This window comes from Fusarium proliferatum (genome assembly GCF_900067095.1).
Source record: "Fusarium proliferatum ET1 genome assembly, contig: FPRO_scaffold001, whole genome shotgun sequence".
NCBI classification, from domain to species: Eukaryota; Fungi; Ascomycota; class Sordariomycetes; order Hypocreales; family Nectriaceae; genus Fusarium; species Fusarium proliferatum.
In genome coordinates, this window is record NW_022194790.1 from 1,859,460 (window position 1) to 2,331,330 (window position 471,871).

A 471,871-nucleotide genomic window follows, 5' to 3' on the forward strand; every position below is an offset into this window, starting at 1 on the left:
CTTCTCAACAATCTCATTTTTCTCTCCTTGTTGTTGCTGGGTGATGCCCTGGTCTGTGCTGCATTAAACAAGTGGAACTAATATTGCAGATGCCCCATCGACCTGCCGGCTACCAGTGGATTGACTCTAGCGAATGACGCTAGTCGCGGACAAAATTGCAGTAGCATATTTCAGGGCCCACGTACTCGACACGTACCTTCTCAGTCTCTGATGGTACACTCCTTCCTCACCTTACCTCAGGACTTTGGTTCCGTCTGAACTGGGCGCACGCTCATCACAGGCTGGCAGGTTAAATAAAATGTAAATAGCACTTTCCTTGCCAACCTTGAGCACATGGAGCAAAGGAAGCAAGGGAAGGCGCTCACCGTATCCTCCGTTTCGGCCGTATCCAATAATTCTACTTCCGTTGCTCATCATCCCTTTGATACCTATTCTCTAGTTGACTGGCAATTCCGGGCGTCCTCCGAGTAAATCCCAGTACTCTGTTCCGCATTGTATCAATATCAACAACTATCCTCGAGATGAATACGATACACTACACTCATCATCACGCCTAGATTCGTTGCCGCTATATGCAGATTGCCTACGCAAATTTCAGCGCTATTCTTTACCAGGTGTATCCAACGGCTCCATCTTGGGCATGGAAATCATCCATCGATTCAAACTACCCTTCGATACGGTGTTGATTGCCCTGGAACTCTACCTGTCTGTCAACCACTATATAGAAAACCATGCCAAGGCTTGCTCACCCCATCTCCAGCCCTGACTCAATCATGCGGGTCTTGGTCCTAGAGAAATGGAAGACAAATTTCGCTGTTCATTGTCCACTGATTTTCTCTTCTAGCTCGGTTTCTGAGCAATAGCACGGACAGGGTCTCAAGACGGTGCTCAATATCGATCTTCAAACCGCCTTTTTCTCCAATCACCTGTATCATCCATCTCCACTCTGCCGAGCAATTTGGCCTAGCACTTGGCCTCCTTGTGCATCCCAAGGGTCACAAATGGGCCAAAAGCCGTGTGCACATCAATTTACAATTATGGCTTTCTCTTGACTCAGTGGCTCGTTGTGTTGTTTAAGTGGCTGTGTACGGATACTGTTCCCCATTAATAAAAACATTCTACCCAGCTCCTAGGATCTTCCACCAAAATCCAATCAACCATCCAAAGTCCTGCCGCCTCCTGTCACCGGCCTTGTTAAAAGCCCCTTGACAACAGGACAGGCTTCATTCCGAACTATCCACCAAGTCCTTGTCCTGGATTTCTCGCTCGAGCCCAGTGCCGACGAGTGCGCCGTGCCCAGGCGGCCAAGATCAACGCAGTTGACATGGTCTTGGGTGGATCGATATAACAGAACCCGAGATGATGTTGTTATGCCAGAACCAGAGCATTTCGACAAGTGGCAGTTTCGACATTTTACAGCCAGTCGTCAATGCTCTTCCCCAGCCCAGAGGTCGTCTGCTAGACTGCATGACCCTGTCATTGGCTTTTTGGCTCTGCTGTGTCTTCTGGCACCACTTTGACGCTCAGATAAACCACGGCGCCGCCCATAGCTGCCATGAGGCTCTACTGTCTCATGTTTACTGCAATGGATATTGTGACGTTAGTTTGGATTTGAATATCGTCTCGGGTCAAGAAATCCGTTTTGTTCGAGTTTACGACCCCAACACTGTTGCTGCTTTTCTCCCAGTCCACAGCGTATCCCTGTTCCGCCGTGGGATGCACCAAGCACCCAAGTGTCAGGTCATGTCATATCAGGTCACACTTCAGCTACCCGCACCAGCGTCATCCTCTGACAAACGCTTCTATCCAGTAACCTTATATATCAACCCTCCAACATGTCGTGGCTACGAGAGCCGGCCATCATGGAAACTCTACCGAGCACACCATTACACTACACAGCAGGTTTGTCTGGGATCTGGTGATTCCTTGCTCATCGATTTCTTTAACGTTAGCTACCTTACCTAAGACCCAAAGTTCAAGGAGAGACTGGTCTGACCTGGTTTCAAGCCTAAACATGGCCCTACGGCGGCTGGGCGCTAGCGAGAACGTCGTATTAAACAGTATCCGCATTGTGCCCTAACTCAAGATACTCTGACGAATCAATCAATACGGTCTACTGAGGCAAGGGACTGGACCCCATAAAAGATACATTGCCATGCACGAAAGGTACCTCGCTGGACTTGTGAACCAAGCGCATACGTTCTGATTCCCAAGATAGTATCGGTACCTTACTTTGACCGCTAGACCCGCAAATCCTCGCTTCCACGACCCTTATTCGCCTGTTGTTAAGCTCTCTCACTTTCAAGAATCACGATGAATGAGGAGAATGCTACCCTGGAGATTGACCAACATTTGAGCAAACGCGATCAAGAACAGAGGCTGAATCCAAGGGGTATACACCCACCAAACGTTCAACGTGTATCAAGTCGAGTTATAGCTATGATTACCAAGTATCAGTACATATATGCGCCTGCAGGCTGTATCATTCCACACACAGCTATTTCCATTGTCCAACACGAACATTGGAGGTTGGCTACCCATTCACAGTGGAGGCACAACAATGTCACGGTTCCGCGATGCCACACTCAGGCCTCCATCAGCCACTCAGGTTTCGATTCCATAATCGAGGGCAGACCAGACTACTGATTAACCCCAGCCGTGGCTCACACGATCGCGCTCCCTCACCGTGCGTTCAGGTGACTCCCAGTTCAGCTACCGCCTTGACCAACTCGAGCACAGATATGTGACAAGTTGGGGATAGTAGATCAGCCAGAGCCGCGATCACCAAGCCAGTTTTGGCCGTTTACCGCCCTGAAGCCTCCGATACCAGTGGACCAGCTATTTGGACTACAATACGGATGTTCATTCCTTCATTCCCTTGACTCAAGCATTCCGAGACTACTGCTACTATTGAAAGTTGGGGACTTGGTTGGCAAGACACATACTATCTATACAGGCGGATCAAAGCCGAGACAATAACAACTTTGCACAGGATATATGGCCAGCGGCACGAGCGGTACAACCAATTCTCTGGATGTGCCAAAAGATTTCCAATCACATCCAACGTCTGCTAACCTAAACCGGCTGACGGTAGCTTTGTTAGACAGGAGCCATGAGAATGCCATCAAAATGAAGTTCATGTGCTTTGAGAGCCTCGAACTCTGGTTCCGTTCGGAGCCCCTTCTTCTCGTCTGAGCTGGCTCCTGAGGCGTTATAATTTTGACTGATACTCCGTATGATCTTCCCTGATCCTGCTCACCGTGTCGACTTGGCTCTGATCTACAACCACCTCCCTTCAGAGATTCGTACACCAATAACCTCACAAGAAGAGGAGTAGGATGCTTCTGGTGCACACCCGGGATCACCATACCTACATACATGGTCCGTGGCCGGTTGACAATGCCCTCTAGGTCCACATGCCCATCAGCGCAACCATTCAACCACAGCTCTCCACATGCAGGATTTCGGGTTGTGGGACCAACCCTGCAGCCTCTTTGGCGTCAGGTAAGTACATATTGCGACGTGAATGTTGCCGAGGAATTTTGTTGAACTCGATCGCCAACGTCCAAGACGGTTTATTCCTTCAACAGCAAGCAGTGTTGCATTGCCCCTTGGAACCCCGGAATAGAGCCCGGACCAGCAGAGCGTTCGTTTCGATCCAGTGCCCACTGTGATGGAATTTTATCCAGGGCACACCGACATTCGATGTTGAGATTTCTCGGGTTGTATCCCTGATGAGCGAAGCTGATCCCTTCTTCACTAGACCTGAGCCTGTTGAAGGGTCCCTGTTCTATTCATATCGCGGCTTAAAAATTTGTCGCCTCTTTCAATACTGCGACTGGGCTTATTCGTTTCACGCTTGATCAGCGGCCATTCACATTGGCTTTGTTATTTACAGCGTGGCTAGTCTCTCTCCTATTTGGCGAACATGACTCATTCGCTATGAAGAGTGGTTGTCATTTTCCATCGCTGTACCGTTATCAACAAAAGAACACTTGACCTCGGTCCTACGTGATTTAGAATGCTGCTCGCATATTTTCGCATTTTGTCAAATAACAAGCTAGCAAGGCAGTTCCACAAGATGATCTTATTGGAGATTTTATGTGACCGTGCAATTTAACTTATCCTAGCGGCCCTTTGTTGTATGGCGATCCACCTTTTTCTCTGCGGTTGTCGTGATTCGACTCGTGATTCTTCATGTGAGTGGGCTCTTTCTTGTAGAACCCGTTTTGACGTTTTGGAGGTCGATCTGATCAACCTCAAAACGGTCGTTTCCCGCTACCTATGAACGATCATGTGCTGTTCACAAGCTTTTGTGTCATGCATTGGCCACAACGGTGCCCGTCCTGTGTATGTATGTCTTGAACGGCGCCACCGTTTCGAGTCAGATGATTTGGCGTCTTTTGGGTTCATTCCTCCTCATCTTGACATGATCATCCCACTCGCATATTGGCGGTACCCGAAACACCGATATGCTTGGTATATCTCTGATAATAGTATCAATCTCAGAGACGGTGCATATATCTAATGAATGCTTCGGGTCTGAACCCCAGTTTTCCATATCCGGCTACATCTTGTAGAAGCCCTGAGACTTTGGAAGCAGAGTGCCTTCGAATCAGAAGACATTGCATTCTCGACCATGGTAACTGTCACCAGTTTCTGTACGTCGATGTAAGGACGTCCAAGACAGATGGAACCGAAGTTCCCGTTTGCATGATCTCGTGCGCATGCGTGTCATGATCTCATACACAGCCAACCTTGTTTAACCGCCCGTTCCGTTGTGCCCTAGAATTGGTCAAATCAACCGTACATACATTAAGTACATGATAGCATAAGTGAATGCGTGGTATTCCATGCCGGCCGTCACACACCTTTGCTCTCCTGGGACAATGACGACTCACCTCGAAGACTCGAGCTTATCCTCGTCGAGAAACGAAACGAACCGTTGATGCAAGCCCCGCACCCTTGCAGATTGAGCTACGGCCATGTGCCATGCTTTCATGCCCACCACTACTTCTTTGATGGCACCCAAAACTCCCGGAACGGCTTGTTTCTCATGTCTTTGTTTGGCTGGTGGTGTGTTGAACCCTTGTCCTGATCTTGGGCGTAAGCTAAAATACTTGGTCCAGGTTAGCCTGTTGTCCTTGGTAGCTTTGGCCCTATCAAGGCTATCATGCAACGCACAGTCTGTGCCCGGCATGTGAGTGCGTACGTGATAAGGCAGAGATATTGTGAACCCAGGCCTACCATGCCCGATTCGATGAGAGATTACATGCCTAGCGGGGACTCCTGCATCTCGAATTTTCTTTCTTGCCGGCTGTGTTTTCTGATCTTGGATCACACGAGAGATCTTCGTATTATTTCCCTGTTTCAACATGGCACGCTCTGTGATCTGCCAGCCCATTTATCCATATCTTGTTAATATGACTCTCGTGGGGTATACTGAGACGGCGGTGAGATGAAGCAAGAGTGTAATACGGCGCAAAGAACAAAACGCCGTTGGCCACCACAGGTTGTTGTACACGGTACCTTGTAGTTAACATTGGGCGTAGAAAGTGACCTATGCAAAGGTAGTCGGTGTCATTGCGTCAGGATCGGACCTGGGCCATGATGCAAACTCTATACAAGTCTGTCCCAACTTACGAAATACCCAAGCGTCTTTAGGGTCAGTTCTTTGGCTTGTTAAGGCTGTTGAACCGCCACTGAGGATCTTGGACTTGATTGGAGCCCTTGTAGAGGACCCGTATTGGTTCGGCCGTATGTCAATGGATCGAACATTTCGATCTGCTTCGAGGAAAGACTCCCCCAATGAGTGCTGCTCCATATATACCTCAATAATGTCTGTTCCAGCGTGTGTCTGTACCTGATTCGACATGTCCCCAGTGCAATAGGTGCGTATTCAGTCTTCGTGTCGATTTTGACCAAACTGTATTATTACGCTGGTGCCTGAACTTTGGCTGTCTACCAAAGAGTGTTTCGTCTTCATTATTTCGTTTCATGGGTGCCCATTATCGTGTCTTCCGAGTAGTCTGGGCCGAAACCTTTTTCTCGGGATATCGAAAGCTGGGTGCCCGAGTCGGGCTTTTGAACGACAGGCGATGGGTGATTGATTCGAAGAAGCCTTATAAACATTGCATGGGTATTATTTTGATGTATCAAGGTTGTGTTCAAGCTTGTCGGCATTGCAAGTATTAGCTTTCGTGAATGTCTGGGCAGTACAATGACTGTGACTCAACTTCGACCATCCCTCTTCAAGGGAACTTAATGTGAAATCGACTATGTTTCTTTATGCCACGCGCGACTTCGTCAGTAGCTACGTCTGGGAGATTAAGCTTCTGTATTGAAGGCTTCTTATACCCCAGGCAGCTGCAAATAAGGTTACTGATTGAGTTGTTATTAGAGTATGTTATTCTGTTTTACATTAGGAACTTGTTAATACTAAAGCTATATGTAGATTGACTTCGGGAAGCTAAAGTTGACTGTGGTTTTTCAGTGTGTTGGCTTGATATGTCTCGTTGAGATGTCATAAGCTTTAACTTAACTATCACTCAATCAATCAACTTCGACCATCTCGAAACTTCTCAGCTGCATGTAACAAAACATTGCAACATGTACTGTTGTTGTAGATTTGCTTGGTAGACGGCACGAAACGTGCCTTGGGCAGACTCGTCCTTGGGAGTTTCTCAACGGTTCAGGGGTATTTTGGACACGTCTCCTTCTATTGACCCTGGAGACCTGTTACAACTAGAAAAGTTGGAGATAAATGAGGCAATAGAGTTAAAGATATAGACGGACGGGGTAACTAGAAGATGAATCGTAGTATCGTGTGTGTGTGTGGGTGATCGAATCTTGAGGGGATCGAAGTTTCATAACGGCGGCGGACGACACGATTATTGGTCGAGGGACTGAGAGACTCTGTAAAAAGGTAGAAATGGATTTGTTAGTCTTATGATAGGAGTTAATCAGGGAAAGGAAGTCTCTTAGCAACCGGGTGATGTGTGAAGACCCCCACGTGCCTGTTCTTAGCTTTCTGACCCCAGATTCAAGTCTTGAGTGTATTTCTGAAGTCAAGTACTATTCACGAAGGTAACAAAACAGTCGAATATGCTCTGAGGATTATGTACTCGCGTGGATTCGATGTTTGGTTTCTGTAACGGGTTGTGCGGTTGGATGCCAACCGAAAGCTCGAGGCTGAGGGTTCGCCCCTTTTCCACATTTGATGGAAAAGACACAAGTTGACAAGATGAATAACATTGCGGTGCCTTGCGAGATGATTATTTCTGCCGTTTGTTGCAAAACAGATGAACCAGGGGGTGTACAGTGAACAATCAGTCGATGCAGGTGGCCATGTTCACAAGATGGAGTGAACAGCACATGAACCATCACCCAGTGCATTAAGGTTCATTACTTCTTCGTGCATTTCTAGAGAACATATGGAAACCTAACATAGGTGTTTAGAGATTATCCAGAGGGTGTACGAAGCTAGAGACGGTGCTGGGAGAATGCTTGCTGCCTGCCGAGTCCCCTAAACCACGCCCTGAGATTTAGGGGATGTATCACAGACGATAGTTCTACAGCGCTCCATAGCACTACAAAACAGCATCACACCTCACGCACTTTATGACGCCAGAGAAGCCGGATAGTAGACTTGTAGAGATGCACATATGATAGAATGCCTTCAGTGGCCGAGTTACATCACACACCCCTTGTTTCGTCTGATCTCTCATTTAGACTCTGATATCCACTGCAACAATTACTTTCATTGTTTACAACTCTCTATTGTACTCTAATGAGCTAAATACTTCACAAAAGCCTGACCATTGGCCATCAGTGCGAGTGCGCTTGGCCGTTTGTACTCTTATGCTCCCGTGCCAGGAGTTCGTTTCGCGGTGACGCGCCTGAGCCACACTCCACAGCCTTTCTCTTTCTACACCTCCACTCGCGCTGCAAACGAATTTAACAAGTAACTTAGCTACCTACTAAGCTGATTAGTTGGCAGTGAGTCAGAGCCTTCTTATGCTTTCGGAGTGGGGTATAATCTTCTCTTCTGTTATATATCCCTCTCTTCTCCCTCTCCCTCTTCCTTTCCTGCTCCTACTTCTCACTTCCTCTTTTCATCCTCACCTTTCCCTTATTGCTTCCCTCTAATCCAAACATATACACTGCATCTTGGGATTCTCTTGGAATTCTTGGACCTCCTTTCACTCTAATCTCTTGACAACCTCGCCGTTCTTGTACGGCAAAGCCATCAACCATGGCTAAAAGTAAATCCAAAGCGAGATCTCGGAACAAGAACAAACAAAATGTTCCTGGTAACATTCTTGTCAACTCGACGATTGAGACAAACTCAGCATGGAACACAAATGCTGGATGGACTCGGGCCATCCCTTCCAACAACCATCACCGTGCCCGTCAACCTCTCATGAAGGTAACTCCTATCTGCAAGCCTGAAGATGGAGGACGCTATGGCCCCAAGGAGTCTCGAGAGCGTCTCGAGTCCCAAGGCTACCATCCCTTGGTCACTAGCATGACTAAGGAAGAGGTCGAGGCCTCTTACGAAGAGAAACGCAAGAAGAGCCTCTACAAGCCAGATTTTAGTGACTATGCCCACAAGGGAAAAGAACAAGGCTTCCAAGGTCGATATACATGCGACATGAATCTGCTTATCAAGGCAACCGGCTCCTCCATTGAGAATAAGCATGATACCTCCGAACTCACCAAGGAAGTCTTCAACGGAACACACCCGCAAGGCCTCCTAATCGCACAGCAACTTGCTTCGCTCGGCATCAAGCATCTTGAAAAGCTTGCTCTTGCTCGCCCACATGAATGGGACGCCCTTTCCAAGGGTATGGCTATTTGGGATTTCACCACCAACAAGTTCCATGGCGAACCATCTGGTCACGTCTTTTTGTGTCTTTTCCCAAAGATTTCTCAGAGAGCTTTCAGCGAGTCACCTGCCCACGAGGAAAATCGAGAACAGGAAAAAGGTACTCGGAAGGATATCATCAATCTGGTCAAATCGATTCACTCTGAATGTGGTCCTACAGAGCGACCTGCTTGGCATGCCAAAGAAAGACTGAAGATGCAAATTGAGGGGATGAGCCCAGAAGTCTTGCGCTGTCGCAACAGCGGCACAAAGCCACCGCAGGTTGTGATCAACATGACCAGGTCCATCCCAGACATCAGCAACCTCGAAGACATGATGCAAGACTATGTCGACCAACCTGAAAATCTCGACTATTACATGTCGAAGCCAGTCGCACTGAAGAATATGTTCGGCCTCCGTAAGTTCCATTGCCTTCCACATCTGTGCTTTCACTGACAAATCATAGTCACAAACATCTTCAACAGAAGGACAAATACTCGTGTTCTTCACTTCCAGAAAACGCCACTTCTTGACCGACGACTGTTGGCATGCATCCTGCGTGCTTGCCCCCACGTCACCACCATTGGCATCTATCAATGCCCCCTGATTCACTTTGGTGATATCGTCTGCCTTTTGGACCTTATCCATGAGGTCAATTTGAAGCGCAGCAGCCAGGGCTTGCCCTTAGTAGAAGCCTTGGACTTTTACCCTCTGTACCAAGCCGGCATGCCCTTCAAGGTGCCCACTGCCGACAATCTCACCAAGGTAGAGAAGCAACGTGGTATGGAGCCTGCCGGAAGAGAGACACATGGATACGGCATCACTTGGACCCATATGGACCTCGAGATGGTCCAGCGAGGCGTTTTCGCCATTCTTCTGAAAACTGTTCTGAAGGCTCGCAAGATGGGCATCCGTCTTCTGATGGATAAAGACGCAGCCTTCATGAAGTACCTCTCGGATATTCCCATGCTACCCGGTATCATTTTTCAATTCCTAGACGGGTTGTACCGCTATCTTGATCTCAAAGAGGCTGGATCCAAAGACCACGCCGCCATGAGAAGAGCGAAGTATGACATGGTCCTGGCCGTACGCACCGACCTACAGCCGCCAAATTATAACAGTCTTGACCCGTCCTACGACGATACCCGAAAGGTCACTTCAATCTTTTGCCGCTCGTGTGGGTACAAGATGTTGGACATTTTCTTTTGCCCCCGGCAGGTCCGAAACCGACCTGACCCTCAAGACTGCGCTGGGTGTACGTTCCAGGGCTTGCTTGACCATCAGAGCGATCACCAAAAACAACATGACATCTCTCTGATGGGACTTTTCTTAGAGGAGGACTGGGACCCCAAAGGTTTCAACGTTGATGCTCCGGTCCATGACGATGGCCAAGAACTCCTTTCTTTGCAGCCCCGGAAGACCACACATGACCTCCCTCAGATGGTGCTCCTCCCAAATGGTGATTTCGACCGGCCATCGTTACAGGAGCAACTTATTTGCGAGCACAAGAAAAATAACGACTGCCTCCAGGGCCTGGCAACTCTTCAAGACTTGCTCCTACAGAAGGACGCCAATAAGACACAAGCTAAGAACTATGCTCTTCATATTGATGCATGCCGGGCCCTCTCGATCATCATGACTTACACTGACTCTAAACTTGCTGAGCTGGATGAAAATGATGGTGTCGGGGGTCATTTCTGCGAAGGCCAGGGATGGCGCCCTCTCCTTAAAGGATTCAGAGATGCAAAGGAAAGCCACACATTCGAGTCAGCCACGAAGGCGGCCCAAAACCTCAAAGTGAGGGCCGACATTGCAGAAGGTCGACGACCGGAACAGGATGCTGCGGGATTTTGGTGATGCTTGGGAAAAACCCACCTAGGTCCGCCCTAGAACTTGGGAACTCACGGAACGTTTGGTTGCTTTTGATTTGTTGGTAGATGGCACATTGCAGAACCCAGGATGCGGTTTTGTTTACAATACCCAAGGACTTGATGATAGCTACACGGAGGATAGAATGATAACTTTTGAAAGAAAACGGAAGCTGGCTATAATGGGAGAATGAGCACAGCTTGGGATCGTTGATGCTGAGATAGCTATTTTCTGACCCGTAGCGTTAATCAAGTTCACTAGAATAAGACGAAGCTCTGGTGAAATTTCGGGAAGACTGTGATCATAATGGCTAGAATGCATCATAACAATTTTGTAAAGACCTATAGATCTTGTGTCATCAGGATATGAAGTTCATGGAGGTTGAGGATCCTGGTGAGATGGGAAAAGTGGATTCCGGGGTGGTTTTATCCACACGTGATTCGACGATTCGGCACTCGAAGGCAAACCTCAACTGTTCAAGGATAGAACTTCTCTCTGACCAGGGTCGTCCGCCTCAGAATCAACCACGATGGCTTCATTTCTTCGCGCCTTCTCGCTGTCAGCGAGATCATTGACCCCAATCAATGCCATGGGCGCTTTTGCGACTCGCGCCAACTGGTCGCTCTTTGCCAGCCCCTCAACGACGCCCATCTCTCGAGCACTCGGAAACGGGTCGATGCAACAGACTCGCGGCATGAAGGTTCACAGTTCGGTAAAGAAGCGATGCGAGCACTGCAAGGTAAGAGAGGGCAGCCAGGAACTCGGCTTCACGTCGGGGACTAGACCCGGGCAGAACTGATACTCGATAGGTTGTTCGACGGAAAGCCGGCAAGCGACATAACGGATACTTGTATATCATCTGCAAGGCGAATCCTCGACATAAGCAACGACAAGGTTAATTCTGAATGATGGGATACGGGAGGATATGTACGATATGTGTGAAGCAATTGCGAATCGGACATTGCTAGGCGGGCAACGGGAAACATTATGCGTGATAGAACGAACGACATGCTGGGCGATTCTTTCAGTGAGAAGCCTTGAATAAAAATTCTATGGAATTTGAGAAAAAGACGACAGTGCTGGGACCGGAGCTGTTCGTCATGTACAACTACACCTACATTCACAACTGCTGCGCTACATACCATCGATATACCTCTCCATGCCTTCCCATTCCGTCTTTCCAATTGAGAGGAGATACCGAACATGTGACTTGGAGAGAACAGTCAGTAAATGGGTCGAGAAGCGAGTGAGGGAAACATACAGCGTCTGTTACGTTGCGACGCCGTTCAAATTCGTCGCGGGCATATTTTCGAGACTCAGCTCTTGTTGTAGGATCAGCGATCTTTTTTGTCCCGCGCAGGATAGTGCGGTAGAAAGCCAAGACTCGACCTCTTTGGATGAACTAGATACGATTCTATCAGTATTTGACGTCATGAAACTTGTATCAGACCCGAGCGTGTAAATCATACCTGGTCGAGACTTAATGTTGGCTTGAGACGGGAACCGCCTGGTTTGGTGGCATAGCCACGGCTGAATGTCAGCAAGCGAATGCTAAGGCCCATTCCGCCAACTTCTACCTCGTTAATTGAGAAATAGTGAATTTTGACATTCCTTGAGGTTTAGATATTGATGATGAAAAGCTTCAAACGGGCTTTCTCATCATGTCGGACGAACCTCGGCTATCTAGAGGGCCTGGTCTTTCCGGTTCATTCAACCCTTCATGTTGTTAGTGGAAGGTTTGACCATGTTTGACAGAGACAGGTATATTACCACCTTGCCATTCTCATTTTCAATATCTTCATCCTTGTTTCTTCTTCCTTTGTCTGCAGCATCAGGACCTCACATTAAGATTATGACAGATACGAATGGCACGAGAGAACCAAGGAGATTGGTTGGAAGAAGACGACAACGACCCGAAAACCCCATTGAGACGGCCAACAAGGTCGAAGATGATGAGTTTCTGACACAATATGTGAAGCCAAGGTTAGTTTACGTATAACCCAGACAAATTCAGTCATAACAAGCGTGGTAGCCAAGGTTGGTCAGAATGGAAACACCCACAAGATGGAGCAACCTATTCCATGAGCCTCATACGTCCTACCTGCATGAGCAATGGAGATCTGGAGGCATGTTATAGTTTGGTAGAAGAAACAAGCGGCCAAGATTATCGCACTTCGTCTCTCGGTTGGCATCCGGCCACTAAGAAGAAGGAGATGCGGTCCCCGGACCTTCGTTACATCCTTGTGAAAGACAGCAAGGACAACATAAAAGGGTTTACATCTTTTATGCCGACATTCGAGAACCATGAGCCGGTCGTTTACTGCTATGAGATACATCTGAAGCCAGAGTTACAAGGGTGAGTAAGCCAACATGGCCGTTCCTGAGACCATCCGCATTTCAACGGGGATTCGTCCATCATGCAGGAGTGTACCACAAATAGAACACGGATGGCCGTTGAGCTAGCTGACATCCAATAAAGAACAGGTCTCGGCAAGAAGCTCATGGGCTACTTCACGGACGTCGCGGAGAACATACCTTCAGTTGAAAAGGCCATGCTCACGTGTTTTGTCAGCAACAAATCTGCCCTCAAGTTCTACGAGAAGCTAGGATTCTCAAAAGACGATTACTCACCGAGGGCGCGAAAACTACGAGGAGAAAAGGTGGTGATACCCGATTATGTGATACTCAGTCGACAAACAACCTCTAAGAGAGTCGAGGCTTCGCGGGCGCACGAGCCTGGACTTCGATGAGAAAGGCGATACCTACCTATGTAGATGCAAGCAAACACGGACTTTATCTTGTTGAAGTTGCAAGGCAGCTCGTATTACTACGTGAGCTCGCGGCCGCTTATTAGTGTAGAAACGGATTGCAGTCACGTTTCCTTTATTATTATACCACTCTACAATCACATTTGGGATTGCCAATTGCACCTCAACGATAATTCGACATAAAAAATCCGACAGGGCTTTTTTCATGCCGATTTACCTATTCAGGCCCGCTTCAGCCGCAAATACCAAGAATTGCATTGCCCCATCGTCAATGAGACGCTACCAAGTTGGATGTTCCAGCATTTAAGGGATGTACACGTCTTTTCTAAGAATATCATCGTGGAATGACATTCGCAGTGGTGGCCGAACTTTGCCTAGTGTGGCCTATTGAAGCCCAAGCTGAGAGCTGTCCTCCACCCTTTTGACTCTGACCGCGCAAGACCAGACACGACTGTGAGAGTTACCCAATTCAATTCTGATGGCCTCATGATAAGCGGTTCAACTAACCAGCTTGGGCGGCATTAATCTTCTGCAGCTCCAAAGATCCCTACACCAAGGCTGACACGCTGGGGGCACACTCCACCACCACTCGCCAACCATGTCAGCCCTAGGACGCTAGTCAGAAGCCGTGGCTGAACTACCTTTTCAAGGAAACAGCTCTACCGTGAAGCACCGCACTTGGAAAGTATGTGAGTAGGTATTCTGCTTGCCGGGTTTGTGCAGAGTTGTACAAGTTGCACAGCCAGCTTGTGAGACATAGCGTCGGTGTCAATGCGGTAGCTACATGCAACCAAGGGATGATTTCCCCATCATGTTGCTGAGCTCGAGGCGTCAGACGGCTTCTAGCTAGGCTGCTAGGCTCCCCTGTTGCCTGTCCTGTCATGGAAATGAAGGGCGATCTAGCTACCGTGAAGGCTTAGAGCTGAAGCTCTGGGAGGAAAGGGCTTGCTTGTGATACGCCAGTCTGAAACGAAAGGCGAGCACCGTGCCGAGACTGTTGATTGTCCGTAGGAGTTTCTCTCATAAGACGCCGTTGCGCCCTCTTGACCGTTATTCTTCCTCCTCCCCCCTCCTTCAATCCACACTCTCTTTCTTCTTGGCTCAAATTCTGTTCAACTATAAATCAATTGCTTGGTCAATCAACTCACGCATTATTCACAATGGCCCAGCAGTACTCTCAGGGACCTAATGTCCAGAATCAAGAATGGCAGAACAACCTCTGCAATTGCTCGCCCTGCGACTCTTGCCTGCTCGGCACTTTCTGTCCCTGTATCCGTATGTGATCTCTGGGACAAATTGATTACAATTGGAAGTCTAATGAACTCGTCATAGTCTTGGGTAAAACCGCCGATCGTATGAGAGACCCTACTATGCAGACTGCCGATACCTGCAACAGCGATGCTCTTATATTCTGCGCGATCAACTGTGTGACTGGCTGTGGCTGGATGTAAGACTATTCCCGTAGTCTTGTTCAAACCGTCAACTAACGCGCGACTCCTAGTTACTCCATGATGAAGCGCGGTGAGATCCGTGAGCGATTCGGCATCAAAGGCAGTGGCATGAACGATTGCTGCGTCAGTTACTGGTGCCTCTGCTGTGCTCTGATCCAGCAGGACAATGAGGTCAAGTCTCGCCTCTCTCAGGGGCCCATCACCCAGGGCTACCAAGCTCAGAAGGAGGGAATGCACATGCCAACATCTCCTCCTGCTCAGCAGCAGCAGCAATATCATGATCAGAAGCCCAACCCTCAGCAGCAAGCCCCTCAGCCCGATTATCAGCTTCCTCAACACGGTTACCAGTCTCCCCAGCCTCAGGGATCCTACCCTCCACCCCAGCAGACTTACAACCCTCAACAGCCCCAGTATTAGGCCAGTCGGCCAGGGAATGTACAGCGAGATGGAGCCTCACACCGATATGACACCACAAAAAGAGAGAAATGCATGTGAAGAAGGCAATCGGAGAAATGTCCGGCATGTGAATTGACTTTCAGCGCGGACGGGTACGCGCCAACGGATTATACCTATATACCCAGTGACGAAGACAGTCATTTCTTATTTATATTATATTTATTTCGATGTATTATTTGCTTCAATGAAATAATCTATTACGGTTCACTTCTCAGTTGCATATGAAAGCGTCATATTCATTCTCCCATTCTCTTTTGAATTGCCTAGTTCGGCGATGGAATACGAAATGGAGAGTCAGCAGACAATATTACTGAAACTCTAAAAAGAAAAAACTTCGGGCTTCAGCTCGAGAGACCCTTGCAAGCTACCATTTGGGATTCCACTTGACCTTCCCCTTCGAGGCATGGTTTTGTTTCGCTTTGCAATGATGCTTTCCGGGATTACAGTCTGTGCACTTTGATACTTCGGCGATTTCCATGTTACGGTGGTATTCCGATGCTCGGAATCACAGCTTGTGAGGCCAGAGTGCCGATTATCAAGTACAAGTCATACTAAGCGATTCTTGAGAATTTACTGGTACAATGGCTTAATGATATATACAATTACGGACTGGTGCTGACGTTAATCTCCCCTTCTGATCCTCGCAAGATGTATCACAACTCGGGCAGACCGGCAGCACTTCAGTATCCCTCGAGGGTATCAATAAAAATTTCATTCATGACCTCTGTCCCTGTCCGTTTTTCAGGCTGACAGCAAAACGCCCACGCCGCACCTCTATAGTGGTTGGACAAACGCCTATTCAGATCTACGGTTATAGAGGCTCTTCACCCTCAACCCAAATCAAACCCTTCTGAATCTTGTGCCCAATCCCCAATGCAATTGAATGCATACAAACAAACCAGTCCGTTTTTCCGTATCCCTTTCCATCATCCCATCATTTTTTCAAACATATATCATTACGCATAAAGCTTCTTCTCATAAGACTCCATGTTGACGTTGCCCTCCAACTGAGCGCTGGCTGTTCGAAGCTCGAAGCGCAGCTCACCAGCCTCAGCACTCTCGTGCATTGTCTTAAGGCTGGTCATGCCACTGTCCTGGAGAGAGTGCTTGAGTCCAGCAGCAAGATAGGGAACAAACTTGTTGATCGAACTATTGCATGTTAGCATTCGCGGTTCCTTTCAGCTTCGGGTTATGACTTACCCTCGGTGAGCAACAGCGCCAGAGACACCCTGAGCAACCAGGACGCTATCACCCTCAGAAAAGTAACGGGCAGTACCAGCATTGCTCTTCTGGCTGTCCTTACCACCGTTGCCGGCCTTCTTGTCCTGCATAGCATCGATACTTCCCATACCTCGGTAAGCCTTGACGAGCTTACCCTCGCGGGAGACGAAAGAAGTGCCAGGAGACTCAGTGGTACCAGCCAAGAGACCACCCATCATGATGGTAGAAGCACCCAGAGCAAGGCCCTTGACGATGTGGCCAACGTTCTGGATACCACCATCGGCGATACAAGGAACACCAAAGCGGGCAGCGAAGCGGCTGACGCTGTAGACAGCGGCGGCCTGAGGACGGCCGACAGCCATAACCTCCTGGGTGATACAGGCAGAGCCACTGCCCATACCGATTCGGAGACCGTCGACACCAGCAGCGATCAGAGAAGCAGCCTGCTCTCGAGTCACGACGTTTCCGCCAATGACATCGACACCAGGGAACTCACTCTTCACCCACTTGATCATCTCAATCTGATACATGCTGTTACCCTGAGAACTGTCAAGGATAACGATGTCAAGGCCGGCGTCAACCAGCTTCTTCAGACGAAGCTTGTCCTCGGGGCGAGTGCCAATGGCAGCAGCGCAGAGGAGCTGCTTGCTGTCGGGAAGCTTGGAGGCATTGGGGAAGTGCTGATTCTTGGTCAAATCGGAGCGAGAGATCATAGAAACCAGGTTGAAGTCCTTGTCGACAATGGGCAGCTTGCCCTTCTTGGACTTGGAAAGACTCTTGTTGGCTTCGAGGAGAGTGACGTGCTCGGGAGCAGTGACAAGGTCAGTAACCATGACATTGGAGACGGGCTGGTCAAGGTCCTCCTCGAACTGGAGGTCTCGGTTGGTAACAATACCAAGGAGCTTGGAACCAAGCTTGCCGTCGGCTAAAAAATTTCTTGTCAGCCCAATATTCTTGTGCGGGGCAATGCGAGCATAGATGAGAAAACAACCAGTTGTGGTGATTGATCATAGTAAATAAAGTCCCCATGACAATAGTCTATACGGTGGAACGAAAGTTATATAAAAGGGTGTATAATCATGCAATCTTGTGAGAGGTGAGGATGCTGTATAACACTTACCAGTGACTGGGAAACCACCAAAACCCCACTTCTCCTTCAGAGCTTTGGCCTCACCAACAGTGGTGTTGCGATCAATGACGATGGGGTCGAGGATGAAACCGTTCTCGTATCGCTTGACCTTGCGGACCATATCGGCCTGAGCTTCAGGAGAGCAGTTGTGGTGAATAACACCAAGACCGCCCTGGAGAGCCATGTGGATGGCCATCTCGTGCTCTGTGACAGTGTCCATGGGAGACGAGACGAAGGGAGTCTTGAGAGTGATGCGCTTGGTGATGGGCGCATCGAGGGTGACCTCAGAGGCAGCGAAGCCAATGTAGCCGGGTAGAAGCAGGAAGTCATTGTAGGTAAGACCACCGTGCTTGGTTGTGTCCATAAGCTCGTGGATGTCGAGGCCATCCTTCTGCTTGTACTCCTTCAGCACCTCGAGGGCTGTGGTGTAGTCAAGGACTGAGGCAGACATGGCTGGCAGATAAAAGAGTATATGACGAGGAGAATGGAAATGTGAGGTCGAAGGCGAGTTGAGTCGATAAGCAAGCTCTGGCCTTTAGTATCGACTGCTAAGATTGATAGAACGCTTCTTCCCGAAAGAAAGAAAAGAGAAAAGAATTGGTGGTGCTGCCTCAAAAACTTTTTTATGGGACGCGGGACCCTGCAAGGTGAGGGGCGACTTGGAGGGGCAGTTGCTTCTCTGAATGGATGAACTTGGTCCAGGCGTCGGGTCTCGAGGCAGGTGGGTTCGAACCTCTGCTAGTTTTTCTTGCCGAGATCGCTAAAATTAATAAGCTCTTTATCACATCTTTGAAATTGACTTACCCTGCAGCTGTGGTTGAAGTCTTGATATGTACCTACCTATGAATAAACTGCACTTGTTTGCGAACTTGTAAGGCTTATGACAACGAATAAGCTAAGTGTATATTGAGATTGGCAAGTTGTTCTTAGCCTTGAGTAGGTATGTGTGAGTTGTCAATCGTGATAGACCCTCATAAGCTGAAGTAGACCTTGACCTCAACATCATTTCCCCATCGAGTTTCAAGACCCAATTCCTTCCAGGCTTTCCCAATGTCGATCTCAAGTACGCGAGTATCAACCTTAGAAATGGCCACAGTATGCACGGGTATCACTTTTTCTTGAACCGTGATCAGGAAATCACCTTCAATCGTTAAAGAAGGGAGTGTAGAGACATAGAGCCCTAAAGATTGTCAGATTTTAGGCATCGTAAAAAAACAGTAACTCCTTACCTAGGATGCCAAATGCTTTAACTCGCGTATCAATCAAAACACGGCCATTCTCTCGCTCTTGAACATCGCTCATGAGGATTGCTGCTGCGCCAGCCATCTTGCCCAGCAGGCCCAAATTCGAGATCCCGACATTACCACGCTTCTTGCTGGATAGGCGAGTTAGAGGAAAGGCGGAGAGAATCTCATACCCTCTGATAGGTAATGAGATAGTAAATAGTGACTCTGGGCTCTCGATCTTGGTAGGATGAGAAACCTTACCCGTGGTATGAGCACGAACCACGTATTCAAGACCGTGAACCACACCAGGGAAAGCCGAAAGGGATACCAATTCAGTCAATGGCCGAGATGAGATATTGAAAATGGCCATAATAGGGCTTCCGGTATGTGAGGCTCCTGAATTGTGATTAGTATACACTACTAGCTTTCCTCTAAATAATTCTCACCATGATAGCTTCCAATCTTGAGGAGTAAATCATCGTCATATCCAATATAAGGGTCAACGGCCTTTCCTAAAGAGCTTGGCCGGAATACCACAGTCTTACCCCGTGGAGTGCGACCACTCATTTGCTCAATGAGATCCATGTCATGTTCACCGGGAACATCAGTGATATAAATTGGACCTCCGCTCACACATCTGGCAGCAGCATGAAATCCAGAATACTCATGGACAGTCTGGAACATGTCCCAGTCCGGAAGAACATTTAGATGCTGCATGAAAATGGCATTGTGCGCATTTGTCCACACGTGCCAGGGATGTGAAGCAGGAATCTCAGGGAAGAAGTCGTCAGAGTTTCGCACAAGAATGGTAGGTCGATTGGTTGGCATTTGCGAGTGGAAGAGTGCCTCCGGGAACTGCGACATACATGATATCGCCTTCCCACTGAAGTGACGAAGTATCGAGAGGATCCACGCATCGAGGTACGTATTGATCAGATCTCGGCGAGGGGAGGCTTCAATCCACATATCGATCATGAACTGCGCGTCCGTCTTAACAGCATCTATACCGGCATCTGAAAGGAATCGATAAAAGTCATCATAGAATCGATTCACATCTTCTTGTGCGATCACCATCATCTTCCCACCCAACGGAAGGTTTCGGCGGTCAGCATCTTCCCGTGTCACTTCGATAGTCTTGTATGTCTTAGCAAGCTTGCCGTCAGGAGCAATGCCACCCCAGTAGCCTAGGAGGGCATGCCAAACAGCAATGTGTTGGATGTGTGGATGATTCTGTCGAATATGAGATATGGTAGATTTTAAGCCTTTGGGAAATGCCTTGGGCTCCGCTTCAAAATCGTTCCAGCCATATTGAAACTGGCTGGGGCCACGGTAATCGATCGACTGCCAGTTGTCATCAATGATGAGACTAGATACTTGGATGTTATGCTCAGAAAGCTTATTGAGAGCGTCGAATATTTTCTGGTCTGTTAGTCGTTGGCCCAGAGCGTTCCACGTACCTGTAAATCGTTAGTTCGTCGTCCCTCGAAGTTGATTATACTCAAGAACACACAGAAACCCAGTCCATCAAACCAGTATTCTAGCCACTCCGGTTTGAAGTCATTCTTCAATGTGGATAACTCCTGTGACCACTCATCACTGGCCTTCTTCGTACCCGCAACCATATCTCGAGCATGATACATCACAGATGCAATGGTGCAGTCGAAATAGTCTCCAACCGAAACAAGAATAACGGCCTTTTCTTCGGAGAGACCGTCATTTCGGATCTTAAATGTCAGATATCGCAGGAAACTGTACCAGACGCACTTACATGAACCTGGAGCTTTCCATTAGGCTCACTGCGAAATACTGGCAAGACATGATTGACACCGCCGACGGCAAGGAACACTAGGTTTTGACCTTGCGGACTTAAGAAGCAACATAGAATGGCATCTTTATCGAGGTTAAACTGAGAGTGCCCATGGCGAGGTGCAAGCCACGGTGCCCATAGTCTTACAAGAGAAAACCATCTATGTCCAGTCAGATAACATGATCGCTGATGGATTTCCGGTACGTCGTGGTGTCACTCAGCTGAACTTACCGAACAAAAGCGCCCCAGGGAGTACCGATAGTGATGTCTCTGTACGAAGATTCATCACCATTTGCAGCTGGAATGACTGCTTCGAGTGACCAGAGTGAAGTTCTAGGTGATTGACTCAAACGTGGCTTGACACTCCAGTCTTGAGAGTTAAGATCGGGGATTGAATCAGAGAGGTCACTAGAAGAAACCCTGTTAGAAGCATTGACGATCAAACCATCATTGACACCCTGTTCATCGCGAATCCATCTCCAGTCTGCATCAGGACTATGCCGAAACTTGAGAGTGAACTGCACAGATGCTGTAAATGAGAAGGAAGACGTGAAATAGAATCGTGACATGGAATCATCCAGTACTTGGAGAGTCTGAGGAACCCCAGTCTCTGTGAGTGAGGCTACCTCCAGGTCCTTCCAATCTGAGCCGTCTACTGAGTGCCATACTGAGACTTCCCATGGCTCGTTGGTACGGTCCTTGGGTATCTCAAGGACGGCCGTTAAAGTGGCCGATGTACCCTGGATAGGTGTCACTTTCCCGAGAGGCGGGAAGCTTTGCAAAACAACCTTCATGTATTCAGAAACAGGCCGTGGCGAAGGTTTCTGCTTGGCGATGTAAATTGCCTGGAAGACATCGCCAAAGTTGTAATTGTCAGAAGGCATCGCTGTGAAATGAGAACAAGAGGAGCAGACTTGATTGAAACAGGTTTATTTAGCGAATTGACTGAGAAATTCAGACTTCTCATGTATGAAGTTTAGTGAGTATTTTAAGCGTGAAAATCAAGGTAACCGCATGAAATCGCATCAACAAGTTTGATGCTGTGTGACGATGTTCGTGTTTATTACAAGGCATTGTCATACATAACTAGAAGCCCACGAAAACGGACAGGCGTTGGATTATAGTGGAGTTTCGGTGGAGGTTGGAAGTGGTTAGTAATGAGCGCTTTTCATTGGCTTCGGTCTTGCTTTCGAGTCGTTCTGATTCGGGGACGGCCGGAATGACTAAGCCTTCCGCCTCATTGCTCAGGCTGCAAATTATCTCAGTAAAGCTTCTAGCCGAGCCAGATCGAAAGATTTCATCAAACCACTCAATTCAGCGTCGACCCTCCAAACCTGCGTCATGGCGTCCCGGAGACTGGCTTTGAACCTCTCGCGAGGTCTGCGAAACCGTGCTGGTCTTTCGGCCGCCGCCCCTTTCACACGAGGCTTTGCCACTCCATCTCCCGTCGGCAAGACTCAGACTTCGACTCTTAAGAATGGATTGACTGTGAGCATCATCATCCGAGGTCAATTGGCCTCGACAACCACTTAGGAATGCCCTCCTGACACGCCCTCCTGATAGGTCGCCACCGAGCACTCGCCCTTTGCGCAAACGTCGACCGTCGGTGTCTGGATCGATGCCGGCTCCCGGGCTGAGACTGACGAGACCAACGGTACCGCCCACTTCCTTGAGCATCTTGCTTTCAAGGTTCGACAACCCATCAATTGGCCGAGACCAATCGTTAACAATGCAATCAGGGTACCGCCAAGCGAACTCAGCAGCAATTGGAGTTGGAGATTGAGAACATGGGTGGTCACCTGAACGCCTACACTTCGGTCAGTCGGATGAAGGGATACGGAATTGACTGATGCTAACGATCATTCAGCGCGAGAACACCGTTTACTTCGCCAAGGCTTTCAACTCTGATGTTCCCCAGTGTGTCGACATCCTCTCCGATATTCTCCAGAACTCCAAGCTCGAGGAGTCCGCTATCGAGCGTGAGCGCGACGTTATTCTCCGAGAGTCCGAGGAGGTCGAGAAGCAGGTCGAGGAGGTTGTTTTCGATCACCTCCATGCTACCGCTTTCCAGCACCAGCCCCTTGGCCGCACCATCCTTGGCCCTCGACAGAACATCCGCGACATCACCCGAAAAGAGCTCACCGACTACATCAAGAACAACTACACTGCTGACCGTATGGTTCTCGTTGGTGCCGGTGGCATCCCTCACGAGCAGCTCGTCGAGCTCGCTGAGAAGCACTTCTCCGGTCTTCCCTCAAGTGCTCCCCAAACCAGCGCCTACCTTGCTTCCAAGCAGAAGGCTGACTTCATGGGTTCTGACGTCCGTGTCCGAGATGATGGCATGCCTACTGCTAACATCGCTCTCGCTGTTGAGGGTGTCAGCTGGAACTCCGAGGACTACTTCACTGCTCTTGTTGCTCAGGCTATTGTTGGCAACTACGACAAGGCTGTTGGCCAGGCTCCCCACCAAGGCAGCAAGCTCAGCGGCTGGGTCCACAAGCACGATCTTGCTAACAGCTTCATGAGCTTCTCCACTAGCTACAACGATACTGGGTAGGTCTTGATGTCACACCATGAATTTTGAAGTAACTAACTTGCCACAGTCTTTGGGGTATCTACCTTGTTTCTGACAAGCCTGACCGAGTTGACGACCTCGTCCACTTCGCTATCCGTGAGTGGATGCGCCTCTGCACCAACGTCAGCGCCGCCGAGACCGAGCGTGCCAAGGCTCAGCTCAAGGCCTCCATCCTCCTGTCCCTCGACGGCACCACAGCCGTTGCTGAGGACATTGGCCGACAGCTTGTCACCACTGGCCGCCGCATGGCCCCTAACGAGATTGAGCGAAAGATTGATGCTATCACCGAGAAGGATATCATGGACTTTGCCAACCGAAAACTTTGGGACCGGGATATTGCTGTTAGCGCTGTGGGAACTATTGAGGGTCTCTTCGACTACCAGAGACTTCGCAACACCATGAAGCCTAAGTTTTAAGGAAGAGAAGGCTGATGGGATTGTGAAAATCGAAATAAGGGTATAGAGTGTATGAGATACCGTTTACAGGCCTAGTGTACCATAAGATTTCCTCTGTTCATGCTAGGTAACACGGAGTTGTGATAATTGTGTCTTGAATGTACTGCCATCTGTAGCTACTTGCAATTTTGTCATATAGTGTCTGTAGTGCTTCTGAGGTAGCGTCTATGGTCCCCTTTGAATTAGAATGTATTTTGTCATGATCATTGATTAGATGAAAAGATGGACACCTAGCCCTCCTCTGCCATTTCCTCGTCGACATCTTCACCAAACATATCCTCCACTGTCCCACCCTCAACCCCATCTCCGCCAATATCTTCAGGCTCGGGACCCTCAATACCTTCCATAGCATCACCCCCTTGATCCTCTTCCTCGTCGTCTTCTTCATCCCATACATCCTTCAGTCCCCAGCTTGTGCCACTCAGTACGAACCGTTCGCTTGGTAGTCGCACACCCCATTCGCTGGGCACAATTTTAGGCAGTGCCACCTTGTTGCGTTCGCGCGCAAGTTCTTGCATGTAGTCCTTGCTAATTCCCCCGCCTGCGTTTCCTCCGCGGAACTGGTAGCTGAGTCGCGCAGCAATGGCGAGCTTAACGGCATTGGCCGTGACTGCAGCGTCGCCTGCAGGTGCTGAGATTGCTCCAGCGTTTGCTGATGGCTTAGAGCCGGCCTGTGTGACATATGGGTCGCCGGAAAGGTGTAGCGCATCGCTGAGAACAGATGAGGTGTGACGGTAGGCGAAGTCGAGAAGGAGGAGGGGAACGCGTGGCTCGTAAGCTGTGACGCCTTGCGATGTGAGCAGTAGTTCGATAAGCCTTGAGTCGCGCGGTCGAGGGGCGGTTGTTGATTGCGCTGGAGGAGGTGCGTTCTGTGAGGCCGCAGCAGCGGGTTGGCTAGAAGAGGCCGCCGTGGTCTGTGTGCTTGGTAATGGTTGCGAAGTGCCTGCCGATGAGGCGGGAACCCCGTTCGTTTGTGGTTGACTTGATGACATCTTAATCGATGCTGCAATGCTTCGTAATAGGTATCCTGTATGCGACTGTTCGTGAAAGCCTTCAAGTGATATCACGCGAAGCGCTCGAGTTCGTGTTTGGCAAGTCTGAAAGACGTCCGGACTATGAATGAGTGAAGTTGACGAGATGCAGTTGACGTATGTAAATGAGAGTGCTTTTATAGTTGCGGAAAATGCAGCACAAGTTGACGTGCCAAGTCGAAAGCTTATTGATCCTCGAATTATTTCCTTTGCGACGGTGAAGTCGCATGCCGCGTGCTTTGACCGGAGCTTGCGATAATCCGAGACGTGATCTGGTTGCGATAAGTGCACAGACCACACCTTAAATTTGATGGGCTCATGGCGACGAAAGAACTTTGCTACCTAAAGAACAAAATCATGAGAGTGACAGAATCAGAATGAGTTAGTCTTAGAGGCCATTATGTAATAAGAAGTGAAAACTGCAGGAATTCTTCTTTTTTTCATCATTATCATATGTCTAATACCTACCTAAGGTAGGTACTACCTTAGTAGCCACTGGCGGAAGTCGGATTTCAAGCAAGGAAAGAACGATGGAGGGGCAATGAGTAAAGAAAGCCCCACCATTTGTCGCCGATGCAGGAGGACTCATAGTCATCACTTCAACTTTTTCCACGGGTGATCGATCTTCACTCATTCACGACTCGGTTTAACAACATATATGCTAAGCTTTCGACTATAATCGATACCAATTGAATTCATCTGGTTCGTTGCCAAGATGGAGACAACTCTACCACTGCCATTCTTGGTGAGCATTGGCAGCCCGGATGGCCAGGCTACCAATGATGGCCTCACTCGTCAAGAGATTGCCCTTCTGGGAGCTCCTTTCTATGAGACAGCTTCTGAGGATTGGGGTCGCCCCAGTACCGGAACCAATGTTCACATGGATGCCACGAGTTTAAGTGACCCAGACGATGTGGTTGCGTTGCTCGATGGCGGGGTTCGAACGGTTTTTGTTGCTTCAGAGTCCTACTCAGAGTATACAGAATATGGCGCAAGAGTCATTCCCACTACTTCTTCCCTTGACATTTCCACAGCTTCCGAAAATGGTCTGTTGGTAAAGGATTTCGACATTGCATCTAGCGGCGTCGACAAATTTGTTGAGGAAGCATGTGCCAAGAAGATCAAGAGCCTTTACATTAAGCCAACTCCCAAGACCGATATCGAAAAGTTCATCGAAATTTCCAAGAAGGCCAATGCCATCCCTATCATTCCGTCCACAGGGTTGACGACCGACAAGAACGATTCGAGTCGAATATTGTTATCTAAGATTATTGCATCATTCTGGAAATCCGATCGACCTGACGGCCTGATTCCTACTGTGGTTACCGATGATGCCGGGATCGCGTTGGGTCTCGCCTATACCAGTGAGGAGAGTATTCTGGAGGCTCTTAAAACACAGACCGGAGTTTACCAGAGTCGCAAACGTGGTCTCTGGGTGAAGGGACTTACTTCTGGGGACACTCAGGAACTGTTGCGAATTGGTCTCGACTGTGACAACGACACTCTCAAATTCGTGGTCAATCAGAAGGGCCGTTTCTGCCACCTTCAGCAGTTTGGTTGCTTTGGAGACCTCAACGGCATTTCAGCACTTGAACAGACACTCAAGTCTCGCAAGGAGTTTGCGCCCGAAGGTTCTTACACGGCCCGCTTATTCTCCGATGAGAAGCTTCTGCGAGCAAAGATCATGGAGGAGGCAGAGGAGCTCTGCGATGGCAAGACTAAAGAGAACATCGCTTTCGAAGCTGCTGATTTGATCTACTTTGCTTTAACTAAGGCTGTTGGCGCAGGTGTTAGCCTCGCAGACATTGAGGCCAACCTGGACGCCAAGAGCTTGAAGGTCAAGCGAAGAACAGGCAATGCCAAGGGCAAGTGGGCGGAGAAGGAGGGTATCAAGACCGATGCAGCCCCTGTGAAGCCCTCACAGCCAGAAGTTGAGAAGTCAGCTGATGGACGTATTGCTATGGAGCGAGTTGATGCCTCAAAGATCTCCGAAGCCGATCTCGTAGAGAAGCTCAAGAGACCTTCTCAGAAATCCCCTGACGCAATCTTGAAGATCATACAGCCTATCATCGAGGACGTACGAACTGGTGGCGACAAGGCTGTTCTGTCTTACACCCACAAGTTTGAGAGGGCCACTTCATTGACATCGCCTGTGCTGAAGGCTCCCTTCCCCAAGGAGCTTATGGATATCTCGCCTGAGACTATTGAAGCTATTGACGTCTCTTTTGAGAATATCCGAAAGTTCCACTCTGCACAGCAGGAGGAGAAGTCCCTCCAGGTTGAGACTATGCCTGGCATTGTCTGTAGCCGCTTCTCGAGACCCATTGAGAGAGTCGGTCTTTACATCCCTGGTGGAACTGCTGTTCTTCCCAGCACTGCTCTGATGCTTGGAGTTCCAGCTATGGTGGCTGGTTGCCAGAAAATTGTATTTGCCTCACCTCCCAGATCTGATGGTCGCATTACCCCTGAAATTGTCTACGTTGCTCACAAGGTCGGTGCTGAGAGCATTGTACTGGCTGGTGGTGCTCAAGCTGTTGCCGCTTTGGCTTATGGTACAGAGAGTGTCACCAAGGTTGACAAGATTCTTGGACCTGGTAACCAATTTGTGACTGCGGCTAAGATGCACGTCAGCAACGATACCAATGCTGGCTGCGGTATTGACATGCCAGCTGGACCCTCTGAGGTTCTTGTTGTTGCTGACAAGGATGCCAACCCTGCTTTTGTTGCCTCCGATCTTCTTTCTCAAGCCGAGCACGGTGTCGATAGTCAGGTCATTCTGCTTGCTGTTGGCCTTAGTGAGCAGGAGCTCCAGGCTATTGAGGACGAAGTTCACAAACAAGCCCTTGCTCTTCCTCGTGTCGATATCGTCCGAGGATCTATCGCTCACTCCGTCACTGTCCAGGTCAAGGACATCAAAGAGGCCATGCGCATCAGCAACGAGTATGCCCCTGAACACCTCATCCTTCAAATCAAGGATGCCGAGAAAGCTGTTGATCAAGTCATGAACGCTGGCAGTGTGTTTATTGGTCACTGGACCCCTGAGAGTGTTGGCGACTACTCTGCTGGCGTCAACCACTCTTTGCGTAAGTTTTCTCATTAGTTTTTGGTATTCGATTGATGCTAACGACTTTCACAGCTACTTATGGTTTCGCCAAGCAGTACTCTGGTGTCAACTTGGGCTCGTTCCAGAAGCATATTACCAGCTCCAACCTTACTGCTGAAGGTCTCAAGAATGTTGGCACCGCCGTCATGCAACTGGCTAAGGTCGAGGAGCTTGAGGCTCATAGAAGGGCTGTGGAGATCCGACTTAACTACTTGAAGCAACAGCAGTAGAAAGGGACATACCACAAGAATGGGGAAAAAGGCGTATGTAGACAACAGATGGATTTTCTTTAGGATAGGGGCGCGGGCTTGGGGATAGATGTTGTTTCAATATGCACACAGACCACGGTGCTCAAGAATAAAATGTAGCTTGCTCAAGTAGTATCTTTTAGCCTGTCAAACATCAAAAGCTTTTGTCTGTCAGAATGCCATGATGCAATCACTACAAGTACAATGAAATGCTCAACGCCGCGCTATGCCTCAGTATGTATACCCCTTTTCTCCCTCTAGTCGCCTCCATCCATCTCCTCTTATCCATTCAGATGAAACTCTCGCCATCAATGTCTATGAAAAACAACCCATAAGCACTCTAAAAAGAAACGCCTTTGAATTCGTTACACCTTACTGCCTGTTGGGAGCAGCAGCAACAGCCTCGGTGGCCTGTTCGTGATACTTAGCTTTCCTTCACTTCACTTCATTTCTCAATGGTGAGATGACCAACCCCTGTTATGTGTTGGGCGAGAACGTCCTCCTTGAGCTGACCTTGACGCCTTTGTCCAACGGGAGTAGCGTCAGGGGCTCCTTCACCCTTGTGTTCGTCTTGATGGCCCTCCTCGCCATCTTCGTAAATCTCTTCTTCATCTTCCTCGTCGTAAGCCTCTTTCAAGTCGCGTGTCATAGACGCCTTGAGACGCTCTTCGTCGACGCTATCGCCCAAAACACTTGCGGCTTCGGCAAACTCATCCATAGATGCTCGAGAGATGTAGCTATCGGCAAGTCCCTCGCCGATCTCGTCCACATCTTCATCTATTTCGCCATCCTCGTCGTCATATTCCTCTTCATCATCACCATACTCGCTTGTAGGTCCTCCTGGGCCGTCCTCCTCCTCGTCATCATCACTCTCGCTTGCTGAAAAGTCAGCCATGGCAAGAGGATCGTCTCTCCAATACGTGAAATCCGTGTACTCCTCGCCGCCACCTTTTACCAGTGTGCTCACGGGGGGGAAGTAATGGTCAACGACTTCGTTGATATTCACGTAGCTCATTTTGAGCTTGTTGAGTGTCAGCAGATCAAGGGACACTTCAGAGTTGGAATTGATGGTGAAAATGCGGTTTCGAGGGACATCGACGGTCCGGTAAGAGATTTGATCAGTCAAACGATTTCCGTAGCCGGCATAAAAGGGATGACGATCTGGGCCGTATAAGTTTCGAATGTCTCGAAGAGTGGCCATCTTGAAGATGTGGGGTTTGCGAAGGTAAACCTCTCGCCTCAGTGCAGCCATGGTTCTATCAGGCGACAGGATTGTAGGACCGGGCGGCATCCTGTAGCCATCCTGGACGATACCCGCCAGGTAGGCTCTTGTCGTGTCCGATTGTCCAACGGATCGACTGGTAAGGTACATGATATTATAACCATTGGCGGAAATATCGCTGTACAATTTGGCTACACCTGAGTGAGTCCAGTCGCGGCCAATCATGTTCAACACGTGGCCGAGGGCATCCGACTTGGTAATAGTACCGTCAATGTCTGAGATGACAACAGGCGTCTCATGCCTCCAGAGGTACATGTTTGCTTTGCAGGTAGCTCGGTTGACAGTGAAAGCCATCGAGTTCGCGCCTGGCTGAAGCTTCAGATCCTTGAGCTGCTGACTAGTCAATCGCAAGGTCTTGGCGTAATTCCTGTTGGGATCTCCTGCGTGGCCCGTTGAGCTCGGCGGGGTGCGGGGAGGAGTTTGCAAATCCATAGGGCCAGCGTCGGACTCGGCTCTTCGATGCAATGGAATGGGAGAAGCAGTTGCATCGCTGCTGTCACTCTGATAACCGGGATCAGAAATAGCATCGGCTGCAGTAGCCCTGCGGTGAGACTGCAAAGACGCCTCGATAGTCTTGTTCATAGCAGCCTGCTTGGCCTCTTCGCTGCTGTAAATCCATAAGTTTCCCTGCTCGTCGAAGCCAATGAGTGCACCGATGTCGTAGTTTCCATCCAACTCTTCGGAAAGAATCTGGCGAGCCAAAATCTCAGCCCGAAGAATGTCCTCCTCGTTTCCCTTAAACCCATTCATGTCCAGCATCAGATCACCGCTATCTGTGACCTTTGTGGGTATGCTTGCGGCAGAGAGTCCCTTAGACAAGGCCCTGGCACGTTCGAGAGCCTCGCCCGGTGCCAGAGGCGGAGGACTAGAGGACCGTTCAGAAGCAACATGCTCATCGTCATCGGCGGAACTGTTTCCGTCTAGACCTCGGCTTCTAGCACTGGCACGGAGAATATCTTCACTATGCGGTCGGGGTACCCTTGACGACCAGTCGCCGGATGCTGGGCGGACGCTGGATAGCTCTGGAGAAGTCGAAAGTGGTGTGATCAAGCCTGCTCTCGTGTTAGCACTTGTTTATTGGAAGAGGGTAGCTGATGCCTACCATTGCCGTCGTCTTTCTTATAGAGCACGGACGGGAGCGGTCGTCGCAGCTTGGACTCTGAAGCGTCAAGCTCGAACGCTTCTGGCTCCTGTAAACCAGATTCTGACTGTTCTGGGTTGAGTGGTGGACTGCTCGCAGGACTGGAAGCGGGAGAAACGAGCGGCGATGTCTGCAGCGACTGTGGGATCCTGTCTGTAGTCTCGAAGACGAAGAAGGCCTCGCCGCCTTCGCCAAGTTTCATGGAATAGCTTTGTTTGACGCCATTGACCTTGAATTCGACCTTTTTGTCCGACGGCCTTAGGAGAGAGAACTTTCCGAACCGAACATGGAACGGCGAGCAGACCAGAGTGCCATCTTCGTGTTCGACGACAATGACATCAATAGCACCACTGAGAGTCGCAGGGTTGATTGAATTCCAGGCTGTCGAGACGGACTCGCTGAGGCCGCGCACGTATTGCATCTTGCCTCTTACGGCAGAGGACGTCGTTTGGGAAAGAGCTTTCTGTTTTTGGTGTTGATCGCGAGTTGGAGAAGCTGGAGCGGCTTGTCGCGGGGAATATAAAACGACGATCCGATGGAAGGGCTCAACGACACTGAGAAGCTCCAGAAGGGAAACGGAACAGCAGCAGGTGACAAGAGCCTGGGGCCCTAAAAGAAGTTTATCTGATTACGGAGAGGAGACTTAAACGTAAGGCGATCCAAAGGTATGCAGTCGAAATTCTAAGGCGAGTTAGACAGAGCAGAAAAGATGGATTGGAATGTGAAATGTTGGGGGAGTAGGTGTAGGTACAGATTGGTTTGAGGCGGGTTGAGCGCAAGGCAATGGACAACGGAGGTACCGAGTACAAAGAGATGCTTGCTGTGGTTGAGCGGGCTTGGCCTGTCACTTTTTTTTCCCTTACCCCAGTCGCCGAGTCGATTAGATCAGGTGAAGACGTCACCAGGATTGGAGAAGTGGTTTTACTTGGAATTTTGAAGTCCTAAACAACAACCAAAATGAAGTTATTTGGATTGAAACATCGCAGAAACGAGTGTGTAGTAATTTCATCATAATTTGGAGGCGTCTTACCCCCGTGCCACGGCACACCTCATAGAAGCATAGGAACAGCCTGCAGTCAGCTAAGAATGACGAAGTCACTGTAACAGAATTGCCATGAGGGGCGTCCCAACATGACACTGCCGTAGTACCAGGTACAAAGAACGCTATCCCCAGCTCGCATGGGTCTAGACGTCCGCCAGAATCATGATGGATGATGGATGCCCCAGCAGAATCTATCACATGAACGGCTCATGCGGACTGAGTTGCCTAGTTAAGACTCCAATCATTCGGTTTTCGGATACTTTTTTGTTAAGGGGATTCTATAAACCTGATTAGTTTTTTAGTTTTCACAGCCGAATGCGTCATATTATATTCTGGTACATACTGGTCTCCCAAGTTCTGTCGTTGAACTGATCCTGTTGCTAGCTGATATTAATTGGTTGGCGCCGATAGGCTGTAAAATCTGCAGGGATTTAACATGGCTTTGTTCAACGGTTGAAACATAGAAGCATGCTCGAGTCAACCCATGTTCGAGAACACAAGTCATTCAATTCTGGCAGCTTTGCTCCGTCTAGAGGTACTTGATTATCGCCATCACTGCGATACCTCTCTATCGACAGCACTCGTTGGTATTACTCTGGCGACATTCTATATATTCCATATTCATATTTAATAGTACTCTAACCAAAACTCAGATAAGCTCTTTGTTTCTCTAAAATGTTCTGTTGTTCTTTCAACTCTATGTGTAATAACGGATTTTGACTTACACGCTGACCACTTTGTATCAACCGAGGCAGGTATCCAGGATTCGTCAGGTGTTAGATCACTATCCCAGCATATGAATTCACTCTGGCATAAAGAGTTAGAGTAAAAGTTCTCCTAGGTATATCCTCAAATGTTGAAAACACATGTTCCTTTGTCTGACCAGCCTTACATAGTACATATCAAACAAACCGCCTTGACCCACCTTACTTACCCTGTATGTTTAGACAATCACCAAACGCCCTAGCTTTGTGTGCGATATGGATGTAAGTCTTGATACAATCTTGCATTCTGATAAAGATTTATGCTGTCTTATCGCATATAACCTCAAGTCAACCTGACAACTTTGCTGGGTGGTAGTATTCAACAAGTACCTGCTACTTCAGATGAATTTCTTAAGCAGCAGTGGGGGGGGTTGGACAACAAGCCGCGGTCCAAGCACATGCTGATCTACCACTGAAAAATTTCACATCGCTCTGTTATAGGTTGAGAAATCTCAGATCTTTAAGACGTTCATGATTCGTTCCCTTGATTTCTCTCAAGCTCGATCCATTGCCAAGAAGGAAAATGCTACGGTAAAAGACGCTGTGCCGAGGTGATATTGATGTCATTGATCGATCGAGACTCGTGTTTGCAACTCGCTAGTTACGTTTTATGGAGTGAAACAGACTGTTAGGGGACAAGGCACAGACAGCCAAATCAAATCATTCATCCAAGGTAGACCAACTTATCGAACAATATCAGTCCCAGAGGTGGAAATTGTTCAACCCAGCGCCAACAAATTCACATGCTTGAAGAAAGCGAGCATGCCGAGTTCAGAGTCGATAGTGTCCATCAGTCTGTTGGCATGAGGCAGGGATTACAACTCCAGGTTGAGTAAAGCCTCGGAGAAAGGCTCATGCCTTCTCGGACAAGGCACGGGCACTAGAAAAAGCCTTACAAGCTGAAGATGAGGCGGCAACCGGCAATTGCAGGCTCCCAAAGCTGATAATAATGACAATGTCGACGAAGACTTATCGTTTGACCATAACAAGGATGATAAAGCATTTAATATCCGAGTGAACCCAGCGAGAGCATCCATAATCAGAGGCAGATTGTTGACCAATTGATCAACGTACTTTCTAAGCCTACCTATACCATCGAATCCAATGCCGCGTATATGATACCTGGGTAAATATGCAGACATTGTGTACTGTTGAGGGCTAACAATGGTAAGGAACTCGCCTATCGTGCACACTTGGCGCCTCCATCCGCTCTCTGCAGGGTGTAAAACGGCAGAAACCCTAAATTGGCCTTGTTCACAATGGTAATGAATGATGCCGTGCAGACGGGACCCCATTATTAAGACCCGAGCCGTTGGGAAAAACTCAGCTATGTCGTGTCTCCCGTGAGTGTGAAACTTCCAATCTGACGCAAACATCACCAGTGACGTTTACAAGGGACTGCGAATCCGCTTACGGACGCTAGCTAGTAGCGCGCCATATTCGTGAGTGCATTCCTGCAGTTTTACGTGAATACCAACACTATAGACTATGAGTATAGGTTGGTAAGAATTGGTTGCAATCGATAATAGATAACTTTGTTGGAAAAACGTTTATGTATAAACAGTGGATTCTGGTAACCACAGCATTGCTTGAAAAACTGCGACAAGCTTGTTGTGGCAAACGTTATTTAAATACAGTGTAATGAAAACAGTGATAACCGTCGTATCTTGCATGAAAGATCGCCAAGCAGGGTAACATGGCGCACATTTATCAACGCTTTGAGGACCAGGCGACACGCAAAGCACTGTACCACTAGATGACGAAAGATACTGTATCTCCGCAAGAAACAGCAGAACAGCGCTGTGGCTGAGAAGTTAGTTGCACGCTGCAACCATAACTAACGAGACAGCACTAACACCAACAGGGCCGCTGAAATCTCCACCCTTGCCCATGACCACGCTGTCTCTCTAACTACTAACCTAGGTAGTCAACTCAAGGTCTACTAGGACCAAGACCAAGACCATCCTTACCCATGCCCGCCTTTTTTTCACCCACTGTTGGCATCGGCATCTGCCTCAAGGATCCTCCCCTCCCACACGACACCCTGAGCTTGGATTTGGTATCGGTATCGGAACTGGACTTGGACTCTTCTCGGTGGTCTGGAAGAGAAGGACAGCAAATATTCCACCAAGATCGAGACCGCTGAGAACATGTCATGGGAGTTGCCCGTCTTGACCACTCTAATCCTCAGCGTACTTGGCTTCTGGTGGATCTATAGCCCTCGCGCCAGCTACCAGAAGGCCCTGCTCTACCTCTTGCTGTGCAGCAGTTTCACCGTCTTCTTCGATCCTCGTCGTCTGATCGAGTACCTATCCCCCGCCACGGTCGAAGCATTGCTGGATTTCCGCATCCATGTTCTTTTGATCCATCACTCCAAGATGGTCTTGACACTTGGTGCTGTCGTTTGGTGAGTCAACCTCCTCTGTCTCGCTCCTAGCCAACAATTAGAAAACAACCAATCCCCTTTACTCGGACCGCGCTGACCATTGATCCTCTCTCATTGTAGGCTGCTGCATCGCTCGTGGCAGACGTTATGGAAACCCGTTCCAGACCTCATCAATATCCTCGGGGTCGACGTGCCTGAACCTCCAGATGTTTCCCTCGCTGGCATTCGATCCGATGCTGCTACTCTGAGCTGGACTCGCCCAACCAGTAATCGGCCGGTACAAAAATATACTATCCAAGTCAATGGCGTTCATGGTCGGTCTTACTGTCGAGATCTATCTCGGAACCTTCGGTAGAGGAAAATATCAAACCTTGACTAACACGGTCCATATAGTCGGCGAATCACCGGGAAACGAAGTCGCGATCACTGTCACAGGATTGAAGCCAGATCATTTTTACAATATCAGGGTCGTTGCTGTCGGCCCGAATAACTTTCAGGCTGGAAGTCAAGTTTTACGACTTCGAACATTCGGAAAAGATGGCAGACCTCAGTTAGGTAACTCACGTGTGCCTACCAGCTTTCCTAACAACGACCACTCTCATCCAAAAAATGGTGATGAAGATGACGATTCCGACACGCAAAAGAAGCCTCCAGTACCGTCTGTCGAGGCGGCCCCTGTGCTTGATGGCAACAATGCGTCCACCTCTGACGTTAGCGCTACCGGTCCAAGTCAGCGACGGAATACAGTCAACCGACGACACTCACCGTCCGTTGCCAGCATGGACCAGCCTCAGATCAAGCTTCCACCTGTAGATGGCCCGGAGCTATCGCTGGACGAACTGAATCGCCGTTTCGAAAACACTCGGAAAGAAGTCGACGAGACTTTGGCCCAGTATGCCAAGGAAGAGGCTGAACTACAGCAACAAGAAGAAGAGCTTAAGCAAGAGAAAGATGCCAAGAGGCAGGCGCTTAAAGAGAAGGAGGAGCAGACCGCCCAACTCAAGGCTAGCGTCCGTACTACCATGGAGCAAATGCGTACAGCGGAGAAGGACCGCGCGAGAAAAGAGCAGCAGCTGAAGGACAAGGAAAATAAGAAGTCCAAGATCCGAGATACTGCTTCAAAGCTCGAGAATGAGATGGAGAGGATGAAGAAAGAGAGGGAAGGGTTCGAAGCGCAGAAGAAAGAGCTGGAAGCTAAGCGGGATAAAGACGGCCAGGAACTTGACGACTCCAATGCAGAGCTGCAGGAGAAATGTGCCGAGCTGGAGGCCGAATTGAAGGAGAAGGGAAAACAACTCCAAGACCTCAAGGCTGCTCGAGAGCAACTTCCGGGTGGCGACGATGAACAGTGGAAGGAGAATGACTTGAATGTGCGAAGAGAATGGGATGCCAGGAGAAAGGAACTGCACAATCAGCTCGTCGCCGAAACCAAGAAGCTTCATAATCTTGACCAGCAGATACGCTTTCTCAAAGAAGAGCAGCATCAGTTGGCGCTCTACTACAACAGCCAACCAGACCCCACTGCCATGGAGTTTGAGCCCGCTGCCTCCCAAGATGCTCTCGACAGCGGAAATATCAACTCCCTTTCCCACATCAACTTGTCACCTCCGCCCAACCAATTCGGCCCTCCCGAAGACACATTCTCAACTGGCTTTAGTCGGGCTGGATTCAGCCAAATATTATTCATGGACCACAATGCAGCCGACAATGCCGATGATCACCAGTCAGAAGCCGACTTCAGGGCGAACGCGGGACCACTCAGCCCTACAGCCCACGCACTTCTCCCTTCAGGAATCTTTGACGAGACGTTTGAGGATGCTGAAGAACATCTGCCTAGCCAATTCTTACCAGACTCTGTTACTGCCGCCGAGGAAGATAACCCGCAGTCGCCACTGTCTTCCGATGGACGCTCTCTCAACATGTTTTCCAGTCCTCACGGCTCATCACATAACTTGCCCTTCCCCCAATACAACGACGTGGACTCTCATTCCCTGAACATCAACTCTTCCCCTCAACAAGCACCTCTCGCTTCAAGCCACAGACTGTCCAACCTCTTATCTAACTTTCAACGTAACAGGGGTCCGAAGCCGGCAGATGTGGAAGGACCCGCGATTGGCAGTCTCAAAGCAGGACAGAGCCAATCGTTTCCCCGAAGCACTGATGATCACGACATGCCGGGTAACAAGCGCAGGATGAGCTTCACTTGGATGAGGCACTCCGGAGGTGAAACCAACAGATCAAGCCTGGGGCCTACGTCTAGGCCGTTCTCTGCCAAGAGACTCAACCCTTTTGCCAGTAGTGCTGGAGCTCTTACAGGTGACAATGACTCACCACACTCACGACCCGCATCGATCACATCCATTGATCTCCCCCGACCCTCAACAGACAGCGGCTCTATCTGGAACATTCCTGGGGATTTCTCCATGCTGGGGAAGAAGGGAGTCTGGTCCCCGAACGAAGGACGCTGGTCCTCTAGGAACCCGTCTCGCCGACCCTCGCTCGGCGCAGTACCGACTGTGCTCGAAACAACCCTTGCCACAGCCAATGATGAGATTCTTGACGATGACGATCTCCTCGACCCACAAACATCGCCTAGCCAAGTCGGCGTTATCGGATCTCGTCCCCCAAGTCACCGTGCGTCCATGAGTCGACATCTCAACCCAGCGGCACCGACCTTCAGGACACCCTTCTTTACCCGTAGAGAAAGGGATACAAGTCCTGATAAGGATAAGTCAAAGGGCAAGGATAAAGAGAAACGCGGAAAGTCTAGGGAAGGCCGTACGAAGGGCAAGGAAGTTCTGACCCCGACCATTGAAGTGCCTCCAAGCCTCGATGATTCACCTTCAGATTCGCGGATGTCTCGCGACACGTATTCTGTTCATACACAGAACTCGATATCGGAATCTCATGAGTCTTTGGATCTAGGAATGACAGCCTCAAATTCTACCACCGACAACAACGCCGCGAGCCACAAGGATGCTGACAGTAGTGTTGTCAAGAAATTGTTCAGGAAAGGAAGTTCTAGCAAGTTCAGTACCTTGTCTTCCAGGCTGAGCAAGGATTCCGTCCTTTTCAAGAAAGGACCTGGCAGCAGCACGTTCTCGGAGAAGAATATGTCAGCAGAGCATCGTTCCAGCATCGGCGATGCAGACGAAATTGGGGAAGATCTGTCGCAGCTTGGCCGCAGTTACGAAAGCGTGACCAGCAGCCCATCGCTGGGCCAGGGCAGTTTCAAATCAAAGGAGGCCCCTAAAGAGGGTCGCATGGGCATGGGAACATGGCGGTTCTCGATGAAAAAGAAGAGCAAGGAGCCTGCGTCAAAAGAGAAGGAAAGTATGGAAAGTGACAGGCATGCAGATGAGTAGAGAGTGTATATTATTGAGATATACCTCATTCATGTGTAGCAGCGTTGAGGTTATGTGTAAAGCGGAGTAGCGCATTTGGCATTTGGCATTAGGCATTAGCATTTGGCAACAGTGGATAGTAAATCATATACAGCCTAAGGGTTGTTCACAGCATTAGTAATCGCATCTCAACCATTATAAGCCTTGGAAATCCGATCATCATTATGTGATTGCTATGCTATAGAACAATACCTACCTAGCTTTCAAGTTGGAGGCTCAGGGGAAGTTCAGCCACAATACATCGTGGCAGCTTACCTACTGCATCCAGGGGTGGCCCGCTTTTAGCCATCATGGCTCTCAACACGTGCAAGGAGCTTCCTCATGCTCACATCGAACAGCGAATTCTGCTTGATGTTGGAATATGCTAGATTCTGAATGACCCTACATCTTCCATAATGAATGGGACTTACCCAGAGGCTTCAGCTCTTGACGCTGGTGAGTTGATGTTGAAGCTGAAGCCCGCTATCCCTTTGCGACTAATCCCAACGCTTCTGAACAGTCGACTACGATGCTATAGACCACCTCAATCTTCTCTTCTCGCACCCATCCGCCATATCGTCTATAAGTGAAGTGTCCAAATCACTGCAGAGCCACCAAAGTGCGCTTTCGAACGACATAGCCACCCTCGAGACGAACCAGGCTTATGGATCCGACTCGAGCCTCGAGCGTATGCAGTCGGCGCAAGCTGAGCTAGCACAGCTATTTCGAAAGATCGAGACGGTGCGCTCGAGAGCGATTGAGACCGAGCAGAACATCACGTCGATGACGGCCGACATAAAGAGACTCGATGGAACGAAGAAGAACCTCACGCTGAGCATGACGGCCCTCAAGAGGCTGCAGATGCTGACAACGGCTTATGAGCAGCTCAGGGGCTTGGCCAAGACACGCCAGTATAGGGAGTGTGCAGGGCTCTTGCAGGCTGTTCTGCAGCTCATGAAACACTTCAACAGCTATCGCAGTATCGAGCAGATCGCGACTCTGAGCAGAGGTGTGGCCGAGCTGCAAAGAGAACTACTAGAACAGGTCTGCGAAGACTTTGAAATGGCATTTGCTAAAGGAGAAGTCGGCGCGCGAAGAGGCACACTTGTTGAAGCATGCCTAGTCATGGATGCACTTGGAGAGTCTGCCAAGGCTCGGCTCATGAATTGGTACGTCAATACAGAGCTTCGAGAATACAGACAGGTGTTCCGCGGTAACGACGAGGCTGGAAGTCTGGACAACATTGGGCGGCGATATGCCTGGTTCAAACGAATGATGAAGACTCACGATGACGAACACGCTGTGATATTTCCTCCACACTGGAGGGCTAATGAGACATTGGCAGCAGCTTTCTGCGACGGTACTCGAGATGATTTCAAGGGCATCCTGGAACGAAGCATGCGACGGACAGACGGTAACAAGATCGATGTCAATCTGTTGTTGAGTTGCCTTCAAGAGACTCTCGACTTTGAGCAGAGCCTCGAGAAGCGATTCGCGACTTCATCGAGGGCCAGCATCGATACGCTCAGCTCTGTTGAGGAAAAGGCCCATAGTTTCCACGGATTGATCTCAGTCGCATTCGAACCATACTTGAGTTTGTGGGTTGAGTCGCAAGATAGACAATTGGCAGTCATGATACCCAAGTACCGCAGCCAACCGCTCATACCGCCTGACGACGAGTTCTCACCACAAGCCGTTATTGCCTCGGCCATTGAGTTATTTCATTTTTACAAACTCACGTTGTCACAATGCGCGAAACTATCTACGAGTGAGCGTCTTCTTGATTTGGCAAAGATACTGGCCAAGTATCTCGATGAATATGCCCAGCAGGTCTTGCTACACATATTACAGTCTGGTGGACCTCAAGGGCCTCCATTACAGGATGTTGTGCTTGTGTTGAATACAGCAGACTTTTGGCACATCAACACTAATCAGCTGGAGGAAAGCATCAAGAAACGCATTGACAGTGAGCTTGTTTCTAAGGTCGACTTGTCTTCACAATCGGATGCCTTTCTTGGTGTAGCGAGTGCTTCTGTTCTAGCTCTCGTTCGCGCGGTCGAGCTTGACTGTGAAGGCGTCTGGCGCGAGATGAAGAATACCAATTGGAGCACAATGGAGAGCGTTGGTGACCAGAGCTCATATGTGGGAGAGCTGGTAAAACATGCTGATGGCAAGGCAGCCGAGATATTGGCTATTATCTCGAAGCAACAGTACGCCAGGGCCTTCTGCGATAACTTAGTGGAGCACTTGGCCACAGGGTACATTACTAGCATTATTCAATGCCGACCGATATCCGAAGTTGGTGCCGAGCAGGTATGCCATCTGAGCAGTTCGAGTTATGGTGTATGCTAACAAGTGGGTTTGCAGATGTTACTTGACAAATATGTTCTCACCAAAGCCTTCGAGAAGTTACCTATGCATCATGCATCATTCTCTGGGCATGAAACTCCCCCTTCCAGTTTTGTGCGCAGAGTTCAGCATTGCATGAACAGACTTGATCCATTGCTCAAGACACTTCAAGTTCGGCCATCACCGCCGGAAGGTTTGGTGCAGGCGTATTTGATTCATATTGCGGATCGGTCTGATACAAACTTCAAGAAGATCCTCGATCTCAAGGGCGTTCGGAAAGCGGACCATGCTCATCTGATAGAGCTCTTTGGCATTCACCGCGACAGCACTCCCAACGATAAATTGGTAGCCAGCTCGCCATTGCTCACACCTCTCATGACTACCCCAAGCCTGGGTAACACAGTCCCGCTTGGAGTGATGAGCCCATCAGTCGCAGCGGCTGTTAGCCCGCGGTTCGAAGCAGGATCACTAGGTGAGAAGCTTCTAAGTGCGGCAAGAGACATCAGTCAGAGTAGCACGAGCACTGCAGCACAGACGGGACTCGAGAAGGCCACGATAAATGAGAACTTGCGGAACTTTGGCAAGTTCTTCAAGAGAGATATTGGATCGTTAGGAGCGAGGTTTGGAAAGCGAGACGGCAGTGTTGGTGCTGAGGAGGCACGATAGAGCGTAGATTACACATGATGTCTAAGTTAGATTAAACCAATCGTGTCGTGTCATATGAGCCGGATGCCGAGTTACGAGCTATCTACGGTCTACTAGTGTTGATTGTTCGGAGCCTTATCCCTGGTTATCATGAGGAATCAATTAAACCTCCGTCGGCACCTCATCTCGCAGACATCCGAAATCCTTGCCACATTCGGTAATAGACGGATTAGTCATGGCCCTGAAGATTGATAAAGGCAACCATTGGAAAAGAAAGTCAAATCAAGTCATCCATCCCCTTCTAAGCCTTCTAAGCCCGTCCTGAGCGCCTCATCGAGTGACATCTCCACAACCCGGCTTAGAAATCCTTCTATCCAATCACATCTTCCCTCTCCATCTCCATCGTCAAAATTGATTCCATCTCCTGTCTGCATTTGCATTGCATCAATCCCCACATTCACCACGTTTCTCTGCCTCTTCCAAGCTATTCTCTCAGGGTTCATACGCCGAAACCGCTCTATTTTTCTTTTTACCGCCCCTCAACCGTACCTCAGTAGCGACTCAGTCCATAGGTACATGCTTTGCTAGTGGCGTTTTCTGTCATTGATCCATCCATATTAAAAGTATCGCGACAGCCCACCTTTTCTTTCTCACCTATAATTCCCCCTCCAACACCGCCAAACTGTTCTCCTCAACGTTTAAACGCGTTACTCTTCGTTCCAGCGCTGGTCTATCAATTGCAGCAGCGGCGACTACTTTTCATAAAACCACGAGAAAACCGGCTGTAGATTTTGGTGTTAGAAAGATGCATAGCAAGGTTGTCAGTATGTGCTTGTCCATATCCATATCCATGCCCATGCCCTCGTGCTTGTTGCCCCTCCATCATGAAACCCCTCCTCCAAAAATCTACAGGTCTGACGAGAATCACTAGTTATCGGCTCAGGGCCTGCTGCCCACACAGCTGCTGTCTACCTGGCGCGAGCTGAATTGAAGCGTAAGATTCACTTATTCTACCAGTTCTGAAGATGAACTGACACCGCATAGCCGTTCTCTATGAGGGCTTCATGGCCAATGGCATTGCTGCTGGTGGTCAATTGACCACCACCACCGAGGTTGAGAACTTCCCCGGTTTCCCCAAGGGGATCATGGGCGGCGAGTTGATGGTAAGCTTTTGCTTCTTCCTCGGTAACTCGTGAGTAACTAACACAACATCTAGGACAACATGAGAGCCCAGTCCGAGCGCTTCGGCACAGAAATTGTCACCGACACCGTCACCACCCTCGATCTCTCCTCCCGCCCCTTCAAGTACAGCACCGAGTTCTCCCCCGAGGAGACACACACCGCCGACTCCGTCATCATCGCCACCGGCGCCTCGGCCCGCCGTCTTAACCTCCCTGGCGAGGACAAGTACTGGCAGAACGGTGTCTCCGCCTGCGCTGTCTGCGACGGAGCCGTCCCCATCTTCCGCAACAAGCCTCTCTTCGTTATCGGCGGTGGTGATTCTGCCGCCGAGGAGGCTACTTTCCTCACCAAGTATGCCAGCCACGTCACTGTCCTCGTTCGTCGCGACGTCCTCCGTGCCAGCCGAACCATGGCCAACCGTCTCCTTAACCACCCCAAGGTCACCGTCAAGTTCAACAGTGGCGCCACCGAGATCCGAGGTGGTGAGGATGGTCTTATGAGCCACCTCGTTGTCAAGAACAACAAGACCGGAGAGGAGGAGGTCCACGAGGCCAACGGTCTCTTCTACGCCATCGGCCACGACCCCGCCACTACCCTTGTCAAGGGCCAGGTTGACATGGACGAGGATGGCTACATCAAGACGGTTCCTGGAACCACATACACCAACGTCGAGGGTGTCTTTGCCGCTGGTGATGTCCAGGACAAGCGATACCGACAGGCCATTACCAGCGCCGGTACCGGATGCATGGCTGCCCTCGAGGCCGAGAAGTTCCTCGCCGACCATGAGGATGACCAGCGAGCTGACGACCGACCCAACCCCAACTAAAAAACAAATAGACATAGACACCTAAAAATCTCAAATCATAGACTTGCGCCATTTTAGACAGGATATAGATATCTACATAAAGAGCAGGAGCAGTCGAAACTTTCAATTTAATCCACTTCACGTTTGCATGATATACAGAAAGTTCCAAACCAGAGTCTTTTAATATCTTTATCATTACTTGTGATCAATGTATTTCATAAACTACACAAAGGTCTTTCAAACAACTTTTAGCGGCCAAACCTAGGACCACAGCATCGTTACGTCGTCCTGGTTGGTATGGTATCATTTATTTTCTTCTTACTCTCGCCATAGGAGAGTAGGGGGTGTAATCTCGGTGCCCTTGAGTTTCTCCAGACCCTCACCACCCTGGAAAGTGTTAGCATCATGTGCATCATGAATATCATGGGATTTTACTTACGTAGCTGATGAGAGGGGACACCTCAACACCGACATCGGCCTTGTCACCAACGACAATGGCACCAGCAGCCTCGACCCAGCGCTTGCCCTGGGTCATGATATCGGCCTTGCTGGTATCAGGGTCATCCTCGCCAGTGCCGGGAGCGTTCTTGAGGGGAGAAAACTCGTCCTCACGCTTGACCTCGAGTGAGGCAAACTTGTCCAGGGTCAGGAAGGGGAAGACATCGAAAACGAACTGCTCTAGCTTGATGCCATTGGGCTTCTCAGGCTTGACGGTCTCGCCACTCTCAAGATCAGCAGAAGGGATCTTCTTGCGGGCAATATGGTGGGGGAGCTTGTGAGCCCACTGAGGAATAGAGTCGAGGAAGCTGAAAGAGTAGTAGTGGTTGACAATGTTGGCAGCACGGAATCGAAGGAGATCAGATTGCTTAGGGTCAAGCTCCTCAGCAGTGGCCTTGTCGATCTCGGAGTACTCAACAACATCGGGCTTGCCATTCTTGGAGAGAATCAGACCGACAGACTCAGTAGCGTTGCGCTTACGGACCACCTTGGTGGCAATGTCGACATTGAGGGCAGCAGAAAAACCAATGAAGACGGGATCAGCGACCCTCACAAGGCAGTTGTCAACGCAGTAGGCGTGGATGTGCTGAATACCGCGCTTTCGCATATCATCAACGACACCGGAGACGACAAGAGCGTTGTAGAGGCCACCGTTTCCATCAGGGGCAACAGCAACCTTGCCCTTGGTCTCGAGGAGGATCTTGCCATCGTTGGAGATGCAGGGTAGTACACCCTGCTCGAAGATCTTGACGTTGTCTTGGCTCAGGCCAAAATAGTTGTTTTCCTGGAAGAACTTCTCGGTAGGGCCACGGGTAGGACCACTGGTCATGACGTACCAGGGAACCACAGCGTTGGAGCCAGCAGACTTCTTGGCGGCGAGCTCCTGGATCTTGACAATTCGCTCACCCTGAAGTTGGAAGAGAGATTTGTGGGAGGGCAGGCCAATGTCGTAGCAGCCCTTGGGGGCAGAGCTACCAAGACGGGTGCCCTGACCGCCAGCCATGAGGACAACGGCGACCTGACCCTTGGAGATGAGGTCAAGACCGGAGTCGTACCACTTAGAGATATCATCGGCACTGGAGTCGAGAATGCTAGCGGTGGCAGATTCGGGGAGAGGCTCGAGGCGATCGGGCTCATCGCTGGTCTTGGGAGGGTTCAAGGCGCGGTGTGTGATGTCGTTGATATGGGCGGGGTCGAAGCCAGAAAGCTGCTGGTACAGAGTTCCTCGCTCGGCCGATGAGAGAGAGTCGTAGAAGGTGAAGACTTGCTCTTGACCGGCCTTTGTGTACTTCTCCTTGAGCTCGTTGAGAGCCTCGGGGCTGGGCTCAGCAGGGGCATCATTGGACTTGCCAAGGTGAAGGGCTTGCTTGATGGCCTCCATTGTGATGTAAGTGTATGTGAGGTTTGTGAGAGTTGCGGTGAGAGCGATCAGAAGCTTGAAGACGAACGTCCAGAAACTTCACAAAGACGGAGTATTCAAAGGCTGGTATTGAAGAAAAGAAAAGAAAAGAGTAATGAGCTAGGAACTATGGGGTGGGAAGAATTGAGATCTAAATACGAATTGGAGGAAGTCGATCTCGGAAAGACCCTTACACAGCAACCCGCAACTTTCCTTTACTTCTCCCGTTGTCCCTGACGTCTTCGGTCTTACCTCAACTTCCCTAGCAACTAAGACGCCTCTTAGCTTACCTGGTTGCTACGCTCTTACCTGACTTGTAACACCGTTTACCTCACCGTAAGTAAGGTAAGGTACAATGCTTGAAGCTCCTCCCACGCTGCCATGCAACGCCAACCAACGTCGAGCAACACTGATGCCCCTCAGCTGCCCCGCCTACTCCGTTAGTGCGCAAGGTCCAATTTGAGCTTAGTCCGCCAATTAGAGTGGGGGAATCGGCGGCTGAGGGACCCCATCGATCCTGCTTCATGCTCACAAGTTGGTGCTGATGCAGCGGCTTGCTGAGAGCGCTATAGCGCCCATGCTGTTGCGCTGCCACCTCCTATTGGATTTACTGGTATGACAACTGATGCGTACGTAAGCTCAGCGACTTGTACAGTCAGAGTTTGTGTTCAAGATCCAGAAACTCAAAGAATGTACTGATAAAGAGTGTAACGGCTGATGTCGTATTTGTCGAGACTACTACGGGGATCCGCGATGTTCACGAAAAGGAAAAATGATCTAGATTTTCGTCAGGGACCTGCAGGGTTCGTAATCGTCAACTTGTCTGTCTCCCATGTCTCATAACCCCACTATGACATTGTCGCCCATAGCTCAGACACGAACGGACAGGGCTGTTTTATGAGGCTGTGGCGGCTTACATTGGGTTACAGGTGCTGAAAATAGCACTCTGCTAGGAGGCCAGGTCCTGGGTCACCTTGGTTACGATAAAAATCCGTGCACTATATTTTGCCTACCAGCAATACTTGGGCTTCATTACATCTCCTTCATTCAACATCCAATGATAGTGACGATCCATTCGGTGAGAACGAGGAAAGTATGCAATGCTATCAAGGTGTTTTCATTTCAAGAACATGTTCGTGTAGACTCTTAGCTGAAAGGTCATTAATTGTCGGACCCAAAGCTCCTGTTTCTCGCTCCGGAGACCTTCAGATCTGGCTGCCTGTGGCGAATGAGCCAGACCAGTCTTCATACTTTTACCACATTATTTTGTAGAACAGTTGCCTAAAGCTAAGATATCAAGTAATAGATTCACAAATATGATGTATTGATCTCCGGGAAGTATTTAAACGCATATGTGCTATTCCATCAGAAGTCTTTGAACCGCCTCATTATTCCTTGTCTGGCAAAAACCGCTAGACTGTTCTATAGTTACTCCCACTTACACCAACAGACTACCTAGTCACAATGACGAGAAGCAAAGCTGCTCAAGAGGCCACTATTCAAGATCCTGTAGGTGACGATGGTGCCGAACAGGAGCGGGATATCTCAAGCTCGCCTCCTCAGCCAGCAACCTTCAAGGGACGTCTTCAAATGAGTGACTTCATGTTCAAATCAAACGAATCTTCAAGTGGCCAGACTTCCCCTATACGAAGATCCCCGAGATTCACAACTCCCACCATTTCGACCTCAGTCTCATCCGCTTCAGCCGCTAAAACGAAACGGACCAAAGAGCGAGATGTTGAAGACAAAGAGAAAGATATTAAACCAAAGAAAAAGAGAGCACGCCAGGCTTCTGGATATGCGCCTCCTTCAACATACGCACATCTCAATGGCCTGCCAGATGCCATCGCCTCAAATCTTCTCGTTCTCTTCATCGGTCTGAACCCTGGTATACAGACAGCACGAACAGGCCATGCATATGCGCATCCGTCCAACCTGTTTTGGAAACTCCTCTACTCAAGCGGCCTTACACCGCGTCTCTGCAGCCCAACCGAAGATCGTCAACTCCCTGAACTGTACTCCATGGGGTTCACCAACATTGTCGCCCGACCCAGTCGCAATGGCTCTGAGCTTAGCAAGCAGGAGATGGACGAGGGGGTTGAAATTCTTCATGAAAAGTGTCGCAAGTACCGTCCCGAGTCTGTATGTGTGGTGGGTAAGAGTATATGGGAGAGTATTTGGCGCGTGAGACATGGCAAACCTGTTGGAAAGGCCTTCAAGTATGGCTGGCAGGACGAGTCGGAGAACATGGGGGTGATCGAGGGCGAATGGGAAGGATCCAAAGTGTTTGTGTCGAGCAGCACAAGTGGTCTTGCTGCTACATTATCGCCAGCTGAAAAAGAACGTATATGGGCAGAAATTGGAACATGGGCTCAGAAACGGAGAGCGGAAAGGGAGCTTGAGGCAAAAGAAGAGAGCAAATAATAATGTATAGCACATAAGAGATTGACATTTACTCTTTTGGACAAACACTTCACTACAGCAATTGATTGAACGGCGGCTTATTCCTATCCTAACCATCTAGAATGAACTTTTGCCTTACCAGGCCCTTCTGATTTCAGATTGTAAGTACATCTTCTCCCCAACTCCGTTACGCCAGAAGCCAAAGCACCTAGAGCCTGGCCTTTTACTTGCATCGCTTCTCAACCACATTAGGTCCATTCTCCTCATACTCCTTTCGCGAAATCCACATCTGGTGGAAAGTGCCCAAACTAGCGAGAATGCTACCGCCAATCCAGGCACCGAAGCGTCGCTCACTTGTAAGACCTGCCGCGTGAATCTTGATCTTGAGTCCGGGGTACATCGCCATCAACTCGTTGTTCAGGCGGTCGTTGAATCCGTTGATCAGACTAGTGCTGCCAGTTACGACAACGTTAGCCAGGAGGTTGCCTCGAAGATCGACGTCAACTGCGTTCAAAGCAGAGCGGATGAGCTCGGGGATGGTTTGCGCTTTGGTGAGTTGCTCAGCGCCGGAGCCATTATATCCGACGGTCTCGTCAAACATGCCCTCTGTCACCCGGAATCGCTGCTCGCGCCACATCTGGTTATAACCGTCAGGCATTTCGAATACGCGGCCGGGTTGCGTCTTAACATAATCCTCATTGCCGGAAACACTGTAACGACCGGGGCCTCGCCAGACTTCTACCACTGACTCCTTGAATTCCGTCAACACACGCTCTTCCTCATATGCGCGGAATGAATCGTTGATCTGAAAGGGGAAGTGTCGTAGTCGGACTGAGGGAGGTGCCAGGGCGTCGACAGGCGTCTTGTTCTCGATCATGAAGGTGGGTGTCAGCTCGACCTTGGGCTCTGATGCTTCAAAGAGATTTCGAATCTGAGAGGAGAGCCAGATGCCACCAACAGGAGACTTCTGTATAGATCGCTTCAGCACCATACCGTCATGAATAGCTGTGACTGAAGTGTTGGCACCGCCCACGTCGATAACTAGAGAGGTAGCCTTGCCAGCGGCAAATGCTGCCAGCACCGGAGTACGACTCAACCAGAAAGCAGGGCAGCCCCAGTTCTCCATGATGATCTCAATAGCCTTCTCACGAGCCTTGGGTGTGTTCCAGGGAGCCTCTGTAATCAAGAGGGGATTCTCGCCCAACGGCTTCTCGGCAGATTCGGCAGCATCGGCGTCGTCCATGGCCACATCGCCCTCTCCGTCCTGGCCTTCTGCCTTGGGGTCGTCGTTTAGACCGTTCTTCGAGGGAGGTGTTTGTCGTTCGGGTTGCAAGCGCTTGACAAGCATGTTCTCCCAAATTCGAGCAGCAACGTCCCAATCCTCCACCACACTATCCTTATTCATGTAGTTGCGGACTTCGAAGTCGGGGCGAGGGATGAGGCACTCATCACCAAACAGGTCTTTAGGGTTGTCGCCGGTTGTGTGACCGTAAAATGATGGGAGGATAGATTTGGGAACATCTTCACCAGCGAAGCCAGCTCGAGTGTAGCAGTATCCAGGATCGAGAACGAGGGCAGAAACCTCATCTATATCAACATGTGTTAGTGGAGATCTTTGGCGGGCTGACGCGACATGGGGAGCTAGAGCTGCGCGTACCTCCTCCATAGATGTCAGTGGGCTGCATAGACGTGGGAAGGGGCTGTTGAGCCATGATTGATGATTTATGGATGGTATTCGCTATTTGCAGATGGCGAAGGTGAATTGAACGATCCGGCGCAAAAGTATCGCGGAATTGGTGGAGCTGCGCCAGACCAAGCGATCGATGGATATTTGCCTTGGAACAAATTTCAGCCTCGAGTGGTTGGTAAGGAAAACATAGACTAACTACGCCACATATTGTCGAGGCTGCGATGTGGCGGTCATGGCTCCACCAAAGCTTGCCGGATTATTTTCGGCGAACCGGCTCTCTTTAAATTTTCGCAGATCGGCTCCAAATCGCTTCTTTTTTTTCTTCATACATGGAGCGAGAGTTCCATGTCACCATCATGATTGTAAGTACGCATATGGCTCTCAATTATCCCTCTTCCCTTTGCCTAAATGATGAATTCGCATACTCGCTTCAGAACCGCTGCGATTGACACGGCTTGCTGTGGTTGATTTAAACTGCCAATTTTCTGATTCTAGTGCAACACATTTCTTTGATGTCTTAGCAATGAGTTATTGAAGCACTGCTAACCTCATTGACAGAAGCCATGATGTCTGTACGATACTTGCGACAGGCCAGTCGGCCTTTGATACATTCGATCTCCCAGACCACAAGTGCTCGTTGCTCACATGTGCTCAGCTGTGGCAATTCCTCAAGGACATTATGGGGTTCACAAAGCGTGATACATGGGAGGTCCCTAGCTACTTCGGCCGCTAGGAGCCAAGATGGCCTGGAAGGATATTCGTCTTTCAAGCAACAGCGTCGCACTGAGCTCTGGGCTGAGAAAGAGAGCGAGGATCCTCTATTCGAAGAGACACACCCTCGCCTCGTCCATCATGCAGAGCGCAAGACGGTGCCTGAATTTCATAAAGCTTTTCGAGATGTTCTTGATGATTCCAAGCACGTCAGCGTTTGTGGCCGAGTTCGATCCAAGCGCGTCGTCGGAAAGAATCTTATCTTTCTCGACATCGTGAATGAATTTGAGCGTCTACAGGTCATGCTCAACCGGTCAAAGTGCATGGTAGAAGAGGAGGCAAGGAGTTTGAAGTTCGCAATGTTCAGAAATTTAATAGAAGTGGGCGACCACATATGTAGGATCCCTAATGTTTATCCTGTTATTTCCCAGATGCTTACAGCCTGGCAGCTGTCGTTGGTGTACCGGTTCTTACTAAAGCCGGTGAACTCACCTTGGAGGCCAAGACTTTGCCTGAACTTTTGTCTCCTACCATGGAGCAGATCCCAGAGAAACTCACGGATCCCAAGACCAGAATGCAAGAACGTCATGTTGATATGTTGGTGAACCGACAAGCAATTGATGTCCTCCGGCTGCGCGCCGAGATCACTAAGCACATGCGTGATTATTTTCACTCAAGAAAATTCCTCGAGTTCCAGACACCGATTCTCGCTGAAAACGCTGGCGGTGCGGTGGCCCGCCCTTTTGTTACGAGAGCCACTGAGTTCAAGGATAAAGATCTCGCCTTACGCATTGCCCCAGAGTTATGGCTCAAGCGTCTCGTTATTGGAGGCGTCGACAAAGTCTTTGAGATTGGACCCTCGTTCCGTAACGAGGGTGTTGACGCGACACACAACCCCGAGTTTACTATGTGTGAGTTCTACAGCGCCTACAGTAATCTGGAGGACTTGATCAACCAGACCGAAGAGATTCTCTGCAGTCTAGCCCAACACTCCCAAGATCTCATCTCTACCCAACTCACATCTTTGCCTTCCATCGACATGAAACAGTTTGTGCGACCTTTCAAACGGGTCGAGTTCGTTCCCGCACTTCAAGAAGCCCTTGGGCTTCGTCTGCCCAAGCTCTCATCTCCAGATGCTTTACCAGAACTCCTGGCTATCCTAAAGCTTGCTGGCATCAAGGTGCCAGGTGATGTGCCTGCCTCGTTGGCCAAGCTGCTAGATCGTCTGGCTGCCGTTTACCTGGAACCCATGTCATTCACGGAGCCTATCCTTATCATGAACCATCCAGCCTGCATGTCACCTCTTGCGAAGAGCTTCCTTTGCCCGCAAACTTATCAGTTAGTATCTGCTCGTGCAGAACTCTTCATTGGTGGCCGTGAATTGGCAAACATGTACGAAGAGGAAAACGACCCCGAAGAGCAGAAGCGTAAGCTGCTCGACCATCGAAACCTCGTCAACAAGGATGACGGTAGCATTGCAATTGAACATAATGAGACGCCTGAAGGCGAAGCAGCCGTTGAGGAAGCTCTAGATGAGCCTTTTGAAGACGAGGACGGCGACGCTGCTCCTCTCGATCAAAGTTATGTCAAGGCTCTCGACTATGGCCTGCCCCCTACGGGCGGCTGGGGATGTGGTGTTGAGCGTATGGTCATGCTATTTTCTGGTGCCAACCGCATCAGCGACTGTCTAAGCTTTGGTTCGATAAGAAATGTTGTTGGACTCTCAGCAGCAGAGGAGAACAAGGCAAGTCCCGAAGAAGATAAGAAGCTTGAAGAAGACAAGCAGTCGAGTTCCAAGAGCTCATGAATCAACTCTGGAGGGTTTGTACTATCAGTAGACTTTTAATCATTGCGATGATGTATGAATGATGGAACTGTATAATATTGTAACAATGGCTATAACCTAGAAAGCTGTATAGAACAATAGATGATATATCGCGTTCATGCAGAGTACCTAGGCTTTGCAAAGAATGATAAGATGATAGACAACACAAGTGGGTTTACGGTGGACCAGTTATGGAACAATTATCAACTGGTATCTTGATATATATGTACAAAAGAATAGGTATCAAAGAATCAAATTACATCACACCAACAGCAAACAGACCCAACTCAGGTCTTACCCTTACACGGAAACAGACAGCTGGAACAGACTGCTTCCCTTCTTAGGGGTAGACATGGTCTTAATCCAGTCCCTCACAGTCTCGTCGCTCAAAGATGACCCAAAGTCAAAGGCGTCATCCAACTGCTTGATAGCGACGCTCGACGTACGCTCACAGAAGACAACAGCAACCTTGATGTACTGGTCGGCAGGACGCTTGAAGTAGTCAGAGCTTCCAGCGCCGTTTGTCAAGTGGAATGTGCTCTTGCACTTATCATCACCAGTAGCGAGGACCTCGTAGATGTCGACCTCACCACAGCCTGTCTTCCAGCAGCTGCATCCGCTATATTGGCCGGTTCGGGGAATGCGGCCGTTGAGAGCCCAGAGGGCGGGCATGTCGCCGTTGAAGCCGGTGTTGCCATCGAAGGGCATCTTGAAGTTGAAGAGGAAGATCTTGTTTGAGCCGGAGAAGCCCTCTGTAAGGGGGATCAGTGAGTGATATATCTAGGCTGAGGGGAGGTAGCATACTATAGGCAACATCAGGGACACGAGAGTAACCGCAGCTCTCGTCACACTTCTCAGAGCTGAAGATGGAGAACTCTTTGTTGGAAGGGATGAAGACGTCCTTCAGGATCTTGGGAGAAGAGGAGCCACCGTTTCCGTTGGCGTTGAGGTAAGAGAGAGAGTTACCCCAGGTGCTATACTCAGTCAGTATAAAGGCATATCGAGGAGTGACAGAAACTTACTTGTCAAAGACTCCGGATCCCTCGCCGCCATAGTTACCCATGAAGACAACGTTATCAGCAACACGCCGCTGAGCGTTGTAGTAAGAAGTGCGCTTCCAATGTCCGCCAGGAGTAGCAGTGTACTCTTTTGCCTTTGAGGTAGCCTTGCTCTTGACCTGGTCCACCTTGCTTTTGACATTCTCAACCTTGCTCTTGATCTTGTCCACTCCAGGCAGGGGGTCAGCCTTTAGCTTCAGGGGCTTCTTCGCAGCGTCGGTAGGAGCAGCAGGGATACCAACAGGAGCAGCCTGGGTAGCAGGGCTTCCGTTATAAGTGTTCTCCCAGGATACGACTTGTCCGTCGATGGTGGCAGTGACCCAGTCCCCACGCTTCTTCCTGCGCTGCTCGTGGAAATGACGATGGCCGTGGAGGTGAGGAGAGGGAACAGAGTCACGCTTCTTCTCGCTGGACCCGAGATTGTAGACTGCAAACTCCTTGAGATTGAAGGGGCCTCGAATGTGGACAGACAGCTATAGTATGTTAGTTTATACTGTGAAATGGCCGAGTGACGACGGTCAACTTACATCCTCACTCAGAGGTCCAAGAGCACCGTCGTAAGAGAAGGGCTCCTGATCACAAGATCCATCATCTCCCATCTTTGTAACAGCCTTGAAGCTTCCACTGCTGGAGAATCCCTCATAGAGAATCTGATCAATAACACCGCAGAACCAGTTTCCGCCTTCGTTGACGGCGCTGCCAGAGCATTGCTGTGTGAGGGCCGTGGCGAGGCCCGTGTAAGCCAGAATGGAAAGATTGGTGACCTTCATGGTTTCAAGTCTTTAATCTATTCAGTCTGGGTGACTATAGATATTTTGAGACCTATTATCGAGTCTCTGAGATCGTCGATATCAACAGTTGATAGGAGTGTTTCTGTGAATGTCTTCAAAGAGTGGACTCAAAGACAACAGAGATTCCAAGATATTTTTAAGGAGTGACTGGAAGTAAAGACAAAAAGAGTGTATAGTTCAATAAAGTAAGAAATGCCGAAAAATGCACGACTGATATGTTTCAGTACCAACCTCTAGGAGGAACTCGAAGGATGGGGAGGATTTCCATCCTTCGGTGGGGAGATGGGCGATATTAAAGAGGATCCAAATAACACAACAACTACTACTAGCTACACTACAACTGCTGCAGGACTCAAAGGGGTAAAGGAGCCCAGCGTCACCTCCAAGTCTGGGCAGCAGATCTCAATTCTGTTCCTGGCACAACCCAAGCCTACCTAGAGGTAATAGTGTACGGAGTGAAAATGGCCAAGATAGGTTGGTGGTGTATGTATTTGTTTCAGGCTACGAGGGGACTCTAGAGCCTGGGCCAATTACAAGCGTCAGATGACTTATTGAGAGTGGTTAATAAAGGGAACGGCCTGGCCATGCTGCTTTGGGAAGTTGAGGGCATCACAAAGAGCCACGCTTTGGCGTGTGGATGATGGCGCAGCGGTCTTGGCTTTGGGCCCGTCTCTTGTTTTAGGCTGGGGGCCAAGATGCTTGATTAGACGCCGAGACGCCATATAAGATTGCATTTCCCAGATAATATAATAATATTTGTTGTCTTTTACTCTGTGTGATTCTTTCTCCCGCATAGTGAGTGACAACAGGCAGATCTGTGTGATACAAGTGACGGGCCTCATGAATATCAACGAATATCACACAACCAAGTCATAGCAACAACTACCGCTACTAACAAAGGATCAACATTAGTCGAAACAAAAAAGGCTGGTAGTAGAAAGTGGGTGTGGTCAGTTCCCCTGCAACACCAAGAAAGGCCAACGCTTGTCTAATCTTGGCTTTCCTTGGCGTGTCCCCTAATTTATTTTTGACTCGTAATCGTCACCAGGAACAATCAAGAGCATAAGAATGCCTTTGTCAAGAGGAAAAGTCGGTCTCTGGAATGTCCACGTGCTGCTTGACTCGAGGTGCCCTTTTGAAAGTTAACCAACCTATTGCTAGTGCATTTCCAGCCCCCAAATATTAATGTCACATTCAAATAGTGGAGATGAGCATATCACTATTTCACCAGAACGATGTTTAAAGACGTCAGTCGTCAGTCAGTCATTCATTTTTATACAACTGTCAAGATATCCGTAGTCACAAACTGTTCAGATGAATTTCTCTATTGGACGAGAAGACATTAGTTTGAGCCCTGGCTGATACGGTTTCGCTGTTGAGTCGCGTCTTATTGGATCTGTATGGCCTCAGTTCAGCCACGACTAGGTTATGCTAAACAACTCATCAATACTCAGCAAGTCAATCATCAACGTGCCATGCTAAATATTTCGGTCCTCTTTAATCATCAGATTTCCCGTTTCCGTCAACACATTCATGAAAAAGGCGGGAGTCCCATGAGAAGTCTTCTCTATATCACATTATTCTGAGACATTTTATGCCTGATGCGGAACTAGCTATAAGTACAACTAGCCGTCAAACTCGGCTCGCAAGTCCAAGCTTTTCTGCTTTTTGTGATCTCCAGATTCCATCGCCCTATATCCCCAAATAATCATGCTTTTCCCATAACTGCATAGTGATCTCCCTAGTCATCGAAACCACCCCATTCACCATCATCACCACTGTCCTCATTCGCCTGTAATTTCCTCTTCTTGCTACCCTCAATAGCACCGCGGCGGTTGTTCTCCTTTCGTCTCTCATACCCGCTCTTGGACGTGATCTTGGCCTTATTTCCACTCCGGCGCGCTTCCACACCTCGCTCCTTGAGCTTCTTGCGGTCTGCCTTGCCGACATTAGGGAGAGCATCTAGGAGCCACTTCTGCACCCCGGCCTCATCTCCTGTTTTGCCAGCCTGCTTCTCGCTTGCAGCGATAACATTGGCGACCATCTTGACGAAGGGAATGTCCTCCTTGGTGTAGAATGTGACCGCCACACCACCTTCGCGACCTGCTCGGCCTGTTCGTCCTGCGCGATGGACGTAGCCCGCGCTGGAGCCGGGGACATCGTAGTTGACAACACCGTTGACTCCGGCAAAGTCTACACCTCGTGCCAACACATCTGTTGTGATCAGAACCCAGATGTCTCCAGCACGGAACTTGCGCATGATGGAAGATCGAGCAGAGTCTGTGAGACCACTGTGAAGGGCAGCTATTCTTGCTGCACCTCCAGCCTCTAGAGGAATGTCGTATTGTAGCTCCTCGTGCAGAGCAGTTGCTCGGTCAATTGTTTGCGTAAAGACCAAGAACGGAGGCCGGAGAGGAGGGCCCGAATCATCAGCAGCCGTAGGATGTAGCAGCTGTCGCAATGCCAGTAGTTTACCTTGCTCAGTCGCAGTGTAGATAAGCTTGTGAGCAATGTTTGGAACAGCAGTATCCTTGAGACCGACGACTAGTCGCACAAAGGGCTTCGGTGTGATACCCAGCGACTGTGCTCTTGAAGTCAGCTTCTCCGTAACCATAGACTCAATGTTTGAGCCCATGGTAGCAGACCAAAATGACACCCTCAGGTCGGGGTTTGTACATGCTGTCCAGTCAGACATCATGGCATCTCGGAAAAGAGGATCTAGCAAGACATCCGCCTCATCCAATATCAAGTCTCTCACAGTAGGCAGAACCTTTTGTGTGCTTGGAGGTCCCGAAGTAAGAAACTTTAGTAGGAGGAAGGGTGTGGTGACCAGAATGTCAGCCTTTGTGATTTGCTTGGGCTTGTCGTCTCCCTTGCTCTCATCTTCATCCTCAGAATCTGACTCCTTGTCCTCTTCATCCTCAGAGCCATCTTCCGCCATATCCACTTGCTCGGCTGAAAGTTGTGTGCGCTTCTTCATCGAGACGACCTTCAGCCGAGTTCCATGAGCAAGCTTCTGTCCTTCGCTAACGATCTGATGCACCAGCTCTCGAGTTGGTGCAACAATAATCGCCTCGAGTTCGTGAATATCGTCGAGGCTTTGCTGCGAGCGCCGGCGCAAGATATTGTTGATAGCGGGAACCAAGAAACTGATAGTCTTTCCGCTTCCTGTCGGGGCGATTGCGAGGAAATCGACTCCTGCTTCTAGTCCATCTTCATCTTTCAGGGCAGCCTGGGGGTGTACGAGAAGAGGAAGACTGCCCATCTGAACTTCAGTAGGAACTCGGTATCCCTGGAATACAAGATTATCGGCGACCTTGTTTGAGAGACCGTAGGCATTGCGCAGCTCGCCAAAGGAGTCCAAAGGCTGTGGAAAGAGCTGCTTCTTTCCATCTTTCTTCACTTCGACAGCCGCCTTCTTCTTTTTCTTGCTCTTCTTGACCTTGGACTGATCCTCTGTCTTTGAGAGTAGAGTGATCTTTAATCGATGCGATCGTAGCAGCTGGCGACACTCGTCCTCACTCAACAATCGAGACGGCCGTGTAGGTTTCGGTACTTGAACGGGCTCCTCCGTCTCAACAGCTGCCTTGACTACAGGCTCTGGCTTGGGGGCAAAGAAGTCGACTTCGGGGAGCTCATGGTGAGCTTCGGGTTCGGGCTCATTCTTTGTTCGCTTTCGCTTCTGGCCGCGCACCTGATCATGGTAGAGCTGGGGGTTTGTAGATGTGCCAGCCGAGGGCAGCTTCTGCTGAGAATTGCTAGAGTTTTGGCTGTTCTTTTGTGTCTTTTTAGTTCCACGGGATAAAACCTTGAGGATATCCATTGTAAAGGAAGGGTATGCGCTATAACGCGTGCTTGAGCAACGAGCTTGGGCTGAAGATCCAATGTGAAGAAAAGTGCTAGCAACTGAGAATTGCATTCAGAAATTTTGGTGGATCCATGTTGGCTTGACGGAAATCATTGCGGATAGTGGGGAGTGGGTGGAGAGTATGTGGCTGGTGTCAAAGGAAGCCATGCCTGGAGCACCGCCACAACCGTTGAGATCTGCTACCTAAGGTTACAGGCACCGTTCGTTAGTGTTAGTGGGCGCTATGGATGGTTCAGTAAATCCCCGACCCGAGATCGATGGGAAATTGTTAGCAACTGCACACTTTTTGAGCATCAGGAACGCTCCATGGATGATCCATTATGGGGGATCATCTTACCCAATGAAACTCTTGGTCTGCGCAGTAAAACATGTTCGATTAGTGTCGATCTCCGTCATAATCTTATCCAACTTTTTGCTACAGGCATGAGCATGATGCATCCCAAGGTTGACGTCACTCTGGCTGCCAGGATAGCCAGCAATCAGGATTTGGAACTCCCAAGCATGGAAAATACGTGAAACTTGGTATTTCTGCTTCTGCTTTTGTGTATTTTATGTCTTGCATTCCCCGTTTCCATTCTGCCCTGCATTGTCACTCTTGCATCTAAAAGCAGATCAGATCTTCAAACTAGTACATATACACATCACATCTTTTTAACACAGACAACCGCCATCATGCCGACTATGCTTGGTCTTACCAACGACCGCTCACCTCACGGACTTAATGCGGAAGAAAGCAAATTCGGTGGTCCCTCCAGCCAAAGAGGCATGGAACTTACCCCGCGCCAACAAAACGGTAGCATTGTATCCGGCATCGAAGGCTCCGACTTCTTCAACGGCGGTGGCAAGCAAAAGGAGCACGACGCAGATGAGGAATCAGATGAGGAGAATCTCAAGACCATCAAGGGCCGTAACCTCTCCGCCGTCAAGGAGATGGAGACTCTTCTCTGGCGTGCCCTCTGCGACAAGCCCAAGACTGCCCTCAAGTACATCGCCAAGGACGCCGTCATGTCGAACCGCTTCCTCTTCGGCGACCCTGTCCCCCGAACCGCTGACTCCGATCCCTCTCTAGAGGAAGAGATCAAGCACTGCGAGGAGTGGCTCGCCTACAAGATGCACGACCCCCAGCCCGTCGAGATTGGTCTCATGGCTGCTGCAATTGGCTACAAGCTCATCCTCTTCCGCCAACTTGACCAAGGAGATGGCAACTTTGGCATGCAGACCGTTCAAGCTACATGTTCGAGCTCCTGGAGGCAACTTGCTAGTGGCGACTGGGAGCTCACTAGTATGTTTGCTGGTTAAATGGTTTGATGATATGGATGGTTTCATGAAATGGACAGGCGTTAAATGATGAATGGAGTATGGGTTAATGATTCATGCCTAAACGAGCTACATCATAAATATTAACTACAGGTTGCTTGCACATCAAATATCTATGTAAAATCTTTGGTCATTCATTCAGCTAAATCTGTACGCAATATGAGGTGAATAATAAGGCTTTTATCATGTGACAAACAACGCTTTATTGTCCACTATGTAAACTTCTTGATACCTTCATGTCAAAACAATTAATACCCACGCTTCAACTAAGATACTGGTAGCTGCCTCCAACTCAAGCTCTCCAGAGTCCAGTATTTCCCGAACATCACACATCAATCTAAGAAGTCCAACGTCTTGGACCAAGCCTTTCGATGATAATCTCGAAGGTTGGATCTCCCTTCTTGTTTGGTGGAGTTTTCTCTTTCAATGTGTCAATAAGATGTTTGATCCTCTGCTGTACCACATGAAACCTCTCTTCAGTACGAGCTTTTCGTCGATATACCATATCTTCTTTCCCAATAGTACACTCGAGGGAGATAGTTACGCCGCTACCTTCCTCGAATCGTATCTCGTTTATGATATCTGCAAGTGACAATCTAAAGAAGCTTCGTGCTGGACACCATTGATAACTCGAGTACTATTCGGTGTGGTAGACAGTGAAGTCGATAGCGACCAGGCGGTCAGTTGCAAGTACTGTGGCAGTAGAGTCAGGGGATGAGTGGTCACTTGCAGTTGGATCATGGCTAGGTTTTTGTTTTTTGCCATGCTTTTGTTCTTTGCCGTGATCTTGTTGTTGATCGTGATCTTGCTCTTGGTCGTAGTATTGCTCTTGGTCATAATCTTCTTCTCTGCCATAATCCTCTTCGTTTAGGTAATAAGAAAAAGGTTCTTCTTGTTGTAAGTCCTCTGGTATCGGTGTATCAGGCCTTCTTCCGACGCCTGATTGGCTATCTTGAATTCCCATATCCTCTGTGATCGGAGGATTTTTCGATTTGGACTGATCAACTGGAGAAGTCGATATTGATTGCACCGAAAACTTTGGTGGTTCAGCATTGCTGTTCCAAGCCTCGACCGAAGAGGAGATAGGATTATCTTGACTTTGGGCATGGCCACTCTTTGCAGATACATCGTCATCTGGCGCTGGATCGCCCTTGTTGATTGTTTTATCCAACGCCATGTTGGGCGCCTCTTCCGTGCTACCGCGAGGCAATGACGATGACTGATCGTGGCTGCCAGATCCGTTGAGGTTCTTTGGACTATTTTCTGACTGCTAGAAGATATGTTAGCACTCAATGAAGCAGAATGACAATTGCTCAATGCTCTGGGCATACAGTTGGGTCAATGTGACGGCTTCTGACTATATTAGACATTCTCAAAATATCTTCCGGTTGGAGAGGGATGCTCTTGGGGGATCTCTTCGAGAATGGGGAAGGACATGGACAGAATTTGCTTCTCTTAGTGGAGGTTCGGTTTGAGTCAGAAGAACTTGCCATGGTTTTTGCGGTGGTGCTCGGATTGAACCTGTCCTAGCGATGTTGTTTCAAGAATGTGCGCTTAATCTCTGTATCTTCTGACGAGTGTTTGATGATGATTAAAGAAAGTAGCCTTGCTGTAAGTGACTGATTGTGTTGAAAATATTGTCTTCTGATGAATGTAAGGACGAAGACTGGGTAGGGACTCAGAAAGGATGAATACCTTAGCGAAGCTTCGGTATAGGCCAGGTGTACTTACCTTACGAGGCATCGCAAAATCACAAAGGCAAGTTGGTCCCCTGGAAGTGGAAGGTGCCACTATCACCTTGAGGAGAGCTTCGAAGTTTGTTAAGGAAAGAAGGCCATGCAAGCTGGTCATGACAAAGCCATTGCTATTGTCGAGCAGCCGTTGAGGGCAAGAGCAGACATCTAAGACCTCGAATCAGGGCGCCATATAATAACGAATACATGCATATAACCAAAAGGTCCCCTTAGACTTATTGAAAGCTTCGAGTATCCAAGTCGTTTTATTTCTTATGTTTAAGTTCATATGTTCCCTTACCACGGCGGAGCACCTTGTCATAATGCCCCGAAGAGATAGACTGAAACAGCTGGAGACTGATGAAATGACTACATCAAATGTATCAATTCTCTAGCATAATAGCTATAACATTATTTGAACTCATGACTGTGTTAAGGCCCATGATCGTTCCAGCACCGAATGCCATAATTTCCGTGCTCTTGTTGACAGCGAATGCGCTGAAGCACGTCTATCCTGTTGAAAGATTTGCAGTAATAGTGGCTTCGGTCAAAATCTCCAGCTGGTAGCTCACTTCAGTGTAAGATCCAATCACGTCTTGACCGACCCAAGAGCCTGTATCACGATCTTATCCAGGCTGTGTGGCGGGCAACGGAATTCCAAAAACGAATTCAAATGTTCCCAAAGACGCGATTGATGATGGCCAACGCATCATCTCCATTTCTCTGTTACTGCAAGAGCACCGCTAAGCCTCGTCTGCCGTTCCATATCTCCAACGTTTCAAGCTCTGATATCTTCAATGCGGCGTCATGATGTCATGGAGCATGTTGCTAATATCTCAGGGACTCGTGTCGTTATATATGAGTTTTGAAAGTTGACGCCGGAGATTTGTGACTTGTAAGTTTGTTCCCTTCATTCATCGACCCATCTCTTACGGGAAATCTCTAAGTGGCTCAATACTGATCTCGTAGTCCAGCCTCTTTCCGTGATTTTTCACATCCCGTGTATCGCTCTCAATAAAACGGAGAAACTGCTGACGAATGTTCCCAAAGACATCCTCGTTGTACAGATACACTTGCCGGAGACAAAACTTGGGCCCGTATTGGCGTATGCATAGCCCTATTATCAGTTCCTTATCGTTCATAGGCAGGACGTCCATAAACTGTCTGAGGGTCATTGTGAAGAATTCGACCGCCGAAATGCTGAACGGGTCGCCGTGACTGCCATCGTGAAAGGAAAAGGAGAATTGTAGAGGGGTGGGAGTATTTGTAGTGTGACCGCGGAGATGCGAGCTCAGTAACCGCCTAGCCGCTGCTATATCATAGGAGTTACTGCTGAGCTCTTCAATATCTGGTTCAGACGTGGCAGTAGTATCCTTCTGAGAGAGCGGCGTAGATCCAAGCTTTACAGGCTGGTCTGTAACTGTCGTTTCTGTTTCATTTTCAGAAACGCGAGTACTGCTATCCTCTCCAGTAGGCGGGACTGATCGTATCGCGGTTTTGAACCCGCAGACGATCTCATCCGTGGTATTCCTCACTGCCTCTGATGATAGCTCCTGTGTGTCATTTGTCCTTGAACCTTCACCCATGGAGGCAACAGGCGCGGGAACAGATTTTCGACTCGACCTCCTAAGGTCTTGTCTGGGGGAAACTGCTCGGGCGACTGATTCAAGCCGAACATTGGCATCTTGAGAGACCGGGTTGGCTGTGGGTGCACGGGAACCGTTGAGACGCGGGCTTTTTGTGCGCAACGGCGACGCCTCAGATTGCGATACAGGCCTTTTTGTTGCCCGCACAGGCTTTTCAGTGTCAGTTGAGTGGTGTCCGCATTGATCAAGAGAATTCTTACACTTGTTCTTGAGGGTTGGCTGGCTTCATGAGATGTCTCAGGATTCACATTCTCATTCGCATTCTCATCCTGAACGACACTAGGTAGTGACGTCACAGGAGCTGAGGGCATAGTCTGACTCTGTACTGTACGTCTTATCTCCTCGATTGAAGGTAAGTCGGGAGAATCAGCAGGCTCTCTAGAGTCACCATGTCAGCAAATATAGCTACCACATTTGTTGATACCAATAGCTCACCTCTTGGGGTACGATTCACCAGACATGGGCGATGCTGGGACATCAAATACTTGGTATTCGTAATCAGACTCATCGCTGGACAGATCAAGGGCGATAGGCTCGTCAGGCGCATCACCTCGCTCGAAGAGATTGGTACGCCTCTTTTCTTTGCGAACCTTTATATAGTGTGATCTTCTGTTGTATAGCTGTCGAAAAAACAGCATGGTCAATGTTTTGATGAGCCTATACAGGACAGGTACAAGCCGACTGTCAGTTACTCGTCCATCCAAGACGCGTCGGAAACAACAAGAGGAGATTAGACTGACTGTTGGGTATCCTGTGGATAACGGTATTTCTTGGTGTTTGCAGGAGAAACCTCCTCGGGCCAGAAGCGAGGACCATGATTCTGTCTGACAAGGAAATCTTTCGCCAGCCTGCGAATCTTTTGCTTACAAGGCTCGGAGGACCACTCCAATATATCTTTGTCGTCGATGATCTTTTCGTCTAAGAAGCGGTTCATGTGAAATTTACGAGCAGTGTTGAACTCATTGAGTAGCTTCTTATCAGCATCATCGCCAAACCCAAGCTCGCTGAGCAGTTTCCTGATCGGAGGCACGTCCTTGGTAGTCCTCGTGCGAGAGGAAAAATAAAATGGCCCGGTCCGACGCGCGGTACCTTTCTTCCTTGAGGTCATGATCAGGACGTGATGTACGTACGTACGTACGTACGTAGAGGACAATTCAACTCAGGGATATGCAGAACGGATTAATGAAAGAATGGGACGGCGGTAGAACGGGGGGGCTATTTAGTTAGATTGGATGGTTCTGCAACGCGCCCCAGATTCCGACACCCCTGTCAGAGCCTCAGAGAAAAGGAGCATGGGGGGGCTCGGGTCTTCAGGGAACATTACAGTGGAGGCATGGTAACTTTCCACACATTACGGCCACCGACCAGTTAGATCAGCGGACCATTGCTGTAATGCCGGGGCCAAGTCTTGCATGTTTACATATAAACCTACAACTGCAGCAAAAGAGTACACTAGCCATGCACGCTGTGATGCTGGTTGTTGGGCTGATGTCTCGCTTATTTACGTCTGATGGTGTCGCGCGCGGATCAGGCGACGGGCGGATGTAATAAATGAGAGTTTCCCGATTTCTTGTTAGGGAATTGATGTCGTATTGAATCAGACTTTTAATCTGACTGTAAGAAATCAATCCATTGTTGCATACCTAGGTATCGTGCATAGACATTGCATTGTGTAATATTATGTAATCCATTGTTTACTGTAACGATAGATACTACAGCAGCCTTGCCCACTGTCTGTCCTTCTCTTGCTCTGCAGCCACAAATTTTCCTTCCATAGGTAGTTTTCTCTTCTCTCCCACAACAAAAAGCAAATCCGAAGCTATTTCCCTGTTTTCTGTTTCTCAAGGGGCCATCTACCCCTGTGAAACCACGGCTACTTGCATTGCGTAACCACCCGTTGCACTGTTCGTTACCATTTCCACAGTATCAAACACTTTACCGACACTCGAGCGGATAACTGACACGCCAAAAGCAAGACTGCCTCGTGTTGATCTTGGTGGCTGTTCCCCATAGTCCGAGAAACGCGTGCTCAACCTTGCACACACATGGATACGATCACATTCCTTCCCAGGTCTCTAGGTCCAAACTCTAGAGTTCTCTACCTATCGACTGCTCTAAACTAAAGGTGCTATATACTCTGTACAAATCTGTTATTACAAAAGTCTGGTACATGATAAGACAAAACCCACAGAACAAAACCCTGTTGACACATTCATACCCGTATAACCATTAAAAGTCGTTGATCCGCCAATTTCCCAAGAATAAAACCACAATACAATACAATACAATACAATAATACAAACACAAAGAAAGAAGAAACCGAATTTGTACCCATCCATACTAACGAAACTGTACAGTCCCCTTCAGATAGAAATGGGCTTATCAGAAAAGTAAATCCTGAACTGTTGTCTCTGCAACACTGGAGTAGATCCAGCACCAGAATGTCGCTGCATAATAACTCCCAGGCACTCATCTTTGAAAGACTCAAATCCGTCTTCGTCGCCGGCCTCGAATTTTTCACACAAGTTGGACGTTCGGCCTCTGAGAGACATGTGAAGGGTTCGGCCGTGCCTCAAGCCCAACTCACTAGCCACAGCCGCAAGAGACATGTGGAATAAGAAAGATGACGGCTTCCAAGACATGAAGTCAACGCCATTAGCAATGTCGGATCTGATGACTATGGCTATTTCGCGTCCATTCGGTCCTTGTCGCTGTGTGTCTTGAGGCTCCAGGTTGCCAGGGCGGCTGCTTTGTTGGCTCATAGCACTGCCCTCTGGTCTCACTGTAGACTCCGCCTCCCGCTCCCGACTTGGTCCAGCTTGAACCGTTGGGGTCTGCCTGACCGGCACCTCAGGTAGCTTTCCCTGAGCTTTGGCGGAGAGGCCAGTGATAGACGTACCGCGGGCATCTAGTTCTTGGTCTGCACCCGCTGCTATGGCTGCCTCTGTAGTCTGCCTTTCAGCCTGGCGAGCTACCTCTGCTCTGATAGCTTCGGTTGGAGACTGGCCTTGTGTATCCACGGCTGAAGTTCTTGGGGTGGAATCATTAGTGGTGGCTGAGGGCTGTTTGCTTTGGCTCGCATTTCTTCTGCCCTGAGGTCCAACTACAGCTGGGGGAGGTGACGGAGTTGGGGTTGGGTCCTCCAAAGCTTGAATCTGTTCTTCTGTAGCAGCCCCCTGGCGATAGACTGGCTTGCTCTTCCGCTGAGAGCTTCGGACTCTGGGAGGGAGGCTCTGTGTCTTTCTGCCACCTCGAGTGCTCTTTGGAGGCTGACGTGTCGGTTTCGCAGACGTGCTCGGGTCTTGTCTAGGTACTTTGGCCTGGCGGCTGATATCATTGGAGTCTGGCTCGACCGGGCGCTTGCCATTAATATGTGCCTATGAAAAGATTTAGTCTCAATAAGATGAACTTGATAGAAGACACTAACAGTTTCAGTGGCCCCTGGAGGGCTTGGAGGCACTTCGTACAGGTCTGTCCTGGACGCGCTCTCTGCTTCTTCGGGAATAGGCATCATGTTTCCCTCTGTGTCAGGGACTAATTGAGAAGACGAAAAGGGTTCAGAACTCGAGCTTTCCTCTGGCGTATCTCGTCGTTGTTGTGCAAGAATAAAATTGAAAATCACTCCCTGGCCTGCAAAGGGATCGTCTCTTGGGACCATGTCAGAAAGCCATACTTCTGAGGCGGTGGAGATGTTCTTACGTGGACAGCCCTGATGTGTTGGTCCTGGACTGCATGCTCTCAACATCTATAGGGTTGTCGATACTCTGGCCTTTGATAATATGCGAGTTATTGAGGACTTGGTGTTTGTCGTCACTCGGCGTGTCCGGGGGCTTTAATGGTGAAGTGTCTCTATCGCTAGGCTGTGATGGTAGCTTGGTGGTGGTAGAGTTTGAGGGTTTGTTTCGCTTGTACTCTCGGGCTGCACGCCAAAAGACTTTGATCATGAGACGACGTATCCTGTTTGAGTCAGCAATAGCTCATGTCTACCTAGGGAATACTGTATGTTTAGTCCGTCTGGGTCTGAACACTCACCGAGAAGAGTCTTTAGAATATTCAAGACACCTTGTGTTGACAGAGTTATGCCTCGCAGGCCAGAACTCAGGCCCCCTTCCCTTGGTATCGAGAAAGTCTTTGGTGACCTCTTGGAGTCCTCTCTGGTGAAGAGGCAACCTCCACTTGGTGAGTTTATATGCAGGTAGTTTGGTGCTAGGAGATACGAAGGACTCGATCTGGGCTCTGATGGCCCTTTTAAAGGCGATGTCCTGTTCTTGGCCTGGGTTGCCGTAGCCAAGGGCCTTGCGAAGTTCTGTGAGATGGGGGATAGTGGAAGTTTTTGTAGTTTTGAAGAGTCTGTCAAGGACTTTGGGGGGGCTTCCCTGGCCTTCGACTGGTTCCATAGTGTTGGCAACAGAGATATATATCTTTGAGGCAAACGTGTGCATCCTTTTTATGTGTAGGTAGGTCGCTTTTCAGGTTGGGGACGAATCTTGCCTGATCGACCGCCGATTGAGAGATTGCCTTATTAGGGACAGGATCACACTTGAGCACTCAGTAAACTACCAATTCATCTGAGGTGAGTGCTAAGCTTTTGGTCCGAGTTGAAACCAGGTGAGATTTCTTATGAACATGCACTTGAACTCTGGCGCAAGCATCCGTAGACCGCGGAAGGATAGGGGGGATCCGCGAACCATCTCGGGGGCCGTAACGAGGCAGATTCGCGATAAATTTGCCTTCAGTTTCAACAAGACCTCAATTGCTTTCCCCTGGCTCACAGGTATTAGGTTGGTACCCGTTGTGTGGCTCAATTTCTCAGAGTGTCAGTCGCTCGATTAACCCGTTCTCAATGCCATTGTATTGAAAGGTCAGCTTCTCAATCACCACCTCAAACTACTCGCAGTGTTCAAACTGTTTTACCCATTCAATTACAATCCATTTTATCTCTTGCACAGTGAGCAGAAAAATCGAGTGTACATTCCGTTACTTGTTCTGTCCAACCAGACTGTCGCCTTGTTCACAGAACCAACAGCCAACATGCATATTCACAAACCGCAGCAACAGGGGTATTCAATAAAAATGTAGAAACTCCACTCCACCATAACAGGCTGAGCGTACTCTTCCAAAGCATCTTTGCTCTTTTCTCCTCCTAACTAGAGCCATACTATTGGTCCCATTACCACACCTGTGGCCTCTATATAGGCCTGACAGGGGGGCTGCTAGGAGTTTTAGTATGCTAAATTGCTTAGGATACTAATTTCAATGAGAAGACTCTAGAAGCTTGCTGGGTTTAATTGCTATCTCTGGAAATGTTTCAGCTCGTCCCAAACGAGGTGAGAATGGTACTAATCTTGGCTCCTTGACTCCTTGACGCCTTGACAGCTGTCACTCTTGCGGGCACCATGATCAACTCACCGTCTTTTGTCTCACAAAATCTGCTTGACGGGTTTGTTTTGCTTTTTCCCCGTTGACGTGTCAGGGCGAGGACAAGAGTTGACATCGACACGCAAGATGGTTCGGCACGCTTTATCCTGGCAGTCACAGATCGCGACTGTCCACTCACACTTTATCGTATCCTTAATCTTAGCTTGAGAAAACTCTTCAAGTCGGATCATTGTGAAAGATAACATCAGCCTGTCTCCCTTGTCGTCATCTGTTCCAACAAGGCAGCGTGAATCTCCACAGCGTGAATCTCCAGATTCTCCAGCTCATAGGGCTATATATCTAATTTTAGATAATTGCAAAAAGGTTCAAGAGATAAGGAGAATAGGTTGCTTCCTAGCGAACTCCGCAATGGTAGTTTAAACATGGGGTAGACTCTGGCATGTTGCATCGCTATTGTGAGCATTGAGTACCGACAGCAAGGCAACGGGATCTCCAAAGGGAAATCGCCGGACTCTAGGTTCAAGACTCTGCCGTGCATGATCTGGCTCCTTGTTCCTGAAGACAAGATACCTAGCATTGTAACGCTTCGTCCAATCTCTTGGATCAAAGGTTTCCCAGCAACCCTCCATAGCAACAAGATGCTATCCGGACTTGTATCTCCTGCCTCCTTAACATTGCACATGCAGATGTAGATCTTATCTGGCCCGTGCCAAATGATTCATCTCCTTCGTCCTGGTCATGAAACAAGAGATGCTCCCAAGTTCTTGGACCAGAGGCTGCAGCTCCGGGGCGCGAACCACTACCAGACGGTACCTCGAGTGAAACGGTGCCTCAGAGTAAACGCAACATCAAGTTAATCCCTGTACAAAAGCAGCTGTACTGCTGTATCCTCAGCCATCCAGAAATAACATGCCACAGTAAGAATAGCACGGATGGTCGCTCTGGCCGCCCATTCATTCTTGCGTGTTAGTGAGTGACTTGCATCGTGTGCATAATAGTTATGAAAGGAGATCGACATATGCAAAACCTTCATTGCACAAATCCCTTCTTTGGCTGGGACAGAAATGTTGCAAAAATGTTCCCAATGTTAACTACTACCTATTGTGCGCACACTCCTTTCCTCGAAACAAGTCAAATGATTAGTACTAAACTCCCTCAAGACGATATCAATCATCACACCAATTGGTAAGATGGACTCACTTACATCAGTCAAGATCTCAAGACTTTGACATGCCATTTTCAGGTAGTATCTCCAGGGTAGACAGCCGGCCAATTGAGGAGCACCAGAGCACATAGGAAGACATCCACTACATATGCTCCAATTCTTAACTACCATAAGCCAATGCAAGCAAGTCCTAGTCATTTCAAGACTCGGTCATCATTTGTAGTAGCCAGTCAGAGCTCTCTTCACCTTCAGCTTACAGTCCTTAGTCATACTGCACATCCATTCAGCTGCAGGTAAATATACCGACTCATTATTCCAGCCTGGAGAAGTGCTCATTTATTACACAGACGGACACAGTGTGTACAAGATGTCTATAAAATTTCCCATAGTCGAAGCACCCGAAGCTCGTTCCACGCCCCGAACAAAAGATGACAATGGCAGCTGGTTATCTGCCGATGGACCATATCTCACTTACATCAAGCAGAGCTGTTCTCGACAGCCCAACCTTGAGTTACCCGATGGACGCAATCGTGCTGTTATGCTGTGCGACAGACAGCATGTTCGAGCGACAGTTCTTGGGTTGGATAGTCAAGGCAAAATGCTGTCGCCTGCGGAATTCCCTCATGTTGCACAACTGAGGAATCATTTCTCTCAACTGCGAAAGTTGCGTCAAGATGGCCAAAGTCATCAGATGATCTATCTTGTCGAAGGCTTAAACACAGAAGTTATAGCACTTTTAGGTGACGAACTTCAGATCGACCCTATGTTCTTTGTCACCCATGAGAGAACGTCGACATATCTGCGATGGCCGTATGAGCCCAATCTAGCACCGTGCTTACCCTCACTCATTGACGGAAATCGATCATTTACTGCAAGCTACTACGACATTCGAGCTCTTCGCGAAGAGTTCGGGTCCTTCAGTGTAGGATGTGCAGAATCTGGAAGAGACGCCTTGAGGACGAAGCTCGGCAAGGATTGGGAGCCTACAGTTATCCTTCACAGAAAATGTTCATTCTGGAAAATGACATTTTCTAATGAAAACGATTGGAGTAGTGAGTTACTGTCTATTATTATAGCCCGAGAATAGTCAAATTGATATTCTGTAGTTTTAATCCTCTGCGATCCACCCTTTCGAAAAGCTCATATATGGCAAAAACCACAGCCAAAATCCGAGACGTGGTCACTCAAGACTATAGAATTTTCTGCACCTCCGTTCCAAGGAGGATATGCAGATTTTATCCCCAGTCCCTGGACTGTACGGAGCAGAACATCAGGGCCTTCGCGGGAATGTCTATATGACGACCTGCTTCACTACTACACTGAATGCTACAATGACATATCTGCCAGGCAAGCAGCTCAGCTAGACATGACTGTTTTCATGAGGAAGATCATAGCGTCTCATTACATGCTTTTGATCGAATACCACGACGCGCTTCTATCGACAATGGCATTTCCTCTGCAGCGAAAAGACAATTTTGCATCTGTTCAGACAACATCTCTCGAGGCATCGTGGAGCAATATCCAACTTTTATGCAGCCGACTCAGCAGATATATCAAAGATGTTTCACAAATAATGCTACAGTTGCACATAAAATTTGACGATCCCGTAGTCCCAACCGATTACACACAGTGGACAGAATCCGAGTCAGATTTTCAATACATTTATATGAGATTGCAGTCTCTCAGACAAAGAGCAGAGTTTCTAAGCGAGTCGCTCACTGGAGTTACGGGTATCAATGGAGCTGCCAGGTCGATTCGCGAAGCCAAGACTATCAAGACGTTTACTATTGTCGCGCTCATTTTTATTCCCTTGTCATTCTCTACGAGTCTGTTTAGTATGTCTGAGCGGTATTTGCCTGGCGAGAAGAACTTTGGGGTCTTTTTTAGTGTGTCGTTACCACTCTTGGTATTCATTTTTGCTGTTATACTATTGTTTGATCTGGGATATGATGAGAATAGTAGTTGGACGTTCAAGACATTTACAACCAGAACATGGAGGTCATTATTCTAAGAATATTTCGAATAGACAGAAACTGCTGTCACATCTCATCATCTACATACACATCTTCACCATCCTCTCTTCCCTCTCCATACAAGACCTCGCAAACGCCCGCCAGCGGAATATCCATCACCGCATCCGTTCCCTCACTCCAAATCTCCCTCCATCTCAATCGCCCATCTCCATGCACCCTTCTCTCCCTATTGCGACTCCCCCTCAATCTTCCCTTCGCATCAATCTCCGCCAACTTACCCGCCCCATCAACGACAGTCTCAACACTCGATAGTGGCACTGTCAACATCTCTGTATTAAACGCAGCGAGAGCTACGTAGATGTACACTACTGTCATGACGATGAAAGCCGGTATGGCGAGCGCCCACCACCGGTTGGGATAGTAGTTTATCCCCAGGGCGTGCAGAAATGGTGAAGGGAGATAGCCCCAGAGGAGGTAGATGAGGAATGTCAGACTGCTGAAGAGATACAGCACAAAGCCGTAGTATTCGTACGTCGGCACCTTTGGCGCGGCTCTAGGCACAGGCGCGATTGCATCGTCATCAGATGCGTCTGGTGTTGTTGGCCGTGAAGGGCGTAGAAGAGATGTGAGTGACGGTGAAGGGGGCAAAGGCGTTGGAGGTCGCCCATAAAACGGAGGCGCAAACAGATTCTGCGACAATTGCCGTGGGGGAGAATCTTCGTCTTCTCCGGAAGAACTGGCTGATTGGGCGTCTGAGAGGATATCATCCTCGTCATCTGAACTGAGTGACATGGTGATTGTGATTTGTCTGTTTCTGTATCAAGAGTGTAGTTTTGAAGTGTCAAGTCGAGGTTCAGGGCACTTGGTTGAGTTTAGGCCAGGTACCCGCTACAACGGGGCTGTTCTAGTGCCTCGTCTAGCACGTTCAAGCTTCCGGAAAGCTTTAGGTAGTCTATCCGCACGACCTTAAAAATCATGAAGCGATTGAACTGTAGAACTGAAAAGTACAATAACAGGAAATAGTTTATGACCTGGATTACTTCTTGATTATCTTTAATTACATCCACTATGTCATAAGGCTAACCCCAAACATCCATGTGCCCATAGCTGCCACTAGGTCGACCTTGACCACTCTCCTCTCCTCTCCTCTCCGCTACCCTCACTCTGATTAAGCTACCTATATCCCAAGAGTCATCATCATTAATCAACATCTTTAATATCTAACTATGTCATACACTTTGTACAAAAGAGCCCTCTCTTGAAGAATACTTCAACTCTCACCCATCAATAGGGCATCTATACTCTCTCTCAACAACACCTACCACTCCATTCTGCTGCCTTTCCTGCAACTCATCCAGGCAGCTCTGGTGATATATGTGCCGGCATGCCAATACTACCAAAGGCCCCATAGGCTTGTCCTTATTACTGCCCACGCTGCTGTTGGCGTTGGTCTCGATGAGCATGCTCGACGGCCTCGTGTCGACTCCCTTACCCTTAGCCTTGAGTTCCGTTTCGCCATCATCACCCTTGGCGCGCTCCGCTGCGTTGGCCTGCCTTTCTTTCCTTCTCTTTTCCTCAATAGCCTGTTTATCCTCCCACGCCTCAAACACTGCTGTTCCAGCGACTCCAGGTCCCCAGACTCTTCGGCTGCATGCCTCACACGTTGATCCTCTTGGTCGCCATCCTCTTTGACGAAGCTCAACTGATTGATTGACGTTGACAAATAGGCTGCGCTCCAACAGGCGATTCGATAGCTTGAGGATTGACTCTTCATACGCATACGCTGAGAAGATGGACGCCAGTACTCCTCGAAGATCTGCCAAGTTTGGAGATGACGCAGCCGCTTGTGTCAAGAACGCCCTGAGAATGCGCAGAAAAGACAGGTTGGAGCTGGCATTTGACACCAGCTTCGACCCCGACAGAGATGTCGTCTGGCTGGATGTCGTTGTAAGCAGCGCCGTAAACGTGTGCTGAACCAGCGAGCGAAGAAGAGCCACGAGTTTCTCCTCATCAAACTCGTCGTCACTCGTGTTCTGCTCAGCAGCAGCGCTGAGAGCAGGTGACAATTTCTTGGTGATTTGCACACACGCATCGATCAGACTCAACCATAAAGCCTCGTCCGATGACAGCGCCTCAGTTGCCGATTTTGGAGTCTTTTGTACCAATTTCGACTTCTTAGTCGATGATTTGGTCTGGCCTTGGCATAACCATATGCCAACATGAACATATTTCTGAAGAGCTTCGAGAAGATCCTCAGCGGCGTACCCAAGACTTGGTCCTGAATGCTGTTCTTCAGCACCTGTCAACAGTCCATGCATTGCGGACTCCAAGGTCTTGAGATGCTTGACAAGTCGTTCCATAGCGTCCTTGACTTGGCCTTCCCGAGCCATCAACACAACGGCCGCATCAATCACACCAGTCTCCTCCATCGTCGGCAGCAGCTTTTCGAGCCTCAAGTCAGTTGACTGCACAAGACCAACGTAATCAGATACATGAGACGGCTCAAATTTACACATGAGCTGCACATAACGTTCGACCAAGTCACGAGCGGCCACCAACTTGTGATCTGCTGTTGGCTCCCCCGGCTCCAGCAATGTCTTGAGATATGTGTGCTGTAGGTCTGCTGCATCCTCGGTAGAGTCGATCATGTGCTGATGTAGCTCCAAGCCCTGCTCTGCTAGAGTCTTCGCAGTTAATGCGGCATCAAGTTCAAGTAATCTTCGTGCATGTTCTTTAACAACACTGAGAACTTCCTGAATCTGACGTTCAGTCAGTCCTGAGTGAGGTCGCAGGCATTCGCGGAGGCAGTCGAAAACCAACTCTTGGTCTTCCGGGTCCTCAAAATACGTCTGGACCAGATTGCCATACTGTTTATCTGTCTTGTATATGCGTTTCAGGATACGATAGAATCCTGCCTTCTTGAACAATGGCATCAAGTCAGGCATGTCTGACGGATGATAAACAGAGAGTAAATATTCAGCGCTGAGCTGTGCATCCTCAGCTAGGTCGAGGCCTGGATAATTGCACAGACCAGTCAAGACGCGCGAGAGTGTTGTGCCTGAAAAGAGAAGGTATTGTGGGAACTTTGGAAGGTTCCGCGCAATAAACATGTCGAGGTAGATGGTATCCTCAGGGGCAAAGTCGTTTGGATTCATGACATCCAGCAAGATAGAGAGAACATATTGCCGGTTTATGGTTTGTCCAAAGATCTGTTCTTCTGGCATGTCTCCCCTAGAGCCGTTCATGTGCTGATCGGTGGAGTCATTCAGGAAAGGGTCCTCGAATGCCTCGTTCAACGCGCTCAGAAAGCTAGGGGCATCCAGTTTGAGAATCATACGAAGGTAGGGAAACGATGGCTGCGACTCAGAGTTGGGGATGGTACGGAACTCGTTCCCACTGCCTTTTGGCCAGGTAATAGTTCTCCCGGAAAAGAAAAACCAGTAAATCTCAGATTTAGCTTTGGTTGCCATCTCTTCACTCATCGCTTCATCGTTTGGATACACCCTGCCAGTCAGTGTATAAGACAAATATGGGAAAATCTTGAAGGCGTTGATGCTGAAGAAATCATCTGCTGGATTGTTTGCCGTGAAGTCCCCGTCAACCATGAGGGGTATCAATAGAGACAGAAGATCAATCATCGGAGTGATATAGTCACCAAGTGCCTGATTCCAGACGTAGATCAGAGCATCGTATAAGCTGTGTTGCTTACACAGTAATGTTATCTGGTCAAGGTCCAGTGTCACTGTCTCCATGTGGCAGATCATTTCCTCAAGTCTACTCTCCCACCCTCGACTGACGTAGTGCTGGACCAAATCTTTCACAACAGTTGGAGGCACCATCGTGATGGTCTTCTCGAGGATGTATGGTTCGAGACACTCGAGAAATATGCCTCCAATATCAGCATCTTCGTACCAGTCATACATGTCCTCGAAGAGGAAGTCCTGGTTGTCGACGGCTTGACAAGCTGTGAAACAGGTCTCTGCTAATTGCTTCATGTGCTCATCGTCGTAACTCTCAGGATCCTTCTGACGCTGACCAAAAGCATACTTCAAAGAGGCACTGATGATCTCCATAATCTTGTCACGAACCATGGTGTGACGCAATGAAGGATCTTCTGGCAATCCAACGGTGAGCTTGTCTGCGTCGCCAGTATAGTAAGAAGTGGCAAGCTGAATAGCGCCTAGGTAGTCGCCATTTTCCATCATAGCAATAAGTCTGTCGGCCCAATTTGACAATGCGCCAATTGAAACTTCATTGAAGCCAAGGATAAATATCCTCCCCTTGTACGCTTTGAAGCTCATGTAGAAAGCATCAGCTACGACGCCATGCATCGAGGAATCGTTTTCATCAAGCTGTTCCACAAGAGTGTGCAGCTGCTCTGAGAACAGGTCTGCGTGGTATATGTACTTTTGCACAAGATCGAAGCCCTCTGTCATGCGCATGCTCCTGTCTTCAAGTACGATCATTCTTTGAGAGATCGTAAGCACCGCTAGTACTGAACGGCTGAGCCATTGCACAGCAACAATCGCTTCTTCGCACTTCCACCTGCTTCGTGCCTTGAATCTGTACGACGCAGGCTGGTCCTTATCTTCACGGGGATACTCGTCTACATCCAGCACTGTCAAGATATTGGACCAGCAGTACGCAAGCTTCACCTTCGAAATATCGCTGCCAGTTTGAGGGTCAGGAACCTTCAGTTTCACTGCTGGGAACCATGCCAAACAGCCTGTCATCGCGCTATGAGGGGGAACATCCTTAGGCCGCGCCGACTTGTGTTGAGTCTGTGCTACTGGTGTAGTTGACACAATAACAAGAAGATATGGTGTCAGCATGGCTGTCAAGCCTAGGGTGTCTGTTGAACACTCAACATTGCCAAGGGGTAGAGGTGCGAAGGCAAGGACGGTGCTAGGCTTGACCGTCTTCCCTGGAGGCATTGGCGCATCCGGATATCGACCAAGAATCCGATGAGTTTTCACGGTTCGCCCAAGTGCACCGGTTCCTCTAGTCGCCAGATGCGAGAAAGCCATGCCCTTATTATCAGCTGAAACAAGGGCTGTATGGCGTGTTCCCAAGAACCCGAGGTGAGTGATAGCAACGTCAGGAACATGTCCATCTACCGTGCGATTTTGAAGCTGCGATGGTTCCAAATGTGGTATTGTTAGGAAAGGCCTCGAGGCACGGCCTGTATCCCAGGTAAAGATGTTTCCACTCGCATGTCCTCCTGCGATTGTAGTATGATCTGCGGATATCGCTATAGCAGTGATTGGCCCAGATTCGACAGCTGAACCATGTCAGTTTCATGTAGCGCAACGAGCGGATTGTAACCTACCTTTTGTCCCTGGACCAATAATCATTTTGAGATTTTGGTTATAATCGAACACTAATATGATACCCTTCGACGTTCCAAGTACTATCGTTGCTGATACAGCAAGACAAGTTGGGGAACCAAAGTTGCGTTTCCCTGCCTCAGAGAATGCATGGCCATTGAGCTTCCGTAGCTTTGTCCAACGAACCACCTCCCACGGCGGCGTTGGTGTCTCTAGATCGGCCTGGTCGAGGAGGAATTGCGAGCTTAAGGAGACGTTACGGCTATGGCTGGAAAGAAAAGGAAATGCCGGAGACGACGAGCGAGGTGTATTAATTGCCGAGGAGGAAATTCGCGACTGAAATCGGCGATCGAAAGGTCGGAAAGATGGTGAGGGACTGCTCAGGCCGGGACGGGAGGCTACAGACGGGAGAACGCTGCTTCCAGGAGAGGAGACAAATGATCCCTGTGGGAGGTTAGAATAGGGCTCGAGATCCTAGAATTGGTGCTCCTACTTGAATAGATGGTGTATCGTCAGGTCCCGACAAGACCGAATCTATCGGGCTACCAACACGCTTTGGTAGACCATGCAAAGAGCTTCCACCCAAGGAGCTCACGTCTGAACTATCCTGATGTTGCTGCTGCATGATCTCGCGATATCTATTCGTAACGGATCCGTTTCCTATAGGAACTGGTGTAAGATGACGGTCGGGCCCGTCACTATCCTCGAGTAAACCATCATTAACACCATCAGCACCAGCATCCACATCAGTACCAGCTATCGTGGGCGCATTATTTATAGTGTCGCCATTGTCCAAGCCCACGTCTCCCGCGAGCGACAAATCTTCTGAATCGGCCATTGCACTCTGGATTCCATCACTGCATGCGCAAGCACTACCGCGTTGAGATCATGGCACTGCGGGAGTAAAAGCTGCAGATTGGCGATAAGGCAACACTGTTTATGGAGCTCGGTCAAGGTATAAGATGAACCAGGTCGGAGGGGCAACGGAAAAACGTGGAAGAGTTGCCTTTTCTGGTATGATTAGACTTTCGAGCGCCTTCGATTGCTTGGCTCTTTACGGATCGATCCGCGTTGCAAAAGACGCGAATTAAAAAGGTATGGATTGCGCAAACGAAGCTATGGTGAGCTACGTAGGTTGGTAGGTAGGTCAGTAGTTCGTTAGTTACGCAGCCCCATCTTTTGGAGGTTGGCAGCGGCGCAGCGAATGCACATGCCAAGCCCCAGCCCACTCCAGGTCCAGGTGCGGGCCGTTGGATTCTCCGGACTGCGCTGTGACGTCTGTTGCCGATGGGACGTCGCATTCGCGACAAGAAGTTCCACCTTGAATCGAAGCTTTAACCAAATGCTACACCCCTCGCAATAAACATAGTGAAACACTGGAACCGAACGTCATTCGCAAATCATACTCGAAATGTCTTCGATTGGGCCTCAATTGCCGCCGCACCTGTCGAAACGGAAGCGTACACCTGATGATGAAGACTCAAACTCCAGCAAACATCGTCGCAGCGAATCTCCAGCAAAGAATACAGATGAGATTGAACTAGAAGACTCGGACGATGATTACGGTCCCAGTGCACCTTTACCGCTCAAAGCACCCGTCGGCCCAGCTTTGCCGACATCGAACAAGGATGAGATAGAACTCGAGTCCGATTCCGAATCTGATATTGGCCCAGCACCACCAAAGCCCACGGTTAGGCCTGCGCCGCCTCCCGCCGACATTTCGCAACGCCCAGCAACATCTCCCGACTCAGATTCAGACTCCGAAGATGACTACGGCCCTGCACTGCCGGGCTCAGCCAAAGCGAACAAACCCACGATAGGACCTCAGCTTCCATCCGCTGAACCAGCACCCCAGCGCGACTCGTGGATGCTTGCGCCTCCCACGGTATCAGGCTACTCAGAGCGCGACCCAACCAAGATGCGCAATCGTAAATTCGCTTCCAAGCCAGCGTCGTCTTCTGGTCCCTCGACTGTATCGACAATGTGGACTGAAACCCCTGAAGAGAAGCTGAAGAGACTACAAGACTCGGTACTAGGACGCGCCGACAAGAACACAGACACAACACCGAAGCCAGGGAAGTCTCGGGAAGAGGAAGAACGGAATCGCAAAATTGCAGCAAATATTGAATCGCAACGAGGTAAAAGTCTATACGCAGAGCATCAGGGGCGAAGAGAAAAGGAAGGTAAAAAGGAGGAGGAGGAGGAGGATGATCCTAGTAAGCGGGGATTTGACCGAGAAAAGGATATGGCTCTGGGTGGAAAGATTGGCACCGCGCAAAGGAGAGAGCTGATGAACAAAGCTGCTGATTTTGGTGGCAGGTTTTCAAAGGGATCTTTCCTCTAGCATATGGACGATAGATCTCTGGGATTCGAAGACAAGAAACTGGATCAGTACTTTTTTCTATCCAAATGAAACTCATAAAGCGTAGTTCTTTGACCAACTTTCTACCAATAGTACTATAGATAATTGAACAATTCAAATCTACAAATAGCTTCAAAGCTTTTGTAAGATGAGAAACAGCCAGCCGTTTTCACCCATCAGTGACGATATTTCGATAGTACAAATCACCTATGGCTGAGCCTTTATCTCTATCATTCACTATCACTAGGTAGCTCGTCAGGAGCAGAGTGTATATGCAGATGGAACAAATATTCTATTGCGCCATCTAACTATCAAAGACCCAGAACCCATGAACTCCGCCGCTCCGTTCCCGTCCAGCTAAAAGCGTTGTTTTCTAGCCCAATGCAAATACAATAGCTGTCTTACAGATAGACAATCCCCAAAGAGTATTGGTAATTCCTCCCTTCGCGCTACCTACGCCATCATTGCCTTCATGGCCTGCGAAGCATGATACTACCATGCACGCCGCCTCAGGGGTATATATAGCTCGCCGAGCCTATACGTCCGTCCTCACCATCACCCGAATACACACCTGACCGACCTGCTGTCGCCCCACGTATATGTCATGCGGTATAAAATAAATGCTGTGTCGTCCAAGTCAATTCCTTTATGATTTCGAGATTCGTGACGGTTGTGCCCAGCACTTCATGCTGGGAAAAATGAGAGAAAACCATCGCTAAAAAAAAACAGTCGCATACTTTATATAAGAATAAAGGTCAGGTTCACATCATTACGTGGAAGCTGGTGTGCGATTTGCCGCTTCGAGTTGTGATGGTGTTACAGTCTCAGAACCATTTTGGTTATCTTGTGCTTGTCGCCTCCGGCCGAAACGTAGAGCACCTCGAACAGATGACAAGACACTACCGTTTGATGTTTGGGTAACTTCTGGTGCTTGGTGAGCCTGTTCTGGCTGTTGAACAGGCTCCAGCTCAGCTACAGCGTCTCCCGTCCGACGTCGACTGGCGGGGGCTGGAGTTCCGTTGCGGCCACTGCGGGGACCCCTGATCCATGCAGAGCGGATCGCGGCAGGGAGACCAAAGCGTGGGTTATTCCGCGGATCAAAGCTTGAACCATTGTTGGCACCCGCTTCGTTGGCAGCATCGGGAGCCGGCCTTGGCTTGGGAACATAGTAGTCGGCCTTGCAAAGCGGGCAGCAAGCTCGTCGGCTTGTCAGCCAAGGGTCAACACAGACGGCATGGAAAGCATGGCCACAAGTCAATCCGCGAACGTCGTCATCGTCTTCTAGTGTGTCAATGCAAATAGCACATGTATCACCAGGGTTTTCGAGGCACTCGGGTGGCAGAGCGCCATCAATGTGGTCATCGTCATCGTCGGTCTCCTCACTAGAGATTCGCTGAAGTCGGTTGTTGTTTGCTGTTTGTTCGGTTGAGGTTTGGCCTTCAGTTGTCTTGGGTGTATCCTTTGGCTTCTCAGTCTCGGGCACAACAGCTGTGGCAGTAATTTCGGGTGCCGATATTTCGGGGGCGTTGCTTGCTCCCGTTGTCTCTCCCAGTCCATTCGTCTTTGGCGCGGTGGTCGCCGGTTGCTCGTCGGTCGAATCGCGTACCTTTGCTGAAAAGTCTGGCACAATTCCATCCGCCTCTCGAATGCTGTTAGGTCGAGTAGGAGGTGCAGAAACGCCACCAGTTGTGGGAAGACCCTCCTTTGCGCGATCGGAAACCCATGTTTTGTACTTCATCATCGGGAACTTGTCGTTGACTTCGTCCATAGTCATCAACTTCTTCTCGCGGCGTCTTCGATGAGGTCGAGGCATGTTTTCAAGGGTGATAGGTTCGCCATCTTCATTCATTTGCATTTGTCGATTTCGAGCGTTATAACGGAAGCAGTATTTAACACCAACGATGATCCTGGGATAGTCTGTTAGAGCCTTTTCAAGATATGGTCCAGCCATCGCCATTGGACGAGGCCAGATGTGGGTGCGTAAGCCAAGTCTCACCATAAGTTTGTGAAGACAACACCGAAGCCTAGAGCAACAAAGAAGAGAAGAGGTGAGTTCGACCCGCCTCCGTTGTCTTTCTTCTCATTTCCGCTGTCTGTCGTCTCGGCAGCTGCGTGAGAGGTCGTCGACGAGGGATCCTCCGCGGCGGCAGCGCGAATGACGACATGAGTGACCTCGGTCAGAATTTGATGAACAGCAACCATGTTTGCTTCCGGGCAAATGCCAGAATAAATGCTGAGCAATGTGAGGCTGGCTCGAATTAACTCGCGGGCTTCCGTGCGGGTACCATGGACCGTCCAAGGACAAACGCTGGCAGATGCGGCGGCAAATAATGCACGGGCAGGGGCAATTAAAGTTAATAACTGCCAAGCCTCAGCAATCGCCTTCTGAATGCAGAAAATGCGATGTCTGTGGTATGAAGCTCCCTTTCTTCACGGAAGAAGGAGAAGATACTCGACTTGAAGCGAGTAGTTGGTGAGGTGAGAATAGCCGGGAGGGCGAAGGTGGAGTGGCAGAACAGGCAAGGCAAAGCAAGAGAAGAGACAGATCCAGCGGCAAGTGCGAAAGTGGCCGCGTAAAGGATAAAAAGAGAAGGAAGGAGCCCAAAGGAATGGGGGACGGGGCGAGCGAAACCGGGCCGGGGGGCAGCGACAGATGATGATTGGCTGTGTCTATCAAGCGAGTGGGGCTCAAGCCGTGAGGGGCACTGTGAGCCGGTACCTCTTTAGTTGCAAAACTTAGACCACTTTGAGGGCTAGAGGCTAAAAAGACACGGCGCGGGCTGGAGAAATCCTGGAGAGGCCCTGGCTACTGCTCTGCGCTGGAGCTAGCGGAGGTGGAGAGAACTGGACCTGCTGAAAGAGGGAGGTCGCTGCCGGTTCCAATTGGAGTAGAGGGCCTTGACAGGGGGATTCAACGGGTGGAACTGACGGGGTGATTTGTCTGTGGCTGGAACGACGATTGAGTGAGTTGGTGTGCTGAGTTTTGAGTGTGAGGTTGGCGGTTTGGGGGTGATGGGGGGAGGTGGTTGGTCGGAAAGATTGCCCGTTTCGAGGATTACGAGACGTTGGATAGATATCGCGTGTGATTGTCTGAGTTGCAAGATCCTCAACGGATGTAAGTTAAATGAGTATTGACTTGGCCTGAATCAAGACGTGCGACAAATTGAAGAGATGAATGAGGTAGGTAGGTAGGTAGGTGTTGGATAACCATGAGATAATGAGTAAATAGCGTGCTCAAAAGTCATTGAACACCGGCATTTTAGAGGAACTGCATGTCCGAGAATGTCATGATTGATAGATCTATAAGGGTCCAGAGGTCAACGGAGGCATCCGTTGATAAACCTTGCCTTGTTGCATTTACAATACAACAAGCAGTCTTGTTCCGTATTCGCGGGCGTATTTAACGCAGTAGTACGCTTGCTTCACTCTGTCGCTCAAATCCGTAGGTGATCCGTGGCGCAGTCCGCGGGGGACGACGAAGTCTGAAGGCGTCATTCAAGCGCACAGGGACTCTGACCAGGGGTTCCTCTGAGCTCCTGGGCTTTGTTCATTTTGAGGAATTTTGATTATCGGATTTTCCTTGTCCTATGAGACAGGGCAAGTTTCTGAGACGGGATGAACAAGATTAACCATTTCCAAGAGTCTGGAAGCCTGGTTACATTTGGCAGATCCGACTCACGTTACGGTTTCACTTTAAGCAACCTGTCAGCTCTACTCAAGTCTAAATCAACTCCAGATGCAGTCATCTCACTACCTATAGTTCACTGTAAATACTAATCTCAGCAGGTAGTTTACCAACTATTGAGCTTCCGCCACAGTAACATGCCGTTCGCAAATTTCCGAGTCACCGGTTTACGCCGTTGAAGTTCTAACTGGCAATCAAGGTGTATTGGGGGACTGGCTTTGGCCGCCTACTCAGAAGGCTTTGTTTATTTATTTATTTATCCTTTCTTTTGCTTGCTTTGGAGGCCCAAAACTGTGGCCGGATAATGACAAGCATCACAGCGCTTCCCACCGAAACGGCTCCACTTGTTGCCGACTTAATTCGTCTCAAGCCCGGCCCGCATCACGGAGCTCCTTGTTTCTGAACCGCTCCACTAGGATCGTCATCGGCAAAAAGAAGGATAGTAATTAATGCGAAAATGTTTTAACAAAATCGCACACTGAAAGGTTTCGAGGTAAAATAAGACCAAAAAGGGGGGGCAAGGTTGTTGACAGGTGATGATGCTGAGACTGTCAGCTGTGGCCTCGGCCTAGGTGGTCTAGACAAGCGGCACAGCTCAGCCGTTCACATACGATCAGTAGGCGTAGGGGACGCATTCAATATCTTTGGTTGGCCTTAGTGTGGCTGAAAGTGCACATAGAGTTCGTGTGCCTGCGTATTGATGGTGAAATACGCGGTGCCTCTATGCATAAGCCCAGGTTTCACGGCGAATCCGGTAATGTCAATTCGCAGGTAGCTTATTATCATGAAAAACAACAGCTCAATTCGAATGACGATGTTCCTGCAGTAGGGAAGTGCCATTGTACGACATAACCTTCGATCGGATGGCTCTCATGCAATCGTCAACCCATCACAGGCCTCCAATGCACCTCAGGCCTCGGGTGACAACTGTCTCAAAGAGTGGGGATACGACAATCTTTAAACAAACAAGAGAATATCAAAACAAGGCGGTTTGATAATACGACAAGACTTATTGAAGCAACCTCCAGCGATGCTGAAACACTTCCAAGATGCACAGCACCAAGAGAGAGAGTCGACATGTACACTACAGTGCATCACGTTAAGCTCTCACACGGCTCCCTAGCGTCGATTTAACTTGTGTGGGTTGTGCTTTTGGGATGGTCTTACAGGGATAATGTGCTGCACCCCGTCCTCTCTGGCGGGTCTTGGCTTACTGGCTATCGTCTTGGCTTGTGGCGATTGGATCCTAAATGCCTCGCTGTGATGCATTAACGCTCTGACAGGAAGAAGGTCAGCGGGGTTTGAGCCTCAAACAACCGGAATCTGCGGGAGGTTCGGCTGCAACGGGTTCGTTGGTTCTTTTTTTTTTTTTTACCTCAATTTTCAATCGTTGAAGAAGAAGTTTCTTGTGTCCTCGTGCCTCATGCCTCGTCATGGTTTATCAGGTCATTGCTTCGTGTGTGTTCCGCGCATCCCGGTAGTTGGTGCTTGATTCTTTATGGGGCTATGACGCAGTCACTGAAACGTTAAAGAATAGGCCTCGAGACAGTTGCGAATGTCTTGTCAGACACCAAAGCAAAAGCCAAAGATTCAATCCACGTAAGATCTTCGCTGGTTAACGTTACTTGCCAAAACCCGGAGCTCTCCAGCATCAGAGAAGAATCAACTACCGAGATGGGGGGATGTCGTCGTCAACGCCAGGCTGTGCAGACATATCCCATGTAAGTGCGTTGGATTCTGTTAAGGTGAATTACAAATACCAGAGTCTATGATGTCTACACCATGAGGCTATGTTGTCTTGGCTCTCCATCTTAACATCGACAGCATAGCAATCGCCATCAGTGACATGCTTGTCAAATCATACTGATATGCTCAAAACCTCCCTGTCAGTGTCTCTCCAGTCCTTTCCACTTGTGTCAAATCACAGATGGATGGACCCTGACTCTTGCTGCATGAGCATCGATGTCCTTAGTCAGACGTTTTGACGATCAGAACGTTCCCATCGATTTGGCTTGTTCGGAGGCTTTTGACGAGATGCACACTAAATTGCATGTGCTTTGACGAATCAGTGGTGAGCCCAGGTAGACTTCAGCCATAGATCTTAGGGTAACGGCAAGGCCGTTACTGGCTTTCTTAGATCGTGGGTGATGCTTAGCTTGAGATGTTATATAGAAGTCTGGGCTGTGATACTGGAACCTGGGGTCTATGAACCAGATGAACACATCAAATATCAGACAAAATCATTCAATTTGAAGTATCTACATTGATGAATCCATTTCACTACCCCTCAGCTGTCGTAACTCTTTCACTTGGCTTTGGCTTGGCTCTGGCGTGCCCAGAAGGCGTCGAATGGCTTCATAGACCTAAACCCCGGATGCCACCCCCCGCTTTGCTTAGTTGATGGCCTGGTCGAGATGCCTCATGGGGTACTTCAGCGGAGATGTGGCGTTAGATCTGGATCCGAAGCCAAAGACGTACGATACTCTTGAAAATGCTTATCCTGTCTCAATATTGACTGTTGCAATCGTGAAACGAATTTACCTAAATAAAAAAAATGACCTGGAAGCATTAAGCAATGATAGAAATTGAAAGAGCCTGGTTGAGTACCTTATCGTTCCTTCTCAAGTTAATCAACCAATCATAGACCCCCAATCTTCCTCCACACTGCCTTCCTAATCGAGGCCTTAGACAGCTCCACACTAAAACACAGCAAGAAACAGGCCGCCCGATTAACGCTGCATTTCACACCGTCTAAAACATCTTGACAAAAACGTACAAACAACTTGAACTAATCACACAATCCCTCAAAATGCCTCCTACAAAGCTCCCCGAGTCTGGAAATCCTCTGTAAGTCCTTCCAAACCTCTCAGAATAGAATGGCGGTGCATTATACTTCTACCCTGGTGATTCGAGGTGGAGAGACGATGCACCTCGCAGCGCAGTTTTGAGTCAGCTCCTCAATAGAAGAGGGTGTGTGTGGGCTGACCTTTGCGCGGTTCTTTATAGTGTCTTTCTTGACATTACTCTCGGAGGTTAGTCTTCCCGTGTGTTCTCCGAAGACGGAGCTCATCGCTGCCGAAAGTGAGGCTATTCCCAGTGATCTGCGGAATAGGCCGTGATGACCCTGTCGATATCATTGTTGTCTTCGAGCACTCAATCAATGTTCTCAATTCAAACTAACAATATCAGGTGAACCTCTTGGTCGCATCCAGATCGAGCTGTTTAAGGATGTTGTACCAAAGACAGCTGAGAACTTTCGTCAGTTCTGCACCGGCGAGAGCAAGAACAGTGCCGGCCGTCCTCAGGGCTACAAGGGCTCCAAGTTCCACCGCATAGTGAGTTTCGTATCCCCGATGACAGGTACAATCCTAACTTGAGGAACAGATCCCAAACTTCATGTGCCAAGGTGGTGACTTTCTCAATAACGATGGTTCAGGATCGACCTGCATCTGGGGCTACAAGAGCTTTGAAGACGAGAACTTCACTCTCAAGCATGATCAGCCAGGCCTCTTATCCATGGCTGTGCGTGGTATACCCCCTGCTTCCATGAGATTGTCACTGACAGATTAATAGAACGCTGGACCCAATACCAATGGTTCTCAATTCTTCATCACAACTGTTCCCACACCTTTCCTCGATAACAAGCATGTCGTCTTTGGCAAGGTCGTCGACGGCATGGACGTGGTAAAGAAGATGGAGGCTACCAAAACTGGCTATGCTGCCCCGGATAGACCGAACCTTGACGTAGTCATCTCCCAGTGTGGTGAAATGTAATCGTTCATGGTTTTGCTGGTTTTGTAGACTGTCTCTTGTTGGAAATCACAAGGAAATACGGGGCGGTAAAACACAATCTGGTGCTGCGGAGGCCGAGATCTGTATCAGTAGAGATACCATCCCAAATACACATCTCGATGCGCCCCTGGCTCGGCGCTTTTCATGTCTTACTTTGTTACACTCGTGTCTCTCGAGGTAAATTACATGCAGCTTGTATCGCAAATATGGCTCGGCATCTGATATCACCTTCCTGATAATGACCAGAAGTTGGGCATAGAGAGTCCTTGGGCATAGAGAGTCCTTGGGCATAGAGAGTCCTTGGGCATAGAGAGTGTAAGAATTCATGGTAATCATGCCGAACTATTTGCTATGAACCGATTAGTTACACGACCAAGTTGAACGATAAGCTGGTGAACCAGCCTCAAAGGCTCCCAGAATCACTCTCACCGCACCGTGTTAGAGTGACTGCCGAGATGATCATATTACAGTCCATTTTAACACATTCACCAGAACAACAAACACGTTTCACTTCACTAAACACAGAAATCGATGCGAACTATTTTGAAATTTTTATCTTAAACTCTGGTTCCTTAGATTCCCGCGTATCCCATCGCCCACCGGCAAAGCACCCAACCAAAAGCAAAATCATAACGCTGCATTAAATCATGTGTACATGCCGAAAGAAATTGGCCTACCTCTTCTCTCTCCCCTTTCTCCAACGCCCATAGACACTGAGAGAAAAGGGGGGAGGTGAGAGGCGCATAAAATCAGATTGGTATCTATATATCCAACGCCGTGAAATGCGACCGGCGCCCCTTTTTTGCTGTGTTGTAAACCATATACCTGCATCTCTCGGAGATGAGGAACACGAAGCCGTCTATATATACTTGAGAGACGAAGGAAGGACGGTGAACCTTGACAGTATAATAATATATGTCAAGGAGTGGGGTTATTGAGTAACCTAGAAGTTACCAAACACCCAGTTTTGGCGGCGGCGGAGGAATGGCGTGGGAATGGGAGGACCATCGCTCTGTGTCTGAGAGGGCGCGCCGCTGCTGGTGGAGGAAGTTTCCTCGCGGAACTCGCCGCCGGGCATTGTATGTTGGGGAGCGTTAGCTTCTCCCGAGGAGGTTGGTGTATTAATGTGTGTGACGATGGTCTTGATGACTGTGGAGGGCTGAGGTTGTTGCTGCTGGTCACCACCAGTAGGTTGTCCCTTGGGTCGGGTGGTGTAGAGAGTCTCGTAAACAGTCGAGGCAGTTGGTGGTGTAGGCACAGCATCAGAGGGATGAGAAGTCTTGCTTCGGGTGACAAAGGCTGTTGTTGTGATTGTCTTGGTGCTGGGTCCTGCCTCTGTAGGCTCAGGTTCGGGCGTAGCAAGAGACTCAGCGGGCATGGTAACATAGACAGTGCTGATAATGGGAGAAGGCTTCACAGTCGCTGTGACAGTAACAGTAGCCACGCCACCACCATTGCCAGCGCCTCCGTCGACGGGTGCAGTAGAGGTAGGCCTGACAGCAGTTGATGAAGGAGCAGTGTCGTCGCCTTTGCTGCCATCAACGTCGACCTGGAAGTTGGACTTCATCTGATCCTCGATGCCAGCAGAGTAAATGTTCTGATTGTCGACCCATTCAAGAGTTTGTAGGTTCTTGGCAGCGAATGGTTCGGCGTCAGGTCCAGTAATCTTGATGTCGATAACACTCGAGTAACTCTCGTTGCGGGCGATGGCATCCATGGTGAAGCCATTGGGATCCTTGTCACCGCGCATAAATGTACCAGCCCAGGGGAACTTGCCATTCTTGGTGGCCTCCATGTCAATCTTGTCCTTGTTCAGGTCGGGCCAGTCCCAGTACCAGTAGATGGTGTAGATGTCACCAGTCTTGAGGTTGTCGGGCAGCTTGATGTCGGACTGGCAGGCCAGCTCCTTGGTGGAGAGAGCGCCTTGGGGAGCGAGTTCGCTAGAGCGCTCAGTGCTGAGTTCACCAGGGTTTGGCTGATAACACTGGCCATCGTCGTAGTTGCGCGTAGCGAGAAGCTTGCCACGCTTGTCACCGCCTGTGCCTTGCTTGTTCCAGAGAAGATGAACGTCAAAGAGCTTCTCCTGCTCCTTGGGTTGAGTGGTGCCATAGAAATAGATAGTGCCGCGGTTTCTGGGCTTGTTGGGCTGGTTTTGAGGAAGGGTTGTGTGGCCATTCTCAAGATGCATAATAGCAATGTAATCGCCAGGGGCAGCCTCGAGCATGGGATATTGAGGCTTCTTCTCAAGCGGGAACTTGTTGAGAATTTCTTCGCCAGAGTAAGCGGACTGGCCTGACTGAGGAAGAATGTTCTGGGGAATTGTGTCGGTGAATGGAGGATTCGTAGAGTCGCGAGGCACATATCCACGAGGGTATCCTATGTTCCCAAACATTGTGCCATTTCGAGCGAGCTTGTAGGCATACTCAACCCAGGAGTGCGCCAGGGCTGGAGAAATGAGCGTTGTACTCGCAAGAGCGAGACCAGAGGCCTGGAAGAATTTCATGCTGAATACTGATGTTTCGTAAGGTTTTTTTAGTGGTAATTTGCTGTCGCAAAAATGCGAGTTGGTCGTTTTTCTTTTTCTTGTGTTGAAATAAAATTGCAATGATATTTCGAAAGGAAAGTTGACGAAGAGTGAACTCCGGGGAGGAGAATGAATGCGTCGCGTTTTATGCACCAAGGAGCGGAAGAGAGGCAAAGCCCGTCACTATGGAAATCCGCAGATGATGTTGTTATTGTTGATGAAAAGGGAACAATTGTTGTGTGCGAGCGAACAGTGAATAGGGCTTTGTGGTGTTAAATGGTTGACAGCTGGCGAACACTGGCAGAGTGTGAGTGGCCTTGGTTGACAGGCAACGAGCGGTGACTGAACACTGACCAATAACGAACACTTCAAGCTATCAATGAAAGAGCCTTGAACCTCTGCAATCAATGGTGATTGTGGTGTGTTTGACTTGGGTTGCAGTGTAAGGTATGTTGTTGAAAGACTGAGCGAGCGCCGGCGCAGGTAAAGTGTTGATGATTTGGTCAGTCCTGCTGAACCTCAAGTGAAAGAGGGGAACACAAGGAAAGAAATTTGTTCAATGAAAAAAGAGAAGAGAGAAGAAGAAGAAGGAGAGAGAGAGAGGTGACAAAGGAAAAAAGAGAGAGGTTGTATACCGCTTGCTCTAGTTCAGCATCTTTGGTGTTCGTGAATCACGAACGACAAAACGGGTGATGCGTGTCAATTTGTGATCCGAGAGCGCAGGAGCTTAACGTCAGAGGCTCTTACAGCCAAGAGATCACGACAGCGAACGGATGGTATAGCTTGGATCGGATGGGAGGACGAGTGGTGATGTAGAGATTGCACGAGATAGGGACAATCAAGAACACAAGCAAGTGGGGGGTGTTTCGTAGAACTCAAGTGAGGTAGACAGACACAAGTAATGCACGGCAATCAAGCAGAGATGACAAGCAGGCACCCGAAGGACGAAACACTCTGTTCTTTTAGTCTGGAGAGAAACATGAGATCTGGGACGGGGGATGTGAGGCATTGTATAGGAGGCCCCACGACCTATCGTTAGGCATCATATTGCGGTCCAGGAAACTGGCCTCGTACAGACGGAGTCGAAACGCGGACGGGAAGAAGAGAGAGATGCAGGCATGCAAGGCACGATCATGGCAGGACAGGGCAGGGGAGAAAGACGAGGCGCGGCTAAGAGCATGTCATTGTTGAGATGGTGCAGAGCTTGGCGTAGCATCAGCTAGTTCATCTCATCGTATCGCGCATATCTGATCGCGGCAGCTCATACATGGGCATAATACAGCCACTATGGCGCGTTTAGACTGGGAATGCGGGCATAGAAACAAGAGCACCAAGATCATGTTCGTCGCAGCGTCGTCTGGGGAAGCGCTCAAGGGGGCACAGACTCTGTCCCAAGAACCACTTAACAGAATATGAGCTCTGTAGCCCAGCGCAAGGGTAAGGATCCCAGGCTGAGAATAGATGTTTCCCACGAAAGAGGAACGTTTCGAAACTGGGATCCTGATAGCCGCCTGAATGGTCAAAGAGCATCGTGTCAATAGCTCAGGCAACGCGTCTGGGTCGAGACTCACAGCCCAGCGGTGGTTGGCTATCCACAGAGACGGGATAGTTCAATTCAAAGCGAAAACAAGGATATAGCTGGTCTAGAGTCTTCAAAATAATGCCTGTAGTAGACTAATCTGTTGCCGGGATTATCAAGATAGAACAAGAGAGAGAGAAAATAGTATGAAACGTCTGGATGCGAAACCAATCGGTTGGATGTCGTTGCTCGGTTGGCGCCCACACAACGCGGGCGTCTAAGGAAATTAACTGGCGGCGGTTGCAAGCGCGGCTGTACCTTTTTTAGCGGCCAGGGACCAATTGGCTGTGGCTTGTGCTCTAGAAATGATCGATACAGGGATTTGCGACAGGGGCTGGTTCGCTGTAAATTTAACAGAGAGCAGTAAAGAACTGGTATTGCTGTCTCAGAATTGCGTGGACTGGCCAGTCGCCTGAGGCCTACCGTCGTAGCCAGTGCCACTTCTTCGCTTAAGCTCAGTGCCTAATCAGTTGTGGTCTTGGGCCAAGGCTACGGTGAGAGAGTGAGAGTGGCTTACCATCCATCAGTTGAAGATCTATTTTAGACGCCTTTGTTGGTCATGACTATTATCTCTCACATTTATCTATATGAAACCGCAATATCCTCTTTTTTCTTCTTTTCCTGTTACTTTCTCAATCTCTCTCATTTATTTACTGATTAGTGGTCGTCATCGTCCCACAAGGTCATTTTCACGGTCGCTATAAAATTATCGCTGCATTGACGACCTTGTTTGATCAAGCGCCCGCCCGACTCAACTCCACCAGAATATGATGATGACGAGGCCAGCAAATATCTTGGAAATCTCGTGTTGAACCTTGACGAGGTCGCTCAGCTTGTGGCCGTACATTTTTTTTTTTCTATCTGGTGGTCTCCTTGTTATGAGCTGTTTTCTCGTATATTTCCTTCTTAATGACATGCTGTTCCTTGACTCATCTCCACTGCTGAACCCTCAAATGCAATGCATGCGGTGTCTCGTCGTACACAACCATCCATACCAGCAAACATCAAAAGAATTCTATATTGCTCATTTTATTTAACTAGGGACTGCTTCAGTAACCGACATTCTCCTCCTTTAACATATCTGAGCTGTTCAAGGCATATTCACTCCTTCAGTGCGTCCCTTCAATATCCAACCCTCAACCCAATTCAATCTCAACACCAAATCACACATCGTCAACTCCTTCAAATGAATATCGAATTCGTCTGCACTAACAATAACAAACCTCCTTCACTCCTCAGAAACTCCATAAATCTATCGTCTGAATATTCAATACCTCCGCACCCCCTCAAACTCACTCATCCCTCATCCACGCCCCTCCCTTGACACATTCTCCTCACACGCCCTCTCTGTTCATTCGGTCTTTGGACGTCTTTTTGAGAGAACAACACACGTCAAACACCCAACTATAAACTTGCAAGTACTAAAAACTTCATCATCTTCAGAACATACACCGTAATTACAATATCAAACTCATTTCAACAGCTCACGTGCCTGTGACTGTAGCTAAGTAAGGTATCTCGTTCCATCTCCATTCTTCAATGGCTTCTCTCAATGTCTCACTTCCCCATCCTTTCTCACCCTCCATCTTTCCCTCTCTTACTCCTTTCAGCTTCTCCAAGTTTAGCTTCCGCAATTATTGCTTTTTCGACGTAGATGGCGTGCACAGACTATTTGGGTCCTTTTTTTACTCCTTCAGATTACTTACCTGTAGTCCACCTACGTAAAGGGAACGGAAAAACCGTTGGTTCACACCCTCGGAAGCTTTATTCAATAACCCAATCTCGAGTGGATCGAGATGAAGAAACGCTAAATTCCATCGTCGCCATCTAAACCTTCACGGCGCAGATCCTCCTGGTGCCTGCATGCGCTGTTTACCTTAGTCTCTGTTGCTCCATGTAGTGATCGACCAACAAACCTGTCACTCTAAACTCTCTTTTAGCCACTGATGAGCTGAATTCTGAGACGTCATGAGGAATTTCACTGAAACTGATAATCATTTCCCTACGCGGACATTGAATAACCACATCCATCAAAAAGAGGCATCACAGTGAAGGCGAGAGGTGACGAGTTGGGTGAACTGATGAATTTGATTCTGTAATCTTCCTTGAACTACCAAACGATATACTTGTCGTATCTATAACGAACTTGGTATTACTGTACTCTCATAACCCAACAACTCCGAAAAATCATCCTGAACGCCACCGAGATTACCATAGCGTACCAACCCAAACCGAACCGAACCAAATCCGTAACATTACATGACTATTGTGACATTAAACGCGTAAATGCATGATCCATCTCATCAGTGATCTCGTTTACCATCCTCCTGCTGCTGCCATTGTGACTGGCACATGGCTATCAATAGCATCTCCTCGTCTTCGCTTCATAGGCCTGGGGCTACCATCACGATCAGCTCCAGCCATAGCCCACTGTGATTGTGTCCATAGAGCTGTCTGGTCACTGCTGGTCTCGGGCTTATGGTGTGATCCCCATTCTGGTCCACCAGTGCTGGCAGACCATCCGTCCAGCGCCGGCATATCCCAGCCTTGTAGGCTATCTGGGTTATCGTAGCCAAGTGAACTAGACAGATCCAACCCTGATGTGGTCGTTGGGCTCTGGAAAGGGTTCACAGTGGAGATGACAGGCTTGAGATCTGCCAGTGTTGTTTGCGCATCGTAGTATCCCGCCGTCTGGCTGTGACCGTGTCCGTGTCCGTGTCCAGCAACCGGGTGGCTATCATTTGCTGTGCTGCATGTTGAGGGCATGAAACCAACGCCTGTGCTTGGAGGCATACCGTGATCAAAGCTGGTCGGGTACGACGGCTGTAAACCTGCTGTTGGTGGAGGTGTAGCGAGACCTCCAGCAAAGGACTCGAACAGTTGAAGTCCACCATTGTTTGTCGCGGGAACATTTGGCACCTGAGCCAGGCTCACGCTGGGATCCCATGCAGAGCTAAAAGTCTCGTTCATCGCTGCTGTCATGTGCTGGTTGATTGAAGGCGTGGGCGACATGATGGCATCTCGCGACATGGAGGTAGAAGGATAAACGAGGGCCTTTTGTTGGTGGTAGCGGGACATGGGATCGTTGACTGTCAACCAGCGCCACGAAGTGCCAGCCGGCTTGAATACCGGGTTGTACTTGTACCATTGGTTGGTTGTGTTGAATCGCCAAAAGACAATGCCCTGGCGGACCCATCGGTTGGAGTCGGGAGCACACGACCAAAGTTCTTGGTACATGGCAACCTTGCAGATGAGATCGCTTCCAGTCAGGTCACGACGAGCCCAAGAAGCGGCATCGCCATCGTCCTCGGATCGCTTGCGCTTGCTGCCAGAGCGGTCCAGATCGTGCTTCTTGCGGTCATCTCCCTTGCTGCGCTTGTCCTTCTTTCGCTGATGCTCGACATCAGGATACTGAACAGCCATGCTGAGAATGCTAGCCCACTCCACGGCGGGAAAGGGGACATGAATATCCTGACGGGGGCGCGAGTGGCAGTCACAGTCAGCCTTGGAGTCGCTGCAGCCCCGGCGGTGAATGCCAGTCTCATTGGTGTAAACACCTTGCTTCTTGTCATCACCGTGAAGCTCAGATGGGCGAGTGAGACGTGTAACACACTTCCATCGGTGGTTCTGGAGGTTGGGGTTTGTGATGGCAACCTCGACAAAACCAGTGAGCTCAGAGCCTGAAGGGAAGCGAGCATGCTCATGCAACTCAAGAGTAGCACACATCTCAAGAAGTAAGCACTCCTCATCTCGAGTGGGTAGATCTAGAGTCTCGTAGATCTCAGGCGCATCCTTCTGCCATCGGCGAGTTACCGTCTTAACACAGGCAGAAGTGGTTCTATCCAAAGAGCGGGTATACTCATGGAGTAACACATCCTTTCCAAGTACACTGGGGCTGTCATCACAGTTGTTGTACTTGTTCAGGTGGGGGAAGGACTCTGTGTCCAGAGCGTTGTCCTGAGCGTCATACGCGATCTCATCCTTGAACTTGACCTCAGACGAGGAGACATAAATCTCTGCCGTCTTAGGGCGGACTGAGATAAGAGACTGGAGAGCAAGGAGTTGTGAGAAGTACTCGTAGTTGGGCTTCACATCAGGCACTCGGCCTTCAGCAAGAGCAGTCAGGACAGGGTTAGACTTGAAGGATTCTTGCTCCTCTTCGTCATAGTAGTCCTCAGAGTTTGTGGAGCCAGGCTCCTTCTTCTCTTCAGCAGGGAAGAGGAAGTGGACTAGTGAGGTCAGTAGGAGATTTATATGAGGCACGCGGCAGTGACTTACAGCATCGCAAGTCCTCGAAGAACTTCTTGACCACTTGCATATGACTTGAGACCTGCTTGCGTCCCATTTGCTCAATGCTATCGTTGCTGTTGTCGATTCGAAAAATCTCTTTGCTGCCAAGGATAGCAACGCAAATTGTGAAGATGTACTCGCTGATGAGCATGTTTCGACCATGGAGCTTGCCACCCATAGAGAACTTGCGGCGGCCCATGTGAGGCATGAGAAGAACAGCTGAGTTCCATTAGTACATGTCAAGTATGGAGCAACGCGAGGGTATTCTTACAGTCAACAAAGGCATCCTCAAGCTCTGGTCTTCTCCAAACACCACCCTTATCCTTCTGGGTGTCTTTGTGTGCTTGTCGATTGCGGTACTGGCGGAAGGCAGGCCAGAAATATAGAGGGTTGACACCATTTCTGGGCCTTCTTTGGTATCGAGGTTGGTTTCTGGGTGTAGGCACGCGGTACAGGCACTCGAATGACTGTGAGGGGATCATGGGAGCTGGGAGGCTGACTGGTACCGAAGGCGAGATGCCTACTGTGTTGGGATAGCATGATACCATGCTGTTGAAGTTGTGTGACTGCGCATTGGCGGCCTGTTCACGTAGAGGCAGACGGCTGTTGTTGTGATATGTTCGTCGAGCATCTTGAAGATAGTCTGGTGAAGGTGTATAGCGTTGTGAGGACAGCACTGGCCTCGGGTGATAGAGTGATGAAGACATGGCAACAAGCAAGTGTTTGGCAAAGGAATGCCGACTGGAGAGCTCAATAAGATAGAAAGACTTGAACCAGCTGAAACGAAATGCCTTTGAGGACTCTACGAATGCAGACAATGAGTAGAACAGAGATGATGAGAATGTTGAGAGGAATTCAAGACGTGGAATGGTGGGATAGATGTATGCATCTGAAGAAAGGAGTGTTCAGGCACTGGAACGAAGAATCACCAGGAGAAATCTAATAAAATCTATAAATCCTAGACTGGGGAGTATATCAGTGATAGTCTGCGGACCAGGGCTGGAGCACCCCTCTCAACTCAAACAATCAAGATCAAATCCATCATAAACCATCCTATACTGTCCTAACCACCAAGGGTAATGGGGTCGTGGTGGATGGGGATGGGGTGGGGGTAGGGATGTGTGGGAGTGGGAAGGGCGCCGCTCCAGCTCCAGCTTCAAACTCCAACAACAGCGGGGAACAGACATGGCTTTGCCCGGAGGGATGTCTGCTGTCGGTAGTCGTGGCGGCCAATTGTGAGTGCCTGCAGAAGCCACCAGCACATGGCAGCTTGGAGCATTGATCGAGGGCGTTAGCATGCAAGGGAGCGTCAGGGCGGGGCCGCGATATCTATGTGCTAACCCGACCTGAACATCAACCAAGGGACTGTGGAGGGGGGCGTGTGTCGAGGGATCTAAGAGACATCTTCAGAACGAACGGTGCAAGGTACAGAAGGTTTGGTATGTGCACAAGATTAGAATCAGACATTAAGAGGATCCGCAAGCTCCCCTGGCCCGTCGCCCGTAAACTCAGGGCATCGAATTCTTCTGTCCAGATCGGAGCCACCCCGAATAAGCGTTGTGAGTAATCCATGCTATCCGCTCTGCAGCGATCAAACGACCCTTGCCAAGGGAGAACGGCGCAGAGCTCATGGAGAGCGAGATCAGCCGTGCAGGCACAGGAACAGGAACCCTCAGCCTTGTCGCAACTCTGTCTCTCCCGTGTAAAGGCAATAGTATATCTGTAGTTTACTATTCCATGCTTCACATATCCATCTCATCAGTTTCATTGCCAATATTCACCCTACTCCTCCCCTTTCCAGTCAATTGCTGAAGGGCCACCTTGTTCACCTGTCCTCCAACCTTCTTCTGCATCTTTGCGATCTCCTCCTCAGCATCGACTGCCTCTGCCTCCGCAAAGTCCAAGACAAGCTTACGACCGAGCAAGTGGGTGTCCCTCAACGCATTTAGTGCGTTCTCGGCTTCGCGGGGAGTGACAAAGTCGGCAAAAGCAAAACCCCGAGGGGTATAATCAGCCTTCTTGGGTAGGCGTACCGATCTAAGCTGGCCATAGGTTCCAAACAGTGACCTGATGTCCTTCTTGGTCGCCTGGAAAGGCAAGTTCTTGACGATGATCTTGGTGCGCTGCCCTGCAGCCTTCTTAGCCTTGTCTTCCCGGCGTCTCTCCTCGGCTGCGTCATGGCCCTTGTGCGATGCCTTAACAGCCAGGACATGATCGTCAAGTACATGACCATCCATGACTTTGAGTGCAGCCTGGGCTTGGCTCCTTGTGCGGAACTCCACAAACCCAAATCCCATGCTAAGTGTCTGCCCTGGTTTCTTCGGGTCCATTTTAGTCTTAACTCTAGCAGAGACGAATCCGTCGAGGGACTGAAAAGCTTCAGCAAGCCTAGATGTGGAAGTCGAAAAGTTTAAATTTCGCACAAACAGAGAGGTGGTTTCCAAATCCTCCTCCGGCTTATCACCGCGTGACAGCAAGTCATCCACACTAAGATTTTGAACCGTCGGAGCCGGACGATCTTTTAGTGACACGGCTTGATCCAGTTGGTCGCCACCTCTGAAGATGTCACTTGGCGCTTTTTCCAAAAAGAGCACACTATCTCCAATCCGGCGATATGCCAGCTTCCCAAAAGCGGATTTGGCGTAATTGGGCTGCGAGAACTGGACAATGGCGATTGTCCCGCTCGGGGGCATCAAAACTCTCAGCACGGGCCCAGATTCCTCGAAGAGCTTACGGAGCTCGTCGATCGTCGTCCCGTAGGGAAAGTTTTTCACCAAGATGGCCATATCACCCCGCTTCTTTGACTTGAAAGCTTCGAGGTCCACTCCATTAGCGGTAAAATATGCTTTGGTCTCTTGAATGACGCTCGTCTCCGCGATGGCCTGCTTGATGGCAGCATCGGCCGAGGTAGGGTCAAGAAGTTCTGATTTTGAAACACCAAGACGGTCGGCGACCGACGCGTTGACGGCGTCCTGGCTCATATACAGCGCATTCCAGTTGAACGTAGTAGCAGCTGCCTCTTGTTTCTTCCGAATCATGTTTTGTTTCTTGAGGGGCAGTTTGGAAATTGCAAACTCATCCAGACCCGTGTCTCTCTTTGCACTCGCAGGAATGATGTGAAGAATACGCCCCTGAAACGTCGTCCCGTCCATGGCTTGGAATGCTTCAACAGCTCCCGACGGGTCAGTAAACAACACCAGGGCGAACCCCTTGCTGGTACCTGAATTGCTGACCGGTAAATGAACCTAGTATTTCAACAGTTATTAGTTGATATCCAGACTAGTATAATCCTCAAGAAATGTAGTAAGATTGGCAACAATTCAGTCAATCGAAGCATCTACTAAAATATTCGCTCAAGTTCTCATCAAATACCGAAGTATAAGCTGTCCCTATCTGAGCTTCATCACGTCGCCTTTGTTTTGTAAATAAATAAAAGAAAATCGTCTGACACATACCTCTTCAATGGTTCCGAACCGCTCAAATGCCTCCCGGAGATCCTCCTGGGTGGCGCTGTAGGGCAGGTTTCGGACAAAAAGTCTTGATGTTCGGCGGATCGCCTCAAGTGAATCATCCTTTGCCGGTTCACCCCCCGATGCCTCCATCGTGGTCTCATTCATCGCCACGCCAGTTGTAGCTGGCGGGTCAACAGAAGTGAGTTCCATTGCTTCGCCTCCCTCTGCATGATCGGTCTCAGTTATTGATGGCCCTTGCGCAGGAGTTCGTTCCAAGTCATCGGGATCAACAAGGTCCAGTAGTCTGTTTGTTCGTGAACGAAGCCAATCGTCATCCTCTGCGACTACTTCCCCCTGTTCCAGACTTGATTTCGCAGCTGTTTCTCGAGGCTCCACGGGTTCGTCGCCTACAGGAGTTTCCGCCTGCGCATCAGAGACCACCCTTGCTTGTTTCAGCTGCGATGGCAAAGATTGAGAGACCAGCGGCTTTTCTGGTGCTTCGATCCTGCGCTGCTTCTCCCTTCGAGTCGGGATCTGCTCGTACTCATCGTCGCTCTCCTCTTCGGGAACAGCGGTGGCAGCAACAGCAGCAACGCCGTCACCGATACCACCCCGGACACCATCATCGAGCGCACCCTCTCTGCCTTCCTTCATTACGTGAAGGAACTCGCGTAGCTTCGGGTCCGCCGGCTGGGGCTCATCTCGCTTACGCTTTCTCAAGCTCGAGTCTGACTCCTTTTCAGCGGGCTGCTCATTGCCCTTGATTGTTGTGGATGGTGTTGATGCAGGTTTGGAATGCCAGGCGCTCTGGCCTTTGCCTTTGGTGAGGGCGGGGTCTGAGATCTAGCATTCCATCAGTATGAGAAGTCAAGACATTAAGAGGAGTCAACTCACAGGTCGCGCAGTCTCTACAGCAATCTTGGACATACGAATGTAAGACCTGTTGAAGTACTTGACTGCCTTTGAGGCATCTTCGGGTGTCTTGTAGCCCACATAGCCAATGCGTCGCTGGGGAATCAGCTTGACATCGGTAATCTCGCGACCTTGGGCGGAGAAGTGCTTCCGAAAGTCAGCCTCTGAGATACTGGGTGGCAAACCCTTGATGAATATCCTCGATGAAGCCATTATGATGATGTTGTTGTTTGTTGTTTATATCTCCCGATCAATGGCGAAAGGTTTCACCGTGGGAGTTGAACGCGTGAAGTCATTTTCAGAACTTGGGCTCTTTAAGAAGGGAGAGAGGAAAAAAAAGTTTCTCTACCACATTCTTATTGCCCGAGGTTGGGACCCGATGTTGGCCCGTGCACCAGATTTTCTAACAGTCCAACCCCACCATCAGCTTCCAAGATGCTTCTATATTCAGTTGTTTTTCTTCACCGCCCTGAGCTCAGTGATGGGAGAAATTCCAGCGAATAAGTCAAACGCCACTATAAACAGTATGACAGAACTGAAAACGGTTGAGTATAGCTACCTATTCAAGAATTTAGATATCTCCTTTCTCTAGAAATTTTGCTCAGCTGAACATGACGAGGCTTTTTGACCAGTATCAGCCGTGAAGCTGAGAAATTCTGCCATGTCAGTATTCACTCTACAGGCAATATACATCAACTCAAAAGCGTACATCTGTCTACAAGAGCCTCATCACGGAAGAAACCACTTCGTATTCTCGGCTCCCACTTCACGCCTTCAAGAATGTTGGTGTGGAGGATATGGTTTTGCCTGCAAGACTCATCTTCCACACAAGACCTGCATCTTGAATGCCAAGGGGGCAATTTTGGAATCCAGTGGCTTTCTGGGCTCTTGTGGTGCTTCTTTGATTCTGGTGCTGTTGCATGTTTTCTGCCTTTCATCTTCAGTCATTGATTGTATTGTTCATGTCGAATGAAGGTGCTGTCGACCAACAAAGCCGTCGAGACTGCTCGACATCAGTGCTACACCTACCGCCTCTACAGCACTCGTTGACTATTGCTTCCTCGAAAATGATTATATCATCAGTCGATGAACTACTGAGTACCAGTAGCGGATTTTAGATCAGATTCCTCATCTCCGACATGCAAGTCAGATGGCGGGGCGTTACACGTTTGTTAGACGCCGATCATGCGCAAATCTCCTCGAACACTGCGAGGCAATAAGAGCCTCAAAGTTCTCTTCGTATGAGCTCATTATTCTTTGACTTGAGGCTGCCTTCTTCAGTCCTCACTTCATTCATGCTCAAAGGAGATTCATCATACCAGGCTCATCGTTTGCAGCAATGTGTTAACTGAATGCAAGAAAATAGATCAACAAAACATCAACTTCTCCGGCTGGTTCCCTAGCAACTTGGAATTAACTTTCAAATGAAGTAGCGGTGAGTTGACATCTAGAAATATTCTTAAAGTTTATATGGCCCTACAACTCTGAATTTGGTTATCCGACATTCCTAGCCTCCCACCTTTCAGCTATCATTGTGCAGTCCGGCAAATATTGGTTCTTGGAGAATCGCGAACTTGAGATGAACATAATAGCTTCAGCTTCGTAAATAGTAAACAGTAAATACTTAATTAGAAGTGCTTTTCATATTCTAGATCTGCCAGAGGGGTGCTGAGATGTGCATTCTTGATGTGCATTCTGGCATACGTGAGATGCACACTCCACACCAGGAGCTCTGGAATGACTTGTGAGGGAATGCGGATGCAAGCCATATTCTCTGGAGAATTCTTGTCAAAGTTTATGGAGGGCCATCTGACTTTCAGCGTGCAGGAACACTCGGAATTCACAAGTATAAGAAGACCTCACTGCTCACTCACCAGTTCTTACACGAGTGTTGTTCAAGGAATACTAAAAATGTACGCCAGATGCATTTCACAGTACCTTCAGCACCATACCTTGGAAGATACATTAGTCTGTCCTTACAATGGATTCAACATCGACTCCATGGCTGATCGATTGGACTCCAACACGGCAATAACACTCCGGAATTACGATCTTGGAACTCGTCGATATGTCACCGAGAACCCGATATTTCACCAAAATAATTACATTATTCCCGAGAGATGACAAAGGCATTCGAGATACTGGACTGCGGTTTTGATCACAAGAGCTTGGGAGTCAGTCACGGTTTGGTGGACAGGTCGTCTTGAGTCACGTTGCGATACTTCGCCCATGACCCACGAGCAAGAGTTATCACACTATCCTCCGGATGCGGCAACAACTCGACTACAACAACAACTATTCTTCTTCCGGTTGAACTTTGAAGTTTATTCACGGTTTGGACCCCGTTTCTTTACTATGACTCCGGTGTCAATCCATCATTGAAAAACTCTTCATCACTTCTGCCACGGTCACTGTCACATTTGGCGACCGAAAGATATCGCGAGTTCCAACAAGGTTCTACGGCACCGGTTTCCCCTCAGAAAGAATTTGACGTTGTACTATCACTGGTTACCATGGGTAGAAGAGGTAAGAACTGCAATCGGCGTACTGATAGTTCTTGAAGCGAACTTCGTGGGCCATTTACTTCATGAGTTTCCGTATATGTATGACGCCACCAAAGTCTGTCACGGTCTTGGCATACTTTGATGCCTTTTTGGGCTTTGATGAGAGATGGGCGCAGGAGGCTACCTCGGAGGTTGGACCTTTTGTCGTTAAGCGTTTCCACTACAGTGTGGACCTTTGAACTTCTTGGAACCTTCGTGATAAACGTGACGGTGCTGTGAGAGGCCTTGTTGACATGTCCGCGGTTTTCCTTCTGTGGTTCTAAACATGCGCCTCTATGTGCCTGGTGCCTGTTTGACATGTAGTCCTGGCTTGAGTGTACTGTAATGGTCTGCAGTCAGTGTCAGGAACTCATCCGCTCATATGGAGTACGCCCTGGCGAATTTGCATCACCCGGGGGTGTGAAATCGGGATGTTCATGGTACCTCCCCATCAGTCGTGCCTCGTCTTCGTTACCTACCAATAACTACCATCTCCTATGTGTTCCTGGTTTATTAAATTGGAGCTGTGCAATATCACCAACAGCACAGCTCAGCCGATATGACGAGAGGTGTGATTCGGCTGGCCAGAACTCTCAATGAACTCCGTACATGATCGAGCATGGCAATACTCTGCGAATTGTACCCAAGCTCATGATCTGATGAACTGGGAGTCACAGTTCACAAGATTTGCGTGGAGAGTTGATGGTTTGGATTGTTTACTAACTCAATCACTAATGCCAAGGACCATGTGAGTAGGACCCTTGTTATCCCGCGTCTTTACGCCTTCGAATGGCAGAGCCACGGCATCTTTGAGTTTTCCTGCTTGCTGGTCAGTGTCCGTAGCACTTGTTGATCTGTAAATGTGAAGTAGAGCTTCAGCTTTGGAATTGGTAGTACAGGGGTTGATCCAAGCACAACATGGTACATAGCGACCGACTAAATCCAATAACATTTTAATCCTAAACATACGTACAGAGTAACAATACTGAAAGTATCAGCAGTTCAATTTCATCATGCCGGCATGGATAGAACAAAATTGGACGTAAAACTGGTTGTACAGGGTAGGCTATGTTGCAAAGATGGAGCATGTCAAAGGGTCCGGTACGTACACAGATAGCTACGGACGCGAGCCGCGCCGCTGGCGTCGTCACAGCGAAAGAAGCATGCAGTCCGGGCCCCATCCACCATGAAGTGCCCGTGCGCTTTATTTCCAGGGCAGCTCCCACTGAAACCGACGCTGATGCTGACGAGGCTACAGCTTGGCCGGCGACAGCCCAATCACGAGCATCAACACGCGACTGTACACTTAATCCGCTCCACAGTCACCACAAGGCTTTAGCATTTGCGCGTCTCATCAAGTCAATCAACGGCAAAACTCCAGACACAATCAATTGTAATACTAGTCGCTATTATTTTTACTTTATCGGCCGAAAACATTAACGCCTCGTACCCTCCATATATCCCGTATGTACTTCCTGAATGCTCTACGACTAGCATCCCGGCCCGTGTCCCTCAAGAAAGGGGCGCACACCAAGGCGTCGTCGAGCGCCAGCCTCACGACAACAACTCAGACTAACAAGACTTCGCAGGTCGCCTTTGTTTCCTAAACCGAACACTTTCCCCAACCTTAACTTAACACAAGATGGCCGACGCTCACGTTCCCAAGGCAGAGTCTCCCGTCGCTCGGGAGAAGCTCGAGGGTAAGCAGCACCCCCTTTGGAGGTTGAGAAGCATCATACTGATATAATGCTAGCTCAGATCAAGTCCGCCGACATGGTGAGATAATCCAACATACGTACCGATATTCCGGACGCGATCGCTGACGAGAGAGTGCCAAAGACGGAGGATATGCAACAGGAGTCTATCGAAGTTGGTATGGAGAATCTATGACAGTTTTGCGCCGGCGACAGGAAGACGAGGCTGACGTGACGATAGCCCAGGAAGCCATGGCCAAGTTCACCATCGAGAAGGTTTCCTCAACAAGTACTGCGTCCCCGTAGACACCCAGGCTGACACGCTATGACAGGACATCGCACAGCACATCAAGCGCACAGTTCGTACACGCCAAGCCTGTCACGATCGATCCCATACTTACAGAGTGTAGTTCGACGAGCGAAAGGGACCAACCTGGCACTGCATTGTTGGCCGAAATTTCGGTAGCTTCGTTACTCACGGTTCGTCAAACCCAACACGCCGATCTCCGACTCCATAGCCCCGGGGCACGGCTGGCTGGCTAACACGCTACGCAGAGACCAAGCACTTTATCTACTTTTACCTTGGCCACTGCGCAATTCTGCTATTCAAAACGCAATAGGCATGGGAGAAATGGCTCACCGGTGGGGGCCTTTGGAAGAGCTTGCTGTAGCGAGAGGGACGGGTGTGGTGGGACAAGAAGAAGGCAAAGACAAAAGCAAGAGGCAGCGAGGCAACACGATGGCTGCTGACTGCTGTATCGTCCACCCTACCCTGCTGGATCTGCCTCTATGTACGAGACGGGCGGCCGTGGAGCTTGCGGCTGTACTAGGTTCATGATCAATAATGAGGGGCGCTCGCCCAGTTTTTCCAAATCGTTCCGTTCCTGGCCCAGCCTGATCCTGATGTTGGGAAGTTTGTTGCTGGGGGTGGCTGATCAGCCGTGACGGGCTGCCAAGGTGTGCCTGATGCAAGGCTGTTTGTTGGCTTTTAGCTTGAGATCGGAGATTCTGACAGCCTGGTGTGTCGTGTTCCTGAGACATGACTGTCACTGTCAGACATGGCTGTCATCGTCCGATTTCTTCAAGGCTATCACTGATGATGCTGTTGTTGGAATAGGCTCGAGTCAGAGATGTCACTGGCGACAGCAATCGCCGATCATGCACGATCCCCAACATCGCGAAAAATCACAACCATCCAAGGGTCTAGTTAACCGTCCGATCAACAGCCTCGACGATCCACCTCTAGCCAGTTCACGTGGTCTCGAAGAGGCTACCAGACTCTCACCTTACTGTAGATGACAAGGCGCGGCCCCAGAAGGATTTACTTACCCGATTACCCACGGCGGGCAGTCTAAGCAGTGTAAGCGACGGCACACCCGTCAGAGGATGGCAGATGGGGACCTCTGGGATCGGGACAAAGTCAAATGCCTCGTCCGTCTTACCGAGTCGGTCCTGGAGTTCCGCTAGCTATCACAACTCACATCAACTCTCTAAGTGACTGAAGCTAGAGACACTTTCGGAACGGAGGCGGGGCTCCATATAATCGACGCCCTCTCGTTGGTGTTGGCGTTGGCGTGGGGGTGGGCGTTTATAAAGACGACGGATGAGGAGGGTACGCTTCCAATTACAGTTGCAGGTACAGGAACAGAACAGGAACAGAACGAGTTGATCCCCTCTTTGGGGGTAAAAGTCTAAAGAGAGGATTTGAGGAGTTTGGCTAGTGTGACGGGTAACTAAGAAGTTGATGTGTCATAACCTCATATGGCCGTTCTTTGTCTGTGAGAACGCCATCGAGTAAATGGAAGATCTTGGCTCATGATTAAAAGTGAAGCATCAAAAACTCTAATAGCAGGGGTGCAGTATGATGTTATCACAGCCTTAGTGTCAGTGTAAGATCATCAGGCACTATAACAATGACCTCAGACCTGGAGAAATTGAGTAACTGGCTTAGAAGACTGGAATTGATCAACGTCTGGTGATTTCTTATCTCAACCTCACTTTGACCGATAATCAATTCACTCATGACAGGCTCTTGAGGCACACACAGTATGAAGAGGCTTTTTTCATTGGAATATAATGGTCCGGGCCGCTGCCGTTAGAATCATCCAATAGCACAGACGCTCAACCGAAGAGAAGAAAATACTCTGATCAACACCATCAAGTCAATGAATGGCCAAGCCAAAGCCTAAAGTGACCGAGAACACTACGGCCCACTCGCTCACACTTGTTCACCCACTGAATTGGGTTGGGTGGTACCCCTCTGTGAAGATCCTGGTCGAGAAGGGTCCATATGGAAAATCTCAAAGTTGAGAAAGAAGAAGCAATTGAGGGACCAATTGATAGCGTATAGTTGACTTTGGTCTAGTGTTTCCTAGTGAAGAAAAGACTGCAGCGAGATTTGAGCTCTCGTTATGAAGGAATTCCAATGATGATAGCGTCTGGCAGAGCTGGACGCCTGTACGTGCGGTTGAACCGGAAGATGCACCACATGCAGTGCTGCACCACATGTGCATCGCATGGCATCGCATGAGGATGCATTAGGATCAAGAGGTGCAGACGGGGGCGGTCCACCGGGCCCGATTAGACCGAATGAGCCGAGCCTATGCCGCTCGGTTGAGATGTCTGATATCGTACTGTGTTGCACCTGAATGGAGTAGATGACTGCTGATGATCATTGTTGGTAATTCTTGACAGAACATGAGTTGCTATGGAGAATCGATGACCAACAAGCTGCACGATCCTGCTGATTTGGTATGATCTGACGAATATCAAAGTGCCGTGATAGGTATAGCAACGTTGGATGTGTTGTTGTATCTCCCGAAGTGGGCTACCCTAGAGTGAAGGCGAGGATCCAGTTGGGCAACAGCTTGCTTCACTATCGTTCGACTTCGATATTGCTGTGATTGGGATGAACACCTAGATAGCTCTGTGTATGACTCGTTCTGCGACGGTAGTTTCTTTTTTATTATGCAGTTTCATGACAAAACTGTTGTCTCAAAACTTCACTCTATGGCCTTCAAGCGTCATGATTTCAAGCATATACCGGCCAACAACCATGCTCCTGTTTCGTCTCAAGGCAATCAAATTGCTTTTAATTGCTACCAAGGCCTCCTTTATGAAGCGAGTAACTTTATCTTAGATTTACGGCAGAAAACCTAGTATTTACGTTGGTCAAAAGAGGGCTCCCAGGCACTGAAGACATAGCGGCTCGAGCTCACTCATCCGAAACGTCAGAAACTGATGTCCTATGCGATAAAGGTATTGCTCATGACAAATATTAATCACTGTTGATTTTCAAGCATAGTAAAGTTGTAAGTCACACAAATGTTTTACAGATTCGGGGTCCCAAGCGAGGGTTACGCATGGCAAATATTGAACACCATCAGACAGCCACTTCGGGTATTCCTACAGGTTCAAATGCCGACTTGGCTGGAAGCAGATTGAAACGGAAATCCAATATCTGTTGATCTGCTGATACAAACTATTGCCCTATCGACATCGGTAGACTGATGTCGCAGTTACATTGGCGTGGACAAGGGAGTTGGATCAACACATGGTATAACCTCTCATTCTTCACTCCTCAAGACCTCAGCAGCTATTTGTGTATTAACAAAGATTGGCTGCTAGAGGATACACAGGAGAAAAAGGGTAGTCGAATTACTAGCCAGTAATTTCCTTGGAAGCATGTTGAGGGCGCTGTGCCGCCGCCCTTGCAATAGCCAATATCTTCAGCACCTCCCGTTATATCGAAATACAAGCAGGTCGCTCAAATATGCGTTTCAATGTCTCTGTGCCCTGAACAAGGACCAAATCAATGAACCAAGTTGATCCTAATAGTCATAGAGACTCAATGCTATACTCGCACATGGTCAGTACTGTATGTGACAGAAGGGTTATGATGAGGCAAATAAGCGCCGACGTTTGCCCAGTAAACTACACCAGCAGAAGCCATACGAGGTGACAGCAAAGGAGCCCGTGTCAGGGATATCACCCTTGTCCATCATGGATGGGAATCGAAAAGTCAGCGGGTCCAGGTAATACCCGATTTCCACCTGAATCACTCGCCGAGAAAACTCCCCTTCTGTTTTGTTTGTTTTGTCTGCTGCAATTTTACTGAATGGCCGGACATCAAGGGTGAGGCATCGACACAGTCCCTGTTACAGATGCCATTCCCTCTAATATCGGTAGTTGTTAGTATCGATGAAATTTCTAAAACGTAAACCAAACACCAAACAAACATCAGACTCAGGATGGTCACGAGTCAAAAGGCCAGGCGTCAAAATCTGAGACATTCAAGGTTCTTTTTGTAGGATCACCGGCTTAGCAGATGCAGATACGGATACAAAGTGGGAGATGTCAGCGCAGCCTCAAAAAGACACGAACAGCTGCGGCGCATGCATGGCCCACTCTGTAATTCGTTATTGCAGAATATTTCCTGCATCTTTCAATATGTTGCATTCGTTCAATTGAATCGACAGACTTGCAGACCTCCCTCGTAGCACAATAACATCATCTTACGACCATCCACTATGTAGCGGTCTGCAGAGAAACCTCGGATCACCAGGCTCATCATCCGGGTCATTAAGAGATTCTCAGGACATCCGGACACCATGGACTGGTTCGACGTGGGATGTCCCGACAGACCAGGCGAGGCGAGGCGAGACGGAGAGAGGAGTCTCGATGGAGTCTGGAGCCATCTGCCAGCGTGACCATTTCCATAGCGCTAGACGGGCCTCCAGCACATTCACAGTAAGGTCTTTTGACGGTGAGGACGGGAAAAGGAGTCAGTGGTCTTGTACAGCGAATGCTTGCTGTGGCGGTTGGTCTGTTGAAAAGGCTGGCGGATAAAGTGACAAGACAGAAGACTTTCACCAATTGAGAACCCTTTCAATCACCAAATTTACATCGCCAAGCGCGATAACAAGCCACCGACAGCTGTAAGTGTTGTAATTGTTCAGCAGAGGTGCAAGATATGCAGTAACTACAGCGGGATGCCACAGGCTGTGATGTCAGCGATCATGCTTTCGCCGAGCCACTCCCACTCTTGTGCAACTGTACCTCGAATGAGGCGCGTCACCGAAAGGTACATGACCTTTTTCAACTCTTCTCTTGGACCGAGAGGAAGGCACATCCTTGTTGCACAGCACAGCAGCGGTGCCCCCCATGTCGAACAAGGGTCTTCCGCTTAGTTCCCCCGGCGGACTGATCCCGGTCAGAAACAGCTAGGCACACGTTCTCAGGCTGTTACTGGACTGTACTGTAATACCAGTAATATTCGTGGACTCGAAATAACTGCCAACGTCGAGATGTTGCTGCTTAGGTTGGCGGGCATCTGGATTCAGAACTGCATTCTGTGTGACGAACAAGTGTCTTATTAGCTCAGATCGGTACACAGGGCATTACCAGAAAAGAGAAAACAAGTCGAGTTCATGTATGTATGATTAGAGGGGCTCGCTAATAAGTAACCGTTGAAAGCCAAAAAGAAAATCCTACCATTATGATTAAGGGAAAGCTTAAATAAATCTACCGAGCGTGGGAGACAGGTTTGAGTGGTAGAGCTTTACGACAAGCTCAACCCACTGCAGACAGCACTTGAAATATGATGACTGCTCAACGAACATTCTGCATGTCGCTCGGAAAAGAAAAGCCAGAGATTGGCCTATTCTATCTCGAGAATCAATAGTCTTCAACACAAGAGGAGAATTATCGGCGTGGTGGAGTTGATAAAAACCACCGGTGTTGCGGGGGCGGGGCATTTGGTGTTGTTGAGGCTTTCTTTTTGATGGAGATGTGCATATGTACTGTGTTCGATCATGCAGTGTCATCAGCAACCGGATCATGTCGGAGACTTGTAGAGTGTGAGTGCGTTCTTTTTCTTCTGTGCGTTTGTTCGTTCGTTTGTCTGTCTATCGATGGTGCCCGGTGGTTCGGCTATAGAGTCCGGCTTCTTCGGTGGCCGTGGCTAATAAATCCTGCTTTCCGCTCTTCAAAATGCTTCTTCCCCGCATTGCGGAGCGGAGGAGCGGGTGTTCCCTTCTTATGATGCCCATCTCGGGTTAGCAGCGGTCCCGAATACTGGGACGATCAGTATGAAGTTTCGAGAAAGTGTCAAAGGCTTCATCATGTAGAGGTATATTGGTTGATGGCAGTTTGGTGATTGGGCATATACCTTGTGCGTCTAGCTCCCGGGTAGCTGAGCTTGTCGAACGGCCACAGAGAGGTGACATGACCGTGCAGTAATTTGTTGTGATTTATTTTTGCAGCTGTCAATATATTTGGGTTCAATTAAGACCACGGAAATCTACTGCAATATTCGGAAACCAACTTCCAAAAGTCTATGCTACATGTCGCTCTCTGTCATGCAAATCATATTCGTATTCTTGTAGGTCTCAGGCCATTTCTTCACGAGCCATCTTCACGAGCCCTGCATGATCTATGCATTTGCTCTCTTCATTCATGTCTTGGACAACTCTGGACCCAGATCCACCAGGATGAGATGATCGGCAATCATGTCCAGCTGCCACCAGACCATTTCATCTGCAAGGTCCCGACCACGCCAGCCAAAGGAGGGTCGCAGTAGATGATTTGCGTGGATGTTTTTTTTTTTCTTTTGGTCAAATTTGCACAGCCTCGGATGAGCCTCGAATAAATCGTCCTCAAGCTCTTGAGGGCATTACGAATATTTCCAAGAACAATCGTATTAATTGCAAGGGTTTCAGAGTCAAAACGTCAGCCTGCCACACTGATGAGCAGAAAATAGAATGGCTTAGCCTTTTCTACGATGGAAACGGACAGTCCGACATGCATTCTGTAAGCCACATACGACCATAGACTCCCCGGGGTTCAGTCTTCCATGCATGCAGATGCATCCCTGACTGACTCTTCATCAGCCATCAGATTCAGAGCCCAAATCAAATAAGTGGTTCAGACAAGAACGGTACCTGGAACATACCCTTCCGCATATCCCCCAATCAGCCTCTCTACACACTCGACACAAACAGAAATGATGGTGGCCGGATGCTGAGCTGTTTTTAAGCTGACCACAGATCACGGGGATGCCGCCGAGACGGGCAGACTCTCCAAGACATGGCGCACTGGCATCTCTGCGTCTGTCTGGTTAGCAGTAGTACGAACAATAGCATCCTTTCGTATGGAGGCATAATAGGTGCCGTATATCAATGTCTGTACAGATTATCGTAATGAAGAAACAAAACCAGAAGCATGGGGGTGCTAGAGTCATTCAAGCCTCAGAACAGACTGTGAAAATCCCATCGCGGAAGCTATTCGGCACATGTCCAATCATCAGATCCCCCAAGTCCTCGGTCGCCATGTGGCAGCGTCACTGTGCTGCACCTCACATCACTCCTAGTCTGCCACTGGCTGGCTGAAGATATCGGGTTTAGCCTCACATCGCTCGATTGGAAAAAGCAGGGTTCCAGACATCCGCCTCTTGATCCTCAAGTCCCCTTCTTTCGCTTCCATAATCAATCAGGCAGGCATTCAGATAACGAAGCCTGAAAGAAACGTCGAGATTGCTTCTCTGCTTAACAATCCACTTGCTCAATCTTTCGAGTCACTGGAAATAGAGTCACAGATCCACAGTGAACAGTCAGTAGGGCCAAAACGGTCATGGATCCGTTGCCGGCTTGCTGGAAGCGCGGCGACAGGGGTTATGTGTATGGGGGGTTTGAGCTCGCGCTATTGTTATTGCAGGCACAGCAAGGCAGATGAGATTGGGGCCAAGTTCATTTATTAAAGATCCATTTCAAGGGAGAGATGATAGATAACAAAGGGGTAAGGAAGAAATTCAAACCTCAGCAAGGCTTGAATGGCTGAAACTCATGGCGATGGCCTTTGCAAGCTGCACAATTGTTTCAGCAAGTTTTGCTCCAGCCCTCTGAAATCTCACTGCCCGGCCAGCCGTTTCTGGAATGAGGCCTAAACAGCTCAGATGGGATGGGATGCCCACCCATCCCATCCCATCCACGGCTCGGCCACGGCCACGACTGCGACTACGACTACAACCACAACCAGAATACCCCCGGCCGGATGACAGATCCGCCATGAACTCCCATACCGAGCCCTTGATGTCTCGCCATGGGTCGTCCAGACTTCAGAATGGGTCGTTCGTTCGCTAGGCTCGTAGCTCAACCTGCCCGCTGGATCCAGCCCGTCAAGTCCCGTTTCTCTGGGCTGACGACCTGACAACCAATTGGGTCAGGAAAACAAACAATATGCGACAATCTGAAAAGCTCCATTGTCTCGCCTCTCGTCCTTTCACTTGTCTCCCCAGCTTCAGGTTGAAAGAATCCTTTCTCTCATGTTCAAATACCTCAAAGAGAGACAAAGATCTTGCACCTCAGAGGCCGGCGAACGGGACGGGAGGAACCCTTTGGCTTTTCGCTTTTCTGGGACGAGTTTACTCGACTAGCACAACGCCTTGCATGCATCCACCACCTCACTCGGTCGTTGTGGGCCTCTTCGTGGTACTTGATCCGCTCTTCGCCGTAAATGTCGTCGTGAAGTACTGAATCGCAATCCGAAGCTATTCCAGGGCGTCTTATAGGGCTCTACAGTGGTTCAGAGCTCGCGTACAGTACTTGACCTCTACCCCTGATGAGACCTTGACCGGTTGACTCTTCCACATGCACCATCAGGCGCACCATCAGGCACGCCACCGCAGCCACGGCCCCAGTGGACGCTAGCGAAGCTGAAGATATTTGTGTACAGAAAAGGAACATTTGGCCCAGCAAATGATTTTGAGTTTGTTGCTGTTGGAGATAAAGTTGCAGTGAGTTGCAGTGCTTCTGAGCTCTGAGAGGCCACTGAGACACAGCCCTCCCGACGGCTTCCCATCACTGAGACCACTATAGAGCCTTGAGTAGTGGTCAAGTACTCTCACCCCGGACGAATTTCCGTAGCGTACCGTGCGGGTATCTTGGCACATCGGCCTAAGACAGCATCTTCCTGCTGGAGTGATGGTGCTGTCAATCGGTGTTTTGCGCTGTCGGACCCCAAATTTGGTACTGTGCTGCGCTGTGTTGTTCGCTGTGCTGTGCTGTACTGTCCACCCCGGTCAACTTCCCTGTTTGACCGCACCCACTCCCGCCCGTCAGGTAAGGTCAGACGTGCTTGCTTGCTTGCTTGCTTGCTGGTGAGGTTGCAGAGAGACAGGCAGGCACGGGTACCTCCCCCCAGTTCCTTCCGCACGCAGTACCTTGGTACACCCTCGTCTCCCGTCCTTGACCTGGGCTCGCCGCTGCCGCTCTCATTCCCTCATCATCTCCGCCCTCCAACAACTTTCTCCCTCAACTTGTTTTTTGCTTCTCGACGAGAGTTGCAAATCACAAAGGGCGTTGGAGACTCTTTGTGTGCTTTGAGGTGTTGGGATATTTGCACTGCCTGTCAGTGACAAAACCATCTGGCACTCCCCTTTGTCCTCCTGAATCGGAGAGCGGCCCCCATATGCCTAACCTCTCACGCCCATCTCATCAAAACAGCGGCCTCTCTCTTAAATCACCTTGTTGGATGACAATGTGACAACGTTCCTCACGATTTCTTTTTTAACTATTCCACATTGACGAATTCTTACTTCCTCAGCTACGGTTCTTCGACTTCCTCTCTTCATCTTCAACCTGCGAAACCGAACGATCCAACGCCACGCTTCCGCCCTGCTTCTGCATTGATCGACACAACATTCAACTCCGCGACATTTCCCACCCCACGGCCTACAGAGGCTCGTGATGTCCTCCAGTATGAACTCGCTCAAGGTTCCCGAAAGCGGGCTGCAGCTGGAGGGCTCGACTGGCAAGGATGCCAGTCTCCCTTCCCAGGCTTTTGCCGTCACCCTGAGTGACAATGTTATTGAGGACATGATCAAATGTGTCCAGAATGGAGATGGCATTCAACTTGCTCTTGGAGCCAATCCCGTAAGTTCACAGAACCTCTTGTCGCAGCGGTTTCAAGCTTGGAGGTTTGGCTCATGTTTTCGAATGCTAATGTGCCCGTGCCAGACCTTGCTCTTCGGTTCCAAATCCCACGCCATTGAGCCGCCCTCCGACTCGAACCCATATGATCTTTACCTCACACGACCTTTCGAATCGACACGAACTGCAGAAAAGATACCATATACTGGCTCTCTCTTTGAAAAACCATCAGGCGCTACTTCGAAGAAATTGAAGACTGGCAAGGCCGACAGCACCACTGACGGCAAGACCGCGAAGTCCAGCAGGAGTGCCCAATCAGGACGAGATTCTGACATCGAGGCTCTTCAAAATGGACTTGCGGCTCATGCTGCTTCTCAGGAGAAGTCGGTCTCACTTGCATCTAGTTTTGGGATGATCATACTGACATGTTTTGAAGGACTCGCGTGGTTGACAGGTTACCAGCGAAGAAGGCAGCTATCAAGGGCAAAAGCAAATTGCTCGACTCAACTCCACGATCGATCCCCCAGTCACCCGGTCAAGTTTCACTCGGGTCGCTTACACCCAACCCTACGACATCACAGCCCCTTGATCGAGCCAAGGGAGACCGAGCTATGCTGGTGCATGAGCTTGCTGTGCAGGACCGCTCATTTGATTACCTGGCCAAGAAGTGGGAAGGCAAGGTGGAAGACATGGAGCCGACGCTTCGAAAAGTTGCTGATGATCTCGACGATAACAACAAATGGTCACTGAAGAAGAAGTCCTGGAGAGACCTTGATGTTTGGAATTATGATTATGATACCCAAGAAGTACGACAGAAGGCGATTGACAACGCCGTTCGACAATATGACAAGCAGAGAGTCACTATCTCGGAGCCAGAGTGGGACAGATTACTACCCAAGGAGGAGCGAGGAACTGGCAAGAGTCTTAGCCGAGTGCAGGCTAAGATTACAAAGACTGTCAGCACGCCGTCAATCAATGTTGAAATGGCGGATGGAGGCACAACGCCTCGAGATAGTGGGGATTCTCAGGACGCCAACCGGCCAAGGGTTGGAGGAGAGGCCATGTCGAGGTCCACCTCAAACCCTCTTTCTACTAAGCCCAAGAAGCCCACTGCACAGGAGGCCCAGGTCAAGCGCCTTTTGGGCAAATCCAAGGCTAAGACGACGGCATCAGCTGCACCCTCCAAAACGACATCTAAGGTGTCTTCCGCTAAAGCATCTCCCACCAAGGCACGGTCCACCGCAGCGCCCAAGGCCAATGGGGGAAGGGTTCTATCGCAGGCCATCATTTCTAACTCGGACACCTCAGAGGATGATGCTGCTCCTATGATCAAGCCTAAGCCGAAGGCTGTGCCTAAACAGGTACCCAAGATGAGAGACACGGTCGTTGCCAAACCTCGACCTGTGGTAAGGGAGCCATTGAAGCAGCAGATTACGGCCAAGCGACCTCGCGAGGATGATGACTCGAGCTCGAGCTCTGGAACACCATTGTCGAAGCGCATCAAGCCCAAGCAGCCTCTTCCTGCCCCTAGACTTAAGCATCGACCATCGGACGCAAGCCAGAACTCTCGCGGAACGATAACCTCAACCTCGATGAAGAGCAAGAACACGTCCCCAACGAAGTCTTCTCCTCTGGCGTCATCGCCACCCACCAATGCCTCGGATCTGGAGAATGAGGCACCCGCTGCTTCAATTGTTGCGAAGAAGCGCAAGGTTGAAGGCTTCAGCAAGGGTGGTGTCACAAAGCGACCTGCAGCGTCAAGATTTTCCGACGATCTTGTGCAGAAGGCACAGGCGTTCAAACTATTTTACCAAAAGTATGAGACTCTGCACCATGAGATTTCAGCGCTGGACAACCCTTCAAGCAGGAAGCTGGGCCATCTGATGGAAATGAGAGACCGACTGAAAACGATGAAGATGGAGATTTACAGCGAATGTCCCCCAGAGAGGAGCTAAAAGGCGGCAATAATACAACAGAATAAGGACAAGATAGGGTGTGGGTGTTTGATTTCAACGGCGTACAGCATCACGACCGGATAACTTTTACAGTTGCATTTTGCATTGGGAAAACAGGATCTGCATGAACGAGCCACCTGTCGGACAGGAACGGAGCTCTCTCTGATATTTGCATCGTATTTCTTCTTCTTTTTTTTGATTTTTTTTTTGATACCACATGAGAAGACAAGATAGGCCAAACGCGGCCAGAGACAAAGCCAAGCCAAGGCAGGCATTTAGATTAGGCAAAGCAAAAGCCAAACAATACAATACAGAAAATGTTGAAATTGAAATCATGATATTCATGTAGACTACATTGAGTGACAAGAGAAACCTGGTGATTGATTGAGAGCCTGGCCCAGTTGCGAGTAAAATCAGTCAATAGTGACAGTGATTACTGGTAGTAGTTGGGTGCATGGGAAGAGGAAGTGGTACTATGACGTGAGGCGCATGTGATGGGGGTGCGTGATTTACCTTTGGATTTACCAGATTGGGCCCTCAAGGTTTGATATGGATGCTGCTGAGAGGGTTGGTTGCATTGGTTGGTCTTTGGTCCGTCCTTTGAGTTTTGAGTTTGGTGGGGCCGTATCAATCTGTGTGTGTGAGCTGATTCAGGACAGGACCCTCCGAATAAAGAGGAGGGATTAGCAAATAGGTACCTACTTAGTTAGCGGCTGATCATGGATGTCTAGGTAGTTTAGAATGGGGCTGTAGAGGACATATTGGTTGCAGTTTGGAGGACATAGGTAGTAGTAATTGTAGTATGGTTTTATTTAGTCTTTGTACCGTTTATGCGACTGGCCGTTGTCAAAAGGCGTTTGCTTGAATCTGTGGCGATAGACAATGAACTCTTGTATGGCGACAACGCAGCTTGAGGGCATTGAATCAAGAAGGGCAGAATTCACCAACATATCTATGTCCTGCAGGCAAACTGGTATTGAAGATGTATAAATATCCGCCCAGACGTGAGCATCTTGATTCTAGCTTCCTCATCAACTTCAGTCTCAATCCCAGTCTCGGTCTCAGTCTCAGTTTCAGTCAAAGTAACTGCCATCACCCCCAATGACATCTAGACGCTCCCAGTTCGTCAAAGAGGCGCCCCCTGGAGCTTACTTCCAAGACCTACCATACGTTTACACTGTCCATCCTACTCAGACTCAAGATCCGTTCCGAAACGTGCCTGCTCGCATGGCTGAAGACTACAGCCCCATGTATCCTCCCTCTTCAGCTGCAACAAACATCTTCGTTCCTGGCTGCTGCCGTCATCGCCGCCGTGCATCCCGGTACTCAAAGACCTACGAGAGCGAAGGCTCAACCAAAAACTATGCTTCTTACGAAGACGTCCAGCCTGCTCAGCCTGCGGATCGTCTCCCACCACGCATCGCTCTGAAACAACTCTCTGATTTTCTCCACGAAGCTGCTATCTTCTACAACACGCAGCTCATGGACTTTGCTCGTGAGCACCAACGTCAAGGCCACGACACCTCCAATGAAGCCCTTCGACAGTGGCTCTGGAACGACTGGACCCGATCTCGCGATAACCCTACCCGCGAGAACTTTACATCTATCAAGGCGAGCATTACACTCTTGCTTCGTCAGGTTGAAACCGCGATTGCGACGCCTTGGCTAGAGAACGCAGACCTAAACGTCAGATTCGACTTCAGCTACAAAGCTCTCAAGAGTTCTTGTGATGAGATTGTCAGATTGTCAGGCAAGGTCATGAGCGATTGGCAAACTTGTCGATTTCTGGCTGTCGAGCTCAAGAATGCCCGTGTTTATGCCGACCCGGAGGGACCTGTTCTGAGACATTTGTTTGTGGGGTGGGAGAAGGGCGAGCCTTGGTGATCCTAATGATGGGAAGACAGGTCGTTCATGTTGCTGGAGTTGTTTTCTTTAGTCTCCTTTGTTGGAAGTTCCTATGTGTTTTGTTGGTTGGAGTTTAGTGACCAGGTCGGTTGCCAGGATGAGATATACAGTACAGACATTGCTAGGGCGACCAATCGGGAAGACGGTAGAGTTTGAGGTTCATAGCTCCCTTTCCCCTGGTCAGTCAGCCACGTGGGCCATGCCGATCACTCATTCGAGAGTGCTTGTGGCGGTGCAATGCTGCATGATGTGGCTTTAACGCCAACGTTGATACATACTCACGAGCTACCTATGATAGGAAGATAGACTTGACCCAATTAGATGTTAGCCAAAAATTCGCAACTTTTTTTTAATTGTTAACAATTTTTTTTATTTGCCGTCAGTAGACAAGACAATGTGTGGATTACAATAGCGTTCTTTTCCCCCCAGACTTCTCCTTTGTAAAAAATCCCTAGTGAACAGAGACTATGTTCTAGACTCAAGGTGTCTCCGAATATGCGCTGCAGCATACAAAGCCTTGTGTTCTTGCTGAGGGCATGTTGAACAGTTAGTTTCCTGATCAAAACTTCTGTTCTGAATTTGTTACTGTTGAATTCTCTTTTTGCCACACCGACAATCTCCTTCTCTCACTCTGATTATTCCTCTGAGTTAACCTCACCATAATTGGCAAATAAGTGTAGAAAGCAGAGACTTACTTAGGCTCATCATCATGGGTATCGAAGCACTCGATTTCCCCCAAATGTGGGAACGTCCCAGTTACACTCAACTAGCAGACATTCTCCAGAGTCTCGAACTTAGCCCTCCAATCTGGAACCACAAGCGCCGTCGCTCTGAGATCATCGAGGAGCAAGAATCTCTCGCCAGCCAGCGCAAGGCAGAAGTCACTCGGTATCTCTCCTCTATCATCAAGAGCCCCTTGTCATGGATCGACGACGATGATGAAAAGGAGGTTCTCTGGACGCAGGCAAGCAAGCGCATGTCGGAGCGGTGTGGACGCACAGCTATGGGAGAGGTTATTCGCAGGTGGCCTTTTGGAGAGGGGAACGATGAGTTCGAGTTGATCATTCGAGAACCGGCGCTCACAGGAGATTCTTTGGGTTTCAAGACTTGGGGGTCTTCATATGTGCTATCGCAGCATCTTCCTCGCATGGCGGAGACATCTCTATTTCGATTATTCGATGAGACGTTGGGCCAACCACGACCTGATGTCCTTGAACTCGGTTCTGGGACTGGACTCTTGGGCCTTGCTGCAGCAGCTCTATGGAAAGTCCCCGTAGCACTCAGTGATCTTCCAAACATCGTTCCAAATCTCAGAGAGAACGTGGCCAAGAACACTGAGCTTGTCAAGTCTCGTGGGGGATCGCTCACAGTTGGCGATCTCACCTGGGGAGGGAGCGAAGACGAGGTCGATCAGACCCTGTTTGGGCAACCGAATCAGTTCAAGGTATGTTTTTGCTCGTAGAGAATCCGTGATTGCAGGGCGACGCTTATATGACTCTTGCTTACAAACGATGTCTGACCCCCCTGGTGACTAGATTGTCCTCGCGGCTGATCCCATGTACGACGATGAACACCCAGCGCTTCTCGCCTCAGCCATCAGCGACCACCTTGCTCTTGGCTCCGATTCACGCGCTGTCGTCATGGTCCCGCGTCGGGATGCCACCACAGAACGCCTCCTCGAGTCGTTCCGCCAGGCTATGCTTGACCTCGACACCCCCTTGTTCTGTGAGGAAGAGGACGAACTTGCGGGGCAGGACGACTGGGTTGAGGACGATGACGCGGGCAATGTGCGGTGCTGGCTGGGTGTCTTCAGCCGTGGTGGCTCACCGCCGTCTCAAGTCGGTGATGCAGCACCCATAGAGCACTCTCTGACTGGCCACGGCAGCCAGTGAGTAATAGACAAAGGGGGAGTCAGGTGCTTGAAGAAGAGACGAAGTTGATAGATGCGATGGAAAATATCAGACGAACTACCTTAGACAGAGACACTGAGCGAGTGAGGAAGCATAGCCACAATAGAGACCAATGATTTTATGCAAGCAATTGCACTGTTTGAGTCATGGATCTCCCGTGAACAATCAGCAGACGCTGCTTTAGGGAGTAGTTCATAAGGAGCCCTTCTCTCCCTCTTTTATGCTTCTGCTTCTTCTCTTCTTCTCCACTTCTACGAAAACACACCGCACACAACACCAACACCACCTTCAAAAGCTGCTTTTCTCTACAACATACAACAGTTTCTTCTTTCTCTAGGGAAGAATTGATGACCAGCCTTGGTATACTTTCTTTTATCCACTTGCATAATTTCATCCACGCTCATGCTACGTCAGGATTCAGTGCCAGTTCTTAGTTAACTGACAACTAACTAATTCAAGTCTACAACTCGAGCTCCTACTCACGGCCTTTAGCAAGGGTCTCAACGGCGCTGATTAACCCTCAATCAATCGATCAAAGGCCGTACTTAAACATCAAGCTCAGACATTCATTGTCTTTCTGTTCCTCCTGAATAACAACCTTTACTCAACCGTCTATCACCCACAACCTCACAACACTCACCATCGCTGACCGCTTAGACATTTCTTGGACAGTTACACTTCAGACTGCTTGGCACCTTCAACACTTGTTCCACAACTTTGCTTATTTTCTTACTTCTTCCAAGATGACCGGAAAACCAGTTTACAAACCTGACGAGATCCGCTTTGCTTTGAGCCTCATGGAGAAGGATTTCTACAACGATGCGATATCTAACGCTTTTCGGGAACGATTCAACCGAGCACTGACAGACAACCAGATTAGATATTTGAGGAACAAATACGGCAAGGATCCTGACTATGGGTGAGTTGTCCTGTACCAAAAGGTCTTGCCACTTGCTTTTGAAATCGACTAACCGGTCTTTGCTCGTAGAGCTCCCCTTTGCAATAAGCAATCCAAGAAACGAAAAGAACGTCGATCTGACTCTGGAGCTGGTTCTTCCGCTTCACCGGGCTCAGAGTACGTTGCGAACACCGCCCCGATATCCCTTTCCGCGTATCTCTCTAACCCAAGAAACAGAGGATCACCGGCTGAAGCCAAGAGAGCTCGCCAAGGGTCTTTCAAAGCTTCAGCAGGACCTTCTCAACAACCTCCATACCAGTTTGAGTCCCTTCCAACGCAATCACCAGTCAAATTCGAAGACATCAAGTCCCCAAGCCCGTCCTCTGTCCCCTTGTTCCACGCAGCACCAATGGCTCAGATGGGAAATCTTCGTTCACCACCTCCAAATTCCTACAGCCTCTTCTCGGGAGCACCAGCCCCGACAGGCTTGCGTTCTATGCCTCTAGCTAACTCTTGGCAGACGCAAGCTAGGGCAAACTTCAACACCAACTTTTCCCCGATCAACACTCATTTTGGTCAACACCAAATCAAGTCACCAGAACAGGGAAGCCCTGAGGGCTGTAACGCCGCATTATACCAGACACCTCATCAGTCACCCAACGCCCAGCTTTCATACGCCTCTTATTTGAGACAGCAACCAAGAGCTAGCTCTCACGCACCAGTCTCATCTCCGCAGCAGACCGTGGTCGTAGGGGGCGGAGTCTAGGAGCCCTCCGCTACTCAACACTCACCGTCGTTTAAGATGGAGATGCCCCTATCCAATTTTTCTCAGCTCTCCGATTTCGTGTATCCTCAGCAGGTATCACACGCTGAAGAGTATACGCAGGAGCAGGAGCCTGAGATGCCCAGACAAGGTGATATCGCCCCGATGTATTGTGAGGAGTACTTCGAACCAACTCAGCGAGCGGCTGAGCAAAGCGAAACGCAACCAACCCAAGATCAGGATGAGGAAAACCCAGAGAAGAAAATTTCACAAGATCGTAAGCAATCTGCTGCTTCGGGCGCCTCTCGCGACAGCAATGAGCACCAATCTGCCAAAGCAGGTTCCTCACACGACTCCAAGAACTAGAGTGGTGACGACGGGGATCAATGTGACGATCAACTTCAAGATGCTCAGTACTACCTGGGATCTGGAGTTGCTCATCACCAAGCCGTGCCCCTGAGGTGGTGGCTAAATTTTCCCACATTGTATACTATACCTGACATAACCTAATCCCTGGGGACTGGCGATATCTCAAATACCCTATTCCTTCTCCGTGATAGATCTGGGCCTCTTTGTCGCTCCTCAAGGCAGTGATTCGTCTTTTGTTTGACCTGTCCACAGGCAGGGCCACACGTATGGCGAAAAACACCAGCTGAGCGTTCTGAGAATTGTTTCCCAAGGCTGTGGGCTCAGTGCATATCACGAGGCGTATAGGCCTGTCGCATGTGTTAGAGTTGATACCCAAGCTGAAATCCACAGAATTAGATAGGCAGAGAGACTCGGTTTGGATACCTAGTTCTTAGGCTACTTAGCATAACGAATTAAATAGCTTGCACTTATCTCGATCCACTCGTGCCATACAATAAATCATAACATCTTGATATAAGTTTGGAAAATTGATTTATCCAAATATTTCTGGGCTTACCCTCCAGCTCTCTAATATCATCAACTCGTCCGCTAGAGCTTTCCAACAGGGTATCTCGTGCAAGTAGAAACGAACAGACCATCGCATAAACCTCTTCAGGATGCCTCTCCAATCTCCGGTACAAAAATTGTGATGTGTGTGTAAGCATGCTGGCATAGAATAGTCCCTTAAATCCTTGTGACCCGACTCCCAAAAACTCTCCAGTATGAAATAATAACATTAGACGTAACGTGGCATAAGTATAGGCAATTCGACGCAACCATTGCGTTGAAATAGAAGGTTATGAATATGGTTGAGCATGTTTACACCACAATGCTGACGTTGCGACGGGTGTCGACCTCCTCAACCGGGAATTGGAAAACGACCTTGAAGAGATCTCGTAGATATGCATATCGCTGTGAACTCTTCATCATCATCTGAATACTCTTGGCCATCTCCTGGGCAGTAACACGCTTGCCTCGAGCTGGTAAGGCATGGTGTCTGGGGATTATGGCATCGGTAAGGACGGAGTTTTTGTATTGTGATAGCAATGTCGAGTGCGAGATGAGAGACCCAAACGATCCAGGAGGAAGATCCTGCACAAATTTTTGTAATGCAGCAGCAGCGGCTTTGGGCTCATGGATGGTATCACGATTGAAGCCAAGATTCATAGCAGCTCGGAGAACGAGTACCTTTGCACGCGTCACATTTGCATCTTCTGATGCAGCTGTAGTGGTGGCTGTGCTTGAAGTCCTGGTGCTGCTCTTTGAGTAGCTGGAAAGATTGGACGCGCTACTCGACCACCGACCGCGGCTATTGTCACTAGGGGTGCCTAGGACAAGAATGTTGGGCATTGTTGGCGAACGACTCTGTGGAGAGATGGGCGTGTCTTCAAACTCGGTTACAGGGGTTTCCGGAACAGCTGGGTTTCTTGGTTTCTCTTCCTGCCGCCCGCTCTTGACACTATCGTGCCTCGAATGGACTGAAGATGGGTTTGATCCTCGGCTCTGTCGGCCGCTCTGATCATTAAGATGCTGAGGGAATGCGTGTCCGGCTCGAGGTGTTCCCCTATCAGGTCGAACTTGTGTCCAGCTGTCTCGGAATACATCGCAGAGCTCCCAGCAGGCTTGGACAGTAGAGCTCAGCAGCTCTTCATCTGGCGGTCTTCCATCTCTTCTGTTCTGCCTGAGATTGAAGAGCATCTCTGCAAGTGCCCAACAGGCCCTGAGCAACTGATCAGTTTCCTCGGCCAGATCACTCCGTTGCTTCATTAGTCGATGACAAAGCGCGATATAGAAGTCTAGTGTGCGTTCTCGGAACTGCTCTGGTAGGGTACCATCCTGAGCACTATAGAGGCTGCCAACTTGTTAGAGTAAGATTCAGCACTTATTAAATGCACTTACTGGTTGTTGAGCTCAAAGCTAACACGCAAAACCGAGTCCGCTGCTTCATCATTACGCTGCCGGACGTCAAATAGCGCTTGACAAAAATCGCGACACAAATCAAGGTTGACCTTGACATTGAAATTGCTCACGTCCTCATCTCGACTGTGGTAGAGCCGCTGACAAAGTTTCCAGCATGTTCTCCATGCTTTTTCGTGGGCATCAGGAATGCCATTTTTGCCAAGAGCGCGGTTACGATTGATTGAACTGAGCTTAGACAAACTGTTGCACAACGTCCAGCACTCAGCAAGAGTTGTTCGTAGAGTCTCGATCTCGTCTTGTTGCTGTGGTATCGGCATGGCTTCTGATTCATAGTCTTCGTCGTCACCCTCAGCCTCGGTTTGTTCGTCGATTTCTAAACAGATTAGCCATATCCGGTGACGAAACCAGTGTTTACTTACTCTCGAGACTACTCGTACTACTCGAACGTAGCCGGGCACCATCGTCCAGCATAGATTGCAGGTCCTGAGCTCGGGGTGTGGCGCTGTCGATGCTGTACCGCACAGGGTTCACATCGGTTAAAATCGGAGGTCGGACAGGATGAGTCGATGTCTGATGACCGTTTAGTATATGACATAAGTTTAGGTCGAGGGTAGCAGACCTTCTCCTGTCCGCCATTAAGAGAGGCTAGGCTTTCAACCTCCGATTTTGGAGATGTCCTTGGACTTGGCCCTTTGTGCTCCATGGCTGGAGGTGCGGCGGCAGCTGGAGCAGCCTGAATGGTGTTAAATGTGTCGTATCTATAATGACTATGAAACTTACCCAGCTGGAAAAACTTTCTGGTGCATGGATGACAGAAATAGCCTCCTCGTTGCTGGACTGGCGCACACTCTCCGGTAAGTTAGTTGTGAGCATCAAGAGCTGTGGTCAAGTTAGTTCATAGCCCAGGATGTCGGTGGTGCCCATTGTGACTGACCTCTGACCGACGGGTAGCCTTTCTATCACTAACTTCCTTCTCAATATCCTCTGAGACATCGTCCTCGATCTCGGTCGTTTCAGTACCATTAGATGTGACTGGAGAAGGACCCACAATGTCACTAGGACTCATGACATTGTAGGAGCTACTTGACATGCGATTGACGGAATTGGGTCGAAGCGAGGACGAATCGGTAGCAGGAGGAGGGGAAGAGCTGAGACATGGGTCAACAGAGTTTCCAAGAGGGTTCACGTTAAGCGCAGAGCTTCCAAGGCAACATACAATGGTCTGAATGGAGAGCGACGGCTCTCATTCTCCGTCGGCGCAGACATGTCTGTCTGAGGGTAAACGAAAGGGAATTGTAGGCTTCCAGTCGATGACCTCAAAGGGGCTTCAAGGGCCATGACGGGAACGTGGAGTTTCTAAATATTTAGCTACCCTGACGGTGGTAGTTGAGAGCTCAGGTGGCAGAAGGGATCTTAAGACAATTCACAACTCCAGCCAAGTGTCGACGCAAGAAAGCCTTACGATACAGCTGTCCCAAGGTTGACAGATGATCGAAACCTGATGTAGGAGACAGATTCGAGATTACCAACAGCTGTCGTGACGGCAAAAGAATAAAAGATGAGCTTGTCGGTCGGCGGTCGATGTGCGGTCGCGCGGCCAGTTAAGAGACCTATGGGCTAAGATCGGGAGGCTGCGTGACTAGTCTGACCCAGTCGAACAGCAATAAGGAAAGATTGATAAAACAGAAACAAACAGAAGGTCCAAATGCTGAATGAAGGGCTCAATGACACTCCGACGATGAAGCAAGCAAGCAAGTTCGTCCAAGAAAACCAGCTCACCAAAAGCCGAACCCAAGAGAGAGAATGGTTAGAATGGAGGGGGAAAGGTTTAAAGAAACAGGCAGAGCCAAAAGCTGGAGCACCAGCGGTTGCAACAACGGACTAAGGCAGACAGACAGACGCCAGTTTGACAGGGGTTCGTGAGACCGGGTCCCTTGTTCTCGCAGCCCTGCTACATTGGGGTGTTATGGGTCAGGTACTCAATTGTAGCTCTTGTTACTGTGAGAGTCAAGTAACGAATAAGCGGACAGCAGCGTTCAAGATATTTTTTGATGCCACCTCTCGTACGGAGTAGCTGTGAGCTGGCTTCAGAAGCTTGCTACCTTGTTACCTGTCTGCTACCTATCCCGGTGAACTGCCTTGAGTTGTTATGGGACCGTACATGCGGCCGGCGCTTGTCGGGAGCGCGACGGTTGGCGCGGTGGGAAACAAAGAGACGCGATAGTTGTTGAATAGGTAGTGTGTATAAGCCCTTGCAGAATTGCTTCGTCAATGGAGTGGAAGCAATACAATTCTTTGAGTGATCCAAAGACTGCGATTACGCATTGACCGTATTTATGTTTGTTAACGGCTCACCAGGTTGAACAGGAAAAGATAGAATGTCGCGGAACGTGAACCAAAAGACGGTTGGATCATGAATGGGGTGTGGCCCAGCTGACGGAATATGGGAGGTGTGGATATTGAACAAGCTGGTAGCAGGAGGGGCTCTGCGGCTAGGACGCAACCTGTGACACTTGATACTCCTGGAGAGTACCCAGCTAAGAGAAAGTACAGCCAAGACAACTCTGAAAGTCTGAATTGTCTTGCCGAGACAAGGCAGCGAGCGGGTGGGCCAGTTGTGTGGACCAAGGCGCAGATGGGACTTTAGAGTGGAGGGTGAAGTTGGGGGCCAGAGATGTTGAGTTGTTAGGTAGCTGCTGGGTTTCTTATGAACAATCTGACCAAGAAATTCTGCCGAAGTGATGGGTTGATGCTGATGAGTGCCAATGCGGCCCCGAGATGGGTTTCCCAAGTGGTTTGAAAGGCTTGGATCTGAGTTCAATATATCGAGGTGTGGCAGAAGCCGTCGACTTGCAGCATCGGGGTGTTGAAATTGGATGCTTAGGGTGAATGGATGGAGCGGCTAATCGTTCTAGCAAGGTCTTCTTGTCTCTCTGGCTATAGGTTGTGTTGAGTAGAATAGGGTGTGGTCAATGCAACCTGTTGATGACTCCCCTGTGTGTATTGCAGGTATTGCAGTGACTCGTATCATGCAGAGAAGTCGATTCAATCATTGTACTCGCTCATGCGAATTGAATCAATTGCAGATGAATGGCATACATGTACATCGAGACTTGCGATGGGCTGAGAAAATATGTATTACCCAGTATGTCCCAAAACGACTAACCTAACAACACCATCGTGTAAGTCTAAAGCATTACCGTTGGCGGAAGGAGAGGCTGGCTGGCTGGTTGACGAATGGACCATGGATCAGGGGACGGGAGGCCCACTCTGGTTAGCACCTGCCCTACGTACAGATCGCAATCATCAGTTTTCCCGCGGTATGGAAGGTAGGTACATTCGACGCCAGCTACCTTAATCAAGCCAGGTGGCTGAGAGTAAGTAGGTATAGTTAGGGACCTCCCACTTTCAGACTGTCTTTTTCATCATTGAATCATTATTTCATCTTTCTGTATAGCACCATAAGTTAGTTGCTAGTCCTTCGCCCTGACTTACCGATCTTGCTAAATAACTGACAGCAACTACTTCTGCAAGTATATTTGCCCGTCACTTTGCGCTCAACTCAACAGCTCTGCACCGCTACAAGACAACCATAAGAGAGAACTTCCAGCCGCCCGTCTATGACAAGGAGCCAGTCAAACCCCAGACAGTTGACCAGGGTAGATGGATCGTGGCTCCAAAACTCGTGGGGCACATTGAAAAAAGGACAGGCGTCGGCGCTTAACTCATGGTGGGACTGGCCAATCCTCCGAAGTCCCCCACTTGCCTTGCTTCCACCAACGACCTCGAACTGTCCAATGCTATGCTTTGCGGTGCTTTGTGTTCGACAAGCTACAATACACTTCCAAGCTTTCCTCCCAAGTTCAGCCGTACAGTACTATGGGTACAAAGTCGATGCCATGTGCCATGGCCCGCTGCACGGCATCAACGGTACGGAATGTGACACCCAATGCTGTATACGTATTTAGCATGATCGACAACCTAAAATCGGAATCCCAACCAGCTTCATGTTTAGAAAGGACATAGACTCTTGAGTTTTGGGAACAACGCCCAGCATGATCTTGAGTTACTTTATTTCAAAGTGTGTGCCACGACTGGCCATTCAGCCGGCTGACAACGTTCCGACTTAATGCTTTATCGGTGGCCCTCAGAAGACCTGTTGGTTCGATACAGTCTCCATTGCTTTTCAGGTAATACTCCATCCGAATTACCTGAGGATGGAGTAACCCACCTGTGGTCAGTGAGGAAGAATTATTCGTTCACTTCTACAGTTAGCTTGAGGAGTGGTCCTCTCTCCTCATCACTCCAGAAGTCAATGGCAATACTACCCATAATGCTGGGCCTTCACGATGGTGCTTCTAAACGCCCTGGGCTCGCAGGGGTACGACCAGGATGTAGAATAAGCCAATCAACAACCCAAACCTCAGAACCCGGCGAACCCAGCAGTCTGGTCACGGCGGCTTTGGCAACGCTAAAACGAGCCAGTAGCCCCACCACCCGGGATTGCAGTATGTCCTTTCCTTCGTGATGCACAGTTCGCTTGCTCTGGAACATGACTCTCGTGGCAGGCTATTCAGCAATGTCCAGATACCAGCATTTTGGCAAAGCAACAACACAAGATTCGAACAAATACTAGAATATCATGGAGCTAGGCCCTCTAGTCAATCTCTACCCCCCCCCGGCTTTTCAACCCTAATCGCCATAACCTTGATAGCCTATCGCTCACTCACTGTCTGGTCACCTCAAGGTATGGAGAACTGACAAGGACACATAAACAATCATCTTCAGTTCTTTCTTGTTTATGGCCGCCAGAGAACTAACACGAGAAGTGGATTCTGTCCCAATTTAGAGAAAATGGCAAATTCATCAGCTTATAATCAGACCAACACAATTAGCCCACGAGGCTCATGCAAACTAAGAGGAGGATTCTCCAAAACTCTTTTTTAGGACTGAACCCTCAGCTAGGTTTACAGCAAGAGAAATGCCTACGAGACCAAGACTGTATTGTTTGCTACTACCCATGCCTCGAGGAGCAAGAAAACATCGGACCTTAATATAGGGTGTCAAAATAAACTCACCAAAAGGTATCCTAAAGGCATCCTAAACTCATACCAAATTACCTAAGTCTTTTTAGCATTTAGGATCAAGGGCCCGAGATTTCTTCCCCCCTTGCCATGCTATGACTGACGGCATCGTCTGGGGTCTGAATCCTAGTAGCAAATTTAGCGTGGTGATAACCCAACGCCTGTTGCGTTGTTTTAGTTATCACAGCGCTAGACAGATTCTCGGAATTGTATTAACGATCGCCAATTCATCCAGCCGGTGCGGGGACTCCCAGCCCTTGTTAAACGGTTGAATAGGTGTTGATGCACCCTTGACAGCTCCACGAGTACACCTCAAGATTCTGAATGGTACAAGCTTTGTGCTCCTACTGAGCCGGGGAGGCTTTCTCGATTCTTTTCTCGAACCCAAGAGCAGGGTTGCGGTGTGGATTTGCCCCTTCCGGAACACATCCCGCGGTCCACCGCCGCAGAGGTCAGAATGTGCAGACGTGACTCAACAAGGAGGGCAACGTACATCGCCAATACACAACATATGAAGATGTGCCTTTAATACATGGAATGCATTTACTAAACGCCATGACAAGAGCTTTGAGCCCGAAGTGGACTTCCGAGTATGCACGAAAAAGCCATGGAGGGGAGCACAGAATGCAGTGCAAGCGCCAGCCTGATCAGACCTTTGACACTTTGACACTCTTCTCTTTGGTCGAGGTTGTTTGTTTATCGTGCTGTGCAGCTCGATGACTCAAGCTTTCCACTTGCGGTAACCAGTCCGTTTGTGCTGCCTGTCAAGGATCAAGATCGTGTCGGTCGATCAGCATAAGAAAAAGAAAAGCGCGGTTGTTGGTCAAGCTTGTTACTTCACAACCAGATCGCTTGGGTGTGGTACACAAGTGTTTTCCGACTGCTTGAAGTATCCTTAATTGTCGTTACTATATTATATCACAGCACGTCTGTCCATAAAATACATCGTTACCCATGAATTTGCGGCCCGAACGGCCACACACACCAGACGGGCTCTTCCGAACCAACGCCTCTTTATCTTATTTTCATTGTCTGCTCCATGGCTCTGAGATGTCTACGCCGCTGATAGTAGGGCGGCTGGAGGTACTGAATAGGTCGAGCGACTTAATGACAGCCAAGATTGGAAATTCATGACGGGCCTCAAATAGAGATCACCCGCTAGTGCATTGGCCTTCAGAAACTCCCGATCTTTTGGAAACCAGGACCAAGTCACACGTTGTGAGACTCAGGCATGGTGACTGGCTTGCATATAATTGTGGCTACCGCCAAAGTAGTAGAAGAGTCACAACTCAAACAATGGGCTTGAGCAGAGGTAGTTCCCATGCTAATATACTAGAAAGTCATTACCATCCCTGCCATTCACATAGCAAAAGGCTAGCCAAATTCTTGAGTTTCTCCATGACAAGCTTTTCATTGCTTCGGACCCTTAGATTATGATATCATTGTCGAATTGGTCTCAGTCTCGCTCTAGAAAAAGAACTGGGTTCACTTTAGCCCTGGTAGAAAGGTATCGCGATGTAAAGCAAAAGCGTCGCATCTTCTCACACCGTTGTCAAGCACTAGGGCAATAAGTTACAGACAGGATCGACGGCAAAAGCGTAACCCTGCTATAATAGAACAGGTATAGACCCCAGAGACATGAGAGCTTCAACCAACATCCGGATGTGTTGTCATACTCGTTGGCCTTGCAAGAGACTGTTGGCTCGATGCAATCGCCCACCCCTTCTGCAAGCAAACAGTTTTGAGGACAACCAACACATTCGAGTGAGTTTTCGAGGTCTTCAAGTAGGCCAGATCGTAGAGGCAGACAAGAAAACCCAATTCCAGCGCCTTGTTAATCAGGTGAGACTGGGAATATGCGTGCCAGTTTAACTAGCCTCTTCTGGCTTCCCATAGATGTTGGCATGCTGTCTAACAATGGGCGATCTCCTGATTCCTGCTCGTTCCTCGCCACAACTTGACATCCACCGCTCTTTGCGCACAGGCCTCAGCAAGGGTGGGAGGGAGTGTTGCAGTTGTAGTCTGAGGATTAAATCCTAGTCGTCAATGGTATAGTGCCCTGAAGAAGCAAGAATACTTAGGACCTCTGTCTTAAATAACACAAAGAATTGGGTAAGTTTAGTATTTCTAAGCAAGCCCTTGTTAGACCGGTTGATTTTAGCACCCCGGTTTCATGCCAGATGTTTTCTTGCTTCTTGAGGAGTGCATAAGGCCGTCCTGCCAGAAGGGAATACATGCAGGACAAAGGTCCTACCAAGAGCCAAGCGTTCGTTTCTTTTGGAAGGAAGCATGAGTAAGGAAGGTGGACAAGGTTCGAGTGAAAACACAGATCAATATCTTGACAGTCTCGAAAGTGTCTGTATAGGGCACCTTAGATTATGAGGACTCGTGCTCTCGTATTTGAAACTGATCAATTCATTGCCTTCCTTGCGCCGTCAAAGTGACATATTTCGGCAAGATTCCCGTAACGCCAAACCATGCACAACCATTCTTTCGCTGCTTCTTTGCCACTGTCTTACGCATTCTATGAGTACTGAACGCCAAGGTTCTGCTTCTTCTCGCTTCGGCCGTCGGGAGTGTACCTAAAGAGAGTTAGAAATCGCGTATGTAATGGTATCTGAGTGATCGTGTCGTACTTGAGAAGCTTCTCGATAAGGTCAACGTGGGTCATGATCATGCGGCGGCAGCAGTATCGCTTCAGACCGAGCTCGTCCATAGCATCGCTACACTCGTTAGATTTACAGCAATGTAGAGCAAAAGGACCCAGCTTACCCATCGGTCTTACGGGGATCTGCGATCAGTTGAAGGTAGCGCTCCCAGAGGTCACCAGTGACCTGCAATCCAAGTTAGTAAACAGCGTCTGGCGCATCGCGGCTGAAGACCCTACCTTTCCACAGGAGAAACAGCGGATGGGAATAATCATTTTGCTGTACTATCGTGAGTGCGCGAGTTCGTCGGATGCGTCCAAAAGAAATGCGACAAGAGCAGGAGGCACGTTACAAAGAAAGCTTGCGATAGTTTGGCGTTGTAGTAGGACTACGAAAATAAAATCTAGCTCCGTAATTTTTCCGACGGAGCGCTTATCTTATCAGCAACTTTTTTCGCAAGCGGGACCAAAATTTCTGCGAACCTTTACCCAGTAGAAGCGTATCCAGCAGGACAACTTTGTAACTTTTCTCTCCGTTGACGAATTGTTAAAAAAAAGTCGCAAGCACAAGAAATTGATCTCGTGCAGAGAGAAGAAGGTGGCGAAAATGGCCGGACATAAGAGTCCCCGAACAAAAAACGATCCGACCAAGAAGCGCAAACGCGATGTGACGGAAACCGATTCGAGAACCAAGAGGCTAAGAGCTGAGCGAAAGGCGAACAAAATCAATGGAATTAAGCTTGAGAACGAAAGTGGCAATGGCGTGGTTGCTGAGGTGAACGGTATCTCTGGAGCTTTGGCAGAGGCTGGAACTCGGGAGATTGAGATTGTTCGCCAGTTCGACGATACAGAGGCAGGATGGCGCGTTTCGAAGCCCATGGGTGGCAGGATCCTTGATATCGATCCCATATTGACAGAAAATGAGCAGTAAGTCTCAGTCTATGCTAGCGCTAGCCTAGCTAACCTTCTTAGATTTCTCATCATTGCGTACAACACATCTATCCAGGTGTACTCGGCAGCCGATTCACTCCTTGTTCGACGAATCCCCGTTACTGTAGCCGAACCCGCCGGCAACAAGGCTGCAGCACCCGCGCATATCGTCGCCATGAGACAAGCAAAGCAAAACTCCAACATCGTCTGGGTGGCTACCTCTGATGGCCGCATCTGTGAAGTCGATTGGACAACCTCCAAGACCCCCGAATTCTTCCAGACTCAATCCAAGACTGCAGCTGCCATGGCCCTGGTTACGAAAAAGGTCTCTGGCAGAGTCCAGGAAATCATCTTTGTAGCAGAGTCAGATAAGCCAGGCCGAATTGAGGTTGTCGCATACCCAGCCTCAACAACGGAGTCTGGGCACAAGGTTCTCTTCGTTATGAAGAAGCCTGGCAATGGCCTGCAGTTGCTTGAGACTAGTGAGGATGGCCACCTGGTTGGCGCCATTAACGACCGACTTTTCTTTGGCCTTCCTTCACAGCGACAATTCGATAACTTGGCTGCTTTGGATTACGAGATTTATACCTTCGATATTCCCGACTTGGTCAGCGCCCTCGACCTGAGAGTATATCCTAGACCAGTGACGAGCTGTAAGAAATCGCGACAGGAAGCTGCCCCTGTTCTGGACATCATTGTTGGTGGTGCCCGTGGTTCAATCTACCTCTACCATGATGCGCTTGCTCGAAGTCAGGCGCTTGCAAAGTCAGGATCTGATAAGGAGCTTATTCAAGCGCAAAACTTTCATTGGCATCGTAGAGCGGTGCACGCCCTGAAGTGGTCGCGCGATGGTACGAAGCTCTACACTCCACATGGAATCTCGAGGACTGTACTGACATATTGCAGGTAATTATGTAATTTCAGGAGGTTCTGAAAACTCTCTGGTTCTATGGCAAATGGACACAGGAAAGAAGGATTTTCTTCCTCATCTTTCTGGCAGCGTGGAGAACATCACAGTTTCTGCCAATGGGTCCTCATATGTCGTTCACCTCGACGATAACTCAGTCATGGTCATTTCGACCGCTGAGATGAAGCCTACAGCATACATCGCTGGTATCCAGTCGGCCGCCATCAACGTCACTACACCCAAGGATCTTCTCGTTCAGCGAACATGGACAACACCTGCGAGCGTACAGCGACCGATTCCAGCTGCCATCAGCCCTACTGATCAATCGAGACTACATGTCTGTGTGGGTAATGGCCGGCAGGCTACTATGTCGGGAGGGTTCTCTGCACCTTTGCTTCAGACCTTCGATCTTGAGACTTTCCGAAGCGTCTCCAAGCAAGCTTTGGCTCGCACACAGCCCACAGATGTCAACATCACGAACAAGGGCCACCCTATCGAAGAGCCCGTAATTAGTCACCTAGCCTTCTCAGCTGACGGAGCGTGGCTTGCTAGTGTTGACACCTGGGAGCCATCACAACGAGATGTGGACAACGTTATCAGCGATGCCAAGGACCAGTTTATTCAAGAGCGACGAGAGGTGTATCTCAAGTTCTGGGAAGCACAAGAAGGCGAGGAGCAGATTGCCCTTGTCTCTAGGATCAATGCCCCTCATGCTACAAATCGCAACGAGGCAGTTCTCGACTTAGCGTCGAACCCTGTCTCGACATGCTTCGCAACTATTGGTACCGACGGTAATGTTCGATTGTGGCGCCCCAAGACAAGATCTCAGAATGGAGTTGTAGTGAAGGGGCCTAACGGCCGCGAGGTCTTTACTTGGAGCTGCTCTCAGATTATTGCCGTGGGTGACGGCATTCCTCAAGACGGCGTGATCGACCTCCCCGAGTCCGGTGTTGCTCAAGAGCCCCAAGGAAGTATCGCCTTCTCGGAGGATGGTTCAACTCTTTTCGTGGCTTTCGGAACAGGTGCCTCCGGCGTAGTCTACTTGATTGATGCTGCGTCAGGCGATGTGGTTAAGACCCTCGAAGGTCAATGGAAAGGTCAACTGCGATCTATCCGTGCCCTTTCGCCTTTCGTCATTATCCTATCAGATGAACTGCGCGTTTACGACGTTGTCAGTGATGAGCTACGCTATGGTGTTGTGATACCACAGTCCAAGGCCAATGCCCTGCTTCAGCTGGCTGTTGATCACACTTCTGGTCACTTTGCCCTAGCTCTGCCAGCTAATGAGGGTTCTCTCATTGCAGTTTTCCAGCCTGAGGATATCGAGCCCCTGTTGGTGCGTAGCACGCCTCAAAGGATCGTCAGCTTGGTTTCTGCTCCTGAGACAAGTGGTTTCATCGCTCTGGATGATGCTGCTCAAGTCTGGGTGGTTGCCGAGGGATCAGATCCTTCATCTCTTGCAACTGTCCAGCCTCTTGAGGACCTCCGCCTTGAGGGCATTGATGCCAATGGCAATGAGGCTGGTCTGCTCGATGAGGATGAGGATATGGCGAGTGATGTTGATGATGCCGAGGTCGAGCCTGTGACTGAGCCTGAAGATATTGAGATGGGAGATGATGACTCTCACCCAAGCGTGATTCAACAACAACATCTAGCAGACATTTTTGACGCTGCACCGGCGTTTGCTGCGCCTCCGATCGAGGATTTGTTTTACAAGGTTACGGGCTTGCTCGCGACAAAGCCTCTTTCAGCATCATGAAAGGAAGAAATTGGTATATAATAATGCATGTTAAAAAAAAAAGGCTAGAATGTTTTTTCTTACGGAGGAGTATGTATAAATCATACTAGACAGTCATAGTCTAGTCGCATGGGGTCTTGGGAAGTTAGAAGATGGCAGCGCCGGCGTTGAGCAAGTCTGGAATACTAGCTAGCTATTCACTCAGTTTGTATATGCACTGCACCTGGGGCATGGCCGACATCGGCGTGATTGAAAGAAGAGGCAATCGCCAAAATCCAAAATAGGCCGGCATCTCTCGGGAATCGGTTGCAGATGCGGGGACGGGGCTTGACTTGGAGACGAAGGAGAAGAGGAGAAAAAGGTGTATTCGGGTGGACCAATCGCGCCATGGCACAAGAGGTAGTGATGGGTAATCAGTCAGTCGATCTATTGACTTGACTTATGACACTCTTGGAGTGAAAGATACCAAGTTATTTATCAACAAACTACAGCACTAAGTCTTTTACTTCCTCCTACTTTGCTTGTCCAAGTACAAGTTTACTTGTCCAACTTGGCAAATAGAAATGTCGTTTACATCTATTCCAGTTCTGGACCTAGCTGCGGCTCAGGATCCGGTTACCAAGCCTCAGTTTCTAAAGGAACTTCGCCACGCATTGATGGAAGTTGGCTTCTTGTATCTCAAGAATGTTGGCATCTCGGATGAGTTGTTCCAGAAGATCATTGAACTGGGAAAGGGTTTCTTTGACATTCCCGAGGAAGAGAAGTGAGTGGTGATGAGTGACATTATCATGCATGATATGATGGTTCACTAACTCTTCCAGACTCAAGATTGAGATGAAGAATGCGCCGTCTTTCCTAGGCTACTCTCGTCTCTCGGCGGAGATCACAGCTGGAGAGATTGATCATCGTGAACAAATTGATCTCTCAACAGAGCATCCTGTCCCTGGGCCAGATGCTCCTCTGTATCGTAACCTGCTAGCACCCAACCAATGGCCGTCTGAGGACTCGTTGCCCGAGTTCCGCAAAGTGTATACAGACTACATGGAGCGCATGGGCAAGATCTCAATTCAGTTTACGTCTCTCATCGCCGAAGCCATTGAGCTTCCCAGCGACGCCTTTAATAAATACTTTGACCAAGATCAGCAACACAAGCTCAAGATTGTCAAGTATCCCGATGCAAAGGAACTCGGTATCGAGGGAGACGTGCAGGGCCAGGGTGTAGGTCCTCACAAAGACAGCATGCTCACAAGCTATCTCCTCCAGGCGACATCGCACAAGGGTCTTCAAGTACAGAACGTTCGCGGTGAATGGATTGATTGTGAGCCAATAGCTGGAACCCTTGTCGTTGCTATCGGTCAAGGTTTAGAGGCACTCACACAAGGCGTCTGCGTCTCTACAACACATCGTGTCCTCTCTCCCGCTGCCGGCTCTGGTGCCCGCTTCTCCATTCCCTTCTTCCAAGGCGTGCGCATGAGCGCTGAGTTTGAAGACCTGGAGAAAGTTGGCGTTGGTCTTGTACCAGAGGAAGTACGGGAACAACGTCGCAAGATCGTGGAGCGCAATGGCGGACGTATTGATGATGTTGAGTTTACTTTCCGAGCTGGCGGTGCTTCAAAGACGCTTGGTGAGGCAACATTGCGAAATCGGGTCAAGAGTCACCCTGATGTTGGAGAGCGCTGGTATCCTGATATTCTGGCTAGCATCCGTGAGGAACAGGCAAAGGCGAAGCAGCAGAAGGAGGCTGCGGCACCAGTCGTGGAAGCGCCCCCAAAGGCTGTAGAGGCTCACTAGATACTGGTAGTGGGATGGCAAGAATGTGCAAAAAGAGCAGTGTAAAATCTATATCCATCATGAGTCCCTTGTTCTCGTCTCGTCTTGTCTTGTCTCGTCTCTCCGTTCTCGTCTAGGCTATCACGCCACAGTACGCCTCGCTTCGCTAAACATTTCCCAATTGTTTTCTTGACTTTTTCTCTTCTCGTACGATACCAGCATGTCAACACCTCGTGTTATGGTCTATGCGACTTGGACGTTGGGGAAGCAGTCGGCAATGGTCTTGCTGTGCTTGTTCTCGGCATGCTCCTTGAGACTGGAGAGGAAATATCAGTTAGTTAAGATGATGGAGAAACAGAGGAGATCGGTGGGTATTTTGGTGGACATACGCAGGGGCCTTTGTGGTCTTGAGAAAGGTAGATTTGCAGATCTGGCACTGAATGTCACAGGCCTTTTCGTTCTATTCGACCATGTTAGCAAAAGATGTCAGAAATTATAGAGTACAGTTATAAACTCACCACCTTGAGCTGCGACTTGGCAGTGTTCTTGTCCTTAGCATTGCGCTCGCGCTTCTGTTGAGCCTTGGCACCCTGGAACCTCCATGTCAGCACAAGGTATCGTTTATGATGGCATCTGAATCCTCTTAGCTTACGTTACCCATGTTTGCGATTTGGACTGGTTGTTTAAGAAGGGGAAGAGGGAGAGGGAGAGGGAGAGGGTGTGTTGCGTTATGTAGACTAGGAGAATTCGGTATAGATTTGGCGGTGTTGGGAGGTCAGAAGGTGTAAGTGAGTAAGAATTAAGAGGATGGATTGGATTGGATGCGATTATGCAGAAGAAAACCCGTAAAAAAACGGAAAACGGAGGGTCACCTTTTTTTTCTTCTTCCTCTTCTTAGCTGTCGCCCTTTTCGGACAGGCCGTTATCTAACCGGTCTCAGGGTCTCGACCGTTCCATCCAGGGCATAAACGGGCATTAACAGAGGCTAAGAGTCTATGAGTCTACAGTAACAGAACACAGCCGAGGCAGAAACTGTATCTATTTATGTTACAGAGTTGGTGTCACCGCCGTCTCAGAGTCATCAAATATACTTTTACCAAGTTACAGCTGAATACATTGGTTAGTAGCCTCCAAGTGCATGACCACTTTTGGTAGCACCAGCCATCATCAACATCACTGTCAGCGCCCCAGCCAAGCCATAACTAGCAAATGCTTCGAAACTGACCCATGCGAGCCTCAACTCTCACTAAGCTAGCTTATTCACGTTCCCGAATCTTGCTGAGTGTGGAGAATCCTGGGTTAATAAGCTACTAACTGTGCTGTGTCTTGAGCTAGTCTAAGCTCTCGTCGATCGTATTGAGCTGACCTCTAGGCTCTGGCTGGCCTGAGCCCTATCAATTGCGAGAATCCCGCTTAGATAGAAGCCAATATCATCATACTCTACTTGCTTCAGTCCGAGGGTATCACCTAGCTTGGGCAGCTAAGCGGGCAACCGCTGCTTTGCCGCAGACCTTCATAGCAACGAGGATTCGAAGGATCGCCAACAATACATCATATTATGTGCAATATTTCAAATCAGGATAAATCAGGTTCATCAAACCCTCCATTTCTATCAAATCAAGATGCTCGACAATGCAGGCTCTCGTCTAGAGGTCCAATGGCCGCCATAAACGACGCCACGTACCGCCAATGGCGCTATACAGCACGGCCTAAACGCCCGTTCTTTCAGCTTCACACCAACAACTCCGCATCCAATTTCATAGCTCGTCTGCCCATCCAAACCGAGTAAGGTATAGAATCCATATTGGTATGCAACGCTATACATGTGGTTGGTGCTGAGGTGAGACGGCGACTCTTCAAGTCAGACAGCCGACCCTTATGATAGTATATAAGGCTGCTGCGAAGCAACATAGAATATGCACAAACACCATCATTGAGAACATTCACTTTTCCAGTATCCAAATATGACCCAAACCAAGTTCTCGTCGTTGCGCAACAAGCTAGTTCAGGGACGGCTTCTACTCCCCGGAGACGAAGGATTCGACGAGAGCCTCCAACGATGGAGTCTCACCTGTGTAAAGCCTGCTGTACGTCAAACCGTCGTGGCTCCCCAGCTATCAGCTAATCGATTCACAGGCCGCTGTAGCCCAACCCAGAACTGCTGCAGAAACCAGTGAGGTTGTCAAGTTTGCAACATCTAATGGCATCAAATTCAATGTCAAAGGAGGTGGCCATAGTACCTCGCAAACGTCTTGCGCTCCCTCACCCGAGGGCATGGTCCTGGATCTCTCTCTTATGCGCGATGTCTCGGTAGACACCGAGGCAAACACTGTCTCCTTCGGAGGAGGCTGCTTATGGAAAGACGTTGACGAGGCACTCTGGACTAAGGGCCTAGCTACCGTTGGCGGAACTGTCAGCCATACTGGCGTTGGAGGACTCATCCTGCATGGCGGCTATGGCATCTTGTCTGGTATTCACGGTCTGGCCATCGACGTCTTGCTTTCATGTCAAGTCGTCCTAGCCGATGGAAGCATCGTGACCGCATCCTCCACCGAGAACGCAGACCTCTTTTGGGCTCTTCGAGGCGCCGGCAGCAGCTTTGGTGTGGTTACCCAATTCACCAGCAAGATATTCCCACAAGGTGATATCTGGGGTGGCATGGCTTTCCTCCCTCCCACGGCTCTGCCTGCAGTGATCAAGTTTCTCAACCACTGGGGAGAGACAAACGACGGCACCCAAATCTTCCTCACAGGCTACACTTATGCTCCCCCTGGCCCAGACCCCAATGCGCCCAGGCCCCTCGTTGTCCTGGTTCAGATGGCCCAGGTTGGGCCTAATCCAGAGGAAGATGGCCTGAAATATTTCGCTCCCATACTAGAGCTCGAGGCATTGATGAAGCAAGTTGGGCCTATGCCATATCCTATGATCAACCAGGGCGCAGATGAGGTCTTTGCAAAGGGCAGTAGATACCTTTTTGGTGGTGCCAACTTCACCCTTCCCATGGAGCTCTCCACCGCCGAATCAATCCGTGATAAATTCACGGGGTTTGTCGAGGATACGCCGGGTACCGAGGGCTCGGTTGTCATGATAGAGTGCATTCCCCAGAAAACCATCCGGACGATTCCTGTCGAGTCAACATCCTTCAACTCACGAGGTAACTACTACAATGTTGGTATCAATTACAAGTGGATGGATGAGGGTCTTGATGCCAAAATTCGCCAGTTCAATCGTGGGTTCCAGAAGTCGATTCGCGAGCTTGGATACGACGACAAGGCCTTGTCAGATGGCATCGGTCACTATCTGAACTATGTGAGCACTGACACCATCTCGGCTGAAGAGGCATTTGGCTCAAACTCGAAGCGCTTGAGGGGGCTGAAGAAGCAGTATGATCCAAACAATGTCTTTGACAAGCTGTGGAAACTGGTTGGTGAGGTTGAGGATAACAACTGGATTGCCTGATGGGCGAAGGGTGTGTTTTCTATTACCTATTGAATAAACCAGTCAAGGCATCTTACCACAGGAATTTCCTACGTCTTGGGCAGTGATATGGTTTTGTAGCGGTCACAGGGAGGTGATGTGTCCGACCAAATGACTTACAAATTCGCATTGCATTCTGCCTTGCTCGATTAACGAGCGCTTCAGTACGTCCCGTCATACTTTTCTGGAAATAATACCCCATTTGCCATTTCCAATACTGCATACTCAAGGTCATCTTGAGCTTCATCCTCATCCCAGGGTAATAGCCCCATTGCACGCATGCCGTCTAAACCGCCTGCCTCACCAACCTCTCTAACGGCCTGCTCTCCTCCTACATTAGCATCACCCGTAGGGGCGCCGGTAAAGTCAGGGCCGGCTTCCCCATGCAGAAACCCCTTGCGCTGATGAGCAAGATATAGGGCGTTTGTCTGAGTTAATGGACAGGCTGGAAGATATATGATTGTTGTAGGAGGGATGTCTGGGCGACGGAGACGGTCAAGGGCGTAGACGGTATCGCAGTGCCAGACAAGGTAATCACCAGGGTCAAGTTTTGGTATGGAAATCATGCTCCGATGAAGCTGTAGATGAGGATGTAATGCATCGTTGAGCTCCTGTGGGTAAGACGGCAAAGCGCCTTGAATCACAGACGAAGTTGGCTCATCAAGAATCCAGTTCCCTGGCGTAAGAAAGTCTGGACTCGCCGGTGAGGATTCTTTGGGCACAAAAAAGGGGCGCAGAAGAAGATATGCAGTTGTGAGTCGAATCATGGGACACAAGAGAAGGGTACCATGGCCAAAAGGAACTTCACTCAGAGCGACCCAGCCCTGAAACATGCGGAAGACGCTGCATGAGCCGTCACCATTGTATAAATCGCTTGTCACTTTTAGTCGAGTGCTGCTCTCCCACGGATCCCAGTCCTCCCAACGGCCATCCCAGATGCGTTGATAAGTCGCTGCTGAACCATAGCCATCCGGCTCCCAGCGCTCCACGCTTCCTCCGTCAACATATACACTGAGGGAACATGTCTCATCCTCAGGTCTCCTGACCCTCATGCGGTCGGCGTAGCTGATGGGGAAATTGGGGCTCACAAGTGCTTCCGGGTCAGACGAGTGCCATAAATTCATTAGGAAACGTTGGGTATAGAGAATGTTCGGATGGGCTCGAGACTTGATCTGCCCAGGAGACCAGTAAACCCCGTACAGATGCGGATCATGGGTGGGCAATCGTTGCGCCTGAAGGTCCCCCAGGTGAGCGTCCGTATCTGCCTTCCATTTCGTAGCCAGATCATGAGGAACCACATTCCGAACAACAGCGACACCTCGTTCCTTTAGTCTTGAAGAAAAGTTGTCTGCAACTGAAGAGTCTTTGAGATCGTTAAAATCAATAGATGGGTAGATATCCGAACCGGCTTTGGCGATGATATCGATTTCAGTGTTTAACTTGACAAGTAGTCTTATCCAGGAACTCTTGATCTGAGAATCTTTACCCTCAATCAAATCTCTCTTGATTCGGGCAAAGCGAGTAGGGAGAGGTATGGGCTCAGTAATCTGAGCAAACATACTACTTGATGGACCATGCCGGTGGCCTTTTGGAGCCATGGTGAGAGCTTTTGAGAAGTTGATTGTGGGTATTGGAAATAAAAGATAACGTTGAGCTATCCTAGACCACCCGCACCAGTTGAATCACAGATATATACCGGAGTAAATGTGGCAGTCGAGGGACGCTACTGGAACTGGAACAGCAAAGGTGAGAGCTCAAGCATCTTCTCCGAGGAAGGGAAACCTGGCATTCTGGGCGCCAGTGCGACGTATGGTTGTTTTATAGCCACGTTTACATGGTCCGCAAACGTGCCTGAACGCTGCGCGTGACTGTCCACGGCCTCTTTGAGCGTTAAGTCGTTGATTTCATCGTGAGGAATTGTCGTCATGCGGAATTTCTTCGGATGGGAGCTTGGTATTCTTCGGATACACACGCTGTACGGGCCGGATACCCGGTCCTCTGAGGCTGTCGTTTTGACTGCTTATTAGGGTGAGTTGCGGTGTGTTATCAAAAATGATCAGCTGTAATGTATAACCGTTTGGTCTTACAGCTTGGTATCATGGACCTGGTGTGCATACGATTGGAAGGGTGGCAATGAATTGTAAGCATCATTCTTTGCAGTTTTGCAAAAATGTATGCAGAATAAGTTTGTGGTTTTGTTGCCGTGAGTCGAGTCGTTCTATTTTCCCTTGCGACTGAAGCACTAGTTCTTGACCCGTTTGGATCGACGAAGTGACGGCTGTTCATGGATTGCATCCTGTACTATTTCGGCATTTGAATTAACCTTCCTCTTCTTTTCCTTCTTCGCTGCCATGGGCGCTGTGATCGGCCTGGCCTCCTTCGGTGGTGCCACATCATGGGATTGATCCGGTTGAGCCGGTTGCTTCATCAAGACATAGGCCACTTTCTCCACGTCACTTGCTTGCACATCGAGTCTGTTCCGCAGATCGTCAACTTTGGAGCATAGCATACGGTACTCCTTGGCGTTATACTTGATAGGGCTCTGCTTCCCGTTGCAGCATAGCCACCAGAAAGCCTCATCGGCAAAGAAGATGACCCGTGTCGGATCATGAACTGCCAAAAGCAAGGATGCAGTTGCAGGGCCAATGCCTCGAAGCTTTGTCAATACACCCACGGCGGCTTCTATGTCAGCATCCTTTTTGTAAGCTTCAAGAGCTTGCTTTACAATTTCCTGAGCATCGTTTGCATCATTAGATGAGACCAGATTCATAAGAGTTGGTCTGAACTTCCCATGGCGTCTGATCTTTATTAGCAAATGACTTTAGCTTTGACCTCATGCAGCTGTACGATTCTGGCACAGGTGGGTGGACTTGAACTCACAACTTCCACTCCACGAGGTTCTTGATGTCGTCTAGCTTCATTGGGCGACTTTTCGCGCTAGAATTAAAGGCATCCAATGCATCTTTGTATCGATAATTGTCCAGTTCTTGCAGCGTTCTCTGGCCACCTTTGGCTATTGGTTGATATTGATTAGCCGATACTCGTGTAAAGTGGCATCCTTGATATCTCTTTATTCACTTACCACCCTTTTCATCTGATATTCTTTTAATAAGAGCCGGGTATTGATTGAGAACTCGCTTGAACTCCTCGAGGTTGATGTTGATGGCAGAGGTAATGCTCAAAGAGGATGCCATAGTGCTGATATAATTTGGCACAGTGATAAGATGTCCTTTTATAAGAAAGGATGGAGGGAGAGACTTGAAAATGCCTTGTTTCCCGATTACGACTTTCAGTGATAGGCTGAGGCAGGAGAGTCGAGTGAGAGGAGAGACGAGCATAGAGATTGAAGAGAAGATGGAAAGTCGACGTGCCTTGCAGAGACGCGACGCGATGGAAGGAGACTGTTCAGTTCGCACAGTGCATGATCGCGCCCCCTCGGGAAGCAAGAAAATAGTAGACCTTGATATAAGGTGCTAAAATAAACTAGTAAGCAAAAAGTATCCTAAACATATCCTAAGCTTATGCTAGATTACCTAAGTCTATTGTTATTTAGGTCAATATCCTGCTTTCCTTCCTGGACAAAGAGAATACCTACCTCAGGTACAAACAGGTACGAAGGATGAATTTAAGGTCCGTAATAAACACTCAGTTTGCCTTAAAATATCACGTCCTTATAATAGAGAGAGAAGTCTTGTATTGTTACTCCCCAAGGCCATACGTACTTCTATATTTGTTTCACATGGAATCGAGAACGGCATAGTGTTTAAATAGTGATATAGCAATTTGCATGCGAGACCCTGGTGATTGTCAATGCCAAGGCATCATCCAATATCACGATTCTATAAATAAAGAAATTCCTAATACAATCTCAGATAGTCGATCGTCCTGTCTACGTCCGATCGCCAACTTTGCGCCGGTGCTTAACTCAGTAACTGTTATAACGCTATTTTACATCTTGCACTTCATCCGGCTCCAGGTCTGTTGCTGTTTGTATATGCCCTGACAGGCTCAGACCCAGTCTCTTTTCTTGCGCCCAGACAGGTCAGCAATAGATCAGATGCCGATATCCTTGGGTGGGCGGGCGTCTTTTTTCTTTGGGGCCATAGAACATGGGCGCCTTAGATGCCCTTTCTGGACTCGCCAGTTTGTTGGGTAGCAGCGTACTTGTCGCTGAGCTCATCGTAGCTCTTGTGGAGCTGCTCGCTCTGCTTCTTCAGGGTCTTGAGGTCCTGGTCCTTCTGCTCAAGCTCCTTTCGGAGACGAGCAAGCTCACCAGGCTTGCCGGCAACGGCAAGCTTCTCAGCCTCCTTGGTATTGCTCTTAGTACCCTCGTAATCGCGGACCTTATCCTCCAGACGCATCACCTCGAGGATCATAACGTAGGTGCGGTTAAGGATGAGCGAAAGGAAGAGGGTGAAGCCGCAAAGGTACATGTTGCGCTGGGAGTAGAACTTGCGGGCTTGGACTTCGAGGCGCTCGTGGCCCATAACAGCGGCACTGCAATCAGGTTAGTGATGTGCCCACCTGCTATGTCGTGGTTTTTTGGGGTAACATACCCTCCTCCCTGCTTGGACTGTTCGGAGGCGGCGGCGAGCTCGAGCTGGACGCGGTAGACACGGTTGACACTGTCGATAAAGAGAATTAGGATAAAGACAAAGGTGATCTTCATCCAGTATTGAATCTTCGCGACCACAGGGTTCTCGGAGATGAAGCTGTATATCTTGTTAGCTGCATGGGAAAGACGCCTAAACTTGGTGTTTGACGCACGTGAAGATCTTGCGCTTAACGTTGAAGGGCATGGGGACGATTAGGAGCATGAAAAGCGCCATCTCGAAGACGAGAAGCATAAAGACCTAAATGACACAGTTAGAAACTCCATTGGCTAGGTGATTGGAGCTCTCGATAGAGGCACAAGGAACGCACGAGGGTATAGTAGAGCGTCATAGTGACGGCGGTGACGAGGGGTAAACAAAAATTGAGATAGAGGAAGATTGGGAAGCTCAAAGGAAAGAGTGAGAGAGAGGTTCAGTCGTAGAGTGCTGGTGTGTTATGAGAAATGGAAAAAAGCTTCCGATTGCGATAGTCTTCGTATTTGTATGCAAGGTGGAAAGAGGAAGAATGACAAAGGTGGTCAGTTTGGACCTGAACCTGGCAGAGCTGGGAAAGCTGTCGTGCACCTGTCTTGTTCCTTCCCGCTTTCGAATCGACAACGTCATCGCTTGTGGCTGGAGCCTACTGGACGCTAATGGTGGGATGTGGGGCACCGTCACTGAGGTGAAGCTGAAGAATTTAGTGGTCTAAGTGGCTTACATCTGCCTATACAAAAAGGACACTAGTGCAAATCCATTCAATGAATTATGAAGACATAACTTTTGTTAGCGGTGGATATTCTTTCATAAAGATGATATCAAAGCATTAGAGCTCTGTATTCAAGAGTCGAAACAGTGTGCCTGGTAGTCAATTGAAGAACATCCATTCGGTATGTCTTTTACGTCCCCAACACAAAACACCAAAGCCAACTGCGTCCCCAAGACTCATATATTCTGTAATAACACTACTACTACAACTGTCTCCCAACTAATACCAAGCCTCTCACCCAAACCCAGAAATTTCCATCCTAGTTTGTGCAAGACTGTATGTTTGTGATGTCCCCATTATCTTACAATGAAGCCAAACCACCTTGGAAGCCGCTCTATATTATTGACTCCCGCCTAACCAGTCTCCGTCATCTCTTAACTTTGCTGTTGGGCGCCGGTTTCTCACACCTCGATCAACGCGCGACCGCACAACCACGTCTTGGTCTTCGTCGTCATCGTCATCATCATTGTCCTCCTCTAGTTGGTTCTGGAGCAACCTGGATTCTTCAGTGCGTTCCTCTGAAAGATTGATATATTCCATGCTGTCGTTGATTTCCACTGGCTGTGGCCGTTGCAGTGCAGCTGGCACGATGGTGTCTGCAGCCACGATCTGGCGTTCTTCTGGATCCTCTCGATCTTGCGATTCAGAGGCCGAAGGATGCTCCAACATCGGAGCTGAAGTCAGCTTTCGTGGATACTTTCTCGGCCGACCACTTCCTGGTCTGGCGCCCCCTCTTTTGCCGCGTGTCTTTAGATCTCCTCGTGGTTTGCCATTATGGCTCGACGCTGCTCCCTTGCCATCTTGTCGCGCTCGTTTTCGCAGTCTTGCTGCTGAATTTCCAAAATCCGAATCTCCATCGGAAGGTGTTTCCATGATAGAGGCATCAGTGCCAGTCGGGTGATACTCTTCTTCTTCTGAGTCCTCCTCAAATGGGCCCTTCTTGCGCTTACGGAGAGGCTTCGGAGCGAAACCAAGCGTATCCGCTAGCATATCGTCTTCATCGAGAACTGCTTGGGCACGCTTCTTTCCCTTTCCGGGCTTCTTCTTATCCGTCTTTGGATTCTTCCGTGCGACCCCTTCTCCGTTGGGCCGTCGCGATCGTTTTTTACCCTGGTCAGACTTCCCTCCCACCTTATGGTCGAGCAGCTTCTTTGTCAGGTTGGGGAAGTTTTCACCATAATTGAAGAACAATTCCTCTCCAGCTTTGATATCCCGCATGGCTGTAAACTTGATGCGGTATTCGCCATTGACGTAAAGGATTCGTGGGGTAATGTTGCATCCGCGCTTGTCACTCTCTGATGCGTGGTTGATGTAGCGACTCAAATTACCATATGTCGCAGCGTCCACCCAAATACCTTCGTTGTCTAACAGAGTAAAGACGTACGAAATGTTTGATTCTTCGTCAAACACGTCGCCACGTCTGGCTTCTCGTCGCACTCCTTCGTCGTGGGTGATCAGTTCACCGACATATTCGATGATGAAATCGTCCTGTGAAATATCCTCGATAGTGAATAACCCATACCCGACTCCCTCAAGTTGACTCTCTCCTAGAGCGAGGCTCTTCGCCTGGCCCCGCTGCAGCGAACAGTTTTGACAGCCGGTAGAATGAAGAACTTCATCATCAGCATTCTCAGGATCGGCTCTCTCAACCACCCCACATCGGCCACAAACATCTGGATCGCATTCGCGGTTCAGCTGCACACAGATGCATGGCCTTTCCTTTCCTTTTGAGAGGCAAGTTTTGCCTTGCGAGTGGCAGGCACAGCCTGTGAATTTGTAGGCGCAGTTTTCCACCGTACAGCCGCAGAACTTCTCGCATAGAACACCATGCTGAACGCAAATACAACTTTCCGAAGTACAAGGCCCTTCGTGATTACAAGGTTCGCAGAGTTCGCGTTTTTGATGTTCGTGGGTTTTGGTGTGAGATTCCCAGTCGCCGATGAGCGTCTTTTTGAAACGATCATACCAGCTGACGGTCCGAATTTGCAATCTGTTAGCTGGCTCTACTGGAGACATGGACACATTCAGCTTTTGATATTCATTAAATACGTCGCTGCAATCCCGGTCAAGGAGCTGGGCAACCAAGCAGAAGGGATCTTTCGTAACCTTGCTGCGGTCGGCGGTCGCAACCGTAGATCGTAGGATAAAATGGTCTTCTTCATCCCATGGCCTCTGGATTGAGGCAGCAACAGGCCGGGGCGAGCTTCGATAGCAGTTACGTTTGCAGAGTGGGGATAAAGGGCCATTGCCATTAACCGTATCAGCTGCACTGTAGGGGAGGCGACGTCGCCGCTTCAGAGTATCCGAAAGACGGGGAAGAATCGAAAGGGTGCGCTTGCAATTCTGGGCATCGTATTCGCCGTGCTCACAGGAATGACTGAAGCAGATAAGGCAACCAAGAATTGAATAAGTTCCCAGCCAATACTCGACAGCATCATGCTCGTTTTCATGCTGTGTGCTGGAGCCATCCTTGGCTGTGGGCTTGGTTTCCATGATGCTGTCGACTGACTCATCCAAAAGCAAGACATCGCGGAGCTCAATCTGCTTGCTTGGGTGTTGGTCCTGGTGAAACACACGGCGGAATGCTTCCGTGAACATGTGGGCGGCTTTGTTTGCCTCGGGTGGTGTGGTGGACTCGGTAGGGCGATGTGAGTTGAGAATGTCTGATTTTTGTCGGGGCGTGATCGCATCGTCAGGCTCTCGACTTGCCATGAAGCGAATAAGAGCTGATCTGGTACAGCCAGGTATTGAGAGCTTGTCGAGCCAAGTGCCAAGATATAACAAGACAGTCGATGCAAATTCGGAGCGCACTGCTATGCGCACTTTCTCCTCGCGACTCATAGGCTTGAAACCAGATTTGCGGTCAATGTCCTCCAATTCTTGCAACCAAACATTGTATTTGTACTCCTCCGAGGTCTCAAGATCCCTCAAGTGGGGTACAAAGGTTAGCATTGTGTTGGGAGTAAGAATATTCTTTTTGATTTCTACGTGATGAAAGCGGTATCTTGGGACACGCTCTTCATCTGTCTGGATGCGTACGATGCTGTAGTGATCCTCACGTTTGTTGTTCTTAAGCTTCGTGTGTTCCTGTTGAGAATATTAGCAGAATTCACTTGGATTCGTTTGGGGCGCAAAGTACTTTGGATTTGATTCTCATCGTTTCTCCCTTCTTGGACGGGACAGGTTTGTTTACAAGTCCGGCGAAGAGGTTTTTGCCTGTCATAACACGACGTTCATTAGGCTTGGTGGACTCAATGATATAAGAGGTCATGCGACAGTGTCCATCCTTGATATCTTGGCGAAACTGCGTCAGCTTCTCGACAACAGCAGCGACATCCCATTCCTGCTTTTTAGGCGTTTGATATTTAGGAGATGCCGGTTTGCTCTGTTGCGTTGATTCTGAATCGTCTTTTTCAGGCGTGGGCGTCACCTGACGAGATGCCAAGTTGGAGGCTGCAACACTAGACAGCTTTGCCATACTTTGGGCGTCATCAGAATTAGCCGTTATCGTGGTCACCTTCTGGCTCAGTTTGAGTACTGAAGATGCTGGGCGTGGCGGCTCAGCAGAAGCGGAGGGTTGTCTATCCTGGCTGGCGGCGATAGAGCTCGTAGATCTATTCAACTTGGGCGGGCTGACGGGAGCATTGGTTGATGATGGGCGCTCACTTGAGATAGAAAAATTGGGGGTGAAGCGCGCTGTAGTAGTGTTGTTGCGATTCAGAGGCGCCAGAGAATGTGCTTCGTAGTCTGAATCACTGTCTCCTGTCAAGTCGATGGTGTCAGGTTTTCCTGCGACGATGGCGACGAGGTGATGAGAGGCCATGGTTGCGGCTGATGACTTTGCCCCAAACTCTAAGGCAAGGTACAACCGCCCGTATTGGTAAGGAAGGCGAACTGCCAAAGGTTTTTTACCAGAACTGCCCCTCTCTACAAGTAAGGTAGCCAGCAACTGCTACCATCCTGCACAAGAGGAGTCGCTGATGGACACCAAAAAAAGGGGGGGGGAGAAAGGAAGATAGGTTATGGCTGCAATTCGTGCTGATGTTGCTGTGGAGAGCACCTTTGTAGATAGGTAATAAATGAGACGGGAGAAGGAAACACGAGTTTGTCGACCCAGCCAGAGACGCGTGTGGACAGATTAAAGGTGCAAATTCGGCAGAAAATAGGAGCAAAATGCGCAGAAGAGGTCGAGGAAGCCAAAGAAACTGAATACCAGAGAGTAAGATAATGGTATTACATACGACGGGCTTGTACAAAAGACATGAGTGCCCTCGATTGTCGGTTTGTTGTCTCTCGAAACTCAAACCCAAGACAGAGATGAATAATTAGTTGAATGGGTGAATGAGTGTCAATTGCACGCGTTGAGGAGTCTACAGGGGACATTGACAGGGGGTCGCGTTCGTTAATCCGGCTTAGCGTGGCTGGATTGGTCATGACCTTAAGTGGAGGGCGATTTTACATACTACATAGATAGTGTGTATTTGTTCCCTCTTTGAAGCGAACCGTCATGGCACTGTTTTCTTATGATTGTGGATTCCATCCCGCTCACATGTGAGTTTGATATCACACTCTATTATAGTCGTTGATAATGCATCGACGCTACTCAAGCATGGTCGCTCATAGAAGCTGGATATGCTGTGCCCTAACCAGAGCAATCGTGGAACGTCCAAACTGAAAAGGACCATAGACAACATGATTCAAAATCAAACTGTATAGGTAAGTAATTTGATTTAGGAGGCATGTCCCTGTATTTGTCTCTTTTCTAGAGTTTTGATATATCTTGGAGGTAATAGGCCGTCTCACGTGAGGATCAATCTAATACCGTAGTCAGGTTTGTGATTATCGGAATGGCCGGATGCTACTAAGCTGCGATCCAACTGGTCGCTAAAAAACGACCAAAAGTCGACGTAATGAGTAAGGCAAAGGAAATATTGTCTTGGCTCCGGTAGTTTAACAACATATGCTTGGCACTTTATTGAAGCCTTTGATAGCCAATTATATCCATCCTTCTATCCTATTGCCTATGCAATCCAATACATGCATACCAGGCTTGATATCATTTACACTGCGCAGCCTCGTCAGATCAGTCCATACTGCTTCGAGAAAGTGCTCTCAACTTTGGAAAAGACCCTGTTTCGCGAAACGACTGACATCAAGATCGGAACTAACCCAACCACAACATGTGAAAAGGGCCCTTGCGGTAATTGGTTTCTGGGCTGCCTCAATTACCCCTTGTCTCCTTTATCTTTCGGGCTGGAGACTGCCGGAGGATCGCTCAGTTTTAGAGCCCGTTCACCCACCCACTGACCTCCAAAGGACCCCAAACTTGTGCCTCGATATCGTCATATTTCATCTTAGACACTCACTAGCGTTGCGCTGGATTCGACCGAAGCTTGGTGGTCGTGAACCGCATCCGGGATGGGCAGTCCAGCTCTTTGGGGGCCTGGGGGGGGGGTCTCTCCGGATGCACAGGTGAGGATCCTTGGCCCAGGCCCGCAGAATGCACGACGTAGACCTGAGACACGCTTGACGTAAGTAGCAGTACCTCGAGTAATGCTGCGATCACCAGGGGTTGCGTTGTAGACATACACTAGATGCTAGCGCCCGTCTGTATCGAAGACCTCACTCACTCGTTCTTGTCCAAGTGGAGTCTTGATGACGTCGCTCTCAGCTCCCGCATCGAAAAAGGTGACGATCTTGGTTCTCCGCAGCAACAATCACCACCAGAGCCCAAGCCCAAGCCTTGCCCTGTTTCTGGCCTCCATCATATAACGTTCCCAGCAGCCCGGCCACGATCTTCTCCTTCGTGTTTTCTCCGACATCTTATCCTTGCTTGATTCTCAGCTCTGCAGCTGTGATCTCCGTCTCCCACCCACGTTAATCCCCACCTGATATTATTTATTCCCTGCCTGTCCTTGCTGGACCCTTTTTCTTATCATCCATACTCAACTCCACCGCTCGTCGCACTCATAAACAACAGCATTCATCATGCATCGCACCTATTCCATGCGCCAGACCCGGGCGCCTACTGCCTCTCAACTCCAGGTGCGTGCAATTCGAGCTTATGACGCCACAGCTCAATGCGACAGCAAAACTGACTGACCTTGAGCAGAACCCCCCGCCACCTCCGTCGTCGACAAAATCCGGCCGCCTCTTCAAGAGCAGCTTCGGTAAGCTAGCATCACGCCACTTCGACTGTCAATTCCAACAGAACTAACAAGACCTCCCGCGCAGGACATGCCCTTCGCCGCAATGCTGGTGGTGCCTTTGGCCCGGACCTGGCCAAGAAGCTCTCCCAGCTGGTCAAGATGGAGAAAAATGTGATGCGAAGCTTAGAGACCGTCGCCCGTGAGCGAATGGAAGTTGCTGTATGTTCCCAATACCCCAATCCTACGAACCATTGAAACTAACTCGACAGCAACAACTATCTATTTGGGGCGAGGCTGGTGACGAAGATGTTTCCGACGTTACCGACAAGCTCGGTGTCCTTCTGTACGAGATTGGCGAGCTCGAGGACCAATACGTCGACCGTTACGACCAGTATAGGGTTACCATGAAGAGTATCCGCAACATTGAAGCTTCAGTTCAGCCAAGTCGTGACCGTAAGTACCGCTCACCACCTGGACGGCGTATTGCCTACTAACCCCGGCTCAGGCAAGCAGAAGATCACCGATCAGATCGCCCAACTCAAGTACAAGGAGCCCAACTCTCCCAAGATTGTCGTCCTTGAACAGGAACTTGTCCGAGCTGAGGCTGAGTCTCTTGTTGCTGAGGCTCAGCTTTCCAACATCACTCGAGAGAAGGTGAAGGCAGCCTATACTTACCAATTCGATGCTCTCCGTGAGCATTGTGAGAAGGTTGCCATTATTGCTGGCTATGGAAAACACCTCCTCGAGCTCATCGATGACACCCCGGTCACTCCCGGCGAAACCCGCCAGGCGTACGATGGATATGAAGCTAGTAAGGCTATTATTCAAGATTGCGAAGATGCCCTGACGAACTGGGTTACTTCCAACGCTGTCGTTTCTTCCAAGCTCTCTACCCGCGCCCGCACTCTGTCTCAGCGACGTCGTAACAACATCCGCCGAGGTGAGGGCCACGATCTCTCCGGTCAAGATGTACCCTTGAACGATGGTAGCTCCTGGACTGCTCGAGACCGTGATCTTGACAGCGACGAGGAGGAGGAGGATGAGGATGCCCGAGGCTCCATTCTGGACAGCGATGGCGGTCTGAACGGCGAGTCTCGTGGACGTACACAGGAAGCCGTCGCCGCGTAGAACGTGCTCACGATTGATGTGACAAAGTACTGCATTCAGGCTATGTGAAAGAGGACGAGCGTATGTCCTGCTTTCCTCACGTTCGGTAGTAATGATGGGAACGCAATCTTGGTTGTACAAGGCGTTGTGGGTAGCTTTAGGCTGGGCGGGTTGCAAAAGGCTGAATGGGTATGATAACTTTCTTTTGCGGTAGCCTTGTTGTAGTTTTAATTCATTAGTTTTATCTCTTTTATCCATATATCAGGTCTTGATGTAAGGTGTCAAAATAACTCAATAAGAGCATCCTAAGCTTAGCAAAGGTATCCTAAACTTGGTGAAGATATTCTAAACATATAATAAGTTACATAATTTTTTCTATTATTTAGGATCGAGATCCCGGGTTTTCTTGACCTCCCCTGGCCGCTACATTATATGATATTCTGGTTCCTCATTTGACTCGCAAACTCCTCGACTTCCATCTTGGCAATGTGCTCCCCGGGTATAACAACCAGACCTAAGTAGCGAGATGTCATGTCGACCTTGACAGTTTCCCCATCAGCTTTCTCTGCTGCCTTTTCACGCTCTCTTGAAGATGGCTGCCGATATTCATAAGTGTGAGCCAGCACAATATTCTTGTCCTTTTAAGGTCAGGTCAGGTCAGCTCGTCGCTTACAACCGAGGCTCAACAGCTGTAGGGTATTGAAACATACAGGGTCGGTGCATTTCAGAGCGCCCCAGAACAACCGACCATCGGAGGTGTACACGCGAAGGTTCTTGTTGAGAATACTGCTGAGATATTCTCGAGCCTTTTCAGTGTCCATTTCCACTCAAGAAGGCTTGGGAGCAGAGGGTTGAGTGTTGTAAATTGTAGTATTAGCGAAGACGTGGAGAACGTGATGTTCGTTGATTTTGCGAACAGAAGGGTTAGCGGCAATAGCGGCGATATATCGGCCCCACGCTGACGTTATAGAAGCTCGATGCTGAAGGCAACCGTGAACTTCTATTTGTTTTCTTAGATCTTGGACTTCCCATTCTCATCATTTTCATGCCAATCCAATTGTAGAATCATCGACCCTCCCTTTTCTACGCATCCAGACAATGAGCATTACTCTCATCAGACGAGGGCGTATCCCTTAAACATAAGGCCTTGTGCCTCTCCCTATTATACGGACTTGCATTTGAATTCACGGTCATAGCCTATCATGGGTGTGACCGGTCTATGGACAGTTGTTCAGCCATGCGCCCGACCGACGAACCTCGCGACTCTAAATCGCAAACGACTCGCAGTCGATGCCTCAATTTGGATATATCAATTTCTCAAAGCTGTACGCGACAAAGAAGGCAATGCGCTGCGCAACTCGCACGTCGTCGGTTTCTTCCGTCGCATATGCAAGCTTCTGTGGTTTGGTATTCAACCAGTATTCGTCTTCGACGGTGGCGCACCGATTCTAAAGAGACAGACGATTCAGCATCGAAAGCGAAGACGCGAAGGTCGCCGTGAAGATGCCGTTCGAACGGCGGGTAAACTGCTAGCAGTGCAAATGCAGCGCATTGCGGAAGAAGACCATGACCGTAGGCGGAGAGATCGAGAACGTGATATATCTGCCCGGGAAGAGCAGCAACAAGAAGTGATTCCTGATGCCAGTCAACTTGTTTACGATGACGAGGCTCTCCTATCTCAAAATGAGAGGCGGAAGGGTAGAACATTTCGAAAGCAGGACGCCTACCATCTCCCGGATCTAGATGGTGGCGGTATCGCGGCAATGGGAAAGCCAGATGATCCACGAATCATGAGTGTAGAAGAGCTGGAAGAATACGCGCGCCAGTTCCATGAAGGTGAAGATATTAATCTTTACGACTTCAGCAAGATCGATTTTGATGGCGAATTCTTCAAGAGTCTTCCAGCTCCTGATCGATACAATATTCTGAACGCAGCAAGACTGAGGAGCCGACTGAGAATGGGTCTTAGCAAGGAGCAGCTGGAAGAAATGTTCCCAGATCGCATGGCCTTCTCCAAGTTCCAGATCGAAAGGGTCAAGGAACGCAATCACCTCACTCAACGTCTCATGTATGAAGTCGGAATGACTGGCACCGACCTGACACTTGGGGTAAATGCACGAGTTGCTGGCGAAAAGAACAGAGAGTACATCCTGGTAAAGAATGAGGGTGCCGAGGGAGGATGGGCTTTGGGTGTGGTCAGCAGAGACAAGGACGTTGGAGAGGCACATAAACCTATCGACGTGGATGCCATTCAAGTTCAGTACCAATCAAAGGAAGATGAGGAGGAAGACGACGAAGATTTTGAAGACGTTCCCATAGAGGGACTCAATCGACTTCCGAAACCTTCCGCAGCACAGGTTGCTAGCTACCAAGCAGCCCAGGATATAGCGGCACGACGGCGGCAAATATATGGTAACCATCGCCAAGAGTCCTCACCGCAGGGCGAGGAGTCACTCTTCGTAGGCGGAAATATCGAGAATACAGATGTGCTGTTTGCACAACCACCCGAAGAAGCGCTGCACCACGACGAAGAGGATGACCTCAACCGCGCAATAGCTATGTCACTGCAAAATCAACATGGAGTTGGACAAGAGTCAGATCATGAGGAGGAGTTCGAGGACGTTCCCATGGAAGCGCCTAAATGGACACAAAAGTCGGTTGGCGCACAAAAGCCCATCACGGCCAAAGGAGGCTCTATGATTGCTCATATTGTTAATAATAGAGCAAGCGCTGCGGTGCCCAGGCGTCAAGAGCATGATACTCCTGCCGATAGCGACAGCGACGAAGATATGCAGACAGTGCTTGCAAAAGCCAGGATGAAAAAGAAGCCTCAGCCACAACCAAAGTTTATACCCGTCGTTGAGAACAAGAGGAACCCATTTGATGGCCCGCTGCCATTCCCGAAACTTGACTGGGGCTCGTCACTATTTGGAAAGAAGAAAGTCCCAGAAGCTGGACCGAACAAGAAATCCGAAGTCGCGGATGAAAACCCAGCTGTTCTCAATGACCAAGAGGACGACATGGCTGGCGGGTTTGAGAGAGAACTGCAGGATGACAATGCGCCCAGACCCTTGCCGCCATGGTTAACTGATGACACCGATATCCGGGAGTCGCTTAAGAAGCAGCAAGAAACAGAGCGTGAAATCAATAACGCAGACAGGCAGGCAGCCGAGGAAGAGGAGCGGATTTATCGCCGCAAGATGCAAGATCAGCTGATCCACATCGACTCTTCCTCAGATGATGATAGTGATATCGAGGTTTTGGAAAAGCCGCCATCACCAAAGAAGCCTGCCCAGAAAGAGCCTATTACCATCGACCCGGAAGATGATGTCGAGAACATCAAGGAAGCTTCTCTTCAAACTGAAAAGCCAGAATCGACAGAGGAAGCTTCAACTCTAGCATATGAGCAAGAAGATGCCCTTGAACAAGTTGTAGAGAAGGCCAAGGAGCCATCACCTGAAGCAGAATTCCAAGGTCTTGCGGATCGTACAATGGAAGAACCAACTGCACATCCAGCGCAAGAAGATGAGGACAAGTCTCGACAATCAGAATCACCTGAGCCAGAATTTGAAGATGTGGTACCTACCAATGCTGGGACCGCGGCAGAAAAGAGCCCTGAGTCTATCTTTGAGGAAATTCCTTCCACCAACGCCCCAGCAGTGGAAGGAAACCAAGAACTTGATATCGACGACGATGGGCTTTTTGACGACGTGGAGTACGACGAATTCAGCGACCCTGGCGACGAAGAGCTCATGGCACAAATGGCCGAGGAAGCCGAAGAACATGCCCGTTTCGCCAGTGAGCTCAATAACAAAACAGCCGAGCAAAACAAGGAAGACTATGAAAGAGAACTGCGAGCCCTACGAAACCAACAGAAGAAAGACCGCCGAGACGCTGATGAGGTCACTCAAGTCATGATTACTGAGTGCCAGGCTCTCCTTCGTCTCTTTGGTATTCCTTATATCACCGCCCCTATGGAAGCTGAAGCTCAATGTGCTGAGCTCGTCCGTCTAGGACTTGTCGATGGCATTGTGACTGATGACTCGGACACCTTCTTGTTCGGTGGCACACGTGTGTACAAGAACATGTTTAATAGCAATAAATTTGTTGAGTGCTACTTGGTGGGCGACATCGAAAAGGAGCTCTCCCTGTCTCGAGAGCAACTTATATCTCTTGCGCATCTGCTGGGCTCTGATTACACTGAGGGATTACCAGGTATCGGCCCTGTAACAGCTGTTGAGATTCTCTCTGAGTTTCCTGGCAAGTCTGGACTAGAGAACTTTCGCGAATGGTGGAGATCGGTGCAATCGCAGACACGCCCTAAGGACGCTGATGTCTTGACGCCTTTTCGCAAGAAGTTTCGCAAATCTCAAGGTACCAAACTCTTCTTACCACCAGGCTTTCCTAACCCGGCGGTTTATGATGCGTACCTACATCCAGAGGTTGATGACAGCAATGAGAATTTCCAGTGGGGTGTGCCAGATGTAGAGGGACTGCGACAGTTCTTGATGGCTACCATTGGCTGGAGCAAAGAACGTACGGACGAGGTCCTCGTACCAGTCATCAAAGATATGAACAAGCGAGACCGTGAAGGTACACAGAGCAACATCACCAGATTTTTTGGTGGCAGTGTTGGAGTTGGAGCAAAGGAGGCATTTGCGCCAAGACAGAAAGCCCGGGGAAGCAAACGTATGGCTGCAGCGGTAGATCGTTTGCGAGCAAATGTTACAGGCGAAGAGCCAAGGGGTGCTGAGAATGGAGGTAAGCGAAAAAGAGCATCAAGGAGGAATGCAGCTGCTCCAGTAGATGAAGAGGAATATGCTGAAGAAGTTGGCGATGAAGGTGATGATGAGCCCACAAGCAGAGGCCGTGGTAAAGGGAAGAGAGCCAGACCATCATAGACGAAGTTGAATCTGTACCAAAATATTTATATTATTTGATCATAAGTAAGGCTAGTGAATACTGTAACTATTAAAATACTAGGAGTTTACTCACAGGTACATCAACATATAGAGTTTCATTTTGGAATATTCAACTCTTTCGTGGATTCTTCACTTTCGGACAGGCTATCACATTAATGCCAACATTGGCGAGTCTAAGGATGGTCCCCGAAGCAAGAAATATATAAGAAACGCTGGAGAAGGGGATTTGCTAGAATTTGGGCTGAAAAAACATATGAGTAAGTACAGGATTTCATGGCACTAGGAAAAGCCCAGTCCATGGTTTCTTGACCCCCTCGTTCTTCTCATGTAACTGTCAAGATTCGCTGCTTTTCTCTTCTTACATCTTCTAGTGGTATCATATATCAAACGAGAAAGAAGAAGCTCAAAAAATAAGAAACGAGGTCAGAGAAAAATGAAGAAAGCAAATCAGCGTCAGCTGGTATTAAACGTGTGCAAGGATTGCGAAATGTGTCTCGTAGATGTGTCACGTCGTCGCGATTGTTCGTATAAAGGACAGACTTCGTCCATGCCGGCAATGAAGGAAGGGCGTATTACAATTCCACCTCGGGCTGAGATCGCCCGCCTCGCTGAGGGATACCTAATGGCGGGTGGCATTAGCCTGGGGACCATTTGTACCCTCCATGTTGTTCGTCAACTCGGCTACACGAGCCTTGATGCGGGCAACACGAGATTCAATAGCTGGAACATCGCGTTAGTTTAATATTCGGTATCAAGATTTCCATGTAGACTCACTCTCTTCTCCACTTGTATCGTCGTCGCCATCTCCGGTTCTGTTGCTGTTACTGTACGACGGCCGAAGCTGATCGTCAGGGCGAGTAGCGGCCCTCTCTGCAGCGTTCTTTCGAATTTGTGCCCAGCGGTCTTGGACTCCTGGACCGGCACTGTGACTCAGCTTCTCCTCAGGCTGTGCCGGTCCTCCAATCTGGGGGGAATGGCGGGGTGATCGAGGAATAGGAGGAGGCGTTGCATCGTCTTCATCATCCGAATCAGGAGCAAAGGCTGGCTGGTCCTGAAGAGGGCCTTGGTTGAACTGAGGGACAGCCTTCTGGGCAGGAGCCGAGTCCTTAGCACTGAGGGCTATCTGTGACTGATCGATAGTGGGCTCCGCGATATCCTGGTTCTTCTGAGGCGTATCAACTCGCTGCACAGGCTCCTCCATTGGTGTCACAAATTCAGCAGCAGGTGTGGGGGTAGGCATGTCAGCCTCGTCTGCTTGTGCAGGTTGAGGCACTGGAACACGTTGAATAGCGGCTGCAGGCTCAGGTGTGTCAGCTGGAGTGAGGGGCTTCTGTGCCTGGGGCTCTGGTGTTGCTTGGGTCTGACGGAGGAACTCATGAACATTGGCGGCAGCGTCATCAGGCAGTTTGGAGCTTCTGTTCTTGCGGAACAACTTCCGGAAACCGCGGTTCTCCTTTTCTGCCTTCTGGAGTTTCTTCTTCTTGTTCTCAGGGCTTGATGGAGTAGGAGAAACCATATTCTCACGAGCCAAGTCCTGGGGCGCCTCGTCCTTAGGAGGCGGCACAGGGCTAAGAGGGCTGACGGGAAGCACTGGTTCAGGCGTGGGCTCTTGGGCGGGCTCTGTAACTGGCTCAGGGGCTGGTGCCTGAACAGGTTTAGGTTGTGGCTGGACCTCGACGGGATGTTCTGGCTGTGGCAGGGGTTTCCTTGTTGTCTCGTTCGCAGTGGGCGAGAAAGTAGGCGATGTGATCGGGGATGCCACGTCCTTAACGGGCACCTGCGGAGGTTGATCCGGGGCTTGTGTGCCATTGTTGGAAGCAGCGTCACCGTTCATGCTCTCAGATGGAATGGGTGATACCATAGTTCCACGACCCGCATTGTTGTTGGCCATGTACAAATCCTTAATCGTTCCCTTATCATACTTGGAAACCCACTTCAGTGCTGATGAAGCCTCGCCAATGATTGTAGGCTGAAGGGTGAGAACACTATTAGTCTTCTCGGCCATGAGCTCAGCATCAGTTCGACCTCGTCGCTGATACAAGGGCTGTTGAGCTAGCTTTTTTCCTTGCTGTTCCTGCGCACGAAGTTGCGCAGCCTTGGCTTGGATTCTGGCATGAGTATCGGGACCGATGCTGGCCTTGCTGGTGCCCTGGCCAATGTTCTCGACTGACTTATTGGCTGTCGACTTCCGTCGGCCTAGGCCCTTCCCACGTTTTGTCCAGCTAAAAAGACCCTTCTTCTCTGCAATATATGCACCCTCCTGAGGTTCAGGAGCTGCGCCGGCAACCATTTCTTCCATCACGAGCCAACGGCCACTAGTAATCTTGGTTTCGATGACGGCACATCTTCCAAAGGCCGACTTGCGCTCTGCAGTCTCCTCAGGGGCAAGACTGGACATCCAAACCCACCAGAACGAATCGTCCAGTAAAAATGTTGCAATACTTGCGAGCTCCCCGGGCTCAAGCGAGTGATCATGTTCAAGCCTTGGTCGATGCGACTGAGAACTTTGTTGTCTCTGGGTTTCGAGAGGAGGCAGAACCTTGTCAGGGGGTAGAAGCAAGTTTGACCGAGCAGGCTGGTTTTCATCCACGAATCCCGAAGAAAGAAAGTCGGCCCAAGACGGGGTTGTCGGTCTACCCAGTCCGTTACCAGACGCAGGGGTTCTTCGCAGAGCGGGTGGCTGGCGTTTGTAGGTCAAAGCACTGTCGTCGTCGTCGTCATCCTCATCCAGAGTAGAAGAGAAGCCAATATCCTCGAATCGTGACCAGGAGGCGTCGCGCAAGCTTGTAGAGTGCTTTGAGCTTGAAGCTTGTGACTGATTGGCACCAGAAATAGCCTTGAGAACTCGGCGGCATTCGTCGGTCAAAGCCTGCACAGGGTCGTCGTACTCGGAAAACTCTTGTAATGCGCGGTCTGAATCACGATATTGGAAGTGGTTCGCTCTCCGAAGGAGCGCAAAAGGAGTTGGCGAAACGGTATCCACAATCATGACAACTTTGTTTGTGGTTGACATCATAAGAGAAGGTCGTTGAGGAGGATACTCGGTTTCCTGAAGTAGTTTCTGGAGGGATCTGGGAAGCATTGTAATGCCAGTGACGTTTTGCTCCGGTGAGAGGGATCTGAGGAAAGCGAAGAACATATGGCTTGTGGCATCGGCGGCACTAGTTTCTGGATAAGCAATCGCGAGCATCACAAGTCTCAGGGGCACTTACCGAAGCCAAGCATCATAACCTCCTTCAAAACCCTTGTTAGTATCTTTATGTTCGAATGCCCACCATGCTGCCATTCGTGAAAGCTTTCGCCCACCTAGGCCGTTGGACTTTCCATGCGCTGCAACAGCGGCCAGCAGGTCGAAGAAGTCGAAGATAATGCGCTGACGGGCACCATTCTCAACACTGATAGGAATGAACGTTTTGAAAGAGTCTCGGGCCATGTTCGAGTCTATAGCGCAAGTTAGTACAACAAGGAAACCTAAAACGAGAAGCGCATACCAATTTCTCCCACTTTGAACAGTTCATATGCATCCCAACCAACGATGCCCCCCTGAATGCGACTCCAGCACCACTTGGCAACTCCGGAAACCACCTATCTCGATATTAGTTACGATCATGCCCCTCTTTCCGCATATACTAACCATAGGTTCTGTCATGCGAAGTTCCTGTGTCAATTGTTCTCCCCGTAAGTTGGCATGAGATTCAAAGAAATGGCGAATAAAGGAACGAACAGCGCTGGGATCGGAGGTGGGACGGTATGGTAACAAGAGGAAAGGGTGATCGAGACCTGGTATGACATGGCGATCAGCATGCTGTACACACAAAGATACATATCTTGTATTTCATGTAATCAACGACATACCTCGAGCTTTGAGCTCTTCTGTGCAACATCGGATCAGCTCGTGAACTTCTTCAGGCTCAACATATGTGCGTGCCCAGGCGTCTGTCCATTGTGGTTTTTGTGGTAGCTGTTGTGTAGAATCGTTTGCGCCTTTCTTTTTGGACTTGCCATCCTTGCCCTTGAGGCGAGAAAAAAGGCCTGCCATTATCGGCTGTGACTATAGAATGATAGTTCGAAATCGGGAATTAAACGAACGCAGCAGAATCCCATGCGCTGAATATAGGAAAAGTGACGTCGGGTCGAGTCGAAGCAGATCTCAAATAAAGGGGCGGTGATCTTTCAGGAGGTGCCTTAAATAGGGTAGCAGCGAGGTATTCGTGATAATCTCCCCAGCTGAAGTTGTAAAAACCAAGGTTTTTGAAGGGTTGTCGATAAGAGAATCAAAAGTAACGAATCGAGGACCGTGAACCTTTTGGTGAGAAGAGAAGAGAAGAGAATTAGCAGGAATAAAAATGATGACGATGTCGCTTGTTGAAGATTGGATGCTGCTGCACACAGGACAAGGCGAGACGTGTAAGTCAGGGAAGGTGGGCATCGGGCAGTTTTGATGCGCACCTGCGGCAGATGAGCCAAGTTGGTTGGGTGGGCGTACAGATAAAATTAGTAGGGGACCCTTTTTCCCCTCTGCACCTCAGTTATTCAGAGGTTAACACAGAGATTGGCTACTGGGTATCGAAACGAAACAGAGAGAAGAAAGAATAGGAAAAGGAGGGGCTCAAAGAAGCCAGGGTTCAGAGAAAACAGATGAATATGGAAAAATAGAAAGAAAAGTTGAATCATACAAGAGGAGAAGGTAAAGAGGAGAAAAAGCGACTCTCAAGTCTAGATGAGACGACAAAATGAGAATTGTGAGGGTGACAGTGGGATGGGGGGATGTGCTCAGGGGGCGACTGGGATGCGCGACCAGGTTCATGATGGACTGGACTGGACTGGACTAGATGGGATTGGATTGGATGGTACGTACAATGGAAAAAGGAACAAGAGCACTAGGATTGGGAATTGGGTTCCTCGCTGGGATGAGAGGATAGAGAGCATGAACAAGAGCACATGGGGCGGGTAGGGGTTTGGGGGAGGGGGGGGCAATATGGATGGATGTGATGGGCGTGCATAGATTGAGCGAGTTATCATGGAGATGAATTAGTAGTTCACAGATCCAACAATATCTAACAATGTGGCTAAATAGTGTGAGTTGCTTGGTTGATAGTTGAATCAAATCTACAGCCTCTTATTGTGACAACGGTCATGCTGTGTAACACGATATCTTCAGAGACAATACACAACACACAATTGTACGCTGTAACAATGAGGCTGAGAGCCATGACACACAAGTTGCAAAGCAATTCACTGCCCTCAGCCTTGAGTCTCTTGGCCCATTCCAGTCTATGTCAAGGGTCCTTTGGGCAAGAAAAAGAATTCGCCAAGTTTCTTATTCTGAGGATAATCACTTTGCCTACTTCATAAGTTAGCCTGACGATGTCTCTAGACTAACGAGAAAGTCTTCAACCATCTTCTCATTTCCTAACAGCAGCCTTGATTTCTCTCCCGTCCCTCGAACAGAAATTATGAGAGTCACAGAGAGGTACACACCAAACACAACCATTGGATCAGCTAGCACTAGAAGACGGGACTCAGCCGTTGCACAAGGCCAAGGCTTTACTAGACGAGTGGATCTCCACGTTCCTTAAAGTTCTGCTTTTTAATTACCTTGAGCAAGCGGGCTGCCCGTGTAATTAGTTAATTGGATGGCCTCATGACCTTTTATCGCACCAGTTCGCTACGGGCACAGTTTCACCGGTCGATAAATGGCTTGCAGAAACCCTTCAACACAGCTCATAATCGTCAATAGTCTCTGAATATGCAGGTGACTTGAGTTCCTGGCAGCATACATATTCAGTACAAGTTAAGCTTCATCAAACGAGATCCAACTTGGGATGATGGACAGGGGTAATTACCGCCAGTGGCCCCTACAAGCGTGTCATCTTGGCGCTATGGTTGGACGCCAAAGCCTTTAGCTCATCATGTTTCCTGGGCCCAAAGATATGAGCAACCAAACGATACGCATTTTCTCTTATTGCGCTTTAATGCCATCAAGCACTATGGCGGGTGGTTCGCCGCCAACGTTTCGTAATCCCCGTGCCTCTTTTAGAGCTCCATTGCCATCAGAACGAAAGCGCCGCAACCATAACCTCTTCTGTTGCTCGCTTCCCTGCCAATAACAGCGCTGCTATCACAGTCCTCAGCCTAACTCCACGTCATGAGAGGCAATATCTGTCTTTTTCTATTACTCATTCCATATCGAGTCGCCCTCGGCCGATTGAATTGCTTCTTTGCGCTCTAGCTCATGGTTGAGCTGATCTCTCACCTGGGGTATCCCATGTTTGCTAGGAACTTCTCGCTTACAACAGGTTCTGGATTACGAACATGGAAGCTTCTTGGCTCTGAAGAGTCCAAATATAGCTGCCATTCTGACTTCTTTCCTAGCTTCTGGAGCTGCGGCCCAATGGCTGCAGCTGTACCAGTAGCTTGGCCATCCGCGGGGCTCATGGGTGTGAGTTGGCATCGCCAGCGCATCCTCATCCCACCCTCCCCAGGCGAAGCCGCTGCTTGGAAGCATTTTTGAGTGGTTGTCTGGCAAGAGTTTCCGAGATCGACGCAATGAGTTGGCATCTCCTTACGCAAGATGGCGAAAAATAACTTCCATGTTTGACATGCAGATGAATTGTGATGTAATGCACAGTATGGCTCTAGGGCTCTAAGGTGAGGCTCTACTGTCAGTCTGATGTCTCCCAAACTGGAATGTAGATTTTGCAATTTGTCTCAGCTTTATCGAAACCCTCGCTGGCTGTAAACCCCTGGGTTAAATGACCCAATGGTATAAGCCAGTGCAGAGGTTGTTCCCGTTATCTGCCATGGGTCCATGATTCGCCTCATGGCAGCTCTGGAACCCTAGTCGCAAAAGCTCATCTCAGCTTAACATATCCATGAATGCTTTTTCTTCCTTAAATACGCTCATAGGCCACCAATATTTACAAGAATCGGTATATGCCTTGATTGACGCAGGTCCTCGCACAAGAGGGTAGCCTGGAGTGACCTACAATATTTCACGCCAACATATGTAGTCAGTCTCATGCACCTCGGCATCCTTTACCAAACATAGAGACGACAAGGTCGCCTCATTCTTCTCGAAACGAAAACGTATCACCCGCTTCGCCTTCGCCTTCGAAGAAGATACCCAGATGAGATCAGTTCGGCGGGCTGAACAGTGGGGATGCATTAACAATCTCTTAAACACGGACCTTTCTCTTAACCGCGAACATGATACGATAAAAGTGTTGCGCATCTGAGATCAAGGATCTGCCTCAAACCGGAACTTTCTGTCCCTTCCGGCTGCGCCCTGATTCCCGAAACAATCTATCACTTTATGCGTCAGGTTGTGGGGAGTTGCACCAAGTGAGGATCACGTATTGAGCGTCATAATATTCCGAACTCACCCATTCATCCTATAAACCTTTTCCAATATCCAGGTACATAGATTCCCGAGGCTGATCCTACATTGATCCCTGACCCGGAACCGAAAACTTAATAGTTGAAAAGCTGTCCCTACGCTTGCATGCCAAGTACCTTTCCCTTAGTGTTGAACGCCGTCATTACACATACACTCCCGAGTTCGAACAATTTTCAAACACTACTTTTCTTTCTCTTTCTCCTCTTCTTCAGCCAACCGAAGGGCCTCTTCGAGAGCTTCCTCATCTTCGTCGAAAGCATCATTCTCCTTGTCCTCCTCAACCTTCTTCACCACTTCAGGCTTAGTCTTCTCAATGACCTCGGCCTTTTTGTCAGCAGATTTAGCCTCTTTGGCATCGGCTTCCGTCGCTGGAGCTTTCGTGGATGTGCCAGGTCCGAGTGCCCAGTCAATCTCTCCTTCAGGCCCATATCGTGTGACCAGCCAGTCATTGGCTTTTCTGAAGTGACCGCAGTCAAAGAACCCCCTGGAAGCACTGAGAGGGCTAGGGTGGACACTCTGTAGTACAAGATGCTTGACGCGATCGATCTTCTGCACTCGCTTGCCGGCTGGTGTTCCCCAGGCCATGAAAACAACACCCCTTGTTCTCTTTTGCGCCACTAGATCAATGACTCGCTGTGTGAGCTTCTCCCATCCTCGATTAGAGTGCGAGTTGGCTTCGTGGGCTCGAACTGTAAGGCAGGTGTTCAACATGAGAACACCACGATCTGCCCAGGGGGTGAGAAGACCTCCTCGGTTTGGTGGTGGCTCGAAATTAGGATAGTCTTTCTTCAGAGCAATATACATGTTCTTGAGTGAAGGAGGTGCAGGAGTTGGGGGTCGAACGGAGAATGCCAATCCATGAGCCTGGTTGTCGTTATGATAGGGGTCTTGACCAACAATGACAACCTTGACATTGCTGAAAGGGGTATGACGGGACCTATAAGCTATAGGTTAGGAGCTGCCACAGCAGGTAGAAGGATATTTCGTCCTTACCAAGAGTAGATATCGTTCCTAGGTGGGAACACCTTGCGGCCAGAGCTGATTTCTCGATCCAAGAATCGCTTCAAGTCCAGGAACTCCTTTGTGACAAGATCGTCCTTGAGGTGCGCTAGCCAGCTTTCATCAAGAGTATCAATTTCGAGCTGCAAGAGCTCTTTTTGCTCTGGCTTCAAGGAAGCCACCCACTTGGCCTTATCAAACTTGACGGCTGGTGCGGGAGCACCAGCACCAGCACCAGCAGGCTTAGGAGCTGCTCCGAAGAATGAGGCAATGTTGCCATTGGCCTTAGGCTTCTTCGAATCGTTCCCGGTAGAGGCGCCTGCTTTGCGCTTGAGGGTCGACATGGCGATAGCTTGTATGTGGAGACCGATGGTGGGAGGAGGTGGATGCACGATGAGCCCTCGACACGAGGGAGGGACTCTTGCGAGGAGAGCTCGAACGAAACGAATTCTGGGCAATTAACACAAAACAATCCAATTACACAAATACGGTACTCATGAAAGCAACGAGGGAAACCGTGAGTATCGCGAGTATATGCTGATATCTGTGGTAGTACAATGCGTAGAAATGAGAAGAGTATCGCCGTGAGAATTCGGGCTAAAGTGGTGATGCAAGGCCCAGGAGTCATTTAAATGCAAGCGCGTTAAGTAAGACGCGCTAGCTCCCAGCCATTAACGCGGTCCCCGTGACTTTCGCGTTGAGGAGGCTTGGAGAGACACTAACTGCAGGGACCTGAAACTCTGAGTGGTTGGGGCCTAGGATAGCTTCAGCACTAGCAAGCCACGCCGTCAGTGTACCAGGCATCAGGTCCAATAACTCCAAAATGGGCAGTCGCCGAAGCGATATTTGAGTATAATTGCTTCTTTTTGTTGAAAGTGGCTATCAAATAGAGTTTCGGCAGATTACAGCCATTTGAACTGAATTAACGGGGGGTTGCTGAAGTTTGGATCGTCCTTGCGTGCTTATATACAGACAGTATGTTACGCAAACTTATCACCTGTTGTACGATTTCGAATAGATTTAACGGCATCATTAGAAACCGTTCCAACGTGAGTCTGTGAGCCTGCATAAGCCAAACTGTTTGCCGTGCTTCTACTGATTGAACATGATCTTTAAACGCGATTGTGGAATCTCAATAGGTTGGTGCATACGGAGTATATACCTACCTATGTGTACTTAACTAGAGAGCCAATCTGATTTCGTACAGTGCTTACTGGGTGTATAACTTGCACTGAAATCAAGGCAGGTCTAATTGGAGCTCAGCTCTTTTAATTCAAACACAAAAGCCGTTCTCGTTCATCTGTCTGTCACCTGATGCTGAATGAATGTAATAGGGTCGTAGAGCTTGTCGGTCCCTGGCCTAAGATTGCTTAATCATCAGCCATACAGTTCTACGCTTTTCCCTTCTGGGCCGCTGCATTACCTCATGCAAGCTCCGACCCCATCTGGACAGCTTGTAACTCCAACACCGTTGGCCTCACCAAATTATTACTCTGCATTATAGCCATGCTTTATAGCAGAATTGACCTTTCCGGCACATAGCAGCTGCCAACGATGCGTCAATCGATAGTCTGGGTCCTCCGTTAGTCTCCCATTTCGTACCTTGCTGTAACACGCGACAGCTGTCAATTTGGCTTGCTGACTTCTTTATTAGTGCTTTGGCAGGTAACCACAGGACTCGGCACAAATGTCAAACATTATGACGAAACATATAAGGATAAGAACCTTGAAGGAGCTGAACAGAATCAATATATCGCTTCTCCAAAGACCGACGTCGTTGTCGATCAAAGTCAGCCTGCTGGCCCGCAACCTGGTACGACTACTCCCACCACCAACAAGGCGCAAAGACACTGACAGCTTCCAGGCGCGGAACTGGTCGATGCGGCAAGAATAGAACTCACCAAAGCCCCTCAGCCTTTGCATCGCCGAAAGCGAAGACCTTCGGGGCTCGTTGGAACCGCTCTGCGTTACATACTTAAAGCCATTCCATCTGGTCCGGCAACAGCCCCATCGCAGTCCCAAGAGACCACAGTCAACGGCGCTGTCGCAAAAGCGGTTGAATTTCTGGAACAGGCCGCACAGCAAAACAACTCCGATGCTCTCTACTTGCTTGCAGAGATAAACTTCTTCGGCAATTATAGTTACCCAAGGAACTTGGAGGTGGCCTTTAACAACTACCATCAACTTGCAACTGTCTACGGAAATTCAACAGCCCAGTATATGCTGGGAGTCTACTATTCGACCGGGATCGGTAACGTTGTAGAGCGTGACCAAGCCAAGGCGCTCCTCTACTATACCTTTGCCGCTATTCGTGGAAATGCTCGTGCGGAGATGGCAACGGCCTTTAGACATCACGCTGGTGTTGGCACGACGAAGAATTGCGAGGCAGCTGTGAAATATTACAAGCGTGTCGCAGACAAAGCTATAGCTTGGTACCGAGCGGGCCCTCCTGGTGGTCGATCCTGGATCCATCAGTCATGGCGAATTTCTGATGACGACGGAGGTATCTACGGAGAAGGCGCGAGTGCTTCAAGCTCAGGCATGAACGCATTCAAGGCCAGCCCTGGCTCTGATGCGAATGCCGCCATAGACGATGTGATTGAGTACTTGGATCTTATGTCTCAGAAGGGCGATTCGAAGGCCTCGTATAACCTCGGTCGCATATACTATGACGGCCAACGAGGCCTGGAACGAGATGTTGACCTAGCACGTAAGTACTTTGTTCTGGTCGCATTACGTTACTGGAAGAAGGACGGTCGCCTAAGCGAGAACCCGAAGCCTGGAATCGAAAAGATTGCCAGTAAGGCTGCTGGGTATTTGGGTCGGATGTATTTGAGAGGCGACGGCGTTCCTCAGAATTTTGAGCGGGCCAAGGTGTGGTTCGAGCGTGGCATTACACAACACGATGCCCAGTCACAACATGGCCTTGGTTTAATGATGCTTCATGGCTACGGTCAAAAAGAGAACGTGAAGAGGGCTATGGAGCTCTTCAAATCCTCAGCCGATCAGGATTATGCCCCGGCCTTGGTGCAGATGGGTCAACTTTACCTGGACCAGGGTGGCCAGGAAGATGTCAGGATTGCCAACAACTATTTTGAACTGGCCGGTAGGCACGGCAATATTGAAGCCCACTACTACATCGCAGAGATGATCCATCATGGTGTCGGACGAGAGAAGCATTGTCCTGCATCCTTGACGTATTACAAAAGCGTTGCCGAGAAGGCAGAGCCCCTGGTGTCATCATGGGGCGATGCTAACGACGCTTACGAGGCTAGCGATTACGAACTCGCATTCCTTGAGTATCTTCTGGCCGCTGAGCAGGGCTATGAGAAGGCCCAGACCAATGTTGCCTACATGATAGATTCTGCTCAAAATGGGGTTTCCATTTCGTCATTACTTGGACAGCCTCGAGAGAAGAGTGGTCTTCTCAAGAACCCATCTCTTGCTCTTGTTTACTGGACGCGATCTTCCAGACAGTCTAATGTTGACGCATTAGTAAAGATGGGTGATTATTATTACCATGGTATTGGTACTGAAGAAGATATCACAAAAGCTGTCCAGTGCTACACCGGAGCCTCCGACTACTCCCAGAGCGCACAGGCACTGTTCAACCTCGGTTGGATGCACGAAAACGGCATTGGTCTGGTACAAGACTTTCATCTCGCAAAGAGATACTACGATCATGCCCTAGAGGTAAACGATGAGGCATATCTACCAGTCACTTTGAGTCTCCTAAAGCTTCGCCTTCGAAGCGCTTGGAACACGCTGACACATGGACCGATACACTCGATCCAGGATGAGCCCAGTGAGTTTCTCTTGTCAGATACGAATCCTAGGTACATACTTACAAAGCCTCCAGAGCCTAAGAAGGATCGCTCATTCTCCGAGTGGATCGCTAACTTCCTGCGAGAAGACAACCAATACTATGAGGAGGAGCATTACACCGGAGGTGATTTATACGATGGTGCTCTCGGCGATGGACAGGGAACAAATGACGACGATGGTGTTCTAGAAAGCATCCTGATCATTGGGGTCACCTTTTCACTTGTCTTCTTATTATGGTGGAGGCAGCGGCTTCAACAGGCGCATCAACAAGCAGAAGACGCTCGAAGACGAGAGCAAGGCCTCCCCCCGAACCCTCGTCTCGATGGTCCAGGCCCCGACTTTGCTGGCTGGGGGGCCGCTGGAGGTGTAGTTTTGTAGAACCTCAGAAGCAGCGTGGTTATTTATGTCGTTAATAGCATTAGAGCGATGGCGTCTTTGGATTGGTTGTCAGAATATGATAAACTTATAGTTGCAGCCTTGCACACATAAGTGTAACGGTTACTGACATGAAAGTGAAGTTTTTGAGTTTTGCACGACCAGAGGAGTTGAGCGTGCACGATAGTTATCTAATGAGGCCAGAATGTCCGTGTTTACCTCGGTGGCTTCTGGCAATGCAAGAAAAGACGAGATGTTTCAAGTAGCTATGAGGCTGAGCTGATGGCTGCTTGTCATACGCTAATACGGTACGGATGTCGATCGATCCGTCTCACAGTCTACTGAGCATGATTTGTACAGTAATGCTCACTGCTGAGTCTCATTTATGTGCAGGGCTTGTGATTCTTATCATGGCAGAGTCTTATTCTCCTCGTGAAGGATTCTTCACAGCAACCCTCACCTTGAGTAAGCTGAGGGGCTGACTACCAAGACTAGCTAGTAGCTGGTTAGTCGATACCTTATTCAAAGACAATCATCTTATTAACGGAGCAGCGATATACTTGTACATAGGAGACAAAGAGGGTGAGGTGGGTGCATTTCTTGGGCTTTGTGGCTTGTCTTAGGCTCGTAGCCGCTGGGACGTGACAACAACCCTGCCACTGTCAGCCTGTGAAACTTGAGGAGTCGAGCGTAACGTAACTCTGCCGCATAGATCGTCGCGTCTACGCACGATAAAGGCACTGGCAGTGGCTATCGCCCCCTCCTGTCCCCTTTCTTGTCTTGCCTTTGTACACTGGAGCGCCCGCTTAAAACGGGGAAGGGTAAGTCGTATTTGTACGACGGGCCTTTACGTGAAAACCAACCTTCTTCTCCCTTTGGAATTCTTAGCATATCCTCCTAATAAACTCCTTCTAGTCTCTTTCTCGACCCTTCATCATCTTCTTACTCACTGGGGGCAGTTCTTTTTCCATTCAACAAGTGCTGACTTTGACATCCATTCATTTATCCCTGCGATTGGGGGTTGCTTGCGCATTGGATCCTTCAGGCACCTAGCACCTGGCACCTTGGCAACCTACTGTGAACTTTAGTGGAGGAGAGCACTTCCAATCACCTGTACGGACCTCGGAGTACCGTTCAGCGTACCTCGTACTCGGTTGATTTCCATCCATCTCAAAAATCAACAAACACACGCAACAGCCTATTCTAAAGAACGATTTCTTATCGCCAATATGGCGAGTTTCGTGAGGTATGCGCTTGAGCGCAGGGACGATGACACTTCCGAGTACTTCACCGACGACGACGATGTCTATTGGTGGTATAGCAGAGTAAGCATCCATCATTAACTTTCGTACGTTCACGTTGCGCATGCTAACTCGACAACAGGAGGGATATATCGTCAAGTGGACTATCCTCGCCGTGATCGTACTTCTTTTTACACTCTGGATCGTCGGAGGATATTGGCATGCAAAGAAGAGAATCCAAAAGGGCTTACGGCCACTAGCATATCATAGAGTAAGTCGCACCTGTGATATGATACACATCCAAAACACCAATTCTAACCCCTCTGCAGTGTTTTGTTAGTAGGCGCATGATGGCTCAGGTCGATCCCCGTTACGCATATCCTCCTAATGGATACTACTACGCTCCTCCTGGCAACTACGCCCAGCCTGGCGGTTATCCAATGCATAACATGCCTCCTCCGCCAGTCTACGACCCATCACGACCTCCCATGTACGAAGAGCCCCCGAATGCCTCAAAGATCGACCCAGCGCAAGGACAGCAGAGACAGACCGATGGACCGGTAGACTATTATGCTCCTCCAACAGGACCTCCGCCTCCGCGATAAACGATGTTAGGCGCTGGAAAGGTTCGATTGAGAGGCATGCATGTATGGACGGTTGTTTCTTGAGCCATGTGACGGTTCATAAGTCGCTGGGCGGCCACGTCAGAAAGTATGAAATTGAAAGTCAATCAATGAATGTAGTTAGCATAGAAATACAAGCAAATACCGGCGTTCAAGCGCCAGGTTCTCTTTTCCAATTCACAGTGAACAAACTCCAGTCGCCTTGGGTATATATATAAGTGTGTGTATCGGGCGTCACAAGTGCGGTTCCCTTCCTCTAGTCCAAGTCCATCGCGTCTGGGTCGTCGTCTGTACTCGTGGCAATACCAGTACTCAATGTGGCGTCTTGTATCGTTGGGGGCTCCGTCTTACCCTCCCTTTCTAGCCGCTGTAGCTCTCTTGTGCGATTTCTCGACTCGATGATGGCCTTGCGCACACTATCTTTGTCCTCTGGCACCGTCAACGACTTGGGATCACTATACAGCACTACCTGCATGCCGGCTAGTTCTCCCTCGCTGTTGGCTAGTACCGATGGGGGGATGCGATTCGCGCGCAGGTGCTTCTCGATATCTGGTAAGAAGACGAGCTTGCCCGGGTCATCGCTTTCGCTATCGGAGGAGAGCTCGTCATCAATGTTGTAGATGTATACTTTATGTTTCGAATCGTCTAATTGCATGGTCTCATCGGGCACTGGATTCGAAACAGCATTTGAAGAGGTAGGAACTGGAGCAGCAGAAGAAATTGGGGTTGTTGCTGGTTGCTCGACAGGGACGTATAACTTGTTTCCGCTCCGTTCTGTCGGCACGATGGGTGTTAGTTCATGGGCATTGCAAGGATGAGGACGATGTAACGACTAGGAAAACAAGAATAAAACATACCCAGATTAAGGAGACTCAAGCGTTTAGAAAGACGTTCATTATCTTGTGTCTCTGCCTTTCTCTTTCGGCGCAATCTTCTTGTCTTATCGACCCCTTCGGCTACAGCTACTGTAGCTGGGGCGGAAGATGACGGGGATTGTAACATGACCGCAATGGGACGGGTCTCAAGCAGTGGTCAATTCGTAGTCCACCGAGACCTAGTTAAAACGGCGAACTTTTAAACCCTTCAACACCTGGACTATCCGACTGAAGGTCGAATCAGCGGCTCGGAGAAGGACACTGGCAACCACACGTGGCGAGGATGAAAATTTGAAGTCTTGACTTGTCTTTTGCGTGACGGCGACGGGCTTCCTTTTCTTTGGCTAAGGTAGGGATTGGTTTGGTTTGGTTTGTCTGTCCTCTGTCCCTCGAGGCTCGATGTGGGCGTGGATCAATCGGGTGAGTGTCACTAGGGGCCGAAACGGAAACACTGCAGTGAGCTTCAGCGGTTGCGGGCGTTGGAGTCGGCGCTATAGGCCCCGGAGCTTGAGGACGATTGTCGGCGCGGGAGAGCGTGGGCCTTATGTATCCGTCTCGGTCTTGACTCATTCTTGTAGAACTTTCTACCCTCCTCCGCCTGCGCCTGCGCCGCCACAGCAACTCCATCTCCAACTCAGACCCCAGCAACGTCAACTTCTCCTCCACAATCTTCAATCAGAAACCCCCACTACCACCACGACGATTCCTCCACGGCCGACAATCACTGCAGCGCCTGCGCGGAATATCTTCAGGACTGCGACTAACAAGAGATTGCCTTTTTTTATTCTACGTCGGTCTTATTCCAGCGCGACCATGGCCGAGTCAGAGCTCAAGTGGCCCGCTGCGCGCGTGCGCAAGACCTTTCTCGAGTACTTCGAGCAGAGGGGTCACACAATTGGTATGCGATTGCGATAGCGCGGGCACTTCGTCTCACTGCACTAAAATATATTGAAATTATATCCAATTTCTCGACAAGAACAGCCTCAACACCACTATTTACTTGGTTTTTCTCTCCTCTGACTCACAAATCACTAACAAGACTTCTTCTGCTTCAGTCCCCTCTTCATCCGTCGTCCCTCACAATGACCCCACCCTACTCTTCACCAATGCCGGCATGAACCAGTTCAAGCCCATCTTCCTCGGCACCATTGGCAAGACGGATCCTATGGCCGGCCTCAAGGCCGCTGTCGACAGTCAAAAGTGTATCCGTGCTGGTGGCAAGCACAACGATCTCGACGATGTCGGCAAGGATAGCTATCACCACACATTCTTCGAGATGTTGGGTAACTGGTCTTTCGGCGACTACTTCAAGAAGGAGGCTATTTCATATTCCTGGGAACTTTTGACAAAGGTCTATGGTCTGGACCCCGATCGTCTTTACGTCACATACTTCGAGGGTGACGAGAAGTTGAAGCTGGAGCCTGATTTGGAGGCCAAGGAGCTCTGGCTCTCGGTTGGTGTTCCTGAGGATCATATCCTTCCTGGAAACATGAAGGATAACTTCTGGGAGATGGGTGACCAAGGTCCCTGTGGTCCTTGCAGTGAGATCCACTACGACAAGGTCGGTGGAGGCCGCAATGCTGCCAGCCTCGTCAACATGGATGATCCTATGGTTGTTGAGGTTTGGAACAACGTTTTCATGCAGTATGATCGACAAAAGGACGGAAGCCTCAAGTCTCTCCCTGCCAAGCATATCGACACCGGTATGGGCTACGAGCGACTGGTTTCTGCCCTCCAGGATACAGTTTCCAACTATGCCACCGATTGCTTCACCCCTCTCTTCCAGAAGATCCAGGAGGTCACTGGCGCCCGACCCTACGCTGACAAGTATGGCAAGGATGATGCCGATGGCATTGATACCGCCTACCGTGTAGTTGCTGATCACATCCGAACCCTTTCTTTTTCCATCGCTGACGGCGCTGTTCCCAACAATGACGGTCGAGGTTACGTTGTCCGACGTGTACTAAGACGAGGTGTGCGATATGCTCGAAAGTATTTCAACGCCGATATCGGCGCCTTCTTCTCCAAGATTTTGCCTGCACTTGTTGACCAGATGGGCGAGCAATTCCCCGAGCTTGTCAAGAAGCAGCAAGACATTAAGGAGATTCTCGATGAGGAGGAGGTCGCCTTTGCCCGCACTCTAGATCGTGGTGAGGCTCAGTTCGAGAAGTATGCTGCCGAGGCCACTAAGGGCGGCTCCAAGAAGCTCGAGGGTGATGTTGTCTGGCGACTTTATGACACTTTCGGTTTCCCCGTGGACCTTACCCGATTGATGGCTGAAGAGCGAAGCCTCGAGATTGACGATGCTGAGGTCGAGGCTGCTCGAATCAAGGCTCGTGAGGCCAGCAAGGCTGTCAAGGAGTCTGTCCAGACTTTCTCCAAGCTCAATGTGCACCAAATCTCCGAGCTCGAGAAGGATCTTAAGGCTGAGCGAACTAACGATGACGCCAAGTTTGCTCAGGGTGACACCAAGGGTAAGGTCCAGCTCATTTACGACGGCCAATCCTTCCTTAAGTCGACCAAGGATGTACCCGAGAAGACTGCTCTGGGTCTTTTGATCGACAAGACCAACTTCTACGCCGAATCAGGTGGTCAGGTCGCTGATACTGGACGCATCGTCATTGACGATGTTGCCGAGTTCAAGGTTCTTGATGTTCAGAACTATGGCGGCTATATCTTACACAACGGTTATGTCGAGTATGGTACACTATCCTCTGGTGACGAGGTTATCTGCGAGTATGATGAATTGCGCCGATCTCCTATCCGCAACAACCACAGCGGTACTCACATTCTGAACCATTCCTTGCGGGAGGTTCTTGGTGATGATGTCAACCAGAAGGGTTCTTTGGTGGACAACGAGAAGCTCCGTTTCGATTTCTCTCACAAGACTGGCGTCAAGATTGAAGAGCTCAAGAAGATCGAAGACATGTCGAACTCATACATTCGCCGTAAAGACAAGATCTTTTCTAAGGAGGTGGATCTGGAGCTTGCTCGCCAGATTGAGGGCTGCCGTGCTGTCTTTGGCGAGACCTATCCCGATCCTGTGCGTGTTGTCTCCATCGGCAGAGATATCGATGAGATGCTCGCCGATCCCAAGAAGAAGGAATGGCGTCAGTACAGTGTTGAGTTCTGCGGCGGCACCCACGTTGAGCAGACTGGGTTGATTAAGGACCTCATCCTTATTGAGGAGAGTGGTATCGCAAAGGGTATTCGCCGTATCATTGCCTACACTGGTGAGGCTGCTCACCAGGTTCAGCGTGAGGCTGATGAATTCTCAAAGAAGATTGATGCTCTCGACAAGTTGCCATTCGGTCCTGAGAAGGAGGCTCAAGTCAAGGCCGTGTCTGTGGAGCTCAGCCAGCTAACCATCTCGACCTTGACGAAGGACGAGTTCAACAAGCGTTTCCAAAAGATTTCTGCTGCTGTGACTGCTGAGCAGAAGAAGCGCCAGAAGGCCGAGTCCAAGACTGCGCTTGATATCGTCCAGAAGTACTTCGAGGCTAACAAGGATGCCAAGTGGTTCGTTGGTCGCCTGCCTGTCGGTGCCACCGGCAGCAAAGCCCTGCCTGATGTGGTCAAGCACTATCAGGGTAAAGATAAGGAGAAGACTGTTTACCTGTTTGCTGGTAGCAAGGAGGAGGGTGCCGTTGCACATGGTGTTTACGTTGGAACTGTAAGTCTACCCCTAGAATTAGAATTGCATACACTAACTAACTATTTTAGCATCTTGCTTCTCAGGGCGTCACTGCTGAGCAATGGGCTGCCTCCGTGTCGGAGATTATTGGTGGCCGATCGGGCGGCAAGGAGCCTGTACGACAAGGCCAGGGCACTAAGCCTGAGAACATTGACGAAGGTGTTGAGACTGCGACAAAGTGGCTCAACGAGAAGCTGAAGCTGTAAAGTTCGAAGAACAAGGAAGTGTATTTCTACTCTGCTCAATGGGAATTCATGATTGTTCATTCACCTGGGAGTAATGTCGGGGATCTGGTCAGACAAAAGGAAGGATATAGAGCGTTTAAATAGGCATGGTCATTTACCATTGCCAGAAGAGAAATACGAGAATAAAGAACACCATTGATGACATATTGGTTTGATGAGAGGGTATATGCTGTATCTTTTCCCAACCCGGATGTATATCTACATGGCCTTTTTCTTTGGCTTTTGTTACACGGCTAATTTCATACAGTTACAAGAACGCTGGCGTTGCGATAATTTGATATCAAGGGGTTCTCGCCGCTTCGAGTTTCGGTGTCCTCAACATATGCCCACTTGCGCATGAAATCACCATGCGACATAACACGAGTCAACTTGCCCGTGATGGCGCGGTAGATGGCCTCTGTGACGCGGAAATCTGTTGGGAAAAGAATATCGAAGTATCCTTGATGAACCTATGTGATCTTAGTTTACCAATATTCAATGACAGTGGGCTTCATAGCTTACCAAGGGGGTTGTGACGGGCACCATCTTTCTGTGGTACCGTGTCTGAACAACAGGTGCATTCATACCCTTGACAGCTTGAGGGAGCCAGTCAAAGTCAGATGTTACAAGACGGTGGCCTGGGAAGTACTTCTCAAGAACGTCAAAGAACTGCATCAGCCGTGTGGGGATAAATTCTGGATCTGAGAGGTTGGCAGCAAACGGAATCTTGGTGGATAGATATCGTAGAACGGCATTGCTGGGGTACGGTTTAGGATAGTTTCCCCCTGTGGCGGCGTGTCTGACACGGAAGTATCGCGCAGCAAGAGGGTCCAACTCCTGAGAGTAGAATTCGTAAAAGTCGCCGTCACCATCGATTAGCACGTGGCCTTGCAGGGGCTGCTCAGTAGCAACGTCGTAGCGAATACCATCGTGGGAGAAGTTATCGAAGACCTCCATGGCGAGAAAGAAACAAGGCGACGGCACGTATTGGTCCCAGTCGAAGATGGAGCGGTTGATAATCTCGACCTTATCCGCATGGCCTCGAGACGCAGCTGTGGAGAGAAGATGTCTGTTTTGCAGCGCAGCGAGTGTGGAGGAAATCTCGATGATGTTGAACTTTGTGCGAGCGTACACTTGAGGGTCGACTTCTCGGATGTAGTCCAGGATGTTGAGCATGAGCGTTCCACGACCCGCGCCCATTTCGTAGATCAGAAGATCGTGGTAGGGGTATGTGGTGAGACGATAGTTTGTGACGAGATAGCGGGCGATTGCTTCGCCGTAGTATGGGCGAAAGAGCTCGGTAGGCGTATGCCATAGCTGGCGTGTTGGGTTCTCTCCTTCTCGCTCATCAAGAATATCCTCGAATTCGGTGTATCGACGGCCTAGCTCGGCCTGGAACTCAATCTCATCTCGCATTGAGTTGAAGTCGAATGGCTCGCCCGGGCTGAAGATGACGGCTTGTTTGGAGAAGTATCCATATGAGGGATTGTAAAGACTGTCTATAGCTTCGTTATTCTACTATTCCGAGAGGGATACTCGAGTGTCATGCCGTCAATAAAGTCTCTCAGCAGCATCTTGACCTTTCGTGGTCGTTCGGTTCGTTGCTTGAGCTCGTCAATCGATATGTAAGGGTACTCTGCAAACTCGGTAGATCGGTCCTGGGGCAGGATGTTCGTGCGCTGCTGCCATCTACTCTCGTTTTTCTTCATTCCGCGGTCACTAGAGGGTCGTCCCGCCACGTAGAAGCGGCTCTGATGGCTGACGATAGTGGTGGTTCGAAGGCCATTGCGAAGACCGGCGAGGTTTCTGACGCCTTTGCAGCCTGGAGGTCGATGGTGGAAGAGCTGGCGGAAGATTTGCGCCACAATTGGGGAGTCCATGCTGTAGAAACTCCTGTTATATCGTCGACATGTTCGTTCTTGGGAATTTGGTGTTTTGAGGATTGAGATGGTTTACATTGGATGATGTGGGTCTCAGCTGGTCGGGTGTACCTCGGGTTGAGAGTGAGAGCAGAGGAGTTGCCAATTTATACTCGCGTGATCATGTGCGAGTTTTCCTATTATAGATTATGAATGGCTTCATCATTTGGGCTTGATATAATTGCCGTGTGAGGTTAAATTTTGTCCTTGCTATCGAACGCCTCTTCTCGACAAGCTGTCGTAAGTTTGGAGGGGCTTAAAGTGAGGTTATAGCCAAGATGGGTCAGCAAATGTTCTCTTGTAGAATCATTGGTAGAATAGTAATCAAAGGCTTCTCAATAATTCGACCCTAGAGATCATTGATTTATTTTAGAGATTAAAGCATAATTGTATATATAATGGATATCCTGCTATAGAAGTCAAGAGGCAAGAAAACTTAGGACCTCTAGTGTAGGTAGGTAACAAAAAGACTTGGGATAATTTAGCGCAATTTAGCAAAGACCTAAGGACAGTACCTTATACTGACTCTAGATTAGGTGTCTCTGGCACCTGAAGTTTATAGCGCTGGTGTAGTAGACTAAGCTCCACATGACATCACGGACACGAGGGTTCATTAATTCTACATAGCATGTACTCATACCTCAACACCAAGCTTTAGCCAAGATCATTCAAGTTTCAACCGCAACCTCAACTCATCAGAAGCGCATTCAACAATGCAGGCATTCTAGCTCCCCAGTGAATGTCCAACTGATGAGTTCATTGGGTACGCTAGCTAAAGACTTCCAAAAATGGCGCTCAGTGACCATCCAAAAGCCTACGGCACCGCTGCCGTTGTCTTCGCCTTCACAACTGGCATCCTCGTCACTTTAGGATTCAAGGACTTTTACCCAGATCTTGAGCGTCGGTTCCAGCGCAAGAGACGTGCAAACACGGGCGGTGGCCGGAGATCGAGTCTTTTCTGGGGAGACCCTGTTGAACTTCAGGATCATGAGTCTCAACCTTCGTCGCCAATGTCTTATGATGTTGTGAGGAATAGCTTGGTAGATGGTATAGAAGCTACCATCGGTAACACGCCTCTTATAAAGATTCAATCATTATCAAAAGCCACAGGCCGGGTCATCATGGCCAAAGCAGAATTCCTGAATGGCGCTGGAAATTCACCCAAGGATCGTGTTGCACTTAACATGATTCGAGAAGCCGAATCAAAGGGTCTACTAACACCACATAAGGGTGATACGATATATGAAGGCACAGTAGGAAGCACGGGTATCTCACTCGCAACTCTTGCCCGAGCAATGGGCTACCACGCCCATATCTGTATGCCTAGCGATATGGCTCTCGAAAAGTCCGATCTACTCCTCCATCTTGGCGCAACTGTTGAGCGAGTCACTCCCGCACCTATCACAAGCCCCGATCACTTTGTCAACCTGGCTCGGAGGCGTGCGGAAGAACACGCCAGCAAGGCCAAGGATGGCAGCAAAGGTTTCTTCGCAAACCAGTTTGAGTCCGATGCCAACTGGAAAGCACATTTCAATGCAACGGGTCCCGAAATTTGGCGGCAGACGAATGGCCAGCTGGACGCCTTCGTCGCAGGAGCTGGTACAGGAGGAACAGTCTCTGGTGTGGCAAAGTATCTGAAGGAGGAGCAGAAGGCAACGGATATCAAAGTCGTTCTCGCCGACCCCCAGGGCAGTGGTCTCTACAACAAAGTCCGCCACGGCGTTATGTACTCTTCGACAGAACGTGAAGGCACAAGACGTAGGCAGCAGGTTGATACTATGGTCGAAGGCATCGGAATCACACGTCTGACTGAGAACTTCGAAGCGGGCCGCGAACTCATCGACGATGCTGTGCGAGTAACGGACGCGCAAGCCTGTCGCATGGCGCGCTGGCTAGTTGAGCACGACGGTATATTCATCGGCAGCAGTAGCTCTGTCAACTGCGTCGCCGCGGTTGAGGCAGCTATGAGACTTCCAAAGGGGAGTCGTGTTGTTACTATCCTCTGCGACTCTGGAACGAGACATCTGAGCAAGTTCTGGAAGCACATCAAAGAGATGGGTCTGGAAAGCGAAGAGGAGGCGACGAATTTGTTTACTGAGCTAGGGATACCCGGCCATGATGAATGAGGTGCGAACGAACTGAAAAGGATGAGTGGGTTATGAAAATGAAGCTCATGTATATAATAGATAATATCTTCAATCGACTCTCAACTTTCCTATTCAAAGACTTAGAAGCAAGAAGACTTAATATTAGAATCTTGAACCTAAGTAATGAAAATATCTAGGTAATTTAGCCTAAGTTTAGGGGACTCTTTACTAAGTTTATTATAATATCCTCCTTTTGAGTTCTTGCTCCCCGAGGGTCCAAGTTTGATGATACTCCATTTGATCTAGTGTTTCTATCAAATAGATTCTGTCCTCATTTTGTACTGTGATCGCTGTCATAATTCGCCATAGCAATGTGACCATATTCCTCGTCATCTGTAAGATTGGACTCGGGCGTCCAGGGTCTTTGTTGTTGCTGATGAGTATCGTGTGAAGATTCAAAACGTCGAGGAAGAGGACGGTTGGCTTCCTTATCAGCTCCAACTGGCTTGCGGGGGATAGCAGGCATATCTTCATGTTGAGCTTCAGTAGGGCGTCGGGGCAATGGCGGTCCCGCTTCATCATTCGGTCCTGATGATGGCTGTACTTGACTCGCTACAGGCCTTCGGGGCAGCTTTGATGCTTCTTCTTTTCTGTCCTGAGGAGTCGGTCGTTGAGGAAGCGGCGGATTCTCATTGCTGGGCTGTTGTGGTGAATTTCCCTGGGCTGGGGGCTGTGATGGCGACACAAGAGCCGGAGGAGAGATATTTAGTCCATGAAGATCCTTTTCGATTTGCTCTTGGTTCGGCGACTGAGGGCTCTCCTTTCCCTCAACTGTAGTCCCTTCGAAATCGATCAGCTCACCCTCGGCATGACGGTCCTTCATCAAAATCACATCATCCTTTTCGATCTCGGATGTTGTCTTGATTCCAACAAATCCACACTTGTTGAGAATCTCACCAATGAGGTCGGGATATCGGAGGTGTCCACTGACGGAATCACTCAGATCGAGGTTCTGGATACCTTGGACCTCTTGGATATTCTGTAAGCCAGAGACTCCCATGGAGAGACTGTGAGCCCGGTAGACGAATCCGAGAATCATATCGTTCTCTGAATAGACATTGAAGATCTTTCCAGAGACAACAGTACGAAGAGTACGCCAGTGAGGAGGAGCTGAAGGGGCCGGAGCGCCGATGATGACAACTGAATCAATGAGACCAAAAGCGTGCCGCTCAGCAAGGGACTGCAAGCAGGCATGGATCGCTGTAGCACCAAGGGAATAACCAATTAGAGTGACAGGCCTCTCGCCTTGGACTTTGTTGATCAGAGCATCAGCAAGTAGCTGGCCTGCTTTTCGAGATCGGTTGTGCGCATGGCCAAAGGGATTATCAATGTTGGAAGCAGCAGCAAGTACCTGGATAGGCCAAAGAGCCGCAAGCAGGGTGGCAAAGGCAGTGCGCTTTATGATCTCGACCTTGAGCTTCTTCCAGGCAAAAGATTCGACCATACTTCGTAGAGCATGTCCCAAGGCAATGAGAGACTTCATCTCATAGCGCAGAGCGAAGACCTCAGAATCGTCACTAAGAATCCGCCATGGTTTCGTCACGTCATCCTCATCACGAAGCCATCCGTTGATTCCGATTGTAACACGCAGCCGTCGTTCCTGTGCTTGTGCTTGGTCCTGCTCTGCATTAAAGACCTCTCCCCATTCACCCCTGAGAGGGATGAAGCGGAAGTCCTCAACTTCCTTTGCGTACTTGTCCATCATTTCACCCTGCAATGTTAGTCGGGAATGAACAGGATTTCAAAAAGTAACTTACAGTCATCTTTCCTCCATATGCACCGAACAAAGCTCCTACAAGGGCACCATTCATCCAGAAAATACCAAGAAAGCTAGCAACACCTCCCAAGCCCACGCCACCGAGGATACCACCGACAGCTCCAGCGACAAGAGGTGCTGCCAGACCACCAGTGACGCCGATCACAGCTGCACCGGCGACAGAAGCAATCCCGACTTTCCAGAAACGACTGAACTTGTTCTCTTCTCGGCGCTTGGAAGCTTCAGCCTCGGCAGACATGACCTCCTGCTGCTTATCTTGGTCCTTGGAGGATTCGAGAAGAGTCTTGGCGATTTCCATTTCCTCCTTGATGAGGAAAGTCTGGGAAATCTCAAGAGAGGAAGCAAGATAGAGCGCAAGTGCTCGGGTATGAGCGGAATACTTGCCCGTGGAAAGCAGAAGGAGCAGGATACATGATATGGCCTCTCTTCTGTCGGCAGCAGGGATAGTCGTCAGTCTTGTGGGGATAGGATGATATAGAGCCTGAAGAGAGGCAATATCCTCAGACTTGTCTATCTTATTCTCCCCAAAACTGATGAGATTCTCGCCTTCTTCGGGTGTATCGAGCTTCTTCTTTTCAGCCTCCTGTTGATGTTTGCGCCTTTCCTCCTGGATCTTGTGATCATCCTTGACACGAACAATCTCCTCCAACTTGGGGATGAATTCTTTTTTCCACTCCTTCAAATGCTTTATAGCAGCTTTCTGAATACGTAGTGCCTGCGCCGATGGCTTGTTCGGCTGCTGCTGCTGCTGCTGCTGCTGCTGAACATTTGGATCAGAGTCATCATTCCTGGGTGTCGACGACCTATCCTCGTCTCTTGGTGTAGAAGGTCCACTCCCACTTCGAGGGGTTGATAGGACAGGGCCAAGCTCATCGTCGGAAGCTTGAAGTTGATCACTCATATAAGTAGTGATCTCATCAACGAGCTTGAGGAGGGCTTGGCGACGCGCGGGGTTGAGTGTGATGACGATCTGACGAGGATCCGAGCATGTTGGCGCCATTTTGATGATATCGACCCGGACGAAACTTCAGACAGGTTTATTGCTAAACAGGCTGGTTATGGGCAGTTGGTTTGGTTATATAGTACGCGTTGGCTGTGGTGTCAATAAGTCATGGCCTGAGCACGGCCCGTGTATATGCAGGATCAAAGATTAAACGCTCAGTTTGAGGCTGAAAATCCTACTTGCTAGGCAGTGTTGTTTGTTGGTTGTGTAATACTGAAACATGCAGTCGTAGGCTCTAGGCTCAGAACTGAACCCCCGAAACCTGGTGTGAGGTGCAGATGTGTTGTAATTGGTGTGATGTAATCACTGAAGGAGTCGTAATATGCTTAGGCCTTCGTCACGTGCGAATGACCAAGAAGATACAGATTATCCTCAGTTTGATAGAAAGAAATGGAGGATATTCGTTTGATATATTGCACTGGACCGAAAACGAATGTAATTTACCTAGTGAGTATTGTCTTGGGAGTCCTAGCGCTGGTAATGGGACCTGTGAGACCAACGTCATACATCGTACTATTTGGTAGCACATCTTGGTTATGAGATCAGTTGCATATCTCAGGGGTAGAACTTAGAGGTCAGACAGAACGCATTATGTAGACCGTAGTACTATATTGATAATTGTCAAAAGCCAAATATTCCACTTGCGTCAACGAGTACATCTTTGCCCTTTTCGACATCGAAGGCCAAAGATACTGAGCTTTCTGACCACTGACTCGGAAGTTGGTTGAAAACCGAGACTGCATCTACAATAAGTTTTAAAACAAGCGACAAATGAGTGTGATCATGATGTGAAACATTATCCAACACTATGAACCTTACCGTTATGTTCGGTATGTTATTCTGTATATGCGCATATACAAGTCCTCCTTTCAAAGGATATAGGGTAGGCAAAATGGAAATTTGAACAGCATAAAGATCACTCAAGAGGCCTAGGGCTTTTGAAGAGCACGCCAAATTAAACCAGTAAAGAGTCGCCTAAGCCTAGGCTGAATTACATGAATACTTTTGTGACTTAGCTTTAAGGGCATATGGGTTTCCTTGTCACGATATCGATCCATGATGCCACAATGAAAATCATCCTAATAACACGTCCTCGACTGGGACATAACTCACTTGTCCAGAACCAACGGGTTGTAAACTTACATAGGGCTTATAATTAGATTACGACCAATTACAATGAATTCTATTAATGGGGTATATAAAGGTGAAGTTAATTAGGCCAGCAACTTGTAGAACTTGAAAGATCTTTATGAATCTGATAGGCAGAAGTTACCTAAGTGTTAGTCTAGTTTAGCATTGTCCCATCCCTGATCCTCCAGACTCCTTGTATATTATTAAGAAAACTGAGGTATCCCGCGTTAGTTACGTCGCCAAACTTCAGTTGAAAGTGACAAGACTTACCTTCCATCGATGCCCGCACGCCATGCATTCGCAGAAAGTCGTCATAGGTTCATCAGCAGCTCGGGTCTGCGCCTGCGTGTAGCTGACCTGCTTCTTCTTACAACGACCACACTCCAGACTCTCGCTGATACTCTTCTCAGCCATCGGGACCTGGGCCTTCTTCATGTTCTCCTTTTCTAGTTCGAGCTCCTTCTTGCGCTGCTCCTCGCTCTTGAGCTCGTCATCGGTCATGACAACAAATTTCTCGGCAGTGATCTCACCGGACAAGACACTGCGCCCGAGTTCCCGATTGGACTTGTTCTTCAGGTTGGTGAAAAGCGATCGGATCTTCTTCTTGTAATCGGGCGTTTCCCCTTTGAATTTGGTATAAGCGGCATGCTCAACAGCGACGGCTCTAGTAATGACGTCGGTCTCGGTTGCCGTTGATCGATAGGCGAGGCCATTGTAGATAAGCCCAATGCATGAGTTTCGAACGCTAGAATCGGTGCGCTTGACGTTCACGTTGTCGGTCTCATATTTTCGCTTCTCGATGTCGCCCTTGTACTTGGCCCCAGAGGCACCGGCTGATGACGATGGAGGAGGAGGAGCAGGTGATGACGCGGGCGCTGATGATGGAGCTGGGGCTGGAGATCCTGAGCCGACCTTTGCACGTTGTAGTTTCGAGTGCTTTTCCTGTTCGACCAACTTCTTCCACTTGTTGACGAGTTCGGCGGCGGCACGGGCGATGTCCTTGTTGGAATTTGAGCGAAGTTTTCCGACAAAAACACCTGCTCTTGTAGCCTATGACCAAGATCTCGGCATTAGCACAGTCCCTGTGAGATCAAGATTGCAATATCCGATAGATCCGCCAAGGTCACAATTTTGACGAAAGATGGCGAGAAATGCGACCATGCATTTGCGCAGACCAACCAAGACATGTATATATCCAAAACGCGCGCAGAAAAGAGCTCTCTCTACCGCTTCCTGAACCGCGTACGTACCCGTAGCATCTCTTCGGTGGGAGAAGCATCCTTCTTCAATGTCTCGAGTAACTTTATGGCGTTCTCGGGGGGCTCATTCGCAGCAACACACTTTGTCAGCGCCTTGATGCGCTGCCCAAGCTCGCGTTCGTCCATGGGCATTTTTGCGGGTTTGGAGACAAAGGGTTGAAAGAGTTGATAAATTGAGGCGTGGTCTGTCGCAAACTTACCTCAACCAGCCTATGCCTGATGGGTGGCACGTGAGCCCCTGGCTCATTGCTGTACCGGAGTTTACCCAGATCGTGGAGGTGGCTGAAACGGTCAGGCTCTACGGAGTACCAGGAACATGTATCATAAAATAGATAAATGAAATACGAAATCATCTCTAGGCTTACCTTCTGATAGTGTTCTTTTTATTAGAACTTCATGAGCAATGTGTAGGAACTGGTAAAACCTTCACTCCTTTAAACCTTGTTCATGTTTGATTGTCGCAGGATCAAAGTGCAGCGAATTCGTTAAGTTGGGGGCTCTTGCCTTTGTACCTAAGGTAGTATAGACCAAGCGTTGATAAGACCAATATGGGGTTCGATAAGCCTGCCCCGCTAAAAAATTTCCCAATCGCGACCCTCGACCGTTCAACTTTCAAACCTCCAATCCTTCATGCCGTTCCTTCTTTGACAGACATCAGATCAACACCCATACTATTGGTCGCAAGAGGAGCTCAATTACAAATCATACGATGGATGCACATGCGCTGCTCTCCTCTCAAGGATGGCGAGGAACCGGACACTCTCTACATAAAACCGACGACTCAATTGGACTTGCGAAGCCTCTGTTGCTGAATCGCAAAGACAATACTCGAGGACTAGGTCAGAAGCAACATTTCACTAGCGACCAATGGTGGATGAACGCCTTTGATGAGCAACTCAAGGGTATCGATACCTCCAAGGAGGGGAAAGTGGTTCAGACTGTCACAACTGGCAAGCTGAACGCCCTCGAAAAGAATCTCGGTAAATACTCCGTATACACGACCTTCGTACGAGGCGGATTTCTCGAAGGAACGATAGATAAGCTCACGATCAACGACTCGAGCACGGAATCATCCGAAACCGAATCCAGCGACCAACAAGAAGGTGACAAGTCTGACAAGGACAAGCCTCGGAAAGAGACCAAGGAGGAGAAGAAAGTCCGGAAAGAAGCAAAGAGGAAGCGGAAGGAAGCGCGGGCCGCGAGAAGGGCCGAGAAAGCAGCGCGCCGAGAGCTCAAGTCTAAGTCGAAAAAGTCATCCAAGTCCTCAGCAGAATCAAGCGACGCAGATGAGGAGAAAAAACGGCGGCGCGCAAAGAAAGAAGAGAAAAGGAGGCAAAGAGCTAAAGAGTCCGGGAAATAGAACATAGAACATAGAAGGACATGGGAAAATCGGAGTTTGAAGGCATATACAGCGAAAGCATATTCACGGAGTTGAGGTTAATGGAAATTTTGGATGATACCCCATAGATGTATATTTACGTCTGTTTCGGAATCTTGCCAGGCTTGTTGGAAAGCAGCCACGGTCTTTGGTTCCAGAAATCGTCCTTGATGATGTCCAGGTGTTCCACCACCACACGAGCTTTGGCTCGGCTCTTCTTGTCCTTCTCCTTCTGTGACTTTGATTGCTCAACGGGCTCTGCTTGAGAGTCGATTGTTTGCATGGTATTGTGAGAGTCAGGGTCAACCAATTCGTACTGTTGAGTGTCAGTGCTGGTTGGCGGGGAAGTGTAGACCTTACATACGTCGCGGAAGATAACACTACCCTTTCTGTATATCTCGGGCTCGTTGTTGTAGTTGATAGAAAAGCGAGAGAAGAGTATCTCGTTTTTGTCTGCTGCCAATGTGCGCTGATACAGTCAGCTTGTTCAAGTTCCGCAGTATGGCCACCTACCGCCAGAGTACTCTCAGCTTCCTTGTTGTCAAGACCTCCGAGTTGAATCAAAGACCAGAAACATGTGTTATAGAGGTTATTGATGTGGCCTTGAGTTATGTCAGCCAGGGCCATTTGTATAATTGTAAAACCTACAATCTGCTTGTCTCCAGCTCATGTAATCCCGGAGATTTTGAACACTAGGGTAGCACACTGCCCGTCCATCAAAGGATGGTAGTGGAGGAGACAACGGGCTGTCTGGGAAGTGAGTCGACCAAAAGTATACGTAATTCGCAGTGAATGTCGAGACTACAGTGCTAACAAGTTTACTAGAAAATGGTAAGTTTTTGACGCAGCATAGGATGGGAGAGTGAGTGTAAACGAACCTGGCTCTTCGATCAAACAAAGTGCATGCCTTGTGAAAGACGAAGCTGTTGGAAGTGTTAGTCACACGAAGCCTTGAACTGGTTCGTCTTACGAACCTGTACTCATCACTGACACCATATGCAATTGTGATCTCTGGTAGCTCAGTTACGACGGCCTTGGCAGCTGTGTTCATAAGATCAAGGGCACGGCGGTCATTTGGCTTCTCGAAGCCATACTTAGCACACATCCTATCAACAGTTAGGAGACTCATTTAAAGACCAAAAACCAACAGTACTTTGTGAAGCCTCTTCCGTCGACTCGCACCACGATCCATGTGTTGGGTAATAGCGGATCTGACGTCTCAAAGTTACGGACATATTCAAACCTTTGATCATAAGATTAGCGATGATATAGGTACAGGCAATGCGACGACTCACTTGGAATTCGCCATTTTGCGAGCTCCAATCAGAATTTGAACGTTGAAGAAAGAATGATGGCTGAAATATTATGCGCTGGCTGTATCTGGACTCTGGTGTTTGTGACTCAGTATGATTTGCTTGTGAGTGTAACTCGACATGGTGGAGAAGTGAATATTTTATGTACTTCTTGGGGTTAGAGAAATGTTAGAGAGAGAGAAAAGCCATAGACAGAGTTACGCCCAATTTCGGGCCTTATGATTTCAACGATAGTACAAAATTCTGAAATATTAGCTAGGTCTATAAAAATCTTCATGATTCGTTTATGCAGGTAACTATGAGACGATGGATTAGTAGTTTGGAGGCATTGTATCTATCTTCGCCCTCTTCTTGCGCCCCTCAGTAACTTGTAACTAGTACTGAACCCAAAGCTTAAGCCTTTGAACAGCAGACAACTACCTACATCCAAGAACACAAAGCACATTCCCCTAACCTACACATGAGGAATGGAATTATACGGATCAACCTTCACTCATCTCGGTCCAAACATAAGTGACGTTGAGGAACAAAGCATCAGCCACATTTCTATTTGCACACCTACCTAGGTCGTGTGGGCCTGTGCCTGTAGCCTTGCAGACCAAGCCCACCTCCAACAGCACGGCTGAAGCCAGTTTCTAGAACTTGCACAAACACTTTTGTCAATGGAACACGAGCTCCTTACTCCAACTACTATTCTATGACGCCGACTTTCAGACGATCGCTATCATGAATCTCCTACTCTCAGATGACTATCTTCTCCAAGATTACCCCGAGCACATCACAAATACGATCCGTTCAGGACATGCGACAACTCTACGTTTTAATCGGCAGGGCGATTACCTTGCTTCGGGCCGAGTCGATGGAACCGTTGTAATTTGGGATCTGGATACGATGGGAGTCGCGAGGAAACTGAGGGGTCACAACAAGAGCATCACAGTCACGAGCTGGTCAAGTTGTGGACGGTATCTTCTCACGGCCTGCCACGGATGGAAAGCTATCCTTTGGGACCTTAAGGATGGAAAGCGTCTACGCGAGGTTCGTCTTCGCGCGCCTGCGTATATGGCTGAGCCTCACCCATGGAACCAGTAAGGAAGCGCGATCATCTCTTGAGCTTGACTAACTCGAGTCAGCCTTAAATTTGTCGCCGCGCTGTACGAAGAGCAGCCACTACTAGTCGACATAACCGATCCTGTCGACGTGAAACGTATACTCCCATCAGCGGCGAAGCGACCGAGTACCGACGATGCAGCACTGCGCGAGAAGCAAGCCAAAGAAGATGCGAAACAAATGACAACTTCTGCGATCTGGAGTACAACTGGAGATCATGTGCTCGCCGGAACCAACAAAGGCAAGCTCAATATCATCGATGCAAAGACATGCGAAATTATTTACTCGGAGAAGATATGTTCGAGTGCCATTACCAACATGCGATTGACCGTATCAGGACGTGAGTTATTAGTCAATTGCCAAGACCGAATTATTCGTACTTTCCGAGTGCCAAATTTACTGGCCGAGAATCTCGACCTCGATACACTACAACTACCACTGGAGCACAAGTTCCAGGACGTTGTCAACAGGCTATCATGGAATCATGTCACGTTCAGTGCAACTGGTGAATATGTAGCAGCCTCGACGTACAACAACCACGAGCTGTACGTATGGGAGCGCAATCACGGCAGTCTGGTTTGTATGCTCAAGGACCCAAAAGAAGAACAAGGCGTGATAGAGTGGCATCCAACTCGCGCGCTCTTGGCTGCCTGCGGCCTGGAAACCGGTCGCATATACATATGGTCTGTTATCAGCCCGCAAAAATGGTCGGCGCTGGCGCCTGACTTTGCTGAAGTGGAAGAGAACGTTGAGTACATTGAGCGGGAAGATGACTTTGATATCTATGCGCAAGAAGAGATACACCGACGGCGACTAGATGCTGAAGATGAAGAGGTTGATGTCTTGACCCTGGATCCATCAAAAACCTTGGATGAGGGAGAAAGCTTTCGGATGCCAATTCTGTTTAATCTCGGGGAAAGCGACAGCGAGGACGAATTCATCGCAGTATCAACCGGCACCATGAGACGTAGGAGTCCTGGAGAGGGTCAAAGCGATTTGGAGGAAAAGATACCCGTTCAGAAAAGCACGGCCGGGAAAAGAGGCCGAAAGCGTTAGACAACAAAGGAGATGATGGGTGGAACATGGACAGCAAAGAACAAAGGGGCCTTTGTCGCATTCGGAGGGGGCTAGCTAAAGCTGCATGCAATAGGGATGATTGATTGCAAACATACCATTTTCGTCTCAATAGGAGGATGAATGAAATAATTTAGCCCCAGAAAAACAAAGAATATATTATGAGATCTGCTTCTCAAGGCTCACAAGACCTGTCTCGATACAATATGTCTAGGGGACGAAAGAAAACGGGACCTAAACGATAAAAAGACTTAGGTAAATTGGTATAAGCTTAGGATACCTTTTGCTGAGTTTATTTTTGATACCTTATATCAATCAAGGTCTGATGTTTTATTCCCTGAGGCATGTCTGATAGTGCTTCTGAGTACTAATGTATTCAGGGCGTGTCTTCCTTCTTTCTTGTAGCCTGCTGAGAGTCCACAGCTTCCATAGAATTTCATGCAACCTAATTCAAGGATCAAATGCTCATAATCAATGATCAGGAGCTGTTTCGCCATAGCCTGAGTCACTGCCCGGATCTCAAACGTCAGAGGGCGTGATTGGATCCAATTTCTTAGGGGTACAAGTATCTATACTTTGAGTACCCATCTAAAAAGCGCGACTGGCTTCCGCTTTACATCAAAAACTCGTGTTTAGTCAGCCCCCGAGAACGTGCAGCAAAGTAGCTCTACTCGCGCGTACAACAAGCCTCAGGCAACACCCTGAGCTCAGGGAGGCCAAAACAGGCTTAGCGCATAACTGCTGCCAGCCGTTCTCAAGTCCAGAATCTTTCAGGCTTCCCCCGACCTTCTCGCCTTAACCACGACAAAACTTTGCCTACAACACAAAGTCATCACAGCGCGCGTCGGGCATCGCGCGCATCCCATCGAAACAGCTTACCTACCGATTACGAACGATCGACGATATCGCCGACCGCGATTTTTCGAGTTTCTGCAACCTACAAGGTGGCGGCGACGGGGGAGACCAGCCTGAGGTTCACCTGAGCCAGTGGCCAGGACAGGCGTTGCTGTTCATCGTCCATCAAGCAATCGCATTTGAGAGAATTTATTATCGACTTTACAGCCTTGCGCGACCAACAACCTTTTTAATAGCATCTTTTCGCACTTTTCTTCTACTTTTCGCGTTTCTTTGCGTTCCGGCGCGCGTTTGGATCTCTACTCTCGCTTCTCGCTCATTTCTACTCCACGCCAGAACAATCACATATCGCCACCATGGCCAACCTTTACTTCACCCACTCGAGCGCTCCGCTCAAGACAGTGGAAGAGATTCAGTTCGGTCTGATGTCCCCCGAGGAGATCAAGAATATGAGTGTCTGCCACATTACTTATCCCGAAACAATGGAGGAGAACAAAACAAAGCCTCGTGACGGTGGCCTCAATGACCCGCTCCTCGGATCGATCGATCGACAATTCCGTTGCAAAACCTGCACTCAAGCAATGGGCGAGTGCCCTGGCCACTTCGGTCACATCGAACTGGCCAAACCTGTCTACCATCCTGGATTTATCAAGAAAGTCAAAAAGATTTTGGAGATAGTTTGCCACAATTGTAGCAAAGTGCTAGCCGATGATGTTGGTCTCGCTGTATGACGCTCTTTAACTTTTGATGCTAACCGCCTAATCAGAGAGATCCTGAGTTCGTTAACGCCATTAACACTCGAGATCCTAAAGTCCGTTTCAACCGCGTGTGGGAAGTTTGCAAGAAGAAGCGGAGATGTGAGAACGACGAGGCCAAGCAAAAGGACGATGAGTTCGGCACAAAGACTGGTCCTCCGAGAGGTCACGGTGGCTGCGGTAACATGCAGCCCAACGTTCGACAAGCAGCCCTACAACTCAAGGCCGCCTTCGATGAAGTTACAGTCGATGAAGATGGACAGAAGTCGAAGAAGAAGGAGACAACACCCATCACCCCCGAGATGGCGCATAGCATTCTGAGGAGGATTACAGAGGACGATCTTGTCAACATGGGCCTCAACTCCGACTACGCTCGTCCCGAATGGATGGTTCTTACTGTTCTTCCTGTGCCACCACCCCCAGTCCGTCCCAGTATTTCCATGGATGGCACGGGAACTGGTATGCGCAACGAAGATGATTTGACATACAAGCTGGGTGATATCATTCGTGCCAACGGAAATGTCAAGCAAGCCATTCGTGAAGGATCCCCTCAACACATTGCCCGAGACTTTGAGGAGCTCTTACAATATCATGTTGCGACCTACATGGACAATGATATTGCTGGCCAACCTCGTGCTCTTCAGAAGAGTGGCCGACCTGTGAAGGCTATTCGTGCACGTCTAAAGGGTAAGGAGGGTCGTCTTCGTGGTAACTTGATGGGCAAGCGTGTCGACTTTTCGGCACGTACTGTCATTACTGGTGATGCCAACCTTTCTCTACACGAGGTTGGTGTCCCTCGCAGTATTGCCAGGACCCTCACCTACCCCGAAACTGTGACACCCTACAACATCGGCAAGCTGCATCAACTTGTCGAGAATGGACCCAACGAACATCCCGGTGCCAAGTATGTCATCCGAGCTGATGGTCAGCGAATCGATTTACGCCATCACCGCCGTGCCGGTGCGATCTCTCTTGAATACGGATGGAAGGTTGAGCGTCATTTGATGACTGGTGACTACATCATCTTTAATCGTCAGCCCTCTCTGCATAAAGAATCTATGATGGGTCATCGTGTTCGCGTCATGCCGTACTCAACCTTCCGTCTCAACCTTTCTGTTACTTCTCCTTACAACGCCGATTTCGATGGTGATGAGATGAACCTTCACGTCCCACAGAGTGAGGAAACACGTGCTGAGGTTAAAGAGCTTTGTCTAGTCCCCCTGAACATTGTCTCTCCTCAGAAGAACGGTCCTTTGATGGGTATCGTCCAGGACTCTCTGGCTGGTGCCTACAAGCTTTGCCGTCGAGATGTTTTCCTCACAAAGGAGCAGATCATGAACTGTATGCTCTGGGTGCCTAATTGGGACGGTGTCATTCCTCAGCCCGCTATCTATAAGCCTCGTCCTCGGTGGACTGGTAAGCAGCTTATCAGCATGGTCATCCCTAAGGAGGTAAGCCTGTTCAATGGTACGGATTCTGGTGAAAACGCCCCTCTTAAGGACGAGGGTCTTCTGATCCAAGCCGGCCAACTGATGTATGGTCTTTTGACTAAGAAGAACATTGGTGCTGCTGCGGGCGGTATTGTGCATATCAGCTACAACGAACTTGGCCCCGAAGGTGCGATGGCTTTCCTGAACGGTGTCCAGCAGGTTGTCACCTACTGGCTTCTCAACAATGGTCATAGCATTGGTATTGGTGATACAATTCCCGATGCGGCGACCATTGCTAAAGTCCAGGTGCACATTGACGAGGAAAAGGCTGAAGTTGCTCGCTTGACAGCAATGGCCACAGCGAACGAGCTTGAGGCTCTACCAGGTATGAACGTTCGTGCAACCTTCGAAAACAAGGTCTCCATGGCTCTGAATCAGGCCCGTGATAAGGCTGGTACCACAACACAGAAGAGTTTGAAGGATTCAAACAACGCTGTCACCATGGCTTCCTCAGGTTCCAAGGGTTCATCTATCAATATTTCTCAAATGACTGCGCTTGTCGGTCAGCAAATTGTTGAAGGCAAGCGTATTCCTTTCGGTTTCAAGTATCGCACATTACCTCACTTCACCAAGGACGATTACTCACCTGAGGCCCGTGGCTTTGTCGAGAACTCTTACCTCCGTGGTCTCACTCCCAGCGAGTTCTTCTTCCACGCCATGGCTGGTCGAGAAGGTCTTATTGATACTGCGGTCAAGACTGCCGAAACAGGTTATATTCAGCGACGATTGGTTAAGGCTCTGGAAGATCTTTCTGCGCGTTACGATGGAACTGTCCGAAACTCCCTGGGAGACATTGTCCAGTTTCTCTATGGTGAAGACGGTCTCGACGCCATGATTATTGAGAAACAGAAGCTGGGTATTCTCAATATGTCAAACTCGGCATTCGAAAAGAAGTATCGTCTGGATCTTGCAAACCCCCCGGACTGGTTTAAGCACGACTACGAATTCGGTAATGAATTGACTGGCGACAAGGAATCTATGGAGTATCTGGACCAAGAATGGGAAAAGCTGTTGGCTGATCGCCGACGAGTGCGACAGATCAACAAGGCCAAGGGCAACGAGGAGATGATGCAGTTGCCCCTGAACATCACTCGTATCATCGAGTCCGCCAAGCGAGTTTTTAATGTCAAAGCCAATGACAGAAGCAACTTGCGACCATCGGAAGTTGTTCCAGCCGTGCAAAACTTGCTGGATAGCATGAAGATTGTTCGTGGTACTGATGAAATCTCGATTGAAGCTGACGCAAATGCATCCATTCTCTTCAAGGCTTTGCTTCGCTCTCGCTTGGCCTTCAAGGAGGTGGTCAAGGAGCACCGGCTGAATAAATTGGCTTTCGACCATATTCTGGGCGAACTCCAGAATAGATGGGATCGCGCATTTGTCAACCCTGGTGAAATGGTCGGTGTTCTGGCTGCGCAGTCTATTGGTGAGCCTGCTACTCAGATGACACTGAACACCTTCCATTTCGCTGGTGTGTCGTCCAAGAACGTTACTCTTGGTGTGCCACGTCTCAAGGAAATTCTCAACTTGGCCAAAAATATCAAGACTCCTAGTATGGCTGTGTACCTCAACACACCGCTCGCGAGACAAGAGCAAGCCAAGAAGTTACGAAGTATGGTAGAATACACCAACCTTCGCTCTGTCACCTCGGTGACAGAGATTTACTATGATCCCAACATCACGGAAACCAACATCCCTGAAGATGTGGACATGGTTGAGTCGTACTACATGATCCCGGATGAGAGCGTGGACCCCACCGCCAACCAATCGCGATGGCTTCTACGTATTACTCTGGACCGACAGAAGCTTCTGGATAAGGAGATTAAGATCGATGATGTTGCTCAGCGCATCAAGGAGGAGTATCCTACTGATCTGGCAGTCATTTTCAGTGACAACAACGCCGATGAGCAGGTCATCCGTATTCGAACCCTCCAAACCGGTGACAAGGATGAGGAGGGTGAAGGTGGCATGGAGGAGGATGTCATGCTCAAGCGCCTGGAGGCCCATCTCTTGGATACCCTCACTCTTCGTGGCGTTCCTGGCATTGAGCGTGCTTTCCTCACCAAGGGCACCCGACTCACTGAGGGACCCGACGGAGCTTTGCTTGCTATCAAGGATGACCCCCGCTGCACACAGTGGTATCTGGATACCAGTGGTACTGCCCTGCGCGACGTTCTGGCTGTGGATGGTGTCGACGCGACTCGAACATATACTAACGATCTGTATCAAATCGTTGAGGTCTTTGGTATTGAAGCTGCTCGTGCCGCGTTGGCCAAGGAGTTGACCAACGTGTTGGCCTTTGACGGTTCTTATGTCAACCATCGTCATATTGCCCTCCTTGTCGATGTGATGACATACAGAGGTTCTATTTCAGCGGTTACTCGACATGGTATCAACCGAGCTGACACCGGTGCTCTGATGCGTTGTTCTTTCGAGGAGACAGTCGAGATTCTACTCGAAGCTGCCGCAACAGGTGAATTGGATGATTGCCGTGGTATCTCGGAGAACGTCATGCTTGGTCAGATGGCGCCCATGGGTACCGGTAACTTTGATGTGCTGCTGGATCCCAAGATGCTTGAGACTGTTATTTCTGACAACTCTCGCATGGGATTGATGGCAGGTATGCCCACCAAGAGCGGAGATGTTGAAGGAGCTGCTACTCCGTACGACACTGGCTCCCCCATGGCTGATTCGGGCTACCTCAGCCTCAACTCCCCCGCTGCAGGAAACTTCTCCCCTATCCAGGGTGCTGGATCGGAGTCGCCTGGTGGCTTCACCGTTGTTGGTGATCATGGATTTGGTGGTGCTAGCCCCTACAACCGCGGAGCGGCCAGCCCCTTCAGCAGTACATCCCCCACATCGCCATTTAGTTACTCGCCGTCATCACCTAATATGGGATACTCTCCCACATCACCTCTCATCGATGGTGGTGGCATGAGCCGCTATGGACCAACATCTCCTTCCTTCAGCCCATCATCACCATCATTCTCTCCCACCTCGCCGATGTTGCGTCCGACAAGCCCTGCCAGTCCCAACTACAGCCCGACGTCACCTAGTTACTCGCCTACGTCACCTTCGTCTCCTAGACACTACTCGCCGACATCGCCGGCACAGTTCAACTCTCCCACGTCTCCTAGTTACTCACCGGCGAGCCCCAACTACAGCCCGACATCACCCAACATTCATGGGGCTGGACCAACCTCACCCTCTTACTCTCCGGCGTCACCTTCATGGTCTCCAACGTCTCCTGAGGCTTATTCCCCAACAAGCCCAAGCTTCCAGAGGAGCCCTGGTGCACAGCAGTCACCGACCAGTCCGAGCTATTCCCCGACGTCGCCTGCTTTCTCTCCTCGGACGCCGGGTCCAGGACCTTCTGGCAATCAATAGTGAGTCTGGGTCCTTGATAATACCTTAATGGCTGGTCACTGACCAAGAACAGCTCTCCTAACTCGCCGTCAAATGAGCGATAAATCGTGTGGGAAAAATGGAGGTGGGATGGTGGGTGGGTGCATTCCTATCTTGGTAACAGCGAAAAAGAAAACAACTTGGAATTAGTAGCTTCGAGAATGATGCTAGCAACACAGGCGTTGCATTGCTTTTATGTTATTTAGGTAATCACATGGTGGTAAATGATAGATATTACTAGTATAATACACTAGTACATGCTTTATTATCACCTCCACGATTACCTCTATGTAACGGTGGATGTGTTTGCATTTCTTGAGGAGTATAAGGGGGCATGGGCCAATAGATGATGAAACCATGGTGAGCCCTGAGGAGATTGACCAGACTTGGAGAGGCCAGGTCTTTGTATGCTACATGTATAGACTTGACTGTATAAGATATCATTAATATATATGACTTTATAAAACTTATTCTAAGCACATCCTAAAACTCAAGCGAAATCCTAAAATAGAACTTTTGAAGGCTGGAACAGCAATGGCAGAAGATGAATGACCGGGAGTCCAATACCCAGTTAGAGAAAAGGTGGATGATCCATTGTATGAGCAAAGGTAAGGCTGCGATATAGCAGTAGAAGCTTTAGATAAGATAGATATCCTAGCCAACTTAAGCAGAAAAAGCCAACTCTTTATTTCGCTTGGATGATCAGAGGCGGATCATCCAAGGCTCGACGGGGGCTGGACAAAGGCCCAAGATTGATTTGAAAGCTGCGAGATTGATTTGAGTGCTACGAGCTGCAGTCTTGACTCGAAGCAAGGCAGCAGATGCAAGATGAAGATCAGAGACCGGTCCGTATCAGAGATACCCCCACGTGCAACGCATAAGTCGCGTCTCAAGTCTTCGGGGTTTCTGGAAGCGAAGCTGGTTGGCGAGCGAATAGAAGAGGGCCTTCCATAACAAGTCATACACGAAGTCAGACTCAGACGCGGCAATCGTTGATAAAATGGAAAAGATTATGTGGAACACAAGTTGGCCAACCCTTTTTTGTCACGTCCCTGAGGCCGGGGGAGCCAATCATGGAGTAGAGAGGACCGGGTGGGCACCCGGTGCGGTCAGGTCCGTCGAGGTCCGTATGATCCGGGGGTGTGAGTCTGTGTGTGGGTGTGACATGAAGTCAGTGACATTGGCATTGACAATGGCAGTGGCAAAGTTCTATCATGTCAACATCTCGAGATTTGTAACGCGACGCGACGACCGTATGACGATGATGTGCTAATTTGTTAGTATTTGACGGTGACAAAAGGAACACAAGAGAAAGAAGAAGAGGGTGGGAGCGGGATAGCGGGACCTAGTTTCGCACTAGACTATAGCATGGCCATGTCCATCAGGCAGCGGAGTTTGGGTGCAGTCGGCGATACGGAAGGGAACGAAGCAGGGGATACGCCCCGGGGGTGGATGATAAGTCTCTGTCTCTGTCTCTTGTCTCTGTTGGTATGTAACTATGTATCAACACTAGGAGTAGCACATCATTTGAGATGAGACGGCAGATCAAGGCCGCGAGTTTCCATGGTATCGTGAAAGCATAAAGAGGAGGGTTCCCTCGCTCGAAATGAGAATGAATTTCCTTTCTGTTCTCTAACCAAAACAACAAAAGCCTCGCTTCTATCTTCTTGTTCCTTTCGATCCAGCAGCTGTCTCGCCCACCTCAGCTACAACAACTATATCTCTACTATCAACAACAGCAACAACATCAGCACAACTCTCTCAAAACTTCACAATGGCTGCTCTTCCTCCTCAAAAGTTCCTCCCTCTCACCCCGGCTCCCAAGTCTTCTTTCCTCTCTCTCGCCCCGGCCACTTCTCCCTCATACCCTCAGAAGCCCGCTGTCCGCTCTCACACTCGTCCCTCTCCTCCTCGACGAGCCTCGACTGAGTCGTCGGCCAGCTCCAGCTCCAGCTCCAACAACAGCTACCGCATCCTCAAGCTTGGACCTGTTCACTACGGCGAGCATGCCGATGAGCACAAGACCGACTTTCATGATGTTATCCTTCACTAAAAGAGAGTCACGGTGACCTTTGTGTGAATGGCGTGCTTTTTGTGAGAAAGGTGTGAAATTATGACAGCGCAAGCGATGATGATTTTTCTCTATTCATTTCAAATTCCTATGAATATGACATAACCAAACAAAACTTACGGGATACCACTTTGATTTGACAGTTTTGGATCAAAGAAATAAAATAAAAAACAAGGCTAAAAAAGAAAAACAAAAAAAGGTCTCCCCAACTGTGGACAACGATGGGGGGGTGGGCATCTTCAGCTTCGGTTGAATGGAACAAAGAGAACGGAATCAAATCAAATCATACGGGATTAGGATTGAGGTGGGCGGCTTTGGTCTGGATCCTGTGAAAGCAAGAGTCTTGAAAGGCTGGAAAAGAAAATTGAAGCGAGGTTTATGCTGTTTTGCATTTCCTTATTATTATTATTTATCATATTCTCTCTCTCATTATCTGACGAGAAAAGAAAGGGGAAAAAAAAAAAGAATGGAATTGAACGGGGTGAGGACTTTACTGTCACTATTCCCTGGGATCTTGGCCTACAGTAGCAGTAGCACTATTGATAACGGCAAATCATGATTCCAGTCCTTTCCGGATGAAGCAAAGAGTGTCGAATCTGCAACCAGAAGGGTCCCTGAGTGACGATGATCATACAGATAGCGAGCGATAGCCCATGGGCATTTCGGCATTAAGACCGTGTGCCATGGGATAGAAACGCGGTGCCTTTGCGGTGCGGTATGGGGGGGCAGGTAATAACTAATACAGTAAGCCAATGTGAGATTGACAGGCAGATTTGTAAGGCTGTCCTGTCCTATCCTATCCTATCACTTAGCGTAGTTGCAACACGGGTCTCTTTCAGTCAATCATTGATCTTCGGTCTTATTATTTGGCATAGATAGATAGCAAAGTGTGGGCAATTGACGTGAATCAATGAGTTGTCTTTGCACTTCCTGTCCATCCATACACACACACACACACACACACACATTCAATGTCTGCCTGCACACCCATAAACTCAGCCTTTCCAGAAAATACCGGCATTTCATTGATTCTAGACCGATCATGTGCAAACGGCCTAACTACTAAGTTAGTCCAAATAGCGTAGCATTACCGCGCCGCCTCTCGCATTGCATTGCATTACATCCATAGAAACCGGCCCAAAAGGAAAAAAAGAAAAAAGAGAACGTGCCATGAATAGCCGGAGCCTGCCGCCCGCGCAGACTTGCTATATCCGACTGCTATTTGATAACCATGATCTGTTTATACACGACCCAATCAGATCCTCATGGGTTTTTGTCCAGGCTCTCGGTAGACTCAGGGCCCGGGGTAACAGTTTCGGGAGGTGACCGAGAAACCTGCATGACGTCCACTGAATTTTTCACATTTTTACTGTTTTCCTTGTTTGTTTATTTTGTCGGTATTTCCTGTCAAAATCCCACTGTTTTACAAATGTGCACAACATGGGGGCGGAGAGTATCACCAGCCATTCTGAGTTTAGGTAGTCAAGCGGCTACACAGCATTATTTGCGTCAGAGATAAGAATAGGCAAAACGAAGGTGGATGTTTCTTCTAAAAGTATCCGGTCTGAAAACCATAAATGTGTCAGCTTATCATCCCATAAAACACCACGAAGCGTGGGTGGTGATAGCAAAAGGGACCCCCAAACTAGACTTCATTCATCCTCAACGCTTGGGCCAATTGCGGGGGAAGCGGCTGGTCTGTCACAAAGTCAATTGGTAGTAGTATCATGAGACACGGAAATACGTCATTCCTCATCTTAAAGCTCGTTGCGCGTGACCTGCTTTGCTATCGGAAGCTGACGGTGATCCCTTCGGTGTTCCGACGGGGACATCGAGGCGTGTACAACAATTATAGTTGCTACGGTTGGTTAGGAACGAACTGTTTCAGAGACTGTACCGTGCTCGTGTACGGAGGCGCATTTGAGACATTGAGGTATGAATAAGATTGCGTTTACAGCGAGGCTACACCAGGAGAAAGGTTAAACAACATCGCCAAGACGGCACACAAAGATGCTCATGCTGATCACTTTTAATTCTGCCTGCCCCGAGGTCCAAGCATATTACGCTATAGATCTCGTGACGGGTTTATAAGTTTACTCAATTTAAGCGTAACCTTTAGTCTCTGAATCCCTGGCACTCATTAATACACTTATTCGGGATAGATAACATGGGCGATAATTGTTAGCTTGTCAACTCCTTTGTCGCTCGTAGATATGCACCCTTCAGCATGATGATCTATCTGAGAAACCTTCACATGTTGACCAGTTGCTAGGACTAACCATCTCGTACACCCTCTTCTTCATCTCATACAAAGCCACTGCGCATCTCGGCTTCTGTGCCGTCTCTGACCGTCCATGATCCGCCACGTACAGCACGACACACACCCTCAGCTTTCATTCATGTACCACAAGCGTCAGATGCTGAAAAAGATCACCCTCGTGCTATTCAATTGCCTTGCCTGTGAAATTTACCACTTCTTCTCAGTCCCAATGACCGTAATCTCCTTTCTGTCCGGATCTACCACCCTGATTATCTCCCGCCAATCAATCTCCACCCTCTCCCTCTCCCGTCCCGGGTCTCCACTCTCCGCTCCGCATCCTCCGGCATGGAACCGGCACCACGTCTTCGCATGGCGCGCGTCTACCCATAACCGCGTTGACAGTAAGTATGGATCTGCCAGGACACGCAGCAAGCCCTCCAGAGGTGGTCGTGCAAACATGTCCAGGTCTTTTCCCGGCTTGGCAGGGCGGAAATGGACCGGAGTCCTCGGCTCGATGGGCGTGCGCACCCAGACTGTGAGGTAGTCCATTCTTCCTTGCACAGCCAGCTCCGTGAGTAGTGGTATAATATCTGTCCCTATCCATCCCCTCAAGCGATCAATTCGTAATTCCAGTCTTGCTATTCTGCGTAGAGCACCTCGTGTTGTGAGCAGCGTAGCTCGGCCGGGAAGCCTGTCGTCGGCTCCGCGCGGAGCGCTCTGTAATTCCCTGCGGATGTGTTGTGCATGGGGCCCTGATGCGTCCAGTAAGAACTCGTTTCCTGCGTACAGCAGCGGAGTGGCGATTGTGTGTAGCGCTGGGTGAGAGAGGAGAATGGGCAGCGGGTCGACGGTTGACCTAGTGCACGGGCAGAGACATATGGGTGTAGCAGATGTGACAAGTGGCTTCAGGATGATGCTGAGGATATCCACGGGGAGGTCGAGGAAGTTGAGGCCGTTGACCTCCTCTGAGGTTGTCATGACGGCGGCGGTACCTATGATGACGACTCTGGACACTGATCTGAGCAAGATATCCCTGGTTCATCCTCTGACTATGGCATTCTACTATCCAGACCCTAGATGCCTACAGCCCAATATTTCCGGGTTGAGTGACGCTGCAGCCTTCTTGCGAAACATGCCGTTTGAATAGGATTGTGTTGTGAGGTTCAGGTTGAGCAGCCAGTGGCGGCTAAGCATGATATCCCCGCGGCCAATAAGCGGGGTCTCTAAAGAGCTTCTAGAAGCAGTCCAATACAACAAGATAAGATTCTAGACTCAGATCAAGATCGCCGCTGTACGTATATGGATGGATATGAAGCGGTTATTTCGACACGAGATTGGTAAGATAGAGTTGTTGATATGAATACGTTTGCCGATTATTGCAAACTGTTGATGATCCATATATACACTAGGGGAAGGGAAAAAAAACTCACCACCTCGATCCTAAATGATAAAAAGACTTGGGTAACTTAGCCTAAGTTTAGGATAAATTTAGGATACATTTAGGATACATTTTGCTTAGTTTATTTTAGTATCTCATTGGTATATGGGCAACCTTGGAAGGTCCATTTTGCGCCTTGAGATTCATTATCTGGTCACCATTGCCTGCACACTCTCACCTTTCCAGTCCATTTTCCCACTGGCATTCCTTTACCAAAAGCCTCTTTACATTCAACAATGAACCTATGGTCCAAGCATGTGTAGCACATGTCTATTACATTGGTACCTAAATACCTAAGCAACCTCTTTTTCGCATCGCATCCCTAGACTGAGTGATGAAAACGCCGTGAAATATTGCAGCTTCAATGTACAGAGGAGAGAGCCAGAAGAATTCCAGAAAAACCTAACGCCCAAGGGACATTGATGTGTCTACCATTGCTTGGTCCTCTTACCTCTCTTTGTTAAAACCACCCTTTAGCACATGTCTCCCAAGTGTGATCCACGTCCTTGTGTTTTGCCTCGAGCTTTCTGTTGCAATCAGAGAGCTTCTGGATTTCTTCATCTCGACGCTTGATCTGATCTTCCAGTTGCCGAACATACGACTGCAGATCGTGCTCCTTTTCGGCCGCATCCTTGAGGCTTGCCTTGAGACCTTCGACACGATTGAAGAGTCTTCTGAAGTCTTTGCCTCCATCTTTGAACCTCCGATGACATCGACGCTCCAGCTTCTTGATTTGCGCGTCTTGTTGTTTGATGACTTCGTCTTTTTCGCCGATAAGTTGGTCCCGTGCCTTGATTTTCCTTTTGAGATAAGAAACTCTGCCGTGTTCCAGGCCCTCAGCACCTGGGAGCCTTTGCACATTGGAAGGCTCTGGGATATCACTGTTGGACAAAGCGATAGTTCGGTCAACCTTGTGCTTTTTTGTGGCCCTGTCGAAAATATCGCCCGAATTAAACTTGCGCTTGTTATCCTCTTTGTTGATGTCTTTGGGGTTTCCATCGCCAGCTTCCGAGAGAGAGCAATCGTCTGCCGGCACAAAATTTCCATCATACTTGAGGAGTGCCTCCTCCTCTGAGACGTTTTTGGGGAAGAAAGGTCGTGTATCAGGGAACTTCTGCCCCCAAAGCCGTGACATTTCGTCTGCGATGCCGAGGACGAGGCGATGGGATGGCCAAATAGCCGCTACCACCAACCAGGCTGAGAAATTCAGGACTTTTGTGCGTCCTTTTCCTGCCAGCATACAATATAGTCTTGATAGGCCAAGGTTGCGTGGCCTGTCTACCCATTTCTCATGCCTGAGAAACCTGGTGACCTTAAGCTGAATCGCCTTCGGCATGTCGAGACGCATCTGGCTGTAGTTGTCAAGGACACTCTGGACCCGAGATCGAGCCATGGGAGGGTCTTGACATTCTCTGATCTTGTCACGAAACTCTTCCATACTTGGAGAGTAGGGGTCGAGATCAAATTGACCTCTCTTGATGTCAGCCATCTTGATGAACACTATTCGATTGTTAGTATATAGAAGGAAGGGCAAATGATCTCTGAACACAAGGGGAGAGTAAGATATAAGGTATGGAGGAGGAATATGACAGTGCGTTTTGGATCATTTGAGACGATTGCCAAAAAGCTAGAAGAGAAAGAGAAGATAGACAGCACATACCGGATTCTGGCTCTGCAGTGAGCGTTTTGAGAGGTGTGATAAACAGATTTGAGCGGCGTTTGATGGTAACAAGAAGGGGAGAGAGGAACTCACTCTCTGATATGAACTTGGATCTGAGGTAGTAGGGTAGTCTTGCCATGGTGATTATGTGGCGTTTGCTTCATAAATTATCCATTTCTCCAGGAACTACCGATTCTCTATTAACTTATGAAGTTGAGAGACAAATCACATACATCTCTCATTCCCAACCAGAGTTGCTAAAGCCAGATTTGAAAGCACACGTGTCAGTCCAGCTTTAGGGCAAGAATCCAGACGGTCAGTGAATCAGTGGCCCGACAAGAGAGAGAGAGAGAGAGAGAGTAGCCCCAGTCTTCAACTGAAGCAGAGCAAGACTCGTCGACCCATTTGCGAAAGAAGTTCGCCAGCCTGGTAAGACTGCAGCAAAGTTCCAATTCAGGTGAATATCTTTCGGAGTTCTCACCGACAGGCCGCATAAGCCAGTGTGATGAGAACGGGGATAGTTACAGATGGAGGTAGTCATGTCATGGGCCGGCACGTCACGTCCTGTATAATGCGAATCGCGAAGGGGGGAACGGGAGGATAACGGCATTTACTGCAAGCGAGATATTGAGGTTGCATCTCCTGAAGATATTGACTGTTTGTACCATACGGACCGGAGAGTTTTTTATTCTTTTGAGTCGGGCGGGTGTTGCTGTGTGACGATTTTCGGGATGCACGGAGTTTTTGGCAGTTGTACTGATACTGTACGACTACCAATAATAGAAAAGCAAAGATGAGAAAGGTCTCAGTTGCTGATTGCTAGAGTTTGAAGGGTAGTAAATACGACCTGTTACAATTGACAAGGATGAGTTCCTTCGCGAGGAGGGTAAAACACTGCAGGTATCACGACCTGCATTTAGCCCTTGTGTCATCAATCGTACAGAAAAAGAATTGACAGGCAAGCTCATAAGAGACTTCAATCATCGAGAGATTACTCTTTGCGACAATTGATATGAGTGCTGTGTGTTTATGAGTTGGTTTTACTCAAAGACTCGCTCACCCCAACATCGAGAAAGGATGAAACCAAGTCACATGATCAGTGACGTCTGCACGCACAGGTGCTCGTCTCAACTCCACCCAGCCCAACGCCAACAGGGCAGGGCCAGGGGTGTTTAATAACTGATCGAATTGCCCAGGTGCTAAAGCTTGGTCGGCCGGAAGTGGAAGAAAAAGAGAAGACGCCATCTCTATACTGATAAACCAATCCAGAAGGACACAGAAAGGAATAGTTTACTGCTCACCGACTGAATACACCAACTATCGAACCAACTAAAATCTACATGAATCGGACTCAGCTTTGCACTAGTCTACTAGGCCAGGGAGAGGGCTGAGACTACCTACCTTAGTCTGGTACATACATGCAGATAGGTTTTGGGCGCTTAAAATGTCTACGTGATGACAGATTCTCCCAGTGAGAGATGTCCCCGAACTCTGCCTTGCCCTGATCGCTACTAGAAGGAACAGAAGGTTCATATCCAATTGGACTAGGTCCCTGATGCACGGCTCACGATGCCGTTGGTAGCATCTATACAAGAGGCTGACTTACACGGGCATTCCTTTCTGTATAGACCCATAGCTTAGACCTCGAGAGGCGGTGACATCAAACCTCGTGCACAGTCCTGATAGACGCCCACGAGGCGTTTTCATCTCTCCAGAACCCACAATGAGGCTGTAGAACAAAATATATTCGAAACATATTCCTTTGTTGCATCATTGATGGGTTGGTTGTGGCTTTCTCAAGGGCCGTTGTTATGGCCGTGGCGTAGCGTGGCGTAGGGGGTCGCAGATTAGGCCAGAGGATCAGTGTGACTGTTGGTGGGGGTAAACTTAAACCGACGACTTCAACCCTGGCTTCCATTGGAACATGTATGTAGGAATAAAATGTATAATATCATGCGAGAAATAAGATCGAGAACAAGACAGGTCACCATTTGTCCACCAAGTAGAAGCAAAAGTTAAGGCTATTAGCGAGGATACCCCAGCTCTTCGAAATCTCGCCTAAGGACAGCGGAGACATGAGATCCTGGTCATTTCTCTATTCACACGCCCCCAATCACACTCCTTTCCAACTCAATCAAGCAAGGGGGGCACCTAACCCATGCATGTCAAAACGGTTTGTGAGATAAAGTAAAGATGCAATTCAAACTATCAAGGAAAGTAGATAGGTAAGTGTAGAAGTAGAAGAATAAGAACAAGAACAAGAACAGGACCAAAATAACCACAATGATGCCTTCTGAAATCCGGAAATGACTGTATCACCCCCTCATCTGTGCTGTTCTGGGAGTCCGAGTTTGTTGCCAAACAACTCCAGGGATACCACGGTCCATCTATGGATTCAGAAACAAATCCAAAAAAGGTATAAGAAATCCCCTCCATGATCACCATGCGTTTCCACCTTGCGCGGGGCAGTCAAAGCTAGCTTTTACAGATCTAAGAATCTGTTCATAGCTTTTCTCCCTTTCTTCGAGGGTATCGAGGATCGCTATAAGTGACACTCGTTAGCTGCACTGCAGCGTAGAGGCTCGCTTTCAAAGGGAAACTCAGATACCAACCTACTAGGTCGCCCGAGGAGGGTTAGGGCACTGAGGACGTCCACAGTAGCCCTCCCACGTCGTCGAGCCCTGATCGGTGACGTTGCTCGTGCAGCGGCAGGAGGTGCCGGGCTGAGGATCAAGGTTAGAAACAGTGCAGCCACACTGAGTCCAGTGCTGGGTAGTTCTCCAGTAGCACATGGTTGCTGATGGTTTTTAAGTTGAAACCTTGAAGAGTATGCAAGAGAGCTTTTGTCTGTTGTTGAAGCCAAAGACGATGTCTTGGTGCTTCAATATATAGCAGCAAACTGGCGTTGTGCGAGGATTGGTTTGTTTGACAGCCGGAGCTAGTTGACTCAACAGATGGCAGGCGGTTCACAGCCGTGATCCGAGAAGTTTGTGTGAGTATTTGGTCACACTTGTCCCGACGGGTGTGGCTTTGTGTATCTGATGGAAAGAGGCTTTCTGCCGTGGTGGACTATGGAGGATTGGCACCAAAATATGGCTGAGGATTGGGGTTTAAGCTGACGGATAACGAGACTTCGAAAGGAAGAGATCTTCAGAGTGATGATATGGGATATTGAGTGTAGAACAGTGGTTTGAAGTGCTGCTGAGTCTGAGCTGTGAAGTTTCGATTGAGGCAGATGTCCTTGGCCCTTATATAGCTGGTGACACGGTCCCGAGGGTTTGGAAACGATTATGACTGAGCGAGGCAGTTTACTGTCCATGACACTATGTGTACAGGTGTCTTGGAGATTCCACAATGTGAAAGTCGAAATAACCCTCAAAACGAGAGCAAGGAAGACGGATTGTTGGTCCTGTTTGCACTTCCCAGGTGTTGAAAGACCAGGAGCTAGGTTGCTTAGATAGGATGGTTGGTTAGCTACCTAGTCAGTTGGCTCTGGGCCGGCCAGGGGGTGAGGCTTGGAGGGGGTGTGTGTTGGTGCGCAAAATGTACTGCCAGGCACTCCTCTTTCTTCTCGGCCCTCTGTCCCCGCAAACACCACAGAAAAGAGGCGAGGGGAATTCTGGAAAAGGAGACAATCAGCTTGTAAACTGAGATATAACCTCCGAGCCCCAAATCAGGTCGCTTGTGTGCCGCAACACCACGCTCTGTTGGCAGGCTGGTCCAAGGGTTGACTTACGTCAAGGCACATCAGTCCACAAGGGAGTTTTGGGCAGACCAACAGCATTAGACTCCGATACAGGTCTGAGAGCCCTCATAGAATTCCACGCGGTGTGACTGTGAAGGAGATTGTGCGAGCATGTTGGCTTCAATGGGGCCCTTTGTAGAATGGGTCAATGTGCATCCACACTCTGCGGACATGTTCTTCTGCATTGAGGGGAACCACCATCATGCATCTCAAATTCGTCGTCAACATCATGGACGCAGTCAGAGGGGCCAGCAGTTGCGATTTATTTATGTAGTTGGATACGGTTTGCTTGATGCTCGATTGCCTGCCGTGAGCGGTGGCCGGCTGCCACACGCTGCAGCCTGTGAACACTCACTAGTTTAGTTTGGTAATGGCATCGTACAAATTTTCTTCGAGGAGCAGTACAGGTCGGACAACATGATGAGCTACTGTCTCGTAGTCCAATTTCTTGAAGTGCTGCAAAAACTGATGTTGAACGTTTCCTGCATCCGTCATCGAAGGCATGCGTCAAAGATCTAAGCTCCCTTGCAAGCTGATGGCTTGCTCAATGAGCGGGAAAGCTCGTCCCGAGTTCCCACTAGTAAAGCTGCAGGCCTGACGTTCAGATGACAGCCTGTACCCATGCTACCACCCCATTACTCGAAACCCTTCAGAAAACTGAAGCTGAGCCTGGCCAGAGAGTATGTCGCTGGCAACTGGTTTGTTTCAGCAAACAAGTAAGACGGCTTTGCCGAAGTCGCCGTTTTTTGCAGCTACCACATGGACGTGACAGCTCTGTACCTGCCACCCTCCTATTATTGCCTCTCCCGCTGTCGACTTAAATTGGGACCAACAGATACCGGCTTGTGTCATGACGCCACAGAAATTGGTATTTTCCATGAATGCGGGCCCCTGAACGTTCTTTCGATCTCCCAGGTGACCTACCAACTTGTTCTTCGGCACATCTTGAGGAAAATTTCTTCCTTCGTGTGTCTGTTGGCCCGGGTTCTGCTATTGTTCCTTGTCCCTTGGCTAAGCTAAGACGTGAGAGGCGTTAGACGCCTTGTGGAGCTAGCGGATGTTGCACATGATCCGCGAAGAGACCATTAATCCCTATGTAGATTAGGTAGACGACGGGATGTAGGGTCATTCTGGGGTTGTCAAAGGTCAAAGGGTCAGGTACTAGCTGTGTTTGAGATCGAACAAAGAAAGACTGCAAAACCCTGTCAGCCACCAAGGTTTGTACGTATCAACACCATTAGGGAGATGCATATAGTACATGATAGCGGCCTATGTGAGTGGGATTATACATATCGCGCTTGTATCAACGGGTCAAACTCTAGTTACCGAGTTTGACGCGGCGGATGGAAGTAACGTTGTTGCTTTGAGCAATTCACCTCGTCAAGGTGACCTGTTCGGAGTGATGTCCAGGTGGATATGCGGGCCAGATCATGCGCGCGGGCCGCCGAAGGCACACCATGAGAATACCCGCGACAAGCCAACAACACATGTAGATGCCAAGGGCAGCAGACGTCGGCTCTTCCTGATACTGGAAGTATGTTCAGCGATCACCGAGGAAAGTATGAAGAATGTAGCCAACCGTGTATCCACATCTCGTAAAGACGGGGATGATTCCTGATTGTGCGTCATGTCTCTTTGTTCTATACTCCACAAATGGTATTATCTGCGCCTCGTTCTCGACTATCAGGTCGTGCATACGGAAACGAACGACATGGAGTCTGGGATAGCTTCACACAATTCCGCGCTGCTGCATGACTCGATGCACGAAGGGAGAGGTTTGTCACACATGGTTGTGCTTGACCATTCCCTTCTCGATGATGAGAAGTGTGACAAAGCTGTAGTTTGTGCGTTCCACTATCCCAAAGTGCCCCATGTTGTGCCGTGCCATATCATGCCATATTCAAGTTAATATATGCCGGTTTGTCCATTCCGGGTCTTGGGATCTTCATCAGAAAAGTTGTGTGGGTGTGAAACTATACGTCGAGTGACGATGCCGAAGCGGGCCAATATCGACATGGAAGTCAAGGGAGACTTTGATTTGGATGCTGTCTGTTGGTGAAGTGGAAATACAACTGCCGTTGTAGGCTGAATGATGATCTGTAGTATAATTCGTGTACCTTGCAGTATCTGAACTCCTTCCTTACAGTGCTGACCTACCACGTCTGGCATCCTTCTGTACATACTAAAGCAGGTCCGATGGCTTCAACTAGAAGAACTCTTTCCTACTACAAAGTATTGCTGGGCTCTGATTGGACTGAGCTTGATCAGGGAAGCGATTACCCCTGTCATGGGGCGCTTGGAGTTGTTGCTTCGACAGAAATCCTAGATGGAATTGACACTGTACCCGCGGCCATTATACACGCTATTTACACAGTGCAAGTAGGCGGCCGCACATCCCCCCTGTCTGTTCTCCAGGTGGGGGCCGATAAACCCCTGCGCCTTCCTGCAGCTTAGGTTGGGTGTGATGGCGCGCGGCTGTACCTGACCTTGTCTTCACATCAACTCAAAGCGCCTCAACCCATCACAGCAAACCTCGAGCCGATGAGTCGATAATTTGACTCGAGCGGCGTCTTTCTGGCGCGGTTGTTGGTAAATCGACAACTTCACCCTCGGCTGGCCCACCCTGTACGAGACAAACTCCGCTGCGGCTGCGCCTACTACTACCTCTTGCGCCTGCATCTGCGTCTGCGTCTGCGTCTGCGTCTACACCTGCAACCCCCTTGCCGATGCTGTCTTCAAAGGCCTAATTTGTGTTGGTTCGGGTCGTTTTGCGCATGATATTTCACGAACCTTGCGTCTCTTCTTGGTACTTTTCATTCCGGATGACCTCCCGGAGCTCAGAAGCAAGTGGGCAGCAGGCAACACACTAGATCAGCATGCAACAGAGTCTCATCGTCACACTCTCTACGGCCCTTGGCATGAGTTCCTCCGATCTTTTCCTAGGAGCAATACTGTCACGCTCTTCACACTCTGACCGCTTACATCTTGGTGTCGTTAGACCCTTGAACCCCGAAGAGCCGAGGGTGTTGGTGTGTCTGGTATCATCTGCGGCCCTAGGATCTTCCCGTGGGCGACCTCTGATGCGGCCTGATTCCTTCGACGGCCCCCAAGACTTGTAGAGCTTGAGAAACTTCGATAGGCATATTTGTACAAACTATTTGCTTAGTTTCGGTCGGCCACGGTCCGACTTGAGGTGACGACACGCAACCACTATCATGCATCTGTGTCTGCTCCTTTGAGACCCCGTAAAAGCACCCTGGCACATGGCGTATGAGTCAAGTGATTGATACTGCATTCTACCTGCATTACACCTTCCAAGCTTGACGTCTCCCAGACGAGTGTAGTCGAGCTGCAGCCTTGATTACGATCGTCCAACAACAACCTCATCGTCTCACGATACATACCCAACAAGTTACATGCAAAGTGGCTCCGTGACTGGTTCAGTTCACTAAAACACCCTCAATCGAGATGTAGCCGATGCAGAAGTAAGTACTCTAGCTCCAACATCCCTAATTCTCTCCCGTCTCGACTTACTTCAAGGCATGGGGCATGGGGCACGGGACGGCACGGATAAGACTAGCTCTAGCTTTCCTCGTTCACAAAAGCTCGTCACACATTACCCTTGTTTGAAGTGTTGGTCTCGCACGTTTCTTGGTACAAAGAAATTATCGTCATGCATGTATTGATAATCACTTCTTGTGATAACTGCCTAGCAGGGGCGGCACCCACCTTCCCAAGAGTAGTACTAGGTCACCATATCAAGTCAGGAGAACTCCGAAGTAACTAGATACGAGTTGCATATTCTAGTGGGCCGTGCCGTGAGTACGGATGACCCAAGCCGTCAAGAAGCTGTCCGTCTTCCGAAAGTGACGGTGTGGGTGTTAGTGAGCCAGAGTCGCTGCATCGCAACTAGTCTAGTCACCAACAAGAGCTTCGGTTTGCGTCGAAAACTAGTTCGGGTCACGCGAAGTGCTTCCGAGCAATTATAAGTTCCCTGCATGCTGTGGCCGTGGTGACACCGGCTAATGGACTCTGGGCTGACTGACTGCGGTTCAAACAAAGAGATATGGTCAAGAGCGCGCAAGAGCGCGTCTGCGCCTAGCAAGTGACGTTGATTAGGCAATGACAAAGCGAGTTTAAATCCATACCAAGTTCCTGGTTCTTCAGGGGTGGTAGGGTTTAGCGACAGGCTGCAACGGCGGCGCTTAGGAGTTGTCCTCATTGGTCAACCAACACTTATGCTCCAACCCTGGTCACAACCCCAAAGACCTCACGCTCTGTGCAGGTTGGAATACAAAAAGAGAGCGAGGGCAGATGATTTTGAGAAAAGCTAGAGCTGAACACTAGATATTGACCTTACAGGGTATAAATACGGTTTATCAGTGACAATTCGTAGCATTATCATGAGCATTCAGACTTTGTGATGAACCCCAGCTGTCGAAAGGCTGAGTGTTAGTTAGAATCTCTTATTCCACCACAAGATCACGGAATTATGTTTACTTTAGTATTACCTTCCGACTTGGTACCACAGCGATCACTGAATTCCGTTACTTTCCATCTACAGGCGGTTCTCTCGAGCCTCATCATATGAGGCAACGATCAACAAGAAATAGACCAAGCACAGAGCCAACACATCCTTGACCGGAAGTTCCTTCTTTCATAGGCAAGAGAGAACTGCGCGGTGATTGGATAATGTACTTTTTACAAATGGGTATTTACCATCTAGCTGAGGGCTTCTCCTCTTATCATGACTCCTTGAACGAGTGACTTGTAAGCGGGATGTGGGCGAAACCTAATCAGGCATGATATAAAGCTCGGCATGTTTCTTTACATCTAATACCTAACCAACTGGCCAATAAAGTGCGCTGCATGATCGTATTTATCCGTCCCGGGCAGATGGGGTCTGGTTCATTGGCTATGCAATGGCTTGTGTTGTTGGTTGTGTATGGAGTGGAGTGGGACATGATGAAAAGAGAAAGAAAGTGGCAGAAGTATGGAAGATGATCATCAAGACTCCGTTCTCGGTAGACCTCGCGGCATTTATTTCTCACTCGATCAACCTCACTTCTGAACCCGCCCTCGCTAGGGCATTGTTGAGACCACCAACACCTTTTCTATGTGCCAAATGAGGCTATAATGATGGTCAGCTCATAGGTCTCCGAGCATCAAACAGGGTACTGTGGTCGGTGTGAAAGAATACATGATCTGACACCGGGTAACACTCTCTTCGATCGTTGACTTCATTGTTTAGGTCTATTACCTCGCAACAATTGTAGAAAGAGAAGTGGCATGGAAGGTCATGAGGGAACTCGAGTCAGAAAACTTGGCATCAGAGGAGGATATTGTAACAAATTTAGTAAAGAGTCCCCTAATTTTAGGGTAGAGTTGTCTAAATAAGAAAAGTATTTAGGATACAGGTCCTAAGTTTAGGCCAGAGTTACATAAATATTTCTATCATTTAAGATTGAGGTACTAAGTTTTCTCGCATCCCCTCAGTGTCCATCAGATTCATGACCAAGACAGCCGAACTCGAATGTGTCCTCGAATACTCTCATCGGTTTCAGTTTCACCACGGTATTAGGTCAAGCCACCATAAGGCCCCGATATAATCGGTTAAATAGTTGCAATGGAGGCCCCGTGGGATGCTGCCGCTGTTCATCCGAGTAGACATTGCCTTGTAGTGCTCCTTGCTACTGAACAAGCCGCCACCTGGCATGAGTCGTGACTGGCGCATGATGTCTTCGGAACGGCTGAACATTGGTGTACCACTAAGCATGAAGAGATGCTGGTACTTCAACGACTTAACGGCGTCGAAATATAACGACCGCTCGTTGCGACAATCGTGGGACTCGTCCAGGATGAGGACGGTGATGTTTCGATTGACCTGGCTGTAGTAGTTGGAATGTAGAACGGCATTCGGGCGCTCTACATTCCTCTGTGGGTCATTTTAGCTGCAGAGTCCCCCGGCGCCACTCTCGTGTGGCAGAAATACTCGAAGGTAAGACTTTCTTGGTATCGGCGCTTGAGGAAGTTGCACGAGAAGATGACGATGCCGTAGTCCAAGAGACGACTTGTGTCGATCTTGGGATCGTCGAGTGATCCACGAAGGGCAATGCTCCTTTGATAAAATAAGTAACCGGGTGACCAAGACGGAGATGTTGACTTACTGGTTTGCAATGTCGCTTTATCTCGTCTACCCATTGGAGAACGCAACCAACCCGTGTGACGATTGCGTTAAACCCAGACCTTGTGGGCATGGCCCGCTTCACCTGAACGGCGACGACCAATGCCTAGAGGCTTTTGCCTAAGCCCATGGCATCGCAAAGGAAACCGCCCTTGAATGGCGACTTCGCGAGCCATACCAATTTGCCGGCTCCCGCCGTCTGCCAACGCTTGAGCTCTGTGTTGAGCTCATCGAAAATGTCGAGATATGAGTGGAAGTCAGTGTTGCCGAGATACTTCTATCACAACTAGCGTCAGTCGCGGGTAATATGCAGAAGCATATAGGACCACAAGCTTACCAAATGTTCCTCATATTGCGAGGTAGATAAGAAATGGTAGAGGTCTGGCCTCCGACCAAGATGTGACGTTGGATCAATTCGTCACTGGGTGCCTGTACAGGAGGACGGTTATGTTGTATGAATTCAGCGTCAGCGGGTTCGTCTCCCGCACCGATGATGGATAATCCACTGAGTAGGTGTTGCTCATTACGGTCGCAGTGGGCCTCGTGTGATACAGTGGAGGTGTCGCTTGACACAGCATCGGTGAGTTTCTGGAATGAGGCTTCAAATAGGGCAAGCAAACTGCCATGAGATGTGTTGTTGTAGGCCATATTGGCCCTTGTTGTAGGCGACGATGAGAAGTGAGAGTGTGTGAAGATAGAGGAGGAGGAAGAAGGTTGGAGGAGGGGCTTTATATAGTAAGGTAGGTACCCAGAGCAAAGGCCGCTGCTGCCCTAGAGGACGATGAATCAGGTCACTCGCCTCAATTGTTGCCTGATACCCTGAGGGAAAAGAAATCACAGTGATTCATAGAATAAAAGAGTCTGTTTAGAAACCTTGAGATGGGTGCCGCTGTGATTATGAGATTGGACATGACTGTATTTTTGAAAAGAAGATTACGCCCAAGAATTGATTTACATTCAAGGCAAGAAAACTTAGGATGACTACTCTGAGCACCTCAATCAAACGATTAAGTCAAATGACCATAGTTTTAATGTAGATTAGTAGACTCTGGACTGGTTATCTTGGGCATCTGGACCTAGGGTCAGAGAGTCTCTGGCTCACTGAGGCTACCTGACTACCTATAAACTCGTTTCTTATATACTTGTTTTCAACAGTTTATGACACTGACGAATTCATCGGGTCCGTCTCAACTGTTCACTCGTCTCTACCAGGGTTTGATTGTGGCTCAGCCCAAATCGGCTGTGAAACAGCATTGACGGTGGTTTGAATGCACTGCTGCTGGGTACTACCTCTGGCTGGGTGCTCAGGATTAGACCTTGGTTGGGGCTTAGGTCATTGTCTGTGAGTCCTGAAGGGCAACAGGCTTGCATAAAAGGTCAAACTTCGTTGCCATCGAATGCCATGGTCAGATCAGGTTGTGGCATACAGAGTTCTGGTCAATTCATGGACGGCAATTGTCATGTGGAAGTTGTCAAGTATCGAAAATTAATCAGAATTCATCTAAGTCCCAAACCCAGCACGTGAAAGTGTTCCCACTTCATTGGACAACAAACAGGTCACAGTATTCTTGAATATGATGATACTGAATTGAATAGGCTGGCTTAACTGGTTCGTACAAATCTTCGAGTGTTCAATATCATCAGGATGGATCTTTGGCTGCTGTGATACATTGGTGTCAGTCTGTCATCTACCGATGCAAATAATGAACACAGGAAAAGTGAAAAATGACAAGAATATCATAATATATCTCAAGATCATCAAGATTATCTATAGGTATTACAAAATAAGTGGATTATGGTCAAAATTTATAATATACTCATGAACATTGCAGTATCTTGAGTAGACTCGCTAGACTCATCAAGGGGGAACTGATAAATCATTTTGATCAACCACATATGAGAGTGGCACAATCGGTTCCTAAATGTGTCCATTATGGTTGAAGAAAGAAACAGGCGAGTAACGTGCAAATTCCTCGAATACTACGCATATTACCTTCAGTTAAACGGCAAATAAGCACCAACTCCTCACATCAGGAGACTATACCTACGCCTAAATAGTCCTCAGCTGCCGCTGCTTAGTTATTGAGCCTATTAATCTTGTAATATCAGTCTCCCAGTTGCATACTGCTTGCATAATACCCAAGAGTAATAGTAGAATAACATAGCTGCAGGGTCTCAACATAAGGTTAGCAGCTAACACTAGCATAACTCATCATGATCAGTCAAGTGATCCTCATAGAACATCACAAAGCAACTAGAGAACAAATCATTAAGTAGGTAAAAAGGCATCATTCCGTATCTGCATTCTACCCTGTCTATGCTTAAATTCACAGGCCATCAACCGCTCTTGCAGGCTCTGGCCCAACAAGCCCACAACCATCCTTGGACCATTTTCCCATCAGCTCTCATTTTAGTAGTCATAGCCGCCCATGTCCTAGCGCGGCATACCCATGAAACATGCAGAACTTTTCATATGCCTTGGCTTCTCCTCGTCCAATTACCGTAAACGACAAAGGAAAATCCACCGTGGCCAGTCGTAATCCCAATCGCCCCTCGCGAGGCGTCGAGGGTGCTCAGTTCTTTGCTCCAGCATCAGTACTCCGAAATATCTACACTGCTGCAATTCCTAACAGCATTATGCATTTATCGGGAAGACATAGCCTTGGTGACAAGGCGCTTGAGAGCAAGCTCCTGCTTCTTGAGGTCCTCAGCGGAAGACTCGTTGAGCTCAAGAGCAGCCATGGCGTCGCTGATAGTGCTCTCGATCTTCTCCTTCTGGCCACGCTTAAGCTTAAGGGACAGAGTGGGGTCAGATACAATCTCCTCAACACGGCCGATGTAGGACTCAAGTTGCTGCTTGGCCTCGAACTTCTTCTGGAAAGCGTCGTCGTTGCTCTTGAACTGCTCAGCATCGTTGACCATCTTCTCGATCTCGTCGGTGGTGAGCTTGCCGACAGAGTTGGAGATGGTGATGTTGGCGCTGCGGCCGGAGGTCTTCTCGGTAGCAGTGACCTTGAGGATACCGTTGACGTCGACCTCGAAGACACACTCGAGGACGGCCTCACCGGCACGCATGGGAGGAATAGGGGCAAGAGTGAACTCTCCGAGAGAAGTGTTATCCTCGCAGTTTACGCGCTCTCCTTGGAAGACGGGGAACTGGACAGTCTGTTACGAGTTAGTGAAACATTCTTGAATGATTGCAAAGGGCAAAATTACCTGCTGGTTATCGGCAACTGTGGTGAATGTTCTAATGAATTCATTGTTAGTTTATGTTCATAAGTCATCTCAAGTTCATAAAATTTGATAAATGTTGGATGAGCTTATCCTGAATGCTGAATAGCTTTAGGGCTAAGGTTAGGATAAGGCTGAGAAATATGGGGTCCCATGTGGAATGTGGGTCATTTCGCACGAGGCTGAGATTTGACCAAAATTCCCAAACACCACGGAAACACCACGGAAACACCACAGGAACATCACGAGAAATGAATACGAAACTTGAGAACTAGGAAATGAAACATACCGCTTCTTCAGGGTAGGGCAAGTAGTACCACGGGGAACAACGGGAGCGAAGATGTTACCCTCCATGGCAACACCCAGGGACAGGGGAACGACATCCAGGAGAAGGAGGTCGGAGGTCTCAGCAGAGGTAGCCTTTCCGGACAAAATTCCGGCTTGAACAGCAGCTCCGTAGGCAACGGCCTCATCAGGGTTGATGCTCTTCTCGAGCTTCTTGCCATCGAAGAACTCGGACAGAAGCTTCTGGATCTTGGGGATACGGGTGGAACCACCGACGAGGACAATCTCGTCAACGGCCTTCTTCTCAATCTGGGCGTCCTTGAGAACCTGAGCGACGGGCTCAATGGTGCCAGAGAAAGCCTTGGCGTTAAGGTCCTCGAAACGGGCACGGGTGATGGACATGGTGAAGTCCTCACCGTCGAAGAGAGAGTCGATCTCAATGGTGGCCTGGGCACCGCTGGAGAGAGTACGCTTGGCACGCTCACAAGCAGTTCGGAGACGTCGGAGGGCACGGGCATCGCCAGAGAGGTCCTTCTTGGTCTTTCGGCCGAACTCCTTCTTGCAGTGGTCGAGGAGGTTAGTATCGAAGTCCTGTCCGCCAAGATGGGTACTGAAGTGTGTCAGTATCTCGTGATACACGTCCGGATGCATGTTTACTTACTCGCCAGCGGTAGCCTTGACAGTAAAGACACCTCCCTGGATGTTGAGGAGGGAGACATCGAAAGTACCACCACCGAGATCGTAGATGAGAACGTTGCGCTCCTTCTCAGACTTACCGGCACCAAGACCGTAGGCAATGGCGGCGGCAGTGGGCTCGTTGATGATACGGAGGACGTTGAGACCGGCAATGGAACCGGCGTCCTTGGTGGCCTGTCGCTGGTTGTCGTTGAAGTAGGCAGGGACAGTGATGACGGCCTTCTCGACCTTCTTGCCGAGCTTGGTCTCGGCAATCTCCTTCATCTATTTGGAGGGGTCAGTAAAAATTGCACTAGTGCGGGGGTGGGGAAAATTGTGCGTACCTTGGTGAGGACCATGGAAGAGATCTCCTGGGCAGAGAACTGCTTGTTCTCGCCGAGGTACTCGACCTCGATCTTGGGGCTGCCGTTGTCATCGACAATCTTGAAGGGCCAAGACTCGATGTCCTTCTTGACGGTAGGGTCATCGAAACGACGACCAATCAGACGCCTGAGAATATCAGTCAGAAACTGCGATTTTGTGCGTGGAGAGGTGAGAACAAAACTCACTTGGCATCGAAGACAGTGTTGCGGGGGTTCATGGCAGCATTGTTCTTGGCGGCCTCACCGATCAGACGCTCCTTATCAGTGAAGGAAACGAAAGAAGGGGTGGTGAAAGAACCCTGCTCGTTGGCGATGATCTCGACATTGGTACCCTCGTAGGTAGCAACACAGGAGTAGGTAGTACCTGTAGAAGGACGGTGTTAGTGAGTAGTTTTGATGAGTTATCCGATAATTGAGTGTGTTGTCTTTGAAGTTGGTCGTTGTGTTCTTGAGTATCCTCTGATGAGGGCATCATGAAGCGAGTCGCCCGATGGCGGCGCACAAGAATAAAACATGTCGACAACAACACCAGCAGCATCGGAAGAGAAGTTGATAGACATACCCAGATCAATGCCAATGGCACCGTCATACACTTCGTCCGCCATTTTGTCTTGTCTGAAAGGTTTGTGGTGGAAAGGGAAGAAGGATGTAGAGGAGAAGAAGAAGAACGTGGGGTTTCAAGAAAGGAAATTCTCCCACTCTGATTTTGAGAGCGGCGCTGCGTTAAAAGAATAATAAATTTTGGAGGGACCTGTGAACTTTTTCTGCGGGGCGGGGTAGGGAATCCCCTCCGCTAGACCTATCGCGGTAAAGTCCCTCGCCTGAGTTTTTTTCAAGGCTCCATTCTTTTTTTTTCTTTCGATTCTGCTGAGCAACCAAACGCACTTTTGAGAGCGCGAGAAATCGGGAACGAGGTAATTCTAAGCCGGGGATATTGATGATTTTGGTATAGACTATCCGTCGCCGATAGTTTGGCATCGTTATCTCATGTTCCATATTTTCTATACATATATTAGCAGTCAGTCAAACCGCATGCATGCTATACTTGTGTGGCTAAAGTGCGAGAGCGATCTTTTCAAACATAACACTGTACTGTGAACCTTGAACCTCGAAAGAGATTTACCACTACCTCGACAAATCATCACTCAGCTTATGGCCAGTGGCAAGGATTTAGCCGCCTCTACCTAGATCAAATTTTCTTCTCCGAGTTCCTGATCCTCGGTTGCCTGAGGAAGAACTGCAGCCCAACTAGTAGCTGTTCCTCAAGCTTGTGAACCCAAAGCTTGACGGCAATGCCGACTTTACTATTTTTGCCGCTTTCGGAGCTGCGGCGCCTACGAATTTATTCACTTACTCGCTTGCAACCTCCAGTTCCATCATAGTATCTGTCTGACTCGCTATCTGACGAATGACGACTCTTCGTGACCTTGAGACAACTCATGAGCCATTCTTGTAACGTTGTATCACCGTCAAAGCTGTCCTAGTTATGCATTGTCTTTGGTTAAGTCTTGGACTATCAACTAGATATGAAGCAGTGGTTACTTCGAGGACTACACGCCAAGGGGAGGAAAGAAAACTCAGGACCTCGATCCTAAATGTTAAAAAGACTTAGGTAACTTAGCATAGGTTTAGGATACCTTTTGCTAAGTTTATTCTAATACCTCACAGCAAGGTTTGCTGTTTTCTGGCCCTCGAGACTGCGTTCCACACCATTTTTTGAACCATGCAGTTTTTTTCGCGATCATACAATCTGGCACATCGAAGATTTACCCTGGTCTGGGCTGTGCTCTGACAGTCCTCTCTTAGAGGCTATCCCTGGCATCGAGCACAGTGTTGAGGAACTTGCTGGAATTGCTGAGACGGCTTCGCAAAAACGAGCGCCTTCGTGAGTGGGCCAAGGCCGACAACATACGACAGCGTGCAAACCCTACTCCAGAGTTTTTTTGCCAAACGAACTAAGATCAATGCTCGGAGGTATAAGAGCAAGAAAAGACAGAGAGAGAGAGGAAGCTGTGGCGAACCAGACACACTATTGAAACTTGTGTGAGAAGTCTTACACCAGCTCCGGTGAGCTGGAAAAGCATTTTGAAACGCCTCTTCACCCTCGCCGTGTCGAACGTGGCGAGAAAGACTTTTCGTGTGCACCTTGTGGTGTTTTGTCAAAACAAGACTCGCTACAACAGACACTGCAAATCATCCAAGCATCGCAGGAATGTTAGCTAATAAAACACCAAATTCAGATCCTACTAGCCTACCACGGACCCTCGTGCCTTGCGACGTCTTTGAACGGCTTGTAAGTACGAATTATTAACTTGCCCACTTGCAGCCACCAGTCCTATCGTAGTACCTCTTGTCGACTTACTATCTGATAAATGGCGACTCTTAGTGACCTTAAAATAACTTATAAACTACTCTTATAATATCAGATTAATGTAGAGGCTGTTCTAGCTATCTATTATATCTGGAACTTGGTAACAGAATTGGCTTTTTGAAACTTCAGCATTATCTGGTTAAGCCTTGAATTAGATATGGAGCAGCGAAGGAGTGGTTGCTTCGAGGAATACACGTCAAAGGATTGATCAGTCTACAGCATGATAGAAGAAACCTCACGTGATACCTCAGGAGACACCTCTCAGGCCATCGGACTGTGCTATGTCACAATAAGGATGCCAATGAAGGTGAGCTAATGCGTGCTGAGACATACTCGTAAAAACGAGATTATGCTTGTTGGCTTAGAATGGCGGCCAATAGTTCGACCTACGGTGTTGAAGTCCAGTATGTGATAAGACTATGAAGAGAGATCAACGCCCAGGCATCTTTTGAGAACTGGTATGGTGATACATTGCCACTATGGTTGAGGTCATTCCCAAATGTAATCTGTTGATTGTACTAAATGATTCTGCGTGAATTCTGCGAATTGCTTCATAAATCCCAGGATGAGAGCGGTACGTCATGACATCTGCGCAAACGTCATCAAGCCCACAGTTGCTCAAGAACTATTGCCCTAAAATCGGTACCGAGTTACAAAAAGTTACTGTCTGTCCTATGTCTCATTTGTACTTGGGCTTCAGATCGAGAATCTCGGCCTCCCAAACCACAGACTCACGAACTGTGTCTTTGAGAGACGGGGCCTTAGGCTCCCATCCCAGAAACTTCCTCGCTCTCTCCGATTCCCCCCTAGAGTTAATGGCCCACGCAATTCCAGCCTTGTAGCCATTCTTGATTACATCTTCAAATGTAACAGACTGAGTACTAGACTTGGGTATATACCCCTGACGATGAACCTCGTCGGCAACCCAGGTTGCCAGGTCTTTCCATTGGTGTTGACCACCACTGACAAAGTAGTACCCTTTCTTACCCCAAATCTCAGGGTCTTCTTTCTTGGAGGGATCCTGGGTTGCTTCGACAGCTTTGTCGAAAAAGTCTGCAAGGTCCTCCACATGAACGTAGTCCCATTTTGCCTTTCCAGCTCCAACGAAAGGGGTGTAGCCAAGATCAAATGTTGCTCGAGCCAAGCCTGGAACTGTCATGCTAGTCGTATTGAACAACCCCAGACCAGTTCCGTGGATGACACCAGGTGATACAATGAGGAACTTGACGATACCTGAGTCGATACTCTGAACAGCATTGTCCACATCCTTGTGGATCGCTTCATCAGGAAGATTTAAAATGCGATCAATGTCATTTATATCATGGTAACTCTGCTCTGGTAGAGGTGGTTCGCCATAGCGCTGATTCTTGAGATCATACCAGGTCAGGATACCCGCTCCTGAAAGATGAATGTAGTATCCCGGATTTTCCTTTGAATGGCCAGAGGCAAGGCCTCTTGCGATTGCCTTTGCCGCTGGAAGTGAGTCTGCAGATTCTGCCGTATCTATTCGCAAGTGTAAGTCATGGTTCTCGTCTTATTCTTGAGGTATGTTGAACTTACGAACAACCACGTCAGCTTCAGATGCCGCCTTCTCGATCACATCGGTACTTGCAAGGTCTCCATACACGAATCTGACCTTGGGGTACTTCTTCGAGATAATCTTTGCGCGATCTTCACTACGGATATAGAGGGTATAGTCATAATCTGGGTGGGCATCGTGTATCTTGGCAAAGGCAGTGCCTCCAACAAAGCCTGTTGGTAAGCGTCAGTTTGGACAAGTTCCGCTCAAGGGACCATTCTTACCAGTGACTCCAGTACTAGAGAGATAAGTTAGTTTTCTTAATGATTATATATTATACAAAGAGTTGTATGATTGGTACTTACAGCAAAATTTTGGGTGCCATCACAGTGTTGGCTATTATAAAGTTGTATGAAACTAAGTGTTTGGTTCAGCAAATAATATTCTTAGCGGTTGATAGCTACTTCAAACTTTTACAGGAAAAGAAGCTGGCTTGTTGGCTTTATATGTGTGTTGTCCAGAATCGTGTGGCAGTTCCAAAGAAGCAGATTGCAGCATCCTCTTCACTTACAAAGCAAACATACGGCGTGAAACTGCACTCGGACCAAATTACATACAACAACTTGGTCTAGAACTACAGAAAATATGACCTAACTGCATACCTTTTTGCGGAATATAAGAGGGAATAGCCAATAAAACAGCCTTGTTTGTCCCTCCGATGTCAAGTTTGACTTCGCAAATGTTGACTTACCCTATGCATATTACAAACCTAGGTCAGACCGGAATTTCCGGTTTGACAGTAAGCACACATAAACCACAAGTTTCCAGGAGAAGATTGAAGCAATGATCTCATCAAGAAACGCAAATCCTTCATAGAGTGATTCCGCAGCCGCAACGAAGCAAGGTTCCTACGGCTTACTCAATCTTGTGTTGTTTGTGCTTTACTCTGTCTGTATGCTCTATGTAAAACCCATATTATGCCACACTAGCACTAATCTTCTGTTATCTTGTTTTGAACTATTGACGCTAATTAACGAGAAACTCAATTGCTCATATCAACCAACCCAAGTCGAGCTTCCCCAGCAACTTCGACGACAAGCGGGGTACACGATTTCCTCGCTTGTGTCTCTTTAGTAGTTGCAATAGGCAAACCACCAATGAACTCATCACAAGAGATAACTAAACATGGATGTGAATACGGCATGGCATCGTTTGGGACAATCCCCCCTCACTATAAAATGCTCGACTTCCCTAGACTAAAGCCCCTCTGAACTTTCGATAGTGACTCTCGCAAGAACCTCAGAGTAACGAAACCACTTCCATCTTCTTGTTCCTCAAACGAGTAAACATGCCCAAGGACTACACCACCAAGAGCTCTGGCACCAACAGCCAGGTTAGAACCGTCATCTACACACCTAATTGTGTCACCGCTAACATCTCAGGGCAACCATTATTGCGCTCGAGACTACGGTTCTAGTGCCTCCAACTCGAACTCTTATCATTACTCCAACACGTAGGTGTGAACTGACCAAGATGCATATCAAGTGCTAACATTCTATCCAGAGATGGCTCCTACTATTACTCCAACCCCAATGGAAGCACTTACCACAACGATGGTCAAGGTAGCTCAACCTACACGTCTCCCAGCGGCTACACTCACTCGTCCGACTCTGGCAAGAAATAAGTCTTGGGGAGGAAAGTGGCTGCTTTGATGAGTATGAATGCAGCATAGTAGGATCAATTTAATGGAGTGAGATGGTACTGAGGCTTGGTGCTATGAGTCTATAGGCTCACGACCAGCCAAAGGACACTTCTCTGAGGGGAGAGGAATTGCCGATCTGAGATTCCAGATGTCACGATCGTGATTTAAGAATAGAGATCTGTCATATTGCCACACATGTCACATTCACTACTTTCTATCTCAGTTCACAGGTGACGGCTTAGGTGAAGATTCATGGCATCATTGTGACCCCTGAAGCCTTGAACTCATTTTGATGAAACCAGCGGTTGATTGGCAGTGATTCCTGACCATAACTGCTGCAGTGCCCGAGTTCAATAACACGGCACGTAAGTCACCAAGCATCGAGGACGACCTTAATATATGCTTATATTTTGAGCAATTCCAAAAGCTTTGGTGAGATAAGCTACACCTCTTTCCGAGTCAACTGGTCTTCCCACGCATGTTGCTTTTGGTGATTGTGAAACGGTGTAAACACCAACCAGTAGGTATAGAAGCCAAAAGACCACAAAACCAGTCATGTCCCAAGGCCTATGCCTAAGTCCCAATCATTTCTCATCCCACCACGTTATGTACATCGTTGCCTTGCCAAATTCGCTGACGTTGCTTTCCCAAATACATCTAAAATCGATCCCAAAATCCACCTTTGCCATGAGAGATTCCGATTTGGACCTTCAAATCGAGTAGTGCACTGAAAGGGCGATGATGATTGCGGGGTAGACAACAGCCTCAACGAGAAGTTGCTGCTTGAGAGTACCGCGCTGGTCCTTGGTAAGGCACTGCATTTCTCCATGGGTGTACCACGATATAGTCGAGTTGAGCTTGCCGTAGAGCACGATAGGGCCGATGAAAGGGAAGAAGAGAGTGAGGATCATGACCCACATGAACATTTGCTTTCCTCGTTGGGCGACCATGTCAGCATGCTGGCGATGGATGCGAATATCCTCGCGGGCCTCTTCGATGAAGCGAGCCTCCCTCTGAGTGAAGGGGCTGTCGGCGAGGGGATCAAACTCAGACTGGCAATGACCGACTCGTCGACTATTGGCGCTGGTGGAGAACCCAGGAGTATGTGCTCCAGTGCGACAAGTTGAAATGCTTGGCTGGAAGTTTCGATACCACACACGATGAGTGCTTGACTTTGGGTCGGTAGGAGGGGGAGTATCGAGGATAGCAGAGGACGAGACCAGCATATCAGTGACTCTATCATTTGCTATAACCTTGTCAGTTGTGTTTATATATGAAAGCGTTTCAACTTACAATCACGTGGACGATGCGCCTGAGGCAGTCGATGAAGGTGAAGAATACGGGCAGGTCGTGTGACATCGCTACTCGTGGACGAAGGCCAGAAGCTTCTCTTTGGAGGAGAAGGAGTTTTTGGGAGAGGAGGAGAGTTTGCAGTGCTGATCGTGTTCGACCTTCCTCTGACTTTAAAATTGTCTGCACTCTGACTGTGATCCTCTTCACCTCTCTGTCGTTTGAACTGCTGTAGCATTGCAGCCTCGGGAAGACTGACAAGAGGAAACGGAAGACGAGGAATCTTGGACAGAAAATCATCATGAGGAACGTGGGCAGGCTTGTCCGAGTTGGACTCCTGGAACCGTCTTTTGTACAGTGGCTTGTCAAAAATAGTCAGGGGGGTTTTGGGGGGATCACGACCGAGGTTCTTTCGGATTCTATTCCAACTGAAGCCAAAGTATTTTTCGCCGTCTGGAAAAATCGTTTCATCGGTTTGAGCGTTTCCATGAGGAGCTGCGTCCGAGTCGAGGCTCTGATAGCTGCCTCTCTTGGGAGGCAGGTCTGAGAGGAGGATGTTCTCATGGCCGGACGTCTGCTCAGATGGCACCCTGCGAAACAGATTGGAAAAACGAGCTGCAGATTCAGGTAATCGTGACTTGGCCTGGGAAAAGTTGCGAGTTGTATTTGAGGCATAGGTTCCAGGACCTTCACCATACTGCGGGACAGATACGGGGAGTTTCGTTCCTCTGTCGGTGCGAACACGGTAAGAGCCGTACTTATTGTTACCAGGAGGATGCCGAATGATTCTGTCTCTTGAGCCGTAAGAGCGAGGATGAAGCTCACGCTCCGTCACGTCGGATACATCAGCGACACTGCTTCCAGTTCCCTTTGCAATGCTGTCGTGATAGTCTTGCTGCATCGAGTCGAAGGCATGCTCGGTCGTGACAGTCTGCCAATCACCCTCCGTACCGGTGAGAGGTCGGTTCTTGGCAAGAGAAGCAATTTCACCTTGTAGTCGTCTGTCAGGGACGGGGACACGGCGGATCGCTTTTTCCTTCCGATGAACAGGAACTTTGACCTCTTCATCGACATTCTAAGCCGAATGAATAGCCGCAGCATTGTAAAAGGATGCAACAGGAGCGACTCTCTGTGAAGCGAGGGGAAAGCTTCCATCAGTAGATCGCGGGAGCGTTTCATTTGAGGAGACGGCTAAGCCGGCTTGGTGCAGCGCATTACTGACTTCTCGCTCGGCCGATGAACGTAGAAAGCCCGAGTATGCATCTGTGTCATACTTGAAAGGGTCCTCATCACTGTCGGATGAGGCACGAGAGTACATATGATTGTTCTGTGGATAGTCCTCGGGATCGCAAGGGACGCAAGTGTCTGGGTCTTTGTTGCGAGGTGATTCGCTGTAGAAGCTGGATGAGGAGTGAAACGAGTGCAAACGGGGAGCTGATCTCGGCACATTTCGCACGGACGGGTCTCCAGGTGAGACGAGCTCAAAGCTGTGCGTTTGCGGTACCCAGAGGTTTTGATTCGGCTGAGACTGGGCTTGCTGTTTGTTCCCAAAATTGAAGTTACCTCGACGTTTCAGCGGTCGAGTTGAAGATCCGGCATGGATTTCACAGGCATCTTCTCCAGCGACAGTCTCCCACTCGGATTGGGCATGGTCATCGCTTAAAGGCTCATTGATCTTTGGCACAGCGAGGCCAGCGTCCTCATTATTGAGCCGTAATGGGCGCTCAGCGACAAATCTGGTTGGGTCTGGGCTCATGCAGCGAGACATGACTGGACCGGGAGATGAGAAGTCACGTAGCTGAACACCATCCTCAACCTCAATTCCAGAAGTTGCAAAAGGATCCGAATGACATGAGATGGAAGAGGAAGTGGTGTTACGCCCGTGACGCGTATCTCGGGCCGAATTGTCGCTCTCAGTGTATGGAAGCGACTGTTGACATTAGTATTTGAGTGTTTGTAAGTGAAAGAGGGTGTTACTTACATTCTCGGACAGCGGTTTCATGTTGAAGCTTGAAGGAGCTTCAAGCATCTAGAAAGTAATAAAACTTTGTATGAATGAGGGTGCGATAAAATGAAGTGAAGTGAGGCGCAGAAAAGAGAGGAGCCTGGAAGATGATCAACGTGCGTGATGTTATTTCAAGGTAGACCGATATATTCTGCAACTGATCAACAAATAACTTCAGAGCGCGCAGTTTTATTATAGCGGAGTGTCTTTTTTCAAGCAGTGTTGACTTTCGGTGTGTGTGGGAAACGGTGTTTATCACAACGGGTCGAAGAGTTTGATGATTGAGAGATGAATGAGACGACTGCGCTCACTGTAGCGAGGGGAATTCCCCGGCCTGGGTTTAAGATGTTGACTGAGGCACCAAACTCGTTATGCTTCGCAGTGAATGAAATGGGAGGTTGGGAGGATGAGGTTTGGTAGCTATAAATTTTGGTGGGAGCAGTGCCAACAGCTGCCAGTGACCAGAGTACGCTGAATTACATTTCGGGGGATTTAACAAGTGTGTTTATAAGCTCTTTGTATTAATTTATATTAACAGAGATCTTTTGAGTTGAAGCAGATGGGTAAAGTAGCCTTGGGGTTGTCAGAAGAGTCAAGATGTTAAAGTATGTCCTTTTTAAAACTAACATCAACTCAACAAGCAATCTCACCACTGAAGCACAATTAATTACTTTTATCAAAGTTTAATAACATATCTCTGCTTCACATATGATGTACCCTGGGCTATTTGAAGTCTGGTACCTACAATATCTCGTGCACTGATGAAGTCGCTGCGGTGATTACAGGCGTGGTTTGAGATTGCCAGTCTGCACTAGATGCCAAGTTGATGTTGGCTCAAATTCCAATGCTACACAGGTGCCTATACTATTTACGTCAATTATAGCAAACAAATAGTCGTTTCATCCTTTCGAACAAATGGTCGATGAGCAATATTGATCAATTCTCATAGTATTATGACAAAGTTTAGACTAAGCCTACCTTGGTCTATATAAACTCTTCTAAGCTTATGATCCCATGCATAGTATTCTAATCTTGAAAGATTTGCGTATAGGTACTCCGTAGTCGTTGTCGAATTATAGCTATAATCATTTCCCTTCTGCTGGTCAAGACAGTTAGTACTTTGGTTGACCTTGATCGAGATTGGCTCCTCGAAAACCGTCCAATTGGAGACTCTTCCGTGCAGTTGACACATTTCACGGCTGGCTACTTAAGGTAGTTAAGACATTGGGCGTCAGAATAGGCGTAAGGGCGCCTTTTTCTAACTGCCGGTTCGTCCGATCGCTTATCGCGACAATCCCAGTCAATCATTGTCAAGTCAATGTCACAATGTCCATCCATTGTCAATCCTTCCAAGTTCCAACCCCTTCGACCCGCTCGCTCGCTCGCTCCCTTTCCCATCAGATTCAACCCGATCTTGACCCAACACAACCCAACTTGTACCTGTACCTGTCATTGTTAATGTCGCTGTCACGCTTGCATCGTAGCACTAATAAGACGACTTATTGCACTCCCCCCCCCCACTGAAAGCATCTATCTATCTCGAAAAATACAGTACAAGCTTTGCCAAGTCTCTTCCCGTCTGGCTACTCCACACTTTGGTTTAGGAATCGCAAATCAGCGTGGCGATCGAGTCGAATCGATCCACGACTAACTTTACCAACCAACGGACCAACCGAAGCAGCTCTCTAGCTCTCTAGCTCTCTAACTCTCTAGCTCTGTTCAACTCTACTTTAACAACAACTCTGACGTTTAGCTCATTGAGTTTCTCGAGGGTCATACTAGGGCAATCAATCAATGACAATGACAAAGACATCGTGCGCACAAACTTCGAGTCACTGGGACGAGCTCCCCCATGAGATCCTCCTTCAGATCTTGTGCTGTGAGTTGCGCCCAGCTTACCTTACCTCGCCTTAATTCTTATCCCCTCAGTACCCCGCCATCGCCTAAATCATACCGTTCCATAATCAATGCCAATTGTTTTACTGACCACGTGTATTTTTGCTTCATCAGACCTTGAGCCTCATCAATTGCCCAAACTTCAGCTTGTTTCACGAAATTTTAGAGAAGTTGTTCTTGATGATGAATTGTGGAAACACCACTGCTTTGAGCGCTCATCATGGTATGCCTTTCTTCGAAATCGGAGAAAGGTCTTTGCATCTCTACCCGAGCCATCTTTAAGCAATGCCACAGAAGCTGAAGACGAAAATGGTTCTCTACTGGACCAAGATGATTCATGTCGATTTGACAAACGCCATTACCAATTCCTTCAAGATATGGCAAACTGGGATCCGGCGTTTCCTGACGAGCATGTCTCGTGGTATAACGAATACATCCAGCGTCAGGGACCGCCTGCTATCAACTGGCTTGAGACGCCACGCTTGAAACAAGGCACTATGGAGCATTTCATCGAGGTCAGAGGTATGTCCCTATTCAGCCCTAACAATGGCGATGATGGCATCGGCAGTTTGATGGCTGTCTCACCACTCGACGACGGGTCTGTATGTCTTTGGGACGTTAATGGCACGAGGGGCAAGCGAGGGGGCATTATCGCGACCAGTAAACCGGACATCCTATTCTTCGATGGCCGTGGAGATCAGAACACGAGGCGGTCCAAAAAGATCGACACAGGTGTCACTGAATGCGTCAGTGTTAATAACAGCAACAACAGGGCTGTCTTTGCTGTGCAGAGTCGTAAGTGCCGAAACGATAATCAACTGCCCCTCACTAATAACCGCAATTGTAGATCTCATCGAGGTCGATCTCAGCCGCCTTGAAGTTGTAAACCGTCACTCTTTCGAGTGGTCAATCACGACCTTGTCACAGATCCAGGATGGTATCCCAATGACTGTTGGCACTTCATTGGGTATCCATCTTCAAGACTTCAGGGCGCCATCACAATTCCATGGAGATGCCGTGGAGAGGTTAGATATCCCGGGGGAGGAGGACAATCCTTTCAAGGGAATATTTGATCCGAATCCATTACCGCCGTACGCCTCACTGTCTCAGCCAACGCCAACGAGCATTCTACACCTACCAAGACCAGCCGGCGACAGTGCAGTGTCGGACGACATTTACGTGGCGGGGAGATTCTCCAATATTCTTCATTACGATAGGCGCCACTTCCCAAAGATCATGGGGTCCATTTACTCAGGCTCAAGGCTGTCCAGTCTGGCAGCACTGCCTTATCCATTCTCCACGCTGGACCATGAAGTACGACGTCGCGGAGAACTCACAGCTGAGAGGGTTCATGAGTGCAAGACAGCGGGTAGTGGGAGAACTCTAATCGCAGGCGGAGAGTACAAAACCAAAGGCTCGCTCGAGATATATGGCCTGGACGCTGTCGACCTATCAAGTGACGGGCCCATGCAGCAGAACTCAACTATGAAGAATCGGTATACTGCAGCTTCATCCATCATCCTGTCGGTGATCAACCACGGAACAAAAGTTGCATTCTCAGATGGGGCCGGGCAGATTAAGTGGTTTGAAAGGGATGGATATACGGAGTGCCGTCGGATCAAGGTTGGTCACAGTGACGTGCCCACTCAAGCATCACTCTTCGCTTCCATGCCAGGGTCCGACGATCTCGCAAGGAAGATCTTATCCACCAAGACAAGGCAAGATCGTGACCGACCAAACGAAGACAATGTCATCTTCTGGACGGGAGATAAGCTTGGTATGGTTAGTTTCACAGGAGATACCTTGTTCACGCCCGACGATTTCCGGGAAAAGAACAAGGAGGTCGCGGTAGAAGAGCATCAGCGCCAGCAGTATTCTCAAAGGATGCGGGAAGCACTGGAGAAGCAGGCCGACGATGCTAGGTTTGTTCAAGGACTTGGGTTATAATGAAAAAAGAGGGCGATTGGATCTGAGAGTGCGATAATGGGGAAGGCTTTCGGCGACATTGCGAAATATGGAGAGGATCTGTCGAGCTACGAACTTAGGATGAAAAGGAGGCTCTAACAAAAGAAATAAGCAATCCCGGCACATAGAAAAATAACTCAATCTTTTGACTATGAGTGCCGCACAATATCTCCATCACGAGACACAGTGATCGTCGGTGGGGAAAGGGTCTTTTGGGGTCGAAACGTTAGTCAACACTGGATAATGAGGCGCGTGGCGAAGAATTGGTGGATATGGTAGTTGAGCGGGCACTAGGAATGAATGATGAGCAAAACTAACAAGCATAAAGCTAGTAACATCGGCATACTACACAGGAAAAGGATACTTGCATCCGGGTGCAAGATGATGAGGGCTGATTTATGCAAGCAAGACATTAGTGCTATAGTTGTGGTCAGAATTAGGCGAAGCTGATGATGATGATGGACTGAGATTGTCTTGATCGACCTTGATGAGAGGACGGCCCTGAATCTGTATTTACGAGATCCATCTTATACGGTGGTACCAGAAGAAGTGGAGTGAAAGAGCACCGTGCTTAGAGCACAATCCAAGTCTCGAGAGTTAAGCTAAGGCTAAGAGACAGATGAGACGATACGATACCAGAAGCACGGCAATTCTACGGTGTACTCCGTAGACCGTAGATGAAGTCCACGATATCCCTGGCAGTCAATATCGAAGGGCCAAGCTAGCTTTGCATGGCATGTCATGGCATGTCATACCAAGCTGTCACTCGCACTCACAGATCTCAAGTTGACGACAGCGGCTTGATTGCAGAGAGCCCGTGCTTTGAAGAGAACCCGGGTGTCTCATTAATTACCAGTTCTTCTATTTGCAAAACATGGAACGAATAGACTTCCAGAAATGCCAGGGAAAGGAAAAGCATCGATTGACGTGAAGTTCAAGAAAACCAGGGCAACCAATCGCGGGCAGGGATATACAACCCCTGGCCAATGAGGGTCTCGGCAGAGTGAGCGCTTACGGACAGGTCAAGACGGCAGATTCTGTTGCTTATCGGGATAAGTTAGAAGGCCTCAATGCTGTATTGGGCTCTCGACATTAAAGAAACCACGTATGAGCCTCAGTGAGAATCGCCAATAGGGGTAGGCAGTAATCGCCAATAGGGGTAGGCAGTAAGCCCTGTGAAGCACAGATGGATCTCTGCTATAGCCAATTGCTCATACGCGCATGATTGCAGCCAGATCCAAAAGGGTATCCCGGCCTCGGACACGCGGTGCTTGTCAACCCTTGACGGGAAGTGGACTTGGTAGTGGAGATAACCGTGGTGCGTTGTCAGCTTGACAGTCAGTCAATCAGTCAGTCAGTCAGTGCCTGGCGTTTTAGCTCGCCTTGCTGTGAGGAAGCCTGCTCCCAAGCTAGACGATGAAGCTCCAGCCAGGTCTTGGTCTTGATTCTTAAGCTCATGTGCCGTTGTCTATCATGCCAAGAGCCAGCGATCATTGGAGAAGAGGCCTCGAGTAATCGACAGTGGCTGATGTGGTGCTGTCCTGGATTCGGAAACTCAATGGGTAAATCCCTGAAGATCAAAGTCAGTCCGACTGTTTCGGCCGGGTTTTCCTTTTTATAGAAAAAACGGGCGCATCTCGTCCGACTGATGGGAAAGGGACTGCTGTACTTGGTGCGAGAAACTATCGTGACACAGTGGACTGTAGTGTAGAGAAACAAGAAATATCGGCGAATGTGTACAATTACACCGCTATATAGAAATAGAAATAAAACACAGACGCAGCCAAGGTGTAGAAGACGCCATGCCAGTTGAGGGTTGGCGACGGAACGGAGGATGGAAGCAATCTCAAGTAACGAGGCAGGGTTCCTCAGTCTAACCGCAAGTAATTGATGGCTGTAATCAACTTGGTAATGTCAATAAATCTCATGGAGGCTCAAGTGGTATTCTGTAATCATCCAGTAGTTCAAGTGAGGCGCCTCTTAAATCCACTGAACGGTCCATCTCACAGTTGTCGTGTCATTGTCATCCATGCCGCCTCCCACCACATCCGATCTCGAACCAATTTGAATGTCCTTCAGCGCCTCACAAACCACCAGAGACAAGGATTCCCCAGCGCAAAAGACACTGACTCTGGGCTGTGATGAGGCCGACAGGGGTGTGTGCCCCCCCCCCCCTGTACTGCTAGGCCCTGTCAGTTGGCGACCGGTATTTAACAGCGACGGGACTAAAACCAACTAATCGATCGCCCTGAAAACGAGATAAGTTAGTGGATGGGGTCCATTCCATCATCATATTTGGTCCTGGCTCGTCCCGCGATTGCAGCAGCTGAGCTGAGGTTGCTGTGTTGTGTTGTGTTGTGCTGTATCCGTACTCTGCTGTAACTGTAACTGTCTTGTATCAGACCGGGAGGTTACCAAAGAGAACTTACGGTCAAGCTCTAGGTCTGAGACCATCGAGTTTCTCGATCCTTGAATGCATTTCTCAACATAGACTTTATTATTATTATTATTATCATCATTATTATCGTCTCTTCTGTTTCTGGTTTGTTTTATCTTTTCTCTCTTTCTTATCTCTTCTCCATTCTTCGGATCCAATTCCTACCCGACCGCCCCCAGTCCGTCCGTCTCCTCGTTAACTGGGCTCCTCGGGGTGCTATTGCGACTGTGACAGCGCTGCAACTGGACTGCTCACGCGTCGTCTCCATCTCGTCTCATCAAATCCGCCACCCCAAGACCGTCCATCGGACTCACCGACATCGATCCCTCAACTCAAAACTCTCTTCTTTCACCAGCAAAAATCATCTCCAAATTGTCCAAGCTTCTCGGAGAATCACATACTGCAACCCCCTATGTGATCCTCTCTCTCTACGCTTATCAATTCCCAACAAAACCACCCACCCCCCGGCTCAGGTCGATGAGCATGTCCCATGGCCTTTTGGGTGGTTGACGGGGGTCGTCCGCTTGGTGTTACCGCTACTGTTGCCGCTACCGCTGCTGCTACTGGCCGGGGTCCCTACTATGTGGGTGGTAAAAGGCGAGTGAGCGTCTCCGAAGGCGGCGATGGCTTCACTTTTGATCCCAAAAGAACCAGGTTCGCCGATGAGCTTCCCTACGACCCCTACGACCCCTACGACAATGCACCCATCTCTGTAGCTGTAGCTGCAGCCGCACCAAGTGGCTATGCTTCGTCAGATCATGCATCGCCTTATTATCCACAACCACTACCGGCATTCCATTCTGGAGTTCACATTATCAACAAAGCATATCCGCACAATCACCCTTTTGATCATGAGGACGAATTCTTATATAACGAAGCCATTGAAAACTACCCTCCATTGATCCATCGACCTGACTCAGCTCCCGTCAAGAACCTCTCATTTCTCGTCATTCGCGAACGTTCACCAACTCCAGAAGGACCCGACTTCCCCTCTATCGATGCCGCCTTCGGTCCAGCTCCCGAATCCCGGCCGGGACCTGTATTCGGCCCTTCCGGTCCAGCTCCGGCACTCGCTCCGGCACCCGCTCCCGTCGCCGATGCATGCGCTATGGAACGCACAGCATCGGGTCTCTCTATCTCCTCCGATACCACTCAGCCATCACTCGCCAGTCTATCACCTGCCGCTGATGAAAACGACCCAGGATTGTTGAGTGACCTCGCCGCCGCTCGTCTAGTCCGTGATCACGTTGCCAACTTTGGTTCCAGTCGTCGAAGGCATCGCACCACCGACTCACGCCACGGCCGTATTCTGAGAGCGCTCATCAACCCAAAGTCTCGTGCAGCAGAATTCCCCTTGGACAACGACGCATTGCGCAGCATCTTCTCCGCTGCAAACGAACTCTTCTTCTGCAACCGTCTTGCTGGTCGTGTCGCATGGGACTGGAGTCACCCTGCAAGCGCGCAGTATCAGGCGCACATTGTTGGCACCACAGCCGTACGACGTTCCCGTGATGGAGGCTACGAGACACTTATTGTACTTTCATCGCCTATCCTCCAGGATACAAAGTACAACCGGCGGCTTCTCATCTCGACATTCTTACATGAGATGATCCACAGCTATCTCTTTGTGGTATGTGGTCTCAAAGCCCGCCACGAGGGTGGTCATACCGAGGGTTTCCGCCAGATTGCAGATACGATCGACCGCTGGGTTGGACACAGCTACCTGCGACTCAGTGAGATGGACGCTGATCTGGAACATTTTCGCGAGCATCCCTCCTGTGTGCATGATCAACACCAGGTGCGCAGTCGAAGTGCAGACGAGCACCACAAGGTACCATGGCGCAGTGAGAGATGGGAGGATGGAGAGCGGGATGCTCACTACCTAACCGAACTTCATCCACAACCGCATCCCAATCTTCATGATTGGGACCGACATGGGCGAGAGGGGTACAGAGCTCCCGATGTCCGGAGAGGAATCTCACCATACGTTTACTAAGCGTGGAAGTGACCCTCGAAGGTCGCCCACGTATTGTTCGTTTAGCTGATCAGGTATGCGGCTCAGATGACCGCAATGCTGATATTATATGTCATAGCGATCATGACTATCCATTCTTCACACATTACAAGCATTTACATCAAAACTTACCACGGGAGGTTGCTTATTTCTTTTTAATCTCAAGATTATCTTATGGGCTTGCTTGGTCTTTTACAATATGATTCCCCCTTTTTTACAGCGCGGCAGTGGGCATTACATGGGCGTTGATAACGGAAGCATCATCACGGGCAGGGCAAGGGAACATCATATAACGTCGAGTAGTGATATAGGCGCTGCGAGGCTTCTTTTTCGATTGTGTGGGAAAAGTACCAAACTACCATTATACCAAAGGCTGGGATTTTCTTTGTGCAGGATGGGACATCAATACATCATGGTAGCGAAGATTGAAAAGGTGGCATCATGAAAGATTTGTATGAACTACAATTTGGTAGCAATACAAGAAAAATTCAGCGCTTTTATTATCAACTGCTTCCGTCATTAGACGCGGGCCAGCTGAAAAGCAAATAAGACTCCCCAACAGGCTTACATGCAGTTAAGTTCAGGATGCAATTGAGGCAACTAACTTTGATGATGTTACCTTAATGGCTTTGCCGCCTGAGGGATTAATAAATAAATATTTAAATTATATTAGACTTCTGAGATGCTTAGATGTATCATTCGAGGCTGAGATGCAAACTTGAGGGGGGGAATACCCCCCCTATACCCTAGACATACCTACCCTAAGGATGTTGAAGGATGCTCTGAATACCCGATTGTATATTATAAGTGCAGTCTCTAGGAAATGCCAAGAGCCTGATGGCCTTGTAAAAGGCTGATGGTGATCTTGAAAATAAGTTACCGAAGGCTGTATATGATAACCTCAATACCTCACTTTCGTCCGCTCATAGTTCCGTAGCTTTGCTCTACAGACCTTGACTTAGTCTTGGTTAAAGGCAGCTCCTCTTCCTCTTCCTCCTCAGACTCAATCGCGGAATCTTCAGGCAACAATATCGTACTTGACGAAGACGAAGCCTGGTCGTTTTCTGTGTCACTATTCTCTGCTGAGCTCGAAGCGGAAGCGGAAGGGCCCTCTCCTTCTTCAACAAGATAAGCCGGGATAGTACCTAGGATAGCAATGAGCATGAGGAAGAACCATGCAGTTACAACGTAACCATGATCAGCGCCCCAGGTGAAAAGAGCGCCTGTCGAAGCTGGACCAAGTGCACGACCTAGACCACTGAAGGTTGTGGCATAACCGTTGAGCGTGCCAAGCACACGGAGAGAAGTGCAGGAGTTTGTCAGAAGGATAGTGACAGATGGAAATGCGATAATGATTCCAGCAGCCTTGATGAACATAACACCCATGAGAGCGGTCATGCGGCCCTTGTGTGTCGGGAATAGAACACAGTAAGGGGTGAGGAAGTAAGCAAGTGGCATGAGAAGACCTGGAAGATATTAGAACCCAGCAATTCGATAATGATGACTTTCAACTTACAGCAGACTCTAAAGCAACGCAAAACACCGAAGCGGGCAACAATTGAAGGGTAGATCAGGAACTGAACAGCACAACATACGATGCCATAGATGGTGTATATTGTGCCGACCTCACTGTGCTTCATGCCAAATCCCCCTGAGAAGTAGAAGGGAAATGAGGTATTCTCAGGAGTATGCTTTTCAACTGGGTGTCTGAGGAAGACACTGAGGATCTGATCGTAAGCCACGGAATGGAATGCGAGAAGTGTGTAAATCAGAAGGTTCATGGCTGTTGCACGGGTAAGGACGCGTTCCTTCTTTGCATGCTCTGAAGCTTCGTGTGTCCTCTTCTTTGGTGCTGTCTTGTTAGGAAGAAGCGGTGAAGTAGCTTCGCCATCTACAAACGAAGCTCGACGGGTAGAGGGGGCTGGACGAGTGGTCTTGAAAGAGCGAGTGATACGCTCGCCTACCAGGAGACCCCAATCCCGGTGTCCTCGCTTGCTAGGGAGTGTTTCCTAGATTTGTTAGTGATGATGCGCAGTCAACCTTAACACAGACTTACATGGAGAAACAGGGCTGCAATGGTAGCTGAGAATAGAAAGAAAACCATGAGAATCAGATTCGGTAGCGCAAAGGGAAACCGCTTAAAGAACTCGATATGGCCAAAGATTTGGGGGTATTGTTCTGCAGGTTCAGCCAAGAGACCCCCGAAACTGGGTCCGATGATGGAACCCAAACTCCACACGATAGGCATGATGGAGAATGCTCTTGGTTGAAGTTCCCTCTCAGGCACCAGCTCAGCAACCACTGTTCTGATGATTCCAACTAGAGGATATTAGTGAGGAGTTCTGTGTAGCTCTCGCCTTACACACCATTTCCGTTTCCACCTCCCATGATGGCTCGGACAATGATGGCCATAGGTAAATTCGTTGACATGCCCCATATTATGAAGCAGATCATTGAACTCATAAGGCCAAAGATGATTATCGGTTTTCGACCATAAATATCGGAAGCCTTCCCCCAAGCCACTGCAGTGGTGCTTTGTGCTATAGAGAAGACACCAGATGTGATTCCTACCCAACTTCCAACCTTGTTGGTAGGAACACCAAAGCTGCTGACCATGCTGGGCAGATATGGGAAGACTGAGCTGTAGGCCATGGGTTCGGCAATTCTGGCCATGGCTATTGATAGGTCAGCGGAGATCGGATGGAGCGGGATACCTGGACTGGACCATGATGTCTCTATGGGTTATGTGTATTTCCATGTTATATATAGTGCCTCTGTTGTTGATGAGAAACGCTCTATCAAATTATATAAATGGGAGAACACCTTTGCACGGGAATAATGGGGAACGAGAATGACTCGGTGTTGGGTTGAGGCTCATGGTGTTCGGACCGTGAACCATGGTCGTATATTTCATCTTGATACCAAGCAGGTCAAGTGAAAAGACAGCAAGGGTATTCCAAGGGCTTTACAGGTATCCATGAAATGATAAAATACTAAAACTTACCCAGAATTGCCAGCTGCTGCTTGGGCAGCTTTGGACCGTCCTTCTTGGTCGTCATCGGGAGGAACGATTGCGCAAAGAGTAATAGTGGAGAGGAGAGGTTGGAAGTAATAAATTTTCTTGTTTCTAACAAAGACCACCGAGTATCATGTACAACGAGACGGCGACACGAGGGGTGATTAATCTGGATATACGATTCACACGATCAACTCATCAATATCTCAACTCTTGCACCAAACAACAAGGGAGGAAAACAAGAAGAAGTTTTGGTTCACAGTCACAGTCACAAAGTAGTAGAAGAAGTCAGGTCAAGCCAAGCAAGCCACCAAAAGAGATAATTATGGACCATTGAGGCCAGAATTGGTTTGGTCGGCACGGCAGGGTGGTATAGTGCAGCAAAGGGTTCCGATCCACTGCTCCAACCTCCAGAGGACGAACCCGAGCAGGGGTGTTTTGGGGCAATTTTGCGGTCAGGAGCCTGATAATTGGAAGAAATTGGGCCCAACTTTTCCAAAATGGCCCGCAGATTTAAAGCCCGTAGATGTGAATGCCTGGTCAGTGGTAAATGATGGGGTCACAGGAGCACTTTGCAGTGCATATTCGCCCGGGGCTTTGCTACCATCTTGTTTTCCGAGGGACAGGGAAGATTCTTTCTGTGAGACACGGGTGAGATATTATGACGCACAGGACGACTTGTGCCAGTAGTTATGGACAGACAGTCCGGCAATATGAGGTCGGTGCAGTGAAAGTCTTACTCTGTAGGCGAGAATCATTTGACCTTGGCTGCTTGGCTAGCTTGGTAGCTTGGGTAAGGCAAACTCGGCTTGTCTGGGTTGCAACCATTGTTACTTGATTACCTCGATCGGTCCGGGGCCAACCATCATCAATCTTGTCGCTTGTCTTCTGCCGCCCCCCGAAAGCGGCGCCGGAAGCGCCCTAATAAAGTGCTTCAGTCATCCCGTCCTGCAAGCCTCCAGATATTCCCCGCTTCGTCTCCGCTCTATTGCCGTGCCGAGCACTTGGCTTTGCCTGCGGATCAATCTTTGAAGGATTTCTGTGAGCTTTGTTTACTTGTGACACAGAAACGAGGTTCATTCATTTGGTAGGCCAGTTCCATGTCCTTCTATTGCATATCTTATCGAGTTCCGCTTGAACAACTTAGAGTACCAGAGGCAAAAAAGAGACAGCTACAGCTGTAAGATAAAGATACTTCGTAGATAATTTATAAATAAAACGACTCTAAATCTTAGGACTAACACAGTAAATGTCATCCAAAGTTTAGGGCTCGAGTACCTAAAGATATTCTAATATTATTATCCTAAATAGAGAAAGTTCTTTATTCATTCTTCCTTCAACTCTGAATGGATGCTAAATACGGAGTACGCAGTACCATTTCATCATCTTCAGCCGAGGCTGGGGGTGGCGGCGCCACTGCATGATAGCATTGGCCAATCACCTTTCAGAGTCTGTTTCGTCATCAACATCGCCTATCACATCACATTACGGAGTACAACTTCCTGTTGCAACCCGGGTTCCTTTCACGTAACAACCTCGACCAACATCATTATTCAGGTTCCCATCACATGAGTAAATAAATCTAAAAGGCCCCTGGAGCTGCCAAGACGCCTTCATCATGAGTCGGATGTGAGTTCAACACCTACAGGACCTTCACCATTATCTCCCTCCACTTTCCGGACATCGTCATCCAACCTGGATTAAATCCACCATCGAGGCTTGAGGCTTATACTAAACCACAATACTCAGTAATTCCTCCCATCAGGAGCAGGAGAAGATGCCAGACGAGAACACGCCTCTCATCCAAACCGTTCGGGTGGGCCCTCCCCGGAGGAGGTATCCTCACCAGACCTGGCGTCGATTCTTCACTCTGATTTGCTCCGTGATTCTCTTCGGCGGTTTTGGCTTATTCGTGTTACAAACCTTTTTCATTGGGCCTCGTCATCATCATGGCCACCCTGGCTCTTGGTTACCCGGCAAGAGCCGTCTAAGCTATGAGGAACTCGAGCGTATCCTCTTAGATACGCCGGACCCCAAGAAGGCTGAGGAATGGAGCCGTTACTATACATCCGGTCCCCATCTGGCCGGCGCCAACTACTCACAGGTAAGGACTCATAATAGCTTGCCAGCTTCAGTTATTGAGCTCATCTTCTCCAGGCCGAATGGACCAGGGATCGATGGGAAAATTTCGGTGTCAAGTCTGAGATCGTGGCTTATGACGCCTACCTCAACTACCCCGTCGATTCTAGCGTTTCGATTCTGAAGAAATCGAAGAACGGAAAAGACTGGGATACCACTTTCAAGGCCTCTCTCGAGGAAGATGTTATTGACCAAGATCCCACAACGTCCCTCGAAAACCGCGTGCCCATCTTTCACGGCTACTCGGCGAGTGGAAATGTCACTGCTTCCTTCGTCTACGTCAATTATGGTACTTATCAAGACTATCAAGATCTTGTTGATGCCAAAATTGATATCAAGGGCAAGATTGCTATTGCTCGGTATGGAGGAATCTTTCGAGGCCTCAAAGTCAAACGTGCACAAGAACTCGGTTTCGTTGGCATTCTGATCTACAGTGACCCTGGTGATGATGGAGAAAGGACCGAGGAGAAGGGGTACAAGCCTTACCCTGAAGGGCCTGCACGTAACCCCAGTTCTGTTCAGCGCGGAAGCGTAGAGTTTCTGAGCATTCGCCCTGGCGATCCGTATGTCCCCATAATCCTGAAAGAAAAGACTTGACTGACCTTCTAGATCTACCCCTGGATATCCTTCCAAGCCTGGTGTTCCCCGAGCACCAGTCGATGATGCAACCCCTTCTATCCCCTCCATTCCTATATCATACCGTGATGCCCTCCCGATTCTCAAAGCCCTCAATGGTCACGGTCCAAAATCCACCCACTTTAACAAGTACTGGAACAGGAATCTCGGCCTCAAGTACAAGGGCATCAAATACAATATCGGTCCCACTCCGGATGATGTTGTTATCAATCTTTACAACGAACAGAAATATGTCACTACCCCTCTGTGGGACGTTATCGGCGTCGTCAATGGTACTATTCCCAATGAAGTTATCGTTGTTGGAAACCACCGAGACGCCTGGATTGCTGGCGGGGCTGGCGATCCTAACAGTGGCTCTGCAGTCATCAACGAGGTCATTCGAGGAGTTGGAAAGGCCGTCGAGGCTGGCTGGAAGCCTCTCCGAACCATTGTCTTCGCGAGCTGGGATGGTGAGGAATACTCACTCATCGGCAGTACCGAATGGGTTGAGGAATATCTCCCATGGCTCACAGAAGCAAATATCGCCTACGTCAATGTCGACGTCGGCGTCGGCGGTCCCGAGTTTACTGCTTCTGCAGCTCCTCTCCTCAATCAGATCGTCCGCGACGTCACAAGCGCTGTCCCTTCGCCCAATCAGACTATCCCTGGTCAGACAGTCAATGACCTCTGGTCGGGCAGGATCGCTACCATGGGCAGTGGCAGTGATTTCACCGCGTTCCAAGATCATGCTGGTATTCCCTGTATTGACTTTGGTTTCAAGGAGAGAGGTAACAGTGCTGTGTATCACTACCACAGCAACTATGACAGCTTCTACTGGATGAAGGAGTACGGTGACGTTGGATTTAAGTACCACAGGACTATGGCTCAGATCCTTGGTCTGACCATTGCCAAACTTGCTGGGACCGTGATTATTCCATTCAGTGCTACCGAGTACGCTGATGCATTGGGGGGCTATCTTGACCAGGTCGAGGCTAAGTTGGAGCCTACCAAGGACGCTCTTACTGAGCAGGATATCTTCAATATCCGTGGTGCTGTCTCATCAGGCAAGCCGATTGGTAACGAGGACGATTTCAAGACGAGCCTCAAGGATATTCGTGACCTCCTTGAACACTTCCACCTGAAGGCTAGCGAGCTCGACGCTGAAGCTGAAATCGCCAAACATCAGCTTGAGCAAGGCATCCCGTGGTGGAACCTTGTTGAAAAGATTCGGCTCGGCTATACCATCGCCAGGGTCAACAGGAGATATAAGTTGCTCGAAAGGAGCTTCCTCTACGAAGGAGGCTTGGATGGTCGAGACTGGTTTAAGCATGTTGTGTTTGCGCCCGGTATCTGGACCGGTTATTCTGGAGGTGAGTCTCTAAACGAATTGGACATAGCTCAAATGCTGACGATTATTTAGCTGTTTTCCCTGGTTGGGTTGAGAGCATCGACGCCAAGGACTACATCAACGGTCTCAAGTGGTCAGCCATTATTGGACGCTCCATTAACAATGCCATTGACAGCCTTTCGGATTAGGCTGCTTGGTCCTGGATCCGAACTAGGATCTATAGCTATTTATGCTCAAATGTGAAACTGATTAGCAAGTCTTCGTGCTACGTCATTTATACGGCAGAATTTAGCAAAGTGTCATACATTTTTAGAGTACCTGTTTACCGCCGTTATGTGCTATGTCTGTTTTCCTGCCTTATACGCCTTTTAAACCCGAAAGCAAACCCCCAAAAACATCAGAATCCCGTGAACAGTTTCGTGCTGTGTCTGTTGCCTTATACCCCTGGCAAGCCCGAAAACAAAATCAGAATCCCATGCATTACCCTTAAACCTGCAATCAATCAGTTGTCCTTCTTGGACAGCTGCTTTGTCATAGTGTCAAGCCCGTCCTACCCTTTCTTTGCGAGTTCTACCATGGCGTTTTCTACCCGGTCGAATCTATCTGCCAATTGTGTGGTTAATCCATGAAGTGATAGGGCGAGAATACCTGTATCGGCCTGCGCGGCCTGTGTTGATGCTAGTTGCCAGCCCCTGACCGTGTCTTCTAAGGTCATGATCTGTCGTCGAAGAATCCGTTCGCTATCGTGGGCCTGGGTGAGCTGGGACACAGTGACTTTGAGCATAGCCTCAGCATCCTTCTGTTTTGACTTGGCAACATCGAGCTGGGAAACAGTGTTTTTGAGTTTGGCCTCAACGTCCTCATGGTTTGAATTGGCACTGCATTGGACCTTGGTGCCCTGAAGTCTAGTCGAGATGTCTTCTAGCTGAGACTTGGTTTCTCTAAGTTCAATCTCGGTGTCCTCCTGTTTTGGCTGGGCAACGCTGAGTTGGGTTTCAGCGTCTATCCGTTTAGAAATAGCGTCCAGGAGTTCCACCACCTTGTTGTCGTATTTAAGCTTGATGTCATCAAACTTATTGTACTTAGCCTCGGTGTTGGATAAATCATCATCCTGCTTCTGGATCCTGTTTTTGAAATTTTCAATAAGTTGAAACTGCTTTGACTTGATGACTTGAAGCTCTCTGTTTTCTGAATACAGTTTCTTGAGCTTATTGTTATTGGACTCAGCATTCTGTTGAATATCAGACTCCAAGTGTTGGTTCCGTCTAATCAATTTGCTGTTGGTTTCGGATTCGGCGTTTGCCCTTTCTCTTGCCTGGTTTAGTCTTTGGTTTGTTGTGAGGAGTAGTGCCTTCAGTTCCATATCGTTCAGTCTGTCGAAATCAGGTTCATTTTCGTCGTCGAGGTCGATATGTATGGCCTTGCTGTCTGTTTTTTTGTTTTTTCGGTGTAGAAAGCCTTTCGATCTCTTGGGCCTCATCTAAAAGATCTGCGTTTCGTTTTTTTTTTTTTTTTCCGTTTCTCACCAGTATTGCTGTTGTCAGATCCTTTGACCTCTTTGTCTTCAGGCTCTCTGTCCTCTTCATTACCAGACTTTTCGTTGCTTTCATCATCAGACTCGTCGACGTTCTTTCACTGTTTTCCCTTCTTGCTCTTGTTGTCTTCCTTTGCTTCAGTAGGCTTAGGAACACGACAGTTCCATTTGTTTTCAATGGTCTCGTCGGACAGACCAGGTGGTAACCATGGCGCCGTCCCAGGGAATTCGACTCCCCAGTGCTTAGACATAACAGATGCAAGCTTAACGACAACAGGCTTGTTAGGCCAGATGGCCGAAACAACTACCCACATGCCAAAGTGAAGCTGCGGCTGTGAACGTCCGGTGTCCTTCAGGATTTCCTTTATTAAGCAAAGCCGCAACTGAAGAATGACTTGAGAACGTACCTAGGTAGTAAGAAGGGTCCCTTTTGGGGGTCCCTTTTGGCTTTGCCTCTTTAACGTGTGGTATCTAAAGTTTGCCAACGAATCAGCAGTTCGGTTGTTGGTTAGATTTAGTCGACCAGACTGGCCATTGGCCCGTCAGAGACCTAGGGGGCCTTCCCTTAAAGTGAAGCTATTCACAGATCAGGGCAAGAGGCAGAGGTTGAAGTACCGATCGGCTGGCTGGCTGGCTGACTGACTGACTGACTGACTAACCAACCGAATGACCGAGTTACAGCGAGGTTAGCAGCTAATGAGAAGGTCCTTCCGGAGCCGCAGGTGATGGAATAGGTTGCCCTCCGCTTCAGGGGGGCCCCAGCATGGTCGCTGAAGGGTCGCCGACGGCAAGCCAGCTGCAGGCCCCCGGAGGATAGCCATGAAAATATTCCTTCTATGACGATCGAAGAAGCCCTCCCTTTTCAGTAAAAAACCCCCATTTTTGATACTGAAGATAGCTTCAAGAAGAAACCAATCAAGAGTCGCAGCAAGAAGACCATTTGGTGAAGCTAGGCAAATGCTTGCCTCGCCTAGGATGACAGCCTGTCAGCGTCAGGATTTTGTATAATCTATACTGGCTTGGCGTCTTCTCACTTGTTACCCATTCCTCCGTTTTGAGAAACTTCAAAGCAGGTCTTCGGCTTAGTGCTCAAGGGCAAGTTTGGCGTTAGCCTTCGCGACGTCTTTGTCTTTGGTCTTGTCGATGTTGTATTCGAGATCCTTGAGTCTAAGTACATGCTTGCTTTTTTGGCGCCATGGTGGCTGGCAGCTATTGCGAAGTCAGTAAGGTTATTGGGTAGAGGTAAGGTAAATAGCCTGGGGGTTAAGAGTGGAGAGGGGAGTTTGAAGATCTCTGGGGGGACTCCAGATAAAGAATATGGAGATGTATCGCATGACCACAAAACTCAATAAAAGAATAAGAAAAATAGAGCGCGATATAGCTTGTACTTACTATAGTCGGTTTAAGCAGTTTCTTAGCTTCTGTAATGCGTTGTTGTGGTGTAAAGTAATGTGAAATAGTTCTTTATTGGTGGTGGTGGTGGTGGTGATGAGGGAAGAGAGTGGCTCACAATCTGAAATTTCTAGAGCTTTTCATGCTAAGTTTCTAGTAGTATAGATATAGATCCTAAGATATCCTAAAGTCTCCTAAAGTCTTCTAAAGTCTTCTAAAGTCTTCTAAGTCTCTTAAGATTTACCTTAAATATAGTAGATATCCAGCTTGTTATAATTGTCTTACTTACTAGCTTAGGTAGTTAACTACATCAACTATACCTAAAATTTCCGTCCAACATGCATTATTTGGCTCGGGTGGCTGTAGGCTTCTTTAGAGAATTGTTATATAATGCAGCTGTGATCGGAAGGAAGGTGTGGAAGACGGATTCGATAATTTACTAGATGCTAGATAAATAAACCATGGTATCTTTTGAAGTCGGTTACAGGAAGAATATCATGGCCAGCTAAAGAGCAAATAAAGCTCTCTAGCTGTAGATCATGAAAGGATCGTTCTAGAGCCGCAGGCAATAGATTGGATTGTCCTCTGCTTAAGGAGCCCCTGGGTCACCAATCGTTACAAAAAATGATTGATGAGAACACAAGAATGAATAGGCTCACAACGTCCCTCTACCACAAGCCTCATGATACCAACCCTAAGTCTATGATAGGATTGCTGAGGCTTGGGCATAAATCGCATGCCAAGTACCTTTCCCTTAGCTTTAAGCGCCATCACAACACATGCTCAAAATCGAAATGTAGGTTGACTTTGTCAATTCTAGACGGCATCCCGTCGTCTATATCGCTTCTATAGCAGATCTTACACTGTTCTCTTTATGCTTTGTCGCCATCATTCAATTCTATCATTACATGCGCATCATTCGCTTAGAACTTGTACACTTGGTCCTCCTTGTAGCCAAGCTCCTTAAGGGCACCGGTCAGCTCACCCTGGTTCTTGGGGCTGACCTTGTTTCCGGAGATGGCGTTCATGAGGCCGGGAGGGCCGCAGACAAACAGCTTGATGTTCTCGTTCTTGGGCTCAGGGAGAACAGTCTTGAGGAGCTCCTTGGAGATGTAGCCGCTGTTGCCGACCCACTCCTTGGGAGGGTTGTCGAGGACATAAAAAGCACGGAAACGCTGGGGAAATGTGTTCTCGAGGTGTTCAAATTCCTTCTTCAGAAGAATGTCCTGCTCGGAGACGTTGCCAAAGACAAGTGTGACCTTGGTCTTGTCGTTGGGGTTGTTGAAAATAGCGCGAGCGAGCTGATACATCGGGGTGATGCCAGTACCACCGGCAATGAGGGCAATGTGCTCGTGCTTGTTCTCCTCCCAGGGGTACTTAGGCAGAGGACCCTTGATGTCGAGGCGTTGGCCGGGAACAAGGTTGTGAAGATGTGTGCTCATAGGACCGTCGGGGTACTTCTTAACGAGCAAGTCGATGAAACCCTTCTCGCCTGCAATCGTCAGTCAGCTGTGCTACGGAGGTCTCATTCGGTTACACATACTCTCATCACTGATAGGAGTGTAGGGTCGGAGAGTAGCCTTCTCGTCGTTGGGACCCTTGTACTTTGTAAGAATGGCGCTGGCAACGTGCAGACCAGAGACTTGATCGGGCTCAGGAAGCTCAAAGCGTAGACGCTTGGTGTTGTGGTTGACAAGCTCAACATCTGAAAGCTTGAGGGAAACGAAACCCTGGTCGCCACCGGTGAAGGCCTTCTTGGGCTCAACACCAACGGCCTGCTTCACATCCGCCGCAGCAGAGGGAGCTCCGCCCTTGCTGAAGTACCAGTAACCAGCACCTCCGAAGGCAGCAGCTCCAGCGGCGTAGAGGAGAGCATTGGATCCTCCAGCACCTCCAGCCTCGGTGGCATATCGACGAACAGACTAAAGAGTAAGTTAGTTGAGCTTCGCGACGAGCAATTGAGAATGATATAGTTCTGATTGATAATCCGAAACAGAGACCATGATGGAGGGGCGCAAGTGCGCGGGACGAAGAAAACGTACCCTCAAAGGCTGAGCAGCGCGGAATGCAGATCGGGCGAACATCTTGACTTGCTTATGAGGTCAATTGAAGGTCAATTGGCCAAAAATAGAGAATGAGAGGTTGTTGCTGGTATCGTCTGAAGAGCTAGGTAGAGAAGTGGGCGTATCCAGGTATTCCGAAATCGCGACGGAACGAGCGATGACGTTATGAGTCACGTGACATCCCGGACAAAGCACGTCAACTACTGGAAGCTGGCTGTAGATAGCTTCGCTCGCTTGTCGTATGATGTGATGCAGCGAGCTTGGATATAGTCGAGCGCTAGGTTTTGCTCTAATAGTGATGGGGTGATGGCTTATCTCGGGGGGTGTAGTACAAGCAACTTGACAATAAGCAATCTCTAATCAACTTATCTCCGTTTTCCAGCTTTTTTAGCTTCGGCAATACGATACAGGCTCTTAAAAGGAAGGTCTAGATTAACAAGGGGAACTCGGTTATCTTATGATAGGTGCATTAGGATATACTAAGGTATCTTAACGAGTTCATATATAGATTACCGAAACATCGGCCTTTTACTACGGCAATATAGCACTGACCCCGTCCAACAGGACTTCATCTTCTCTGAATCTCTAGGTAGACCCCTCCCTTCAAACTCCTTTTTCTCATTACCTAGCTCAACAACCCTCCGTACCTATTCATTGATCTCTGTCCTCCGTCATAACTCCATACAGCCAATCTAGATAGCTTTTGCCCTTAAACAAGACTGAGAACATTGCCGTCTCCCATCATGCCAACATGGCATATTTATACATAATCTCAAGTCACCTGCTGGCGGCGGTCCGAGTTTGCTGTGGTATTATTGGTATATTCGCCCGCTCCATTAGAAGAATACATCAAATCGTGAACGTCTCTTCAAGCATGGCATGCAATTCGTTATTATTCAATCACCATATCACCTTTCCTCTCCCCTCGCTTCCTCACAGCCCCCTGGCTCAACCAACTCCATTGGTGGCTTCGTCTGTACTGGCGTAACATTCGAGTCCCTCTTTGTTCCACCGTCGTGGCTCTCCCTCCTCAAAATACCAGTATCTTGAGGCTGAGCAATCGTCGGTGTGTTTGCTTGGCTACCTCCACGTTGCCCGTGATAGTGAATAACTTGGGGAGGCGGTTGTCCGGAGTGGAGGCCTAGTTGCTCAGTGGGATACGGGTCAAGGTCTTTGCTCGAGGTCGAGAACATCGACACGATTGGCTGATGGTACCCGTTAGTCGCATTGCTGGAAGATGGAGTATGGCCATATTGACCGCTATGCTCCGCTTGAGTAGGTGTGCCCACATCAGGGGAGCCAGTTCCCTCCACAAGGTGACCAGTCAAGCTGTTCATTCCTCCCTCGATATCGCGAAGTAGTCGGACATACTCCTCGGGCACCAGGCCGCTTTCCTGCGTCTTCGGGTCCTCAGCCACCAGCCAGCCTTGCCCGTGCCGGTACGACACCCAGATAATCTGGCCCTCAACTAGAGGCAATTCGTTCTCGTTTTCCCGCTCGAAATCGAACAGGGCGACGGCTTTGCCGTGGAACTCCTCGTCCGGCGATGTAATAGTAAACTGGTAATCTCGTGAATAGCGAGACTGGTCCTCGTCATTGTAGCCTGGAGACGATGGGGAACTGTCAGACTCGGGCTGATAGTACTCACCGCCCTCGGCAGCCCGGGGTTGCTGGGCAATGTGATATGCCCGACTGTGTCTTGCCTGCTCTGGAGGATATGTAACAAAATCTCCACCGGGGCCGTTGGCCTCGCCGCCGTTATTGACATAATATGTCTCGCTACCGTCTCCGCTAGTTCCCATATAATAACCCCGCTCACGATCATAGTTCGAAGAATGCATATCAAGATCGCGACCTGTCCTCCCCCTCAGGGTTGTCGCTGCCGAGGTTGATTTGTGCTTGCGGTGGCGTGTAGCTACAACAGGGCTTTGTAGATCCTCGTCTTCGCTATATGGGGGCCCACCGTCGAATTGAATGGGGGCCAAATCATGGCCACGGTTGAATCCATCTGTACCCCACGATTCCCAAGGCATACGTGTTTCCCACGATACTGGGGGATCTGATAACCTACGATGCTCGCTTGCGGGTGTTGTCATACCGGAAGGCGGCCCCGAAGGTTCTGGCGGCGGCCCGTAGTGCAGAGGATGAGTAGCAGGGTACGCAAAGTCCCGCACTTGGGTATATGAGAGAGTCGAGGGGAACATCGGAAACATATGTGAGGTCGGACGGGATCTCGTAGGCAGAGAGCCCGTCGAATATTGAGAGAGTCGGCTTCTGGAAACGTGGGACATTGGTCGCGATTGTATGCTTCGGCGCGAAGGCGGAGAGGTGATTAGAGGTGGCAGCGCGGGGTGATTAGGGTTCGGAGAAGAGGATACGGCTGCTGAAGGAGAGGTCACTGGAGAAGAAGTCGTAGACATAACTGCCGTTGTCGACATGCCTTTCAGGAAAAAGCCTAGCGACAGTCGTGCGATCTGGCGCACGCGGCCGCGCAAACGCCGAAGGATGAGCGTGCAGCAGAGAAGGTCTCGCGGGGCTGCAGTAAGACTGACAGTTAGACGGGGTGCGCTAGAAGAACCAGGTGTCGGCAGCGAGATTGAAGCGGCAAATATGGCGAACAAAAGCGACCTCTGCACTGGAGAGCTCGATGCGATTTTTTTGGTTTGCGTTTTGTAATGCTCGACGCTCCAAGTTGGTCTCGTTCGAGTTGAGCTCTCGAGGCGGCGGACGTCAAGTCAGCCGTAGCGCTAAGGCGTGAGCCAGCAAGGGCTCCAGTCGAGTTCCAAGTATAATAGTCAACGCTGAGCCAAGCCCTAATGCAGATGATGCCAGACGACCAGTCGTCAGGCGGCAAAGCACGAGATGAGTCGGTTACAAGTGTGGAGTGGGAGTGCGAAGGAGCGTAGAGAAGCAGAAGCAGAAGTAATAGCAACTTGACAGAAACAGAAACAAGAACAGAAGAGAAAACAATGCCCTGGTCTTGCTGCCGGTGCTCGGGAACAAGGGCACCACGCTGTACAGTAGCTGTCGGGTCTGATCAAAAATGCCTGCGCTTGCGCTCTAGGCGAGGCGAGAAACCAAAGAGGGCCTGGCCTGGGCTGAACGGAACTGGACTGGACTGGACTGGGGTAGGATGTGATCCCAAGACGGATTGTGATGAGTGTGAGGTGAAGTTGGGTTAGAGAAGCGAGCGAGGAAGGCCATCAATCGATGGATTGCCCACCTTAGCAATCCTCGCGAGAGTGGAAGTGACCTGGGGGAAACAGTACTGTACTCGGTAAGGTCGCCCGTTGGCACGTCCGGGCCCGGGAGCTGGAGGCTGTAGTGGGGCACAATTGGGCGCAATAGCGCACCACACCACTGAAGCAAGCGCCTTGCGCACCAATCCGACTGGTCAGGGGTCTTAGATCAAGCGAGTCAGCGCCTGTAAGTCGGAGAGAAGGAGCCCAATGAGACTCGAATATGAATGAAATGTTTCTGTCAGTTATCGCCGCTTGCTCTCTGGGCGCTAGCAGGCAGGAGACTGATGTGGGATGATGTTAGTAAAGAGTTAATATGCAAGTGAGAAGAGATATCAGGGTTAATGGAAGAGACCTCCTGTTGGCTCAATGTGACATCCAACGGTCGGGCAGTTCCCAAATGAGGGGTATGCTTGACTAAATTTCCAGCATTTATTAGACCTAAATTTAGGATCAAAGATGAAAGTCATTGTAAAGTTTCCATGATGACGGTACATTGATACCCTACTCTACTTTTACTGGTCATTATGAGGTTTTATGGTTATTATTTAGCTGTCAGTTGGTCATTGTCTTAAATGAACAACTTCCTTAGGTAAGTACCTATACCTATCTGTATCTTTTTGGACAAAGCATGTGCCTGTCTCTATACCAACCCTGGAGGAGCCGCATCTCATCCGGCCCATCTGATTAATTAAATTCGGGTTGTAACAACCAAAGGCGCCACACAATCATTCACACTTGTCTTCAAACCCTCTACCCTGCTTCAGCCCCTCTGAAGCCTTGATCCTTTCTCTCCCTCCCTCGTGTTCATCCCGAAAAGATGACTGTCGTCGTCTTGCATGCGCATGCGCATACGCACACGCACACATAATACGGTAAACCCAACAAGACATACGACAACTCTGAGCGAGGATCTCCCTGTATACCCACCCGGGCCGTTGGAACCTCAATCTGGAAAGGTGACCCTGTTCATCTCTTCTGGGTATGGATGGACACAGGAAACTAAACTCAGCTGGCAGATGGATCAGACCGGGCTGCCATGGATGTAATCTCCGGTTATTGCATTGTTGCTGTCGCAATGAAATAATTCTCTCTGTTTATTCAGGCCTTTCTGGAAATTACTATCATCATGGCGTGCAGGATCATGAAACTAGACCCCCGAAGGTTGTATGGCAGGGGCATCTAGATCGATGCTGGTTACGTAGCGAGCTGGCAGCAGGGCAAACCCGAACAGGGTCATCATGCCATGTAGTGATCCTCTTGCTAGGTATACACACGTATGTAAGTTTTTTTAAATTTTTTTTTTTACATTAATATTCACGATGCTTCGATGATCTCGCCCCAGGTTCTTTACTTGGGTCACGAGCCGTGATCTCCTCCCAGTGGCTGAGGTTTTGATGACTTCTGAGTCCCGCCCACAAACCCGTTCAGTACGGAACCAATTCTGCATCTGGTGCCAAGTTGGTGTAGTGTAATTGAGTCTGCAGGGTTATCACAGGTGAAAGAGAGATGCAGGATAGCAACCACCTGGTGTTACCATACTAACCAGGCATGAGGCTCAGAATGTCAACATAGTCTATTTGACACAATTTCACAGTTAGAGTTAAATTCAATAACTTAATATCCCCCAGTTTTCTTCTTTCTTCTTCCAGGACCCAGCTCTCTTATACTGAGTACATACGTGAACAGAAAGGACCAGCCAGTGCCTTCGGTGACCGTGAGGTTTCTATTCTGGGCTAAATTTGGTGCCTTCGTTGATTGGCTACACCAGAGCGTCGTTTGTTTCAGGTTATGCGGGCGTTTAAAAGCCAATAGCCTTTGCAGATGAAATTCGCTGGTGGAGATTTCCCTGTTGGTGGCTTCAAGAATCACAAGGAATCAATATCAACTGTTTATTACAGAGTACACCAAGCCTAACCCCCTCCACCCCTCATTAACACCATAGCAAGGGCAAAGCAGTTGTTGTTGCATCCATAGTACTACTCCCATCCGAGCGACACGTGACCTTCTATTGGCCGATAAGTGACCGCAGCTATGATATCCTTTGTTGCTAACACGCACAAGAGGAATATTGTGCAATTTGACTTGATGCTTAAACAGCCTAATGATCTTAGTACCTGAAAATCAGAACTACATAGTGTTCTAAGACGGGGTCATTGGCTCATTTGCACAGGTTGGCATCAGAGGTCAATGAAAGCCGAATGGAAGAGGTAGTTTGCTGACTCATTAGGCTCTACCGGACTTTAGCCAGAAGCTAGCTCGCCCTGGCTTAACTTTCCCAACTTCACAGCAATTCAAAACTCAACCTCTTCTTTCAATAAACATCACCAGACTGCGTCGCGTACCAAAGGAACGGGACAACGATGACATGAAGTGGCTATCGGTGTGCTAACTTGAGACTTAAAAAAGCTGGGTAAGTAGGAAAACACGCGATTTCCTTTTCTTTCATGATGAGTTTAACATATTGGAGCTGTCTGAATTTCTTTGCTGAAAAGACACTTTATACGCTTTTTTATCTGATGATGACCCTGCACTTCTCTTGTAACTTGCGTCTTCTTGAATGCAATGCACTAACGCAGTGCCGCACAGTCTATCGCCCTGTCTCTGCAAAGCATGCCACGCGCCTTTCCGCCAACCAACAACCTCGTTTTCTCGCCCGGCTAGGAACTCGGAAATATGGAGGTTGCCAACCGTGGCTCTTCGGCCCAGAGCCAGAATGGCTCATCTGAAAGCAACACCGGATACAAACTCAAGTTTTGCACTGTCTGTGCTAGTAACAACAATCGGTTCGTAGATGCGTGTCTCATTTCTGACAGCGTTGTGCTAATGTTCATCCTGAAGCTCCATGGAAGCTCATCTACGGCTATCGCAGGCTGACTATCCTGTCATTTCCTTCGGCACCGGTTCTCTGGTCCGCCTGCCTGGGCCTACCGTTACCCAACCTAATGTGTATCACTTTAACAAAACTTCTTATGACAGTATGTTCAAGGAGCTTGAATCCAAGGATGCTCGGCTGTATAGGAACAACGGCATCCTTAACATGTTAAACCGTAACCGTGGCGTCAAATGGGGCCCAGAACGCTGGCAAGACTGGCAAGTTGGTGTACCTCGCCTGCAACATGCTAAGGACCGTGGCAGCGAGGGTACTGAAGGTGGTCTAGTCGATGTTGTCATCACCTGTGAAGAGCGATGCTGGGATGCTGTTGTCGATGATCTCCTTAACAGGGGGTCGCCGCTCAACCGACCTGTCCATGTCATCAATGTCGAGATTAAGGATAACCACGAAGAGGCCGCCATTGGTGGGCAGGGTATCTTGGATCTTGCGAACTCTCTCAACGCGGCTGCTCGTGAAGAGCGTGACGCTGTTGGTGCTTCGTCCTTTGACAATGGTTCTGCCTCAAGCAGAGCCTCCTTTGATGAGCGAGTACCTGATATCCTGGCTTCATGGCAGGAAAGATGGCCCAAACTGCCAGCAACCTGGACCGTGGCTTGGTTCTAATCCGCGTAAAACCACAGCCATACTACACACCTTGTGATGCGACTGTCACACTATACGACGAAGGCCTTGGGTGCTAAAGTATAACAGCAACTCGGCAGGTGGTATACCCAAGTTTGCAAAGATTTACATCTATCCCCTGGATGGACAGTATAATGAACTTGAGTGGCTGTGAGGGGATGTTCGTTCCTATCTTTTAATCGTAGATACCCGAACCCTGGTATAGTCGGAGTTGAAGATTCATTACACCTAGGAGGGCTTAGCCCTTCACCACTATTATCACAAATTCATGGGCAGCTGAATATGAATAATACGGGTGCCTCGTCACCTAAACCTCTCATTGCCGGCCCTTCCGTTACTATCCCCGAAGGAGGTTCGCGATCAAGGAGATCCTGTAGCTGCTTAAGGGACCCCCACAGTGTATTAGGCGCATACCTTTCATAGGCAGATAAGAAGTGTCGATCACAAACCGGCTTCAAAATTATATGAAGATTGTCCAGCCTGCATGAATAGTGAAATGTTTCAGGGAAGACTGATCAAGATTGATCTCGTTCAAATCGGACAAGGTTTTGGGTTCGATTACGCAACAGACGGCGCTGGCGATCATTTTAGCACAGCCACTTGAATGATTCATGTAAAGCGGCATTTATAACTGCTATATCGATGCTGATGTGATGACTCTGCTACAATTGACCAATCGAGAAGTCTCCAGCGACGAACATATCATGAAGGGCCCTAAGGAGAACCAGCTTACATGACAGGTCACTGGTTGTCATTCAGCAGCATGGAACTCCCTGTCATAGGCTCAGGGGTGTTTAAGAGGCAGCCAGTTAACATGGACCTCGTTTTATCATTCAAAGCCGCGTAATGGGAACGAACAGGACGGGAATCTAAATTAGTATGAACGCCACAGCTTTCTTTGGTGGATCGTATCTCAGGGGCTTGGGTGATGTGAACGCCGATTCACCTGCTGATGACTGTTACTCCATACACATGAACAGTTCTAGATCTGCAAATACCACAATTTTGCAATAGGGTATGGCAAAGTCGGCATGAATGGCTATGACTTTGAGAGTATGCTGAGAAAACTTCTGACTGTCAATTGAGTTGCAGGAAAAAAGATTAACCTCAAGGTCTAATAATGTCACAAGTTTACCTGAATCTTTTTGTTACTGAGGAGCCTGAAGTTTTGCTGTTTCTCCTGCACTACTTACATAGGTTGGTATTGAACGGAGTAGGCCTCTCGGATGCTCTTATCCTTGCATGTAAGAAGCATTCCTTTGCCGCTTTAGATATATGCGACTGAATCCTACTCGCCCACCCGCGGGAAGCTCACCTGGTGACCCGCGGAGCCCGCATCCTTCGGAAACCAGATAAAACAAAGCGAAAAACCAATCGCCGTAATACTTGTGAATGAGATAGAGTTCGAAAATAACAGCGATTTCCTGGCACTTTGAGCCACATATATGTTAAAATGGCACTACGAGAAGAGCCTAAGGTTATTCGACCAATGAGCAACTTGTATGGAAGCTTTCAACTCCTATCAGCTGAGCCAAACCTAACTATTAACCAGAGAGTTGTACCACTCGGCATTACACACTTTGCGTCATAGCTGTGGTACCGCAGTAGTCTGCCGTTATGGCCTCCCAGGTCATCTCATTGGCGGCTCATTTGAGACTATCCAAAATGCCTTCCATCGGGCTATGGCACTTACAGTAGCTGAACATCCCATGCTGCAAGTGGGTATCTTAAACGAGACCTCAGCTGTGCCTTCATGGGTTGAGCTGGAAACTGTCGATCTTGGTCTGCATATCAGCTGGCAAGAGATCAAAGCTTCTGATGATTATGAGAGTTCCTTGAAGCATGAGATTCGGAACCAACTCGATACTTGGTTTACAGATGTCGAAACGAAGCCAGGGTGGAGAGCCTCAATCCTATGGCCAGAAGGTAGTATCCAGTCATTGGATGTTATTTTCTGCTGGAACCATACCAGCTTCGATGGTGTAGGAGGCAAGATCCTACACCAGACCTTGTTACGCAATCTCAATGATTCGAAGACTGACCACGAAGTCAATTTGGAAGGAAACGTTCTTCATCTTCGCAGTACTGCAGAAAGGTTCCCCCCTCCTCCAGAAGAGCTCATCAAGATCCCAATCTCGTGGGGGTTCGCTTTGGCGACAATCTGGAAAGAACTGAGGCCTCCATTCCTGGTATCAAACGACCCAACCCAGGCCAACTGGGCCCCTATTCGCCAGGAACCTTACCAAACTGAGTTCAGAACGTTCTCGATTGAAGATGCAACGCTGAAGAAGGTACTAAGCAAATGCCGAGCACATCGTACCACTATTACAGGCCTTTTGCATGCTCTGCCGCTGGTATCGCTTGCCCTGCAATTAGATGAGGGCAGGAAGCATCACAAACAAGAGGCAAAGTCGATGTTTGCTATCAGTGCATTGGATACCCGTCGCTTCATCCCCGCCAATTCTGAGGCATACCCTTGGCATGTTCCTAGTACGACCATGGATAACCAGATGACACTTGTGAACCACATGTTTGGTGAGGATCTAGTCACAGAAATCCGCTCCAAAGCCAAAGGAATACCGTCACAATCACATGCCATCACTCAACTCGAGAACTTTATCTGGGCAGCTGCTGTGCAAGCTAGAGAGGATATTCAGAACAAACTCGACAAGGGCATGGAAAATGACCCCTCAGGCTTGATGAACTTGGTCAAAGACTGGCGAGTTCAAAAGAAGCAGCAGCTCAAGAAGCCCCGAGTAGGTGCCTGGGGTGTATCCAATTTAGGGACACTGGATGGGGCCATTGAAGGCTCAGGCTGGAGGATCGAGAGAGCTGTGTTTCAGCTGAGCTGTGAACTCACTTCGCCTGTGTTCCATATCAGCTCGATTAGCGTGAAGGGTAAAGAGATGTGCGTTGATGTCAGTTGGCAACAGGGTATCATCGATGCTGAGATTGGAGACAAACTCGCGTCTGATATGGAGGCCTGGATAACGTTCCTTGGCGCCGGGGGAGAGGAATGATGAAGGACCAGCAGAAAAGCTGAGGAGGGTATTGGATTAAGGGGGTCAAAATAATTAGTCAAAGGACCCTTTAAGTTTGTCCCCAGGTTGCCTGACCTTGTCCTAAGGTGTCTAAATGTTGTTGTAGCCTAAGATCAAGTTGCGTGGCCTCCCCTGTGGGAGAAGTAGGAGAAGAGGAACATTGGGTTGGAATGTTTGAGTACATCACGAATGAAATGATAGAAAAATGAGGTCCGGTGGTAACCAAGTCAAGTTACTAATGTTACCTTTATGCTTCTGTTCACTTATGTAGTATGGCGTAATGTCTGAGACACATAATAGTGCAAATTGGTTGGTCACAAATCAGAATCTCTCAGTCATTTGATCGATCAACTGACTATACGGCAATGATATTAGATCTCAAAGGAGGGTTTGCGTGCTATTATCTTTCCACTTATAATATCGTGCCCTATTTATGAATCTTATGATATTGTGTTGTCCATTATCAACTTATTCCGGCTTGTAGGTCCGGGTGGCTGTACAAGTACCTTGCCTAGCCGCGTACCTACCTACTTAGGTAGACTAGTACCAAGCACGTGCCGACTTCACCAAGACCCGCCTATCCCCAGCGCCTCGCTCGGCAACCCGCTAAGCTTTGAACGCCTGACCAGGGTCGTTGGTCAAATCAGAGCTCGCAAGAAAGAGTCGCTTTTGCTGGTTCAGGGGCAGGGGTGCATTGACTGGAGCTCTTTAGCAAAGCGCAGCGTGCTCAGTGGACCGGACCTTGAATAAGGTGCCCAGGCTTAAGCACAGGTTGCATCGAGATTGGCTGTTCTGCTTATTTCCCGCCCGTCCCCTTGCATGGGGTCATATCATTCCATCTGGTGCTTTAGCAATTGAGCGGCAGATGCGAGAAGCCAATTCGACGTCTTGATAATATCAGCCAAGCCAAAGTGGTAGACCACTAGGTGAGGTAGCTGGAAGGTCAGAGTTGGCCCCAACTACCATCAACTATTGTTCGATAATCCAATTCCGAACAATACCTTATCCAGTCTCGGTGGACTCAAGAAATTAACACTCCGTCTTGAACGATTTAATAAATTGCCAGACCGGGGCACCCGGACATTCTGGATGCTCACCACCCCAGAAGACAGAGACCGAGAACTCATTTCCCGCAAATCTGTCTGTATCTGTCCGATGTGCACTCGTTCGCCTCGGATTGCCCACCCAAAACTTGGGGCACCTTGGCTTTAACTGCCTGCACAGTACGTACGCACGCTATTTTCTAGAACAAGTTAAGCTGAGTGAGGTCACGTCCGGTTGGTGATGATGGTGGAGTTGTCCCCTGAACATCCATCCATCCAAGTTCCAACCACACCCGATCCGGTCTAAATCCAACTTGACTTGAACCCCCTTTTGGATCCATGGAATTGGGGTCGGTCAGGGTCAGTTGATGAATTCACTTGAGTTGATTGACTTGAGTCGATCGTTGGTTGATCTGCATTGCGTTGCATTCTTTCTTTCTTTCTTTGTCCCTCTTCTTTGATTGTCCTTGATCCAGTCTCTTTCATCCAACTTTTACACCGAAAGGAAGACGCAAATAGACAAGGGTTGGCCAGAAATACCTACCTTACTTTGCTTTCCCCTGCTCTTCGACTCTTATCATTTCTTTCAAGTTCACCGTATCTGAACATCACCACCTCCATCATTCATTCCTGCCATTGAAGCCACACTCCAAACCGTCCATCCGCTTTTCGTCGCTTCCGGCCACCTGCTGAAGCTTGGCGCTTCTATCGCCCGTCGCCCCCTGAAAGGTCGCCAAAGCTGTGGGGGAGCCTTCCAGTGGTTAAAAAACATTCCAACCATTATTAGTTACCTACCTACCTACAGGTAGCCTGCAGCCTGCATTCATTTCGACCCTGTCCCCGTGTGGCGTCCATATGAGACAGGCGGCTGGTGCTGTTCCAGTTCCATCTCCCTCCAGCATCATCTCGGTTTCGCATTTCTGTTTTTTCTTCTCTCCATCATGAGCATCAGCCTGGGACGCAATGCGCCGTTGTCCCCGATCTCTCTAGGCGGTAGCGAGTTTTCTGTCTCCAAGTATCAAGGTCCCGAAGACGGCCCCTATCCCAACGGTCGCTCCAATCTCGCATCGCCCCCGAATTCGGGTGGCTCCAACAGCACCATGAGTATCAACGGTTTCCCCAGCGCTCCTATCAACGGTCCAGGACCTGGTCCCGGGCCCGGACCTGGCCCTAGAAGCACTGGAGGTCCCTCGCCGCCTGCTTCAATTGCTCGGTCGAGTAACGGCACCCAGCTCTATGCTCGCAGCGAAAGCGGTCGTAACAGCGTCCGCGGCGATCTCGACGAGTCCGTCCTCAGCGAGCACTATGTTGCTCTGCGCGCTTTCCTCAATACCCGCGACCCCAATCACAAGCAGCAGCCCAATAAAGCCCGCGACAAGCTTTTGCGCCTTTCCTCGGTTCAATTCTATGAGCTGAGTACCGATGTGTTTGACGAATTGATAAGACGACAGGCCACTGCCAGGGCTCCGCCGAATGCTCCAAATGGTCCTCCTTCCTTTCTGCTGCCCGAGAAGAACTTTCACCCAAAGCGAAACCAGGCTCGCCAAAGGCTATCGTCTCTTGGCCCACCGCGATTTCGAGATCTAGCCGCCGATGTCTATCACGAATTAGAACGAAGATTCCCTCGATTCGTAGGAGCCGATCTCGCCCGTACCGGAAGCCCCATGTCAATAAGGGGGCCGGGTACTCCAATTAATGGTAATGGCTTTCCCCCTCGAGGTCAAAGCCGCATGAGGAGACCCTCTGATGCACCATCTATGAGAGGTCCTGGACCGACAGATGCTTACGGTATGCCAGCATCACCAGGTGCCCAGAATGGCGATTACGGACGCCCAACCCCGAAACAGCTCAATCAGAATAATACGATCGTTCCCAACAAAAGTATAATGCTCGAAGAAGACGACGAAGGTGAAGGATTTACAGAACCGGACCCGAACCGTGAGAGCAAACGGAGTGCTGGAAGCGGTGTGACTTCAGAGGTTTGTGCTGCTGCAGCTTAGAAACAACAAAACGCCTAACATTTCACAGGCCGATAAGAAGCTCATCGAGGACTATCAAAATCAGGTACGAGAACTACGTGACAAATTGGACAGCATGGAGGATGCCATGAGGAAGAAGGAAGACGAGATGAACAGTGCGTTGGATCAAGAACGTTCTCGGTCTGCAACTACCAACCAGGAGAAGCAGGAATGGAATGACCTGAGACTCAACCTCGAGAACAAACTAGCTGAGGCGCAAAACTTGAACGACTCAATGAAGCAGGAATTGCAGCGCGTACGGGAGGATCACGATATTGAGATTCAAAGGCTTAGGGATGACGTGACCGCAGCACATGAATCAGCACGCAGCACTGGGCCCGCTGCATCGGATTCAGACCTCCAGCGGGAAAATGATGAGCTCCGACAGGAACTCCGAGAACAACAGCAGGTCACAGAAGAGGTCCGAAAAGAGGCGCAAGAATTCTTGCTTGAGATGCGCCAACTTTCCCAGCAGAGCGGCTCAACACACGAACGACACGCAGAGCTGGAACAGACAATCGAGAGACTCGAGCGCGAGGTTCACGAGTGGAAGAACCGATACGCGGGCGCAAAGACACAATTGCGACACATGCGCGCATCTTCCGCTGGTCCTGGAATTGAACATGATGCAGCAAAGCATGTCCGGGAAAAGGGATTCATGGATGACCGTGGACTCGTCAAAGATGTTCACGTCACCAAGTTTCAAATCGCCATTGACGAACTCCTGCAAAAAGCACGAACCGAAGATCCAGAAAAGGTTATCGACGCAATGAAGCAAGTTGTTGTCAGCGTCCGCCGCATTACCAAGGACATCGAGGTCCCACAGAATAGTGATGAAGACTTCGCACAGCAACAGGCCAAGATCAGATCCAAGGTGTCCTCCACCGCAAACAACCTCATCACAGCCTCCAAGAACTTTGCCCACAGTGCTGGAATGTCCCCAGTCTCACTGCTCGATACGGCAGCGTCACACTTGGCAGCGGCCATCGTGGAGCTTCTTGGCCTGGTCAAAATCCGGACAACCCCCGCTGAAGAATTGGATGATGACGACGGAACTGTAACCCCCGCGGATTCTAGTGGACTCTTTTCTCCTGTAGCTACCGAGCACCCCTCGACTAATCAAGGCGGGCTCCCTCCTCCACCACCCTTCCAGGGTCTTGGTGGCATGCGAGGAAGCATTGACTCTTCGGCATACAGTCCTTTGGGCTCACCTCGCCAATCCGCGGAGCCATATCCCGGAAGGCCCATGTCGAAAGCGAGCGCGGTACCGATCGGGCTCGGGCACTCCAGTGCGAACAATCAAGCCAATGGGCAAGGATCGCATCAGCTGGATCCCCGAGCCGCCGAAGACCTTAAAGTCAGTTACCCTTCGACGCTAGATCCTCAACATTACTAACCAACTATTCAGCTCTACCTTGAGGATCAGAATGCCCTCCTTTCAACCGACATCCAGCAGCTTGTGAACACCATCCGGGGTGATGCTGAGATGCGACAGATTACTGGCGAGATTGGCTCTATCAATGCCGTTGTTAGCAATATCATTTCAGAAACACAAGCCTACGGCATAGGCGAAATGGCAGCCTCGTTGGCAAACTGCAGAGCACGACTACTAGAGGCTGCTGACCAAGGCCAAGATATGGCCAACATTGGCATTGATACCAACTCTCACGAATGGCGGATGTGGGTACAAACTCTGCCACCCATCGCTTTTGGGCTGGCGCGTGAGGCCAAGGAGTTGGCTCAACAAGCCGGCGATATGGCTAGACCCGGACGACCTGATGACTTTTCGTAATTACCTTTCACTTCATTTCTGAGAATCCGGACTTTGCCTTTGCAGCCGGAAAACGCTTTATACCCCCCTGAACGCCAGTTTTGACGCTGGCTGGATTAGCTATTTGATGCTGTCCTAGTTTTTTTGTCTTGGATTGGTCGATGATATCGAGACAACGTTGAACGTATCTCGACGATGAGCAGGTTGAGATGAAAAAGGGACATTTAGTTGGGTAATGTTGCACGCGGAAAGCATGGGAACGGCGTTAGGATTGCTGTTGGTAATGCCTTGTGCAGACAGACATGAGCCCTGGATTGAGTATATATATACATCAGTGTGCCGAGTACCAAGAGGAGGATCGAACATGGCTTTGATCTTTGTCCAAAGAGAGTTAGATGACGTCCTCCAGTTCAGACAAGACTATACGATGGACGATGATAATAGAGATAGACGAGAAATGGAATGTTATCGACTATCTATGATATCCTTTCCCGAGCCGTGTTTATGTCAAGCTTTGGTTGTTGGAAGACCTCGAAGTCTACCAAGTTTATTACAAGTTGCCTATCCTAAACATGTCCAAGTATTTATGTTACTTGGACAGGACTCCCTGAATGGTAAATGCTTCGTTTCTCTGCTGCCGGGTATCAGACTCCAGCCCTGTACAGAAAAGAACCAAGCTCCGACTTTGCCAGGCATTAATTGGTTAACCTCCACTGGAACTAAGCGTCATACATAGACCAACATAAACCAACCCATCTCGATTCGACAACACACACACATTCCAATTTAAAGTATTAAGCCTAAATATAATGGCTGACAGCCATGAATTCCGCAGAAGAATCCTTCTGCTTGCCACAACAGGCGGGTTTACGCATGCAGGTACCTCTCCAGAACCCTCCAACTTACACACACCAAAGCTAACACGACAATAGCTCCAGTTCTCGAAATAGGCGCCGTCCTCGCCTCTCGGGGCCATGAGGTCCAATTCGCTACCTGCGCAGGCCAGGAAGATTGGACAGCTAATTATCCCTTCATTAAAACCGTATATACAGTCGGTCCCGCCGCTTCGGAAGATGATTTGGATGTCCACTACGAAACAATGCGTCTTTGGCGTCATGAGCACGGCTTCGGTCCCATGATGAGGTCAAAATACTTTTTTGACAACTTCTGGACTGATACTTACAAGTCTCTTCGATCTTTGTGTGAAAATGACTCTACGAGGCCTGACTTTATCGTTGCAGATTTCTTCGCCGATAGCGCTGCGAGGGATATGTTCAAGCAGTTCAATATCCAACTAGCGAGCGTCTGGCCTCAAATGCCTTATGCCATGGCTCCTGTCAGTTATCATCCCGGCCAGCCTGGGTTTCAAGCCGATGGTGTCTTGACTTCGGAGCATGCTTCTCTATCATCGCGGTTCTGGAACGAATTTGTGGTTCTCGCCGCGCTGCCTGCTATCATCCCCTGGTTAATATGGACCAAACGAATGCGTGTTGATGCTGGCGTCAACTATAGTCACTCTCTTCTCTCCAAGCCTGACTATCTTGTTCTGGTCAACTCCTTCTGGGGCCTTGAAGCACCGAAGGAATTGCCGCCTCTCATGGCACCTGTTGGACCTATCTTGAGCGACGAATACCTTCCATTAGACGACGACCTGGCTCAGTTTCTGAGCAACCATGATAGAACCATCTACGTGTGCCTGGGGACGCATGTCAATCTTCCGGGTGAAGAACTTGAAAAGTATCTCCTTGGATTCATCCAAGCTCTCGACGAAGACTCGATCAATGGAGTCATATGGTCTATCCCCCAAAAGCCTCGCGCCAATTTCGACACCCTCAAGTCTTATAATCTATCTGATGGTTCGAGCATATCTATTACTGGTCTTCTGAACGATTCTCACCCACGTTTTCGGCTTCCCATCTTTGCACCGCAACGCGCCATCCTAGCACACCGCCATACAGTCCTCTTTCTCACTCATGGGGGCGGCTCCAGTGCCAACGAAACTCTCTTCCATGGAACACCAGTCCTCGCTATCGGATACTTCTTCGACCAGCTCTGCAACAGTGCCCGACTAAAAGCCGCTGGTGTAGGTATGTCTCTCGACAAATCCTACCTGACACCATCCTCCATCTCCTCCGCTATTGCAAACATCATAAAGGACGAAGACGGTTCCTTTGCAATGAATGTCCGTCGTATGCAAGGCATAGCAGTTCTCAACTCTAAACGCAAACATGCTGCAGCTGATCTCATCGAGGAAGTTATGATAGACCAAGAACTTCGGTTCAAGAAAGGTGTTGAGTTACGGCCGATGCATCTGCAAACAGCGGATATGCGTATGCCGATATGGAAGGCGAGGAATTGGGATATGTGGTCCATAAGCCTCACGGGTCTCGCAGTCAGTGGCATGGTAAGTTGGTGGTTTGCAACACATGGCTGGAAGAAGTTACCCGTCATACTGGCACGCTCTGTAAGACTCAGTAGAGGATTTGCGAGGGGAATACTTGATAGTCCCAGATCATAGTGATTCTAGACGAGTTTGCCGGGAACATGTAATAATATAATATAGATGTAGAATGGTCTGCATTAAGGCCTTACTTGTCAAACCCCTTCTCTCTTAACTTCGCCATATTCTCCCTTGCCTTTTTACCCTGCCACAATGAGCGTGATATTCTTCAACCTGAGTTCTATAAATTAAATAGAAGCTCTGCAACGCCACTCTATTTCTGCCTCAGTATCTACAGCCCGCTATTACATAGTTCATATAAGGTTGAAATAAACAATTACTGATTTACCTTCTGTTAAAGGTGCTCCTAGTTTTCAAGTCTATTAACCAATGAACTCGTTTTGCGCCAGCCCTACATATGTCGTAGAGACCCATAACTACCCCGCAAAGCGTGAACTACTGAGCATCGGCCAAAAATATGAATTTGCTGATATTCCAGTACCAACACATCATGCATCACGTTGATCGTGGCAGGGTTCGAACCTGCGACCTTTTCCGATAACTTGTTATGCATAACATTGTAAAGGAAACATGATAATACCACTACACCACACGACCGGGTTTAAGGGATTCTGCGGCTTATTATGGTATCTATGTTATAGGTTACGGGATATTCGAAGCATATGCGTAAATGCCCCTCGAAAGTGTTTGACGAGGGCCTCGCAGTGAAAAAAGGATTGAGCCAACTGTCATCTGCAGATTACATGCTATTAAACCCTAAGCATTACAAACAAGGAGTATAAAAGGAAATACCTTTAGTCAATGGTCTTCTACAGGTTATCCTAAAAGTATAGTTATAAATCTGACTAACAACTTCAAACAAAGCTACCTACTTCTCACTTCTATCTTTACATCTAATAAATAGAAATTTCTTATAATCAGGTACATATTCACTGTAATATTTATAATTCAGTATGACTTACTTACTTCTCATTTGGCCCGCAGCTACTATTTGGGTGATGTCCATCAATGCCCATTCCCAGCGCTTATCTTATCACTCACAACCAGGTCCTGATCTGACGTCGCGTAAGAATTTCGGCCCTCACTTAATAAACTCCTAACACTAGAAACGACATTTCACAACACGAAATCACCACAATGGCAATGTCAAGAGCCAATGGTCCTCTACGAACATGTCTGCGGCAACTAGTGCGCTCAGAGGGGTACGGCCCGTCTCACAATCTTCACATCATGCAATTGACTGACCAAACCAGCCCAGCTCCCCTCCGATCGATAGCCGCTACACCCCGCGTCTTCAGCACATCTCCCTCTCTGTTCAAGAAGCGCAAGATTACTGCCCCTAGCAACAGTCCCAACAGCGCCAATGCGAAGGCTGCTGCAGGCTCCATGAACAAGGCCGAGTTCGATACAGCAAAGGTGCCGATGCCGGATCCGGAAGATCCCCTCGATTTTACAGCTGTCATTGCTGCTTATGCTCCTATTGATGCGCACTTCAAGACCCAGCTGGCTGGTATGATCCATGGCGGACGATTCAACCCTACCAATTTGGGATCCCTGCCTGTGCCCATGAAGGATCATGACGGTAATGATGTGACATTCCCTCTACGAGAGCTGGCGCAAGTCGTTCCTCGGTCAGGTCGAGCTATTTCACTGCTCGTGAACGACAAGGAGTACATCAAGCCTATCATGTCAGCAGTGCAGGCAAGTCGTGAGTTCAACCAGCAACCACAGCGATCAGAGGACAACGAGCTTGAGCTTCTCCTCAAGGTGGAGCTCGAGCGCAAGGACGACGTCGAGCGACGAATCAAAGAGACAGTACAGCACTGGAAGGACCGCATTCGCAATGCCAGATCCAGACATGAAAAGACACTCAAGGACTGGAAAAAGTCGGGCACTGTCCTCCCTGACATTGTCAAGAAGGCCGAGAAGGAGCTTCAAAAGGTACAAGACAAGAAGATGAAGGAAATTGACCAGGAAGAAGCACAGACCATCCGTCAACTATAGATGGTAATTGTATGATAGGATAGATGCAGAATATTGTAGTATTACATATCGTGACAAGTGTACAATGATCCTAAGATCTACTCTTTTAAGCACGCGCCTTTGCACCCTTTCCAGCAGCAGGCTTCTTAGCCAGCAGCGACGTCAACTTCGTCTCAAAGGAGTTGACATCGTTGGCAGAGTAAGTTTCGGCCCTCAGGTGCCATGAGCGAGAGACACCAACAGGGTCTGAAGCGAACTTGGGTGTCTCATGCTGGCCCTGAATAGCCCGCTTTGTGATGACCTGACGAATAGACTCTTCAGTGTCTGTGATGATGGGGCCTGTGGATTCTTTGCCTTCAGCCTTGAGCTTCTCCTGGAGGTACTTCTCGGTAGCCTCCTTATCTTTCGGGTCGGCAAAGAAGCGGACACCATTGGCCTCTATCTCAGAGGCGTAATATTTGGGCTGGAAGGTGTCTGGTGCACCGACATGATCCGCTGTGCCGAGGACACTGAGGTTCTGGAGAACTGTAGCCGATTTTCCAGAGGTGGAATTTGGTGCAATGGGCGCAAATTCGTTGATAGATTCCAGCGAGAGAGATGGCCTGTATTCGGAGGTGATGCCGAATCGAATGTTATCGTCAAAGGATTTCTCATCGGGATCCAATGTGTTGAACTCGTTTCGGTCGATCTTCTTCTTATCCTTGTCCTCTTCGTCCCTTGGCCGTCGACCGTTGGTTCTTCCACCTCGGCCACGAGCACGGCCTCCGCGACCGCCTCGTCCTCTGCTTGCACCGAAACCACCACGACCTCTTGTCGGTGAAGAAGTTCGAACAGGTGTGGCGGATCGATGCTGAACTGATGATCCTCCCCTAGCAAGCCCACCTCGGCCTCTGAACATAAGACCTCCTCTTCCACGAGCTTCGCCGCGCCCTCTGAGGCCCCCACGTCCGCGCAGGGGCATGCTCTTTATATCGATAACCTTGGGACCACCAGCCGAGCTTCGAGGTGGCCTCGGAGTGCTGGGGCTTGGGCCATCGGCGGCCTGGAACTGCGTTGTCGAGAATTGGCGGGCGTAGTTTCGAAAAGCATCCGAGACCTGCTCGAGCTCTGGCCTTGTCCGGCTGCACACCGAACGGAAGGCGTGGCGTTGCATTTTGGGGTGGTTGTCTGATGTTGTGAAGCTGATTGTCTGTGGTTTCGACGATCAATTTTCGTCCCAAACTCCATGACTAAGCAATTCACCCCGCATTGGCCAATCATCAACATCACATTCGATTACATGCAAGTCATATAAAAAAGCATAAACATATTTATAGGAACTGTCTGTACTCATTCCTGGTGCTATGCACAAATCAAGATCTCGGATCTTGCTATAAGCCCATAATACTCTATAAGGCATCCTTCCCAATCCTCCAATCAATCATTTACAAGTGCGCCTCAAGTATAGGCCAACCTTTCCCAAACTCCAAAGCGTATACACAGCGGCGCTATTCTGGGATTTGTGTACCGATTCAACCATTTCAGGTCTTTTGATTAGGACAGTTACGTCCGTCACTCGGAACAGAGCCGCGACCTTGCGGCTGTCACACCGTGGTACTGGCAACTGGATACTGAGTGTGCTTGTTCTCGGTACCCAAACCCAATCTGACCTTTTCATACTCTGGTTCAAGAGTCGATCTGTTTGCGCCGCTCATTCTGGTGAAATTGGACAGCAATGTCCGGGTCGCCCTCGGATTGCCGTAGTTCGTTAAATGAATGTCTCAATAGAGGAAGTGGCATAAAAATCGGATTCGTGTTCGCAATTTATATTATTACACACTCTGAGGTTGGACCATAGCGGGCTATGACAATGATTAGACAGGTTTTGAAGGTGCTTGCTTGTGGAACATACCGGACTGTTGAGCATGTGCTGTCGCTTGTTTCGGCTCTTCTTGATATGACTCTTCAGAGCGCTCGAATCAAGAGGCTTAAGAAGCTCGAAGCTACAAAGCAACTCCGCAGACACCGACATAACAGCGCCCCAGTTATCGAATTCACCGCAGTACTACAAGGGTTAGCCGGATATCCGAGGAGACGCGGAGACGTGTAACTTACATTGGGGGCACTAAAGACTGTTACCAGAACCCTATCATTGAAGAATTCGTAACCATCTTCAACTACCATGTGCGCACGACAAATAAGATCAAAATCATGCACGGCCAAAAATTCGGTAATGACTCGTTTGCCAAAGCAATAACTGACACCCCTCTCGTTGGCTTCCCAGTCTTGTTCCATGTCTGCGGGGTCAGACCAAAGAAGATCGTTCAGTAGTCCATAATCAGGGACATCTGTCGGTCGAGCAATGTTTCGAATATCGTCCATGTGAACTAGCGCAGGTGAAAGTCCTCCGTGAACGCAGAAGATCTTGCCCGCGACAATGGCAGCAATAGGTAGAGTGTTAAAGCAGTCAATAAACGTCTTCCAGATTTTGACATTGCACCTTCGCTTGCATTCATCGTAGAAGCCATAAACTCGCGTGACATTGGCGCACTCGTGATTTCCGCGGAGGAGAAAAAAGTTCTCGGGGAACTTGAGCTTATAGCAGAGTAGTAGCAGGATAGTTTCCAGAGACTGCTTACCTCGATCGACGTAGTCGCCGAGGAAGAGGTAGTTCGAGTTGGGGGGGAAGCCACACATCTCAAACATTCGGATAACATCGGTATATTGGCCGTGGACATCACCCACGACCTTTACAGGGGCATCCAACTCCAAGAGAGCAGGCTGTGACAGCAAGACTTCCCTAGCCCTCTGACAGATGGCCACAATCTCAGCATTCTTGAGGCAGACGCTCTTGGTGACCTTCCCAGCATAACCCGCATCCAAGAGTCGCTTAATAAAGTCATCGAGATCGATATCCTTAATCTCAGACATGGCGACATTGGAGTTTCCTTCTGTCTTGGACTCAGCAGAAGGGCTGTTGACTGGATTGATGGTGTTTTCTCGCTTCACCAAAATAGACTGGCCTGGAGCTTGCATGTGCGCAGTAGCTCCAGCATTGACAGATGGAGGTTGGTCAGAAACATGATCAACCTCTCCCGACGCTTGCGCAGCGCTCACATCGTGGGCACCGCCCTTGGTGTTTCCTTGAACAGGAGATGGAGGCGGTTGATCGTCTCCAATAGCCGAATCTGCGAGGGCCGATTCGGGCGCTGACATGTCTGACGCAGCGGTGTTAAGCGGAGGAAGCTCACTGCGACTCAGTCGAGAAGAGCTTGAACGTCCATGCCTACTGGACCGTCGTTCCTCAGTCTTTGTTTCAGTCGCAGTGTCACCATTGGATAGAACCTGTGAGTTCCTGGGACTATCAGACTTGCTACCACGAATCTTTGAACCTAGAGATCGAAACGAGCGGGACGATTCCTTGGTGTCAGATCTGCTGAACGATGGGTAAGATTGGAGGGGTCCATCAGGCCCGGCCGAGCCGGAGCCTTTGGAGTTGGATCCGCCTGGAGTGGAGTTGTTGTTTCCCATGGTATTGTTTCCCGCGACTATCAACAGTGGTTATTCCAAACTTCACTGGTGATGGGCGGCTCGATTCTTATCGATTCCCTTCGGCGCAGCTAAGGTTGAGCTTGGGTCAAGGGGGATGTTAGGGAGGGTGAAAGAAGCGATCGAGAGTTAAGAAGAAGGAGGAGGAGCGGCTACGACGACCCCTTGATGCGTCCGTTTTGGGCAGTTTTGGAAGATGCTTCAAGCTGAAGCACGAGATGTTGAAGTGAGTCTGCGGGTGGATTTTTCGGCGTGATGACGTCGTGGGGAGGCTTGTTTAACGCCGGGATGAGGCCGGAGACGATATAAAAGGCGAACGGAACGAGATCGGAGATAACGCTGAAATAGCAAAGGCCGAGTTCGAATCTGGAAAGAGTCCACGTTAGGCTGAGTCACACTTGAAGAGGTTGACGCTGAGTGAAGATTGCGTATGGCAGGGTTACGGGCGCATTTCAAGTGTTGACGAAGCGGGTTGGAAAAAACAGGTATAGCCACAGTGTGGAGGACCAGGTAGACTTACATGGAGTGGAGGAAGCTATCTGAGGTACTGGGCAAGACAAACTAACAACAGAAGCAAGTGAAGTAATCGTAAGGTGAGATTGAATGAAAAATCAGATTGCCAAGGCGTTTAAAGGCAAAACGTTGAGTGTCAGGTGCTGGTGGAAGACGGTATCGGTATCGGTATGGTTATAGGTGTAAGTATAGGTACAGTTTGTAGGTGCTACAGTGCTGTAAAGGCGATGGAGCAAGATATACAGCGGGCGGAGTAGTTCGCAGGCGATGACGTCGATGTAGTAGAAAGGACGACAAGTCAAGTGCCTGAATCAGACACTGGCGCAAATAACGATAGGCTCAATTATCAATTGCAGCGTGCGAGGAGCTAGAGTTTGTTGTGAAAGAGGAAGAAACAATAGATCAAGTGTGTTGCAGAAGTGAAAAGATAAGTCAACTAGAGGTAGAAGTAGAAGCTAGGTAGTGGTAGTGGTAGTGGTAGTCTCGTCTCGGCAAGGTATGTACACACTAACACCTCCACCTGGACCTTGTTCCTTACCCCAAGTCTCTTTCTCTCCCTCCCTCCCTCATAAAACAAAGCAAAATTTTTTAGAAAGGCCAAGACGAGATGAGGAGTCAGCTTGAGCCCGGTCGAGGGCCTACAGCGCGCAGTAGAGCAACGGAGCGGAGCCGGATAAGGTCAGTTTGGAAACGAAGTGGCGGCTCAGGCTCAGGCTATAACAAACAGTGGAGGACGGGCATGCTTGGACAGGCGCAGGCTATGGAATAAGGTTCCACACCCTCTTCTCTTGCTTGTCGGACAGAGTTCAGTGATTTCGAACTAGGGCGTCTTGTGGTTAGTGACAACAGTTCAGTTGACGTCTTGAGAGGATCATTGGACGGAGCTGACCTCGTCGTATTGAGGTCACTCGAGACAAGACAAGACGACAGACAGACAACAGCAGAGGCCAAAAAAAATAAAAAAAAGACTGAAACAGAAGCTCAATGACAAGCACTGAAGCCAAGACTGGTTCGTCCGGGGTGGTTCTTGATCGGCGCCCAATGGAGGGGAGGCTCAGCAATGCGAGGTTGGGCGTGAAGCAGGGGTATCAAGCGATTGCTTGATACGTGAGAATGTGGGAGGGCCAAGCTTGACAAGACTTGATAAGAGGCGAAGATTCTCACCAAGTTGTCTATTCTCTGCTGTTTCCTCTGACTTGAAATCCTCGGCATTCGTCCTCCGCATAAACCTGTCATATGGTGGTTTTCCACAGCAGTCGTCTCATTATCTTTGGGTCTCGGGACCTGAACCGGAGACTCGAGACAGATTTGGACTGGTAAGATCTAATCTGGACCTCTATAAAAATCGACATGGATTGATTCGTCACCCAAAGACCACGAAATGCAACGGCTTCAAGGCCCGGGCCCCCCTGATAACTAACCCGAATCCCTGGAGATTGACATTCAGACTGACCTGAGTTGGAGACAACTGTTGGCACGTGCGAGAGCTTGTTCTGTCTCGACCATTCACTGATTCGAAGCAAACGAGAAACTCGGTCAAACATTGGGACTCTCGATCTAAATCAGTTCACATGTAAGTACAACAGCTGCTACATAATGGCGAAAAGGCCAAGTCTCAACCCCTCTTTCTACTATGACTACATACGAGAGCATAATGATGTATCAAATCACAGTCCATCAGTCAGCTCTTTTGAGGCCGCCGTTCTCGCCTCCGTAGTGAACCAATAGTTTGTCACACTAGACACTACGATAACACAGTTTCTGTGCAGTGACAGCTGACTATCCCTCGTGCTTATCTCACCGAAGACATCCCCGCGTTGGCTTGCCAGTTACAGCTGGTCTAGTGCGCACTATTCCTTTTCTGTGTAAAGGTGAACAGCACCGAGGAGACGCATCACACACTGTAACGATGTAGTTAAGACAAAACATGATTAACAACAAACTACTCTGACATTATGGTTTCTGTATCCCCCTGGCGTCTAATCTGGCGTACTAGCCTCGGATAAAATCACCATAGAACCATATATACCACCAGTGCTTGATACCCTCATAAAATCGTGGGATTGCTGCTCTAGAAACACTTCCAGTTCTACTCAGATGTCGTGTTCCTGTCCATGAGAGTGCTCTTTCATATAATCTTGCCTCCGTGTTAACGGCAGTTAACGGCATACAACCAAAGATTTGCAAACAACCATGCGGCTGTCGTAGTTGCAGCCATCGGCGTTGCCCATCTTGATGAGCATGGGCGAGATGGCAAATTCAACAACAGTCTTTGACGACAAGTCTTTGCCCTGTATAAAGGCTTCCATTTCTGTTGCATCGAATCGCTGGTTCTTCGAGCCGTCGCTCTCGGGTCGGCGGATGGTGAATATTGCTTTGGAGTTCATCAACATCTCGTCTAGCTCTAGCGCAGTATCAATGATAGCCTTCATCTCCTGGAGGAGGTCAGCGCTTGGTTTGTCTTTAGGGAAAGCCATGAAAGCTTTCAGCCCCTCGATCTCCCAAGCTGCTCGGATCCTGAATGCTTGCTCGTTGCGGACAAAAAAATGTCCAAACAAGGCTGCACCTTGTGCAGCCCATCGTGCAACATGGCGGAGAGTTGGACCACGGCCTGAAGGTTTGTCTCCCTCGGGAGCAGCCCCTGCGAGCAATGGTTAGATATTGGTAGATCATCTCAAAATCGAATTTAGTACATACCAATGAATTCAGCCCGGATCGCTTTGAAGTTCATTCCGTGATCACCTCCCATAATCTCACTGCCTTCCTCAATGATCTCTGCTACAATGGCCCACAGATAAGCGCTGATGACGAACTCTTTGTGATCATCGTTGAGCAATAACTTGTTCCAGCGTGGCACGGCCATGGACAGTCGGTTTCTAATGTCATCGTTCTGGGGACGGCGAACCTGGCACTTGGCCAAAGATCTGCTCATGGCCCGAATGTTATATCCAAGCTGCTTCCACATGCTCTGAATAGCATCATCCGATACCTTTGTCGAACCTGTCCAGTTGGCACTCTCGGCGAGTAGTCGTTTCTCGTCCCGCTCCCTGATAGCATTCTCAAGCTCGGTGTTGGAGTCTTGCAGCCGCTTCTCCAAGGCCTGATACTCGTCCTTCAGTTGTCGGTACTGGTTATCAGCATCAATCTGCCGACCGCGAGACTTCTCAAGCTCTTGATACAAGTCGGCTGCTCGCTCTGAAGCTGGATGTCCCATCCACTGGGCTATGCTTTGTCCAATATTGGTAGCAGTGGAGGAGAGATGGTTCGCCACGTGTTGGAGGGCGGACCGCTGCATGTCTATCTGCTGTGCAGAATGTTGAAGAAAGCCGCTCACTCGCGACTCCTGCACAGTCAAGAACTCATTCATAGACGAATTATGCTTACCATTAAAGCGATGCTGGGGTGCAGCATTGCTCTGTCGTCCCGAAGCACCGCCGTGGTTACTAACATCCACGAGGGGCCCAGATGCACCAACATGATATGCTTGTTGCCCAGTAGCGATGAAATTCCCAGATCGAGCCCCCATGCCAGATTGGTGTTGGCTCGAAATCTTGTCTCGAGGGTTCATTCTGACTTGTCTGACAGAGTTGGGATGAAATAGTGACTTTGAGAAGATCTCAGCAAGTGCAAGAGATAAACAAGGAGAAGGGGTGTTCTACTTACAGGAATATCGCACGAACCTGGCTCTCAAGTTCAAGGTTGATAAAAAGGAGTGTCCCCTATTGAGACTTTTGATGTAAGAATCTCAGGTAAACGAGAGTTAGAGGGGAGATGGAGAGAGGTAGAGAAATGAAATTCTAAAGCTCTCCCCGTAAAAGGAGTGGTGCTGATGGGAGGAGCTGGAGCAACTTCGCCGTGACAGAAAAGCGTGCAGCTTAAGCAAACGGGCTTTCGCAGGCATTTTCATATTATTAATTCTTTTATTATGATGATTCACTGCCCCAATCATACCCTGCCATCTTACACCGTCAATATACGTCTGTTTGTCAGTTGGCACCTGGCAAGCACTGTCAACACTGGCAATCATCAAAGCGCTGGCACGCGTATATGCATTTCTTTCCCCTTCCTATATCTTTCTCTCTCTCTTCTAACTTTTCTTCTTCTTCTCTCCTTATATTCCCTTTACCCCAGACGTTCTCTTCATCTCAACAACCTTCCTGATATTATCATTCCCCTTTGTGAGGAGAACTCGGGCATCATGACCGCCAACCAACCACAAGGCGATGCCATCATCATTGGTATCGACTTTGGGACGACGTAAGCCTATAATTTATGCGTTTGTATTGATGACTGAACGTGTTCTTAGATATTCCGGTGTTGCTTGGGCATACTCCCGCCAGCCTGATGACATCGAGATAGTCACAAGCTGGGATTCTCAACTTAACCATTGCTCGGACGTCGAAAAGGCTCCCACACAGCTCTTCTACGATGAGAGAGCTCAGGGTGTCAAATGGGGCTATGGTATCCCTTCCGAGAATGAGCCACTGAAGTGGTTCAAGCTATTGCTTCTTGAGACCAAGGACATTCCTGTTGAAGTTGCGGCTTCGACCCAGCTTCAGGAATCTCGTCGCCTCAAGTACAAAGTGATGAAAGATCCTATTGAGATTATTGCGACCTTCCTTCGCAACCTTTGGGATCATACCACCGAGTCTATCAAGCGTACCATTGGCGCCGATCTGGTTCGACGATGCAAACTGCAAGTCGTAATCACCTTGCCAGCCATCTGGCCTCCATATGCCCAGCAGCGGATGAAGCAAGCCGCTCAACAGTCTGGTATTCTGGATGCACGCTCTGCTGGTGCTACCTCCCTGCACTTTATCTCTGAGCCTGAAGCTGCCGCCCTTGCAACTATCAAAGATCTGTCTAAACGCTCGACAATCAAGGTACGAGCTAAAATTCCAACTGATACTGGAGCGCAACTCACTATAATAACACCTATAGGCTGGCGACACTATCATTGTCTGTGATGCAGGTGGAGGCACAGTCGTAAGTCCATCTCAAGGCGGAACTGTACACTGCTAATCTTTTGGAGGACCTCATTAGCTATGTCTTCGAATCAACTGACCCATTCGTCGTCAAAGAGTGTGTCAAAGGCGATGGTGAGTTGAAGAGCATCTGCCATCCTACTGAGAGAGCTTCGAAATGACTAACTCACAGCTAGGTGGCCTTTGTGGTGGTGTCTTTCTTGACGAGGCTTTCATTAAACTCATCAAGAACAAAGTTCCCAAGGGTACATGGAACTTTGTCGGCCATTCTGACGAGAAGAAGTTTCTAAACGACCAATGGGAGCACGGAATCAAACCTTAGTTCGAGAATCAGCCTCGGACATGGCCAGTCGATCTGCCGGAAAGTTGCAGCAGCGACTTATCCACGGGCTTGAAGCGCCGTGCGACACTTGATCTCACCTCGTGAGTTTGTATACCCGAGTAACCTTGCTCGACTAACTCTATCTGCAGTAATGAGATCTCGTCCGTGTTCTCCCCGATCACAGACAAGATCGAAGCTCTTGTCAGCCGCCAGGTAGACGCCATTCAAGCCAAGTATCACAAAGAGCCCAAGGTATGGATGCCACCCAAAATACTTTCGAGGTGTATACCTAACCTTGCCACTTAGTACATCGTTCTCGTCGGAGGTTTCGGCCGTAGCCGCTACCTCTTCAACCGTCTTCAGGACTGCTTTGGTGATGAAACCATCCTCCAGTCTCGCGGGACTAAGCCGTAAGCATTCATGGGTTAAGTGAAAGAATTTAGTACTTCCATACTGAAACTATTATAGATGGACTGCGATCTGCCGTGGCGCTGTTGTGCAAGGGTTGCTTCGACACGACCCCTCTTTGAGCGTGGGACTCAATGTTGAGGCACGCATCGCTCGAATGAGCTATGGTATCAAATATCGTACTCCTTTCATCGCGGGAAAACACAAGAAAGTGGACAAAGTTTGGGTTAACGACGAACAACAACACAAGGCGGAAAACCAGATGCAATGGTTTCTCAAGGAGGTGAGAGGGCATGACTAGATGGGATAACAGTTCGTTGCTGACATATTATCTTCTACCAGGGTGAATCTATTTCGGAGAAGAATCCAGTTCACCATGACTATTACCGCCTTCTCTCAGGTAGCGCAGTCCAGATCTCTGAAACAATCTACTGCACAACGAAATTCCCTCCGCCTGCAAGAGCACCTAAAGCTTTGGCCAGTGTTCAGGAACTTTGCACTGTCACCTGGAACAAAGCCATCGATGCCAGGAAGCTTCCAAAATGGACCAATAGCCAGCGTAAAACTTTCTCGCAGCTCGACTATCGCATTCAGATGGATTGTGATAATGGAACCGTGAACTTCAAGATCATTCACAAAGGAGCGAAAGTCGGCGAACAAAGTTTCGAAGTCTAACTTGGCCAGGCCACTATTGTGATGTTTGGTTGTGTTGACCATCTTTACATCATGTTGTGTACATGAAGTCTGGTTAAGGAGACGACTGTCTTGATATGATGTTCATGTAGGATGAGTACGGCAGCTTGCTCAATGGGCAAAGGCAAGTCGATGGGAGCTCACCTGGATAGCTACTCTGAGAAATCAACTTGGGAGTGAATTTGTCTATAGATGGCACAGATTAGAGTACTTGTCAGAAACACGGAAGATGATATATGACTTTTACGTGTCTATTGCATGTCCTGGGAATGAGTGACGTTTATGTTTGTCAAGCCAATGAAGCTTCATTAGTATTTGGCCCATCGAACTGCAGACGACCCAAGTGGATAGACCGCTCTGGGATACGGTCTGTTAACATGCAGCAAGTAATATATATTAGAATGAATGACATCGTCATCAACAATATACTTCACCAGAATGACTCCAATCATCAAAGAGAAGCAGTAAACATGTCAGAATATGCACTACACCCATCACATGGCAATTTGGAGTTCACCATACTGATATCGGTACAAGGTGATAGGGTCAAAACATCGGTCAGTACGAAAAACAATGTCTAGCTGCATGTGGAAGAAGGACTTTGGTGATAAGTGACAAAGTCGTGGCAGCTGAAGTCAGCATCTTTCAGGCTCAGAGTTTGGCCCTTGCATGTGTAAGCTTGACCATTCCCAAACCGGTGATAATAAATTGGAAAGTCGGTGGGTGAACCTCTTCTCGGGTTGATAGTGGGATGAATTGATAATTGGGTTTGATGTCAAAATAAAGATGCCGCAGTTTCATCATTCGTTGGCTCCCCCGTAACAAAATTATCAATCAGTTCCCATGTGCCGGTAACGGCGTGGACCGAAAGGCGGTGCAGCAGAGTCTGTAAGCTTCCAGGCTGTCACTGGAAGCCAGCGTAATGTGGGGGGACCCTAGAAAGCGAGTGAGACTGAGAGTCTGAGACTGAGGGAGGGCTGAGCGAGGCAAAAAAACGCGGCAAAATCTAAAATTAGACGCGGTCTACGTACACATTCTCGATACCCGGGACTAGCAAAGGCTGTGTTTCGAAGATGGAGGGGAGGCTTTGCATGTCAGTTCCTCCAGACAGGAATCTAGACAGGGGAGTAATCGATAATATCGCGAAAAATGACTTGTTTTGTCTGCTCTCTTGTAAGGCTGCAGACTTTCATCCCACATCGCGATTGTGGATAAGGATTGGGCATGGTACTTTGACGTAACAGAGGCTGACAGCTTCATGCTTGAATTCTTCGTTGTCAGCACAACGGGTGTTTCCCATCTGACACCCGCTCTCTTTGACAACGGCAACTCAATCTTGCACAAACTTAAATTGTGTAACCTTTCAGCAAAAATAGAGTGGTACCGTCTGCGTTATCCCGCCCAGTTGCCATAGTCATACAAAGTCATCCCGTTTGTTTTTCTTGTTTGTTTTCCTGTGTTGATATGGAGAAAAAAAATCAAGTGGTGGGTGCTGGAGGTGGATCATTATCCTAGCAGCTGTCGTCAGCACCAAAAGCTCAGGGTCCCTGCGTTTTTGACTCTGTAGGGATATGGATCCATATTTTGGTTCGATAATCGTAAAATGTTGGAGGATAAGGAAGTGATCCGTGGTGTATTAGTTGCGGAGCAATGTCATCATGATCGTTAATTCCGCATTAGAAACTTTCATTGTGTCAATTATCACCACTCAAGCTTCTTCCAGCCACCAAGATCATATATGTACACAGTAGGCTGCCGGGCCAATGACATGATCGTCATGTTGATCGTGGGGAGATCCAAAGCTTACAGCAGTTCCTCCTGCAACAGGACCTGAAGAGTCAAGAGAGTGCAGATAACCTCGCTGTAGCCACAAGCCAAGTTCACGTTAGCTTTTCAGCTGCTCCAACTAGCACAGCCTGAGAGAGCAAATTAACGTGAGCTGCGCCCATTCAAGGTTAGACAAGCGAAAAGCGAACGAGCTCAGCTTCATCAAAAAGAGTGAAAGCGTGGATGAGTGGCTGAGCGCCCTATCTCTCCACTGTGACCTTCTTAGCGGGAACCTGACCTCAAGCTGTAACAACCAGGCTTGGGCTTTTGGGCTTGGGTAACCGGGGGGAGTCGTAAGCGCAACGCCTCCAGGCGGATGAGGCAGAACGTGATGGTTGCGCACTGTACGACACCACCTACAACAATGCCAGAATCACAGTGTGAGCTGAGCGCGGGATCATGCCTGTCCGGGGTGTAGGGGCTCGCTGCGCCACTCCACGTCAACCAACATCCAACCCCCTCATCTGTTTGCTAGTGCGTAACTGTGCTGCAGCACAACGGTTAGTGCTCACGCCCAGCCCAACCTGGAACTTACCTATCCGTACCTACAAGTGGTCCTGGTCCTGGGCTGTGATTCAGCTTTTATAAAACCATCCTCTTCTTCCCTCTGGTGATATTCTCCTCTCCTCTATTATCTCGCCTCATCTCATCTTTCCCTTATTTACGTTCGCGTCATTTCCTATCCGTCGCATTTCGTTCTTCTCACTCGAATAGAGTCATTCGCTTATAACAGCTCAGCACTCGTTCTGCTAACTCTACGTCATATTCCGATTCGATCTCCGAATCCGCCGCATACCTAAAAACAACCTCCAAAAACCACACCACACACAGACCGCAACAATGGGCGTCGGTCGATTCTTCTGCGTGCTATTGCCGTTCGTGCTCACAGTCGGCTCCATCATCTTCCTACTAGTCGGTGCTCTCGCTGGTGTCGCCGATAAGTCTCTATACATCTTCCGAATCGATGTCAAGAACCTCAGCATCAGCCCTGCCGATGTCGGCAACATTATCGACAACCTCGACCTCAAGAACTTAAAGTTGGATACTCGCGATGTGCCTGTGATCGAGGAGCGTGCCGACAAGATCAAGGACAACATTACCGCTGAGCTGCTCGGTCTCGACAAGTACTACGACATCAACCTCTGGGGTTTCTGTAAGACCGACTCAGATGGCAAGCGAAAGTGCGAGAAGCCCGAGTTTGACTGGGCCAACAAGAAGTTGAACACGTCTTATCTCATTGGTGCCGACAAGAATGTCCAGATTGAACTTCCTGATGAGATTCAGGATGCTCTCAAGGCCTTCAAGACTGTCACCAAGTGGACACAGGTCGTCTACATCGCCGCTTTCATCGCTCTCGCTGCTGAGATTATTCTCGGTATCTTCTCCAATTGCTCTCGCATCTTCTCATGCTTGACATGGATCGTCGCTGGTATTGCCTCCACTCTCGTTATCGCCGCTGTCGTGCTCTCTGGTGTCTTTGCCGGTACAGTTGTTGGTGCTGTCGAGGGCACAGCCAAGTTCTACGGCGTCAAGGGTGATATCAACGGCCGATTCTTCGCCTGTGTCTCTATCGCAGCCGCCTTCGCCATCGCAGCCGGTCTCTTCTGGATGTTCACCATCTGCTGCTGCAAGCCTGAGAGCCGAAGTCGCGACAAGAAGAACCGCCGATCCGATGGTGAGAAGCTGCTTGGTGGCGCCACCAACAAGCACGGCTCTTACGCTCCTCTCGGTGACGACCACGAGATGCAGACCGGCTACTACAACCACAACCAGTCTCAGTCTCAGTACGGTGCTCCTCGCTACCCCAGCGGTACTGCCCGTTCTGATCTCGCCTATGAGCCCTACTCTCATCGTGCTTAAACCGCTGCGAGTAACTCAATGATATGATTCCTCAAGTCTATTTGACTTTGAGATCGATGATGATTGCATTAATGGCGTTTGGTTTGACTTTGATATTCGGGATCGAATGACAGGGTAATGTTTGCTATAGCACTCACGCCGCCACGAAAGAGTTTTGGTTATGTTATCGCTTTGCAAAGGAAGTTGGTGGATATTGGCAACGGGAAGATGCCGGATGGCATGATACCCAAATGTTTTCTTCTTGAGATTACTGGGCAATGAATGAACATTACATAGCTATCCTGAACGTTCGCCCTCGAAACATAAAAATATATAACAATTTATTTACTATCCGATTTTTTTGTGACGTTTCAACTCAAGAGTTTAATGATACTTCGTCAGGATAGGCCATGGTAGTATGTGTATAGAGCCAGCCCAAAAATTTTCTCATGGCTGACTGAGAATCCACACAAAACCTCATTCATATAACACAAATTTTAACTCTACATCCAGACTCGCCGCAAGAGCTCTCATGGTAGATAAATATTGCCCTGGTCACGAGTAAGTAAACGAGCGCGTATTTAAAGCTCAATCAATTTTTTATTTCCCGCTGTCAATAATGGCAGATGTGAGTTATGATCATAAATGCCCCTCCCCCGCTATCATGAGCTCACACATGCCAGTCAAGCCTTACTCGGGAATTCTTTCAGGGCCCCATCACTTCACTCGCCTTCTTCCATGATGCGGAGTATCTTCTCGCTGGCGAGGATACTCACTTGACTCTCTACGATCTTCAAACCGGCCATGCATTGCGTGTAGGCAGCGTGCGTGTCTTCTCTGCACAACCTATTCATGGAATACGCCTGTTGGGCAATGGGCGAGTGTTGGCCTGGGGTGCTGCACAGATTGCAGTGGTGTCGAATATTGAGGGATTGATCGCAAACACGACGGATACTCAAGTGATTGTGAAGAAGACTGCCGCTCCAGATTGGATCTACGATATTGCACCGTCGCCATACGACGACTCTTCTGCGGTGCTCGCAACGGCTCATAACGAAGTCGTCCACTTACACCTGAATGGAGACGACAAACCGGTCGTCGGATCTATTGTTTCGCCTTCGCGACCAATTCTCTACGCTGCGAGACTGAAGTGGCTAGACCAAGACGCTGTTCTTATGGCTGGAGGAACAATCTTTGGTGAGATCCTTGTATGGCGATGCTATGTTTCAGAGAGTCGCTCGGAACTTCTGGCCATATTGAACGGGCACGAAGGATCTATTTTTGGTGTTGATATCTCAGAAGAACTCCCTTGTAAGAATGGAACCAAATTGAGGCTCATTGCAAGCTGCAGTGATGATCGAACTGTGAGAATCTGGAACATCACCGGACGAGATGGGTCCCACCAAAAGCATGACTTTGCTGCACCAAGAGAGACAGGATTCGGATCAAAGGCAGGTTTGGACGACGGGCCTAGGGCGGAAGAACTACGACCTGTAGCTACCATCATGGGACATTTGTCAAGAATCTGGGGTATCAAGTTCGCCCAACTCACGGAAGGCAAAACACTCCCAGAAAGCCCATTATCATTGTACTCGTTTGGAGAAGATTCGACATCACAGAGGTGGCAGCTGAACCTCGATGTTTCGCCCGAGAAAGTTTCTGGTTCGTTGAAGCACATCGAGACATACTCCGTGCACGATGGCAAGCATCTATGGGCCCACGCTGTGGTCAACAAGGGAGACCAAACCCTCATTGCAACAGGAGGCGCTGACAGCAAGATTTCTCTCATCACACAGCCTGCCTCATTGACCCCTGCTGCGTCAGTTTCAACCCACGAACTGCTTGGGCTTGGCTTCGATGAGATTGCTGACACGCTGCCTAACCTACGAACATTGAAATCTGTTCGTGGAAAAGAGATATTCAGCCGCTATGATTTCATTTCTGATGATCGTATGCTCGTAACAACAAATTGGGGACGACTCCTCTTGGGTACGTTCCGACCGACTTTGGAGTGGAGGGAAATTGAACTAGAAGATGAGCTCAACGTCGAATTTCAGACGTGCTATACTCTCCAGACCATAGGTGACGGTGCTGCTATTCTCGGTACGACAAGTGGCAAGCTGTACTACTTCTCTGAATCTCAAGGGGTAAAAGTTCTTGGCTCTGTGCCGGGCAAGATCTTCAACATTTCAATCCTGTCCAGTTCCGTGGGGGGTCTTACAGAACTCATTGTCCATATTCATCGAACTTCAGACTCTCAGTACTTCTCAATCAATTGGTGCACAGGAGCTGTTGTGGCAACGGCAGATATTCGCGGCATCGACAAGAGATTCGTTGCTATATCTGCTGCTCGTTTTAGGAAGGATTTGATTGCCATAGGGTCACGCCATGGCTTTCTTGCACTGTTGAGACAGACAGGAAACGAGTTCCGCCCTATCCTAGACTTCAGGTTCAACACACGCGATGCTATTACTGGCCTGGTACCTCTTCCGACAACGGACGAACAGGAAGCTCCCCTGTACTTCCTGGCGACGAGCAGAGATACAAAGTACAGAATATACGAAATTGAAGATCTCGGCGATGAAGCACGATTGCATCTCCAGCATGAGGTCGCTGCCCCTTCTGGTGCCGATATAGAAGGTGGTTGGTTTACTCAAGATGAATCTCCCGAATTGGTCTTGTATGGCTTTAAGAGTAAGAACTTTATTGTATGGAACGAAACACGTCGGGAAGAAATTGCCTCGGTTGATTGTGGAGGTGCGCACCGGACATTTACCATTGCTCATGATTCCATCAACCACAACCGTGTGCGATTCGGTTATACCAGAGCAACAAAGCTTTACATTTTCTCACAGCACAGCCCGATACACCGCCCTCTGAGATATGGAACACACGGAAGAGAGATTCGGGGGTTGAGTGCTAGTGGTCGGTACATTGCAACCGGCGCTGAGGACACAACTGTTCGTATCTGGGAGTATGAAGATGAAGAATGTGGGACGAAGAACAGTGGTGGACTTCGATGTGTTGCCTCTACAAAGCTTCACATATCGGGGCTACAAAAGGTTCACTGGGTGGGAGATGACTACCTTCTTAGCAGTGCTGGTTTTGAAGAATTCTTCGTATGGTCTGTCCGAAGGCTAGACTCACAGTACAAAGGCCTCGGAATCTTGTGCGAAGCAGTGTTAGAAGACAAGAGTCCTGCCGCAGATCTTCGCATCATGGATTTCGACGCATGCAAAGTTGGCAATGGAAGCATCATTATCACGATGGTTCTGTCAAACTCAACATTGAAAACATATCGTTACACACCAGGAGAAGGTTTCCACCTCCTAGCTCGCATGTCGTACACGGGAGCTTGTCTCACACAGGTTCGCCATCTCGGGGTGGACGAGAACGGTCTTTCGGCACTTACTGCTTCTACGGATGGACACCTGACAACCTGGGAAGTTAGTTTCGGAGGGGAAGTGGCTAGCCATGCTCTCGTTCAGGTGGCTCCCGTGCACCAAAGCAGTATCAAATGTCTGGATCTCCAGCCAACGCCCGAAGGATTTTTAGTTCTCACAGGAGGCGATGACAACGGTCTTGGTGTGACTACACTTGTGCCTATGTCAGACCAGTCAGACAAACGTCGATATACAACTTCCAGCCGTGGAATCGTGCGCAAGGCCCATGCAGCAGCAATCAACGGTCTGGTGCTCGTGCAACGTGGGGGAAAGACATTCGGCATTACTGTCAGCAACGATCAGAGGGTCAAGGTTTGGAGAGTTCAGGTGAACAATTTGAAACTAGTGGCCGACTCTTATAGTGGTGTTGCTGACCCTGGTGATATTGCCGTCATAGGGGAGAGTGATGGTGAGAAGGTCAATGTTGTGCTTGGGGGAGTGGGTGCTGAAGTTTGGTCGTGGTAGTTAGATTCGTTGGCGTTTTGGATCAGAGTTCCATGAGACAACTCAAACTATTAAGGATCAAAGTTTGATAGTTTTAGCCATAGCAAGATACGAAATTGGATTGTTAGAGTGCCTAGCATGAAAGCCTCTCTTGAGCAGCAAAATCCTCTTGATCTGCTGTCTTGTCCGAAGATCCGCATAGATTCCAGAGCAGCTTCTAGGTAAGTCTTCAGCTAAACAACACAAAACTATGAAATGGGATAATAGTGAGTGTTCGAGGAAGATGCTACACAAGGACAAATTGGGACCCCTACCCTAGATGCAAGTACTTAGGTCAACTAGGGACAGATTTTGTAGGCATTTAGACTAAGTACTTAGCTATTTCAAGCATCTCGGTTCAAAGCCAGAGGCTTTTCCTGCTCCTAGGGCATGGAAATTATCCATGAGAACCGGTTCTTGATGTTGAACCATGTCTTTCCAACTTTTCCAAGGAAATACCCAGATGTGAGGGCCAAATAGCCAACGGGGGCTGGGCAAAATACTGGCACCTTCAGAAGTTGTAGTTCATTTTGTCGATTCTGAGAACTTGGTTACTTTAGATTGCTAATACTAGTCTTCTAAGGGCGAAGGAAACAGTCCAGTACCAAGAAGACGATCGTGAGAGTTGACAGTTGTGAATGCGCATCATCAGGTGTTCCAAGAGTATCGCCGCCCTCAGGAATGTCCTTTGATAGCACGATTACCAGTGTTGCCTTTCCGATTTAGCGTTCCCTACGTCATTAGATCTTGCTTAGTTCTTGTTATCTCTCAGCAGAGCGCTATCCCAACCTGATAGCTTTGCCCGTGAATATGAGACATTGTCTGGACCCTGACTTTCGGAAGCGGCTGGGAAATGCCAAGACATTTCTCGATAGCCACGCAGTCCCTTGCGTAAGGTGAGATTGTTCAACGGTCGCAACCGGCAGATGATGGTTTGTTCAAATCTATTGGCTGAATGTTTGATGATAAGGCGTTCTTATCCATTATCCCAGCGAGCTCGAAAGGTTGATGAACATTATGATCGAATCATCAACGCAATGACTCTGCTGAAACCGTTGGTAAACTCAAAGTACTACAATTAGAAAAGCGTAGGGCTGAAGTGACAATGCTCTAGCAACGCTAAGAATGCCGCTTATGGCTTCCCTTGTTTTGTCTTATTATCAGGGTTTCTTGTTCCACTTGTTACCCTGGTTGAGGGAAGTAAGAAAACTTGAGACCACTATCGCACATGACAAAAAGACTGGGGCGAACTGACGATAAATCTAGTAGGATTTAGACTATTTGTTTTTGATACCCTCTCTACGGCTCTCAGGTTTTCCTGCTCTCAAGTCCAGCCCTGTTTCTTTTTCTTCATGTCTCTCTCTCTTGGCAATAAGTCTCGACCATTCTTAGAATCTAGGCAGTAGATTTTGAAATCTCAGCAGTTTCTCTGTATGATATGAGAGAAAGGCTACTGATTGGTGCAATTTTACAACTGTCATGGCTGATCTTTACCAAGCAGTTCAATATCGGCAGATAAACCCAATGTAAAAAAGTCGGATTACGAGGTTTCATTAGCGATTGTGACCCCCGGAATATGACGCATGTGGGCCCTTGTGTCCTTGTAAGTCGCCTGTAGTGTACCTGCATTAGCGCATGAGGTGCGCACCAAATCCGAGTTGGGCTCCATGGATTGGAATGAACATTTTCAACGTTTGCGTCAAAAAGAGCTCAACGCTGCCTTGCAAACTCTCCTGAGAAATGGATGTCAGTGCCGCATGCAGTTTCTTTCGCGACCCAAGGCGATCTTGGCAGTGACTCCACTGTCAGTGAGTGATTCCCTGCTTTCGACGAATCTCCCTTGAATCTATGGTCAAACGTTGAGTTTGCGCAGTGACCTCCAGGCCATATAAACCAGACAAACTTCCTCTCCTCCCTCCACTTGCTCCTCCACTCACTCACACTCTCTCTATTCAAACTACTGTCACTCGTTTCTTCAGTCACTCTTTCACCCAGCACGTTCGTTTTACTCGACTCTAGTAGTATCCCTCGTTTACCGACTTTTCCTTATATACTCATCATGAAGTGGTACACGCTCGTTCTCGCTGCCTCTGCTACCCTCGTTATGGCATCACCTGTTCCAACCTCTTCTATCTCACCAAATGGGCCGTGCCCTCAAGTAAGTACCCATTTTCTGTAAAGGCAACATCTATACTAACAGTTGGTTCTAGTCTAAAGTCGATGCTATCCTCAAAGGCGACATGGATGCATCTGAATGCTGCTCATACGGCAAATGCAAGGGCGATGTAGTCATCTCGGTTGGAGAATAAGACTTAATCCCCTCAACTCACACGCTCACTCAAACTGAACGACGTTACGAATACACCATTGCATACTAGCATACACAGTCCTTATCTGAACGACCTCAACACAGGCTACAAGAGAGAATCCGGCTCTTGTTCCTACACTCCACGGATATCATACCCAAAGTTCTGTCAGAACCAACACGTTCAGTCTATCAGAATCCACATTCGTTTCTCGATTCTTTCTTACAAAATTATACTCATGCTTAGGCACGTGGCTGTCATCCTGGGCTTGATGATATACAGGAGAGCTTGGCCTAGTGTCCTAAGGAGAATGTTTTACAAATGAAGAAGAAACGATTTAGATGGGTTAGCTTGGAAGAATCACGAGAAATATCAACTACAATTGCCACATATCAGACAGGATCTGAAACGAATACCATATGATTTGTTTAACCAGAGTAGCATTTCGGATATGCATTGATTTGGAAGCCGTGAAATATCCCTCAAGTTACTACTATCTACAAAACCTTACTTTGTGTCCCGGATCAATACTCCAGGGCTCGTATAGGTGGATCTCGACTATTTCCGCAAACGGCATCCCCATCTTACAAAGTTTGCTCACTCACCGACGCTTTGGGCACTATTCACTGCTGTACACAATCGGGTCGTTGGCCAAGTACGAATGACCGAATTGAGTTGAATCAAGGCAGTACGATGCAGTGAAGAAGAAACGGGCCGATTCCTTTCGCCGGGGTGGTTTTGAAGCTATCGTCACTTGGTGACTAGGGCCAAGACTGGGAAAGTCAAAGGAATTCTTCTCATAATTTTGCCGATTAATTTGATCCTCTGCTTCAAAACAGACTTCATTTCTCGTCTAAGCAACGCGTACCTCATTGAGAGTCAGGTTATACTGACGACTGTCCTGGCCAAGTATATTGTGCCATAGTTGAGATGCTGGGATAATCGAAGTGGGAGAAGTTCGAGACACTGCACCACTGACAAAACCCTAATAGCAACTCAGCAGATATTCGCACTCTCCTATTTGAGCAGACTGTTTCATCTGTAAAGACTCCTACGAGGTCAACAACGGCGGGGGGGTTGTGGTTAAGAATCAAACACGAATGGACCGATATCCGCCTTCAGTGTCGTAGCAACATCGACAATGACTTAGATAGGGGAGTGGAGTGAGACATCCTCTAATGACATTCCATTATGCCTGATGCCCTGAACTCTTTCATGATTGAGCAATCTTCTGACACAGTAACCTCACTTTTAATCATTCACCCCGTGAGGACTTCTGTAATGTAAGAACAGCGATGTGCTTAAGGCATTTTAACTGGGAATTTTGTGATCAACATATGATGAGACACACAATGAGCCTGGCACAAATTCGGAACATAAAGACGAATGGCAATTGAGATTGTTGCTCGTTTCGATCGACACTCGCTGGAAACGGGCTGCATGATACATCTGCTCAGTGTCGAATAAGAGTTAATTATGCATCTCGTCTCTTGCATATGGGTACATAAACTGGCCTCAACTTCTTGGTAAAAGACAACATCTCAAGAGTCACTCGTGAGTCAACGAGGTCAATTCCGGTTAGGTTGTCCTCGGAGATATTCAACGGCGAAGAAAGACACCACCAGTACACTAAAGTTCTAGCTCGACATGCTACTCAGTGCGTGATCTGTATCTTCAGTTCTTAGGTCTCACAAGCTCTGGAGATCATCACAGCAAAGTAAGAACAGTTCTTGAGGCTCGGAAAGTGACGTGAGCACCAGCAAGTAAGAAAGCTTGAATTACTACAGAGCTAAAAAGCGGAGTCAAAGGCTAAGTTAAGCGGAGTCGATCTTGATCCGCGAGTCCCTTGGATCGTGTTACCAACGGGTCTATCCTAGTCCTAGTAAGCAAGGTCACGAGGGGAGTTGGGTCGGTTGAGCTACGACACACGATGACGCGAAATTCAACAAAGAAATCCTCCACTGCCGAGGGCATCATCATTGGGCCTGTTGAGCGGGGTTTCCATCAATTACATGCCTAGCCATGGGCGTAGTTGACAGGCTATTATGACATAGAGTCATCTAGGTACTGAGGTAGGCATTCTCCTTCCGTATACTACAAATATTGCAGCCCTCGTATCATGAAAGAGCTCACTACAACCTTGATCCTGTTTTACTTGTTCATCCCTATCCTGCTATGATTCACCTGATGTGATCCATGAATGTTCTGATATATCAGTCTTCGGTTGGTCGGGGATACATCGGTGGGGCCGATGAAGCTTCATCTGCGTTAGCATATCGATTCCGAGTGTGGAGCGGCCAATCCGCTTTCACTGTAACTGCGTCTAACTTGGACCCAAGCCCTGTAAGTACAGGGACAATGCACACCACCAGCCATCCATCCTTTGAGATTTCCTGAGTCTGTCTGAAGGTTGAATTTGAAGTCAGGTATCGTGATGAGTGACTGTGCTCGGCAGTTTCGATCATCTCATCGAGATGACCTCGAGATGGACCTTGAGATCTGTAAGAACGATATATGAGCTAAACTGACCAGCATCTGATACTTCTCAGCTACTACCTTTCCACCAAACTGAGTCCCGTTCTTAAACTTTAGACTCCAGCTCGAGTGTGAGTGCGGGCTATTCAGTAACATCACGTCAGAGGCGCTTCCTATGCGCATCCGGTTGATGCATGCAACAGACCCAAGTCTCTCTTCTCTGCAATTCCCAGCCCCCATTGACACTCTGCATCACGAGCTTGCCGGCTTCGAAGTTACCTACATACGGAAAATAAGCAGCACTTCATCGACGATTGCCGTGAGTTGGCCTGGGCCTGACCCAATGGTCTGACGCTGGCCTCCTTCAACGGTTAAAGCTCACGGACATTCAGGAGCAATTCTGACCTATCGAATTACTCAATGGATGTCTACCTGGGTACTCCATACCTTGTCTCTAAGAAGCAGGGGTCTTCTATACTTGCTTCTTTCGAGATAATATGCCGGACAGAATAACATCTGATTTCCTTTTTTTTCAGGGTCCAATTATTGTCCGGTCTTGGTGGAGGAGATGATAGAAACCTAAGGTTTGATGGAGGGCGCGCCGTGGCCAGCTACCACAAATTCTGCACAGTACTGCAAGGTCTAGGCCCGACCTATTTTCCCCTCTCAACCTTATGACGGAGGCGAATCCTCACGATACTCCATACTGTAGATGATGAAGGTAGGTAGGATTAGCCCACCGTGACAGCAGAGTCAAGGTAACCCAAAAACATTGATTGGATGATTTGCATGTTCCTGCCAACCCGCCAGTGCCCTAACGCCCCCATTACCCCAGCCTAAACGCAAGCCTACGCAAACCGAAGCCAAAAGCCAAAGCACAAGGCCTAGCCGATCGTCAGGCAATAAAAACTTCCGACGTTATATCAAGATACCAAAATTAATTGGTCTAAAGGTGAAGCAAGATATACTAAATCTACCCAAGTATTTTAGTCACCTGGGATGGAGGTCCTGCACTTTCTTGCCTCCCTCCCCTATCTGCCCTAGCAGTTTTCCAGGCTCTCTTTTCACTGGCCTCCGCATTCATTCTGGAATTGGAAGTACCCGCTTTTTTCTAGCATTGCCTTAGGCTCCATCACCCCCAGCTTTCACATCCATAGCACCATCACCACCACGTTACTGTATCACCATTCAACATCACTTGGCCAACACCATCTTTTTAATCAAGCCCCCCCTCTTCTGCCACAAGGGAAAAGCATATCAACACTCCGATCCCCTCGTCAAATTACATCCCTTTGTCTCTTGTCTCTAGCCTAGCCTGCAGAGCAGAGCATCGTGGTCATCGTATGCTCTACGGGTCAAGTTTTCTAGCGTCGACTCCTCTACCCTACCGGGCTGCCGAGGCGACAAGAACTAAATCGCCCAGCTACCGACCCGAGCTAGTAGCTCTCCCCAGATCAACGTCGGGTCCCCGCTGCTTTCTGAGACCTCCATCAACAACACAGCTAGGTACATCACTTAGCCTACCTTACCTTACTTCCAACACATAGAGTCTGGGGCGCTCCTCAAATCGACTCACCGAGCAGCGTGCTCTGGTCCGATATTTCTTTTCTTTCTCAGGTACTCGCCTTTTTCATTTGTTCAGGTAGGTCAAGGCGCTTCCTTTTAACGCGTGGTGCTTGCGCTCCTCAAAGTTCAGCAGAGCTTCCGTCGCGGTGCTCGAGTCACCAAAATTCCCAAGCTTTCCGCAAGCAAGCTCTGGCCTGGCTCGTCACCTCGCCAAATGTATCGGTACCTTGCTCTAGGGCTTTCGCTAACGCATCATTCTCCAGGTTTGGCTGGCAAATGAACTAGGGACAGAGTCTCCTACCTCGCCTACCCCTCTCTCAAGCCAGTCCAGTCTCCCACGCCTGGTCTGAGTCCCCTGATCAGAAGATCACATCACACCTCTCAGTGTTCCATCCGGATCTCTGCGTTCTTGTCCAGGTCCCTCTCGTTCTGAGGCTCTCTCCACTTCGGGACTCTCCACAACTCTCTGCTCGCTCCACCCTCTCTACTCTACTCATCGGGCCTGTCTGTCCTGATCCCTTTTCCCATCTACCTCTTCATCATCAAGCTTTGTGTTGACTCGAGATCAATCTCCCCCTCTCAAGTCAAACAATTCGTGACGGTGCGCTTACATCTAGGACCCCCTCCCCTGCTGCGCCGCCCACCAGCTTTCCCCATTGAAAGCTCCCGCGCCACCCTAGTACCCGCAGAGGAACGGCAGTATTAGTTGGAGGTTCATACCGCCCGCGGCTCTCCCCAGCACCACTTAGAACCTGGTCTCGTGTGGTAACCGCATCTCGACACAAACTGAACACTCGGCGCATTGCATCGCACAACCCAACAGGAGTAGCAACCACGACAAGCAGCAAACGGTTCGCGACACAACACGGCACATTGCAACATTGCTCCGCGACACGCGACATACTTCCTCCTGCCAAGCTTTCCCTCTGCTTGCCTTCCTTTGTCAATATCATCACTCTCTGCAGCGCGCCGCTGTCCTCCCCCGCCTTCCGACTGCATTTCGCAAACTCTCTCCATCCTCCTCATTCGACTTGCACACCGTGTGCACGACGACGTTATTCGCGATCAACCGCTTTTCGCCTGCCTGTTCACCACACCGTCGTTGGCGCTCTCGTGGTCTTTGCAGATTGATATTTGAATTTTCGGAGACAGGTCTTCTGATCACTAACCATTTGCCACCGCCGCTCGTCTCTTTCGCCTTGTTCCCGCTCCAAGTGTAGCAGCAACCCCGCGTCAATCTCTTGGTGTCGGATTTCGCGCCTGCTTTCGAGCCTTTCACTGACAATGGGCCACGATTGAGTCTCCGTCGCTACAGCACTGGACATCTTCGTCTGCCCAAATCAGTCCCCTCAAAAAGGTCCTTTCATGACAGGGTCCCCATTCTCCTTTACTCTTATCCGACAACCTGAATCTTCTATTTGCGCCTTGGGTTAGACGCGCTTGTGTTTAGATATTCTGTCGTATTCACTCAACACTAATCAACCACTGGCTCACGCCGTAACGACTTCTGCTATCGCGATTTAACATTTGCGATAAGATCAGGGTTGCCACTTCTCAGAGCCACATCTTTCGACACTGATTGCAGCATCAGCGTTCTTTTTCTTACGTTTCGTCTGTTTTTACGACTTAGAATTTGGCACGTGTGACGACATAGTCTTTAGATATCCTTGGGATCCCATCTCTGGTAAGTCTATTTGCAGCGAATCTGGATGCTTTGATAAGCATTCTGGTTTATTTATCGAGTCTTCATTCATAGACTGGTTTGCCCTGACTCTTGTTACATTCCCCCATGTGACTGAGGTGTCGTGGGGGCTATGAGTTTCTGTTCTCAAATAATATCATTCATTGTTCATCACGAGTCCAGTCAGCTAACTAGTTATTTACAGTTTCGATTCTATTCATTCTTAAAAGACCTTTGCAGCCTACTTTTTATTTTAACCCCCAACTCTGTTTATTATCCGTCATCCGAAACACGACAGCTTGTGCTAGCCGGTTCACGTATCACAGATATAAGACTAAACCCCCCCCCCCCCGTTCACAGGACATTATCAATCAGCAGTCTTGTAGATTTTAGATTGAAAGAACCCAAACAGTGTCTTTCCTGGATGATGAGTTCTGGTCCGCTCAAGACAGGCCCGTCTTCCAGACTAGGCCAGGGATCTCATCCTACAGCCCCGGGTAACAACCAGTCACTGCTCCTCGAGAAGCTGCACGCGAGGACATCCACACCAGATTCAGAAGCTCTCGCTAGTTCAGACGACGAAGGCGAGCACCGATACGAGTCCGCAACAGCAGCATCTCATTCTGCGTCGCAACCTCCTAGACCTGTCCGACGACCTTCGTGGTTGAACGAGACTTCTCAAACCCTGGGCCGTCCTCGTAGGGGATCTATTGCTAGTAACTCAATGTCTCCGACTACTTCTCATCCTAGCACGCCCTCCGGTGAGGCCGGTGGAGCGTGGGGATCTCACTCAGCTTCATCTGTGATGGGCCGGGGATCTGGCGCACCTGGCTTTTCATGGGGTACGGCTATCTGGAACAATGAACGCAAAGATCCTCCATCGAGGCTCAGCGAGGTTTTGCCTTCTCCCACATCGACCATGCCCCCGGGCGGTGGTAACTCTTTCTTTGGCTCAGACATGCAGACATCTCCGGTCTCGCGCGATCCTGCGCCTAACTCGCAAATACCTTTTGCTATTCCGCTTCATCCTACTCCCAAAACCTACCGGTCTCAATCTTACTCTGTTGGGCAGCTGGATCCTGAGTCAACAGCCACTCCGCCTACGATGAGCTCTTCCGCCATTATAGGTCGCGCTCGCTATCCCGCGCTCCAGCATCGACCTTCTCGACCCAGCATGCTAAGCGAAATGGCCAACGACGGCTCGATGCTTGGAAAAGTCAAGGAAGTCGAGGATGACGACGATGAAAGCCCAAGCGAATCGATGCAAAGTTCGTTTCATCAATCGGATGCGAAAACAATTGAAATGCTGGCTCGTGAAAATGCTATGCTGCGCCAACAACAGCAGCAGCAACAGCAGCAACAGCAGCAAACGCAGTATAACAATGCTCGAATTCGACCCCGCGCAGTCACTGGCTCCTCCTATCCCGCAAACGGCTACCCAATAAGGGACACCGTTCCCGAGGAATCTGATTATGCTATTGATGAGCTTGATGAAGCCAACGAGTCTGGCGATATGTTGGCCAAACGGGCGCTGAGCAGGCGCATGAGCGAGTACGGAGCGGGGTCATTACGCTCTCCGTTTGAGAACAATCGCAAACCTGAAAACGCCAACCTCAAGAAAGCGCTCTGGTCAAGCTCCCTCGGATTTAATCCTTCTGATATTTCTCAGAGTAGGCGACACTCCTTTGCAAACATGCCTACTCGCCAAGGTTCTATCAGCTCTATTCCCGACGCGGCCGCACTAGAGCCTTCTGCACTCGATATGCAGCAATCTCAGGAGTACCCCCCCGGTTACCCCGACCCTGCCGCCTTTAGTGCTTCTTCACATGGTAAGTTGGGCTCAACACTCACGTTCTTTGTTTGATCATTTGTTAACGCACGCAAACAGCAAGCCAATACTTTGGCGTTGGCGGAGGTGCCAACATCGGAAATGCCTATCAGACTGGGTTTGCCAATCAATACGGATCTCCTTACGGGTTGCCCACTGCGTATGGGAACCGCGCACCATCTCCTCATCGTAATGTTTACAGCATTGCTCAGCCTCGTCACAACCAGCTTCTTCACATTGTGTTGTTCAAGTGCGCCCGAGCTGACGTGTTCTACATTCAAGAGGGCACTGGTCTCAATGTCAAGCCAGGTGATCTGGTGATAGTCGAGGCTGATCGCGGCACTGACCTTGGAACCGTTGCTAAGGATAACGTTGAATGGCAGGCTGCTAAAGAACTCAAGGAGCACTATGCTGAAGAGCAGTACAAGTGGCTGATGATGTACTCACAAAATGCTGCCGTCGCGCAGGAGGGTTCTAGCGCAGGTCTTCTTGCCTCCTCTACCGGCCTTCAAGGAAGCGCGGTTGGAGGCATGGGACCTCCAAGCCAGCACCATGCGCAGGAGCCCAACGCTGGCGAACTTCGACCCAAGCTCATTAAACGTCTTGCCCAGAACCACGAAATCCAAGCCCTGCGGGACAAGGAAGGTCAAGAGGCGAAGGCGAAGCGTGTTTGTATGCAAAAGGTCAAAGAGCATGCTCTCAATATGGAGATTCTCGACGCCGAGTTCCAGATGTGAGTATATTTATGACTTATCAACAGGATGACTAACCTCTGCTAGGGATTGGAAGAAGTTGACCTTCTACTACTTCGCCGATTCGTACATCAACTTCAACTCTCTCGTCACCGACTTGTTCAAGATCTACAAGACTCGAATCTGGATGTCTGCTATCAACCCAGCCTCATTCGCTAGCCCAACTCTTGGCATTCAGGCTCCTAGCGGCATCGGTCCTGGAGCAGTGAACGCAAACCGTGGTGCAGGCGGTAATGACAGACGCCAGAACCAGCAGGTCCAAGAGTCTCACCAAGCCTCTGCTTTTCCCGGTGGAGCCAGAGATGGCCGCGGATTCCGCCCTGCTCCAACTTTCAGCCAGCCGTTTGGCAATGAGGGCCGCCTCGCGCAGCCATCTGGATACCCTCCTTCCAACTACCCTTACGGGCAGTTCGCCAACCCTTACAGCAATCCTCGCAGCAATGTTGGCTACGGTGCTAGTTCTGGCGCTATGCCGGGCGCTATGGAGGGCTATCCCGTTGGAGTTCCCCAGCTTGGAGAATACACGTCGATGCGCCAGCGGTTCCCAAACCCACAGTCTGGTCCCAGCCCGGCACCTCACTCTCAAGCCACTTCACCTCTGGCTCCTCAGAATGACTGGGTTGGATCTTTCCAGGGCTTGTCTCTCAACACTCATTAATGTGTGTTATCACATACGTTTGGCGACCATGAGAAGCTTATCTCAGTACACTCGTTTGCATTCAAGCAGGCACAGCAGACTTCGTTCCAAGAAAGAGAACCTGCTGGCATTTGTTGATTGAGTCGACGACGGACTGACATATACAGAACCAGCCCTCGTTGGGCTTGGGGTGCGGTTATGTGATTGTGTGATTTCATCTTTTTTCGTTTTCCATTCCTTTATAATGATTCGTCGTTTCGTTTACATCTTCTTTGGCGTTAATCGGCAATTCTCCATTGATACTTGAGTATTCAGAGATTGTTCAATAGCTGCTTTTCGAATTCCATATCGCCAACGCTTTGTTCAGGGTCCATGATCCAACGGCCGATTTCACGACAACGGGGAGTAGGGAGGGAAGACAAGATGACATTCGACGGCATGGAATTTTCTTTTACAGGTTGAGATTATAGACAGAAAGACCCAAGGACTTCGCATCTAACACTGTAACTAATACGCAGTCAAAAAAGGGGCACATTCGGGAGATATAACCGGAATCATGTATGACAAAGACTTGATTTACTCATTTGCTTATTCGTGCGGGCAAATGTGTTTGTTTTTAAGGGGTTGTTTGGCTCAATGCACGAAAATGAGATTATGTGATAGATTAAATTCGAGCTCAGGGTTTGCTTATACGTTATCTAAACGTGAAATGAAGTGAGGCCAAAGATTCATGCAATAACACTTGGAGAATACCTTTTATTGGTGGTTGAGGCAGATCCAGATTCTTGCCATATTGAGAAGCACCCAAAGCGCCTTCCCACTCTTGCAACAACGATTTCACCTTCCTCTTCACGTATGCTCAGATGCCCACTAACTTCCTTGGCTCTTAGCCAGAGAAGACGACTCTGAGTGAACCAAACCTTTTGAGCGTTCATTCCATCCACCTTGTCACCTCTTAAAAGAGACACTCCATCATCATACCATGCCCCCGCGAGCACGGAAGAGAAGAGCATCTGCTACGGGTGAGTTGCGATACAATCTCGACTTCGCCTACAGAAGCTAAAAGTACATGAGAGAGCAACGGTACCGAAGATGCACTCCCCAGGATGACAACGAGGGCTCCAAGGAAATCAGGTGCGAGGGGGGCAAATCAACGCAGAGGCAAGAATTTCATGCGCGCAACGAACGCTTCTTCCAACAAGAGGCGAAAGGTTTTCTCTGTTGAAGCCAAGAGCCGGATCAAGAAACACGGTGCCGACTTTGCAAAGTTCATCGATAAGGAGACTCATACACGGATGTATGTAGCTTCCGGCACTTCGTTCGATCTAATTTTCTAAAACCAGCAGTCCTCAAATTGGCGTCGACATATTGAAGAAAGATATCTCTCCAGATCTTGCACCTGTTCTTCCCTGGATTGGTTCTTCGTCGGCTCTCCAGAGACGAAGCACCCAAACTTACCCAAAGATGATTCTTAAAGCACTCGACAATTTACAGAGTGATGTTAGGACTTACGAAGGCCTAGCCAAACAAGACAACAAGATCCGAGCGCCTAACTGGATGCGCTGGCAACAAGATATCAAAGACCTGGAGGATGTGAGCAAGCACGGTCTTGCCATGGCTTCAAAGATGATTAATCATTTCATTATGCCTGATTCACACGAACTTCCCCACAAGCCTTCTGAGGGCGCCGGCGGAGTAGAGCATGTAGCGTGGGATCTGATTGAGGAGGGTCTACCAAAGATGCCTGATGATATATGGGGAAAGATTGCACAGGGTCATCTGAAGGCTTTTACTGGGGTTTTGAAAGTGCTATCAGCTGAAGTTGAAGGATGATATAATGGCATTGATAGTCAATTGTGATGGCTTGGAAGAGATCGTATGAATACCTTAGTTGGCTCTGGAAGCACAGCACCAAAGACATGAACGAATTGAGTAGTATAACAGATACACAGTTTATGAAGACGGCACTGTCTTTCATGAAGTCCTTCTCGGGGGGAGAAATACACGGCGCTTGACGAGTTTAGCTTACACCAAAATTCGCTAGCGACCCACCGATCCCGTCTGACCCCTAGGTCCTACATAGTACAGTGCCAATTCCGATGACTTATCACTGCCAAATCTTTGCGAGACACGTGACCATGCACAGACCACGTCGAGGGCTGCGAATGGAAAGTGTGAGGGCTAGCTCATCGCTTAACCCACAGGCCACAATTTTCCCACGGAAAGTTGGATATCGGGGGTTCTTTCTCTTTTCTGAAAATCTTCGACCTCCTACTAACCACCAGGACCTCGACCAAGCCGGTATGTGAAAATCCCCCTCCTCGAGAATTTTCTTCTTCTTCTCTTGCAAGCCTTTGTTTTTTTTTTTCTCTATTCTTCTCTCGCTAACCTCTATCGTCTCTGCGATAAACAGCCAAGATGGGTGCCCTCAAGTACGTCGAAGAGCTTCAGAAGAAGAAGCAGTCGGATGTCGTTGCCTTCCTCCTCCGAGTTCGCTGCTGGGAAGTACGTTAAACCACCAAAAACATGCACAAGCACAAACATCAATTCCCCATGTGGACGGCGGATTCAACCTGTTCTCGCTCTCTTTGTTCTCCTCTCGACTAGAATTGTCCGAAGCGGTTCGAATTTTTCGTGCGAGTTTTGAATACTCCGCACTGGGAAGAAAATTCTCAACGACGAAATCAACACACAAACTGTGTACGCTTGGACATTGACGAGAGAGAACTCGAGACGAAGCAGGCTGTTTATTAACCGCCGTCTGTGCTATACACTCGTTGAACATTTGCTGAGAGTGCATCAATATAGCTCCGTCAATTGAACGTCATCCACCGCGCCTCTCGCCCCTCCCGTCTGGACAAGGCTCGCCGTCTCGGATACAAGGCCAAGCAGGGCTATGTTATCTACCGTGTCCGTGTCCGCCGTGGTGGCCGCAAGCGCCCTGCTCCCAAGGGTGCCACCTATGGTAGGTTTTTTGCTCGATTGAGAACAGAGGGATGTCAGTATCTAACACAATCCGGATAGGCAAGCCCACCAACCAAGGTATCAACCAGCTGAAGTACCAGCGATCCCTCAAGGCTACCGCTGAGGAGCGTGTCGGCCGCCGATGCGCTAACCTCCGAGTCCTCAACTCCTACTGGATCAACCAGGACTCTACCTACAAGTACTACGAGGTCATCCTCGTCGACCCTCAGCACAAGGCCATCCGCATCGACCCCCGCATCAACTGGATCGTCAACCCCGTCCACAAGCACCGCGAGTCTCGTGGTCTCACCGCCACCGGCAAGAAGTCTCGTGGTCTCAACAAGGGCCACCGCTACAACAAGACCCAGGCTGGCCGCAGAAAGACCTGGAAGCGCCACAACACCCTGTCCCTGTGGCGATACCGATAAACGGCTCGCCCCCTGCTTCGGGAGGAGCTGGCTTTATTATTCGCAACACGGCTGTTCGGTTGTACATGCGATTTGGGAGGGTCTGGTTTTGGCACTGCATGCTTGGACTCTGGGGAGTCGGGAACCTTGTTTGGTAGCACAAAAATGGAATCAAAAGCAATTCCAATTTCATGATCAAGATTAAGAATATGGTTTCCCGAACTTTGCCTACCGATTTGTGATTGATGCTGTGCCGTGATTCCTGAGAGATGTTTACAAGCCAATGCGTCTACGAAATGTTGGCTGAAGTGTTCAGTAAAAGCATTGACACTTTCAGGGCTGTTTTGCTATCAAAAGTTTGAGCATTCGACTGCCTTTCATGTGTTGGAAACCCTGTTTGCTCGTGAAGTTTCTGAGCTCCCTTGGCAAAGTTTTGATTCTCAAGCCTAGGTAGGTAGTGCTGTACTGAAGTGCTACTGAATTAAATCTAGACCAGTAAATTTGCAGTCTTTTCAGTGGGCTCTGCTCACTAGGTATGATGTGGCGTTGACATTGTGGCTTGTCAAGTCAATCCAATTAAGCGCGTCATGTATGTAAGCGCGTCTATCTCATTCACTTAACGCGTGAAGTGCAACCTCAACTAGGTATCTCGAGAGAAATCAACTGAACCAGAGAAAAACAGAGAACAAAAGTGTTTGTAAGGGCAAGGACTTGTTGCTGCCATAGGGTTTGACTTTGGATCTACAAGACAGAGATATACACTTTTGCGGTCAACACCAAGCCAACCCCTTCTTTCACTTCTTCACACTCACTCACTTACACCCTCACTTTAACTTCTCTCTCACTCACAACCATCCATGTCTACTCAGCCGTCCCCATGACAGACCTCCTCCAAATCCTACCCTCCTTTCCTCTCCGCCCTTTTGCAGCTCTAATACCAACAATTGAGCAACAGGCTCTCACAACAACAGATCTTCTCACCCTTCATCCCGCAGACATAGCAAAGCAGACACGCCTCCCTATCCTCGATCTCAAGCGTCTCATAGCTGCTATACAAGCGTCTCTCTCTGACGATCTCAGCCCACAGCAGCCTCTGCTTCAGCCGGCTGAAGAACCCAACGTCATCAGTACTCTTGACGAGGGTCTGGATGCTGCGTTAGGAGGTGGCGTGCCTGTTGGTGTGATAACGGAAATCACTGGTGAGAGCGGTGCTGGAAAGACACAAGCTCTTCTATCACTATGCCTAGCTGTCCAACTTCCTCCGCCTCATGGGCTGGGCCGTGAAGCTCTCTACATCTCAACTGAGGCAGCTCTCGCCACAAGCCGTCTTGCCCAGATGCTCAACTCAAACCCCATTCTACAGCAATACGATGACCCTGAAACTCGCCCTTCACTTGATGCTATCCGCAGCGCAGTCACGCCTGATCTAGAGACACAAGATCACATCCTCGACTTCCAAGTCCCTGTTCTTCTGTCCCGTCAAAACATTGGCCTCATCATTCTCGACTCAGTAGCAGCCAACTACCGTGCTGAGTTCGAACGGCAGGGTTCTCACGGCTCTAACATGGCCGCTCGAAGTGCTGAACTCGTTCGTCTCGGTGCTCTTCTCCGCGATCTAGCTCGACGCCACAATCTCGCTGTTGTTGTAGCCAACCAGGTCGCTGATCGATTCGCATCCAGCTCTACACCACGGCATGCGCCTCCTAGAAGCAGTGGCGTCGCCTATGAGAGTCCCCTCGCTTCCAGGAGTATGCCTCCTCCTTCATCTACGAACCTCCCTGGCACGCCCTCCTCGTCATTACCCTTTGCCTTACAAGACCCCGATGGTCCTCCGCCTCCACCCGCCCTAATGCTTGATCATCAACAGCGTTGGTTCACAGGCTGGGGTGATGATCCCCACGCTTCTTATTCACTCAAGACCCCAAGTTTGGGCCTGGTGTGGTCAACGCAGATTGCTTGTCGTATTGCACTCTTCAAGCGTCCTGTCTATGGCCGTATAAGACAGGCTGCCCCAGTAACAGCAGAGGATGACTCTGACTTGGCAGCACCCACACTCAGAGGGTGGCGAAGATGGATGAAAGTTGTGTTTGCGCCTCATGCGCCTCCGACGGGTCAGGGCTTGGACGGGGCGGTCGAGTTCGAAGTTACTATGGGAGGATTAAAATCAATTAAGATCCAAAGGGCCAAAAAGCAATAACGAGTGTGGAAGCAAGAGCGTATATAAAGTTGTGTATCGGCCACTGGCAAAAGTTGTATTATCAGAGTCACCACAGGCTAAGACTCAATGTAGATATGCTCATAGATAGAAACTTGAAGCAACCATAATAATACCTCTAGACTACCTAACCGCCTCGTAAACGACTATGCTATATTTCAAGTATACAAGTTCCAAAACTCCATTCTATGCATATCCATCATGTAACCCTAATTATCTGGGGTGGGGGAACTCGTCATCCATCTGGAGTCGCACTCCGACATTCATGCTGATGAGCTCCTGTACAAGCAGCTTCGCTGCATACGGCATCGTCATCTTGGTAACCTCCCTTGTACTCTTGCATGTGTGACAGTAACCCTTGTATCCGAACAAACCACACTGTTGGCAAATATCAATCTCGGTACCATCCGAGCTGATCATGAGTCGCTCCAGCAGAAGCTGTGAAGCACCGTAGGCGATCAAGCAATCACGTTCCATTTCTCCCAGGCGTAGACCACCGTCTCGTGAGCGACCTTCTGTAGGTTGACGAGTGAGGATGGCTCGGGGACCTCGGGATCGAGAGTGCATCTTGTCTTGCACCATGTGCTTGAGTCGCTGGTAGTAGATAGGTCCGTTGAAGACGTATGCCTCCAGTGGCTCTCCAGTAATACCCGACGTGAAGTAGTCCTTGCCCTCCCATGAGAAACCATGGTCTACAAGCACCTGACTCATCTCTTCCAACGGATGAGAACGGAAAGCATCTCCAAAGCCATAGTCAGGACGACCGTGGACGATAGAAGCCTTGCCCGTTAGACACTCGAGTAGCTTGCCGACTGTCATTCGGGAAGGGAAACCGTGGGGGTTCATGATAATGTCGGGGCTTAGTCCACTGTCAGAGAAAGGCAAGTCCTCTTGCTCAACAATAATACCAACGACACCCTTCTGGCCGTGACGAGACGAGAACTTGTCACCCAACTCGGGGCGTCGAGTCTGTCTTGTCTGAACCTTGATTACTGTGGTATCCTTCTCCGTTTGAGAAATCATGACCTTGTCGATATATGCAGGATCTGCGATCCGGTATGAAACTGATGAGTCGCGGAACTCAGCAGGTCCACGGTCCAGTCCGATGCCAGTGCTTGTCTGGTCAAGTGGTGTCTCCTTCTTGACCATGGCCTCGCCGCTGTTTACCTTATAACCAACAATGGCAAGGCCATCGTCATCCAAGGCCTCGTGCTTAGCGATCCGGCGCTTAATCTTGCCATCGCCCTCATTCTCGGGGTCTCCGATACGTTCTCTACGTCCATTGGGGTACTTCTGCAGTTCCGTCGTGTACTTTCTGAAAACCTGACAACGGCCGAATCCTCTGTCGATCGATGCTTTGTTCAGAACCAAAGCATCTTCAATATCGTATCCTGAGTATGACATAACAACCACGGTGGCGTTTTGACCTGCAGGAAGTTTGTCGTAACCGATAAGTTGAATGGTCTTTGAAATAACCATGGGCCGTTGGGGGTATACAAGTGTGTAGAGAAGAGTATCAATACGGTTGAACTGGTTATATGCGATTGCACCAATGGCTTGTTTACCCATAGCACATTGGTAAGTGTTACGAGGAGATTGGTTGTGGTGGGGGAAAGGAATCAATCCTGCGACAGCTCCCAGGACTGTAAAGGGTTCGATTTCCAAGTGAGTGGTACTCTGTGTCACTTGGTCCTCATAAATTGTGATGAGGGCATCGTTCTCCTCATTGACATCGAGATACTCAACGATTCCGCGGTTCAGAAAGTCGTCGAAGGTCGCTTTGCCCATCTGAAGCAATCGCAGATGCTCAGGCTTGAGCTTCTGCTTACCATTCTTAACGATGATATAAGGTCGACAAATGCGGCCTTCATCGGTGGCAATATGAACGGCGTTGAAGTGCGTGTTGATGTTGATGCCGACAAAAGGGGAGATCCAACCTCTCCTTCGCATAGTTCTAAACTTTTGCGCAAATCGTTTCGGGTATCGAGTTAATGCGAACGGGGTACCGTTGATATGAATGATGTAGCTTCCTTCACGGTGCATCTCAGCACCCGAGAAATTGCGGATAGGTTCAACACCAGCATCTAGTGTAAAGATCCACCTTTTGACAGGCTCTTCGTCAACGTTGGTAGTAATATGGGTCATCAAAGCCAAGTTCTTCACCAGACCACAGGCTTCACCTTCAGGTGTATCTGACGTACAAAGCATGCCCCACTGCGATGGTTGAAGTGCACGAGGACCAGACACCTTTCGGGTCTTTTCGAACTGACTGCTTATTCTGGTCATCATACCAAGAGCGGCGATGTAACTTAGCCGACTGAGAACGTGGGTGACTCCTGCTCGGTTCATATTAAAACGTTTGACAGTCCAATTTCCAGTCTGAATGGCTCGGTTGATTCCATATCCAATGTTGTTGGCGTGGTTGCTAATCATATGAACCGCATCGAGAGGAACTGCCCTGTTGTTTTTCTTCAGGAACTTGTCGATCGACATCTTGACTCCAGATGTGAACTGCTTGAATAAATCTTCAAACAAAAGTGAGAGAAGTTGACCAGCCAGCTCAAGTCGTTTGTTTCCCACGAAATCTCTGTCATCAACCAACTTGGGGTTGTGGGCGGCAATGAGAACCCTTCGAGTCATCTGAGCTACATATATGGCCTTAGGGTAGAAATCCAGTCCCTCAATCGGCACATGGGCAATGACCAGGTTGGCCAAGGCATCGAGGCCTTCTTCGACGTGGTTACGGCGCACTTGAGGACCGAATGTGCCTCTGCGGGAACCCATCTTGACCTTTGCTCCGATATACTCCAGCGCTTGGTGCTGGGTGAAAACGCCCGCCTTTGTCGCCTCATCAAAGTTTACCAGAAATTCATCTTGGTATCTTCCATCTGATCCAGCAACAAGCTGCATGATTTCCATATCCGACAATCCTCCCAGAGCCTTCAGGATTATTACGATCGGAATACCTTCCACCAGTACATTGTGTGTGAGGAGGATTCTGTCCTTCTTCAGAGTAACGTACGTCTTCGACTTTCGTTCGTGTGTAGAACTGGTGACCGATGCTGAAATAATGTTGTTCTTCTCGTCGGCTTCAACAATGATACGGTTCTTGCTCAGTTGCTCCTGAATCAAAATGACCTTCTCGGTGCCACCAATAATAAAGTAACCGCCAGGGTCAAGTGGGCATTCGTTCATCTCCTCCATCTGGGTATTGTTGGCTCCGGCGAGACGACACTTGGAGCTCTTGAGCATGACTGGCATGCGTCCAAGAGGCACATTCTTTCGCACGATTCGCTGCTTGTCTCGGATGTATTGTATATCGACAAAAATTGGCGCGGCGTATGTCATGTCTCGAAGGCGGCACTCCATGGGAGTCACTTCACTATGTGACTTGTTGTCTGTCCAATCTTGACGTCGAGGACTGTCTACTCGAATGTCTGTGAACCTGGAAAGTAATGTTAGCATGGCTCAATTAATTGACATCCCAGCACCTACTCTAGCCAAAAGTTGCTGTCTACTTCGCTACGAATGGTTCGATTGGCGCGTACGATATCCTTGATCTCCTGCTCCACGAAGAAGTTGTAGGAGTCGATGTGCCTAAATCTAGTTAGAACCGGTGAAGTACAATCGCAAGCTCTGCGCGCTTTATCCGGAAACATACTGTTTGACAAGACCTATAAATCAGTTAGCAAGAAGGCTCACCGGGCTGATCGACATCCTTACCCTTGACTTTCAAGAAGGCTGGCAGAAGCTGGAACTTGTCCTCCTTTGTGGAAATAGGATCCGTGAGCTTCTTGCCATTGTAGAATGGCTCCAGGAGAGCCTCGAAGCCATCGTCGACCGTAGGCATCTTGAATGTCACCTAAGAGCGCACATCTAAAAAGGATGGTTTTTGGGTGTGTGTTTGCGCTGACTACTTTTTTTCTGCGGCAGCTTGCGATAGCTTCGCAAAAAGTTCTTGCCCCGCGGTCATAGGTGGAGCCGGCTTGATCGGGCGCGCCACGGTGGGGGACGAGAGTTTGGTGATACGTATCACGTGATAGACTTCAGCTTGTATAAACGTTAACGTTGAAACGCCTTGGACTTTACTATATACCTTAAAATAGGCATTCTATTAAGAGTATCGATCTCTAGATTGTGTATCATCCTTCTTAGAACTTTGAAATATTCTTCAGAAATTAGCAACATTGCCAACCTTACTCACTAATCCGATCGTTATGGTTCTTGATCTGGCCTACCCTATGCTCTGATGCTCGATTTCCATTTCTCAAGGCAATAGAACGATGCTTTCTGAGTTTAAGTCATAGTCGCATTAACAACTAGTATAGTATCGAGGTTATTGGTTTGGTTATGGTTGATATTCTGAGTAAGTTATGACTGCATGTTTATAAATATTGACAAATGACTTGTAAATCTGATTGAAAGCACAAGCGATGTAATGATCGCACCTATGTCTAAGGAAGCGTCAATTTGGCTCACAAAATAGCATTCTGTTAAGCGACGATTTTGTGAATATAACTATATAATTGTAGCCATGGCGAATACTTGACAATTCAGCAGTTAGCCTCCATCTGAGAAGCCAGGGAATTCTTCAGTAGTGATAGCATCTAGCTTAGACTCGCAGAAGCCCGTCAAGTGTAAAACTGCACATTATCACCAATAGAAGCAAAAAAAAAAAAAGGGGGGGGGGGTTTAATTCCATTTAACTATTAGGTCGAAAACTAGAATGGCCATACAAAGAAGTGGACGCTCAAACGCAACAGTAGTTCTGTCAAACAGATAGAAGAAAGATATAAAATTGGATGCCAACGCCATTTCTACAATTAATCCCTCCTAAGGCAATAATCGGACACGAGTGCGAATAAAAAAGAACAATTAATCTTCATCGCTATGGCTGTTGCCATTTTTCAACTCTCAGCATTCAGACTTTACTCAACACAAGTTGCTCAGAGACATGGCCTCGGGATTGTCTGTACAACATCACACCCCCGCATGAGCATGTATACATACCCACGCAGGTAACCCTCTGCAAGTTGTCTATCTGTTCATGTCTAGCATCGATGTGTATCACTGGGGTCTTTGACGGGCATTTTCTAAAGTGAGGAGACCACTCAGTGGCCCATGAAAGCTAGCTCACCTGGCTCATGTGCTGCGATCGTAGCGGGATGAAGCAAAGACATGATTCTTGGCGCTGGTAATTAGCCCCCTAGTGTGAGTTGATCGGACCCTGACTTCGAGTCGCGACGTAGTAGGGTGGGACGGCAACCTGACTAGCTCGATGGACCACTTGTAGCGGCAGGCTGTAAAAGTCGGTGAAGGGATTGAGTCTTTTTGAAAGTGAGGAGAAAGTTGAGCGGGCACCAGCCAGAGGGACATGCAGAGGAAGCAGGTGGTGGATCTCGACGTGCTCCGTCAAGCTGTTAGTGAAGAATGTGTATGTACTGCCATACTCAAGCCCATCGATGATGCCTTCAAGAGACAATGCTTCAGGTTATCTAGACTGAGAGACTTGGTAAGATGGTTCAACGCCAGAGTAGTCACTGTCATAGCTCCCCAGCACGACCCGAGTCATCGGTTGTATCGGTTTGGGGCTATAAGATGGTCGATATGGCAAACGAAGTTATTCGCAGTTGAGTGGGAACGGTTCCTGATAAAGACGTTCCAAGACGTCGCAACTTTATCAGTCGCAACTATAACCCATCGGCAGTGGCTCAACTACCTAGTGGTTCCCCATGTGCAACAGCGCTGCTCAGGGTGGATTTTGTACCGACCAAGCCGAGGGCCTTTGTGACCCCCATGGCCTCTCTGTGATTTATTCAGAACCGTTGATGCTGATTGGCTTCGGTGGCATCATATCCCAAGGCGCTACTGCGCGAGGTCAAAGGGAAGCATGACGCAAGTTGCACCACGGACCAAGGCCATGACTGTCTAACGATCGGTTCCTGGTCAGGCTCCATCAACTCGTAACGATACGAAATCCATCATTTGTATCCCATGGTCAGCCACCGCGATTTCCGTTTTATTGGCCTCTTATTAGCAATGCCAGTCAGAGGTGCGAATCAGCTCAAAGTCCAAGAAGCGCCAGGTGGAGGATTTATTGGAGGCGGTGAACGAAATTAGGCTATGGATCGTCATGTGTCAACTGTCTGTGGCGGATGGCTGACGGCTATAGATGCTGTCGAAATAGAGTGGCAATATGAGGCCCGACTCAATATTGACAGCTTGTGCTGTAACGGACCTGTCAGCTTGATACAAGCAAAGATCCCATGCCAGGGCGTTCCTGGTCGATACATCAAGGGCAATCTGGGGACATGTTAGTTTGGCTTTGTTCAGGATGGGACGGGTTTTGGGTGACGTGCAGGAAGGATAGAAACACCAACCAATCGGTGCAGCATATCGGAGTGACGGGGATGTGCGCTTGGTCCATGTCTTGTGTGCCTCTTTGAGACTGGGGGGCTTCGAGATATCAATCATTGTCCATTCACGAGAAGAGGTTTTGGTAGGTTGACACGATTGAGGCAAGTTTCTTTCAACTGACATCCAGAGACTCTGCGTGCTTTGGTCTCTAATCTCTTCCACGTTGCAGGCTCCTGAATGTCTCTCTGTGAGTGACTCCCTACTGACTCTTCAAAGTCTGGGAGAGGTTGAGAAGGAATTCCAGGAAAGGTTAGACTCTTGTTACGAACCATTCAAATCCTGATCCTGGTAGATGCAGAGGTTGAAGCTTACTGTCGCAGGAGGGGAAACTGAGTGCATGATCCAATAGCAGCCTCAACTAGACACGCATCTCTCCTCCTCACCCTGCAGACTCATGCTTGTCTCACAATTCGTAGTGTGAATCTGTAGAGTAGCGTGGAATGTCGACGAGTTACCGTCTAGTGCAACATATACATACACAGGCCAGGAGGGATAAATACTCCGATAAATGCTCGCAGGTTGAGAGACACTCACGATGGCCGCAGTGGAGGGTTTTCACCATTGTAATAAGCTAACGTGCCGCTGCCAGGGACCTTGACAAGCCATGATGCACAATCCTTGCAACCCTCCATGCTCATGTCAACCTGTGCTCCAATGCACGATTAGATCCGAGGCCGTTATGGCCAAGGCCCGATACAATGTGTATAAATCGGCCCCAATCTCTTCTACGAACATGACTCAACTATAATCTGTTTTGTGTATAAATATCAGGCTGTCTCAGCTGACATGATTGTCTCAACATACGATGCATCCCTCGGCACATATTCAAGCATTGTACAACACCCTGCTGCTCATGCCATAGCCCACCTGTAAAGGCGTTCGGACGAGAAGAGCCCGAGGCGTATTCAACCATCCGCAACAGCGACTATTACGCTACTGGATCCAGACAAGCTTGAATTACTGATCTTTTATATGCAAATTTATAAGCACAAATGAACCCTTCTTCACACTCACTTGCTTCTGGAATAAAGCCGACAGACCAATTGGACTCGGCCGTCACTAGTTGATGTGCCTAGCCGTTGGAAGAAGTGGACATATCCATCCGCTATCCCTCCCTCCCGTCCCCTGGAGATTTTGCTTTTCTGTTCTGATGGTGCCTGACTTGGGTCCCACTGATGGTCTCGTTAGTGGTTTCTTGGGCTCTGATGGACCAGCCGCAGTTCTTGAAAAAGTTTCACGTGAGGGAGGTGTCTTGCGTGCGTGCGTGTATGTCATGTATGTAAGTTACCCGCCTGGTCTAACAAACTCCAGTACGACGCTGGCATCTTGATTCCCAGGATAGAGGTAAGCCGAGGTGTATATGGAGATCTGGATCAGAACAATCAGCCTCACTCTTGAGTAAGACAACCCCTGATAGAACATGATTTCTTGCCTCTTCCGTATATCATCAAATGTATGTGTGGTGGCTTGTATGTAACCACAAGTATATAATTTATAAACAAATACTCGGTGTTAAATATGAGAAACTTTAGGTCCCAAACAATGCAAACCTTGTATATATCCCTGCTGCTCTTTGCTGAATTCATCCTTGACCTGTAACCAAACCCTGCGACTTGCCTTTACTGTCCGTGAGGCCCTGTCTCGTGCCCACATACACGCGCCGACCTCTAAGCCGAGCGCCAAACACCCGCGTTAGGCCAATCTTTTAGGTTCCCATTATCAACTGGATACTCCGTACTTGACCTATTTTTCTTCTCCTCTGATCACTCACTCTCACGTCAACCTCGACTAGGTATCTATCTACTGATCGCAACTCGGTTCCTCTCCTCCAAACCAGCTTGTCGCTCCTGGCTTCCAGGGCGCGCTGTGTGAGAGAAAAGCCTGTAACTAGATCATCGATTGTATCACCACCAAAGACGCGTGCCAAGTATTTATTGTACTATTGATTGTGCATTGATTGCCATTTCAAATCCAGGTTGGTTCGCTTTTTTTTGTCTAAGGTAGTCTGTCTCTGTCTCTGGTTCGTCAAAGCAGGCACCTACCTCTCAGAAGGAAGGAACCTACACCTCCATCTCTCCACTCCTGTCACTCATTTGCTCTCCTACCTACCCTCTCTCAAAGACACCCGTCAGCTTCAAGGCGTGTTGTCTGTAATACCACAATCGTTGTTATATCATCTTGTTACTCTGTCCTGTTCCGGTCTGTCCTGTCGGGTTCTATCGCCCCGTCTTCAGCCAAAGGTACCGAGCATAGCGCGGCGGACACGAAATTCGCAACCCGACATCCCGCACCGCACCACGAATCACCCACCGCCGCCGGCGACATAGTGCAATATCCCCTATCCATACTTATTTCACTTTGGTAGAAAGATATCCATTCACATCGCGGCGCGGCACGCCAACTTGGTATAGATCGCGCGCCCATGCTACCTTAATTCCGACAAGACGGCCAAACAAACAACTACTCCCCGCTTGTTCTTGCGATGGTTATTTGCTTTCAGAATATAGAAGACGGACGGAACTGTGACAGACAGAGTATGAAGATTATAATCCCCTGCTGCCCTTCCTCTCTTTCCTGGTCTTGATCATTCCTACAAATGTTGTCATCCCACGTTTCATACCACATCCTAGTTGCACCATTCCAAATTCAACACTTCAACTCCAAGCTCTGTCTCTGCCTCCTTGTTCACGACATCGTTGTGGCATTTGTGGCTTGAAGCTCTATCATCACTCTCCAGCAAGTCTTCCCCGTCTATACTCTCCATATCCTGAGCTCCTATGGGTCCTGATGGATTCTGTGTACTGTACTGTTCGCCTTCAATCCCAGCTGCCTATGATCACACTGCCTCAAGCACACAGGCCGGCTGCTCCAAGTCTAGTCTGAGGTGTACCGAACTCACCAACACCCCTGTGTTGTTGCTTCAGGAAGCCAGCCCCAAAAGACACCCCCCATTCTCAGGGCCTTACCCACACTGACCACGTCCACCCCGCCTCTCAACAACGTTCCATCCACTACCTACCTAACCTACTTTACTACCTCGTCTCTTTTGCCTTTTCTCTGCTTCATCCTACAACTTATCGTCTATACAAACGCGGCAACTGATGCTCATCTGTTTCTTTCATGTCTTTAGTATTATAGGCTGAGACCGCTGGCCAATTCGGCGTGTACTATCTTTATCCTGTATCTATTAGTCCATCATGGATGAACTACGCTTTCGCTCCCAGCAGTCCCCGCGGGGCAACGACCCGTCTATGCATTCGTTTGTCTCACCTACTCGAAATGCCTCCAGGATGCCTGCCCCCCAGGTCAACCCTCATGCCGGCGCCCATGACCATCGATCTGGCCTGCCTCGCCGCTTCACCACCGATTCTGGTCGAGTCCCGACACTTTCCTCCCTGGGTGCTCAACGGGTGCCCGAACCCTCGCAGGACTATAATGTGAGTAATCAACACATGACGAATCTGTCGCTTGCTTGGAACCCAACAGGCCTTCGGGTGGCATGGTTTCGTGATGGATTGCGAAAGTTGCCAATCCCTCTAATAACAGCAAGTACTGACATGTGTGATGGCAGGCAATGCACAAGGTGCAATTGGTACGTTCTGATGCTCGTATTTCCCCCCCGGGTTTGCCTCCGAAATTCCCGATTTGTTCAAGTCGGACCTGAGCATTCGAATCCGAAACGATGCGACATCAACGAAATCAAGATACGGCCGTTAACTAATGATAGACTCAGATCGAGAAGAAAAAGATGGAATATGAACGAATCCGGGAGCAACGGCGGAGGTTTGAGCTCGAGATGCAAAAGCTGGATCAACAACAAAGACGAGAGGCTTTGGAACTTGCTCAGATGGAGGAGGAAGTTGGTAGAATGGGCGGCCATCAGTCCGAGCCCACAACTCCCCCCGAATACCGAGATAACTCTGGATTCCCTACGTTTTTATCACGACCGAGCCGATACTCTATGTCTAGCTTGACCTCTCCCCCAGGTCTATTCAACCGCCCTGTCAGATCCGGATCGCAACTCGCATCTCCCCAATCCGGTATCAGACAGGCACGCTTTGGATTTGAGGATACTACGACCCAGATGCCTTCTCGTTCTGTGCCAACTACGCGAAGGAACAGTGATGATGAGAAGGAGGAGGCTGTTCGACAAGATCCCAGCAGTCATCGCTCTGGTAATGCGTAAGTGACAGCTCCTATTGTATGTCCATGCCTTTCTATTCCCGAGCGAGCACCTCTTCAAGTGGGGGTTTGCCATTAGAGCTCTTGCAGATTCAGCTTCGGGCTTTACTGTAAATTGCCACAAAAGCAAGCAGGTTAGGCTTTTTTATTAGGTTTCCTGCCTTGGATCCTTCGCAGCGAATAATGCTGCTATTGGTGGGTGAATCTTAACTCTGAGCCAAAGCATGAGGGCTCTGATTTATATGAGGACTCTCTAGTGAGAAGGCAAAAACCTCGCAAAAATCAAACAGTGATTCACTCTCGCAACAGAAAGCTTCAAGAGGACTATATAATCCTGTATTTGAACTTCTGCTTCGGCTCCAATCAACTCAACTTCCTCAAACCACACAACTCCATCTGCGATACAAGAATCCTCATTCAACTAGCACGAACTTGTCATCATGGACAATAAAAGAAAGCTAACGACGACCTTGAACAATAGCATCAACCGATACTCGATGCCTGTGACGCGCTCACGTACGGGGATATATGACGTTGGTCTTGATCAAACAAACACTACTCGTTTTCTCTTTGGCGACGAAGAGACGAATTCGGGAGGACATAGTGGCCCTGATGCAAACTTCCCAACTCTTGTTCGTCACGACGATCAGATTGTAAGTATTTTCATGTTCTTTCATCTTGGCAACTTTTCATCTATCCATATTTCACCTCACCCCTTTAAACTGGAGCCAACTCCGCGGAGACTATATTCAGGAAGTTATTGCTGTGCTCCAACTTCTCGACTTACACCTGGGCTCCACATTTCTCCATGAGGTGCATATTCACCTCGAGCTCTCCTTGAACCACGCGCCCATTGTCTTTCAGCATTTGCTCTCTTGCATAGAACCCTCCTCCACTTTCCTGCATAAGGCCCAGTCGGTTTCCTTTCCCTACTGTTCTTCCTTTGGCGCAATAAGATCTTGAGCTCTTGGCCCTCTATCTATTCGAGCGCCCCACCGCAGAACCTATATTGTTGTACTATTGTTGCGTCGAATTCTGACCCACAACTTTACTCTCAGCTCTCAGCGTCCTCGGCCGCCTTAGATCTTGCCCTATCCCCGTCTCCTAATCCCGAGTCGACATCTTCTTCAAGAGGTTGGAGCCGTGTTGTTAACCGTCATCGCCCCCAGCAGAGTCTCTCTTCGATCAACGGAAGCTCCAACATCGTGAGCGATCTTGTTGGCCTGGCATCTCGACCTACTTCCCTCCGCCATTCTATGGATCTTAAGTATATCTCGGAAAACGCAGTCGAGACTGGTGCCATCATGTCTCCCAGTGCGACTCCCAACATGGCGACTCCCCCTAAGCTGCAGAGCTCGTTCTCTTCGAGTGATGTTCCAACGGTCAAGAGCCCTGGGACTTCGTCTTCAAAGACAAACAACCATGCACAGCAGCATTTCCACAACCACAATGCTAGCCTTGGCCGCATTCCAGCTGGCGCGGTCCATCGTGGCCACAGCCGGGAGCTCTCTTCAGAAAACCCTGCTGTTAGCCGTGAGCAGCACAACTATCCTTCAATCCAGTCTGCCCTGCAGGCCAGTGCCGCTCCCTTTGGGCCCAGTACCACAGCTGCAGTGCAACCCTCTGCTATGGTGAACCCTTCAGCTGGGGCCGCAGCCGCGAACAACAACTACAACAACAATGTGTTCTATTCTGCCAACGGGTATGGCGCTCCTCAAGGTATTCCCCAAGGCGGCATTCCCCAGGTGATGCCCCAGGGTGCCCCCCATCAGCCAGGAGGATACAATGTCAATATGCTCGCGAACAGTATGCAGCAGATGAACATGAATGGCGCCAACGGTAGCAACATGTATCAGCCTCAGAACTACAACGGCTACAACGCCGGTCCGTATAATCAGGGTAACCAGCCTCGAGATAGCCAGGCACGCGTCATTCAGCATCGCCGACAGCTTGACAATGAAGGTGAGTCTGACTCCAGAGTAGTTCCGTATCAGCACACACTGACTTGCTTTGCAGCCATGTCTCGCTACCAGAACACGCCCCTTGATTCCTTTGTGGGCAACATCTATGAGCTTTGCAAGGACCAACATGGCTGCCGTTACCTCCAGAAGAAGCTTGAGGAGCGCAACGCCGATCAGGTTCACATGATTTGGGTCGAAACCAACCAGCACGTCATTGAGCTCATGACGGACCCGTTTGGTAATTATTTGTGCCAAAAGCTCCTTGAGTTCTGCAATGACGATGAGAGGACTGTTTTGATTCAAAATGCTTCCCAGGATATGGTCCGCATTGCGCTCAACCAGCACGGCACACGCGCACTCCAGAAGATGATCGAGTATGTGAGCACCCCTCAGCAGGTCCACATCATTATTGAGGCTCTTCGCTACCGGGTTGTGGAGCTTATCCAGGACCTCAACGGCAACCATGTCATTCAGAAGTGTCTCAACAAACTTACCCCTCCTGACGCGCAGTTCATCTTTGACGCTGTCGGCGGCAGCTGTGTCGAAGTGGGCACTCACCGACACGGCTGCTGTGTTCTTCAGCGCTGTATCGACCATGCCTCTGGCGACCAGAAGCTCTGGCTTATCCAGCGAATCACTGAGCACGCACGAATCCTTGTCCAGGACCCCTTCGGCAACTACGTCGTTCAGTACATCATTGACTTGAACGAACCTCTGTTCACCGAGCCTATTGTTCTTACCTTTAAGGATTGTATCACTCAGCTGTCCCGCCATAAGTTCAGCTCCAACGTCATCGAGAAGTGCCTGCGCTGCGCCCAGCCACCTTCCAAGGATCTGATTGTGGAGGAACTACTACGCAACCAGGAGATGGAGCGCCTCCTCCGGGACTCATTCGCCAACTATGTCATTCAGACTGCTCTCGAGTATGCTACTCCTCATCAAAAGCATCGCCTTGTAGAGGCCATCCGCCCCATCCTTCCCCAGATTCGAACAACTCCCTACGGCCGTCGTATTCAAGCTAAGATCTCGGCCTTCGACAACCGTGGAAGCGCTGCCTCAAGCGGGCAAGTGACACCAGCCGACAACACCCAGGGTCAAATTCCTATGCGCGCTACTCACGCTCGAGGTATTTCTGGAGGTGCCCCTATTCTCCAGGGCAATGGTATGCCTCACAGTGGGCCTATGCCACCTATGCGCCAGAACATGCCCATCTACTCTCCCAACCCCGCCATGAATGGTCAAGTTCCCACTTCTGGGGGTCCTGTTCAGCAGCCTCAGTACGGACAGATGACTCCTGGCAATTTTGCTCCCAATGCTGCTGCCAACGGTGCAGCTAATGGCAGCGCCGGTAACAGTAACTTTGCTGGCCAAGCCAGTGACAACAGCGGCCCTACGAGCCCTACCAATGGCAATGGAAATGTCAGCACGGGTCAGGGCGAAACGCAGTGGCTGTAGACTTGTGTCTTGACATTTTTATAGACCTGTGTAAAATGACGTTCATTAGGGCTTTCAGTGGTACCGCAAGGTCGGCACCGCCATGATTCACGATTTTCCTTTGATCTGTTTCACCACGTCTCAGAAGCATAGCCAAAAGGGCGCAGGCCCATCGCGATCGATTGACACGACGGCCTTCAGGGCCTTGCCGTGTGTACATTATCAAAAGGGCGCTATAGGACTACAGCCACTTATCCTGGGGCCACTGCTTTTCGTGTGCTATGCTTGGGGAGAATGGCTGCGCACATGAGGGTATGGGCATCAAGATTAAGGCGTGTACATGTATTTGGATCGGCGAGATCACAATCATCAGACATCGGCATAGACGATTCAATTCTTTTCGGACCTATTGGTTTTCTTTTCCCATTTGCTTGCGAATTCGACTCGGGAACGATTCATGTTTAGGTTGTATGACTTTAGGGAAACGATGATTTATTGCTTTCTACTGGGGAATAAGAGGTCCTTGTGGAGGTGCCAGTCTGCTGGCCTGGGAGAGGAGGGAGCCCCTACCTGCATTTAGACTAGGTCTTTGAATCAGGATTGCTTTAACTTGCATGGCTTCCAATACGTGAATGTCTTGGCCGTGTCTGTGATTGCCTTTCCAGTAGTGTTAGCTAGGATTGCATAGGTTGTAGTCTCCTTTTCCATGATACAAAACCAAGTCGCAAGATCAGCATATATAATACGACTGAGCTTGGATGGTTCTGTGCAATGTGACGACATTCGACTGATGCTTGATCACTGTCGAAGGGACCATTGTTCGTTCTATCTACAATGCTAGGATACGTGCTTCAAAAGAAGGTCAACCTTTCGGTGCTCAGTTTTTTCTGGGACAGGCAACGCTACATTATTCGATAGCCGATGACTTAGTACTTGTGAGAGCATCTTGTCGCAATTAGACGAGGCGCATGTCTATATGCCTTCGTTGCAAATATCAAAAACTGTAAATTCACTACTTTCAATGCTTACACCTCGGTGTCTTAACATAAAACATGAGCCAGCCCCCTTTAACTCCATGCAAGATCCATGACCACGCTATGCAATGAAACATGTACGTTATGATATGATCATCAATAATCACTCAGTCTCAGCTTCTTTCCAATGTCACGGCGGCGAGCCTGAGCAGCTGCAGCCCTGTCTGAAGCGCGCGTATCGGCTGACTCAAAATGTTCGTTGCGAGCCTTGAGAGCTTGTAACAGCATACCAGCATCGAAGAATCCATCTAGTTATCAAGTTAGTACATTGTGTCGAGAGTACTTGAGGTCAAAAGAGGAGAAACTTACACCCGCCCATTTCGTCATCTTCACTAAAGGTGCTACTCTCGTTGGTGGGGGATGTTGTGCCAGTCGCAGATCGCAGGCTCTCAACAGCTGTGATGGGACGACCTCTAGACTTGATGCGGCTCACGAGCTTCGGTCTCTCGATTTCCACCTCGCGAGCGCGGCTCACTTTTCCGGTTGACATCTTGCGATTATCGATACGTAGAATGCGACGGACCTCAAGAAGATAGCTCTCGAGGGTGTCAACAAAGCGTTTTGTCTGACGGTGTTTGCTAGCAACACATATAGCGAGCCCTTCATCCTTGATGATGTACCCGATACCGAAACCATCTCCTGATGTGGGACCGAACCCGAACTGGCGAAGACAAGGATTACCACAGTTGGAAGTCGAAAGGATTGTGTTATTAAGCTTATCCCACCCAGAATCAGCAAACAGAAGGGGAAGTGGGTTCTGGTCGCGCGATCTGGAGTTGACGCTGTAGCCGCGATCTCGTGTAGGCCTCACTTCGACGCCGTCAACAGAGGGGAGCGAGTCGTTACCTGGGCTTCCCACGGGCGACCCTGCTTGGTCAGAATATCCATCTCCAGGGCTAGAGTAGCCATTGCTGTTAAAACCACTGTCAAGGTCATCATCCAAACTCCTCTGCCATACGGAGAACAAAGCGTAGAGATGTCGGTCACAGCCTTCGGCCTTCAAACATTGTCGGGTATTTGCGGTGTGCTTCTGGCACGCCTTCCTGAGTGCCTCAATCTTGGCGTCGACAGGATTATCAGCCCAGAAGGCTTGGACGAACTCAACAACCTCTGACGACACGGTTCTGATCGCCTCGGTTCGGCCGTGCAGGAACGTCTTGGTCATGGCTGGCTCGTATGTACACTCAACACGACCATAAAGCCCATAGTATGCAGCTTGGAAGGCCATCTGAACAAACGCATCTGGAGAGAAGCCCATGGAAGTGATGAAGTTCTTTCCATAGTGACCGAAGTCCAAAGTCTGGAACTCGTTTTGCTCAATGAGATCTGCCAATCGAGTCTCTGCAAAGCGAACTGCGACGCTGAGCTCAGGGATCATATCCCACTCCAGCTTTCTGGGAGTGACACTGACATCTCCAAAACTCTCAGGATCACGCTTGGAGGGATCAGGACTGGAAGATGCCCAGAGCGAAGGAGCCATGCCATTGATTGTACGGGCGAATCGAAGAATGGTGTCGGTGTAAACATCACTAGCAAATCGAAGAACTGTGTGGCCGTCGACACCGGTATGCTCAAAGTTGATACCAGCACTTCCGTTCTTGCAAACAATGATCTGAAGCTTGTCGTACCATCGGTTGGTACATGTGCCGATCTGAACACCTTTCTCGATCTCGCTGGTACCGCAAAGCATGTTCTGGCAAAGGGCTGCAGCGTCTGCAGGCTCTGTGTAGTCGAGGCACAGAACGAAGAGGGCCGTGTCGACAATTCCGAGTGAATCCGCATTGTTGGAGCCAGGCTCGCTGGTCAGGACATCTCGAAGGCCTGACCATACCTTGCGGTTCTCGGTGCTCAGGACTCCCACGGCGCCTTTGGCAGCGTCTTGGATAGGAACCTGGGTTGCGTCATCAACAATGGTCTGCAGGTTGATGGAGATATCCTTCTCGCTCATAATGACATCTGAGTTGTCATCCAAGACATCGAACCAGTAGAATTGTCCGTGACACATGACGACGATATGCTTCGACTCAGGATCTTGTTCGATTTGGCATCCTTCCTCAGTTGGAACTCGGGCAGTGCCAAAGAGTCTCGAGAATTGGTACATGCAAAGCGGAGTTCCCTTGACCTTGTCTGGAGCAAGCTCCTCCTTTCGTACTGCACGAACGAATTCAAGCGAGGAGACGACCAAAGAAGCAGCACGAGTGACTTGATCATTGCGAGCGGGAGTTGGGTCATCTTCAAGTAAGAAGAAAGGGTTCAAGTTGAGAACAACAGGGTTATCAAAGTTGAGATAAGAATCATACCCTGTGAAAGTTAGTGCTTTGCTATAAATCAGATGTATTTTTCGACATACAGAATTGTTCAATGTAGCTCGTCTTGCCCTGAGCATATGCCTTCAATTTCTCCTGTAGCTCGGGGCCATCACTCTTCAGGAATTCGTTTACGGCATGCTGTGTCTCTGCGTGCTCCCGGGCCGTTTGGAGTGGCTTGAGAGCTTCAAGGTACCGCTTGCAGGTGGCCTCGAGTTCGGGGATGGGAAGCTTGGGTAGTTTGTCCTGCCCAGAGAAAGTGATGCCACCATCTTTCCGTGACTCGTTGTAGTTTGCCATTGGAACGCGAGTATAGTCGCCGCTAAGTCTGGGGGGAGAATTGCGTCGTGGTTGAGCAAGCTCTGGAATATCGGGAAGAGTTCGAGGAACAGTAGAACCAGCAGGGTTTGGAGCAGAAGTTGGGTCAGAGAGCCTGTCTCCAAGAGGCTGAGGAGGAGTGAAAGTGCGGACTTGAGTCATTGTGTTAGTCGGGGGTGATGGAGACGAAGTTTAGGTGTAGAGAGGTGACACGCTTGTGCTAATGTTGAGTCCGCGGAGAGCGGTTCGGTAGAAGTAATGACAGCCCTCTTGTAGAAAGTAGTTCGGCATAACACGAAGTGCTTTCTTGAAAGGGATAAGGTGAGTGATGAATATAATAGCCAAGGCCAGCCCAAGTTGAGAGGGCATATGGCTCTGATATAAGCAGGATACTGTGACCGAGCTGACTTAGACAAGAGTCAAGTGGACCCTACATGCACCCCATGCACACCCTCTGAACTTCACCCTCAGTGTACAGAATACTGGGGTAGCCGAATGTGAGGGAGAGCATCTTGGGGAGTGAAAACAGCCGACGGCTATGATAGGACAAGAAGGCACAAGACGGGATTTGGCAGTAATGAACCGCCTCCGCAAGTCCGATAACAACAAGTGCTCAGTGCCGAAACGTGGGATCAGGGAATATCGAGGTAAATGGGTCTGGCATAGAACTTACCCAGAACAGGAGAGAAGGCTCAGTACAGAAAAGCGAGAAATCCCCGAGAGACGAGAGCCGGTAAAGATGAAATCGGTGCCGGATTTGGAGTCCGTATCGTGATGATTATAAGGGGATAAGACCGGGATGAAGACAATGAGGCTACCCAGTAATGAATCTTGTAAGGACAACCGGGTGGCGTGCAGAAGCGAAGATGGTGCTGTACCTGGCTACGTAGTGCCTAGACTAACTAGAGCCTAGGAACCGTTCGCCTCGAGGCGTCGCCGGTTCAGAGTGTGAGTTTTACCGTTACGGACGTTTCCCGAACAATAAAGTGATAAGGTTGGTGGTTCGGACGACGGGATGTTCAGAACATGGTTGCCAGACACAACCATGACGGCAAGGTAGAGTTGATAGATCGAAGCCTAGACCGGAAAGGACCCACTATCAAAGGTAGTTGGAGGTAAATGAACTGCTTCTGACTGGCTGAATTATGCTATATCTCGAACGCTTCCTCAAACCTCGCAACGGGGAGTGGCCGGCCAGCAATCAAAGAGGCAAAAAAGCCTTGATGATAACCCCAAACCCCAGATTTCAGTAAGCGGCTATGATGAGGGGAAACCGCTCAGTTGGGGTCCTTTCACGTGGCCAGAAGAAGAAGAAAAAGCACTTGTACTGTGTGATTGCTTGTCTGCCTGTCTTTCTGCATGCACGCGGTGTTGTGAGGTCTCATAGGGACAGTCAAGCGCTTGTGTCTGATGATCCGGTGTCCTTTATCGAATTTGGAGGTGCGTGGTGCACCATGGTTAGCTGTCATGGGTGAGCTAAAGTGGACAGCTCGTGGAGAGCAGCAAATCGTAGCATCATGTGCCGCACTTGTCGTCTAGGCTGACGATGGTTGGCGAGGCTCATTCTTTCATTATTTTATTTCATTTCTTCTTAAACAGTGGAGAAGAAGTTTTGTTGTCTTCTAGAAGTCGTCTGTGATACTTGAACTGTTGCTCGCCAGATTCTTCTACTATTTCGCCATCCATGGGTAAGAAAGACAATTGCCTAAAAGAGCTTGTGATGGTTTTCGGTGTGCGGCAAGAACAGAGCACATGCCATGGGCAAACGACAGACTGGAAACCTACGATTGCCCGTGTAAGCTAGGTGTGTAATTTTCCGGGGTCTCTTGGCATTCCCGAGGGCCAACGGAGCCCGGCTGTCGATGGTTTTTGGCAGTCTGGATCTGTAACGGGTATAACGACGGAGAAATATTGGTACTCGATAGCCAGGGCCTATTTCGGTTCGGTCTAAAGGACGGCAGTGGTAGAGCTTATTTCGTCATCGCTATGCTCCAACACCTTGGCTCTCTCGCTCCCGCAGTGGAGAGCAACACATCGAATGCGGGATCGCCGCAGCTGCAGCCGCAGCCGCATCCAGACGCCAGACTTTTGAGGTTTCAGTGCGAGTGGGTCAAATAAGAACACCTGGATTGATTCGAGTGGCGGGTAGGGATGTCCTGTTGTATTAAAAGGGCTTCTAGATGTCGTTGATTGACTGAGGAAACTTGGAGGGCAATTGGAGAGGAAAGATGGGGGATCTCGTGGGGCAGCCATGTTGCCGTGAACCGTACTTTCCAGTTACCTGATCAAAGGTTTTTAAATTTTCTTGCTCCTTACCCAGGGCGTAGTTGAGTAATATGTTCTGTCCTTGTCTTTCTGTTCTAACCACATTACAATCTTCTTCTGCGGATGAGTTGATATGTCGATGTGCTACTGTGCTGTTTGCTCTGAAGACTACCATATGATATGATGTCATTTACACTTCGGGCACTCGGCGTCTCGGCTGTCCTCAAACACGGATCCGTCCTCCATCTTCGGCTCCGCTCCGTCCGCTGCCGGCAAAGAGGCATCGGTCCCCGGCGCCGACAAATTTGTTAAAATGGTTGGCCGTCGGCACATTTCTTTTGAAATGCAATTGGTATGGTTTACTCCATATGGAAGTTTGGAAACTCTACATGGTGCCGTTTTGTGATCCCCTGTGTCTTGAAATTGAAATATTGAACACATAACTAACAAGCCATGATGATTGATGGTTCTCTTTTCCGAGTGCGATAACTTTACATATACCGTAGCCCGTACAGTTAAATTATAGTAGCAAAATCCATTATGAAGCTCTCGTACGGAGATGTCCATGTGAGTCGGCATAACATTGTTGAACAATATACTCCATAAGAGTTAGCGATTCGAGCATTGCACTAACCGTTTCCAGTTAGCCATTCGAGATTACATCCCGGTTCGAACACAGCCCTACGAAGCTCATCTCGCATCAACTTACGGACAAATAATCCCACCGCGTTGGGACAGTTTAGCACTTCTTATTGGCTTTGGTTTTTCGTATTCCTCTTGAATAGGAAACCTCATTCGATTGCTTGTCTTTGCGAGTTGCATGCTTCGCCCTTTCGACCCACGCTCTACGCAACCTGTAACGTATGTAGATAGGAGAGAATGCGAACAATCAGCAATTATGGAGATTCCAATATTGTTCAGGCCGCCTCCAAGATGGATAAATATCAGCAGATTTCATGCCTGGATCTCGTTGAACTTCATGATTTAATCTCCTCAGATACTCACTCAATCTCCTCGACCGTGAACGATACCTCAGCCTTTTACTGGTACAGCTCTCGATCACCTCCTCTCACATTCTCTATATCACTATGATCTCGTTAGCTCGAAAGGCCATCAAGGCCAATCAGCAGCGTAAACAAGCGCAAACGAACCAAGCGCCAATGGAATTGCAAGAAACGGGATCTGACGCTACGAAGCATGCACCTCAGCAACCGCAATGTCGACATATGGAAGCGTATGAATCTTCGTCTGGGAAATGTGCTGCATGTGCATCAGAAAAGAAGGCTGCAAGGATATATCGATGGAAGATTATCCTAGGCCTAGTGGCACCCTTTGCCCTCCAAGCACTGGACTCTACAATGTATGAAAAGATGCGAAAGTTGCAGAATGAAACTGACACTTGGAAACAGCATCGCCAGTGCTCTTCCATGGATTGCGTCGGACTTCGGGGAGATCTCACAGCTCAACTGGATTGTCTCAGCATTCAACCTCACATCTGCGGCATTCATCCCCTTCTGGGCTCAAATGGCTGATGTATTTGGCCGCAATGCTTCTATCAATGCTGCCATTATTCTCATGCTCATCGGTAGTGCGCTGTGCACTGGGGCCCCTACGAATGCCTTCCCAGTTCTGCTTCTTGGTCGCGGATTTCAGGGACTTGCTGCGGCTGGCCTCAATGTCGTTGTTCGCACTATTCTTGCTGATAGAGTTTCTTTGCAAGAAAACGCAAAGAACTGGGCCATCTTCTCACTCGTCGGTGGTGTCTCGTACGGACTTGGCCCAGTCATCGGTGGTAAGACCCTACCAAGTCCTATCTACTCTTTGAATCCAGCTAACATCAGCTTAGGGTACCTCACAAATGCTGACTGGAGATGGTGCTTTGCCATCAACCTCCCTATTGCCGTCGTCGCTCTGATAATAGTCTTCTTTGTCCTACGCAAGGAGCTCCTTGGTCCTCAGCCCATCCCTGAGCTCAACGAGACCGCTGAAACTGGCCGACGAACGAAATTCGTCGCTCGACTCAAGACTGTTGATATTGGTGGCCAGCTTCTTTTCATCTTTGGCTTTGGTCTCGTTATCTTGGCTTTGACTTGGGGCGGTGCGACATATTCTTGGTCATCACCCGCTGTCATTGTTCCTCTGGTGCTTGGTATCATCCTTGCCGGCATTTTCTGCTACTGGGAGTATCTTCTTGCTCCTGGAAATACCATGGCTGAGAAGCTACCCTGGCAAAGAGCAATGCTCCCTTGGGAACTAATCTCAAATCGTGATATTGGACTTCTTTTCTATTGCGAATGTGCCACAGGAATTGGCATGTATGCTGTGAGATTACCATTTACCGTTGGTCGTTCCCTTGCTAACTTTTTCAGGTGCTCTATTTTTGTAACATCTACTTCATTGCAGTCAGAGTAAGTGTTATTCAAAATAGCACACGACTCTCTTGCTAACGATTTTCAGGGCTACAATTCCGACAAGGCCGGTGTCCAACTACTCTACTTTGTCCCTGGTCTTGGAGGTTCGTTCCATATGATGTTTGCAACTCGAAATACGTACTGATTGATACCTTCATAGTCGGTGTTTATATCTGCTCCTTCATGTGCAACAAGTGGCCTCGCATGACGTTTCCCTGTATTTTTCTAGGAACACTCACAGAAGCTGTCGGTTTGGGCGTCCTTGCATGGGCTATCTACGCGAACAGACTGAGTGTCATCTATGGAATGATGGCCCTTGTTGGTTGCGGCAGTGGTATGCGTTTCATGGCTTCGCCACTTCACGGCATTGGTCTTTTTCGACACTTGCGCGCCTCCGTCATTGGACTTATGGCAGTTGCCATCCCTTTTGGTGGTACTATCGGCTTGACTATCATGTCTACAGTCTTCAACAACACTTCTGGGCTGGACTCGCATAGCGACTTCAGCAGCGTACATTCTTCGACTGGTGGTGCAGCAGATGAACAGGCTGTTCATCAAGCCAAGATGGGTGTTGTCTGGGCGTTTGTCGCCATCACTCCTCTCGTCGCACTGGTAAGTTTTCGGTTTTTTTTCCCTCATGTCTTGGATGGGAACTAATTCAGGATCAGGCATTCCCAATTACTTGGTTCATTGGAAACGTCAAGCTTGGACAAGGTTCCCCTGGAGAGGATGGTCCTACGGACATCGTGGTGAAGGGTTCGTATCTACTCAAGCTAGTACGAGGTCAGGAAAAGTTGAAGATCGAGAAGAATGCATACAGGCTCAACAGCTCGCATAGTGGAGCATGGTCAGAAGCTGTAGCTTCTGATCAGAGCGTCAACGCCTCCAGACCCTTACAGGGATCCCATCAGGTATAAGCCCCTGGGAAGGTCGAGAGATGAAGCTTCAAGCAGGTAGAAGATGCTAGAGTTGGACATGATTTAGCGTTTTGAATTTCCTATATGAATATAGACCTGAAATAGACTCAATCATCGTCGTTCAGGCCCATGCCTTTAGGTGTGTTGAGCCATCACTGTCGTATTTGCATACAGTTCCAGAACGTGATTCATGTTACTAATTTGCCATATGCTGTGTAATCTTTTCATATTTCATATAGATATAAGAATATATGTCGAGCCTCTCTCAACTATGGGTCTTTCTCCTAGCCACTGGTGAAGGGGTAGGAGAGGTTCCCAGGCGGCATCACTCTCGGTAAGGAGATAACCGAATAATTTAAATTATATAAGAAGCTAAGTTTCGAAGGGCTTTGTGATTGAATGAGTACCAGAATCAAATTTCTTTGAAATCGCCGAGGGACGAAGATGAATGTTCGTATCCGCGAATCACCAACGGCTTGCGCGTATCTGGATCCAATTTGAAACCAAACAGTGATTCGCCGAGATAGTGGAAGTTCGCGGAGATAAATGGCCTGACCTTGAATCTAGGAATTATTGCAAGGAAACACTCTCTTTTCTTCACTTCACTTCACCCCACTAACCATCACAGATCATTCGCTTTGTCATTCTTTTGAATCCTCTGCAATTAGCTCATATCGTATCGTCTAGGCCACCTTGTTGAACCGATTGACCGATACCCTTGTAACCAATAATAAATATGAGCGATATCAGTACCGAGGAAGAGCAGAGCCCAAATCCGACGTTTTGGCTCGAGTTTCGCACTTTTGATGATGGTCTCTCATCACAAGTCAACTCATCATCCACTCTCACCGCATTTCCTCAATTCGCACAACTACCGCCTGAGCTGCGTCTACGAATATGGTCATGCCTCATTCAACCCCGCATTATCGTCGTCTGCTGTCTTCAGCGCGACGAACGGCTTGATCAAAGACTTGATGAGCTAAATCAGCGGTCTCGTGGCAGATCGGTGCCTGTATTGTTGCACATCAACCGCGAGGCGCGATATCTAGCCTTGCAGCATTATGAGCTTGCCTTTGGCTGGCGCATATCCAAGCTCCTTTCAGATACGCCCGTATCTGAACCGCCGCGCGTGTGGTTCAATTTCGCCCTTGACGCTGTATATCTTGCAGGTGAACTAGAGGCGTATGACATCTACGGCTTCAACTCGGCAATGGTGTATTTCTTGCGACGGGAAGACACCCGCAGGGTCAAGCATCTCGCCTGCGTACTCTCGGAGCTCGGCTACGCGGAGCAGGAAAGTGATCAGGTGTTTGGATGCTTGTGGCACGTTGTCGATGGTTTTCCTGCTGCGAAGAAGGTCCTGCTGGTCGTAGGCGAAAAGGATGAGGAGGCTTTGAAGGGAAGTAAGTTGTTGAGCACAGATAACGTGATGCAGAAGATATGGAATGGTTTCTTGGGTGGATCAGCAACCGAGACGAGTTCGAGGATGGCGGATAAGTCAATGCTTATGATCGAAGAACACGATCTGCCGGGGTTCATTGCGAGGCAATGAATAGCCTGGTCTTGAATATAAGCGAAGTAAATAGACGAGAAGAACCACATACATACCTCAGTCTAGGTATAGGTAGTCTCACATGAGCTCTGCCCCCATTGGATGCTCTTACCTGGCAAGTACCGACAGGGGACGGGAAGACTATATGTTTTGGATGGATCTTGACGTGTGGGGACGGTGTAGGTATATTTAAAATAGAGCTTTCGAGACTTATATCAGTTGCGTTGCATATGCCATTGCTGTTCCAAAGTGTGGTTGCTTCTTGGTGCAACGGATCACTGCTATAGCTTGATAGCAGTTTACAATGTCAGGCTAACTTTTAGCAAATACCTTAAGCTTATGCCCCCAGATGCAGTTCAGATTTGCCGTTCCTTGACGTCGAGTAATGAACTCTGAGTACAATCAGGTGTATGATAACATCGCGGTTGAGGCATCATGATAATGAACAATTGGCTATAGTTATAGCCTGAAGAAACATGTTCGAAAAGAGTCACGCCGAATATTACAGCAACAATTCGAAAGCCTATCCGCCCCATCTCGATCTATCACAGGGAAATCAGCAGACCTGAGGATGTCTTTCATCATGATGCTGTCTAAATATCCCTAATCGGGTGTTGAAAGCTCCAGGGTAAATGCAAGTCAGAAGCTAGGATCCAGCCTACCTAGAGGAGGAAAGAAAACTCAGGACTTCAATCCTAGATGACAAAAAGACTTAGGTAACTTAGCCTAAGTTTAGGGTATCTTTACTAAGTTTAGAATGCCTTTTACTCAATTTATTTTGACAGCCTATATTAAGGTCCTGCGTTTTCTTGCTTCCCGAGGCCAGCTAACCATCCACACAGAGAAGCCGGTTTCTAGATGGAGCTAATCACGACATGGAACCCCACATACGATCCAATTGTTTGGGGTCGCCTCCAAGCGAGCACAGAAGCGGCGAAGCAACTGACCCATAGTTAGAGAAGGCAGAAGAATGAGGAAGACAGTGAAATGAGGCGATTGCGAACAACAGCTGGAACCACGATTTCCCTGTCAGGATGAGCTGTTGTGCTCTGAGCTACCTGTCTACCAGTTGTACCTAAGCTGTAAGGTACAGTTGGTGCCTTGATGAGGCTGCCGCTGTGAAACCCGAAGCCCAACGACGAGACTGATTACACATGCAATAGCTTGAAATGGGCCTCAGGGGTTCTACCGGTTGCCTGACAACCAACATGCCCAGGTAAAAAGCAACTGTGCAGAGGGGCCCTCGAATTCCTACGCCACGCCTCAGCCCTGGGGTGTTGCGAGCCCAAGTGGATTCGCAGAGGGCCGTGGAAGCGCTAGGAAGACGAAGTCAGTTTGTTGAAAAGATAGAGGCAACGGAAAGGAAAGACAACAAAGGAAGAGTTTGGAGATTTGGATCCACCCGGAGAAAAATAATGGGGTCAACTGCGTAAAGATCATATGCTTTCATCACGGTTATCGACTTACGGCGAGCAATTGAGCTTCAATGTTGGCTGGTTGTACAAGGTCATATCGATTTCAGCCTGATAGACTAGTCTATGATCGAGATATAGGCAGCGTTGTCGGCGATGATGAATCCCGCAGTAAGCATTGGTCATTGTACATGCTTGGGAGGTAGACATCTGACTGAGAGACGCTATGCGATTGATGTATTCAACCAACGGCCATGACATTGTGAGAAGATAACGTATGATACTACTGTAGACGTGGACCACTATTGAAGCATCATCAAGCAGGAAACAGGCCTGCCGCATCGCGAATACACGCTGTGCAATCCAATCAGTTGAGCTGACTCAAGTAGCGGTAGCCACCACATGGACACCCGCCGTCGGATACCAAGGCAAGGCATCAAAGAACTGATTTCTCTCTGGTTAGAGGATAGGCGCATTCTTGACTCTTTGGGAAAATTCTGATAATTTTGGCAAAGTCGGCTTATCGAGATTTGCTCCGAGTGATTGCCACAACATTATCTAGATTCCGTAATGACGCTCCATGATGAAGAGGCAATCTAGAGTTTTCGCGGTGCTAAACCCCAGGGAGAGAAGAGCGACACAACATGAGGGAGCGCCGTCTGAGGAGGGGCACGAAGAGGGAGCTACCTGTCCAATGAGGTCGATTGGTGGGGAAAAGTAGCCAGTACGGATGTCGAGGTGATGTCTGCACTGCAAGAAATGTAACCAGAACATGAAGCTACAACCCCTGCCCGGATGCCCCGCGCTGGAAGATTTGGGAAGCAAAAAGTTTATGAGGACATGACATCAGTAAGATGAGAGCACAGGACAATCAGGCACAGGACATGGGGTACCAGGAGAAGCTGTGAGATCTAGAGATAACAGACGGAAGCTACGGGAATAAACACGATGAACTCTTGTGTCTTGATACCTCAATCAGGAATCAGCCAGAAGCAATCAAAGATCCATCTCAGGTTGCGCATTGTTTGGGAGACGCAATTTTTAGTGGGGCAAACCCAGATCTGCCTGTCTGCCAGGTGCACGCAGCTGCTAGACGCTTCTTCATACCCCTCGCCCCTCCAAAGCACGCCCCCCAGCAACGCCTAGCAGCGCCCAGAAAGTGGTAGACCCCCCTGCAACACCAGAGAAGCTCTCCAAAGTGGGCTCCTTTGGAACAGCGCAGAACCGCATCGAACCTTGGCACCCGCCTTTATTTAGATCCTTTTGCTCAACTCGCTCTGTTCCGTCTTTCTTTCTCACAACATCATCACACTCAAATACCCTCTCAAAAGTCTTCAAAAACCCGCGATCCTCCATTGAAGCAACTGCGATTTTCTTTTCCTTTTTTCTTCCTACTCTACGACATAATCTTCACCCATTCTACACACAACACCACACACATCACACACAATGGCTCCCGCCGTCGGTATCGATTTGGGTACCACGTACTCTTGCGTGGGTATCTTCCGTGAGGACCGGTAAGTTTTATACCAAAAAATTCATTTATGAGTTGCATTAGGAGCATGACACTAACTCTTTTCCCCAGATGCGATATCATCGCCAACGACCAGGGTAACCGAACTACCCCCTCATTCGTCGGTTTCACCGACACCGAGCGTCTGATTGGTGATGCCGCCAAGAACCAAGTCGCTATGAACCCCCAGAACACTGTCTTCGACGCCAAGCGATTGATCGGTCGCAAGTTTGCCGACGCTGAGGTTCAGGCCGATATGAAGCACTTCCCCTTCAAGATCGTCGACAAGGGTGGTAAGCCCAACATCGAGGTCGAGTTCAAGGGCGAGACCAAGACTTTCACCCCCGAGGAGATCTCTGCTATGATCCTCACCAAGATGCGTGAGACCGCTGAGTCTTACCTCGGCGAGACTGTCAACAACGCCGTTGTTACTGTCCCTGCCTACTTCAACGATTCTCAGCGTCAAGCCACCAAGGATGCTGGTCTCATCGCCGGTCTCAACGTTCTCCGAATTATCAACGAGCCTACTGCTGCCGCCATTGCCTACGGTCTTGACAAGAAGGTTGAGGGCGAGCGCAACGTCCTGATCTTCGATCTTGGTGGTGGTACCTTCGATGTGTCTCTCCTTACTATTGAGGAGGGTATCTTCGAGGTCAAGTCTACTGCCGGTGACACTCACTTGGGTGGTGAGGACTTCGACAACCGTCTGGTCAACCACTTCGTAAATGAATTCAAGAGAAAGCACAAGAAGGACTTGAGCACCAACGTCCGCGCCCTGCGACGTCTCCGAACTGCTTGCGAGCGTGCCAAGCGAACACTTTCTTCCTCTGCTCAGACCTCGATCGAGATTGACTCTCTCTTCGAGGGTATTGACTTCTACACCTCCATCACCCGTGCTCGTTTCGAGGAGCTCTGCCAGGATCTTTTCCGATCCACTATCCAGCCCGTCGACCGTGTCCTTACCGACGCCAAGATCGACAAGTCCCTCGTCCACGAGATTGTCCTCGTCGGTGGATCTACCCGTATCCCCCGTGTCCAGAAGCTCATCACCGACTACTTCAACGGAAAGGAGCCCAACAAGTCCATCAACCCCGATGAGGCTGTTGCCTACGGTGCCGCCGTCCAGGCCGCGATTCTCTCCGGTGACACCTCCAGCAAGGCCACCAACGAGATCCTGCTTCTCGATGTCGCCCCCCTCTCTCTCGGTATCGAGACCGCTGGTGGTATGATGACCAAGCTTATCCCCCGCAACACCACCATCCCTACCAAGAAGTCCGAGGTCTTCTCCACCTTCTCCGACAACCAGCCTGGTGTTCTTATCCAGGTCTACGAGGGTGAGCGTCAACGCACCAAGGACAACAACCTCATGGGCAAGTTCGAGCTCACTGGTATCCCTCCTGCCCCCCGTGGTGTTCCCCAAATTGAGGTCACCTTCGATCTTGATGCCAACGGTATCATGAACGTCTCCGCCGTCGAGAAGGGCACTGGCAAGTCCAACAAGATTGTCATTACCAATGACAAGGGCCGCCTGTCCAAGGAGGAGATCGAGCGCATGCTTAACGATGCTGAGAAGTACAAGGAGGAGGATGAGGCCGAGGGCAAGCGTGTTGCTGCCAAGAACGGTCTTGAATCGTACGCTTATTCCCTTCGAAACACTCTCTCCGACCCCAAGGTCGAGGAGAAGATCGAGGCTAGCGACAAGGAGACTCTCACTGCCGAGATCGACAAGGTCGTCCAGTGGCTCGACGACAACCAGCAGGCTACTCGTGAGGAGTACGAGGAGCACCAGAAGGAGCTCGAGGGCAAGGCTAACCCCATCATGATGAAGTTCTACGGAGCTGGTGGTGAGGGTGCTCCTGGTGGCATGCCCGGTGGCCCCGGTGGCTTCCCCGGTGCTGGCGGCCCCGGTGGTGCTCCCGGTGCTGGCGGTGACGATGGTCCCACCGTCGAGGAGGTCGACTAAATTCTTTGATACCCCAACATCAGTCTCGACTTCTAGAGTTGTCTTGTGTCCAATGGTACAATGCGGAGGCTAGGGGTCTCATGGGATGATATGATGAGATTAGATTTTTCTGTTTTGTTTTTGCGACTTTCACGGTTATGAAAAAGCTCGGTGGTTTTTACCCAATGTATTTTAATGAATCGATGAATCAAAGATGTTCACAATAACCACTTCGCTTCTTGCTTTGTGACATGTTTGTCATTGTTGGTACAGAACTTACCGATTACATCCCTGGCTCTTAGAACCTCAGTATCGCCATAAAAACCCTTCATATCTTCATGATTGTTCAACTTCACGGATGGTGATGTCTTGGGTCACATACATATGTCCAAGGACTCAAAGAACGTATTTCGATATATGCAGAGGTATTATCGTGTTTCAGGCTCCTATCATGAGAATCATTATTGGTGTGTTGACAGCTCGAGGACGTTTACAGATCTTGGTTACGAAATTGGGAGTTTTCTATTAATACAGGAGCAAATTGATCAATTTCGTGGCTCAACAGGCTCATTAAATACTGTCCCTTCTGGTACCTTCCCCTCTCTACTCTCCCAGACATCTTCACTACTCGGTTTCCCAGGGCCATACTTTGTAAACTCTTTCGCACGATAATAATCCCTGATAGCCTTCTCCCGCATCTCAGGAGAGTAACTCTTGGTACGCATGCAGAACCAGAAGTCATCCCAATGCTCACTGCATGACCTCATCTCACCGTAGCGATACACGGCATTGAATTGTCCACCCATAGAGTTGCATGCCCATGCTTGGTCGAAAGCCTGACGACAGGACATGTCCGTAGGGAGCAGGGCTTCGGACAGGGCGTCGCGGGGAGGAATATCGGCGGGTGTAGGGGTGGATGAGCGTGCGGATTTCTTGAGAGAGAGCCACGATGGCAATTTGGAAGAGGAGGAGTTTTGTTGTTGTTGGTCTTCTGTTGCGGAGGGCTTTGCGTTCTTCTCAGCTTCAAATAGGTCGATGAACTTTTGGATTTCGGGATCGGTATTGGAATTGGATGGGGCTGATGTTGAAGGGTCTGAAGTTGTGGTTGCGGTCGTTGATATTGATGTGACAGAAGGAGCCTCTTTGACAGGCGCAGCTGACTTGCCCTCGCTGGGAGGTGTTGAAGACCATAGCCAACCCATTGCGACGTTTTATAAGTCGTCGATTCAGCTGAATATCTCGTTTGAGGTCTCGTGATGGTTGATGCGAAAAAGCTCGGAATTAGTGGAGATAGAAGGGAAAGTATCGAAGGGATAAGCGCGGCTGAAGCCTGGATCTTGATTGATAGAGAACCGACTTTCCAATTGAATAGGAGCGATATAATCTTACTTGAGTCTTGTTGGTGGAGCGCAGATTGTTCTGGATATTGGAGATTCGGGTCATGAAATGCGACGCTTAGAGGGATGCCGAGGAAAAATAGATCTGCCGTATTCCCGACGAGATCTGCTCAACACGGGACTTCAGAGTTATCATGTCATAATTCTTCTAGAATAATAATCGGTATGATACTCTAAGCTTTCGTATACACTTTCATGAGCCTAGCTATTATGCTGCGATCTAACATATGTACGTGAAGGGCTTGATGTCTGCCGTGATAACCGGGCATTATGTGTTTCTCTACCTTGCACTCTACTGTTTTCTGATGGGAGGTTAACAAAGACTACTACGAACGGGAAGCTCTAAACAGTAATTCCCTAACCTTCCTGACATATTCAGAATTAAATAAAAGTATTCGTGAGCAAGTTTCGTGAGGTAATTGAAGCATCATCGTGATCTCTCTATATCATGGATCGGATCATAAATTAATTGCTTGGTGGGGTTGATCTTCACATGGGTAGGCATTTCAGCCACTGGTCAAAAAGGAAACAGATACTTTTTTTGAGGTATATGTATATATTTCTATCACCATAGTATGATTACTAGGTACCCAAATCTTAGATTAAATCTCCGATAAGAAGAATAATGCATTGTTAGCCATACAACGTGTTTCATAGCAGCTCCTCATCTCAAGGCAGTCCAGGCTGAGACTCTACTGCCATTCTCAGCTTATGACCTCATTGGAGGAAGCTAGCTGCAATGCGACAGCTCCAAGCTAGCCCTTCCTGCCAACAATTCTCTACCCTAATTAACAAACTTGGTCTCTTCACGAACTTGAGAATTCTCTCACTCTCCCAACCTGACTTGTTGCAGTATGCGCGCTGTTGGGATCGAAGCATCATGATTCCAAGCCGAGGTCTTGCGACGGCGGCACTTTTCGCAGCCCGCCGGCCCCTCATATCATCGAGATCCCTCGGATGTGGCTTCGCAGCAGCTTCTCTTCGACAACGGCTCGGCCAAAATGCGATAAACCGACCTGGTATTCGTGTGTGGGAGAGCACAGTCGTCAACCCCGAGGATGCGGTTCCCCCAATTGCACCCGAAGAAGGTGCTGACAAAAGCGGCCATATCACTACACAATCCAATGAAGCAATTCTCTTTTTCGATAGTGAGTCTCCTTATAGACGAACCATCGACTGCTTGTCAGCTGACATGGAGACCAGATATCTTTCCTCTCAAACTCAGCAGCGTTCTCATGCGTCCTTGGAAGTCGGACAACGACGTATCGGATTTACTCAGGCGCTTCGAATCATCCTCCTTAGGCATTCTAGACCCAATTCGCCTTGTGAAGACAGCCATTCCAGAAGACTTACCAATAAAAGTGACCGAGATCTTACCACGGCTCAAGGACGGAGGTGCATATGTCAAATTCATGCATGATTCCAACATAGACCCTGCCGAAATTGAAGGTACATTTTGCCCTGTTGGAACTCACCTTACGCATTTACTAACCCACTTCATCTATCAGCTCAATTAGCAAGTCGACTGAAAGAAAAGCCCATAAAACCTTGGTTCTCCATCTTCCGCCCTGTCAACGCTCGTCTCGTACAGGGCACGCCATGGCTAGAAGACCTGTACAGATACCCAACCAGCTTCATCAAAATCGAATTTGTTCCCCCAACTCCTGGCACCACCCCTGAAGAGCTCCCCGAAGAGACGTTGTACTCTTTGTTCCGCAAATATGGAAAAATCGCAGATATTATACCACAGCCAACCGACTCAAAGGTTATGCCACGGTATGCCCATGTCATGTTTCCCGTAACAAGAGACGCAATTATGGCTCGCAACTGTATGCATGGGTTCATTGTCAACGAGGTCTTGGGAGGTGGCAAGAATGGAACTAAGCTCCGCCTGTCCTTCGAGAAACGCGTCAAGGCTCATAGTATTTGGAATTGGTTGACAAACCATCCGCGTATTGTGATACCCGTTTTTGCTGCTCTTGTAGCTGGTCTTTCGGTTCTGATTTTCGACCCTATCCGGGAATTCTTCATCAAGCTCCACATTCAGCACTCTCTAGAGTTCAAGGACTCTCGAATTTACAAATGGTTCAAGAAACAGTCTGGCAACTTTGGCTTATCAACCAAACCCAAGGGAGATGGTCTCGAGGAAGTCTGGAATCACCGACGAGACGCGATCGACAAAGTGCAAGGCTGGCTTGATGAAACATCTGACACATTCATCGTTGTTACTGGACCAAAGGGCTCGGGAAAGGTTGAGATGGTCATGGATCAAGCTTTGGAAGGTCGAAAGAACGTGCTCAAGATCGACTGCAGACGCATTGTCGAAGCCAGGGGCGAGGCGGGCACTATCAAACGTCTTGCTACAGCCGTTGGCTATCGTCCCGTATTCTCGTGGGCCAACAGCATGAGCAGTATGATCGATCTTGCTGTTCAGAGCACAACGGGAGTCAAGGCTGGCTTCTCGGAAACCCTCGAGTCTCAGTTGACTAAGATCATGCAGACCACTACCGGCGCCCTCAAAGATGTCGCTGTTGGCTCTCGTAACAAGAAAGATACCGACTACAAGCTGTCTGAGGATGCTTGGCTGGAAGCTCATCCTGAGCGTAGACCTGTTGTCGTCATTGATAATTTCCTCCACAAGGGCGAGGAAAACAGCATCATCTACGACAAGATAGCTGAGTGGGCAGCGACTGTCGTGCAAAACAACGTCGCCCATGTTATTTTCCTTACTACTGACTCGGCCTACTCGAAACCCCTGGATAAAGCACTGCCCGACCGACTCTTCCGCACTGTTTCCCTTGGTGATTTAGCGCCCGAAGTTGCAAAGAACTTTGTTCTCAGCCGGCTCAAGGATCAACTCGCCGCTGATGAGAAAGCGCGAAAGGAGCAAGGAGATGAAGAAACTGAAAAGTCACCTATCCCACGCCCAAACATATTTGAGCTTGATCAGTGTATCGACACTCTTGGTGGCCGTCTCACAGATCTGGAGTTCCTCGCCCGGCGCCTACGAACCGGGCAGTCTCCCAAACAAGCCATGGAAGAGATCGTTTCTGAGACAGCTACTGACATTGTTCGTATCTACCTTCTTGGCAAGTCTTCAGAGATTGAGGACAAGAAATTCTCTTCTCAACAAGCTTGGCATCTTATCAAGTCGCTTGCTCAAACCCCCAACCTACGTTATAACGAAGTCACACTCTCTGCGCCATTCTCCTCTGCAGCACCTGTGGCTGCGTCAAATGCCGATGCCGCCATTGATAGCCTCGTCAGCGCCGAGCTAATCGCGGTTAAGACGCACCAGGGCCGACCCATGACAATCACGGCTAGCAAGCCTCTGCACCAAGCTGCCTTTTCGGTCCTTCTACAGGACCGTGTCCTCAGAGCCAGGATGGACTATGATGTTATCAATAATTCGTCCAAGGCCGAAGCTCGCTCAATCGAGAAGGTTGAAAACGAATTGGCTCTTCTGGGCAGCTTGCCTCGTCAGACAGCAGAGACAGCAGGGCGTATTAACTTCTTGCTCCGCAAGTTGGAGGATAGCCAAGCCAAGATCACTAAATGGGATAAGGAAATGACCACTTTGAAGAAGCTTCTTAGCGAGGAGTTTTAATCACGGGTTGCATACTCTGGGAAGGATTGCTTTGATCTATGTCTCCTCTCTAACTATTGTCATACTATATCAGAATAGGGATATCTGAGATTTATTGAAGTCTACAAGAATTTTCCAAGACCCAGAAAGGTGCTTATGAACAATACTTATCATCCCATAGTAGATCAGCAGTGGTGTCATGGTTCAGATATGGTTGCAAGAATCTTGCAGTAAAATTGAAATTTCATCTGTCATGAATGGTATACAACTGGAAAATCCCCTAATCGAACATAAATCATGAAGCCAGTCAACGAACGGGCGTCTCCTTCAAGGCAAATCCGACATAATGAATCCCCATATTCATGCTTTTTCTTCCAAGGATGCTCCCAAGTAAACATTTGCTCAAAAAAAAAAAAAAAAAAAAAGGTACACTCGTCGCCTGTATCATGATCAAACAAAGTGACAATAGTTCACCATTGACATCCCACAGCCTGCACTATATTAATTAGTCCTAAGCCATCATGGACATTTGTGATTGATCGGGCTCTGTTGGCTGAGCTGATATTTCACAACCTTGAGTGAAGAATATGCGAGAATCTGTATCGTAGTCGTTTGTTATGCTGTAGTAGTTTCCTAATTCACAGTTAGTCACTCGGCCTTTGCGAGAGAAAAAAAAAAAAAAAGGGGGGGGCAAGCTGACATACCTCTTGGAACAAACCACATGCCTCCAGCGCTGAGTCGGAATGAAGCCTCGTTCACAGTGACAAGCACCTTTCCGGTATGCACAAAGAAGACCATGTGCATCTTTCGCGAATTCTTTGGCCTCTTTTCAGAGCCAGCAGGTAGATCAACAACACCCGCACCCATGAAAGGGGTGGTGAGTGTCTTGGCCATGCGGAAAGATACATTTTGCACAACACGGGTCTGAATAGCTTCACCTGATATAGCGACCCGATCCTCCATAACCTCAACTGGTTCTTCGTCTCCAGGAGGATTCGTCTCGTGCTCAGGCTCCCACAAGATGACCTCAGCGTTGACAACACCAGGATTCAGCTCCCACTCTTCAGGCTCGACCACTTCAACTTCTCGCACAGGCTTGGATTTCGGCCTTCCACGAGCTTTTGTCCTAGGCTTTGCAGGCGGTTCTTCTTGAGGCGCGCGGATGATTTCTTTGATAGTTGACAACACGAAGCGATCACGGCCAGAGACATCCTTAAATTCCTCCTCCTCTTGAACCACCCTGTCGCCTGCCCACCAATTTAGTGGTTTGAATGAATGTCTCCCAGATCTTGTCGTCTTAACTTCGTCGGGGTTGTGACGAACAGATACCAGGCCTCGCTTCTTGGGCATCGGAGGTCTATGTTGAATTGCTGCAATCGATGTGTCCCCAACATCACCTGCGGTCTGTGCTTTAGGTTTCCGTCCAGGTCTCCCCCTGGGTTTTGGCTCGACTGCTGGCGCTGACTTGGCTGGTTTTGAGGGTTTCGAGGCTTCGGTTCGCGGTTTCTTGACTTGTCTGGGGGATTCTTCAGGTTCAGGTTCGGGATCTGAGGCTTCGTTATCAGGCTCTTCATGCTCCTCGGCCTCTTCTGGTTCCTCTGGCGCTGGTCGTTTCCGTGATTCGGGAGCGGCTGACTTCTTAGGTTGAACAGCGGTCTTCGGTTTCCGTCCCCTTCTGCCCTTGCCTGACTCTTGAATCTCTTGAGGCTCTTCTTCAACAGGCTCCTCCTCCGCGGGCTCTTCTTCGACTGGCTTGGCCTTCGCTGGCCTTCCTCGTTTCCCTGGTTTCCTGGGTTCTGGTTCTGCACGTTGTGACTTGTCTTTGGCTGATGCTTTGGTCTTAACAGGCTCCGGCTCCGGCTCTGGCTCCGACTCCTGTTCTGAATCGTGCTCTGAAGAGTGTCTAGTTAGGTCGTCAACCAATTCGAGAGACTTATCGAGAAGGTCCATGTCGTCCCCAACGTCGCCGGCTTCACTGGCTTCAGGTGCATCTTCCGTTTCATCAGCGTCCTCCTCCTCCTCATGAGTGCCGCCGTTGACTCCATTCGCCGTAGCTTTCCCGCGCAAAGAGGGCTTTGCTCCAAAATCGATTTTCCGGGTCACAGTAGCGTCGCGATCGTTGGAAAAGGCTGGGCGGGTAGGCGAGGAGAGATGTTCGAGGTTCGGGTTTCGTCGAGGGGAAGACATCAATGTAGTCTTGACGGGCGACCGACTTCGAGGGATGGGATACTGCCTATTTTCCCTAAGTACAGTCTGAGGTCCCGGCCCAGGAACTAGAATGGTGTCAGTCAATGCATCTTACGGTTGTGGGCCTTTGCGATCGCACTTGTTTCTATATCCATATCTTCACTGCCGGCTTCGTCCTCATCGTCTCCGCTCTCATATTGGTCGTTATTTGGCGCTTCATCCTCGTCATCGTATCTTTGGTCGGATCCGGTTTCTTTTTCTGGAGAAGAAAGAAGGTCGTCCAAAGGTTGCATGCCATATTCGTCGCGATTACCCGTGTCTATTAACTCAACACCAGTTTTGCTACAAGGACAATTAGACCCTACACAATACAGGGAACGATAGAATTTTGCGCTTCAAACGCGCAATATGGACCTACCGACCACGCTCGCCAAGCTTGTAAATGGCTTGCGGTTCAGCAACCTCGCTGCGCCTTGCGCCTCGAGGTGCCATTTTGTTTATTTTTCTCCTAAATTTATGCTGCGTCTTCTTGTTCTTCTTGTGAAAAGAAATCTCTTATAGCGGCGTCAAAGTCAAAGTGTATGGGTGCGATACGGCGAGAATTGGAAACAAAGACGCGACGGGTGACGCGGTTGTGAATGTTGTTTGGTGGTGACTTTTAAGCGGCGCGCCCAAGTAATTGGAATCGAGTGGTCCCCGCCTGGAGCTGGGAGGGGAGGGGGGGGGGGGGGGGTCGGAGTGTTAGAGGGTCACAGTTGATTTGACCAGTGAAATCTGACATGAGTACAGTGGGCTTGAGTATGCTTTTGCATGATACCTAGGCCCTAACTTGCTCGGTCCTTTAACTGTATGCGAAGTTCGTAATGAGGAAAGAGCTGTGCTGTGGATAAATTATTCAATTTTCATTTATCTATACTCAATCGGAAGCTCAGCCAATCTGTTATGTTCATAATAAGTGACTGACTTGATAACTTACCAGTATTACTTTCAGTTTGCCGCTGCATGTGGCTTGACTTATAGTGGCGCTGTAATGGATAGGGACCTTAGTGCATGCAATCGCTTGTTTACTTGTTCTCAACGGGCATCAACGACAATATCAGATGACATGACTCCAAGAAAATCAAATACAATTCTAGATTACTAGAATTAGGCTAAGCCAATCGTATATCTCCCATGACTTACAACATGGAGCTTACTATGCCTGCCTTTAGGCTGGTTGTGGTAGTCAAGTGCCTGTACCTAGTAGGCATAGGTCAACGGCACTATATAAAATATGGGGCCTGGGTGCTTAACGCGTCTAGACGCGTCTCCTGGAACTCTTACCACCAACTTTCTCTTTACTTCAACTTCCATGACAACCAGAGGCATCAAAACGATCAATTGACAAATCTGTTCCCAAAACTCAACTTGCAACATAATAAGCTATACATTTCATCTCATAATGACGGATTCACCAGCTAAAGAAGTCCCCGAGACAGTCACCCGCTCCTCAACAACTTATATCCCACCCTCAGTCCATGGCGAAGCCCTTCTCTCAGGCTCATCATTCAACCACTTCTCCGCCGTTCCCTCCTCTCTACTCCCCAGCAACCCTTCCGACCCCTCCTCAGCAACTCCATGTTGCCTCGGTGTCGACGAAGCCGGACGTGGCCCTGTTCTCGGCCCCATGGTCTACGGCGTCTTCTTCCTCCCTATAGATCTCTCTGATTCTCTACTTCGCGAGAAGCATCACTTTGACGATTCAAAGGTCCTCACACCCGCTGTTCGTTCAGATCTTATGCGCACACTTTGCACACCTGGCTCGGATCTTCACGACTCTTGTGGCTGGGCAACAGCTTCACTATCGGCTAGAGACATCGGCGCGAACATGTACCGACCTACAAATGCCTACAACCTCAATGCACAAGCTATGGACGCCACGGTCGATCTTATAAAGGCTGTGTATGCGCTTGGCGTAAATATCCAGGAGATTTACGTTGATACAATTGGCCAACCAGCGGCATATCAAGCAAAGCTGCAGCGCGTGTTTCCCACAGCCAAAATTACGGTTGCCAAGAAGGCCGATAGTTTGTACGCCTGCGTCAGTGCTGCATCGGTATGCGCAAAGGTCACTCGTGATGCCGCGCTCGAAGTTCTTTTTGAAGCGAGGGCAGACGAAGACGAGAAAGACGGTGAGGGCATGGCATGGGGCTCAGGTTATCCATCTGACGGACGCTGCGTTAATTGGATGAAGGGCAACATGCATCCTGTGTTCGGATGGGGACCCGAGTGTCGATTCAGCTGGGGGACAGCAAAAGACATGCTTGAGGCCAAGGGAAATGGTGTCAAGGTTGAGTGGCCACTTGAGGATGACGGTGAGACGAGTAGGCTCACTGATTACTTCACCTCAGGGGACAAGGATAAGGAGTCATCGGAGTTGGGTAATTGGTTTGGTACACCGGCTGGCTTGGAAGCATTCTAGATACCCCTATAACCTTCTTGGGAACGAATTTATTGAAACAGTCAAATTTTGGATATCACCTGGGCGTGAATCGAACATATTCTCCTTTTATTTTTACAGTAGACATTATATCCTGTTCGCTAATCATACTCGACAAGGCCCAGCGCCACTGCTCAGACTCATACACAACCCCTATGCATTAAATTTCGTCAATGTCATCCTTCTCCGTGGAAGTCGTGTTGGCCTTCTTGCCCCGGCTATCCAAAGTATCCATGCTAATGTTATCGCTGTCCTCACGCGCAGGCATGCCAACAGCCTGACGCGCTGTATCGGAGTTGGCAATAAAGTCGCGGAGCTGCTGCTTCGCAATCTCGACACCCTGTGTCATAGCAGCATTGCCCATTGAGAGCATAGGGCCGAGGAGGTTAAGCGTGTACGCAACATATGTACCTCCGGCGATGACCAGGATAAGGAGGCAAAGGAAGGGGTTTCGCAGAACTGAAACGCCGTTTGTTAGTAAAAGCACAAAGGCCAATCATAGGCGGATTAAACTTACCAGTCAATATCTCGTTCCAGCCAAGAGCAAGGAGTAAACCATAAAAGTACCAAGGAACCTGAGCAACACCACCAATAGCACCTCGCTTAGCTTCGACATAAACTCCATCGGCAGTCTTCTTGAATCGTACAACAAGGTCCTGGCGCTTGCCCTCGCTGAGCACCGTCATCTCCTCCTCGAGGCTCTTGCCATCCTCTTCGTCGATACCTCCAATCGGTGTGAGGTCCTCCTCATCACTAGCCTGGACACCGTTGGGCTGAGGTCCAACGAAGCCTGGTAAGTCAGGGGGGCCATATGTTTCCGACAGTCGGAATCTCGAGAGAAGAGGAACAAGGGTGAGAGTAGACTCTCGCGCCTTGGTGTAAATACCCTCAATATCGTCACTGGGACGCCATATCCTGGGTACGCCAGCCTCGTCGTATCTGAACTTATCTTCAAAGTTCTCTCGAAGCTTCAGCAGAATATTGCCCTCCATAACCTCTTCCTCGATCTTTTCTCGAAGGGCGTTCCAGCTCTTTCGGCGCAATCGCCATGTGCCGATCTCAACCTCTTCCTGAGTAGCGTCGAAGCTCTTAGCTCGCTCGGCAAATCGAACCTCGGCTTCCTTGACAATGCCCGTGAAGACTTTCCATACTCTGTCCCAGAGATCCTTCTCGGAGTCGGGCTTCTCGCCGGTTTCGGGGGCTCCACCGCCGGCTCGGCCGCTGCCCAACTTGTTGAACTCGAGACCAACAGCATCGCCAAGTCGAGATCTGACCCAGCGCTCGACACGGGTCGCAAGTCGTCGCATTTCTTCTTTTCGTAGTTTAGCGCTCTCTTCGTCAAGCTCCTTCTCAAAGAGCTTGAGCTGCGATTCGAAGTTAGTCCATGAGACCCCTTCAATGAGTAAGCTCTGAGCCTCAACACCAAAGATATCCAGTGTCTTTCGCTTTTCGTTGGCAACAATTTCGGCAAATTCGTAGCTACCACCAGCCTTCTGCCCAGCCTTCACCTTGTTGGCAACAGCCTCGCCGAAAGCAGTGACACCGGCTTTGTGGGCGGCGGCCAGTTGGCCCTGGTAGAGTGCCTTCAGGCGAGTATCAATCTTGCCCTCGAGCTCGTGTCGCTTGCGGGCGTAGACCCCCTTATGGTATCGGCTTGCCTGCACCTCGAAGGCCTTGATGCACTTCTGGCGAGCATCGTTACCAGCCAGGCCAAGGTCGGGCAGAACGGTTGGGACACCGAGCTTGGAAGCTTCGCTCTGCTTCTCTTCAAGGGGCGTGACTACGACGTCAAAGTCAATCAGAACTTCTCGAGAAATCTCGTCGCAACGGAACTGAGCCAGAAGCTCCTGTTGGGTAGGCAAATCCAGGTCCTTGTTGTTCACAATCTGGTCCCAAATGCCCTCAGCGTAAACGGAGAAACCATCGGCAGGAATTCGTCGGTGATACTCGGGAAGGAAGAGACCACCCTCGAGCTCTTGGTCACCGTGCAGACCAGGTTTGCCGTGTCGATGTCCAGCGGTAAACCGCGACCCAAGCTTCTGGACCTCCTCGGTGAACTTATCAGCCTGAAGGATCTTGTGGGGTAGGGCAGCAAAGCCAAAGTCGAAGTAGTCCTCGATATGCGAACCCTCGAGCCCCTGAGGCTTGGAGATGGACGACCAAATCTTAGTCAGGTCCTGAATCAGGGTGGTTCGGAGGTTGCCCAGGGGTGTAGTGCCAAGATGATCGCGAATGACGAAGAAGAGTAAAGATCTGGGGGTCGACCTAGCTAGAGTTAGTAACAGCGCAAGCAATGGGTTACCGTAGAGCTTGGCTTACTGCTTGTCCTTGAGGAACAGCTGCAGGTTGACCTCGAAAACGGTCTTGAGAAGTCCCATATTCGCGCCCTGGTACAAACCAACCTGATGCTCCCAGATGTTGACGATCAAGACCTCGCTGGTGGCCAGCGCAAAGAGGGCACTTTTGCGCTCAAAGTCCTGGTCCTCACCGCGCTCTCGACCATCGGTACCCTCAACATCCATGACAAGGATGTTGTCGGACATCTTTGTGCCTGCGCTCGTCTCGCGCTTGTTCTTGGACATCCAAATACCCTTGGTGGTCTGTCGACGCTCGGTTTCTGACATGACGGAAAAGTCGGTGCCAAAGAGGTTGTTCAGGAGGGTCGACTTTCCGGTCGACTGGGAGCCGAAGACGGAGATAAGATGGTAATTGAAGCCAGATGCAGCAACATCGGTAACGTTGAGATACTCATTGAGGTGGGTGCTGTAGTGTAGTAGGGTTAGTTAGTTCTGAAGACATCATGAGTGACAAAGTGGCGGGGAACAACTCGACAGCTGTACAGTACATACTTGAACTCCTTGTCCTCGTCGATAACCTGGACGCCGTGCTCATAGCTTCCAGCCCCCGGCGCCTCGCCGACGGCAGAGAAATGGCCGTTCATGGTATGCGATTGGTATATATCAAGGAGAAATGTAGTAGACGTGAGTGGGTGTAGGTAGAGGTGGTTTATTCGAGAGCTAGGGCGTGCATCCGTGGATAAAGTACGGGTGGCGACCCTCGATATGATGAACTTATGTTATCGTGAGAATATATGCTGAAGGAAGTGTCCCTTGTTTTAATTTGTATAGAGGGAGAAAAGGGTCAGAAACAGGATCGAGAGTTGTTGGGGCAAATAACTAGAGCAGTCGGACGACCAAAAAGTTGTGACCACCTGGACAGAGACAAGGAAGGACAGGATAGATCCTTGTGACGACGACCGGAATGATGGGGTTGTGAGGTACGTACTAAATTGCTGGAACGAACCTCTTCTACCCTGGGATTCGACGGTCCGAAGGCGGATTAGCAGTCGAGGTCCCACTGAAGCACCTCCCTATCACTCCTCATGTGCAGGTGCTCTACGGTAATTAGCTATATGGATACCCCTGCCACATGTTTATTTCTGTGATTCGGTGTTCAAAAGCGGTCACATTGTACTGCAGCAGCTGCCCTAGGACACGCACCGCAAGACATGTCATCAACTACGTTCTGCTACTAACAAGAACTTACTACTGCTTACTCATGGTAGAGACTGGTTCTATACCTACGTAGCGGGTGCTGGCGGGATCGGTCCGGGTGCCACAACGGACGGATCAAGTTATGAAGCTTGAATGATGTTGCCCTCGGCCAATCAGAGGCGTCTCGCTTGAAGGATGTACATATGTAACACCCCGCCGAGGGGCATCGAGGGGAAGTTGATAATGATATGAGGTTGAACAGCTATAACCTCAGATATTGCAACTTTGAACCTCCAAAACATCAGGTCTGAAGGAAGAAAAATGTTGATCAAAGAGTCTCACGTTGATGTCCCGACCTCTGCCAATGGCAAGGAGGGTACTATGCGTATGTCCAGCTCAACTCTCACGATATGCGACATGAGAAGCTTACCTACTTACACTCGTGACCAGGCATCTTTGTCTTTCATCCCACTATTCCTGGATATCCTAATGCGCAAGTCTCCTAAATCCTCTCGCTCTACATCATTCTGACCTTCGTTCAGACGCTTCCCTGGTGTGAGTCTCTTCAGCGAGATCTACCAAGGTAAGTCCTCACATTATACTCACATCAATATCACAGCAAGCTCACTCTACTTCTCCAGTCACTGGCCCTGTTGCCCGTTTCGCCCGTCAGATCGCTGGTCAAGGCTACATCGTCGCTGCACCTTCATCTTACCATGACTTCACCGGCCCTGAGCCTCTCAAGTACGACGCCGAGGACACTGATCGTGGCAACAAGTTCAAGATCGAAAAGGTATTCACTCGACAGCCAGCACTGTTAACTTGTGCTTACGATCACTAACTGTGATAGACCCTCGAGTCCTATGATGCCGACTCATACGCCACCGTCGATTACCTCCTCTCACTTCCCACCTGCACAGGCCGTATTGGAGCTACAGGCATGTGTCTAGGTGGTCATCTGGCCGTTCGCGCTGCTGTAAGTCTTTCACCAAGCATTTTCTCTTCATATTAATCAACAGCTCGACACAGCTCGACCCTCGCATCTCTGCTTGCGTTGCCTACTTCGCAACTGATATTCACTCCCGTACACTCGGCCCTTATGATGCGCCCAACACTTCATCAACCGCTCCTCCCAACAGCAACCATACCATCGATCTCTTCAACAAGTTCAAGGGAGAGGTTGCCATGATCTTTGGTGTAAAGGACACTCATGTCCCTGATGCTGGTCGCGATCTAATCCGTGCCAAGCTTCGCGAAGCTGGTGTCCCTACCAGCTTCTATGAGTTTGCGTGGGCTCAGCACGCCTTCATCCGTGACGAGCTAAGCAAGGGACGTTATGATCCTGCCATCACCAAGGTCTGCTTCGAGGTTTTGCTGGAACTCTTCGGTCGTGTTCTCAAGACTGACTTGGGGGCAAAGGACGATGATGTCCCACCTCTGGAGCACGTTTGCTAAGTCAGCAGCCTCCAGAGACGCAAAGTTCCTCGACATAACAATTATCCTCAAAATATTTGATTGAAGTGTAATAATAGTCTAAATTCTTTACTTCGTGAATATTGAGAGCTGCTGGTCTGCAGTCCCTGGCTGGGTTTCATAAACCGATACATCCACACTCTTTTATGCGGACGACCCAGTCTGATTTCTAAGAAAGGAGATGACTGTTCTAGTCTCTCAAGTAACCCGAATACCAACATAGAAAAATTCAGTTCCGTCCCAAATAACCTCCCCAATATTACTATTTTCAATACACACTGATCAGCCGTTACGGTTCGTCTGTCTCACTTCCAGGTCCACTAGCGCTGGGGAGCGGGTGGCTGTCCTTGAGGAGGCGGTCCCTGAGGCGGTCCCTGACCGGGCCTTTGCAGGGGGTGGGCGACATTATACTGGTTGCTGGAGCCGGCATATGGCTGATAGCCTTGAGAACCTTGAGATGGGCCGGCAGAGAGATTAGAATGGTAAGGCGTTGGGCCCATGCCAGCCTCAGCCTCTTCATCGAAGGGGCCACGGTGAGGGCTGCGAGGGCTTGCTTGCGTCAACGTGATGCTAGCACGAGGGGCCGTCTCGAGAGAAAGGGAGGGGATAGCCTCACCCGCCTTGCGGCGACCCCGAGTGCTCTCACGCTTGAGATCAGTCCGCAAATGCTCGATGTCGCGGTTGCGGTTGACTTCATCATCGTGAGAGCCTAGGGTATGGTTGTCACTATTATCCCAGACACCGAGGCCGGCGGCAGGGGGGCGCGAGTTGAAGCCCTCAGCGGCCTGGGCCTGGCTCTCTTCAGTGTTCTCCTGCTTCGAGGTTGGGACCATGCGAGCTTCATCAGCAGCCTTAGCAGCCTCCTCGCGGCTGTTCTTGGCAAACTCATCGGTAACAGTAACAGAGTAAGAGGGGTTTGTAGGTCCACCAAGTGGCTCACCGCCACCACCAGGAGCAATGAGAGGCACCTTCTTCAGAGCCAGGGCAAGTGCACACATGAACTTAGAACGGCGGCTGGCGCGGACGGAATCGTTGTGCCAGTTGGACTTGTGAGCGATGGTGACATAGAGCAGAAGCTTGTCGAGGTTACCGACACCGCCAACGCTAATGCTAAGATCAGGCTGGAAGTCACGAGCGTTCTCGGGTTGACGGACAAACTTCTCCATCTCCATGCGGAGAAGTTCAATGTCCTCGAATGAGGTATCGAAAGAAACGTTGACTTCGACGGTTTCGTGCATGGCCTTGCTACGAGAGATATTCTCGATCCAGATGTTATTGAGCTGAATGTTGGGCACTTGGACTGTTTGCATGGTGTCCAGTCGGTGGAAAACAGAGTAGAGGAGGGAGATCTTGTTGACAACCATCCTGGTGCCACTGATATCGACACGATCACCGACATCGTAGGGGTGCTTGACGAAAAGGAAGATACAAGAACCGAGGAATTCCTGGGCAGTAACCGCGAAGATGAAAGACAGAGAAAGCAGGGTAGTTCCGGCAGTGGTGAGAGTGGTAATGAAGCTACTCTGGAAGAAAGCAACTGTGGGGATTGTCAGTGAATTCAAACACACTTCTGAGGTGAGACTTACGGAAAACGAAGATAACGACCAGCAGGACGACGACGAGAAGAATCTTATCAAAAGCCTGAAGAGCTTGACCAATATCCTTCATACCTTCGGCGATTGCCTTTCTCTCCGTACCGATTTCGACAACCTTTCGGACCATCTCATCGAGACTAATATCACCATTGTCATCACCGTCGATCATATAGAATGATTCCTCAGCTTCTTCCTTGTAAGCGGGTCCAAGAACCTCCTGGAAGTCATCCAGAACAAGTGAGTTGTGACCCTCGACAACGTAAGACATCCATATACGTCGACCCATTGCCTCAGATGACTTAGTCTTCTCAAGAGCTTCGATGACGATGGAGTGAGCGGAGTTGGGGTTGAAAACTTGTCGGCCAGCGATCTCAGAGGCAAGGTTGCCGAAAACGGAGGTAACCTTGTCTCCGATCTTGCCAACCTCTCCAATGAGCTTCATGGGGGTGGCAGAGCCGTTGCGCTTGTGTCCCTTCTTACCACGGAGCATCACCTCAATGCTATCATTAATGATGGCATCCTCATCAGCGAACTCGTGACAATGGAGAGGGAAGAGGGTTCGAGATGCATCGAACAGAAGCCCGAGCAAGTGAACCTCACGCTTAGACTCCCTGATACGGTTGGCAAACGATCGCTGATGGTAGGAGATACCAATCAACTGGACAATCGCTTTTTCACCAAGGAAGACAGCTGAAGAAACGAAAAGAGCACCCAGGACACGGCCCATAGTGCGGACCCATGGGACGTAGTTCTTGCCTCTATCTTCCTCCATCCAGAGGTTCTTGAAAGTGACATAAGAAGCCAAGGCCCAGAAGAAGAAGGAGAAGGGAAGGATGAGGTTTCCGAGGACAGTTGCGTACTTGCGAGTACCCTTGCTGACGACGCCAGTAAAGAACATGAAGAGCGAGGGTAGGAACCAAGCAACAACCTTTGCGATCCAGCATGAGAGCCACATGATGAGAACCCAGAGGAAGATTTTGAAGAGCGGAGGGCCATCATCGCCAGCCCTGTCACCATCTCCGTTCCATTTGCCGACAGGAATGCCATCCTTCTTGCCAATGGCGGCGAGGACAATCAGGGGAATGGCCAAGAGAAGGCCGACGGGGACGACGTATACAAGGTATCTGGTGACAACAGAGAAGCCGATGATTTTGTAGTAGAGTCTGCCCATTGGGTTCAATGTGGTTTCCTCTCCTCCGGTACCGCTACGAGAGAGGCCATCGCCCATTCTCCTTCGACGGCCGCGGTGACCTTGACCGGTGAGTTTTTCGTCCTCGGTAGGAGAGTTGCTATCCATGGTAGAGGGTTGAGGCATGTCGGCCTTCCTCATACCACTCCGGGCAGAGGCATTGCTCTTGACCGGCGTGAGCTGAATACCGTCGCCCATTTCGTTATTGCTGTTGGTGCCACCAAGGGGAACGAAGCCTGTGTGAGAGTGACGCGAATTGCGGGGAGACAAAGAAACGTGGCGATTAACCATTCTCGTGTGTAGTTATATATCAAACTCCAACCAGGGAGTTGAAAGGGCGGGAGTATTCGATGTGGAGGCCCGAATACTTCGAGTTAAGAGGCGATCGACCTGTTGGCGTGAGTCGAGGCCGATGATGAAACCGATAGGCGTTTGAAGATTGGAGGTCGGGCAGTGCTAGCAGGATATGAGACGGTGGTAGGATATCAAATCCTAAGCCGCAATGATCTGCTTGCGCTCGAAGGGTGTCTAGGAGTCAGGTAGGAATGGAGGTGATGATCTGTTTGCTGAAGACTTGCTCCAAGCTAGATATGCCAATGTTGTACGCCGATGATGTAGTAGATTCAAGGAAATAAATGCAGGCAAAACGCTACAACGATCCCATGTGTTTCTCCTCCTCTTTTTTTGCAGGTATAGGACAAAGAGCGAAGGTGATCTGCAGTCTTCTCCAGCGAAGACGAACAGGAACAAGTTGGTGGTTATTTGTGCTACCTGAGGTGAGATGAGGAAGCGAGAGAGAGAGAGAGAGAGAGAGATCAAACCTAGGAGCTAGGAAACAAAACAGAAGATGGGAAGCTTTCAAAAGAAGGGCAAGCCTAGGCCGGGGTGGGAGGGCCGTGGTTATAATAGGGACTGGAACGAGAGTCGGTGGAGAAATGATGAAGAGGAAGAAGAGAGAGAAAGGGAACGACTAGGTAGAAAGAGAGGTTGAAGTCAATCATTGACGAACGAGGTTTCGGGGATCATGGATTGGGTGGGTGTTCCTTGTTCCTTCCCTGTCGGACTTGGCTCTCGCTCAAGCTCGTGTGAGTGCGAGATAGTTACAAGTTACACTGTGACGACATCCACTATCATGGTGTGCTTTTCCTTTTTTCCTCATGTGCTAGGTACTAGGCTAGGCCAGGTTTTGTTGCTATTTGAGGTTTGTCCGCCTTGCCATCCAAGCACAATCCTAGAAATACCAAGCCGGGACTCAGGTACCGTCAGCAACGAAAGGGGTCCCCGATTGTTTTTTTTTCCTTCCCACTCACGGGCGGGTCATGGCTCTGGAGAACCTAAGAACTTTGGGGCCGTGAATCCACCAGCAGCGCGTCTTCAGTCATGGCGAAAAGCCAACCACCCACTCAAGTTTTTCTCTCCAGGTAATGTATGGACCAAGTCCAATTGGGTCCTGGGTCGTTAGGGCCCTCAGGGCTCCCCTCTCGCTGGATCATGAGCCCTACCAGCTGAAAAAGGATCCGCGACAGGGTCCCCAGACACTGGGCACCTCTGCAAGTTTTTTGCTCTTTCACTTTTTTCCCTTTCATCTGCTGTATGCCGGGCTTCAGGGGCACCCGAGCCCCCCAAATGTCCGCGTTTATCCAGTAATATTTCAGAACGGCAGCGGTTCTCAACGCCGGGCCAGGGGGAGGCGCCGCCCCCCGGCAGCCACAAACAACCATTGACAAGCTGGTCTCAGATACCCCTTTGTTTCACGTCTCCAAATCGGGCTGGAGTGCTACGCGGCCGAAAACTCAACACATACGCGAAATACTGTACAGTACAGTGCAGCCTTTTGTTATGGCAAGAAATATGTAGGATTCAACCAAGGATGAGACGTGGGCTTATACGAACGTGATTTTGGTAGGCAAATGCATGACATTTCTCAGCTTTGACAATCAAAGTCTGTTTATGTCTCGGTTTGCACGTCTAAAACACCCGACCACCAACAGGCCATCCATCTACAACACCGCAAGAAGAAAATCTTTACCACGAACAGAAGACACACACCCAAGCAAGGGAAGAAACATAACAAAGACTGGGGACCAGAGGCGATTGTCGATACGAGATCAGTCAATCATCGATGCAAAGCACCAAAAGTTAACATCTAACCGTATCTTCTCCATATTTATTCCACTCAGCACTGTCCACCAAGAAAGCTTCAAGCTCTCGAGGTGTCCCTCCGTGGCAAAGATTTACACCAGAGATCTCAAGGGGTCCATATACCGATCCCACATCGGGAGCTGACGTTTTGACGCCAGCAACTGCCACAGTGAAACACGGTACGGTTTCTCCCTGATCTGTGATAGTTTGAATGTTGTTGAAAGAGTCGTCATGCTGCACATGGCGAGAATCATTACGAAAAGTTCTTATTCGATGTTCGACTTACAAAGGGTCGATGGCGGCTCAACAAGTTGTAGGCTAGCGGCTAGCCTCTCGTGCCTTCAACGGCTGAGTTTCCTTTTTGTGTTACTGATTCCCGACTAGCACACCTTTGGATAATTGACGCGCAATTAAGACATTGAAGACAAGACGAAACCAACCATTTTTCTTTTCGTCATTCTCGGGAATTCTAGCGTCTGCGCTACCAGAAAATGAGGGTCTTGATCAACTTGAAAGCCGCCAACTGCCGCATTGTCTTGGCCGTTGGTATCTTCGGACGAAGTTTGTGTAGTCTGATCAAAGATCCTGACGTTGATATTGAAGAGAATGCTGAAGATGCTGTCTATGATGCTGTCTATGGATATCTCATTCTGGCCATTTCATCTTCTAACTACTCCATGATGCATCTTCGGCTCACAGCCACCATACCAAGACTTTATTTCCTGCTCCAAGCCCCTCTCATCTTGCCACTGGTTCAGAAGAACAAAGCGAACCATGATATTTACCCCTGCAGGCACGAAGTGACCTCAAGTCATGCTATCCCGCATTAGCCTGTGTCAACGTGTCAGAATAAGGGTGACGGCAAGGGAAAAAAACGCTCGCTAGTTAGTCCACGCCTTGACCTCCATCCACTGTGATGGAAGTCAAAGTCAAAAGAATCGAGACCGTGAACTTTTTTTTCCTTTTTCTTTTTTTGGGTTTCATCGTGGATTAATATGGCAAAGTTTGCGGATATATGAAACGAGTTGAGGAAACGCTCTTATCGATTATGTCCCCCTATTTCTTCGCAAGGCGACATTAAATTCGGTTCATCTCCCGGTGCCAAGAATGTGTCTTTGCTATAAGCTGATGGAGTGTAACCCTACCTACGCTGACACTGACACTGGGAGTTGGCACGACGTCGAAACTGGAACTTGAGAGGACCGACAGTTTGGGTCATCACTCGGCTTATTCCACCAACCGCATTTACTCTACCAGTATTACTCTTTCAACTTCAACTTGGTCCTATAATACTTTGCTATTATCATCTTGAATGATCATTCTCACAGTTGCTAATCTGCTGGACCCTTCATGTCTCACTCCTCTCCCACAGTGCCCATCCACCTTCGACAACGCAATGTCGATCCCATTATTCATGAGAAATCCACGTAGGTCGATCAGCAGTCTCCGCTTCAACCAGCAACAACAAGAAAATGCAACGTGATCTGATCGATCAAACATCCCCGGAAAAGCTTGGCCGTGCTCTTGCTCTACTGTAGAAACGCCCAAAGACTTCTCACTCCCCCAGTTCGTATCGTCGGGGCATCGTAAACGAGAAGAAGCTACACAGTATGTGCGTCACTCACTAAGCGCGCGCAAACATCATGACGTTGAATGAATGGGAACTTGTATGTACGGCGAGACGGTGTGTCTCCTCGGTTTACAGTAGACGCCCGTGTCGGCCTCGGCATTATAGTCTCACTTCATAATTCAGTTCTGTCACTGAGCATCAACGCCTTTTGGGCATTTATCTCCTTCCAACCCATCTGAATGTTGATCAAGTGGAGATGGTGATCATCTCCCGAGGCCCCGAATGAGAATGACGGAATTCCCACCTTGGGCCAAGACAGGTCCAGTTGAGAAGCCCGCTTCACTTTCCGCTATCACGACGTCACTCACATTGAACTAAAGAGCTCGGCGAACTTCAGCGTCAGGTTTTGGTGAATAACGTAACCGTCAGAGACGTAAATTGCACAGACGATGCGGACTATTATCATATGTACAGTAACTAGTCTTCTCCTGACGTCACTTGACTATAAACTAATACACTCGTTTCTCCTCTTTCGTGGGGTATTCATCTCCCTTAGTTAAAGACAAGGCCCAATTCCATTTCGCTTGCTACTTTCTCGTGCAGGGTATCATAAAGAGTACAGTACAGAACAAACTCTCCAAATCAATCAAGTCTCCCATAAACAAACGCCAAATGTCATGATATCACAATCTCCACCATCAACCTCATCGTGTCGTCTGGACTCCTGACGTAAGTCCAATTGTATCCTTCAACTCAACTTTTGCCTTGTCGTTCTCATAGCCGAAGTCACTGCTGTGATTATCCTCGGGCTCGCCAACTGTGTCAAACTGATACAGAGGCTCCAGTCTTGCTTCTCGTTGGAACAAGATCCATCGTCTGATCCACCAGGGAAGCACTTTCGTGACTTGATATCTCATAAAGACACGAGTGGGTACTGCAAAGATGTAGTCCAGCTCCTCGAGTGTCCGCTGTTTTGTTTCTGGTAGCAGCAGGAAGATCATAACCAGCGCGACGATGTTGAACCCTGCATACATGCCAAAAGCACCAATGGCGTGCAATCTAGCCAACATCAGTGGGAAAGTAATAGACAATACTGCCGCCCAGAAAAGGCAGGTTGCCACAGCCCACGACATGCCCACCTCACGATGCGACAGAGGAAACACTTCAGCTGAGTAGGTGAAAGGCACAGGTCCTTCGCCAGGTGAGTAAAAGGCAGCGAAAAGATAGACGAAAAACGCAACCAAAGCCATATGAGCTCCGCCTGTGCCTGGGATCAAAGTACATAGACCTGCTGCAAGTAGTGTCCATGCCATCTGAGGAAAGGTAAACAGTAGCAGCGATCGTCGACCAAAGGTGTCTATCGTCCATATTGCAGGCCAGGCAAAGACAAAGTTAACCAGCCCAAAACCCATCGATGCCAGCAGAGCTTGGTTATCGTCAGCACCTGCATCTCGGAACACACTTGTCGAGTAGAACGCGATAATATTGATCCCACACATCTGTTGGGCAATCATGACGACGAATGAGGCCACAGTAGCACGGCGCACGCGAGGAATAGTGAAAAGCTCGATGAAACGCTTGGCATAGTGTGCCTCGCCAATAAAGTCCAGCTCGACCTCGAGTTGCGCATGGATGTAGTATAAGTCGCGCGCGGCCTGGATCGGGTGGTTTCGTAGTCGTAATAGGGATTTCATCGCATCTTGGTAACGGTTCTTCTTCATGTACCAACGAGGCGATTCTGGGCAGAAGTAAATCAAGCACATCAAGGGGACAGCTGGGATGAACGCCGATCCTAGCTGGAATCTCCATGCGTTATGGCCGATTTTCGTAACAGCGACATTCGCACACGTTCCTAGAAAGATACCGAAAGCCGTCCACATCTGCCAACTCATGACAAAGGCTCCTCGAATCGGGGCAGGTGAGTTTTCCGCGGCAAAGATGGGGACTGTCTCACATGTCAGCTACAAGGTCCCAGAGACGTGCTGCTTGTCTTGTGGTCCGGAGACGTAGAAACTCACCTGTTGAAGCCTTGGTACCCATTCCAATACCAAGTAATACGCGACACGCAAAAAGCTGTCTCCAGGTGTTACAGAAAGCGCTTCCAATGACAGGCCAGAGACAAAAGTTGGCCGAGAAGAATATCGTGCCGCGACGACCCCAACGGGAATTTAGGGGATCCGAAAGCCAACAACCAAAGAGAGCTGTTCCGATGTAAGGGGCAGAGTTGACGAGACCGACGAGGAGCTTGTCGTGTATACTTTCACTGCCGATATTGAAAGCATAGGGAAACTCCAAATTCGCGCCATTCGAACCGGTTTGATCCCATCCTTGTACGGCTGCGCCGATGGAGCATGTCGCAACGGTCAAGTACAGAACAAAGGGGACTCGCCACTTGTGGAGGATTTCGTCTCTGAGAGCTTGTATCTCTGTGTCGTCGAGCTTTTCGTCTCCATCGATATCCTCATAGCCAGTAGGGTCCTGGGCAACTAGAGCGCCCTTGCGAATGAGGGGGCGGTACTGCTCTAGTTCCTTTTTTCGACAGAAGTCATCAACATCAGCTAGAAGTCTTGCTCGTGGAAGACCCCAGAGAGGATTCTTGATTCTTGGGTCATGTTAGTCATGAAGGATTGAGCGGGCGTGCCGAGGTTTAGTGAGCGTACTTGGCTTCAATGTTTGCATGAAGGTTGACATAGGCTTCTGAAGGACGCCGTGCATGTTCTATCATGGAACTGGAAGGATATTCATTGGTGGTCCTTGACAGACTGAGAGTACTGATCAGCATATGGATCGGCAATGGGTCAGCAAGGGTAGAATATACCGTTCTATGTCGTCTCCGCCGCGATTCGGCGCCATCTTGTGTTATAAAAAGCCAGTGACTGGTAAAGTGAGAGTGAGTGACTGAGGGTGGCGGGTTGAGAGTAAGATGGGTTTGGTCGGAGAGGCGGGCGATTGCCCGATTGAGAAAAGACTACACCAATGATGTCGATTGTGGTGAGAAGGTCGTGGGTGAGTTGGTCAAAGATAAGGCGAGGCGTAGATATCACAGAGACAGTCGAGCTGAGCCGAGTTGACTGATGAGCCGTGTCAAACGTTTCTAGCGGGTGTCGTCGGTCGATCGCTTCAAGATGTGGGGTTGGAAGCTGGGGAGATGAGAAGAATGAGGCACAGTCAACGCCAAAGCCGAGGAAAAGAGGGTGATCGATGACTGTTTAGTTGTCGCAACGATTGGGAGATGTTAGACGTGAGATGAGGATTAATAATATGTAAGAATCAACCGAGCAGTTGACTTGGAATGAGTTGTCATGAGTTTGGTAAAAGAGTTTGGAGGAGGCAAAGTTGATGAGTTGAGTAGAAGGATCCAGGCCGTTGGTTTGATTAGCCTAGTTGAGTCGAGTCGAGGCGGGCGAGTCTGGGGTGAGACGACGAGACTTGGTCTGGGCACTACCTTAGTAAAGTTACTGGACGTAGCACTGGACCTAGGACTATAATGGCAGCTTCTTGAATAGACCTAGTGATGGGGATAATGCACTAAGAGTGGTGGTACTCGTCTGTATCACATTGAATTCCAAGTTCACACAGGAAGAGACAACAGATTTACGAGAAAGACGCTGCGCTTTATTCGGGCTTTGACCGGCCGGTGACCCAAGGACAAGGTCAAGAACAAGGTCAAGATGGGGGAAGACAGGGTAAAGGACAAGGGTCTAAAGGACAAGGGTCTAAAGGACAAGGGTCTTGACTTCGGTTCGTTATTTGCAGGGATTATCTATCAGCTTCAATACTTGTCTTTGGGACATGACAATTGGCAATTCTTTATATTAATACTGACTTGCCAAGGTACGTGTATTTTCAAGTTAATCTCATCGTCCTCTCTTCTTCCTGTGGAGAGTCCGATTGCCCCATGTCTACCTCATCAGATAAAGATTGCATGCCCATCCTTGTCTTCATATCTTACTTAAACCAATGGGCATACCGAGCTCAGTTGGTCTGTCTTTATCTCATTGAGTTTCACTTCCTGGGACCATTTCAACGCCGAATTGACATCCAAGAACAAAGAGACTCTGATAACTCAAAGTCAACATGTCCAATATAAACTCCTATCCTGGCCCAGCGCCTTGAAAGAGCATCTTTAGACAAGGGGACCTTGTCTCGGTTCCATTGCCACAGTCCAAACTGTCTGACATCCCTCCATCCTTTCAGCCTCTGTGCCGCCTCTCTGCAACCCTCCTTAACATGCCGAACTTTTGTTCCGAGAGACAAGCCAGAGAGTCAAATAGCATGTTGTTGTAACCGACATATGTAATCACAAGGTACCATGCATGTCTCATGATCAAACCCAGAATGACAACTTAAAAGTTACGAGTGTGGTTTCTCATGATCCAAGACAATGGAGATCAAGGATCTTGTAATTTCCCGGGCGAACTGTCTCTAGCAGTCAATGATCTGCGCAATCACACATCTCGAATCCTCCGGATGCAAGAGAGGTAGACAATATCACCCGGTTCTGTCGTGAAGGATTCCTCGGGTCTTGGGAACAGCATGGATCTACATCGCATTGCTTATTCGGTTAACCGTTTTGGCTTACCCGTTCTTACACACTCCGAACCGGCTCCGACTAAAGTGTAACGTTTGAGGGTTACACGTGATGCTACATGTGGTCCAACGGTGTGCTATCATTGTTCATTGTTTCTAGTCTCTTGATTTGAATAACACCGTAGAATGAAACGACTTTTCGTCTAAAGTTCCCAATTACCCCAGAATTTCCAAGAATGACCTTATTTGCTGCTCTCTCGGGCTGCTTGGCTTCTTCTTCAGCTCAAGGCAGCAGAATTCCCTGCATCGTGAGTGGACGTCCCCAGGGTAGCCTCATCTCCACCAACACCACAGACTCTTATCTCGATACCCCTTCTCTCTCGCGTTTTCCCCAGAGAATCCCAGCTCATCGGCCCTAACTATGATATCCGATATGCCCTTGTGCGATCCCCAGATTCCCCGTGGTTTCTGAGATCTCTCCGCTCGTAAATCTATCCAATCGTGAGATCCCAACATCAACTATCCACACCTACCAGAAAGGCTCTCACTTGGTAGGAAATATCACTATAGGAGTATAACTAATGCAATAGCTATCGTGTAGCATGCTTACACATTCTCGGAGTCGCCGATGTGATTTCCTCGCCTTTATCTCAATTCGGATGGTGAGTCTCCGAAAGATCCGAATATTATCTACCAAACAAGGCTCTCGTAAATGTTTAGTGACACCATCTTACATTATGTGTGCCCGGAATGCACAGAACTGCACTGTATCGAGGTTCACATTCACCGCTGTTTGGAACACGATCACGATTTCCAAGGTAACCACGTATTATTCTCAGTAAACAAAGTGCCCAATATAAGCGACCATATACAAATATGCGCCAATTCGCAAAGTATCAACCAAAAGAAGCAACACCATATCTGCCCTGGAGAAAGAAACAACCTAATAACTCCGCTCAACTATGTACGCCATTGCAAACCTCGACAGTACCCCACAAAGCATCATTTCTTAGGTACACCCCTTAGAATATCCGTCACCTTCATCCTCAGATCCATAAACGTCTTATCCTTCTTATCCAACTCTTCAAGCAGCTTCTCATACTTGGCCTGCCACTCATCCGCAGATAACTTGGATGCTGATTCCGTAGACACGGCTTCGGGACTCGGCTCTTTAGAGCCGTCAAGCATCTCCACCGGTACAGCAATTTCCATCTGATACTGGCCCCTGAGATGACCTAGGCCGTATATCCATTCACAGCTATACTTCATCGCACCGTCCTGCACGCCAATGCGTTTGAGTTTCGTCGTTCCGGCTAGGAGGTACCCCCCTCCTGTCATGGCAGCTAGGTTGATCAAAAACATGTCCGGTGATGCTGCCTTTCTGTACAAGTCTTCAAGAACCGAGTTGACGATCGCCATCGCTTCGGTCGTTGAGCATGTATGTGTTGGATTCCCTTCAGCATCGAGCCAATTTGCCCCAAAGAGACTGCGCATCATATAACCGATAACCTCATCGACGTTGGTACGTTCTTCAAGCCTCTCAAAATACAGCCTAGGAACGTCCTTTTGTTGTGCCATTGTATCCTCAGCCCGATGCTGTCGTGACATAGTCACTTCGTTCGTAGCTCTTGCAAAGTTCGATGATGTTCCGACGTACGTATGCGGAGGAGGAGCCTGGGTTTCACTGGGGCCGTTGATGACCACGACTGGGGGAGGAGTTGCAAGTCTTACACTGCCCGATGGTCTTTCGGGGACTTGTAAAGATATACTCGGGCGAGAAGGCCTCGGTGGAGCAGGGGTAGGATGCGGCTGTGATGTTATAGAGGGGATCGAGAAACTACTCTCTGATTGTCCACTGTCTACCCCGGGAGCTGAGACTGGCGGAGTACAAATGGGGGCTACGGGTTCCTCAGGGGCTGTTGTGGTGGTCGTGGTAGAAAATGGAGGCAGAGAAGCATCTATAGGAGTTCTGTTCATCGGTGGCCGTCCTCGTGGTTTGGCACCACCGTTGGGGACTCCCGGTCTCCAGGCAGAAGACACATTCTTGGGCCCTCTCCGCTGCGTCGTAAGTCTCGGCTTGGACGGTGTAACAGCAGACTGTGGCTCAAGAGCATCGTCCCAGAAAGATTTCCTCGAGTTCGGTGTAATAGCAGACTGCGGCCAGCGAAATAGAGGCGTGTGCTGAGAGGTATCACTCGGAGTCCACGGTGCAGCGCTTAGCCTCGTGGGATCTGCTGACAATGGCATTAACATAGGACCGCTTACGGCCTCAACAGCTGATGACGGTGCGAGGTGAGATCTCTGAGCGGGAGAAGTGGCTGTGTCATCATCGACGGGACGCTTTCTGCCTCTCTTTGGCCGTATGTGTGGGAAAAGAGCCCTCAGAGCCATGTCATCCTCGAGGGCCACACCATCGCGGATAGGCTGGCTCGTAGGGTTACTGTCAGTAGGGATCCTTGTCCAGTAATCATTCGGAATGTCCATCAGATACTCGAAAAAAGCCTTGACGTGCATGGAATTCATCCACTTCTAGACCAGTCTTTAGTGGGTAAACCTTGAGTTTGGGTGGCCCTACATCACATACCTTTAGTCTCACGCCATACTGTGCAACTTTCTGGGCACTCTCCTCCTTGTTTGGGTCTGGGGGCTCAACACCGAGCTTTGTAGTCAATTCTGTCCATGTCCGGATCTCGCTGTTGTAAAACTTGCGGACGAGCTCATAGATGGCGAATGTGCTGAAGGACTTGCCGCCGCTGCGAGGGGGGTTACGGAATGCCTCTCTCAGACTTGTCGTGTCTGTAGGGAGCGGCACTGCCGGATTGCAAAAGAGAATAAAGTCAACGTAAGCATCCTCTACCGTGTTCTCGGAAACGCTACGGTCCGGGAGACCCGGGCGCGTGGTCGGAGGCGCAGCGGATCCGGCCCCCGATGCGCCGGGCTGAGGTGGAGGCTGAGTCTGGGCCGGACTCGGAGCCGGAGGAGAAGGAGAGGGCCCGGTTGCGTTGTTGACAGAGGCAGGTGACGGCATTTCGAGTTCATCTCTTCAGGTTTTTTCTTGGCCGTGAGTTATTTTAGCACGTCACGTCTTTTTACATAGTCGATCTTGCTGTTTCGTGTTTCGTCTCATGTGAGAATTGGGGGTAAACAGAGACAGACAAGAGTGAGCCCGAAGGATGAGATTTGAGACATGAACTGGCTGATCCAACGGGGCAACGGACGAACAAATGGACCAAGGCTGAGAAAATCTCTCTAAGAGCAACGGTATTCCAGTTTAAGACAGTTTAAGACAGTTTAAGAGTGTGATAGCCTTGCAGATACCATTTAGCGAAGAGTACGGATTTCCACGCGTTTCAGAAATGAAAGGGGGATTCAAGTTGTAAATTAGGCCACCAAGCGATGGAGCAAAAGGGGCTAAATTTAGCAATTGGCCCAGGATGAGGAGTTTCTGCTTACCTTGCTGTCACTGTAGATCTATGTCTATATCTATCTATCTACGGAGTATCTATCTCGTATACAGTAAGACGGCCGTGCACAATCAAGTTTTGCCGTCATCATTCATCAAGCGAAATGTTCGTCTTTCAACGTTAGCATATTTCTTGACGCCATTGTACAAACCCAATCCATCCCAACTCTTAACACATCCGTATAATTCCCGATATACTCACTCTACAACCCTCATTGGCTCTCTCAACTAGGTAGGTTAATTAACAAACAAGCTGTGTACAGTAATCAAAACCCTTTACTAATCAAATCGACTGTACGCCCTTGTGGCCATGGATGTCAATTGACCGACCGCCAGCCAACGGTTGTGCATCTTGGAATTGCGTGCTCGAGCACATACGGCCTCATGGCCAATTTTGGTATGAGATGGTGAAGTGAACTCGGTTCTGATTTGAAATCCATATGTTATGATGGTAACATCTCTAATAAGTGCAGATGAAAAGTATAAAGAGCTGGATAGGAAGCAACTTGTTGCACAAAGCATCTCTATTGATTCAATAATCAATTCAAATCATCACATTTGATATCTCTGCCATTATCGCTTGCTTTTGTGCAAACTCACATCAGTTTCTCTGATATCCCTTACACCTCTGTATTCTGATCCATTTAATACACTTGGACGGTTCTATCAAGCCCTACAAGTCTTGACAATGGCCGTCTCTTCAACTATTCCCCGTGGCGACATCACTGCAACTCTCAACTTCTTCAATCCTCCCTCCGACAAGTCAACTCCCTATAACCACGTCGACACTCCCCCCAAGGGTCTTCCTCAGCGCAACTTCACAGACAACCCTCAACCTACTGTCATACATGACATCCGTGGTCATGAGTCCAAGTATCATCTAGACCGTGATGCTTTCCAGGTCATCCAAGACGTTCCACCCTCCAGCGAGATTGACTTCGTCGATGATGATTCTATCAAGGAGAACTACTATCCAGAGCTTGAACAGCTTCTCCTCAACAACGTCCCTGGCTCCAACAGGGTCTTCTTCTTTGATCACACTATTCGCCGCCAAACACCCAATGCTACTCGTGCGCCCGTGACTCGTGTACATATTGATCAAACAGCTGCGGCTGTAGCTCAGCGAGTTCGCAGATACTTCCCAGATGAGGCAGACGAGCTTCTCAAGCGTCGCTATCGTCTCATCAACGTCTGGCGACCTCTGAACAAGAAGCCTCTCGAGTCTTTCCCTCTGGCTGTTGCATCCTCTGCTTCTGTCGAAGATGACGACGTCATCCCGGTTGAGCACAGATATCCAGATGGGTACCGCGGTTGGACTGCAGCGATTCAGCATAATCCTGAGCAGAAGTGGTATTACCTCAGTGGTATGACAGGCAGCGAGAGGCTCTTGCTGGAGTGTTTCGATAGCGAGTCTCTCAAGCCTGGATCTAATATCAAGGGCCGTGTGCCACATACTGCTTTTGAAGATCCTAGGACCCGGGCTGAGGCGGAGGGCCGTGAGAGTATCGAGGTGCGCGCATTGGTATTTGGTCCTTGAAGTTGCGTTGATTGGAAGGGAAAAAGAGAGAGTATGGCATTGGAGTTTATGAGATCATTATATGTTGATCTAGTCGCAATCAATTTGATATAACAAGCATGACATTTCTAGTTCTATACAACCAGTCTCAGCCCGCTAGGAAAAGTGAAAACATAAATGCATTGCTGATAATTCAGCTCGTTACTTTATTCACAACCCTTGAGTAAAACTCATCCCAACTTTGTGAACCCAGTTAACAGACCTCACACCGTCTGCTGCTGTAGTCTCTTGGACTTCCATGGAATAAGATGCCGCCGTAAGCCAAATCGATGCTACGCCCTTGCGCCGCGCTTGCAATACTATAAAAGGAGGTCATTTGCGCCGCGAGAATCTCTAGTTCTTACGTCCCTTGCCACGCGTACTGCTGCTACCCTGGCGGCTCATGGCAACTCCGCCAGCACTGCTCTGGCGACTCATAGGCACTGCGGCGCTGGACAGAGCTGCTACTGAAGTAGCTGCACCAGCATGTGCTGGGCTTGGTTGATCCCGAAGGCTGCTGAGAGCTGGTAGGCCCAATGAATCGCGAACATATTCCGGGTCTTCTCTAGGAGCGCTAGTGAAAGCGACATACCGTGAATGCTGGTAAGGTATTGATACAGCAGCGAGGACCCGGCGCATTCCAGTTGGGCGATCAAGGTGAGCTCCAGGCTTGTGTGCTGCGTCGTATTGCTTGAAGAAACCCATGATCGTAAGATCAGAAGTGATATCGTCATTGGACAGGGGTACCGGGAAGTTCTGGTCCGCTGTACGAGGGTAGGGCTTGAGATATTGCTGGGGAACCGGAGGAGGCATCTTGGGGGGTTCGTGTGCGTGGAGAATATCCAAGTTGTGAACTTCGAAATTGGTGATACCTTCAAGACCTAAAATCTTGTCGTCGAGCAGATTACCGCCACGAGTGCTGCGGGTGGCGTGCGAGACGGAGCGCTCCATAGCTGGGGCAGAGGGCTGAGAATCGGCGTCCTGGTCGCCATTGGCTTCACCATTGCCGGAATCGCTGTCTTCGGGAGAGCCGCCGCCACTAACACGATTGCGAAGAATATACTGGTGCGCAGCAAGGGCAGCAGTGTTGTAGTTAAGCGAAAGCTCCTTGTCGGTGAAAAGCTTATCAATGCTGTAGATAGGTCCGTTCTGCTTAGCAGCAGCACGAGCCTTTTCAGACTGCCATAGGGGTGTAGTGTTGTGGTTGTCGAGGGCTCGCCGTGTCGGGGCAGGTGAGCCGTCGTCATCGCCGGCGTTTCGCTTGCGCTTCTTGTTGTCGGAATACATCTGCAGATCGTCGGCGTCCTTGCGCAGACGTGTGGCTCGCTTTCCATGGGGACCACCGGGGCTCGCAGGATTGGTCAAGCTGAACTGGTTGGGGTTGAGTAGCAAGGCGTTGGAATCATTAATCTCCAAAACCTCTTTCTCGCGGTTCAACCGGTTCTTCTTGTGGGTGAGGGTATTGACCAATCGATCTCGAAGAGTGCTGGTAAGGGCTCGGTGCTCGCGCTTGGCGGTCTCAACCTTGTAATCATATGTGTTTCTATATTCTTCTCGTCGTCGGTCGTATTCATTCTGTTTGGACACATGGTTAGCAAGACACTTGGTCGTGTGGCGTGGGATGGCTTTTTACTTTTGACTGCGCCAGCTGAAAATCACGAATTTCTACCAAATCCTCGACTTCGTCAACGAAGTCAGAGAATCGGATGCCAGCCATGTCAAGCAAGCTTCGGGCATCTTCGGCGTTGACCGGAAGACCCTGTGTGTTGGTGTGCTCCTTCTGGAGTTCAGAGATGACCTCAAGGACTTTTGGATCGTAAGGGTCGAAGCGCTGGACGAGATTGATGTCAAACTGGATCTTCTGGAGCTGATCGCGATATGTCATGTCCCTTTCCCGGTGGAACTTGTCAGTCATGTTAGAGAGTCTCTCTATAAGAGCCTGTCGCTTGCGATCTCTTTTTGACTGGGAAGCGGGAGCAGGAGAGCGTCGGTCGGTTCGGTTGGCCATGTTTGCAAGGGCCGCTGCTTCGTTGGCGGCCATTGCAAATAGTTGCGGTTATGTGTAAGTGGTGTCTGAAGCTTACAAAAATGCTTCTGTAGGCTTCAAGAAAAGAATTCAGAGTGTTGAGATCCGTGCTATCTTCGTGATTGTATGCTCAGGGCTGAGGTTGTAAGGGTTGGGAGAGTAAAGAGTCCATGCAACTTGGGATAAAAGAGCTGAGTGCAAGTGAAAGAGATGGCCAAGACAAATAGAATCAGAGGATGTCTACTCCACAACAAGCTGGGTAGGTACTTATTGGTTGGTAACAGGAGAATAGAGCAGGCAAACGAACAATTGCCAGCGTAAGTGCCAGTGCAACGCAATGAAATGATAGAACAATGTGGCAGTGGAAGTAAAGCAGCTTGGAAGTGTTTCTATTGTCGGCTCAAACTGGGAGAGAGGCCCAGAGAGGCATGACCTCGCCGGGGCGCTTGTTAGTGACCTCACCGCCTACTGCAAACGGCAGCATAGGGAAAATAGTGCCCAGGGCCGATCTTGTCATGCGACCCAGTCAGTGGAGTGATTGGCTGTGTAGTCATAGTGCGAGATACTGTGTTCACACGGTCAGCGACAGAGCTTAGGTAACCTTCACCAGGAACAATTAATACGTTCAGCGGGAACAATAGATTTTAATCAGCTTTCAGTTTAAGAATCTCTATCATTGGTTCACAGACCTCCTCGAAGCTTGTGCAACTGGCTAATCAGTCCAAACCCACCCGGTGCCTTTGTATCCTCTACCACAGTCGCTGCAGCATCTCTAGTGACACTTCCTTTCCGTGACCGTGATTCTACTTTAATCTTTTCCTTGGTCAGCTCCATTTCCTTCATTAGATCCCGATGCTTGTCTTCAACCGTCTTGGCAAGACTCTCTATAAACTTATTTCGTCCCTTCTCCTCTGCTGTGTCCTTCCATACACGGTTAAGCTCCTTGAGTTGTTCAATTCGTTGTGCCGCTTTCTCAATGCCTTGAACAGGGTCGTCAGATTTGTTCAGTAGATCTGATATCTCGTTTCTGATGTTCTTGAGTACTTCCTTGCCCTTTTCCTCTGAACTTTGCTGTGCTGAACCTGGCTCGGGTGCTGATACTGAGAGGAAACCGGAGCTGACGGAGATCTCTGATGGTGGAAAGACGAATTCCATAGCATCTCCGAATGTCTTGATAACTGAGTCAAGGCGTGCTCGCACAAGAGTTAATGTTTGTAGCTGTCTGATGAATTCAGGGTCATCTGGATTGGCTCCATCGTTGGTAACAGCTGCAGCAGTTGTCGACGGCGCCGCACTCCGATCTTCTTTAGCAGCGACCGCAGCGGCATTCTTGGCCTCAATAGCTTCTTGCAATCCTTCGGGAACAAACTTCTTGATGTCGTCATGAAGCGTCTCATTCATGGTCTCCTGGAGACTCAACGTCTCGCCTCGTAGTAGCTCCACCTCATAAGCCAGGCGACTCCCGCTTCTCAAAATGTCATCAGTGAGATGCGTAAGAGTAGTTGACAGCCGTGAAGTCTGGGCGTTAAGTTGTGAAATAAGAGCCTGAGCTTGTGTGGACAGCTCAGCGAGCGGTGCGACATCTCCGGCTCGGCCAGGTATAGAGCGCTGCTGCAGTGGAGGAAGGGTTGAGTTGAGGAACGTTGCGGGATCAAATGTAGGGTCTAGAAAGTCTTGTAGGAATTCATCTGACGTATGTGTTGACTTTGGCTGGATAACAGCTCTTGACTTTCGTCTCGTATGTCCTGGTCTTGTAGCTGCGCTGCTGGTAGCCCTTCGGCGGCCAGTTTTCAGATCTGTGGCCATCTTCGATAAGGCTTGTATGCATATAGAGTTCTCTCTACTCTCTGGATTTTATGTATATTTGTCGTCATAAAATTGGCTTAAAAGTCCCAAGGGGTATCGTTTCTGACTGAGCTATAGCTATGGTGGCCACTTTGGGTCGTTGGCACTGAATGCATGACCTAACCGATGATAACCCGGTCGCCCAAAATCACTTGCCCACTTACAACAACCACCACTCTCTTAGCAACAGACTTACAAAACCTGACTCATATAACATGAGTGATTCTCAAGAAGAAATGAGAATTGACCCCTCAAGGGCTCGGGCTCTTGTTTCTCAGCTTAATTCCGTCAAAGAGCGTATTGCTGCCGTAGCAGACGGTCGAAATGTATGCATGACACTCATTCTCACTCTCATATTCAAACACCAATGAATATACCCTGGCTTACATCTATATCAGGTCCGACTTGTTGCTGTCTCAAAGCTCAAGCCTGTAAATGACATTCTAGCACTTCACCAGGCTCCTACTTCACATACCCACTTTGGTGAGAACTATTCTCAAGAGTTGACTCAAAAAGCGGCCTTGCTCCCGAAAACTATTCAGTGGCATTTTATCGGTGGTCTCCAGTCTAGTAAGAAGCCTGACTCACACACATGGAACCACGCCTACTGATATGATATGTTAGACCATTGCAAGTCTCTGGGAAAGATTCCCAATCTCTTCTGTGTCTCAAGCATAGATACTTCCAAGAAGGCCCAGCTTCTCAACACTGCCCGCACCAATCTTCTTTCTTCACAGCCTGATCTTGACAAGATTGGTGTCCATGTGCAAGTCAACACATCCGGAGAGGAAGCCAAGTCTGGCTGTGCCCCCGGCGAAGAGACCGTTGCTCTATGCCGTGAAGTCATTGAGAAATGCCCCAGCCTCCGTTTTCTCGGTCTCATGACCATCGGGGCTATTGCTCGCAGCAAAGCCACTACCGCTGAGACTGAGAATGAGGACTTTGTTACTCTCAAGGAGCAGCTAGATCTTGTGGCTAAGGAGCTGAATTTGGATAAGGAGAGCTTGGAGTTGAGCATGGGTATGAGTGAGGATTTTGAAGGTGCAATTCGCCTGGGAAGCAGTGAGGTTCGTGTAGGCAGCACTATTTTCGGGCAGAGGCCATCTAAGGCAGATGCAAAGATCAAGGAGTAAATACCGACTTAACACAAATTCAAACTCACCTTCTTCAAGTTGATGAGGTTCTCCAATGCCCTAACACCTGTTCCATTGTCTTCACCGCCTGATTAGATTTTTCTTTGCATCATATTCATTCAATTTACAATGAGAGATCGTGGTATGTAATAACTGCATCCTCCTTGATCAGATCACTCCGCACAGCTTCATCGCCTTGTGCGGTAAAGAGGGACTATACAAGGAGGATAGACGCAGGCAACTTTTCAGCCAACAAACGATTGGCTGGAATTGAGCGCTTCCTCCGATTTCATGCTAGTTCCCCAACGCCCATATGCTTCTGTGGTATTATAACAACTCCTGTCCGGCGAATACATAGAAGATAAACATCATGTTCTCCCATCAAGTCACCATCACATTACGGAAAGAGTCCGAAATCTGTTCCCGTGAAGGTGGCTCGAATCGATCCGGTCCCGTTGAGATTCCTGCAGCAAGGCGTTCTTGCATATACTTCAACAAAACCGCTGGCACGGAATCATCTGTGGCACGGACAGTCAATCGAATCATCTGTCGAACAGTTAGAATATGCAACATCTGAAGCGGAATGGCTTCGCCTACCTGTTGTCCATAGTTTGGTTCCAGTCTCATAAGGCAACCAAACTTGCCTCCTTGAGATGTGTGAAGCACGCTTGCACCAACAACGTTCTTGGGGTTGGGGTCAACCATGTCCAGCACACGCCATCTGAAGCCCTCCACTGTCTTTGTAACGAAGCTCTCTGTGATTTCTCTGTCGCCCTTACCACTGACTCCGAAAATGGCTTGCGCCTCCCGGGGGGCACCACCAATCTGCTTCCATCTCTTGAAAAAGTCCTCAGCAGTCAACTCTGCCGGGTCCATGAATTTGTGTATAGACACGGGGAGCTTCAGAGTAAGTGCCTGTAGTGCACCAGCCAGGTAGCTGATGCGTACGGTCGGACTCTTCTCAAAAATCTTCTTTGCCTCGAACATAACAACTTGCTGGGACTGTCCACCTTGCACAATGGTACTATCAGGGAGGTTTTTGACGTCCCATGTGAGATTCTCTTTTTCGTTTTCGTCCAGATCCAATGTCGTTGTAAAGGAACTGATGTTTGCTGGTGTCTTGTTCTTAAAATATGTGATCAAGCAAGCCATCTGGCCACGATATTCTGATCGAACACCGATCTGTAACTGGCCATCTTCGTATAGAACGCCGTCCGATCTAACAAGAAGTCTGTTGAATCCTTGCTCCCATCCGGGTGACAAATGAGCTGCACTAGCCAAGTTAGGGGCCTTAAGCATCTTTGGCTCAGATGGTGTAGGTGCGTTGAGATCGAGCCCAGCCAAATCGGCAACTCCATTGCTATGGCCGTTTGTACCAGTTGCAGCCTGGCCATTCGGTTTCCCGTTCAGTGGCATATTCGAGCTGAAAGTCCTCTTGAGTGCTCCAGTACCCATGCTAAGTTCCCGAGCGTCTGCATTGGCGTCCTTTCCTCCCACTACCCAGGTCCGTCGATCGCTCGTATTAGCGTGTTTCTGGTGTAGTCTTGAGAGAAGTGCAGACTGTCGTTCAGGGAAAGGAGGCATCTCATCGCAAACTGTTCGGAGGAGGTCATCCGTTGGCATATTCACAAGGGTCAAGTATTCACACGCTCTCTGCTGAAGCTCGGAGTCCAGATTGTGGCTGTGAAACTCAAACACATGAATAAGCTGAGGCTTGATTTCCGGGAACAAGTTGACATATTTGACAAAGCATGAGAGAATCATGGCACGAGTACTCGAGGAGCATGCTGTCAGCTTGCCCTGAAGAGCCATAAACTGCTCAATAGGACTGCAACGAGGCTGGTCAGCAACTAAGTGACCAAACTCCCCCAATATATAGGCGCCAATCTTGACCAGAGTCTCGTGGCAGTGGTCGCCCTTGACATATTGTAGCGCATTCTGAGCTGCATAAACCTGTAACTCCTCGTTGTTCGTCACAATTTGAATAACTCGCTGCCACACCTCATCGCTGACATGATCTCCAGCCATGGCGATAAGTCTGAGGGAGATATCAACGTACCACTGCACATCAGTGGCGTACTTTTCCGTAAGAATGGCAATCTTAAGGACCATTTCTTCTCGGATAGCAAAGTCGGCATTCTGTAGGTAGTGCAGTAGCTCACCAACGATGACTTGGGCATTTGTGGCGTCACACATGCTGTAGAGTAAGTCTAGACCCTTGCGACGAACACTGATATCTCGATCTTTGAGCGAGCCAAGAATGATTTCCTGGTGTTGCTTGATGGGGTCCAGAGTTTCAGCGCGTGCAGCCAGATGTGTCATGGCTTCCAGGCCCAGATATCTGACGTTGGTCTCCCGGCTCTGGATAAATTTGCCCAGTCTCGTTGAAATTTGCTTCATCAGGCCATGTTCAGTGTCTAGATGGATAATAAGGTTGATGGCTTCAAAGAGCACGGCGTTTTGAGCGTTGTTCTGTTGAACGTTCTTGTTGGTCTCCATGGCTAGGTTCAGGATCTTTTGCAAGGACTCGCGAATCATTTCCCGAACATGAGTGTCCTCTGAACATTGTGTCAGTAACTACTTCCTGCTTAAACGCGCTACCACACTTACCTGCAGGTGGAAAGTATTGCAGAAGACGAAGTAATTTGATCTGCAGCCAGGGGCAGGGGACTTTGTAGTAAAGGTAATCGGTCGTATACTCGCCATCGATAAGAATTCGCTTCAGACGAGCTGCTGCTTTGGCATACGCTCCCTTGTATTGCTCTAGATTATCTTGGGCTAGTGTCATGACCAGCGATGTGACCGAGAGTGCAACGCCGAGGTCAGAGTCATCCATAAGGTGGATAATGCGCTCCGCCCATTGCGGCGATATGATATCTGGGTGCTTGCGGTATAGTCGGAGGAGCGTCAGAGCGGCCTTCTTCTTGACGAACGATTTTGAAGTACTGCGTAACAGCGGTCAGCGTGGTTCCTTCGCATTACAGGGGTATAAGTGCATACGGAGAAATCAGGAGTCTATGAACCTCTCCATTCAAGGCTTCGCCCATCTCTCGACTTCCAACGTTGGCAATCGCATGGAGAGCAAGACAATTGAAAAGCTCATTATGATCGAGTAGGTCCTTGCGGATGCTGTTGACAACAAGGTGCAAAAGCTCGTGTTTCTCGTGGAGAAAGAGTGTCATAGCCAGATAGCCTATCTGCTTCTCTGAGTATTTGTTTGCTGAGATTAGATTCACAGCCTCGAGGTGTCCAAAATCGACATTCCAACCCAGGATGTAAATATATAGCAGCTTGCAGACATATTTCTTCTTGTGGTAACCGCTGAGACTGCCGTCCTTGAACTTCTGTCGAATATTGGCCAGCTCCTTATTGATTCGCTTCTCCTCGAGTTCACGCGCTCTCGCATTTCTGAGATCAGCAATGAACTGAACCAATCCACGCATATTGGCATTGCTGCTACTTGAGCGGCCGAGAAATCCTGTGCCTGAGCTCGACATTTTGGGCGGTGGTATGCAAAGGTATTCGTGCGGTCAAGTCACTGAAGACCCCTGATTTTTGGAATGAAACGGGGGGGGTAGTCGGCTTAGATGGATTCGTACGGTGGAAGGTGATGTCAAAATATCTCCAAGACAGAGTATGGTCGCGCCTTATCGCAAGAATCGCATAGTCGACTCGAATTGTCCAGACGGCTCACGCGCCAGACATCGATTGTTTGTCGATGTGATGGGAGATTGCTCGCTGGAGGGGCGAGCTAGACTGAAGATGCGGTGGTGGGCGGTGCTCTGTTGGTGCGGCCTAATGATTTAGTTAGGAGTTGCGGAAGAGGCCCGTGGGCTAGGGAACGGATGAGTCGGGGATTGACAAGGGCTACGACAGGCGAGAGGGGATTGTATTGTAAGCGTGTCGGTGATGAGAGAGTACGAGCGAGTCCTGCAACAAACGACACAGAAGGGCTCAAGAAGGAAAGGAAGATATGTTTATTAACAGCAAAGTTGGTGGAAGAGGAGGTGAGAAGCGTGTTCATCTGTCATCCCATGGTACCCAGGCCAGTAACTTCTAGCCTCTGAGAAGCCTCCTGTCTCCTGCCTCCTTCGGGTGCAATAACGGCCAGAAAGGGTTTAACCGCTCATGGTTACAATTGGTCCGTGCTTCGTTCACTTTAACACTGCAGCCAGTAGAATGCTTCCATGAGCTATCAAATTCATCATGACTTCAATTGCTTCAATACTCGAGGGTTATCGTTATTCTACATAAACAAACTTCACATTCCTTTTCAAGTTCAAACATAGCTTGGTTGACTATAGTTCGCAATGTCATCCTGCACGGTTTCACGATTGGCAATGCGCTGTAGTCGACAGACTTTGTCACAGCCAGCCAGTCTCTATCGTCACATCCCAAATCAACGGTTTTATGCTGTTCAAGCTGCTGGAGCCCCTCGTTTCCAAGTTTTCAATCGTCACACAAAATGGCTACAAAAGGAACGAGCTGGTACCAACTCCGAACAAAGCCGGGAAGCTGATTACCTCAAGGATGAGGTTGCAATACGAGTATCAGAAAGACTTCTAGTAAGTACCCATGTTCTTGAAGCAACACTCGCTTCTCACATACCAATAGGACATCAAACGCAGATTTCCTCGAGTGTTGGATCTCGGCGCAAATTCATGCAACATCGCACGAGCTTTGGTCCAGGAGAATCCTGATCCTGACCCTGACACACCTGAGTCGCCGCCACTGGCGACTCGTATTGACGAATTGGTTGCTGCTGATTCATCTCATTCACTGCTTCACCGTGATGCTGATCATGAGTTCAACAACAAGCTTAACATCACTCGAACGGTTGTGGACGATGAAGAAACGATCCCTTTCGAACCTGCTTCATTTGACCTAGTGATGAGCTCAATGAGTCTCCATTGGATCAACGATCTACCCGGTATCCTCACTCAGATCAACAATGTCCTCAAGCCTGACTCTCCTTTCATCGGCGCTATGCTTGGCGGAGACACACTATTCGAGTTGAGAACGTCACTGCAGCTGGCAGAGACAGAAAGACGAGGTGGCATGTCTCCTCGTGTCTCTCCTTTGGCTGATGTCAAAGATATAGGTGGTCTGCTTCAGAAAGCTGGCTTCAAGATGTTGACTGTTGATATCGATGATATCATCGTTGATTACCCTGACACATTTGCTTTGATGCAGGATCTTCAGGCCATGGGCGAGGGTAACGCTGTCCTCGGAAGGGAGATGGGTGCCATTTCCCGCGATGTTCTCCTCGCTAGCGATGCCATCTATAAGGAACTTCACGGTAACTCAGATGGATCCATTCCCGCAACTTTCAGAATCATATACATGATCGGATGGCGCGAAGGTGAAAACCAGCCACAACCTCTAGCCAGAGGAAGTGGTGACATAAACTTGAAAGATGTCTTGGAGCAAAAATAGAGGGCAGATGATTTGTATAATGTAAATAATGTAACACCAGAGCTATGTTCCACGGACGGGGGTTTACTCTGCGGCTTATGAATTGGATTCATGATTCTATGTGTTGACCGCTGATCATTGCGAACGTGTCTCTGGCACCTAAACCTTCCGCCAGTCGGTCATTGTTCGGCCGATACATCCCAGACCAGCGACTTCAACGACCTTCTCGTGCCAGCTCAGGAGCACACTCATAGCTGCAGTGGCGGGCTCATTCGAGCCAGGTCGCCCGGCGATTTGGCTGAAACCTCCCGTCGATTGAGGTGTAACCTTGTTTGGTGATCGAGAAGCTGTTCCAGGGTGAACCGTAGCCATTCCTTTGTAGCTATCACATCGTTAGGTTTGCACATTTATCCACCCGTTCCATCATCAAACGTACATGTACTTCATCAGGACATCCAGGCATTCAGAGCCGCCCTCAGATCCATAGATGCTCTTCAGTAAGGGGGACATGTCGCTTGCCTTAATCGACTGGAGGACCTCGATGATAGTGTGAAGGTGAGCGTCCTAAGAAGGAACGTCGTGTTAGATGCCACAGGTGCAGGGCCAATGTACGCTGCCTCATCTTCACTCTCTGTTGACATACCTTGGCTGCGTCCGTTCCGTTGTATACTGGCGTCTCCAAGCTGCCCCTCAAAGCTCCCTCCGCATCACCGCCTCTCAGAAGCTGCCTGATCTGCCCAGAAAGCTGGCGCACTTCCGCCTCGTCGATCTCGGGCTGTGGGGGATGCAGAGTCGAGGTGTCGAAGTTGACGCTGGAGTCTTCGTTCAGGGCGTCGATGTTGATGGTGCGCCATGCGTCACCGAGCGTCGCGCTCGTATGCTGCTGGATAATTGACATTTTGGTATTCGGTATTATCAATTGTTATCGGGTGATTTTGCGTGCGACTCGAGGTATGGGGAGTATTCCTGTATTAACTGGAAGCTATATCGGTGTCGGCTTGGGTGGACATTCAAGCTGCGTCAGCGATGGCGGGGTGGAGGTGAGGCTGGAGTTGTGGCTTGTGGAATAGTAGCTTGCCTGATTTGGAGCTCGTCAATGAGTGATGTATAGGAGGACCTGAGCTTCAGTGGTGCGGCCCTGCTATAGCGGCCAACATCCAAGGTAGGAATATAGTGGACTCCCAAACGGCTCAAGGTATGTATTGTACTATTTGTGAAATTCTCTATCAACACTAACGTCTCCGGTTCCACACTGTCATGCAACACTCTTTGTATCTTCGCTATGTAGTGACAGGTAATTTTGAGATAATTGCGTCCTTGGAAAAGGCTTACTGAGTTGTCCATCAGGTAGTCTTGTTACACGCGCAACTGTCTTGGCATGTCCAGATTAACGCATTCTTTTGAACCATGCAATAGACCAGAATAAACAGGACGTATACGTCGTGAATAAATAGCTGAGTTCTGTATGGAAGACTCGAAGTTTCGAGCCAATCGAGTTGATGGAACGGGGAGCAAACGATTATCAAATCCAACGTAGTGGAAAGAATGGTAAAAAATAACGAGGTGAATTTCAAGCTACCCTAAACATTGAGTTTGGTCGCTGCCCCGCGAGCACCTTCCTTTCTATCACTACATGAAAACCAAGTACACCTGCCCACCACCCTACAGGCAAATTCCAATGTGTTGTAAGCATCAAGCTACTAATACACTACCTTGTCTATTCTGCTCTTTCAGATGAAAGAGAAAAGGCTACTATCTATAATAGTTGGCTCTACGTTCCCTAAGCTACCACGGATACTTACCCGGTATGCCATCACTTGATTGAGCGGCTGAAATAACCGGATGCGTCGCGGCACGCAACATGCTTCTCCAGACTGAGAAGTCGCCATGATAGAGTATTAGGGGTCAGCCTGTTCGAGTCAGTTTATTGAGGCTCTGGCTCTTTGCAGTCAATGACCAGACTGTTACGACTCATGGCTGAAATGAGGAAACCGATGAGGGACCCTTTCAGACCTGTACGCAAGAGTTGGTGCGGTTGGGCACGATAGTTACTATCTTGATAAGGATCAACATTGGGGAGCGCGGCGGGCGGAAGGCAATAGATCTGTGCATCCATCCCATCAGAAGCTTGACTCGTGGCTTGCTTGGTCTATCGTTCGGGGAGCATACCCGGCACGAACGACACACACACCACAACAAAAGCTCCTCGTTGGCTTCATAGATCAGCCTTCCAGAAGCTTGCCTACCTTGTCTAGTCAAGAGAGGCCTCTTATTATGTCTCCACACAAACAGCCCAGGAACCATGGACGTTTGGGACAATTTTTTTTTTTGAAATTACCTGGCGGATCCGGCACGGACGCACTACAATTGCGGAAGCGGTTCCCCGGTGACACGAATAATATCGTCTCAACGAACACGATTCAACCAAGCAGAGAGGTCTGAACTGACAACAGAGAGGTTGAAAGGGGACAGCCACCAAGGCGGGACGCATCGGCAGAGTGTTGGTGCATATTTGGGTAGGGTACTCAGTATTGGTGCGAAGTTGATCAAGGAAGTAAACACCCACAGCTTTACACTGAAAATTTCTGCCAAATATGACGTTCAACGCAGGCTTTTGTCGGGGTGTCTTCCCAAGCAAGAGGTCCAATTCTGATCTGCGACACTGTTCGTTGAGGCTTCTGGAAGGCAAGAAGCGATCATCTCGTTTAGCGTGGTCTTCAAAGCGAAAATCCCTTGAATCCGATAGGTGGACTTTGATACTGCCCCACTGCATATGCCATCAAGGGTCCTAATCTCATCTTCTTCGCCGGCGGGTACGTACTAAGTATCAGCAACACCCAGTAACAAGCTGAGATAGGCACTGGTGACATTTCCTCCTTGACTAGCTGCAATAGTCTCGAACCAAATGTCACTGGCTTGAACATGGCAGCCCGATCTACAAGCAGCTGCCGTGCTCGACAAGGTCAGTTGTGATAGTGCGATTGGGTGAATCGATAGCACCATTACTTGTGGTATCGGGTTGGTCTGGGCATACGATTACGGCTTCATCGTGAGCCACGACAGTCATGTTCGCACATGTGTGGTGGTCTCGCCTCATCATCAATTGTATAAAGTGGTATGGCAAACAAGCTCCTGAACCAGGTTTGCTTTAACGAATCTGGAGCGGATCCAAAAAAGGACCGGAAACAGGGCTCATCTCAAACCAGGCGGGTTACCTACGTCGCATGATACATATGTGATCGTTTCCAAAGATATCTAAGAGGGAGGCATTGAAATGGCCGGAAGCTAAGCTAGCTGCCACATGGTGAGTGGAGGGCTTGTCAGTGTTGGCCAGTCCCGTCCTCTCAGCCGACAGCTGCAGGCTGGAATTGTCACATGATATCCAAGTGCACCACAAATTCATCCAGTATAGGTAGGTACCTTGGATGGCTTGAGAGTACCTCCCTAAACCGATCGACTAGGACGATCTGTTGCTGGGAAAGGTCATCATCCATGGTAATGCGCTATAGGGATGCTTTTTAGTGGTTGATGAAGGCTGGGACAAGAGTAAACGACCCCTGTTTCAAATGCCAATGGCGTTTGGAATTTGGCTAATGCAGGAACACCGAAGTTCTGGGGTTTCTATGCGGCGCTACCGCAATGTGCAAACCGCCATAACGTGTAGCTGGCCACGCTAACTCGGATGTGTGCAGCGATACCCCTGAACTTGCAGCACGGGAGCTGGCAGTTCATCCCAATCCACCAACCTCTCCACTGGAGGGGGCTTACAAAATTGCCCGGTCAGGTGGAGCTGGGTCGAGAAGGAGTCTACTGATGGGAGATATTACAAGAGATGACACACACGCCTTAAGTCGCCCGCACAGTGTTCTATTACCGCATGTCGCCGCTGACACCGTGGGAAAGAATCGTGCATAGAGCTTTGTGTTGTGGAGTTCCGTTGGTTGACAGGCTTCTGGAAGCTTTCTACGAAGCCTCATCGGCCCACTTTGACTTCAAACAAATCGCCGTAAGAATTATAGGTGTGACATTCCGGAAGTTCATCGCAGGTGTCCAAAGCGAATTCCCCGACACTGAGCTGCAAGGAAATACACGACACGCTTCGCAATGCTCGTGGTTACTTACTTACGGCTGTAAAGGTTGCGGTCTTCATTGTTAGTTGTTGATAAAGAGTCTGACGATACTTTACACAGCTTCTCGGCGAATTGTGGTGATATAACATCGACCTGCCAATCTTAGAGACGTTGGCCCAGTGTTAGGCGAGTCCGGCAATACTTCCGTTGCATTAAGTACAGCCTGCATGGATAGGGCTTCTCGTGACACATGGGTTCCCTAAAGACGGATTCAAGCATTTTACGACGTCTCATTTAGCACCAGCTGAATGTGAAACAATTTTATTACCTTTGTGCTCAAATTTTTCTTGATAATTTCGCAAACGAACACAAGACTGGGATTCCCGGAGGCAAGCAAGAGATACTGCCCTCGTTACTCACCAGAGAGACTCTAATCCATACCTTATGTGTACACCATTGCCGCAGATGGCCCAAGGCTCAACCAAGATACTGGTCAGCCGAGATGCCCCAGCGGTTCCGCGTCCTTGGGATTGGTATCCGATATCATAGCGGGGCGGCATGATTTTGAGCTTGAGAAGCGGCAGTTTCCTTTGGCTGAGGAACTTCCATCTTAGAGGACAATAAACTGTTCTGGTTCAATGAGGCTACTCCAATGATATCCGTTCTTGTCTTCGTTTGTTTCTGAACTTCTATGCACTGTCTGCACGTGAGCAAGAAATCTGCGAGAGCTTGAAGCTAGAAGCATAGCCTTGATGACGATTTGTCCTTTGGCAACTAAACCCAAGCTCGGTAGCCGGCCGGTATGGAAACCCATCATTTTGGAACCACATGGCTACGACTGAGCCCATCAATCAATCGTCAGTCGCTAATTCTGGATCGCGCATAGTTCGAGATCAGGTCTCCTTGTCATATAGGCAAGGACTACTTCATTTTGCCAAGTGACAGCTGTCACAAGAATCATTGCCAATACACGGAAACAAACAAGAAGGGCGGGAAGGCTTCAGTGTAGTTTCACATGCAGTGATGAATTCACTCGTAACATGCGTGGGCTATTTATAGCTCTGGAATCCACGCCAACAACTTGAGATTCTTCGACAAAGCGTGAAGTGACCAGAGAGCCTGAGCTGCCCCTAGCACAATCTGACAAGATATTTATCAACAAGTATCGGATACTGAGATCGATTTATGTACTCCTTCATGGAATGACTTCTAAGTCGAGGAATCAGGTGCTCCTAAAGATGTCATTGGTCTTATTGACGCATTATCTTGCTGAGTTCTGATATTGCGTTGTTATGCCACAGCAAGATGAGATACCGAACGTGTGAGATATGAAGACCTTCTTGTTCTAAGGGCCATCAACTTCTATCGGAGGAGCTTCTATAAGCATCAGAAGTCTACAAAAGATTACACAGGTCAAGAAATAGGATGTCCGATGCAACTGGTGTCATGTCTACAACAAATCCCCCCCATAGCCCCTACGACGAAGAGTCTAACTGTCTCAGAAGCAAAGCAGGGACAAGATACAAGTCAAACATCAGGGTTGCAACTGGATATCAAACAGGCAGGATGGCAATAGCTGGAACAATCAAGCCGGGTACTGGAGCTACGACGAAAGAGTACTGGGGGAACCGAGAGAATGGAGGACCCTGGCCATGTCATGGAAGAGGAGACCGATTCGACAACTTCGTTCCTGACTAACGAGGTACCCCATGATTTAGCAAGACTGTATTACACAGTGCAGAAACACGGCCCGGGGTACCATTTTGACGCTGAGCTTGACGCCAGTCGCATCTCCTCCCAATTACCACCGTCGTGGATTGTCCTCACAGCCAAGAGCATTGGGGCCAGTTTCGGATCCACTACGGGGCACCTGGAAACCATCGATTCCATGAAGGGCTTACCCGTCCATTTCAGCGTGCGCGTGGCTATCTGCCTTGCCTCGTAAAAGACGTTGGATGAAGAAGGTTTACCGGGAGCTACAAAGCGACAAACATGGGTAACAGAAGCGGACTCTAACGGGCTGTCAACGTCAAGACCAAGAAGCTAACGCTCTAACGTGTCCAGTTACAGAAGGAGAGCACTGTTTACTGCAAGATGAATGTGGGTGCCTGCCAAGGGATGAGCAGGAGGCTCTGGGGGTGTGGTGAGCGCATTGCAGTTGGGGGGTGTGAGAAAACGGTCTGAGAGGTCATGGCTAGGTAAGTTGCGACGCCTTTCCAACCACCCGGAGACATTGCACGCCTTGCAGCAAAAGGCAGATCCCAGCGGCTTCCGACCCCTGCGACCCGGTGGCCTGGGTGTCCCAGAGAGGCGAGAATTGAGAGTCAATGTCACTGTCAAAGTGAATGTACACTGCAAGGTACAGAGGGTACCGTAGTATGCATGCCCAATACATGGGTGGGTGCTGTTCGGATCAGCGCTCCTTGGGGAGTCAAGGCCCTGGATGCCGGAAGGACTACTGGTAGAACCCATGCTGATGGCAAGCGAGAGAAGGTTGAGAGAAGCGCGCCCTGAGTTTTGGAAGCCCGAGCTCTCTGGATCCCTCATGGAGACATGCACAGGCCATGAAAGAGAAGCCATGAAACATGGTCCAGCCAGGCACCGCTCTGTTCCCTCCTTTTTTTGCTTTGGAACGATGGGGGACGTGGCTCACGGCTTTTTGTCACCCCCTTCTGGTACGCCCCCCTGGCCCCCTGGAGCGTGGGCCACTAGGGAAATTTCACAGCAATTTTTGATGAGGTTCATTCTCAGGTAACTAAAAGTAATAATGATGGATTTGACTGACTGAACGGCACATTGAGGATACCCCTTGCCTGGTCTGTCTTTACGCTGCAAGCCTCACCTTGTCATGGATGAGTATTGAGAATTTTCCCTATTACTTCTTCCTCCGACGGGTGTGCTCTGTACAAAAGCGTCTTGCTTCGCACTTCCATTCTCCATTCAGAACTTCACTTCACGTCTCCCTTTGGAACAAACTCCCTTTTAAGTCCTCTCAGCCGCCCGCCTCGTCAGCTCAAGACTTGTGTCCTCCTCCTGCTCGATCATCTTCTACATCTCTGAGAGTGAATCACTTACACATACACACACACGCTTATAACTCACAATTAAGCGAACGATATCGACGACTTTGACGACTAGTTATAAAACTAGCCTAACTTGACGACTGGGACACTCACTCACTCACTCATTCACTCATCAGCAACCTCATCTCGCCTTGCCTCATTCATCAGGTCACATCACCTCTTGGAAGCAAGTCTTAAGTCTCGAACTAGCCCAGGCCAGGACCAGCAAAGAAAGGGAAATACCTACACCACCCCCTTCGTAATAATCGGCCCCGTTCGTCTGACCCACACTCATTCGACCATCCGACCGGCGCCACTGCAGCGTGCCTTGTGCCTGAACTCAACTACGAGCTGAGAAAGAAAGCTACGCTACGCTACCGTATTACGGCAACGATCCGTCCATCCCATCCCCATACGTCCCATCCCCTTGACGGAAAGCAAAGCTCGAGTCACCCCAAATAAAAAAAAAGGTTTCCCCTTATTGGATCTTGTTACTTATTTGGGCTGTTGCGCAAAAAGCATAACTTTCTCTCACATCCACCCATAACGAGCCCCCTTTCTACTCACTCACTCAAGAGACGCACCTGTCCGCCCTTCGTTCATCTACAATACAATACCAATACGTCTGCGACATCATCTCTCGCTCGTGTTGCCTATTCCAACGTTCTGGTGTCGACGTCTCTCGCCAAACTCAACCATCACCCACCACCACTCCTTTACCTGTCCGAAACACGCTCCAATTATATTGGTGACGCTCGCATCTTGAATACCATTCGGCTTTCTGTTTCTCTGTCGCTTCAATCCTTTGGCCAATCCGCGCTCACATTCGCTCAATACCGTTTGTACGCTCTGTCGCACCAAGACGAGTATTCCTTGTAAGTCAAAATCGCTTACCAAAATAACTTCAAAGTCCTCGCGCTGGTGCCTGTCTTGGTCTTCCTTTAAGATACCAATGACAGTGTGCCTCCTCCTTCATTCCCTTGTCCCTATATATACTTGCGTGATCCTCTCGCCTTTCATATACATTGCGCACCTGATTCACCACCACAGCATGACTGACCAGCAACATAGCAGCAATCTCAACAGCAACAAGAACAATAACTCATTCATTCACACATCCTCACAACAACAGTCAACATGATTGACGGATCATCAACACCCTCTAACATGGGCCGAGGAGCCTACGACACAACCGGCTGCCCCAAGCCCCCGCCCCGCCCCAGACCCTCATAAGAGGCCATCTCGCTTGGATTGTTGGATAAACTCTACATGTATCCCAACCTAATGCGACCGACGACCACGCCAAAGCCGGGCCACGCTGGCGGTTAGGCCTGTCCGGCGATGACACGACACTGCGACTGTCCTGTTACAGACGCGCACTTCTCACTCTTCCGCCTGTCTTCTCTTCGACTCTAAGGGACCTTTCTAATTACGACATCATTTTAATCACTTTCAGCAGCCATGGAGCCGAATAACTCCCGGCTCTTAATGCGTTCCGAATACACTTTTTAATACACATTCCTGTCGAAAACTATATACACAACGGCTCGGAGCCATCCCTTGCTTCCCAGCAGCAAGCGGAAATTTCAAGGGAAGGGCTTTTTTCTTGGGAACGAATGCACTCATTGATTTGAATGAGTGCCGATTTTCTTGCTTTTTTCACACTTTCTGATTCGTGGCGACGCGAAGTTTGTTTTATCACATTGGGCTCAGCAACGCGGCGTTTGAACATAGACGGGAACAAAAAAAAACCGGGGATTTGTTTTATTTTCTTGTCTTCGGGTTTCATCTTCTCAGCAGCGTCCTTGTCGGCTCAGGTCTCGAGTTGCCTCCGGTATCCACAGTCTCCCTCGACTACCAGTCTGAACCTACAACACCCACTCACGTCAGGGTGTTCTGAGTCGGAATGCAGATCTGGCTGGGATGGGAATGTCTCAGATCGCCTCCAGCGCAGCGAAGGACGACAAGGGTTGGCGAGCATACTTGAGAGGAAGCAGATGGCCGAAACCGAGCAGAGACAACAACAACCAACAACAAGGAAGACCTGACGACGGGGCCGAGAAGATCGAATGCCATGATGACATATTTCGGAGTTTAATTCAAGCGAGGGTTTCGGATAAGGATCACAAAAACTGGGAACCGGATGGGAAAAGATGTTCATTTTGCATATAGACTTGGGGACCTTGTTTACCTTTTTTTTTGTTTTTTGTTTTTGCTTTTTTGTTTTCGCGCATTCACTCTTGGTTCCCACCTCGCTTGCACAGTTTTCCTTCTGGCCGGCTTCTCTCGTTTCTTTTTTTTTTCTTTTTCTTTTTTCTACTGTTACCTTTTATTACTACTGGATCGGATCGCTGTTTTGGTTTGGGCTCCCTCGCGGGAGGACCAACAGCAGAGGGATATGTTGCTGTATTCCCGTGTACTATTTCTGTATTGGTGTACAAGACATGGCAAGACTATCGGAAGAGGATTGAGGAGGGGGAAGAGGAAAGCGATACGATGCTCTGGCCGTGTTGAGAGAGCACTTGGGCTGGACTCAGGATTGATAGAAGATACCCCCTACTACGCGCTTCCCCCTCGAAGCCTCTAGACTGTATAGTATTATTTCATAAGACGGAAGACTTTTAGCTACACAGCGTACGGAGACTACGAGGAGAGAAATACAAATAATGGAACTATTCAATAATTATCATTGGCCTCGGATGCAACAAGTGACTTATGGTATCGCAAGAAATCTATTTTGAGGATACCTAGGACAAGATATCCGTTGGTGAGTGAGTTTATCGTATACTCGCTGCGTTTAGCTTGTTTGGGAACGTCGAGGCGAGGAGGAGAAGACGGAAATCATTTGGTTGAGAGACTGTTTGCTCCCTATGCTCGAAGCCGTAGTTTGTGTGACGAGCGGGTAGTGGATGACGAACCGGGGAGAAGTTGGAAGATCCCGAGGCTATGGGGGACGTATCCGTACGTACGTACGATGCCAAGGTATAGTATGTACGTATGCGCATTTCACAGTGATCAGACAATTACCTTACTTTCTTTTAGTGTTAATCAAGGGAACAATACGGAGTAACTACGTGCTGATTACAGAAGAGATTGGTTTGGGATGGCGCGCGCGTACAAAGTACCCAGTAACTTTATCCATCTATCCCTTAGGTTGGGTTGGGCCGGGCTGGAATGTGATGGATGGCTACGTTTTAGAATGGGATAGCACCTTTACTACTAGGTAAGGTAGGGAGGTAGGGAATGAATAGCCAATACTCTAGGTCTAGAGTCTAGAGAACCTAGGATACGAGGAGACAGCGCAGTCTAGAGTTGTGCCAATGTAATCTATCGGGAAGGAGAGTAAAATGTGTAATTAAGACGTTAATTAAAATGTAATTAATGGATTGGTTAATGGATTGGATGTCACTGTAAGTGCTACAAGGTTGAAGCATCGTTGTTGGGTTAATACTCTAGTACAGTACCCGACCGTACCTAGGTACTTAGGTAAGGTAGGCAATTTAGCATAAACGCGCCTCGTGCGAGATTATGACAACAAGGGGCGGGCATTGATATTTACGACAGAGACGAGTCAGTAAAATGTTGCCTAAAAACTTCTGAGCATTTTCCGCCCAAAAATACATACTTTTTCTCAGTTCGAGCAAGGTCCGACCTTGGTTTTGGCGCTCGGGCAATGAATGGATGGTAGCTCGTTAATTGACTTTCAGGGGGGGGGGGGGCCTTGACGCGCAATGATTCAGCTACGATGATGACGATGACGGGAGGGAGGGCTACGGATGGTTGATTCCGGCGCTTGGAACGTCAAAGCGACAGAGTCGAGAGTCAGTCAGAGGGAAAAGAGTTGTCGGACGGAGGCTAAGGTTTTCGTGATGGAGATCCTTGCCCTGGAGGCGTTTGAATGTCGCCCGTTTCATAACCGTAAGAGTAGATTAGTTAGTACCTAGATAATAGAGCAAATGTTTGTGGCCAGGTCTCAGGTGATGTTTGCTGGTTGCCCTCAGAAACGAAAACGAATACATACATAACGAAAAGATCTGGAAAGATAAGGTAGAGCAGGCATCACGCGATGGGAAACAGGTCCAGATTCAAAGATGGGCTAACAGAGACTGATTTAACATGCCACTCACTACATCCACTAAGAATTTCACAGGTTCAGCCAAAGACTCGCGCTCGCTGACACAAGCAGACGCAAAAGATCACCAGCCGAGGCTGATTCGTTCCACGTACAGTATCCGTACCTTGCAGTCAAGAACCCGTCTCACAACACATGCAGTACTTGTCAAACAATCAATCGATGTCTTGTCTCGGTAACTAATTGGAGATAGAAAAAGGGAGGCGCCGGTGGCCGGGGTACAGATACGAGTCGCAACAAGACAACAAAAGAAGCAACTCATGAGAGAAGAGTCTCGATTGGTTGGATTGGATCGGATTGGATCGACAGTTTGTTTGCGTGGTTGGTTGGGCCGACTACAAGAATAGAAGAGTTTGCGTTTGAATACGAACTGAAACAGAGTAACAGATCAGATATCAAGAGAGGAAACAATCAGGCATTGTATGTTGTATGTACTGTTTGACTCGGAAGAAGCAATGATGAGTGATGAATGAATGAGAGAACAAAGCCAACAGCCATTAATGGATAAACAAAACACTTGCGAACCAACCCAACAAGACGAGATGAGACAAAAAGGTTAATTACGGTGCCTTGCATAAAGTGGATGCAGGAGGCGTCATAATGAGAAAAGAGACAAACGATAAAACAGATTCCGTCAGTTAAAAAAAAGAAAAAAGAAAAAAAATTAAAAAATAACTGAGACAAGAAAAGCAATATTCCAGACCAACACCAGAAGCAAAGAAAAGACAAGAAAAGACGTTATTTCTTCTTCTCTTAGTCTGTGAGCTACTAAACAACCCAGCTAAGGTACTCTGTAGAGATGCTAAAAATGAACTGAGTCCAAGTTGATTAACCCCCCTGAAAATGATAAATAGGCTAATGCAAGATGACATTGACAGCTTCCTCCTTTAGGCTGGGGTACAGAACCTTCTCATCCCAAGTCTGCGTCATGTACCGGTACGTACCGATTGTACATGAGCCTTTGCCGCCTTGGTCATGGTGAAACCGGGCTAATGCAGCCTGGCTCCCGGGACCGAAGCGTTGGGAAGGTGAGGTGGAGAATGGGTTTTCTTCAGGCAGGTGCAAAAAAGACGAAGCAGAAGCGAAAGGAAGGTGCAAGGGCCATGACGGGGGGAGAGAGGAGGGTGTGAGACGAAAGGAAAAATACGAGAAGGAAAAAGGAAGGAAAGAAAAATGGAAGCACCTACTCTATACTGTGCATATTGATTAATCAAAGAGGCGAGACGGGAATCTTGCATGGACATGGAATATCGACAAGGAAAGAGCAGGAGTTGAAGCAGGGACAGGGACAGGGACAGGGGTCAATGAGGTGTGTCCCTAACACACAGAGAGAGGGAGAGGGAGAGAGCAAGTACCTGTATCCATATTCATAGCACCCCGACCTCATGCTCGGTGATGGTATCAATCAAGTGGATACAATCAAAGCGTTTGTCTAGGTTTGTTGTTTCTTCTGCGACTTTGGAAAGGATGAGGCTGTAATTATTCAGCCTCAAAGATCAAGGGCAGCAGAAAGAAAAAATCAGTAATAAAGAAGAAAAAAAGAAGGAAAAAAAAAACAGGGACTATAGAGTAACATAGATACAATACGATAAAAAAACTAGTCCCAACCAAAGACACGATTGAGTTACTGATCGCGATAGTCTACCCAAAAACTATCACTCGGCATGTGCTTCCGTTACAGCCGCATTGGGTACTAAGACAGCCACTTCGATATCTCAGCCAGGCAAACATGGTGCAAGACAGACACCTATATTCACATGCAATATAACAAATCAGCCCTGCCTTGCGTTACAGCGTGTATCATCCTCAACGGAACACCGCCCCGATATACCTTCTCCAAACCCAACACGCAGCAAAAACAAAAGACAACCGTTTCACAACGAGGCTGAAAGACCGAAGAAATTTTTTGCTTTCTCTCTGCCGAACCCAGCAACTTGGTAACATCCAAGACCAGGCTGCAACGTCGCAGCACTAAGCGCAAACACCAAGAACTGAGACCACGATATTCTCCATCCGGGGAGTTGCTAGCAAAGTTGCCCAGTACTAATCTACTGCAGTAGCGAAAGGGGGCTCGTGCAAGAAGAAGAAAGAGAAAACTTCTTTTCTGCTTCTATGGAGACGTGTTGAACCGAGGCTACAGTATCCCCAGAAGTGGACATGGCCAAAGTTGACAGATCGTCATCTCGGCATTGTTTTTGCCTTCTTCTCCTGCTGTTCAAACAAACCCATATCCATGCTATCTCCTTACCCATGCTATATTGTATGTACAATCCATGTCTGACCAAAGAAGAAAAGTCTAAACAAAATGGTTCCTGCAACTGGGCGTTTATTTCAGCCTGTCTTCCTCTCAGCCCTTGTTCTTCTACCGTTCGCCTACCTGGCAGGCTAGACAGTTCGTCTCTACCAGGAGCCCAACAGCATGGATGCGGTCATGTGTCTCTCGGAACCAGATACCCTTGCTTGCCGTCCCAGCCATCCGGGACTTATTGATGTACAGTGCAGTACCGATCCATTCTGTCGGTCCTGATTTTTACGGGGCTGAGCTTTGTTGGTTTGGCTTTGGCTTTGCTCATGGCCAATCTCTCTTGTACGGGAGCTGGGGATTTGCTTCCCCGTGCTCTTCGGCGAGTGCCGTACTTTAGAAGGGTCTAAGCCTCAAGCCTCAAGGGATGATGATGTCGCTTGAGCCTCAGGTGGCAATGACAGATGCTCCTCGCATGCTAAACCGCAATGGTCGACCCGTGGACATCTCAATATACTTGTCTCACTTCAGGCTCCCAGGGTTCAGAACGAGTTGATTAAGGTATTCCAAGGAATCAGGTTAGATCTTCGGCCAATTGTTTCTGTGCATGCCTGATTCAGCGAGCAAGTTGGAGAGACTGCAATACTCATGTTGTCAGCATTTAATGTCCATATTATTATAAAACATAAGTTGCATCAGCTGTAAAGAACTTGTAGTATTTGAGAAGGGTCACTTGAGAATTTGTGTATACGAAAAGTCACTTAGCATAATAAGGCTTCGTGAGCTAAGTCATATCTTGATTGAGGCTCTTTAGCATCAGACGATAATAGGTCGGCATCCACATCATCGTGTACATATAAAACACTTTCTAACAACCAGGCACTTGGGTAAATAGCCGCACAGAGACCTCGCATTTCCACCCACTGATTGGCAATGGCTCTGTATCGACTACGTTCTATATGCTGCTATAAAATCGAATATAGTCTACCTGTCTTGATTACAGCTCAGGATAAACATCACTGCAACTATTAGCATAGGTAGACCACAAATGACGTATCAACTCACATTCGCCTCTGAAGAGGCATCTCCCTTCTAACCTTGTCCAAATGCTCAAGGTCGATATCAACAAACCCAATTTCACCCTCCGCGCCATCCTCAGCAGTCCCCTGGGGCTCTCCCTCTTTCACGCCCTTCAGCTTCAGGACTACATTCCCCCATGGATCGGCAACAATACTCTGTCCCCAACTAGCTCGCTTCTCGTTGTGTCTTCCAACTTGTGCTGCTGCAATTACATAACTCTGTGTCTCGATGGCCCTGGCTCGGAGAAGAGTCTCCCAATGTGCTGCACCTGTGCGAAGGGTGAATGCACTTGGGTATGTGATGATCTGCGCTGGCTTGTTCTTCCATGCGCTGTGAGGTCCTGGCTGTGCGAGTGCCAATCCTGCCTCGGGGAATCGCAAGTCAAAGCAGATGAGGCTTCCAATGCGGCCTATGGGGGAGTCAAACGGTGCTGTAAGGCTTGTTCCAGGCTGGACTGTTGCACTCTCCTTTAGACTGCCATAGTCAAACACATGGAGCTTATCATATGTTGTTGCATCGTTGATGTCTCCGTTGGCAGTAATATACAACGCACGGTTGAGAATCCTCTTTGACTGGTCCTGTCCCTCTTCACGATGGTGAATGCCCACATGAATAGCGACGCTGTGCTCACGAGCTGCCTCCTGGAGACCCTTTACGAAGGGGGACGTCGACAATGGCTCTGCAAGTTGCAGTGATGTCTGTCCATCTGGGGCGATATAGTCTGAAGCTTCAGGGAGGAAGAGTACCTAGCATGGCTGCACGTAAGTATACCGTGTGCGCAAGATCGAAAGCCACCCGAAGAGAAGTATCGCCGTTTCGGGTATACAATGAGACATAGTCCCAACCAACGTAAAGAGGTCTTACAGCTTGGGCCCTGGGGGATGTCCCACGGCTCCACGGACCGACTGACTCCCTCGAATCCAGATCATGTGTCTCCTTACGACAACTGATAAGTCGAATCACTAGCGTCCATCTCGATCGAGGGATGTAGAGATTCCTCGGGGCCAGACACTCGTCCATGCCAAACAAGACAACAAGACCCAACGAGAATCAATTCCAACTCACTTTTGCTTGACCCCGCGCCGCACTCGCCACCAACTTGACACATTGTTCCAGATTACCCTTGATCGACGCCGTTGAGCAGATCTGGCCGATTGCCTAGGCCCATGCCGTTAGATACGATAGTCCATGCCGGCTCGAAGCAAGGGATCTTCTGAATAGAGCAAGACTAGAGCGAGGAACTGTGTGAACCAACCGCGATTGCCATGATGATCGCCTCCCGTATAGCCAAGAGCACAAATCCTCCCGAACGGGTATGAGATCTAGTTATTGGGCGCTTAATTAGTCTCCCTCTCTCCCTTGTGGCTGTGGCTGAATGGGGAAGTACTTGGAGACTCTGAGGTGAGGGCGTGTTTGTCTTGAACTCAACAGAATGTGGCGTTGTCTATGCTTCTTTGTGTCAGGTCGATCTGGACCCTTTTTTCCCAGGAATCAATTGAATTGTAGAGATAAAAAGAATTGAAACTCTCTATGATTGTTGATGATTCAAGGGAGGGGAAATAGCGATTCCGCAATAGCTGATAGCCCCACTTTTCCAAGCACATCAGACAGACGAAGCATTTGTAATTGACTCTCAATGAGACTCAAAAAGAAGATGCCACAACAAAATCTAGCAATGAGTCCCCTAAACTTACACTAGATTATCCAAGTACTTTTATCAGTCAGGGTCGGGATCTCAGAGTTTTATTGTCTCCCCTAGCTTATCTACCGCGTGGAAAGGTCAAAGAGCCCTTTCTCCCTTGATTCAACATAGGAATGTTTTCGTCTCCCAACTCCAACAAAACACTCATCACGAAATCAACTTAATCTTCAAAAACAAGTTCAGGTCAGGCCAAGTTCATAAGGGGTCTATTCTTTCTTCTCTCCCTAGAAGGCCCTTGTCCCTTCACTTTTCTCCCCGAACTATAGCCCTTTTCGCTGGGCTCCAAGCTTCAGAAAAAGTAGGGTGAAAATGGTTAAAAGAAAGGCCCAAGAAATACATGGTGCACCCATCTTCCTATGGTGTACGCCTAAACAGGCATTGCCGAATTCCCTCAGTCTCAAAAAGAATCCCCAATCTTCATGCCATCAAAGTCTCTCCTCTCCCATTCATTTCCTGTAGTGCATGCCAAAAAAGAAGAAAACAAAAAGGACTGCCCGTCCCCAAGTCATGCCTTTAGTAAGAAAAAACATAAAACGCCGTGCTAAGTAATATCAAGCCATGCACGCTGCGCAGGGTATCTTCCACTAGCTGATCATCCCTAGCCCTGGCCGTGTGTCACGAAATCTCATCTCACGTCTTCCCTTTCCCATTACCTCGCCGCATTTTGATAGCTATAGTATGTTGTGATGTGCTGTGCTTATTTGGGGTTCGATGCGTCCAGGTAAAGGTACGCCTTTTGAAGTGCCTTGCCTTCTCTTCCATCCCTTTCTAATACTGAAACCCAATCGCGAAGCTGGATATTCCGCCCCTTTTCTTTATCCTCTCTCCATGTGCCAAGTCGGTTGCGGCCCTCGGTAGTCATGGCCATGTTTGCAGGTGCCGGCGCCGCTCCCAGCCCTCCGGGCCCCTTTCCGGCACCCGAAACGTTTCTGGTCGGCGTGCTGGCTCCGCTGCCTCGAGTCATCCAGTCGTATGTCTTGCCAGCCTTCTTTTTACCAAACAGTCCACCCTTACCTCCAAAGCCAGCAAAGAGGCTACTTGTGGTGTTTTGGCTCTGATGACTGTCAATTTCAGCAGCCTTCATCTGCTGGTTCTTCTTCATCTCCTTCTTCGTCATTGCTTTTGGAGCTTCTGGCGCTACAGAACCGGGAGTGCCAGGCGCCACGCTGCCAGCACGTGATGTTGTGGCTACCGAGTCTGGTATACCATCCTTACGTTTCTGGCGCTTGCGGAGTCGTGCCTCTTCCCAGTCACGCTCTTGTCTAGCAAGGTCCCGCATCGTCGTTGTCATATACGACGACACTTTAGGCAGCTTGACTGGAGGCGCGCCGTTGGTCAATCCGGCTGCATCGCTGGAACCTGTAGAGTGTGAGAAAAACTGAATACTTGCTGCCGGTTCTACTTACGCTTCAATGGATTCGTGCTATCCCCGTTCGCACTCTCCACAGGGGTCCCGTCGACACCGTTCACTGCATCCACTGGCTTGTCAATGGGCTCGAGGGGCTCAGCATTCATAGGAGCTGCCGCTGGAGTCCATTCCTCAGGTATATCGCCATGAGATGTCTTTTGCCTATTCGTTGCCACTACATGTGCATCCTCCACTAGCTCTCGGAGTCGCTGCTTTGTGGCAATAGACATTAATGCCAACTGATCAACTAGAAAAGCATCTTGTGGGATGTATGAGCCCGTTGTATGAACCATGGTCGAATCTGGGCCTGGAGTCACTTTAACAGTCACCTTTGGCGCAGGAAATTGTTCCGGAAGCCTCATCTTTCCCATGGTTTGACTGTTGTTCTTCAGATCCAAATTCAGCGCCAGATGATGTTCTCGTGCGATCTTATCCGCGCGTCGATGCAGCAAGGCGACTAGCAAAAAAGGATCACTAATTTCCTGTGTCCGCTGAAGTGCAAGTCGCATCGACGACTCTGACCAAGCCCTCTCCGCTTGCTGTGCAGCAAACTGATCCTGTGGTTGATCCGGAACAGACTGGGCAGGCTGGTTTGCTGGCCCGGCACCGTAGAAGCTCGACTTTGGCCCCGGTGGCTGGTGAGCAAAGCCCGTCCGCGCTTCGTCAAAACCGGTCGCATACAGGTCGTTCATATACTGCTCCTCAGCTCGAAGGTCGATGCCAGTACCAGCAAGCGAATCTGTCACATCGTACTCGTAATCCTTGGTTGGTCGCTCTGCTGGCCTTTGCGGGGGCCCCATGACTCCGGGGCCAGGAGTTGGGGTCATTAGCTGACCAGGAGCAGGTACAGGCACAGGAGTCATTGTGGCATTAGTATATTGAGGTATAGGCTGCTGTAGCTGCTGGGTCTGCTGGGTCTGCTGAATAGGAGGTGTTGAGTTCGGTCGTACGTCAGGGAGATTAAGGCCAGGCGTTGTGTGCCCGTTGGTGTAGGGTGTGGCATACGGTTGCGGCAGAGCAGGGCTTTGCGCAAATGCAGGAGATCCAGTCCCAGCAGGCGGCGTAGCTGTAGCGCCTGGAGTGGCACCTGGACTCGCGGCATAAGGGGATGTAGCATATGGCGATTCGGGTTGCGAGGATGGTCCGTCGGTTCGGGCTCGTTTCTGCGGTGGGAGGGCAAAGCTGGACTGCGACGCGGCAGGCGAGGGTGAATGCTGCGGTGGAGAGAATGCGCGAGGCGGCACCTGCATCTGCGTCTGGGGCTGAGGTTGAGCCATGATGAGTTTTCCTGTTCGTGGTTGCTTTGTCGGTCGAGAGGTGAGCCCAGGTCGAGGATAAAGAAAGCTGGGAGAAATGCGTGAGTTGAGTGTGTTAGCTCAGCAGGCAGATGAGCCTGTCAAATCAATCGCGACGCCTCCCATCCGACGCGCTCAATCTCGGCGGGGCACTCGGAAAAGCTGTGAAAACGTTCAGCGGGTGAGAGATTCGCTATTGGAAAGCGCTCAAGCTTCGTTCCGAGATGGAGGCGCTGGATATCGTCGTTGGGCGAAGGTGTTAACTCGCTGCCGGTTGGCTATGAAGGAGGCACCTTCGCCTGTAAAACGGAGGTCGCGTAGTTTTAACGTCACGTGCGCAGAGCCTCCTCCCGTAAAATACGTACGTACCTAGGATCCCTTCCTTTTGAAAGCCACCTCCTCCACTGATAATAAAGCAAGCTCCCGTCAAAAAAACGCCGGCTTTTATCCGTTCACTGTTCAAAGAAACGCGTCTGCCTCGTTTGTGCCCGTGCTGCCCGCCTATTTCATTCATTCATTCATTCATTCATCCATCCATCCATTCATTGATTGATATAGTGATCTGATCTCTTTTGTTATTATCCCTGCGGCCAGTTGCAGTTTCATTAGCTGTGAACAGCAGCCTTCTATCGGAGAGCTTGTGGCCGAAGGCTGCTTCTACTAATAATCTATATAGAACCTCGACGTCGAATGTGAGCTGGACCATAGTTCGGCGGATCTACAACAATGGCATCCAAACGAAAGGCTTCCGCCATGAACGCGGCTGCGGCGGAAGAGCCAGTGGATCCTTCAGACGAACTTATGTTTCTTTGTCTGGGAGGAGGAAACGAAGTAGGAAGGTCATGTCATATTATTCAATACAAGGGAAAGACGGTCATGGTAAGAACAGGTCGATAAGTCTATCACATAAGTACTTGTCTAATGCCCTTTATCAGCTTGACGCCGGCCAACATCCCGCATACGATGGACTCGCTGCATTGCCCTTCTACGACGATTTCGATCTTAGCACTGTCGACGTGCTTCTCATCAGCCAGTAAGCGATCCCCTCTTACCACCCCCGCGACGATGTACATAGGCTGGACAGGGCGAGGGACGACTCTGTGTTTCGATATTATGTGATGTGATAGAACGGATGGTACAGAACTGCCTCGTATTGCGCTGTGCTATTGCGGCCTGTATCGTGCTCGCGTGATGACGACATCCACGACTTTGCTTTCTTGTATGCCAGATCAATACAATACAGTTTGCCCGCTTCCCTTACCTTACGCCCTTGCTGTTCGTCCTTGTGATGCCGTCCTGTCCTGAATCGCCAGTCGCCAATATCATCTCTAGATAGCCAGATGCCATCAGAGGATTCCAGCTAATCAGCCATAGTTTCCACATCGACCATGCAGCATCCTTACCGTATGTTCTCGCAAAGACGAACTTCAGGGGTCGTGTCTTTATGACCCATCCCACAAAGGCCATCTACAAGTGGCTCATTCAGGATAGTGTTCGAGTGGGTAATACCTCATCGAATCCCACTACGCAGCCAGTGTATACTGAGCAAGACCATCTAAACACATTCACTCAGATCGAGGCCATCGACTACCACACAACTCATACTATCTCCTCCATCAGAATCACCCCTTACCCTGCCGGCCATGTTCTTGGTGCTGCCATGTTCCTTATCGAGATTGCTGGCCTCAACATCTTCTTCACAGGTGACTACTCTCGCGAGCAAGATCGACATTTGGTCTCAGCAGAGGTTCCTAAGGGCGTCAAGATTGATGTTCTTATCACTGAATCCACCTATGGCATTGCTTCTCATGTGCCTCGCCTCGAGAGAGAGCAGGCCCTTATGAAATCCATCACAAGTATCCTCAACCGAGGCGGTCGTGTCCTCATGCCAGTCTTTGCCCTCGGACGAGCTCAGGAGCTGCTCTTGATTCTCGACGAGTACTGGGGCAAGCATGCTGACTTCCAGAAGTACCCCATCTACTATGCCAGTAACCTTGCAAGAAAGTGTATGCTCATCTACCAGACCTACGTTGGTGCCATGAACGACAACATCAAACGCTTGTTCCGTGAGCGAATGGCCGAGGCAGAGGCGTCCGGTGATGGAGCTGGTAAGGGTGGACCCTGGGACTTTAAGTACATCCGCTCTCTCAAGAACTTGGACAGGTTCGACGATGTTGGCGGTTGTGTCATGCTTGCCAGTCCTGGTATGCTTCAGAATGGTGTCAGTCGTGAGCTACTGGAACGGTGGGCGCCCAGCGAGAAGAATGGCGTGATCATCACGGGTTACAGTGTCGAAGGCACAATGGCTAAGCAGATCATGCAAGAACCCGATCAGATCCAGGCAGTCATGTCTCGTAGTATGGCGGGCGCTCGTCGAATGCCCGGGGGAGATGGCGAGAAAGTCCTCATTCCTCGAAGGTGTAGTGTTCAGGAATACTCGTTTGCGGCTCACGTCGATGGCGTTGAGAACCGTGAATTTATCGAAGAAGTTGCAGCTCCTGTCGTCGTACGTCTGCCTCCTCTCTCATTCACCACCAAACATTATGCTAACGTTTGTGACAGATTCTTGTTCATGGCGAACAGCACAACATGATGCGTCTCAAATCCAAACTCCTCTCTCTCAACGCAAACAAAACAGCAAAGGTCAAAGTCTACTCACCCCGCAACTGTGAAGAGCTTCGCATCCCCTTCAAAGCCGATAAGACCGCCAAGGTTGTTGGAAAACTTGCGTCGATCCAGCCTCCTCAGAGCATCCATCCTGATCAAAGCGCTGCACCGCCTCTCGTTACCGGCGTGCTCGTTCAGAACGACTTCAAGCTTTCTCTCATGGCGCCCGAGGATCTACGCGAGTACGCGGGTCTAAACACAACCACCATTACCTGCAAGCAGCGCCTGACCCTCAGTGCTGCAGGTGTCGACCTCGTCAAGTGGGCTCTTGAGGGCACCTTTGGCAACATCGAAGAACTCCCTGAGATGCGCCGTGGAAAGAATGGTCAAAGCAATGGGCATGGAGATCATATGATCACGGATGGTGAGGAAACGAATCAGGAGGATGCTGATGAGGAGGTTGCTAGCCTCGTTGCAGCTTACCTTGTCATGGGATGTGTCTCAGTCCGATACCGCACAAACGGCGAGGTTGAGCTTGAGTGGGAGGGCAATATGCTCAACGACGGCATCGCCGACTCCGTCATGGCTGTTCTCTTCTCCGTGGAGAGTTCTCCTGCTGCTGTCAAGCGCTCCTCCGCTAAGCACTCACACTCGCACGAGCTACCGGATGTGAACCCTCACCACTCTGCTTCCCCAGAGGAGCGCCTTGAGCGTCTTCTCTGGTTTCTCGAAGCTCAGTTCGGTCAAGACAACGTTGCCCCAGTAACGACCCCCAAATTGCCAGCTGTAGAGGACACCGAAGACAAGATCAAGAAGGATGAGGCCGATGATGCCATGAAGACAGAAGAGGATAGTGAGGATACACAACTCCAGGAGAGACAACAGAAGGAGATTGATAGGCTGCACAAGATTGGTATTCCTGTGCCAGGAGTGTCAATCAAGGTGGACAGGATGAATGCTACGGTTTGGTTGGAAGACCTCGAGGTTGAGTCTAACAACAAAGTTTTTGCAGACAGAGTGAGGGCGGTGGTGGAGAGAGCTGTCGAGGTGACGGCACCTCTTTGGGGATGAAGAGGATATAGCTCCAGAAACATTCACGGACATGTACAAGAAGGCTTGATTCTATAGTTACAAGGGATGGGCATTACGCGGGCTGTCTGTCTGACTATCGAACAGCTTGACTTTTAAGTAAAAGAACTTGGCAAAAGCCCAGAGTTTCTAATGTTGCACTATGCTACCTATGATACAATAAAAATACCACTGTCTACTGCTATAAAAAAAAGGCAACCCATACGCGAACCCTTCCAATTAACCCAAGTAATCCTTGAGCTCTTCCGACTCTTCCAGTAGGGTGTTGAACGAGAAAGGCGCAAAAGGCCAACCCGCAAACTCTGCAAACTTGGAGAACGACTCGACCCAAGCGAGACGGAGAGAGTGCAACATGGCACTGGTACCCTCCATACAAACGAGAATAGCAATGGCTAGGATGTGTTAGTGAACAATCAAGATAGAGGGGATTGGCAATGCTTACTCAAGAAGAACCACATAGTAAAACAAACAACGATCATGATGACACCGACAACGCCGCTCATTTTGAGGGCAGGGCCAAGAGTCATAGACCAAAGCACAATACTCAGCTGTTGATGAGCGAGAGACAAAGCCCAAAGTCGGAGGTAGGAGGCAGTATGAGAGACACAGTTCAGACAGAATTCTAGTCATTTGTTAGCAAAGTACAATGCCAATGTAGATTGGGGAAAACTCACCAATTGTGTGAATGACCTGGTGGATCATAACCTCACTAAACTCAAACTCCTCATGCTCTTCACTAATGTTCTGAGAGATCATAGCAACTCCCTCGCCATCTTCGTCGAAGCTGTTGCCGTGGCCATTGGCGTCCTCATCATCGCCGTCCAAAGCACTAACTCGGGAGGTTTCACCTATGCTACGGTAACCCTTGGCGCGAGCACGGCTGTTTTCCCATCGAAGATAGAAAGGCTTGAGGAAGAGGAGGATGGGGACTTGGACGAAAGCCAAGAGCAAGAGAATGACTTGGACAACAGACTGTCCAGCGTAAAGCTCTTCGCCCTCAGGAATAGTTCCGGGTTGGAGGAACATGTAAATAAGCATGTTGAGCAGTCCAGGAGGTTGGCGGCCAGTGCCTAGCCAATCAACAGACCACTTGTAAACAATGCAAATAACAAGGTAGCCAAAGATGGACTGGAAGAAGATCATGCCAGGGATGAAGTTACCCCAGATGTCAATGGGCTTCTTGAAGTGGCGAGCATTGATGTAAGAGAAGCAGAGCGAGTAGGTCATGTGTGCCCAGCCCAGAAGGATACTCATCTTCATCTTCAAACTGTTGCTGAAGAGGAGGTCATTCTCACTTCCGTGCCATGCATAATCCAAACCGAAGGGGTAACGGTGACCATCTTCCCTCAGAGTGGCAACGATGCTTGTAGTGTTGGTATAGTTCTCGGGCTTCTTAAACTCCCAAGCACTCTCAAACAGAGTCATGGACATAGAAAAGACATCATTGTAGATTAGGCCGGTAAAAACGGAGAAAACAGCCATAACCAGGGCAATGTATCGGCCGTAAAAGATCATGGCAAACAGCTCGAAGCTGACCTTCTTCAGAGACTTCTCCCAGTAAATCATAGCGAGAGCAGCTGAAAGCATGATGATGGCATGGCCGAAATCACCGAACATTACAGCGAACAGGAAAGGGAAGGTGACAAAAACAGGAATGGCCGGGTTGACCTCCTGATACGTGGCGGTACCATAGGCATTGACGATAGTCTGGAAACCTTCGGTGATCTTGTTGGTCTTCAGGTAAGTGGGCGGCGTCTTGTTGGTCTGAATCTTATTGATAATAGAAGGGACGGAGAGGCCAGCTCTGTTAGTGACGTCCTGAAGCGTCGTCCTGATCAGGGGAAGATCGTTGGTGGGGACCCAGGCTTCGGCGATGAGAGTTCGCCGGGCGCTATCATAGGAGAAGTTGTTTAGGGTGTTATACACGGCCTTTTCCTTGGTGATAAGAACCATCCAGGCAGACAGCGACTGAGAGATCTGCTTAAGCTCTGCCTGAAGAGTGGCCTGGGTGTTTTGTAGAACGTTCTGGACATCCTCCAGGCGGTTGTTGACCTCGTGGATCTGGTCTCGTCGAAGATCACTGTTCTCGTCGACATTGTAAACATCGGCGCCCATGGACTCTGAGATCTTACGGATCTTGTTGAGAATCTCCTTGCCGTGAGCGAAAATAACGAAGACGTTCTTGTTGATAGCCTCGTTGTTGGTAGGATCGATCAAGGGCTCGGGAATCTCAGACTGGTTCATGTAGAGGTTACCTCGCAGAGTTCGCCAGAGAATACGCTCGAAGGAGGCGACTCTGTCTCTAGCAATGACACCAGCAACGAAGCCAATGTTCATGCCGGAGAAAGAACGCTCGGCATCGGGGCCACCCTGGTTTTGCTCGATGTCAGACAGAAGAGGGGCATCGTCGTTGTCAGTAGAAGCGCGGATCTCCTCGACGTTTCCATGAGCACGGTCGAAGAAGCTACCGGCCTCACGTAGAACCCATCGCCACTCGGTCAAGTCGCCCTCACGCTTCTTCAGGGTCTCGTAGCTCTCGTTCAGGGCAGAAACTCGCTGTTCCAATTTCTGGCTTCGCTCGGCAAGCTCGTCGATTTCGGAGGTTGAGGGGGATGCAAGTCGCTCGACGTCGAGGTCCAGCTTTCGTAGCGGGATCCCGATCTTATCCATCTGAGCGTAGAAGTATCCTGCAATGTGTTAGATTCGTATGTTCGTGGTGGATCCCTTTGAATGACGTACGCAGCTGTCGCTCAACATTGTCGAGTCGTCGAATCTCCTGAGTAAAAGTGCGTTGGAATGCGCTGACATCCTCATTAAGCTGCATGATGCATCGATGAATTAGCCTCAGTTCTTGATGCAAGAATTGATGGATTGTTGCCTACATCGCGGAATTGGCAAAGACCAAGCTCGCCGAGGGCCGTGACAACTTCGCGACCGATTTCATTGGAGACATAGAGCTGCACCATGCTCATGTCCGCAGAGCGGAACGGGGTATCCGGTTTGGGAGCCATGATGCCGTCGAGCACCGAAGCTGTATATGTCGTTGGAGTTGGAGCTTATTCAAGGAGCAAGGCACGCTTTGGCGCGGTTACGTCGCAGGAGGCTGTTCTTGCCACGGCCCCAGGTTATTCCGGTTTTAGCGCCACGTGATCTTGTCCAGCCACTGATATCCCAGCGCCACATTAAGCTTTATGCCACACGGGAAAGCTGCGAGATTGGTTTGAGGTTAAGAATAGTTAGGTTATCGGTATCGACATTATCTCCCGTTCTTAGACCAAAGATAAGATCGATGGTAACCTCCGCATATTTATAAATTGCATAGTCTCGAAATGGTTGAATATGCATAGTCTAGATTCTGATAGGCCGGGGCCTGAGTATAACTTCTTGTAAGCAGATCCAGACAGCCGTCCACCATACTAGAAAAGCAACAACAGAGATTATTTGTTCATACAAGTAATACATTCACAGTTATACGAATTCAGATTATTCATTTCATGAAAGTCATTATTGATTATCTACACGTTTTCCTTCGTCATATCCATGCTTCAGAACGCTTTTTTCCATCAAAAATGACTTTGCTTTTATCGCTAATTTTGACCGTTATGCGCCGGGATATCAGAGCAAGATGCAACCCAAATCTACCCGTATAAATATCAAACCATAACACCTTTAACAAATGATGTGAGAGTAGAGAAATCCGTGCAACTGGTGTCGGAGGTTGGCATTTTACAGCCTTCGGCCGAACATGAACGTGCCATACATGCCTCCGACGTCGGCCTCCGCAACCGGGATCTTCCTCATGCCCCAGCTCTCAGCGCCCAGCTTCCACCACCGGGCGCCGCTGTCGAGAGAGGCCCCGTCGGTGTTCAAGCGGACTAGCCAGTAACGGCTGCCGAACTCCTTGGGGGTCCATCCTGCACGTTCAAGGTTCTTCTTAGCCTTGGCCGCTCGCTCGTATGCGCGCTCTTCGAGCTCGATAACCTGCAGCGGGGCGGAGGCGGGGGTAAGGAGTGCACTGGCACTACCGATGATAGTGTCCAGGTCGGAGATATCGAGGTATCGGAGACTGTGAGGAATCCACTCCTGGGCTTGGTACAGGAGCTGGTGGATGTCACGGAGATCGAGGCCTCGGCCGATAGCAAGCTCCTCCAGATGCTGGACCAGAGGGGTGAGGAGAGGGATCTGGGAAGGATCCATTCTGCTACCCTTGAGACTCAGCGATCGAAGGGTAGGGGGCAGTCGGGGAAGGATAGCATCAACATCCGCCTTGCCCAGCAGGAGGTGGCTGCTGGCATTAGTAGCAAGGCTAAGGACAGTGATGGTCTGGATGATCGCGGGATGAGTTGTGACAAACTTGACAACAACTTCAGAGGTCAACTCTCGGCACTTGGCCAAGTTCAGGTGTGTGAGTCTTGCCGTCTCAGGCAAGCTCTGTAACGCCTTGTCGGTAACTCTGGTTCCGGCGAGATCGAGGTGAGTAGCTCGTTCGAGTCGAGGGAGGATGGCCTCGAAGACGGAGCCTGGCAGGTTCAGGCACTTATGGAACGAAATACGGGTAAGAGTCAAAGAATCGGGCCACTGAGCCTGGAGGAGGCTAGTGAACGAATTCTTGAACGAAGGAGAGGAGCAGCCGCAAAAGTCGATGGCCTGGAGCCGGGGCATTTCAAAGAAGAGCTTCTTGATAACATCGGGTCCCAAATCCTCATCGATGTACTCTTGCGCCAGGAACTCCTGGAGGTATGGGGTTAGCTCGAGACATTTGTAGAGGGTCTCGGAAGTCAGGTTTCGAGTCTGGGCTCTTTCGCTTGCAGTAGAAAAGATGGTGGAGGGGTTAAAGTGGCTGAAGTCGAGCCGCCGCACAATGGATGCGAGCGCGGGGTACTCAGTGATGGTTGCGAGGAACTTTCGGAAGATACGAGAGTGAGGAATCGTGATGTGACGGTAGAGAGTGTTGAGAGTCGCAGCATGAATAGATCGCGAAGTAAGGAGAAGAGCCATAAGGTCGGCATTTCGTGGTGTAAGACCATTGGGAGGGATCTCGATGACGAGAAGGTCGATAATGGCACCTGTGATCGACATGTTAGTACAAGGTGTGTCATATAGTTGGGACCGGGGTTCAGCAGGGTTCGTGGCTGATGGCTGCGATGCGCGCAAGTTTACGTACCCAAAACTTCGCTGGGAAGTCTCTCGAGAGGAGAAGATCCGGTCTGGTAGCTGTTCGGCGAAGCCTTTTCAGCGACGGCGGGAGGTGCTGGAGAGCTCCATGTCATGGATAGCTTGTGAAGATCCTCGCAGCTGCGGCTGGCGGATTTGCCCTTGATGGGGATCTGCTTCCATCCGCGAAAGTTGTCCGCGGGGAACCAGAAGCCATGAAGCCGACTGTGAGGCTGCGTCAGAGGAGCCTGAAAAGACGGCTGTGCAATCTCAGCGGAGGGTGAGGGTGATTCATCGAATACCTCTTCCAGCCCTTGAGTGTAGGAGGAAATCTTTGAGCGGGTAAAGGTCTGGGCTAGACCATCATCGTTCTCTCGGACAGACGAGAAGGACGATCGAGCAGTCTTGTCGCTGTTGCTGTTGGGAGATTCGGGGCGTGACATTTTGGCCTTGAGCAGAGCAGAAAGGTCAAACTGAGGCACCGCGTGGTGCGTGGGGCTAAGAGGGAGGGCCATTCAATTAAAGATATAAAGATATGCAATGGCCGACCTCAGCGAGAGAGGACGGAATGGTCAGGTGAGAATAGGCTAGGTAGGTAGGCTAGGTAGGTAGGCTAGGTAGGAATGAGATCGCCAACCAAACGGTTGGCAAGAATATCAGGTTCGAATAAAAAGAATGTTCACGAAATAGCAGTGGCGTTCTATGAGCCACCGGATCCGGAGTCTTCTTATTATACGGTGCTGTCTGTAGGTATTGTTAAGCTTAGGCCGATAGAGGGCGGCGAGAAGCGATGACGAAATGGTTTGCGATACTCGGAGATGAGAGATGACCAAGAGATAAGATCTAAAGGTCAGAGGATACTTTCTTATCGTCAAAATAGTCTGGAATTCAAAAGGAAGAAACAGAGCGACTCGCGCATCAGGGCTCGGGGGGGCTTGGGGATAGTTATAAACGAACGAACGACTCCACGAGGCAACTCCATGAAGTTTAGTCTAGTACAACGACCATTTATTATGACTAGGACTAGGACAAGGAATGGGTAATGGAACTAGGGACGGGACCTCAATGGGGACCTCATGACGGGGACCGGAGGGTCCAAACGCCAGGGAAAGGGATCCAAGACCCAAGACCGAGACGAGACAAGCAGGACAAGGAAGGGAAGGGAAGGGAAAGGCAAGATTCAAGGCGAACCCCGAACGATGAGCAACAGTAAGTAAGAAAAGAGGCTAAGGAGCGGCGCCACTGGGGCCAGTCCAGAGACGTTGGCGTTGGTGTTTGGCACCTCATACTCATGCACGGGGCATTTGTTTAGCTCGGGATCGCACAATATTGAGTAATAGAAATCAAAGACTGGATGGACTTTTCGGGTCTGGAGACGTCAGGTGAGCATTCGACACGACACCATGGCTTGTCTGTCACAGTCATTCATTACCTGGACTGTCACAGTCGATGCCATGTCCGTCCATCCATCATGAAATCTCGGTCAGTCAAGGATGAATGTCGCAGCTCACCAAGTATCCATCCATTCTATCGAGAACCACCCAATGATGAATTGTTAGCGAGTAATGAGATGCCAAAAGCCGCTGCCGCTGCCGCTGCCGCTCAGAAATCCAATGTCCAAACAAAGAAAAGAATTTCGCTGCAACCGCTAACGCCGGATCGGCCTAAAAAAAAAAGAGAGAGAGGTGTGCCACTCACTCGATTGGATGAAACAAGTCGAGATTTAGTAATGAGAACGACCTCGCTGAGAAGCCAAGACTAACAGAAAAAATCAACTCCCCAGCTGCCTCTTGCTTGTCCGTCTAATAATTTTGTCAAACCTCGTCTTGGCAACAACACGTCAAATTGCACATCATCTTGCTGACCATCAGATGTTTCTACAGTGCAGGCAGTCATGTCCTTACCCCGGAATCTTGCAAGCATTGCGTCTTCATGTATTCATTTGACGTATATGTTGTACAACTTGCAACATGAAAGACCATGTCACTTATACGAACTTGCACTTATAAACTCCGCGGACAAGGCTCCTCCCACCTAACCGTACTCCTCCTCTTTGCGAGACAACCTTTTTGCTGAGCCAGCCAGTAAGCGGATTCTTCCTACAGTTCAACAAGAACCAAACGTAACGTAGCAAAACGTAATATAATGACATCCTTCGTCAGCGAATGGACGGCAGCACCTGTAGAGTATAGGTAGAGTAATAGAAACAACACAACCCCGCCTTCGTTTCCCTGGAATTGCATCAAAAAGCCCCAGATCTCAAAATTAAGAAATCACATATTGGCAGATTCGCTGAGATCCTCGTGATCTAAAGAATGTCGGCCACGTCGGGAGTGCAACGCGATTCGGCAATGGCCTTTTCTAAGCACCCGTTTCTTCTGGACCCCCCAAGCTAGAAGCCCCAAGGTCGACCCGACACCTTCGCGAAAAAAAGGACATTACTATAGCGTACGTACAGTGGCCACTCAGGTCACAAGGGCAGTCTTAAAACAGCAGAGTTTGAGGCGCTGCATGCTCCTCGGTACGAAAAGAGTATTTTTGCCTCAAGATACCTTACCCGCTTTGCACCGCCGGCTTATTACCACTCCAAATCGTACAACGCCGCACTCATGCTTGAACTGTCTTCAGAGACAGAGCCCGTCAGAGAAGACAAATTTGAGAGAATTTTAAAATGCTAACGATACGTAAAAGAGAGGCATTTCCTTCGAGAACCGGCAAAGATGCCGGTCCCCAGATTTTAGGTCCTCTATAAGGGTTCTTTTCAAGTAAACATTACTCTCTCCGGTGGGCATCGTCGTTACCGGCACCCCGTTTCCTCCGGCCCTAGTCGACGCCAACTGGAGCTTAAACACGCCAGGCCGAGACCGACCACGGAGACGAACACCGACTCCAGCCGCCGAGGGACCAGACATGTCAGCCGGGGTCCTATTTTCAGTAGTAACCAAACGGAGACCAATTTACTCCGCGCATATTGTAGTTAATAAGTTAGTATCCTCCCTCCCGAAACCTCATCTCAATATCAACAGCCTTGAACAACCCCCAATTGCTAAGCACAGACAGCCAAGAAACATACCACGTTCCTGAATCACGCTGACCATATGATATGCCATAGTACGACCAGCATCCTGGCAACATGCGATTTAGCTGTTGCACGTGCCTCATGGTGTCTGATCTAGATGAGATTGCTCAGCTCGTCCCCGGACTATCGTGTACATGGTATGTAATTAATAAGCTACATCGGCTGTTTCTCCAGACGACAATGACCTGGGAAAGACAACGCCTCATCAAATTATGCACTCCAGACTGAGGCCCCTGAATAACCTGTTGAATGCCAGCCGAGATCGCCATCATTCAGAAAAGGAGGTTCACAATAGCATCATTGAGCAGCATGTTTGTGCAACACCATTGCAGGTCCTCGGAATCATGATCGGATTTCGGCACCATCGTCAGGACTTTCCAGATCTGTGTTGTGTTTGATTACGAATATATCATCATGAGAGTGTAATAACGTGATCTCCTCTCCGCGCCAGCGGACTCGGAGCGCGGCCGGGACACTTACAGCTTGCTTATAAGCGCCGTGTACCCGCAGCCGCACCCCCCTGGAGCCTATCACCGAAGGTAAAAGGGAAGACGGGAGCAGACAAAAAAAGACACCGGCCATTAAGAGGGACAGATTTACCCCGGATTTTCCTTAACGTCATGACCCAGATCTGCCTGTCACTTTCACTTTCACTTTCACTTTCTTTCCATCACTCCTCCAACACGTCACCTAGCTCCCACTGTCTCTCTGACTAAGTACCTAATGACCAACCCCCTTCCAAATTCCGAACCCCCGGAACCTCCATCTCCGTGTGACACTATTGAGCTCGAAACCTTTCTAAACCCCTTCTCTTCTCTCTTCTCTTCCCGCCCCTTCTCTCCCCTTACTTTCCTTACATAGCCTAGTTCCTTGCTCCTCAACAAGTTGCAGATCGTAGCTTCGCTACCGCGGACAGGGAGCACTTGCAAGCCTCACAACCACCAGAATAAAAGAAGCTCCCCCCTGTCGCCCTCTGCCGTTGGCCAATGCCTCAAGCTACCCCTTGCACTCTGGCGGCTCAGAAAATCAATTACCTAACATTTTGCTATTAGCGGTCTGCATCGTGAACCTCGTGACCATGGCTGGACCACCCTCGAACCTTGGTGTCAAGCTCGGCGGGTGGGCTGTAATCTCGGCACTGAGCACAACCTAACCACCATCAGCTCCAGCCCAAACATCGTGACTTTTCCCTGGTGCTCCTCTCGTCGCCTCTCCTCATCCGGTCATCACTAACACATTTCAAGCACGTGCTTCCATTGGTCGAATCCAACGGTGTATTCATTCCGCCCAGGCGGGGCCAATGTAAGTAATGCAATACACACCCCTCAAACTCCCCCGCATTTTGCCCCAGGCTCTCCATCCATATTCGCACCTTCGCCTGCTATACCATAACGCTTTCTATAGAATTGAGAATAACCCCTGAACGTATACAGCATCTGCGCTTCCAGACGAGAACTTGATAACATAACCCTCGATTCAACAAACCCTCCCTCAACCATTTGAGAACACCAGAAACAAAGAACGGGTACTGTATGACCGCGTCCACCGCCATCCCAAGAAAACAAAGGAAACGCCGTATGTGTCTATCGTATACATTCGCCCATTAGTCTATGGGCGGTGCAATTCGTTTTAGAACCAATCGTCGATTTCAAAATGAGGCCATCGTGACTGGTCCGTGACTCGCGTCACACAAATGTCGCCTGACCTTTATCGACCATTGGCCTTTTTACCTCCCGCTTTGAGGCGTTCCTTGCAGTCCTCGCAATACCATTTTGCTACACCAAGTTAGCGTTTAGTTCGCCTGATAGTTCAGTCCTCTTTTGCAACAACTTACCTGTTGATGTTGGTGCGACCTTCAGTCCAACACAGTCCAAATGGAACCATTCGCGGGGGCACTCAACAGCATCGCAAGCTACCATCTCACCATAGGACACCCCATTACAGTAACAGTATGTTGGCTCATCTGCATCAACATCACCGTCATCTTCGTCGCCTTGCATGCTGCTGTTCGTGTCTTCTTCGGCCAGTTGAGCAGCAACTGCTGCATGAATGGCAGGTGCAGCTTTCTTCTGATTTTTCTTTCCAGTACCAGTCGCGTCATTGTTCCTCGATGAGCGTGCCCGGGGCTGCACTGCCTCTTGGAACGTTGCCAATGCTGGCGTTGATGGTTTACTGGCGCGCCCGCTCTTTGTTGTGACTGTGGTAGTCTGTGGAACTGGTGGTAGAGACTCGCTCTTGCGATCATTCTCCTCCGGCTTTTTGGTATCCTTCTTGCTGCCAGTCGTAGCAGCGGTGGTGGTTACAGCTGTAGTGGTGGTGGAGGTGGTGGCAGTTGTGGTAGGAGGAGGGACCGGAGGCGTTGATACAGTTTCTGTTTTCTCCGCTTCCTTCTTAGGATTTTCGGTCTTGGTCGGTGCACTCGTCTCCTTTGGAGTCTTGGGTTCAGCACCGTTGCGAAGCGCACTAGCTGCTGGAGCTCCAGTGGTTGGTGTGCTAGCTGCATTGCCATTGGGTTTATTAGAAGCCGATGATGTCGGCCTTGCCTTGTTGCTATCCGTATTTACAGTCTGTATTGAGTTCTGTCGCGAACGAGTCCGAGCCGGGTTTGGAGTAGGAACCGGTACTGGTGATGCGCGAACAGGGGGTAGCTTTGGCTCAGGTAGCTCGGTGATTACGGGTGACGAGTTGACCGAATTGGATAAACCGATTACGCCGTTTCTGCTACAGATCACTATGTTAGAACCTGTCTTCGGAGCATCTCCTGCGGATTCTGGGACGTACCTCTTCTTGGACTGGCCGCTCCCCGAAGGGAGAGCTTTTCTCTTCTTAGGTGCCTCGGGTGCGGGAGTTGCTCTAGGACTTGTTGTCTTTGCCTTTGGTGCAGCATTTCCAAATACCGAGCTCATTGCACGATCTGTTGTCGCCGCAGCACCATTAGTCGTCTTTTCAACCTTGCGTCGCTTCTGTGGCGGGTTGCCATTGTTAGTCGCAGCCGTAGAAATGCCCAGTCCAACATTGGCTGTTTCCGTTGCTGTTGCTGTCTTCCGCGATTTGGCTGTCTTCTTTGGAGCTTCAGGCTTGTGTTTACCGTCATGGTCGTCTCCCTCCGATTCGTGGTTATGGGCATTAGAGTGGTTATGATTATTGTTGTGATTTCTCGAATTCTTCTTTGCTTGTACAGCTTGCTTGCGAGCATCGCTTCTAGCGGCTGCCTCGTCAGCAAGAGCCTGCGCAGCTGCAGATATGGCTGCGGCACCGTCGCGCCGTGTTCGATCGACATGAGAGGCCTTGGAGAAGCGATTTTCAGGATATGCCCAATGTGTGGTGCTTCCCCATTTGGCCTCGTCACTGAATTCGCCTTCTAGGTGAGGCCAGACATCTTCAATCCGAGTGAGCTGGGCTTGGAGTGCTTCGTTGGCTGTCGAGATAACGTGGTTCTTTTCTTCGAGCGAGACAAGCATCTCTTGGATCTTGAGCGCGGTCTGGCGAAAGAGGTGACGACGAGGAAGATTGGATGGGTCGAAAACAGCATCCCTGCTCGATTCATCGACTGAAGGTACGCTCTGGACACTATGGTTGAATGCAATACCACTTGAGCTATTCTGCGCACTCATAGGCGCCGAACCAGGAGCATTGGCACTGGATGCCTCGTTATTCGGACGTGCCTCGGAAACAGGAGCGTTGATGGCAGCTTCAACAAGTCGGAAAAGCTGATCTTCGGGGGTGAAAAGTTTGGCATCAACCTCCTTGAGGAGTGTAAAATGCCGAACGAGTTCCTTTGGGAGTGCAGTTATGGCATCGGCAAAGTGTGTAATCGCAGGGAAAATGTCGATGGGTTGCTCGGCACCGCCGATTGAGTCTCTGCCAGCACCACCTGAACGGCCCAAGTTCGCGATGCTTCGCGGAGGGTTCGTACGAGTCTGACGGACGGGCTGCGACCGGCGGTGCGACGAGTTCTCCGTCGCGGGCGCCTTGGCCGACTTCATGGTGAAAAACGCGAAAGAGTAGAGAGAAGACTAAGGCGGCTCGGTCGATCAGTTCGAGATTAGACGGCGGGACGAAGCTGGGGGCAGAAAGTTTGAATCAAGAGAGAGAGGTATGAGGTGGACAGGAAGTAAATAGGCAAGTAACAGTTGGTATCGGCCAGGTGGAAAACAAAAGGCTAGGTCATTTTGCGCTCTGGTGCCATAAGTGGTGAGAAGAATCTGTGTATAATGAGGAGGGGAGAAAAGAGAGCACGCGTAGTAGCAGAAACGAAAGCGGGATGGGATATGGATTGGATGGGCTGTGTCTGTCTTCCACTCCCATTCGATTTTGGAGACTCAGCGCTGCGAATGCCGCGGCGCCCACTCCCCTCGGGGAGCAAGAAAACATCAGACCTTGATATAGGGTGTTAAAATAAACTTGGTAAAAGGTATCCTAAACCTAGGCTAAACTTGTGCTAGGCTACCTAAGTCTTTTTGTCATCTAGGATCAAGGTCCTGAGTTTTCTCTCCTCCTCTAGCCACTGTACACGCTGTAACTCTAGGGGGCACAGGACCCGACCTGCAGCCCCGGAGAAACCAGCCCCCGATGACGGAGTAGGTACTTAGCGAAAAAGGCACATGCGACTGAGATCAATGTTGACTTTTAACCAGATTAGTCTCCAAGTTAGCAATTACGTCAAATTCAAAGAGAATGCCGCTGTCTCCCACAATCTCAATTCCATATTTGAATGCAATACTCAAGTCTTTAGGGGTTAATCAGATACTGATCAAGGAGGAATGTCCTACGCCGCGTGGGGTATCAATATCGATAGCCATTTCGTCATAACCTCACATCCATTGGCGATGAAATATCTGTTTACAAAGAACCAGTGCAGAATCAACGCAAACAAGCTTATCTTGTACAAACTAAGAAATTGGTATTAAGAGCGTATTAAAGTCTATCGCTCAGGAACCCCAGCAAAACTAACACCAAAATCTTCAAATTCACACGCCTTTCTCAACCATCCCAATACTGCTTATGATGAATGCTGTTTGGATTTTCTACTCAACCAGGGTATCACTGCCACCAGAATCAAATCACGCTGTAACAGAAGAAGGCCGAACCACTGCCTCGTCGCGATCCTTCTGCTTCTGCCTCCATTGCCACTCGAGCAGAATCCAGATGAAGTCCTTGAGGTCGAAATCAGGCCACAGAGTATCGATGAAGAAGATCTGTGTATCCTGATGGCATTGCCAGAGCATGAAGTCGCTGAGGCGCTCCACTCCGCTGGTTCGTACAAAAATATCTAGGGGCGGGTCGTTTGCAGTGTACATGTGCTTGTCCAAGGTCTCGGCTGTAACTGTTTCGGGGTTTGGTAAGCCCGAAAGGCTGGCAGCGCTGTTTCTTGCGCGTAGACGAGGAGGAGGGGAGTCGGGTTGTAGTGTGGGCGATGAGGAATCTCCATCGCTGTCCTTCTTGGCATCATCTCCATCTAATGGTTCGACCTCTTCAGGGAGGACATCCGGGATTGTAGGCAGCCCCTCGCGACCGTCCAGCTGGCGCGAAAGGATCTTCTGTCGAATTCGAGACGGGGAGAAGGGTGTGCTTCGAGGAGGTGTGGGAGCGAGAAACTCTTGCACTGTTGATTTCACTGCGGACGTGATCTCGGCTCGCGAGGTGTATGGGAAGCAGATGTTCAGAACGGCCCTGAATACGCGTTAGCAATTGGTTCACTCCTTCGGATACAATGGACTGACTTATTATTGTGCTTGGTTCTCGCGACAGCCTTGTCGACCACTTCAAGAACGTCGGTTCGGATCATGTCGCGCTGGCCCAAGACGCGCACACGAGCACCGTAACGGTCGAGGATATGGCCATATTTTGTTAGCTGCTCCAGCTTGATCTTGGCCAGCTCCATCAGACCCTCCACTTCGTATTTTGGTCGATTGAAGTTCTCAATACTGAAGGCGTATACAGTCACTACCTTGACTCCAGACTTGTAGCAAATTTCCATGATCTAGATTACACGTTAGCACGTCGCACAATTGCGGAATCACGGATAACACACCCTAGCCAGCGCCTCAAATCCTCGGTGATGACCCTCTACGGTCTCCATTCTGTGATTTCGAGCATATCGTCGGTTGCCGTCCATCTCGAAAGAAACATGTTGAGGAATAGGACCTTGCTTGAGGGCGCCAATGAGAAGCTCGCGAAGCTGGCGCATAGCCCATTCTCCAGGAGGAGACTCGACAATTACCCTCCGGAGAAACGATGATATAGCGTCAGACATTGTATTCGTTTTGCGTGCCAGACTTAATTTTGGATAATAATTCAAGGAAAGAAAAAAACCGTCGGGTGGAATAGTGAACGTGTTATCGAGTGTCGCTAGCTTAATTCAGATGGATGTATGTACAACCTAGGCGGTATGAGACGGAATTCGGAATTCGAGAGGAGTTTATGAAAATGGTATACTTGAGAACCAGCTTTAATAATTGGTATGGGAAAACGATCGCCAGATGGCAAATAAACGAAGGTGACGACGAATTGACAAGACAGACACGAAGCCTATGGTGGCGGAGTAGGCATCTGACGATGGGGATGAGGCTTGTTGAGGCGAGGCGTAGGTTGGCTACGTTTGGAACAGGTTGGCACAAGCTTGGCGATTTTTGAAGCAGGGCAGCTTTTCTGTACTTTATTAGGTGCCACCAGGGATGGTCCTGGTCCAATGATATCTCTCTCGACACAGGTGGCTTAACGTCATTTTCAGGAACAGGCGCTGTGTCGTTTATATAACGGCACAGCTGACTGGGCAGGCATGTTTACCACAACGGCACAACCTACCAGTAGCCATTGCAATTAGCCGTGACCTGAGGTTCAGCAAGGATCGGAGTGTTCGGGAGAGAAGTCTTCATGAGTTGGGTGATTCAGCCCCTAGCAGGGGATCATGGGAGATCGTGTTAGTGGATCGTCTACCCTGGAACCTCGAGATTTTGATGTCGTTCCGAAATTGAGTCCTTTTTCATGTGATTGTAGGTGTCTTCGGGAATAAAGATCGATTCGAAAATCTGTTTTGGTTCTGCCGTAAATACTGATGAGGCTGGAGCTGTGGCTTCAATGTCTGTATCCAGCAACGCAATCGGTTCAAGCACTAGGTAGGTGTTTTTGCTACCCTCAGTCTCATATAGTGCTTCTATCTATACCTCATATAGGTAGGCATAGGCACTGATCATTCGTCTGCCCTCTTTCTCGCTTGATATAAGCCTTAGTGGTTGCGATTCGACTTCTCGATACAGGGTATTCGGTAACACAAAGAAGCATAACGAACGTAACACATCGATATTTATGATTAGACCCGACGTTGGGTTGCTTTGTTCGGTTTGAACCCACCAGTAAGGAGTTCGCCTAGAATTCATTCGATATTCAATGAGGTAACATCGTAAGTCCATCATCTCAAAGAAAGCTTCTGTTCGGAAAGCAATCATCCCATCCAACCCCAACACATTGATAGCATCATCAAACGCCTTAATAGTAAGTTAAAATCGTCCGTAGCAAAATTTTGACTGCCATGACTTTATATCAAAGCTCAATTAGCAACATCCAGCATATAAGTCGAGGTTAAATATGCTGTCTCAACGTTGTGTTTGTTGTTATTATGATATGATCCATATAGATGACAGGGAGCGGATCTCCAACATGCTCGCATCTGCAGCTGGGCAACACGTACGCATGGGGCACAAGTTTGGAGAAGACAAGGATAAGATAAGAGAATCCTGACCTTCCCCAGCCAAGATTTCCCCAGCTGGGTAAACCGAAAAAACTCAATCTGCATCCTATTGGTATCTCTTGGTTTTGTGGATTCTATCGATTTCCCTTGACTCGAGTCTACCAAAAATAGGACATGTCATATTCTGCTTTCATGAGAGAACATGGTTCAGAACCTTGATTCTGACAACAGCGCTCGACTTTTTTCCCCTTGCTAGAAATACGTCATTACCGCATAAAAAACCTCAGGGAGCTTGTTAGCTTTGCGGATTAGGTGCTATGAAACGCCACCATGCAAACGCCATGGTTCACAGGCATGTAGAAGCTGTCTCTGCAGTGAACGCTTCATGACTCTCGTATAAGAGAAATTATGTGTAACATGACAGGATTGTTTCTCTCTTGTGTACCGTGCAGTGTTTCTCCTGTTGGCAGAGCATTCTCATACCAGAGAAGACTTTAATGCTCTCATCCAGCTGTGAGCCCGCCGAGTGATGGCCGATGATGGTGTTGTTGGTGGAGTTGAAGAGCCCAGGTCCATGTCTAACCGCCTGTTGCTAACTGTAGAGTTCAATGTCACTCTACTGCAAGAGCTGGCAGGTCTAGTACCGATTCAGAGACAAATACCCATGTTTGGAGAAGGGCGGAGGATATGCAGCGGCCGCTGATACAATCGGTTGGTCAGCGATCCTCGCTGCACCATGTGCTATGTGCTATCCTTGGGTTATCTGTAAAGCTAGGAACAAAAAAAAAAACATCTTCAACGAGATAGGAGGAAGCCACAATAGGTAGACAGCAAAGACGGCCAAACTTAGGTAGTCCGAGCCTCAGGCACAACCGAGACTATCATTCTTGATCCTACCCACCATCGTCGATCCCGTGTGTCTTGTTTGTCTCGCCTTTTTGCTCGGGTGTAGACTAAGGACTAACCTTGGGAGAGCTGTTTTTCTTACGAGGTCTCTTTTCTTCGAATCTCTCACCTCCTCTTCCTCCTCCTCCTCTTCTCTTCATCCTCTCCTCACCAGAGGAGGCTCACCTACACTCTCGAAGCCTCTTGTCATCGTCTTTCATCTGTTACTCTGTTATTCTTCTCCTCTCCGCTTCCCCACACGCTCCAATTGACCTCATCATCCCCCACCAAAGTAAACCGTTGCTACCCCTCGTCGATCGTCGCCCGTGCTTCCCGCCCCTCGTCGAGTTCTAGTCGAGCTTCACTCTGAGCCATGGTTGTTCATGACGGTCACGAATACCTCACCGAGGAAGAGAGACGCCTCAAGGAGGATCGCGATCGCACCAAGTACTGGAAGAAATGGGGCCCTTATGTTGCTGAGAGACAATGGGCTACAGGCATGTGATTCTGACAGTGGTCAACCAGGACCAGTCATGATAAGTCAATTGCTAACCAACGCAAAGTCCGAGAGGATTATAGTCACGATGGAGACGCCTGGAGTCGTGAGTAACCGTTTTTAATGTCGCATCTCATCACCGGCACTAACGAGCTACGTCAGACTTCCCTCACGACCACGCTCGATCGCGCGCATTCCGTTGGGGTGAAGACGGTATCGCTGGTGTCTGCGATACCCACGGCTTCCAAAACATTGGCTTCAGCTTCTGGAACGAGGAAGAGTTAGTCAAATGTCACCGCAGGATAATGAACCACGATTGCTAATGAATCTACAGTGAATTCCTCAAGGAGCGTCTCTTTGGCCTCTCAAATCCCCAGGGCAACCATGGCGAGAGTGTAAAAGAGGCTCACTTCCACGTCGACAATACTCCTGTCAGTCATCTTCGCATCTCACTTTCATTCAATTGGCCTGCTAACGATTTGATTAGACTGTAATTCGCCAGATTTCCAAAAAAAATCCACTCTAAGCTGACCAGTCATGATAGCACTCTTACATGAAATTCCTTTACAAATATCCACAGAACAAGTTCCCTTACAAAGACCTGATCGACGAAAACGCTCGACGAGGAAAGGAAGACAAAGAATACCAGATCACCGATACCGGGGTCTTCGACGAGGACAGATACTGGGACATCTTCATCGAGACTGCGAAAGAGACCGATGACCCCGATGAGATCCTCTTCCGAGTTACTGCCTGGAACCGAGGCCCTGACCCTGCGCCTCTTCACATCATTCCCCAGGTTTGGTTCCGCAATACCTGGAGCTGGGGTCGAGAGCCTGAGGAGAAGAAGCCATCGATTAAATACGTCGACGAGAATGTGGCCAAGTCTAACCACTGGAGCTTGGGTGAGCGACACTTCTTGTGCTCCCCTTCACCCGGTGTTGGCTCCAGCGGCGACGATGTGATGCCCAAATTCATGTTCACTGAAAACGATACCAACTTCAAGGCTCTCTATGATCAAAAGAACAAGCAGCCCTATGTCAAGGATGCGTTCCACCGATACATCGTCGACGGAGAGAAGGAGGCTGTTAACCCTGCCAAGACTGGCACAAAATGTGCTGCATGGTTCAACTTTAACGAAGACGGCGGTGTTAACCCTGGCGAATGTGCTGGTAAGTACTATTGATTCCAAGCTACATAAAATGCAACTAACTCCCGGTTTAGTCGTTCGATTCCGTTTTACCAGGAGAGACGACAACTACCTCGACGAGGAAGACTTCGATGATGTTATTGAGACCCGCAAGGAGGAGGCCGATGAGTTCTACTACAGACTCAGTCCTCTACCCATGGCAGATGATTTGCGCAATATCCAGCGACAAGCTTTCTCCGGCATGATGTGGACTAAGCAACATTATCACTTCATCTGGGATCACTGGGCGAATGGTGACCCTACTATGCCGCCTCCTCCAGCTTCCCGGAAAGACATCAGAAACTCGGCCTGGAAACATATGCACTGCGACGACATTCTATCCATGCCCGATTCATGGGAGTATCCTTTCTTTGCTGCTTGGGATAGCGCCTTTCACTGTATTCCGTTGGCCATGATTGACCCCGACTTTGCCAAGAAGCAGCTTGATTTGTTCACTCGAGAGTGGTACTGTCATCCCAATGGACAGTTGCCAGCGTAAGTGACTTGCTCTGCTTGATACCTAGAACGTCATGTGCTGACATGTCTCCAGATACGAATGGAACTTTGGTGATGTGAACCCACCAGTCCATGCATGGGCGACTTTCAGAACGTTCAAAATTGAGCGCAAGATGTATGGCCGTCAGGACTTGGACTTCCTAGAGCGCGTGTTCCAGAAGCTACTCCTCAACTTCACCTGGTGGGTGAATCGTAAGGATGCCGATGGCAAGAACGTGTTCGAAGGAGGTTTCTTGGGCCTAGACAATATTGGCTTGTTCAACCGCTCAGAGCCCCTGCCCACTGGCGGTGTCCTAGAGCAAGCCGACAGTACTGGATGGATGGCGTTCTACTGTCTTTCTATGCTCAACATTGCTCTTGAGCTGGCCAAGCATCGCCGAATCTACGAGGATATCGCATCCAAGTTCTTCGAGCACTTCATCTTCATTAGTGATGCGATGACCTTCAGAACCGGCCACAAGGACGAAAAGTCCCTATGGAATGAGGAGGATGGCTTCTACTATGATGCCATTTCCTGGGGCGGCCCCTGGATCCAGCAGCTGCCCGTCCGATCGCTTGTGGGCTTGATCCCTCTTTATGCGACCATTACTCTGGAACCAGAGTTGATCAACAGGCTCCCTTCTTTCAAGAAGAGAGTTGACTGGTTCATTGAGAACCGATGCGATCTCGCTGAGAGGAACATGGCCAGTATCCGAAAGCGAGGTAAGGGCAACCGTATTCTGTTGTCCATCGTGAGCAAGGACCGATTGGAGAAGATCCTCAAGCGCATGCTCGACGAGGACGAGTTCTTCAGTGACCACGGTATTCGCTCACTCTCCAAGTTTCACAAGGAGAACCCATTCTCCATGGACGTAAACGGCCAGAAGTTCTGTGTTGGATACGTGCCGGGTGACTCAGATAGTGGTCTGTTTGGCGGCAACAGCAACTGGAGAGGTCCTATTTGGCTCTGCGTCAACTTCCTGCTTGTCGAATCCCTGCAACGTTTCTTCCTCTTTTACGGACCAGACTTCCAGGTAGAGTGCCCGACTGGTAGTGGCGATTACATGCACCTGGGCAAGGTATCTGAAGAGATTCAGCACCGTTTGCAGCACCTCTTCGCCCGTACCGATGACGGAAGGCGCAGCATCAACGGCGGTGATGATCGTCTTGACTTTGATGAGCACTGGAAGGATTACCTTTGGTTCCACGAATTCTTCGATGGTGATAACGGCCGTGGTCTGGGAGCTACTCACCAGTGTGGATGGACTGGACTGATTGCTCGCATGATTCATGATACTGGGTATGTTTTTTGTAATCTTCTTGTGATGAAACAGTGTACTGACATTTATAGCGTCAACTGCCGCCTTCCTCATACTCCTCGCACGCCTTCAATTGCCATGGGTCATTACTTTGACGACATCTTCCATCGAAGCGTCGAGACGGGTGTTCCTCACTCTGGTATGCCTCGCATCAGGCGGTCGTCCACAGCTCGGTCCATCGGTGCCCGTAGTGACTTTGACGATGATACTCGCTCTGTGACCAACTCGATCTATCACGATGACCCGGATCGAGCCAGGGAGCGCACTGAAGCCGATGCTCACATGCACAGCTACGTCTCCGAGCAGCTTGAGAGGTACAGAGATGACAAGAAAGATGGAAGCTATGAGCATGATGACGAGTTCGAGACCAAAGCATAGGAGGCTTGCATGGTTATTGGGTGAAGTGAAAGATTGGTGCTGTCAAGAGGAAGGAATAGGTAATTGGGCGTTCTGAAAAGCAGGCCTGGCCAATTGTGCCGTGTTCGGAGTAGCAGGGTATCCTGAGTTTATGGGCTTAGACATATCATTCAGCAATCCAAGTAGTCATGATACAGTAGAGTTCTTCTTTCGTATTGTTGTCCGTGATGAATATTCAATGACATCACATTATAGCAATACATGATAAATTTGTTCAAGTCACTGAAATGAGTTATTTGATGGGGGTGAAGCTTTCGATTCCGTGTGAGCTCGTCTTCCAAGTCACAGAGATTCATCGTTTTTTTCTCTTTCTTTTACAACAGACAGACAAACTGAAAGTCATCACGCCGAACAAAGAGAATTCAATTGGGGAACTGCTTTATTGCATGCCCTGTTCACACCCTCCTACACTATTCTTTCCATCGACGCTCTCCCCATTCTTCTCCTCCAGCCCGGGGATACAACAGCAATTAGGCTTGGAAGACTCAAAAAGAAACAGGCGGAAGAGAGGCCCCAGACGCCGACGGGCAAGCCGCTTAGAGCTGGTTTTGCGTGGTGACGAATCCCACGAGACGAGGCAAAGGAGACACTAAATAGAGTTTGTATACTATGTTGGTGGTTTTACAGAGTGTCCGTGAGGAGCTTGTTCATCTTGGCGATGCGGGAAGACACGCTGAGGTCGATGGTTCGGTCACCGATCTCAACGACGAGTCCACCAACAATCTCGGGGTTAACCTGGGGGAAGGGGTTAGGGTTTGAGTTGTGGTGATGGTATGGTCTAGACATACCTCGTTGGTGACCTTGAGCTTCTGGCCCTGGCTGACGTAGGCAGACTTGGAGACGGCAGTCTCCAATCGGTTGAGGGTTCGCTTGTCGAGAGCCTAGAGACGACAATGTCAGTCCATTGTCCTTTATGTTCCATGCCATGATGTCTATCTGTTCATCCATCCTCGTCATATGCCTAATATCGATATGCTGTGACGTAGCTTCCTACTTCCAACCCATGTCGATTCATATATGCCCAAACGTACCTGAGCGCTGGTAACAGTGAGCTCAACCTCACCGCGGGCGGCAGAGATGATGGAAGAGAACTTCTCAACAACACCGGGGATAAGTCCAAGTCGGTTGTTCTCGGCGAGGGTGGCGAGGAAGTTCTTGACGGTCTCGTCCTTGGCGTTGATCTGCTTCTCGAGCTCCTGGACGATGGCCTTCTTGTCGGCCGGGGTGAGGGTCGGGGCGGACAGGACGGTGGCGAGCTTGGGGTCCTTCTCGATGAGAGCGCCGAGTCTGTTCAGGGCATCGGCAGCGGCGTCGATGCTCGAGGTCTTGACGGCAGCAGTGTACTAAATTGACGCAAAAGAAAAAATTGCGTGTCAGCGACGACGCGATTCCAATTGAGGTTTCTGTGCCATGGCGAGGGGAGTGCAATTGGCCTACAAAGCCAATTGACACATGGAAGGTTCGAGGTACGGGGCTTTCTTCATTGTAGGTGGTGCATTATTACCAGAGCAGTAGCATATGTGCCATCAACGCCGAAGACGGAAATCGGGGGCTTGACTTCGGTCGTGGCAGCGGCAGCGAAGGATCGGACGGGGGCGGCTCGGAGGGCGAGGGCTCGCTGAGGAGCGGCGACTCGGGCGGCGCGGAGAACCTGTCGCGAGAACATGACGGCGGCTTCTTTGACGAGGACGAGGAGGAGGGAGATGAGAAGAAGGGTGTGATGGTAGATGTTCGGCTTCAATTCACTTGGAGGTTGTTGCTAGCCTGGGGTCTCGGCAATTTTCGGGCGCTCGATGCCTTACATCCGTTCCAGGCATCCACTTTCTGATTACATAACTCAACATCAGATATCAAATATCAGACATCTGCAACTCTTGGCTCTTGAGTTTCCATCAGAGAAGGTCAGTCGGTTCATTGGATACTAAAGGAAAGGACTTTCTGTTTCCTCAGGACGTATCCTTGTTAATGCACATGCTAGTTACTATAGTGCGGAACCCCCAATGGCGCAGAACGACTAACAACCTGCTCCCTATCAATCATGATCATACAGCCAAACAGCTTCTTACACTCTAGAATCTTTCCTCAAACGCCCAAAACTCCCAATTGCTAAGTATCAGTCCCTTCACCCTCAAACTTCTCCTAGTCGCTCTTGAGCATGCTGTCCACCAGATCACCAAGAGGACCCCAGTAATCTCTACCACTCGCCAGGCCGTGCTCATCAACAAACAGCACGTACTGCTTGAAGCTTGTGTTGAGGTGCGGCTCGAGTCCGAGCTCACGAATCACGGGGTAGTGATGACAGTAGATGTGTGCATATACACGGTACATGCGTTTAAAGATCTGGCGAACCAGTGCTGGGAATGATTTGGGGAAGGGTACGCCTGGTGACTATTAGTGTAAGTGTCCAAGACTATAAAAAGGTCCAATGCATACCGATCTTGCTGGGCAAGACTTGTTCGTTGTCAATATTCGCCTGCACCCATGACATGAGTTGCTCGATGTATGCTGGCGCAGGCATCTTGGTTGGACGCTTGTAGTTCTCATTGTCTTGCCACAAATACTCGAACCTAGTCCAGTCAGTTTCTGAGTTGTCTTTGGCTTAGGAAAGCGTACTCATCAGTAGCCTTCATTTCAGGGCATGACTGTGGTGAGCAGAACTCGGTGATGGCACCATAGAGAAGGTTGATCTGGTTATAGAAGTCCACCACTGAGCCATCAAATTAGCTACGCTTCCTTACAAATATCAATTTTTGACAAACTTACTGTTGACAGCTAACCATTCATTCTCATCCTCGCCTTCTGGAAGCTTGACAACCTTGCGCAAGCTGCCACCGCCGAGCGTCACCTCGGCATATTGTCGCAACTGATAGCTGGCCGAGCCGCCCTTACCCACGCGCGGGCGGAACTGGTTTCTCGTCCGCTGGTTACTGTTCACCAAAGTTCCCGGATTAGCAAGTGTCAACTCATCCACAAACATCAGAGGTTCTCCTGATAGGGAGACGGGTATAATGGTCGTTTCCAACTGCTGCATCGTCAGGAGCGACTTCGGGTTCAAGTATCGAAACATGCTGGCGGTGTGCGGCGGCGAACACGGAGACTCCATGGTTAAGGTGTTTAGGAACAATGTAGAGAGACTAACACGGTAGTTAAGAAGGCTTGAGCCATTGTGAGCGGCGATTTCGACGAGGTCTCAAAAGGTCGAGTTGCGATGCTGTTGCATTCCAGCGGTTAGCGGGGCAATCAATCATGGGTTATAGTGAGGGGAGACAAACAAGGCTGGGTAAAATGAGACAGATACCTCTAATCTTTCTCGTGGATAATTAGATGCGATATTGCAGAATCGTAAACTGCTAGGATGGCGCTTTTTGTATATTGTTTTGGTAAGGGGTTGCGGCTGAACCTTATTGCTGAGGGTGATAGGGCAAAGGTGCAATAGGTAAGGTTGAGTTGTACGTTATCGATGGCGTAGGACAGTTGCACTGTTTACTCTATTTCCTGATTGGTTTGGTTGCTACGGAGCCTGGTCATCCAACGAACCCCACCACTACCTACCTACGCTGCCACTGAAGCTTGATGCCAGTGCCAGTGTAGCCCGTGCATTTGACGATTGAATTTCATGGCTGATCAAACTATGATTATTATGACACTGTTTATTACGGCTCTTTCGAGGGCGGCTTGCATGTATTCGAATTAAGACTGAGTGTTTTAAATATATGCCGTAGCCATTGCCGGCTCTACTAGATTAGGGATGGCTGTGCTCTAATATTTGTGATTGCGTACACCACTTCATCTATATAAATTTGACTTCAATCACCATCTTCCTCCACGGCCTCTCCCTTGCCAGCTTCCTCGTCCTCTCCCGCCCCTCCCGCCCCCGCCCCCGCGACCTCTGCCACGACCAGAGAATCGTTGATCAGTTTTGGGCGGTCCCTGTGCTTTCCTCTGTCGCCTCTCTGCATCTGTGGCATCCCATATATTTGCAAGTCCCATAAGTTCACAGAAAGCCGCCGTCTGAGGGCTTGTGTACTCCTCTGGCTGCTCGTTAACAATCTCGGGAGCACCTGGTACGTGAGGCGGTGCTGTGATCTCAAAGTTGTAAGGGACATCTAGCTTTCCACTCTTGATAATATTTTCCTCGATCCATTCTCTCTCTTTTTCGATGAGGGGCAGATAATGCTCTTCCCCAAGATCAGGAGGCGCCTGTACACTTCGGTCACCAACAATCAAGGAGTCATGGAAGACGCGAGTGATTGCGAGCCATTCTGGATCGTATTTTAACCTCCAGCGAGGTGATTCTTGGGATGGGGGATACTCAGAACTCGTCTCTGGCTTGAAAGGTTGAATCTCGCACAATTGTAGATAGTGTCTATGCCCTTCGCACTTGTCCAGGGCAAGAAATCGAACCTCTTTGTTCGTGATCTCAGGAGGTACTGGTTGACCTGGTGTTTTCTTTGGTTGAGGTCGAGCAAACGATGCTGGAAGCTGCGCCCTTAGCTCATCCGACACTTCATTTGATGCCTCTGGAGCTTCTTTCGTCTCAGCCTCACTCTTCTCGACTTCTGCAACGGGTTCAGCCTTGGAATCCTCGTCATCATCATCATCATCATCATCCATATCCAAGTCTATTTCGTCAGGGTTGACCTCTGTAGCTGGGGCAGGGGCAGGGGCAGGGGCAGAAGCAGGAACAGGAACGAGAACTTCCTTGCTCTCCTGGGCCACAGGCTCGGCGTCTTTGTATACCTTGACCGCAGCGAACTTGACGTGCATGTGTGCTGAGAACCAGTAAGGAGGTCGCAGGCGATCCATGACATACTCTGCTGCCACGTTACCAAGGGTACCATCTATGGACTCCTGTTTAAAGAAAGGCTTCTTTTTGAAGAGCTCTGCATGATCCCCATGCCACTCAACTGCACGAGGCCAGTCGTGACTAAGGCCGATGTCCACCTGAGTCCGTACTTGAAGCATTTTCCGGACGTCGAATTCTCGAATGTGGTACCACGACTTAACGTCATCACCGCTGAATGGAAGCCTCTCGTGATGCGGCTTTCGATAGTCAAATCCTTTCCAGATACCAGACAATCCAGCGATGCGCAGTGGGCCGAAGCGCAAGATATTGGCAGCACCCATGTAATAGATATTGGGTGCTACCCAGCCTCCATAATAAAGCTCCCAGAGATGTGAACTGGCTTCGTGGTTTCCAGCAATGAATATTGTTAGATAGGGTGCTTTTTGTTCACCAGAGTAGTACCTGGGAAAATCTCCTAGGCGTCGATACTTGACAGGGCAAGACATGATGCTCAAATCTGCAGCATTTCGTACGGACTGCGACGCGGTGTGAGCAAACTAATGGAAAGGGCATTGAAGCTGAACGTGAGCTGAAAATACCTGAAAATCACCTCCAATGATGAGAATATCAACGCCATCCCACCCACGTTGCTTACAAGACTCTTCCACTGAGGCGTAGATTGCATCTAACGTGCCATGGCCCTTGGGTTGTTAATGCCATCTCGATTTCTCTATTGCTCGAGGAAACTCACACATCCTTCTACTGCAACTCGGACGCCCTGCGTCTCGAATGTGTTTGCAGCCATTTTTTTGTGTTGACGTGAAATTGTAGTTGTAGATGGAAAGTTGAGGCTGAGTGGGTTCACAGACAGAAGCTGCTTTCCTTTATGGGCAAGCAACTGCTTACAGCGATAACACCAAGCAATGGATCAATTAGTCCCACGCTTTCCTGCCTAAAACAATGACTCAGATATTGAAATGAGACAACCGTTTATATCACATCAGCTCAAGACTTAATAGTCATTTTTTCTCTATTGGAGGCATGGCAGCGCTACCAATTGGTCCTGGGTATCCACCATGCTGAGATGTACATAGCAGAAGAACCACCAAGCACAAGGATACCCAGTCTCTTGATGTGAGTCCGTGGATTAAGGACAAGTCTTTGCTTGGGGCAGTGACCATTGAGTGGTAATGCTTGATCGTGAGTCCACACATCCTTGTCTTTCATGCCGCATCCGTCAAGTTAAGTGAATCTTATGTACGATGGACTATTCCTTCCCTGCCTTCTTATGGGATTACTCCTAGGGTGCATCAAGTGCAGAACATTGATGACATACATTGAAAAGTCTCACTTAAAACAATTTCACAATCAAGAAATGTTGCCCTTCAGAAAAAGCGAAAGCTCAATGCGTCAGCTGAGTAACGCAGAGTGAGAGGGTTACTTTAATCTTCCATCTCTAATAGACGTTCGACCCACGGAGGAGTGAAGAGAAGAACGCATATGCTGAAATGGTGACAAGTCACAGTTAGGCATGTTGGCATCGGAATCAGGCAAATAGATCTGGCCAGGTTCGACGTGTGTCAATCGTTTCTAGTGTAAGCCCATTACCATCAATCGCAAAAAATAAAAATAAAAATAAAACTGTAAGGTCTGAAGAGAGCTGCATAAGACCGACTGAACCTTACCATACCACCTCCAAAACGCCGTCATCAAGTGCTGAGATTAGGGCATATTTTTCACCCCCATCTCTGAGTTACAGCTTCTTCTTACTTCATGCCCATATTCGCCCTGGATGAGATTAGTACCGAAGCAATCGTTTGTAGCAATGCATGGCTGGGCTGCATACTGGTCCAGGCCCAGGTAATCTGCCGCGGCCAACAGTTCGAGGCAGAGCTCGACCGGGATCTCCATGTCGGGAACATCCTCGCTGTTACGGTAACGGTACCAGTAGTGGAAGTATTCGACAACCTTATCAAGGACCATGGCGCTGTTGATAGAATCATCATCAGCGTCTAGCTCTTCCAGGTTTGAAATGGTTCAGCGGAGACAAGGCACGACCGGGCTTGGTGTGCGTGTGGTCAGGTCAAGTGTAGTGAGTAGTCATGTAGCCCAACTGAGAGATCTCGGTTGTTCTGTCTGGAAAGCGTGATGAAGTGTCATCAATCCACGGAGCAGGCCACCTGGAGAGGATGGCATGTCGATGATATCAACCTACCTCATCTCTTGGAAGACACAACGGGCCTCTTTGGCTTCGGCGAACTGGCTTCTCACGTCGAGCATGCCCTTGATGATTGGGCTGACAAGAGCAGCATCGCGTAGAACGACAAACTCGAAGCCGTCGCCAGAAACGAGAGTGATGTATTTGCTGGGTGTCTTCCAGTCCATGGCCGGATGTTCTTTGCTGCGTTGCCGTCGACAAGTTTACAAAAGAAAGAAAGGGAAGAAAGAGAGACGAGAATTTCTTGGAGAGGAGATGCAGAAATAGGCAGAGACTGAATGGATACCTATGGAGCAAACACGCGCTAAAACTCAGTAGCTAGGTAGGACCTTGTCGTGAACAAAGAAGCAAGAAAGTGAGTGACCTTGGCTTGGAAATTTTCTCGTGAGCGAGCAAGCACGTGCACGGGCCAATCATCTCCGTCATTTTCAGCTCCGATGCATGAAGTAAGGTAAGGTAACCCCCCGGATAAAGATAGCAGTTGCCCCGTCAACATGTTTACTCGGGTAACTTGGTGGTGCAACAAAGCCACACTTGAGACTTGACTCCCCATAGTCCTTCCACTCTTTGGTCTCGAAGCGACTAAGTTTAAACTTGCAGCAAACAAACAACTCAAAATCCGAGTCAACAGAGGCAAAGGAGCTCTACCAGACAAGAAAATCATCTTTCAAAGGACCCCTTTTTAGCCCCAAACATCTCAACTCGACTCAATTAGGCCCTTGGTCGTCTTCCTCTTGGTCTTTGTCTCGTCCTCGTCCTCGCCCTCCTCCTCCACATCACTCATCTCCCCCGTTTGCTCCATCGCATTAAACGCTCGATTGCCTTGTCTCTCTTCCACCCCGCACCATCACGAGCACTATACAGCCGAACATTCTTCATTCCTTAGAAGCGCATTCTTAAGGCGATCTCTACCAAAGGCCAAGCAATCCTCTAAAAGACTCGCGCTTGAGCCTGCACTCCCGACCCTGCAGCTTAGCTTTGCGCCCAAGCATGGCATCATCGCATCAGTATCGTACTTCGTACTTTGATACCAACGAGCAGATCCGACGTCAACAGCGCACGCGCTCCAGTGAGGGTACCGTCAGCACCACTATGAGCTCGTCGACGGGCCGTGAGTCGGCAGCGACTCACGTCACAGAAGCGCCCACCTTTTCCAAGAAGATTGTTGTCGTCGGTGATGGCGGTTGCGGCAAGACCTGCTTGCTCATTAGCTACAGCCAAGGTTACTTCCCAGAGGTGAGCAGCTCTCTCTAGCTACTCTCAGCGTACCGAGACTAACAACCACAGAAATATGTGCCTACTGTCTTTGAAAACTACATCACCTATCCTATCCACTCAGCCACTGGTAAGACTGTGGAACTTGCATTGTGGGATACAGCCGGCCAAGAGGAATATGACCGTCTCCGACCGCTCTCATACCCTGAGACCGACTTGATCTTTGTATGCTTTGCTATCGACTGTCCGAACTCGCTGGACAACGTTCTTGATAAGGTACGATCATATCCTTTCCCTTCTCAGCGCATCTTGTACTGATCACTCTTCTATAGTGGTACCCTGAGGTTCTACACTTCTGCCCATACACTCCTCTGGTTCTTGTGGGTCTCAAGTCAGATCTTCGTTACAAGAAGACTTGCATTGATATGCTCAAGACGCAAGGTCTTACTCCAGTCACCACGGAGCAAGGTATGGCCGTTGCTAAGAAGATGAACGCGCAGTACATGGAGTGCAGTAGCAAGGAAATGTCAGGCGTCGACGAGATTTTTGAGCAGGCTATCAACACTGTCGTCGCTAATGACCGGAAAACCATCGAGGCGGCCGCAGCCTCAGGTTCTTCCAAGGAGAGCAAGTCATCAACACCTGGGGTGGGACAGATTAAGAGGAAGAAGAGAAGGTGTCCAATCCTCTAAAGGCCCACGGCCAGAGATGGATGAAAGATTGATTTCTTGGATTGAGGAACTTTTCTACTCATCATTGTCTTGCAAAGCCTCCCTTGTCATCTTCTCCTGGGGAGGGGAGGCCAGGAGGGCCACATAAAGAAAAGGCAGCTCGATGGGCCAGCATTAAAAGAGTTGTAATGACCATCGCATGAACATTGTTTCTTATAACGATTCACATTTACGTTATTTCTTTACCTTCATTGCTGTTTTAACATTGATAAGGAACTCACTCGTGGTAGGTAAACAGGCCCAGAGAGAGGACATCGCAGGCGTTCACCTACACAAGAGATGTATCTCGGAGGGATAGGGGGACATAGTTCGGGATCGAAAGTATGGCATGGCATGGGAGGAAGCGCGCACATTTGTATTTGCTTTTTTTATTATTTGAAAGTGACTTATGAGATAGGGGAGCAACTAGAGTTGCAGGCTGTTTTTTTATATGTATCCTACCGTTGGCACCAGGCAAGTTGTGGTGCTGGGTGTTTTGATGGCCTTCCTTTTGTTAGTGTTTTGGTGCGTGGTTGTACTGAGTTGATAGGATCGCTGGAATCAAAGCTGACAACTAAATAAGTGCGTTCCTGTGATGTATATTAATGCCTCCTGCGATAGATTCGTAACTCATCAGTTGAGTGAACAAAGACTGAGTCATACTTTCGAATATAAACTTCAGCCCGTGAACCCTGATAAATAAATAAATCTTTGCCACAACGGCACGGCGGTGAGATTAACAGTCAGTTCATGATTTATTTATTTACTTCTAGATTTATTTCGCGAGTTCTATGACCACATTGTGACTATCTTTTGCACAAGCCCGCTTCACATGCTTCATCGTCATCATAGCTGAGTTGCCAGCTTAGGTACCTATTCATTTTTACCTCTGGACATTATGGATCATGACCTGAAAAGACCTTCTTAGGTCGACTATACCGCCCAGTTGCCCCCACTGTTATACATGTACGTCTTGTTATTTATGTACAAATGTCCCAGCTCTTTTGAAACTTTTCTCCTGTCCAAGCATCTGTAACCATCATACAAGTTGAAAAATGACCATCATGAGGGGAGCATTATACATAGAGCCAACGCCAACCGATATAACCTCGTCTAAAAATACACGCAAGATGCGATTGAGTGTGGAGATGTCATCAAAGCACACATCTCCGTCATTATGGAAGAACGATATGCTTATTTGTTCTTGACAACACCGACCTTGGCGGCGCGCAGCACCCGGCCGTTAAGCTTGAAGCCCTTCTGTTGAACGAAGAAAACAGTGCCATCCTCCTTATCGGGCTGGGGAGTCATAAAAGTGGCCTCCTGCTCGTTGGGGTTGAACTTCTCGCCCTCGGGATTGAGCCGCTCGAGGCCATGCTTTTTGAGGGTGTTCATGAGGATATCTTCGGTCATCTTGAGACCCTCATACAGGTTGGCGAGATCCTCCAGGCCCTCAGGTCGGTCTGGGGCGTTGAGCTTATCCTTGGGAACCATTCCAAGGGCGCGGTCGAGGTTGTCGACGCTGTCGACAAGATCCTTGGCGAATTTTTGGATGGCAAAATCTTTAGCGGACTTGACCTCACGTGTGGTACGCTCTTGAAGGTTGCGGAAGTCGGCGACGGTGCGCATACACTTATCCTACAAGAGAGTCAGTCTTCCCATATCAAATTGTGTATTTGATTATTACAAACCTTCCAGTCCTTAACCTCGTTCTCCTTGGCTGCAAGTTCCTTCTTGAGCTCAGCGAGAGGATCGCTCTCTTTTTCAGCCTCAGCGGGCTTTTCCTCCGTTTTGGCCTCCTCAGCAGGCTTGGCCTCAGTCTCCTTGGCGTCACTGTACCATCTCGAGACGGCGGGCTGAACGGATCTGAGAGCAAAGGCGGGCGCAGCCTGGAATTGCGACTGAATAAAAGGTCGGGGGACGGCAACCTTGGGAGCAGCTCGCAGAGCGCGGGATGAGGTAGCAATGGCCTGGCGGAACATTGTGAGGGTATATGAGGAATTATATTTTAGATTTTGGTAGCAACAAAGTAAATGACGAGGAAGACTCGACGGAGATAGGCTGATGCACTTAAGTAAGTGTACAGTGGCTGTGGTGGGTAGGTAGGTATCAGGAAGTTTGGAAGCTCCGAGTTAGGACTGAAATTTTAGCTGTCGGCATGATTGATTCGCTTCGCATTTCGAAGGGTCGCGCCGGCTTCTCTTCCGGGGACGGGAAGCTTCCATTCGGCGGGCAATAGCAGGGCAAGGGCCATATCTAGGATCTGATACGTACCTGTCTGGAAATACCTAAGGCCTAGTGTAGGCGGATCAATAAAAGCCCGTCACTGCATCATTGATCCAACTAATACCCTGGGCGGGCTGTTTCCTCGCTGTAGGATCCACTCTTTTACTGGCCTACGTCGTGCTCTGGCAACCTGGAGGCTAAGGTTAGGTAGCTGTTCGCTATGCTATTGTTTCAACATACCTCTAACCAAACAATTTCAAGATAACGAACACTGCTCTTCAGCGCCCCCCAAGTCTCGACTCTGCCTTCACAGCGCATTACCTCTCACCCACGGTTACATCCAGCGGCACGCGCAAACACATCCTCCACAATGGCGGCGGCCGAATCAGCGAGGGTCCAGGAAGCGCAGAAGCTTGCCAAGTCTGACCCTCGAAAGGCTGAGGCCATCTACAAGGACATCATCTCCAAGGCTCCTAGCACCACATCCGATGCTGCCACTCGCGAGTACGAGACTGCTCTGATTAGCTTAGGAGAGCTGTATCGAGATGAGAAGTGCGCACTCTTCAACACCGCTGTTCCTGTGCCCCGCTAACAAATACGACAGGAATACCCAAGAGTTGGTGACCCTGGTCAAGGAGAGCAGAACGGTCTTCTCTTCTTTCGCAAAGGCCAAGTCAGCAAAGCTTGGTACGTTCTCAACATCACATGATCCTGCCTCGAGGCCTAACAGCTAGCTAACGCGGTGATGTAGTCCGCCAACTGCTCGACCTCATCAAGGAAATCCCCGATAGCACCGATATCGAAATCTCCGTCACCAAGGACTGTATAGAATGGGCCACCGCCGAGCGCCGCGCGTTTCAGCGACAGGACCTCGAGGTCCGCCTTGTCACTCTCCAGATGGCAAAGCAATCCTACTACGAAGCCCTCGGTCTCATTAACAACCTTCTTCGCGAGCTCAAGCGCCTCGATGACAAGCTCCGACTCGTCGAAGTTCAGCTCCTCGAGTCGAGAGTTTATCACGCCCTTGGCAACATCCCCAAGTCCCGTGCCGCTCTTACAAGTGCACGAACAAGCGCCGCCAGCGTATACACCCCTCCGATGCTACAGGCTAACCTCGACATGCAGAGCGGTATGCTTCATGCTGAGGACAAGGACTTCAACACCGCTTTCTCTTACTTCATTGAGGCTCTTGATGGCTACCACTCTCAAGATGAGAGCACCCGCGCTCAGGCTGCTCTTCAGTACATGCTTCTTTGCAAGATCATGCTAAACCTTGTGGACGATGTCAACAACCTTATGACTTCCAAGCAAGCCCTGAAGTACGCTGGCAAGAACCTAGAGGCCATGAAGGCCATCGCTCGCGCACACTCGAATCGATCACTGGAGGAGTATGAGCGAGCACTTTCTTCCTACCGATATGAGCTCGGTAGCGACGCTTTTATCCGCAACCACCTTCGCCGCCTCTACGATGCTATGCTGGAGCAGAACCTCATCAAGGTCATTGAGCCTTTCTCACGCGTCGAAATCGACCACATTGCCAAGATGGTTGGCCTTGACACTCAGCAGGTTGAGCGAAAACTATCTCAGATGATCTTGGACAAGGTTATTATCGGCGTTTTGGACCAGGGCGCTGGTTGTCTCATCATCTTTGACGAGACGCACCGGGATGAGTCCTATGATGCGGCCCTAGCAACAATCGAGAAACTGAGCAGTGTGGTGGATGTACTTTACACGAACCAAGCTTCCATGCTGGAATAGATTAGCAATGAGAGGCACAATAGTTGTTGTATGTAATATATCTCACGCTTTTAGACCACGTGTTGCAAGAGGGAACAGAGCCGTAAATGCGGAGAGGTGTATACACGTATTCATTTGTTTGCACAACCATATCTGAAGCGAACAACCAAAACTATATGTGCTGACACTTCCAACAGACTGCGCTGCAAGACAGGGGTATGTAGTCATATGCAAAGAAAGCATGAAGGATACAACACGCGGTATCTGGTATCTCCAAACAATAACAGCCACCTACTCATGAAACAGAACGCCTCATGAAATGCTAACTATGCCATATTCGTGATTCTATACAAAAACAAACCAAACCATTTGTAAAAACAGGATTCTTTCATGTCGTTTAGTGAAACATAACTCGCGCTGGTTTTTCAGCCCCTTGGCTCCTCTTCTCTCCGCCCAGAATTAAGCCAGCTAATCTTTTGACGACTTCAACCTCATCCCAGCCACCGACTTGTGCTTTGAAAGCGTCGATGCAGTCCAAGTGCCAACGCTTCAGCGTCATTGACTCGCCTTTGCTTGAGACAGGCCTTCCAAGATATTTGTCTGAACAGCGCTCAAAATGAAGCCTGAAGGGACCTTGACGTCGCTGTTGAACAAGATCATTCAAGAGAAGCCAGTGTCTTCGTGTCCAGACCGTTTGGGAGAGTGGTTCGGGGTGGGTCTGTTTTGTTGAGAGCTTCTCGTTAGAGATAGGAATTTGCGGGATGGTGTTATTCTCCTTGTTGGCAGTTTGAGGTGGTGCACCAGGACGCTGGGCACCTGTGCTTGACTGAGATGCTGCTGAGGAGTTGGATAGTCGACGTTGGTGTCGAACCTTGGCTTGCTCTATGGGAGATAGGACGCTGCTGGTAAACTCAACCACGCGACCAGGAGTGTGAGGTTTAAGTGGCGAACGGAGACTTGATTTGATCGGGGAAGCGTTCTTGGGGGGTAAAGGCCGGAGGAGAGTGCTAGCTGTGGGCCGCTTGGGGGAATCTTCACTTGCATTAGACGTTTGCTGCTGCCACTTTTGTATATCGGCGTGAGTGAGCTGCATCCTCGGTGGAGTGGTGGCACTACTACTCGGGATAGGGGCATGGTCAGGGGCAGCAACCTGACTTGAAGCCTTAAAGAAACTCTGACTAGGATTTCTCCGCTGCGGAGTAAAGTTCATCTTCTGAGGCACTGAGGGCAGTGGCTCGGATACTTGATCTTCTTCGTCTTCTTCAAGTACCTCTGTGCCCTCCTCGTCGAGCTCTTCCTGCTGTACACTCTCATTTTGTTGCTCAGATATTTCCTGCATAGAAGTGTCGTGCTCTTCTTGTCTTGGGGAAGCCGTTTCCTGTCGACTTGGCGATGACATGTTCGACCGTGAATCTGACCGAGAATATTCATCGTTTTCAGGTTCTTCAGGCTGGTCGTTCCTCACCGGGGGCTGAACAGGGCGTATAGGAGAGAAAAAGCCTGCCCTTGGCTGCCCTCTAGGTACAAGCTCCTCTGGTGGTAGCTGTGGGAACATGGAGCTTGTCGGGAGGGTTTGAACTGTCTCCGTCGGCTGAGGCTCGGTCTCAGTGGACCGCGCTCCAAAGACGGACATCTTCTTCAGAGGAGAGAGCTTGTCAGCCAACATGCCTGGGATCGCAGCCGGTGAGGAGAAGAAAGTTGAGAGGTCGAAACGGCTCGCTTTGGCGGTAGCAGGAGCCTTATCGGATTCTTGAGGAACATCCCTTTGAGCGACAAGAGAATACTCCTCTGCTTGAGATGGTTCATCCTGCACAACATCCATGCTTTCAGGTTGAAGCGCGGTCTCTTCTTCCAGGTGTTCTTCATTCTCTTCCAGTTCATTCCTTGTCTGGTCTGTAGCCTTTGGGGGCCGTTTCGTTCCCCTGTTGGCCTGCCTCCTCCAAGGGCTTGGGAGAGTGCCTCGTCTGGGGATAGGTGACTCGGGTTTCCTCGCTGGTGAAGGCTGACGGGCTGTATGAGGGCTAGACCTTTGGGCTTCAAACTCCCACAGATCCATATCATCGCCGGCATCTTCGGTTTCGTCATCTGCGTCATCCACCGGCCCGTCCAATTGGTCATGAGAAATGGAATGTGGTTCGGGAGGTCTGGCTGTTGACCGTGCAAAAGCCTCAAGGGGTACATCTCCTCTGAGGTTGTCGCTTATAGGACCTTCTCTATCAACCCAACTCATTCCACCCTCACTGGGGGCCTGGAAATGCGTAGAGCTTGCTGCAGATTCCCTGGATATTGTTCGGCGATGGCGTGGGGACGAACCAGCACTTCTCCGCTCAAGAGCTTCCATAAAGCTAGCTTGACCTGTATGTCTGGTGTTTGTTCCAAAGGGGTCGTCATAGACTTCATTATCTTTGGAGATCTGGGCAGTTTCGGGGAATGGACGGGACTTCCCAGGACTCGCGTTCGTCCGTTGATTTGGCTGAGTTACCCTTGGACCCAGCTCTCTAGAAGCAGATCGCCTGAAAGGGCTTCGCAAATGATGGTCGCGGGCCTCCGGCGTTGGAGGATCCGAGGTCACGCTCTGCAAAGCTCGCCCCGCCCTCATAATGGGTGACAATGTGGGACGTCTGACTCTCTCTGGTGGCACATCAGGCAACGATTGAGGTTCCTGGATAGGCGATGTAAGTTGATTTAGTGGCGTGACTTCTGGCTGCTGCATTTCGGCCTCTAAGGACAAATGGGGTTGCTGAGGTACAACGATTTCAGGAATCTCTTGGGCCTCTTCAGGTTCCTCTTCGACCGGGTCTTCCATAACGGTCTCTTCCAAGGGCTGATCATCTGCAGCAGAATGGTCATCAGGTTCAGGGACAATAGTCATATCCATGATAGGTTCATCATTGTTTTCGGGTATTTCGACTTCAACAAAAGCCTCGTTGGTGACTTTCCCGGTCGCTTCAACAGCTTGATCAACGATTTCTTCGTCAATCTCTATCGCTTCAAGTGATACCTGGGCTTCGGTGGGGGGCTCAGGTGATGAGTTCCTCGGCAGTGAGTCTCTGGAAGATGCAGACCTAGCTGGACTCTGCGATACGCTTGTTGACTTCGGGGCAGTATTGTTTCCAAAATCGATATTTGGAGGGGTGTCGTCAGGGGTGGGGAGGCGCCCGCCATCCGAACGAGAGATAGCGCTTCCAACCGAAGCTTCTGGAGGTTCAGCCTCCTCTTGTTCTTGCTCATCGACTGAATCTTGATCTTCGACTGTCTCCTGTTCTGTTTCTGCATCTTGTTCTTCAACTACTTGCTCTTGTTGCTGTATCTCTGCTTGCTGGGGCTCATCTTCAGACTGGATAAGGTCCGCATCTTCCATTTCAGCATCCTCTGTCTCTGATGGGGCTTTCTTGGCCATGGCTCGAGGACGGCGGGGGGTGGCTGCTTCAAGTACTGCATCAGGTATCTCTGAGAAAGAGTCGTCGTACAAGTTTGAATTATCGATTTCGAGATGTGAGGAGTCTTGTCGTTGTGTTGCCAGAGGAGATCCGCGATATTCAACCTCCGGATTGTCTCGCGTGTTTGACTGCAACACTTGCCGTCGCAATGGAGAAGAGCCCATCCTTCGCGGAGTCTGACGCCATATGGAAGATAAGTTGCGGATGGGTGAAAAAGTCATGGGTGGGCGAATACTAGATTGTCGGTGTTCATCTCGAGGCTCAGCGGGAGGAGCGGGAGGAGCGGGTGCCGATGGTTGGGGCTCCTTGTCTTGCTCAGCGGTTTTCTTGTTGACGTTAGGTCTATCGCGATCCTGCAGAGACTGCCGTAGAGACTCCAAAGTGTTGTTAATAATTAGGCTGGTTTCCTCGCCAATGTCGTTTTCGGCGATCTCTCGAACAGAGCTGCGCATACTCGCTTGTAGCGAGGGCAGCGAGTCCATGAATATCATGCTAAAGTCTTCACCCGCTGCGACCGTATCTTCGTTCCCAGAACGAGTGTCGCTTTGAGGTTCGTCTGCCGAAGATACGTCGCTTCCAGCTGGTCCATAGCCATAGTCTCCAAAATCTGAGAAATCATCTGCTCGTCCATGGTCCGGACTTGAAGGAGCAGGCGCATTTTGGATTGCGCGACTCCCAGGCCGCGGCGTTGGTTCATCATCTAATGTTGCCATCCAAATATCTGAGTCCGGTTCTTCTTGCTGAGCGGGCGCGCTGTTATTCGCGGTTCGGTTTGCGCGTAATTGATTTGCCTCAGCTTCTGACGGCGTGATGACCAAAGTCACATCGTTGTCGGCTTGTGAGTCGTCGGCGCGGAGAGAGGGCAGGTCGGAGGCATCACCAGCAACCTCAATCTTATCGAGAGCTTGACTTTCTGATCTGCTACTCGTCTCTGAAATCCCCCTCGCGTTTTGTTCGTCTTCTGTGGGATTTGGTGGGTCAACAGGACGGTTCTTCGGTGGTCGGCCTCGTCTTTTTGTTCCTGGTGTTGGCTGCGCATTACTTTCTGCCGATTTGTTTGGTGTATCTGTGTCTTTTGTCGTGCGTTGTCTTCTCCGGGGGCTTCCATGCATCGGTGTTATTGACTTTCTCTTCGTGCCTGTACTGGGTAGCGGTGTGCCGTTTGTTTTCCTCGGTCGTCCTCGTTTCCTAGGAGTCGCGTTGTTATCCTCCTCGATCGGGCCCTTTAGCGGCACAGTCGTGGTGGTGGTCGCCATTTCTCTGCGTCGCGATATCGGTAGGTAAGGGCTGTCTTGGAATAGTTTTCGTCGCGCGCTGCTGGGGCCTGCAGTCGCGCTTGGTTCCTCTGTCTCGACCGTAACTAGTAATTTCTGGGGCGCTTTATTATCTCCAACCTCGAGTTCGAAAGTCTGTTTCCTAGGAGAGGTTCCTAAGCCCATGGAGGAGAAGCGGCTGGACCGTTGGCTGCTGCGGACGACACGGCGCGTGGATGGAGGGGGCATGACACTTTGTTCAACGGTATCGTTTAGAGGATCGGGTGACGACATAATATCCGCGCTGGGTGTGTTCATATCAGCAAAAGAATGCCAGCGAACGGCAAAAGAGTCGTTGTCAACGCCTAAACTTTTGCGTTTTGGCATTGACGAAGGGTGGTTTCGTTAATCATTCATGGGATGCTGGAATGCGAAATTCAAAATAGTCATGGTGTATGCAAACACTACCGCCGTCCCTCCGTTGCAAAGCCAAAACCAACCCGCGGTGTGCTTTGTGCTTTGTTGGACTTGTTGGACAGGGATAGACGTGGCGGCATGGGTCCAGTGTTTACTTTGGTCCCAATGAGGCAAGCGGGGACAAAGCGTGAACTTTGTCCGCATTTTCTGTTTCTCCTTGACTCCGTGGCTTGAATGGTTGGACTGTTGTCTTGTGCCTCGATTGGTACTAGCGCCAGACGGTAAAGATCTCAAGTCACCGGCCCAAGGTCTTGTCCCTTTTCCCCACATCACATGCAGGGAAGTGACCTCATTTTCAGATGCGGAACAGAGGCCGACTTTTAGGGAAGTTTTACTCGGTATCAACTCCCGTCCCGACCTCGGTACGGTATATCTAGGGGGAGGGACCTACCTGAGATACCTAGGCAGGCCTTACAGTAATCAGACGTCCTCTAGCTCTCGAGTCAAGTCATTGCCGATCCCGCGATACAAGTCTCCCTCCAATACCTACTGCCTTTCCTTACAAGCTTTAAATACTGTATCCAGCTGGGCACCTATAATCGAGCACGGCCCCGCGCGACTTGTAAGTTTCCCTTCCCCAGGTTTTTAATTACTGTTCATTCCCCATCAATTCGATTCGATCCATTTCTGTCCTACATACATAATAAACATCGCTTACACGCGCCTCGCTTAAGCTTAAGCTTGTATACTACAGTACATCGACCATTTACAAACGGCATCATGTCAGACAACGCCGAAAAGGAGACCACTCCTCAGATCGATACGCCTGTGACAAAGGTCGAGATCACTCCTAACAAGGTCGAAATCAGCACGGCGCCTGAGACCCAAGCAATCCCCCAGAACGACAATGTCGCTCACGCTCTTGCTGGCGCTGGAGGTGGTCTTCTGTCCATGATCCTGACGTAAGGCTTGCGAAGACCCCAATGACGCATCACAGTGCGCTGATGATATCTCAAGCTACCCTCTCATCACCCTCTCCACACGCGCTCAGGTCGAGTCTAAGAAGGCCGAGAGCAAGTTCAGCGAGGCTGTTGGCAACATCATCGCCCGCGAGGGTATCTCTGGTCTCTACTCCGGTATTAACTCGGCCCTCTTCGGCATCAGCGTCACCAACTTTGTCTACTACTACTGGTATGAATGGACTCGCGGTTTCTTCGAGAAGGCTGCTGCCAAGGCCGGTCGCGCTGGCGCCAAGCTCACCACCGTTGAGTCCATGATTGCTGGTGCTATCGCTGGTTCGGCCACCGTCATCATCACCAACCCCATCTGGGTCGTCAACACCCGAGTCACCACTCGTCAGCAGGAGAAGAAGCAGGACGTCGAGGCCGGCGAGTCTAAGCCTGCCAAGGCTCCCAGCACCATCGGCACTCTGCTGCTGCTCCTCAAGAACGAGGGTCCTCAAGCTCTCTTCTCTGGTGTCATCCCGGCTCTTGTCCTCGTTATCAACCCTATTCTCCAGTACACTCTCTTCGAGCAGCTCAAGAACACAGTTGAGAAGCGCCGCAAGGTGACCCCCACTATCGCCTTCTTCCTTGGCGCCCTGGGCAAGCTGTTTGCTACTGCCATCACCTACCCTTACATTACCGTCAAGTCTCAGATGCACGTCCAGGGCAGCGGTAAGAAGGAGGGTTCCCTTAGCGCTCTTTCTCGCATCGTCCGTGAGAGTGGTTACTCTGGTCTCTACCGAGGTAAAATATCAAGTCTCCATCTTGTTTAGCAATTCACTGACTCTCATCAACAGGCATCGGCCCTAAGGTCACCCAGAGCGTCCTCACTGCTGCGCTCCTCTTTGCCTTCAAGGACGTTCTCTATGAGCAGACCGTTCGTCTCCGAATGGCCCAGGCCGCTCGCCGACGTGTTGCCGCTTAAGCTAGCTTAAGCACTGGTCCCACTAGACCTGTCTTCTTATCAGAACCAGGATTGAAGATCCCCAATTATTCTCGGTATCTCATTCCGATTACCGAAAAGCATTTGCGGTGAGGATGCGTTCGGTTTGTTATCGAAATTGTCGCAATGGAAATGGCGTTGTATCTCCTATATACCTAGTATTAGTTCATATTCTGTTTGGTGTTTGAAACCAGGGCTGGTAACCAGGAATATTGGAAGAGGGTGCTGCTCTCATCTGGATACCCGAATACGCTAAGGCGGCTTTGATGTAACAATTCAATTTAAGCTCTTTTTGTCATTATACATGGATTTCTTTCAACAAGCTTCAGAGTTCAGACAGGAACCAGACGGGGGACAATCCACCAGTCATGATAGCACTTATCAGGAGTTGGTACCTCAGCTCTGAGCTTCAGATTACTCGCATCTTCCTTTGATGCCTTCAGTACGGCCGTAATCGCGAGCCCTGTTGCAATACAAGCTTTGAGAGCGTTCTTCTTTGAAGTCTGCCATTTATCGTGAGAACCAACTGAGAACGAATCTGCCGCAGACAACTTGCTCAGAACCTCAAACCCCTGCTTTGCACCCTTCAGAGCTCTTTCTGCATATTGAAGAATATCCACCGTGGACGATTCTGGTTGCGTGGTTCCAAGATTAAATTCTTGAAAGCCCGGGCAAGGCGGCAAACCAATAACGGCGAATGGTCTCATCCGCAGCTCAAAGCGGAATTCGTCGTTACTGTAAGGTCGCGGCGGCACCTTGACCAACTCAAGCCGCATGAGAGCTGTGTAAAGACATGACAGCGCATCTGACAATTCCCATGTGACAGCGGCATCGAGAAGCATAAGTCGGATAAAGGCAAGGGATCGCTCAAGTTGGCGATCGGCTGAAGGGTTTCGCGGTTGAGATGGTTCGCGAGATTCCTCGACTCTTCGAACAATGAAGGACTTGAGCCTTTCTGTATGCTGAACTCTCCATTTGGCGAGGTAGTTCAGATACCAATACATACCGGCAAGTTCGTCTGGCTGATAGACTTCTAGCTCGAAACCAAGTTGTACAATCCATTCCATCTGGCGAATCTTGTATAAGTACGTCCAGGACGATAGTGGGAGGGAGTAGGAGTCGATTGGTTGAGAATTTGCTCCCGTGAATTGCCTCATTGGCTTCTCGTTAAACTTGACCTGGATAATTTGATCGATTTCTTCAGCATCGAGCTGGAGATTATCCCAGTCCCTGATGATATGGCAGAGCGTGCGCCGCACACGACACCTGTTCTGACAAAAGGTTCTGAAGATGTCGAGAAATGATTGAGCCGCTCTTTGTCGAAACTGTTCCATTTGTTGCGCAACAATGAATCGCGGATCTTGGGGGAATTCGATCTCGTCGTTGTTTCGATCAAGTTGGGCGCTGGCCGGCATCGACACGATAGAAAAGTCATCATCCATGATCTGCCGGATGCTCATTGATCCCAGAACTTCCATCTCGTTAAAAAGGAAAGTCTGAAGTAGAGTCCGCACGAAAACTAGCGGTTGAGGCTTCTTGGCTTGAAATTGCAAGACAAAGTTCTAAAAATGTTTAGCGTTGACATTCTCTGAAGAGCAATCGGATACTTACTTGTAGGCATTGTGAGTCCGTATAGTTTAGCACATCAATCAATTCAACACCATCCGTGAACAGCCTTGAAAGATGACCATATGCATCCTCGAATTTCAACTGCACAATCGGTCTAGGGGGCATAGTGCTAGCAAGCTTTCGTTGGAGTTTGGCACTGAAGGCCTCGTCGACTGGTTTTCCCAAGATGTGAGATGACTTGATGGCTGGAAGAACCTTGAGGCCTTCAAGCCATGGTTTTCGCGCAACCTCGGGCTCTTTCACGTATTTGGGGCATTCTGTGGCATCCAGAAAGTACAACCTTAGCTGCAGTCGTTGGTCAAGTGCTTCTCGAAGACCATCGCTGACGCCGGTAGATAATGTGCTGAGTAGGTCTCTTGCTTCTTGGATAGCCTGCCGGATAGCCTGGGGTTGTATCTCAGCAAGCAAGGTGCGACTATATGTGTTTGTCACGAAATCTTCCTCCTTGAAAGAATGCGTTAGCCAAAAATGATCCATTTGCCATGACATCGGCTCACACTTACTTCATAGTAGTGTTCTGATCTAATTCGTTCGTTGACATAACCGCAAGCTTTGAGCAAACCGAGACAGTACGCTCTCAATATTTTAAGCATGTCAGATTGTCCAAAAGAATCAGATGAGCCATTTCGAATGAAATGAGCGTCCTCGACAGTTCGTGGGGTGGGTGTCAGGAGTGCCTCAGCGTATACACTGGTGAAAAGAGTCTGCGAAAGAGGATATCCCTGATGCCACGCCATCTAAGCAACATTATTAGTATAAATATTTGCTTTGTTACTGAAGCACTTACCTCATGACAGAGAAGCTGGTCTATAATTCCCAGCACCTCTTCTGGGAGCAGTGGCCGCGCAACATCGTAGAGCTCTTCAAGCTCCTCTGCTGATTCAACACAACCGCTATCCATTTTAGGATCCATAATCTAAGCATATCAGTGTTGAGCCCAGCTATACTTCACGATAGACGAACCTCAAGCCCTGAAACTGACTCGAACAGAGTAAATCCCCCATCTTTAATAAGTTGACCGGGTGCGAGAGCTGGTCAGACTTGAGTCAACGGCGGGGTCATGAACGAAAGTCAGCGACAAAGAACTTACTCTTGACAGCTTGTGCGAATTGATCTGTGATGTCCACTGCGACAATCCCTGCAGTCGCAATATCCGGAGGTGGCGGAGGTGGCGGCTCATATTGGTGATCTAGCGATATTCTCGCGATATCTGTGCTCCCAAAGTCAGATTTTGACGACATTGGCACTCAGGACCTAAGGAAGGGTAAGGCAGTATTGGGCACCCACCATCTTGAATTCCGTTACCGATATCGTCCATATTGATCAAACAAAGCGCCAAGCTATCGCATTAAATAATAATACTACACGTTTGCGTGATGGTGGTAGTGCTGAAATACAGCATTAGATCGATGTTTGTTTGATAGAAGATGATTGTGAGCAGCAAGGGAGATAGGATGATATATCCAATGATGATGATGGGTCCACTGCTACGTACAACGATAGAATGATGTACTACCAAGCTTGGCTGTTATGTCAGTGAAATCGATACAAAAGCCAAAGTACATTAAAGTTTTACAGTAGAAAGGAGGCAGAAGTCACGGATTTCATAGCAACCTGGTCATGTGTGTTGATACACATCGTTAGCGGAGCCGTAGCTACTATTTCGGCTGTAGCCGGGTGTGACAGAAAGCTGAGATGCGGACGTCCCACCGCGAGCATCACAATAGAAATCATTTACATCGCAACATTGATTCACCAGCAATTCCATTCTTGCCTCCAATTGCAGTCGTAGTTTTGATTTTGATTGATACATTGCAACAATCGTTATGGTACAGTGGCTCCAGGTGTATGCATTCGGCTGAGGAATAAGTCCATCTCATCTGAACCGAGTAACCCCTTCGAGTGCCACGCTTCTATTATCCCACACGCAATCATCTCCAAATCGATCTGCTTAAGCAGCGTTCTCGGCGGCAATGGCGGCGTTGGCAGCGGCGAGGTTCTTGGGCTCACCCTGCTTACCGTTCTGTTGAGGTAATTACATGTTAGTCTGCGACGCTTTTTTTTCCCTCGCCGTCTTTTCGGTTCCGTATTGCCTTACCTGCCACTTGGAGAATCGCAAATCCATCTCGCCTCGGCGCTCAGCAGCGATTCTCTTGTCCTCCTTCAAGCTTCGGCGAACAACGCGGGCGGCAATGGCCAGGTAGCGGTTGTAGCTATCGAAACGCAATGTTAGCTTCTCGGTGTTTCGGTACGGTCGCTCGGCGGGAGACGCTGTAGTCGGCAGTGCCTGGGAGTTCAATTGACGTACGTAAGACCAGCGGCTCTCCACGCAGCAGTCATTTTGGCGGTGTTGGAGGTTGAATTCGGAGGGATGGGTTTTGGTAGTTGGTGATGGCTACTGAGTCTTTGCTCCGAATTACCGGGCAATGGCAGAGCTAGTATTGCGGCCTTAGGCAGAATGCAGTCATGAGCCGGGAAACAGCCGGAAGGGACGTCACGTGACTAGATCTCCTCCATCTTAGTGTAGCGGAAAGACCCTTGCATTCCTGGATCTACCTAATTTCCTGCGTAAGGCTAATTGAATCTTCCCGAATTGATATTCTCAATGAAAACCCATTCATAAGGCAACCGGTATTATTCTCAATAATAAAATGCAATTATTTTCAATCACTTAGTCATGATGACTACGCATCCCGTGAAGCTTAAAATGAAACACTTATGCTTATCCCGGTAGTGTGTCTTCACAATGGATGGTTGTCCAGCTTCACTTGCGGGGATCAATCAAATAAGCCGTGAGACACATCATCAAAAGCCAATGATAGCGGCATCGAATTGGCAGGGGCCTGTGTGTTCAGAGTCGGCCGCCCAATGAGTTGTAGCCATTGGCTCTGTGCTTATCTTGTAGCTTTTTAGCTCCTTCTCCCCATATAGTCTTGGTCTCGTCACTTTATCGACATTCCAAACTCAATCAGTTGTACTCAAATGTCATACATTGCCTCTGCTCGACGTCGGCGACCGCAGGAGTTCTTCCTGCCAAACGGCAAGAAGATCATCGCCTCCCTGCCCGAAGATCTCGAGTCTTTACGTGAAGAACATGGAAAGCGAAATGATGTCCAGGTTGAAGTTGTGATCCACGGATCACCAGAACATTGCCACTATCTAAGAGAGACCCGAGATCACCATGAGAGTCGCCGTGCTCACTTTCGACAACGGCATGGGCCTGCCTTTGACGAGTGGGAAGATATGCAGAGCCAACTTGATCTCGTCAATGGCCACCTGGAACGACTCTCCACCAACACGTCTGCTCTGAATGCTAATTTCGACAAGTTTGGTTATGGTGCTGAGCTGCGGACTTATGATGATGATGACCCCTTACCAGCTGCGGACTCCTCCAACATGTCAACTTCGGACACACTCTCAGTTGGCTCTGGTGGAGGTCAGCCTCGACTAGGAGAAACTATCAAGCTTTTTAAGAAACCAGTGGTCAAGCAATGGTTTCACAAAGGTTTGTTGTGGCGTGCTTCAGAAAACACCGAGATCATGGCCATTGAGCTGTTCTTTGATCTCCTTTATGGTAAGAGACCCAACTCTGTTGCGATAACGAATTCTCACCGCTCGAAAAGTCGGCATCATTCATGTCAACGGCGAGCATGTCTGGGCTGAGCCGACCGGCAAAGAGCTGCTTCGCTTCGCAATCACGTTCATCATGTCATGGAAGATCTGGTCCGATATCACTCTGATCTTGAGTTGGTTTGAGACGGACGATGTCTTTACACGGCTCGAGATTCTGTTCGAAATTGCTTGTCTTCTGGGGTACGTCAGCAATAGTCAACAAGAATTCATCTATCTGACTTCTTAGGTTCTCGACCAACATGACATATGCATTTTATCCTGGCGAGCACAATACCTACACTATGCTGGTATCATTCTATGTCGCAGCTCGTTTCAGAGGTGTCTTCCACTTCTTGTACACTGGGTACCTGCTGCCAATGGTGCGAGGTGTAATGTTCTGTCAAGCTCTCAACATAATTGTGCCAGCAGCCCTGTGGATCGCTAGTATTCATGTTGAGATGCCTTCTCGTCTGGGACTCATCTGGGTTGCCATCGCCTTGGATATGTGCGGCCAGAGCATCCTCACTGGAGTTTACCAATACGGCCGAAAGGCTGCTCACGACAAGAGGATTGTCAAGTATCTCTCGGGTATCTTCGAGTTCTTTCCAGCCGTCAATATTGAGCATCGTGTTGAACGAACCAATGCCTTTGTCTCACTGGTGTTTGGATATTCTGTCATGGGGCCAATGTTTCAGAGTCATGGAGGATATACCGTTGATGTATTCTTGGGAAAGGCTGTTCTGGGCCTTTGCCAGGCGTTTGTGTTTAACTGGATCTATTTTGATGTCGATGGCAGCAACATCAATATCCATGCTATCCGACGCTCTGTGATATCATGTAAGTTATACAGGCTACGATAGTGACCCCGTACTAACCTACAAAGCGTCCGTATGGCACTACGCTCATCTCCCGTTCATCATGGGCTACATTCTCGCATCTGCCGGGCTATCTAAGCTCGTCTGGGTCGCAGATACTCCGGACGCCAACCCTGAGCACCTTACGGAACACTATATCGAGCGTTCGGACCCTGAGATGGCTGACGGTATCCGGTACTTCTACTGCCAAGGCCTTGCTGTAGCCTTGTTCTTTATGGGAGTCATTTCAGTCACCCATGATCATCGCCATCCAGCAACTAGACGCCTATCCAAGAAGACACGGATGGCCAATAGGCTTCTTGTCTGTCTCATCTTGTTTCTATTGCCATTGGCTAAAAGTCTGAACTCGCTGAACCTGATATCCATCACTTTGGCTCTCTCTGTGTGGGTGTTGCTGCTGGAGTTGTTTGGCAAATCATGCCGCAACGACCCGTTCATTGGTGAGAAGCAGGGGTGCTCGGTGAGGTACAGGTGTAAGTGCAGTAAGAAGGATCTCGAGAATGCCAACTTGAATGAGAAGGGGCAAATTCCATCGACTGAGGTGCTTGAGCTAGGACCCAGAGAGAAGACTGCGGTTCCTGATGTGCAAGATTAAGTACACCGATGGCTGATATGGGATTTAATTTGGTGGTGGTTAGCATTTATCCGGCCACGACTAACGAAACTGTCTCTTGAAAAGCAAAAGGTTAATTTCTATAACTAAATGCATACGGTCTATCACTAATATCAATCTCATCCGAGCGAGTATCACACTTGTACCAACAGTCTAGGGTCCACCAGAAGCACCTCCCATGATGGCCATAGTCTGATGCATTCTTCGCCTATCCACCTCTTTCTTCATCATAGACACACAGCTCACCACGGCGAGAATTTCCATCTCAGATGCCTCGTTTTTCCGATCCAGCCACTCACGCAAATCAAGCATAAGCCGTCCACCATTTCCAGCAGAGCTCCTCCTAGAACCTTGAGTACGGAGTCCATCGCTACGCACGAATTGCCCAACCTTGCGTCTTCTCTCTTCTTGCTTTCCTCCTGTGACGGCTACTTTCATGACTTGGTCTAGAATTAATAGACAATCGACTTCCTCGCCAACAGAGGATTTTGCACTTCGACGTTCGGCACGGGAACTGTATCGCCATTCGAAAGTGCCGAGATGAGTGCGCATGATGGTGCTGCGGGTTAGAACACCTTTGCAGCTGACCTCGATCTCCTCTGTCTGGCCGTTCTGTGATCCATCCCCAACAAAACGGATCTTGGGAGGCTTGCCTGGACCAAAGCGGTATGTGGTCGTGCAAAGAGCTGTTTGTGTAGGGTCGTTCGCCCTGGCAAGAAAACAAGAGCCTGAGTTTCTTGTGGGCCGAATCGATACATACTCTGCATCATCGAGTTCTCCCGTTGCTGCGACATTGAAGACATAGATAGGATCTGGCTGAGGCGGTAGAGGAAGTCTAATAAGTGCAAACCCAGGAGCTTCGATCTGCAGCTGTTTTGTAGGACAAAATCCCGATGTCGAAGAGGATGATGCTGAGTCTCCGTTTTCAATGTTGTATTGCGTCGTATATTCTGGAAGGGAGGTTGTTGAAGACATGGCTGGCGAGAGGCGTGATAGTTCCACAGCTTGGGTAGTGTAGTAGTCAGGAGGTGGTGCCAGGTGTGTAGAGGGATGATGGCCAAGTTTGAAGGATGAACTTGACATTGTCTCAGTTTTTGTAGACATTTTTCTATAACAGTAGCTTTGGAAAGAGTATTTTGAATACCCGATTCTTTGAATGTGGCTTGGTGGTGCTGATAAGTCGTTGGTGCAAGTCTTACCAGATGCTCGCTTTCAAACTTCTTTCCATCTTAAAGGCGGACATAGGGCCTATATATACCCACGACAATATATGATCTGCCTCTTTACCCTGAGATCTTCAATTGGCTATTTGCCAAACCCGAAGAATACGGCACAACTCGTTGCTCAATGACGGATGACGGGAACAGCCCAAGGCATCTTTCAGCCCTGTGAGGGTTGTCCCCAAACATGATTGGCTTGTATGATGATCATCCCCCACGGTCGACCCAATCGCGTGGAATACGATGAATGCGAGATTCAATAGTGGGGGCTTTGCTGGGGCAGTGCCGAGACTAGGCAGGCACCAGGAACGACACTTGAGATCTTGAGTCGGATGGGGGGCTAAAAAATTGATGTTTCAAGGGCCTGCTACGTTTATGATGACTTTAGCTACTACTTGAGTCACCTAGAATAGAGAGCTTCCTAAGTTAATCATGAATTTCCTCATCTGAAGGGAAAGTTTTGCAAAACCTGACTGTAAAGAGTTTGGAAATTGACAATTACAGAGAACCTAGTTACTTAGAGTGAGTTAGTGACTCTTCGTTCCCTTCTTTCACGCTCTCCTCCTCAGTTGTCTGTCCCTCTTTTAGTCTTTTTATCTTGTTTCTTTCACAGCCGTGGCCAAAGATCTTGAAGGGGTCTATCATCCAAAAATGGCATTCACGTTTTCCTCAGGAGGAACGTAACTTGTGATGGTAGACAACACGCTCGTCGCTTGAGCTGTCAAACCTTTAGAATTTATATTTTTTCTCTACTAGAAGATTTCGAACTCAAAATCTTGCAACAAGCTGCATGAATATACTAACTAAATAATTGGGGGTGATCCATTAATCAAGCCCTTCCAAAGAAAGTAATATCATCATCCAACTGCTCCTCCACCCACATCGGCCACTGATTGTAAATTTGGTGCTCAAGGTCGATATTAGCATTAATATGTTTAAGCCATCGAGCAAAACCAGGATCAAGTTGTGGTTGATCATCTCTCTGTGGAGGATACTTTTCAGATACATTTCGTTCTTGCCCACTGATAGGAGACATGATCTCGTTAATGGCGACCCAGTGTGAGTGAAGCAGCATCATGACCTGGTTATCGGGATCAATGAGAGCTTGGAAAGTGTCGTGTGGAAGCAACATCCACCAGCCGTATTGTGATGTGTATGCTTTATATGCTAGGCCTAGTTAGCTGGGTGTCAGTTCAGTGTTGTATGATCAGAGACTTACCATCCCACGAGTTGATGTAGAGCTTTTCGACCATTTTGACGAGATGCTGATGATACTCAACCTCGACTGGCCGCGTACACAATGGCTTGAGGTTCGTAAGAGCCTCCATTGCAGAGTCTGTATAGCCCTTTGGGATTAGTGGCAGGCCCTGCATCAGGGGTTCAAGCAAGGCATCCTGATCCGGTTCCAGCATATTTTCAAATATCGGTTTTATACCTCGGAACAACATTTGCATTCCTACAATCATGATACCACGGATGAAGGTCAGATACTCCGCCAATCCATCATCCAGGCTCACGGACTGGAATGTAAGTGCGTAGCAGGTAGCTACCATGGCGTTCGCTTCCTCATGGTCCATTGAGCTTCTGGCAGTCTCAGCCAGGCGCTTCTTGATTGCTCTTATTGCCTTGATACGGTGGTTCATGGCTGACGAAACAATACTGGCGTCATTCCTCATAAGTTCGGATGCCGAGAAACCGAGAATTGCGTGCATAAGGTATTCATGCTAGACCGATCAGTAAGTGCCTTGTTTCCTTTTACTTGACGGGGATCTGTACGTTGTGAGCAATGCATGGGATCTCATGGGTCCAGACATCCTCTTGCTTCAAAGGATGATGGGGGTAGCATTGCGTAAGGAAGTGCTGGAAGAAACGCATATCCTGGAGACTGAATAGAGGAATCTGGTGATGCGGCTACATACACGACTGTCAGTTGATACAATTGCTCAACCTTGCCTCTTACGCACCTGGTGTGTGATCTGAGGCATAGATGGATACTCGCACTTCAGGCCCGTCTTGGTGCAATGACCACACGCAGGCCGAGTCTCCTGGCACTTCCTGGTGTTAGCAAGTCCATCGAACTTGGGCCTTCGGGTCTAAATACCTTGATACGCCTTCTCTTGCAGTTATAGCAACCTCTTCGACTCTTGGTATGGCCTCTTCGCTCAAGCCTTTGTTTCTGAGTAGACGTTCGAGCAACCAGTTCACTACTAGACCCTGATGTTGTGCTTGGTGGGGTAGCTGAGGAATCTGATGGTACTTGCTGTTGGGTCTGGGCACCCTCGCCGCCAAACATGATATCATCAGCTTGGAGAAATGCGGCGTAGTCAAAATCGGTCTCATCGGTGAATGACAGCATTCCCGGAGTGAATTCTTGATTTAGGTCCATGATCGATTGCTTTCAAGTGTATAGCGGTTGTAATTCAGTAGCTTCTTGCAGCTCTTATAGATTGCCGGTGTCAGAAGCGATCAGAGTAGAGGTACTGATACTCGTCGGTAGCTTTTTCCCCTCCTGCATCTAAATCGTCGTGTAGAATATATGCTTCGTGTTTAGAAGGTTGAAGTTTTATAAACATGCCAAAGAACTCACGAGGCTTCAAGAGCAGGATAGGCACCTTCCGCAACCCAGCATGAGCGAATCAGCGTCTTACAATATCACGTGTTGAAGCTGGTAGTGGACGATCCTACCAAGTGGCTTGAGTACTGCCACAACTAGCTGAACATGTTGTTCTATCATTCGCTGTGGTGGCAGTTTATCCCTAACTAACAGGGCGGGATGACGGGTCATCATTCCGCCGCTTCTCGCACTATCATCCCAATTTGGGTTTCGGTGTTGCTAGGCAGTTTTTTTTCCTATTGATAGTCATCCGTTGCGACTATATCGTGGCTTTATATGAATTTTGAATCCCTATTACCCTCATGGAAGAGGCTGTGTTGACCTCCACTGATTGATTACCTGACCAACAGGGCAATGATGATTTTCGCCACAGGCCCGATCTTACTCGATAAGCTCTCAACGGGTTGCAGATTCTCCGTTACCTTATAGCGGGGCCCCAGCCCAGTTTGATGTCCGTTACAATGCTCATTGTTGGCGTTTGACTTTACCCCAGAATCTTAATGTGACAACGAACCATATTTCAACAGCAAGCTCCGGAAAATGTCTGGTTGGAGATGGCACTTTTGGTGTTGCACTCTGCTCCGTCGTTGTGTAATTACTAGCCAAATCACGGGAATAACAAGCGCGCGCCTGCGATCGTCGTCTAGTCCTTCACCTCATTTCCCATCGTCGGGCGCTTCTGCAAATATCGCGATTCGCAGGTATCCTAGCGCCGATCATGTTATTAGCTCACCTGAACTCTGGAGCCATGTTACAGGATCTATTTTAAAAACGATGGCTTGTTTCGTTTGTTGCGGTTTCTGAAGCTCACCTGTTCAAGGCTCGGATTTTGGTTGCTCACAACCTATTACGAGACGGACAACACACGCACCTCAAACGATATTCCAACAAGCACGCCTGTTTGTAATGTATTCAAATCCGATAGAAAGGGGTACATAATGCATCTCGCATTGGTAAAGTGTAATAAATTCATCATCAACAGAGCCTGCAGTTTGTTGAGGCCTGCATGTGATAATGCAGCCAGGGGCTTATATGTAAACAAAACAATCCTACCCTGTACCACATATGAGATATGAAATTTATCACCATATTTTGTATGAACCAATGCCACCACGGTATCATATCTATCTCACCTGAAATATTGTTCACGGTCCCTTCTGTGGAGGCCTCAGGTCCTGAATAACCTGCTGCGCTCACTATTACTATGTTGATCAACGGTATCCGTACGCCTTGATCAAAAACATCCACATCCCGTCGAAGGTGGGTCATGTCCCCAAGCGTTCGTATACCACAACAACATTATATTATCGTCCCGCCCAATGCATCGTACTCTGAAATTGGATAGTTTGAGCCGTGTTGCGGTATCGAATCATCAACCCAGAGTCAACAGCTCATGGACAGTGGAGAGCAAGAGCCATGCTCAAAACCTATTAGAAGCTCAAAGAACTCCAGGGTCCCCCGAAGCGATCTTGTGAGATAAGATGAGCGCCCCATAGGTCCATAAGTTATGGGCTGAATCAGGATTTTCCATACAGGCAGCAGCTCGTCGCTTTGAGAGACTGCTTGTTTTGTTTACTCGGCACCGTGATAACTATGAGTAAACGACACTGATCAGGGGAGTCCATCAACCAGAGCCCCAAGCACTTATTGGGGATACTACATGAAGAAAGGTTGCACAAAGAAACAGCCTCAGAGGGCATTGAGTGTAACACGTCAGCTTGACCGCCACATGACAATAGTTTAGGTGCCAAGCCGAGGAAACAGAGTCCGTGACATTTAGCTTGTACAAAGCAAAGATTGTTGAGTGTGTTTCTTGGTGCTTGGTCATGGCTAGGTGCAGAAAATGCAACCCTCATCATGCAAAGTGATGGTAGAGACGTCCAAAAAAAAAACAAAAAAAAAAAAACAGCACATGTTACGAAGATCTGAGTCAGGGCATCAAAATGCGGCATTGAGTTTTTTCCTTCTTCTTTCTCTTGATCCAAGTTGTGAATGTCTCCGGTGGATATGAGTGACAACCCTGCCATACTAGGAGAATCGAGAACCAAGCTTTTCTAATGCCAAAAATGGCTCAATAATGTCTTTTCTCCATCCGTTTGCAGCGTCCATTCGTTGTGGGCTGCGATGAGGATCCGATCCGGAATCCCGGCTAACAGGTTGCTCAGATATTGACAAGGGATATCATGGTTGTACGCGTGGAGCCCACCTACCGTGGCTGCGGATGTAATTTCGGACGGTGTTTCACACGGCGGATGCTAAGTGAGAATTGGGTTTAGCAGCCGACGTGGCCCTTTAGCAATGGGTTCAGGTTTGTCCCAAGAGGCTGGGATGCACCAAAAAGCCAAGACATTTAGAATTTTTGTCGGTGGCAGCGTTTGTGCGCCTTGTTCTTGAGTGCTTTAGTTGTGTGTGCGTTGTCGTTGCTAGTTGTCGTGATGAGCGTCATATGATGCGTATCATGCGCCTCTGGTGTGAGAGCATTTGGAATGACGAGAAGCCAGATGATGACGGTGATGCAGAAGTTGGTGGTCGTTAACCTCTGGCCTTGCATTCATCAAGTTGGCTGGGCTTGGCACCAGGGTAGGCATCGCATCAGCTACAGCCTACAGGGCATCCTGGGTAGGATCAGCTCAACGGAGTTAGGGCCAACGTTTACGACGGCCTTGTGCGATTACGTTAATAGCTGGGAAGTGGGCGTTGAGGGTTCTCGAAGGCCAAGTGCCGGCAGCAAACTCGGTCGCGTTCTTCTAGAGTTCTGCTGTCTTGGCTTGGCTTAATCTCTCGGGACCGTTTAGTTTTTAATACCATGGTGGAAATCAGAAGCTTGGTTGTGGGATCGTCGAGTCAGGAATTGGGGTGAAAGAGTGCTGGCATTGCAGCAAAGGTAACAAAGGCCCCAGTGCGTGAATCATTCCTTTGAGGGCCACTAACACGATTGGGCCGTTTGCGGTCTTTTGTTTCCTCTTTGCGTGTGTGTGTGTGTTCCTGCAGAAGGGACCTGCAGTAGACCAAAGCCGGATGAAATAGCGCATGTATAGTGGTTTCAGTTCAGGCACAGCGTGTGTTTGCCTCTGTGTGAGTGGTTGCGCATCCACTGCCACGTTAACCCATGTTTTCCTTGCCCACTGTCGCTGTCGCTGACCTGTCGTCTAGGTTCCAAGAGGGAGGTCAGCTTGTCCAATCGGAAACTGCTTTGATGCTACCTGAAGCGGCTGCCCCTGACATGCTACCCGCTTTTTGCCAGGGATGGCGCACCCGGCCAGAGATCCACTCTAGCACGGCGCCAGGAACAGGAGCATCGGCCAATGGAATTGCAGAATGCCTCCAAGCATTTCACCTGAGTCTACCGAAAGCGCCCCAAAACGGCCCCTGCAAGTGGAGGCTCTCGATGGCCCAGGCGGGGGTCTTTCTTCCCAGTCTTTCCAGTCTTAGAAACAAAGATACCAGGTGTCAGGTGAAGACACGGGTATCTCCAGCAATCACCAGCAGGTAAAAGATACATTCCAGTCCACCTCATCACTTGTACTGTCCTTCTGGATCATGCCCAAACCACACCACTTCCGTTGCCATTGCCTGCCCTTGCTCTTAAACCCTCTATATCCCCCATGGTTTCGAACTTCTCTCCCCCCTCTCTCCTTCATCTCGTCAATATCAGCCCGTGTTTTCAACCCTCGTCTCGACTAGTCGTCGCCCTTCTTTATCTGCGTCTTTGATAGATCGCATACACACTCCCTACTCGGCCGTGCCGATCACATAACTACAACTATCGTCTCAGCCCCGATCTTTCGTCGTTGCTTTCACCTTGTCATCCCGACTGTGATCAACCCGAATATCAAGTACAACTTCACATTCATTACATAAGTCGACTACCGTCTCGGAAAACACAGTTCCATCGGTCCCTACCCAAATCGCCTTGATTAGGAATACCAGTCACATCAGTCAAGATGATCGCCAACAAGCTCACCATCCTTACCGCTACCGCCGCTCTTCTTGAGCCGGCTCTTGCTCTCGGCCACCGCCACGCTCACCACCAGCACGCCCAGAAGCGTGGTGACTGGGTCGTTGCTACCATTGACGGTCAGGTCGTCTCTTGGGAGAACAACTACTTCGGCCCCGGCGGTTCTGCACCTGCTGCTACCCAGCCCGCCGCCGCTTCTCAACCCGAGGCACCTTCTGCTCCCGCTCCCGTTGCCGCTCAGCCTACCACCATTATCAAGGTCGCCAAGCCCTCTCAAGCTGCCAAGTCCGCCTATAAGCCCGCTTCCCAGCCCAAGAAGGAGGAGACCGCCGCCAAGGCTCCTCAGAAGGCTGCCATCAAGGAGAAGACTCAGTCCAAGGCCAAGTCTAGCAGCACCCAGTCCAAGTCTAGCGGCACCTCTTCCGGTGGCTCCCCTGGCTTCTCCCACAAGCGCGGTGTCTGCTACAACAACGTTGACCTTGCCAACACTTTCGCCGGTGACTGCGAGAACTGCGGCTGGGGTTACAACTGGGACTCCTCTTCCGGCGGTCTTAAGGGTCTCAACTTCATCCCTACCCTCTGGAACGACCAGCCTCTCCACACTGACCGCTTTGCCGACAACTGTGCCCAGGCCCTGAGTGATGGCGCCAAGGCTATTTTCAGCTTCAACGAGCCTGACAACGCTGGCCAGGCTGACATGACTCCTGCCTACGCTGCCCAGGCCCATGTCAAGTGGCTCAACCCCTATGCTGGAAAGGCCCTCATCGGTGCCCCTTCCATTAGCAACAGTGGTCTTGCCGGGGAGGGTGTCGAGTGGCTCAAGAGCTGGGTCTCCGAGTGTGAGAAGCTCGACGAGCAGTGCCACTATGATTTCTGCAACGTCCACTGGTACTCCGAGGTTGAGTACGGTAGCACTCTCTTCGACCACCTCAAGGCTTCCCACGAGGCTTGCGGCGGAAAGCCCATCTGGCTCACCGAGTTTGCTCCTACTGGTTCTGATGAGGCCATTGCCACCTGGCTCAAGGATGCCATCCCCCAGCTTGAGGACCTTTCTTACCTTGATGCCTACTCCTACTTCAAGGTCGAGACTGGCATGCTCATGACCAGCGAGACCGAGCTCAGCTCCTACGGCAGCGTTTATGCCTCCGCTTAAGCTCATCAAGGCTCATGGCAGATGGCCACTCAGTTCGTTTTATCACTTCTTGTACACTCGCTAGGGAAATACCCAACCATTCAAAATTGGCTTTCGGGAGGGAGGATTAACATATTCGGTTCAAGGATGGCGCCTGTTGACTTATGTACATATTATGCATTTAGGTGACCAGGATCTGGCTTACAGTTCCAAGTTTATATCGCGCGGTCAACCTCCTTACCTTTTTTCTTATCATCAATTCCGGGATATTACAAAAAGGGAGGACTTTGCAAATAGAACAATTCCTGATCTTAGCAGTTTGATAGACTTCTTTCAGCGTGTAGATACATCTACGAGCTACGATGACAATGAACAGCGATTTCGCTGCTCCAACTCCTGTGCCACCCTGTGAAAGAACATATCTACTGCTTGAATGGGTGACGACTTGCACGACTACGTCAAGCTGTCTCGTCAGCCTCGATTTGGGACCTTGAACCCTTGCCTTCGTCCTAGACCGTGGCTATGCCAATGTCTTGATTGAATTGTGTTGTAGGCTGAGGAATGTTGCGCCATGTGGATGAATGCGGGAGATCAACACCTGACACTATTGTGTCATCCGTCCATTCCATCGATGAGTGGGTAACGTCTTTGTCAAGTTTAATAAGCGTCATATCAACTTGTCTTAGAGGATAGATACTCTTCTCAAGTCGTGAGGTATTAAGAATATCATTAGCTGCATGGGTTTCTGCAACTCTGGGCGATGATTAAAACTAAATATTGGGTATTGCCGCCCCCTTCCATATCAACTCCGATCTTTTCAAACGCGCCTAGAACACTCTTCTTTTTCTCCAAAGAACCTTTATCCTGAAAACGCCGATTTTCCTGACCCACTGTTCTAAGCAATTCTCTTCTAAAACAGCCTTGTAATGTAAATTCTACTTGTTCAACGGACGTGAGAACGAAGGTGTCTTGGAATGATGATGCGGCCTGGAGCCTCCTTGTATTCGCGTTCGAGGTGGCTCTGCGGCTTCTGTGTGGCCTGGAGCAAAAGCCACCGATCGCACTTGAAAGTCTCGGTCTGATTCGATCCCGATATCGTCGTCATCGTCGCTGCTCTCCTTGCGTTCGGTCGTAGGCCGGCTCTCACGGTGAATTGTCGTCGTAACTATAACACCACTTGTAGCCCCTGAATGAACTTTGGTCATCTCGAAACCAGGGTCATCTGTCAAAGAGGTGACAGTAGCATGTCCGACAAGAGAAGTCTCGTCGTCCACGTCGCGAGGAACGTTGGGAACGTTCGAAGCATGCAGACTTCTTGGGTGAGCCGACGAGGCACGTCTGCCAATGTAGCTGCCATCCGTAACAGCAGCCGAAGCTGGTTGACTGGAAGAACCAGCACTATCGCGAGAAGTGACCCATTGAACGACAATAGCCGAAAAGAGGACTCCATATGGTCAGTTATATTCCAGACGCCTTGTTTGAGGTACATACCGTCACTGTTGCAACACATTAAACACACCCAACCCGGCTCCCCATTAAGAACCATTAACACAGTCAAGTTTCTAGCCAATCTTAGGGGTATTCCAAACGCTAGGCATCAATGAACTTACACTATGCTGCTTGTCAAGGTACAGCAAGCACCGACGAAAGTACGGAAGGCCACACTGCGAAGACGGGAGTTCGCATGGGTCTTTGGAAGATTCTTGAATGAGTAGAGATCTGACAACTCATTAGCATATGCACGTGAAACTACTGAATGTCAGCTGACTTTTAAGAGGGATTAGAAAAAGAATGGTCAGGTAGATATTGACGACGGCATCGAAAGCGATAAGAGGAATCATAGAGATGCTCTTCATGCCGATGAAGCACTCTCCGTTTACAATTCTGGCAATGCGACTAGTACCGTTAGAAAGCCGTTGGTAAACGAAAGTCAATGCTAGGAGGACCTACTAGATAAAGTTGAGGACGACAACCACTCCATAGCCACCAAGAAGTGTGATCATATTGAACAAGTAAAGTTTCGAATTTCTTCTTCGTGTAGTAGAGCTTCGAATAACATGCTAGATACTATTAGAAATTTCACTCCGATGCTCAAAAAACATATGGAACTTACAGCTTTCTCGACAAGAAAGACGTATATAAGCTATTGTCGCATTAGCCAACCCTTCCACAGCACAGTCGACAGGAGAGCCCACAATCTTGGTTGTGACATAGCATATTAGGCAAAGCAAAATAGCGCCATGGCAAATGTTAAAGCTGCTGTTGACACCGAAGACCTGTTGGAGGATTGCAGAGGTGAAAACAAAACCATAGGAGTCGACGTAGATGACTAGAACGACTATATAATACGTTTAGCTAAAAAATTGAACCGTATCCTCGCATCAGTTCAAGAGACTTACGCCAAGCAACAAATGGTAACCTGGACCAGGATCTAACGGCAGTAATTCTCTGGACTATTCCATAATGCGTGTCAGTTTTTAGTGTTAATATTAGAAGAATCTGCAAATACTTACAAAGAAAGACAGCTAATATTGAACAAGCAGCGAGGGAGACCATAACCGACATGATATCTCCTCCTATAGGAACAGGTTTCGGTAGATATGCCTCGCGAGGCTCGAGAAAAGTCTTGGGAGCCATATCAGATGGTGTTTGAGAACGCTCGTGTCGCAATGGGATCCGAGAGAACATCCAAGCATGAAGCAGAGTTCTTGTTACTGTCCCTAGGGGGTGATAATAGGCAGATCTTCGATAGAAAGACGAAAATAAATTTCAAGCTTTGATCAGAGGGTTGCGTACGGTGATAGTTAAGGGGGAGGAGGAGGAGGGGGGGAAAGGGCAATCCCCCAGACAGGTATAAAGTCAAAGCATAATTTGTGGCTATAGAGTAAAAAGATCAAGCCCAGACGCTTTACTGACTGTGCCGAAGCCTCAGATCTCTAGTTCTTCTGCCGCAACCTATCCAGTAGCCTGGAAGCTAGGTGTCTTTAGCTCAACCCAACTAATGTCTTGGAAGCTGCTCATGGGCCCGTGAATGAAATAAGCCCCGAGACGAGCCAGAAGCGGAATAAGTTCAGGCACCACGCAGAAACGCTTTGGCTGGCCGCAGGTACGAATGATACCGGGATACTAAGTGGCACATCTGTTGAGCCAGACACGATGATTCGGGGACCAACAAAGAGATCAGTAGGTAGTTTGTTTACCAAGAAATTTAGTGTAAAGGGACCGACGATTGGAGATGAATATTGAAATAAGGTTAGAGCGGAATAGTCGTTACTTGATGGGCCACTGACGGAGGTGGATAAGAGTACGATAGGTGGTGGCTCTTTGTGGGCACTGTAATATAATCTGGGATAGCCACGGAAAATCCGAATACCTGGCTGAATCCTTGGCGATGTCCCGGCCGCGGTTTAAGTGTTTGATGTGGCTCGCGAGTGCGGTGTGTCACCCATTGTCACCCATGCGAGACTTGGTTCCGGATGCAGGTAAGAGAAAATCACTGCATTGGTCAAGGCTATTTGAATGATGATAGAATGTCGTTAATTTCGAGTCACAAAAGGTTGACTCGTAAAGCATTCGTTCGATCGATTTTCCAGAAGTCATCCCAATTCTTGATGATTGGTGATCATATCAAGACTTAGGAATGTCCGGTTTCGGGGCAAACTGCGTTGGCCGATATTGTTGCTCTTCCATTATAGCAATGCCAGGGAGAGCTACTGATGATTACTCTAACCCGCCTCTTGCGGCATGGCGTTCGATCGATACGGCTGTGGCTATGGTAAAAAGGAAAGGGGACTTGAGATGAAGCCGACCCATTTCGGTCGGGAGTTCGATGGGAGGCGACAAATAGGAATAAACAGATCGACCACACCCTAACTTCGATCGTTCATCGGGTGGTGTAAGCCATTCTCGACATGGATATGCTCAAACCCGTGGTATGGCTGGACGTTGTGCACTATTGAGTGCGCACTGACAGTAGCATCGATACCGGAGCAACGGAAGAGTGCCCCGTGCAGTGGTGTCGATAGATCGTGGCTTGTGTTGGCTGTGACGGTATTCTTTCGAGGCTTGAGGAAATTTGAAGCTGCGAAGTGCTCAGATAATGTCTCTCCCTGAGCCAGCTAGACGAAAGGGGAGTTGCTATCCAATCCTTATTAAGTAAGGTAGGTACTAGGGCAGGCGGGTACTATGGTAAGTTGGGAAGTTGTTTCCCGTCTCGAACGTAGAGAGTTCTTCTGAATCTTGAGTTTAATGGGTCAGGTAGGAGGCAAGTAGAGACTGGGGAAGGGGAACCTCCCATACCCGTTCATGGGAAAGCCTTCTCAGCTTGAACAAATCGTTCAGCTTCCCGAAACATCATATTCTTCCCCCTATGATTGAAGGAAGAAAACCCCCCTTCTCCTTATTCAAATCCTCTCGTCTTCTTGCTCTATTGTTAGTATTTAGACCCGGCTAGATCCGATCTATCCACCCCCGGGATCAATCAAGATCCTTCGCGCTAATGCCCCTGACGAGGTCCCGTTACGAAACACTCTAACACAATGCGGACTGTGTCTCGACTCGAGATTGGCCGACGGACAGTAAATCGGGAAATTCCACGCGTATGTGGCTCACCTGACTCGGCAGGAATTGGAGATCCAAAGGCGGCCTTGTGGCGGGTAGGTTTTCCCAAAGTCACGGTTCAGTAGTGCCATCCCGCTTGGCAAAACAAGTTTCCGGCATCCTGGTGGCATATGGCTCGAGATATCTTCCCCGAAGGAACAATTCAGACGGAGTTTTGTAGTTTGAGCATAGCTCGCAGAATAGCATCTCCGATCTTGAGCCTCAAATGTTCTTCAGCCCTCATTGATCAGTCAAGGCTGTGAGTCCACTTAAGGTGATCTGGGCTGAGTAGCATTGTCGTATTGGTCAATCTCGACACTTCTGCTCTCTAGTGTCGATAGCTCAAACCTTATTTATCATAGGCTGCCAGAAATTCAAGACAACGATTTGCGCTGAAGATTATCATCTGCTGCTGCATTACCGTTGGTCTGGATGTGGCCCGGGATGATGATTAGTAAGCTCACGTCTCACCAGCATATTCCCGGTATATATCGGTTCTGAGATCACATACGGCGTACGTTGCACAGGCCTGATGCGCCAATCACTTAGCCACTACCAACGTGCTGGCTGTAAGCTGCCAATGAAGCCTAGGAAAGTTTGCATTCATGCAATTCAACGACTCCCGCGTGTTGCTTATTATGGGAGGAGCAAGTGTCATTCTAAGTTCTATCTGACACACGGATATTAAAAATGCTCAACTAACACTTCCCACGCCAGCGTCATTATCTCATTTCCAGTTGACACTTGCATTGCGAGGACCAGGAACCTGATACATTGCCCGAGATCCATTTTCACTACGGTGACGATATTTGAGCAACCAAGTTCTTTGTAATTGCCCGGACCTCAAGCTGCGCCGGCAATTGTGCCCCCGAAAAGCCAGAGTCTAGTATGGCTGAACTTAGCATATTTATGTGTTCCAACAGTCCTGATGATCTGCCGATGGAAAAAACCGAAGAGACTTTCGAATTGCTTTCTCCCGCTGAATCTGCGATTTTTACCCTTCATCTGTGGTGCCAGGTCACTAAGCTCTTGGTTCGGATTCTAGACTGGCTGAATCAGATCCTGTTATGAGGCACGATACCGACACTGGGCGCTTGGTTGCAAGTATCTTCAACGAACGGTGTTGCATGCAAGCTTGAGTGAATAACGAAGGGCTGTCGATTCACTGCTGGATTACGAAAGGTCCACTACTATATACTGACATCAAGCCTTTTCAAAAAAGACCCCTGCTGTATGAGGCCTTGGTTTCGTATAAGCGTGTATAAATCATCAAAGGTATCATATGTAAGGTAAGTATCTGCGCTCTCTAATAAGCCGAAAGTGATCATCAACCACGATCGTCGTGAGCGCGCTTATGTGCGATCGTCCAAAGAAACGCCTTGCCATGCTTCCCATGTGTCCAAATTGAAACCCAAGTTATCATTCCTCAGCCTCAACGCCGATCCCGAACATTCTTCTCATTCAAACCGGCTCACAAATGCATGCAAGGGACCCTTCTGCCCCTGATTATATCAAAACGTGAAGCCCTTCGATCCCCATTTCTCAGCCCTAAATTCATATCGCCGGTAACATCAACACCCCGGCACCTCCGTGCTACTCACTAGCTCCCTCGTTGACTTTCATGATCTTCGACGGCTTGAGCGCGTGTGCGGATCCTAAATCTATCCCGAAGCCTCGCCGCAAATCGTGCACTTTGGCCCTGCGACTCGCCATCGGCAGCTTCAGTAACTTCTGTTGTCTCTCGGTTGTTGTTTTCATTGGTTTCCGCCCGCATCTGCCGTAATGCTTCCATTTGTTCTTCCACGGTCCCCTCTCGAAGGCGGTTAATATCAAAAAGTCTCGAGAGTCGGTTACGGTGAGATGACTGAGGCGCGTCGTTCTCAGCACCCTCCATTGCCAAAGGTGGCGGCAGCGTGCTAGAGTCGCCAACATCCGCCTCCAAAGATGCATGACCCTTGCCTGGTCGTAAATCATAGCGACTAATAACGTGTCAGTATGCATAAGAATTGGATCTTTGACAAGGTAGTAACTCACCACAGTGGACACGTGCCAGATACGTTAATCAGCCATGGATCAACACATGCCGGATGGTACTGATGCTTGCAGGGCAACACTCTAACGTCTTCACCAACCGTAAAGTCTTCGGTGCAGATAGAGCATCCTAAGTGGTCGCTCGTCTCGTCTTCGGCACTCTCGGGAGAAGGTGATGCCCTAGTCGCGGCTGGTACGGCATTTGTCACCCCACCTGGTGCCGGAGCCCCGTCAGACGGTCTGGCCTCGCTGAGGCGTGACGCAGTTCGCTGTGTGACAGTATCGTTGCCTTCCGTATTCTCCAATTCCAATTCGGGGTCTGGCTTTGTAGGTGTCTGGTTTCCAAACTTGACAATTGGGATCGTGTCTAGAACAGCCCGAGCAAGTCCCTTGGCCCGGCTCTGTCGTGGCCGCCCGCCAAGTGCACCTCGTGGCCCGTATCTTTCAGGGTATCTATGGGCTCTCACAGCGCCTGTCGTGATGATCACCAAGAATAGCAGAGTAATCAGGCCAGTGATGGCGTACAAAACACTCATGGCAGCCGTGTTGCTACCCCCTTTGCTCTCATCCTTTGGCAGCGTATTATCCGTGTTATTACCGAAGATGCTCGCTTTGACAACTTCACCACGGCTGGTACCGTTCAAAAGATTGAGGGCTTGTGTAGCCTCACCTCCATCGGCCATGGACAAGATGCTCGTAAACGGAAGTTTGTCGACTGGGTCGATGGCACACCATGTGTTGGACGTAGAATACAGGACTATCGCCCTGATATGAGGTTCAAGCTGCATCAATGTGTTCAGCATCTTGTTGGGGCTGAGAAAAGAGTCGCCTTTGGGTTCGTCGCATGACAGATAGGCGATATCGTCTTTGTCAGTCACTTTGTTGTAATTTGAAGAGTCTGTCGCGATCATATTACCCGTGATATGAATAATCTTTCGAAAATTTATTAGCATTAACAAGAAAACAGTGCAGAGCAAAGACATACATCTATTACTCGACCTGTGGAATCGTTGAGTCCCAGATTCGATGTAAGAGGGATTACAGCAAACTGCAGCCCAGGGTTCGCTGACAACGAGAGTTGCATGCCGCTGATTGTGGCCCATTCAGGGATTTCAGTTTCGGCCCACGTAGAGACTTCAGTGTCATCGGCAAGGACACCTGTAAGAGTGCAGGCTAGGATGGAGATGGAGAGTGCCATCCTGCCAGTGCTAATTATTGTCGAGAATCTCATGATTGTGGTTGTATAGCGGTGGTGTCGAGGGTAAGAGAGGTGTGGAATAACGCCGGTTGTGGGTGATGGCGAGACCGCAGATGAGACTTATGCGTAAAGTATCGTGTGTAGTCGTCGATTTCGCGTGCGTAGGGGCAAGGCTGATACGACTGAAGTCATCGCCAGTTGACGTTTAGGTGGAAGCCAACATGTCGGTTCTGGATCGCATGGGCCGGTCGCAATTCTCCTGCACTACACTCGTCTCGTATTTGTATTGCGGTTCGTTTTCGGTAGGGGTTCTCCGCGGGCTGAGTTGAAAAGAGTTAAATCCAAGTTCAGGGCAAATTGATGATGGAGGGAGAAACAGGAGCAGTCTTCAAATCCATCACATCCTAGCCATGATGGGTGCCGTCGGGTCCCGTATCGGGGTGGAGCCCACCCGAAAAAGTTCCCGCGCGCCCGCTGGCAAGCGACAACAGAGGGGAACGGCAACTTCCAACCACTGGAAACACAGCGTTTTGGCTCCCAAGCCTCTAGGTGCTCACACTACTGTCACTGCAAGCTTGGCAATTATTCAAAGCCAATTCTGCTTGAATCAGTGCCATCAATGTGGTTTTGTAGACGTTAATGAATGACGATAACTTGCTTGTTTCGGTTGCTGGTTGCTTGAGCTATCTATAAGATGAACACCTAAACAGACGATCAATTCATTAAATCACTGTGATTACAGTAAAGTATATCCATCTCTTCCGAAATTGTGAAAGTGTCTGTGTTGGCCAAGCTTCGGCCAGCATGATCGCGTGAGGGGAAGCCGCATGGATGATATATTGGTCTTGTTAGTCATGCATATGGTGATACCTACATACTCTTGATCTATACCTAGGTACCTAGAAGGTCGTTAAAGCCTATAATATCTCATGGGATAATCTACAAGTTCTAAATAGAAAACACATCTTGATGTGTTTTTGGAGTACAATAGAAGTCGTCGTTGACAATGTGAATATTTTACTGATTAAATAAACTTTATCATGGTTACTGTTGTAACTTCCAAGATCAAAACGAGATTGACGCCAGCCATTGAAATTTTACGGCAAATCTTGACCATAATAGACAACGAGGGCCCTGTTTGCACTGAATGGCCTTTATGAATCATTTGATGGTTAGATCGACATATCTGAAGTAATACTATGAGCCAGAAAGTGATCAGAAAAAGACACACGATATGGCAAATTACTCAACCTCTCTGTTATTAAACGTTGGCAGGTTGCACAATCGAGAATCTCAAAGTGACATGAGGTAGAATCACATCATACGCCAGCTGCCAGCTTTAACCACGTTATTGGATGCATTTCCCCGACTATTTCGTTGCTCTTCAGTATTCATGGTTGGATTAATACTGGGTTATCAGCAAGCAGACTTGAGCTAAGTAGTTTATTGCCTTTAAGGACTTGGAGGTAGTTTGAATTAGTCGTTGAGAATTTAATGTTGATATTAAACCTTACGAGATAGGCTTTCAACCGCCTCGAGCGTCGTTTTGGCAGCTGAGAGGAAGGGTGATTTACCACTCATCGCTGGGGTTAGAAGTATCGTTGAGCTTCAGTTCTAGGGCACTCGAAGTTAAACTAAGAGTAAAACAAGGGAACCTTTAAAGTCTACGATATATATGGTTGTGACAATCAGTAATGGCTGACGGGATCAGACTCATTTCCATGAACTTGGTCGTCGTTCAGGGAGCACAATTTAGAATACATATCAAGGCGAAACTACGCCAGAGACATTTCCATGAGACAAGAGAGGGTATAGTACACTAGAGTAGATGGAGTTTGAATGATAAATAAAACTGTGGCTGAACGACGTTATCATATATAAGGTATCTTAGACTTACCGTTACACTTTCTTGATGTACTATTTACCTACCTATTGTGTTATCACAGTAGTAGCTCTCAAGCTCAGAAAGCACAGGGATTGATTGCAAATATGTTTTTGTTTGGATACATTCTGGGTGAATATTCCAAGGAAATGATTCGCCCTGGGTATATCGTTTGCAAATGGCGACATGATCATTTATCAGCATTCAAGATACTGGTATCTAGTGTCAATCCATTTCCAAGAACCTCAGCGCTGCATACATTTTATAATCAACAATGGCTGGTGGTCCAGAACTTAGAGATGCTACCAAAGACACAGTAAGTAATTGAGTCTCCTGTTATAATCATCACATCCATATCCACTTGAGCCGTAAGTAGTATATAACACCAACTCTTCCCGGGAGACTACGCAGGAGTAGGTAAATGGTACAATGCAGTACTTGCGATGTTCAAATAGATATGACATAACCCAAAGCCGTGATGAACATAGATCCATGCCACACTCTTCAAAGCGTCCAACACAGCACAGGGACTGTAGCACCGTTATGGTCATATACTGTTTACGATCGGTAGTTAAGTCCAAATAGAATAAATTATGCAGGCGGGATCTTGTGCTTTTGTGATAGAAACATAGTATCAGCAAAAAGATGAAAATGACCCCCAGCTTCGTCATGGTGCCATAGTGACCTCCTGAAGTAGCAAGGCACATGAGAGATATAACTATTGCCGTTTAAACCAGCTATAAGACTTCAGAATAACACAATTTAGTTACTCACATAGTGTATACATGCTCCTGAGGAAGTGTAGACACCTATTAGCAATTCATTATCTGATACCCACCCTGCACCATATAACACAATAGTGATCTCTGAGTTCAGCACAGCTCAACAACTATATCACCCAAAATGTCCGCAAAAGTTTCTCAACCACTCTTAAGCTCACTCTGGGTATGTGAGGACAGCTGTATAATCGAGTTGTTGTTGGAATAAAGTTGCCGAGCCGTTGCTGCAAGATTTCACGGATCGGGAATCGCGTTGCTCAAGAGATGCAGGGGAGACCAGATGGCCGCTGTGTACGACGGAGAGATCTTACGCAGGGGCCGGGAATCTATGATGATAGATCTCGGGATGGCATTTCATGTGTTTCATAAAGTGGACGGAAGGATCTGGCTCGTAAAATCTTGATTTGGTGGCTGGTTTGTGTATCCGTGTTTTGTAAAGCTGGCAGATCTGATGGACTTGCACGACCAAGTTGCCAGGCTCCGGCTATGATAAAATTACTCCTGATTCAAAGTACTTTGTAGGGTAGACTTCCTACGGAGCCTGGCTCTAATTACAATCACGAGGTACAACGTTCGCTGTAGATATCAATGTTTGCCCAACAGAAAACCACCAACCCTAAACCATCGAGTTGTTCACACTCGAGACGTCTAAATCTCCTCCATATCTTCCAAGTCGTCAAGAGCAGGGAAATCGCCCACCTCAACCCGCTCGGGCCTCACAAAGACACCATGCTTAAGCTCAGAGGGCTCACCCCAGTATCGAGTACCAGCGATGCTACCGTCATTCTTGCCAACGGGCTCATCGAGCTTGACTCCCACCCATGACCCGAGACCGCCGGGGATCTCCTTGACCTCACCGACGTACTGGATGACACCGCGTCGAGTATCCTCACCGCCAACGCGACACCGTCGGCCGACAGCAATGCCCCGCGTGGCAACCTCGCGGTCAAGAGCCTGCAGCTTGGTCTCTTCGTGGCTGGGGGCATCTGGGTCGAAACGGCCTAACTTCTGAGCCTTCTTCCAGGCTAGGACCGAGTCCGTCTTTTTCTCGTACTCTTCCTCGGGCATGACATATTTGTCGACGCCCGCGGTGTCGTTCAAGTTGATCCGGGAGGCCGCAGGCCGTGTGTCAATTACCTACCAGGTTGGATCCCTGTCAGCCTTATCCAAAGTATTGGAGGGTAAAAAAAGTATATGGTGGCACCACTAAAATAGTGACGATCCTCTGGGCCCTGAACGCGCGCACATACGCAACAGTTCAACTCCCACCGCCTCTCCCGCTCGGCCCCCCCCTCGCCACAGTTCTCAAGTGCCAGCTCAGCACCGGTGAATAGCATGGACCTGGAACCTTGAATAATCGTCGACAGGAACGCCGCAGACAGAAGAGTGAAGGACAGCGAGAATATCTCGGCCAAGGCACATGACATGGGAAAGTAGCTGACAAATGAGAGGCCGTGCTATGATGCACTCTGACTTACATGAAGCTCTGCATACGGGGCCAGGGGAAAGTTGGACAAGTGGGTGTCGTCCTCGTTAGGCGCCTCAATAGCGATAGCCTCTGCGCCAGCTGTGGGCTTCAGGGAGAGCCGTTGGCAAGAGGGCGGAACACCAGTGACAGTCTCAAGCTTGCCCTTGAGTTGAGAGATGGACCATGACGGTGTGATGCGACGCTCTGACTGCGCGAATTCTGAGATAACAACGAGCGGAACGTCGGCCATGGCTGAAAGAGAGTCTGGATGGATGGATTGACCTAGGCGGGGAATATCTCGGTGTGTTTTTGGCTGAGACGCTTGTCTTTGCTTTGCTTTGCTTTGCTTTGCTTTGGAGGGGCGGTCAAAGAATGAGGTACTTGCGAGACGCCTGCGCCGCTCTTAGGATTAGGTAGAGCAAAGTGAGAACCGAATTTCAGGCCAAAGTGGTATTTCCAAGGAAGAAAAGAGCTGAGCTTTGCCTATGTTGGATGAGAAAACGATGACAGTGATCGAACTTGAGTGAGTGTGGTGGGGTTATGATTATGCAGTCCAGGGTTTGAGGAACACCAGCTAATGTGCTAAAGGGTAACTAGCATCAAGAAGGATGCAAAAGCATGGGCAGAAAAGAATTGGAAAAAAAGAAAAAAAGTATGCAAAAGCAAAAAGAAAAAAGGAACACTTGGAGCCAGAAGACAGCCTCTGCCGAAATCCTGGGCTTGCGCAATGCAGAAAGCAAAGCAAAAGCACCTAATATATCATATATCATCTACATTTCCCGCCTAGGGAGGTTAGGCTGCTGGGGGGGTTCAACTTTTGATATAGAGACGGGATTGGTCCGTTTAGATCTGAGGCGGCAACGACGTCGACTTCATCATCAACGTCAACCTACAGGCCGGGCCCAATATTACTGCAATTGTATGGATGTATGTATGTATGGATGTACTGTATGTACGTACAGTAGCTCATTAGTGCGAACATGATTACCTGCATGCATTATACCTAGTTCCCTACATGCCATATGGTTGGTTAGTCCTTGGCATGCCATGATAGGTCAGGCGTGGTTCTTGAGCTTTCAGCCAAAAGCAACTTTCTTCATCTTGAACAAGCATCCCTACCCAAGATGGAAATTGGAGGGATTCAGCACAGGCATACATTATCGAATCTGGTATGTAACTCATCAGCTGCCGTCAATATGAGGGAGGAAAAAGCAATTGATGTTCGTCTTGGCTTGAACATCTGCGGAATATCGCAATATGTTCCTAATTTGGAGCGACCTTCGTAATGCCGTGTCACGAATACCCCCAGTCAGTTCCCTTTCATCTCTCCACGCATGAAGCCCAAGCGAAACCTGCATGTGCATGTCTGTCTGAAGTCCACTCACAAGAGCACGGCAGCAGACTCTACGTTGCTAGATTACCTACCTCACGTAGATTGTCGACCGGCTGAATGGCGGGAAGGATCTGAGATGGATATTTGACTAGGCCTCAAAATATGATACCCTGCCATGATCTGATATACAGAGACCACTAGGAGGGTTCAGTCATACACCACAAGCTGCTCAAACCTCCGTGGGCAGCATTAGCTTATCTTAGCTAGGAATAACCAACTGGCCTGCTTCGAAAGTCTCGATCTCGTCAAAGCGCTCATCTGGCCGCCTATTACCACTCTGGTTGAATCTTGTAATCGACAACAAGCCACCTAATCCAGGCCGGTTCCTTGCATCCGCACTAACTCTTTGCGATGATTTCGGTGTTGTTACCGTCGACCGGACCGGCAGACTGGCCATGCTGGTCAGCCATTGATCCGGACGGCGTTTGTCGGCTCCGCGCGGTCCCGTCCGTCTGGAGGCACCCGAACAAAGCTTCATGCCGGCTTCGCGCACGGGAGGAGGTGTCGCGAGGAGGCTCTCCCGGACCCGGCGTCCAGCTCTTCGTGTTCGTGCGATAGTGGCATCTATATTCCAAGACCGCAAGGTGTTCCGCCACCGTCATGATGCACTCAGTCTGAGTAGATACTGCTATCCTGCATGCCCTCCATTATCCCTCGCGGAATAAATCGCCAACATGGATCATCCCCATATCGTTTCTGCAGGCGATGCCACCCGCTGCCTGCCATGACCGATGTGTATCAGATACTGGTGTTACATGAAAAAGAAAAGACCGGTGCGCGGCTCGCAGTCATCGGGAAATCATGGGTTGTCGGCAGTCTCGTTGATCCTGGCAGCCGCAACCCCTGGTCTACCCTCCAACCCGTTTGATATAGCTTCCCTGGCACATGATAGTACTTGAAGTCTAGATGCATTGATGACGACGGGAACCGTACTGCCATCGAGTGGTTGGTGATGGGACAACTCAGCACTCGCTGCGCCCCAACAACCCTGGGAATAATGCTCGTTCGCTGCAATCGAGGTCCGAGCGCGAAGCTCATGGCCATTTCGGCTTCCTGCAGTTTCTGCTGTTTAAGCATACATCTATCTGTAAGCCAGATAACATATACATACGCTTCGTCACTTACCAACCATGCCGTCTTGTATATCAGACCTTTCACTAGCAAGAACCACAGTATAGGGCTGACAGTGCCTCGTTGGAGCAAATGGCAACAAGCTTACCTGTACTGGGACGACTCACTCCACGGCATGCGCTAGGATCTGATTTGCGCCAGACTTCGTATGCAAGAAGCCGTGACAAACAGCTGGGGGTTTGGCGGGATGAAACGCTTGACCCTGACCTCTATTCCATGCCACTCATGACACGTCACATACCACCCACCAAGGGTTCGCAGCAAAGCCTCTCTGACCTACTGGTTAAATCGGGATTCTTGCTCCTGCCAGTAGGTATTTTGCAGCACTCTCGATTTCGTCACCCAGTTGCCAGTTTGCCCTATCCAAATCGGTCCGGGCATAGTTATGAGAGACCTCTGTTAGTGTCCCTCCAAGATGGTATGATACTATGAGTAGATGCAAGCTAGACAAGTAGCTAATCGCACTTGAAGGTGTTTAGGCGGTAAATCAATGTGCCCAAGGGCTGGTGAAGTGAGTTTTCCAAATCCACTCATGCGCATTCTGTTCAGGTCTCAGGCTTGATGTATTTTGAGCGGCGTTCTGACGTCAAGGACAGATCTTGCTCAAGGCTTAATCTCGAAACTTTGAGTATATCTATGGTACGTGATGGGCGGCTCACCGCTAAAAAACACAAGAATCATGTTAGTTGTTGGAGTGGGGTTTGATTTAGAAGGCATGGCTTCTAGAGGAACTGTTCACTGTATTTGGCCTGGCGTCTGGCTCTGTTTCCAATTCAAGATATGTCTTGAAACAACATTGCCTGGTACCTATTATAGTCATCAAACATGGCCAATCTTCTTGTTTGTCCACCGAGGAGTGTGCATATTGTAGCGAATTTCGCCTGTCTATTATGTCCATCATCAGCTAGACCGGGTATCCAATCATTGAATCTCCGCAAGCTCGATTTTGTCAGTCAAGCGAAGCAAATGACGCGCGCAGAGGACGTGGGTATTGTTCAACTTCTTCTCGTCGCATTCTTCCATAATCGTGTGCTTGATATGTCAGGCACAAACAGACAAACCTAGTTAGTTTATCCTTTTGCCTTCATCGATGGGTCTCAGACTTTAGCAATCTAGTGGGCAAAATAGACGAATCTACGATCCAGGATATCCCCGTTCGTGGATCTGTTTACCGACTCCGTTTCCGTGTCCAGTCCCCGCAGGAACACTAGCAGCGTGCTGTGAGAGAGACCCTTCGAGACATCCAGTCATTCCAGCTTGGCAGTAAGCTAGCCCACCAACGGGATGGTTAATGGCTGAAGGAACGACATACACATGCGCCGCAGCTCACTTGACATAGGGCTCGGCCTTGGTTCGCCGTAGGAGGAAGTGGGCTTCAGGGGCCTGTTCGAACGGCACCCGCAATGCCACATCTATCATTCTCCAAATGTGTATGGAAGAAATTGGGGAAACTAGCGCTGCTGGACCTCCACCAAATACCAATCTTTTCCTCTTTCCTTCCAAAGGCTCTTCACTCTGAAGGAAAAGTGCGGAACATCGAATGGATAGGAGGATAAGCAAAAATGATTAGAAAAGATTTGTTTTGTTCGGACATTGACAATAATGTGAAGTAGGCAGATCAGCTGCCCAAATGTGGCTCCATCATATACTTTGCCCTGAGGATTTGTCCCAATCAGACAATATCTTGGCTCGGTTGTGTTTCAGACACTGGCACTTCATGCCAGTCATCGTCATATCCAGTCGCTTGAGGGCAGAACACGAACCCAACTGCTTCGTTGTTCCTGATACTGAGAAATGGCTGGCATGTAACTATAGCATGCCCTCTCAAGATCCTGGACTGTAGATCTAGTTCTTGTCTCCACACCATCCCTGTAGCTTAAGAATATATAAAAGAGTTGGCAGCGCTGATTTGAGTCTAGAGGAACGACAGTTTAGCCCAATAGAGACAGCTTGATATTGTAATCGCCTGCAGATGGAAGTAAGAAAGGGAAAAATTCTTCATCGAGGTGGAGGCCTTGTGGCGGTCACAAGTTCACGACGTCCATCGAGGTGGAAACCCATCCTTGCTAGAAGTTATCTGGCTGCGGGAGGGACACAACGTGGCACTCTCAGAAGGGCTCGAAATCTAAGCCTCACTATAGGACGAGGACCTATGATGACCTGCAAAATCGCAACACTCAGCTCATCGGGCATAGCAGGAATGAATTTGGTCATTGGCAATGATGATGAGGACCATATGTATTCGACCTGAGTGGCCTGCGGGTCCAGCTCGATACTGCTGTTACATCATGTAGACTCACACTAACAACAACGGTTTTCGTGTAACGCCATCTCTAACATCGCCCAACTTCCCCACTTCAGATTGGTGACCCCAAGTGAAAATGTAGGCCAGTCTTCAACGGCGCGTTCTCATATTACTGGAGCTGATGTGGGTGCCATTGTGCTCGTGATTGATCAAGTGCCAACTAGGCATTTGAGTGTCCGGAGCTATGCAACTTCGGAAAGGATCGAATGCTCCAGGAATCTATCCTGCCTGCCATGCAAAGAAAAGTCGTTCGTCCATCGCTTATTAGGCCTTGTTGCTGGCATCCGATGCCCAAGTTGCCTGTTCAGCTTGTGCGCGTGCATGCATCCTCAGACTTCAACCCATCATCTGGTGCCTGGACACAACAACATGCATGAAGAACATCAAGCGGTCGCATGATGTGTGCCCAGCGACTCGTAAGTACTAAGGCGTAGCCCTTGAACCCAACGATGAATTGGTTCTTAGCTGCCCGGCATCGATATCAGTGTAAGTTGGCAACATGTATCAACCCCCAACAACGAGCCGGGTTGGTATGTATTTGGCCGTGTCGCACCTCTTTAGACAAGCCTCTTTTCTTGAACCTTCTTTACTGACCGCCAGTTCACCGTCATCATTCACCACTTCCCAGGATATTCCCGGCGGGCAGTTGTTAGCGGAAGCTACGTGGAGCAAACAATGACCCGTGAAGAAAGACGGAATGGAGCATCGTGGAAAAAAAAAACGAAGGTCTGTGGTTGACTCTGGGCAGGAAACCTTGTGGCTGGTAAAACAACGGTACAGACATCCAACAACCAGCCTCAAGTCTCCAGATACAACCTTGGAATGTGCTCCACCAATTGCATAGCCGAATCTTTCGGCTGGCCATATCAATAGCTCGGGCCGGGCCTCGATTTGTATATCGGTCTACTAGCAGCATTTGAACAAACGTCAGACAACCAGAGGAATCTTGGACAAAGAGCTCAGTCGTGCGAGATCAAATGCCCAGGTGGCGTGTGTGGACCAACGCTCATCCGTGGATGTATTGAAAGCGCTTGTGTCTGGTACATACGGGAGCAACGCACAGACAGTCGTTAGGCTCGTGCTTGAAGCTTGAGCTATTATCCAACTGAGGCAAAGCTTGAGTCGGTGATGAAAGAAGGTGTGGCCGAATTATGCTGGGCTGAGCTGCCAGTCATGACTTGGTTTTAGTTCGACTTGCAAGGGGTTTTGGCAGATGTCAAGTCACTCTGGAATCTGGGTCTGGTTCTCTTCTAACCGCAATAGTATTCGTGTCATCTCTTTGAGACCAGAAGAGGTTTGTGGATGATGCCCTAAAAGGATCACCACTGAAACATGCATTGGGCAAGTTTGGCCAGTTGTAAAATCAAGGCTTTTTTAAATGAAAGGTATGAAACGAAAGATGAAGTCCTCTTCCAATGTTGGATGGACGACTTCCATGTCGATATAAAGAGCCGCCGGCTAGTGCCTTCCCGTCCTGTAACAGGGAAGGTACAAATGCGGTCAGAAGAAATGGAAAGGACCAACATTGGAAACCTCAATGGTCAGAGGCCTGCCTACCTTAGGAAAGCAACAAAAGTAACACCGGGAGTAGCATCTAGTGCTAACTCAATATGGCAGTTAATATGTGATGTCTGCAATTCGTTGCTCATATTCCAATTAGTACATTAGGAGGTAGATACATATTCCAACAGTTGGAGTCCATCCGTTATGAAATTAGGTAGTACGGAAGTACAGGGAGCCGAGCGCAGCCGCAAGCAAACATGACGAGCTTCCATTGGCATCATCTCCACTACACTTTAATTAGCACAAGCGCAGACCTCTTCTCAAACAGTTCAGACTCGATCCTAGTATTCAGCTCCCCGCGGATGATCATACCCCATCGACCACTACGCAGTGCGCGCTGACGCTGAAGCTGACGCTGGATGGTTGGCTGTTAGCGCCTAGGCCTGCCTGCCTGAGTGTGCTGAGCTGCCAGGCAGGCTGTGATACATGGGTGAGGCTGGCATCTTGCGGTAAGTTTCTGGTACCGCAATGTCCAGCACCCATGGAGGTTCGTCGATTACTTATTAACGCCTACTTCGTCATTATCAATATTGTGAATTCATCAACTCTGATATGAGGTTTAATAGAGGTCATGTTGAAGCCGTCACACTTCAATAGGCAATTCGCCACTTAATTTTAATACCCAACCATAGGGAGTCCGCCGAAGAGACACACAACCATGCAGTCTTCGCAGACAAGCACAGAAAAGTCGAACCTCGTTCTATTCTCGGTGGTGCTTCGAGTATAGTTTGTTTAAGTCTGAGCACTCACGTACCAGTCTACCTATTGTAAGCTTCGAGTCAAGCATGGCCCAACCTCTACAGTGAACGTGGGCCAAGCCTAACCAAGCCTTACGGGGGCTACCCTGGCATGATGACTGTCACGGAATGCCGCGATGTGATTGACTGAGCCAACTGTCTCGAACTAGGCGGTTCCTGCGAACCCTTGACTGCCAGTGGGCATACCGGTTGAGGCGTCAATTCAATGGTCTCTGTGGTGTGTCTCGACTCACATGTCGCTACCATCTTGTTTGACTTTCGGGAGCCCGATATGCGAGAGAACGGGGTCTGGGGGTTTATCCCTCAACAACAGAACTCAAGACATCCATGCCCAAGATTCAAGTTCCAAGACTTGGGCCTCCCTTCACATGCGTGCTTACAGCATCAGAGACTTGGACATAAGACATACCCAAACGGGTGGCTTAAAACACAGAAGGCCTCATGTTCTTTAAGGGAACTAAATTTCTGTAGGCCGGCCAGTCTGGCGTATAGTTTTGAATCACTCTGACCGAGACGATGGATCTCTTGGCATCCGTAGTTCGTACCGATGACATTTTATGCAGAGCTTCGTGGCATTTCTTGACAATGGGTGCTAGACGTCTGGTGTTGGAAGTGTATGCATCTGGCACACCCCAATCAGAGAATCCTTCTTTTCGTTGGTTCTGCGGACATGGAAGACAACATTTTATATGAGACGTATATATGATTATTACCATGTTGTTACTCCGATTCTGTTTTCATTGTGGCCACGTGCTAGAGTATATCAGGCTGGTGGCCATCTGAGAATGAATGAAGGCAATGATAACAATGGTAGACTACATGGTATTGCTTTCCTTGAACCCTTTTTGGCCCTAGATTTATCAACTGCACCATCTCACGAAAACAATTGAACGGAGGAACTCGATCTTTGTAATTGGAGCCCTTCAGAGTCCAAGTTAAATATTCACTACCCTTGTCAACTCAAAGACGAACAAAGAAAACCGGACCCGGCAACTCCCCCCATGCGAAGATCGTAGCGACGTGGACCAGAGGGGAGTCCATGATGAGTTGGTGTAGAGCCAGGGGGCGTGCAGCCGACGCACCTAGCCCCGAAGCTGGAGACGAAGATTAGACGCCAACGCCCCTCTCAGCCAAGGCAAGGCAAGTCAATCATGACAAAACAGGACCAGCCAGACAAGGCCGCGGCTGTGCAAGGCGATGAGAGAGAGAGAGAGAGAGAGAGAGAGAGAGAGAGAGAGAGAGAGAGAGAGAGAGAGAGAGAGAGAGAGAGAGAGAGAGAGTAGAGTACGTAGTAGTACGTACGTACGTACGTACGTACGACGTACGTACGTACGTACGTACGTACGTACGTACGTACGTACGTACGTACGTACGTACGTACGT

The 471,871-nt window shown here is 49.1% G+C and overlaps 154 protein-coding genes and 1 non-coding gene across 155 annotated transcripts; 71 read left to right on the forward strand and 84 right to left on the reverse strand.

Annotated features, from left to right (window-relative positions):
- Nucleotides 1-1,467: 1,467 nt before the first annotated feature.
- Nucleotides 1,468-1,965, forward strand: FPRO_01476 (uncharacterized protein; the record flags this gene model as incomplete). The annotated part of the gene is made up of 1 exon (XM_031231050.1): nucleotides 1,468-1,965. One exon carries the CDS (start codon nucleotides 1,468-1,470, stop codon nucleotides 1,963-1,965), a length of 498 nt encoding a protein of 165 aa, XP_031074997.1.
- A 6,289-nt stretch (nucleotides 1,966-8,254) lies between these two features.
- Nucleotides 8,255-10,723, forward strand: FPRO_01475 (uncharacterized protein; the record flags this gene model as incomplete). Its single annotated transcript, XM_031231061.1, has 2 exons — nucleotides 8,255-9,284; nucleotides 9,333-10,723. The coding sequence occupies 2 exons, from the start codon at nucleotides 8,255-8,257 to the stop codon at nucleotides 10,721-10,723; spliced, it is 2,421 nt and encodes an 806-aa protein (XP_031074998.1).
- A 541-nt stretch (nucleotides 10,724-11,264) lies between these two features.
- On the forward strand, nucleotides 11,265-11,634 carry FPRO_01474 (uncharacterized protein; the record flags this gene model as incomplete). The annotated part of the gene is made up of 2 exons (XM_031231072.1): nucleotides 11,265-11,474; nucleotides 11,545-11,634. 2 exons carry the CDS (start codon nucleotides 11,265-11,267, stop codon nucleotides 11,632-11,634), a joined length of 300 nt encoding a protein of 99 aa, XP_031074999.1.
- Nucleotides 11,635-11,869: 235 nt separating this feature from the next.
- On the reverse strand, nucleotides 11,870-12,297 carry FPRO_01473 (uncharacterized protein; the record flags this gene model as incomplete). Its single annotated transcript, XM_031231083.1, has 3 exons — nucleotides 11,870-11,944; nucleotides 11,997-12,137; nucleotides 12,205-12,297. The coding sequence occupies 3 exons, from the start codon at nucleotides 12,295-12,297 to the stop codon at nucleotides 11,870-11,872; spliced, it is 309 nt and encodes a 102-aa protein (XP_031075000.1).
- A 290-nt stretch (nucleotides 12,298-12,587) lies between these two features.
- On the forward strand, nucleotides 12,588-13,485 carry FPRO_01472 (uncharacterized protein; the record flags this gene model as incomplete). The annotated part of the gene is made up of 3 exons (XM_031231094.1): nucleotides 12,588-12,718; nucleotides 12,768-13,091; nucleotides 13,215-13,485. The coding sequence occupies 3 exons, from the start codon at nucleotides 12,588-12,590 to the stop codon at nucleotides 13,483-13,485; spliced, it is 726 nt and encodes a 241-aa protein (XP_031075001.1).
- A 1,178-nt stretch (nucleotides 13,486-14,663) lies between these two features.
- Nucleotides 14,664-15,371, forward strand: FPRO_01471 (uncharacterized protein; the record flags this gene model as incomplete). Its single annotated transcript, XM_031231105.1, has 3 exons — nucleotides 14,664-14,778; nucleotides 14,836-14,950; nucleotides 15,005-15,371. 3 exons carry the CDS (start codon nucleotides 14,664-14,666, stop codon nucleotides 15,369-15,371), a joined length of 597 nt encoding a protein of 198 aa, XP_031075002.1.
- A 995-nt stretch (nucleotides 15,372-16,366) lies between these two features.
- FPRO_01470 (putative IMP dehydrogenase) lies at nucleotides 16,367-18,211 on the reverse strand (the record flags this gene model as incomplete). The annotated part of the gene is made up of 3 exons (XM_031231116.1): nucleotides 16,367-16,559; nucleotides 16,611-17,556; nucleotides 17,752-18,211. The coding sequence occupies 3 exons, from the start codon at nucleotides 18,209-18,211 to the stop codon at nucleotides 16,367-16,369; spliced, it is 1,599 nt and encodes a 532-aa protein (XP_031075003.1).
- A 520-nt stretch (nucleotides 18,212-18,731) lies between these two features.
- On the reverse strand, nucleotides 18,732-21,677 carry FPRO_01469 (uncharacterized protein; the record flags this gene model as incomplete). Its single annotated transcript, XM_031231127.1, has 6 exons — nucleotides 18,732-18,940; nucleotides 18,990-19,382; nucleotides 19,433-20,443; nucleotides 20,497-20,710; nucleotides 20,755-20,953; nucleotides 21,025-21,677. 6 exons carry the CDS (start codon nucleotides 21,675-21,677, stop codon nucleotides 18,732-18,734), a joined length of 2,679 nt encoding a protein of 892 aa, XP_031075004.1.
- A 457-nt stretch (nucleotides 21,678-22,134) lies between these two features.
- FPRO_01468 (putative mitochondrial processing peptidase beta chain precursor) lies at nucleotides 22,135-23,784 on the forward strand (the record flags this gene model as incomplete). The annotated part of the gene is made up of 5 exons (XM_031231138.1): nucleotides 22,135-22,281; nucleotides 22,357-22,482; nucleotides 22,533-22,610; nucleotides 22,661-23,346; nucleotides 23,397-23,784. 5 exons carry the CDS (start codon nucleotides 22,135-22,137, stop codon nucleotides 23,782-23,784), a joined length of 1,425 nt encoding a protein of 474 aa, XP_031075005.1.
- A 269-nt stretch (nucleotides 23,785-24,053) lies between these two features.
- Nucleotides 24,054-24,815, reverse strand: FPRO_01467 (uncharacterized protein; the record flags this gene model as incomplete). Its single annotated transcript, XM_031231150.1, has 1 exon — nucleotides 24,054-24,815. One exon carries the CDS (start codon nucleotides 24,813-24,815, stop codon nucleotides 24,054-24,056), a length of 762 nt encoding a protein of 253 aa, XP_031075006.1.
- Nucleotides 24,816-25,569: 754 nt separating this feature from the next.
- Nucleotides 25,570-28,187, forward strand: FPRO_01466 (putative histidine biosynthesis trifunctional protein (his-3); the record flags this gene model as incomplete). The annotated part of the gene is made up of 2 exons (XM_031231161.1): nucleotides 25,570-27,937; nucleotides 27,991-28,187. The coding sequence occupies 2 exons, from the start codon at nucleotides 25,570-25,572 to the stop codon at nucleotides 28,185-28,187; spliced, it is 2,565 nt and encodes an 854-aa protein (XP_031075007.1).
- A 463-nt stretch (nucleotides 28,188-28,650) lies between these two features.
- FPRO_01465 (uncharacterized protein) lies at nucleotides 28,651-31,049 on the reverse strand (the record flags this gene model as incomplete). The annotated part of the gene is made up of 2 exons (XM_031231172.1): nucleotides 28,651-30,539; nucleotides 30,590-31,049. 2 exons carry the CDS (start codon nucleotides 31,047-31,049, stop codon nucleotides 28,651-28,653), a joined length of 2,349 nt encoding a protein of 782 aa, XP_031075008.1.
- Nucleotides 31,050-34,584: 3,535 nt separating this feature from the next.
- FPRO_01464 (uncharacterized protein) lies at nucleotides 34,585-38,185 on the forward strand (the record flags this gene model as incomplete). The annotated part of the gene is made up of 3 exons (XM_031231183.1): nucleotides 34,585-34,841; nucleotides 34,941-35,134; nucleotides 35,214-38,185. The coding sequence occupies 3 exons, from the start codon at nucleotides 34,585-34,587 to the stop codon at nucleotides 38,183-38,185; spliced, it is 3,423 nt and encodes a 1,140-aa protein (XP_031075009.1).
- A 434-nt stretch (nucleotides 38,186-38,619) lies between these two features.
- Nucleotides 38,620-41,218, forward strand: FPRO_01463 (uncharacterized protein; the record flags this gene model as incomplete). The annotated part of the gene is made up of 3 exons (XM_031231194.1): nucleotides 38,620-38,659; nucleotides 38,724-40,516; nucleotides 40,571-41,218. The coding sequence occupies 3 exons, from the start codon at nucleotides 38,620-38,622 to the stop codon at nucleotides 41,216-41,218; spliced, it is 2,481 nt and encodes an 826-aa protein (XP_031075010.1).
- A 784-nt stretch (nucleotides 41,219-42,002) lies between these two features.
- On the forward strand, nucleotides 42,003-43,205 carry FPRO_01462 (putative thioredoxin-disulfide reductase CYS-9; the record flags this gene model as incomplete). The annotated part of the gene is made up of 4 exons (XM_031231205.1): nucleotides 42,003-42,021; nucleotides 42,129-42,191; nucleotides 42,242-42,360; nucleotides 42,414-43,205. 4 exons carry the CDS (start codon nucleotides 42,003-42,005, stop codon nucleotides 43,203-43,205), a joined length of 993 nt encoding a protein of 330 aa, XP_031075011.1.
- A 297-nt stretch (nucleotides 43,206-43,502) lies between these two features.
- FPRO_01461 (putative UDP-N-acetylglucosamine pyrophosphorylase) lies at nucleotides 43,503-45,063 on the reverse strand (the record flags this gene model as incomplete). The annotated part of the gene is made up of 2 exons (XM_031231216.1): nucleotides 43,503-43,571; nucleotides 43,624-45,063. The coding sequence occupies 2 exons, from the start codon at nucleotides 45,061-45,063 to the stop codon at nucleotides 43,503-43,505; spliced, it is 1,509 nt and encodes a 502-aa protein (XP_031075012.1).
- Nucleotides 45,064-46,545: 1,482 nt separating this feature from the next.
- FPRO_01460 (uncharacterized protein) lies at nucleotides 46,546-47,505 on the forward strand (the record flags this gene model as incomplete). Its single annotated transcript, XM_031231227.1, has 1 exon — nucleotides 46,546-47,505. The coding sequence occupies one exon, from the start codon at nucleotides 46,546-46,548 to the stop codon at nucleotides 47,503-47,505; it is 960 nt and encodes a 319-aa protein (XP_031075013.1).
- A 202-nt stretch (nucleotides 47,506-47,707) lies between these two features.
- On the reverse strand, nucleotides 47,708-49,196 carry FPRO_01459 (uncharacterized protein; the record flags this gene model as incomplete). The annotated part of the gene is made up of 2 exons (XM_031231238.1): nucleotides 47,708-49,071; nucleotides 49,142-49,196. The coding sequence occupies 2 exons, from the start codon at nucleotides 49,194-49,196 to the stop codon at nucleotides 47,708-47,710; spliced, it is 1,419 nt and encodes a 472-aa protein (XP_031075014.1).
- Nucleotides 49,197-49,740: 544 nt separating this feature from the next.
- On the forward strand, nucleotides 49,741-51,692 carry FPRO_01458 (uncharacterized protein; the record flags this gene model as incomplete). The annotated part of the gene is made up of 2 exons (XM_031231249.1): nucleotides 49,741-50,281; nucleotides 50,335-51,692. 2 exons carry the CDS (start codon nucleotides 49,741-49,743, stop codon nucleotides 51,690-51,692), a joined length of 1,899 nt encoding a protein of 632 aa, XP_031075015.1.
- Nucleotides 51,693-52,010: 318 nt separating this feature from the next.
- On the reverse strand, nucleotides 52,011-53,538 carry FPRO_01457 (uncharacterized protein; the record flags this gene model as incomplete). Its single annotated transcript, XM_031231262.1, has 4 exons — nucleotides 52,011-52,462; nucleotides 52,515-52,684; nucleotides 52,733-53,241; nucleotides 53,296-53,538. The coding sequence occupies 4 exons, from the start codon at nucleotides 53,536-53,538 to the stop codon at nucleotides 52,011-52,013; spliced, it is 1,374 nt and encodes a 457-aa protein (XP_031075016.1).
- A 1,762-nt stretch (nucleotides 53,539-55,300) lies between these two features.
- On the reverse strand, nucleotides 55,301-57,382 carry FPRO_01456 (uncharacterized protein; the record flags this gene model as incomplete). Its single annotated transcript, XM_031231273.1, has 1 exon — nucleotides 55,301-57,382. The coding sequence occupies one exon, from the start codon at nucleotides 57,380-57,382 to the stop codon at nucleotides 55,301-55,303; it is 2,082 nt and encodes a 693-aa protein (XP_031075017.1).
- Nucleotides 57,383-58,099: 717 nt separating this feature from the next.
- On the forward strand, nucleotides 58,100-58,726 carry FPRO_01455 (uncharacterized protein; the record flags this gene model as incomplete). Its single annotated transcript, XM_031231284.1, has 1 exon — nucleotides 58,100-58,726. One exon carries the CDS (start codon nucleotides 58,100-58,102, stop codon nucleotides 58,724-58,726), a length of 627 nt encoding a protein of 208 aa, XP_031075018.1.
- A 655-nt stretch (nucleotides 58,727-59,381) lies between these two features.
- On the reverse strand, nucleotides 59,382-60,114 carry FPRO_01454 (uncharacterized protein; the record flags this gene model as incomplete). Its single annotated transcript, XM_031231295.1, has 2 exons — nucleotides 59,382-60,014; nucleotides 60,076-60,114. The coding sequence occupies 2 exons, from the start codon at nucleotides 60,112-60,114 to the stop codon at nucleotides 59,382-59,384; spliced, it is 672 nt and encodes a 223-aa protein (XP_031075019.1).
- Nucleotides 60,115-61,406: 1,292 nt separating this feature from the next.
- Nucleotides 61,407-63,231, reverse strand: FPRO_01453 (uncharacterized protein; the record flags this gene model as incomplete). The annotated part of the gene is made up of 4 exons (XM_031231306.1): nucleotides 61,407-62,273; nucleotides 62,324-62,501; nucleotides 62,559-62,780; nucleotides 62,864-63,231. 4 exons carry the CDS (start codon nucleotides 63,229-63,231, stop codon nucleotides 61,407-61,409), a joined length of 1,635 nt encoding a protein of 544 aa, XP_031075020.1.
- A 1,255-nt stretch (nucleotides 63,232-64,486) lies between these two features.
- On the reverse strand, nucleotides 64,487-66,520 carry FPRO_01452 (uncharacterized protein; the record flags this gene model as incomplete). Its single annotated transcript, XM_031231317.1, has 4 exons — nucleotides 64,487-65,500; nucleotides 65,551-65,770; nucleotides 65,823-66,080; nucleotides 66,156-66,520. The coding sequence occupies 4 exons, from the start codon at nucleotides 66,518-66,520 to the stop codon at nucleotides 64,487-64,489; spliced, it is 1,857 nt and encodes a 618-aa protein (XP_031075021.1).
- A 2,514-nt stretch (nucleotides 66,521-69,034) lies between these two features.
- On the forward strand, nucleotides 69,035-70,678 carry FPRO_01451 (uncharacterized protein; the record flags this gene model as incomplete). Its single annotated transcript, XM_031231328.1, has 2 exons — nucleotides 69,035-69,719; nucleotides 69,774-70,678. 2 exons carry the CDS (start codon nucleotides 69,035-69,037, stop codon nucleotides 70,676-70,678), a joined length of 1,590 nt encoding a protein of 529 aa, XP_031075022.1.
- Nucleotides 70,679-70,706: 28 nt separating this feature from the next.
- FPRO_01450 (uncharacterized protein) lies at nucleotides 70,707-71,432 on the reverse strand (the record flags this gene model as incomplete). Its single annotated transcript, XM_031231339.1, has 1 exon — nucleotides 70,707-71,432. One exon carries the CDS (start codon nucleotides 71,430-71,432, stop codon nucleotides 70,707-70,709), a length of 726 nt encoding a protein of 241 aa, XP_031075023.1.
- Nucleotides 71,433-71,917: 485 nt separating this feature from the next.
- Nucleotides 71,918-76,805, reverse strand: FPRO_01449 (related to VPS8-vacuolar sorting protein, 134 kD; the record flags this gene model as incomplete). The annotated part of the gene is made up of 3 exons (XM_031231350.1): nucleotides 71,918-75,921; nucleotides 75,970-76,411; nucleotides 76,461-76,805. The coding sequence occupies 3 exons, from the start codon at nucleotides 76,803-76,805 to the stop codon at nucleotides 71,918-71,920; spliced, it is 4,791 nt and encodes a 1,596-aa protein (XP_031075024.1).
- A 573-nt stretch (nucleotides 76,806-77,378) lies between these two features.
- Nucleotides 77,379-78,311, forward strand: FPRO_01448 (uncharacterized protein; the record flags this gene model as incomplete). Its single annotated transcript, XM_031231361.1, has 1 exon — nucleotides 77,379-78,311. The coding sequence occupies one exon, from the start codon at nucleotides 77,379-77,381 to the stop codon at nucleotides 78,309-78,311; it is 933 nt and encodes a 310-aa protein (XP_031075025.1).
- Nucleotides 78,312-79,098: 787 nt separating this feature from the next.
- FPRO_01447 (uncharacterized protein) lies at nucleotides 79,099-80,531 on the reverse strand (the record flags this gene model as incomplete). Its single annotated transcript, XM_031231373.1, has 2 exons — nucleotides 79,099-80,236; nucleotides 80,326-80,531. 2 exons carry the CDS (start codon nucleotides 80,529-80,531, stop codon nucleotides 79,099-79,101), a joined length of 1,344 nt encoding a protein of 447 aa, XP_031075026.1.
- A 4,292-nt stretch (nucleotides 80,532-84,823) lies between these two features.
- FPRO_01446 (putative U-snRNP-associated cyclophilin) lies at nucleotides 84,824-85,788 on the forward strand (the record flags this gene model as incomplete). The annotated part of the gene is made up of 5 exons (XM_031231384.1): nucleotides 84,824-84,861; nucleotides 85,021-85,046; nucleotides 85,204-85,349; nucleotides 85,399-85,536; nucleotides 85,588-85,788. 5 exons carry the CDS (start codon nucleotides 84,824-84,826, stop codon nucleotides 85,786-85,788), a joined length of 549 nt encoding a protein of 182 aa, XP_031075027.1.
- Nucleotides 85,789-86,749: 961 nt separating this feature from the next.
- On the reverse strand, nucleotides 86,750-88,309 carry FPRO_01445 (uncharacterized protein; the record flags this gene model as incomplete). The annotated part of the gene is made up of 1 exon (XM_031231395.1): nucleotides 86,750-88,309. The coding sequence occupies one exon, from the start codon at nucleotides 88,307-88,309 to the stop codon at nucleotides 86,750-86,752; it is 1,560 nt and encodes a 519-aa protein (XP_031075028.1).
- Nucleotides 88,310-92,225: 3,916 nt separating this feature from the next.
- FPRO_01444 (uncharacterized protein) lies at nucleotides 92,226-94,906 on the reverse strand (the record flags this gene model as incomplete). The annotated part of the gene is made up of 3 exons (XM_031231406.1): nucleotides 92,226-94,138; nucleotides 94,188-94,418; nucleotides 94,471-94,906. The coding sequence occupies 3 exons, from the start codon at nucleotides 94,904-94,906 to the stop codon at nucleotides 92,226-92,228; spliced, it is 2,580 nt and encodes an 859-aa protein (XP_031075029.1).
- Nucleotides 94,907-95,941: 1,035 nt separating this feature from the next.
- Nucleotides 95,942-98,776, reverse strand: FPRO_01443 (uncharacterized protein; the record flags this gene model as incomplete). Its single annotated transcript, XM_031231417.1, has 3 exons — nucleotides 95,942-97,444; nucleotides 97,655-98,494; nucleotides 98,546-98,776. 3 exons carry the CDS (start codon nucleotides 98,774-98,776, stop codon nucleotides 95,942-95,944), a joined length of 2,574 nt encoding a protein of 857 aa, XP_031075030.1.
- A 3,972-nt stretch (nucleotides 98,777-102,748) lies between these two features.
- On the forward strand, nucleotides 102,749-103,420 carry FPRO_01442 (putative dynein light chain type 1; the record flags this gene model as incomplete). The annotated part of the gene is made up of 7 exons (XM_031231428.1): nucleotides 102,749-102,806; nucleotides 102,860-102,882; nucleotides 102,946-102,979; nucleotides 103,042-103,076; nucleotides 103,133-103,159; nucleotides 103,211-103,280; nucleotides 103,356-103,420. 7 exons carry the CDS (start codon nucleotides 102,749-102,751, stop codon nucleotides 103,418-103,420), a joined length of 312 nt encoding a protein of 103 aa, XP_031075031.1.
- A 9,135-nt stretch (nucleotides 103,421-112,555) lies between these two features.
- Nucleotides 112,556-114,681, forward strand: FPRO_01441 (uncharacterized protein; the record flags this gene model as incomplete). Its single annotated transcript, XM_031231439.1, has 3 exons — nucleotides 112,556-112,729; nucleotides 112,814-113,109; nucleotides 113,163-114,681. 3 exons carry the CDS (start codon nucleotides 112,556-112,558, stop codon nucleotides 114,679-114,681), a joined length of 1,989 nt encoding a protein of 662 aa, XP_031075032.1.
- Nucleotides 114,682-115,782: 1,101 nt separating this feature from the next.
- On the forward strand, nucleotides 115,783-116,565 carry FPRO_01440 (uncharacterized protein; the record flags this gene model as incomplete). The annotated part of the gene is made up of 1 exon (XM_031231450.1): nucleotides 115,783-116,565. One exon carries the CDS (start codon nucleotides 115,783-115,785, stop codon nucleotides 116,563-116,565), a length of 783 nt encoding a protein of 260 aa, XP_031075033.1.
- Nucleotides 116,566-117,295: 730 nt separating this feature from the next.
- Nucleotides 117,296-118,478, forward strand: FPRO_01439 (uncharacterized protein; the record flags this gene model as incomplete). The annotated part of the gene is made up of 2 exons (XM_031231461.1): nucleotides 117,296-118,030; nucleotides 118,122-118,478. The coding sequence occupies 2 exons, from the start codon at nucleotides 117,296-117,298 to the stop codon at nucleotides 118,476-118,478; spliced, it is 1,092 nt and encodes a 363-aa protein (XP_031075034.1).
- A 761-nt stretch (nucleotides 118,479-119,239) lies between these two features.
- FPRO_01438 (uncharacterized protein) lies at nucleotides 119,240-120,523 on the forward strand (the record flags this gene model as incomplete). The annotated part of the gene is made up of 4 exons (XM_031231472.1): nucleotides 119,240-119,415; nucleotides 119,485-119,571; nucleotides 119,632-120,142; nucleotides 120,197-120,523. 4 exons carry the CDS (start codon nucleotides 119,240-119,242, stop codon nucleotides 120,521-120,523), a joined length of 1,101 nt encoding a protein of 366 aa, XP_031075035.1.
- Nucleotides 120,524-121,384: 861 nt separating this feature from the next.
- Nucleotides 121,385-123,823, reverse strand: FPRO_01437 (uncharacterized protein; the record flags this gene model as incomplete). Its single annotated transcript, XM_031231484.1, has 7 exons — nucleotides 121,385-122,417; nucleotides 122,465-122,858; nucleotides 122,905-123,055; nucleotides 123,105-123,218; nucleotides 123,266-123,364; nucleotides 123,420-123,633; nucleotides 123,702-123,823. The coding sequence occupies 7 exons, from the start codon at nucleotides 123,821-123,823 to the stop codon at nucleotides 121,385-121,387; spliced, it is 2,127 nt and encodes a 708-aa protein (XP_031075036.1).
- A 6,270-nt stretch (nucleotides 123,824-130,093) lies between these two features.
- FPRO_01436 (putative DNA-directed RNA polymerase II chain RPB10) lies at nucleotides 130,094-130,492 on the reverse strand (the record flags this gene model as incomplete). Its single annotated transcript, XM_031231495.1, has 4 exons — nucleotides 130,094-130,151; nucleotides 130,206-130,292; nucleotides 130,342-130,403; nucleotides 130,457-130,492. The coding sequence occupies 4 exons, from the start codon at nucleotides 130,490-130,492 to the stop codon at nucleotides 130,094-130,096; spliced, it is 243 nt and encodes an 80-aa protein (XP_031075037.1).
- A 331-nt stretch (nucleotides 130,493-130,823) lies between these two features.
- On the forward strand, nucleotides 130,824-133,812 carry FPRO_01435 (uncharacterized protein; the record flags this gene model as incomplete). Its single annotated transcript, XM_031231506.1, has 3 exons — nucleotides 130,824-131,143; nucleotides 131,189-131,997; nucleotides 132,053-133,812. The coding sequence occupies 3 exons, from the start codon at nucleotides 130,824-130,826 to the stop codon at nucleotides 133,810-133,812; spliced, it is 2,889 nt and encodes a 962-aa protein (XP_031075038.1).
- A 542-nt stretch (nucleotides 133,813-134,354) lies between these two features.
- On the forward strand, nucleotides 134,355-135,582 carry FPRO_01434 (uncharacterized protein; the record flags this gene model as incomplete). The annotated part of the gene is made up of 2 exons (XM_031231517.1): nucleotides 134,355-134,554; nucleotides 134,613-135,582. The coding sequence occupies 2 exons, from the start codon at nucleotides 134,355-134,357 to the stop codon at nucleotides 135,580-135,582; spliced, it is 1,170 nt and encodes a 389-aa protein (XP_031075039.1).
- Nucleotides 135,583-135,804: 222 nt separating this feature from the next.
- On the reverse strand, nucleotides 135,805-136,222 carry FPRO_01433 (uncharacterized protein; the record flags this gene model as incomplete). The annotated part of the gene is made up of 4 exons (XM_031231528.1): nucleotides 135,805-135,877; nucleotides 135,951-136,021; nucleotides 136,080-136,151; nucleotides 136,214-136,222. The coding sequence occupies 4 exons, from the start codon at nucleotides 136,220-136,222 to the stop codon at nucleotides 135,805-135,807; spliced, it is 225 nt and encodes a 74-aa protein (XP_031075040.1).
- A 1,303-nt stretch (nucleotides 136,223-137,525) lies between these two features.
- Nucleotides 137,526-139,020, forward strand: FPRO_01432 (uncharacterized protein; the record flags this gene model as incomplete). The annotated part of the gene is made up of 2 exons (XM_031231539.1): nucleotides 137,526-137,648; nucleotides 137,698-139,020. 2 exons carry the CDS (start codon nucleotides 137,526-137,528, stop codon nucleotides 139,018-139,020), a joined length of 1,446 nt encoding a protein of 481 aa, XP_031075041.1.
- Nucleotides 139,021-139,199: 179 nt separating this feature from the next.
- On the reverse strand, nucleotides 139,200-140,636 carry FPRO_01431 (uncharacterized protein; the record flags this gene model as incomplete). The annotated part of the gene is made up of 1 exon (XM_031231550.1): nucleotides 139,200-140,636. One exon carries the CDS (start codon nucleotides 140,634-140,636, stop codon nucleotides 139,200-139,202), a length of 1,437 nt encoding a protein of 478 aa, XP_031075042.1.
- A 644-nt stretch (nucleotides 140,637-141,280) lies between these two features.
- FPRO_01430 (uncharacterized protein) lies at nucleotides 141,281-142,232 on the reverse strand (the record flags this gene model as incomplete). The annotated part of the gene is made up of 3 exons (XM_031231561.1): nucleotides 141,281-141,836; nucleotides 141,919-142,051; nucleotides 142,121-142,232. The coding sequence occupies 3 exons, from the start codon at nucleotides 142,230-142,232 to the stop codon at nucleotides 141,281-141,283; spliced, it is 801 nt and encodes a 266-aa protein (XP_031075043.1).
- A 924-nt stretch (nucleotides 142,233-143,156) lies between these two features.
- On the reverse strand, nucleotides 143,157-143,982 carry FPRO_01429 (uncharacterized protein; the record flags this gene model as incomplete). Its single annotated transcript, XM_031231572.1, has 4 exons — nucleotides 143,157-143,535; nucleotides 143,595-143,750; nucleotides 143,806-143,891; nucleotides 143,962-143,982. 4 exons carry the CDS (start codon nucleotides 143,980-143,982, stop codon nucleotides 143,157-143,159), a joined length of 642 nt encoding a protein of 213 aa, XP_031075044.1.
- A 753-nt stretch (nucleotides 143,983-144,735) lies between these two features.
- FPRO_01428 (uncharacterized protein) lies at nucleotides 144,736-148,219 on the reverse strand (the record flags this gene model as incomplete). The annotated part of the gene is made up of 2 exons (XM_031231583.1): nucleotides 144,736-147,483; nucleotides 147,536-148,219. 2 exons carry the CDS (start codon nucleotides 148,217-148,219, stop codon nucleotides 144,736-144,738), a joined length of 3,432 nt encoding a protein of 1,143 aa, XP_031075045.1.
- A 2,165-nt stretch (nucleotides 148,220-150,384) lies between these two features.
- Nucleotides 150,385-151,673, forward strand: FPRO_01427 (putative meiotic expression up-regulated protein 14; the record flags this gene model as incomplete). Its single annotated transcript, XM_031231595.1, has 5 exons — nucleotides 150,385-150,441; nucleotides 150,509-150,566; nucleotides 150,631-150,764; nucleotides 150,815-150,998; nucleotides 151,051-151,673. 5 exons carry the CDS (start codon nucleotides 150,385-150,387, stop codon nucleotides 151,671-151,673), a joined length of 1,056 nt encoding a protein of 351 aa, XP_031075046.1.
- Nucleotides 151,674-152,080: 407 nt separating this feature from the next.
- On the reverse strand, nucleotides 152,081-152,473 carry FPRO_01426 (uncharacterized protein; the record flags this gene model as incomplete). The annotated part of the gene is made up of 2 exons (XM_031231606.1): nucleotides 152,081-152,290; nucleotides 152,363-152,473. The coding sequence occupies 2 exons, from the start codon at nucleotides 152,471-152,473 to the stop codon at nucleotides 152,081-152,083; spliced, it is 321 nt and encodes a 106-aa protein (XP_031075047.1).
- A 381-nt stretch (nucleotides 152,474-152,854) lies between these two features.
- Nucleotides 152,855-156,553, forward strand: FPRO_01425 (uncharacterized protein; the record flags this gene model as incomplete). The annotated part of the gene is made up of 1 exon (XM_031231617.1): nucleotides 152,855-156,553. The coding sequence occupies one exon, from the start codon at nucleotides 152,855-152,857 to the stop codon at nucleotides 156,551-156,553; it is 3,699 nt and encodes a 1,232-aa protein (XP_031075048.1).
- A 640-nt stretch (nucleotides 156,554-157,193) lies between these two features.
- Nucleotides 157,194-160,613, reverse strand: FPRO_01424 (uncharacterized protein; the record flags this gene model as incomplete). Its single annotated transcript, XM_031231628.1, has 6 exons — nucleotides 157,194-157,294; nucleotides 157,349-159,735; nucleotides 159,787-160,015; nucleotides 160,066-160,159; nucleotides 160,209-160,354; nucleotides 160,430-160,613. The coding sequence occupies 6 exons, from the start codon at nucleotides 160,611-160,613 to the stop codon at nucleotides 157,194-157,196; spliced, it is 3,141 nt and encodes a 1,046-aa protein (XP_031075049.1).
- Nucleotides 160,614-164,153: 3,540 nt separating this feature from the next.
- On the reverse strand, nucleotides 164,154-165,316 carry FPRO_01423 (putative uracil-DNA glycosylase; the record flags this gene model as incomplete). Its single annotated transcript, XM_031231639.1, has 2 exons — nucleotides 164,154-164,910; nucleotides 164,967-165,316. 2 exons carry the CDS (start codon nucleotides 165,314-165,316, stop codon nucleotides 164,154-164,156), a joined length of 1,107 nt encoding a protein of 368 aa, XP_031075050.1.
- Nucleotides 165,317-166,526: 1,210 nt separating this feature from the next.
- On the forward strand, nucleotides 166,527-169,175 carry FPRO_01422 (uncharacterized protein; the record flags this gene model as incomplete). Its single annotated transcript, XM_031231650.1, has 4 exons — nucleotides 166,527-166,554; nucleotides 166,627-166,785; nucleotides 166,837-168,777; nucleotides 168,832-169,175. 4 exons carry the CDS (start codon nucleotides 166,527-166,529, stop codon nucleotides 169,173-169,175), a joined length of 2,472 nt encoding a protein of 823 aa, XP_031075051.1.
- A 1,226-nt stretch (nucleotides 169,176-170,401) lies between these two features.
- Nucleotides 170,402-171,018, forward strand: FPRO_01421 (uncharacterized protein; the record flags this gene model as incomplete). Its single annotated transcript, XM_031231661.1, has 3 exons — nucleotides 170,402-170,497; nucleotides 170,556-170,684; nucleotides 170,743-171,018. The coding sequence occupies 3 exons, from the start codon at nucleotides 170,402-170,404 to the stop codon at nucleotides 171,016-171,018; spliced, it is 501 nt and encodes a 166-aa protein (XP_031075052.1).
- Nucleotides 171,019-171,292: 274 nt separating this feature from the next.
- Nucleotides 171,293-172,038, reverse strand: FPRO_01420 (uncharacterized protein; the record flags this gene model as incomplete). The annotated part of the gene is made up of 2 exons (XM_031231672.1): nucleotides 171,293-171,810; nucleotides 171,894-172,038. The coding sequence occupies 2 exons, from the start codon at nucleotides 172,036-172,038 to the stop codon at nucleotides 171,293-171,295; spliced, it is 663 nt and encodes a 220-aa protein (XP_031075053.1).
- A 686-nt stretch (nucleotides 172,039-172,724) lies between these two features.
- Nucleotides 172,725-175,811, forward strand: FPRO_01419 (putative alanine--tRNA ligase, cytosolic; the record flags this gene model as incomplete). Its single annotated transcript, XM_031231683.1, has 3 exons — nucleotides 172,725-172,809; nucleotides 172,967-175,584; nucleotides 175,635-175,811. 3 exons carry the CDS (start codon nucleotides 172,725-172,727, stop codon nucleotides 175,809-175,811), a joined length of 2,880 nt encoding a protein of 959 aa, XP_031075054.1.
- A 278-nt stretch (nucleotides 175,812-176,089) lies between these two features.
- Nucleotides 176,090-177,709, reverse strand: FPRO_01418 (uncharacterized protein; the record flags this gene model as incomplete). The annotated part of the gene is made up of 3 exons (XM_031231694.1): nucleotides 176,090-176,299; nucleotides 176,352-177,324; nucleotides 177,366-177,709. 3 exons carry the CDS (start codon nucleotides 177,707-177,709, stop codon nucleotides 176,090-176,092), a joined length of 1,527 nt encoding a protein of 508 aa, XP_031075055.1.
- An 827-nt stretch (nucleotides 177,710-178,536) lies between these two features.
- Nucleotides 178,537-179,874, forward strand: FPRO_01417 (uncharacterized protein; the record flags this gene model as incomplete). Its single annotated transcript, XM_031231706.1, has 1 exon — nucleotides 178,537-179,874. One exon carries the CDS (start codon nucleotides 178,537-178,539, stop codon nucleotides 179,872-179,874), a length of 1,338 nt encoding a protein of 445 aa, XP_031075056.1.
- A 292-nt stretch (nucleotides 179,875-180,166) lies between these two features.
- FPRO_01416 (uncharacterized protein) lies at nucleotides 180,167-182,672 on the reverse strand (the record flags this gene model as incomplete). Its single annotated transcript, XM_031231717.1, has 2 exons — nucleotides 180,167-181,606; nucleotides 181,653-182,672. 2 exons carry the CDS (start codon nucleotides 182,670-182,672, stop codon nucleotides 180,167-180,169), a joined length of 2,460 nt encoding a protein of 819 aa, XP_031075057.1.
- A 1,337-nt stretch (nucleotides 182,673-184,009) lies between these two features.
- FPRO_01415 (uncharacterized protein) lies at nucleotides 184,010-185,197 on the reverse strand (the record flags this gene model as incomplete). Its single annotated transcript, XM_031231728.1, has 3 exons — nucleotides 184,010-184,018; nucleotides 184,077-184,856; nucleotides 185,057-185,197. The coding sequence occupies 3 exons, from the start codon at nucleotides 185,195-185,197 to the stop codon at nucleotides 184,010-184,012; spliced, it is 930 nt and encodes a 309-aa protein (XP_031075058.1).
- Nucleotides 185,198-185,774: 577 nt separating this feature from the next.
- On the forward strand, nucleotides 185,775-186,425 carry FPRO_01414 (uncharacterized protein; the record flags this gene model as incomplete). Its single annotated transcript, XM_031231739.1, has 1 exon — nucleotides 185,775-186,425. One exon carries the CDS (start codon nucleotides 185,775-185,777, stop codon nucleotides 186,423-186,425), a length of 651 nt encoding a protein of 216 aa, XP_031075059.1.
- A 115-nt stretch (nucleotides 186,426-186,540) lies between these two features.
- Nucleotides 186,541-187,752, reverse strand: FPRO_01413 (putative THG1 Protein required for tRNAHis guanylylation at 5 prime; the record flags this gene model as incomplete). The annotated part of the gene is made up of 8 exons (XM_031231750.1): nucleotides 186,541-186,759; nucleotides 186,808-186,912; nucleotides 186,957-187,045; nucleotides 187,092-187,264; nucleotides 187,322-187,366; nucleotides 187,418-187,549; nucleotides 187,597-187,686; nucleotides 187,739-187,752. 8 exons carry the CDS (start codon nucleotides 187,750-187,752, stop codon nucleotides 186,541-186,543), a joined length of 867 nt encoding a protein of 288 aa, XP_031075060.1.
- Nucleotides 187,753-188,482: 730 nt separating this feature from the next.
- On the forward strand, nucleotides 188,483-189,919 carry FPRO_01412 (uncharacterized protein; the record flags this gene model as incomplete). The annotated part of the gene is made up of 2 exons (XM_031231761.1): nucleotides 188,483-188,841; nucleotides 188,887-189,919. The coding sequence occupies 2 exons, from the start codon at nucleotides 188,483-188,485 to the stop codon at nucleotides 189,917-189,919; spliced, it is 1,392 nt and encodes a 463-aa protein (XP_031075061.1).
- Nucleotides 189,920-191,148: 1,229 nt separating this feature from the next.
- On the forward strand, nucleotides 191,149-196,507 carry FPRO_01411 (putative DNA-directed RNA polymerase II largest chain; the record flags this gene model as incomplete). Its single annotated transcript, XM_031231772.1, has 3 exons — nucleotides 191,149-191,505; nucleotides 191,559-196,423; nucleotides 196,477-196,507. 3 exons carry the CDS (start codon nucleotides 191,149-191,151, stop codon nucleotides 196,505-196,507), a joined length of 5,253 nt encoding a protein of 1,750 aa, XP_031075062.1.
- A 1,709-nt stretch (nucleotides 196,508-198,216) lies between these two features.
- Nucleotides 198,217-198,495, forward strand: FPRO_01410 (uncharacterized protein; the record flags this gene model as incomplete). The annotated part of the gene is made up of 1 exon (XM_031231783.1): nucleotides 198,217-198,495. The coding sequence occupies one exon, from the start codon at nucleotides 198,217-198,219 to the stop codon at nucleotides 198,493-198,495; it is 279 nt and encodes a 92-aa protein (XP_031075063.1).
- A 2,485-nt stretch (nucleotides 198,496-200,980) lies between these two features.
- FPRO_01409 (uncharacterized protein) lies at nucleotides 200,981-201,751 on the reverse strand (the record flags this gene model as incomplete). Its single annotated transcript, XM_031231794.1, has 1 exon — nucleotides 200,981-201,751. The coding sequence occupies one exon, from the start codon at nucleotides 201,749-201,751 to the stop codon at nucleotides 200,981-200,983; it is 771 nt and encodes a 256-aa protein (XP_031075064.1).
- Nucleotides 201,752-202,671: 920 nt separating this feature from the next.
- Nucleotides 202,672-203,700, reverse strand: FPRO_01408 (uncharacterized protein; the record flags this gene model as incomplete). Its single annotated transcript, XM_031231805.1, has 1 exon — nucleotides 202,672-203,700. One exon carries the CDS (start codon nucleotides 203,698-203,700, stop codon nucleotides 202,672-202,674), a length of 1,029 nt encoding a protein of 342 aa, XP_031075065.1.
- Nucleotides 203,701-206,373: 2,673 nt separating this feature from the next.
- Nucleotides 206,374-206,663, reverse strand: FPRO_01407 (uncharacterized protein; the record flags this gene model as incomplete). Its single annotated transcript, XM_031231817.1, has 2 exons — nucleotides 206,374-206,413; nucleotides 206,488-206,663. 2 exons carry the CDS (start codon nucleotides 206,661-206,663, stop codon nucleotides 206,374-206,376), a joined length of 216 nt encoding a protein of 71 aa, XP_031075066.1.
- Nucleotides 206,664-210,137: 3,474 nt separating this feature from the next.
- On the reverse strand, nucleotides 210,138-210,433 carry FPRO_01406 (uncharacterized protein; the record flags this gene model as incomplete). The annotated part of the gene is made up of 2 exons (XM_031231828.1): nucleotides 210,138-210,359; nucleotides 210,407-210,433. 2 exons carry the CDS (start codon nucleotides 210,431-210,433, stop codon nucleotides 210,138-210,140), a joined length of 249 nt encoding a protein of 82 aa, XP_031075067.1.
- Nucleotides 210,434-213,182: 2,749 nt separating this feature from the next.
- Nucleotides 213,183-214,448, reverse strand: FPRO_01405 (uncharacterized protein; the record flags this gene model as incomplete). Its single annotated transcript, XM_031231839.1, has 5 exons — nucleotides 213,183-213,551; nucleotides 213,609-213,734; nucleotides 213,784-213,906; nucleotides 213,979-214,077; nucleotides 214,236-214,448. The coding sequence occupies 5 exons, from the start codon at nucleotides 214,446-214,448 to the stop codon at nucleotides 213,183-213,185; spliced, it is 930 nt and encodes a 309-aa protein (XP_031075068.1).
- Nucleotides 214,449-216,443: 1,995 nt separating this feature from the next.
- Nucleotides 216,444-218,979, reverse strand: FPRO_01404 (putative heat shock protein 70; the record flags this gene model as incomplete). The annotated part of the gene is made up of 7 exons (XM_031231850.1): nucleotides 216,444-216,965; nucleotides 217,017-217,047; nucleotides 217,321-217,926; nucleotides 217,978-218,276; nucleotides 218,336-218,501; nucleotides 218,561-218,738; nucleotides 218,937-218,979. 7 exons carry the CDS (start codon nucleotides 218,977-218,979, stop codon nucleotides 216,444-216,446), a joined length of 1,845 nt encoding a protein of 614 aa, XP_031075069.1.
- A 2,445-nt stretch (nucleotides 218,980-221,424) lies between these two features.
- On the reverse strand, nucleotides 221,425-222,649 carry FPRO_01403 (uncharacterized protein; the record flags this gene model as incomplete). The annotated part of the gene is made up of 4 exons (XM_031231861.1): nucleotides 221,425-222,248; nucleotides 222,306-222,497; nucleotides 222,549-222,562; nucleotides 222,630-222,649. 4 exons carry the CDS (start codon nucleotides 222,647-222,649, stop codon nucleotides 221,425-221,427), a joined length of 1,050 nt encoding a protein of 349 aa, XP_031075070.1.
- A 963-nt stretch (nucleotides 222,650-223,612) lies between these two features.
- FPRO_01402 (uncharacterized protein) lies at nucleotides 223,613-223,948 on the forward strand (the record flags this gene model as incomplete). Its single annotated transcript, XM_031231872.1, has 3 exons — nucleotides 223,613-223,657; nucleotides 223,707-223,777; nucleotides 223,828-223,948. 3 exons carry the CDS (start codon nucleotides 223,613-223,615, stop codon nucleotides 223,946-223,948), a joined length of 237 nt encoding a protein of 78 aa, XP_031075071.1.
- Nucleotides 223,949-224,676: 728 nt separating this feature from the next.
- Nucleotides 224,677-227,258, reverse strand: FPRO_01401 (uncharacterized protein; the record flags this gene model as incomplete). The annotated part of the gene is made up of 4 exons (XM_031231883.1): nucleotides 224,677-225,212; nucleotides 225,260-226,331; nucleotides 226,383-227,186; nucleotides 227,238-227,258. 4 exons carry the CDS (start codon nucleotides 227,256-227,258, stop codon nucleotides 224,677-224,679), a joined length of 2,433 nt encoding a protein of 810 aa, XP_031075072.1.
- Nucleotides 227,259-229,228: 1,970 nt separating this feature from the next.
- On the forward strand, nucleotides 229,229-231,104 carry FPRO_01400 (uncharacterized protein; the record flags this gene model as incomplete). Its single annotated transcript, XM_031231894.1, has 2 exons — nucleotides 229,229-229,952; nucleotides 230,005-231,104. The coding sequence occupies 2 exons, from the start codon at nucleotides 229,229-229,231 to the stop codon at nucleotides 231,102-231,104; spliced, it is 1,824 nt and encodes a 607-aa protein (XP_031075073.1).
- Nucleotides 231,105-234,049: 2,945 nt separating this feature from the next.
- FPRO_01399 (uncharacterized protein) lies at nucleotides 234,050-235,555 on the forward strand (the record flags this gene model as incomplete). Its single annotated transcript, XM_031231905.1, has 1 exon — nucleotides 234,050-235,555. One exon carries the CDS (start codon nucleotides 234,050-234,052, stop codon nucleotides 235,553-235,555), a length of 1,506 nt encoding a protein of 501 aa, XP_031075074.1.
- Nucleotides 235,556-236,482: 927 nt separating this feature from the next.
- Nucleotides 236,483-238,632, reverse strand: FPRO_01398 (uncharacterized protein; the record flags this gene model as incomplete). Its single annotated transcript, XM_031231916.1, has 5 exons — nucleotides 236,483-237,039; nucleotides 237,090-237,582; nucleotides 237,630-237,892; nucleotides 237,940-238,248; nucleotides 238,578-238,632. The coding sequence occupies 5 exons, from the start codon at nucleotides 238,630-238,632 to the stop codon at nucleotides 236,483-236,485; spliced, it is 1,677 nt and encodes a 558-aa protein (XP_031075075.1).
- Nucleotides 238,633-240,366: 1,734 nt separating this feature from the next.
- FPRO_01397 (uncharacterized protein) lies at nucleotides 240,367-242,879 on the forward strand (the record flags this gene model as incomplete). Its single annotated transcript, XM_031231928.1, has 4 exons — nucleotides 240,367-240,693; nucleotides 240,747-241,291; nucleotides 241,338-242,713; nucleotides 242,764-242,879. 4 exons carry the CDS (start codon nucleotides 240,367-240,369, stop codon nucleotides 242,877-242,879), a joined length of 2,364 nt encoding a protein of 787 aa, XP_031075076.1.
- A 362-nt stretch (nucleotides 242,880-243,241) lies between these two features.
- FPRO_01396 (uncharacterized protein) lies at nucleotides 243,242-244,476 on the reverse strand (the record flags this gene model as incomplete). The annotated part of the gene is made up of 3 exons (XM_031231939.1): nucleotides 243,242-244,119; nucleotides 244,218-244,294; nucleotides 244,328-244,476. The coding sequence occupies 3 exons, from the start codon at nucleotides 244,474-244,476 to the stop codon at nucleotides 243,242-243,244; spliced, it is 1,104 nt and encodes a 367-aa protein (XP_031075077.1).
- Nucleotides 244,477-246,540: 2,064 nt separating this feature from the next.
- Nucleotides 246,541-247,701, reverse strand: FPRO_01395 (putative cytochrome-b5 reductase, mitochondrial outer membrane form; the record flags this gene model as incomplete). The annotated part of the gene is made up of 3 exons (XM_031231950.1): nucleotides 246,541-247,109; nucleotides 247,161-247,539; nucleotides 247,660-247,701. 3 exons carry the CDS (start codon nucleotides 247,699-247,701, stop codon nucleotides 246,541-246,543), a joined length of 990 nt encoding a protein of 329 aa, XP_031075078.1.
- An 887-nt stretch (nucleotides 247,702-248,588) lies between these two features.
- Nucleotides 248,589-250,100, reverse strand: FPRO_01394 (uncharacterized protein; the record flags this gene model as incomplete). The annotated part of the gene is made up of 1 exon (XM_031231961.1): nucleotides 248,589-250,100. One exon carries the CDS (start codon nucleotides 250,098-250,100, stop codon nucleotides 248,589-248,591), a length of 1,512 nt encoding a protein of 503 aa, XP_031075079.1.
- A 3,495-nt stretch (nucleotides 250,101-253,595) lies between these two features.
- Nucleotides 253,596-254,418, forward strand: FPRO_01393 (uncharacterized protein; the record flags this gene model as incomplete). The annotated part of the gene is made up of 2 exons (XM_031231972.1): nucleotides 253,596-253,705; nucleotides 253,761-254,418. The coding sequence occupies 2 exons, from the start codon at nucleotides 253,596-253,598 to the stop codon at nucleotides 254,416-254,418; spliced, it is 768 nt and encodes a 255-aa protein (XP_031075080.1).
- A 1,471-nt stretch (nucleotides 254,419-255,889) lies between these two features.
- Nucleotides 255,890-257,456, forward strand: FPRO_01392 (uncharacterized protein; the record flags this gene model as incomplete). Its single annotated transcript, XM_031231983.1, has 2 exons — nucleotides 255,890-255,936; nucleotides 255,989-257,456. 2 exons carry the CDS (start codon nucleotides 255,890-255,892, stop codon nucleotides 257,454-257,456), a joined length of 1,515 nt encoding a protein of 504 aa, XP_031075081.1.
- A 2,005-nt stretch (nucleotides 257,457-259,461) lies between these two features.
- FPRO_01391 (uncharacterized protein) lies at nucleotides 259,462-262,330 on the forward strand (the record flags this gene model as incomplete). Its single annotated transcript, XM_031231994.1, has 3 exons — nucleotides 259,462-260,499; nucleotides 260,549-261,895; nucleotides 261,947-262,330. 3 exons carry the CDS (start codon nucleotides 259,462-259,464, stop codon nucleotides 262,328-262,330), a joined length of 2,769 nt encoding a protein of 922 aa, XP_031075082.1.
- Nucleotides 262,331-263,118: 788 nt separating this feature from the next.
- FPRO_01390 (uncharacterized protein) lies at nucleotides 263,119-264,827 on the forward strand (the record flags this gene model as incomplete). The annotated part of the gene is made up of 2 exons (XM_031232005.1): nucleotides 263,119-263,188; nucleotides 263,242-264,827. The coding sequence occupies 2 exons, from the start codon at nucleotides 263,119-263,121 to the stop codon at nucleotides 264,825-264,827; spliced, it is 1,656 nt and encodes a 551-aa protein (XP_031075083.1).
- A 444-nt stretch (nucleotides 264,828-265,271) lies between these two features.
- tRNA lies at nucleotides 265,272-265,367 on the reverse strand. Its single transcript has 2 exons — nucleotides 265,329-265,367; nucleotides 265,272-265,307 (listed from the first exon to the last, which is right to left on the reverse strand). It is a non-coding gene; the product is annotated as a tRNA-Val (tRNA).
- Nucleotides 265,368-265,907: 540 nt separating this feature from the next.
- FPRO_01389 (uncharacterized protein) lies at nucleotides 265,908-266,774 on the forward strand (the record flags this gene model as incomplete). The annotated part of the gene is made up of 2 exons (XM_031232016.1): nucleotides 265,908-265,972; nucleotides 266,024-266,774. 2 exons carry the CDS (start codon nucleotides 265,908-265,910, stop codon nucleotides 266,772-266,774), a joined length of 816 nt encoding a protein of 271 aa, XP_031075084.1.
- An 85-nt stretch (nucleotides 266,775-266,859) lies between these two features.
- On the reverse strand, nucleotides 266,860-267,906 carry FPRO_01388 (uncharacterized protein; the record flags this gene model as incomplete). Its single annotated transcript, XM_031232027.1, has 1 exon — nucleotides 266,860-267,906. The coding sequence occupies one exon, from the start codon at nucleotides 267,904-267,906 to the stop codon at nucleotides 266,860-266,862; it is 1,047 nt and encodes a 348-aa protein (XP_031075085.1).
- A 658-nt stretch (nucleotides 267,907-268,564) lies between these two features.
- On the reverse strand, nucleotides 268,565-270,263 carry FPRO_01387 (putative serine/threonine protein phosphatase-z-like; the record flags this gene model as incomplete). The annotated part of the gene is made up of 3 exons (XM_031232039.1): nucleotides 268,565-268,594; nucleotides 268,645-268,797; nucleotides 268,848-270,263. The coding sequence occupies 3 exons, from the start codon at nucleotides 270,261-270,263 to the stop codon at nucleotides 268,565-268,567; spliced, it is 1,599 nt and encodes a 532-aa protein (XP_031075086.1).
- Nucleotides 270,264-272,953: 2,690 nt separating this feature from the next.
- FPRO_01386 (uncharacterized protein) lies at nucleotides 272,954-274,362 on the reverse strand (the record flags this gene model as incomplete). The annotated part of the gene is made up of 2 exons (XM_031232050.1): nucleotides 272,954-273,435; nucleotides 273,492-274,362. 2 exons carry the CDS (start codon nucleotides 274,360-274,362, stop codon nucleotides 272,954-272,956), a joined length of 1,353 nt encoding a protein of 450 aa, XP_031075087.1.
- A 630-nt stretch (nucleotides 274,363-274,992) lies between these two features.
- FPRO_01385 (uncharacterized protein) lies at nucleotides 274,993-277,184 on the forward strand (the record flags this gene model as incomplete). Its single annotated transcript, XM_031232061.1, has 10 exons — nucleotides 274,993-275,051; nucleotides 275,101-275,677; nucleotides 275,736-275,780; nucleotides 275,827-275,893; nucleotides 275,956-276,100; nucleotides 276,152-276,202; nucleotides 276,251-276,353; nucleotides 276,408-276,511; nucleotides 276,570-276,792; nucleotides 276,852-277,184. The coding sequence occupies 10 exons, from the start codon at nucleotides 274,993-274,995 to the stop codon at nucleotides 277,182-277,184; spliced, it is 1,707 nt and encodes a 568-aa protein (XP_031075088.1).
- A 2,685-nt stretch (nucleotides 277,185-279,869) lies between these two features.
- Nucleotides 279,870-280,889, forward strand: FPRO_01384 (uncharacterized protein; the record flags this gene model as incomplete). The annotated part of the gene is made up of 1 exon (XM_031232072.1): nucleotides 279,870-280,889. The coding sequence occupies one exon, from the start codon at nucleotides 279,870-279,872 to the stop codon at nucleotides 280,887-280,889; it is 1,020 nt and encodes a 339-aa protein (XP_031075089.1).
- Nucleotides 280,890-281,487: 598 nt separating this feature from the next.
- FPRO_01383 (uncharacterized protein) lies at nucleotides 281,488-284,776 on the forward strand (the record flags this gene model as incomplete). Its single annotated transcript, XM_031232083.1, has 2 exons — nucleotides 281,488-281,496; nucleotides 281,552-284,776. The coding sequence occupies 2 exons, from the start codon at nucleotides 281,488-281,490 to the stop codon at nucleotides 284,774-284,776; spliced, it is 3,234 nt and encodes a 1,077-aa protein (XP_031075090.1).
- A 2,077-nt stretch (nucleotides 284,777-286,853) lies between these two features.
- FPRO_01382 (uncharacterized protein) lies at nucleotides 286,854-287,103 on the forward strand (the record flags this gene model as incomplete). Its single annotated transcript, XM_031232094.1, has 2 exons — nucleotides 286,854-286,952; nucleotides 287,005-287,103. The coding sequence occupies 2 exons, from the start codon at nucleotides 286,854-286,856 to the stop codon at nucleotides 287,101-287,103; spliced, it is 198 nt and encodes a 65-aa protein (XP_031075091.1).
- A 6,146-nt stretch (nucleotides 287,104-293,249) lies between these two features.
- FPRO_01381 (uncharacterized protein) lies at nucleotides 293,250-296,060 on the forward strand (the record flags this gene model as incomplete). Its single annotated transcript, XM_031232105.1, has 3 exons — nucleotides 293,250-294,651; nucleotides 294,711-295,383; nucleotides 295,430-296,060. 3 exons carry the CDS (start codon nucleotides 293,250-293,252, stop codon nucleotides 296,058-296,060), a joined length of 2,706 nt encoding a protein of 901 aa, XP_031075092.1.
- A 961-nt stretch (nucleotides 296,061-297,021) lies between these two features.
- FPRO_01380 (uncharacterized protein) lies at nucleotides 297,022-297,872 on the forward strand (the record flags this gene model as incomplete). Its single annotated transcript, XM_031232116.1, has 3 exons — nucleotides 297,022-297,061; nucleotides 297,114-297,336; nucleotides 297,386-297,872. The coding sequence occupies 3 exons, from the start codon at nucleotides 297,022-297,024 to the stop codon at nucleotides 297,870-297,872; spliced, it is 750 nt and encodes a 249-aa protein (XP_031075093.1).
- A 585-nt stretch (nucleotides 297,873-298,457) lies between these two features.
- Nucleotides 298,458-299,431, forward strand: FPRO_01379 (putative ribosomal protein L15.e.B, cytosolic; the record flags this gene model as incomplete). The annotated part of the gene is made up of 3 exons (XM_031232127.1): nucleotides 298,458-298,544; nucleotides 298,848-299,004; nucleotides 299,064-299,431. 3 exons carry the CDS (start codon nucleotides 298,458-298,460, stop codon nucleotides 299,429-299,431), a joined length of 612 nt encoding a protein of 203 aa, XP_031075094.1.
- Nucleotides 299,432-300,287: 856 nt separating this feature from the next.
- Nucleotides 300,288-301,607, forward strand: FPRO_01378 (uncharacterized protein; the record flags this gene model as incomplete). Its single annotated transcript, XM_031232138.1, has 1 exon — nucleotides 300,288-301,607. One exon carries the CDS (start codon nucleotides 300,288-300,290, stop codon nucleotides 301,605-301,607), a length of 1,320 nt encoding a protein of 439 aa, XP_031075095.1.
- Nucleotides 301,608-301,838: 231 nt separating this feature from the next.
- FPRO_01377 (putative DNA-directed RNA polymerase III second-largest chain) lies at nucleotides 301,839-305,475 on the reverse strand (the record flags this gene model as incomplete). The annotated part of the gene is made up of 4 exons (XM_031232150.1): nucleotides 301,839-305,070; nucleotides 305,121-305,222; nucleotides 305,287-305,299; nucleotides 305,349-305,475. The coding sequence occupies 4 exons, from the start codon at nucleotides 305,473-305,475 to the stop codon at nucleotides 301,839-301,841; spliced, it is 3,474 nt and encodes a 1,157-aa protein (XP_031075096.1).
- Nucleotides 305,476-311,239: 5,764 nt separating this feature from the next.
- Nucleotides 311,240-315,640, forward strand: FPRO_01376 (uncharacterized protein; the record flags this gene model as incomplete). The annotated part of the gene is made up of 6 exons (XM_031232161.1): nucleotides 311,240-311,479; nucleotides 311,614-311,634; nucleotides 311,770-312,224; nucleotides 312,706-312,877; nucleotides 313,283-314,186; nucleotides 314,241-315,640. 6 exons carry the CDS (start codon nucleotides 311,240-311,242, stop codon nucleotides 315,638-315,640), a joined length of 3,192 nt encoding a protein of 1,063 aa, XP_031075097.1.
- Nucleotides 315,641-316,749: 1,109 nt separating this feature from the next.
- Nucleotides 316,750-319,439, reverse strand: FPRO_01375 (putative carnitine acetyl transferase FacC; the record flags this gene model as incomplete). The annotated part of the gene is made up of 3 exons (XM_031232172.1): nucleotides 316,750-316,901; nucleotides 316,963-318,954; nucleotides 319,004-319,439. 3 exons carry the CDS (start codon nucleotides 319,437-319,439, stop codon nucleotides 316,750-316,752), a joined length of 2,580 nt encoding a protein of 859 aa, XP_031075098.1.
- Nucleotides 319,440-322,630: 3,191 nt separating this feature from the next.
- FPRO_01374 (uncharacterized protein) lies at nucleotides 322,631-324,870 on the forward strand (the record flags this gene model as incomplete). Its single annotated transcript, XM_031232183.1, has 7 exons — nucleotides 322,631-322,902; nucleotides 322,952-323,334; nucleotides 323,389-323,864; nucleotides 323,912-323,950; nucleotides 324,000-324,057; nucleotides 324,114-324,565; nucleotides 324,622-324,870. 7 exons carry the CDS (start codon nucleotides 322,631-322,633, stop codon nucleotides 324,868-324,870), a joined length of 1,929 nt encoding a protein of 642 aa, XP_031075099.1.
- A 736-nt stretch (nucleotides 324,871-325,606) lies between these two features.
- FPRO_01373 (uncharacterized protein) lies at nucleotides 325,607-326,422 on the forward strand (the record flags this gene model as incomplete). The annotated part of the gene is made up of 1 exon (XM_031232194.1): nucleotides 325,607-326,422. The coding sequence occupies one exon, from the start codon at nucleotides 325,607-325,609 to the stop codon at nucleotides 326,420-326,422; it is 816 nt and encodes a 271-aa protein (XP_031075100.1).
- Nucleotides 326,423-329,283: 2,861 nt separating this feature from the next.
- Nucleotides 329,284-331,310, forward strand: FPRO_01372 (putative heat shock protein 70 (hsp70); the record flags this gene model as incomplete). Its single annotated transcript, XM_031232205.1, has 2 exons — nucleotides 329,284-329,351; nucleotides 329,420-331,310. The coding sequence occupies 2 exons, from the start codon at nucleotides 329,284-329,286 to the stop codon at nucleotides 331,308-331,310; spliced, it is 1,959 nt and encodes a 652-aa protein (XP_031075101.1).
- Nucleotides 331,311-331,834: 524 nt separating this feature from the next.
- FPRO_01371 (uncharacterized protein) lies at nucleotides 331,835-332,491 on the reverse strand (the record flags this gene model as incomplete). The annotated part of the gene is made up of 1 exon (XM_031232216.1): nucleotides 331,835-332,491. The coding sequence occupies one exon, from the start codon at nucleotides 332,489-332,491 to the stop codon at nucleotides 331,835-331,837; it is 657 nt and encodes a 218-aa protein (XP_031075102.1).
- A 1,075-nt stretch (nucleotides 332,492-333,566) lies between these two features.
- On the forward strand, nucleotides 333,567-336,293 carry FPRO_01370 (uncharacterized protein; the record flags this gene model as incomplete). The annotated part of the gene is made up of 3 exons (XM_031232227.1): nucleotides 333,567-333,834; nucleotides 333,890-334,135; nucleotides 334,195-336,293. The coding sequence occupies 3 exons, from the start codon at nucleotides 333,567-333,569 to the stop codon at nucleotides 336,291-336,293; spliced, it is 2,613 nt and encodes an 870-aa protein (XP_031075103.1).
- Nucleotides 336,294-336,783: 490 nt separating this feature from the next.
- FPRO_01369 (uncharacterized protein) lies at nucleotides 336,784-338,951 on the reverse strand (the record flags this gene model as incomplete). Its single annotated transcript, XM_031232238.1, has 4 exons — nucleotides 336,784-336,905; nucleotides 336,977-338,545; nucleotides 338,599-338,801; nucleotides 338,878-338,951. The coding sequence occupies 4 exons, from the start codon at nucleotides 338,949-338,951 to the stop codon at nucleotides 336,784-336,786; spliced, it is 1,968 nt and encodes a 655-aa protein (XP_031075104.1).
- A 949-nt stretch (nucleotides 338,952-339,900) lies between these two features.
- Nucleotides 339,901-340,920, forward strand: FPRO_01368 (putative 35 kDa ribonuclease H; the record flags this gene model as incomplete). The annotated part of the gene is made up of 1 exon (XM_031232249.1): nucleotides 339,901-340,920. The coding sequence occupies one exon, from the start codon at nucleotides 339,901-339,903 to the stop codon at nucleotides 340,918-340,920; it is 1,020 nt and encodes a 339-aa protein (XP_031075105.1).
- A 178-nt stretch (nucleotides 340,921-341,098) lies between these two features.
- FPRO_01367 (uncharacterized protein) lies at nucleotides 341,099-343,879 on the reverse strand (the record flags this gene model as incomplete). The annotated part of the gene is made up of 4 exons (XM_031232261.1): nucleotides 341,099-341,397; nucleotides 341,456-343,203; nucleotides 343,258-343,701; nucleotides 343,788-343,879. 4 exons carry the CDS (start codon nucleotides 343,877-343,879, stop codon nucleotides 341,099-341,101), a joined length of 2,583 nt encoding a protein of 860 aa, XP_031075106.1.
- Nucleotides 343,880-344,753: 874 nt separating this feature from the next.
- FPRO_01366 (putative dienelactone hydrolase family protein) lies at nucleotides 344,754-345,887 on the forward strand (the record flags this gene model as incomplete). The annotated part of the gene is made up of 6 exons (XM_031232272.1): nucleotides 344,754-344,817; nucleotides 344,883-344,925; nucleotides 344,975-345,015; nucleotides 345,074-345,225; nucleotides 345,283-345,408; nucleotides 345,462-345,887. 6 exons carry the CDS (start codon nucleotides 344,754-344,756, stop codon nucleotides 345,885-345,887), a joined length of 852 nt encoding a protein of 283 aa, XP_031075107.1.
- Nucleotides 345,888-346,225: 338 nt separating this feature from the next.
- On the reverse strand, nucleotides 346,226-348,980 carry FPRO_01365 (uncharacterized protein; the record flags this gene model as incomplete). Its single annotated transcript, XM_031232283.1, has 2 exons — nucleotides 346,226-347,442; nucleotides 347,492-348,980. 2 exons carry the CDS (start codon nucleotides 348,978-348,980, stop codon nucleotides 346,226-346,228), a joined length of 2,706 nt encoding a protein of 901 aa, XP_031075108.1.
- A 2,342-nt stretch (nucleotides 348,981-351,322) lies between these two features.
- Nucleotides 351,323-351,661, forward strand: FPRO_01364 (uncharacterized protein; the record flags this gene model as incomplete). The annotated part of the gene is made up of 1 exon (XM_031232294.1): nucleotides 351,323-351,661. The coding sequence occupies one exon, from the start codon at nucleotides 351,323-351,325 to the stop codon at nucleotides 351,659-351,661; it is 339 nt and encodes a 112-aa protein (XP_031075109.1).
- A 1,444-nt stretch (nucleotides 351,662-353,105) lies between these two features.
- Nucleotides 353,106-355,254, reverse strand: FPRO_01363 (uncharacterized protein; the record flags this gene model as incomplete). Its single annotated transcript, XM_031232305.1, has 4 exons — nucleotides 353,106-354,346; nucleotides 354,420-355,003; nucleotides 355,062-355,163; nucleotides 355,220-355,254. The coding sequence occupies 4 exons, from the start codon at nucleotides 355,252-355,254 to the stop codon at nucleotides 353,106-353,108; spliced, it is 1,962 nt and encodes a 653-aa protein (XP_031075110.1).
- Nucleotides 355,255-357,933: 2,679 nt separating this feature from the next.
- Nucleotides 357,934-359,959, reverse strand: FPRO_01362 (uncharacterized protein; the record flags this gene model as incomplete). Its single annotated transcript, XM_031232316.1, has 2 exons — nucleotides 357,934-359,460; nucleotides 359,516-359,959. The coding sequence occupies 2 exons, from the start codon at nucleotides 359,957-359,959 to the stop codon at nucleotides 357,934-357,936; spliced, it is 1,971 nt and encodes a 656-aa protein (XP_031075111.1).
- Nucleotides 359,960-361,082: 1,123 nt separating this feature from the next.
- On the forward strand, nucleotides 361,083-361,931 carry FPRO_01361 (uncharacterized protein; the record flags this gene model as incomplete). Its single annotated transcript, XM_031232327.1, has 1 exon — nucleotides 361,083-361,931. One exon carries the CDS (start codon nucleotides 361,083-361,085, stop codon nucleotides 361,929-361,931), a length of 849 nt encoding a protein of 282 aa, XP_031075112.1.
- Nucleotides 361,932-362,303: 372 nt separating this feature from the next.
- FPRO_01360 (uncharacterized protein) lies at nucleotides 362,304-363,990 on the reverse strand (the record flags this gene model as incomplete). Its single annotated transcript, XM_031232338.1, has 2 exons — nucleotides 362,304-363,524; nucleotides 363,583-363,990. 2 exons carry the CDS (start codon nucleotides 363,988-363,990, stop codon nucleotides 362,304-362,306), a joined length of 1,629 nt encoding a protein of 542 aa, XP_031075113.1.
- Nucleotides 363,991-364,656: 666 nt separating this feature from the next.
- On the reverse strand, nucleotides 364,657-365,781 carry FPRO_01359 (uncharacterized protein; the record flags this gene model as incomplete). The annotated part of the gene is made up of 1 exon (XM_031232349.1): nucleotides 364,657-365,781. One exon carries the CDS (start codon nucleotides 365,779-365,781, stop codon nucleotides 364,657-364,659), a length of 1,125 nt encoding a protein of 374 aa, XP_031075114.1.
- Nucleotides 365,782-366,035: 254 nt separating this feature from the next.
- On the forward strand, nucleotides 366,036-366,953 carry FPRO_01358 (uncharacterized protein; the record flags this gene model as incomplete). Its single annotated transcript, XM_031232360.1, has 3 exons — nucleotides 366,036-366,146; nucleotides 366,219-366,390; nucleotides 366,445-366,953. The coding sequence occupies 3 exons, from the start codon at nucleotides 366,036-366,038 to the stop codon at nucleotides 366,951-366,953; spliced, it is 792 nt and encodes a 263-aa protein (XP_031075115.1).
- A 381-nt stretch (nucleotides 366,954-367,334) lies between these two features.
- Nucleotides 367,335-370,450, reverse strand: FPRO_01357 (uncharacterized protein; the record flags this gene model as incomplete). Its single annotated transcript, XM_031232373.1, has 4 exons — nucleotides 367,335-367,499; nucleotides 367,551-369,511; nucleotides 369,564-369,898; nucleotides 369,954-370,450. The coding sequence occupies 4 exons, from the start codon at nucleotides 370,448-370,450 to the stop codon at nucleotides 367,335-367,337; spliced, it is 2,958 nt and encodes a 985-aa protein (XP_031075116.1).
- An 813-nt stretch (nucleotides 370,451-371,263) lies between these two features.
- FPRO_01356 (putative methyltransferase) lies at nucleotides 371,264-372,389 on the forward strand (the record flags this gene model as incomplete). The annotated part of the gene is made up of 2 exons (XM_031232384.1): nucleotides 371,264-371,518; nucleotides 371,568-372,389. 2 exons carry the CDS (start codon nucleotides 371,264-371,266, stop codon nucleotides 372,387-372,389), a joined length of 1,077 nt encoding a protein of 358 aa, XP_031075117.1.
- A 138-nt stretch (nucleotides 372,390-372,527) lies between these two features.
- On the reverse strand, nucleotides 372,528-373,266 carry FPRO_01355 (uncharacterized protein; the record flags this gene model as incomplete). Its single annotated transcript, XM_031232395.1, has 3 exons — nucleotides 372,528-372,750; nucleotides 372,805-372,932; nucleotides 373,012-373,266. 3 exons carry the CDS (start codon nucleotides 373,264-373,266, stop codon nucleotides 372,528-372,530), a joined length of 606 nt encoding a protein of 201 aa, XP_031075118.1.
- Nucleotides 373,267-381,313: 8,047 nt separating this feature from the next.
- On the reverse strand, nucleotides 381,314-381,576 carry FPRO_01354 (uncharacterized protein; the record flags this gene model as incomplete). Its single annotated transcript, XM_031232406.1, has 2 exons — nucleotides 381,314-381,362; nucleotides 381,386-381,576. The coding sequence occupies 2 exons, from the start codon at nucleotides 381,574-381,576 to the stop codon at nucleotides 381,314-381,316; spliced, it is 240 nt and encodes a 79-aa protein (XP_031075119.1).
- A 5,295-nt stretch (nucleotides 381,577-386,871) lies between these two features.
- FPRO_01353 (putative nitrilase) lies at nucleotides 386,872-388,221 on the reverse strand (the record flags this gene model as incomplete). Its single annotated transcript, XM_031232417.1, has 4 exons — nucleotides 386,872-386,893; nucleotides 386,940-387,700; nucleotides 388,020-388,112; nucleotides 388,210-388,221. The coding sequence occupies 4 exons, from the start codon at nucleotides 388,219-388,221 to the stop codon at nucleotides 386,872-386,874; spliced, it is 888 nt and encodes a 295-aa protein (XP_031075120.1).
- Nucleotides 388,222-389,353: 1,132 nt separating this feature from the next.
- Nucleotides 389,354-391,341, reverse strand: FPRO_01352 (uncharacterized protein; the record flags this gene model as incomplete). Its single annotated transcript, XM_031232428.1, has 2 exons — nucleotides 389,354-390,015; nucleotides 390,063-391,341. 2 exons carry the CDS (start codon nucleotides 391,339-391,341, stop codon nucleotides 389,354-389,356), a joined length of 1,941 nt encoding a protein of 646 aa, XP_031075121.1.
- Nucleotides 391,342-392,085: 744 nt separating this feature from the next.
- On the forward strand, nucleotides 392,086-395,037 carry FPRO_01351 (uncharacterized protein; the record flags this gene model as incomplete). The annotated part of the gene is made up of 4 exons (XM_031232439.1): nucleotides 392,086-392,238; nucleotides 392,295-392,392; nucleotides 392,734-393,865; nucleotides 393,922-395,037. The coding sequence occupies 4 exons, from the start codon at nucleotides 392,086-392,088 to the stop codon at nucleotides 395,035-395,037; spliced, it is 2,499 nt and encodes an 832-aa protein (XP_031075122.1).
- A 237-nt stretch (nucleotides 395,038-395,274) lies between these two features.
- Nucleotides 395,275-398,066, reverse strand: FPRO_01350 (putative vacuolar ATP synthase 98 kDa subunit; the record flags this gene model as incomplete). Its single annotated transcript, XM_031232450.1, has 5 exons — nucleotides 395,275-395,447; nucleotides 395,498-395,677; nucleotides 395,730-397,742; nucleotides 397,795-397,873; nucleotides 397,938-398,066. The coding sequence occupies 5 exons, from the start codon at nucleotides 398,064-398,066 to the stop codon at nucleotides 395,275-395,277; spliced, it is 2,574 nt and encodes an 857-aa protein (XP_031075123.1).
- Nucleotides 398,067-398,781: 715 nt separating this feature from the next.
- Nucleotides 398,782-400,652, reverse strand: FPRO_01349 (uncharacterized protein; the record flags this gene model as incomplete). The annotated part of the gene is made up of 2 exons (XM_031232461.1): nucleotides 398,782-400,121; nucleotides 400,220-400,652. 2 exons carry the CDS (start codon nucleotides 400,650-400,652, stop codon nucleotides 398,782-398,784), a joined length of 1,773 nt encoding a protein of 590 aa, XP_031075124.1.
- Nucleotides 400,653-403,560: 2,908 nt separating this feature from the next.
- FPRO_01348 (uncharacterized protein) lies at nucleotides 403,561-403,870 on the reverse strand (the record flags this gene model as incomplete). Its single annotated transcript, XM_031232472.1, has 2 exons — nucleotides 403,561-403,671; nucleotides 403,769-403,870. The coding sequence occupies 2 exons, from the start codon at nucleotides 403,868-403,870 to the stop codon at nucleotides 403,561-403,563; spliced, it is 213 nt and encodes a 70-aa protein (XP_031075125.1).
- Nucleotides 403,871-404,995: 1,125 nt separating this feature from the next.
- Nucleotides 404,996-407,274, reverse strand: FPRO_01347 (uncharacterized protein; the record flags this gene model as incomplete). Its single annotated transcript, XM_031232484.1, has 3 exons — nucleotides 404,996-405,063; nucleotides 405,123-406,009; nucleotides 406,070-407,274. The coding sequence occupies 3 exons, from the start codon at nucleotides 407,272-407,274 to the stop codon at nucleotides 404,996-404,998; spliced, it is 2,160 nt and encodes a 719-aa protein (XP_031075126.1).
- Nucleotides 407,275-408,351: 1,077 nt separating this feature from the next.
- FPRO_01346 (putative cis-prenyltransferase) lies at nucleotides 408,352-409,544 on the reverse strand (the record flags this gene model as incomplete). Its single annotated transcript, XM_031232495.1, has 3 exons — nucleotides 408,352-408,961; nucleotides 409,012-409,271; nucleotides 409,323-409,544. The coding sequence occupies 3 exons, from the start codon at nucleotides 409,542-409,544 to the stop codon at nucleotides 408,352-408,354; spliced, it is 1,092 nt and encodes a 363-aa protein (XP_031075127.1).
- Nucleotides 409,545-412,236: 2,692 nt separating this feature from the next.
- Nucleotides 412,237-415,740, forward strand: FPRO_01345 (putative glucosidase I; the record flags this gene model as incomplete). Its single annotated transcript, XM_031232506.1, has 9 exons — nucleotides 412,237-412,364; nucleotides 412,443-412,465; nucleotides 412,522-412,639; nucleotides 412,694-412,790; nucleotides 412,847-412,849; nucleotides 412,904-413,531; nucleotides 413,584-414,043; nucleotides 414,099-415,343; nucleotides 415,395-415,740. 9 exons carry the CDS (start codon nucleotides 412,237-412,239, stop codon nucleotides 415,738-415,740), a joined length of 3,048 nt encoding a protein of 1,015 aa, XP_031075128.1.
- Nucleotides 415,741-416,400: 660 nt separating this feature from the next.
- On the reverse strand, nucleotides 416,401-417,445 carry FPRO_01344 (putative oligomycin sensitivity conferring protein (ATP5); the record flags this gene model as incomplete). The annotated part of the gene is made up of 4 exons (XM_031232517.1): nucleotides 416,401-416,514; nucleotides 416,568-416,660; nucleotides 416,811-417,122; nucleotides 417,284-417,445. 4 exons carry the CDS (start codon nucleotides 417,443-417,445, stop codon nucleotides 416,401-416,403), a joined length of 681 nt encoding a protein of 226 aa, XP_031075129.1.
- Nucleotides 417,446-417,918: 473 nt separating this feature from the next.
- On the reverse strand, nucleotides 417,919-418,944 carry FPRO_01343 (putative MOB1 protein; the record flags this gene model as incomplete). The annotated part of the gene is made up of 5 exons (XM_031232528.1): nucleotides 417,919-418,160; nucleotides 418,213-418,346; nucleotides 418,393-418,486; nucleotides 418,543-418,706; nucleotides 418,919-418,944. The coding sequence occupies 5 exons, from the start codon at nucleotides 418,942-418,944 to the stop codon at nucleotides 417,919-417,921; spliced, it is 660 nt and encodes a 219-aa protein (XP_031075130.1).
- Nucleotides 418,945-419,589: 645 nt separating this feature from the next.
- FPRO_01342 (uncharacterized protein) lies at nucleotides 419,590-421,370 on the reverse strand (the record flags this gene model as incomplete). Its single annotated transcript, XM_031232539.1, has 3 exons — nucleotides 419,590-421,101; nucleotides 421,165-421,266; nucleotides 421,317-421,370. 3 exons carry the CDS (start codon nucleotides 421,368-421,370, stop codon nucleotides 419,590-419,592), a joined length of 1,668 nt encoding a protein of 555 aa, XP_031075131.1.
- Nucleotides 421,371-422,331: 961 nt separating this feature from the next.
- Nucleotides 422,332-422,950, reverse strand: FPRO_01341 (uncharacterized protein; the record flags this gene model as incomplete). Its single annotated transcript, XM_031232550.1, has 3 exons — nucleotides 422,332-422,353; nucleotides 422,412-422,552; nucleotides 422,781-422,950. 3 exons carry the CDS (start codon nucleotides 422,948-422,950, stop codon nucleotides 422,332-422,334), a joined length of 333 nt encoding a protein of 110 aa, XP_031075132.1.
- Nucleotides 422,951-423,773: 823 nt separating this feature from the next.
- FPRO_01340 (putative RHO1 protein) lies at nucleotides 423,774-424,690 on the forward strand (the record flags this gene model as incomplete). Its single annotated transcript, XM_031232561.1, has 3 exons — nucleotides 423,774-424,019; nucleotides 424,071-424,274; nucleotides 424,331-424,690. 3 exons carry the CDS (start codon nucleotides 423,774-423,776, stop codon nucleotides 424,688-424,690), a joined length of 810 nt encoding a protein of 269 aa, XP_031075133.1.
- Nucleotides 424,691-425,902: 1,212 nt separating this feature from the next.
- FPRO_01339 (putative heat shock protein MGE1 precursor) lies at nucleotides 425,903-426,690 on the reverse strand (the record flags this gene model as incomplete). The annotated part of the gene is made up of 2 exons (XM_031232572.1): nucleotides 425,903-426,346; nucleotides 426,400-426,690. 2 exons carry the CDS (start codon nucleotides 426,688-426,690, stop codon nucleotides 425,903-425,905), a joined length of 735 nt encoding a protein of 244 aa, XP_031075134.1.
- A 614-nt stretch (nucleotides 426,691-427,304) lies between these two features.
- On the forward strand, nucleotides 427,305-428,692 carry FPRO_01338 (putative 26s proteasome p44.5 protein; the record flags this gene model as incomplete). Its single annotated transcript, XM_031232583.1, has 3 exons — nucleotides 427,305-427,486; nucleotides 427,539-427,621; nucleotides 427,686-428,692. 3 exons carry the CDS (start codon nucleotides 427,305-427,307, stop codon nucleotides 428,690-428,692), a joined length of 1,272 nt encoding a protein of 423 aa, XP_031075135.1.
- Nucleotides 428,693-429,068: 376 nt separating this feature from the next.
- FPRO_01337 (uncharacterized protein) lies at nucleotides 429,069-433,658 on the reverse strand (the record flags this gene model as incomplete). Its single annotated transcript, XM_031232595.1, has 1 exon — nucleotides 429,069-433,658. One exon carries the CDS (start codon nucleotides 433,656-433,658, stop codon nucleotides 429,069-429,071), a length of 4,590 nt encoding a protein of 1,529 aa, XP_031075136.1.
- A 903-nt stretch (nucleotides 433,659-434,561) lies between these two features.
- Nucleotides 434,562-435,710, forward strand: FPRO_01336 (uncharacterized protein; the record flags this gene model as incomplete). The annotated part of the gene is made up of 3 exons (XM_031232606.1): nucleotides 434,562-434,743; nucleotides 434,799-435,529; nucleotides 435,583-435,710. The coding sequence occupies 3 exons, from the start codon at nucleotides 434,562-434,564 to the stop codon at nucleotides 435,708-435,710; spliced, it is 1,041 nt and encodes a 346-aa protein (XP_031075137.1).
- A 350-nt stretch (nucleotides 435,711-436,060) lies between these two features.
- FPRO_01335 (uncharacterized protein) lies at nucleotides 436,061-438,675 on the reverse strand (the record flags this gene model as incomplete). Its single annotated transcript, XM_031232617.1, has 7 exons — nucleotides 436,061-437,290; nucleotides 437,340-437,801; nucleotides 437,861-438,094; nucleotides 438,145-438,273; nucleotides 438,321-438,388; nucleotides 438,448-438,567; nucleotides 438,645-438,675. The coding sequence occupies 7 exons, from the start codon at nucleotides 438,673-438,675 to the stop codon at nucleotides 436,061-436,063; spliced, it is 2,274 nt and encodes a 757-aa protein (XP_031075138.1).
- A 633-nt stretch (nucleotides 438,676-439,308) lies between these two features.
- On the reverse strand, nucleotides 439,309-439,697 carry FPRO_01334 (uncharacterized protein; the record flags this gene model as incomplete). The annotated part of the gene is made up of 3 exons (XM_031232628.1): nucleotides 439,309-439,380; nucleotides 439,456-439,570; nucleotides 439,666-439,697. 3 exons carry the CDS (start codon nucleotides 439,695-439,697, stop codon nucleotides 439,309-439,311), a joined length of 219 nt encoding a protein of 72 aa, XP_031075139.1.
- Nucleotides 439,698-440,339: 642 nt separating this feature from the next.
- On the forward strand, nucleotides 440,340-442,439 carry FPRO_01333 (uncharacterized protein; the record flags this gene model as incomplete). Its single annotated transcript, XM_031232639.1, has 4 exons — nucleotides 440,340-440,931; nucleotides 440,981-441,170; nucleotides 441,217-441,806; nucleotides 441,853-442,439. The coding sequence occupies 4 exons, from the start codon at nucleotides 440,340-440,342 to the stop codon at nucleotides 442,437-442,439; spliced, it is 1,959 nt and encodes a 652-aa protein (XP_031075140.1).
- Nucleotides 442,440-442,610: 171 nt separating this feature from the next.
- FPRO_01332 (uncharacterized protein) lies at nucleotides 442,611-443,561 on the reverse strand (the record flags this gene model as incomplete). The annotated part of the gene is made up of 1 exon (XM_031232650.1): nucleotides 442,611-443,561. One exon carries the CDS (start codon nucleotides 443,559-443,561, stop codon nucleotides 442,611-442,613), a length of 951 nt encoding a protein of 316 aa, XP_031075141.1.
- Nucleotides 443,562-444,506: 945 nt separating this feature from the next.
- Nucleotides 444,507-446,063, reverse strand: FPRO_01331 (uncharacterized protein; the record flags this gene model as incomplete). Its single annotated transcript, XM_031232661.1, has 5 exons — nucleotides 444,507-444,844; nucleotides 444,897-445,401; nucleotides 445,454-445,588; nucleotides 445,642-445,728; nucleotides 445,779-446,063. The coding sequence occupies 5 exons, from the start codon at nucleotides 446,061-446,063 to the stop codon at nucleotides 444,507-444,509; spliced, it is 1,350 nt and encodes a 449-aa protein (XP_031075142.1).
- Nucleotides 446,064-446,756: 693 nt separating this feature from the next.
- FPRO_01330 (uncharacterized protein) lies at nucleotides 446,757-447,228 on the reverse strand (the record flags this gene model as incomplete). Its single annotated transcript, XM_031232672.1, has 3 exons — nucleotides 446,757-446,921; nucleotides 447,103-447,135; nucleotides 447,163-447,228. 3 exons carry the CDS (start codon nucleotides 447,226-447,228, stop codon nucleotides 446,757-446,759), a joined length of 264 nt encoding a protein of 87 aa, XP_031075143.1.
- A 3,007-nt stretch (nucleotides 447,229-450,235) lies between these two features.
- FPRO_01329 (uncharacterized protein) lies at nucleotides 450,236-451,402 on the forward strand (the record flags this gene model as incomplete). Its single annotated transcript, XM_031232683.1, has 1 exon — nucleotides 450,236-451,402. The coding sequence occupies one exon, from the start codon at nucleotides 450,236-450,238 to the stop codon at nucleotides 451,400-451,402; it is 1,167 nt and encodes a 388-aa protein (XP_031075144.1).
- Nucleotides 451,403-452,316: 914 nt separating this feature from the next.
- FPRO_01328 (uncharacterized protein) lies at nucleotides 452,317-454,018 on the reverse strand (the record flags this gene model as incomplete). Its single annotated transcript, XM_031232694.1, has 9 exons — nucleotides 452,317-452,825; nucleotides 452,873-452,943; nucleotides 452,992-453,100; nucleotides 453,150-453,277; nucleotides 453,332-453,441; nucleotides 453,495-453,524; nucleotides 453,577-453,719; nucleotides 453,781-453,834; nucleotides 453,895-454,018. The coding sequence occupies 9 exons, from the start codon at nucleotides 454,016-454,018 to the stop codon at nucleotides 452,317-452,319; spliced, it is 1,278 nt and encodes a 425-aa protein (XP_031075145.1).
- Nucleotides 454,019-454,772: 754 nt separating this feature from the next.
- On the forward strand, nucleotides 454,773-455,183 carry FPRO_01327 (uncharacterized protein; the record flags this gene model as incomplete). Its single annotated transcript, XM_031232706.1, has 2 exons — nucleotides 454,773-454,863; nucleotides 455,077-455,183. The coding sequence occupies 2 exons, from the start codon at nucleotides 454,773-454,775 to the stop codon at nucleotides 455,181-455,183; spliced, it is 198 nt and encodes a 65-aa protein (XP_031075146.1).
- Nucleotides 455,184-457,580: 2,397 nt separating this feature from the next.
- Nucleotides 457,581-459,209, reverse strand: FPRO_01326 (uncharacterized protein; the record flags this gene model as incomplete). The annotated part of the gene is made up of 3 exons (XM_031232717.1): nucleotides 457,581-457,959; nucleotides 458,015-458,943; nucleotides 458,997-459,209. 3 exons carry the CDS (start codon nucleotides 459,207-459,209, stop codon nucleotides 457,581-457,583), a joined length of 1,521 nt encoding a protein of 506 aa, XP_031075147.1.
- Nucleotides 459,210-462,518: 3,309 nt separating this feature from the next.
- Nucleotides 462,519-463,588, reverse strand: FPRO_01325 (putative Alp11 homologue of tubulin-folding cofactor B; the record flags this gene model as incomplete). Its single annotated transcript, XM_031232728.1, has 2 exons — nucleotides 462,519-463,007; nucleotides 463,349-463,588. The coding sequence occupies 2 exons, from the start codon at nucleotides 463,586-463,588 to the stop codon at nucleotides 462,519-462,521; spliced, it is 729 nt and encodes a 242-aa protein (XP_031075148.1).
- Nucleotides 463,589-465,530: 1,942 nt separating this feature from the next.
- Nucleotides 465,531-466,243, reverse strand: FPRO_01324 (uncharacterized protein; the record flags this gene model as incomplete). The annotated part of the gene is made up of 4 exons (XM_031232739.1): nucleotides 465,531-465,796; nucleotides 465,857-465,888; nucleotides 465,970-466,071; nucleotides 466,143-466,243. The coding sequence occupies 4 exons, from the start codon at nucleotides 466,241-466,243 to the stop codon at nucleotides 465,531-465,533; spliced, it is 501 nt and encodes a 166-aa protein (XP_031075149.1).
- A 3,913-nt stretch (nucleotides 466,244-470,156) lies between these two features.
- Nucleotides 470,157-470,618, forward strand: FPRO_01323 (uncharacterized protein; the record flags this gene model as incomplete). The annotated part of the gene is made up of 3 exons (XM_031232750.1): nucleotides 470,157-470,179; nucleotides 470,363-470,497; nucleotides 470,534-470,618. 3 exons carry the CDS (start codon nucleotides 470,157-470,159, stop codon nucleotides 470,616-470,618), a joined length of 243 nt encoding a protein of 80 aa, XP_031075150.1.
- Nucleotides 470,619-471,871: the final 1,253 nt, after the last annotated feature.